At 36.3% G+C, this 576,716-nt stretch overlaps 3 protein-coding genes and 1 pseudogene across 43 annotated transcripts; 3 read left to right on the top strand and 1 right to left on the bottom strand.

The window, feature by feature from the left end:
- The first annotated feature begins 125,519 nt into the window (after window positions 1–125,519).
- On the top strand, window positions 125,520–408,880 carry PAM (peptidylglycine alpha-amidating monooxygenase). Of its 25 annotated transcripts, XM_050794858.1 has the most exons (27): window positions 178,200–179,199; window positions 239,379–239,843; window positions 240,841–240,961; window positions 279,138–279,195; window positions 290,148–290,235; window positions 300,655–300,740; window positions 302,464–302,547; window positions 323,095–323,143; window positions 324,642–324,709; window positions 325,801–325,881; window positions 326,167–326,243; window positions 327,233–327,336; window positions 336,571–336,755; window positions 337,875–337,946; window positions 353,657–353,977; window positions 366,978–367,031; window positions 369,631–369,760; window positions 382,572–382,688; window positions 384,698–384,770; window positions 386,320–386,530; window positions 386,940–387,140; window positions 389,594–389,709; window positions 396,517–396,616; window positions 398,931–398,984; window positions 404,252–404,455; window positions 407,337–407,390; window positions 408,046–408,880. In XM_050794858.1, exons 2-27 carry the CDS (start codon window positions 239,752–239,754, stop codon window positions 408,225–408,227), a joined length of 2,982 nt encoding a protein of 993 aa, XP_050650815.1. In that variant the 5' UTR covers window positions 178,200–179,199; window positions 239,379–239,751; the 3' UTR covers window positions 408,228–408,880. The 25 variants fall into 25 exon arrangements, with proteins under 25 accessions (XP_050650789.1, XP_050650798.1, XP_050650794.1 ...); XM_050794832.1 differs by lacking the exons at window positions 178,200–179,199; window positions 366,978–367,031 and adding an exon at window positions 125,520–125,747 and having other exon boundaries at window positions 407,334–407,390; XM_050794841.1 differs by lacking the exons at window positions 178,200–179,199; window positions 366,978–367,031 and adding an exon at window positions 125,642–125,747 and having other exon boundaries at window positions 404,255–404,455.
- Window positions 408,881–411,242: 2,362 nt separating this feature from the next.
- Window positions 411,243–412,199, top strand: LOC126955953 (eukaryotic translation initiation factor 3 subunit K-like; annotated as a pseudogene). The gene has a single exon (XR_007726204.1). The product of XR_007726204.1 is annotated as a eukaryotic translation initiation factor 3 subunit K-like (transcript).
- A 42,925-nt stretch (window positions 412,200–455,124) lies between these two features.
- On the bottom strand, window positions 455,125–487,690 carry GIN1 (gypsy retrotransposon integrase 1). 2 transcript variants are annotated; one of them, XM_050795443.1, is made up of 8 exons: window positions 487,599–487,690; window positions 475,683–475,828; window positions 473,837–474,030; window positions 471,637–471,942; window positions 464,746–464,937; window positions 464,470–464,646; window positions 463,702–463,987; window positions 455,125–455,485 (listed from the first exon to the last, which is right to left on the bottom strand). In XM_050795443.1, exons 2-8 carry the CDS (start codon window positions 475,819–475,821, stop codon window positions 455,211–455,213), a joined length of 1,569 nt encoding a protein of 522 aa, XP_050651400.1. In that variant the 5' UTR covers window positions 475,822–475,828; window positions 487,599–487,690; the 3' UTR covers window positions 455,125–455,210. The 2 variants fall into 2 exon arrangements, with proteins under 2 accessions (XP_050651400.1, XP_050651401.1); XM_050795444.1 differs by lacking the exons at window positions 475,683–475,828; window positions 487,599–487,690 and having other exon boundaries at window positions 473,841–473,937.
- A 234-nt stretch (window positions 487,691–487,924) lies between these two features.
- Window positions 487,925–565,077, top strand: PPIP5K2 (diphosphoinositol pentakisphosphate kinase 2). Of its 15 annotated transcripts, XM_050795442.1 has the most exons (33): window positions 487,925–488,023; window positions 492,813–493,205; window positions 497,291–497,486; window positions 500,558–500,648; window positions 501,911–501,996; window positions 508,686–508,840; window positions 510,098–510,199; window positions 511,315–511,476; window positions 513,471–513,592; window positions 515,187–515,288; window positions 516,386–516,472; window positions 517,209–517,284; window positions 517,373–517,482; window positions 518,441–518,526; window positions 520,798–520,923; window positions 521,062–521,183; window positions 521,754–521,936; window positions 528,746–528,887; window positions 529,641–529,864; window positions 534,737–534,864; window positions 535,441–535,555; window positions 538,422–538,466; window positions 539,215–539,322; window positions 539,412–539,528; window positions 541,778–541,945; window positions 544,978–545,151; window positions 546,422–546,494; window positions 548,096–548,215; window positions 549,087–549,149; window positions 550,944–551,003; window positions 552,626–552,766; window positions 556,792–556,917; window positions 563,392–565,077. In XM_050795442.1, exons 2-33 carry the CDS (start codon window positions 493,092–493,094, stop codon window positions 563,502–563,504), a joined length of 3,837 nt encoding a protein of 1,278 aa, XP_050651399.1. In that variant the 5' UTR covers window positions 487,925–488,023; window positions 492,813–493,091; the 3' UTR covers window positions 563,505–565,077. The 15 variants fall into 15 exon arrangements, with proteins under 15 accessions (XP_050651399.1, XP_050651387.1, XP_050651383.1 ...); XM_050795427.1 differs by lacking the exons at window positions 538,422–538,466; window positions 550,944–551,003 and adding an exon at window positions 491,946–492,063 and having other exon boundaries at window positions 487,930–488,023; XM_050795430.1 differs by lacking the exons at window positions 538,422–538,466; window positions 550,944–551,003 and having other exon boundaries at window positions 521,065–521,183.
- Window positions 565,078–576,716: the final 11,639 nt, after the last annotated feature.

The raw sequence follows: 576,716 nt of genomic DNA, 5'->3' as shown, positions 1-576,716 counted from the left end.
ATAAATTAGTATGGAAACCCACTTGTTAATCCTATTCATCCCCCCAAAAATATTGCATAGGACCTATAATTAGGACCTATTATTATACCCTGGTTTAATATATATTGGGCTCCTACTTACCAGAGATGGTGGGACATTTATTATAAAATGTCAAAGTTCAGAATTCTTCAGAAAGTACTTTCTACTTAAAGATGCATTTGTCATTGAAGAAAAACATCTTACAAAGGAAGTTTAAAAGAGAACCCAGATGAATATTTTTTCAGATGGACCACAAATTAGTTCTGATTTCAACATGTTCTACAACTCCCCAGAGCTGAGAAGCTAAAGACAGTTCTACAATATCATATTCCAAAGGCATCACAAGGCTTTGCTACTAATGCAATAAAGTGGCTTTTGTCTTGGAAGCAAGCAACATCATGAATAACATTGTCATCAAGAAACAATGAGCCAATAAGCACCATTTTGTGTTGTAATGAAGCAGGCTTGCTTGATTGTGAACGCAGATTTGCCTACTTCACTTAAGTTGACATTTTGTACAGACTAGAAGAAATGTGTGGTATGAGATCAATAAAAAAATAACTAGAAGTAAAAAGCTCTTAATGATTGTAAATGAAGCTGAGAACAAAAACTTAGATCTCAATAACCTAGAGTTATGACTCTAGGGCTATGGTCTGTTAACATCTGCTTCTTGGGTAGGAATGTTTTTCTTTCAAAATAACACTGCTACATGAATCAACAGCTTCCAAAGGAACTATTTCATGCCATCCAACCTTAGGTCTCAGACCTGAAAAGCTCATTGATCTTTGATAAAGTCTCAGTTACATAAGTAGGAAGTTATTTTTAAAGCCATACCAGATGCTACAGTTCCTCCTCATTGCTCCCACATGGATGTGCACTGTTTACTCAGAACTGAGCCAAAAGCCCTGAAATAAGAAAGTTAAGTATGATTCCCTGACAAACCAAGAGAACAGAGTTGCACGCAATGGATCTGTAAATATTTCTTTTAGTTTTATTATTTGGCTGATGGCTTTTGAGCTGGCCACACTTGCATACACACATACACACACACACACACACACACACACACACACACACACACACACTCAGAGATTTTCCTTAGGAGGCTCATGGTTTTCCTTCTGCAACTGACAGGAGAATTTCTTCCTAATTTAAATCATTTTTATAGCCTCCTAAGTGAGAACTAAAACATTTACAGATAAACTACAACCCTACCTCATCATTTTGCCAGGAGAAATGTAGACCAGTCCATGTTCTTCTGTCAGAAATAATCTTGGTAATATAAAAATGGTAATTAATTTAGTCAAATTGGAACTTATGTTAAAAGGAATTGTTATTATCATGCCTTATCCATGATTTGAAGAGTTTTTTATTATGTATTTTTTTTTCTGTAACTTGGGATTCAAATTTGATCTCTAGTAAAAGAAGCTAAAGAAATGTTCAATTACCAGATCTCACTGAGAAGGTAAGACTCTGACTGTATTTGGAGTTGTCAAAGATAAAATGTCAAAACTACATAGCTTTGTCTTACATTTCTCCAGAGAATGTATTTATTTGCTATTGTATCCTTAGTGTCAAGAACAGTAGCTAGGCAGTATTCAATAAATGAGTGAATAAAGGATTCATCCTCAGATATCAAAACAATCCCAATTTTTAAAGCCATAATTATTTATTTTTTATTTCCTAATAAGTCAGGTGGTGAGTATTGTTGCTTGTGTAAATCGTCGGTATTATCTCCCACTATACAGTTTTATGTTATCTCACCTCTTATTGCCTGACATACACTTTATTATTAATAAACACTATCTAGTACTATTATTTACCATTTCCATGTAGAACTACCAATATTATCATTTAGCATATTTTCATGTAGAATTACCATTGTATTTATAAATAAGGTTGAAGCACTCCTTTGCTTAAAATTTCCTGGAAATACCTGTACAATGCTTAGAACAAACATCAACCTCTTTGCCAAGGCTTAAGAAGCCATACACGATTAAGCTTTTTTGTTTGTTTGTTTGTTTGTTTTTGTATTTTGAACCTTATCACCTACCATTCTTGGTCTACATACTGAAGCACATTTTCACTTTAGGAATTCTGGCTTTCAATAAAGGCAAAGTAGCTTATATCAGACTAACCCTCCTGCTGATAACAATTAGAAAGTTGAGTGGGAATAAAAACTACTATTCGAAGCCACTAAACAGTGACAAAATTGTCATAAACTAAAGAGGAATCAGTCTTTGGTAGAAGGAAACTCCACTGATGGAGATAAACACTTATATGTCTTTCCCTTGATACATACAGCTCAGGATAGCTAGAACTCAAACAATACATTATTACTGGAAAAATCAGATGAGAGATCTGGGGGCTGCCCGAGTGGCTGATATTGAGAGGCAGAAATTCTGGAAAGGAGGGTGTTACAGAAAGGAAAACCCCAAAATCTATGTATAACCCCCATTCAAACTAAACTGCCGACATTAAGGGTGAGACTCGAAGGAGCTTGCAGGAAGGCAGCAGTAAACATTGACTTTAGTGGATGCACACTATAGGAGACTCAAGATTTGGGAATTAGAGTTATATCAAGTTTGGCTGGCTTATGAAGTACATCAGGATTTATATTAAAATCCCAGAAGAGGCTGGGTGTGGTGGCTCACGCCTGTAGTCCCAGCACTTTGGGAGGCCAAGGCAGGCAGATCACAAGGTTAGGAGATCGAGACCATCCGGACTAACACACAGTGAAACCCGTCTCTACTAAAATTACAAAAAATTAGCCAGGCGTGGTGGCACGCGGCTGTAGTCCCAGCTACTGGGGAGGTTTAGGCACAAAAATCGCCTGAACTCGGGAGGCAGAGGTTGCAGTGAGCCAAGATCATGCCACTGCTCTCCAGCCTGGGTGACAGGGTGAGACTCCATCTCAAAAAGAAAAAAGAAAAAAAATCCCAGAAGAACCACACTTTAGGATTAAAGACTACAACCCGAGACTAAGTGATTGAACAACTTAACTGCCTGACAGAAAAAAACAATTGAATCCAGAGTCTCTATTGTATCAATACAATATCCAGTATGTAATCAAAAATGACTAGACATATGAACAATTAGAGAAATATATGACCCACAGTCAAGAGAGAAAGAATAGTTAATATACTAAAACAAACCAGATCTTAGTATTAATAGACAACTTTAAGGTAACCCTAACAAAAAAGCAAGAGAATCTGAAGGAAAAGTTGAATATAATGAGATTAGGAAATTTCAGGACATATGTGAAAACTGTTAAAAAATGAACAAATAAGAAGTTTAAAACTGAAAAAATATATATCCAAAGTAAAAAATATATACATTGAATAAGATTCATACTGGATTGGATACAAGAAAACATTAGTAAACTTGAAGATATTCAAAATAAATTACGCATACTGAAGCACAAAGGGAGGCATGACTGAAAAACAGTAATGAGCAGAGCCTCTCATGAACTTGGGAGAGCAGTATGCCAAGATGTATGCTGAGAGCAGTTGGTTAACCTCATGGCAGAAGGAAAGGACCAGGGTCCTCTGATTTTTAGGATGACAGCCCTTGTCTTCCTGAAAGCAACTAACTCTTCTGGCACTCACAACTAAAGCTTCTGTGTACTGGAACTCAAGTCTGTTATGGGCAGAACAGAGGCTGGCTAGACTTCATCTCAATTCCCACTCCTACTGACCCTTCTTTCAGTCCATAGTTCCATTGGTTTGACATCTGCTTCTGCTGCTATGACAGATATCTGGCTCAACTTGTTTTCATGCTACACTGAAATCCTAAACTTCACAGCCTCCTTCCTGAGCACTGAGCAGTCTCATTGGCATGGCCTGGCCTAGAAAATGATACAGTTGCAACCAGAGGGGTGACCACTTTTCAGAATCACAAATGGGGAATAAGACAATACCTTCTCTTTGCCCGCCATCCCTTCCTACTGCTTTCACTCTTAATACCACAGGTACTCTATAACTAGTATGGAGAAAGGAAATCTGTCTTGTTTTCTCTGTGATCTCTAACAAAATTACCAGGCCAAGAAATAATATGTTTATATCCTGTATCTCTTCTCCTCTCCTTTCTGTCGTTAAGATTTATTCTGTGGCTTCATTGTCAAAGGCAGAAGGGGAAACTCCTCTATTCTACAAAAGAATGTTGCAAGTTTAACACCTAAGCTACTAAAAGCAAAAGGAGGATAGAGGACATTGGGAAATCCTATCTTAAGACAGTTGACTGGCTATTGTGTTACTTTATAATCTTATTTAGCAAGGAAGAATCTGACTGTATTGGTTCATTCTCAAGCTACTATTAATAGTAAAGACATACCCAAGTCTGGGTAATTTATAAAGGAAAGAGGTTTAATTGACCTGCACTTCTGCATGGCTGAGGAGGCCTCAGGAAACTTACAATCATGGTGGAAGAAGATGCAAACATGTCCTTCTTCACACGGCAGCAGGAAGCAGAAGTGCAGAGGGAAGCAGGGAAATCTCCGATAAAACCATCAGCTCTCATGAGAACTCACTCACTGTCATGAGAACAGCATGGTGGGGCTGCCTCCATGATCTAATCACCTCCCATGAGGTCCCTCCCCCAACACATGGGAATTACAACTCAGATTACAATTCAAGATGAGATTTGGGTGGGGACATAGAGCCAGACCATATCACTATTATCTGCCTTTGTACTCCTTTTTCAGCAAATTCTGCTGTCTCTCTAGACAGAGGGACTGTCAAAGATTACTAGCACAAAGGTGGAGGGGGGTGGGAAGAATGAGGGGAAGTAAAATAATTCTTTTCTTTTCTTTCTTTTTTTTTTTTTTTGAGGCAGAGTCTCGCTCTGTCGCCCAGGCTGGAGTGCAGTGGCCGGATCTCAGCTCACTGCAAGCTCCGCCTCCCGGGTTCCCGCCATTCTCCTGCCTCAGCCTCCCGAGTAGCTGGGACTACAGGCGCCGCCACCTCGCCCGGCTAGTTTTTTGTATTTTTAGTAGAGACGGGGTTTCACCATGTTAGCCAGGATGGTCTCGATCTCCTGACCTCGTGATCCGCCCGCCTCAATATTTTGTTTTATTTATGACTATGCAATATGAACAGAGCTGTAATTTTTTTGTTTTATTATATTACTATTATTATTATTATTATTAAGATGGAGTTTGACTCTGTCACCCAGGCTGGAGTGCAGTGGCACGATCTCGGCTCATTGCAAGCTCCGCTTCCCAGGTTCACGTCATTCTTCTGCCTCAGTCTCCCTAGTAGCTGAGACCACAGGCGTGTGCCACCATGCCTGGCTAATTTTTTTGTATTTTTAGTGGAGACGGGGTTTCACCATGTTGGCCAGGATGGTCTCGATCTCCTGACCTCGTGATTCACCCACCTTGGCCAGATTTGTAATTTATAAATCCATTTCAGGATAACTTTAATGGTCATATGAGTCTTGAAGTCCCTTGCATTTACAAAGCTCATTATCACAGGATGCTGTTACTGGGGAAGGGGACAGCTATGGTCATGAACCTTATGATATTGCTTTATAAAAGTGACTCCTCTTTTTCCCCAACTCTGAATCTCTGTCACCATATCAAATGTAAGTTTCTCAGGATGAAATTGAGAGTAATTTTCAGCCCTGAAATTTCCTAGTAGATTCTTTTCTCCAACTTTAATTGTCACCTCCTGTGGACCATTATAAACTGTATCAGATTTCATTCATATCAAGCATTGAATTATGGATCAAATGATCACACTAAATTATGATTATTTTTAATTCCCAGGCATGTGTTTATTATTGAAGGAATTCTCACTCTTCTTTTCAAAACACATTCTCAAGTCAATCTAGTGATAAATTTACAAATTTATTTATGGTAATCAGAAAAGAAGATTTAGCATAATGATTGATGGCATACTCATTTAGAGACAGATGTTCAGGGGATTTAATTCAAACAAAGAAAGTTTTTAAACTTCTCCATTTTGACACACTCTCTCTCTCTGTCTACATATATATGTGAGTATGGGTGATATATATATCGCAGAACAATTCCCTCAGGAGCAATGAATTTCAGATGTGTTGTCTCTGCTGTTTTATTAATGACACTATCTGGTGGGCATCAATGAGTCACACAAGGGCTGCAACAGACTTCTGTCTTTTCTTAAATGTCTTGTTCTGGTTTCTATCAATATAGCAAGATAAAAAACAACTCATGCGCATAAACCTTAGGCTGATGTAGCAGCTGAGTTTTATGTGTGTAACTAGAATTCTAAATATTTAATGTATAGGGTTCTGTCTAATTTCAGAAGAAATATGAAGGCAGTGCTCCTGAAATCCTACATGCTAGTCTATCATTTAAATCCAAAAGTGAAGGATTATGGTTCAAATGACTTCAAGTTGGCATTTGATGGTTTAGAGGCAATGGAGCCATTTCAGAGAAAACCGCACATTTTCTAAAAAGAGAAGAAATTTTTAGCTGTGTATTTTATTTTCTGAATAGTAGCCATGATATTTCCCGTGATCAGAAAAGCATAACATAAAGCTGAACAGCACTGTGAAAAACAAAGTTATTCCTCAGAAACAAGGTATAATATCTATAATTGGAAAAAATAGAACTACAAAAATATGGAAAATATTTTCTATAATAAAAATACTAATTTCATAATATTGTGAAAGCATCACTACTCTCTTCCTTAAGCTTCGTCTATGACAATGTGTAGTCTATATATTTGCCTTAATGGTAACAGAGTGTGAAAAATAAAATATTCACTGATCAAATACAGTAGGAATAGCTGTAAAAATTGTCTAGGTCAAAAAAGAAAAGCAGGATGAGTTCGAACCTCACCGAAATAACTGTCTCTAGATCTCTGTCTCTTTCTCCTTGGTTTTTTCACTGTTTCTACCTGGAAAACCAAAAGCCTCAGAGGTTACATGAAAAAATATTTTAAACCTCATTCAAATTATTTAATAAGAAAATCCATACCTCCTCAAGGTAACAGGGATGGGTCTATCAGGCATAAAAAGTGCTAGAAGATAACCAGCTTCCTCCTCCTAGAAAGATGATCACAGTACCGAGCCTGAGGGATCTTTGATTAATACATACAAAATGAAGATTTATTTAGGTAGCATCAAGACTATATATTCAGATAATACCAGGGTATTTGGGCAGGACAAGCAGTAACATTCCTGTGTTTTAAAAAAGGAAATACCTTTTACATCATTAGAAGTGTACATCTCACAAGCAGTTCAGGAACCAGTTTTTCCACATTTATCTTAAATCACATTTGAGGTACTGAATCCTACAAATAAGTATAATTAACATAAAAGGAACACATTTAATGACACTTTAAATAAAAAACAGCATTGAAATCTGAGGCTTAGCCAGTTACCTACTTAAAATTGACTAAACTGTTTCAAACGCTGTGTCTTTAAATTAATTTATGTTGAACACAGTGGGTACCAGAGTCAGTTCTGGTTACTATGACAACAGACACTGAAATTTTAAAGATCCAGCACCAGGCTCAATTCCCTGCAAAGAGGGTTATTTTACATTAAAATTACATACCACTGCAACAGTTTCAATGAAACATGTTAAACAGATATACATGCAAGTCATCTTTTAAAAAGACAATTTAATTAGTGTATATGAGACACAATGCTTATCATTTTAACTTAAATTTCCTCCTAGCTAGATTTAAAGAGTGAATTAGAATCTAAATTTCAGACAGCAAGCAACTAATTATCAAAATGCTACACTAGGGAAGAAGAAAAGATATCTAAACTAATCATGTAATAAATACACCATAGACTATCAGTCTACACTATTTGTTTTGCAAATCTATCCTTGGCTAGTGGGCCAGTTTCATAAGATGGAAACCTAACAGAACAACCACAACAATAGAAGAGGGAACATGCATTCATATGAACACATTGAATTTTTTAGATTAATAAAATGCATAATGATTTCTCTAAAGAGTTTTTTAATAGGCTGTAAAATTACTGGATTTGAAAATGATTGTGTTTTGTATTATTCCAATACAGTTTTTATGGGTCAAGGCTCATCAACTATACCAAATAAATATACTGACTCATGTAACCCAAAAAACAGTCACCCTGTGTATGCAAACCGAGTGAAGGGAAACAAGATGTGAGGGACTGTCAATCAGTGCATGCCAAAGAGGAGAGAAAGATAGAGGCCTCCTGAAGTGGCGCTCCTCCCTGTCTCTCGTTCCATTCAAGCATGAAAGGCAAGAGAAATGCCTGCTTGGTTCTGAATGAATGCACATCATGATAGCCCAGTTTCCCAATCAGTCTTTAAAAACTCTCACGTGCACATGCTTTTCAGAACAGGCCATTTTCCTGTTGTTTAGTCTGCTAAAGTGTGACATCAGTCTTGATCTGGTTCATCTTGAGATATTGATTAAAATCGGTGCCCTCTATTATGTCTCTGATATATGTCTCTGAATAAGGTTAACTTCATTCAAAATGGAGATATTTCCTTTTTGTATTCATCTCATAATTCTCAAATTAGATTCTCGAACCAAATTTCATTTTTACAAACCCTTGTTTGAAAGCAAAATGAGAGGTAGGGAAGACTAGAAAGGAAAGAACTATTTTCCTCTCCATAAGTAGGTCCCCAATACTAAAGATTTTCCTAACACACAAGAATTGAGTCTAAGAAAGATCTCAAGCATCTAAGGGATTTTATTCAGTTCGTTGACTACTTTCAACGTTTACAAGGATGCTTAAATATTCCACTTTCTTATCTCAATTTTGCTACTCCATAAAGACAAGAATTAAAAAGAAAGAAAACACTATTGGTCTCCAGAATATACGTGTCCTTGGAATATAGACTGAAGACAAAAATCAGTGCGAATGTCCACATTTCAAATACATTTCAGAGATGGAAAATCAAACTATTTTAATATGTGAAATCCAATATTGCTTCTCCACTCTGAAATTATAGGACATCAATTATGTTGAAAACATGTTCATCATCAGAATAAATTACTCATGATGTTTCAGAAGAAGAAAAATTTTCTATTCAGAAAAAAAATGGCTCAAAAATCTTCATTCATGTTATGTAAGCTTTCATTTGTTTCTTTTCAAGGGGTTTGAAAATATAAAGAAGCTGCTAAAATCCAGTGGGTAGAGAACTATAAACAAGATACTAATTTTGTATTTTTAAAACTGTGTGTTCATGTAATCTAAATGGAACAGTTTGTTCTATTAAAACCATCCTTCAGTTTGCAAGAGTCCTCTTTAGGTATTTATAGGCCTTGAGATAGGCTCCAACTGTTATAGTTTACAATGACTTTTCACACATTCCTGTTTAACTTATCAGCAACAACATTTATGGATGTGTTACATGGCATAAGAAATTATTTTTATTTAATTTGTATCTCTTAAAAATAATTCAGTGACCATATAGAGTAAATAATACACAACTGTTTAACATTACTAATTAAGCATTACAGTCTAATGTATATATAGCCTCCCTTTACCCAGTCAAATTTTTAAAAATATATTCAATAACCATCATGAGCAAGGCACTGTAAAAAAAATATATATATATATAGTCTCATAGAACAGAAAAGACTCTCCCGATAAGGACCATGCAAATGATGCTGAGAGGAGGTAGTAAAAATGCTCTTTACCTGAATGGGTCAGGAAAAACTTTTTGGAAGAGGTAGGTTTGTTTTAAAGCTTGAATTTGCAGAGTGTAGGAGCCTATACAGATGGGAAAGGAAGGACTTTCCAAGAAGTAGGGCCAATACAAACAAAGACACAAAGGGAGGATGTGTATGCTCTTCCAAAGATCCTAAAAAGACCCGTTGGTGGATTGAAGCTCTATCCAAGAAAATTTGAAATTCCAGTCTAAAGAATGTGGAATTTGTTATTTAGGCAAGAAGATTTTGGAGCAATGAAATGGCAAGGGGTGAGGTGTTCAGTAAAATCCACATGGCAGAAAAAAAAAATGTAGATGGACTGGAGTGGCAAGCCATGAACTGAAGACACAGTGTAAAAGATTTAGTCCAAGTGAGTCTGAAAGGTCTGGACTAGGGCAATAGCAGGATAACTATGACAAAGAGAGTTTAGAAATATTGCAGAGTGCTGGGCACAGTGGCTCATGACTATAATCCCAGGACTTTGGGAGGCTGAGGTGGGAGGATCTCTTGAGCCCAAGTGGTTGAGACTGTGGTGAGCTACGATTGCATGCCACATTATTGCCCTCCAGCCTGGGGAAAAGAGAGAGACCCGGTTGAAAGGAAGGAAGGAAAAGAAATACTGCGGAGGTAGAATGAAGAGAATCTGGTAAAGGCCAGATTGAGGTCCCCATATTTAGCCGTTAAGAGACTTGATGTGCTGAAGAATATGACTATATCAGAGTAGATACTATTAAATCACACTGCATTTTGGAATTGCAGAGCAAATAGTAATGTCTTCATTTCGTGCTAACTACCGTGATCTTCCTTTTGATTCTTTATACCCACTCCTCTGCTAACTAAGTGGGTAAAAAAATGAACTAAGTAGCCAATTGTTTAAAGCTTAATAAAATGCAATGAGTAAAATAATCCGTTTAGGTGGTGCTTAGTCTCTATAAGATAAAAATGTTCTTTTTCTTAGATAATCTCACCTTCCCTCTTCTTTGCTCTGCAAGTGGTGAATGGGTATATGAGTGAAGAGATATGGGGAACTTCTTATTGGACCTCGTGGTGCTGAGGAACTATAAGGTCCTTATGCTATCTTTCATCCTCTGACCCTTGGGTGATGCCCTTGGCTATCTCATTCCTTGGGGTCCTGTGGACCTCCAGGACAGAAGCACAGGAACTTTGAAGTTTTTTTTTTTTGTTGTTTGTTTGTTTTGTTTTTGTTTTTAACGTTTTGATATTCTTGGCTCAAGTGATGCTCCTAGTATGGCTCCTGGCTATCCTGAGTGCACCTAAGCTTCTCCCACAGGCCTTTAGGAGGTCTGCCTTAAACGCCACTGAGCCCCAGCTCAGGCTGTCCATTCAGCAGCCCTTGCTGAGAAGCCACCTTTCCCCACTGCACAAAACCCCTCTGGAAAGCTTTCAAATTAGACTCTTTTCTACACCACAAGGAAAGCAAGAACAGGCTGGGAAAACTAACCACCAGGATCTGAGTGATGAATCATGCTGGAGACCATCAAATTTATTTGACTGTAAATGCAATCTAGATCAGTACAGGGCAGTCTGTTAGATGATGTGGGAAGCAGGTGTCCTCTGCTATCCCTATAGTATCCTCACTAATATACATGTCCCTCTCCAGACCAATTCCAAATAAGTGAAAATCTGAGCAGACATCTACATGTCTCTGCTCCCGGACCTTTTCTCTTACTCATCTCATAGCATTTAAAGGTGAGGAAGAGGCAGCTTTTCATTTATATCTTTTTTATCATAGTCTCCTTCCAGGTTCCATCTGAGCCCCATGAGAGGCAAAGGCTGAGACCTCCAGCTTGACTGTTAATATAGCTTATTGACGACATGGTGCAAGAAATTCTGTTGTTAATATGGCAACTGAGGGAACCAAAAAAAATTAGAAAATCCTTCCTCAAGACAATAGTCTGGCTTGTAAGAATATTAACTTGCTGTACAATCCTATGTTGCATACCAAAAGCTTAATATTACCTAAATATCTTAATTTCCCAGAGGCAGGGATGCCTCCGGTAAACTAGTTGAAAGACCCCTTATGAGGAAAAATACTGAAAAAGCACATTAATATGTTTCAAAATATTATCCATTTTACAAATGGATCTACACAATTAGCATTACATAGTTTTTCCAAAATGAATAATTATGGAGACTTCAAAAATGTTCACAATTAATATAATATATGCTACTCAAAAGTGGATGATCTTTTAAGACTAAACAACATTTATGTCTATTCAATACAAAAATTGAATAAGCACAATGATGCTGTATCTAACGCTAGGTGTGAGAGCAAGAATCGAGGGCTTGGTATTTCAGTCAACAGGTTAAATAATTTAGTAAATTTCAATAGTCAATGAATTGACTGACTCTCTGATATACAAACTGAAGTTACTAAAGCACAAGGAAAAGGTTAGAAATAGAAACAGTTAACTTATGTTGATAACACTTGCCTCTGCACCAGTTACTGGTCTTAGATGTAGCCATCAACCAATGACAAATGAGAAACTTGTGGACAACACACCTCAACTTCACTAGCTCTCAGGTGCACCATCTACACGGCAGCTCAGTTTTCTAGTGAAAATGACTGCCAGTTTAGCCACAGTAGTGACTTGCTTGATCACAAACTCTTTTCCGACTTCCTTTTCTTTGCTGTCTAACTCGCCCACTCCCTTGCTGCTGTTTCTTGGGATGACCTGGAATAAACCACTTACTCTTGCATCTGTGTCTCGCAAAATGCTTCACAGGGAAACAAAATAAAGGCCAGAGCTCTTGACCATGGCTTGCCTTCTTTGTCTGCTTGAGAGGAATCTCTGAAGCCTGGGAGCCTAAATCATACAGTAATTCATGTCTGAAGTATTCTCATGTCTCCTTTTTTAATCCTTCAATTAAAACCAGAATGACAAATTTCCCGTTAATAGGACAGAGTGGGTGTTTTTTCCCCTGATGATCCCCTCTTCCAGTAGTGCAGCTGACGCAGAGATGTCTCAAGCCTCTTTGAGAAGGTTAGTGAGCTCTGACTCAGCCCTGTCCTCCCAGATTTATACTTGGAGCTAGCAGGTTCTTCAGCCCAAACCCGTTTTTACATAGAATAAAAAAGTCAGCTAAGTAACTTAAAATCTTCACTGTCTAAGAGTCAAAGGATTTTAAAAGTACCAAGTTCCCAGGAGTCATTTTTCCAAACTTCATGTTGTCTTCATATTTCTACAAAAAGAGTATCACCAAGTCTCTTTTTAATCAATAAAACACAAACACTCACTCAAAGTGTTTGTTTGAGTGTTCATTTAAACCGGAAATCACACGTCAAACTATGGATTTCAAATCCCAGCTACAATTTTTGCTGGCAATGACACCAAGCATAATACTTAACCCCCTAGGCCTTCATTTCTTCTTCCCCAAGTTAGAAATGATAAAATACTTAAATTTTACAGTGGCCTTTAAGAACAAATGAAATAATTTGTAAAGTCTAACACATAGTAAACGTTTATGTTAATTTCCTTTTAAAACATCTGGTAATACTTCCTTCATTCAATGAACATTTATTAAGTATCTGTTTGTTGCTAGACCCTGTGATGAATAAAACACAATCTTTCTCCTACCCTCCAAGAGCTTATGATCTATTGGGGAGAAAAATATGTGTTTTAAATTTAATAATTAAAATGTATATAATATATTATATTATGCTCAATATATTATTGCACACATATGTATTAAAGTGAATAATTATAATAAAAAATGAATACAACAGTAAAAGTGCTATCTAAAATTTCTAGGCCACAGTAGTGTTCAGATACTTGTGTCTACTTATCCTATATATAGCAGATTACATTTTATAACTTTGTAAATCTTAAGAACCATTCTCTTGTCATTACCAGAGTGTTAATGTTTGGATGGTTGATACTGAAGAAAATGAGAATGAAAGTGCTGTTCAAGCCCTGGGTCATGGTAAATGTGAGGAGAAAATTGTGTCCATGTAAGGCTTTGTAGTGGTCTAAGAGATATGAATTGCTTTTCACCTTATCATGTCACTTCACTAAAATTACCATCAGTGTCATAAACTGATATCAATTAGCTAAGTGCTTAGGGGTCTGGGAAGTTTAAGATTCTCCTGACAAAAATACCTAGTAACATGTTTTGTTGATCACTGCAGCAAAAAGCTCACCCTGCTTCCTGTCCTACACATTTCTAACATGTTTTGTTCTTGTCTAAGAGAGCATTTTGTGTATGTCTGTCATGTCCTTGACCCAGCTTACTCCAAACCTGTTAATTTCCGTAGCCGATCTTCACATACCATTCCTTACATGGGCAGTACACAGCACACACACACACCCTCCCAGACACCCTCAGGGACGAACAGGGTGCCATTGGCCTGGATCATTCACAAGAGGATGAGCCTGTTGATAAAGTGACTCAAGCTCTACCCGCAGATTTGGTGAGGTGTCTAATTAAGGCAAGCAGAGACATAGCTGACACTCACAACTCAACCATAAAGCATTTATCACCTTAATGCCTAGGTCTCAGACCTGATTTTTAAACTGTTCCTAATACCCTATGAGATAATCACCAATATTCTTACAGGAGTGATAAAAAGATGTCTCTCCACATGTGGAAGGCCAATCAAGGCTTCATCCTAACCTGGTCCTCTCATCCATGTAAAAGCAAGTGCTTAATTTTATAAGAACAATTTGTTTACAAGACATGCACTTCTCATAATTATTCTTACTTCTGGAACATTTTCAACCTCCTTAATCTTAATTCTTCAGATATCAGATATATCTTTTGTAAGGTCAAACATAACTTTATTTATGCTATTGAAAAAGCATTATATTTTCCGTTATGAAAAAATATCAATTCTGCAATTAAACATCAAGCTGACCACTTTTATTTTTTAATTCTAGAAAAAGCTTTTTGTTTTCCCATAGGTTATTGAGGTACAGGTGGTATTTGGTTACATGAGTAAGTTCTTTAGTGGTGATTTGTGAGATTTTGGTGCATCCATTACTAGAGCAGTATACACTGCACCCAATTTTATCCCTTGTTTCCCTTCCACCCTTCCCGTAAGTCCTCAAAGTTAATTGTATCTTTCGTATGCCTTTGGGTTCTCATAGCTTAGCTCCCACATATCAGTGAGAACATACGATGTTTGGTTTTCCATTCCTGAGTTACTTCATTTAGAATAATAGTTGGCAGTCTTATCCAGGTCACTGTAAATGCCAATAATTCATTCCTTTTTATGGCTGAGTAGTATTCCATCATACCTATCTACCTATCTATGCATATCTCTGTATATCTATAGATAGATAGATAGATAGATAGATAGATAGATAGATAGATAGATATCACAGTTTCTTTATCCACTCATTGATTGATGGGCATTTGGGTTGGTTCCACAATTTTTCCATTGCAAATTGTGCTGCTATAAATATGCATGTGTAAGTATCTTTTATGTATAACGACTTCTTTTCCTCTGGGTAGATACCCAGTAGTGGGATTGCTGGATCAAATGGTAGATCTACTTTTAGTTCTTTAAGAAATCTCCACACTGCTTTCCATAGTGGTTGTACTAGTTTACATTCCCACCAGCAGCGTAGAAGTGTTCCCTGCTCACTACATCCATGCCAACATCTACTGTTTTTTGCTTTTTTGATTGTGGTCATTCTTTCAGGAGTAAGGTGGTATTGCATTGCAGTTTTGCTTTGCATTTCCCTGATCATTAGAGATATTGTGCATTTTTCATATGTTTATTGGCCTATTGGCCATTTGTATATCTTTTTTGAGAAATGTCTATTCATGTCCTTAGCCCACTTTTTGATAGGATTGTTTGTTTTTTTCTTGCTCATTAAATTACCTGCTCCTGAAAGATCATTGGGTCAAAAATGAAATCAAGACGGAAATTAAAAAATTCTTTGAACTGAATGACAATAGTGACACAATCTATCAAAACCTCTGGGATATAGCAAAAGGTAGTGCTAAGAGGAAAGTTCATAGCCCTAAATGCCTACATCAAAAAGACTGAAAGGGAACAAACTGACAATCTAAGGTCACACCTCAAGGAACTAGAGAAACAAAAACAAATCAAACTCAAACCCTGCAGAAGAAAGGAAACAACCAAGATCAGGGCAGAACTAAATGCAATTGAAACAAAAAAATACAAAAGATAAATGAAACAAAAAGCTTGTTCTTTCAAAAGATAATAAAACTGATAGTCCATTAGCAAGATTAACCCAGAAAAGAAGGGAGAAAATGCAAATAAGAAATGAATCGAGACATATTACAACTGACACCACAGAAATACAAAAGATCATTCAAGGCTAGTATGAACATCTTATGTGCATAAACTAGAAAACCTCGAAGAGATGGATAAATTCCTGGAAAGATACAATTCTTCTAGCTTAAATCAGGAAAAATTAGGTATCCTCAACAGACCAATAACAAGCAGTGATATTGAAATGATAATTAAAAAATTACCAGCAAAAAAAATGTACAAGACCAGATGGATTCACAGCAGAATTCTACCAAACATTCAAAGAAGAATTGTTATCAATCCTATTGACATTATTCCACAAAAACAGAGAAAGTGGGAACCCTCCCTAATTTATTCTACGAAGCCAGCATCATCCTAATACCCAAACCGGGGAAGGACATATCCAAAAAAGAAAACTACAGACCGATATCCCTGATATCCTGTTGTTAAGGATGCTAAAATCCTTAACAAAATACTAGCTAACTGAATCCAATAACATATCGAAAGGATAATTGACCATGATCAAGTGGGTTTCATACCAAGGAGACAGGGCTGGTTTAATGTATGCAAGTCAATAAATGTGATATGCCACATAAACAGAATTAAAAATAAAAATCACATGATCATATCAATACATGCCGAGAAAGCATTTGACAAAATCCAGCATCCTTTATGATTACAACTCTGCAAAATCGGCATAAAAGGGACATATTGCAATGTAATAAAAGTCATCTACGGCAAACCCGCAACAAACATAATACTGAACAGGGAAAAGTTGAAAGCATTTCCTCTGAAAACTGGAACAAGACAAAGATGCCCACTCCTTTGCCCATGACATGATCATTTTCCTCACAAACCCTAAAGACTCCTCCAGAAAGCTCCTAGAACTGATGAAAGAATTCAGCAATTTTCTGCATGTGAAATTAATGTACACAAATCACTAGCTCTTCTATACACCAACAGTGACCAAGAGGAGAATCAAATCAAGTACTCAACCCCTTTTACATCTGCAATAAATAAATAAATAAATAAATAAATAAATAAATAAATAAATGACATACTTAGGAATATACCTAACCAAGGAGGTGAAAGACCTCTACAAGAAAAACTACAAAATGCTGCTGAAAGAAATAATAGATGACACAAATGGAAATACATCCCATTCTCATGAATGGGTAAAATCAATATTGTGAAAATGACCATACTGCCAAAAGCAATCTACAAAGTCAATGCAATTCCCATCAAAGTACCACCATCATTCTTCACAAAGTTAGAAAAAACAATTCTAAAATTCATATGGAACCAAGAAAGAGCCTGCATAGGCCAAGGAAGACTAAGCAAAAATAACAAATCTGGAGGCATCATATTACCTGATTTCAAGCTATACTATAAGGCCATAGTCACCAAAACAGCACGATATTGTTATAAAAATAGGCATGTAGACCAAAGGAACAGAATAGAGAACCCAGAAATAAACCCAAATACTTACAGCCAACTGATCTTTGACAAAGCAAACAAAAACATAAAGTGGAAGGTTGGGTGAGGTGGCTCACGCCTGTAATCCCAGCACTCTAGGAGGCCAGGGCAGGCAGATTACTTGAAGTCAGAAGTTCAAAACCAGCCTGGGCAGCAGGGTGAAGGTCCATCTCCACCAAAAAAAAATACAAAAATTAGCTGAGGGTGGTGGCATGTGCCTTTAGTCCCAGCTACTCGGGAGGTTGAGGCAAGAGAATTGATTGAACCCGGAAGGCAGAGGTTGCAGTGAGCTGAGATCACCCCATTGCAATTCAGCCTGGGTGACAGAGGAAGACTCGTCTCAAAAATAAAACAAAACAACAACAAAAAAAACCCCACAACAACAACAACATAAAGTGGGGAAAGAACACCCTTTTAAACAAATGATTCTGGGATTATTGGCTAGCCACATGTAAGAGAATGAAACTAGATCCTCATCTCTCACCTTATACAACTCAAAATGGATTAATGACTTAAATCTAAGACCGGAAACTATAAAAATTCTAGAAGATGACATTGGAAAAACCCTTCTAGGCATTGGCTTAAGCAAGGATTTCCATGACCAAGAACCCCAAAGCAAATGCAATAAAATAAAGATAAATAGCTGGGACTTAATTAAACTAAAGAGCTTTTGCACAGCAAAAGGAACAGTCAGCAGAGTAAACAGACAACCCACAGAGTGGGAGAAAAATCTTCATAATCTATACATTTAATAAAGGACTAATATCCAGAATCTACAACAAACTCAAACGAATCAGGTAGAAAAAGCTTCTCTTTAATTATTTTGGGAGAAATTCTTTATGCTTATAAAAAGAAAAAACCTTAGGAATTACCTTTTCCAGTATAACTGACTCTTTTCTATCGTAAATTCAACCGGTCATTTATTGGCATGAAGAAATGTCAAAAGATCAGAAAGAGGTGGTAAGAGCCCAGGAACCAACACCACTGTTTTGAGTTGTGTGTTGTTTTCGTTGTTGTTGTCATTTGGTGTAATTCACAAGGGAGTTAAGAAAACAAGCAGAGTCCTGAGCAAATAAGAGCCAGGAACTTACCATTTGGAGAACTTCCGGGATGTTCTCCATGGAATCATCTGTGATGCTTCTTCTCACATGTAATTTTCACAGGGTAGTGAAGGAGGGTGAGATACACAATGGATTATCCTAGTTCACTGGTATGGAGACAATGTGGAATACACCTGGAAAGCTGAGTCACATACACAGAGGAAACATGATTAACTGAATAATTGAAAGTTATTACTAGCAACTCAATTGTAGATTGATAACCTGTGAGAGGCAGCACTGGAAAAAGAAGGCAGGTCATAGAGATTGAGGAAGAGGCTTTTTACTGGTTTTTTTGAAAAGTATATCCCCGTATCTACTATGACCCAATAGTGGTACCTGCATCGCTTAAACTTGAGAGCTACCTATGCAGTACTAGCCCTTCATTTTACAAATTAGAAAATGGAGGCTCAAAGATCTTTCCTAAGATCAACCCACTGTTTAGTGACAGATCTTGATTCAAATGTAAATTTTCTGCCTCTTGTCTCGGTTCTCTTTTTACTCTGCCTTGGTTAAAATATATCCAGAATCTTAATAGTTTTATCATAATCAGGAATAATTACCCTTTCTTACTTAAGTACGTTATGTTTCAGGCACTATAAAAGGAGCTTTATCTAGAATATCCCATTTAATTTTGCAATGGTTTAAATGAAATAGATACTGTTCTATCTATATTGCATGAATAAAACAAAGCTTGATGATATTGAATTATGAGCAGCATAAAATCATATGACTAGTAAATGGTAAAACCACCATTTGGATCTATGCCTGTCTAAATTCCACTAGAAGTAAGGGGCAAGTCGTGAAGATTAACTGTAACCCAAAGATCGACACCTTTACTCTCTCTTCATCTCCATTACTATGGCCTTAGTTGAGGGTTTTATCCTTGCTTAGACTATTGCAATAGTTTTCTAACCAATCTATTTTCATTTCTTCCTTGCCAGTCCATCTTCTACACCTAAAACAGAATTATATTTTTAAAATCCATAATTCATTATCAAATTATCCTGTTATTTCTTAGTTCATATAGTTAAGAAACATCAGAGTAAGAACCAGAGACCCTGGACTTTCTTTTAGTTTACTTAGATCTAGGGTTCTTTTCCCTAATCCTCATTAATTAATAAAAATATAATAATTATTAACAACATAATCATGAAATATAATCACCCTTTATAACACATTAACCCTAAAGATAGTTCCTGAAATGTTATATAGTTATTAGAAGACGAAGTTATAAGTTTTTCCTGTTGTTGTTGTTGTTGTTGTTGTTTTTGTAGAGATGGAGTCTTGCTCTGTCGCCCAGGCTGGAGTGCAGTGATGCGATCTCTGCCCACTGCAAGCTCAACCTCCCAGGTTCATGCTATTCTCCCACCTCAGCCTCCTGAGTAGCTGGGACTACAGGCGCCCGCCACCACGCCTGGCTAATTTTTTGTATTTTTAGTCGAGACAGGGTTTGACCGTGTTAGCCAGGATGGTCTCAGTCTCCTGACCTCTTGATCCGCCTGCCTGGGCCTCCCAAAGTGCTGGGATTACTGGCCTAAGCCACCGCGCCTGGCCGAAGTTATAAGTTTAATCTTATTACATGTGACATTAATCCACTGCAAATGCCTGGAGAAAAATCAGTGATTAATAGAAAATCCAAATAAGAACAGTACAATCGACAAGTTATGGGATAATCTCATTTATAAAAATGGACATATAAATATTAGCAACTTGGAATAAAAAAATACTTGTGACTAAACTAGGCTTATTCTACAAACGCAAGGATGGTTTAAATTAGAACACCTAGTATTGTAATTGAGCACATTAACAAATTAAAGAAGCAAAACCCTCTGGTTATCTGAATAGATGAAGAAAAAAAAGTTTTATTAAATTCAACACTTAAGATAAAAATTTTGAGCAAACTTGGACTGGAATAGGGTTAATGTATTGGGGTTCAATCCTAGAAACCATACTAAATAAATTAGTAGTGGCTAAAACACTAGGTAGCGGTCTGGAGGAAGTTACACAGTGAGCATTTTGTTCATGCTCTAAGTAGCCTGTAAAAGGCACTCTAACCTGGTAACAAAAGATTAAGAAGGAGGTGAACTTTTTTGGTATTTTCAAATCACCCACTACATTAAACAAATTAATAAATATTATTGTGTACCCCAGCCCAAGTTTTGTCACCCTGTGAATCTATACCTTTTTTTTAAAGTTCTACTGCCCTTTTATAAGGCAGTTTTAAACCTCCAATGCTTCAGTTTCATATGAATAAACCTGGGGCCACAAAAAAAAGAGGAGGAAAAGAAATGAGGAAAGCCAATTTATACACACACACACGCACGAGATCATACCAAATACTCCTAATGGGGCAGAGTTACACAAACTACTTTTTGTCACTGCTTACTCATTATTTCAACAGCAACAACAACCCAAATCATATAGTTTAATCTTTACTTTTGCCTTCTAACTAATAAATTCCAACATAAAGACCACATCAAAAACCTCAGAAATGTAGTTCCCTTTAGGGAGAAAGAAGAAAACACCCCACCTGTTTATAGTTACAGAATTATAAACCTAATTGCTAAAAAATACTTAGGAAATTATGTAGGGAACCATGACAAGATTGATTTAATCTGGGAGATGAAGCACTTATAGTAATTTCTTCATTTTGTTTATGACCAAATTGTTTACAGAGTCTTTGCCTTGTTATATGATTATGGTGACAAGTAGTGGCAACGTCCTAGGTCTTTAAGAATTACACATTAACAGTGTTTGCCTTTAAGGGACAAGTGATTTGAGGCTCTAATTGGAATGAATCATTAAAATGTTCTCTTTTCCCTTCAAGGAACAGTGAAATACAAATAGAATCAGCCCTGAATAATCCAAAACAAATGAAAGAAGTCATGACACAAATAGTCCAAAGGCAGGAGGAAAGAAAATAACTGGTACTTAGCTTTGGAATGTACTATATATGGTTCCCAGTGTGGACAATCGATTTTTGTGGCAGCCCTATTTATAGAGCACCTGTGGCCAAGCCCTTGGACAAGGAAGTATCTAAGTCAAAATGCAGAGACAAGTCTCTAAATTTAAAACATTTTATTTGGGAGGCAAGAATTCCATTTTCGGACATGCACACAAACCAGGTGGTCTTCAGTATGTCTAAAGAAAAAAGAGGTTTGAGAGTTTTATTAGAAGAAGAAAGTTGGATGTTACATACTGTTTTGAAGGAAAGCTCATTGGCACTCAAGAAGCTTTGGGAACTGGCAAGCTCTGGTTGGTGAGTGACTGTAATAAATAAAACCAGCCTTAGAGTCACAGCAGGTCATTTCAGCAGCTACTAGGTAAGACTCGTCTTGGGGTTATGGAAGGCCGTTTCAGCAGCTAGATTTGGAGAAAATTTAATTCTTAGAGCAGGTGCTATGTGCCCTGAGTGCTTTTATTCCTTCTGGACCCTCAACTCTGATTTAGTTGGCTATGATAAGAATGACCCAATTTGTGTAATTAACTTTCACCGAGATAATACTGATGCCAGTTCAGGCAGAATTGTCTTAAGTAGAAAGGTATCCAACGTGCCATTTAAATTGTTTGGTATATTTTAAAAAGAACAACTAGATTATAGTTTTAAAGAACAATTAAATCATAGGCAGGGCAGAGGCAATAATTTATATATGTATTAATTGAGCTTACTTAAGCACACCAATAAAATATATCTGGCACCACTTTTAACGTTCCACCAAAAGTACTCAAAAAAAGTTGGGGGAGAATAAACTAAGCAAAGTAATCTCTCACATTAAGGAGTATTTCTCATATGAAAGGCACTGTGCTAAGCAACAACACTCTTATATGTAGACCAACCAATTACAGAGAGTCGGGCACTTTTGTAAGAAATTTATATGTATCCCTTCATTTAATCCTTGTGTAAATCCTATGAAACAGCTACTATTATCATGCCCATTTGGCAGGTGAGGAAACAGGGGCATAAAGGGATAAGTTTTATTATTATTATTATTATACTTTAAGTTCTGGGGTACATATGCACAACCTGCAGGTTTGTTACATATGTATACATGTGCCACGTTGGTGGCTGCACCCATTAACTCGTCATTTACATTAGGGATATGTCCTATTGCTATCCCTCCTCCCTCCCCCAACCCCACGACAGGCCCTGGTGTGTGATGTTCCCCATCCTGTGTCCAAGTGTTCTCATTGTTCAATTCCCACCTATGAGTGAGAACATGTGGTATTTGGTTTTCTGTCCTTATGATAGTTTGCTGAGAATGATGGTTTCTAGATTCATCCATGTCCCTACAAAGGACATGAACTCATCCTTTTTTATGGCTGCATAGTATTCCATAGTATATATTGCCACATTTTCTTAATCCAGCCTATCATTGATGGATATTTGGGTTGATTCCAAGTCTTTGCTATTGTGAATAGTGCCGCAATAAACATACGTGTGCATGTGTCTTTATAGTAGCACGATTTATAATCCTTTAGGTATATACCCAGTAATGGGATCGCTGGGTCAAATTATATTTCTATTTCTAGATCCTTGAGGAATCTCCACACTGTCTTCCATAATGGTTGAACTAGTTTAGAGTCCTACCAACAGTGTAAAAGCATTCCTGTTTCTCCAAATCCTCTCCAGCACCTGTTGTTTCCTGACTTTTTTATGATCGCCATTCTAACTGGTGTGAAACGGTATCTCATTGTGGTTTTGATTTGCATTTCTCTGATGGCCAGTGATGATGAGCATTTTTTCATGTGTCTGTTGGCTGCATAAATGTCTTCTTTTGAGAAGTGTCTGTTCATATCCTTTGCCCACTTTTTGGTGAGGTTGTTTGATATTTTTTCTTGTAAATTTGTTTAAGTTCTTTGTAGATTCCTGATATTAGCCCTTTGTCAGATGAGTAGATTGTAAAAATTTTCTCCCATTCTGTAGGTTAACCACATAGTTGGAAGTAAAGCACTCCTCAGCAAACGTAAAAGAACAGAAATTATAACAAAGGGATAAGTTTACCTAAACACTCAGAGCTGGGGAGTGACAGAGTAAAACTCTAGGCATTTCCCCATCTAGTGGGTTTTTTTAACCACTACCACTGTAATGACTCCTGATGTGAACAAGAGGCAAAGTGCCTGCATTTTATGTTCATTAGATGGTAGTTTGTTAGAAATAGTAATTTTGGGGAATAAGGGTCAACCTAACACTTTCTGACCACAGAGTAGATGCGCTTCTGGTTCCTTGAGCAAACATTGGCCCACACATCTCTGATACGTATTTTCACATATCTCTAGGAATATTTTGTCTCTTATGTGTGTCCCTTAGAAAGCAGGATGTTCAAAAAGAGAATTGTCATCACTCCCTAACAGGCTTCTGACCTGGAACAATACATTTTATTTAATGTATTTCTTAGGCCTACAAGAGGAAGTGGGTGGAGGGGGTGGAGAAACATAGAGCATAGAAGCCTACAATGTTTGTCCCCCTAGCAGGAACACCAAATTTTAACACCTATCTACATATAGAAAAGCGCCATCACAAAAATCATAAATCAGGTGAGCTATCATAGTACCTGGTTTTAACTTCATATTGCTGAAGCAGGCATTGAAGAGGGTAGTAGAGACAGTCTTGAATTGCCAACACCACCCCTTCCCCATCCCCCAGAAGCAGACATGAAGCATGGAGACGGGGTTGTGTTCTTGTGAGAGGGAACGTGCGTGAGTGCATGACTGGGGGACTTTACATTGAATACAGTGCTACCCTGTCATAGCAGAGAACAAAGCCAGCCTGGGCCCAACTAGCACCTGCCCATAGAGGGAACATTTGGACTAGATGAAGCCAGAGGGGAACTGTCCATCCCACCCATCTGAACTTGAGTTTCTTGGCAAGCCTTGCCACCACAAGTCAAAGTGCTCTGGAGTCCTGGGTAAACTTGAAAGGTAGTCTAGGACACAAGGTCTGCAATTCCTAGGCAACTTCTAGTGCAGAGGTGGGCTTAAAGCCAGTGGACCAGGATGGCACATGACTTAGAGAGGTACCAGCAGAGGGATTAAGGGGGTGCTTGAGGCCCCCTTTCCAGGCCTAGCTCATGGATGACATGTGTAGATATATCCTGGGCCAAAAGAGAAGCCATTGCCTTGAAGGGGAGGATCCAGTCCTGGCAGGATTCATCACTTGCTGACTAAAGACCCTTGGACCCTGAATAACCAGCAGCAATACCTAGATGGTACACTATGGGTCTTGGGCTTGGAGATGTGTTGGCTTCAGATATGACCCAGCACATTACCAGCTATAGTGGCTATGGTGAAAACAGAGGAAAAAGTAAAGGAAACTTTGTCTTGTAGCTTAAGTACCAGCTCATCCATAGTGTGGTAGAGCAACAAGCAGTCTTTTGGAGTCCCTGAGTCTAGGCCTAGGCTCTTGGACAGCATTTCTGGACCTGCCCTGAGCCAGAGGAGAGTCCATTGCCCTGAAAGATGAGTTCAAGGCCTGGTTGCATTTGCCACAACCTGACTGAAGGGATCTTTGGCTTTAAATGAACATCAGCAATAGTCTCGCAGAAACCCCCACAGGCCATTGGTGGTGGTGGCCACAGGGAGAGGCTCCACTGGCTATGGAAAGGGGAGGGAAGAGCAGGAAGGACTTTATATTGTGGTATGAGTGCAAGCTTACCTACAGTAGAATAAAACATCAGGTAAAATTCTAAGGGTTTTGACTCCGATCCCTGGCTCTCAGACAGCATCTCTGTGCCCACCAGGGGCCTAGGGAAATTCACCATCCTAAAGAGATAGACACAAATCTGGCTGGTTTTGCCACTTGCTGACCACAGAACCCTAGCGACGTGAGTATAGGTTGTAGCCAGGTTGTGGTGGTTACAACAGGCCTTGGGTGAGACCCCATTTTGTGCTGGTGCTTGCATCACCACACCTCTAGTTCCAGAATGCTCAGCACAGACAGAGAGACTCCATTCATTTGGGAGAAAGTAGGGGGAAAGAAAAAAAAAGAATCTCTGCCTGGTAATCCAGAAAATTCTTCCACATCTCCTCCAAGACTGCCAAGGCAGTCCTTTATGACTCTGCAAAAACCACAGTGTTATTGGGCTTGGGACCCAAGTCCCTTTGAATACATGGGAAGCCTCCCCAAGAAGGAAAAGGACAAACACCCAACTGTGAAAACTACAATAAGTATGTAATTCTTCAAAACTCAGATGCCGATGAATATCTACAAGCATCAGGACCATTCAGGAAAATAGGAGCTTACCAAACACACTAAATTAGTCACCAGGGACCAATCAGGAAGAAACAGAGGCATGTGATCTTTCAGACATAACTCAAACTAGCTGCTTTGAAGAAATTCAATCTAACACAGATAAGAAATTCAAAATGCCACCATTTAAATTTAACAATAAGATTGAAATAAATAATTAAAAAGAATCAAGCAGATATTCTAGAGCTGAAAAATGCAATTGACATACTGAAGAATTCAGTAGAGTCTCTTAATAGCAGAATAGATCCAGCAGAAGAAAGAATTAGTTAGCTTAAAGATAGGCTATTTGCCTAAAAGAAAAAAAGAATGAAGAAGAATGATGCACCCCCACAAGATCTAGAAAATAAACTAAAAAGGGCAAATGTAAGAGTTATTGACCTTAAAAAGAAGGTAGAGAAAGAAAAAGGGGTAGAAAGTTTGTTCAAAGTGATAACACAAATCTCCAAAGCTAGAAAAAGATATCATTTCCAAGTACAAGAAGATTATAGAACACCAAGCAAATTTAACCAGAAGTAGATTGTCTCAAGGCATTTAGTAATCAAACTCCCAAAGATCAAGGATTAAGAAAAAATCCTAAAAGCAGCAGAAGAAAAGAAACGAATAACAAATAATGGATCTCCAATACATCTGGCAGCAGACTTTTCAGTGGAAACCTCACAGCAGAGGAGAGAATGACATGATATATTTAAAGTGCTGAAGGAAAAAATCTTTTACCCTATAGTAGTATATTCAGTGAAAATATCAAGCATGAAGGAAAAATAAATAATTTCCCAGACCAAAGCTAAGGGTCATCAACACCAGAACTCTCCTACTAGAATGCTCCTCCTATCTTTAGCATTTCTAGTGGAGTTTTATTAGTTTTCTTTTTGTTTGTTTACACAAGCAGCGTTAAGTTGTTATCAGGTTAAAATAATGGGTTATCAAATAGTATTTGCAAGATGCATGGTAATCTCAAATAAAAAAACACACAATGGATACACAAAAAATAAAAATCAATAAATTAAATCATACCACCAGAGACAATCACGTTCACTAAAAAGAAGACAGAAAGGAAAGAAAAAAGAAAGAAAAATCACAAAACAAACAAAAAGCAAATAACAAAATGGCAGGTGTAAACCCCTACAGATCAATAACAACATTGAATGGAAACACTACAATGAAACAACAGAGTAGTTGGATAGATTTAAAAAAAAAATCAAAACCAATGATCTGTTGCCTACAAGAAACACACTTCACTTATAAAGATACATATAGACAGTAAATAAAAGGATGAACAACGATATCTTTCCCTTTATTTACTGTGTATATGTATCTTTATAAGTGAAGCGTAATGTGATGTAATAAAAACCAAAAAAAAAAACCCAAAAGTCACTCTTTTTATTCCATTACATAATTCAATATAACAAAAATCAAAAAAGAGCAGGAGTATATAAGTATATACATATGTAAGTATATACATATATACATATATAAAAAGTATGTAAGTATATACATATATACATATATAAAGAGTATATAAGTATATACATGTATATACTTATGTATGTATTTACTTATATCAGACAAAATAGATTTCAAGATAAAAGCTGTAAGAAGTGACAAAGAAGGTCACTATATAATTATAAAGAGGCCAATTCAGCAAGAGGATATGATGATTTTAAATATATATGCATCCAACACTGGAGCACCCAGATTTATAAAGCAAATGTTTTAGAGGGTAAGAGAGAAATAGAACTCAATAAAATAATTGCTGGTGACTTCAACATCCCACTTTCAGCATGGGAAAAATCTCTCAGACAGAAAATCAACAAAGAAACATCAAATTTAATTTGCACTGCAGAACAAATAGATCTAATGGAAATTCACAGAACCTTTCATCCGATAGCTGCAGAATACACATTCCTTTTCTCAACACATGGATCATTCCCAAGGCTAGACTAAATGTTAGGTCACAAAACAAGTCTTAAAACATTTTTTTTTAAAAATTTAAAGCATATCAAGAATCTTCTCTGACCACAATGGAATAAAAGTAGATATCAATAACAAGAGAAATTTTGGAAACTACACAAACACATGGAAATTAAACAATGTGCTCCTAAATGACCTGTGGGTCAATGAAGAAATTAAAAAAGGAATTGAAAAATTCTTGAAACAAATGATAATGGAAACAACATACCAAAATTTATGGGATACAGCAATAGCAGTACTTAGAGAGAAATCTATAGCTACAAGTGCCTACATCAGAAAAGAAGAAAACCTTTGAATAAATAACCTAACCATGAATCTTAAAGAACTAGAAAAGCAAGAGCAAATCAAACTCAAATTAGTGAAAGAAAAGAAATAATAAAAAAGCATAGCAGAAATTAATGAATTTGAAATGTAAAAAAAATACAAAAGATCAATGAAACAAAAAGATGGGTTTTTTGAAAAGATAAACAAAATTGACAAACCTTTTGCCAGACTGATAAAAAAGGAGAAGGTCCCAATAAATGAAATCAGAATGACTCCTATGAGCAAATAAATGTCAATAAATTGGAAAATTTAGAGGAAATGGATAAATACCTGAAAATATAAAATCTACCACGGTTGACTCAAAGAAATCCACCACATAACCAGACCAATAGCAAGTGATGAGATTGAAGCTGTAATAAAAAGTCTCACAGTAAAGAAAAGCTTGGGATCCTATGGCTTCTCTGCTGAATTCTACCAAAAACTTAAAGAAGAACTAATACTAATCTTACTCAAACTACTCTGAAAAATAGAGGAGGAGAGAATACTTACAAACTCATTTTATGAGACCAGTATTACCCTGATACCAAAACCAGACAAAGAAACATGAAAAAAGAAAACTACATGCCAGTATCTCTTATGAACATTGATGCAAAACAAAAATCCTCAACAAAATACTAGCAAGCAGAATTCAACAACAAATTTAAAAGATTCTTCATTATGACCAAGTGGGAGTTATCCCGGGGATGCAAGGATGGTTCAATATATGTAAATCAATGAATGTGATATATCAACAGAATGAAAACAAAATCTATATGATCATTTTAATTGATGTGAAAAAGCATTTGACAAAATGTGGCATCCCTTCATGATAAAAACCCTTAAAAATTGGTATAGAAAGACCATACCTTAACATAATAAAAAAAACCATATATGACAGACCCACAGCTAGTATCAAACCAAATGGGGAAAAACTGAAAGCGTTTCCTCTAAGACCTAGAACATGACAACGATGCCCATTTTCACCACTGTTATTCAATGGAGTATTAGAAGTCCTAGCTACAGCAATCAGACAAGAGGAAGATATAAAGGGAATCCAAACTAGAAAAAAAGTAGTCAAATTATCCCTGTTTGCAGAGGATATGATCTTAGTTGGACAAACCTAAAGACACCACAAGAAAACTATTAGAACTGATCAACGAATTCAGTAATGTTGCAGAATACAAAATCAACATACAAGAATCAGTAGTATTTCTATATGCCAACAATGAACAAACTGAAAAAGTAATCAAAAAAGTAGTTTCATTTATAGTAGTGACAAATAAAATAAATATCTAGGAATTAACTTAATCAAAGAAGTGGAAATTTTCTACAATAACAACTATAAGACAGTGATGAAAGAAATTGAAGAGGACACCAAGAAATAGAAAGAAATTCCATGTTCATGATTGGAAGATTCAATATTGTTAAAATGTCCATACTACCCAAAGCAATCTAAAGATTCAATGTGATCCCTATAAAAATATCAATGACAGTCTTCAGATAATATGGAACCATAAAATACCCAGAATAGCCAAAGCCATCCTAAGAAAAAAGAACAAAATTGGGAGAATCATATTACTTGACTTCAAATTATACTACAGAGCTATAGTAATCAGAACAGCATGGTACTGGGATAAAAACAGACACATAGACCAATAGAACAGAATAGAGAATCCAAAAACAAATCCACTCATTTACAGTGAACTCATTTTCAACAAAGATCCCAAGAACATACACTGGGGAAACAACAGTCTCTTCAATAAATGGTGCTGGGAAAACTGGATATTCATATGCAGAAGAATGAAATGAGGCCCCTATCTCTCACCATATACAAAAATCAAATCAAAATGGATTGAAGACTTAAATCTAAAATCTCAAACTGTGAAACTTCTACAAGAAAATATTGGGAAAACTCTCCAGGACATTGGTATGGGCAAAGATTTCTTGAGTAATACCCTCTTAAGCACAGACAACCAAATCAAGAATGGACAAATAGGACCACATCAAGTTATAAAGCTTCTGCACAGCAAAGAAAACAATCAACAAAGTGAAGAGACAATCCACAGAATGGAAGAAAATATTTTCAAACTACCTATCTAACAAAAGATTAACAATCAGAATATGTAAGGAGCTCAAACAACTCTATAGGAAAAAAATGTAATAATCCAATTAAAAATGGGCAAAAGGGCTGGGTACGGTGGCTCATGCCTCTAATACCAGCACATTGGGAGGCCAAGACAGGTGGATCTCTTGAGGTCAGGAGTTTGAGAGCAGCCTGGCCAACATGGTGAAACCCTGTCTCTACTAAAAATACAAAATAGCAGTGTGTGGTGGCATGCACCTGTAATCCCAGCTACTCGGGAGGCTGAGGCAGGAGAATCACTTAAACCTGGGAGGTGGAGGTTGCAGTGAGCTGAGATCGAGCCACTACACTCCAACCTGGGCGACAGAGTAAGACAAGGAAAGAAAAACATGGGCAAAAGATTTGAATACACATTTTTCAAAAGAAGACACACAAATGGCAAACAGGCATATGAAAAGGTGCTCAGCATCACTCATCATCAGAGAAATGCAAATCAAAACTACAATGAGATATCATCTCACCCTTGTTATTAAAATGGCTTATATCCAAAAGACAAGCAATAACAAATGCTGGCAAACATGTGGAGAAAAGGAAACCCTTAGACGCTGTTGGTGGAAATGCAAATTAGTACAACCACTACGGAGAACAGTTTAGAGGTTCCTCAAAAAACTAAAAATAGAGGTACCATATGATCCAGCAATCTCACTGCTGGATCCCACCAAAGAGAAAAAAAGAGACATCTGTAGTATGTTTATTGCAGCTCTGTTCACGATAGCCAAGATTGGCAAGCAGCCTAAGTGTCCATCAATAGGTGAATGGATAAAGAGAATGTGGTACTTATACACCATGGAATACTATTCATCTATAAAAAAGAACAAGATTCAGTCACTTGCCACAACATAAATGGAAGTGGAGTTCATTATGTGAAGAGAAATAAGCCAGTCACAGAAAGACAAACATCATATATTCTCACTTATTTATGTCATCTAAAAATCAAAACAATTAAACTCATGGACACAGAGAGTGGAAGGACAGTTATCAGAGACTGGGAAGGGTAGTGGGAGGGTGAAGGGGAGGTGGAGATGGCTGATGGACAGGATAGTATTTGATAACACCACAGGGTGACTACAGTCAATAACAATTTAATTGTACATTTCAAAATAATTAAAAGAGTATAATTGGATTATTTGTAACACAAAGGTAAATGCTTGAGGGGATGGATACCTTGTTTTCCATGATGTGATTATTATGCATTGCATAACTGTATCAAAATATCTCATGTACCCCATAAATATATATACCTACTATGTACCCACACAACATAAAAATACAAAATTTTTTTAAAAAGATAGATGAATGTGATTTCAATCCCTAAAGATATTGACGTCGGGATTCTATCCACAAGTTTTGTCCAGGCAAATAATAGAAGGTGCTTTAACATCTGTCAGTTATGAACACTTTCATCTACCAGTAACAGAAATTGCAACTGACAGAAATATAAACTAATTGGGGTTATTTTTCCACCACTAAGACATTCAGAGTTTGTATGGTCTGGAACTGTTAGTGCTGCTTGGGGATGCTCTTAGGGATCCAGGCTTCTCCTTTCCTTGGGCCCTCCATCTCAAGGGTGTTGGTGTCTAGCAACCTTGTGACCTCATGAGCTCAACATGGCCGCCAGTGTTTCATACCATGCTGTGTACCAGATAGAAAGAAGAAGGAAAGCAGTTTGTGCAAACTGCATCTAGCCCTTTTATCAGCAGACTTTAAATTCATCTTTTTAGCCACCTCTAGCCAAAAGGAGTATTTGAGTTTCCAGCTTCTGAGAGGTGAACAATGGAGATGGAGGTTGGAAATGTGGGTGGTGTAGGCCAACCAAATGTCTGCCACAGAAACGAAGATGTGACTTGGGATCTCCTGGTTGATGTGAAATCCATCCTTTCCCTCCACACTGAAGTCTGGGAAAGCAGGGAATAGGGATGGAATCTGTATTCTCCATATTCTTAGATACACAACTTTTCTTCCTCACTGCAACCCAGTATGACACTGGTCATAGATAGAAATGTTCATCAAATATCTTTTACTGTTTTCTTCAGCTCCATAGTGAATGTGACACTTCTTTCTCCCTTTTCCTCCTCCCCCTACAACCTAAGAAGCTTCAGACTTGAAAATCCTTATTAAAAAGCATTATTAATATATTGATAAGTGCATGAGGAAAGTGTGAAAGAAACATACAAACACATATACAAGTATATACAGATGTATATAGATATATAATATGGCACCAATATTGGTGGGTGTTGCTGGGAGATGAGAGGAGTCCTTCACTCTGTGCATATACGTTACTATATCACTTGAATTTTTTATACAAGCGTATATTACCTTTGTAACCTATAAAAGCAATGAAGATACAAGCAGACAATAAATTTCTCACTAGTTTTTCATGCTTCATGCAGAATTAACCCAGTTTAAATTAATCTTCCTGAAGGTCTTATTTTCTAACCAACTTTGTGGTTTATCCCTGAACCTTCACCAAGTTCTTCAGAAATTCTTTAGTCATGAGAAAGTTGGCACAACTTAATCCACTCACAAGTCAGATTATAGAATGCTAAAACATTCATATGCATTCCTCCCTTCTGGAAATTAAATTTAATAGGTTGCCCTCTGAAGAAGTGCCTATGTGTCCCAGAACATGCTGGCCTTTCACAAATTTTGCTTGCATTTTAACTGTCAGGTTACTACAGCTTCTGACTTGTAAAAAGTGATTTTAGTTTAACAGGCTTCAGTATAAAGCTGGTGTGTTCTGCAGGGCAATGTCCTAAATCCTGACCATCAAGCTGGACATATTTATTTTGATTGATAAGCCTGGTAATTTGTCCTAGAGCTTTTCATTTCAGTGAATTACATAATGGTATACTCACTAGCTTTTATCTTCATGTGATAGAAACAACTGCAAATTTTGCCTAATTCTCTCTTCCTAGGGACATGGTGTGGCAGGCTCATGGAGTCAGACTGCCGAATAGGTGAGGGCAGGGAAGGATAATGCCATTGAGCACAAAATTGAGTTGTGGTTTATGTATTCACCTGTAAATTTACAAGGGTCACAGGGATCATAACAAAAAAAAATGCCGTGGTTTTTTTCAGAAAGCTGATCTCTTTTTCTTTACTATTCATGAAAAGATGACTCTAAGGTTTCTTGCTTATATGCCTATTATGATGATGGATAAATATTTATTCATTGATAAGCTGAATACAGGAGAAAAGGAATGTTGATGAGGAAGGGAAGTATCTCTCCAACTTGCCAAGAAAAGAAGTTAAACAATTTCCATCTTATACATTCTTTTTTATTCTATGTAGAGATAATATTTTCTTGTCCTTTTCACTACAATCTGTAGTCAATTTCTTGTATTTTTTGCCAAATATTTGATATTTTATGACAGCCATGTGAAATATGTGCACAGAAATATTGTAGTAATACATTTCCAGGCCTGGCATGGGGATTCACACCTGAAATGCCAGTACTTTGGGAGACTGAGGTGGAAGGATTGTTTGAGCCCAGGAATTCAAGATCAGCCTGGGCAAGATAGCAGGATTCTGTTGATAGAAAAAAATTTTTTAAATTGCTGGGGATGTGGTGGCCTGTAACCCCAGCTATTCAGGAGGCTGAGGTGGGAGGATTGCTTAGGCAATCCTCAAATGAGCCATGATAGCGCCACTGCACTCCAGCCTAGGTGACAGGGCAAGACCCTGTCTCAAAATAAATAAATAAATAAATAAAATAAGATAAAATAAAATAAAATAAAATAAAAATAATATATTTCCAGTAATTTTAACTATCCTAAATATTTGAGAAATATAAATTAGCAAAAATGCTTTCTGAGTGCCCAAAATATACCTATGTTTCCTGAACAACACCTTTTTGTTCACTCAGAAGCTTTTACTCTGCCTTGGCACTGACTTCTAACAATCTTTGTCAGTAGTGATAATAATGATGATAAAGATGCTGATGATAGCTATATATCTTAGGTACTGTGATAGGAATGTTACATTATCTATAATAATCCCGGCAACCATTTTACCTATCCTAAGAGCTGACATTACTTACTCTCATTTTATAGATAAGAAACTGAGACTGAGAAGTTAAGTAATTCACCCAAGCTACTAGAGACAAAGTCAGGCTTCAACAGGGGTATCTCTATTATACCACACTACCTTCCTGAACAAAACTATTTATGTTCCTCAGTGTGGCATCCTTGACCTTCTGCTTTTCGAATGTAACATTTACTCATAGGATGAGTCATCTCATCCAAATTTACGGATGCAATCACCATCTGGGAGCTAATGACTCCTAGAATTATCTTACAGTTCAGCTTTCTTTCCTGAGTTCTAGATCTATGTATCTTACTGCTTCTAGAACACCCCTATTTCAATATGCAACATTGAACTTCCTCAAAGTCAACATCTCCCAGATTAATGCTTTACCTTCTCTATGACCTCCTCATACCTGTTCTTCCTCTTCCAGCTCTTACCTTACCAACGGGCAATATCATACACCTAATTGCTCAAGCTAAGAGATATCCTTAACAATTCCCTCTCCTTCTGCCCTCATATCCAAATGAAAATGGAATATTATTGATTCTACCTCCTTAATGGTTCTTGAACCCCCAAATCTGTTGTCTCGTCTCCTCCTCCATTACCAGTGCCTTATAACTTCTGATAATATTTTGCCTGGTTTATTGCAACAGACTCCAAGATTCTACTCCTAATGCCAGTCTGAATTCATTCTGTGCTTTATAAAAATTTGTTTAATTGCTCAGATAAATGTCTCCATCTTTTAAAACCTGAAAGTACTGTAGCACAAGTAAATTTTCGAACTTGGCCTTTCAAGTTGAATATAGTAAATATAATATAACTGAACAATTATTAAATGGCTGCAGGTTTTCATAAATGGAATTTTTACATTCTTTTCTCTGTTATTTTTCACCATGTACATGTGGTCAATGTAGTTTAATGTTTTATTTCTTACATTAGCAGGTCTCTTGTCTTACCTGCTTAAAAGCCTATGTTACCAACAGCTGCCAGAAAGATCTTTTTCTAAAATATAAATCTGATTCTCTCATGGTCTTGCTTAAAATTTTATGTGGCTCCTTACTGCCTCCAAGATGAAAATCTGAAATCTTTGATTGACATAAAAGGAGCAGTACGAGGCTATTTTCTGGAAAGACAACTGCCCACCAGCCCTACATAATAGCCCCTGAGGACATTACTAGATGATGTTCAAAACAATGACCTAAAAATCATCCAATAAATGTTATTCACCGTATTGAACTTAAGAAGTAAAGAAGATTGCATTTAGATAGATTTGTTGCAGAAATGTTTTATATATGTGAGTGCCTAAATAAGTAAATGCCAGTAAGATAGAAAATTATGTCACTGTATTTTCAGATTTTTATGAGATGGAAACATTTGCATAAGAAATTAAAGGAATTATTAAAAATATGGGATTAGTCTGGAGTGGCATGAGGGGTTGAATGTAAGTCATAGTGAGATTAAACACTAACAGACTTAGACCATGCTTACATAATTCAGGAAAAATTGATAAAATTAAGAAACTGAAAATTCCCCAGTCATTCCCTAATCTAGAGATCATAACTGGAGGCTGCAGGTCAGATTTTGCCACAAGGTAGGTTTTGTCTCATCTGCACATATTTTTTTTAAAACTTCCACAGTTTAATGTCCTCAGCTCTTTCTAAATTTCATCCATCCACTTGTGTCAGTTCCATGAACAGTTATTGGTCCACAAGATAACTCTAAAAATTGAGTATAAGCTTTTAGAAGCTTTTGTAGCAATTTAGCAATGTAATCACATGTCTGTTGAATCCAAATGTAAGAAATTGAGTCATATTTCTTATGTCTTTGGTTTTTATTTTATTTTTCTTGGTAATTCATTTTTATTATATTTCCCAAAAGTATCAGTTCACACCAATTGGAATTAAAAAAAATTAAACTATGATAACATAGATAGTTTGAAATGTGTTGCTCTGGCTTACCCCAAACCCCACCATTCCCCATTATTATTTGAGGTCAATTTCACTCAAATGCTAGGCCCCTGATGGCTTTTGATTTGAGACTTCCTTGCTCATTCAATTAAATTCATCTTCAGATGGGGCTGGAGGGCAACAGTAGTTAGGGTAAGTATCTTGCCAAAGTCTCAAGGAACCTCACATCTCTACACACATTAACCCAGTAACACCTGCATAGTGACTTAAAATTTCAAAGCCCCTCAAAAGACCTGCAGCAAAACAAATGTCTAATTGAAATGTGTTTTCAGCACTTCATGGCTAGACTTAGACAAGCTATCATGTGCTACTTTCAGGCAGACAGTGACACCAGAATTCATGAAGGAGCAAAGAAGCCTAGAGAGGACTAGAAGCAAGTTCAAACAGTTGGGGGATGTTATGGCCAGTGAGTAGAAGTTCAGAAACATTCTAAACATTCTATCCCTTTCTTCCTTGATTTATACATCCTTCAAATCAATATGATCATCTGATACCAGGTGCCAAGCGCTTGGTTCCCTGTTACAGTTTTCTTTACAATTTCAGCTTACCGAAGCATATCATATCAGAGAATACCCTGATCTTCCAGAGCAATTACCTCACCAGTACCCAAGGCACATCCCTTACTTACCTAGAAGCAAAGCTGGGAGTAGAAACCTCCCCTAATGATTTCCAAGTCTTTCCAGCTGTGTTAAATACAAACTTAATCATTTGGTTTTTCTCCCTTATCTATCATCATCATAATTTTAAAAGGCCTCTCCTCCACTCACTGAATTTATCTCCAGCTTATTGCAAGTAATGAGAATTTGGAGTTGAGATTCACAATTGTCCATATGTTAGTTGGAAGAAGAAAATCGAGACTAAGAGAGAGCGGAAATGTAGCTGGAAAGCTAATACTTCAAGCTGAATCCCAAACTTAAACCCACAAATGTTTTGAAGATGGGTTATAAATTTTAATCACAGACAAACAGCGTTACAGAAAAGTTGGGTTCTTAATTTAAAATGAAGCCAAAAAGGGTGAGTTTTCAAACATGATACTTCTCAATATCCTAACACATAGGAGCCACATGAAAAATATTTATTTAGTGAATTAATTGATGATGCAATCAATGAAATTGCTGTAAGACTCCCTTGAAAAATCCCTCTTGAGGTTTTTTTTTTTTGTTTGTTTGTTTGTTTGTTTTCCTAAACTATATTTTCCTTCTCAAGCCCAGACTTTGTAAGTGCCCACCCCACTTCTACCATACCAGACATTTGCTCTCAGTCCACCATCAGTTCCCAGAGTACCTGCAGTGGAGCACCATAGGTCTGCTGCATTGAGGGTAAATGGGACTCTGTTGTGGCTGGCAGGGAGCCCTGCCTGGGAGCTGACAATTACATGAAATTGACTGACAAGCTCTGCAAGCAGATACAGAGTTAATGAGCAAACATTACTCAACCTTGCAATGTAGAGAGGGGATATGGCTAGTTTAAAAATGACCAAACAGAGACTTTCCATATCTGGGTTTAAGTTATTTACGTTCTCCAAACAAAGGTCTGCCTCCAAAGAGACATTTTATATGAAAAGTTAATTTTATTTTCACCAATCACCATGACACCCACACCTTAAACTAATTCCAGACCAGACAAATTTAAGAGTTACATAAACTAAAAAATTGGTTGGATCAACCCTGGCAATCAAAAGGGTAGCAGATGTTGTGACCAGGCTGCCCTCATCCACTGCCAGAAAATTAAGTCATGATTCTAGACACATTGTAACATTTTCTACAACATCCTTAATGGAACCATTCTTAGCTTAATAACTAATACTGCAGAGTTACTCACAAAAAAGTTATTTTACAGAGAGAACGAAGAGTTCCAATACAGCCTACATATCCTGAAAGACCAGGAATTTTCTGCTGGACCCAAAGAATAAAACCACAGTGTATTCACAGCTACACGTGATTTCTACAATATCAATACACCTCTGCAGGTTGGTAACAAATAACCACAGGGAAGAAGGCAAAGCATTTGTTACCAGCTTCTATTAGATGGTTTTATTATTATTATTATTACAAAGTCACTGGTAAGTGGTGATAAAAGAAAAATTTCAGCTGAATTAAATTTAAAGGAGTTTAATTGAGCAATGAACCATTAGCGAATCCGGCAGCCCCCAGAATAAGAGCAGATTCACAGAGACCCAGGGGTGCCTTGTGCTCAGAAAAAAATTCTAGACAAAAAAGGTAAAGTGACGTGCAGGAATCAGAAGTGAAGTGCAGAAACAGTGAGATTGGTTACAACTTGGCATTTGCCTTATTTTGAAGGCAGTTTGAACATTCAGCAGTCTATGAGTTGTTGAAGTATGGCTGTTGGGATTGGCTAACATTCAGCTATTGTTACAGGTGCACACTACTAAGTTAGGTTTCCAATTTTGCCTGACTGTTAAGCTAGGTTACAGTTCATCCGCAAGGACTCAAATATAGAAGTATGGAGACCTTCTCAGGCCTATTTAGTTTGCTTTAACAGTGGTGAGATTTTTACTGAATAACATTGTTTGCAGACAGCATGGAATGTCTGATGAAGGCAGTAGGTAGACTCTCCATCGTCCTCACTTTATACAGAATTTAGAAAACTCACCTACACAAGATACTGCCCAGGGCACTGAGCAAAGTGATTCACATTCTCTGGCTTCCTCCCCTAACTCCTCCTGGATGAGGCCAGCCTCATCCATGGCTAGGAGTCTTCTACAAAGTGAGGTGAAGCTTTCGAGATTTCTCCTACAACGTAGTCGTAGATACCTAGAAATCTAAAATTTATTTTGTGTATTGCATGTATATTTCAGAATAATCAGAGGTTTTAAGCCATGACCTACTATAAAAACCAGTAAACAGGAAATAAATAGCCTTCCTTATCAGTTATAACTCAGACTTCATAAATTACCAGATTCTTATCTATGAGTTGGTCTTAATGGCCTGAGATGAAGAAAAGACCCTGAGATTACTGGTCACCAAATTGGATATCAGCCACAAAAAGAGGGAGCTGGGATGCCAAAGATAAAACAACCTGCCTGCCTTGGGTTCACTGTGTCCCTAGTAAAGACAAATAGCCCGAATCCCAGTATCCAAGACCTGCTACCATGGATTCACCGGAACCCTGTGCACAAAAAACACTTCAAGTAAATGAATTCTTAATTACCAGCTAAGATTATAGTCCCAAACCATTGGGTTATCTTCTATCTTGGGGGACCCAGTGGAGCTTTGAGGCTTCTTATTGGCCCTCCAGGTACACAGTCAGGTCCAAGCTGTATTACCTGGGTTCTAATAAGTTTCCCATTGCAAAAGAGGGAAGATCCCAAGCCAGGACAGTGTTGTACCATCTGACTGTACCTTGTAGGAAGGAAGAGGGAGAAAAGAGTTGAAAGAGATATTCAGAAACTTGAACAAAAGGGAGACCTGGAAAAGAGACAGCGTTTAACGTCTTGTCTCTTCCTCCCAATAAATGTCTTGCTTGACACGTTAGAATTCATACTCCTTGGAGTTGGTGGAGACAGAGGTGAGGGAACCTGGTGGAGAAGCTGTGAAAGAGTGGAGACTGGAACCTGGAGCTCACTATAAAGGTTAGTGTGTCACTACCGCTTTGAATTACATCTACATTATAGAAAACACATATAGAAACAGTAGACGGAACTCTGGTTTACTCTTCTCTCTGCTGGTCCACTTTTACAGATTTGAGAGCAAATATTCCACACTAGGCTTGCCATTGAGCAAAACTAGTGTATTTTCCTCAACAATGCCAGGGGACAGAGCAGAACTGGTTTAAAACAGACTATAAAGTGTATTGAATTAATTTGTTAATTAGTGAAGCATTTCCCAAATAACTCTAAGCACAATTTCTTCATCTGTAAAAGAGGGGTGGGTTGGAAAAGTTTCTAAGAGCACTTTTTCTTAACTTCCCAATTCATAATTCCCATAATTTATAAATTGCTAATTTATTTAATAATTTGCCTTTTGTAAGTATATGTAAAATAATTTTAATTTTTTGTTTTTTGAGACAGGGTCTCACTCCCATACCCCAGGCTGGAATACAGTGGCACAGTCTCCACTCACTGCAGCCTCAACTTCCCAGACTCAGATGATTCTCCCACCTCAATCTCCTGAATAGCTGGGAGCTCAGGCGTGCACCACCATGCCTGGTTAATTTTTTGTATTTAGTATTAATAGCCATTTTGTCTTTAATAGTCATTCCACAATTTATAAATTTTTAAGTTTCTTAAATGCGTAATTCTGCGATATCTTGCATCTAAACTTTAGTTTTAGGACTATAGAAAGATTTATGTGAAGAAAACTTTAGTTTTCCATTACTTTCCACATAAATCCTTCCAGGTAGTTCCTGCCTTATCTATCTCTTAACCCTAGTTTAGTTAATGTCTCTTCTATATTGGATCTTATTAGGAAAAGGTCTTCAATAAATGCAAAACTTTTAAAAATCATGATATGCTTTCAAACTTTCCAGTGAGTATTTGGATGATTATTTTACAGTCTAAAGCATGAGACATAGGCAGCTGGGGTGGCTCATGCCTGTAATCTCAGCACTTTAGGAGGCCGAGGCAGGCAAATTGCTTGAGCCCAGGAGATCCAGACCACCCTGGACAACATGGCAAAACCCAGTCTCTACTAAATACCAAAAAATAGCCAGGCATGGTGGCCCATGTCTGTGGTTCCAGCTACTCAGGAGGCTGAGGTGGGAGAATCACCTGAGCCCGGGAAGTCGAGGCTGCAATGAGCAGAGATAGTGCCACTGCACTCCAGCCTGGGCAATGGGAGTGATTTTGTAAAAAAAAAAAAAAAAAAAAAAAAAAAAAAACTACAAAAATAAATAAAGTATGAAAAATAGTTATGAGGTCTAAAGAGGAAGACATTGCTTCATTGCTTTTGCCTATCAATTGCCTGATCTCTGGACAGCTATATGTAAGCTATTTGTAAAATCTTCCTAAATCTGCCCATGTTTCATGATCCTACTACAGAGGCAGCTTTTAGGGTAACAAGAGGAGCAAGAAATTTTAACAAAATTGTTTCACCGCTGTTCTCTGAAAGGCTATTTGAAAGAACCAGGAACATAAAAAAAATATTGAGCATTGCTAATCTCACATTTTAGGCTGTGTCTACAAGGATTCTCATGCTATAAAATAAATAATATGTGGATGAGGACAAAGACCGTAGGGTAAGCAATAGCTACATAAGGACTCCCCCTCTCCTAAGGCAATAGCTGTCATGAGAACTCTATAATCATACAGCATAGTTACAGATTAACTGTGTAAAAACTCCAGGTGTGAGCTTAGCTCAAATACTGCTGACCTTTAACTTCAAACACTCTGCAGTGGCACATTCCCACCTACATACTTTCATAATCTTAATGTGACATGATCCCATTTTATGGATGGATACATAGAGAGATTGATAGATATTAAAAACTCTTAAAAATTACAGCCTCAGCATGGTATATGTTCCACGAATTAAAATAATACTAAGAAGATTTTCAATTTTGTAGAAATTTTTGTTATGTAAGTATGATTAGAGGAGGAGGGTTTTTTTCATGTATTTTTTGCTCTGCTTTTACATCATTTGTAAATGCTATTGCTTTGGCCAACTTTGTTTTTATTTTCAGTCACTTGCTTCTTCTCCAGGTTTTGCTTAAATGTGGTGTCTGAGTTAGGAAGCTAAAAGCCTCAGAGTGTTGCTGTCCCTCACGTAGGGACCAGCAGGTGTTAAAAGGGAGCAGGTCTCTGTGATGCAACTGAATGCTAAATTCATTTGCGATGCAAATTTGATCAGATATAAGGTGAGAAAATCATTCTAGTCTTGTTCATAGCAGCAGCATAATTTCATATCATCACACTCACCCTATCGCCACTGGTAGCCTTTGATAACAAGGCACGGGCACTACGATTGTGCAAGGTTTTGGTGATAAGATATGATTATTGAACATAACACAAATTTTTATCTTTATGACCCAGATTTACTTTCATTAAAGGAGTACTTTCGTCAAATGTTGAAAAATTCAGTCACAACATTGGCTGGTTATTAAACAATTAGTGTGGCGATGTGAACAGAACATTGTCCTGAACTCTTTCCTTCTATTTATATTTAATTAATACTTATTGAATGCCTATCATGTACCAGTGACAATGTTAAACACTTAACATGCAGCCTTTTTAAAAAATTCTCACATCAACCCTATGATGTCAGTAGTGTTATCATCTTATTTTACAGATGAGGAAACTGAGGTCCAAGGTTATACAACAACAAAGTTGTGGTGCCAGGATTCTGCCTCCCCGATTTAGTTTCTTGCTGTTCTAATCTGCTTCCCAGTATCTCCCACTGTTTCCCAAAGGAGAGTTTGGTGCAGTGTCCGGCACTGAGCTTTGGATGGGCCATTTTATCCCATTTTAGCTATAACTATAAAAGGATTTGTTCACCTCCATCTGTTCACATTTCTCATGACCTGAGAAAATTGGGATGTTTCAGATACAACAGTAAACTTGGGCTATTCCATCAAGAGCCCAGCAGTCTAAGTTAATCCTGCCAAGGAAAAATAGAAAGATTTTTGTGAAGCTTAATCTTCAGGGCCCTTTACTTTCGTGACCCTGAGAGGTCTTAGGGAGATGTTCATATGATGATTTGCAAATTTTCAAATTAAGTTATTTTAACTGCAAACAATTAAGACTATCATCCCTTTCCACTCCAACTTCCTCTCCATCATACTTCCTTATATGTGGTGACACGGAAGCAGCTATGGGCATTTTAAGATCCAGCTAAGGGAAAGTTGAGATGTAAATTCACTTAACATGGGTTTACTGTGGCTTCCAGTGACTTCTGTATATACATATGTTTGTGCTTTGCTAATGATTCTGGTGCAGGAATGGCTGCCACGAAGGACAGAATGACGGTTCATCTGCAGGAAGGTACAAGGTCAAAGGTTTTATTGTGCTTTAAGTATAAGAGTAGTGGAGAAATTAGGTTTGAAAATTCGGAGCCAGAAACTAGTCAATGGAAAAATTTGTAATTATCAGACATGTAGAACTGTAATAAGAAGAACTAATTTTCATCAATGACTAATCAAAGCTGAAGTGTTCTCCTGTCATAAACATACTCAATAATACAGCATGTACAATTATAAATGAACATTTTTATGGACTAGGGCAAAAAAAGAATTCATGAAAATCTCTGTATTTTTAAGGTGCAAACCTGAAGCAGTACTACAAAAAATACATATAACTGTATGTGAAGTGATATGTTTTTATACATTCCAATGTATTACGTCAAATCCTAGTATACATGATACACTCTCCTGATGAAAACCAGAGGTTCCAGATGAAATGACAAGAAAAAATGCTACTAATACAACAAAAACACCCTGAAGAGACAAGTGTTTCTATGACCAATTTCCTGCATATAATTTGTTCAATACATGTTGATATGGGAGGGGGGCAGGGAAGTGTTGGGTAGAGAAGGGTGGGTCCTTGGCTGGGGCTCCACCCCCAGGACTGTACCCACGGACTTAGGTGAGGACAGGCATTTCTGTCTTTGTGCCCAAATGTTGCATTTTCCAAGGCCACCCTGGCCTGCCGTGCCCCAATCCTGTGCCTATAAAACCCCTGAGATCCTAGCAGGCAGAGACACAAGCAGCTGGACGTAAAGAGGAACACACCAGTGAAAGAGCACACTGACAGGCACCGGCAGATGCCAGCAGGCCCCGACCAGCGGAATAATGCATAGTTTGGCTGGGGATGGTCAGAGGAGAACCCGGTTGCTGGGTGGCCTGACTCCAGGGGAAAGCCACCTTCCCACTCCATCCGGCTTCTGGCTTCCCTGTCCACCTCGCTGAGAGCTACTACCGCTCAATAAAAACCCTTGTACTCACTCTCCAAGCCCATGTGTGATCTGATTTTTCCGGTACGCTAAGGCAAGAACCCAGGATCTGTAAAGCCCTCTGTCCTTGCGATAAGGGAGAGGGTCTAATTGAGCTGACAAACACAAGCCTCCTACAGACGGTTAAACTCAAAAAGCACTCTGTAACACACACCCACTGGGGCCTCAGGAGCTGGAAACACCCAATCCCAGACAGGGTCAGATCCCCACGACCTGCTCGTCTGCATGCACACCCCTAGAGGTTTGAGCAGCGGGGCACCGAAGAAGCCAGCCACACCCCCATCGCACACTCTGTGAAGGGGCTGAGGGAACTTTTCCCGTTTCAATGTTATGTGAGAGTAGTTTGATTATGTACTTGTGTAGCCCATTACGTTGTATGTAATGAATTCTAAAATATGTTTTTCCCCTCTTTTGTGCTTTTTCGCTTCAAATTAGTTTTATTTTTTTCTCAGAATTATTGGGCATTCCAATATTCAAATCCATTAGAAATAAAGTCACCTGATAAAAGCCAAAAACATAAACCAAAAGAAAATATTTGTGATATTCACATTAGCTGTTGTTTTTCTAGTTTATTGAAATTTCTTTTATCATTCTAAATAAATATTTGTTTTTCAGATTTAATTTTCTATTTTTAATGTTATATTCTTTTTCTTTTAGAGGTTCCTGCCAAATTAAGTTTTAGGCCACACAAAACCTGGATCTGGCGCTGAATGAAACCAGCTCCAAAAACTACCTCCTACCGGAGCCTAAGAAAACAAAATTGGGGCTAAATGGCCTCCTTTTGGTTTTGTCTTCTATAAAGGGTGTATCAAAGTTATGATTCTTCTTTAATATCTTGGGGAGTTTTTAGTAAAATATTTCCTTCTGTTTTTATTTATAGCTTCTCTCTCTTTACCCCAAACGTCCCCATCATCTATTCAGACACATTGAACCAATTACAATATTGTACTCAAAATTGCTCCTCCCTTTGGCCAATTATTTAGTTTTGTAAATCTGATTCTCTCTTCTGTTAGGATGGAATATGGGTGATATTCAGCTAGTATGAACCATTATGATCATGCAGTTGATTAACTATGGAAACAATCTTAGCAGGTTGCAGATAGCTGCTGTCCTATCACCTTGTGTGGCTCCTCCCACCTCTCCAGTCAATCTGGCCCTGCTTTTTGTAAATGTATGCATTCTCCTAACCTCTGACCTCAAAACCTTTCTGGTAATGTTTTACTTAGCTAGTCAGCTTTTGCTTTACAAAATTTTGTATTGGCATTGCTGGAAGTTCTTATGGAATCTCTAGTCTTTTCTAGAAATCTGACTCACTTTATTTTCTTCTAGGTTAATTTATTTTTTCTGCCTACATAACTAGCATATATTGTCCTTGCCCTTGTTCTTCACAATTTGTAATAAAGTACTTTTCCATTCCACCTGAGACTCAAAGTGTTCTTCCCCAAGATCTATATTATATGGCCATATTCTAATCTTACAATCATCTGTCTTCTGGAAAGACTATGGTTCTGATTTATAGAATTAACTAATTTGCTCAAGTCTCTTTGCTTTCTTTCCTGTATAGTTATCCTGAAACACATTTGCCAATTGGCTATCCACCAACATTTAAACTACCCCTGGCACAGCATTGTATTATTGCTGGGCAATATTTCCCATCCCCTTTTGCATCTCAGTGAGGCTGTATGATTACTTCTTGTCAATGCAGTGTCAACAGAAGTAGTAAGTATGACTTCTGGGACAAGTGGCATAAGAAGGAGGTACACCTTTTCCATGATCTTTTACCTCCTTTCACTAGCTGAGTCAGAAATCTCTGAGGTCCCTACTGAACTTTTACTGATGGTAGAATCACCCCGTGGAAGGAGCCTTGCTCTCTGACCCATTACGTAGAGGAAAATCTCATGCCTACCTGAAATACCTGTAATGGATTGTTACAAGGAGGAAAAATAAATTTCTATTGTGTTAAGCACTGAAATGTAAGAATTTACTTGTAATAGCTACTAACTTTATCTAAATTCATTGTTGAGGCCTATTCTAAACTTTACCTTTTGTTCTAGCCAATATTTGGGCATGGTTTCATTAACAGTTGTGTGTCATGGATGCTGGACATAATTACCTCAACAGCCTTATGTCTAGTCCTAGACAATTTTCATCTCTTATTGTGAAACCTTTATTCTATTTTACCTTATTTCAAGCTGTATTTCCAATGTCAGATTGTTTTAAGGATAGAAGGACTTGACATTTGAAATATCTATGATCAATCAAGTCCTTTCTGCTTTCAATTTTTTATTTCATCACCTGTTTCACTTATTCTTCAAGAGATGCCTGCCATAAATGATCCCATACCAGGAGAGTGATCTTTTACCATATTAAAACACCTTCAAACCACAGTAGCAACAACAGACTTAATTTTCATTAAGAGCCAAAGAGAGTCTCTCCCTTACCTTTAGTAATTTGAATATTTGGCAGTAACTCAGCTGTTTAGATATTCAGCATAGCCCTTTGTCTTCTGATGGTTATAAGAAGCTATAATTAATGCCCCAAAGGTATTAACACTACACTTGTCCCTTTCTGCAAACCAGTCCAATCCAGATATGTGAGACAGAAGAGGACTGCCTGAACAGGTTAATCACCAAAAAGGTTATCTTCACCTACATAACTCACAGAGCAAAGTGTAATACTGGCTTCATCTCTCAGGCGTGGCCATGTTCCAATACCTTACTCTTGGAAATCTGGTCTCACCATTTGATACCAAAATTGGTGTACAGGTGGTGCTAATGGAATTTTCCTACCAGCCAACTGTGCCTTTAAGGGAGAAAGGATTGAAGTGAGATCTTACAAGTTTTCATTATTATCCAGTGCTTGTGTCACATAGCTGCCCTTCCCTAATTCTCAGCCCTCCAGAAGGCACAATGGCTTCCATCAGGCAAAAGTGACACCACAACATTTATTATAGGAAGTAAGAGACATTCATCACTGGAATATTTTAGCAAATGAATCACAACAGACTGATGGCATAACTCACGTTCTAAGGCCAAGAACAAGAATTGCATAGTTTATTTTAAGACAGCAGAAGAGTAAAACACAGATTGAAAAACATATGATACCCTCTCCACCTCAAAGCTCTACAAACAGCAGTGGCATTTGCAAAGTTCTATGTGTCTTCTCAAATGTGGTTTCAGTTTTAACGTGTGTTGACATCTTTGTGTGCAGAATTAACTGGAGGAACAACAGTTTGTGCTTTTTTTTCCCTTTTTGCTACGAGGGTGAGAACAGGGAAAGAACCCAACGATCTGTGTTTACTTTGAGCAGCCATACAGTGTGCACGGACACTAAGATATGGTTTTCCTTCAATTCTTCCAAATTAGTATGATGAAAACATGCTTATCCCTTAAGCCACTGGATGAGTATAACGCAGAAGAGATGCAATCATGGAGTTGCCTTATATGCTCCTCTGAAGCAGAAGCAAGTGAAATAGACAAGACGACTGGAAAAACTTTGACTTTCTAAAACAAATAAACAGTAAATGAACTGATTGAGTGCAAAACTTCCCTGAACCACACAAAGAACTGGAGCTTCCCACTGTAACTTTAAAAAATAGTAGAGTGAAAAATTAAGGGGCTCCAACATGAAACAAATTTAGGAAGAAAGAGAAAGCAACAGCATGCCAAGAACTATACTGATTAGGAAGTAGGCAATTTAATTTCTTCAGGAGAGTAAATCTCCAACATGAATTAATTTGCTTCATGCTGAGTCCTGCTGGTTTTTCTTCTTCCCTCAATCACTGTTTATTTCACAAAATCAGCACTCACCTATCTTCTTTGATTATTTAATTTCAGGAGGATTTTCCTTTCACAAAGCAGTTAGCACAGCTAAACTCGGCTCTCCATGTAATGTGTAAACATATTACAATGCCCTCCCTAAGTGTAAGGATTATTTATTTCCTCTTGGAGACAACATTGTTTCAATGCTCTACTTTCCCTCCAGTAAAATCTCTCAGTGACAATCCTGAATCTACTTCCCACTGTGTGCATCTTTCATTGACATTTACCAAATGCACAGGCTCTGATACAAAATCAGGAATGCAGTATCCAAACCATGACATAAACTCCTATTTTTAAAGGAGAGTTGGGTCATGGGCTATAGCTGATGGAACTAGTAAATAATGCACAAAATGGCATTTTAAAATGAAAACTGGTATGGATTCCTTCATTACTAACATCTCTGTGGATGCCTATGCTTTTCTGAGTTTTCATTGTATGCATAAGGGTCAGCATAAAAATGAAGGTTTATTCGGATTCAAGGCCATGACATTTTAAAAAATGAGGCTGGTATCTCAACGGATATCTCTGGGCAGAATATTTAAATAAAGATAATTTGAAATGTGGTACAAACATTTTGAAATAAACAACTGAAGATCCTCTAAAAACGGCCACACTGTTTTTCACTTTGCTTTAAGGACAAGCATGATGCATATAACCTTCTCCTTTTATCTTTCAGCTTCTTACTGCTTCTGATTAGTGACCTCAGTTGAGACTCATTGCTCATCGCAAAGACTGCTAATGGATTGTTTGAGCCTGAATGTGTTAAGATGGAATATTTCTTCTTCTCAGATTGAAGGCCAGTTTTTTTCCACCCCGAGTCCATTCTGCCCAGAGTTCTAGATCATGATGGTCAGGTTATTCAAGATAATGATTGTGTTTTCCAGATGATTTAAAATGAAGTTCAACTTTTATTATCTTCCCTATAATGATATTTGTAGTCTTTATGTTCAATAACAAGCTGTCAGGCTGCCTCAATTTAAGCCAAGGCATTTTCTTATCAAAACCCATCACAGAAAAAGATACAATCATGAAACCACAGATTCTTGTAGCTCTTCACAGTGAACTTTAACTACGAATAACCTCTTAGAGTATTAGCCTACTGCGATTACATTTATATTATTTGCTCACATGCTTTGTCACTTTGGAGCCTTGAAAGCCCTGCTCTTTGTTGCTAGGAGATGGGTGGCTATGGCAACAGTGTGGGTCAGAGCCAGATGGAATGCCTAAAGCATAATCAGGTTTAGGCTCTTTTTTGATCTCCAAATGACTCCATGGCAGTCCTGAGCACGGAAGCCCCAGATCACTGCCTCTTCAGCTTGTTTCAAAAGATATGCCACATGGTTTCTCCTCACACATCAGCTTTCCCCATTAACAAGTGTCTTTCTGGTGCTTAACTAGACACCAAGAGTTGTCTGAAAAAGAAAAAGCTGGATAACAAGGGGGATTATCACTATTTAACTGTGTTTTCATACTGTTATTAATTTAGTTCAGATCTAGAGCCATATGCTTCCCTTCATCATTCCACTGAACTCCTAGTGACTTTCATGGAAGTTCCACGCAAAGAGTGAGGGCGACATATGGTTCTAATAGTGGTTTGTTCATTCCTCTAGATTGATGGGTATTTTAAAGACATCATTGTATCATTGTGTTTAAGACACCTTTTCATTTCTTCAGAAGGCCGGATCTTCACTGATTTATAGGAGTCCTTACCACGCAGCCATACCTACTTTCCTTTTCTTTTAAAATTTGGCATAAAGAGAAAAAGGTTGGCATGCTCCTCTTATAAAAAGGAAAAATGTGACAAATTAAAGTTATAAATAATAAAAGGAATTTATCTATTATTCTAAAAATAATTTGTTTATTGGACCCCAAAAGTCCTAAGCAATGTATTCATCATTTTCATTGTGTCTTTCTTCCTCAAGAAATTCCTCCTCTTACCTACATCAAATCCAAACCCCGGGCCTTGTCGTCCTCCACCTGGACCCCATCAATCCAGCCAGCATAATTTATTCCCCTATACAAACCTTTCCTCTGATCAGATCAGAAGAATTATCTCATTACCTCTGCCTTCCTAGTCTCACCCCTTGCAACTATTCCCTCACACAGATTATCTCTATTTCTGGGTCTTTGCTCCTGCCATGTCCTAAAATGCCTTTTCCGTCTTGAATACTCATGTCGGTTCAAATATTTATCAGGTACCCTCTAGGTACCTGGCCCCTGTGCTAGGTGCTAGTACCTAAGGACAGCATAACGAGAGCTCCACACTATCCACCAATGGTAATGGATTCATAAAAATTAACAATAGATGTTGTTTTTGAAGTCACTTCTTTACTACATGTCAGACTCATTTAGACACTATTCCTTATTTACTGCTCATAATAACTCTATGTTGTTATTATCATTCACAACTAACAGATGAAGGCACTCAGGCTCAGAGTGTAAAGGACTTGCCCAAGGTCAAAGAGCACAGTAGCAGCAAAATGAGACTGGAACCAAGGTCTGTCTTTCTTCAAAAATGATACCAATTACTCTGTTGTTGATGAGATATTTCAATCATGTAAATGTGTATTATTCCAGGCTAGAAGCCACTAAGGGAGACAGTGATCATCTCCATTTGGGAGGGTCAGGGAGGAGTTCCTAGGGACAAGGAAGAAGTTAACCTATAAATAAGGAGTTTGACAGTGAACATAGTAGAAAAAGGACGTTTTAGGACAGAAGATAAATGATAAACTTAGAACTGAAAGACATTTTTAGCTTCTTTTGATATCAGTCCTCTCCATTCTCCCATTTTCCTTTCTCAAAGTGCAAGTCAACATCCACCACTTCCATAATGCTGCTAATCTGCGCATTAACCCTCGTTCATCTCTTTCTCTTCTAGACCCTGACGCCACTTGTTTTGCAGCAGCCCCGTACACCTTTATCAGATACTGTCTTGTGCTGCTCTCAGTTTTCTGGACCATATATACACGGAGGGCAAGGGTCACACCTTTGACCTATTTTGTATCTTCCAAAGCTGTGTCAGAAACATAGTAGATGATCCATGCATGCCACTTCTTGGTCATAACTCTTCACATCTGTATTTTGCTTTATCGTTTGTAAATTCTTTCATTTATGTACTCTTCTTAGATCCTCAAGATAACCCAGTGAAGTGTGCTTGCTTGCTGTTTTTAGTCTCAATTTAACAGATTTAAGGAAATGGTAATTGAATAGGTAATTGCAAAACCCAGGGTCACCCAGGTGATAAATGATACATCCAGGAAAAGAATGTGTTCTCTCCCCCATGCAAACGATTGATAGGTGGATTGACTTCCATGTTTTAGCAGATGTATCAAGTTTCACATCTGCATTAACACTTCTCTAATCCTGTAATGTAATTCTGTCTTTTTATAGATGTCAAACTGGTTTTATCTCAGAAAAGGGAACTGCAAAATACTTTACTTATGCTATTAAACCATTTTGATAGTTGAACCTTGAGCAAAAAACCAGATTTTGAAATTGTGTGTAAAGTAGCATGGTGGCTAGTCTCATTCACATGAGATTCCTGGAAGAACCAGATTAACAAGCTTCACACTGACTGTAAACAGCAGGTGGGTATTTCTCAGCCATCTGCTGACTTATCCAGTTGAGAGCCCTTGAGAAAGTCACTAACATGATCATGAATGGCATGAATGGTCCTGTGCATTAATCAAAGACTGCAGGGAAGTAGCCAAATTAGGCTCTTCCTACTGAAAGCAGGGTGCACTGTTAAAGCCCAGAGGGAGGGTACAACATAGGATAAAATGTCTCCTTTATTCAATGCAAAATTTGCTTTTCCTGAAGTGAAAATGACTCACAGCTAGTGGTCCTAAGACTAACCACTAGCTGTAGTGTGTGTTCACAAACACACTTCCTGAGTGAAGACAGAAGTCCTAAGAAAGACCTTTACAGGGCCTTCTTGGTAAAACACTGTTTTATACCATTAGAAGTGAAACCTGAAATTTCCTTGACATCTTTAACTAGTGAGTCAGCAGGTAAACATGTTATAAAGCATACCCTGAGTCTCAGAGGGCTTCTTGGATCTTCCATCTAGCCTTCTCTTCTGCCCCTGATCCAGAGGCAATTCTCCAACACTGACCACTGGGACAGAATTCAAAGGAGGTATATAAGTTCCACTCACCTGTGATTCTGTTTAGCAGTGTGCCTGCATTTAACACTTTCTGCCCCCATTCCCTTCCTTCTCTGTTCACATTATTCTTCACCTGCTGTTCTATCTAGCCAATATATCAGTTTTAGAGAAGGAATTTGTTGTGGGCATTCTTTTTTTTTTTTTTTTTTTTTTTGAGACTGAGTCTCACACTGTCACCTGGACTGGAGTGCAGTGGTGAGATCTCGGTTCACTGCAACCTCCACCTCTCAGGTTCAAGCGATTCTTCTGCCTCAGCCTCCCAAGTAGCTGGGATTACAGGAGCCAGCCACCACACCCAGGTAATTTTTTGTATTTTTAGTAGAGACGGCGTTTCACTATGTTGACCAGGCTGGTCTCAAACTCCTGACCTTGTGATTCACCTGCTTCGGCCTCGGAAAGTGTTGGGATTACAGGCATGAGCCACAGTGCCCAGCCCAGGCCTTTTGTTTTAATCTCCCTACCCCCCCCTCTCCAGAATCTTGGTGCACTACTTTACGTATAATATATGTTTATAATATTACATAAATAATATTACTAAAGGTAAGACTGTATTTAATTGAGGGAAAAGAAAAATAAAATTAATTAAAATTGGTTTTTAAAAGTATGAAAAATATCCAAACTCACTAGTAGACGACAAAAAAAGTAATCTCCTTTTACAGTAGACAAAAAAGTTATATACAATTTTTTCCCTATATACTTGGCAAAGACTTTTAAATTTCTTTTTTCTTTCTTTTTAAGTTTATTTTTTATTTTGTAATGTGACTTCTCAGTAGTACATGCAAGCGTACCATGACCCAGGACTGCAAAAGTCACTTTATAAGTAAATTGCCAAAAGTTATTCAATCTTGATCAAATTCTTTTTTTTTTTTTTTTTTTTTTTTTTTTTTGTATTTTTTAGTAGAGACGGGGTTTCATGGTGTTCGCCAGGATGGTCTCGATCTCCTGACCTCGTGATCCACCCGTCTCGGCCTCCCAAAGTGCTGGGATTACAGGCTCAATCTTGATCAAATTCTTAACGGCATGCTCTTCTTGGTTTCATGACCAGATACCTGCCCCAGAGATCTCACTTCTTATCCTCGACTTTGTCACAACAGCTTTCTAATTTTCATCTGTTCCAATCTCTTTTGATTCTGGTGGTGATTTATTCCTCTCCACTGGAGTTCTCAGCCATCTAGTCCATACAAACTGCACCAAAACACAAGAGTTCAGAGCCCCGCTTTGTAACATGGCCCGCTCCCCACTCATTCCAGTTTCCTGACCTCTACTGGCCATGACGGTCATCACAATGCCCTCCTCATTCCTAACTTTTAATAGACTTGAGACTGCCCGATTAATCTTGCACTAAGAAAAAGCTCACATAAAATGTTTTTGATTCTTGAAAAGTACCGGAACAATTATTTTTTCAACCAATGTAACTCAGGTGTGGGATATTTGGGGGGTGGGGGTGGCAGGGAGAGGAGGGGCGAAAATCCTCCTGTATCCGCAAATAAGTTATTGGCAGAAAGGCATTAACATGCCTTACAAAGACTTCAATTAGTTCTCAAAATACCTCTTTCTTACACTGCCTTCTCTGCAATTTTTTTCCATGAAGAATACTTTTGTTCTTCCTTGAAAGGCCACAGCAGCAAGAAATGAGATGAAAGCCACACACATAGTGTGCATCCATGTTACCTTGGAAATTATTGAATGTGCTCCTCCCCGATTTCCTTTCCTTTGAGTTTCAAGCTGTTATAAGTGTTACTTTCCATAGACTACTAAAGATCTCTTTCAAGTGGCCTGTCCATTTTCAAATCATCAAACCTATTTTTTAAAGATGGCAGGAATATTTTGTCACAGCATTTAAAAATGCATATTGGTAGAACTATTACAGTAGCATGGATGGATGAGTTTTATAAATTGCATTCTGCAAGTCTCATTTTTATTTACATCAAATTGAAACTACAAATCGTAAATGTAAATGAAACTTCTGTAGTCTGAATGTTTGTGTCTTTCCAACACTCGTAAGTTGAAATTCTAACCCCCAACGTGATGGGCATTAGAAGGTAGGGATTTTATAAGGAATTACTGTCCTTATAAAAAGAGAGCCCAGAGAGATCCCTTGCCCCTTTCACCATGTGAGGACACAGTGAGAAGGCACCATCTGTGGACCAGAAAGCTCTCCCTCACCAGACAGTGAATCTGCAGGCACCTTCATTTTGGACATCTCAGGATCCAGAACAACGAGAAATGAATTTCTATTGTTTATAAGCCACCCCAGTCTGTGGTAATTTGTTATAGCAGCTCAAATGAACTAAGATAGAACCCTTAAAAACCCAACTATTACATTACATACTTGTTACAAATTGTTTCTCCATTGCCATCATATACAAAGACAGATTAATCTCTGAGTAAATTTCTGTAACCTTTCATTTTCCTATTCAATCACTGTTCACAATAATTATAAGCAAAGGGGATTACCTAAGGGCAGATAACCAGAGGAAAAACAGGCAATCAAAAAGAGTGTATAATCTTCATATTACATTGAATAATTTACTGTTAACAATATATTTTGTATTGTGTTTGTAGGTTAATATTTTTATCTGATAAAAAGTTAACCAATAATCCACTCTAAAATATATAGCTACAGGAAGTACATTTTAAATTAGTAAGATTTATTACTATTATTCACATTGATTTAGCATAGCTTAATGATTTTGGAGAAATAATCACTTTGTATTGTAAATTTTTTTGAAAATATTACACAAAAATGGTCTTTATAGCACAAAAATGAGGTTTCAAACTGGTTTTTGTTCATAAAGATGGCTCAGTTTTTATAAAAACAAGTTGGTGTATTGGTTGACCTGAACAAGATTTGGTTTTGATTCCCTTCACTATAGTTCTTAGGCATTTTTACCTTTGAGAGATCCAAGATGGTCTATGTATTTTCTAAGAAAATGAGGTTGGCAAATAAGTCACTAACTCAGTTTGCGCACTGCAAGTTGATAGAAAAGTAACAGTTTCTATTTATCACCTAATTTTCTCTTTATTTCTCAGTAAAATGAAAAAGTGAGCAGATTCATTCAGCAAAAGATTAAAATACATTTCCAAGTAGACCTACAGGAAAATCTAATTCACAGAAAATACAACATTAACCTCTTTAATTCTTAAAAGACTAGCCATAATTTCAAATAGTCAGTCCACTGATGTATACAAATTTTTGGCTCAGGATATATGATTACTCCACTCACATAATTGTGTGGCTTGGCTTTGGTTGGCTTACTTTCAATCGAAGCAGAAACATTAATATCCAGAAGTTAGTTGGAGAGAAACATATGCCAACTAGGTATGAGGCAGATCGTCAATAATCTTGTAACTTTCCACAATATAACCTCACCATTCTTTTATATTGACAGTTTTTGATTACAGAAATGAATTGAAATTTTTTTCTGAAGGCAGTTCATCTTGGTTCTGCATACTGAAAACCAGCAAGGTAATGTGGTGCAAAGTTACATGCCACTTCATGATTAAAGGAGTTCAATTCAAAATGTCCAAAGCAAACTTTTAATAGCACAAACAAAACAATATGTTCAAATGTCATAGAATTTGACAACTTTTCTCTCCACCGAGCCAAGATAACGGACTTTGAAGCCACAGAGACATGGCTCCATCATTTGCTAAGTGTGGGATCTTTGTGAAACTTACTTAACCTCCAGAATTTCGTTTCCTCACTGGTAAAGTGGGGGTGAAGAGTTCACAGAATTACTGGCAACTTTAAAATGAGCTAAAGAGATGTGGGGAGGCCTGAACCATTGCATGGCATACATAGAAGCCCAGTAAATGTCAGTTTCACTTTCCTCATCTCCAAAACACTTTAGTAACATGCCTTTAATTGTAATTTTGACCTTGCATTCTACATAAACCCCTAAGTCTGTGGTACTTTTACAATTTGGATACCAATATTTCCAATAAAGTTGACTGCTATCTCTTCCGTGTAATTTCCACAGCAACAGAAAGTCCCCCGACTTTAAAAGCATTTCTGTTTGCTCTGCTCATGCCTAAAGCTTCTTTGACCAAGAACAAAGGCATTTATTCTATAATTATAGATACACCAAAAACATAAATTCCCTGTAGAGAGATAACACCACGACTTAAATTCACACCAGCTTCTAGAGGACTGATAACAGAGAGTTTTCTTTGATTAATGGGGCAGAGCAGAGGCAAGCATGCAGGAGAAGTGCAATGTGGTAACCTGGGCCCGAAGAGAGTCCACAGAGGAAGGAAAATGATTTCAAAATAAGGACAAAGTCAAAGACAATTTTCAACAACCACGCAAGTTTTTTCTCCAGACCAGACCATGCAAAAGGAGACATGATTGACATCACAATGGCTTTTTCAGAAAACAACTTTTTCTCTGATAGTGGTAGAGAATCCAGTTTAAATTACAGGTGTACGTTACTGATCAGACCAAGGCATATATATGATTGGAGATGGTATCATTAGACGTATGTCCACAGTGGGATAGACTCTGCCCACAGGCGCTGCTGGTAGGTAGAGCGGTGTGTGTCTTTAACATTTACATGGTGTTATCATCACTTGATGTTTCCGGACCTGATTTCCCCATGGTTTGAGGAATAAGTAAACTATTGAGTGGAACTTAAAGAGAAGCCACAGATAGTATTAACTACCAAGGTTTTCAAACCAATCGGTGTTTCTAACCCCTTACCCTATGGAATGGGTAGGTGTTCCACTGGATGTTCTAAAATTATTCTGGACACACCAAGCAGTCAACAACAACAACAACAAAGAAACAAAGTGAGGAAGAGGATTTTTTCTGTTTCCAGCCCAACATCAATGGCTCTTTGTCATGCTTCAGCCCAAGACACATAACCCATTGCTTTTGTCAGGTCCATAGCCAAGTGGGAAAATATCAGGTGATTTAAGCAAATTCTGAAAGCACCAAACTGTCAGACTTGAGTATTTATGGTCTTTGATTGCAAATTTACAAAGAACAAAGACCATGTATATATTCTGAACCAGCATCCTATGCATACACAAGGAATATTAAACAATAGCATTTTATTGTAGAAGGCATTTAAATGTCCTCTCTGACTGTCAGACTAAGCTACTTAAACTGTAATGCACATTTTGTCTTCATTATTAAGTCAGTGCCTTCTTGGTGGTAAAATATTCTTCCTCATACCTCTCTCCCTGAAGTTAATACAACCTTAGTAGTCCTGTAGTACGAGGTTAAATACAATTTCTTCTTAAAGCCTTTCTCTGGTTATTCTGAGCAACACTTAAAGTTTTTTTTTTATAATTAAAGACAGTATGATGAGTTAGTACTTTACATTCTCATTTTTTTTTCTTACGTTAGTCTCAATTTTAGAACCATTTTGTGTTAGTCTTGATTTTAGAACCATTTTTTTCAGCTGTGTTGTCAGTTCACATGGTGAGGACCATGCCTTATCATTCTGATACCAAGCCCATTTCCATTTATTCTTATCCCATGGTATATGATTTTTAAAATTCATTTGATTAATCGAAACTTAGTTAGATTATTAAAATCCACACGTCACCCTTTGTTAGAGACACAATATTGTGTCCCCCCAAAATTCATATTTTGAATTTCTAACCCGCCAGTGGGACTGCATTCGGAGACAAGGCATGTGAGGAGCTAGGAAAAGTTAAATGAAGTTGTAAGGGTGAGACCCTTATCTGATAGGACTGATGTCCTTATAAATGGAAAAAACACTGGAGCGCTTCCTCTTCATTATATGTGAGAAGGTGGCCATCTGCAAGTCAGAAAGAAAACCTTCACCAGAAACAGACCCTGTTGATCCTTGATGTGGGAACTTTTAGTCTTCAGAACTGTCAGAAAATAAATTTCTGTTTTTTAAGCTACTTAGGCTCTAGTCTATGATATTTTGTTGTGGTAGCCCAAGCCTACTAATACATCACTAAAATCTTAAAAAAAAAAAAAAAAAAAAAAAAAAAAGGCCTGATTCAAGGAAGCAATATGCAAATCCAATAAACATGTTTTCAATTTAGAGAACGAATTGTGTTCAAAGCCATAAGAAGTCAATTTTTTTGTTTTAATAGTGCAAAGAATTAAAATGTGCACAATTCTAGTGGAAACTTTTGTGATGCACTTTTGGCAATGTAGTGGCAATCTTAGAAAAAGACCATAAAAAGAACTAAATAAATTCCTTATACATTTAGAATGAAAAACGAAGTCAAAATAAATATTTTAAAAACAAAACCACTAATCGTAAAGTAATCAAAATCACTACATAATAGTTACTTTGCTTAAAAGCAACTTTATAGTAAAGCTCCTGTAAGCAGTGCCTCTCAGATGCTGGCATTAATTAACAACAACAAAAAAAAAGTCTAAGATTGCACTGGAGCCCCAGCCTAACAGTTTTTGGTCACCAGTAGGGGGCAGCAAGGCACACCAGATCCCTCAGTGACACTTAAGGGAGGCTTGCCAGGTTAGCTAGGAAGTGTCTAGGAGACAAGACAGCATCAGACATGCAGAAAAAGATATCCATACATCAGGATGAGGCACTAGTAGGAGGAGATAGTGAGAATACACAGGTCAAAATTTCATTCACGCCAATGGAAAGCGTGGAGTGGAACTGAGATGTTTATGCTTCTAGAAATAGTATGTGCCAGCATCACTTAATTCTCCTACTAAATTTGCCAAAACCACCCATAATCTTTCGAATTCTTCTGTCCTGATTTCTCACAGTTAAAACTGAGTACTTTTTCTTTTCCTTCTATTCAATGCCTTTAAGCCTGCATGGAAAGTAGCTCCACAGCATCTTAAAGAGTACAGTGGCCTATAATAAAGGGTAGGTTGACAGGTTTTCTCCCAGGAAAAGAGAAGAAGAATTTTCAGTGTTCCATAACTGCAGAAAAATACTTTGGTCCAAAAGTAGACTAGTCTTGCCTATCAGAATGTGCCCAGAGAGCTAGGCACTGAAAGAAATTAAAGCTAGTTCTAAAAGATCTTGAGCAATAAGAAAATTGGAATTGTTTAATTGTTTATTTCCTTACTATATATTATATTGATATGCCTTTAGAGTTACTATACATTTGATAAATATAGAAAAAGTTGGTAACTATTTTGCTAATTAGTCAAAAATGTATGGGCTAATAGATTGATTTCCTCACTCCAGCCACAAAGTAAAGAACTTCCAGCCTTCCCAATTTACAGAGCAAACTTTAGATTGTTTCTGTGCAGAATGTTTTACAGAGAGCGATAACGAAAAGGAGCTCAGAACTTATTTTCTGCAGGAGGTATGTACCGCTCTGACTCAGACCTAAGTATGGAATAGAACACTCCTTGCTTTCTCCACTGAGCAAAGTCCAAATGTTGATGATGTTAGAAGAATCAACTTCTTCTAATGCAGGTGGGCACTATCCAATCTAATCTGTTAAGAATGAGAATTAGCAAAATGGCAGAGGAAGGGCAAATGTACTCTCTCTCCTTAAACTGGGGCATCCATTTTCTCCTGCCCTCAGACATCAGTGCTCCTGGGTTTTGGATCTTCAGACTCAAACTGGGACTTATACCATTGGCTCCCCTGGTTCTGAGGTCTCTGGTTTTGGACCAGACTTGTAACACTGACTTTCTTGGCCTCCAGCTTACAGACAAGACAGCAGATTCAGGAGCTTAGGCTCCATAGTTATGTGAGCCAATTCCTCACAATAAATCTTTTTCTGTTTGTCTATCTGTGTACCTATCCTAGTATTTGTTTCTCTGGAGACCCCTGAATAATACAAATATGCTACCTTTTCTGATTTCTGACCATCTTAAGTCTCAGGAACATGAGCAAACTCTTCTGTTGGGATTAAGAAAAAATATTTCCCTTCAAGACTTGATTTTAGCCTAGAGTGAAGTTTTATGACCAAGTTATTAACCCCTGAAAAATGGCATATATAATGGAAACACTGATAGACTCTTAATGGTAGCTGTGCTGGCAGGCACCTATATATCAGCCTTAATAGTGTCAAATTGTGAAACTAAAGTGATTGAAAACCTACTAACTTACACTTAAGGAATCCCTGCTTCAACAGGTTTTGATATCTCCCTCATTTGAATGATATTTCAGGCTGTTTTAAAGACTAGTATCCTGTACTTGTGAGAATGAAAGTTACAATATTACAGGATTTTGTGAACATCATAAACTTAGAACAGCATATTTATGCCTGAGTGGCTCAAGACTTGGTGCTTTTTTTTTTCCTATATAGGCAACTTACCTACATAACAATCTTGAGTTATCCAGCCATAAATTCTATAGCCTGAAGTCTTTCTTCTTTACCTCCCATTTTTATACATTTTATTCATTTTTCTAGTGGCTCATTGAACAGCTGAAGGGGATAACAATGTAATTTCATGAACAGTGACCAAAAAGAGAAGAAAATATTCTTTGACTTGGGCAGATAAGTGGACTCTTCACATTGTAATATTACAGCTGGAACCCAGACTTTCACCGGCTTGATCTCATTACGTAACCTATTCCCTGCAACTGTCTTCTGTTATGGCTTCTTTATGCGACCTGACAGCCCATATACAGATGTAGCAGTAAGTACATGCTGCCAATGCTTAAACAAAAAAATCCCCTATCATCGAGTTCATCAGGATAAATGTATTGCCAGATACTTTCTTCCTCAGTTGATATTAACAGAGCATGGCAAATGTCATCTCTCTTTCCTCAAGGGGTTCTTCTGAAGCCCTCATTTAGCATTTGAAAACATTGAACATGGTTGGATAGACCCAGACGCATTCTCTAACAGAACTTATAGAAACATGGAGAATAGCTTCATCCTATCAAGTATTATATTATTTTAAGGTTATTTCTACATGAGGTAGAAAAATCAAAATACTTTTGCCCTGAACCAATTGTCATACATAGCACAACAAGAAAAACTAAATTAGTCATTACAGAAAATTTGGAAATCCCCTGCTTAAGAGCCTTGGGGACACGGGAAGCCATTTGTCACTGATTGTTGTGTTTTTCAAGAGCAATTAGAGCAAAATCATATAAACATCATAGATTGAGAAATATAATCCTGGTCCTTATTTCAGATGTATGGTTTAAAAATCACACACAACATATACAGAAAATAGCAATAGTACCAGGATGCAAGAAGTATGTTTGTGCAGCTCCATTACAAATACTATCCTAAACAGAATTGGCATGGATGGAGTTTTCCCATATCCTTTATAAGCTACTAGGAACAATGCAAGAATTTCAAGTAACCACCCAGCTTTCCATTTTCCATCACTGAAAAGCTTTACTCTTTGTATATAAACCTCTAGCTGTGGCTGACGGCTGTAAGCCCGTTATATTTCAACTGTCATCTGGCAGCGGAGATTCAATCCATTGCTTCAGTCACAGTGGCCTGTCTTCTTTAGCTCTGGGAATTACACTAAAGTGCATGATTTAAATGTCTTCGCTGTCAAATTGTTGTTTAGTTAATCAAGATAGATTTTTAAAACTCATGGGAAAAACATGCCCTAAATAGTATTATTTGTTGTAGGAAAGTAAAGTATTTCAAAATCAACAGTTGCTCAGAGGTCCCAAATTAGTTTTATTCATAATGATAGGGTTTCCTAAGTGTGAGGTAACAGAATAATAGTTACCAAATAAGCCAAATGCTTAATATGTAAAAGGCCTATTTCAAATATTTTGGTAGGAAAACATAGTGTTTTGAATAATTGGAAGTTTATCAACTCTTTGCCTGTTAGTTCATTGCCCTCTCAAGATCATTTCTCATTCATTTTGTACTACATGTGTTGGGCAAGTGCTCTGCACCAGACATTGTGCAAGGCAGTGGGAACAAGATAAATAAGACAGAGTCTTTGCCTTCTAGGAACTAGTAAAAGTAAGAGAACAGCCTTTGATTTATGACACTGTAAGTCATTATTTCTTTGTCACAAAAAGAAAACACAGCTACATGACGGTGGGGAACCAGGAAAAACATGGCAGCCAATTTTGTACAATCATGCCAGGTTTCTTTTAGGTTTCCCTATGCCCCACAGCATACACCCCCAGAGAATGCCTACAGTTGCTCTCAACCTTTTATTTACCCAGATATGCCTGAGGGGTGTGACATACTCCCATCAGTAATTGCAACTCATTTTGGCAGTAACTTTTAAGGCAGGGAAGTGTGCACAAGTGGGCAATGGGAAAGCATCAGAGGACTTAGAAAATTCTGTGTTTGGGAAAGACCCAGAGCTGGTTTATATTGTGCCCTTCATCTCCCTTAAGAACCACTAGGAGGTCTACCATGCAGAATCAAGCTGTGCAAGTGGGATGAGTTTCCATGTGTGCCCTGTATAATTAAGAAAGGTGATTAAGAAGCAAACTATGAAGCATAAATACAAATCGATCCACTTACCCTCTCCACTCCAGGGAACCCATGCTTTCTATTTGAGAAGCGCAAATTTCCTCTTATCTCCTCATATGACTCTTTTACCTAAGTTTTTTGGCTCTAGCATTTTCCTGGGCTTTACTAAGAACAATGCAGACAATTTTCAGATTTGAGATTTGGGAATTCCACTTCTGGAAGCACTCCAGCAGAATATCTGACAAAACCCAGAAGTTTACATAAGCCAGATCTCTAGGGCTAGTGAGAGAATGAGACTCACCTAGACATAACTACAAAATGGAAGTTCGAATACAATTGAGTAGACATACAGATGAAGGACTGAAAAAAGTATAGAAGAAGGGGCTGAAGCTATCATAAGTTACTGCATTTAGTTATTAAATTCTCATCTTCCCATTGGGTTGTAGATACAAAAAGCAAGGAGAAAAAAGAAAGGAGAAATACGAGTGAATTAAAAGCTTCCACAAAGGATGTTGGTTAAAAGGGCATTAGGGCACATTCAGTCGTCTCACTGAGGTGCCCCGCTGCACCTTTGTGCAGTGTTCTTCCTTTCAAATACACTTTCTTTCTTCAAACCTATACTGTCGTCGGTAAATTCTTTTTACCAACCCACAAGTCGACAACTTTCAAATGCCAGGGCTCTGACGCCTCGCCTGGCATCTTGGTGGCCCATATGGGGACTTTACTGGGATTTCTTCCCTCAGTGGTCTGGATCTTTTTTTTTTTTTTTTTTTTTGAGACGGAGTCGGAATCTCGCTCTGCCGCCCAGGCTGGAGTGCGGTGGCGCGATCCCTGCTCACTGCAATCTCCGCCTCCCGGGTTCACGCCATTCTCCTGCCTCAGCCTCCCGAGTAGCTGGGACTACAGGCGCCCGCCACCACGCCCGGCTAATTTTTTGTGTTTTTAATAGAGACGGGGTTTCACCGTGTTAGTCAGGCTGGTCTCAAACGCCTGACCTCGTGATCTGCCCGCCTTGGCCTCCCACAGTGCTGGGATTACAGGCGTGGTGGTCTGGTTCACTCGTGGGAATTGAAGGTCCCTGACTGAGGCCACTCTTTGGCGGGATCCTGAAACCCTGGAGAAGGGATACCTGTCTGTCGCTGGTCTTAGACGTGAGAGATTAGCCAGGGTTCTTTTCTATTTTCGGACTGCCAGTGAGCCAGCTTGAGTACTCTTTGGCAGTTGAGGGTTTCTGACAGAGGGCACTCCCCGGTGTTACCTGAAGGCCAAGACAAAAGAGCGAATTTGCTATTGCCTGGCAGGGTGTCAAGTCCACTTTCGCTTTAACGCTCTATAAACCATGCCTTGGAAACGAGCAGCAGTGATCTCAACTCTGCACAGACACACTCCACTGGTTGTGGACCCACTTTTGGATTCAATTTCATCACAGGCAACACATCCTAAGCTACGGTGAGTTGTCGTTTACATTAGGTTTGAGCTGACCGCTGATACCAGGTCCCACCTGATCTAGTCATCCAGGTAAGGGCAGCAGGCCCTCTGTCCATGATGGGACGCCCCTGAATAGAGTGCCCCAAAGGGAAAGGTGAGGTCCAAATTCCCCAGGGACTCCTCATGAATCTTGTAGTCCCTTACCTAAACCTAACATGGGTTCAATTCATTCCTGCTCACCCTTGGGTTGCGTTATGAAAAAAATGGTCCTATTTTGATTTACAGACTCTCAAAAAGAAGTGTATAATTTTGGCTTGCATTCAGAGCTCTCTTGTTGTTCTGGTCTTTTGGGCTTTATCCCAAAACCCAAAGTTATGTAAAAATTGTCATGTATGCTTCCAAGGAACTTCCTCTCTCCCCGATTCTGATGTCTTAGATGATCCTTCCTTTTACCTGTCACAGTCTCCTCAGCCTGCTCTCGCTTCACCTACACCCACTCCATCTGCTCCATCATCCCCCAATCAACCTCCCTGTCCAGATACTTTACCTCCCTCACATACTCACACAGGAGTCACATATGCCAGTAGTAGTACAGAGTTCTCAGAAAATCCCAAAAATGTTTTGCCTCTTCTCAAGGTGGCAAATGGGCATTTGGGAACAATTCGAGTTCATGTCCATTTTCCAATGTCTGATATTTTGCAAATTCAATCCAAACTGGGTTCTTTTGGCCAGGATCCCTCTAAGATCGTTCAAGAATTTCGGGCTTTAACTATTGGCTTTGATTTAATCTGGCAAGACATATTCATGGTATTAATTACTTGCTGTTCCCATGAAGAAAAATCATGCACATGGTCTTTAGCTTGAGCTTGGGCAGACAAAGCTCATGCTCGTAATCCCAACGATAATAGAGCCGGGGCAGAAGCTGTGCCCTACTCAGAACCCAACTGGAAATACCAAGCTGCCAATGCCTGCCCAGAGGCAGGAGCAGACAAGATTATATGATAACTTGCTTGTTGAAAGAAGTGAAAAAGGCTGTAACAAAACCTGTTAACTTTTCTAAATTACGAGAAATCATCCAGGAGCCATCTGATAATCCTGCCCTTTTCCAACCTAGACTGGTGGAAGTCATGCACAAATATACAGATTTAGACCCTGAAAGCTCTGAAGGCCAATCCACTCTGGCCATACATTTTATAAGTCAGGTTTCCCCAGATATTAGACAAGAAAACCCCAAATTAGATCAAGGCCCACAAACTCCCTTTTCTACTTTATTAAATATGGCCTTTAAGGTTTTCCATAACCTGGAAGAAACATCAAAAATAAAAAAGCTCAATGGGAGGAGGAAAAATGCCGTCACCAGCTAATTGCATGGCAGCAGCATTGGCACATTCTTTTTTGTTAGCTAGTAACCCCAAGGCTAGGCCCCATAATACTAACAGAACGAAGGTCTGTCATCACTCCAGAAATCCAGGGTGCTGGAGTAGAGAATGTCCCAAACTTCCAGGTTACAAGATGCCCCAGGGACTCTGTCCTCATCACAAACAAGAGGATCATTTGAAGAGCAAGTGTCCCTCTCTCCCTCATGGCAGAGGGGGCGCCACTTCTTTCTGGGCTGTCACAGTCACAACTTTGTCAACCTACCCAACAAGGGGGTCCTGCAGAATGAGGACAAGGGTGAGGGCAAGGGCAAGGACAAGCACCTCTAACTCTATTCCTGGATTATGAGTAAGCCTCTAAAAGTCATCCTCTAGATGAGTGATGGGGCTTTGAAGTCATCTAGGCCCCATCTTTTCCATCCGTATAGATGAGCCTCAGGTAAATCTGATTGTGGCTTAACAAGAGATAATGTTCCTTACAGATACAGGGTTCAGCTTTAAATGTTTATTATGGCCCAATGTGCCAGTCCTCCATTTTCCTCACCGGTATTGATGGAAAACCCCAATGAGGCTGTTTCACACCACTGCTCCCTTGGGAAATGGATGGTTATTCCTTTACCCACTGTTTTTAGTCCTGCCAAGCTGTCCTGTTCCATTATTAGGTCATGACTTACTCACAAAATTACAAGCTAAATTACAGCTAAGGCTTCACCTTCTAGCCATATAAATTTTCTCTCTTTCTTTTTTCTTTAAGAAGGAGTCTCGCTCTGTCACCGAGGCTGGAGTGCAGTGGCACGATCTTGGCTCACTGCAGGCTCCACCACCCAGGTTCACGCCATTCTCCTGCCTCAGCCTTTGTATTTTCAGTAGAGATGGAGTTTCACCGTGTTAGCCAGGATGGTCTCAATCTCCCGACCTTGTGATCTGCCCGCCTCAGCCTCCCAAAGTGCTAGGATTACAGGCATGAGCCACCGCGCCCGGCTGCAGTATAAATTTTCAAACAAGCCAAATGGCTACACACACTTTTCCAAAGTAATCAAGACAGGACCAAAACTTTTACTGAGTGGTTTTCAAAAATCACTTGGCTTCTCCCATTCCTTGAGCCTTTGTTCCTTGTCATTCTTCTTTTAAAATTCAGTCCCTGCCTTTTTAACACCCTCATTAAATTTATATCTTCCAGATTACAAAGATGCCACCTACAGAGGGCTATGCCACCTACGGAGGGCTATGCAATCCCAATGCCAACCTGCAACAGCAACTTCCACTTACATGGCCTCTTGATGGAATCCGGTCTTCCCTCCATGAATAGGGTTTCAAGACCCTTCATTCGCTTTATGACAGAGAGCAAGAAAGGGAAAAACACAACCTGTCCCTTCAGTACCCACTTTCAGAAGGAAGTAGCCAGACAGACTCAATGCCCCTTTTCATTGTGGACGTTTTCTCTTGCTTGAGAACCTAATAGGCAGCAGGTAGACATGAGCATGGGGGACATAAAGGGTCAAAGATTTGACCAAAATATTTGTCAGGGGGAAAATGAGGAGGGCAAAAATCACCTGGTAAGCATTGAACAGTCCCTGGAGACAGAAACTCCTTCTCTGAGGAATTTAGAAGGGAGCAAAGACCACCTCACTGGCATCTGATTCCAGGCCTCTTTCAACTTTTCTAAGTAACTAACTTTTCTATACATCTCTGGAATGCCATTGTGAAACTCATTTTACAACCGTAAGCTCCCAGCTTAAGGTGCATAAATGCCCCTAAGGAAAAATCCACAGCGGCACCCGCAGTCCTCTCGCTGAGGTGCCCCCACTGCACTCTTCTGCAACCTTCTTCCTGTCTAATAAACTTTCCCTTTTCAAGCCTAATGATAATAATAGAAGGGCATTAAAGAGATGAATTTTGTTCCCTTCTCCTCTCCATTTTTCACTGTGGAGCTACATGGAGGGCTGACTGTTTCAGTCATTCTTAGTCTTTTTAGAGTTCCCATTATCTACACAATGACAGCCAACTAACCAGACTATTCAATGGAGGCCAGGGGCATAGCAGTCCAAGCCCTGAACACTATCTGCCTGCTCTGGTCACATCTCTGCCCCATGTCCATCTGCATCTAGCAAAGTCCAACTTCTGACACCATGTACCCCCCTCACCTCCCATGCCCATGCTGCATTCTGCCTCCATGCTTTTGCTTTTGCTGTTCCATCTGATGGTAGCAGCACCTTTTTCATGTTCCTTGACCTGGATGGTTCTTACCTACCCATCAAGGCTAACTACGTGTCATCTTTTCTAGGAAGCACCCCTGTGTTTCCAGGCTGGTTTAAGGCTTCCTTCTTTATTTACCACAGCACCCCAGATACAACTGTGTTTTACCTCTTACCATATTTATATTAAAATTATCTGTTTGTGCATTTGTTTCTTCCTCTAGACTTTAAGCTCTTCAAGGCTAATAAGGTGAGTACAATGCCTAGGACGTAATAGACGTCAAATAAGTTTTGCTTGTTTACTAACTGGAAAAGCAAATATTGAGAGAAAATTTTGTTTTAATATCTGGGTAAAAGTTGTGGGTAAGTTCATGTTGAACATAATAATGATAGTCTATAGATTTACATTTCTAGACATCACAAAAGTACAAAACCAAATATCAAAACTGGATTCCCAAACTTGTACCCCTCACACCCGTGTCTGGTGTCATAAGGAGGAGTGGCCTTGACTAGGGGTTGAGAGAAGCTCTGGAGACTGCTCCACTGACATCCCTGCTCCACCAATGCTAACTGAATAGCCCTGAGCAAGTTACTGAGCCACTTTTGCCTCAGTTCTTTATTAAAATGGGGGCAATAAGGTCAGGTATGGTGGCTTACGCCTATAATCTTAGCACTTTGGGAGGCCAAGGCAGGAGGATCACTTGAGATCAGAAGTTCGAGACCCACCTAGCCAACATGGTGAAACCTTGTCTCTACTAAAACTACAAAAATTAGCCAGGTGTGGTGGTGCACGTCTGTAATTCCAGGTACTCAGGAGTCTGAGGTGAGAGAATCACTTGAACCAGGAAGGCAGAGGTTGTAGTGAGCCGAGATTCACGCCACTGCACTCCAGCCTGGGTGACAGAGCAAGACTCTGCCTAAAAAAAAAAATTAAAAATAAAAAATTAAAATTAAAATGGGGCAATAATTGAGATATTCTGGAGTTTAAACAAGACAATACATGTAAAACCCTCATTAAAGCTTACTAATATCACTATTGCTGCCTTTATTTTTTCTTACCACATTGTTTTCTCTGTGTTATTTTCATCCATTGTAGCAACCACCTATTGAGTATTAAAGCACACTGTATAAATGACTACTAACCCCCACAACCCTGTAATAGAGGTATTGTTAGCTGACACTTTATAGATGATGCCATTGGAGCTCAAAGAGATTAAGTATATTCCCCACAGTCACACCACTAATAATTGATGGAGCCAGAAAATAAACTCAAAGGTGGCCAGTTCCAATTCCAGTACTTTTTCACAACACCAAGATGCTTTCCAACTCCCTAGAAAAAATAAAATTGTACCTGTTTTATAAGCTCTATGTTCTCCTAGAATGTGGCTATATTATTTCAACACCTAGAAATTTCTCCAACCAAATCTAGAAAATTATCCTACCCAAATCAACACTTCTCTAACTTCCTAAAGCTTATAGCCATTAAGGAGGCAATAACATACTTAGCTCCACAATAAGAAATGAAAAAAAAAGAGCAACTATTCCTAAGAAGTAACACATGAGTGTTCATACTAAAACGTTAATGACAAATAAGAAGTTCTTTCATGACAGCAACTTTAGTAGAAAGTATAAAAGGAAAATGGGAAATTTACAAAGTTACTTTACTGTTAAAGACATAAAAGTGAAAGGCATTTTAAAAATACCAAAAAAATTGTTTTCATCTCCTTTTTTTTTTTTTTTTTTTTTTGGATTATTTCTAATGATTTGCTGAAAGCTATGAAAGGAAGTATGCTCAACAGAACACATAGCCATTCATTCCAACTTCTGAATGTCTTATCAGGGGATTCACAATTCATGAAGCCCAACCTAGATTTCAGCCTAAGGGTCCCTGACTTGGGGTCAATTACAGATTTTGCAGCAGATACCAATATGGGGAAAGGAAGGATTAAAAAATATAAAGGAGGCCCATTCAAGCTGTTTCCATAGTTCATAATCCTACCACATTTGTTACAGACTCTTTTTCTCCTAATTTTAAATGCCCCAGACTTTTCTACATGATCCTCAGGTTAAGAACTAATTACCTGAAACAAACAATATGTACTTCCCATAACCCTTAAAAATCGTGTCTTTATTATCTGAAATGCAGGATAAAATTTTCTCTAACCAAAGCTTTCTTGACCACATGTAATGTTCTGTTGAAGCTAAAGAAAGGGAGTATAGCATTGGACTTTGGGGATTCTATGAACATTGGTTGTCTTGAAAATGTGAGAGATGCCTGGGGGTTTCCTCTGTTACATATGATGTAGTCCATTTCCTCTCACCATGATATTTTCCCACTTCAGCCCCAGACTCAGACTGCACCTGCTACAGTACCACCATCCATTATGGATCCGTAACTCACTCTTCTGCACTTGTCCATTCACTATGAATTCTAAGATAAAGCTCTATTTATTCATTTATTTCATTGGACAACCTGGGCTCATATAACATTAGAAATTGCTGTGGGCCGGATGTGGTGGCTCATGCCTGTAATTTCACTTTGGGAGGCCAAGGCAGGCAGATAACTTGAGGTCAGGAGTTCGAGACCAGCCTGACCAACATGGTGAAACCCCATCTCTACTAAAAATACAAAAATTAGCCAGGCATGGTGGCAGGCACTTGTAATCCCAGCTATTCAGGAGGCTGAATCAAGAGAATCGTTTGAATCCAGGAGGCGGAGGTTGCAGTGAGCTGAGATCCTGCCACTGCACTCTAGCCTGGGTGACAGTCCGTCTCAAAAAAAAAAAAAAAAAAGAAAAAAAGAAAAGACAGAAAGAAAGAAAAAGAAAAAAGAAATTGCTGTGAATGTCTTTCCATATGCTTTTCGAGATTTCAAAGCTAAATAGATTGAGAAACTTCTTATCCTTTAAGCTTGTCATGGTGCTTGTTTACTGATCACCATTGAGGGTTATAAAAAAGCCACTGATTCCAAAGACTTTTCACAGGGCATTGCTACCTGTCCTTAATTTGGCTACCAAGAACTGTGTATCAAATCACAGTAACTGCATGTCATGCAGTTGATAAAAGAATACTAATCATATGGTGACTCTGGTTGCAGAACAATTTTGCAATCTTGAAATCATAATAAATAGGGTTGTTCCACTTGTGTTAAGTATTTGTGACTTTGCTCTGAACCAAAAGAGAGATGGGCAAGAATGGCAGAAACAATGCAGCCATTTAGTAAGTGAAAAGGCATAAAAGCATGTGCTAGAATTTTGCATTTTGCTTGTGAAGAACATTTAGATAATGCACTTACAATGTCACAAAATAATGCCCCCAACATTTTTTAAATCACAGTTTAAAAAGCTGTAGTAGCCTGTCAATGAAAGAAGTAATGAGCAGATGTTTTCCTTATTTTCAAATATATTTAGAATTCTGAGGGAAAGTCATAAAGAGCATTTTTATTATGCACCTGTCATGATCAACATCTGGCAGCAGCTCTTGCCAATACATCAGTCTCATGACTTGGTATCTCCTTCTAGCTCACACAGAGACTGTAAATAAACCCTCAGTGCAAAGCACTCATTTCCTTTTTTGTTTTTTTCTTTCTTTTCTTTTTTGTTTTGATTTTTCAATAGTAAGAATGAAGCAGCACAACAAAACCCAGAAAAAGTATATTTGTGCCATGTATAGACTATATAGTATCTGTGCCTTCCAAAGAAGAAACACAAATGCAATTAGAGGTCATAGAATGAGAGGATTTAAATTATTTTTAAGAGAAAATGAGTTGTCTAGGATCTGCCAATCTTCCAGTCATTCATTAATCTAACAAGTATTTTTTACTAGCTACTAGAAGTACATAGTGTGATAGTACCTCTAGCCCCACAAATAAAATATGCACAATCCTTGCTTTCATACAAAACAGTGCATGCACTTAAAGAGCTGTTATAAAAGTCTGTAAATAAGAGGTCAAGACCTGCTGCTGATCTCATTTATGAGACTTTCACTTCCATAAACTGGGAGGAACATTTTCAGGTCCCAACACAGGAAATAAGGAAAAACTTTCTACTCATCACTCCACGGAAAGAGAGATAGATCAAATTCCCTTACAAAGAGCATAGTTATCATCTAATGTTTTTGTTAGTTTTGGAATTTGGATAAGTGAGTCATTGGCTGAAGATCAGAAGTTTGTTTTATGAGAGAAAAAAATATTTTGTTAGCACACTTGTTATACTGGATTTCCTTGCACAGCAGAGATTTTAAGCCACTTTTTCTTGATTATCCAAAATCTGATTTGAAATTTCAAGTAAGTAAAGAGACTAGAATCACTTTAACCAATCATGTTCCCACTTGGGGGAATTTACTTGTACACACCCGTGAATACACACACATACACACACACACACAATTTCTAAATAGCAATTCAGGATGTGTATTAGGACTTAATTTCAAGTGAAGAAGCTCAGTTTGAACTAACTTGGGCAGAAATGGAGACATCATTAACTCACAAAGGAGAGGACAATGGTAGCTGGAACAAGGGGCTCATATGCCATCTTTTGCTCTCTCATCGCTGCTTCTTTCTATATGTTGTCTATCACTTTGTTTCTCTGAGGACAAGTTCCATACTGTTGAATACTTGAATACTGGCAGCTGGCTCTGGGTTCAGATCAACCTAGAGTTACCACCAGAAGGAAAAAATTCTATTTCACCATTCTTGATTCTCTCTCATCCCAACCTTAGTTTAAAACCTCCCCCAAACGGACAATTCATGTATTTGCCTCTGCCTTATTACTAAAGTCAGGGAGGAAGTGCCACCTAGGAATAAGGGAAGCTCCAATTTAGACCACGTGGTGATAGCTTTAGTGGGACTCAGAAGGGTGAGAGTAAGAGAGAGTTTTTCAAAGGTAGGAAGAGCTGGTCCTCCAAAGATAGAGATGTTACACAGACAAGATAATAAATGTCCTCAAATGTGGCTCTGATACCTTAAAATATTTAATGCTATTGTGTTGTTTTTATCAGAGCTTTATCATTTCTGTATACAATATATCTTCATTTGTCATTAATAAAGGAGTTCTGATTTTCTTTTACTCTGCTGTTTTAGCACAAAGTAGATTATTGAATTGTAATTGGAAATGGTGGAACCTCATCAGGGTTATTATTAGATTCTTTGCATTTTATAACATTTTATGTATGCTTATTTTGTCCTGAATAACAATGTTAAAATACATTTCACATTGTTAGCTATCATAGTGATAGTTGTGTAATCACTAAAAAAAAGTGTGCTAATTAAAAACAACATATTAGAGATTTGGGGTATTTCTAGTACAGCCTATTTCTTTAAACATTTACAGTGAAACTAGACAAGAAAATGTGTTTCTAATAAATTTAGACAGACCTCTTCTTATCATGCAATTTCTTTCTGTATTGTTATAATCAAAACATCTTGCTCAAACTGCACTTACTACCATGATTTAGGGGAAAAAACTTATTTATAGATCATTTTAGCTTTCTAAGTGGCAATTCTTATTCAAATACAAATTCGAATTGACTCAAATGGGTGAAAATCAGTCCTATTATTTTCCTTTCTACAGTGCAGTTCACTCCTATTTTTTAATACCATGAAGTATTCATTCCCTATTTTCTTCACTTTTATTTCAAGTGGATTTATATACATAACTTCGAATTTCCCAGATCTATGATTTTTAATTTCATAAGGTCGAGATTAGGTTTTAAAATGTGAACCTTGTAGCATAAAAATCTACAAGTGGATCAGATAGCTGAATTAATTAAGATTGATTGGCTGATTCAACAATAAAAACAGAAGCCAGATAAAGTGTTGGTGGTTGGGCCAAGCAAATAAAAAATAATCAAATTACCTATTAGCTTGAATAAAACCCTCGAATTTTGAAAGACTGAAGACTCATGACACAACAAACTCCCAAGTAGGGCAAGAGCATCCATTAAAATGTACTACAATGTGTTCTTTTGGGGCTCAATAAGCTATAATATGCCTGCTAGGAAGATCTGGCAGACATGCAATCGCAAATAATAAACTCAAACCTACTACACATTTTGTAGGGATTGTAGGACATTCCAGCATAACTACAGTGCTTGTGGGTCTCAGAATCACGTATACCAGAGTTTTCATGAAACCTTCATTAACTGTGCATACTACTGGTGGTCATGAGATACATGTGCATACTACTGGTGGTCATGAGATAATTTTACATGGCACACAAAGTATTTTTCTTTTAACATATCTACTTTAAACATTAAAATTGTGTATTAAAAATAACATGTCATGCCCATATTATAATTGATATTTTGTTAAGATTAAGATTGAAGTAGATATATAAGCTTAAAAAGGGATCAATTTGAAGAAAAATATTTGATAGTCATTCTACAAGTATTAAGCAGGTGGTCAGCACTGGTTTCTTTGAGAAGGTGAGTTTTGAGCAGATTTGGAGAAGTTGAGAGAGAGCAAAGTAGATATCTGGGAAGAGTATTCCATGCAGAGGATAGAATTAGAGCAGAAGTCCCAGGCAGGAATGCCTGTTGTGTGGAAGGAACAATAAGGTGACCAGAGTAGCAGAGAAAGGAAAGAAAGAGGCCAGAGAGATTATGGGGAACCAGATCATGTAGGGCCTTCTAAGTGGATGACCATACAACTCAACAAACAGTCTGCAACACTTATTAGAATAAGATAGGACACATTTAATAATCACACCAAAACAGCATGCATAAACCAGGGCTGTCCCTGAAAACTGGAACACAGAGTCACTCTATTTGTAGGACAATGTAGGGACTGTAGCTTTTACTCTGAGTAAAATGGAGAGTCATTGCAGATCTTTTAAAGGATCATCCTTGCTGCTATGATGAGAATAGACTATAGTAGAGCAGGTGTAAAAACAGACAGAAGGTGATAATACAGGTCACATGAGCAAGTGACCAAGTCTAGAAAGTACTGTTCTAACACATGTGACACTATTAATCCTCTCAATTCCGGATAATTCTGTCAGGCTCTGAGAATAGGTGATGCCAGGAGAAGTCTAAAGAATTTGTTCCACACCCAACAAATTGCTGCTCACCTTTTACAGCACTGGACCAGGTTATAGAAATATAAAATTTGAGACCATACACCTGAACTCAAGAAATTCTGCTGGGGAGGTCATTCAAGTGACAGTAACAAGCCTCCAAAGATTATGATCTGGCAATACCACCATGCTGGTGTAGTGATTCTCCTCCTGAAGTTAGGGGAGAAGGGAGAAGACATTCTGGGAAGACGCTACCAGTTTATCTATTTCAAAGTCATATCCCATTTCACTTCTGCCTTCTAAAGCTTCTGATAAACTGCCCAAAAGAGTGAGTCTAGTTTGAAAGCTTAAAAAAGCTTCCTAGGTGATTCTAATATTAACCTGTAGAATGATAACCACTCAACATAGTGACAGCAAATTGAATTATCAGATATTCTTTGTTTTATATTTATGTTTTTCATTTTGGACTTAAAAATCCATATGAGATTACACTTCACTGTGAGGCACTAAATATAGAAAAAATGGGAAGAGAGTAGGCAAAGAAAATTGGTTGAGTAAAATTTTCAATTGTGTAAGAAAATGTTGCCATACATATATATATAGAAAGATGTTATAGCCTAAAAGTGTCCACAAAATTCATGTGTTGATAACTTAAACCCCAGTGCAACAGTGTTGGGAGGCGAGGCCTAATGGGAATTGTTTAGGTCATGAGGGCAAAGTCTTCATGAATGGGTTAATTCTGCACCACCATCCCCTGGCACAGTGCCTAACAAAATAGGTGGTCGTAACGGGATTTGAACTGAGTCCTACTACCTCAGGGGACACTCCTCCTCTCCAACTTGTTCAGGTTCCTAAACCAGTAAGCCTCCATTATCTTCTCGCTCCATCTCTAAAGAGGGTGGAAGCAGCCCTCCAGGAGGATTCATTCACTCCCTCTCTCCTTGTTATTTATTTTCCTGTTGTATATATCACCTTTGTTGACAGTAGATTATTCTTTATTTTTTAGAAAAAGGGCTTGCAGGAGTGGGTTTGCTCTTTTGCCATGTAAGGAAACAGTCCCCTTTTACCTTCCTCCTTCTGTCATACGAGGATGCAGCAAGAAGGCTCTCACCAGATGCTAGTGCCTTGGTCTTAGACTTCCCGGTGTCTAGAACTGTGAGAAATACATTTTCATTCTTTATAAATGTCTTCATTTGTGGTATTCTGTTATAGCAGCAAAAAATGGGCTAAGACAAGAAACATAGATAGATAGGGATGTATAGATGTATTAGTCTACTGAGACTGCCTAACAAGATACCATAGATGGGGAGGCCTAAACAACAGACATTTATTTTCTCACAGTTCTGGAACCTAGAAGTCCTAAATCAAGGTACCATCGGGTTGGTTTCTGGTGGAAGGTTCTCCTTCTTGCTTACAGACATCTGACTTCTTGCTGTGTCCTCACACAGCCTCTTCTTTGTGCACAAGTGAAAAGAGAGAGAGCTGTCTGGTGTCTCTTTCTCTTCTTATAAGGTCACCAGTCCTATCAGATTAAGGCCCCACCCTCATGACCTCATTTAATTACTTTGATAAAGTTCCTATCTCTATATTCACATTGGGGGTTAGGACTCCAATATATAAATTTAGGGGAACAAAATTCTGTTTCTAAAAACATGTCTATACATCTACATATATATATATATATATATAAAATTTATGTTTATATCTATCTACCTTTCTATATAGATATTGAATTTACTGAATTGCTGGTACAGGTGATCCAGTAGTCAAATAAATGTTTTCAATTGTTAGGTCTAAGCTAATTGTTGCAGCTTTTCTGCTAGGCAGCAGGCCTGTCACTCTTAAGACAGAATTGATTTCACTTTGGCTGTATTTAATTAACCCAAACCCAGAAGAAATAAATCTTTTGTGTGTGTTTATCCAAGAGCTAATTTTGGGAAAAGAGCTCTGACTCAGAATGGCTGCCAAGTTATACACAGCTTGGGTGTACCTCGGAAGGGAGAGTCAAGCAAAATCCTTATCTGTCTCAGAAGCCTTACCAGTTCCAGACAAGCGTGTGATGTTTAACAGATCCACCAATAGTAATTCTTGAAAGTGTAAATGCACCTCTCCTTACCTTTCTCTAGCACACGGTGATAGTTTCAGTGGTCTCTGTCTTAGTCACCAAACCCTCTTCCTGATTAATGTGCTGGATGATGGTACAGCTCATCACCTTTTACCCAGTTTGGGTCTTAGCTCCCAGATTAATTAGTTTACCTTTTACTAGAATGAACTGAAGTTGCCACCTTTGCACTCTTACTTTAAATTGACATAAACCCTTTTTCATTTTACATGCTATACCTCTTTATTTCTTCCAAGTGAATCTTACAAATTGAGTATCATTTACATACTGGAAGGAAGAGTTTCAGTGTCTCTCTTTGTAGCTCTTCTGTCTCGTAGAAAACAACGATTTTAAAATGTGTTTATGATAAATCATCCTTTGAAATGAATTCAGAGAATTTTGGGGTTGAAAGGTGCATTAAATGTAGAGTATAAACTCTTCATTTTACAGATGCGGAAACTGTGGTCAATAGATCCACGGTCCGCTCAGAATTATCCAGTTAATCAATGTCAGAGCAAAAACTGGAACTCAGGGAACTTAACACCAGGTCAAAACAATATTATACTAAGAAAAAGTTATACTTAAATTATTTAGGAGACAATTATTCACTTCTTGCATTAGAAATCTAGAGACTTATGTTCCATTCCCATTAATATATCACCCTGAGAAATAATATTTTTACACATTTCTTTATTTGTAAAGTGAAAGAAATAGTCTTCTCAGCCACCTAAAAGGTATATAAAGATTCACAGTACAAATATTGTGAACCAGTGGTAGTTACAAATGGTATTTTGCGATTTTTGTTGTTGTTGTTGGTATGCATCTCCCAAGAGAGACTCAATGGACACAAACTTTATATTATATACTTTTAAAGTGGAATGCACCGTCAAACAAATAGAAAAGTCATTCAGACAAATAGCAATGCAAGACATACTAATAGATGATATCCTGGCCAAAAAAGTCAATTTATAAGTAAATGCTTAAAAATTGAGGTATCAGTGGATTTAAGTCTCCAATTCTGTGATCTGATTATTGTAAATGAGTAACATGAAAATAGTGATGATAATATGGAGATGGAAATAACAAATACTCATATGGTACAATATAACAGGTACCATTTCAAGCATTTTACACTTATTAGGCCCTCAGAAAAGTCATATGATACAGGTATCAGATATCGTTATTGTCCTTTTTTTTAAATTTTTTCCATAAAAGTCTTGGGAGTGATAGAGGGCAAGTTGAATTTATGAGATCAATGAAAAAGAGAAAGGCTAAGAGGAGTAGCCTTAAAGAGGAAGCCTATCTTTGGTACATGTAAGAGTAGGGACTCTTGGCCACATGAGAACAAAACCCAGCTCAAACTGACTTAATCAAAATGGAAATTTGTTGGCTTATATAATACAAAACCTGGATCCAGGGGCTCAAATTATGTCTTCAGCACTTGGTCTCTCTCCATCTTATGGGTCTGTTTTTTTCTATGATAGTTTCATTCATGCCAGCTCTTCTAAGAGGTTTAAAGAGAGTCAACCACAGCTCCAGGCTTCGATTGTGTCACTTTAGCAATCCTACCAAAGACAGAATTTTTTTATTCCTATCATCAAAATACTATTATCATGTTGGAGTCTCACTGGAGCAAACTGGATCTCTTGCCAATCACTGTGGCCACGGAACTTGAATATAATTCAACAGAACTGGATCACATGCCTAAATCCTAATGCTAGCCCTCCTCCAAAGAAAAATCAGTTTCTGCTATGAATGAAGAGAGAATAACATTAACAAAACAAAAGCCAAAATTGCCCACCACAGCATAGAAAGTGGTGTATAAATAAGCAGAATTAGATAGAAATTATAAAATATGAGTGAGGGGAGATCAGGTCAAAATGTTAGGTTAGGAGGTGCAGAAAGTATGTAAGAGGAAAAAGTATGTAAGAGGAAAGTTGCAGTATGGTATAAAGGGTGTTCTTGCCATGACACATGTTAAAAAGTCATAGTGAGGTTTAATAGAAATGTTATGACTTTTATCCTGAATTGGGCTTTGCACTGATTCCTGGCTCTGTGGAAAGTAAAACACTACATTCTATTGGCTTCTGCATTAAATAAGCTGATAGAATGTAGCCTGCACTCCCAATTCAACCCAACGCAACTACCAAACTCTCTGTGAAATATCCTGTTAGGTAGTAACTGATTCATGAAAAAGACAGATTCATAACCAACTATAATTCAAAATAGAACGTGAGATAGCCAGGAACAGTGCTTCACACCTGTAATCCTGGAACTTTGAGAGGCTAAGGTGGGAAGATCACTTGAGTCCAGGACCTCGAGACCAGCCTAAGCTACATAATGGAACATTGTCTCTACATAAAAAATCATAAAATTAGCCAGGCATAGTAGTGCATACCTATAGTCCCATAGTTACTCTGCAGGCTAAGCTTGAGTCCAGGAGTTAGAGGCTGCAGTGAGCCATGTTCCCACCAATGCACTAAAGCCTGAGTGACAGAGCATGACCTTGTCTCTCTCTCTCTCTCTCTCTCTCTATATATATATAGAGAGAGAGAGAGATCTATATGGGAGACATATATATATATATATGTCATGTTAAGTACAGTAACAGAAACATTGATACAGTTCCAAGGTCATGGAGGAGGGATTTGGACAGGGGATTAAAGAGGAACAGAAAGTCACAGAGGAAGTCTTCATGGAAGAAGTGGCATCTGAACTAGGCTTTGATGGATGGAGATCATCTTGACAGGAGAGATTACGGGGACGGTGTTTATGGTAAAAGAACAAAGACAAAGAGGATAAAATTGGTGGATAGTGGCTTGAGAGTAAGATGCTTGAAAGAATTATAAAAGATGAGGCTGTAAATGTAGTTGGTGAATAGAGTATGGATGACAAGCTGGGAGTTGCAAATTCTTCGGGCAAAAGGGAACAATTGAAGAAGACCTTCAAGCCTCCGCAGAGGTCATGATCAGAGTTGTCCTACAGAAATAATATCTCGGCAGTAGTGTGAAAGATAGGTTGGAAGAAACAAGCAAGAAGCAAATAATCTCACTGGGAGTTTATGATAAAACTCTGAGTATGATAGAAATGGAACTAAAGAAAGTAATAAAGGAAATAAATGAGAAACTGGAAGCAGGAAACAATTTGGTGATATAATTCCTAGCACTTGTCAATAATCGGTTGTGAGAATTGAAAGACAGATAACATTCTTGGGACTGGGTACTTAGGAGAATGATTATGCCATTGATGAAGCAGAAGAGAGTCAGGTTTGTAGGAGGATGCCTGTTTTGTGTGTATTAGTGGAAAGAGACATGGCTAAAGGGTGAGTTAAGACCCCACTTACAGCACAGATGAAGTAAGTGGTGGATGATGGGAAATTACTGTGGGAGGAAGTTGAAAAAGATAACTTTCTGTGAGGTATGAATGTTGGGATACAATTTACAGAATATTTAGACTTTAAAAAATGTTGTTTATATTTTCTAGTTACTAACTGATATGGTTCGGCTGTGTCCCCACCCAAATCTCATCTTAAATTACAGCTCCCACAATTCCCAGGTGTTGTGGGAATGGCCCAGTGGGATGTAGTTGAATCATGGAGGCAGGCCTTCCCCATACTGTTCTTGTAACAATGAATCAGTCTCATGATATCTGATGGTTTTATAAAGGGGAGTTCCCCTGCACAAGTTCTCCTATCTTGTCTGCCACCATGTGAGGTATGACTTTCACCTTCTGCCATGATTGTGAGGCTTCCCCAGCCATGTGGAACTATAAGTCCATTAAACCACTTTCTTTTGTAAATTGCCCAGTCTTGGGTATGCCTTCATCAGCAGCATGAAAATGGACTAATACATAACTCTGTATTAGACTCAAACAAAATGAAAGTTCAAAAAATACCAACTAAATCTGATTTTATTTCCCTAACTGTATCTTATTTTTATTTTGTTTTTATTTAACTCTTATTTTAAGTTCAGGGGTATGGGTGCAGGTTTGTTGTGTAGGTAAACTTGTGTCATGGGGGTTTGTTGTACAGATTATTTCATCGCCCAGGTATTAAGCCTAATACCCATTATTTGTTTTTCCCACATCTTCTTAATAGTCTTGGACCTTTGCAATTTAGAACTGCTGCTTTTTTCATGTTAAATAAGCCTAAGCTTTTAGAATCAATTTTTAAATCTGTACAAAGTTTAGTTCATTTTCTGTCATTTCTAGAAAACTGATTCTTGACTTGTGCCATCTCTTTCTTTTCTCTAAAGGCATTGGAGAAGTAAATATTTGGTGAACATGCCTTTATCATTTAATGCAAGTTCTGTAGTGTGGTTTTAAAACACTCTGCCATTTCTTTAATCCTAAAACTAGTCAGGGGAGAGGAAGAAGCTGGAAGTGATCACTAGAAATTGAACATCATTTTTTCCAAAAATGTCAAGCACCTATTTTGAGTGAGATTCTGACTGGACAGATAAAGAATGCAAAGAACCTGGCAGCGGCATTCTTAGGGATGATTTCAGTGTTTATAATGCCCTACTAATCTATTTCTTGTGGCCTCTATATTCTCAAATCAGGAATATTCCTTGAAGAACTCATCCCAGAGTTAACATGATAAACAGCAGGCACTGAGATGAGAATACATCAGGGAGCCTGAAATGACTCCAGGTTAACTATCAAAGCTAGGAATCCTCATTAAAGCTGTAACTTCCTTCCTCTAATTCAAGATGTTGGGGTATTAACTGAAGACTCAGTGGACATGCGCACAACAGCAAAGACAAATCAACCAAGAAAGGAACAAAGAGATCTGGGGCTAGGGAAAAGATAGATAAAGGGCCAGAGAAAGATGAACATTGGCCTTAAAGATAAAGTAGTCACATTAAAGAAGAAGTAATTATTCCACACATAGCAGACTATGCTGATCATTGTCCCAATTTCCTCTTCTTTCTTTGTTATTGTTCATGAAACACTGATTTTTCCAGGTATCCACTCCTTCTCATATGACTGGCAGTTATATCTTAAGTTTACCAATGTCAAAAAAAATCCCATTATGTTCTTCACCGTAATTAGATTAAGATGAATATATGATACGATTCTAGTCAATTAGGTGAGGAGAAATCAGGTGAGTAGCTTCTGGGTGAAGTTTACTTGGTGTTAAGAAGAGGAGACAAAGGGTCATCTATTATCCCTCATATTCTTTTAGATGGTGTCTAGTCTGTATGTGATGGGCAGCATCATTTCACTACCATTAGGTGTTCCAGCCAAGGACAGAGTCAGATGGCAGAAAAGAAACTAGGGACACTTGTGTTCTTGAAGATTTCATTTAATTACTGAATCAACCAATCTTGAGGCCACCTGTTATGACGATTATAATTTACTTTAAAATACTTCAACATATACACTGTGATCTTATGTGTACTTAGCTTGGCATGAGCAGTCACCCAGAGGCCGTAGGCATTCTACTCAAAGATTCCCTGTCCAGGAGTGGTTAACGAACACAGGAGTAGCCTGCTGGCATACTCATCAAGAAGTCAATACTCCAGAAGAGCTATTACAAGCACTTCTGTTACCTATATCTTACTCAATAACCTACACTTTGCTAATTAGCATACTAAATGTCAGAAAAGGGCTTTTAGTGATAAAAATAGCAGACTGTTGACTATTATGATGAATGTTAAAATCGGGCTCTCACTGGCAAAATTAAAGGTATCCAACTTGTGTGAATTAGCTAAAATTATTTTATGGTCACCCCTACTCTTGCATGAATAGAGAATAAGAACCTATCAGGTCAAAAACCTGTACTCCTTGGGATTTTGCCCCAGGCTAAACTCCTAAACATGCTAGTCTCTAGCCATGGGATCTAGAATTCTGATTGCCTGAGATCAGCTGTAAAGATGGCAGGATCCTGCTTCGAGAATCTTGGCAATTGCTTTCACCAGTTCACCAGTTATCTCTGCAATTCATGTTGTAGTTTGAGGACCATATGTTATACGAAAGGCTTTTTACTCAATCAAATGTGTAGTAGAAGAAAAAGCCATAGGATGCGAAATCATGAGATAAACTCTGAGACTCAACCCTGTGACAGCTTTGGAAACATAATTCAACCTCTTTAAGGCTTGAGTGGCAGCCAAAGTAGCATAATAAAAAAAGCGTGGCCAGGCTCGGTGGCTCAACCTGCAATCCCAGCCCTTTGGGAGGCTGAGGTGGGCAGATCACGATGTCAGGAGATGGAGACCATTCTGACTAACACGGTGAAACCCCGTCTCTACTAAAAACACAAAAATTAGCCGGGCGTGGTGGTGGGCGCCTGTAGTCCCAGCTACTCGAGAGGCTGAGGCAGGAGAATGGCGTGAACCCGGGAGGCAGGGCTTGCAGTGAGCCGAGATCGCGCCACTACACTCCAGCCTGGGTGACAGAATGAGACTTTGTCTCAAAAAACAAAACAAAACAAAACAAAACAAAACAAAAAAACAGTGCTGGCTGTCAAGCCAGAGGGCCCAGGTTTAATCCTAGCTTTATCACTTACTAGCTGTGTGACCTCTCTATGCCTCAATTTTCTTATCTATAAAATGGGTTAATACCTACTTAGAGCATTGTTATGAGGATTAAATGAGATATGCCATGTTCAACTCTTTGCACAATACCTGGAATGATAAATACTAAATAAATATAGTCATTAGAATCTCCAAGATAAGAGGATCAGTCTAAACGGTCACTGCACCCCTCTGCTTTCTAAAATTGCCATTTTATTCTCAGAGAGAATACTCTCCAGAGAGAACGATAGTGGAGAAAAGTCTTCTAAATTCAGTGTCAATCCTTGTGTTAGGCCATTCGCTCCTTTATGCAGTCATTCCCATTTGATGTCATTCACTTCTTTATTTATATAGTCAAGCATTTATTGAGTGCCCACTTTAAATGAAACACTGTGGATACACAGTAGGATATCTCTGAGAAACTCTCTGTCTTGTGGCGCAACAAGGAATACCCAATTTTCTCAAAAACTGAAATTTCTGTCCACCCCAGTCATCCCCAACTATTACAATAGTTCTTTCTCAAAATACATCTTTGATAGAAATTTGTGTTCCATGTTATGCAAATCCATGTTCCAATATTGAGCCCTTCACTCAACATGGAGATTAACTTGTGTCCCTTTGCCAGTGATGAGGGGACAATAGCTATGACCAATGAACATTTTTGCAGAGAATTTAAGGAACAGGGATGCTTAGCAATGGCAAAGGCTTTAGTGTTATTGTCCATAATCATGGTAGCTTGTGACCTAAAACAGCGTATCAGGGAGACCTCCAGTACTGAAGAAATAAAGTGCCAAAAAAGAGGATCTGGAACAAACAACTCCTTTAAAATTAGTAACTCTTTTCCCCTCACTTCTCCATAGGGGCTCCGTTTAAACTTTTCTCCTTAGCCAACAAAGCCAATATTTTTACCTGTAATCATAAAACACTGCTAATAAATTGATCTCTTTTATCAAATGCATTATACTACATGTGAGAGCACAGTGAGTTTGGCAACCCCAACACAGTCCCCATGTGTTTGGAACCCGCTGTATTGTACACACTTGAAACACCATCTGTAGGCAGTCTTTTTCTCTCCAACTTGTCAGGGTGAGCGGCAGGAGAGATTCATGCTCTGAGATGCATCGTTAACTGTCAGCGACTCTGCCAGTGCGAAGGAAACATCTGTATCAGCCAAACCTGGTGAAAATTAAACAGTTAACTGAGTTTAAACACATATGCAAGTGAGAATACCAATGGGCAGAAAACAAAACCTGTGTCTCGAAAACCCCGATTGATGTTTCTATATCTTAGCATTCACTGCAAGTGCTGGGGTCATTTGAGGGTAGTTTACATCTGTGGCTGCATTTCAGAGATGATTTTTAGTTCTTTAGATTGTTGGTGTCAAAGATCAGTGTGGGAGGAAACTAGAATCAGTGAGCCTTGTCCTTGTCTTGAACTTTCTTCACCTTTCTCCGTGGAGAGGAAACAACGAATTTTCTCAGTAGGGGCCGTATTTTGAAATCTTCCCTGGAAATAATCACTAAGGAAAAAAATGTTTATGGTAGGATGTTTCATGAATCACAAGTAAGTTTTTTTAAAACCAATCAAAATCTTTTACTTCTACAAAAATTAGAACAGGTTGTTCCTCTGGGTGTGGTTTCTGAATTTAGTTTTGTTGGAAAGGAAGGTTGAAAAATTCTGAAGTGAAGTTATATACATATCCAGGACAAATTGAATACGTGGAATGGTAACTAGCCCAGTGAACCTTGGGGACATGATCTGTGTAAGTTTAACCATGATGCATGCTAGGGAAATGGGGTGAGGGAAGGGATTACAGGAAGGACTATGGCTCATGGCTCAAAGAGTGACCAATGCTCTAAACAATGATTGCCAAAGTACTAGAGTCTAGAAAGACCAGAATTAACACTAGAACAAATGGCATGAAGGACAGGAGTTTTAGGCTGTGGGTGACAATTCTGGTTAAAGAGGGAGATCTGGGCCAGTAACCATAGGTGCAAGAAGCCAGAGCTTTAAGATAATCAAGACATTTAGGCTTCAAATAAATAAGCTGGTGTTAGGGCTCTATTCCAGGTGGGTATATGCAGAGGAAACAGAACATCTAATAGGCTGAGCATATCACTTTGTGAGTTGAGAAAAAAGTTGCATATGATGATCAGCTAGACACTAAAGAGCTCGTGGCAGGTACCTCCAACTTATAGTAGCAAGATAAATTCTAAACCTCACTTGTGGGAAGCAGAAATATTCAAATATCTCTGTGTGTGTGTGTGTGTGTGTGTATAAATACACATACATGCACATATTCAGCTTAGCTGGTATTGAACCAAGAACTAAGTGGTTTGAAGCTATCTGCAGCCTTCAGTGAATGCTGAACAAGATATGGAAAGGCAAAAACTGGCATGTGGCAAAACTGTGTCCTGAATCTCTCCACATCCACAAGCATATTGCCCTTGGCCTAGGTTTTTATCTCCTCATTCTCAATATTTGACCATCACCCTACAAGTCAAAATGGATTCCATATTTTAATTTGAGAGTCCTGACTGCATCTGCACGACATCTACTAAGACTGTCCTTATAAGGTTCTCCATCATCCCAATCCCAGATATTAGCTCATAATTATATTAACCTCACCCTAAGCATGAATATACCCTAAGCATGAATAAAAGCACTGATTACAGTAATACGCAGCCACTGAACTAACGTAATTATCAGTAAATTGGAATACATTAGAGTGAGGTCTTGCTTTAAGATGTCATAATCAACATTTTCTTCTTAAGCAATTAGAAAAAATAGAAAAATCTGGAGATAAAAACAATAGATTGAATAACATTTCCATGAGTCATGATATACCTCTAAAAATGTCCCTCTAAAAAAATAATAAGATTCGAGCTCTAGAAATGTTCATCTATTTAGCAACTGTTGGATAAACATCTGGGATGAGGTCAATTCTCTGTAAGTATATCACTCCTGTGCCATGTGATGTGTTGATGATTTAATGCAAGCTTGTTTCACGCACAGCCCAACACAAATTCATAAGCTTTCTTAAAACAGTATGAGTTCTTTTGCTATCTTTTTTTTTTTTTAGCTCATCAGCTATCATTAGTGCTAGTGTATTTGATATGTGGCCCAAGATAATTCTTCTAATGTAGCCCAGGGAAGTCAGGGAAGATTGGACACCCCTGATAATGTGTTTAACAGGGTAGGTAGTAAGAAAAATACTTATTGATCTTAGCCTGTAGTTCTTTCACAAGTATTCATAAAAAGCAGAATATGGTGATCCTAAAACCTCATTCAAGAGAGACTATATTGATTATATACTCATGAGGAGAGAAGAAGGGAAGGAAGTTGTAAAAAAGGAAGCTATAGGAGAAAGGTTTCCTGGGTTTAGGGAAATAGCAGATATTGCACCCAGGGTAGCTGCCAGGACCTGAAAAATGATTTAGAATCTTCTGCATCCCCTCCCACTACTGCCACCCCTGCAAAAGCTGAAAACTAGGCCGAGACTGACAATCTCAATCACAAATCGCATGTACAAGCAGAGGCAGCAAAAAGCCGAGCACCCACGGAGGCTTGGTTAGTGAAGGTCTCCTCATTGACCGATGGTGGGAAGCAAAAGTGGAGAATATCTTCTGTCTTCTTCTGGTCTGCTTCAAATCCTCTCACTTTAGCCTGCTCTGAAGGCAAAGGAGTTACATTCATTTCAGTGAATTAATTTCTAGCCAGCCCTGAAGAATGGGAGGTTTACAGTAACATATGGTTTTGAAAAATTAAGGATCGGCCGGGCGCGGTGGCTCAAGCCTGTAATCCCAGCACTTTGGGAGGCCGAGACGGGCGGATCATGAGGTCAGGAGATCGAGACCATCCTGGCTAACCCAGTGAAACCCCGTCTCTACTAAAAAATACAAAAAATTAGCCGGGCGAGGTGGCGGGCGCCTGTAGTCCCCGCTACGCGGGAGGCTGAGGCAGGAGAATGGCGTGAACCCGGGAGGCGGACCTTGCAGTGAGCTGAGATCCGGCCACTGTACTCCAGCCTGGGCTACAGAGCCAGACTCCGTCTCAAAAAAATAAAATAAAATAAAATAAAATAAAATAAAATAAAAATTAAGGATCGTACCATTTTTTTCATCCCAGTTGTGAAAATTTATACCCACGCCCATGTTACAACCAAGAATATTGTTCAAATTTGTGTTTGTAAGAAGAAAGAAGGACACAACTACAGCTCCCTAATAGATCGTAGAAAAGGGTTTGGAGCAAAAGAAGAATTAGAAAATGTGGTGGAATGACTCCTTCATGGCTCCCTGGTAACTTTGCACATATCCACCCAAACCACACAGATGAAGGCATGAACCACAACCTGTACAAGTCTTGGCAGGAGGCATTGAGATCCTCCCAGAATATGGGAGGATGGGAGACTGGTGAGGTGCTACTTTGAGGAAATCTCCAACTCTCCTTTCTATGTCCTCTAGGAAACTGACGGTTTCTCTCATTGCCTTTGGGGTTTTAATGATACAGAAGGATTTTCATCCCTCACCTCTCAGGGTATAGAGGCAAACTGTAAAACTGCCCAGCTGCTCTCTAGAATCATCTGCCCAGCAATGGACATTGTTGCATTATCATTGCAGTCCCTGGACTCCTTTGATTTCAGTGTTGTCGTTTTTGGCCCATGGAAAAGGACCTAGTAGATAGCACTTTCAGTTTTCCTTTTGCTGTCTTCTTTTTGCTGTCTACATAAGTAATAAACTCTCTAAACCTAAAATGGAATAGTATATTTACCTGTCAAATCAGTCAGGTTGTGGCCTTGGCCTTGTATTGTCCTGTGAGCTTGTCGGGAGAAAAAAAGGTAGAAAGGACTTCCAATGTCTAGCAAAGAAGAAGAATGGAAAGCTCTGCATGAAAATTCATTGTTCTTCTTTCCAGACGTTGAGGTAAATGTAGTAAAGGAAATGGTCTTTGTTTTTAACTCCCACGGTGTCTACAAGCCCAAAATACATAAGCCACCTCTCTCTACGCGAACATTATAATGTGTTACCTCAAGTCAGCTGATGCGGTACAATGCCCTAATAGAAGCACACTTAGTGTTCTGCCTATTTTAATTTTTTTAATTATTGGCATTTCTATTTTAATATTGAATGCAATGAGATAAAGGCAGATTTTATTAAAAGGAAAGTTGCTTTGGCTTTCTTATTTTTGTATTTCACTTGAAGTAATGAAGATTGAGATAATGACAAGAGAAGATGTTAAACCAGGGCAAAATAGAAGTTTATAAAACTGTGCTTTTTCCCTGCTGGCATAAACAGAGCCAACCCTCAAGAAAATGCCTTGGATTCATTTTTAGTATTCTCTCTACAGAAAACACTGAACCATGGAGTAGGCACAATAACAGTGAAGGGGTAGAAGTAAAATTACAAGCTATTAATATCTACTGAACTCTTACCACGTGGCAGACCTTGTGTTACATGCTTTTCCAAAATCAAAACAAACAAAATTAATTTAATCCTTATAGGATATCCTACCTTATAGGATAGTTATTAGCTAAGGCTCTCACCACATTTATTCATATCTATTTAGTTTTGCAGATGGCAAAGGCTTAAAGAAGAAAACTAGAAATTTGGAAAGAGAGACCCTAAAGTGTACACACACACACACACACACACACACTCACATATGTAAACATAAATTTTAGCATTTATCTCAAAGAATGAGAAGTGAGAGTGTTAATACATTTGAGAAAATACCTCAGATAACATTGTCAATTAAAGAACATGTTAGTTTGCTTCCATAAAATATCTCTTTAAAAAGAAAAACTATATAACTATACATGCACTTCCTTTCCATAGGAAATGCTATTTTCTCTTGAGAAGCACAGTCCCCCTGCTTTCTTACATTGACTATGACCGAGAGTGGACTTGTTTTACACTTTTATTATTCCTTTAGAAACATTAAGCTGTTTATCACTCAGTAAGTGTTTGTAGCAAGTTCACATTAGCCTGTACTGAGAAGCTAGCCAAGAGTCAACCCCAACAGTAACGGATATACGTTATTACGAAGTAAATGGGAGCAAAAGGAAATGGGGCGGAAGAAAGCTTACACACATGATTTTTTTTTAGTCTGCCTCTGGCACCTAACCTCAATTAAATGCTCTGACGTGGAGATAAGGGATAAAAATAGCACATCTGCTATTAAATTGTTAAGAAATGTATTTAGTTTTAAATCAAATGTCTTAGACAAAGGAGAATATTTATTCACTTATTCATTCACCAGCAAATATTTATTGAGCCACAATTACACAACAAGCTCAGCCAAATCGAAAATCTAGGGACTACTCCTGAGCTAGGGTTACTGACAACAGTTCTAACAGCATAAAAACTAGCCTAAGAAATTAGAAAATTTCCCTAGAAAGCTGAACTCTTCACTCTTAAATCCAGTGAATGTTTAAGAAAACAACTGTGGCTCTAGAAGAAAAACTTCCCTTGTTAGTTTCTTAATGGAATTTCCACCATTTTCCATTTGTCATTAGGTGAAGGAAAGGCAACTTAACTTCATTACCGAGTCAGCTGTTTGAAACACTTAAGTATTCTTAAATAAGACAAAGGACACATGACAGAGAGAGATCATTTGTGTTCCAAAGGATGGCTAAGCATACTTTTGGTGATACTTCAGATTTCAGAAGTGAAGGGAATGTACAGTTCTAAAATTTATTAACAATAAAAGTTAAACAATAGAAGTCATTGTAGTCATTGTCTAGGTATCAGTCACTGTGGAAAAAGTGCTTTGCTTAATAGTTCTTAGTCTTGTAGAAACAGGTAAGGTATCTCCTTGGCTCTGCACAATATGGGCATAGCATATTTTTACTAGGAGTCTAGATTTATCTATTGCTTTATTGAGACTTTATAACAGCACGGCGAAGATGTATAAGACCAGAATTATCTTACACATGTGGCTACAGAGATGCAGGCCCAAGAAGATGTCACCTACACATTTGGCAACAGAATCACTCAAATATAAATCATTATCAAATCAATCAACTAGAGCAGTGATTCTTGACCAAGGGTAATTTTGCTCCCAGGGGGGCATTTGGCAGTGTCTGCAGACACTTTTAATTATCACAACTGGCTTAGTACTTCTGATACCTTGTTGGTAAAGGTTACTGATGCTGCTGAATATTTTGCTATACACAGTACATTCCCCAACAACTGGCCCTGCTATGGTTTGGAAACTTTCAAAAGAAAAGAAAGACATGTTCCTGCCACCAAGGAGTTAATTGCCCTCAACTGTGCTATATATTATAGTGTACTCATGTAAGAAAAAAAGCTGAAACTGCCAGTAACATTCAATTAAAGGCAGTTTCTTGGCTGCTAGTTAGTAAGATGAGAATAATTATTAAAACCTCCAATGTAGCATGATTATATCACAAACTTTGAGGTTATTAAAGATTTGACTCAAGCTTGACACTTCTCTTTGTCTAATCTGGCTGCTGTAACAAAATACCTTACACTGGGGAAATTATAAGTAGTAGAAATTTGTTTTTCACAGTTCTGGAGGCTGGAAAGTCCAAGATCAAAGCAACAAGCAAATTCTGTGTCTAGTGAAGGCTCACACTCTGCTTCATAGATGGTGCCTTGTTGCTGTGTTTCCACATGGCAGAAGAGGCCAACATTGTGTCCTCACATGGCAGAAGGAGCAGGAGGGGCAAGTAAGCTCCCTCAAGCTCTTTTATGAGGGTATTAATTCCATTCATAAGAGTGGAGCCCTCATGACCTCATCATCTCCCATACGCCTCTCCTCTCAGTAATGTTAAGAGAGGATTAAATTCTAACGTATGAATGTTGGAAGCATACCAACATTCAGGCAATAGCCACTCATAATAAGATCCTTTTCTTTGTTTAAAATCTAGGGCCCTTTTTTCCCCTTGACAATATTGAGGAGAGGTGACATTTTGAATTGGACCTGGCAGATTTGAAAACACACACACACAAACCTGGAACTATTGTCATTTTTCAGCATACTGCTTACATACTATACTAGTGTCCTCCTTCTGACACCCCATTTTAGAATGTTATATACACTTTCGTTCTCTAACTTCAGCACTTTACAACTGAGGAGTAATGAGATAATTTGTATTCTTTCTTTTTTATTATTTGGAAATAGAGGGGAAGATCATAATTCCATTTTACTTGTGATTTTGAAGATTCCCAAAGAATATGAAAACAGTTTCTTAAGGTTACTTAAGAAAACCATAAAAAAGAGGACTCTATTGTCCTTGGAATATTGGTATCCTCAACTTGGAGAGACTATACAATTCTTCGTGTTATTCCTTAGAAAGGAATTCACTACCATTTGAAAGGAACCCACCACATTTGAATGTTAAGCCAAGGATCAAATTTGTTTCTGAACTGCAATTAAGGATTAAATGTGAGGTATTGCCAGACATCATATTTTATTTTTGTTCTGGGTAAGCTATTTAATATAATCTTAAAGATTAAGAAAGATAAGAATCACGTTATGTGTACCAGAAACTGAAGATATACTAAGAAGAGATAAAATATTAATAACTTGTTACAGAAATATGATTGCTTTAATCATCTTTTCAGATACTAGCATATGCAAATTGCATACATACTTAACAAATATTTAAACAAATATTCAGCCAATATGAACCAATGTTTACTAAAAAGGATTATCATTCTTTGCTAAGTCTGTTAAATGATCCAGCTAACTAAATGAGTAATTTTTCAGGATATTTATATATGTGAAATCTAGTATATAACACATGCAGTACAGTACATTAATTCTCTAAAGTATCTCCATAGGTCAATGGAATAATAATAAACCCCAGTCATGCATTATAAAGATGGAATGCTGATGTGACTTTTCTGTTACTCTAAGCTGTATGACTTTTACTCTGAAAATATTGAATGATTTACACTTCAAAGATAAATTATCAACACAGAGATTATGCTTCTCAGTGTTGGGAAATGTGAGATAACAATAAGCAACGGTCAGAAGACCATATTACTCTGACTGTATTATGTTATAGACATGAAAATAAACCTTAGGATTTAAAGAGAAATTCGAACAGCTTTATAGCAATTATACCTATGTCTCCTTTTTGTTCTAGCTTATTTGATTTTCACGAGACCCTGTTTACAAGACATTCTGAAAGCCTTTGCTGTAGAGTGCCTTTTGTTCCTTGATCTAGTAACATGAAAAGTGAATGATAGGGAGGGGGAGAAGAAATGCCATTTATTCAAGATATAAAAGGTCTTGCTCTAACAAATTACATAATTTATGATTTTTGAAACTAATTCCAGTATTAAACAAAACCTTTAGGGACTCATAGAAAAAGAAAATGCCTGGTTGCTTAACTTGTCAGCACTTATCACAAACCCAAGGTTCTGACGATAATGGCTGAAATGTTTTTAATTCTACAAAGGGAGAAAAAATAACTTAAACTTCCTCTAACATAGCCCCAAAAACATTAGTATGAAGCAAAGTGAAAAAAACAATACAAACACATCTTAATATCATGAAAATTAAGTAGATTTTAAAATCACAGCACATAATTGTATATATATTACATCATTTTAACATGCATTTTATGGTAATAATCACCAGTTAATCAACATTCCTTCCACAAACATTTATTGAACACCTATTATGTGCCAGACAAATTGCTAGCCTAGGAAAGCTTCCTGTGCCCTCCATGGCCTATCTCTAACCTAAAACTTTTCTTACCTTACAGGAACGATTAGCTCTCTTATCTGTTTTCTTCACTAGACATATTCCTTGCAGGTAGAATCACTGTCAGCAGAGTCCTTGCCAGGAACAACTTCCCAGTGAAGGAGACAATGGAAATTTGGACAACATTTTGAAAACCCCTAACAGTAACAAAGTGTTGATAATAATTAAAACATTAAGATGAAGAAGACAAAGAAGGAGAAATATGAAGGGATTGCTAATTGCTGGTGTTCTGCATTTATTTTCTTATTTAATCCTCATCATAACCTTATGAGGTAGTAACAATTTGGACCCCGTTTTACAAGTTAGTAGGTCACAATGCAAAGGTGTTAGGTAACTTGATCAAAGTCATCCTAGAAATAGAATCGAGTGGTTAGAGAGAGGCAGAGGAGAGAGAACTGTGTTCCAGGCAGGAGAATGAAGGCGTGAGCCAATCACACATACCTTCCAACCATTTGGGTGGGCTGGACCAGCATTATTAGTTCAAGTAGAGTGTGATATGTTATGGCTCAGGATTGTCATTAATGCCATCTACATATGTGGTTATTGAGGATTTACCATGTAATTGAGACAGGACTGTGATCATTGCTTTATAAGAATTATTTCATTTTTTTCTCACCACACCCTGTGAGAGATTTATTATTTTTATGTGATTTTATGGATGAAAGAACTATTTTAGACAGGCTAAGTAACTTGCCCAAAGTGAGAAAGTTAATAATTCAAACGAGGTCTGGTCAATTCCAAAATCCATGATCTAAACCCATCTCTGTTACCTGACCACTTCAGAATGAGGCTGAAGACATAGGTAAGGCCAGAGTATGAGAAGCCTCACAGGCTAACCCCAAAAGTAGGAATTTTATTCTAAAATCTATTTGGAAGCACAAAGAAAATGTAGGCAGGGTAATAACACAGTTACACTTAGAATAATAATCATTTTAACAATGCTTTGAAGAAGGAGTTGAAGGGAACTGATATTAGAGACAGTAGACTAGTTAGGAGACTATTATAATAAATCTGGTAAAAATATTTGTAGTGCTAGTGACAGTGGGAATGGTTAGGAGGCAAAATGATGAGAAAAAGATAATAGGAAATGCCTAAATGATGACTACAATAAAGGAGAATTCCTCAGGTTACTCCTGTGTCTCTGGCTGGAGTAACTAGTTGGATGATCATGCTATTCACTTATGGGAAATACAGGAGACATAAAATTTGGAGATTGAATTTTGAGCATGCGAGAGGTGTCTGTGGTATGTTCATCACAAGGTTATTTGGATATGTATATTTGGATCTTAGAAACCAGGGGGTTGGGTTATGGACATAGATTTAAGAGTCCTTGACTTATAGATAGTGATCAGATGCTTGAACATACATCATAAGGACAACAAAGAAGAAGATGGAGTAGAAAAGTTAAAGAATACCAAAGGAAGAGCAGCATGAAAATAGCCAAAGGAGGAAATGGTTTCAAGAAAGAGTAGTTGAAGTGTCAAATTCTACAGGATCGATTAAGTAGGATGAAGAAGGGAAGTATACAATCATTTGATAACTAGGGGGCTATCTGCGTGATGGAACTTGCCCCAAGCTCAGAGCTGTGGAAAGAAAAACTGGAGACATGGAATAAAACCTCTTCTTTTAAGAATCTCGGCTATAAAGGAAATGCTATAGAAGTAGGGGCAATGTAGGATAAAGAGAAGACATTTTATAAGATGACAGATCTGTAAATATGTGTATGCACTACGGTAACTTAAAAACTCTCAATACAAAGAGCTTTAAGATGGGGAAGGAAGGTTGCTAATGCAGGGGGTTGGCAATCATGGGGTCCAGAGAAAAGGTGGAGAAATTATAAAGAGCTGAAGACCCTGCAAAGAAGAACTTTTAAATTAAATGTGGATGAGTCACACCATAGGAAACTTGATTGAACAAACACACTCTAAAAGAACATTTGTTCTTCATATTACAAACAGCTACTCTCCCAAAATGTACCAGAATCCATAAACTCAATAAAAATATGAATAACAGTTAATAAAAATAGGCATAGGTTATGAATAGACAGTTCACAAGAAAAAAATATAGCTAGTTCTTAAACCAATATACAAAAAGATATATAACCTCACTCATAACAAGAGAAATGCAAATGACATATATACTGAGATATTGTTTTTCACACAACAGATTGGCCAAAATGCAAATGTTTGAAAATTTTGAAATCCTATGTTACTGTTAAAACCTTAAAGAAGCAAATTTTGCAATATAAAATATTACAAGTTTATTTACCCTTTGAACCAGCAATCCCACTTCTGGGGGTTTATCCTATCTTGAGCCCCAAAAGGGCTTGAGCTATCAGAATTATTTTATTTTATTTTATTTTCAGATTTTCAACTTCTTGGAGTCAAAAACCCATGGCATTTGAATCACTTCCTGTTTTTTAATAAGAAAATATTTATATCACATACAAAATAAAATATATACAAAGTTATTTATTGTATCATTGATTATAATAGCAAAATATTAGAATTATCTCTTGCCTTCAATATTGGACTGATTAGCTTATAGTATAAACTATGTTACAGTAAAATACTGCTGCACTGATACATCAATGTATGATATAGAAAGTATTCTAGAATAGAAAGTATTCTAGAATAGAGTGTTGAATTTAAGAATCACAACAATGAATATATTAGTCTTCATTTGTGAAAAAGGGAAAAGTAAGAATATACATTTGTATACATTTGTACTTAAAGAAATACAAGTAAGAAACTCAAGACAGATGCTCACTAAAAGGAACAAGAAAGGAAAAGAGTTAATGAGAATGGAATTGGAAAGGAAACTTCTCAATATATATGTTTTATATCACTCTGATTTTTGAATAATATAACTGTGTTAGCTTTTAGAAAGGAGCATTGAAAGAAAAATGAATGAAACTACTGCTTTTACTCTTAACCTTTTTCATTATCAAATCAGTGAACGCTGCAGAAAAGCTGTACTAAGTTATAATACTCTATTTGTCTCTATCAAATAGCAAGGATTCTTTATTATAAAATATCAAGGATATTTTATATATCTTTTATATATTTTTATATATTTTATAATATCCTTGATATTTTAAATGATATTGAAAATGATTTCTTAAAATAAATTATAATAAAGCCAATTCCCCCCCCCCCACACACACACATTTTCATGCACTTAATATCTATTGTGCTTTCTCGAGTAGGAGAGAAAGAGGAGCAGTTACAACTGCTTACTAGGAATTTGGAAGTGCCATACTTTCAGCCTCTATTGGCTATAGGGCAGTCCATAAGCTGAATGCACCTTGGGAATGTGACTGATACATGAATATTATGGTCACATTTATAGCAGAAGGGAACAAGTTTAGAAAATGTGCTCTAGTGTTCTCAAAAAGATGTTCAGTCTACAATTTCTAATTTGTTTATATTACACTGTTAAAATGTGAGAGACAAATCCTAGAAATTTCTGCTATAGAAACAGGAAGTACACGGGCTCACCAACACATTAACCCAAGAAGGACCTCAACTGTTCACATCCCTTTTGTTTGGGACATGAACTTAGACACAAAAGCCCAGGTCTTTGAAAACATATTTTACTTTTTAGTAAGAAGAAGGATATTTGCATTTGAAACTGTAAAGCACCACAAGCCAAGTAACTTTTTTTAGCCTCATGTCCAAATAAATTCTGAGGTAGAGAAAATCATTTTTGCACAGAAGTCATTTGTATATCAGTCCCAGACAACATAAGTGCTTTTGACTCTGTTGTGTATAACTCTCAGCTAGTGAAATTCCTGCAGTAGACATTTTCCTCTGGAAAGTGCAAAATAAATAAGCCAAACCTGCCTCAGTATATATCTGACGCCTTGATTTCATTCTAGGTAGTGGCCTTAATTTAGAGGTACAAATTAGTTGAGTTCTGTGTGTCCAAAAACTTAAAGAAAATAACCAATAAATAAGTGAGAATTTACCTCAAAATTGTAAACACTGTTCTACAGCACCAGTTCTGATACGGTTACTTAAATCTGTAAAATTAAAGATTTGGGATTAGATTAATTTTATAGCTCTCACTAGCTTAAACCTTCTATGATTCCCCTTCCTCCTGGCTGGGCTAGGAAACAAAACTGCATTTCTTCTGACCCTGGAAGGTCCTTACTTACGAGACCAACATCTCAAATCATGCTACTCATAACAGTAGACAGAAAATATGTGGCCTTAAGCTGTACTTCCTGCTAAGAAGGCTTTTCAGAAACATATTCCTGAACATAGGGGAGCCTTCCACAATGCAGAGCTTTGAGAATTGAGAATCTTATTTTTTATTTCTGGAATTCAGAAGCACTATCATTGTTTCACAGCCTAACTGAGCAAGGTAAGGCTTCATTTCACAATCCAAGTGGAGAAATACCATTAAGACAAGGAAAAATAATTCAGAGTATTCTAACAGTGTTCCTCTAAGGTGGTCTGCAACTTTTGCTCTTTCTTAATTGGATATTGAAAAATCTGAAAAAAACCACAGCTAGAAGAAAATAAGTTTTATCTTTTTGTTGACTTCAGGTGTTTCTCCCAGGAAAAGAGAGAAATTGTTGGCAGACAATAATGAAAACACAAGGACTTGTGCTGTGTGCTGAAAGAATTGCTCCTGAAATGATAAAGGTGAAATGCAGATAAGGACCATCAAGATGCAGCCTTTTTTTTTTTTTTTTTTTAAATTATTTCAATTCCATTCTTATCCATCCCGGCTATGAAGCGACTGTCAACCCAAACATCTGGAAACTCCGGTTAAATAATGTACACTTAATTACTTTGGTGTCCTTTAGGTATCTAATGCATGCCATAGATGATTGCACTGTCATTTTAACACTGGGAAGTACAAAATAATAGGTCCATTTTCAAAAGACGTGGCCTTAACAGAACTAGTATTTTTACTTTTAGTATCCAAAGTACTGGAATAAAGGAAATTGCTCAATGTAACGTAAAGTGGAAATGCATATACATTTAGTCATTGCAAGCACTATGTCATATAAAACTTAGTTAAATGCTGCATTTTAGCAGATTAGCCTTTCCTACCTGAAATAGTGTCTTAGTTCATTTGTGTGGCTATAACAGAATAACACCAATGAAGTAATTTATGAAGAACTAAAATCTGTCTCTCATAGTTCTGAAGGCTAGGAAGTCTAAGATCAAGGTGTCAGCATCTTGCATGGGCTTTCTTGCTGCATCCTCACAGGCAGAAAAGGCAGAAGGGCAAGAAAGGAAGTTCTATCCTCACATGGCAGAAAAGTAGATGAGAGCAAACCCACTCCCGTAAGCCCTTTTCCTAGTGGCATTAATTTATTCATGAGGAGTTTACCCTGAAGACCTAAACACTTTCCAGAATGTCCTACCTCTCAACACTGTATGTTGCATTGAAGATTAAGTTTCCAACACATGAAATTTGGAGGGAACACATTCAAATAATAGCAAATAGGAACTTTGTAGCAGTCATACTTTTAATAGAAAATGATGGAACTTCTTGAGGATCTCTGTGCTATGTAGTTCACTGAAAAAAAAATCAAATATTTCATCTAAGACACACATTTTATCACATTTTTAAACGCACTGTGGCTCACACTTTTAATCCCAGCACTTTGAGAAGCTGAGGCCGGAGGATCCCTTGAGCCCAGGAGTTTGAGACTGGCCTGGGCAAGATGGTGAGCACCTTTCTCTACAAAAACTTTAAAAATCAGCCAGGCATGGTGGCATACACCTCCAGTGCCAGGCTACTCAAAAGGCAGAGGCAGGAGGATCCCTTGAGCCCAGAAGTTCCAGGTGCAGTGACTTTGTCACACCACTGCACTCCTGCCTGTGTGACAAAGCAAGACCCCATCTCTTAAAAGAAATCCATCAAGGTGGAATGCATTTTGCACTAGGTAGTGAATTAGTTTAATCGGCAGTGCTTTCCTTTTTCTTATTTATCGGGACATAAAATAACGGTACATCTTTGAGATCATAAAGTGTGGTCTTGCATGGTAAGATGTTTTTGTTGTCTTCTATGGTAAGAGCCATTCATAAGACCACATTACTTATTTTAAGGAACGGGTCAAAAAGACAAAGAATTAAACTCAGTGTAGTTTTCTCCTAGTACTAAGGGATACTAATAGCAAAACTCACAGTTGAGATCACAATATTCCTTGTTAGTCTAAATAACAGCTTCCCAAAGATGTTCACATTCTAATGCCGAAGATCTGCGATTATGTTACCTTACGTAGCAAAAGGGACTTTGCAAGTGTGATTAAGCTAAGGACCCTGAGATGGGAAGATTATCCTGAATTATCTGTGTGGGAACTATCAAATCACTGGGGTCCTTATAACAGGGAGGCAGGAAGATCAGAATTAGAGAGAAGAGATTTAAGAACGGAAGCAAAGGCTGGAGTAATACATTTTGAAGGTGGAGGAAGGGGCCATGAGCCAAGGAATGAAGGAGTCGTTTTAGAAGCTGGGAAAGGTAAGGAAAAAGATTCTCATCTAAAGCCTCCAAAAGGAACACATCTCTGCTGACATCTTGATTTTAGCTTATAAGACCTATTTCAAATTTCTGACCTCCAGAACTGTAAGATAGATAAATTTGTATTGTTTTGACCCACTAAGTTTGTAGTAATTTTTTACAGTAGCAATAGGAATCTAATACAACCCTTTATAGGAATATTTGTTGAATAATATAAAATACTTTTTACTGTCCTTCTGGTTAATGTCAAAATAATTGTGCATACTGGTAATTATATTCCTATGTTATGAAATGATGCAGAGAATCAAGAAAAATAAGATGCAATGATGGAAGAATAGAAAGGTGGACACATATATATCTATAAATAAATATATACTGATGTAATTTATATATAATCAATATATATAATAAAGTAAAAATAGCAATATGCAAATTGTAGAATCTGAGCAATAGGTATATGTGTGTTCACTGTATATTATTTCTTTAAATTTGTCTATATATTTTAAACATTTTATAATAAGGTATTGGGAAGCAGGGAGATGAATGTATACTTGACACTTTTAAAATAGAGATGCTGCCATTCTTGGAAAAAAAAAAAAAAAACTTTTAGCCAGGTGACTCTCCAAAAGCATAAGCCTCTGTCATGGATATTTCTGTATAAATTAAGTTAAATCACAATTTTGTATTAGTCCTAATATTCAATCATAATGGTTTTTAGTATATAAAATAAAAAACTTTAATGAAAAACTGATTCTTTTTCTCCATTAACAATAATTTGATTGTATATTTCAAGGTAGTTAGAAGGGAATAATTCAAATGTTTCTGGCAGAAAGAAAAGACAAATATTTAAGGTAACAAATATCCCAATCATCCTGATTTTATCTTTACAAATTATAAGAATGTATTAAATTATTACATGTACCCTGAAAAAATGTATGCCTATTGTGTATCTATAAAGAAATAATTTTTAAAGAATAATTTGATACTAAAGAATGAATTTTTAAGTGTAAAGAGAGATTCTAACAATGTATACTAAAGGATGTGCTTCCTGACATTCTTATGTTAGCAAAATAATTACAAAAGAACCTTCATATTTCCCAATCCTAGGAAAATATGCGAAGTAGAAATTTACTTTTGATACACTAACACTTTTTCCACCAGTACCCACTCTCTTGATTTTTCTCTTTCCAAAGGGATTTGCTGTACACTGGAGTTGGAAAATGAACATGCAATTTTTCCTCACACCAGGTTGTTCTTTACCAAGATAGTTTCATTTTAACAGGCTTCTCTTTAAAATTCTGGTGCTGTCAGTACTTACAGGGAATGAAGGAATAATGGCAGAAATCCAGGTCCTATGGCATGCCACAAAGCATCTCTGAATCTCCGAAACATGAATCCTGGTTTGCTTACAAAATCGATTTATAAGGTCAGCAGTAGAGCCTATATATGGCCTATAGCTCCTGCTACCTGGTTAATAAGTGAAACCACACAGAAAATGTAAAGTAGGCTATTGTTTTCTGACTATTTCCATGTCTATTTATTCCCACTTATGTTCACATTCCACAGCAATGCTTCAAAAAGTTTAGAAAAAGCAAAACACAATAGGAACAAAAAGGTATAAAACTTTCATCCCACCTTTAAATTCAATAGCTAATTTTAATTATCATCCTTACATCTCAATGGGTTAATTGTATTTCATTTTGTTCACAACCCTGCTACTGGTTTCATTATATTTATTATTCCCTTGAAATTGCCTATAACCCACAGTAGAGTATCTTCAGAAATTAGTCAATTAAACAAAGGCACAGACCATTAAGCAACTTAATTGTTTGTTCAATGGACTTTGCTAGTTTATTTTAGATCATCCTACTTTAAAACATCACTTAAATGTATGGCCAACATGTAACCTCCTTCTGCCTAATCTCAACTGAAAACCATACTCTCTTATTATACCTCTTCAACATCATCCTTGATTACTGGTGATAACAGTTTCCTCCTTTTTGGTTTTAAACTGAGCACTTCTTGAAAAGTCTCCCTTATATCTTCACTGTCTTTATCAGTAAAGTAAAGAATACTTTCTACTTTCTCTCTGGATCTCTTTCTTTTTTTAAATTCATTGAATCATATTCCTCAGTTGGGCCCCAAGTGCGACTCAGCAATTCTTTTATTTAACTCTAATTGATTCCCTATTGCACTTGCCACAGCAACTGTTTGAAAATGCATCTCAAGGCACCTAACTCACACCTGTCATGCTTAGTCTCAGTAAATAACTTTGCATACACCTAAATTACAAAGAAGGCCAAAGCCTTCTGAAGCAAATTCGTATTCTGGTATTCATTTGTCATTCCAGATTTTCTCAGAAACATATTCTTTTTAATTCCTCTGTGATCTTAAGGAAGGGATATCATTCTATTCCAAGATGAATTTTTCCAGCACATAAGAAGTAAGATTGCTTCACCTGTAACATTTACTCTGCATAAACAAGCAAGTCTTCCCTTTATACCTCATAGCACACCAGAAACAAAGTCAAAATATTTAAACCTGACTTTACCGAAGGCTAGGGGATAACAAAAGGGAAAAATTCCCAAGAGGTATGTGTAATTGGAGAATCTGATTTGCAATATAGTTGATTCATCTTCAGTTTATGGCCCACTACGGGGTCCCATCTTCTTGGGTTCTTGGACTCTGCAGAGAAACCAACAGCATTCAGGAGCATACATCTGAATATGTGCCCTCCTCATGAATAGACCAAGGCACTGTGCATTAGCCCATTCTCACGATTCTAATAAGACATACTCGAGACTAGGGAATTTATAGAGGAAAGAGGTTTAATTGATTTGCAGTTCAGCACGGCTGGGGAGGCCTCAGGAAACTTAAAATCATGGCAGAAAGGGAAGCAAGCAAGTCCTTCTTCACATGGCAGCAACAAGGAGAAGTGCCAAGGAAATGGGGGGAAAGCTCCCTATAAAACCATCAGATCTTGTTCACTATCATGAGAACAGCAGCCTGGGGGGAGCTGCCCCCATGATTCTATTATGTCCCACCAGGTTCTTCCCACTACACGTGGAAATTATTGGAACTACAATTCAAGGTGTGATTTGGGTGGGGACACAGCCAAACCATATCACAGTGGGATTCAGAGAGAAGTGATTCCTCTCTTACCTTCCCAGGGGTCAACTTCAGAGTTTTCTTTCTTCTCGGGTCTGACACCAGTAATGTCCACTCTACCATAACAGTCAATATGTGTTCTAGCCGCATGATTTTTTTTTTTTTTTTTTTTTTGGCCTAAGTTTTATAAATACCTTTCTTATCCTGATTTATGTCTTTCATTCTTCCAGGACCGTATTTCCTCTGCTTCTTCTGTTAAAGGTCTACAGTTTCCTAATGTGTTAAGCACATTTTCAACTTTCCTTTTCTCCATGTGACCTTCCCAGGACCTTTCTATTCTCTAATTGCACTTATTTGTTCTTCTTCTAATGAAGGTGACTCTTGGTTTAGAAGATATTAGTTAGCTTGGTATTTGGCTGCCCCTGTCATTAGATGGAACTCTTGGATAGTAAGTACTCTGTCTTTATGATAATGAGTAACATCAACAATTTGTAACTTACTACTAGAGTTTATAATTCTTGGACATCTACGTACCAGACAGTATGCTAAGCACTTACAATACATTATCTCATCTAATCTTTACCACAACCACAATAAATAAGTTCTATTGTTAGCACTGTTTTACAAATAAGAAAATAGAGGACTAGAAAGATTCACTAACATGCTCAAATTCTCAAAGATAGTAAGGATGGAGCCAGGCTTTGCACATAGTCATCTAATTATATTGCTCTTGCTCTTGTCCCCTTCATGAATCGTCACAGCAATTTGCACTTGCAAACACTCCCTAAATGTTGACTGGTATTGGAATTGCATTGGCCCATCTATCCTTGGCCCAAAACAAAGTAGGTTTTATCTTACAGGCATATTCCAAAAGAAAGAAAGGATGCTACTTTAAGAAGAAAGTACATTAAAAAGCCCACTGCAAATCCAAGACCCCAACCAATGCAATTTACAGGAAGAAACATGTTTTTGGTTCATTTGGAACATCAATATAAGGATTATTGACATTTTGGTTTAAAAGATTTTTTGAAAAAAATAATAAATAAAAACTTAGAAATCACGCAAGGTCATTTATGCTTGCATTATACACACACTTACACACAAATAAGTTATGTTAACAAGTCTCCAATGGAACAGAATATGTTACCATAACATGTCACCATTTTATTTAACCTTATCAGTAAATCGTATTTTCCTTTTCAAGCTCTTAGGTTAATTCAGAGTGACATCTTGGAAATAAATAATCTCTTATGTGGTATTCTCAATGAATGTCTTAACATTTTGACCAATACAATGTAAACTTGAATTATTATAATAAAAACAAAGGATGATTTATCTTTCTGATGGACAATATGTGAAAAAAGAAAGCAGACCCAGGAAGGAGGAAGTTGCTAATGAAGCTCAAAATCATCTGTGAACATAAAGATCCTAGAACCAATTAAACTCTTTGTCTAAGTGAAAGTATTTTTCTTTTCTCAAATAATTAGAGAAGAGTATAGTATCAGAACAATAGCTCTCAGGTCCATCTGCTTAAATGGAGTTTATGAGACAAAAATATAAAAATAAATATTGACAAGAGGCAGAAAGAAGAGCATTTAGTTAGATGGGCAATTATAACTCTGTATCAAATGCTTTTTTTAAATCTCATTTTCCAACCATTTCCATATATTTGCTTCAGTTTCCATTGAGTGCATTTTAAAACAAAATTGGAATTCTGAGAACTGCCATATTAACCGCTTCACAGAAAAAAAAAATATTGTTCTTATTGTTTATGGAAGATACAGATGAGAAGCATGGAGTGTTTGCAAGCGCAAATTGCTGTGAAGATTCATGAAGGGACAAGAGCAACAGCAATAGAATTAGATGACAATGTGCAAAGTCTGGCTCCATCCTTACTATCCTTGAGAATTTGAGCATGTTAGTGAGCATTGCACCTTCTTCTACTCGACTTTATCTGCAGTGCCTGTTTGTGCGGATACAAAAATGTATATCGAATACAGAAATCCTAAACGCTGCTTTAGAATTCATATAGTTGGTATTTTATTAACTTTTTAAATCAATTTGTTCCTCTCTTTGATATTAGAAGCTCAGCACATCAATTTAAAAGAACAGTGTCCTGATGGATGGAGAGTTTGGATCTCAGCAGGATTCTCTTTCTACTAAAAGCAATGAAACTTAGGATGAGCTATTAGGATTGGGGGCTGAGGTGGGCAAAGGATGGGAGGCAAGTGTGAGGGATTGCCAGAGAAATATCCTGAAGGGTTCTTAAGCCTGCAGGAATTTGTGGGATAATTTCCATCCTTAAATGAGATCTTTAAAGATTCTCACGCTTTCTTGTTGCCAGCGGGGTCTTCTGTTGAAATAAGATAATTTCTGTATTTGCGTACCTCCAAAGAGTTAAGAGAAAATATAGTCACATTGACACATTCCTTCTTAGATACCAAACAGAATGACAGTCTGTGGCAAGCTTTGCACATGCCAGGGACTCTGAATCCTCTCATCTATTCAGTTATGTGGATGGTATTTATATGCTTAAAACAAGTATCTGTATAAAACAATCACATAAGACACAATAAAGGTAACCCAGGTTTACTGGCAAAGTACCTAAGGAAGCATAATTTCTTTTAAAAATTCTGAGTCAGAAGTAATTTGTCAATTACATGAGGAATGGGATGCATAGGTCTAAAAATATTCCAAATCTTCCTAAAATGAACAGTGTCTATTTATTTCTGAGGAAACAACAAAGTGGAAGGGCCAGAAAAGCAGGGTGTGGGATGGTACTGATGCTAACTAGTTTCATGAAATAAAAAGCTTTAAGCTCATATTAGGCACTAAAATGGCTAAGCGCAGAGGCTCACGCCTGTAATCCTAGCACTTTGGGAGGCCAAGGCAGGTGGATTGCCTGAGGTCAGGAATTTGAGACCAGCCTGGCCAACATGGTGAAACCCCGTCTCTACTAAAAATACAAACATTAGCTGAGCACGGTGGCGCATGCCTGTAATCCCGCTACTCGGAAGGCTGAGGCACGAAAATCACTTGAACCCAGGAGGCAGAAGTTGCAGTGAGCAGAGATCTCACCACTGCACTGTAGCCTAGGTGACAGAGGGAAACTCAGTCTCAAAAAAAGATAAGCTATATATATATATATATAAATAAATTTTATATATCTATATAAAAAATACATATATATATCACACACACACAGGTTTCATTATCCAACCCTCCACACATGATACAATTCCCTTTAAAATGCATTTCTTATTGAGTTTATTATCCAGATTTATATCCCCATGGGGTTTAATCTAGTTTATAAAACTAGAAAGTTTTATAAATGCTTGAAATATGGCTCATCTCACTGCAGTGACTTGAGTGCCAAAAGAAAAGAAGAAAGAACCAGACACTTCATTTTTCATGGAATATTGAAATAGAGATTATCTAGTAAATCCAGTTTTTCCCCCAGGAGTTTATGGAAAGTGATTCATATGTATCTGATAGTGATCTGACCATTCTTCATTGTGTGTGTGTGTCTGTGTGTTCGTGTGTGTCTGTGTTTGTTTACATGCACATATATTTGAAACAAAAATGCTACCCTGCTCTCAATATTCTGGGCCTCCTGGCAAACTGACCACAGTCCCTCCACCAGACATCACTCAGCAGGCCATGGAAAGCATGGTGACTTGCCAAATGAAGGGTAGCCGTCTATGACCATAGACGGCTTGTTTCCCCTCTCCCCTGTTGTCTTTGGTGTCTTTTCATGCCATTCATTTGAAAATTCTGGGTTTATTCTTTCAGGAATTCTACAGATTTTAACCATCTTCCTCTCCAACAGTGAACACCTGCTCACCTACTTTCTTGAAATGGAGAGAGTGCCTCCGAGTTGTCTCATGAGCCTGTCACCCTGACAACCTTTGGTGTTTCCCCTATTTCCTCCCAGTTATGTATACGTCCTCAGCTGCTGGATGTAGAGTGAGGCATGAGTCTTTCGTGACGTATGCATTTCAGTGTAGTTCTAGTTAGAATACACAAATTAGGGGAGATAAAAGAGAAGTTCTCAAAATTTTTGTCTGTGAATCCCTTTATTCTCTTAAAAATTATTGAGAACCACAGAGAGCCTTTGTTTATGTGAACAACATCTATTGATATCTATTGTATGAGAAAGCAAAACTGATAAATTTTTAAACATTTATTTAATTCACTTAAAAATATCAATCATAAACTCAGTACATGGTCACTCTAATAATATATTTATGGGAGAAAAACTACATTTTCTACAATGAAAGAAAGTTAGTGAGAAAAGTGTCATTATTTTACATTTTGGAAAATGTCTTTAATGCTTGACTTAATAGCCAGAATTTAAGTTTAATTCTGGCTTCTCCTACTGCTTCTGCAGTTAATCTCTTGTGATATCACATGTCATGTGGTCTCCGGAAAAGTCCATTGTACACTGTGAGAGAGTGATAAGAGCAAATAAATGTCTTGTTATAGTTTAACCTCACTGATTCTCGGGTCTTTCATAATTTCTGTGACATAATCCAGAAGGGGTCTTGGCATTACATTTTGAGGATCCCTGGATTACATTTTGAGAATCTCTGGAATAAAGAAAACTGAGAAAGGAACTGTCGAGAGTATAGTGCGGTGCCTCCTAAAGGTGCATAAGGAATGGAATCCCTTCGGAGTAAAAATACTTTCATGGATTCTCCAATGATTACTTAAATTATCTCTAATATAAGTATAAACTACAACTAGCTAGAAATCACATTGCATAAGCACTGGGACAAATATTAAACTGAATATAAGCTTATTAAACTGAATAAAGTTAAAAAGTATACATACACAAAATTATAAACCTAATGTCATTCAAATTCTTACCATTAGCTTAATGCAACAGATGATGTTTTGCTGAAACGAAATTGGTCCTTCTAACAAGAATATAATACTCACTGCTCTAGCAGCCAGGTTTGTCAACATGTATGTACTAATATGTGCCATGTGTAACACATCTTTTCTTTCTCTGTCTCTCATTGAGATTTGGGTACATCAAATTGGATAAATCATAGTCCTTAGTTCAGGACACATTCTCATCATTGATCAATTCATGGGCCTCTTTTATTTAGTGTTCACTTATTTATTTATTAAGTTAATTAGGTTTTATGGTTTTTATGTTATAAACAACAGAAAATCCACTGCTCAAAATAAAACTGAGGACCCAACAATAATTTACATCTAATGATACGTGTCTCCCATTCCATTCCCTGGGCTTTTCCTATCCACAGAAATCATAATCCTAAATACTTTGTGTATCACGCTTTTTGTTTTTAAAAGACGTAGTTTTATATCATATACATAATTTCATGTATTTGTTTAACTACTTACATATTCCAAAAAAGTATATATTTTATTGCATTATCTTCATAGAAAAAGAAATATATATATATTTATTGTGTTATCTTCATAGAAAGAGATTTTATATATATATATATATGTGTGTATGTATAAATACGTCTCTCTTTGGAGGCCTGTTTTTTTTCGCTTAATATTTTATCGCTAAAATCCATCCATATAATGTTGCCACATGGTGCTGCACTTCACCCATTTTAACTACTGTATAATATTCTATAATATGGATACGCGGCAGTTAATTCATCCACTTTCTTGTGAGTGGGTACTGGATTGTTCACTATTATGAACAGTGCTGCTCTGAATATTCTCATTTACATTTCCTCTTGTACATGTGTAAAATAGGTTATTTCTTCTACCATTTTTCTCTATTCAAACTACAGCAAAACCTATAGCATACCTGATGTTACATGCCCTTCACTTGACTCAAACACATTATTTATGAATATGAATAGACAATCATAATGAATATTTATTATATGGCAGACAATATTCCAAGAGCTCTCCACATATCAACTCCTTTAATTTTCACACCGATCCTATATGATTGCTGCTATCATTTTTATTTCATATTGCACAGACAAAGAGCTGATAATTGAAGGTAGAATAAGTTGCAAGAGGTATTGCCAGGATTCAGATCCAGGCAGTCAGATTCCAAATCCAGGCAGTCAGGTTCCAGAGTCTGTACTCTAACTATAACCACCATTTATTTATTTTTGGTTCACAAAATGATGCGATGAACACAAGTGATGAAATCACACGGCAGTCTGTCCTCAATTAATGAGGGAATCATCCAGATTAATCAGACTATTTTTACATTAATTAATTTAAGTTACAATTGAAAGGAACATGCTTAAATTAATATACAGTTTTCTTGACACCTTACGAAGAGGTCTGTAGGTCACAGTTTGAGAAATAATGTTATCATGAAATGATTAGTTGGAATGTCTCTATAGTCTAGGACTTAAATCACATTTCAGGTAGAAAGTTAGCCAAGACTCTTAGGATTGTAAGTGGCAGAAACCCAATTGAAACTGTCATAACAATGAGATAAATTATTGGCTCACAGATTTGTGGAGATTACTGAGAAGAAATAAAAGAAGGAAGGGAGGAAAGGAGGAAGGAAGGAAGGGAGGGAAGGAGCGAGGAAGAAAGGAAGAAAGGAAGGAGGGAAGGAAGGAAGGAGGGAAGGAAGGAAGGAAGGAGGGAGGGAGGGAGAAAGAAAGGAAGGAAGGAAGGAGGGAAGGAAGGAAGGAGGGAGGGAGAGAGGGAGGGAGGAGAAATAGAAAAATCCACAAAATCAGAGTTGGAGACTTCATCACATCTCTCTCAATAATGGATAGAACGACTAGAAAAAAATCAGCAAGAATATAGAAGAATTCAACAGCACTATCTATCAACAGGATCTAATAGACATTTATAAAACACTTCACACAACAATAGCAGACTACAAGCTCTTTTCAAGTACCCATGGAACAGATGCCAAGATAGGTTATATACTGGGCATAAAACAAACCTCAACAAATTTAAGAGAATTGAAACCATACAAGACATGTTCTCTGACCATGCTTGTGGATTAAAAGACTCAACATAGCAAAGAAGTTACTTATCCCCAAATTTACAGACTTAATCAATCCCTATCAAAATCCAAGCAAAATTTTTTAGAAGTCACAATTAGTAATAAAAAATACACAAATAATAGTCAAAATTAAATAGTAAACTATCTCAAAATTCAATAGTAAAAAAGTAAACAATCCAATTACAAAATAGGCAAAAGAAATGAAGAGACATTTCACTGAAGATGATATGCAAATGGCAAATAAGCACATGAAAAGGTGTTCAATATCTTTAGCCATTAGAAAAATGCAAATTAAAACCACAATGACTATCTTTACACACCCATCAGAATGTCTAAAATGAAAAATAGCGACAACACCAAATGCTGGCAAAAAAATACATGGAAACTGGATCACTCACACATTGCTAGGTGGAATGTAATGAAAAACAGTTTGTAAATTTCTTTTAAAAACTAAACATGCAAAACCATACAACCCAGCAATTGTGCCCTTTGGCATCTACCCCAGAGAAATGAAGACATATGTTTACACAAATTCCATGAATGTTTACAGCAGCTTTATTTGTAATAGTCAAACCCTGGAATCAACTCAGATGTCTTTCAACGGGTGAATGGTTAAACAAACTGTGGTATATCCATAGCATGGAATACTCAACAGTTAAAAAGAATAAACTATTAATACATACAGCAACTTGAATGAATCTCCAGATAACTACACTGAGTGTAAAGAGCTAGTCCCAAAATGCTACATACTGTATGGTTCTATTTATATAACATGAAGAATAGATTAGTGGTTAGCAAGGCTTAAGGAGAATGTGGGATGGGAGGAAAGTGGGTGTGCCTATAAATAAATACATGCAGAATCTCTGTGGTGATGGAAATATTCTGTATTTTCACTGCATCGAAGTCAATATTCTCATTATGATAGTATACTGTAGTTTTACAACATGTTGCCATCAGGGAAAGTGGGTAAGAGGTGCATTGGTACTGCTTTATTTCTTACAACTGTATGTAAACCAATATAATAAATAAATAATGAAAAGTTAAATTTTAAGACTGGGCGTGGTGGCTCACGCCTGTAATCCCAGCACTTTGGGAGGCTAAGGCAGAGGGATCACAAGGTCAGGAGTTCAAGACCAGTCCGGCCAATATGGTGAAACTCCGTCTCTACTAAAGATACAAAAATTAGCCAGACGTAGTGGCGGGCACCTGTAGTTCCAGCTTCTTGGGAGGCTGAGGCAGGAGAATTGCTGGAATCTGGGAGATGGAAGTTACCGTGAGCTGAGATTGGGCCACTGCACTCCAGCCTGAGCAACAGAGCAAGACTCCATCTCAAAAAAAAAAAAAAAAAAAAAAAAAATCACTAAGAGTTCTTGTTTGTATACCTTATATCTGTTAATATTTATCATATTGGAAATTATTACAGAAAAAATTTGGGGTGCATTGGAACTATCTTATTTCTCACAACTATACGTGAACCAATATAATAAATAATAAAAAGTTTAATTAAAAAGTTTTAAGTTGACTCCACTAAGAGTTCTCATTTATATACATTATATCTATTAATATTTATCATATTGGAAGTTATTACAGAAAAATTTAAAACTTTCACCACATCTTTAAAATTAGCAATGATAAACCCATTACACATTAACATACATTTCATGTTTTATGAAAAAAGTATTTTTTAGAACAAAAAATTTAGTAAGAAGAGTGGCATTGTTTCATATATTTGCGAATCTCTTTCACGTGGTTTAATAGAGATGGGTGGATTCTCCTATTTGCTTCTGTACTCAGTTTCTCAAGATATCTAGTTTTGGTAGAAGAATAAAAGAAAATGTGGTCTTACATGGATGTATAGTTGAAAAAGGGTAGGTTATTTTAATAGTCATTTTAGTTAACTGCTGATATTCTTTCTTGATACTGTACCAAAACTCAACAAGTAGCTTCCTAAAGATTTGTGACATTATGAGATCACAAATAACATCAATGAGTATTTTGTACTCTTTAGTTAAAATCAGTTGGTTCATCTTGCCTTTTTTTGAAACGGAGTCTCCCTCTGTCACCCAGGCTGGAGTGCAGTGGTGCAGTCTCACTGCAAGCTCTGCCTTTCACCCAAGAGTTACTTTGTAACATCGTGAATAGTAATTTGAAAAATATTTGTTCACCGAGTTATTTTATGCAAATCTTCCCATGTTGACCCCTTCCATTATAGAATATTAAAAAAAAGTTTGTTAATATCATCACTGACTTTATAAAAGTTGTCTTTAAGCATTGGCAAATACAAGCTTTCCCAAATTATGCTTTTTGTTTCAAATTTGGTATTTATCATTGACAATAAATACTACTATTTTCCTTGAAATCACAGGCCCACATTGTTCATTAGCTAGAAAACATCTGCCAGATACCCAGTCTAAATAACTATTTTTTCTGTCGGTAATTTTTTTTCAAGTAAAAATGGTGCAGCATAGAAAAGTGGCTATTTAAGCTTACAACTCAAATAATCACACAAGTGCTTTTCCTCAAGACAATAATTAGTTGTACTTCGTGTGCAGAAGAAGTGCTTCACGAATACTTCGCATTTTGTCACACAGAACATGAAAAAATGGTATTCACATGTCAAATGTAATAAAATTAGTTTAACTGCTACATCTATGATATCCATAAGTTAAAATGGCATTAATTTTTTAAATGCCAGTGTATAGCTATAAAAATGGCAATGATTACTAACACAGTTTGGTGCCACGACCTGATTCTTGTTAAGGCACCAGCAGTTTTACTCATCATTTCTTCTGTATCATCATTGAAATGGCAACACAGTGAAAGAGCAAGTAATGTCATAATATATTATTTGATAAGTTTTGACTTCACAGACACCCTGAAAGTATATGAGACCCCTAGGGCCCTAGGGATCACATTTTGACAGCCCACTGCTCTGTTATAACAAACCTTTTGCTTCTTTAGTTCCAATCTTGTTTACCATCTCCTAGAGCAGTAAGTAGCACATGGTAGGTGCCCAATAAATATTTGTTGAATAAAGTATGAATTAATGACCTGGGTGTGGTGATGTGCTTCTGTAGTCCTAGCTACTCAGGAAGCTAACGAGGGCAGATTGCTCGAGCCCAGAAGTTCAAGGCTGTAATGAGCTATGATAGTGCCACCGCACTCTAGCCTGGGTGACAGAGTGACAGAACCAGATCCCACCTCTAAAAAAAAAAAAGAAAAGAAAAAATAATTTAGTCCCATGGACACTTGATTGAAATTTCTTTACCATTCCAGAAATGTACAAAGACAAATATTTCAAAAAAGAAAACAATAAGAATAGTTCTAGTTTGAGGTTTAGTATATAAAAGCAGATGCAAATAAAGAAGTAAACATATTATGGATATAAGACAGAGATATTCATAAGGCACCATAGAAACCATAGGTTCTTTCTTATCTCAAATGTCCATGGAAGTCCAAAGGGAAATGGCAGTAACCCTTTCATTAAGATGAATCAGATGATAAATTCATTATAAAAATATGGGCTTTATGATTACTTTAGAAAAGTCTGTTAAACTAGATTATTCTGAGAGAAAAAAGTGTCTAAAACAGTATCCTTTAGCATTATTACGCAAACATCTAATATACTTATTATGATTACTTTTATTTTTGTTACAGATTTAATGTGAGTAGATGACACTGTTCAATTTTATTCTTTACTAAACTGTACATATATATTTTTTCTAAAACATGCCACTTCTTCCCCTAAGACACAGAGAGAGTTATACAATGTAGTTATTTGAATAAAAAGCAAGATTCAAAACCTGCTTTTTTGAATAACACACATGTCATTCATAGGCAACAATAAATAGTAAATAGAATTTGGGGTTAAAAGAAACAAAATCAGGGTTGGGATCCTTGTTCTGCTCTTTTCAGATCTGTAAGTGCCTGGATGAGTTTGATTTATCTAATCCTGAGTTCCCTCATGTATGAAAGGAAAAGAATAAAATTAATTTCATTTCATAGAATTTCTGTGAGTTTCCAGTGAAGTAAGGTATGCAAAAGTGGTTTACAAATTGTAATAAAAATTCAGTTGATAGTTATATTTATTACCATTTTCCAATTCAAATTAAGTTTGGTTATACCTAAAGTCCTCTTAAGGCATACTAATATTGGGAAAACAGTCTTAATTACAAATACTAAAAATAAAGGAAAATGCCTTTTATTTTTGAAAAAAAGAGTAGTGGAGATTTAGATAATCATTTTGTATCTCCAAACTAATGAGCTGTAAAAATCATGCATGTTCTAAGGCTCACAATAAAAACAGAAAAAAAAATTAAGATCTAAGATCAGAGATGAAGAAAGGATTAATTGCAACTTACGAACCACTCAAAAAACATCTTATTGGGCACTTAATGTCCTCGTTGAAGTAATATATTTTGTCCTACATTTAAAATATTTTTTGCACATAAATTATGTCTATCCCTCATGCAGTCAATTATCTCTCACAGCATGAGACCATTCCCAATACATGCACATGAGGGAAAAAATACACTATACTCTTTGTTTGCAAGTAAGAGGTACACTAGCATATTCTACCATCTCAACATACCTTTAATATCCCAGTGTTAAAAAAGGCTTTTCACAATTATAAACTAGCAATAGTGTATGAATGAGTCAGTAAAGAGTACTGATTCAATTACTTAAAATGATAAATCCATTGGGAAATGTCTTTATTTTCATTTTATTTTTCTCACAAATGCAGGGAGAGAAAAGCTATAGGGATCATTTCTTGTCTTAGTCTGAGCACCCCTGTGGAGAAGATCCAAGCATGAAGCTTCCTTTGAAGTGAATGGAATCTCTACACTCAGATCAGCTCTGAGGGTATGTAGAGGAGAACAAGAAACTGGCCGCATGAAAACAGATATTAGCATTTAAATGAGGCTAGGCTTAAAAGAAAATTTATGCATCAAAAAATACTAAGATTTGAAAATGAAGAGACAATTTTTTCAATAATCCTAGGCCATGCCATCTTGCATTAGAATTAGATATTTCTTAGGTCTAACAAAGAAAGCAACAATAGAAAATGTTCAAAGAGCTTAAAGATTAGGTCAGAAATAGGAAACCTATATCATATTGAAATATCACAGATGCCAGGTATTCCTACTGTGGGAACACATAGAAGTCTGGCAACATCCATGGATTGTATGTACCCCAAATCCTGATCATTTATTCTGTATTTTATACTGGTGTGCTGAAAAAGTAAAGAAAAAATAAACAAAATAAAATAAAAATAATCATCACAAAACAATATTCCAGTTAAGAATTCAAGCATAAATCTTGCTGAAGAGGGTAAATTCAGCATAGAGAAGATAACCTTCTTTGAATGCAAAATGGATCTGCCATCTACAGAACCAAAATAGAAACACAGATCAGAGTTATTTCAGCAGTATCAATCATGTGTCAATCAAGAGCTAGTCTTTAAATAACATCACTGTTGTAGTCGCTGTGCTAGGCTGAGTTTAAGTGATAGTTCCTGATTTTCAGGTTTACACATACAATATAAGGCAATATATGCGAGGCACCAATAATTTTATGAGAGAAGAGCATCATAGTAAAGTAAAGTGGTCTGGAAATGCTTCTTAAGTGATTCTCGCAGGATGGAGAGCACTTCACTCAGCAGGGTGTGGTGTTGATGTCCCTGATGTAGAGGGAGGTGCCCAAGCAGAAACCCAAAAAAAGGCAGAACAATGTCTCTGGAAGACAGGAAGCAGATCAGTTGGACTAGAACAAATGGTCCTGGCAGTGCCTGATGACCGATAAAGGAGGAAGGGAAGGCTGAGATCAGAATGTGGAGGGCTTTCCATGCCACATCTCTTGTGATTCTGAATCACACATTACAGACAACAGTGGTGATGAACAGGTCCAAGCCACTAGGTTACCTGTGATTCCTTCTTCAAGCACCCATGACAAATTGTCACCCAGTCTCTGCTTGAAGAAAGGCATATAACTGATGGCTATATTGTTCTGAAGCAAACTCCTTACTTTTCTTAAGTCCCTCATATTTTCTCCTTGCATACACCAGGAATTCATATAACATGAACTCTCAAATTTGGGTTTAAAGGATGACTGAATAACATACACTTGGTGCTGGGAGACTTCAGGGGAAGCAGATGGAAATAGCCAGGGGTGGTATCACAGAAAAAGAGGACATCAATGAGGTTTTGAATCATGAGTAGTATTTAAGTGCAGAGAGGAAAGGGAAGGTTTCTAGGCAAGGAGATTTTATGAGCTTGAAGCTTGAAGACAATAAAAAATATGGATTAAAGGATAAAAACCTACAAAGATCAGTCTATTAGCACAAAATTTTTGAGAATAGTGAATGTGAATACCCTTGAAAAATATTAAGAGTTTGGATTTCTTGATGGAGACAAAGGGTCCCCAACCACTGGGCTACAGAGTGGTACTGGTCTGTGGTCTGTTAAAAGCCAGGCCACTCAGCAGGAGGTAAGCAGCAGGCAACCAATGAAACTTCAACTGTATTTATAGTGCTCCTTGTCACTTGTCACTTGCATTACCGCCCTCTTCATCAGTCACATTACCGCCTGAGCTCCACCTCCTGTCAGATTAGCTGCAGCATTAGATTCTCATAGCAGTGTAAACCCTAATGTGAACTGTGCATTTGAGGGATCTAAGTTGCATGCTCCTTAAGAGAATCAAATGTCTGATGATCTGTCACTGTTGCCCATCACCCCTAGATGGGACTGTCAAGTTGCAGGAAAACAATCTCAGGGCCCCCACTACTTCTACATTTCGATGAGTTGTATAATTATTTCATTATACGTTACAATGCAATAATAATAGAAATAAATTGCATAATGTAATGTGCTTGAATCATCCCCAAACCATTCCCCCTTCCCTCACCTCCTGCTCTGTGGAAAAATGGTCTTCTATAAAACCAGTCCCTGATGCCAAAAAGGTCGGGGATCGCTGATGTAGGGAGTAAGTTGTTATAGTGGGTTCTTGAGTAAAACTCGAATTTAGGATGTGAGGAAAACATATTCTGAAAACAACATTTTAGGAAGACTAGACTAATGGTAGTGGACAAGGTAGACTAATTTGGAGAAAAACTGAAGGCGGAAAGACGAGTTAAGAGCCTTTTCAATTAGAAAAGTAATACGGATGAAATTAGCAACCTCTTTACAAAAACAATTTGGCATTTCCTGGTAAAGTTGCACAAGCACATATGCTATGGCCCAGCAATTCCGTACCTTGGTACACTCCTAAAGAAACTCTTCATATATGCCCCAGAAAACATGTATCAGTAGAAACCTGGAAATACCCAAATATTCATTAAGAGTAGAATAAATAAATTGCAGTGTATGCACACAGACCAATGAAAATAAGTAACTACAGCTACACCAACATCTAAGAACCACCAAAACATGTTGACTGAAAAAAAAATTCACAAGAGAATTATATATATTAATTATGTTGTTAATTATCTGTGTGTGTACACATATATAAACTTCCTTGCAAATTGTATTGATTGCATGTTTTTGAATTTTAAAAACATAGAATGACTATATTTTGTTTAGGAATACAAACAAATGTGGAAACCCTATAGGGGAATGATAATAAAGTTCAGAATGTCATTTACCTCTGAGGAAAGGAGGAGTGCATGACTAAGAAGTGACAGGGTCTTTTGAAGTTCTAGCAATATTCCATTTCTTAAGCTGGAGGTTTTTATAAGAATTCACTTTTTGACTTATATACTTTATTAAATATATTATATATGTTTAATACAATATAGTATTTTATATTATATTTAACATATACTATATTTAAAATGAATATACATAATATATACTATATATTTATCACATATATTTATATAATACAGGTACTTTTATATACTCTTTAGTAGTTGTGATATATTTCACCAGTTAAAATGTTTAAAACAAATAACAGGGACTTGACCTAGAAAGATAATTGTTGACAGGTAAGGGAATGCATGGGTGGTCAGATGCATGTTTCAATCATTTGGATAAGATTATTGCAAGAGTCAATTTTGTAGTGGCAATACTAGTGCAGAGGATAAACGCTCCAAATCAATTATGCTCTAAAACTATTACTTGGATTTGGAATGAAAGAGTAACCATTCTAATAATCTTTTCTTAGGCTTTTTGGCAAAGGGTGGTCAGGTAGATAGATAGCAGGCATGAACTATTAAGTCATGCTAGTATGTATTTGTCCACTCAGAAGTATAATGCAGTAAGTTTCTCAAAATATGAGCTGCAATGTGGTGGTCTTCCATCCTACTCCTCTGCCCCACTAATTCCATACCTGGTGTTGATTCCCTGACTACTTATAGAATTTCTCTTTCACTTTTCCAAAAATATTTACGGAAAATGAAGGGTTATGGTTTTTCTCGTCTCTCCTGCCCTCTGTTTTTACCTTCCTTTCTCCTCCAGTGTTGACTGTGCACAAACTAAATGTCAGTCCTGTATAAGCTACCGAGAGCCAAAGGTGAAGAGGCATGAGTCTTAGCTTTCATACTAGATGTAGTGGGTATACTACTTTTCCATTGTTGCTTTAACAAATAACATAACTAGCACCTTAGAACAATACAAACTTTGTAACTTAAGTTCGGTAGATCTGAAGTCCAAAGTGTGTGTCTCCAGGCGAAAATCAAAATGTTGGTGAGCTGTCTTCTCTTCTGGAGGTTCTAGAGGTACATCCATATCCTTTCTCACTTAGGTTGCTGGCAGACTTGTTTCTTCCAGTTGTAGAACTAAGGAAGCTGTTTCCTTTTTAGCTGTTGGCCTGGAGTTATTCTCAGTTTCTAAACCTACCTGCAATTCTTGGCTCGTGGTCCCCTTTATTTTCAAAGCCAGAAATAGTCTGGTCCACCTCATGTCTCATCTCTCCAACTTCTTTTCCATCTTTGAATCTCTTTGGCCAACTCTTCTGCCTTCTTTTTCTACTTTGAAGGACCCATGTGATTAGACTTGGCCCACCTGGATAATCCAGGATAATCTTTCCATTTCAAGGTCCTTAACCTTAATCACATCTGCAAACTCCCTTTCGTTTGGTGATGAAATGTAATGTATTTACAGGTTCCAAGGATTAGAACATGGACATCTTTGGAGGCCATTAATCTACTGCTACAATGGATTAAAAAAAAACGAAAATGGAAAATAAAAGCTTCATGCTTATTAATGTGCAGCCATGGAGCATTGATTAATGGAGCAACCATGCCAAGAATGAATGAAACCTGCCATTTGATTTAGTGTATTTCTCCAAGTTCTTTTTTCTGGAAAGAAAGTTGCAATAAGTGAGGGGCATAGCACAATAAGCATTCAACAAGACACATAGTAGGCATTCAACAAATAGAAGATCTCCTGTAACCGAAATGCCCTCACTAGTACCACCCTCCAGTGTTTTCCCTTTAATACTCACACAGTAATCCAATCTTCCACCTAGTTAGATTGATAGGAAGACCTGCCTTTTATCACGTTCCCCTTCCCAGGCAATTCACAAAGATCATGATATATTCCACAAGTTAGTTATGGTGTTCTTTCTTGCTTCTCCCTCTGCACTGCTACCCCAGGCTCTTTTGTAAGTCAGATCATGTCACCAACATTTCCCTACTGCCATGGCTGTTAACAAATAGCTCTTATATCTCTTCCCCAAGGACTGACACACACCTTTCTTTGTGTTCTTCTAAGCTCAGCAAAGACCAGTATACAGGAATGAGAAAAAGAATACAATGCAGGTAGGGAAAGTAAACTTGGATGTTCATTATTGCTGTCCACAGTCATTCATCCATACCCCCACACAATGATTCCCCTACTGACCATCTCTCTTTTATCTCTGCTGCTGGGACCAACCTGGCTGCCAATGGCCAGAGTACACTTTCACCATTCCCTTCCTATAACTGCTTCAAATACAAAAGCATCCAATTTATCCGGTGTCCTTTCCTGGGGAGGCTGTGACCCTTATCTTTGAAGAGTAAAACTGTTGGTGAATAATCCCCAGGCACAACAACCTCCGGCAACAGGCAACAGCATCATGGCTGGTGGGTCAGGCATTAAGAAAACGCCGGCATTTAAAAATAGTTGTTTCTTTTAGCCATCAATCTTTCTGAAACACAGAGCTCTAATCTCAAGGCATTTCCTTGCATTAATTTTTGTGTTATTTTTCTCATAGAATAATTTCATGCTAAAAGAAACTTGCAGTCCTCTAGACCAACACCTCAATGTATGATGAAACAACGGACACCCAGAGAGAAGTAATGTATATGTCACACAGCTTAATACCAATAAATGTACAATAATGAGAAGCAGGTATTCTGACTTCCTGTGGGCTAATTTGAAAAGCTTTTTTCTATTTGTGATAAAACCAAAAAATTTCAATACCCTTATGTGGTTTTCTGTTGCTGCTAAATATGACTGGAAAATCTATGTCATTCTTTATACATCTGGGGTTTTTTTCCTGTTGAAAACAAATCTCCAATGCTATCCCATTAAGAATCTAAAATAGAGACGGCTGCAAAATAAAAAAGAATACAAATATGACAAGCAAGAAAGCTATTTGTGTAGTTTTATATTTGTGTAGCAAATATACTTCATTTTCAGTTTTCACGTTATTGAAAAGAAACAGATTATGACAAAGGAGGCAGATTATGCCCTTTGAAAATAAAATTCATCATTTTTTTCCAATAGTAAATGTATTACATGCTTATTTGGGAAAATCCAGAAAAGTATAATGCATTTCCTAAATTTGACAAAATTGAGACCACTCAAATAATTTAAAGGAATCTATCAATCCTTCCAATTTAATTTATATACATGAATACCTTTTTGTACATTTTTCACTTGAAAAATATGAGGGATTTCTTCCCTTTTATTAGGAAATTAAATTCATCCATCTGGTGAAAAACTAAATAAATTACTTATAAAAAAAAAAATCAAAGCTTTTGGAACTTTGAGTGTCACAGACATTGATTTCCAGAAACTTCAAGCGATTCCATGATTATTCTAGCTTCCATCACCATCATACCAATTTCTTAGGCTGCTAGTAATCTCTTCATATCAGCCAGTAGAGAAAACAGTATTTACTTAGACTTTACTTGACCTTGTAATCTCTACTGTCCAGTCAAATAACATTAGCCTATTCAATTTCTCCAGTGTTTCCATTTTCTATCAACACATTTTCCCCTTGAATCTTCCTGCTTCACCTCATTCCACCTTATCTCACCATACAAAACTGTGTATGGACAAAGTTTTTATGGTTTATATTATCTTATTTATATAAACTATCATGTATTCTCTTTGTATTAGGCTATTTTCATTCCACAAGCATACTGAATGTATTAACTACTTATGTGAAACTGCCAGCAGCATTTTAACACTCCTTTTTCAGAATCAAATATTTGGTTCTTTGTTAGTGCTGAATCTACATCAAATTGATGACCCTGGTTGTCCTTGTAATTATTTTGTTTTTAGACCTTGGACTTTATAGAAAGAATTAATTATAGCATGTATCTGTTTTTTAACTGCGAAATTGGATAATGGCTTAATAGCTAGAGGGGATTACTTGTGGGAATTTAAGACCTGTAAGATTCAATTTCCCCCATGTCTCTTTTCCTACAGTGATCTATGGCTTTGATTCCAGTCACAGATCCACCAAAATGAGGGTAGGTCATGGATATGTTGCTGTCTCTTTTTTGAGATGTCATGGATTTTCCTTGTGAACCAGCCTTGCTAGCACAGCCAGAAACCTGAGGTAGGTAGAGACGACATAACTTGGCATGGAGAACCTACCTTGTCAAATCAAATTAACTTTTTTAATTAAAAAAATTGTTTAACTGCATCTAATAGGTAGGTAGTTCATATTTAATAGTATATTAACAAAGAATAGTTTTATTTGCTAAGTGTTTATACTCTACAGATGGTTGCCCTGAATATACATAAAAACCACCTAGGGAATTAAATAAACACCTATCCTCAGGCCCCACCCCCAGAGATTTTTGTTTATTGGGTCTGAGGCCAGTCTGAGGCAGGGCTGAGGTGGCAGGATTTTTAAAGCTCCCCAGGTGATTCTAATATGTAGACAAGATTGAGAATCACTACGTCTAGCCAGTAGCACTGAAAAGTATTTTTCTCCTCTGAATAACAGCATTGTATGAAGTTAGAGGGGCCAATTTCTGGGGAATGTGGGATATGTGAATCATAATTAGGCCCTCTAAGTGTCAACCACAGTCTGGGCAGGGAACACCTGTGGAGCAAGGAATTAAAAATGAATGATACCCTTTGTACCATAATGATAATACATTCTACTCTCTGCGAAGCTATTAAAATATTCCCCTTAAGATTTTTTTTTTCAAATCTATTTTAAAGTGTCACAAGATAAAGTAATATGGGATATTCAAGAAGGCTTTGTATACTTAACCTGGCAGAGCTTTCTGCAAAATATTTTGTTGTTTTATTTATGTGTGCAGCATGCAGTGATAGAGGGGAGAATGCGAGTCGTCCTGAGAAAAGAAAGAAAGAGGTTTCACATTTGCATTACATCAAGGAAGTTCAACTTGGTCTAACTACCTCTTATTCCACTTTTCAAATCTTGAGATCTGTTTGATGCATACATTTCATAAATGTTCACCTCATTTAAATGATAATTTATGTCCTCAGAATACCATTTCTAACTTTGTTCTTCTGCACACCCCTGGAGCTGATCAGAGTGTAGTGATCCCTTTGTTTTCAAAGGAAACTTTATGTTCACGCTCTCGCTGCAGAGGTTAGCAGAGTAAGACGAGAAAATAGTCCCATAGTGTTTCTGCCAGCTAATGAGGAAAATTTTTCCTCCTATATATATCATGATAGGTAATTGAATTAGTACTCCAGTAGGAAAGGGTTTGCTGTTTCATACTTCTATAGTCTTTTCTTAACACCATGAAATTAAAGACATGCCAGCATGCAGCTGCCTATTCCTGATCAATTTCAAATAAGCAATGTAGTATATTATTGCTTTTATGTGCTTTTATAGCACAAGCTGTGCAAGATAATTGACTCCATGACAGATGTCTATATTTCAGAGGAAAATTTATTTGTTAAAGAAAAAACATGTATTACTTTAACATGGGGCTATTCATTATACGGCCCACAAGGTGCTTTTTGATGACTTCTTAATTGAAATTAATATTTTCTCTTGTCGTTCTGAATATGCATAAGCAAATTTGACTGTTTGATATAACCATTTTGAAGCTTATTCTGCTACTTCAACGTAACCTTCTGTACCCTTAGATCATGTTTGAAGTGCTGTGAAATGAGAAAGGGTGCATTTTTGAAAACTTTTCAAAGAAGCCTGTAGGCCTGAACAATTGCCAAGTTGTTCAGAGTAAGTTCTGTCCATCAGATCCATCTTTACATAAAATGACTATGAGAAAAGTCTAAAAATAAAGGGTACAGGAAATATTTTCTATGAATCCTCCTTTACTCTCTCACTTCTGCTTGAAATGTCGCTCTCTTTCAAGGCAAACACTAGTAGGAAGTAGAATCTGAAGTCCCTAACACTTTTGTGTGAGGTAAATTGGCTTGGAGAACTGGCAGTATTAGGTGGACAAGGCTGCTATGAAAGAAACTGAAAAAAGAGGGAGGTTTACAAAGGAATGTCCATCTCCATCTACTTTGTAATACTGCCGGAGACCAATTCTCCTGTCTGTAAATCAACCTTCCCCTTCTTTTAGCTGTCAGAATTTCTCCAGGAAGAAACTAGACCCTTTATCTTCATCAGCTGACTGGTCACCTTTTGCAATAAGATCGTACCATTAATGTAAAATTAAAATAACTAATCAATACCAAGGGATTGCCATATTCAGAAAGGATGTAAGTTTAATAAGATTCTTTCAAGGACTATTTTTCTTTTGATGAGAAGAAAAGGAGAAATTTCTACCCTTTTGAACTTTCAATGGCCTAGCCTTTTGAGCATTAGGGGGAACAAGCAGAGGGAGGGAAAGAGATTTTTTAATTAAATTGGATGTAGTATTTTTGAAAGTAAAACTGGGACACTAAGGACTAGTTTTGTAATGACACAGAGTGCAGAGACAACCTCAGGTGGGGTGGAGCCCTGAGGAGAGTGAAAAGGGAGGCTTCTCCCTACCTAAGTGGAGGTGGTTGGCTCCACTGCCCAAGCTGGCCTGCACACAGGATGGAATGCCCTGAGGCTGTAAGTCTGAGGCTCTGAGGCGGGGTGCACTACTGGGTGTCTGACAGCACAGCTAAAATTGGCTGTGCCAACCAGGATCTTGAGGGTGTGAGAGGTTACCATCAGGTTACATTTATAAGCCTTGTCCCAACTACCCTCCCATATTTTTTAAGGCAAAAATATAGTCACCACTAAACAAGAAAATCATCTTGGCACAACAGTGTACTGAATTGAACTAAGAAAGAAAAAGAAAGAAAGAAGGAAAGAAAGAAAGAAGGAAAGAAACCACAAAACACCATAGCCTAGAACTCTTGCCTCTCCACATTTTCTCTCTCTCTCTCACCACACACACACACACACACACACACACACACACACACAGAGAGAGAGAAAGAGAGGACATATTTGAGGGAGGGTCTCAAGTGCTTGCTTTCCTTAGTAACCCAGACCAGCAGGAAGACATAAAGTGACTTAGGAGATGTCTAAAGATGAAGAACAGCCCGGGGATCCATAAACAGACTCAGCTCCGTGTCTTCTCACACCTTGTCAGAATCAGTTTCCAGAACGAGGGTCATCCGCCTACCTTGGAATTTGGGTTGGGAAGTGAATGGAGTTCGTGGACGCATGCTCTAGGCCCTGACCAGTCTCGCCACTGCTCGCTAGGGATTCTGTAGGGATTTTCCAATCGGTCTACAGCGAGCATTGGTGGTTTCCCTATGAAGAAACTGATTTTCTTTCTGGGAATCCACCTAGAGCCTGAAGGCTTTACCTCGTTTCCCACAGCTCCTCTTCCACGTACCCCTTCGGTTCGCACATTCCTACCTTCTTCCCAGTCCACTGGCTTCTCCTTCTTTATTTTCCTCAGTGTCCCTTCTCCCAACCTCCCGGCTACGACACCAGGTTCTGAAGGGGAGGAGTTGTCTGGAAAGACCAGAGCTGGGTGCCGGGGATCTGGAGCAGCTCGGGACCCGCGCTGCAGGGAGCTGGGATGGGAGAGCGTGAGGGAGAGGAGGATGGGACTCTGGGAGAAAGAGAGGCGGCTGGGCTGCCGCTGGGGATGGAAGAGGCACGGTGAACGCACTCAGGCGGTTACCTGCAGATGGGGAGAGACCCTGGCAAATACCTGCCCTCAATTAAACGCATACCAATTTGTGTGTGGGGTCAGTACTGCACATCATCAAGCCTCTTGGGTATAAAAGCTTCCTACAGGAACTCTCCAGCCCCGCCCCCACCACCCCACGCGCGGCTCCCTGCTTTCTCCTGCTTTGGGGTGAGGCTGGGGATGTGGATGGCTCCAGAGCTCCCTGCCCGCAGTTTAGGGGCGAAGTGATCGGTGTGTGAGCGCTGGGCACTCTGCAGGTTAAAAAGGTTTCGCAGAAAGGGATACCGATGGAGGCGGGAAGCCAGGCTAAGAAAGGGATACCCACCTCCCTCCTCCGGTCGGAGGTGCGAACTGGGAAGCACTGCGCAGACCTGAGCAAGGTGGCCTGAATCCAGGGGCCGGGCAAGGGGGTTGTGTGAATAGAAATCGCACATTTCCCACGCGTTCAGCCCCGGTGCTCTGCCGTCCCTTCCAGTTCCATGCACTCAGCCAGGTATCCAGGCTGGAGCAAGGGCTGGGGGTCAACGGGTCCTTCCTTCTCTCCGGAAACGTTCTCCTGGCCCGAGGCTGGGCGGAGGGAGAGTCGGACATTTTCCTCTGCCTGTCTCCGGGCAGCTGTCGTGGCCAACCTCGCAGGGCTGCTTCTAGGGACACGAGACTCGGGAGGGTCAGAGACTTTCAGGCCGGGCCTTCACTCCCCTCCCCGGGGCACTTGGGCAAGAGTTACAGCTCTTGGCTACCTCTGGCCCGCACGTGAGTTCTGACACTCAGCACACGCGACCCTCGCAGGGAAACCCCGGGAAGCTGCGGGCAGTCGCTGGGGACTCGCTGGGGCTCCAGTTCCCAAGCCCCGCGGCCCCTCCGCCCAAAGAGGCAGGGCAGAGCAGAGGCAGCCGGCGTGGAGGAGGCGAGCGCGGGGCTGGCCCGGGAGTCGCCCCTGGGGAGGGACTGAGAGCTGCCCCAGGAGTCGAGGGCGAGCGGCAGACCCGGCTGGGCCTCGCGCGCGCCGAAGGGAGGGAGCCCCCGCCACCGCCGCTGCCGCCGCGTGCTCAGCCTGTCCCCGCCCAGGGAGCCGGAGCCTCCAACTAACTCCGCCCGCCGCTCCGCCGCCCGCAGGCTCCGGCTTCCGTCCGGGACAGAGCCCGTGGCCGCGCAGGTTGGTGTTGCTGCCGCTGCCGCCACTGCGAGGCGGGCAGGGCAAGGGTGAGGGTGGGGGTGCGAAAGGGGGCCCAGGCTCGGGATCCTGCTGCCACCAATTCCTGGTGCCCCAGGAGGTTGTTGCTTTTTCTCTCGGGCTGCCCGGGTCGGGGGTGGGGGGATGGGGCGGGGATCCAGCGCTGTGGCCAGGGAGGATTTTGGGGACTGAGCCATTCTCGCATTTCCCCAACCTCTCTCACCACACTTCACCATCATTATTAAGTCCCTGGTCAGTTTGTGAGGGGTCGTCCTCCCCTCCTGTCCTTCTCACCTCCGCACTTCTCCTTGTGCCCTCACCCTAGGGGGTACAATTTGTTCATTCGCCTTTTCTGCCCCCAACTTGGAGAACTCTCCGTGACGCCTAGAAAGCCTCCTTGGTCCTCTGCCCGCCCTTGAGTCTAGTTTGGGGAAGTAGAGGCCGCCGCCGAGTAGCAACCTGGGGTGTGGAGTGGGGGCGAGTGCCGGGAAGCAGTGGAAATTCCCTCCCCTCTTTCTTTCCCGTCCTGGCCCAGCTTTGCTCTCTTCCTGCCGTTTTACCAGCCTCGGAGTGTAATACGAGGGCGAAGCGCGATCGCCCAGGCAGAATGGGAAGTATCCACCACTTGGGATACTAGTTAAGTCTAGGTTCAGTCACCTTCCCAGCTGTGTGGCCTTGGGACCCGCCCCATCGGAACCTCTGTATTGTCATTTGCAAAATATGCGTCAGCTCTGCCCGCAGCTGAGGGTAGTTGTGGGGCTCCCTTGGGGTGACTTAGGGTATTACGTGATTTTGAGCACGGTCTCTTGTCTCGTGCAGCTGCCTGATGGCAGGTCCTGTGTTCTGATCGTCTGAGTTCGTGTCCTTTGGCTGAGATGTGATTATCTCTCTGGGAGATTTGGTCAGTAGCTTTGCGGGGCTGAAAGGCATGTGTTCCTGGAGCTGGTTATCAGGGTTCAGAGTTGAAATCGTCTCTTCCCCACCAATCCCCGTGTACCAAGCTATGGACCTTACATCCTGTGCCTTTGCGGTCATAGAAATTTAAATAGAAGGAAGATCTTATTGGACTTTGTTTGCTTCAGATGTTTTACATTATTTACAATCTCTTTTCTATTCTAGATGCAAACTTAAATATACTGCTAATTCTAATAATCCAGGAAGGATGCCTTCATTTTGGTAAAATCAGACATTTAGCTCAAATAACATGTGACATATTGTTTGTAAATTTTCAGTTTATAATCACAGGCACAAAAAAGCATAGTTCTTGCCATTCTAGTTACTTTATGAAGCAAGTAAATGGCCTAAAAAAAAAAATCAGCTTTATAGGAAGTCAGAGCTGCAGTGAACTGTGTTTATACCACTGCACTCCAGCCTGGGTGACACAGCGAGACCCTGTCTCAAAAATAAATAATCAGTTTTAGAATTGATATTAAATGGTAAGCCCTGTCGTTCCTGCATTCCTGACTTGATAGGCATTTTCATGTGCGATGCACTCTGCTACATGCTTTAAAGATATAAAGATATAGAGTATGTTCCTTGTCCTAAAGGGCCTTCCAATGTAACTTAAAGACTATATCGTTTTATTTCATATTTTTATATGAACAGTCTTCTAATGACTATACATGGCAAGTAGAATGAGGTCAAGAATGCATTATCAAAGGCCCTTTAAGATCATCATTTGGCCGGGTGCGGTGGTTCACGTCTGTAATCCCAGCACATTGGGAGACCCAGGCTGGCAAATCACAAGGTCAGGAGTTCGAGACCAGCCTGGCCGACATGGTGAAATCCCATCTCTACTAAAAATACAAAAAACTACCTGGGCATAGTGGCGGGCGCCTGTAATCCCAGCTACTTGGGAGGCTGAGGCAGGAGAATCGCTTGAACCTGGGAGGTGGAGGTTTCGGTGAGCTGAAATCACTACATGCACTCCAGCCCTGGTGACAGAGTGAGACTCTGTCTCAAAAAATAAAAACACAAAAAATAATAAATAAATACATAAATAAATAATAATTTGGTGTGTTTACATAATAGATTGGAAGAAATAACAAGTTTGCTAAGACATTGCTTTCGAAAATAAAATGCCATGTGCTTCTACTTCATCAAGGTGCACTTGGAAATAAAATGAATTCTGTGTTTTTAGAATGAAAGCTTAGGAAAGCATTCTACACATGTATGATGTGCTAATCATATGTTAAAAGCTATAGACATTTTAATTCTAACTTCATTCAACACGTCAATAAAATTGTGGTGCCCACATACAGTTTTTTTCTCAACTCCTTCAGGAAGGAAATTATAATGCCTAGAAAAATATACAGATATTTAATGTAATATTTTTAATAAGCTGGAACTTGAACACTTAAAGGCCTGGTGGGTCCTGAAGTCTCTCTGGAAATTTGAGTTTAAAAGTTACAAGACTTGGTGAGACTAAGTGTGATGACTCATGCCTGTAATCCCAACACTTTGAGAGGCTGAGTCGGAAGTATTGCTTGAGTTCAGGAGTTTGAACCAGTAACATAGTGAGACCTTCTCTCTACAAAAAATATTAAAAGAAAAAAAAAAAGCCAGGTGTGGTAGTGCACGCCAGTAGTCCCAGCTACTCAAGAGGCTGAAGAGGGAGGATCTCTTGAACCTGGGAGGATAAGGCTGCAGTGAGCTGTGATCATGCCACCACACTCCAACTTGGGCCACAGACAGACACCCTGTCTCAAAAAAACAAAACAAAACAAAAACAAACAAACAAACAAAAAACAAAAAAACAACCTCTTAGAATTTAGCTTCTTTTTAAAACTTTGTGTGTGTGTGTGTGTGTGTTTTGGGGCAAAGAATGAGCAAGAATTCCACCTGGAAAAGACTGACCAGAGATCTTGACTTTCTGCCTAGGTTGTACTTTTTGTGACTCAGTGACATCTCTGATTCTTTCTTCCCCCTAGGAAGAATTTATTTATCTGCTATGTGCAGAATTTATTAGGCTTTACATACCGCGCTTTGATGGCTGTGGACTGTCACATTAAGGCATGGCAGGCTGGGGGACAGCCTGAGGGACATAACGTTAACTTTACACTTGGCCTTATTGCTCCATACCTTTGTTTTTCTATTTGTGAAATGAGATTAAAGATTCTTGTTACTGCCCTGGAAGCTGTGTCATTTGGTATAATAGCCACGAAAGCTTCTTGTGTGTATAAGTACTCTCTTTACCATTTGAATGTGAAAGCTAATTATTAAAACCATACAAATAGCTCAAAAGACGGGCTGTGAAGGCCGGGCGCGGTGGCTCAAGCCTGTAATCCCAGCACTTTGGGAGGCCGAGACGGGCGGATCACAAGGTCAGGAGATCGAGACCATCCTGGCTAACATGGTGAAACCCCGTCTCTACTAAAAATACAAAAAAACTAGCCGGGCGAGGTGGCGGGCGCCTGTAGTCCCAGCTACTCGGGAGGCTGAGGCAGGAGAATGGCGTAAACCCGGGAGGCGGAGCTTGCAGTGAGCTGAGATCCGGCCACTGCACTCCAGCCTGGGCGACAGAGCGAGACTCCGTCTCAAAAAAAAAAAAAAAAAAAAAAAAAAAGACGGGCTGTGAATAAAGTTGCTGTTGGTGTCACGTGCTCTCAGGTCTCCTGGCAGAAATTTAAGTCATCATGCATCCCTACAATTTACTGTAGTGTTGTGAAGAATAAGGCCTTCATCTTATCCAGGGTTGAATGGTTTAACTCTCCAAAATGGGAATAATGAAGTACTAACCTGAAAGGACTGTTGTCAGCATTAAATGAACTAACCCACATGTGGTTCTTAGCACATTGCCAGTATATAGCTATTGCGCTACGACTCAAGTAGTTATTTTAGTTTCTCTAGGGTAGGGGGAGAGGGGGAAGGAATGGAATTTCGGTGGTCCACATTTTAAAAATAAATACATATATAAAAATATAAATACACTCTTCCCCAGTATTTTGAAGTAGCCTTTCCTCAGCTAACTTGTTTCATTCATTTATGCAACAAGTGTTTATTCAGCCCACACTATATGTTTGGCTTTTTCCTAGGCACTGACATCCAATAGTATACAAGACAGTTGTAGTCACTTTCTTATGACTTGAAGGTGTAGACAGGGATGCAGATCTATAAACAGAGACTTATAAATTTAGAAACAAAATTTAAAATAATTATAATGCCATGTGATTCATGTCATGATAAGGGCAGTGCAGAGAACCTTGGAAGATATGATGGGATGGCAGGGTCCTGGATAGGTGAATGTCACACAGTGCATCATTTCATCCTAATTGGGTTGGTGGTGGTGAAGGAAAACTTCCTAGTGGCATGAATACACGAAGACCTGAAGCATGAGTGGTAGTTAGCAGCTGAAGAAGTGGGAAGATTGAAAGAGACCAAAGGGAGCATGATGCCTTAGAATGGAAGTAAGGCAGAAAATGTAAAACAATACATAGGTTAAGAGCAGGAGGGAGACGCGTGGCAATCTGGAGAATCCAGACTGTCTAAAGGGAGAAGTAGATACTCAGTTTCAGCCAAGTATTGTCAGGTTGGGATGCAGGCCAAGTGTTACCAGATGCCTTGATTTCTAAAGAGGAGCTTAAAATTCATATTTTATAAATATGAAATCTCCCAAATATGAAATAGCCCAAATGTTTTAAAAACTGTTCTATGGGCCAAACCAGACAAATATGTAGTTGGAATTCAACGTAGGGCTCCCACTTTATGACCTCTACATGTAAGAACATGAGAGGAGTTTAATGTGACTAAAGGCATAAACCTTAAACGGACAAGCAAGGGAAGTGCTGGCTTTGTGGAACTTGCTAAGGAGGGGTGGCCTAATCCTAAGGACAGTGGGTGACATTGAAGACTGAAACAAGATGAGATTTGTGTTACAAGATGCAGTCTAGCTACTGTATAGAGAATGAGTGGGAGGAGGCAGTGGTGGAAGAAGGATAACCATTTGGAAGCTTACCATGGTCATAGGAAGAAGTGTGGCTAAAAGCAAGGTATTCAAGCAGGAGGGAGATGAGTGGACTTCAGAGATATGTATGATACCCCTATGTTGGGATTCAATTCTCCATTAGTCACTCAGACTTTTGCATGTCTTATGAGCAAAGGCATTTCCTGCTTTCATCCCAGACTCTTTTCTCAAAGATATTTGTATAGTAGATAGTTTTAGAAGATAGAGGTATTCTTTCCCTCCGAAGCAAAGCGGAGGTAGGTTTTACTGTCCAGTTTAAAATATTCAAGACCCTAAGCTCAGGGTTCCCCTCTGACAATGCATTGAGTATCCGCTTCACATCACACGGGGGGAACCGAGTTTCAGGAGATTGGCACAACTATGCTGATACTACTGCTGCTGATATTTTTGTGAGTAGTATAGTCCTTTGTTTCTGACCCTAGAATTTTCTGTCTTCTTCCAGCATCGTCATGAAACTGTGGCACATTAATTTCGTTAGCCTGCAAGTAGGGTAAAAATCTCAGACCCTTAATTATTGAGAGCAATCTAACCATATTGTCTGTTTAAATTTAAGTATAAATTAATTAAAAATGGAATAAGATTTTAAAAACCCATTCCTCCATTGCACTAGCCACATTTCAAATGCTTAATAGCACATATGAAGCTAGTTGCTATGGTACTGGGCGGAGAAGATATCGAAAATTTCCATTGTTGCAGAAAGTTCTATTGGACATTGCTGGTTTAAAGCTACAAATTTTGTTTGTGTTGGTAGATGAGTAGGGACAGTAGAAGTTGTTGATTTTGACAGCATAAAAATGATGTTTGGCTTCATGTTAGATTCATAGGAGCCCCTTTAATACAAAGAAAATATTTCTGTTTGGATAACCTATACAGTACTTAGTTCAGGCCTCTTGGGGAAAAGAAGTGGAAAAGTATCTACACTGTCAATTTGGAGACTAGGCAGACTGGGAACATGTGGCAGCAGAAGTTCTACATATAAATGGCATTACTCAAATCATGTGTGACTGTGAGATTAGGATCTGTGCCCAAAGGAGCTTGAACTTCTGAACACTGTCTTGAGCTTCATCTGCTAACCATGCTTAACACAAAAGGACAAGAGTTGCATATTAACAGTGAGAGTTGATGGGTGCAGCACACCAGCATGGCACAAGTATCCATATGTAACAAACCTGCACGTTGTGCACATGTACCCTAGAACTTAAAGTATAATAAAAACAAAACAAAACAAACGAACAGAAAAAACAGTGAGGGTCTGGAGCATAGCCAGTCCAGCAGCACCTAGGCAGTGACTGCTGCAACCCAGCTATGCTGGCATGTACTCACAGAAAGGATGGAGGACAGGAACAAGATTTCCAGATGGCTCTTGTTCAGGAGTTTAAGAGGACAGCTTCAAGAAAGGAGGGAACTGGACTCAAAAAATAGAAAACATAATACTTTAAAATACAACTTTAAATGACACCGCAGAATTAGGGGGAAATGCCAAGAAACAATCAAAGCAGCAGATCTGCTTCCCTCTCAGATAGGAGAAGCTCATTTTGTGGAGAGTGTGGACCACAAGTACTGGGAAGCAAATGCACAAAGAATGTGCCAACAGTTGCAGTAAAAAGGACAGTTTTTACCTGCATTGAGTGTACAGTTCACTGCTGCATGTACAACATAAGCAAAACAAAAACAGTGGTAGAAATAAATAAAAGTAAAGTCCGAGGCCCTTATGGAAGAATCATACTACTACCTGCTTTTTCCGTGGCTAAAAATGCCTTATCATAAATTTCATATATTGAGAATTTCACTTATTTATGCCAAAGTAAGTTTGTTTTAAAATAGTACTCATTTGCAGTGCAGTAAAATTTTACTTACATAAAGATTAATTCAAGCTTTTAAAAGTCTGAAGTTTAGAATATTTTAAAGATTGAATTTATTATTTTTAAGCACTTATATACATAGCACCCAGAACCTGCCAAGGTTGTTACCTTTTAGAACTCTTTTGAAGGGAACTTTTATGAAGATATTAATTTTGAATAACATGATCATTGTTGCATGTAATTGGAGACTTCTATAGTGTTGAAAGAAAACTTTTTTAGGTTATATGTATACCTGTTATTTACATAATTCCATCAACAAAGCCTTATTTTCATAGACATTCCTTTCAAATTCAGTAAATTCTGGGAGAGTCGAAGTCATGTGCTATTAGGTTTTGTGTAAAGGTAGAGTCCCTTGCATAAAGCAGGCATTTGTTAACTAGTGAGATTTTTCTCCATTTAGTTTAAAACCATTACTCTGTTAAATGTCTTTTTCTTTTAATTGTGAATTTTGAAATCTTATTTCTGTAGGGGTAGAAAAGGCTGGTTGTCTCCCCCAAATCCCCCTTCCTCAGCCCCTCTAAATCTGGTAAAGTCACTTGTTCAGTGTGCTTTCATTCTTCCTTTCTCTTTTATTTGCCACAGTTCTTACCTGTGCTTCAGGCTAGTCTTGCCTTGTGCCTCCATTCTCTTCATATAAACAGCATGAAATTGGAAATACTTGTTGTCTATTGTATTTCTGAAGATCAGAATTTTCCCCAGTTTCATGCTGTCCTTTCTCAGGCAGGGTGTGGTAAGTCATCTTTTGAAAACTGTTTCCAGTAAAACTGGAGTATGCTGTTGAAACTGTCAGTGTGCCCTCTTCAGAAACAAAACCAGGAGACTTGCTGTTTACTGCATGAGTCACTGATGGGTTTCAATGAATGGAATCAATATTAGATTTTTTTTTTTCGTGCTCATCAATGCTACATCTTATTTTAAAAGAAGTCTGAAATAAGGAAATAAAAGTAAACTAATAAACTCCTTCTTTCCCTGGGGAGAATTTAGAATTATATTGGTTCTCGTATTTTCGGAATAAAGCAGTAACAATGAGGCTTAAAAAAAATTAGGCCTTGTCCTTTAACCCGTGATACCCTGTAGTGCTCAGAACTTTCTAGTGGGTACGTTTTCTCAAGCTGCACATGAGTAACTTTAATCAGGAGCGAAGTGGTTCTTTCTATTATATGCCATTTCCTCTGTGGCCCCTGCCTCACTTAGCTATTACTGTATGCCTAATCGACCACAGTGAAATGTCTTTAAAACATTTTCCAGGGAACTAAGGACTTTTTACAGAATTTTTATAATAGAAAATGCCAAGGAAAGTTTTAATGGTTTCTCTGCACAGATAAATGTTTCCAGAGCAGACTGATGATGAATCAAGGAGCTGTTAATAGGATATGTAAATATAACCTTTCACCTAGTTACTGTCACTACCTAAGTCATAACTACCTGGTGTCAGTAAATTGTTTGAACTAGTTCTTGTCTAGTTCCCTAATTAAACAGACTCTCTTGGTCCCATTATTATCCAGTAGATAGTTAGCACTGTTACAGTTTGCATTGCCCTGGGTTCCTCCCCTCTCCTTCTGTTTTAATAATAGCTCTAAGTCCTATTACAGATTTTCACTAATATCGTTGCCTTCAGCTTTACCTCAGTATTAGTGGAAAAATTTTTTATCTGTGTATTTGACAGTGACGTCTAGCTCTTGGGTTTCACTTATTCAACAAATATTCATTCAGTGTCAGCCATGTACCTAGCACTATTCTTGACCCCAGAGATCCAATAATGAGCAAAAAATTCCTGGTCTGCATTATCATGGAGTGAAGAGTATAGGAGGAAGGCAATCACTAATAAAATATACACACGACAGCAACAACAAATAATTATGTATAATTACAAGCAGAGGTAAATGCTCTGAATAGAACAGTACAATTTTGTGGGCTTATATAATAGGAACCTGAGGAAGTGACACTTGATTGATATCTGAAGTGTGAGTAGGAGAATGTGAGATAGGGTAGGAAGAAAAGTGTTCCAGAAAGCAGAGAGAACTGCCATTTGTGCAGAGGCCCTTTACAGAAGGGAACAGAATGAAATCAAGTAACTGAGGAGGGTCAAGGGGAGAGAAGAGCTACTGAGGCTGGACCCCTTGGCTGCGGCCAGTCCACACAGGGTCTTGCTGGCCACGTGAAGAATTTGGTATTCCTCATAAGAACAATGGAGAGTGTTTTAGGTAGGAGCTGGGGACTTCATGTGATTTGTGTTTTGGTGAGATCATCTGTGGGGTTGTGAGTTGGATTGGGGTGTGAGTGTCAGTGGGGAGAAGTTGGATAGCTCTTGCGTGAATTTAATTTGACATGACAGTGTGTACCACTCTGGTGGTGGATACTGGGAAGTGGCAGTGAAGATGGATTGAAAGTGTTTTGGGGGGAATACCATTAATTGAACTCAGGAACAAGTTGGGATTTTCTTTTATTTGTTCAACAAATATTTAGTGACTCCCTACTTTATGCTAATCTCTGTGCCAGGCTCTAGAAATAAAACTCCGAACAGTATATAAAATGTCCTTGGACTCATGGAGCTTAATTATTAATGGGAGTGACAGATAATCATTAAGTGTAATATACATAATAAAAACATATATATAATAAATACATATATATATATATAATCAGGTACTAATAAGTCCTGTAAAGAAAAATTAGGCAAATAAGGGAATGGAGAATGATAGCAGAGGGTCCTCTTACATAGGATGGTCAACAAAACCTCTTGAAGAGGTAGCATTTGAGCAAAAACACAGATGAAGTCAGGGAGCTAACTACTAAGCAGAGGTAACAGGTATAAGATATTGAGGCTGGAACAAAGGAACTCTGCCTCTACACCTCCACCACCAAGGAATACCAAGATGACCAGTTTGTCCAGAAATACAGGGGGTGAGGGAAGAAAAGTGTCAAGAATGTCTTGCTGGTAGCTAAAACTTAAAGCGTCTCTATGGGGTCATTATCTTCAGCCCTAATCAGTTTTTCAAAGTCCCTTACTATATCGATTACAATCCCAGGTTGCTCTGCCACTAAACTGATTTTAACACAGCTACTAGAACAGCTTCCTTTACCACAGCAAATCCTGCTCAAAAACTGTCAGTGGTAACTGTTTGTCTATCCTGTCAATGACAACCCCTTCATCAGCCCAGCTAAAAGTCCCCAATCTTACTTCAACCCCACATGCTGTTACAACCCTTTCTGTACTTCTTATTCAGTTGAAGGCTTCCCTTTAACATTTGTTTAGGCTTTCCACATAATTTATCCTTTTCTTTTTTGCCATTCTTTTTATTCATCATGAAGCCTGTTTTCTTTCTATTGGCCTATTTCCATCACTTCCTTCAAGAGTTACTTTTTCTACCTGTTTCTTCTGATTTATTCCAGCTTACCTGGATCACAGAACCCCTTGGCCTACTCAGTCTATGTGATGTTATTTTTGTCCTTCCTTGAGTCACTTGAAGAAGAACTACTTCTAAAGTGCCACCATTGTTCCAAGTTAAAATATTCATGATTGCATTCATTTTTCCTAGAAAAGATTTGGTACCAGTACTTGCTCTGCCATGTATACATGTGACGTTGGCCCAAACAGTCAACGTTCAGGTTCCTTGTCAATAAGATGAAGATACCGAGGCTCCCTTCTTTCATTCAGTGTAGTTGTGAAGAAAAAGTGAAGTACAACATGTACAAAGTGTTTTAAGCAAATGTATGACATTATTTTTAGTATTTTAGGTGGGTGTAGTCCATATCCTCATCTAAATTGCAGGTTCTTCACACCATTTCACACAGTGTAGAGTCATGTATGTGTGTGCTGCTGGAACTCTGAGGATTCTTAAGCTTCCAGCCACACTTTGCAATCTTGGGCCAACTTCATCTACAACCTGCATATTAGTTTCCTGGGGCTGCTGTAACAAAGTACCACAAACCAGGTGGCTTAAACCCCAGAAATGTATTGTATCAGAGTTCTAAGGCTAGAAGTCCAACATCAGTATATTGGCAGGATTGGTTCTTTCAGAAGGCTGTGAGAGAGAACCTGTCCCATTCCCTCTCTCGTGTTCTGATAGCCTCAGATGTTCCTTGGCCTATACATGGTTCCTTGTGTCTTCACATCATCTTTCCTGTCTTCCTCTTTGTGTGTCTGTCTCTGTGTCCAAGTTTCTCCTTTTTATAAGGACGCAGTAATATTGGATTATGGTCTACCCCAATGACCTCATCTTAACTAGATCATCTGCAAAGACCCTATTTCCAAATCGTCACATTCACAGGTACTGGAAGTTAAGACTTGAACATCTTTTGTTTTTATGGGGACACAACTCAGCCCATATCGGCATGATACAATACACATACAAGAAAGGGTAACCACAAATGTGATGGATTTGTTCTGTGTTACTAAAATGGTAAATTAGGTGTGGAGCTAGTTTCCCATATGATACAAGGCAGCAGCCCATCACCTTTTTGGCACCAGGACTGGTTTCATGGAAGACAGTTTTTCCACAGACTGGGATGGAGAATGGTTTTGGGATGATTCAAGTGCATTATATTTATTGTGCACTTTATTGCTATTATTATTCCGTTGTAATATATAATGAAATAATTATACAACTCACCATAATGTAGAATCAGTGGGAACCCAGGCTTGCTTTCCTGCATCTTGACTGTCCCATCTGGGGGTGATGGGAAACAGTGACAGATCATCAGGCATTAGATTCTTATAAGGAGCTTGCAACCTAGATCCCTCTCACATACGGTTGATGTTAGGGTTCCTGCTTCTATGACACTCTAATGCCCCAGCTGATCTGACAGGAGGTGGAGCTCAGGTGATAATGTGAGCGATGGGGAGTGGCTGTAAATACAGATGAAGTTTGGCTTGCTTACCCACTGCTCACCTCTTTGCTGTGCAACCCTATTCCCAACAGACCAAGGCCAGTATCAGTTTGTTGCCAGGGGGCTGGGGACACCTGACATAAGGAAAAATAAATGAAATACTTGATAAACGTTGCATGTGAAATTCTGAACATTCACATAAACTTATTTTATAATTCAACAATTCCTGTTAATTTTAACTTGCTGTACTTTCATTAAATTGCTTCATTATTATTGCTGCATCAAGATTTTCACTAAAGGAAAAACAGCCATAGATTGTTTATTTCTGCTTATTATTTTTTGTAGGAAAAAATTAAGGAAAAAGACATATTAGATTTCATTGCTGTTGTAGAAATAAGTTTCCTCTTGGTGTCCTCTCATGTAGATGTTGGAAAACGAGGCTCACAGAGGTTAAAGTAGTTTGTCCAAGGTCATATAGGTTCTAAGTGCTGGGACCAGGATTTGAATCCACAGACTCTGGCTTGGGGGCCTGTGTCACTCTGGCAAGCTTGTCATGTGGGGATTAATAAGCTCATCCATGTAATGCACTTAGAATGGAGACCAGCACACAGCAAGCACTCAGTCCACTACTGTGATGACAATGACAAACTACTGCTAGTTCTATAATTACTATAATGGTGTTAACTACTGTTACTGCCATTAATATTATCCACTCTGATTCATACCTAATCATGTCTTTTAAATTTTTTTTTCTAAATTGTTTTAATTTTTAATTTTTATGGGTACCTAGTAGGTGTATATATTTATGGGGCATATGAGATATTTTGATACAGGCATACAATATGTAGTAATCACATCAGAGTAAAATGGGTATCCATTACTTCACACACTTTTTGTGTGTTACAACCTAATTATACATTTTTAGTTATTTTAAAATGTATAATTATATTCTCATTGACTGTAGTCACCCTGTTGTGCTATCACATACTAGATCTTACTTATTCTTTCCATTTTTTATGCCCATTAACCATCCCCACTCTCCCTCCAACCTCTCCACTTCCCTCCCCAGTCTCTGGTAACCATCGTTCTACTATCTCCATGCGTTCAATTGTTTTTATTTTTAGTTCCCACAAATAAGTGAGAACATGCAAAGTTTGTCTTTCTGTGCCTGGCTTATTACACTGAACATAATGACCTCCAGTTACATTCATGTTGTTGCAAATGACAGAATCTCATTCTCTTTTATGGCTAAATAGTACTCCATTCTGTATATGTACCACATTTTCTCTGTCCATTGATCTGTTGATGGATACTTAGGTTGTTTCCAAATCTTGGCTATTGTGAACAGTGCTGTGGTAAACAAAGTGCAGATATCTCTTCAATATGCTGATTTCATTTCTTTTGGGTCTATACCTAGCAGTGAGACATATATATCCCAAAGAAAGGAAATTACTGAATCTTATGGTAGCTCTATGTTTAGTTTTTTGAGGAACCTCCAAACTGTTTTCCGTAGTGATTGAACTCATTTACATTCCCAACAACAGTGTTCAAAGGTTCCCTTTGTTCTACATCCTCACCAGCATTTGTTACTGCATGTCTTTTGGAGAAAAGCCATTTTAACTGGGGTGAGATGACATTGTAATTTTTATTTGCATTTATCTGATGATAAATGATGTTAAGTGCCTTTTCATATACCTATTTGCCATTTATATGTCTTTTGAGAATATGTCTATTAAGATCTTTTGCCCATTTTTTAACTGAATTATCAGATTTTTTTTTCCAGTAAAGTTGTTGGAGCTCCTTATGTATTCTGGTTACTAATCCTTTGTCAGATGGATAGTGTGCAAATGTTATCTCCCATTCTGTGGATTGTCTCTTCACTTTGTTCATTGTTTCCTTTGCTGTGCAGAAGCTTTTTGACTTGATGTGGTCCTATTTGTCCATTCTTGCTTTGGTGGCCTGTGTTTATGGGGTATTACTCAAGAAATCTTTGCTCATACCAATGTTCTGGAGAGTTTTCCCAATGTTTTCTTGTAGAAGTTTCGTAGTTTGAGGTCTTAGATTTACGTCTTTAATCCATTTTGATTTGATTTTTGTATATGGTAAGAGATACGGGTCTAGTTTCATTCTTCTCCATATGAGTATCCAGTTTTCCCAGCACCATTTATTGAAGAGACTGTCCTTTCCCCAATGTTTGTTCTGAGCAACTTTGTTGAAAATGAGTTCATTTAGATGTTTGAATTAGTTTTTGGGTTCTCTGTTCTGTTCCATCTGTCTATGTGTCTGTGTTTATGCCAGTACCATGCTGCTTTGGTTACTATAGCTGTGTGGTATAATTTGAAGTCAGTTAATGTGATTCCTCTGGTTTTGTTCTTTTTGCTCAGGATAGCTTTGGCTATTCTGGGTCTTTTGTGAATACATATAAATCTCAGGATTTTTTTCCCACTTCTATGGAGAATTTCACTGGTATTTTGATAGGGATTGTATTGAATCTGTACATTGCTTTGGGTGGTATAGACATTTTACCGATGCTGATTCTTCCAATCCATGACCATAGGATATCTTTCCATTTTATGTATGTGTGTGTCCTCTTCAATTTCTTTCATCAATGTTTTATAGTCTTCATTATAGAGATCTTTCACATCTTTGATTAATTCATAGGTAGTGAATTTTATTTGTGACTTTTGTTAATAGGATTTTTAAAAATTTCTTCTTCAGATTGTTTGGCTGTTGGTATATAGAAATGCTACTGATTTTTGTATGTTGGTCTTTTGTATGTTGATTTGTGTTCTGCAACTTTACTGATTTTGTTTATTAGTTCTATTACTTTTTGGGTGGAGTCTTTAGGTTTTTCCAAATACAAGGTCATATCATCTGCAAACAAGGATAATTTGACTTCTTTTTTTTCAATTTGGATGCCCTTTATTTCTGCCTCTTGTCTGATTGTTCTAGTTAGGACTTCCAGTATTATGTTGAATAACAATAGTGACAGTGGGCATCCTTGTCATAAAGATCTTAGAGGAAAGGCTTTCAGTTTTTTTCCATCCAGTAAGATGCTAGCTGTGGGTCTGTCACATATGGCTTTTATTATGTTGAAGTGTGTTCCTTCTAGACCCAGTTTTCTGTGAGTTTTTATCATGAAAATACGTTGAATTTTATCATATGCTTTTCCAGCATCAATTGTGATGATCATATGATTTCTGTCCTTCATTCTGTTGAGATGATATATTACATTGATTGATTTGTGTATGTTAAACCTTTTGTGCATCCCTAGAATAAATCCCACTTGGTCATGATGAATGATCTTTATAATGTGTTAATTGCATTCTATTTGCTATTGTTTTGTTGAGGATTTTAGTATCAATGTTCATCAGGGATACTGGCCTATAGTTTTCTTTTTTTAATGTATCTTTGGTTGTGGTGTCAGGGTAATGTTGGCATCATATAATGAGTTTGAAACTGTGTTTTAATAATAATTAATAATTTCCCCCAAATACTCTCTGTAGTCTGTGAAAAATAGCTTTAATTGTGTCTGTAAGTTTTTCGTTTGTTTCTTTTAAGGTGATAAGAGCTGTATTGATCCCTGAAGGGGTTTATATTTGTTTTTAAACCTGCTGTTACAGCATGTTATATAATATTTTGTACAGTGGCACCATTTGAATATTGCAGGTGTGTAGAGGAAAAAAAAGCCAGTTTTGGTTAAGCATTTTGGGAGTTATACACTCCTACTGGCCATTTTAGATTCTCTTCAGACAAGTTGAGAGAGGTCAGTATTGTAAATTTAAAACCTTTATTTTTCATTACAATATATACTCGATTCCAGAGCATGGAGTTTAAGGGTGGTTGGGAACTATGTCACCTAATAACCTTTTTGGTTTCCATTGCTAAACATTCTATAGTTCTGTTATAGTAATCATTTTGGTTGTCTTTTCTTTTTTTCTTTTTTTTTTTTTTTTTTTTTTTTGAGACGGAGTCTTGCTCTGCCGCCCAGGCTGGAGTGCAGTGGCTGGATCTCAGCTCACTGCAAGCTCCGCCTCCCGGGTTCACGCCATTCTCCTGCCTCAGCCTCCCAAGTAGCTGGGACTACAGGCGCCCGCCACTTCGCCCGGCTATTTTTTGTATTTTTTAGTAGAGACGGGGTTTCATTGTGTTCGCCAGGATGGTCTCGATCTCCTGACCTCGTGATCCGCCCGTCTCGGCCTCCCAAAATGCTGGGATTACAGGCTTGAGCCACCGCGCCCGGCATGGTTGTCTTTTCAAAGTGAAAACAAACCCATTTGCCAAGGGGGAATGCAATTGAAGTTTATTGTTAGGGCTGCATTCTAAACAGGGGAAACATAGAAGATAGAAAGAAAGTAGTCTTAGTTTTGAAAATACAGCCCTCCTGGTATTCAAGCTACCAACTTTGCAGTGTTTACTAAGTAGATTTTCATCTGTACAACAACCTTGGTGAAGATGTGTCTGGCTCCTTCGCCTAAATACTTTGTCTTCATGTCTGGTGGCTTGGTCTAGCATTTTCAACTACAGGATCACAAAGGAAGGAAACTGGGGGAGTGACCTTTCAAATTATTGAGAGGAGGAAATGGATGTTTACACTGTTGTTGGCTAGAATTTTGAAGCCTTTCAAAAATAAAGTTGCTCCGTATGTCCCAGATTTTATATAGAGAAGTCTAGTGCCAACTTGAAAATAATGTTTTGGAATAGTTTGTCACCCCAGCAGCTTGGATCCCCCTGCCACCCACCTGCCCCTAGAGGGGCTGTGGTATGCTAGAAGGGCTGTGACTGGGTTTAAAAGAAGAAATATTTATGTTTTCTTGTCCTAGTAAACTGTAGACATCAGAATCATAATTGTTCCCATTTGTTGAGGTCGTTTTGTAGAGTGGAGAAGAAAACCAGCTTCCTTCTGTCGTTAGATATTTGCGTCAAGTCTTAACTCTGCCTCTTGACCTTGGGCAAATTACTGAACAACCCTCTGAGTGCCTAAGCTTTATCCTTTTTGAAACAGGGATGTATTGGTGTCACTTCATACAGTGTGGTGGTTGTAATTATTCTTTGAGATTGATGCACATAAAATGCATAGAAAATGCCTGGCAAAGGGTTAACTGCTTAATAAGTGTTGGATATCATTATTATTATATGTTATATCCTTTCTCTACAGTACCTCTAATGTTTTCTATAACCCTGCAGTGTAAGCCTTCATCCCTATTTTACAGAGGAGAAAATTGAGGCTCATCAAGGTAATTGTTTTGTTTTGCATGTGAGGGTGTTTGAATATGGCCTGTTTTGTGCTGTCTTCCTCATCCTGATTCTTGCCCTCTGTGGTTCCCCACCAACACCGAGCTTGTGAAGTAGAGCAAAAGGGGATTGCATTTTGTGTTTTCTCAAGCTTATGTGCTAGGATGCTTGTGCAATTCAAGAGATATGCACATGGTTCTCAAATAAGTAAACTATACACAGGTCCCTTTCAAAGGAAAACACCCTTACTTCCAGTTTGACTTCATTATATTTGTCATACATAGTGTTACTTAAATATATTCAAAGTTGGAGTAAATGTCTTAGTTTATAGCACTTATACAGCTGTAAAATAAAACACATTTACAAATTAAATGCCAACAAAACTATAAAACAGTTACAATTTGAGAAATTACATTAATTTATGTGACAGATGTTGGTATTTTGCTGAAAGTAAACTTCTATTTTGGGTTCATCCATACTTAGGATAGATTTTATGTTCAAACTGTGTCTACCTTTTAATTTCATGATTTTAATGTATCACAAATTTTCAAATATCTGGGGTTTCATATGATTCAACCTATCAAAACAATGTATTTTTTTTTTTTTTTTTTTTGAGACGGAGTCTCGCTGTGTCGCCCAGGCTGGAGTGCAGTGGCTGGATCTCAGCTCACTGCAAGCTCCGCCTCCCAGGTTTACGCCATTCTCCTGCCTCAGCCTCCTGAGTAGCTGGGACTACAGGCGCCCGCCACTACGCCCGGCTAGTTTTTGTATTTTTAGTAGAGACGTGGTTTCACCGTGTTAGCCAGGATGGTCTCGATCTCCTGACCTCGTGATCCGCCCGTCTTGGCCTCCCAAAGTGCTGGGATTACAGGCTTGAGCCACCGCGCCCGGCCAAAACAATGTATTTTGAAATAAATATGTCATGTACCTTGGTAGTAATCATATCAAGGTGTTGGCAGTTCAGAGTAATAGGACTTCAGGAATGCCAATTTTAATGGGTGTTACTTGACAAATGTGGAAAACTGTTTTACTTCCTTGGGAGTCAAGACATTGGCTCAATATTTAAGTGCAGACCTCATGCTAGACCGAGCCCTGAGCTTAGGAGGCCTAGAGTCAGACTTCCTGGGTTCACAGTGCTACAATGTTTTTGCATACAAATTCCTATGAAATTTACATTTTATTGTGATAAACTAAAATTACTGGGTATACAAGTATGAAGATACATAGTTGTTGCTTTGTATTGTATTTGATTGCCATTTACAGTGCAGTGACAACGTAGAAGAGTTCACAGTTCACCATATCCTGTATTAGGAGTTAGCATACCTTTTCTGTAAAGGGCCAGATGGTAAATATTTTAGGCTTTGTAGGCCACGTGTGATCTCTGTTGCAACTACTCAACCCTTTTATTATAGCACAAAAGCAACAATAGACAATACATAAAATTTTATTTAGGGAGATTGAAATTAAATTTCATATGATTTTTATGTGTCACAAAATATTGCTCTTTTTAAAATTTGCTTTCAACAATTAAAAAATGTAAACAAACATTCATTCTTAGCTTGCAGGCAGTGCAGGAACAGTGAGCCGGGCATTTGGCTTGTGGACCTAGTTATGGAGGCCTGGCCTAGACAACATTCAATACAGTAAAAAGGTTTCTCCTTTTTATTTTTAATTCATTAGTTAATTAACTTATTTACTTTTTATTAATTTTTATTTTAGGTTTGGGGTACATGTGAAGGTGTGTTACATAGGTAATCTCGTGTCACGGAGGTTTGTTGTACAGATTTTTTATCACCCAGTATTAAGCCCAGTACACAATAGTTATTGTTTCTCTTCCTCTCCCTCCTCCCACCTTCCTCACTCAAGTAGACCCCAGTGTCTGTTGTTTCATTCTTTGTGTTCATAGTTCTTATCATTTAGCCCCCACTTATAAGTGAGAATATGGGGTATTTGGTTTTCTGTTCCTGCGTTAGTTTGGTAAGGTTAAAACCTCCGGCTCCACCCATGTTCCTACAAAAGACATGATCTCATTCTTTTTTTGTGGCTGCGTAGTATTCCATGATGTATCTGACCACGTTTTCTTTATCCAGTCTGATTGATGAACAGTTAGGTTGATTCCATGTCTTTGCTATTGTGAATAGTGCTGCAGTGAACATCGATGTGCATGTGTCTTTATGAGAGAATGATCTATATTCCTCTGAGTATATACCCAGTAATTGGATTGCTGGATCAAATGGTAGTTCTGCTTTTAGCTCATTGAGGAATTGCCATACTGCTTCTGCTTTCCACAATGGTTGAACTAATTTACACTCCCACCAAAACTGTGTAAGTGTTCCCTTATTTTTATTTAGGCAGCAGTATAGTGTTGGGGAGTAAGACAGCCACTCCAAAGTGAGACTACCTTGCCTTGGAATGTGACCTTTCCATGTCAGTTTTTTCATCTGGAAAATAGCAAAAAATTTAGTTTCTACCTAAAACAGTTGTGGGAGGATGGAATTAGAAAGCAGATAGAAAGCAGACGTGCAACAGTTAAAGCTATGTATGATATGGAGTAAGAAGTCTGTACATAAATATTGCTATTTCTTTAATTACTATTGAGATGGTACAGTTTTTCATGTACTTATTGAACATCTTAATTTTTTTATTCTTTTGTGACTTCTGTATTCGTATCTGTTATTTGTTCTTTACATATTGATAAGTGCAAACTATTTATAAAGATTATCAACCCATTGTCAGATATTTTGCAATTCATTTTGTCTCCTTGTTGGCCTTTTGGTTTTATACATGGTGGATTATTTTTTAACATACTTAATGTTTTAATTTTTGTGTAATTCAATTATTAAAGATAATTATTTCAGTTAGTGAAGATAAATTCAATATCTTCTCCTTTTTATTTCTTTTATTTCCCTCTATTCTTTTTATTTTTATAAAAATATTCTTGCCGCGAGGTCAGATAATAGTTACCTATAGTTTTTTTTCTAGTCGTATTGTAATTTCACATTTTAGGCTTAACTACTTAATTCTGGAATTTAATTTTATATATGTTATGATATATTATCTATGTATTTTTTCCATGGATTTTACAAATTGATTCAACATCATTAATTGAATAATTATTTCTTCCCTATTGATTTAAAATGCTACTTTTGTTGTACTTTAGATTTGGTTAAATGGAATATGGCCTGAAAAAAAATTTTAAAGCAAGGTTGTCAATATAACGCTATTCTTTGGTCTGCAGTGTGGGTACTTTGGTGTAATACGAATAATTTTGTGTTACTTTAAGAATTTCTGTCTATTTTTAGAACTTCATTTTTTAAATTTTATTTTATTTTATTTTAAGTTCTGAGATACATGTGCAGGACGTGCAGGTTTGTTGCATAGGTACATGTGTGCCATGGTGGTTTGCTGCAACTGTCAACCTATCACCTAGGTATTAAGCCCCACATGCATTAGCTATTTATCCTGATGCTCTTCCTCCCCACCACACCCCGAAAGGCTCCAGTGTGTGTTATTCCCCTCCCTGTGTCCATGCATTCTCATTGTTCGGCTCCCACTTATGAGTGAGAACATGTAGTGTTTGGTTTTCTGTTCCTGTGTTATTTGCTGAGGATAATGGCTTCCAGCTCCATCCACGTCCCTGCAAAGGGCATGATCTTACTCCTTTTTATGGCTACATGATAGTCCGTGGTATATATGTACCACATTTTCTTTATTCAGTCTATCATTGATAGGCATTTGGGTTGATTCCGTGTCTTTGCTATTGTGAATAGTGCTACAATAAACGTATGTGTGCATATATCTTTATAATAGAATGATTTTTATTCCTTTGGATATATATCCAGTAATGCGATTGCTGAGACAAATGGCATTTCTGGTTATAGATCCTTGAGGAATTATCAAACTGTCTTCCACAATGGTTGACCTAATTTACGTCCCCACTAACAGTGTAAAAGCATTCCTATTTCTCCACAGCCTTGCCAGCATCTGTTGTTTCTTGACTTTTTAATAATCACCATTCTGACTGCCGTGATACAGTATCTCATTGTGGTTTTGATTTGCATTTCTCTAATGATCGGTGATGTTGAGCTGTTTTCATGTTTCTTTGGCCACATAAATCTCTTTTTGAGAAGTGTCTGTTCATGTCTTGTGCCCACTTTTTGATGGGGTTGTGTTTTTTTGTTTTGTTTTGTTTTGTTTTCCGTAAATTTCTTTAAGTTCCTTGTAGATTCTGGATATCAAGCTTTGTCAAGTGGATAGACTGGAAAACTGTTCTCTCATTCTGTAGGTTATCTTTTCACTCTTGAGATAGTTTATTTTGCTTTGTAGAAGCTCTTTAATTTAATTAGGTTGCGTTTGTCAATTTTTTGCTTTTGTTGCAATTGCTTTTGATGTTTTTGTCATGAAATCTTTTCCCATGCCTATGTTCTGAATGGTATTGTCTAGATTTTCTTCTAGGGTTTTTATAGTTTTGGGTTTTACATTTAAGTCTTTAATCCATCTTGAGTTAATTTTTATATGAGGTGTGAGGAAGGAATCCAGTTTCAATTTTCTGCATATGGCTAGCTAGTTTTCCCAGAACCATTTATTAAATACGGAATACTTTCCCCATTGTTGTTTTTGTCAGATTTGTCTATTTTTAGAACTTCAAAAAATTGTGGTGAAGAAACAGATAAAATTACTCTCTTAACCATTTTAGAATGTACAGTTCGTTAGTATTAAGTATCTTCACATTGTTCTGTAAAAGATCTCTGGAACCATTTTCATAGTACTATGATACTGGCCAACAATATGTATTTCACATTGTTGTGTAACTATAACTGCATTTATAGTTCTCAGAAAAATTTCATTTTCCTTTTGTATGTCACATATTTCTTATTAGGGTTATTTCTTCATATTTAGTGGTGTTTTGGGGGTTTTGTTTTTAAATTTTGTGAATGGGTGCTTCATCCCCCCTGCTTCCTTGTATTTTCTGATTTGTTTTAGGAAGTATGCAGAAAAGTTTTTTATTCTAATTGTTTTATAATTTCACATTTTTACTCCTAACTACTTAATACTGGAATTCAGGGCTATTTGTATTGTAGGGCAATTTTCTGAACTTGGGACTTTATCTTACATGAAATGGATCTTTTTCAAAATCACCATGTAGCATTAAAAGTGGGTAATATAAATATGGGAAAAGTGAAGCAACATTATGAATGGATATAATCTAGAGAGAAAGGGGAGTTTTTTTTAAGGAACTGAAGACTTCAAATCTCATTGTTACTCATTGAGCTCTACCTTGACTATGCTGTTTAAAATTGCAAACATTCACTTCTACTACTTGATTGTTTTGCCCTGCTCTCCTTTTCCCCCATAAACCTTGTTATTATCTAACATATAATTTACTCCCCCAGCCCTATTATCTGTTCCCACTAGAATTGAAGCTCCTTAGGCTAGGATTTTCACAACAGTTTCCTGGGACATACCAGGTGCTCTATAAATATTAGTTAAATGAATAAAACTTTCTAGTAAAATCAAGTATTTAAGTGGGAGTTTCTGGAACAAAAATGACCTGATTGTCTAAGAGAGGGATTCTACTAGAGAATTTAAAAATTAGCCCAAATGAGGCCCTTTCTTCCCAGAAGGAATCTGTAGGTAAAATTCACGTTAAGAAAACAGCCCTTCAGCTAAGAGGTAAGTGATTTATACTTGAATATGTGAGGAACAAGGAATGTCACCATTCATTCCCCAGCCTGTTTTCCTCTGTGGAGGTATTTTATTTTCCCCCAGAAATAGAGAGCATATTGGCTTAAGCCCTTTTTAATTTTCCCTACAAAGCAGAGGTCATTTAAGCTATTGTTCTCTATTTTTATGGATTATAAAAAGAGAGAAAGTTGGTTTGCTAGATTAGCGATTAACATGGGATGGTTCTATGTATTTTTGTTCTGTGATGCCGTAAATGAAAGGTCACCTGCCATATTTCGGTTTGCCCTTGAGAGACCTGCAGTCATTTCTTCTGCAGGCAGAATTGTGTTACTTGTGACTTACCACTTGAATGGCATTGTGCCGTCTTGAGGTTAGCCTGCTGGAGATCAAGTAAGCACCTCTTGGACCCCTAATAGATGGAACAAAAAATTAAAGGAGAAAACCCGCGTCATAGAGAAATTTAAAAGGAGGTGGGAGAGTTGCCTTTCTGCTCTCTCCCCACGTGTCTTTTTTTAAAGAGTTGATTTGTGTTCCCCTGTAATACTTGCATTTGCACTTCTGCATGCTCCTTGATTTTGCCCTATACTTGTATTTATATGTTTATATTTGTTCTGTCTTCCCTATTTGATGGTAACATTGTAAAAGGCAAACAATTTGTCTTTACTTTAAAATTCCCCAGAGCATTCTATATAGTATTTTAGACAAGGAGCATTCAATTAATGTTTACCTGACAAGTAAACAAGAGGGAAAATTAAGATTGCTGGAAGGAGATTGTAACATTACCAAAAATCATATTAAGGATTCAGAATAATCAAAACTGGCATTTGGTCTCCCTGGCATTTAGAATGAAATAAAAACTAGACCCCATATGATGGATAAAATGAATCATGGGACTGCTCAAGTAGTTACTATTATTGTTTTCCTTCCAAAACCTGGTCTGTGGCATTTTGTTCCAGAGGAAACTTGAAACCTGTGGTGATTAAATCTTACCAAATTAGAAACCTCTGAAATGAGTCATTCTTATTTTCATTCACTTCGTTTTTACATGGAAGATTGCATAGACAAACAACCAAGTGAAAGCAGCTTAGTTTTCTGGTGGGTTGGTGGTGACAGTTTTCTCAGTTTGTCGTTGTCATGGTTCCCATGGTAATATTTTATATGTAGATGCTGTACAGGTCAGGTTTATCTTGTTTATGTTTTTGGAGCGAATACTTGGTGTGCATTTGAATCAGGCAGTTCTTAATTCTCAGAGATCTACTGATAGTACGAATATAAGATCAGAGTAGAATAGAATTACCTGTTGTGGAAAACTCCTTGGATTTGCCTTCAGAAAACCTGATGGGTTTCTCTCTGTGCCTCTAACTTGTCTTCTGCAAAGTGAAGGAATTGAGTGAGGTACTTTATAATGCAAAGTTTCTCAACCCTATTGGATCCAGTGTCTGCTTTTTTATAGCATATGTTTTGCAGTGCCCTCTTTATTACCAAGAATTGAAACTTATGTGTAATATAATCTGCCTAAATGTGCAATTCAAAAATATGCATATATATATTTCCTAACTTTAATATAAAAGAGCAATGCAGGAATAAGTAATTTATAATAAGATAACATGTATTTCCTTCAATATGTAAATGTTTAGTTATGATTATGCCATAAGACCTAATGAAGTGTTCAAAAGATTGAGCCTCTATGTAGAATAACAGTATGTGTGACAGCTACAAATGCAGATTGATGTCTTTTTATATTGACCACTCAAATAAAGTAGTCCCTTATCTGTGGTTTCATTTACTGTGATGGTTAACACATGTGTCAACTTGATTGAATTGAAGGATGCAAAGTATTCTTCCTGGGTGTTCCTGTGAGGGTGTTGCCAAAGGAGATTAACATTTGAGTCAGTGGACTGGGGAAGGCCGACCCACCCTTAATCTGGTTGCCAACGAATATAAAGCAGGCAGAAAAATGTGAAGAGGCGAGACTGGCCTAGCCTCCCAGCCTACATTTTTCCCCCATGCTGGATGCTTCCTGCCCTCAAACATCAGACTCCAAGTTCTTCAATTTTGAGACTTGGATTGGCTCTCCTTGCTCCTCAAGCTTACAGACGGCCTGTTGTGGGACCTCGTGATCATGTAAGTTAATGCTTAATAAACTCCCCTTTATATATATACACACACACACACACACACACACACACACACACACAAAATATAATAGGCTATATATATCCTTTTATATATGTATATGTGTGTATATATCCTATTATACATATGTATATATATCCTATATCCATATGTATTCTATATACATATAATAGGATATGTGTGTGTATACCCTATTATACATATGTGTGTGTATATATATCCTATTAGTTCTGACCCTCTAGGGAATCCTAATATAGTTACCCTTGGTCAACTATGGCCCAAAAATATTAAATGGAAAGTTCCAGAAACAAACAATTTATAAGTTTTTAATTGTACACCATTCTGAATAACATGATGAAAATGTGTGCCCCCTGCTCCATCCAACCCAGGATGTGAATTATTTCTTTGTCCACTGTATCCACATTACATATGCTACCCACCTGTTAGACATCTGGGTTATCAAATTTTAAAAGAACATAGCATATATAGGATTCTGCACTATCCACAGTTTGAAGCATTTACTGGGAGTGCTGGAAGATATGCCCCGAGGATAAAGGAAGACTACTGTACCACAATTGACATTGTTGTTGGTGATGTGATTTTTCCAAAATGATGAGCAATTTTTGGCAAAATTCTAAATAAAAGTAAATATTGTGTTTCTTGATTCATGTAGTAACTTCATTTATAAACATAAGGGATTTTAAACCATGTAAAAAATACTTGTGTTTTATGTGAAATGGATTTGGGTCATAAGCTTAGCTCATCATAAAGACATTTATTACCTATGTGATTTGTAGGACATTTGAGAGTTTAGTAGGATGTGGTGCAGTACTTCATTAAGAAAAGGTCGTGCACATTGCATGATGTACCTCTGGACTGAACTGCCTACTCTTGCTGGCAGCTCTCCCCACACCAGCCCTGACAATCAGATTTCTGAATCTCACACTAGGAGGCAGTACTGCATCCCATGAAAAATCATTGCTCTAAGGCAGATTTCTCAACCTCAGCACTTTCCTTCCCTTCCTCCCCTCTCTCCCCTCCCCTCCTCTCTCCTCTTCTCCCCTCCTCTCCCCTCCCCACCCCTTCCCTCCCTCTCTCCCTCCTCTCCCCTCCCCACCCCTTCCCTCCCTCTCTCCCTCCTTCCTTCCTTCCCTCCCTCCCTCTCTCCCTCCCTCCCTCCCCCCTTCTTCCTTCCTTCCTCCTCCCTCCCTCCCTCCCTCCCTCCCTCCCTCCCTCCCTCCCTTCCTTCCTTCCTTCCTTCCTTCCTTCCTTCCTTCCTTCCTTCCTTCCTTCCTTCCTTTTCTTTCTTTCTCATTTTGGGTCAGGTAATTCTTTGTTGTGGAGGGCTGTCCCGTGCATTGGAGGCTGCTTAGCAGCATCTCTGGCTTCTACCCCCTGGATGTCAGTGTACTCCTCGAGTTGTGATAACCAAAAATGACTCCAGACATTGCCAAATGTCTCCTGGAGGGTAAAATTGCCCCAGGTTTAGAAGCACTACTCTGAGATCTCTATCAGCTCCAAAAATCTATCATGAGAATGATACAATATTCATTAATATGGATGAAAACATTGCATACAGTACTTATAGATATTGTTAAATTTTTTGTGCCAGATGAAGCCAGTAAGAAAAGCTTTAATAATTCCTCATTCTTGTGTGTGTGTGTGGTTTTTTTTTTTTTTTTTTTTTTTTTTTTCGTAATTTAACACTGGGACTTTATTATTACCTGGCTTTAGAAGGGTTGAAATTATGTACAGTATAAGGTGATAAATTTTGTAATATGAAAGCATAGAGAACTAGAATTTCAAGAAAGACTATTCCAAGAAGATCCTTTGGCAAGTAAGAGTTCATTGAATTCCTTTCGGACAAGTTTGACATTCATGTTAAAGGTTACAAAATCAGAATTTTAGTTTTGTAAGAAATTCAGTGGGTACCATCTCATTTTACAAGTGAGTAAAAACCTAAATGCTAAAGTGCAGTTCACAGCTTAGTTGTGAATCAGGACTTTAATTCATGGTTTTGGTATCCCCTGTGCTGTTCCTTTTACCACATTACAGTGCTGCTCAGCCAGGCTATATTTATAAAATATTTTGGCTGGGCGCGGTGGCTCAAGCCTGTAATCCCAGCACTTTGGGAGGCCGAGACGGGCGGATCACGAGGTCAGGAGATCGAGACCATCCTGGCTAACACGGTGAAACCCCGTCTCTACTAAAAAATACAAAAAACTAGCCGGGCGCGGTGGCGGGCGCCTGTAGTCCCAACTACTCGGGAGGCTGAGGCAGGAGAATGGCGTGAACCCGGGAGGCGGAGCTTGCAGTGAGCTGAGATCTGGCCACTGCACTCCAGCCTGGGCGGCAGAGCGAGACTCCGACTCAAAAAAAAAAAAAAAAAAAAAAAAAAAAAAAAAAAAAAATATTTTTAGCTTTCTGCAAGCTCTAAGTCTTGATAGGAAATAAAAAGCAAAATAACATTTCTCTTTAAGACCTTGATCTTTAGAATGCATGCCAGGAAAAATAAGTGAGAAGGTCAGCTATTATATACAGGGACTTGCATTCATAGATTAAGCCCAGAAATATTTTTAATACTAATATAATAACAACAATTTACATGGTGCTTCTTGTGGATTAGCCATATTCTTCTAAGAACTATACGTTTTTAAGGCTTATAACAACCTTACGAAAATAGATACTGTTATAATCATCTTCCTCATGTAAATGAGGCATCAGCAACTTATAAAACTTGCCCAAGGTTGTAAGGATAAGTGACTGGTCTGCGATCTGAAGACAGCCAGTCTGCAGTCCACATCCATGTTCTTGTTCACTACTTACTCCAGCCTGAAACATTGAACTGAATAAGAATGGATTGGTTTTGTATCCTTGCTTGTGAAACGGATATTCCTAGGAGCTCAACATTTGGAGAATTTCAAACCTGAACACTTTCGAACACATTATATTTTCTTCAAAGAGTAAATCATTCTTCACACTTCTCCAACATTGACACTAAAGGTGAATTTGCTCTTTATAGGATATAAGAGCTTCTTTCATCTTGTCCATATCTGAAGAACTTAAAGCAGGACTCTGGTATGAAGTTCATAGCAGGAACGAATCCGGATCTGAAATGAAAGGATTATTTAAAGTCATCTTCCTTGTTTGTTTCACCCTTTGTTTTTCCCCCAGAGGAAGGAGAGAAGGTTTTGAAATCCTTTATTGCAAAATGAGTTTGAAATAGATACAAATAATAAATATGACTGACAGCTATAGAGGAGAAGGAAAAAACTTGGCTCTTGTTTTAGAAAGAGACTTGAAAGAAAAACATCTATATTTATTGAGAAGTGAGAAGTAGACGCAAATCTTTCAAACAAAATATTTAAAAGTGAAAATCACGTCATAGGATTTAGAGGTATTCCCAAAGTCAATATTTGGTTTTTAAGTTCCAGGTAGTGGAAAAGTCAGAATTAAATTCCCAGAGTGCTATCTCCCTCCCTTTCTCTCCCTCTCTCTCTCTGTGTGTGTGTGTAATTTTATTTATTACTGGTGAAACTGCTACAGGCAACATGTTGGCTTTTTTCGTCAATCAGTTTTTTGGGTTTTTTTTTTTTTTGAGAAATTATGCTTTTGTGAAAAATCTGCCTTTTCAAAGTTTTCTTTCCTTCTATTTTACTCCCCATATTTTTGGTGTATCTGAGATGCTAATGGGCCTTCATTTTCAAGTTTTTATTTCCCTTTTGGCAGTACCACTTTTACACTTTGAAGATGGAAACTTGGCAGGAAAATTGTATGGCAGGGTGTATTTCTGTGTGGGGTTGCAAGGGCAGGAAAGAAAAAAAGCTCAAATAAAAGGTATTTTCTTTGAATATGATCTCAGCTGGTGTCGTGTATAATTACCCAGTTATTTCTCTTATTAAATAAATGTTTATATTTGTTGTCATGACCAAGCTCAGTTACATAGTTTGTGGGACCCAGTTCAAAATGAAAATGTGGGTGTATTGCCAGATTTAGCAAAAAAATAGAGATGCCCGGTTACATTTAAATTTCAAATAAATAACAAATAATTTCGATTATGTCCAAAATATCCTGGGACAAATACTATTCAATGTTCTATCACCACAATTTAGTTTAAATGACCATTGCTTAGATCTGTCTTCAATTTCAGTGAAAGCAAAGGTTAAAACTCATCTGAGTTGCAACAGAAGGTGTTGCCTAGAACCACTGATTTTTTCAGCATCAACACCAGTATTTGGAATCATCCCTTTATTTGCTCCCACCTGAAGTTTTCCCACCATGAGACAAGCTTCATAGTAAAACTAAGCCTGAAGGCCTGGGTGGGAGAAAATAATTTGCAGATTCCAAATTCCGTCTCAGTACAATTTGAGGAAAGAATATAAATGAAGACCAAAGATCTAGAAAGTAATTCTCGTTAAACTACCTCTCTGCCAGTTTGCACACTGGAATGTCCTTGGGTATCCCTTGGGATGTGCATTCAGCAGTATGAGGGCCACTCGACTAGGATGAAAAAGGGGAAGGTGAATAGAGCCCAGCGTCTGCCATCAGGGAGCATACCAGCTGGAGGGTGATAGCCTCAGGAAGACCTAATTGTAGAACACTTGGATGGTTTCCCTCTCCTCTTGGATCAAATTCAAAATTCCTCATGATCTACCCCCATCTTTCTCTCTATTCTTACCTGGTGCTCCTCTTCTCCCTGTGTAACCTCTAAGCTCCAATCATACCAACCTTTCTGTCCCTAGCACACCTAAGCTGCTTCTGCCTATGTGCTATTGGGTCAAGCTGTTTTGGTGGCCTAGAATGCACTTTTCAGTTTCCCCTCTTGCACCCACACACCTCAGGTTTCAGGTTTTCTTGGCAGCCTAAGCTTGGACAAATTTAGGTATCACTGTTTTAAGCTCTCATAGGACCCTGTCCTCCTCCTTGCACAGTACTTATTACAAAAGTCACTAACGTTTGGTATTCATTAGCTTAAACTCTGATTACTATTGTGTTTTTCACTTTCTGAGGACAGGTCCCATCTCTGTCTTATCTAACCAGACATTCCCAGCAGAGAATATAGTCTCTTCCATATAAAGGGTGAGCCATACATATTTGGAGAATTGAATTAAAAATGTATCAACGTATTTGTTGAATTGAATTGATGTGAAACATGACTTTGTGTCAGTCACTGGTGGGCGTTTACCATATATTATCTCATTTAATTCTCACAAAATCATTCAGGAATACATGCTTTTAGATAGGCAAACTTTGCTTTTTTTTTTATTCAATTGATTAGGAATTTTTTATCAAAGCAAGTGCATAAATACCGGATGAATGGTCTTGAATGCCATGTTAAGGATTTGGAACTTCTTACTAAACACCAGTGATTCTCCATATTTTGGAAAGCAGAATCACCTGGAGGATTAAAAACAAAAACAAAAAGCAATGCCTGCATGTAATTGGTTTAGGATTCAGCAAGTCATTTTATAAAACTTCCCCAAACAGTTTTTTTTGTTTGTTTGTTTTTGTTTTTTTATACTTTAAGTTCTGGGATTCATGTGCAGAACATGCAGGTTTGTTACATAGGTATCCCAAGTAGTTTTAATGCACAGCACTGATCAGGACACTAAAAAGCAGTGTTGCTAGCCTAGCAGCATTAACACCACCCATGAACTTGTAGGAAATGCAGATATCTGTGCCCCATCCCGGTTTTACTTAATAAGAAAAAGGAGGGGGAGTCCCCAGCAATCTGTATTTTAGCAAGCCTTTCAAGTGAATCTCATACCCTTTAAAGTTTGAGAACCTCTGTTATAAACAATTGGAAACTTGAAACGCTTTATACTTTTGTGTTTTACAAAATAACTTTGGTAGATATGTGGGAGACTGAATAAATAAGGGACAAACCAGAGGGTAAGGCAACCTGTTAGAGCTGTTACCTTTAGAAGTATCATGTGGAGGTAAGAAGATGGCACTAAGAACTAGAGTGGTGGTTATAGGAAGGAAGGGAGGTGGTGGGATCAGGAGATGTTTCAAAAACAGAAATGGTGAAATATGGTGACTAATTGACTTGAAGAGGTTGAGGGAGAGAACGAGGTCAAAGAAAATGTAGTTTCTTTCTGAGTTAGTTAAGTGACATAATGAAACAAGGCAGAAATATGTTTAGAAAGTGTAAGTTGGGGGAAACCATAAAAGTATTGAATATAAGGTGTCTTCAAGCATCTAGTAAGAGATGTTTTTGCCTCGTTGGAAATTTGGTTTCTGGAACTTTGGAAACAAATGGGGAGTAAGGTGTGGTGTTGGGAGTCCTCGCCATTGTATTTAAATTTTTAAAAATCATTCATTCAAGTGGTGTTGATGTGCTAAATTATTTTTTTAACATGTTCGTTTTATTTCAAATTGAGCCAGAGATGTTGAACTTTACACAAACTATAATCTCTTACATTTGATCATTTATATGAAGTTATTTTTAGTAATTATTAGAATTTATGGAATATGTTAGCAGAATTATGGTAAAGCAAAATTTGCATTTTGTAAATTTACTGTTCCATTCTTGGGTAAGTGCACAGTGAACACGTTCATTTTCAGAGAAAGAACTGAGAGGACACAAGCAAGAATACAGTTCACATTTCAGCTGTTAAAGGAGGCAGTTTTGTGTCATGTAAGCTCACAGATCCTGGAGCCATACTGAGCTCTGTCCACATGTAGAAGGTGTGATCTGTCCACATGTAGAAGGTGTGATCTGTCCACATGTAGAAGGTGTGACTTTGAACAGGCATTACTTACACTCTCAGTACCTGCATTTCCTAATATGCAAAATGGAGAAATTAGTATTATTCATCTCAGGCTTTTTGTAGGCATTGAATGGGTTAAAACCTGTAAAAGTACTTTGAATAGTGCCTAGAATTTAATTCACAATCATTAATGTAAACTCTTATTAGTATCTTTTTTTATTCTCTACTTAGTCTTATTTTCTAAATTGTTGCTATTAACTTTTTCTGAGTTTTTAAATGTAGTTTCAGTTAGTTTTATGAACTGCTGAACATCATAGGGAATGATTATAAACTAGTGATTTCGAGAAATTAAATTTTGAACCATTCATGGAGAAAATGGAGAGAGGCATCAAAAATGTAGTATAATTTCTAAATAAATAGCAATTAAAAAGTACTTTCCAAGTTAGACACATGCCATTTTTTAGCTCAAAGTTGCGGGTCAGAAAGGTACTGGGCTCCAAATTCTTCACAGCTTTAAATCTTACTTCATTCATCATTCTGAGCATAGTCAGTAGCAAATCAATAATTTACTCTGTAAAGAAACAAGTAACTTACTACTCTTTTCATATGTGGTATAGAGGTCAAGAATATATCTTAAAAACTCTACACCAAAAATTATAAATAAGATAACTACCAAGCAAAGAGTGATTATAGTTAGTAATAATAATGATACATCCCAGCAGATATATTTGACCCCTGTAATGAGAAGGCAACACCTCTGGAAGCAGAAAAAAATCTTACTCTTCCATCTGAGATTTGTAAATTAAGGCTGTTCATTACTGCCGTCGAATTATAATGATCTGAGTTTCACTTAAAGTCTCTTAATTTAGAAATCATTATGCTGGCGGAAAGGCCAAGGAGAAATGCTTCATCCTTAGCATTTTATTTATCCTCCTCAAAATAGTTTTACCATCCTTATTTTTCAATCTATTTCAAGTGGGGTTGGGAGCTGGCAGAAGAAGAATAGATGTAGTTCTTGGTATTTGCATCTCTAGGTCCCGCCAGACCCACACAGCTCTTCTGACTTGAGCATGTTCCAGCCATGTTCTAAATGTAGCTACCATTATCCTGTGCTGTCTAGAGTTCTCATGTTCTGGGACCTGAGACATATTTTCTGTACCTTTCACTAAGCCCAGGAAATCTATCCCAACTGTGGGGACAAAACTGCCTCCTTTAACAGCTAAAATGTGAATGTAAATTTCTATACCTTTCACTAAGTCCAGGAAATCTGTGCCCAACTATGGGGACAGATTTCCTGGGCTTAGTGAAAGGTACAGAAAATAGGCTACTGTATGGTCCAAATGCCTAAACTCAGCTTGAACAAGACCCCAGTCAGCTTCACTCCTGGAAGAGAACTATTATGCAGCTCTCAGCAAGGAAATGTATATTTGATACTTCCTAGGGGACCCGTAGTTCCTTACGAATCCCTTGGTGAGTGAATGGAAAATCCAACCAATTGTAGAGCATTTCAGAGAAAAACAATGTTGGCTATTTTCAGAAAATGTTGGTGGGTATTTCCAGTATTCATATCTCCCATCTATGGAACTGGAGTTCTCTAAACCAGAATAGTGAGTCTCTGCCTTGGGATTTATTAAATTATTCATGTATGATAGATATTTCCAGGTTGCTGCTATCATTATTGGCAGATTTGGCAAAATAGATCAATTTGCTTTTGATTTAAGAACTAAAATAGTATCATATCTGTGAAAAATCCTTTGCTATTCCTCACTGTAAAAATACTTGAGGAAAGTCCTATTTCAGTTCACTTGCACTCACACAGCTCCAATTTACTTCACTACAACTCACTGGAATCTAGTAACAGAAACCATCTTATATTTGATATCTGGGATGAGAAATGAACAGATCTGAAGTAATTTTCTTTTATAATTTAATCACAGCCTGATTTGAATTGTTTAACAAGGTATGATAATTTATATATTTAAAATAAACATTTATGATAAGAAACTGCCCACATACTTTATTTGAAGGGTAATTACCCTTCATATACTCCATAACTCACCAGCTTTGATGAAGGTGGCAGTGAGTTATTATGGTCTTTGTCAGAAAGACTTTAATAGCTTCATCATACCACTGGTGTCATAAAGTTATGGATTGTATGCAAGACATAAGTCTATTTATTTTGATAGAAACTACATTTCTCTCCTCAACTGGTCAGTAATTCACCTTTAAGAATTTTTAAATGGTTGCTTTGTATCTCTAGATTATATTTCCACTCACAATAGAGATGAAATGCCTTACCTATTTTTATATAATTTTAAAAAGCACAAAGGATCCTCACAAATTAATTTTTGTTAAGTATAGTGGAATCCTTTTTTGACACCACTGAGTAACAGATCATAACATCTGTATTATGGGCCAATGGTGCTACATCTGGATTTTGATGGTATGAAGTTAAATATTATGCTGGAGGAGGGTCATCCTTTTACCTGAGACATATTGCATTGTTCTTATTCCATTTGGCTGGAATTCTGCCTATTAAGTAACTATTATTTTATTAGCAAAGTTGTGAGTGTTGTGGTGGCATTATTAAAATACATATGTGTTATCCGGAAGTGGGAGATAGAATGTGTTCATTGTCAGGGGAACATGTCAGATGCAGTGATAGAAATTTGGTGGCTCAGTGCTCTGTTGGTTGACACTAATGGTCAGAGGCTGGGTGTGAAGAAACTGGAAGAGTATATCTGGATGATATTACCAAAGAGTGATGGACTTTGATAGAGAAAAGTTAGCTAATGCTGACATTATTGGGAGTTACACCTTACGTCATAGGTATCAGCAGTACTTTTGTTTTTTAACTTGGGTTTTAAAAGCATACAGTGAAAGAGAATGAAATAGATCCTTGGCTGTTAAAAATTCAGTATAGAGACTGAATTTGATGATAATTGATTTTTTAAAAATCAGAAAACATGTTTACTGGAAGTTGGAGTTTTAAAAGCAAAACTTATCTAGCAATTCGATTTCTGGATGTGCACCCAAAAGAATTGAATGCAGAGACTCGAATAGACATTTGTATGCCGATGTTTATTATAGCATTATTCAGAATAGACTAAAGGTGGAAACATCCTAAGTGGTTGTCAGCAGATGAATGGATAAACAAAATGTGGAATATGCATATGATGTAATATCATTCAGCATTAAAAGGGAATAAAATTCTGACTCATGCTACAACATGGATGATCCTTGAAGACATTATGCTAGGTAAAATAAGCCAAACACAAAAGGACAAATGTGGTTTGATTCCACTTACTTGAAGTACCTAGAGTAGTCAGATTCAAGACAGAAGTTAGAATGCTAGTTGCAAGGGGCTGAGAGGAAGAGAGAATGTGGAATTACTATTTAATGGGTACAGAGGTTCAGTTTGGGAAGATAAAAAAGTTCTTGGAGATGGATGGTGGTAATGGTTGTGCAACAGTTTGACTGTAATTAATATGACTGAACTGTATACCTAAAAATGGTTTAAGTGGCTAATTCTATTTTATGTATACTTTCCCACAATAAAAAAACAAAACTTACTAAAATGGCATTATAAAGGAACAAAATGCTTCCAGTTCTTTAGAGAAGAAACTAACAAGATAAATGTAAGGGTTAGGCAATTATTCGTATTCATAAATATTCAGTAGTTATCATTAAACTAAATTTTTGAAAAATACAATTTTCTTAACTTGTATGTGATCTGGGGAATGATTTGCCCATATTTTAAAAATATTTTATTTCAGTACTTGACATAATTCTTGGAACATGGAAGATGCTCAGTAAATATTTGCTGATTGTTATTTGTTCATTCAGGAAATTATAGTCATAGCTTCGTGTGCAAAATAATCAGCTTAACTGCACCTCTTAAAGTCTGCTTTCAGTGAACAGATAGAAAACACAGCATTTAAAATACAGATAATCAAAACATGTCCTGTCCAATACAGTAGATTATGGAAACGAACGTGTCCTAGCTATGCCACAAATTTTTGTTGTTGATATAAAAAACAATAACTTTATCTGAGAATGGGCAATTAGTTTGGCTGAAAGACTGCCTCTAGGATCGATAGTGCTATTATTCCCATTGTATAGATGCACAAAGAGGTTTAGAGATATCACAGCAGAGCTTGTAGCCATCTTACTGCTTATTTCACAATGACAGTAGCTTTCACTAAGCCTATGGTTTTTATGAGAATGATTTGACTATTATCCTGGGAATAGATCTAAGTGATAAGATGAGAAACCTGTCCTAATAGTGTGATATTAGGTTAGATAGAGCTTCTTCATATGGTATTAGGTTAGACAGAGGTCCTTTTGCCAGGTAGAGAAGCGATGCCTCTCTCTTCATTTCTGTGGGCATAGAATCAATTTTAGCCTCTTACAGAAACACTATTTTCATTATTCTCAGCAGTGCTATTCTAGTTATCAGAAACAGCATCAGATATAAGAAGTCACATAATTTTATTTTTCTGAGCAATCATATTTCCCCCCATTGTTTTCTTGAATTATACTTGTTCATTATGAAAAATTGTCAACTGCAAAAAAACATAAGCACAAAGAAGACAATATTTTTAATTACCCATTATTTTACTACCCAGAAATAAGCACTGATATCATTTGTTTGTGTTTCGGCCATTCTGCTGTTCATGCATATATGCACATATACAAACAGAGATACAAAACCGTAAGACATAAACTTAAGATAACTGAGCAATATTTTTCACTGAGCATTAGATAGTGAACATTTTCTCATGTCACTAAATGTTCTTTTACAGCTGCATCTAAGTAGCTGCATTACATTTTATTTTATGCCTCTATCAGTCCTCTATTACTGGGATCTTAGAAATTTGTTTTTGCTGTTATAAATGACACTCTGATGAAAATACTTTTAGATTAATTTTTTCCTATCTCTACTTTCTTAAAATAAATTCCTAGAAGTAAAATTAAGTAAAAGGGTGTGGATATTTTTGTGTTTGATAAATATATGCCAAATTGTTCTTTTAAAAAGCCATGTGACAGTTGATATTTCTGTGGCAGTCTGTATGAGAACACCCATTTCCCAACCTGAATTTAATTTTCTTTCTTTTAACTGCCAATTTGAGAATACATTATAATTTGGATGGATAACTCAAACATTTTTTATATTATTTTTGAACATTTTTATATTATTTTTACTTCTACATGTACTCTGTTGATGTTTTCCTCTTTTATTTTTGTAAGACTTATTTATGTGTTAAAGCAAAACTTATCTAGCAATTCGATTTCTGGATATGTACTGAAAAGAATTGAATGCAGAGACTCGAATAGACATTTGTATGCTGATGTTTATTGTAGCATTATTCGTAATAGCCAAAAGGTGGAAACCACCTAAGTGGTCATCAGCAGATGAATGGATAAACAAAATGTGGAATATGCAAATGATGAAATATCATACACAGTCGTATGTTATTTCTTTTGCAACTACTTTTTCTCCAGCAGATTCTCCTGTTTTCAACATTTTGCTCAGTGTTACTGAAGAAAAAATAAATAAAATTTAAAACCAAACCAAAAAACTTCTTTAGATAACTAACTTTACTTGGGGTTTGTTTCTGAATGCAAGATAGGCATACTGTAGTAAATTCCCTTCTTTCAACCCTGGCTTGAAATCCTGCCAATTAATTAGTTGTATTTAGTCTTACAATAGATAAAGCAGGTAGTTTCACATAGCTTGTTTCTAGGGTTTTATCTAGGACATCATAGGAGTTTCTTGAAGGGAAGTATAGCCATAGGGAACATTTTAATTTGGATCTGCTTCATTACTCCAAATATTGTTGAAACAACACCAGTTGTCAGCTCTACTGGGCAATATACAAACATTTAGAGAAGTTGTACCCATACTAATAAGGGTGAAAATAAAAAATGGACTATGGCTTAGATTTGTGTTCTTTACAGCAAAGTGTTTGAGCAACTCTTTGATCCTTTTCTTCACTAATGGAGATTAGAGCCATTTATTGTTTGGGGGTTGTAATTTGTATTTAAATGTGGTATGTATGGAATTTAGAAAATTCACCCTAGACATATGAAGGTTAACATTAATGTGTGTGTATATGTGCGTTTGTGTATATGCTGGAGGGAATAGGAAGTGACAAAAGTAATCTAAAATCATAATGTTGAGAAAAATATTAAAGGTAAATGAAATCTTTATTGTCATAAACTGCTCTCCAATCCAGTACTGATAAACGACATGGGAAAAGACTGTGGAGGTTACTTTGAAAACAAACATTTACCATGTTCCCGGAAATGCATGTATTTGTATAAAAAGCAGATAGCAATCACATAAACCTTTTTCTTCTTTATCTATTTACCAAGCAATCAACTGTTAAGGTCTTTTTGGTTGCCTTTGGGCACTTTGTGTGCATTCTTTTGAGCTTTCAAAAACATAATGCATGGTAGCCCATTTGCCACTGACTGGCATTGTGAAGGGTTAGAATGGGGCAGTGTAATAACATGAAAGTCTGATGACAAAAGTAGTATTTGTAATTTGGAATCTATTTTCAGTACATTAGAAGTCTTCCCTATTTAAATGAACCCTGCAAACCATCATTTTATCAAGTGAAGAGTTTGTAACACATGATTACCGTTGGTTTTCTTACAAATCAGAATACAACTTCAGTTTTTGAGGCTCCTACCACAGTTATCATGGTGGTCTCTTACTGGCTGACACTTTGATTATGAGCAGGAAATGTGCTTTCTGCAGCCACACACACACACAAGGTGACACAGAAGTATTAGGTCATGCAGTAGCACCTAAGTTCAGAGTGCCTCCTAGTGGAGTCTAATGTTGATCAAGTACAATTGAAATAATTTTTTCGTTCCTCTAAAAATCTCCCCTTTGGCATCACGGTTGGTTACGAATCTTGGGCCTCATAGGAGGCACTAAAATAATGTTTTACTCATACTTTTTCCTTTCTCCCTTTAAAAATTATGTAAGATACCTTCTCTGAATGTGTGAATTTTTTATAGAACACCTAAGATTCTTTGCATTTAAAATTCCTTCCATATCAATTAAGTCCAAGGTGTCTCGGCTTTTCCATTTCTAATGTTTAAATCAAAGACTTCATGTAAATAGGCTGGGTGCAGTGGCTCATGCCTGTGACCCCTGCACTTTGGCAGGTTCGGAGGATCCCTTGAGCCCAGGAGTTTGGGAGCAGTCTGTGCAACATAGGGAGACCCCTGTCTCAAAAATATATATTAAAATATAGCTGAGCATGGTGGCACACACCTGTGGTCCCAGCTACTTGGGAGGCTGAGGTGGGAGGATTGCCTGAGCCTGGGAGGTAGAGGCTGCAGTGAGCCTGATCGCACCACTGCTCTCCAGCCTGGGTGACAGAGTGAGACGCTGTCTCAAAACAAAACAAGAACAACCAAAAACACTTGTCAGTGAAAATGTTTGAAATTTTGGAACTATTAGAATGTATTTAAATAAAACAGCTATTGCTTAAATGCAACATTTTAAGTACTAGTTTTGTTTCAAAGTTCAGACAAGCAGCAATGTAGAAATATCCCTGGTCTCACGAGGTCAGGAGATCGAGACCATCCTGGCTAACATGGTGAAATGCCGTCTCTACTAAAAATACAAAAAACTAGCTGGGCGAGGTGGCGGGCGCCTGTAGACCCAGCTACTCGGGAGGCTGAGGCAGGAGAATGGCGTGAACCTGGGAGGCGGAGCTTGCAGTGAGCTGAGATCCGGCCACTGCACTCTAGCCTGGGTGACAAAGCGAGACTCCGTCTCAAAAAAAAAAAAAAAAAAAAGAAAAAGAAATATCCCTGGTCATTTAAGAAACTGAGCCAGTAACAGATTTTAAAGCAAATTTGAAAATATTAAATGCTTAACGTAATTATAGCAAGTATTTTATCCTAAGTTTACATGCACAGTTAATTTATCAATTTGTAGTGATTACAGTAAGAGAAGATTACTTTTATACTTAGAATAAAAAAAGTTTAAAATCTGCAATATGTGAAATATGTATTGAATATATTATGCTATATTTATCTGAGTATTTTTGGTTTAACAAATTAAACACATATTTTTTCTTTTTGAAAAATGTATTGACCATACTTATATAACTACTGATCTTTTTATTTGGTAAATTTAAGTAAAATTTATTACTTATTTAACACTTTCGAATTTATATTATACTTGAGGTGGTTTATTTATCCTTGCCCAGCTACCCCCTTGAGACTCTGGCTTTCTATTTTATAGAACTATTTGAATGATACTTTAAACATGAATACTTGTTACTGGTTATCTTCTGTTCCCCTTATCTTGGGAGTTCAGCATAATGCTGTACGGATCAGGATAACAGGGTCCCACTGAGGTGAAGGAGGGAGGCCGGGAATGGCCACAGTCTGGAGTGGAGGTATCATTTTGGCAGGTGGAAAGTTGTTTTCCTGAAAGGAATTGGCAGAAGTAGATTCTTACTGATTTAGATACGTTTTCCACCAACTGAAGGAAGGAATTATTAAAGTCAATGGTGAACAAAGCATTTTAAGCATTTTATAAGAAGTGACTAGATGAGGAAGATTTTTTCATTCCTTTTTTAATCAGCAAGAAGAAATTAGTATTATTGAATTAGCAGATTCTTCCTATTCTATATTAAGAAAGATTTAATTTTTGTACCAAGGAAGGTTAGGTGAAGAAAAAGATTTATTTTTTGTAGAAAACTGAAGATATTTTGATTCAATATGAAACAGTGATATTTATATTTTATGCTGATTCCACCACCAAAAAATTATTACATGTACAAATTAAATAGAGATTATCAGCTTAAAAAATATAGAACATTTACATGTGGCTATGAATATTCTGATGCTAATTTTTTTGTTTGATGACTATGTACTTTAAAATCTGGCATTGTCTTTCATGAGATTCTCAAGTCCTGCGTCCATTGTGTTGTTTACTTAGGTTATTTAGCTTTCTTCAAACTTAAACAAGCATTAGCTGATTGCTCCAAAGAGTAACAAAAGAAGATTCAGGAAAATGCTTGGGGCCAGGCGCCGGTGGCTCACACCTGTAATCCTAGCACTCTGGCACACTGAGGCGGGCAGATCACTTGTGCCCAGGAGTTGGAGACCAGCCTGGTCAAGATAGGGAAACCTCATCTCTACAAAAAATACAAAAATTAGCTAGGAGTTGGTGGTGTGCTCTGATAGTCCCAGCTGCTTGTGGGCCTGAAGCAGGAGAATCACTTGAGCCTGGGAAGTTGAGGCCATAGTGAGTCATGATGGTACTACTGCACTCCAGCCAGGGTGACAAAGTGAGACAATGTCTAAAAAAAAAAAAAAAACAAAAAAAAAGAAAGAAAGGAAAAGAAAAGTGCTTGGAATGGGAGATGAGTTATCCTGAGTTATCCTGCTCTGATACTTCTTGTTTCCTCTTTCTGCTGCTGTCTTCCACTGCACATCCTTAGGTAAAACTCAAAAATTATCATTGAGATTTTTGCAGGAACCAAATGAGACAGGAAGAAATGCTTTAAACTGCTGTCTAACCTCTAATACTGGTGATGCCATTTTTGGAGTACCACTAACAGTTTAAAGGTGCTTATCAGAGCAACTAATGCTGCTTTAATTTGTGTGCACAGATTGCTGTAAGTGTTGTTACTATCTGTTTTGTATCAGGCTAGCTAATTTCCTAGTTTATTAACTAAATGACTTTCTTAATGGCTACCCTTTTGACAAATGAAGAAATCTTGGCTGCTATGAGAGGGAAAACCAAAATTAAAAATTCACATTGAAAGGGATGAGGAACGTACGTATTTGTGCTGCTGCCGTGTTGTTGGTATGAGAGAATATCTGGTGATTGACCTTGATCCCTGACTGAAAGTCACAAAAATATGTATAATTTGGTCTTCAGCCATAAAATAAATGGCAAGTCTCTTCAGGTAAAGCAGGGATTTACATTCCTTTGTTTTGGGTGCATAAAAGGGAATCTTTTCCAACCTTATTATCAGAGAGTTTAGTGCATTTTTTTCCTGAAATGTTTTACAATTTCCATTTTGTCAGACACGTTTTTTTGGAGTTCATAGTTTATTAACCATGAGTTATTTTGTTTAGTTTATACTTGAAGATTTAGAGGCCTGTCATATTTTGTTTAAAGGCTTCTAAATGATCCAAACAAATCTGAATACCCACCAGCCTCAGCAAAAACTCCTATGATCTGTTGACAGATTTTTGGATCTGGGCCCTTGGAAGAGGTACTGGACATTTGTATCAGGAGCTAATTTGAGATCTTTTGCAAACCGGTTTTTATTTGTTCAAGTTAATGAGGGCAACACCAGTAGAGCTGGACCCTCTGTAGCTAATAGTCTGAACTCCGCAGGCCCCTCATGAAGTCAGTCTCCAAAGGTCACCCGCAATCCTCCTTAGGAACCAGGCTTATTGGTGAATAGTCTAGGACTCACAGATTGATCTGTGCCTCTGCAACCAGGGAATCTGACATGGTACCAACATGTTTATTTATTTCCCAGATGTCATCCCAGAGTTTGGGCAATGAGATTGGATATTTGCAGTTCCGCACAGTGGAAATTCACCTTTTAAATAGGGCAAGAAATACTGATCCTCCTAGTGTCTGGTAGGAGTCATCTTTGCTCTTGCCAATTGGTTACAATTCTTTCACCTGTTTATTGTCATGTTTTTAAGCACCACAGTCAGCCAAATAAGATTTGAGAAAATTGTGAAAGAGAAAGCATTTCTTTTTTTTTTTTTTTTTTTTTTTTTTTTTTGAGACGGAGTCTTGCTCTGCCGCCCAGGCTGGAGTGCAGTGGCCGGATCTCAGCTCACTGCAAGCTCCGCCTCCCGGGTTCACGCCATTCTCCTGCCTCAGCCTCCCGAGTAGCTGGGACTACAGGCGCCCACCACCTCGCCCGGCTAGTTTTTTTTTTTTTTTTTTGTATATTTTAGTAGAGACGGGGTTTCATCATGTTAGCCAGGATGGTCTCGATCTCCTGACCTCGTGATCCGCCCGTCTCGGCCTCCCAAAGTGCTGGGATTACAGGCTTGAGCCACCGCGCCCGGCCGAAAGCATTTCTTTCAATTCAGTCCTTTCATTCAACTCTCTTTGTACTTTGCCTCCTTCACTTTCTTTCTTTTGTTTGCTCATCACATTCAGAAGTTCACATTCCCTTATCTTACATCAGTGAAGCTATAAATTTTTGAAATAGTCATCTGCTATCTATATAACTATGAGCAAGCTACTTAACCTCTTTGTACCTTGGTTTTCTTATTTGTAAAATGGCAATAGATATTACCTGTGTCATAAAGTTGTTACATGGATTGAATGCATTAAGGTGTCTCTAACACTTAACTCAGTACCTGGTTGTACAAAGTGCTAAATGACCATTTATCTAATAATTGGTAATGGAACCTAATAATAGAATAATGATAGAGAGCTGTATGCTTCATTGTTGAGTTTCAAAATGCTAAACAAAAATGAGTTGTGAATTATTTTGAATGTGCAACAGCACAAGGGCTGGTGTTTTGCTTCTTCTGTGCAAACAGACTTAAAGAATATCTTTAAAATACCAAAGGACTGTTGGGTCATTCTTCAGAAGACTACTGGCAGAACAGAGATTGTCCTAGGAATCCCAGGAATAATAATGAGTCTCTTATTTTTATCGGAAAAGGAGACAACAACAGCCATATAGTATTGAACTGGTTGATTATTTTATGTATCTTCTGTAACTTGCATTTCTCTCATAATAGACATGGTGCTTTTAAAAATCCAATGTGAATGCTCTAAATCATATGACCATTATTAAATATTATTTTAAAATTAATATGTCATGGTGAGTGTATTTCTGAGCCATCGCATTCATAAACATTTAGAATATGACCTCATCAATTTTGCTTTGAGAATACCTTATGCAAAATGATTTTGAAGGACATTTTGTTTCCTAGTATGTGTTTTCAGCAGGTGGCTAATGGCTTTTGACCTGCTGTAGCAGGATACAGAACTGAATGTCAGGAAGAATATTTTTTAAAGCTGCATTTCCATTTTGCATAATGAAGCACAGTAATTTTTTGAGATTGTCTTGAATATTTTTCCAAATAATTATTGATAGAGATAAGTCAATGTGGTAGGAAAGAGAAGAGAAAATTGGCAATGTTCCAGCATTTAGGTTTTAAGAATATTTAAGTATAATCAGATTACTAAATACAAATATTTTTAAAAATAGCATCAGGTCAAATGTATTTACCTGTTAGAAGCCATGTAAAGTACATGGTGTTAGCCTTCCACCTTTCCTGTATGGTTAGGCCATTGTTACTACTACTACTACTACTAACACACTTCAACCCACTCACTTTTCTCTTTGGTAATTTCCATTTTCTCTTGAAATTCATACAGTATATTCCATGGCCTATTTTTATACAAACTTTAAGAATTATACATACTAAAAAATAATTTTCCAATTTTGTGTAAAAATAGACCATGGCATATACTATATATAATGACAGAGATTGCTTAGGGCCCCAGGATTAACAATTTCAGATCATCGCCAATGTTAGTTTCAAATTAAGTGTTGGCACAAGTTCTTTTTATAGAACCACAGTCTTTGTCATTATGTATCACATTGAATAACACTCAAATTTGAACTCAGTGGAATTTTTGAGATAAAGATGTGCATGCAGCTAGATCAGTGCCCAAAGTACCTTGTCGTATGGGTGATGTGAGACAATGACAATGTAAAGAGTTCTGTTTCTCATACTGTACATATTACACCTGGCATTTTGCCACTGAACTATATGATGAGGGAGGAATATTGTTTGTGAGCTTTGCTTTTAAAGCATAATTTCTGAAGTTGAGTTCTAATTTTATTTATTCCCTTAGGTAATTACTGGTTTTCAGCTTGCAAAGGAGCTATATTATTGAATTTTTTTAATGGTTAAACTTGTATAGTAGATGTCTTTTCTTTAAATTTAGGCACTAAAAATTCTCCCACATCAAAGTAGCTTGTGATTTTCATTTGTGGCTAGAGAGTTAATCATCTTTCAATAATGCTTTGAAGTTAACTTTACTTCTTTTTTTCTTCACCCAGCATGGCTTCATGAATAAAACTAACCACTGATAGATATAGTGTATTATTGTTCTTGCCTATGGCTCTTGCTAATAAAAATTCCAATTCTGGTTAGTTTGCTGGAATGGATGAAGTAACATAGCAATGTCAATCACTTCCTTTGAGAAAATGTGTATGTTTGTTTTTAAAAGCAGCTAGATAAGAAGCCATCAACTGAAGAATAGGGTAGGTGATGCAACCATTGCTAAAATAACCTGGAATTCTGACAGTTTCTAAAATTATGTCAGCTTGCTTACAAGATTACTTAATCACTAAATCACATCGGATTTGGCATTTTAACAAATAGGATGCTTTGCACTAACATCATCAGCACAGAAAAGAATGGTGCCTGGATGCCTGCTTCACAATGCAACGTGTGTATTTAGAAACCAGAGAACATGCCAGACTGAGTGATGATTGTACAAGACATTCCATACTCCATCCAGATGTACCAGGCTCAAGTGAAAAGACCCTTAAACTGTGGTTAGGGGGAGACAAAAAATGGAGCTTATTTTTGCAAATTTTCATGCATAACACATTGGGTGGGAACATGGTCTCCAGAGTTGGATACACCCAATCAGTTTTAACTATTTGAAGGCTGATCCCTTTGGGCAAGTAAGTTATGCTATTTCAGCAACATATTTCTTAACTATAGCATAGGTGTAGTAATGGTATCGAATTTATACTATTATTTTGAGAAAGAAGTACCAAAGTGAAACTGGTAACGAACAAAAACTGCCAGTTCCAGAGCCTTAGAAATCTTTAGCATTTATAATATTTTGCATGTAAGGGAACTCACTGTTATACAGGCTCCTACATGACCTCAGGATCCATCTCGACATAGAACACCAGGAAGTCCCTGCTATTTCATAGAAGTTGGCATTGAACATGAAATGTATTTGTGCTCCCTGAGCTAATTCAACTCTACTCATCTTTTCTCTTCTTTCTCTTTTGTTGACAGCCTCCTTAATGAAAATATCAATTTGGGTACTTGGAAAGGTGAGGATGGAGAGATTGGTTATCCACAGCAATGTTTGGGGACTGTGTTGAATACTTTACAGAGATTTGTGTTAAGTAGGTGAATCCCAAATTTACATTTCCAGCCTTATCCTCTACCACAAGCTCCATTCATGCATTCATTAATTGCCTGGATCCTTCATTTCATTGTCTAATGGGTATCTAAACTTATTGTACTCACTATTCACTGTCCTCCAGTCACACTGGGCTTCCTTATGTTCCTTAAACATTCTAAGCTCATTTCTGTCTTGGGACCTTTGTTCTTGCTGCTTTCAATGCCTGGAAGCCTCTATCCTTCGATTTTTATGCATCATGCTCCTTCCCTTTATTCAGGTGTCATTTCTTCTGACACTGAGGTTTCTCTCTGCCAATGGTATCTCAATCATCCCCCCATCCAGTCAGTCTCTTATCCAATCACTCTGTGTTACGGTTCTTCAGAGCCCTTTTGCATGTATACAAAATTGTAATTTATTTCTTTAATTGTTCCTTGTTTTACCTCTCACTCTAAAATACAAGTTCTCTAAGAGCAGTGGCCTTACCTGGCTCTTAGACGTGCTCTCAGCAACCTTTAAAGGTGTCATTCTTTTTCCTTCATCTTATAGGTGACAAAAGTGAGGCCCAGGGAGGTTAAGTAGCTTGCTCAAGATCGCAGAGATTGGAAGTGGCAGAGCTGGGATTTAGGTCCCATGCTGTGCTCTAAAAAACTGTGCAACATTGCTTCCTTTTTCATAAATGAAGGTCAGGGACATTAATGGGAGGGAGGGGGCTATGCTGAGTTCTTGGAACTCCCTTCAAGTCTCTGGGCTGGCAGTTATTGTTTGAGTCCCTGGTCTGGACATAGACAGACAAGAGCTGGTCCTGATCACTTTCTACTCTAGCATCCTGGGCTTATCTTCTGTTCCCTTTTCCTTTTAGACTTAGTGCCCAAGACACGTGTAATTAATATTTTACAAGAATGCATTAAATCCCCTACTGCTTGGGAAAAACAATGAAACATCAGATTTTAAAGAAACTCCCAAAGGGCTAGAATCCAGTTTTGAACCCAGATGGAATTTTCCACATGGCTTGGAAAATATATAAGTATATATATTTTTATATACTTGCTGTTTTCTGAGCATTTCTTACTTGACAATGGTTACATACAGCTGTAGCTTTCTTTTTGTGAGCTTGCGTTAATAACATTGCTTTGGTTTTAACTTGCTTACTATAACAAGTTAGTATATTTAACATAGTCCTTATTGACTGGAGGATTCCACCTCACCTCACCATGTGATACTGAAACTGAGCTATTTATATTGTTTTAACTAGACATAGTATAAAATAAAACAGGTTTTCTTATAATTTATATCATTAAAACATATAAATTGTCTTTCAGCTTTTAGGAAAAAAAAAATCAGGGCATTCGATTCAAATAGGATAATTCACACCCCACAGATTATAGGGGAGTAATTACTGATTCTTTTTGTTGTTGGACATTTGGTATATCTGGCTGCAATTGACCTTTTAGAAGCTATTGACATCATTTGGGAACTGCCAGTAAACCTGCCTTAATCAGTTAAACAGAAGGAATCGTAGCACTGTGGAACTGACTGGTTGATTAGTTTAAATCCAGGCACAGTCCTGCCTGAATGCCCTTTGTGAAACCCTTGCACAAAAAACCTTGCTTCCTTCAGAAGCATTATAACCTACATCCTGCTGTCAGATCTTTTCGGCTCTGCTGGTCTTCTTAGGCTGCAGGCATCCTCCTTAACCCCGCTTATGCTTCCTTTCATTTCATGAAAACAATATCTATGGTTAGAGTCACAAAAATGCTCTACATTTCCCTCAAAGTTCCTTATTTGTATCCTAGGGAAAAGGTATTTTAAACTCCACTAATTGAGAGACGAAAATGGGAACTTATCTTAAAGTAGCTTCTTTAGAAAAAAAATATATTAGAACTTAATCCAGCTCTTCCTCTGGGACTTATAATCAAAATTAGAATCTTGAAATGTTGAAGGGAGTTTTTGGTATTAGAGTAAGCCATCATGTATAATTCCTTTGATTTTTAGATTCAAAACATTGAAGGCTTTATAATTTGTGTTTAGTTTGGGGAAAATATTAAAGTTAATCGACTCTTGGGTGAGTTCAGAGCTAGTATAAAGATGTAGTTCTGGACCTTTAAATGAAAGTGAAATTAAAATTCTTTAAGGATAAAGCTTTGCGTAGCTTCAGTCTATTACATAGACTGAGAAAAGGACCCATACAATGGGCACTCTGCTGGGATTGGTTGCAGAAGAGGGCAGATATTTATGTGGGAGAGGTCAAAGAATTGCCGTAGAACACTTTCACAGCATATGGTGTGTTGTATTGGAGCAGACCAACATGCTCATTTTAAATATTAAAAAAACTGAGGCCCCACTTAATTACTCAAACTCTTAAGGGCCCTACTTGGCCAATTTCTATTTCTACATCACCCCGTTACAGTACTGTTCCAGAATACAGATGAAGCCTCTCAAAGAAGGTGGTGTCATCCTATCATCTGTGGTTTTGCTTATTATTATTAATTATGATAACTACTGTTTATGGAGTGCTTGTGATGTGCCAGTACTTTATGCGTTATCTTTATCTTCATAACTACAGCATGAAGTGGTACTATTGTTCTTCCCTTTTTGAAAATGAGGAAGTGATATTTAGGAAAGTCATGGAGGCTAGCCTCAGCAACATAGCGAGACCCCACCTCTACACACAAAAAAAATTTAAAAATTGCTGGGTGTGGTGGTGCATGCCAGTAGTCCCAACTACTCGAGAGTCTAAAGTGGGAGGATTGCTTGAGCCCAGGAGATTGAGACTGCACTGAGCTGTGATAGTACCATTGCACTCCAGCCTGGGCAACAGAGAGAGATTCTGTGTCCAAAAAAAAAAAGACAGAAAGAAAAGAAAAGTAATGCATTCGACTTGAATCACCAAAGCAGTCAGAGGAGGATAAGATGCTTTGTCTTTGAGTAGGATAAGATGGTAGCTAGAGAAATGGGTAACAAGAGATGTTTCTCTCATCCCTCATAAGTTGCCTGGAGAATGTTAGGATGAGGTGAGTAATGATGCCATAGGACATGAGTAAGGAAGAAAAATTAAGGCCATTCCAGCCTTAATTCTTTAGACACAGTGGATTCACTATGAGGGAATGGGAGCACACTTGCTCTCTGGCTGCAATGAGAAGCAGTAGAGGTCCAAGTAAGGAGCAGATTGCGGCATCAGGGATTCTAGAAGCCATGAGACACAGGAGGAACCACGGAATCATTTTGAGCCTCTGTTTTGTTTTTCATTTCTAAAAGTGAAATTTTGATTTCTACCTTTCCCTACCACACTGTGTTCTTTAAAAAATTGAAAAAATTGAATTTTAAGCACCATGGAAAAATAGGATATAATAAATTTTGTGTTTATTTATTGAATAAGTATTTATTGAGGGAATGCCAAATGCAAGGCACAGTGCTATGTATAGAATAAGAGGTGAACATTGACTTTGTGTCTACCTTTCAGAAGATTAAAGAAAGTAGGAAATTAGGCAACTTGATAAATAACTATGCGAAAGTATGTTTTAAGTGCAGTTCTCAAGGTTAAGAACACTGACAATTCTGAGAGGGAATTGACTTCTAATGATGGGTCTTGAAGAGCTGATAGGGTTTGGATTGGTAGGGAGGAGAAACAGGAGAAGTATGAGGGTTGCAGCGGGGATGGGGAGATAGATGTGGAATTCCAGGGGGAAGAAACAGTAAGAGCACAGGCCTGGAGGAGGGAAAGTATGGGGACATATTTGTGCATCAGATTGTCTAATTAGTTGTTGCTTAAAGTATCAGGAGGTCTGTCTGGTAAAGATGGGCTTATGCTGAAACAGTGAAATGTGCACTTGATTTAGAGGCTCACAGGGGAGCCTTTTAGAGTTTTGGAGTTTGGTGGTCACCTGGTCAAGGCAATGTTTTATAAAGATGCATCAAGGACAAAGTGATGAATAGAATTATTAAAGGAGCGAGACACTGAAGTCAGGGAAGCCAGAACATTATAAGATGCCTGATAAAGAAGACCTAAGCTAGAGGGGCAGTAGTGGGAATGGAACAGGAAGAGATGGATCAGGGAAAGTTGGCTGCTAACTGGATTTAAGGGTGATGGGGAGTCACAACGCTTTTGTCATTAGAAGTTCTTGGACTACTTTTTCATTAAGTCAGTATGAATTAGTTTTAATTAACATATTGAAATCCAAATGCTCATAATAAAGTCCCACATCCCACTGTCACTTTTCAGTCCTTGGAACATCTTAACTGGATTTAGAAAAAAAAATGTTCTATCGAGATCAGAGGAACCATGACTGTTGCTCGTCTGGACTAGGAGGAAGTTCAACCTAGATTATGAGGCTAAGCTGGGTCAGGATTAAGGGTGTTTTGCCTTATCCTCAGAAAAGTGACTTGAAGGAACTAGCAGAATGGCCACTGTAGCTGACAGTCAGGGCTTTAGAAATCCTGCCCAAATGTCCCCTCATAGGTGGGACTTTAACCCCCATTTGCTTCTGAATTGGCACTTGCCATGATGAATTCACTTAGTTTAAGAAATAAGTAAGTTTCAGAGTCTTGCTCAACTCTAAACATCAGTTTAAGGTGGTTAACTGGGAGAGAGATGAGATTTATAATACTTTTGAAAATTGATAGGGTTATTTCTTTAGGAAATACTGCTGGTTTGTTTGTTTCTTATGAAAGGGCATTTCCATTTTTTTTTTGTTTGTTTTTGAGACGGAGTCTCTCTCTGTCGGCCAGGCTGCTGGAGTGCAGTGGTGTGCTTTCCGCCTCCTGGGTTTAAGTGATTCTCCTGCCTCAGCCTGCCGAGTAGCTGGGACTACAGTCATGTGCCACCACACCTGGCTAATTTTTGTATTTTTAGTAGAGACGAGGTTTCACCATATTGGCCAGGCTGGTCTTGAACTCTTGACCTCATGATCCGCCTGCCTCGGCCTTTCAACATGCTGTGATTACAGGCATGAATCACCATACTCAGCCCCTCATTTTCCTTCTAACTGTTCTTTTCTTTCAGTTAGAGAACTTACACTATCGTTTAGATGTCTTTGAAGTCTTAGGATCTTCTTGGGAAAGAAGTGTTTTTTTCTGAATAAAAGAAGGTATACTGTTATCCAGCAAGAACATGTCAGAGCTCGATGGGGCCAGTGTTGCTATTGGGTAGGTTTTGCCCCTGCTCCAGGTCTGCTTCTAACCTCTGGACCTCATACTTCTGTGGGTGTGTACTTCACAAGGTCTGTCTCTTGCTGTCCTTGAGAATCAAAAGAAGAGGTAATTTTTGTGGGAAGTTATCAATTCAAGAAACAGTTTATGATCTTCTCTAATAAGGTGGTGAGATCATGCTGACCAAAATATTTAGTGAAGTGGTGGGAGGAAATAGAACACTAGTACAAGACACCGTGACAGTTTTGTAGATTTAAGAGGAAAATAAAAACTAAATGAGGCCTGGAATTAGGGAATGGAGGTTGGAGAAATTAGGCCTCTTTTCTCTAATGCAAGCATCTCTAACAGGCCCCATAATCTGGCCACGTGGGATCGTTTTTCTCACTGACACTTGATTTTTGTTTCTGCTGGTGGTCTTCCATATTTCCTTCAGCCATTCATAATGTCAGAGACCTCTTGGTTTGGTCTTATTTTTGGATGTGCTCTTTTTAAAATGGTACCTTTTAAAAGTAAATCTAACAAACCAGCTTTACTGTTGGACTGTTCTGTATGATTGCTACATCTCTGGAAAAGTCAAAACAAGTGCTCCCTTTTTGTGTGTGTATTGCCTAGATAACCTTTATTTGCTTTTTACACCCTAATTCTGTGTAGACAGGTGGGTCATCTCCTCCTAAGAGTTGTTTGAAACAACCTTGAAATAGTCTGGCTAGCCTGTTAGGACCTAGACCACTGAAGCTGTCATTGGCCTTCTGTGAGGGCAGGTAAGCCAGGATTGCAAGCTCAGAACGCAGTTCAATGAATTTCCATTGTTTGAATTACAATAGTAACTCATATTCATAGTTAAATAAAGGCCTTTTAAAAGCATATAATATGAAAATTGGAAGACTCTCCTTCAAACCTAGTCTGCAATTGACACTGCTAGAAGCAACACTCCTGGCAATGGGGTGTGTGTCTTCTGGGCATTTTTCAGTGCATATTCAGATGAATACATGTATTTATTTTAAAATTTGAATATATGTGTGATACACACACACACAGAGTTTTGTACTGTTAATTTATAGTAAACTTTGCGGTTTTGCTTCTAACACTCAGGATCTCAAGAAGAACAAATGAAAGGATAGCAGTAATTCCATTTTGTTGGAAAGCTTTTTCACTTTACCTGAATTTAGAAAAATCTGAATTACTGTATGTTTTTGTGAGGGTTGACTTTGCTATTTTGCTTTCAGAATTTTTTCTAATCTGTATGGGAATGAAAAGCCCAACTTATCAATTAAGTTAAAATTTTCTACATATTCCAGATTGTAAATTGGTGCTATTGTAATCCATTTTACTGTTTTTGTACGCAGTATTATTGTTATACATTTGCACACTATTTACTCACAAGGGAAACATTAAAAGGTAGGCTTAGCTTCATCTAAATTGAAGTAGAGATAATAATAGTTTCTTTGAACTAGCTGAGATCTAAATATACAGTACAGAATGACAACCTTCATTTTTTTTTTGTGATATGAATATCTTAAAATCTGGTAAGTTACTTGCTTATCTGTACAATTACAGTATTTGCAGTAGCAAAATTAGATGGCAGTATTGTTTAAAAACATGTCAATCTAATATTCATGGAGAAGAAAACAATAGCTTCCATAGTACAGATGATAAATTATATACTTATTAAAGTGTTGCATCTGATCAAATAAATGTGGTATTTCATTATAGACTTGGTTTGATGTTGAAACATTGTTATTTTAAGCAATTACTTTAAACTGGATATTTTAAAGAGAGGCTGTATTTCTCTGAATGTGGGTGACAGAGGCAGGGAAGGACAAATAGTTCAAAGAGAGATTTAAATTATGTGTAGTTTGGAGGATTGTTAGAAGTAGAAGTAATTCTGCCTGTGATGGAAGAGACTTAACCAGAAAACCGTGGCAGCAGTCAACAGATATCGTCTGATTTTGTCTGGGTGTCATAATTAGGCATTTCGCTGGAGGTGTTTTCTGGATAAGTGATGTATTGGCAAGGATTTAGAAGATAAATAGAATGGGCAGCTGCCGCCTCATGGAGAAGTAAATAGAGAGTCAGTTTTCATTGTTAGCAGTAAGCTGACCTCCAAAGGCACAGATGTGAGCTTTCTTTTCAAAGGGAATGAAGTATTCACCATTAAGTATAAGGATGTTTGTAATGTGACAATGTTAATGCTAGTTAAATGAGAAAACCATATATGAATACTTAGACTGTTGCTACCTGGGAGCATTATTTATTGACCTGTGCCTTCGTCAGAGCTTCAGATGTGAGAGGAATGATGCTAACAGAATCGTGTAAAGATATTTGTCATTAAAAAGTCACATCGCAATTAATAGATTCAGAATTCATCGAGTCCTCTTGCTCTGTGTCACACCCGCTGCCTCTGTGACAACCTTCATTTCCTACTTAGCAAATCCAAGCCTGGTAGCTGGAACCCCAGGAAGTTGTTAAAGCAATTAAAGGCTTCTGTCTCCCAGCACATTGCTTGGTTACCATAGTATCCTCTGCCTCCAAGTCTCTCCTGATGATGTCAGTATGCATACAGGGGTTGTTCAGAGCATCTACGTGGGGATGATTCACCCCGCAATAAAGCCCCTCTGTCTCGTTGCTCGCTTTCCAGTGAGCAGATTTCAGACATCTGTAGCAATGGAAGGTAAGTGCCTTGTTTTGCATATTGAAGAATTACTAAATGTTTCTATTATTCTGTTTCTGGTTTCTTGCTTTCTAAGATATGCTACTGACTGAAATCACAGTGAATGGGAGCATTTCAGTCAATTACTTAGAACAGATTTGTAGTTTGTACTTAAAGTGTGTGTGTGTATGTGCGTAGGTGTGTGTGGGCAGGCACATGTGGGGTAGGCTTATAAAGAAAACTGAATGCACAGTATAATGTCTGCTACTGTCCCTGGTAAACAGCAATAGGTTTTTATTTCAAACTATTCGAAATATATAACTTCCTTAAAATATTTTGACAAGTGTCACAGGGCAAGTAGGGCTACTTTTTTAAAAGTGTGTAAGTATATTGTATTGGCATTTTAAACGATATTGGCAGTTTAAATGTATTAACATGTGAAATATCTAAGATGGTATGGGAAGATATTAGAAAGAAGAGCCATGTTAAGTTGAGAATTTGTATGTTATAGAAATTAAAACATGTAGGACAAAGATTTAGTTGGTGAAAGGGAGATGTATGGAGTTCAGAGTATAGTAATAATCACCATTCCATAGTTATGCCACACTTTTATTGCTTTTCAATATCTCACACAATTTGATTGTAAAAATAATGCTTATATTATTGTGATGAATGCAATTAGTGCTTCATGAAAGTTTTCTTTAAATACTTATCCATCCTTCTTAAAGATAATCCAGCTATGTTCAGCTTTACAGAAAGAATATAGTAGAACCACTTATAACATTCAGATAGAACAGTGATACATGAATATTTGCCTCGAGAAGTTAGTGCTGTTTCAGTTTTTCTCTGACAGTATGCCTTATCAACAAACAATAAATAATGAGACACACAACCAGTTCCTCTCTATCAGCCTCCTTCTGAATCTCTTCCTTCTGAGAGTTCTGCCCATAAGGTTAGTTTTGCATTTATTTCTTCTTCTTGATTCCCAAGGGATGATTCAGTAGTACATTCTGTGAAGAATGTAATACTTGGCCAGGCACGGTGGCTCACGCCTCTAATCCCAGCACTTGAAGAGGCTGAGGGGAGAGGATCGCTTGAGCCCAGGAGACCAGCCTGAGCAATAAAGCAAGCAAGACCTGTCTCTACCAAAAACAACAAACAAACAAACAAACAAACAAAACTGAATTTTAATGGAAGTGGTAGATAACAGCAGTTTCTAATTAATTAATAGATAGCTTTGCAGAGAAAAAAGAACAAGAGTGCAGTGGATGGGCTGGGACGGCTCCCATTACTTTATATAGTTGAATGTTTATTCTGTGTGGAAGGCAGCCAGATGGCTTTGCTGATAGGTAGGTAAATGGTTTAGACTGTCCGTCTCTAGAGAAATGTCTAAAATTTGCATTTGTTTCTTGTCTTTTTGAAGCCTTTTGAAATATACCCTGCTGTCTAACTTGCTTTATTTCTGCATGAGATGATTCACCTTTTTACAAAGAATCAGTGAGAAGTATAGTTGTGAGAGGGTGAAACGTTGCTTAAAAATTTAAATTTAATTGCTTGTAAGCGAAGGATATGTCTTATCTTAAATATCATAATGCTTAGTCTTTGAATTTCTTTCTGCCTTGAAAATAGGCTAAATGCTTTGACTGAATTTCTTCACTATTTTGAATACTTAATCTTGTTTGTGTTTGAAAATTTACTTGGTAATTACTATCAGAAAAAGTTTCTAAAAAGTAGGAAAAATTAAGTTACTCCCTAATTTAGATTATAATAGGTTAAATATTGAAGAAAGTAAGTCAATCTAAACTGCTTCCATACTGTTTAAAACTTTTTCATTAAAACACTCACCTAATATTTATGTTGGAAACAAGAATAATATATTCTAAGCTAAATTATATTAGGTTTTTGTTCTTTGCCATGTTAATGTGTGGGGTGACATAGTTTAATTTCTTCAATAACTCTTTGTAGTAATAATTTAAAAAATATTTCTGCAGTTTTGAACCCTTAAAATATCCATGAAAATACACTTTTGCTGACCTGATTGATATGAGCAGCACTATAAAGAGTGTACTATAAAGATTACAGTTTCCTTCATGCTTGAATCAGGAAGTAGTTCCAAGTAGTTTTAGGTGGTGATTTTTAAAATTGGTTTAGGAAAGTTTTTACTTTATTTTTATGCTCTAATAAGGATGTTTTAAATTTTACAGATACTTAAACTTGTTTTTGCTGAAATGTGGAAATGTCGGGTCTGTAGACTTTTCTAGCATGAGATGAATGAAATATAGCAGAAAAAGGATCACCTTGGCTCTCACTAGAAAGATAAGAAGTTGCCGGGCGCGGTGGCTCAAGCCTGTAATCCCAGCACTTTGGGAGGCCGAGACGGGCGGATCACGAGGTCAGGAGATCGAGACCATCCTGGCTAACACGGTGAAACCCCGTCTCTACTAAAAAATACAAAAAACTAGCCGGATGTGGAGCTTGCAGTGAGCCGAGATCTGGCCACTGCACTCCAGCCTGGGCGGCAGAGCGAGACTCCGTCTCAAAAAAAAAAAAAAAAAAAAAAAAAAAAAAAAAAAAAAAAAAAAAAAAAAAAAACTAGCCGGGCGAAGTGGCGGGTGCCTGTAGTCCCAGCTACTCGGGAGGCTGAGGCAGGAGAATGGCGTGAACCCGAGAGGAGGAGCTTGCAGTGAGCTGAGATCCGGCCACTGTACTCCAGCCTGGGTGACAGAGCAAGACTCCGTCTCAAAAAAAAAAAAAAAAAAAGAAAGATAAGAAGTTAAGGCTGGGCGTGGTGGCTCACGCCTGCATTCCCAGCACTTTGGGAGGCTGAGGCAGGCAGATCACCCTGAGGTTGGGAGTTCAAGACCAGCCTGACCAATATGGAGAAACCCTGTCTCTACTAAAAATACAAAATTAGCCAGGCGTGGTCGCGCGTGCCTGTAATCCCAGCTACTCAGGAGGCTGAGACAGGAGAATTGCTTGAACCCGGGAGGTGGAGGTTGCGGTGAGCCGAGATCGCGCCATTGCATTCCAGCCTGGGCAACAAGAGCAAAACTCCATCTCAAAAAAAGAAAAAAAAAGAAGTTAAATCAAACCAGTATCCAAAAGAATTAGAAAAACTTATATGGGGAACATGGACTTGGGAAAATAAACATTTTGTCCAGTGGTAGGAGAAGCTCAGGTTGTGAGGGACTCGTTAAGTGCTTTACTCAGTTTTCTGTGTTCACTCAGTGGCAGAGCCAGGGCTGATTGGAACTGGTGCCCACCCTTCTACAGGCCAGTTTTCATTTTCATGGCAGCATACTCTCTAGTTGGAGTTGAGTACTTTTTCCTAACCAACTTTTAAACTTATTTTCTCCCATTACAAGAGTGATGAAAGTAGCATAATCACTATTAGTTTTCTATTGTTGGCTATAACAAATTGCCACCAACTTGGTGGCTTTAAAAGTACGAATTTATTATCTTACAGTTCTCTTGGTTACAAGTCTGACACCGGTCTCAGTGCACTGAAACATCAAGGTGTCGGCAGGGCTACATCTACCTTCAGAAGGGAGGCTCTAGGGGAGAATTCATTTCCTTGTCTTTTCCAGCTTCTAGGGCCGTCTGCATTCCGTGGCTCCTGGCCACCTCCTTCCATCTTTACAGCTTGCAAGTACAGACTGAATCTTCACTTTGCCATCTCTCTGGTTCTCTGCAGCCAGGAAATTTATCCTCTTTAGAAGAGTCATGTCATTAGATTGGGCCCACTTGGATAATCCAGGAGAATCTCCCCATTTTAAGATCCTTAATCTTGAGCACATCTGCAAAGTCCTTTTGGCCATGTAAGTTAACATATTCACAGGCTCTGGGAATTAAGACATGAATATCTTCGGGGGCCATTATTCTACCCGCCATAGAAGGATAACAAAATGCATGGCTGACTTAATCAACATTAAATTCACACATGCGATATTTTTACTGAAAAATCATAAATTAAACCAATGATTGCCAATAGAGACTATGAAACTTTGACCTAATTCAGTGAATGTAATCATCCCCAAGGATATTAAAATGCCTCAAGATAATTAATGTGAGAAAATCAGATTAGAAAGAAATGTTTCACCAACTCAAATGTTCAAAACTCTTAGGTACAGATGGGAGCCTCATAAAGTGACACTATTCTCAGTTTAATATTTTTATTGAGAGGCTCACATCAGATGAAGTTAATTAAACCAAACTGATTTGGGACTGCAAAATTTCCATTAGTTAACTCCTATGTGAATCAGCCGGGGTTTCTTTAGAAACAGAAGGGTAATACCTGGGCCACTAGAGAGCCAAATGCGAGATCTAGTAACCCTGAGTTTTGAATAACACTGTCATTTATGGCTCTGGCATTAAGCCATATGAGTCACAAGACCTAGCAGATGAATCTAGCAGGTATACCTGATACAGTTTCCTAGGAAAGGTACAATATATTACATTAATCAATAACTTTAAACATGAGGGCAACAGCTGCAAAAATAGTTTCTTTTATTGTTCACATCCTGTGTTAATCATACATTTAAGCCAAATGATAGCACAAGGGTCCATCCACACGAAGCATAAGATAATTTATATCTAGTAGCTGTATTTTAACTTTTGCTAAACACTAGTGGTAAAGATGCAGAAGAGAAACTACTGTAATATGTTAGTTTTGGACAGAAAGCCTAAATTTACATTTTGCTGTGGTTCTCTGAAGAAAAGGAGATGGAAAGAAAACCAACTGTTTTCCTACTCATATTCTTTTTTATTTTTGGAATCATTTTCTGGAGAAAAACTAAATAGTACCTTAGGATCCTTGCTTAGACAATGGCTTGTGAAAAGCACATTTCTTTGCAGGAAGTAATTATTTTGACACTGATTCTTTTTGATACCACAGTGTAAGCAACCTTAGGATTCTATATGTAAAAAATCTGATTTTATGCCATTATGATATTGATTTGTTAATCAAACTACCATCATTAAGGGAAAGATATTATTTGACAATGAAGTTAAAAATTAAAATCAGTTGACTATGTAATTTAATAAATAATGAAATGGCAATCTATCAAAAGTATCTCCATAAATAAAATATGCATTTAGTTATTTATTTATGTACATAGTAAGCTCACTTCAATGTTTCGTTTCTTTTATCTATCAATAGTATATACTAATGCAAGTGCTCATGTAAATAAAAACAGAACCCAAATACCTTTAAACAATTGATTATTTTTAAAAAGTATGCAGATCCAGCCGGGCGCGGTGGCTCAAGCCTGTAATCCCAGCACTTAGGGAGGCTGAGACGGGCGGATCACAAGGTCAGGAGATCGAGACCATCCTGGCTAACACGGTGAAACCCCGTCTCTACTAAAAAATACAAAAAGCTAGCCGGGCAAGGTGGCGGGCGCCTGTAGTCCCAGCTACTCGGGAGGCTGAGGCAGGAGAATGGCGTGAACCCGGGAGGCAGAGCTTGCAGTGAGCTGAGATCCGGCCACTGCACTCCAGCCTGGGTGACAGAGCGAGACTCCGTCTAAAAAAAAAAAAAAAAAAAAAAAAAAAAAAAAAAAAAAGTATGCAGAATATTCCATTTACTATGTATTTGATCCTACTACAGTAAATTAGAGAAGAGATGAAATCTATTTTGCTTATTTGAAAAAAAAAAATCTCACATAGCTGTTGCCTTCTCTGTGATAGAAGAGGCCGTTTAATCTTTAAATCATTTTGAACTGGCTCAGTTGCTTTACTAATCCTTTTACTTTGTTAAAAATTATCTTAAAAGTTTATCTTTGAGAGAAATCAGAGATAAAGGAACTAATGGAGATGAGAGTTTTGAGGTTTTGAATCGTACTTGGTCATTGGGCATGGATGAAATAGAAGCAGACCTCAAAATCAAAAACTTCGAAGATGTTGATTTCTCACCAACTACACTGAAAACCAGTACAGAGTTTTATTTCCAGGGGGAATTTTTTCCCAGTGATGGGAGTAAAGTCATGCAGCAAGTAAGCGATGGAACTAGGAAGTTATCCTACGTTGTAACTACTCCAAAGATGTTGTAGATCAGGGAACCATTGCAAGCTCTCATTTTTCTCACTGATCTTTCTCACTTAATCTCACTGATTCAGCTGTTTTTCTTTAATTTATTGTTGCTCTAATTTTACTTCCATCTTTAAATGAGGGTGAAACTTTCAGAAAGACATGCAATTATTGAAACTTTTTATGAAGAGAGTTCTTTTACTTTAATTTGTGGAATGCCCCATTTCTGCCAATGTCTGCTATGGAAATGAGATTCTATAACTGGAACAATTTTTCCATTAACTCCTCTCAAACAGTCTGCTTTGGAGTGAGGATTAATGGAAATAAAGGGTACTCTTTCTGCAGGCAAAATCTTGTGACCTGGGGCAAATAGGGAGAAAAAAGGTTAAGCAGCAATACCTTAAAGGGCATGAAGCCATAGGAACAGATGTTACCCATCTTCTGTGGGGGATGACCCGCAGTGCACTGGGGACTAGCCGGGTTAAAAAGCTTAGAGAGGACTGTGCCTCATACCTGTTGCTTACTGTCTGTCGTAGATGGTTTTACAAAAATTAAGGAGTCTGTGGTAGGGGTAGGAGACTGGTTCCTGGATGTAGCCCCAGTAAATGCTTAGAAATAGAACTATTCCAATGTGCTTTTCTTTTATGCCAAGGGTGCATGAGGGGGCGGCAACTGGAGATCATCAGGTTGCCTTTAATATTTATAAGCAAGGAAATGAGCTCACTAATTAAAAGATTTTAATATATTCAAACCTTCCAATAAGAAATTTATGCTGCAATTTAAGTTCAAAACTTCCCAAGAGTCTCAGCAGAGAAAATGACAGAGGAATATGATTTGCCAATTGTATTATTGGAGTACAAGAGTCAGGTGGCATTGTTTACCTTATTGCCAAAGGTCAGTTCTGTCTTCTTCCATCAGAATACAATCCAAGTAATTGCTATTGAATGCCCTCACGTGTGTGATGGTGCACTAAGTACAATTCTGAATTAATCAAAGGACAGTGTGACCTCAGATCTCAAGTAGTTTAAGCTGAAAGCATCTCTCTCTCTCTGTCTCTATATACATATATTTATAGACACATATATTTATAGACACATATATTTATAGACATATTTATATATACATATATTTATATATACATATATACTTATATGTATATAGGGGATAAATTTCTTATTACTTAATAATATTATTGTTTTATTTTCATGGTAAATTTTGCCAAGCAGCAGATTGCAGTTGGGATTTAATAAATTCATTTTATTTGCGTTCAGTGAAAGAGTATGTTTTTCTTAAAATTCTAAATTGCTGTATTTTGGCAGATCTGCAGTTATTCCATTAAGCTTTTTATCTCTGTCCTATGCTTTCCCAATCCCCGTCCCACTTGCCTGACTGTAAAACTCACATATCTTTCTTTTGTGTTCTTTTATGATAGGAAGTGTTTTCCCCTCTTTCTTATGCAAACCTGTGTGTGCAGCACGCATGCACACACACACACCCCATACACACAGTTACTTTACAATGAGCTCTTTCAAACCTAGTCCTTCTCTTTACTTTTGTTCCTCTATCTTCCTTTAGTCTCCCTATAACTTGTATTTTAAACAACCAACTCCTATTTATTACACCCTCACTGAGTGTAAAACACCATGGTACACACTGGGGCCTCCCCATCATTTCCCCACTACAGATCCTTGCTTCTACAGTTAACAGTATTTCCTTCTGTTGGGGAGAAGGTAGGTAAAATAAAGGAGAGAGTGGGCAGAAGGAAAGGACATTGTTGGTTATAGAGCGAAGAAAGTAAAGATAGAAACCAGGAGAAAGGGAACTGAAACAGAGCGCCGAGATTGTGTTGGGATTTTGGAATTGTGTTAGGGCAATAGGAGGAGGTAAAGCAGCAGCAGAATGTTTTTGAGTGTTTTATCAGGCATTTTATGGTGAATAAAATAGATTACTATATTTACACATTGAACTTTCTGCATTAAATTACTAGTTTATCCTTTTCAACTAGCTAGAATCCAAGTTTAAACACCCCTAAACCTTACTTACATTTATTTGACATCACTGTAGCTATTCCAGTATCCTGCCCATCCTCTGGCCCCCACTTCTCCATCTCTCTTGCTTAACTTTTAAAATGAAGTCCCTATGTAGAAATAACTTGTACTTCCTAAATGAAACCTAAAGAGGAAGTTGTTCTTATGCCCCAAATCAGTGTATATCTGACTTGATTGTTATCTAGAGTTACCTCCTAACTCTAGATAACATGAGGATTTTCTGATTAGGCTGAACCATTGTTGAAAGACTGGTTGTACAGAAGCAATAAGCTGGCATTTGTCCAAACTTAGTAAAGTGTTGAAAGTTGGAAGAGCAACTGATTTTTCTAGTCATTGTAATTTTCATTATAACAATCTCCTTTATAGAGTTGGTTTGCAGCCTATATATTTTTGTATCATAGCAGATATTGCACTGGCTATCAAGTCTAAAGTTTCAGTATTTGGGATTTTTTCATCTTTTCAATAATGTCAAAGAAATGTTGGGTTTAGAGGTTTTTAAACTTGGGATCTGGAAAAAAGAAAAAGATCATTCTTGATGAAAGGTTTCAGTGAGTCATCCAGAAATTTATACTTATGCCTCCTGACAGCCGGTAATTATTGGATTGCAGTTATTTTTCAGAGGTGTTTACTCTGAGTTGAGGTTTTATGTTATTGATGATCTGAATCATGAGTTTAACTCTCATGTTAATCCAATAGTTTAAGTCATCTGCCAGCCTGTGTAAAATTACTGTTTTACCACTGGACACACATTTTAATTCTTTGCCACAAAAGCAGTATTGGGCTCAGAGAATTAAGGCATTCTCTGCCTCAAGGAACTTACATTATAGGAGGAGAGAGAAGATGAGAACACGAGGACTATGATGCCACAGTGGTACAAATGCCCTGTTTCTTTGTTCCCCTTCATAGCAAAACTGCTCAAGTACAGTCTGGGCATGTTGTTTCCATTTCTTTTTCTCTTGGTAGCTCTTGAACCCACTTTTGAGAACCCTTCTGTCCTTCAAAGCCACTCACTTTAGGATCACGGGTGGCTTCAGGTCAAGAGAGTGGTCAGTGCTCTGTCCTCTTCTGACTTGACTTTTCAGCATCGTTTGGGACAGGTAGTTTTTCTGTACTCCAGAAAGTGCCACTTTCATCTGGTTTTCCTTCACCCTAACTCACTGTTCTTTCCAGTCTCATTTGCTCATCATCTTCCTGACTCTAAAAGTTGGAGTATCCTAAAGTTTAGTCCTACTTTCTTCTCTATTAACACCCACTCTCTTCATGATCTTATTCTCTTATTAAAGTCTCATGGCTTTAAATTCCATCTGTATGCTGACAGTTTTCAAATTCATATTGCTGATTTGAACCTGTCTCATGAGCTCTAGACAATATATTTATGCTTGGGGTATCTAATAATCATCCTACAAATAATATGTCCCAAACTCCTGACCATTTCCCTCTACCAAACTTGCTCTTTCTGTTTCCTATCTCAGTTATCGCAGAAATCATCAATATTAACATGTTGGTATGTATTTGTCCAGGCTCCTATGGGGATGCATGTTTATTTCTTACTCTCACTCATGAGATCATACTGTGTATGCTGTTTTCTTCCTCTTTTTCCCTCATTTACTGTGAACATGTTTTATATACTCTTAAATATTATTTGAAACCTAGCTTTTAGTAGTTACTTAGTTGTACCACAATTTATTAACTAATCCCTTGTTCAACGTTAGATTGCTACCCTTGACTTACTTTTATAATTAAAATTTAAAAATAAAAAGAAATACTTCATCACTCTAGTTTTGTACTATCTCAGTATGGTAGCCACTTGCTACATGTGGCTGTTAAGTAATTAAATATGGCTAGTCCCAATTAAAATATGCTCCAAATGTGAATACACACCAGATTTCAAAGATGTATTTGGAAAAAGAAGGTACAATATTTTATTAATAATTTTTATATTGATTACTTACTGAAATAATATTTTGGTTATATTAAGTTAAATGTGATATATTTTTAAAAGTGGTTTCATTTTTGCCTTTTTGCTTTTGAAAAAAGCAAAATTACTATCAGAAAATTAAAAATTAAATGTATGGTTCACATGATATTTTTATTAGATGGCACTATCGTTAGTTCTTGCTTAGATTTTTGTAACAGTCCTTTAACTTGTCTCCTGACTCCTGCGGTCTAATGTCAATAGAGTGGCCACAGTGATTCTTCCAAAACATGTATCCGATCATGTCTCTCCTCTTCTCAAAACGCTCCAGAGGCTTCTCATCTTATTTTTTAGTAAACCAAGTCCTCAGAAACCACACCTTGGAAAGCTGGTCTCTGTCTACCTTTTGACTTTATTTCTCCCTATCACAAGCCAAACATGTTTCTAGGTTGGGCCTTTTTAATTGCTCCTCCCCCTTCCTGGAGTGCAGTTCCTCCAGGTATCTGCAGGGCCTCTGCAGTCGCCTCTTTCAGGTCTTTTCTTCTTTGTAAAACCTTTACCGAAAACCTACCTCAACTTGTTTTTTCTAAAAAAGAAAAGATCTATTTACAATTATGGCCTTTCCCTGCCCGACTGCTCCCAATAACCCCTAACTCTTTTTCTTGCTTTTAAAAAAATAGTCTTAGCACTTATCAAATCTAACATAACATATCGTTTTCTTATTAATTACATTTATTTTCTGCTTTTCTCCACCAGAACATAAGTTGCATAAGGGCAGGAGGTTTTGCTTTATTCACTTGATTCAATGTAGCAACATAACAAAGAGTATAATGAATTATATTCTACTCCAAATTTAGTAAGTTAGCCTAGTAAATAACCTGTTACATAGAGAACACACAGTTCCTTTCAAAAACAATTGTGAGATGTGGCCTCTAGTCTTATGAAAATTAACAGTTGGAAAAAAATAAAAGGAAAAGGTAGCATACCAGCTATGTAACTGTCAAATGGTTAAACCTATTCTGCCCTTTACAGACCTTATCCCAGTGACTTCTTGGTGGCATATGACACTGTGGATCACCATTCCCAAGAAATGAGTAGGCGTGAGGAAGCCTCATGACCTGTCAAGTGTCTTTGCTCAGGAGTTCCTTTGTCCAGTGTGCCCTTCCCTCTGCCTCATGTGTTCCAGAGAAAGCCTACTTCTCTCTCTGATAAGGAGGGTCTCCCCAAGCCCCAGCAAGATGACTTCTCCCCTCCTTTGTGCCACCAGTCATGCAAGGTCTTGTTATATGTATGTGTGGCCTTTTTTTACGTTCAGTTATGTGCTAGACTCAGATCCTTCAGGGCAGGTGTCATCTTTATTTACTTTAATGTTCCAAATCTCAATATGTAATAAGCACTTGATAAATGCTTCTTAAATGAATCAATTTCTTTTGTTATGAATGCACATTTAGAGTTTGGAAATCTTTTCATTATATTTGTGCACACATACCTCTTCTTAAACTTAAAAGCATAACAAACTTGAGATTGATATGAATCTCTGAATTTGCTCTTTAATTCTTGATGCCAAAATATTCGATGGTAGTGAGAGGGTGAAAGAGAATAACTGAGAATGGGAGGATACAAAATAGAAGGACAAAGGAGAGCTGTTTCTCTTTAATCTCTCCTTATATTCTTTGAAGCTTCCTTGCACTTTGCAGTCAAACAGATCCTGAAACCCTCCAGAGTGGAAGTGCAAACCTTATGTTATAACTGTGCTTGCACATTTTCTGTTCACACAGTGATGAAAATGGTGAGTTCTAGAATAAATTCATTTATGAGAATAATAGCAAACAGAAAAGCAAAATAGAACAACAATGAAACAACCTACCATTATTTTGGAGAAAATGAGCAGGGTGTCACTTGCTAGAAAAGTTTTGAAAGTGCTGGTATGATCATATGAACATATTCACAAATATACATATAATAATATAAATTTGCATTTATATATTTATATATATATTTATAAATTTGTAAATTTTCTCACCTTATTGAATTTTAGTAGGGTGACTCTTAGATATCCAAAATATTTGTGTATAATATTTTATTTTTCAGGTATTGCCTCTTCACTTTAATTCTTTCACAGACATTAGCATTGCCTTAAAAGAAACAATGTAAACCATTGCACTGCAGTAAAATAGAAATATTTTTGAGAGGACAGTCATACTTACCACAGATTTTGTTCTTAATCAACAGTGCTCATATTTTTGTTTTTTGGCCAGTACTATATATAGGGATTTCTCCTTTCATTTACGAAAGAAAGTACATGGTATGTCTCGTACTCTGAAAATGTGCAGTTCTGGCAGTTACCCTGGATGGTTATGCTATCATAATTAAAACACAGATGGAGCTCATTTCTTTCCCAAGTGTTTGATTGGCAGACACTCTGTGATCAACACTCCTCTCTGCTGAACACATCAGCACCATCTGCCTTCAGTCTGCCTAGAGAGGGTGGTCGCAGTAGAATTTCCCCGTCATCACTTGATACTTTAAATAGAGTATATTCCGTTAGCTGAAGCCATCAAATAATTTTTGAAAAAAGAGTATATTTTTATGACTGTTAGTTTGCAATTTAATGAAATGTTTATTAAGAAATGTGTTTTTTAAAAAATTCATGACTCCTTTTCTCCAATTAACATATTTAGAACATAGCATAAAATCACCACATCTTGGAAAAGTTAAAGTTTCTAAATAAATAGAGCTGATGGGGCATTTTGTTTTTAGTGAGATTGTTAGAGATGATTTCAAATCAGGGTCCTGTGTGTTGAACCATTCATGCAAGAGCTACTTACAAATGGAAATACTTCAATATGCTGACTCTTAAGCCTAACATTAAAATAGTTTCAAGAGAATATGCTCATTTTAAAATTTTTATGACTGTTAGATTATGATAAATGGTACTTCTTGGATGTCACGATAAGAAATGGATAGAAATTTATGCTCACCCAATTTTAATGCGGATAAGTGAATGTGGGTTGATAATTATGTAGAAAAAGATACATTTAAGATATTGGAAGCACAGGAAAAATGTTATTTTTAAGAAGAAGAAAAAGATAATTATTTCATTGTCCTAGAAACATTTTGTAATATATGGTACTTGTACAAACATATAGTCTAGATTAGTGAGGAATAACATGTATTCTGTATATAATGAAATAATAATGAAAAACTGGTTTGAATTCTTCCTTCCCCATCCACATGGATAAGTAATTATAATTGACAAGATGAAAACATGCTATGTAGTACTTATGGGAAAAACGGAGTGAATTAAAGTTTATTCCGCAGAATGTTAGAACAAAGAATAAAGGAATTAAATTTACGAACATTCTGAAGAAGTCTGGAATACACTCATTGCTATGGTTCCCGTGGAAACCCACTCACAAGAAAGGGCAAGAGTGACTTGGACTTGGGTAAGAATTTGAGGATTGGATTGGTAAAGCTAATCACTTCACAGCTAGAGTGAGAAGATGAGTTTTGGAGGTGAGCCAACAGAAAAGAAGGAACACAGTGTGAATATATAGAAATTTATCATCTTCTATACCTTTCAAGATGAACCAACAGAAAAGAAGGAACACAGTGTGAATATATAAAAATTTATCATCTTCTATACCTTTCAAGATGAAGCAACAGGAAAGAAGGAACACAGTGTGAATATATAGAAATTTATTATCTTCTAAACCTTTCAAGATGAACCAACAGAAAAGAAGGAACATAGTGTGAATATATAGAAATTTATCATCTTCTATACCTTTCAAGATCAACTAAGAGGAAAGAAGGAACACAGTGTGAATATATAGAAATTTATCATCTTCTAAACCTTTCAAGATGAGCCAACAGAAAAGAAGGAACACAGTGTGAATATATAGAAATTTATCATCTTCTATGCCTTTCAAGATGAACCAACTGGAAAGAAGGAACACAGTGTGAATACATAGAAATTTATTATCTTCTAAACCTTTCAAGATGAACCAACAGAAAAGAAGGAACATAGTGTGAATATATAGAAATTTATCATCTTCTATACCTTTCAAGATCAACTAAGAGGAAAGAAGGAACATAGTGTGAATATATAGAATTTTATCATCTTCAGTACCTTTAAAGATTAACCAACAGAAGTAAAGCAACATAATGTGAATATATAGAAATTTATCATCTTCTATACCTTTAAAGATAAACTCTGAATTAGATTTTCATTTTGTTTGCCTGTATAATCACCTCTATTCAAGCTTGGAATTTTTCAAGGTAAGGATTGGAGATGGGAAGGGAGAAAGAAGAGTTTTAACTTTATTTAAGAGACATTTTAGCTTATATAAAAGCCATTTATCCTGAGGAGCTTACTTGCTCATGAGAGAAAGAATGAGGATAATTTTGATGTGAAGGATTGAAATAAGTGTTATGAAGAAAGTGGAAGTTCAGAGAAAGGAGAAGAGTCCCAATTCAGAGGTATGTCTACGAACACCTGAACACAGACTTTCTCAAGTCCTCTTTCTCCAACTGGTGCTGTCTTCCTTCCCAAACTATTTCTTTCTGGGCCAGTTTTATTTTGTGTTGACATTTTCTATATAGTTTACATTTACAAATACCCACTTGCACAAATACCCCTTATTATGATTATACATATAATATGACTCTCCAGAGAACTTTATTAAATGTCATTTGGTTAATAACCAACATTTATTGAGTACCTACTGTGTGTCAGACACTTTTCTAAGCACCTTTTCATTTTACTCTCACAGCAAACCTATGAAGAAAGTACATTATAATTACCTTATTTTGCAATGAAGAAACTGCCTAAAATGGCCCAGTTAATCCAGTAGAGAGATTGGGATTACTTGGACTGACTGACTCCAGATTACCATACAGTAGATCCCCATAGGTTCTTGGAAAAACTGTTACTTTAAGTGAAATAACATATAATGAAACCAATTTTACCATAAGCGAATTAAAGTTAAGTTTCTACTGCATATTTCTGGTCACAAAAACGATATCAAACTTCTAAATAAAAACCTAAAATGCTTCTCAGACTAAACATTGAAATAAGTGTGAGTTATACATACGTTTAAGGAAGACTAATACAAACAAGTAAGATAATTATTTACCCAATTTTGGGGGGATTCAGTCAGTGATGATAGTTGTAATGGTGATGGGTTAAATCCAGGGATAAATGTCTTCAAAAAGAAAATTGTCAGGCACAGCTCCTACTACCACACAGATCAAAGCCAAATAATAACCAATATGGCAGACCCTCTGAGCACTTTCATATTGCATCATTTATCGTTGTACATTTGTATGATTATCATCTACTTTACACATTTTTGTTTGACAATGATTTGTATTCATTTGCTCATTCATCTATTTATTTTCCAGCTTGCTTATTCTAATTTAGAGTCACAGGTGGCCAACGCCCATCCTGGCATCTCAGGGTACAAGGCAGGAACCCACCCTGGACAGGATGGCATCCCACCGACAAGCGCACACACACACACGCACGCTCCTGCTAATTCCAAGCGAGACCATTTAGCCAAACCAGTTTATCTAACATGCACAGCTTTGGAATGTGGGAGGAAACCAGAGTACCTGAGAAAACTCACATAGACATGAGGACAATGTTCAAACTCCACACAGACAGTGCCCTAGGCAGGAATTGATTTTTTTTTTTTTTCCTCCTCAACCTTACAATGAAATGAAGTTGAAAGAAACATTATTTGAGGTCCTGCTATACTCTGGTGTTATTAAAATAGACCCAGTTCCCAGAACTGCCCTAAATGTGAAGAGTAATGCCTCCCCAGGATTAAACCCGAGGAAGGGGCAGCAGGGAAAAATGAGAAGATATACCCTTAGAAAGAGCAATTAAATCAAATGGAGGAAAGAGGGATGAGAAGAGAAATTATCATTGGGAGATCCTGGGTGAGGAAGCCGACTTTGTAGAGCAGAGGCACCTGCCCTGGCACACACTCATCTTGACCCATACACGGACTCCTGCTATATGTGCCCACCTGGATTCCTCCCCGCTTATCCCAGTCCGTGGCCCTCCCCCACCCTCTATGGCCAGTCTAAAGGACTGATGTGCAACCAAGAAACAAAGTGAGGACAAGCACTCCTTTTGTGGAAAAGAAGTTTTATTTCGTTTTTTTCCCCCAGTTGAAAAAGATTTCTGAGAAGCTGAGCTAGGTGTTGAGTGGGATGTGGAAAACTAAATATCTGGTCTTCAACCATGATAGTAGAAAGTGCACTGGACTGAGGGAGCCTGAATCCCCTTGTCTTAGTCTGAGAGTTTAGCTAACACTTCAGAATTAGATTCCTCATGTTTGTATATTTTGTCACCAAAGCTGAGAGTTTGAATACTATCAAAAGTTGTTACAGAACAGAGTAAAATCACAATGTTTACGTAACAACACTGAGTTGAAATAGAGTCATAAGTTACTATAAAAATTTTGCTAAACTTTAGGGAAGAACTTTAAAAAAAATAAGTAAAAATTAATGGTAAACCCCTACTTTTAAAAAAATCAAAGCTTAAAAGTTTTTTCTCCTTAAAGTAGTTCAAGTATGTGACCATCACATATAACTTTGGTGTGGGAAATAATTAGACATGAAAGACTGAATAACTGGGTGATTCAGACTTTCCTACATCTGTGACTTGATTCCTGAAAGGAACACTGGAACAGATGTCAAACTACAATCAGAGTGAGCAATTAAAACCAAGTAATCTTAGAACATACTTAACTAGAAATGAGAGTTATGGATCTTCTTTTATTCTGTGGGTGTTTTCTTCTAAGAGTGGGCATTAAGAAAGAAACTGAAACATGACCTGGAATTAAGCTCTGAACTCCAGTAGTCCTGAGTTTATGTACTGTAAACACTTATAATCTATACTCATAAGTGAACTTTTCATAGTCCTGTTCTCATGTACACTTCATAGAGCAGAGTCTGAACTTGTTACATGCAAGTCACACAAAGGGAACTAACTGTGTCTCAAATAGACCCTGACCATGAAAAAGACACCAGTTCTGCCCTCTTCTTCGTTTAGGAGAAAAATACTTAAAGTTTCATTATGTAATCTTTTCTTTGTGTGTTTATTAAACATTAATTCAGCTTATTTATTATTGTTTTAAAGAAAAGCAGAAATGGAAACATGTAAGATGACATTTGGTTTATTAAAGCCCTACAAAACTAGCAGATGGTTTAGGGAAGCAGCATTAAAGATGCTATTGATCCTTAATTCAAAACCTTGCTTAATGCTGCATCTGGAAGAAGACCTATTGCAAGAAAAAGACTGTTGAGTTCGAGACTATGTGATTCATAAATCTTTAAGAAAATAAGAGGCAAGTGTTCATGAGCATAGTATACGGAACTAAATTCCATGGCAAGGAGGGTTCTGAGAACATTTCTAAATCTGTAATATTTGTTCATCTCACATTTTAATAAACCTATGAAGAATACAATGTTATGAAATCAGCCAAAACTTTATAGCTACATTGCTTTATCTTAGTCATTCTTTGTACAAATGGAAGGTGTAATATGTAATAGTCACTGGGATAGTCATTTTGTATTTAAACTTCCTTATACCAAATGCAGGATCTCCAAGTTTTTGTCTTTAAATATTTTCCCAACACTTGCAATTTATTTGATAGTGATTAAAAAGCTGAGTATAATTAATTGTTACCATGTATAACTGTGATAGCTGGCATCTGGTTACTTTTCCTGTTACTCATATTACTCTGTTTTGCTATAACCACTCTATTTGTGAAAGTTTTTATGCTGCCTGCTCAATACATGCTAAATGTTGCTTTAAGTGAGAAAAATGAGATTTCAAAGCAATATTAAATACAGGTGACAGTGTTTCCTAATTAGTTTTACGGACATAGAAACAAATCACTTAAAAAATTCACAAGCTCTGGAAATGTAAATTTTCTAGAATAAGGACTCACTCTAAATAAACTTTTATATATTATAAACCACATAGTTAGCATATTATTGCCAGATCTAAAAACCTATGTGTAGATGCCAAATTAGGCTTTAGAGACGCTGCAAGATTTTGAAATGGTCAGGAAGTGGGAAATAACCCACCGCTGACACAGGTATTGATGACAGACTTGTGCTGGCTTCCTAAGATCCAAGAAACTGAATAGCTAAGGAGAAAGCACCTTTCTTACCTGAGCACTGATGTTATGGTACCCTTGTAGGCTCCTGACCTGCAACATTTCAGCCTCTTGTGTAAGTTAACAGAAAAGGAAAAATCTAATTTAAGTCATTTTCAAATATACAAATTAAATGGCTAATATTTTTATTTTAAAAATAAAACGTTTTCTTTCAGAGCTTCAAAGAAAACTTTGATAATGGATCTCTCTAGATCCATCCAGGTGGTTTTAGATTCTGTAATACCTTTACTTCAACATTGCTAGCTTTCAATCTAAAACTAAAACATTGGTCTTTGGTGAGAAATTAAATATTGTCCAAATCAAATATATTCTTAATAGTCCAGGAGAATAAACTCAGAAGAGAAGCAAAGGTAATCTTAGAAGGAACCCAGTTGCTTACTGTTTGCGTATGTATAAGATCAAATATCAAATGCCAGATTTTAATGTCAACATGCGACGCTTTCATTTAATGTGGAGTCGTGAGAAACGGACCTGGAGTTCAAGCTCCAGGAGTACAGGTTGTGCGAACTTGGCCAAGTCATGGAACCTCTTTGATCCTCAGTTTCAATATAGAGAATAAGAGTCATGAAAATACTACTACAATCCTGGACAACATAGTGAGATTCTATCTCTACAAAAATGAAAAACAGCCAGGTTTGGTGGCATGTACCTCTAGTCTAGCTACTTGAGAGACTGAGACAGTAGGATTGCTTGAGCCCAGAAGTTAAAGGCTACAAGTGAGCTATGATTGTACCACTGCACTCCAGCCTGGCCAACAGATCGATACCCCATCTCTAAAAAAAAAAAAAAAAAAAAGAAAAAGAAAATAATACTGCTTTCTAGAGTTAGAGTATTATGAGAAATAAATGAGATTGTTCATGAAACTGACTTGTGCTGTGTAAAACCTGGGTTTTATTTCTAACTCTACCATTTTCCAGCTTTGGATACATTACTTAACAAAATAAAGCCTTATTTTTCACAACTTTAAAATGAGGATAATAAGAATACGGTGTATGCAAACTGATTGTCAACAAAGTATGAGTTCAAATCTTAGTTACTATTACTATTTTTACTAAATCTTTACCAATGTATTTAATGTTATCTAGAGATTTAAAATGTTATAATAAAATTTTATTTTTTGAACTTACTTAAAACTTCAGTATTTATTTTTATTTGAAAATTTGTTACTCCATATACTTTCTTGTAAATAACTTTTAATCTATGAATTTATGTGGAATGAGACATTTTCTCCCTAAACAGATAGTGTTTGCTCTGTGTGTACTTTTTGAGCTTTATGATTCGAGGGACTTGAGTAGAAATGGATATCTAGGGTCCTTTCATTGTTTGTAATTTGCCATCGCTAATAACAATTTAAATAGAATTTGTTTTGTTGGTGGATTTGGTATAAAACAACCAAGGACCTTGTAAGACTTTGTAGACATAGGGTAGATTTTTTTAAATTTTGAGAGGAAAAAACATTCGAGGACACTAAAAGCTGCTGGTGCCCTATCTAGAGAAGGTATTTGAGAGGCACCAGAGATCCCCTACCTCTTACAATCCATTTAGAGAGTCAGCTGCAAACCTTTCCTCGGGTAATGGGATTAGCACTGTGTTGTAACTGCATTCCTTAAGGATACAAATTTGTTTCTGAATGTTGTAGCTAGTAATCTTATGCTCCTTGACAGGTCTTACAATGTAACTGCCACTCTTGGAATGGAAAATGTAGACCTCAGACCTCTCTCTGTCTGCTAGGTTAGGAAGTTCAAAGACTTTAACAGGAAGTATTCAGTCTTGAGGAAGTACAAATTAGCTGCTCCCCATCTTTACTTTTCAATGATATTATTGAAGGAATGTGATGAGTCACCTAAATTTAGAATACATATAGATGCTTTTATAAGACAAATTTTCCCTGTAGTACCCTTAATTTTTAGTACTTTTAAAGAAAAGAATGCTAAGAAATATTTCCAGTTTAAGTATATTTGTTGATATTTAAAAACCTTCTGAACAAGTTAGTTTGTTTGGAATTAAGTATTAAAGGAATAAAAGTCAAGAACTGTTTGTGGTTCTTCTCTTTGCTATCCTCTTTCTGTGAGTCAGCTCTGTTTCCCTGGATGGACAATATACATTGAGCATTCCTAATCCGGAAATCTGAAATCTTCCAAAATGTTAAACTTTTTGAGTACTGACGGCTCAAAGGAGGAGCATTTCTGATTTCAGATTTTCAGATTAGTGATGGGCAACTAAATATAATGGAACATATTACAAAATCCAAAAAAAAATCCAAACCCTGAAACCCTTCTGATCCCAAGCATTTTGGATAAAGGATAGTCAACCCATATACATATGCTGAGCCATTATGATCCTAGGAAAATAAAACAAGATAACATTTTAGTAAATTTTTTACGCACCTTCCTGATATATTCTAATATTTTCTTCTATTTTAAATTTTATCCTCATAATACAAATGATTATTGAATATTATAAACAATATTCTTACTTTAAGAAAATGTCTATAAATTTGAAATATACCAAGTCTGTTTTCATGAAGCGTAATTTTTAATAGCTAGGATTCCAGTGGAATGTAAAATAAAAATTACAATATCTTTTGAGGCTTACTATGATTTTAGCATTAAAAAATCACTTTTGGACTTCACTGAGTAATTTACATAAAAACAAATGTTAATGTAGTGTAAAACTATCTGATATTTATTTTAATTTTTCCTTTTGAAACTATTCTCAATTGTTTCTTAAATGTTCCATTCATGGCCGTGCACGGTGGCTGATGCCTATCATCTCAGCACTTTGGGAGGCAGAGGCCAGCGGATTGCTTGAGCTCTGGAGTTCAAGACCAGACTGGGCAACATAGCGAGACCCTCTGTCTACTACAAATACAAAAGAAAAAAAATAGCCAAGTGTGGTGGTGTGCATCTGTGGTCCCAGCTTCTCAGGAGGCTGAGGTGGGAGGATTGATTGAGCTTAGAAGGTAGAGGTTGCAATGAGCCTGAGATCTTGCTGCTGCACTCCAGCCTAGGTGACAGGGTGAGACTCTGTCTCAAAAAAAAAAAAAAAAAGTTATATTCATGTCCTGTTCTTGGATATACTATATTGACTATACATTTACCTCATCTTGATGGCTTCTGGTCCTAACTCTGAATATTGGCTGTGTCTGTGTGAAAAGGACCACGTGGTGTGCTCTAGGGAACACTAGCTACAGCATCAGAGCCCTTAACTGCTGTGCTCTGATTGGCCTAGTGTAGGTTACTTACCCTCTCTTGCTTCTCTAATCTATAAAATGGGGCTAATAATATACATCTAGGGCAGTAGTGAGGGTTACATGAAATTGCATTGCAACTAACAGTCTCTGGCATGTAGAAGGTGCCCAATAAAGTTTAGTTTCATAGTTCATGGCAGATAGAAATGTAAATGTCAATGTAGGAGTGTTGGAACCGAACTGTCGATTCCCTCCTGGGCAGGGGTCGCCGCGAAGGATCACCGACACGAGATTCACAGCAGAGAGTTGTTTATTACTAGCGCGCTAGGGTCCCAAGCTCTAAGTTGGCCCTGGGACCCCGAGTGCTTGTTACAGGTTGTTTATATAGGCAAACACAAGTTCAAACACAGCTTAGGGCGCGAAATTCAAACAAAGCTTTAGGCGCGTGGTAATTGGGTCTGTCTATGGCCTGAGCAAGGTATCTTGTTCTGATTGGTTGGGGCGGGACCTTAGGAGGTTCTTTCCTGGAATTGCTGATTCCGGGAACATCGGGGACATTGAGTCAGGGTGGGACCCCATGAGGTTATCAGGGTGGGACCTCATGAGGCTATCAGGGTGGGACCCCATGAGGCTATTTCCTGGAATTGTCTTTCTGTTTGGGTTCTGGGAACATCGGGGGGCTATCCGTGGCCATCTGGGGTTTAAGTTTCATGATGGCCAAGCTTTCTAAATTTTATGAGGCTTAGGAATTATGAGGCCTAGTTTCAGGAGATTTAGGATTAGAGCTAATGTAGCTGTGGCCTTGGTAAGAGTTGGTTGTTGGCTTGGTTTACTTTTTATTTTACAAAACAGATGAAACTATATAATCTCCAAAGTAGTAGAATACAGCTCTCAGCCTAGGCTGAAAATATATATGACTTAATCAATTGCATTTGCATAAGAAATTCCTACCTCAGGGTTTATTTTTCTTTTTTGAGACAGAGTCTTACTATATTCCCTAGGCTGGTCTCAAATTCTTGCACTAGAGCAATCCTCACCTCAGCCTCCCAGGTAGCTGGGACTACAGTCGTAGGGTTATTTTAAAGACTTAAAGATACATAACAATTCAAAGAGCTTAGCACTTGCTAAACACTCAGTAAATGGTCATTAACATAAAGATACAGCCTTCTCAGTAAATGATTATTAACATAAAGATGCAACCCTTGGGATAGAGGTTGGGTCCTCTAAATTTTGACTGAAAGTCATATGTACAAAACGTTTTCTGGGTACACCAATTTTAAATGGTTATAATAAAGTAGCTAAAGTTTGAAAATATGTTCATATAAATAACTACTTTTTTTTGGATATTTAGTATGTAGTCTTTAAATAAGAGAGCTGAAGATGAGCAAATGGGAGGTTTTTGTTTGTTTGTTTTTGTTTTTTGTTGTTGAGACGGAGTCTCTCTCTGTCGCCCAGACTGGAGTACAGTGGCGCGATCTCGGCTCACTGCAAGCTCTGCCTCCTGGGTTCACGCCATTCTCCTGCCTCAGCCTCCCGAGTAGCTGGGACTACAGGCGCCCGCCACCACGCCCAGCTAATTTTTGGTATTTTTAGTAGAGACGGGTTTCACCGTGTTATCCAGGATGGTCTCGATCTCCTGACCTCGTGATCCGCCCACCTCGGCCTCCCAAAGTGCTGGGATTACAGGCGTGAGCCATCTCATGCAGCCGCAAATGGGAGTTTTTTTGTGGTTAGAAAATTGTATTTGTGAGAAATAATTCTGCAAATACCTTTTATCAACTTTATACAAATTGTCTCTGTATATTATCTTAAAAAATCTCAGAATCTAGAAATAATACTTAGTTTATCTTTCTGGGCCTTTAGAATCATACCAGATTGATGGGTCAATATTATACAGATCTTGGAGTCTGAGAATTCTGCCGATACCTTTTATCAAATTTATACAAACTGCCTCTGTATATGACCTTTAAAAAATTTCAGAATCTAGAAAGAATACATAATTTATTTTCTGGGCCCTAGAGTCATACCAGGTAGGAGGGTCAATATTACACAGATCTAGCAACACGTAGATTTTTTTGCAGGGTCTACCTGCTCTAGGTAAATATTTCTGTCTGTACTGGGGCTTATGTGCAGCTGCCATGCACTGGTGTGACAACTGGTTGCAAGGCTGGCATTCATTCTGATTAATCACCAATGAATATTACCTAGAAATGTTTATATCTATACCTGCATCGCATCCCCATTTTCTCATTTAAGAGTAGCATAATTGTTTTTTTTCTTTGTCTTTCACTGCAGGAAGATTGAAGTCATTAAGGGGGATGGTTTCTACCCGTTGATTAGACTTTTCTACAGAACTATGGTATCTGCTAGATTGTGGCTTATTTCATCACTGTACTGAATCTCACTACTTTATACAGGGCAGGGCACCTCACCACTGAAATGTATCGTTGAGTACCTTTATCATTGGTTATTGAGCTTTTTATAGGTATTTTCAATATAGAACTCATAACTGGTTGTTCATTCTTCTCAATGATTCTCCTCTTACTACACCCTCAGCTCAGTTCCTTTAATGAGAAGATATTCTAGGAAGTTCTGGGTATTAAGCTGGAGTGGTGGAGGTCTTTCAAGGAGGTTTGATATTAGAAATCAGATTCCCTTTCATAAGGAGCATTTAAATCATTTTAGCCAATAGCCAATTAACACCTTAACATGTGATTTAACACCATCAAATCCCCAAGTTGCCAAGAATGTGGCCCATGCCTATTTGCCCTGGTATGCTGTCTAGATTGCAGAATAATGTTTGTCTTCTATTAATGAAGAATTCTGTACTTGGCAAATTAAGCATGTTGGCAAATTAAGCATGTTGGCCTAAACAAGTCTCACAAATGTGATAGGAACATTAGACTTCTGACTGAATTTTGGATTGTTGTTGTTTTGTTTTGTTTTGTTTTGTTATCTGATAATCTGTGTTGCAAGGTAGCTCAGAAACCACAAACCAGCTCTCTCAAGTAATAGTCAGGATATGAAGTTTGTAGTAGTTACTAACCCAAAAACAGATAAGTTTTAATCTCTATTTCAGCTTTGTTCAGTGGGGATTTTGGTCACTTGGAGGCCATAAATTTGACATTCTTCAATAAAATCAAAGTCAAGTAGTTAGTTTTTGGCACAGCCTGGACTAGAACCTGGTTCTTTTGATTTCTAGTCTCACTTTCATTTTTTCCTAGTCATTTTATTATAATGTTCATGGAAACCGTTACATGAATACATTTTTATAACCTTGTAATCCATTATGTAGGCATGAAAAATTAAGACTTTTGACATTTTTATTATATGCAAAGAAAGTAAAAATTATCTTGTTAAAAATATCATCCTTATTATTCAACTTTGAAAACATAGAAAAAATGTGTGAAAGAGAAATGTAGCTTCATATGCATATCTTTTAAGTGTGACCCTTCATTATTGAGCCCCCCCCTTTTTTTTTTTTTTTTTTACAAAGTATGCCATCGGCTTTTTTAAGGACACATCTTTACATAGATTAAATCTTTGAGGAATTAGCTTGAATTATTTATAGGTAACTGCCAAAACATGCATATATCCATGTGTGTGAAATATAAATATGTTTATCAATAACTGAGAGTAACTGTTTGTGTCATGATGTTAGGAATAATATAGCTATATTTCATGTAGTTTTTAAAGCCCGGTTGGTGTAGTTTGTATATTTCCCTGGCTAACATCGTTGGCACACAGTAAATTTCTTTTTTTTTTTTTTGAGACGGAGTCTTGCTCTGTCGCCCAGGCCGGAGTGCAGTGGCCGGATCTCAGCTCACTGCAAGCTCCGCCTCCCGGGTTCACGCCATTCTCCTGCCTCAGCCTCCTGAGTAGCTGGGACTACAGGCGCCCGCCACCTCGCCCGGCTAGTTTTTTGTATTTTTAGTAGAGACGGGTTTCACCGTGTTATCCAGGATGGTCTCGATCTCCTGACCTCGTGATCCGCCCACCTCGGCCTCCCAAACTGCTGGGATTACAGGCTTGAGCCACCGCGCCTGGCCACACAGTAAATTTCTAACAATGATGATTACTCTGTCTCCATACAGTATTCACTTTGACTAGAAAAAAATTTACTACTATGCTAATGTGGTACAATTTTTTTTTTTTTTTTTTTTTTTTTTTTTTTTTTTTTTTTTGAAGCATGTTCACCCAGGCTGGATGCAGTGGCCGGATCTCAGCTCACTGCAATGTCCCGGGTTCACGCCATGGCAGTTCTGCGCCTTACAGTTTTTGTATTTTTATTAGAGACGGGGTTTCACTTTTTTATGGGATCTCCTGACCTAATCCGCCCTCTCTCCCAAAGTCTGGGATTACAGGCTTCGCGCCCGGCCAATGTGGTACAATTTTTGAAGCATGTTAAGATACTAGGTAAATGTTATGGCATTCTGTTACAGTATTATCATTTTTTATGGGAACTAATCTCTCTCTCTCTCTCTCCCCCGCCGCCCCTCTGCCCCTGTCTCATACATGTACTACATCAGTCATTCATCTTTCCTATGCCACACTCATGTTTTCACCTTACTGACTTAGTAACTAGTGGTATCAAAGTTTTACCTTCCATTGAAATCCAGCCTTTAAGGATTGTCTCAGAGCCATTCCCTTCACTTCTACTGTGCAATGGTTCTTCAGAATCTGAAAATTCAGAAATGTCCAAATTATGATTACAAGTGGCCAAACTTTTAAGTGTGTCATGGTATTTGAGTCATACTTTGTATCTAAGCAGTGTCAATTATTTGGGGTCGCACAGTGATTCCTGTTTTAATGAAACGAATACTATAATATTATTGGAGCTAGTATCCTTTTAAGGCAGATTTGACATTGATCGTACCCATAACTGTGACAAAGCCAAGCTGGTCATTGTAGTTTCAGGGGGCATGCATGTCCACTTCCTCCCAATTAATATCCCTATTTTCTTTGATTCCTATATACAGTAGTTCCCCCTTATCCACAGAAGATACCTTCCAAGACACCCCACTAGATGCCTGGAACCATAATAGAGCTGACTCCTAAATATGTTATGTTTTTCCCTACAAATACATACCTATGATAAAGTTTAATTTATAAATTGGGAATGTATAAGATTAGCAACAATAACTAATAATAAAATAGAACAATTATAACAATATACTATAATAAAAGTTATGTGAATATGGCACCTCTCGCTAAGTATCTTATTGTGCTGTACTATGAGTAATTGAAACTCAGAAGGTGAAACCTCAGAAAAGCAGGGATTGCTGTACTGCCCGTTATTTTGCAATAATATATATAACTTTCCTGAAAGAACTAGTTGGAGGAATAAGTCCCAGGAAACGTATTCACATGAAATGTAATAAACCACACAACCTGTGCACAGAACCAATGCTGGATGAAATAAGAGAGCAGAACAGCTAAGTGACTAGGAGCACAGGCTTTGAAGCAGACAGTCCTGGTTTGAAATCTTTTCTTAGAGACTTTCTGTCACCTTGAACCAATTAAAATCAAGAGTGTTTGACTTCACTTAGACCAGTGTTTTCTTATCTGTAAAATGGAGATAATACTGTTCATGAACTGTATTATTAGAAAGATTAAAAGGAAAATGTGTAAAGATTGAGCAATTTGCCTGACATTTAGTCAATGCCTGAAAATCTCAATTAATATAAAAACAAAATAGCAATACATAGTACAACTGAAAAGAGAGAAAAAGTGAATAAATGAGAAACTGAGGACCCTAAGGGCAAATTTTGTGCACATCATATCTTTGCCAGTAGTTCTTCCTGTTTACCTTCTATTGGTTGGGGAAATTTAGAGGTCACGGCCGATAATGTTGTGTCAGTGCCTGAGCTCTGCTTTGTTATTTATAAATATTTTTGTTTATTTTTCTTGGATGATGCTATAAACAGTGATTCATCCTCCTTAAATGGAGTCTTTATTAATTGAAGATTCCTGGTTTCAAGGGTCTCTTTTTAGAAACAATAAGGATATACAGGAAACAGTTAAAATATAAAATATATTACATGAAGGTCATCAGGACTACAGAATAACGTGGAAGGGAAAGAACACGTTGCGGGGATCAGATTCCATGTAAATGACAGCTCCACTTTTCTATTTCGATGTGGACATTGACATAAAATGGCATAAAAGTGTGTTTGACCCCAGGGCTCAATAAGCATAATCCTGAAACAGTTAATGTAAAAATAATCTTTTTGGCAGATCTTGTTTGTAAGTTTTTAATTTCTTAGAAAAAAAATCGGCATTTTAAAAAAGTATTTGGTCCATCCTCACAAATACTTGAAAGACAGCTAGAGACTTAGTTTCTTCACGTTCCAATACATGGATTCCAGAATTACCAAAGAGGACAATGTTGCATTCCTTACCCCTGTCCTCAGGCAGCCACATTTTCTGAGAAGAGATCCTACATTGGGCTATTTTTGATTTTCCAATAAGCTGTTAGAGTGTAATGGCCAATACACAAACATTATGTGTTTGTGGAAGCAAAATGGAGAGATATTAGAATCTTATTCTTGTTTTAGTGGTAATCTTGATTTCATATAGAGGAGAATCAAAGGCATATATAATTGATTTAATTTTTTGGATTTTAAAATTTCAATCAAAGATGGGTTCAAAATGTGTTCTTTAATCCTCCATTGATATTTGGTCACATAAAAGGTTTTATGAATATGTTGGAACTTGCCTGAATTTAATGCCAGTTTACTGATAGTCATGTTTTTGTTTATTTTGTCTTGTGATTTTTTAAAAAAAGAAAAATCATACTATTGTTCCTCATTGTGTGTAATCTTTCCCCCTTCTTTTCAGAAAATTTAACTTGAGCTTGAGTACAGAACTCAACAGAGTTTATAATATTATAGTTCATAGGTAGCTTGTCCATGCCAGAGTTGTATATCGATTAATTTAACAAATATTTGTTTATGATCTTCTATATTTCAGGCACTGTGCTAGGTACTGGTGGTACAGAGAAGTCAACAAAACATATAAAAATCCCTCCTCTCATAGAGTGTTCAGTCAGAAATTAAAGTGATAAGAAAAACAAGTCATATTGTAATGGGACTCAATACTTTAGAGCAATAGAAGGGGAGTTGGGATGCCAGGAGCTTGGGGAAGGGTTACACTTTTAAATAATGAGATCAAGGAAGATTCACTGAGAAAGTGACAGTTGAGCAAAGATCTGAAGGGCAGTAAGAGAGAAAGCCACATGGATACATTGGGTGAGCATGTTCTTGGCAGAGGAAACAGCAAGTGCAAAGATGCTGAAGTAGGAGCTTGCCTGTGAAAAGTAAAGGAGGCCATTGTGCTGTGAGAACTACCAGGAAGGGAAGGGTGGAGGGAAGAGATCCCTGGGATGGGATAAGGGTGGAAAGGTAGGTTCTGTAGGGCCTTTTGATTGCTGTGTGTTGAGAACAGATTGTAAGTTACCAATGGCAAATCAGGGGGATGAGTCAGGAGGCAGTTACAGTAACCTGGACACAAAGATGGTGTCTACCTACCTACTGTGCATTTAATGCTGCATATATTGTATGTAGAGACCAAGTACAAAGAGGTCCTTTCTGTTGATTTTTCAGTCTGAATTCTTTTCCCCTTGTGGTTCAAATCTTACATGGAAGGGAAGGAAAAGTAAATTACATGTTTCACAATTTTTAGTCATGTCTGGTAATAATAATAATAATATGAATCTTGCATGTATATAGCATTTCGTAGTTTTCAAGGCATTCTTACATATATTTTCATGCCTGGCCCTCAAAATAGCCTACACTGAATGGGTAACAGCTCTGAGGTTTATAAGATGTACCCAGAGTCATGTATTGATCCCTTCTCTTTTCAAGATATTGACTTCAGTGAATCTATGCAAACTAAATAATAATCAATAACCATCTATTTGTGGAGGAAAGGTTTGGGGTATACTTAAAGTATACTTAGCCAAAGACTCATTAAGAGTATGTCTGACATTGGTGGTGGCTGGGTTGTAAGCTGTGAAAATTTAATTGTTATTGGTTCTTTAAAAACAGAAACACTTAAAAACAGGAACATTTTCTCCTCTTAAATTCACCTTTTCTCTTTGTAGGAGTCACATATCTAAAGATGAAATAGAAAAAAAGTGTACAAAAACTGGAAGAACCCCATAAGTGTGAGGGGAATTATAATACCAAAATATACTTAATTTTTGCTGAGCAGTAATACTAGATACAGGGTTGCCTTATACATGTCAAAACATTTCAGGCAAAACAGATTTCACTATGAAATTTAAATAATGAGGCTCATGACATTTTACTTTTAACCTACAAGACAGCATGGAATACAATGAACATATTCAAGTTATGTCAAAGAAAATAGCATAAATAACATTTATGTATGATTTGATTTAAATTTAAAGTATATTTTACATGTTTCAGGGAAAGGAGGGAGAGATTGCAGAAATTGCTATATATTATAGTAGTTGAGAAAGTAGGATGTGGTATTTTGTATTCAGAAATATATCATGTAACAGCTGTTGCAAAATTTGAATTAAAAAAACTTGAATGGGCAAATATACCTTTCTAGTCAAAGGGAATAATGTATCACTTGAATTGCATTCTTGAATTGCCATTTGTCTGGGAGATTGAATTTTTGAACATAGTAGCAGTAAAATGCAAAAAAGGCAGATAAATGTAGTGATGTTTGTGAAAAAATTTAAGTGCTCAGGATAGGAATTTGAACTTATGGTTCACACAAGAGCAATCCATTCTCTCTTACAAATATGATTGTTGAAAAGATTAATATTTTATGTTGAAAAATCTACTTATTTGAATGTTTCAATTATAATATTCCCTGCTAAAGATATATATATATATTTTCACTTTTCAGTTGAAATAACAGTGTGTGTAATATGCAACTGATGTTCTGGCTATCAGTCTGACGAACTCTTGCAATATGTAGACTATGTGGTAGGCATAGTCCTTTTGATACATTCCTTTTTGTTTCTCAGTTTTGTTTGTAGAGGTGGGGTATCACTGTATTGCTCAGGCTAGTCTCGAACTCCTGGTCTGAAGCAATCCTCCTACCTTGCCCTCCCAAAATGCTGAGATTACAAATGTGAACCACTGAGTCCAGACAAAACATTGTTTTGAACTTCTCGGTAGGGAATGGTTTTGAGGTAGCTGAGGGATTGATGCCATGGGTGACATCTGAGACAGGAGTTTATGGTTCTCTGTTCCTCTCCTTTTTTTAGGTGAACTACTGTTTACATCCTTCTTATTTCCTCCCTCCTTTAAATAATCCATTCGACAATATTATCTAGTGCCACCTATATGCCATGGCATTATTCTAGGGGCTAGAAATACAGCTCTCTGCTCTCTTGAAACTTGCTATCTTGTGATGGACAATAAACAATGTAAACAAATGAAAATATTCATTATGCATGGACCAAGAAAGAATGAAGCCTGAAATGATAAGAGTTTGATAGCTGTTTCTCTTCTCCTGCCCTTTTTCTTAAAGTAGCCCACAGATTCCTAATAGCTTTGCTGCATTCACCACTTTCCATCTGCCCAGAGTTGAAGTCAATGGCATACTTTACCTCTTCTCCCTTCCTTAGGGATATGCCAAAGATAGTGAGATTGTCATTGTCTAATATGCCTCCCTTTTCTTACTTCCCATTAAGAATACAGTAATTATAATGTATTTCAGAGGCTTTCCTGAGCCTTACACCAGCCTCCTGCTTCATCATCTTAGTACCCCACAACATTGTATTTGCTTCAGTTATAGGCCTTCTCACATTGCCTTGCAATACTTGTCTTCTGTCCCCTTCCAAAATGCCACAGCCCACCAGCCCTCAATAAAATCCAGGTAGGAATAAATAATTTCTATTCACCTTTGTTTTACCAGAGACTAACACAGTATCTGAAGCCAATTAGTTTCAATAACTGTGTTGTATTTTTTAACCAAATCAATAAGTTGTTTAAACTTACAGTTCATGCTTTCTTAGTAACTTCAACCCACAAATATTTCCTCTCCTTTCTGATACCTAAATGATGAAATGGAAAAATAAAATCTGATATAAGGGATTAATTTAAGTAACTTAATGCATTCTTGTCAATTAAGTAAAATTTAAAAAGTACGTTAATCACTAGTTTCCCCTCTTTCACTATTTATATTTTTCTCAACCTAAGAGAGCAGGATGCTGAATCATACTTAGAATTAATCAGGAGAAACATGGGAAACATGCAGAAAAACAACATAATTATATGTGCACTTTTAAGCTGCAAAGTGAAATTAGGTAAGTCATTTGAAGATCTGTATGATTCATTATAATGCAATCAATTATGTGGCTCACTTTAAATTATAATGTAACTCTGAGGAAAATACCACAGCCTTAAAAAATATTTTATGTGGATGATGGCATGATACATGTGCAGAAACCAGTATAGATATTTATAATTTTTCACAGCAAAAGTTTTAAACATTTTAACATAGCATTTAAAGGGAAATTTACATTTCAAATATTTAGTTGCACATGGTTTTATTTGTTTGCTTATCTCTAATATGGAAAGAAATTTATTATAGTTCATTCTTTTAGTTTTAGAACTGTTGCCATTTTCCCTTTGTTAATTTTTAAAAATGTAAGTAAGTATCATCAATTTGTAGATTAGCAGTCATTGCCTCCAAATATCATGGCATTTTTTTCTCTAATTTTTGATAGAGTGTTTTAAGTCTGCATGTGATTTCATCGTTGTTAATAATACCAGTCTTAAAGAATGGCCATCATGTTCTTTGGACATTGATTACTCCAGAAAAAGGCGGAAAATACAAACAACACCAATGCCCAAGTTTGTTTGTTGTGAGAATAACCACTCTTAAAGTCTATTTTTATACTGTTCTTGTAAAACATCAATTATTATACAGTAAAAGATAAATTCAACTGAATATGTGGGGAGAAGGGAAGGAAAGATTTGAAGATTATTTAATAATGTTTTAACTTTTATGTTCTTCATGTATGGCATAAAAACTTGTTTAAACTCCTGAGGTTTTAGTTGAGTGTTTTAAATAAATATTATTATTTAAGAAAAACATAGTATCATGTAACTGTACTCTCAACGTAGATGCCTTTTTTTGTTTTGTTTTTGCTTTACTGTGATTTCATAGGGAATAGTTGTTTCATAATAAGTTTCTGTTCATGAGCAGTAAATAAAAATAAGAAGGAAACAGTGAGGAGAAGGCAGAGTTAGTTTCTCTTCATGTTCTAATCCATTAGTGACACATATATCATGAATGTCTAATTCTTCATTAAAATCTTGATTAAGATGGAAGAGTTTCTGGTTTTTCACCTTTAAATATTCTTTAATATGGAGAGTTGACAGTGATGGATTAACTAATATGTAATAAATACAGAATCAGAGATCTGGAAATAATCCTTGAGACATCACTTCCAATTCCCTGAATCTCGGGAGAAGTACACCTAAGTGTTGGAGTTCCTGGAAATCTTTAAAGAAAATTTCATTACTTTTTTATTGTGAGATATATCATACATACATACAGATGCATGTATAAAGCTTAGACAGCTTAAAGAATAGCTGCAAACTCCTGTACAGAACCACCACCCAGGTCAAGAAATAGAACATTACTAATATCCCAGGAGCCCTCTCCATGTAAAATTTCATTTACTTTCTATCAAAACAAGCTCTGGGTATTTTCAAAGTTTATATTCAAGGATTCCATGTAGAATCATTATTTCTTTTTCCCAAAATGTCAGGAATTTGTTACTGGAAAGAGTTAAACTCTATGGAAATCGTCTTTAAGCTAGAAGTATTTCTATTCCTGATACTTTTGAAATGCATTTAGAGGCCGAAAGTGAATGTGTATCATTTAGATAATTGTGCCAGTTGGCCAGGCATGGTGGTATGTGACTGTAATCCCAGCTACTCAGGAGGCTGAGACATGAGAATCACTGGAGCCCAGGAGGTAGAGGTTGCAGTGAGCCGAGATCGCTTCACTGCACTCCAGCCTGGGTGACAGAGCAAGGCTCAGTCTCAAAAAGAGAATAAAATAAAATAAAAAATGGTGCCAGTTACATTTGAATAAGGTGTGTAGAGCATCCTTCTTTCTGTCTTTAAATCACAGAGGCTTCAAAGGAAGTGTTATACAGACTTGGATGAAAACTAAATCCAGCTATGTATTTAAAACATGTATCATAGCCAAAGAAATTTTATCCAGTGCAGTGAGTTAGAGTAGCCTAATATCAGAAAATCTGTCAAGGTCCTTTCCCACATTAATAGATTAAAATAGGAAAAAATTATTTTTTAATGGTTTCACCAAAAGTATTTAATAAAATTCAGTGCCCTGTCATTACAAAAATTCTTAGCAAACTAGTAATAGAAAGGAACTTTCTTAACTGGGTATGGGTTATCTGCCAAGACCCACAGCAAATGTCATATATGATGCTGAAACATTAGACACATTCCCTTGAAATTAGAAATAAGATGTGCTTACTCCCACGGCTTCTATTAATCATTGTGCTAGAGGTTCTAACCAGAGCAATAAAACAAGAAAAATGAAAGTTCAAATATTATCTACATACCTAATTAAAATTAATATGCTTATGTATTACACATAATTTTACATGTAAAATTAATATACAATTAAATTAATATATTGTATTTTCTTGGAAACAACACCGATCCAAACTAAATTTTCAATGATGATGCTTAAAAGGCAAGAAAGGTAGATTATCTTCGTTTGTTGTTTATTATTTTATCATCTTTGTTTCCATTCAAAAGTGTTTTTATTGATGAACAATCATGGACAAAATGAAGTTTAGAGAATAATCATGATGTTTATTTTGCCTGGTAAGCTTTTTGACAAAAGTTCATCAGTTAATATGTATTGACTTGTACATAGTGCATTCTTATAACAATGATAATTTGAAGAGGAATTTCCATACAAACGTGGTTATAATACATTGGGTTTCACAAATTTTGCTTTTACTGGTATATAGATTATGTAATAGTAGTAGTAGTAAAATATATTATTTGGGATTGAGTTTAGTTGTATAGAACAAAACTAGTGAAAATACTTTCAATAAAATAAAAGTTAATTAATATCATGAATGAAAGAATTCTGGAGATAAGGTGATATATTTTTCATATATTTACGGGACCTAGCCTCCTTGCAGCTCATCACTCTTCCATCTTCATGATGCAGCCACAGTTCTCATGGTCCAATACAGCTGTTAAGCCTCCAATCATCACATGCTCCTTTTAGCCAGCAGGGTAGAGGAAGGGGCAAAGAAGAGCACACAAAATTTTAAAACTTTGCAACATGGCTTCATGTATCTGCAGTTGAGGCTGGGCATGTCCTTTTTTAATTGAGCAGTAATATGACCAGCCAAAAATTCGAGTTCTTGTGATGAAGGTGGGAGGAGAAAAGGATATTGCAAGGCAAGTGTCTGTTATAGATGGATATTTTTATTTAACAATCTGATTTAATTGTTGGAAGATTAGAAGAAACATACTCTTCCTGTGATTTTACTTTGTCTCTTTTGGTATAGGAATAGTGTGTCATTGAGCTGGATTTTTAAAGAAAAGTTTGTCTTTAAGAATAGTAAACAAACTAGTATAGAAACAAGAAATAGCATACATAGTAAGTTTCATTAAAATTCAACTATTTAGAATGAAATTGCCTAATTCTTTCAGGCAACTCATGCTAATAAGTTATACTTAGCATAATTGCTGGGTTAATACTCTCTTTTTTCCAGATTAAGTATTTTTGATTTACATTTATTATGACAATTGTCCTCTGCACTTAGAGTAATAGCATCCTGTTTATATATTCTGGGACCCAGAATTAAGTCTTGTTTTTCTACCTTCTCCACCTATTCATTCTCAAACACCTACAAATACACACACACACACACACACACACGCACGCACACACAGTAGTTAGAACATGTACAGTCTGCGTTTTTTCTGTCCTTCGAATATCCTAGCAGTTTTGTTGTATATTCATAAAGACTTAAAGACATTTGGAGGTTTGAAAGAGAGGCATTCATTTTAATGCTTCAAGCAAATTTCTGGAACATTCCTAATCGTTTATGAATCTGCATTTATAACTTTACAGATGAACATAAGTGAAGAGTTGCAAAAATATAGAGCACCCCTAAAAGTATTTATAAATTTTGTCATAATCAAAATCTCACCAAGACTTTTTCTTGAACTTGAAAATATAGATTCATTAATTTATTTTGAAAAAGAAGCTGGAGATAATAGTAAGCAACAAAATACTGACAAATAAGACAAAGGGAAAATGAATATTCGGATGTCAAAAAGTACTTATTACCAAGTTAAAACCTGACAACAAAATTGATAGTTAGATCAGTGAAGATGCATAAACATCTGAAAAATATGCTTAAATTTATAGGTAAATAGCATGTAGCAAGTCTATCTAGATAGAATTTCATATGGCTGTACACAAAAATTGAGTAACTGTGAAAAATGAAAGGTTCTTCCTATTGCATATCATACAAAAAATGTATTTCAGATGGATCCAAACATTATTGACAAAAATGAATTAGAACCGTAATTGTGATTCTGTAAGTCCTAATCTCCAGATGGGAGAAGGACTTACAAAAGGAAAACACAAAGAACACAAAGAAAAAATATCAATAATTTAACTTTACAAAAATACAACCTACACACACACACACACACACGCACATATATATCCACATATGTGTAAATGCATAGGAAAGAGACTGAAGAATATTAATATGATTTGGCTGTGACCCCACCCAAATTTCATCTTAAATTCCCACGTGTTGTGGGAGGGAACTGGTGGGAAGTAATTGAATTATGGGAGCAGGTCCTTCCTGTGTTGTTCTCATGATAGCAAATACGTCTCATGAGATCTGATGGTTTCATAAGGGGAAGTTTCCCTGCACAAGCTCTGTCTTTGCCTGCCACCATCTATGCAAGATGTGACTTGCTCTTCCTTGCTTTCCACCATGATCGTGAGGCCTCCCCACCCATGTGGAACTTTAAGTCCATTATACCTCTTTCTTTTGTAAATTGCCCAGTCTTGGGTATGTCTTTAACACCAGCGTGAGAATAGACTAACACAAATATGTACAACATTGTTAAGAGAAGTTACCTTTATGTGGGGAATGGGTGTTGTGTGAGTCTTTGACAGTTTACTCAAGTACTGCTGTTTAATTTGAAGCCTGAAACAACAACAGTGTAATGAGTTAATGTATCATTTATTGAACCAAAACAATTAGGAATGGGAGAAAAAGCAAAGAATTAATGAACAGTCTATATTGAATAGTTTTTATGAGCCATACTTTGAGAGAAACATAACTTCTCCATTTGATGTATACAACAGTGATAGGATTTGGTAAATTTGCCATAATCTAGAGACATTCTTATCCCACCATCAGGAACTATTCCAAGGGAAGAGGCAGAGGAGAAAAATGTGGTTCTAAGAAGCAAAGTTCTAACATGGCTCTAAGAAGCAAGTCAGCCCACTAGGTGAAAAGAAAGAGCTCTGCAGCTTGATCATTGGTACTGTTGTACAGTGTTCTAACCTAAAACCTAATTATGTTTTAAATAAACCACTAGAGCCTAAGGACTTGACCCATGAGTAAATGTACCACTAAATGTGACCTATATGGTAAAACACTTTAATGTTACTGGAATTGTGGTTTCTTACATTGAGTATGTATATTTAGTGTAATGACTCTCTTTTTATTCCTCCCTGCAAAGTTACTCTTAAATCGAAACTACATCTTAAAACTGATGGTCCAAGAAAATATATATAAAAAAAATGACAACTTCAACCCAGTCTCAGCTTACACAAAAACGAACACAAAATGGATCACAGAGTTGGATGTAAAAATAAAACTATAAGGAAAAAATAGGAGAAAATTCTTTAGGACCTAGGGCCGGATAAAAAGTTCTTACACATGATGCTGAATTCCATAAAAAGAAAAACTAATAACTTGGAGTTCATCAAAGCTAAAAACATCTTCTCTATAAGATCCCTTGTGAAGAGGATGTAAAGACAAGCTACAGAGTGGGAGAAAATATTTGCAAACCACAAATCTGAGAAAGACCTTATGCCTACAATATACAACAAGCTCTCAGAATTGAACACAGTAAAAAGAAATCAATCCAAATAGAAAATGGGCAAAGGACATGAATAGACATTTCCCTGAGAAAGACCTACAGATGACACATAAGCCATCTATAGATGCTCAAGAACATCATTACCCATTAGGGAAATACAAATTAAAAGCGCAATGAGGAATCATTAACACTTATCACATGGGTTAAAATTTTAAAATAGTAATAACATAAAATGCTGACTAAGATACAGAGAATTGGTTCACTCATACATTGCTAGTGGGAATCTAAAATGGTACAACAATATTGGAAAAAAGAGCAATTGCATTCTTAAACATTTATCCCAGAGAAATGAAAATTTATGTTCACACAAAATCCTGTATATACATGTTCATAGCAGCTCTATTTGTAGAAGCTAAAAACTAGAAACAACCAAAATGTCCTTCAAAAGATGAACAGTTAAACTGTAGTACATCTATACTATGTAAGGAGGCTCAGCAGTAAAAAGGAATGAACCATTGATACATGCAACAACTTGGATGGATCTCAAGGAATGATGCAGAGTGCAAAAAGCCAATCTCAGATTACCCACTATATGATTCTGTTTATATAACATTCTTGAAACAATAAGCTTTTTGAGATGGAGAACAGATTTCCTAATTGTGCTATTGTACTATGATCATTCAAGATGTTACCATAGAGGGAAACTGAATGAAGGGCATGTGGGATCTCTCTGTACTATTTCTTCCAACTACATGTGAGTCTACAATGATCTAAAACATGCCTGTAATTCCAGCCATTTGAGAGGCCGAGGCATGAGGATTGCTTGAGGCCAGGAGTTTGAGACCAGCTTGGGCAACATAGTGAGACCCCCATCTCTACAAAAAATTAAAAAATTAGCTGGGCATAGTGGCTCATGCCTATAGTCCAGCTACTGGGGAGTCTGTGGTCAGAGGATCTTTGAGCCCAGGAGTTCGAAGCTGCAGTGAGCTATGATCACACCACTGCATTCCAATCTGGACAACAGAGCAAGACTCTGTCTTTCTAAAAATATAATATTAATATATATAAAAACAAAAAATGAATGGGCTCTTAAACACAAGGGAAAAGTAACACAAAACTCAACGGTGTGATTAAGTAACTTGTCCAGCGTTCCACAGCTTATGAGTAGCAGAGCTTAGATATGAACTCAGGACCTTTAAAATTTGTCTATGTTTCACAATCCATGCCACCTTTCTGGAATGCTCTACTCTTGAAGTAAACAGGAGTAGTTTTTACATACAAGACTTGGGAGCCATTTCTCCAGACTAGCAGATAAAATTGAGATCAGATTGTAGGTTGTAGTCAAATTCCTCTCAACCTGTGTTATCTAAACTATCTGGCAGTGCTTCTCAAACATCACAAGATCACCTGGGAATCTTGATAAAATACAGTTCCTCATTCAGTCTTGAGTGGGCCTAAGCCACTGCATTTGCAATAAGCTCCCAGGTAATATGAAAGCTGCAGTCCGTGGGCCACGAATTGAGTGGCTGTTTGTAACTAAGGTGACTTTTAAAATGGTTTATAACAAACAGCGTTTCAGATGTGGTTAGGATGCTGCACTCCAGGGGCACATGAAAAGAGAGACAAAGAAAGCATTGTCAGGGTATAGTTTAAGTATGGGGATCTAGCCATAAGGGAAAACAGGATATGCTTTATTTAAATACCTAGATAAGTGAAGTGGAGACAATTGACAGACATTTTGAGTGTGGAAAGAGAAAACAAGAGTCAAAGCATAATGTTAAAGTGATGCTGTGTGGGCAGTTGCTAGAATATCAGCTTTTGCTATAAATGTAATGTTCGCTTTCTACATTCATGTGTAAGGAAAATTACTGATAAGGTGGGAAGTTTATTTTTTCTACAGCCTAGACTGTCATAAAATCTGATGGCTCCATTTTCATTCATTTAAATATTTGGGGATTCGATTTGTCCTGTTATCTAAACTAATTAAGGTCAGAACATCCAATACTTCCATTTATTCAGGGGTACAAATGTTTTCTTTTTGTGTTACCGAATAGCATGAAAACATTGTGTCTAAGAGTTTTAGATGCCCTATGTTCAAAGTCATTCTTTAATTATTAATGCTTTTATCAGGCTTTATGCAAGGTACCAGGTTTCCTGAAGTAACTAAGACTTGATATGGCTTTATGTTATCATGGGAAATTAATAAATGAGGATGAGAACTGGGGAAATGAAGTGTGAAATTATGTGGTATTTCAAAGTGTAAGCTTCCTTTGTGATCTATATTTTATCATATACTAGTTCACATTTGGTGGTGCATTTGCTCATGGGTCAACAAGCCCTTAGGCTGTAGTAGTTTCTTTAAAACATCAGGCCTGAAGTGTATACTAACTATACCACTAACCAAGCTTCCCAACTTGTGTTTCATGGGGTGTTGAATTGTGCTGAATTACTTCTTAGAACCAAGTTGATGCTTTTTTTTTTTCCTTTTCTTCCTCCCTTAAAATACTCTCTGATGGTGAAAATAACAATGAAATATACAGCTACCCTTGAGAAGTTCACATTCTTACTGGACACCTGCCTCCAGTCTTGCCCCCAACCTCCATTTCAGCCTCCACATCATTGCCAGAATGAGCCTGTAAAACACACATATGATCTTCTCACCTATAGGATAAAGATAAATCCCTAGGCATGGATCATGAGGTCCTTTGTTCATCAGCTCCTGCCCTTTGCTCTGGTCTTATTTCCCATCCCTCTGTGTGTTCTGGTTGTACTTAACTACTTGTAGTTTTAAAAACCCAACTTGCTGTCTCCTGCCTCAAGGTTGATCTAGAAGCGGTTTCCTCTATTTTGGATGCTTTTTCTCCACTGTCACCTGGTAAACATCTGGTGCTTAGCTCAGATACAGCTTTCTCTTTGAAGCTGCCTGTCTCAGTCAGACTGTTAGGTTTCAAGGAGTAGAAACTCACAAATAAAAAGTGTTTACACAAGTGAAAGAGCAGGCCACTTCATGGACATCCCAGAATAAGGCAGGATATAATACAAGGACTTTGGGTATGGAAGAGGACAGTCAAGAACGAAAGTTGGTCACGTGCTGTCTTATGGCATTGCTTGATCTCTATGTCTTTTCTTTCTGTGCCTGCTCCCTTCTCTTGATTTGCAAAGTGATGTTCTGGCTTCTCAATTCTTCTGTCACTTCAGCTTGCTAATAGCTTTGCTTTGGCTTGTAATGTCAAGTTGGCCCTGATTCCACATGAATTTTCAAATCAACTGACATCCCCTTTTCTTCTTTTCAAATTACCAGGGAGAGATATTTGGATGGTTAAGTCAAGTGCCCTATTAGCTATGGCTGAAGAGGGTGGTAATATCTTACATGGGTCACACCTTTCAAGGCTGGGAGAGTGTGGTTAGTGCTGCTGCTTTGATTCTACCACTTAGAAGTAGACCATCTTGTTTCTTTCTCCCAAGTCCCATTTTACTAAGCTCCTAAGCACTCATTTTTCCTTATCCTTCACTCAGAGGGTCTAAGGTACTCAGATTTCAGGACGCAGCATCTTGCCCTGTATTAAGAAACCCTTCTGCTGGATCACCTGAGGTCAGGAGTTCAAGACCAGCCTGGCCAACATGGTGAAACCCCGTCTCTACTAAAAATACAAAAACTAGCCAGGCATGGTGGCGCACACCTGTAGTCCCAGCTACTTGGGAGGCTGAGGCAGAAGAATCTCTTGAATCCGGGGGTTGGAGGTTGCAATGAGCTGAGATCATGCCACTGCACTCCAAGCCTGGGTGACAAGAGCGAAACTCCATCTCAAAAGGTTTTTGTGCCAAGTAAGAAGACAACTTCAGTTTTTTGAGTGGGCATGGTTTCATGGGGATCATTATAAAATATTTGCTTTGGTTGATGCAGTGAATGCAACTCTTTATTTGGGAAACAATTTTTTTAGTAAAATTTAAAAGAAAATTTGATATTTTAAATTCCTTGTGCTATGAAAATTTATCTACTTGAGTGAGCTAAAGATAGTAAAATTACATTTAGGTTAATATCATTCCGCTCTCTAAACTACTTCCTAAGACTATTCCAGTGAGAGTACTTCAGATGATAAGGGGCAAAATTTTCTAGGAAAACTTACTTAGGTGGAAATATCCTAAAGAAACTCAATTAAAACTGAAATCAGTCAGAGAATTATGAAGTTTTATCTTTAAATACATAGTACATCCTACAAATTCTTCCATTGTGCCCTATTTTGAGAATTTATCTTATAAAACATTAGTTCTATTATAGCGAGAATAAGAACATGGTGAAAATATTATTGATTATTGCCAATGAAAAACTGGTTTTTGAGGATTCTGTTCCAAATAGGCTGCATGATCCTCCTGACAAAACTGTTCTTCATGCTGGGATTTGCAGAATATATAGAATGATCTTCTGTGGGTGTCAGAAGGAGGAAATGTCTACGGAAAAGAATTCTGTAAAATTTATTTGGATTACCAAATATCTTCTGTTTCTCTTTCTTCATGTCCTTCTCTTTCTCCCTTTTTTTTCATTAAGCAGAAGTCATAGAACTTAATTGTTCTTTACTTTTCCCAGTTATAAGAAGAGAATATTGATACCTGTTTTGCTTTGTCCTTCTGATTATTTTGGGGAATCTTGTGAATATACCTTATAAACTGTTGCATTTTAAAAATACGAGATACTGTCGGTGCCTACTGTACAGAGCAAAGGGAACAAAGATGACTAACACATGGCCCTTACATGAAAGGGTTAACCCTTCAGCAGATGGATGGATTCTTCCCTGGAGAACTGAAAAGCCTCACTGTGGAAAGGGGAACCCTACATATACTGACTTATGAGTGTCCCACAAAGAAAAGATCAACTTGATGCTCAGGCCTCCTCCAGAGCAGCACCCGACAGCTTGTTAGTGTCTCACTCTGAAATGCAAGTACACAGTCACGAACCATCAGACTTTTTAGGGAGGTGTCTGGAGAAAGGGAGAATTTTGAAAAAGAGAGAGAGAGAAAAGAACTCAGCTGGAACAAACAGTGTAGGGAGGAACAGACAGTAGAACTGAAATTAGAAAATGGAGAGAGTTGATAGGTAAAGTAAAGGAAATCTGAAAACAAAGAGACAGTGGAAAAGAAATGCCAGGAAATTTTGAGGATCATTCAAGCACATCCAACATCTAAATATAGGAGTTTTAAAGAAGATGATAGAGAAAAATAGGGAACAGAAATTGTCAAAGAACATGTAACAATATTTATCAGAATCAGTATCTTTTTTTTTTTTTTTTTTTTTTTTGAGACGGAGTCTTGCTCTGTTGCCCAGGCTGGACTGCAGTGGCCGGATCTCAGCTCACTGAACAGAAACGCCATTCTCCTGCCTCAGCCTCCCAAGCAGCTGGGACTACAGGCGCCGGCACCTCGCCCGGCTAGATTTTTGTATTTCTTAGTAGAGACGGGGTTTCACCGTGTTAGCCAGGATGGTCTCGATGTCCTGACCTCGTGATCCGCCCGTCTCGGCCTCCAAAGTGCTGGGATTCAGGCTTGAGCCACCGCGCCCGGCCAGAATCAGTATCTTAAGTCTTCAGATTAGAATGGCCTAGCAAGATGAATGAGAAAAGACCCATATGAGGGTACATCAATAAAAGTTCAGAACAAAAAGTCAAGGAGAAAACTTTAAAAACCTACAGAAAATGGAGAGAGAAAGAGATTGAGATATCACAAATAAATTATAAAAAATCAAAATGGCATCTGAATTCTCAACAGGATTATATTGTTAAAGATAGTAAAATTATCTTTTTGTTTACCTTTTTACTATCTTGTTAAAGACAGTAAAATTACATGCAGGTTAGTATCATTCCGCTCTCTAAACTACTTCCTAAGACTATTCCAGTGAGAGTACTTCAGATGATAAGGGGCAAAATTTTCTAGGAAAACTTACTTAGGTGGAAATATCCTAAAGAAACTCAATTAAAACTGGAATCAGTCAGTTTTAACAATAGGATTATAAGTAAGAAGACAGAGGGACAATATCCTTAAAATTCTTAGAGGAAATGATTGTCATTATATAAACCCCTATCCATCCAAACATAATCGTGGATATAGCTAAAATAAAGATATTCTCAACATGGATCTGGAACCATGCTCCAGTTCCTGAACTCTGGTAAAAAGAAAAAGGGGTCCGGGCACGGTGGCTCCTGCCTGTAATCCCAGCACTTTGGGAGGTCAAGGCAGGTGGATCACGAGGTCAGGAGATCGAGGCCATCCTGGCTAACATGGTGAAACCCTGTCTCTACTAAAAATAAAAAAATTAGCCGGGCATGGTGGCGCACACCTGTAGTCCCAGCTACTTGGGAGGCTGAGGCAGGAGAATCGCTTGAACCCGGGAGGCGGAGGTTGCAGTGAGCCGAGATCACACCACTGCACTCTAGCCTGGGTGACAGAGCAAGACTCTGTCTCAATTAAAAAAAAAAAAAAAAAAAAAAAAAAAAAAAAACAGAAAAAGGTGCACAAGTAAAGGTAACAATCATGGGACACTACTTGGTTCAGTGGAGAACATTAGTTATGTAGTTTAACAACTTAAATATTAATTTAACCAAAAATTGTGATGTGAGTCTATTGGAATGCTGGTGGGATGCGATAGGAGAACTTAAATTCTCATCTTCCAAAGAAGTCAATAGATAATTAATGGAACTGTGAAATTGATAAATTAGAACATCAACATATTCAGGAAAATGAATGTCAGTACCAGAATACCCTGCTAAAAGAGTAGAAAATAGTTGCATCTCAGGAGCAGGATTTGGAGTAGCTGGGCAAGGGAATGCTGTTTTCATTGTAGGTTTTTAGTAGTATTTGACTTTTAACGATGTGTGTATATTAATCTCATTTTAAAAATCATTTAAACATTTATTTTCTATTTCAAAACTTGATATGTATCCAAATTTGGTATGCACCATTTTCCCTAAACATTACTATGAGATTCTGAAGAACTGTGTCATGTATTTCTTTATATTATTCCTTGTTCCATTCATTCACTTAACATTTACTAAGTATGTCAATGTGTTGTTGTGTGCTAGGTGTGGGGATATAACTGTGGAATGTGCAGGATGAGGCTTGATGTTCGCTGGGTTAAAAAAAGACAAATGAGCTTTCTTCTGAACTGAGCATGTTTTATAAGCCCTTAGGAAACAAACATTGAGTAGAAGTAAGCATGGATGAAAGTATTGAAATTCATATTCTGTCTTCTCTGTAACTGATACAAACTTCTTCATAAACCCCCATCCTGCTGAGTAGTTGGAAAATAATTAAATTTGCTCCTTAGAGTTATCCGGCTCGTCTGCTTTAATATTCTTTTTTCTTGTAAATATTTGAGTAATTTCTAAATTTAAGTCTCTGTAAGACGCTTGCCCTCTATCAGAGGTAAACTTGCCCTCTATCATTTTGTGTGAGTAGGGAGTTAGAAGAGCCTCCCTGTGAGCATCACTGATCACTGGCAGAGGGAAAAGGAGTGTGATGAATTACACACTGGCTTTTAAAACTTCAGCGACGACACAGTTCACTTCTGTTCCTCCTTATTGGCTAAAGGAGGTCACATGGCCACTTGGTGGCCAGTACTTGACTTCCCCACCAAGCGCGGGTGGGTGGGCGAGTGCTGTGGTGCTTTAAGCTGCACAGTTGTGGGGAGCGGAGCCATGTCTTCTTTACAGCACATACAACGCCCTGCAAAAAATCAGGTATCTGGGAAATTCTGATGTGAAGAATCTAGAAGAAAGAAATGTAGAGGTAGAAAGAAGAGCAGGACTACCTACCGACTACCATTTGGTCTCAAATTCAAATTAATTAATTGGTGGGACAAATATGGGGCGACAGGAAACTCTCATTGGTAGGTTCTATTTTGGGAAGACAAAAAGCAGATTGGTTTATTGATTGAATCTGCTGGAACAGGAGGAAAGAGGGATTGGGGAAACCTAAAACTGACTGAGGAGAACTCTGCTCAGTAATCAGATGCACGATTAGTTTAGAAAATATTATTTTATGTGCATAAAAGTGGGATTGCTTTCCCTTAGAATTTTTCTATAATTTTATTGCTATTGACTTTCTCCTTAGGAGAAAAATTTAAATACAAAAGATTCAGGAATGTGAGTAAATACTTAGGTTGTGTATGTATGTATTTTGATTATATATTGGAACACATTGCGTAATTAAACTTAAATATTTTAATGGTATGTCATTTGCTATATCCTTGGAGGATAATTGGAACTCGATAAAGAATATCCCCTCTAGTGTGTTTTTATTTTACCTTTTCAAAGGCAGCCTTAATGAGCCTTTGTCTCGTTACAATGTAATACTAATAGTGATTTAAATATAAAAATGAAAGGAAAAATTTATCATAAATTTTATTGTCTTTTAGGCAAATAATACTGCTTAACTCACTCATTTTTCTGATTCTAAAATCAGCATTTAATTAAGATAAAGCTTACTGATAAAAGATGTTGACCTTTTTGATAGCCAGCAAATTTTTGGCATTTTGTGAAAAGATAAGGAGACAATTACAAAGTTTAAGGAACAAGGAAAACAGGCCATTTTAACATATTAATTTGGCTAATTCAGAATGAAACAATTAATAGTATTGTTTTAATATCCTGAAATAACTGTAGCCTTGACTTCAAAAGAAATACAGCACGTTAGTGCTATGTTATTATTCATGGAGAAAGGACTTCCACCTTGTGTTTTTTTCCTTAGCCTTGTTTTAATTGATCAAATAATTTAAAGTGTGTTTTCTCATTATATTTGAATGCATTAATATTTATTAATATCATTCTTTCATCTCTGTCATTCAACTTATGTTTTCTATTTAACCATAGATGAAGATATTGTGGAACAAAATACAAATTCTACTATGCCAAAAAAGCAGTACTCTGTACAACATATTCTTATTTTCCTAGATGTATACCCAGCATAACCAATGTGGAAGCTGCTTTCCCCATTGGTATCTATCCCTGAATCAATGATGCAGTCATCTGCACCAGCCATTATGATGGTGGAAATGACTGGCCAGTCTAGCGTTGACCATTAATTTTGAATACATCCTTGAAAATCATATTGAAAAATAAAATGGTCAGCTTCTTTTAAGTATCTGATATACCTCTGAACTGATCATGGGGACTACTGATTATTTTAAAGCTTTATTTTGTCAATGGAATTTTACAAGTTTCGACAATGACCTCAATGTGTTTTTAAATAAGAATAAATATGATCTTTACTAAATGTGTACATTTTGTATCTTTATGAATAGTTTATTTAAAAGCATAATGCTCTGTTTTTTTTCCATTAGGTTTCTATTTTTTTCAAATCTTTAAAAACATAACCTTTCAAAAGGGATAACAGTTTTTGGTTGGGATTATTCGAAGTACATTTCTTTATCCAGAGTTTTACATAATGTTATGAGTTGGTCGTATCAGGATCAAAGAAGTTTTTTTTTTAATTTGTATGATTTCTTCACTATTTTAAGGAGAGACGTAATTTTATGATAATAGAAATTAATATGGATCATAATGGGAAGCAAATTTAAAATATAAAATAAAATTTGTGCATATATGCTGACTTTTAAAACTCCACTTCAGAGGAACCACCTCCCAGCAAGATAGATCACATAAGCCCTTTAATTAGGAATAAATACTAAATTAGATAGAATTAAGTAAAAAATAGTAAACTTGATTACACATATAACATTTAGTATTCCTATAGCACTTAGTCATATAGTACATTTGATCTTTTAAAATGCTTTAGCAACAATAAGGTACATTTCTTGTCCGTATTCCTCTGAGGAAATAAGCAAGTATTACTAAGAATCTATTTGTGCAATTTAAATACTAAGCACCTAGTTAAGCACACCATTTTATATTTCATTTGTTCCAGAAACATCCAGCTACTTTTGGAATATAAATGTGCATAATTGACCTCCACTGCTGATTTCTTTGGGCAGTTGGTTCTGCAAGACTGCCTCTGTATAGTTTTCTTAAGTCATGCAACACAAACTTAAGGCTAAGATATATAGTACCTGTCAGTGCCAGTATCTAATAAATGTTTCCTAATAATCCTGACATAACGTTGATTATTTCCTTGGAATACAAATTGTCATTCCTGATTAGTGAAGCATATTTCAAATGATTTAGGTTGAGATTTTAGTTACATTTTTGCTAAATTATGGAGTTACCATTTTTGTTTTTATTTTTAGTGTTAGGAAGAGTATTTGAATTTGGGTTTTTAGCTCTGTTTTGTCCCTGACTCTTCAAAGATAATCTGAAGATGTTCTAGTACTCTGAAATAATAAAGATGAGATATAAATAGGTTCAGAATAAACAGTGTAAATTTAGAAAAATAAAATAAAGATTTTATATTTTATCCATTGAGAAAGCTAAATCTGAAACACTAATAACAACTTATGATCTCTCTGGTGCTTTACTCTTTTTAGAATTTGCTCAGATTATTTTTGTTTCTCACAGTAGCCATTTGGTAGAGCATTTATCAATACCATCTATTTAGACAGGGGGAACCACAGTTTAGAAATGTGAAGAGAATCCCTTCAGGACATAGAACTATCACTTCTGACTTTAAGTCTGCGCCCTCATTTTACACCAGTGGTTTTCATTCATTGGCTCAGACTCCACGGGGGAGACAGAGTTAGGGTGAAACCCAGAGTCCACTGCTGGGAAATGAGCATTGTGGGATATGAAACAAATAACACTTCTCACACTTATGTGTACTATTGGTTTGAATTATGTGTGACATAAAGTACAAATTTATTTAAAAGCATTACTGATTCAGTAATGATTCAGCTTAGCCTTTATGTATTTTCCTAATAAATACCAGAAGTACAGCCTCTATCAAGTTGGTAGATCCTGCCTTGAATGCAGCCAAAGTTGCGTTTCAATCCCTGCCCCGCTACTTCTGGCAACATGATGGCCAACACGTTCCTTGACTTCTGTGCCTCTGTTTGCTCATCTGTAAAATGTAGATAATACTTAGACATAGCTTATATGATTTCATGAGCATTAAATGAAATTATACATGGAAAGTATTTAAAAGGCTGCCTGGCATATAGCAACTACTCAAAAACTATTAATATTGTTTTAATTATTAATAGTGTCATTATAATGTATAGTTCCATGAAATGTCCTCCTTTTAAAAAGGGATTTTTATACTTCAAAGATGGGAATGACTCCTCTATATTATACTGCCCGGGGGGGCTCCTTATTTTGGTTTAAATTGGCAAATGTTGGGTATTTCACATTTTTCTGTGACTTAAAAACTCAACTTTTAGTTATGATATAACTCAAGCTTAGGGCATGTAGCCTCAACAATGGAGAGAGAAAGCCAATAAGATCAACTGGATGTGCTTGGGCCTCACTTCCTTGATACTCCTGGAAGTCCACCTGGGATGTGTCTCAGGCCTGGAGGATCATGGACCTCATCTTTTTTCAGCTCTCCTCTTCCATTCCAGGGTGCATATTGCTAGTCACTGTGGGAAACCTTGTAAAAATCATTAAAAATTGGCAAAGAACAAGCCACTCTGTGAGCACCTTGTTAAAATAAACCACTTCTTCCTAAGCTCAAGACAGCAAGAAACAGTTTAATAGCAACGAGATAAACTCACCACCTGTTTGTGCAGCAGCATCAAAGGATTCTAACAAACATAAGAATGCTTTGATCATTTTCAGCCAGAAGAAAATTATGAAGCTCTTCATTGATAGTTCACGGGGAATTTGGGGACGCTGATCAAAGAGAGCTGTTAGTACTATAGACTAGAAATTAAAATATCTGCGTATAAGCTACTTCAGTACATTGTACTTCTTTCAGTGGTGAATTGCATATTTAAAAATTCAAATGGTTGTCTTACGATTAAGCTAAATTTTATTTTAGCCTCTGTGCCCTAAAATAAAAGACATTAAAATGTTGTTTGAGCAGTTTTGTTCTTTTGTTAATGACTTCCAAATTATCTAGTTGAGATGAATTGAGAGGGCAGTATGCAGTTTACACTTTGCAGAATCCCTCTAAGGGATTCTAAACCCAACTGAGCAGAATTATTCAAATGAGAGAATGTTTTGACATTCTCTGATGATCTTTAAGAAAAATTTCCATATGTTTTTCAATTCTATAATAGGGTTATATGATTATAGATTTCACTTTTTAGTACTGTAATAATACAGCTGAGTGGCTTGAAGAAAAGGATAGCAAAACTTTTGTAATAGGAAAGGGTGTGTTTATGGGCATTTTGTTGTACAAATTTGAACATTTGAAGTGGAAAACTTAAGAATCATTTGAAAATACGACTGTGCTATGGGAGAAAACACTTCTGTATGAATAGCACCAGAAACAGAAGATAAAGGTCACTGTTGTTTTTAAGTGAAAATCTAGACATTTCCTATAGACTTTTAAAGAAAGAGAATACTTATTTTGTAACTTCATGGTCTGGGTCTGAGCTGGTTTTCATGTGTAGTTAATACCTCCTGCCTCTGAAGTCATTGGAAAGCATTTAACAAAATATATATTAAAATGCTTCAGGAATAACAAGTATGCCTAAGGATGTGGAATCACAAGCAGGAAAAAACGTCACAAACATCTCATTAAAAATGTGTTGATTGATTGCAAGAAAAGCAGAAGGAAAGGCGGATCCCCACCTTCAGACCCCATTCACTGAAGCCCGGTAAACTAAATATTTGCCCTTACATGCGGTTACCCTCCTTCCATTCTATGCCAACTTCCTCCTAAAAATAAAAGAAACTAGTAACACAAAGACCTACAAAAGAAGCACTACAAAGCATTAATGCGAAAGATCTTTCAATACCTAAATCAGTGGATCATTCTATGATTGACACTTTTTTTGAAAAAATCATCCAAGATTTGAAATGTAGTGAGGTCTTTGACATTACTTGCAAACTAGTTCCTGAAAAATTTTACCAAAGAGGAACAAAGTTCATTAATTTCTGAAATGGCATATTATGGACATAGTCTCTAAGTCTAGGTTCTGCTGACTGACTTGCTTCATGAGTTAAGGCAGAGCTCATGGAGGGTTGTCCACCAAATAGCTCTGCAAAACCAGCCCAAAGGTCTGTTCCCCTGACTCAACAACGTTTCAAGGAGAAAGTAGGTGATAGCTGAAAAGGCGTTTTGTGCTCTTGTGAAACTAAACCTTATGTGACGTCCTGAGTTTATAAATAAATAAGGTACCTGGTGGGCAAGTGAGTAGGATACAAAGAAGTGGTCCACCTCTCTGGCATCATCTGTAATGGTTAATGCTTTCCTCTGCAGTTCACCCATCTCTTGAGCACTTGCCAGTTCAGTCTTTAGAGTAAAAAGATGTGTGGTGTTTGGAAGACAGGGATCTGTTTTATTTTACAGTAAAATATGCCAGCATTGAATTTGATACATGTGTTAGGAAGTAACATTTGTATTAGTCAAAGCTGAGAAATTTAATTAAGAATTATGTGTCTTGTTATTTTCCCCATGGAAGTATTTACAGGGCTGAGCGATTTGATGACTAATGGACATATTTAAAGGGCATCTGTTACTGATCATGGAAACAAAAAATAAAATAAAATAAATTTTTTTACTTTTGGCAAGTTCTTATTGCAGTAGGATCATATGCTGAATGGTACCCCTGAGATATTTTTTCAGCATGTATGTTCTAATAGGTACCCAGCCAATTTTGACTTGCAAGGGAAAGATACTTCAAATTGGCTGCATGTTAGAAGACATGAGTCCCCAAAAAATCTGTGTGCAGAAAATACCATTCAATTCGCTATGTTTTGCTAATGAAGAGAGCCTTAAAAAACAAACCATCAACAACAAAAAATACCCCAGCAACTTAGTACACCTAAGTGTGGTAAACCCTATGTTCCACCTAGGGTGAAGTTTACCTTCCTAGAGCAAGGGTGTCCCTCAGTGATCACAACACAGATGATTTTAAGGTGTTGGCTAGTAATGTTAATGAGAAAAGCCGGCCAGGTATGAAAAAATACAAAAGACAAAAAACAAATGGACAAATAACTGCACTTGAGAGCTGAGCAGCAGTTTAAACAACCACTACTAGCCTCAGAGACTGAGAACAGATAGGGAGCAGTGGGGACAGTGGCAGTCTGCGGATTGCTGGCCACGTCAAAAAGGGAGTCACTACTTGGCTCAGCTAATTGTTGCTGTGTGGAAATGTGAGTCCAGTGATGCCAGATTTTTATGGCTCTTCAAGAGAGTGGAAATCTGGGTTTTATGTGAAATCTTTCATTTTGAAATGTTTATACAGAGCTCAAATGTAGGGGAGGAGTTGGGAAAAAACCCTTGCAGGCCAAACAAAATCTTCTTTTGGATCAATTTGAATCATAAGCATAGGACTTCGATTTGTTACCTTCTGAATTAGCTAAATGAGTAATGTTTATAAAGTTGAAGAGGGAATGCTTCCTAGTATATGAAAGGAAAAAAGACTAGGTGCGTAGTTAAGAGCTTCAACCATGGCGTCAGATTGCCTGTGTTTATGTCCTGGCTGGGTACCATGGGCATGTTACCAATTCACTTTTTGTCTAGTTGCCACTTCAGTAAAATAGGAATGATAACGGAACAAATTTCATACAGTTGCTGTGAGGATTCAGAAGAGCTAGTTTATATAAACTGCTTAGTACAATGCCTGGAATATAGTAATTGCTCAATAAACATGAGCTATTATTATTTTGCAAGAAAATGGTATTCAAAGGATTTACCTATTTGTTATACCTGAAGAAAATATCCCCTATGAATGTGGAGGGTCCGTTTTGTGTTGAGGAGTATGGATTAAGAGCATGGATTCTGGAGTCAGCAGGCTAGGATTTGAATTCTTGCTGCTTTATCACGATATAACCAGAAGAAGTTAATTTTTCTGAGCTTTAGATTCCTCATCTATAAAACAGGATTAATAACCCACATTTCAAAGTCATAAGAATTCAGCAAGATAATACATGCAAAGTCAGTGTTGGCATATAAGTCAGTAAGTGTTACCTGTTGTTATGATTATTCTGTTAGGATATTTTCCCCCATTATTTGGAAGTTCCATTTTTGCAAACACTTTTTTAACTTATTTATTTCTTATTATATGTATTTAAAGAAAATGGCATTGCATTTGATTTACAAGTTAAGCTTCATCTTAATGAGCCACATTATAACAGTGGTTCTCAACCAGGTGATTTTACCCTTCAGAAAACATTTGGCAATATCTGGAGACATTTTTGGTTGCCATAACTGAGGGGAATGCTACTGGCATCTAGTGGGTGGAGGCCAAGGGTGCTGCTGAACACCCTGTAATACACAGGACAGCCCCCACAACAAAGAATGGTTCAGCCCAAAATGTTGATAGTGCTGAGTTTAAGAAACTCTGCATTGCAGCTATATAGCCACCATGACATTTAGTTTGCAATGTTCTTGCTAAGCAGAGGAAGAATTTTTCTTTTATCAAAACATTACCTAACTTTCAGATAGCAGTTAACGTGTAAATTGAAATCTATAGAACCATATTTAATAAAATATTTTTAAATGCATATATTCCTGTTTTCTTCTAGTTACAAAAGTAATACAAGCCAGTGAAAATTAAAAGACTACAAAAGCATATAAGTAGACAGTGAACTCCACCTTTTCCCCAACCATCTCCATAGAAAATCTCTGGAAATGCAACAGTTTAAGTTACATTACTTCAGACTTTTAAATACAGTCACATGCCTCATAACGATGCTTTAGTCAATGTCAGAACACATATGTGATGGTGGTCCCATAAGATTATAATAGAGCTGAAAAATTCCTATCACCTAGTAACACCGTAGTCATCATAATGTCAACGCATTACTCATGTGTTTGTGGTGATGCTGGTGTTAACAAACCTACTGCCCTGCCAGTCACATAAAAGTTTGGCACATACGATTATGTGCAGTACATAATACTTGATAATGATAATAAACGACTGTATGATTGGTTTATGCATTTACAATACTATACTTTTTAATCTTTATTTTAGAGTGCACTCCTTCTACTTAACAAAAAAAAATGTTAACTGTAAAACAGCCTGAGGCAGGGTTTTCAGGAGGCATTTCAAAAGGCATTGTTATCATAGGAGATGACTGTTCCGTGTGCTATTGCCCAGAAAGACCTTCTGGTGGGACAAGATGTGGAGGTGAAAAACTAATATTGATCATCCTGATCTTGTGTAGGCCTAGGCTAATGTGTGTGTGTGTGTGTGTGTGTGTGTCTTCACTTTTAACGAAAAAGCTTAAAAAGTTTAAAAAATATTTTTTTAAAAAAGCTTATAGAATAAAGATATAAAGAAAGAAAATATTCTATATAATTGTACAACGCATTTGCTTTTTAAGCTAAATTTTATTGCAAAAGAGTTAAAAAGTTAAACAATTTTTAAAAGTTTATAAAGTAAAAAGCTACACTACACTAAGATTAATCTATTATTGAAGAAAGATTTTTAAAATAAATTTAGTATAGCTTAAAGGAAACTGCATAAAATCTCCTGTACAGTGTTATAAAGTCTATAGTAGTGTACAGTAATGTCCTAGGCCTCTCACTCACCACTTACTCACTGACTCACCCAGAGCAACTTCCAGTCCTGAAGCTCCATTTATAAGTGCCGTATACAAATGTACCATTTCTTATACACCATATTTGTACTGTACCTTTTCTATGTTTAGATGCACAGATACTTAGCATTGTGTTAGAGTTGTTTCCAGTAATCACTATAGTAACATGTTGTACAGGTTTGTAGCCTAGGAGCAATAGACTATATAGAGCCTAGGTGTGTCATAGGCTATACCATCTAGGTTTATGTAAGTACACTCAATGATGTTCACACAGGAATGAAATGGCCTAACATAACAATACATTTTTCGGGACGTAACCCCATTGTTAAGTGACACACGACTCTCTATATGTATGCTGTTCTATAATAAGCTGTTTAAAAATTTAAGTCTTTTTTCTTCCTGACCAGTTCAGTCCTAAAGCAACTATCTAGGGCAAAGCAGGGTAGATATTGAGGAAGGGTTGCCTGGCATGGGGCAATAGAGCCCATATTAGGTAGGGAGGCATCCATGTGATGGGGTTGGTGACCTGGCATGGAGTGTCAGAGCCCAAACAGGGTGAGGATGTGTGCACAGCCTGGTGTAAGGTGTTCACAAAGGGCAGGTGAAATAAAGAGCACAAAGAGGAAGTTCTGGTGCAGGGCTTTGAGCCCAGGTGGGAAAAGGGGCAGAAAGCAAGGAAATGTTCAAAGGATGATAGGAATATGTCAAAGGCCAGCACTTAGGAAGGGCGAGGTAGGCGAATAGCTTGAGTCCAGGAGTTCGGGACCAGCCTGGGAAACATGGTGAAACCCTATCTCTACAAAAAAAAAACATTAGCCAGGTGTGGTGGTGCACACCTGTGGTCCCAGCTATTTGGGAGGCTGAGGTAGAAGGATCGCCTGAGCCCTGGAGGTGGAGGTTGCAGTGAGCTAAGATCATGCCACTACACTCCAGCCTGGGCAACAGAGCGCAAGACCCTGTCTCAAAATGATGATGATGATAATAATAATAATAATAAAATAACCTTCACCAAAGCATATTAATTATAAAGGGAAAAAATAGTTAACAGTATGGTGGAAACAGCTGGAAGACATCAACTTAATCAAATGGTCAAAGTTAATATTGTCAGTAATGAGACAAGTCACAATCATGGCCACTTAATAAAATGCTGTGGTAGGCAGCTTTCAAGCGATGGTCCTCCCCACCTAGCTATTCATGCCGTGGGTGGTCTTCTCCTTCAGTGGGTGGGGCTGACCTGTATAGCCGGCAGGATGTTAGAGAAATGATGGTGTGTGGCTTCTGATGCTACATAATAAAAGACCGCTCCCTCTGGGGGAAGCCCAGTGCCATGTTGTGAAGACACTCAAGTAGCCTGACAGAGAGGCCACATACTGAGGACATGTTTTTTTCTGCCAACAACCAGCACTCACTTGCCAGCCATGTGAGCAAGCTACCTTGCAAGCAAATCTTCCAGTTCTAGTCAAGCCTTCAGATGACTGCAGTTCTGGTTCACATCTAAACCACAACCTCGTAAGAGAACCTCCCAGCTAAGCTTTTCCTGATGCACAGAAACTATGAAAGATAATGCTTATTGTTTTCACTTACTATGTTTTGGGGTAATTAGATATGCAGCAATGGACAATTAATACAGATGTAGTGAGAAGAACACACCATCATTTCTGTCATACTCCTGCCAAAGATGCATAACCTGAATCTGGTCCTAATGAAACATAAAATAAACACTAATTGAGAGGCATTCTGCAAAATAACTAGCCTGTAATCTTCCATAGAGGCAAGGTCATAAAAGCTAAAGACAGACTGAGAAACTGTCTGGAGTGAAGCAGACTGGAGACATGACAACTTTCCTTGGAACACCTGATTCTGAACTGGATGATTTTGCTAATAAAAGACATTATTGGGACAGTGGGCAAAGTTTGGAACCTGAGGATTAGATGTTAGTAATGTATTCACGTGAATTTTTTTATTTTGATGGTTTTATTGAGGTTATGTAGCAGAATGTATTCGTTTTTAGGAAGTCACACTAAAGTGTTTAGGGATGATGGAGCACCAGGTCAGTAACTCTAAAATGATTATGGAAAAAAGTTATTTGTAGTATACTTGCAGCATTTCTATAATTTTCAGGTTCTTTAAAAATTTGTAAGCTATGCAAAAAAAATATGTTATAGGATATGCCTTTGGAGGCCAGATGTGGTGGCTCATGCCTGTAATCTCAGCACTTTAGGAGGCTGAGACAGACAGATCATGTGACCTCAGGAGTTCGAGACCAGCCTGGGAAACTTGGCAAAAACTTGTCTCTACAAAAAATACAAATATTGTCAGGCCATGATGGTGTATGTCTGTAGTCCCAGCTACTCGGGAGGCTGAGGCAGGAGGATTGCTTGAGTCTGGGAGGCAGAGGTTGGAGTGAGCCAAAATCGCGCCACTGCACTCCAGCCTGGGCTACAGAGTAAGACCCCATCTCAAAAAATAAAAAAATTTTTAAAAAATGCCCTTGGCTTTAAAAATAGACACATAGTGTCTTTTTGTTTTGTTTTGTTTTTAAGGGATGCATAGTATTCTGGTTTTTATAACTCTAAGTTTTTTTTCCACAAATCTCCTATTGAAGGACATTTAAATTGCTTTCAGTTCTTTTGCCATTATAAACATCCAGGTCTTTGTTATTACGAACAATACTAATAAACATTTTTATAAACATAGTTGTGCCTTGTGCCTTGTTCAGTTTTTGCCTAAGAATTAATCCTCAGAAGTCAAATTGCTACGTGAATGGATATGCACCCTTTAGTCAGTTTAATCATAAGTCATTCAAGGAAACTGCATAAAATCTCCTTAAAAGAAAATGAAATTTACAGTTTGGTAGTCATTTTTATTTGTTTTTCTCCAGCAGAAAGTAATTCCTCTTAGAGTGGGAACTTTATCTGTCTTGATTATCACCATCCCCAGCATTCAGAGTCTCAGGCATTCAATATATATTTGTTGCAGCAACAATAATAGGGAGCATTTATTATGTGTCCAGCACTGTTCTAAGGGTACTAATTTAGTTTTTCCTGGCAACAGCCCAATGAGGTAGATAATATGATTATGCCCATTTTGCAGATGAAGAAACTGAAGCTAGAGAGGTTAGGTACTTGTCTAGTTTCACACAGCTAATACATAGTGGACCCAGGAATCAGGCAGTTTTCCTTCAGTTTACAGGTACCCACTATGCTGTACTGGGTCTCTTATTAATGAATACACGAATGAATGGTCAAAATGGCCATCATATTTATTTGGCTCTTTGACCAGCAATAAATGCCAGCTATTTTTTTTTTTTTTTTTTTTTATGAAAATTGGAAGGAATGGGCTGCCTACTTTGTAAGATCCATATTAGTTTTATGGTCCTCTGGACTAAGCTGTACTTAACTACTACTAATACTCCTCCCGGAATTGATACCCATATAGGTATAGGTTATAAATCATTCTTACCTGAAGATTTTATGGATATGTAAACAGAACATTTGCTTTGTATTACAAATAAAATAGTAAATCTGGGCCTGCAGCTTGAGTCTAGGAGGCAGAACTTTTATTACTTTATGAACATACTCTGTTCCCCAGCTGGGCTCCTTTGCTCCTGCCATTTCCCTGTACCTGTAATGCTCACTGTCGACCTCCCACAGTGGAAACTCCAACTGTCCTCCAAGGCTTGCTCGATAGCCACCCCTTCCACTGAATACTGCTTTACTCTTCTTTTTTCTTGCCCTCCTTTTGAAGATGTTTTCCTTCTTCAAAATTCTGAGTCTCTTTTTATAGTACTCATATAGAATACTACATTCTAAATATACCTTATGTTACTGTGTAAAGTTCTCATCTCCCTTAATAGACTATATTCTTTTTTAGTTTTATTCATTTTATAAAACTCCAGTATGTATTACAATCTTTTGTATAAAGTTCTGAAACTAAGGGTTTTTTTTTTTTTTGATGAGTGAAGGAATTATCTCAGCGAAATATATTTAAAATTTTTAAATCTTAAGAATACTAATGTGATTATTATATGTTCTACATTATCCAGAATTATAAAAAAAAAAGGGTGGACTTTTTTTTTTTCATATGAGGATTTGTATTTTGTCTTTAGCTTGCAAGTCATCCAGAAACAAGAAGCATAATTAGCTTTCATTTTTATAAGACCTTTTGTTCTATTCATGGCTACAAATACTAACTTTGCTTCTACCCACAACTTTAATTCCCTTTTCTTTAAGTGGGTGGTTTAGGGACATCAAAGGTAATAAAATCAAAGAGATAAGTGGAATATTTTTTTCAAAGGCTAGTACTTAAGGGTGTGTTCCTGTTAGAGAATTTTAATACTTAATTTGTTTTCAAGTGTTTGTGTAATACCAAATCTCCTTGCCAACTGGAAGAGGGACTGTCCTTGAATCCTGTTCTGAATGAAATATTAAAATATAACCCCTTCTTCATATATATATATATAAGTATATATATATTTAAAAAAAAAAGAACTTCAGGGAATGTGAAGTATTGTCATTTGATAGGATTATACTTTGTTGCTAGCAAAGGCAATAGCATAGCCTTCAGGCCAATTGTTTCTCTTCCTTCATAAGGAGTTCTTTCCTTTACCCACAGGATAAGGATAAAGCTGAAGGTTTTTGTTTCTGAAAGCTCAAACAGCAAGCCAAAGAGAAAGTTCAAACAAATATTATCAGTCTTTTAAAAATGTCATTGCTTATGTAAATTAGCTGGTCTTTGCTGGTGAGCCTCAAGCATCCTTGAATTGGTTGGATGTTAAGTCAGGTTTTATTTATATTTGGTATATGGTATGTTTCTTCTATCTATAAAACACTGATCATGAAGAATCTCACTTCATTTAAGGTTAGTGCTTTTTTATTTGTTTTGGTTCTAGGTTTTTGTTTTGTTTCGTTTTGTTTTAGATTAGCTTCACTATCTTGTGATTTCCAGAGGCTGATGTATTACTGTGAAGCATTTCAATATGATTTTTCCTTATTTTTTCTTTTTACTGTTACACATCTTCCCATCGAATTCATTTGAGATTCTTGGAACCATGTTTATAGTTACTGATTAAAATAAAACTTTAATCTCTTTCTTTGGAAGTACAGTATTTTTATATTGTGAATTATACAGTTTTAATTTATGCCTTCAGACTAAAATTTGCAGGTTTGATACATAGTCTTAAATATATTCAGTCAAAATGTGAATATTTTCAAGTTTAGCCTAGTTGAGTCCTCTTATAACACATTGAGCTATAACACTGGTTCTTCAGGCCTCTCATTTGTGTTAATGTGATGTTCTTCATCGTAACCTTTGTCGATAAAATTCATCTGGGGGGCAGCTTAGAGTCTCCCTACTCTTTCTAATTGTGTTGTAAAACTCCAGACTTTGGAAAGGATATCTTTTGGAAGGCATGCCTTCTAAGTACAAAATTATTATTTTGCATATGAGATGCAGGATTTTTAAATGGGCATTTACATCTCGTGTATCATGGTAGCTGTAGAGTTTTGGTTTGTTTTAAAATAATTCTGAGAACTTGGGCAATTCTGTGATGATCCTTGGGAGTTCTTGGTAGGAGGTATCTTTTCCTCTTGGATCTCTAGCTCTGTGATGCATGTATAAACATGCCTTTGTTCTCAAAGTCTTTTCCTATCTGATTACTGTGGTATCCAAGTGCTTTGTCTTTGCATCTCTTCGTTTTGTTTTGTTTTGTTTCCTTGTGCCTTAGCCGGTCATTTGTATGATGTTTACATTCAGCAAAGAGGTATTAAGAGCATTTTTGCTGAGAGAAAACAGTGATAGAGGAAGTAAGCAGAAATTCAGAGTGGGGTGGCTGTGAGGGATAAAGGGGGGAAGAAGTAGGAAAAGAAAACAGGAGTGGGTCCGAGGGAGGAAGAGCAAGCAAAGACAGAACACCGGCTCTACTCGGGGTTCGTGAAATCTTGGGGGCTGGCTGTGGGGGAGGGAGCTCAATAGACCAGCATTTTCCCCAGGCTTGGGCGCAAGCTTGTGAAACTACTAATCTATTAAAGAACCTCAACTGGGATTTGCTGAGGACAAATGCTGTAACGTGTTAGTCATCCATTATCTGCTTCTATTTTTGCAGGTTCTGAATGATGACTGACGCGGGTTTGGGTGATACCCCTCACAGTCCCTGTCATTCCGGAGTGATAAGGCATCCGCGCGTCTAGCCCCAGCGCCAGGGCACGCTAGCGGCGCTGGAGGGAGGAAAGCTTCCGCCTGCGGGCCGGACAAAAGTCCCGCCTGCCCACGGCTTTCTGCCCGCCGCTCGTGACCGAGACTCCTCGCTGCGGCCAGCTCGCTGCTCTCGCGGGCGGATGGTGTGTGGCCGCCGCAGGACGCCCGCCGCGCCCGGGCCATGAAGTAGCGGTTGCTGGCGGCGCCGCTGCCCCACCGCCGGCCCCAGCCCCGCGCTGCGCTGCCCGGTCCTCTCCCGGCGGGGCCGGAGCGGCGTGGACATGGCTGGCCGCGTCCCCAGCCTGCTAGTTCTCCTCCTTGTTTTTCCAAGCAGCTGTTTGGCTTTCCGAAGCCCACTTTCTGTCTTTAAGAGGTGGGTGTTCGTTGTTCGGGTGCTTTCTGTGCATGCTGTTGAGAAATGTAATCACTTTTATGAACCTGAGTGTTGGCAAAAAAGACGAGGTTGATGTTCTTTGCTGGAATGACTTGGAATTTTAGCACAGTAACTTCTTGTGAAGTCCCCCGTGCAGAAGAAGCCCACTGTATTGTAGCCAAGCAGTTCTGGCTTTCAAAACTCCAATTAGAAGTTGTGATTTCCAATACTAATCACTCCCTCTTGGGGAGGTATTTCAGGAACTACAATATAGTCGCTTAGACTTGAATACCTTCTTGTTTATAACAGCTTGAAGAATAAAATATAAAGATACATCAGTGTCGAGGAGAAGCAGATCATAGACTGTAATAGCTCACAAGGAAACACTGAGCTGTATACAAACGCCTCATAATTACCTTATTAAATATTTATGTACTTGTACATTTGTAATTCACATCGCAGTCTTTTATTTCTTCCTCCTAACAGCTCTGCCTCCTAGCAAGATTATGGTTGACTTTCTTGTTTCTAGCTAGTAATTCTGGACACCGAAAATAGTTACAAAAATTTTTACTGGGTTATGGTTAATATTTCTGCCATTTGAAAATTGGCATGCCTGTGATAATTTGTAATGTATTAATACTGTATCTTCATTAACTTGAAACAAATATATATTTTGACATACATATTTTTATATGACATAATTTTTAAATAAATTTTCAGTAAAAACATGTAAGTTTTTATTGAATGGAGTTTTAGATATAGCCTGGTTGATTGCATTGGTTATATTTTGTTTACAAATTAGGTATATATTGTTATTGGATTATAAAATGAAAATCTGAGTATGTTTAAGAAAATTATGTAGTCATCACATCTTTAGAGTTTTCATTGGGTTTAAATCAATCATCTTTAAGGTCACAGAATTCCTTTCTTTCGCTTTCTCGTGTTGAGTTTAGATCCCCTTATGTTCAAAAATATTGAAATTGCCCTCTTTTTTAAGGTTTAAAGAAACTACCAGACCATTTTCCAATGAATGTCTTGGTACCACCAGACCGGTAATTCCTATTGATTCATCAGATTTTGCATTGGATATTCGCATGCCTGGGGTTATACCTAAACAGGTGAGAGGAATTCTTTCTTTCTTATTCACTTGTTCTGGATACAATCTGTAGTTAAGTAAGGAAACTGCATTTACAGCTGTAGTAACTTCTTTAAACGTAGGCATTTGCTTTCAAGAATCCAGCTAAGGCTAGAATAATTGAGTATTATAAAGAGGGTTAAGTCTTTCAAGGTGAATCTTTCACTTAAATTTTGTTTTTAAAATTTTACTTATATTGTCATATGTGGTTTGAAATAGATTGTCGAAAATTTACATTTTGAGATTCTCTGTGGAGTAGTTAGCCTCTGTAATGCAGCATGCAAGTATGCATTAAAATATGAAAAATTATTCTAATAAAGGAAAATGATATTGAGCAGCTGCATTTAGCTACTTTGTTTAAGTATCCTTTTATTGCAACCACAAGTAAAGAAATAAAAACGCTTTTACTGCTAAGAATTTGAAAAACAAAACATTCCACACTTTTAAAAGTTAAGAAAACTGTTCATACAGGTGGCTGATTGTGAGTTTTCTTTAGCCTGACTTGCTTGATATAAGAGATGTATTCTGAAATAATGGCAAAGCTCATATAAATCTGACTTATAGAGCATTTTGAGTAGAACTAGGTTGTTGCTAAGGCTTTCCCTCTTTTAGGTACACACAAGAAGCTCAAGCCCACTGCTGTCATGTGTGCAAGGTGTTTCATTAAGCATAAAAAGGCTACAATTAATTATGCTTTGCAGCCAGGCAGTGCAGGGATTTATGTGTGTCATTAAAAGATAGTCCTCTTCTTTTAAAGGGCTGCAGAGACAGGGAAAGACCTGGATGTTGTAGAGCTGCAGTGGCTGATGACTCATTGTTGCAGATAACATTCCATTTTACTTTTCTTTTTTATTTTATTTTCAGTACTAGGAAAATAAAGGTATTTGTATTCTACTTATTGGGCAGAATTCCCTTTGCAATTGACATCCAAAAGCTCTAGAGAATACGCATGGGCCTTTTTTCGGGACTAAGAATTGGCATTCATTTATTTGAAGAACTGTGTATGATTGTCTATAAATAACCACCACTGTAAAAATGACTTTCACTTCCTCCTCATCCCCGAATGACCATGCAGATGACTTTTTCAGTTGTTACTGTGCTAGCTTTTAATTTCATAAGCTTTTTATTTAGTATTTAACCACAAGAAGTGTGATGAGATTGAGACTAGGAGAGAACAACAACAGTTGCTCACTTATGAAGTGTGCCTCTTTTCTCACTTTTAAAAGTGGGTTTTCTCCCTATATTTGCTTGAACTGAATGTGTTTCTTTAAAAATATCCACTAATTGGGTTTTCAAGCACTCTTTTCCCACAAGAATATTATTTTATCAAATAGTCTTTTATTGTGGTTCATTATTATTGTTATTCTTTCTTCTCATTTAAGATTAATAACATTTAAATTACTTAATGGGCAATTGCGGTGGGGTCAGTAATCTCAGAAAGAGGTCTTAGAGGAATTGATTATAAAAGGACATAGAGGAGTTCCATTTTCATAAAGTAAAATGTGTTCATTCATTTTTATAATCTACAGTTATCAAAATAACTCCATGGGGAAAGAACATACATTGTTTAAATAATTGCTTTTTATTTTGCGCTATCTGTATTCACCTTTGCCTCATGCAGTGCACATTTGCTGGTTGCCTTTCCAGACAAATAGCTGGTTGCCTCCTTGCTCCTTCTCTGAGACCATGTGATTCCCAAGAGCTTCCTACCCAGGCTCCAGAGATGGAACACATGGACCATGATTGATAATTGACTGTATCCCACCTCCCTTTCCACAATGATTGGTTCAAAAGAAAGTGTGTGATTTAGACTATTCAAATCTTAGGACTTTTGCTGATAATGTATTTTTCTGTTGCATGTAAGCAGTAGGCTTGTATGCTAGGGTCTGCTGAGTTCATGAGGGAGCCATGCCTAGAATAAAACTAACACCATAGAGGGCAATGCAGAGAGATTGAAAGAATGTAGATACTTGGTGACATCACTAATTACGCAGTGTTCAGTTACGTTAGCCTTTCTTGTTTCAATAAAGTTGAGTTGAGTTTTGTCTTACTTGCAACTGAAACTCCTGGGTAAGTGATTCAGTTGCTCTGCCTGACAGCTCAGAACTGCTTGTTGAGTATTTCTTCCATTTTTTCTCCATCACTCTATTGACCATGTGCCATGAGTATGTAACTTGGTTCAGCTGACATTCAGATCTTATACTTTGTAAACTCTTATGAGAAATGGTAGACCCTCCATTGAATATGCCCAGGAAGAGGTAGATACAGAACCTTCAGAACCTCTTTCCTTCTGAATTTGGTGTTCCACTGAGGAAGACCAAGAGCTCTGATGCCATAAGTACTTTTGAAGAAAGTATTATTTTCTTAAAATGAAGGTAAAACCAAAGTTTTACACAAGTCCTTAAGAAGACTAGAGGTGAAAAAGCAAGAAAGAATAATGAAAAAGTATTAGAGGGAAGAAACAAAAGGTAGAAGGGAAATAAGAAGAACTGACCAAAAAACAAAATGAAAAAAAGGTCCAAGAAAATAGAATCATCCAGAACAAAAATAAAAGGAAAAAAATTCAGGAATAACTAGACTATGAAGATAGAATGTTTAAAAATCCTGAAAGAAAAGAGGATGAAGGAAAATGTAAAAACAAGGAAAGACATTGAGTTAAATGGTAGAGGATTTTTTTTTTTTTTTTTGGATGGGAGACGATCAAGAAGAGCAACAAACTCTAAAAGAAAGAAGGAACAGAGAAACAAGAACTTGAGTTGGGAATTGAGAGACATCATGTTAATTAAAGAAATGTATTCATTCCACAAGATTTTTTTAAAATAAAGTACATCTTAAGTTTTGGCAATAATGAAAGCTACATCAATATGTCTGATGTGTATCCTTTCTTTGGAAAACTTGAGATTGTTAGGTAGGCTTAGATAGAGAAACAAGCAGATGTAGAACAGAGGTGGAAATCACCTTAGACATAATACAGATAGTGCAACTAACTAATTTTACAGTTGGAATACAAGCCTAGATTAGTGTCTTATCAAGGATATCCAGTCATGTCAGGCCTCTGAGTTGCCAGTCTGCCATACCACAGGACTTTAAAGTGGCAATTAAACATTTCTCCTATTAAACTAGATCCAGTGAGTCCGGAAAAAGTGGTTTATTGTCTGTTGCAATATCAATTTTATAATCAAATTGAGCTCATTCTGTCTCTTCTCTGACTTAAAAAATTTGAAAATAGTTTCCATCTTTTTGTAGAAATGGATAATCAGTGTTTAATCTCTGATAATTGGTGTTTTTCCAGCCTTTGGGAAGATTAGAGAGAAGAGTAGACAGCTTTTAAATAGCCTATCATAGAGATAAAGTCAGGATCTGGTGTTCCGTGGCACTGGCTTCAAATCCAGCAGAGACGTGAAGTGGTGATATCTTGAGACTTCTCTTTTAGCACTGTTTCTTACTTTATTCCCTTTCTCACCCAGGACCCTCTGGACTTTTGCTGTCACCAACTCTCATATCAAAAAACAAAAGAATTTGATAAACTGCCAGTTCATGGTCATAATACGGTGATATCAATTTGACATGTTAACTATCCCTTGGGTGTTTGATTTTAAAATAAATAAAGGTAGAATTGCAATGATTTTCCATAAAGTTTATTGCCTAAATCTAACTCAAATCCAGTGGTTAGAACAGAGGCATTGGGGCCGGGCTGACAGCATCTGGCCTCAGCTCTTGCAGTCTCAACTCAGATTTGTTTCTTAACCAGCTAGTTCTGTTCCTTCTTCTGTAGAAAGGATAACAATAGTTTATTATCCTACACTACCAAGGTTGTTCTGAAGATTGAGTGACATGATGTTCAGTTGCCTTACACATGGTAAGATCTCAGAAAATGTATACTAATATTATTATTATGTGTGTTCAGGGAAATGTGAATGCACCTTGACATTAGAAAGAAATTGCTAACCCTTAGGCTTTCAGCAATGGCTTCATGGAGAAGCTAACACATTGCAGTAATTGTGAAGGAGACGAAAGTGAACCAAACGAAGAAAATAGAAAATACAAACCTAGGCAAGAGAAACCTTGGATAAAGGATAAAGTACGCAAAGAAGTAAATCTTTCAGTATCTTTAAGTATTGGTTGTTTTCATTAAAAATGGCCCTATCATAAGAAAATGAAAGGAACACTGAGAATGTATATGCTTTTCTCAGAAATTATTATACATCTTTATATTGCTTGGAGAAGTTATTAAAAGAAGTCTCATCGGTTTGAAATCTTTTGTTTTATATATATATGTGTGTGTATATATATATATGAAAGAAGATATTTAATTTTGTAAAATCATGTTTTTTTTTGCAAATTTGTTTGCGCTTGTAAGTTCTTAAGCTATATAAGACAATCAGAGGTAATATACAACTTAAATATAGAATTGTTCTTATTAAATTCAGAATGCCAATTAAATTAGACTTTGTATGTTACTTAGTTGTTCAGAAGCTTGGCTTTTGTCTAGTTTTGAGGCTACGATAACGTTAGGTTATTTTTAAATTCCATCATTGTGTTAAAAAGATGTGCGTATCCTCAGTCAGTGCTGAAAACTCAGAGTACAATTAGCAACGGGGCCTACTTGAGGGTGGAGGGTGGAAAGAGGGAGAGGATTAAAAAACTAACTACAGCCTACTATGCTTTTACCTGGGTGATGGAATAATCTGTACACCAAACCCCCATGACACACAATTTACCTGTATAGCAAACCTGCACATGTACTTCTGAACCTAAAATAAAAGTTACAAAAAAGAAAAAATTAGGATGGAATCCAGAAAAAAAAATGAGACTTTACTGGAATAGTTTTTAGTACTTTAGGGGTTGTGATTTCCTTATCTTCTCTCTGGTTATTAGTACATAATATTTGTATTCTTTTGAAATTAAAATTTCAAGCTTTCTCTTGGACATGAGAATAAAAAGAAGGGAGACACCCCACACCACCATTTTTCTGTTTCCTCTCATAGGCTAGCTTGACTTTCAGTTTAAACCTCACTGCAGAAGGGGAGAAAACCAATAGCTTTCGGACACCAGCTGGTAGGATATCTCTTATACCTCTTTTGTAGTAAATGGATCCAAGCTCTTCACGAAACAGCTGTGCGGTTGTTGGGAAGCACCTAAACAAGATCACCATCCAACTCCAGGAACCCCACGGATTTCCTTATCACCTCTGTGTGGTCAGCAGCCATGGTCCAGCCTACCTTCCCTAGTGCTGTGATCTGTCCACCACTATAGGTCCCACCCTCATCCAATTAAATCTGTACAGTAGAAGAGACATAGCAAATGAGGGTTACTTTTTGAGCCAAATACATTTGATTGGGAAGAACTACCTGGAAAGTCTTAAGAATTATGAGATCACATTGGGGCTTGATGGGAAAGGGTGCAGTGACCCGTAAGTGACATCTACCATGAATGTGAAAGATAAAAGTCACTCCGGTGGCCAGTCTCTAGAAAGAACAACCCTGGGTGAAGATTGATTGCATTAAGTCTTTGTCTTAAAATGAATATGAGTCGTGGCTTTTAGTGTTTCTTTTTCTATTTATTTTCTCCTTTCACGGAAAATAAAACTAGCATGGTGGTCTTCCTATCGAAGGAAGCATATTGAGAAACATCCTAGTTCTAGACTAGCATTTACTTTTTATTTAGAAAGACTTATGCAATGTGTGTAAAATTACAAGATTTATGAATAGAGCAACAAAATAAAATGAAATGCTGTATCTCCTCCCTCCCCAAATTGAGAAACTAATATTATCTCCATTTTGCCAAAGGGAAAGCTAATAGCAAAGAAAGTAGCATGATTATTAGAAAGGATGACCACAAAGCCCTTTTTTTGTTTAACTGCCACACATTCATTCTTTTTTCCCTTTCTATTTTGGAAGCTCAGGACTGATGTCATTTAAAACAATACACATCAAAATCTTAGATTAGATATATTTGTATATTTACTTTGCTTTATTGGCATGCGTCAATTATATGAATTAAGTAGATTACAAAAATGCTAAATGGCTTTCGTAAATGACAAATTAAAGTCACATGTCATTCACTGTCAATTGTTTAAGTTTAAATTATGATGCCTCCTCTTTGTTTTTACTGAAACTTATTTAATGTCCACCTAGGGAAGATACGATTGAACTATTAACAATGATTTTTTCTGTGAGGATAATAGAAACATGCCACATATGTGGGTTCAGAACTGCAAGTATGATTATACCTTGACCATTTTTTTTCCTTTCTTTATAAAAAATGAGAAACAGAAGAGAGTATTTGTTTTCAATCAATTTTGAGTATGTTTGAATTAACACGATGCTTGAGAATATTTTAAAATTAGCTACAGTGTAAAAGACTCCTCATGATCACCTATTTTCTCAATAAGGTTCAGAGTCCTTTTGTTTTTTAATTTTATTTTTCTAGTAAATATTTTAAAGGAGAAGATATACTGAGTTTTCATTATGTAACACTACTAAATTGGGCACTTTACATACATTGTCTCATTAATTCACATAAAAAGTCTGTGTTCAAGGCATTATTATCCCCACTTTTTATATTAAAAATCAAAACCAGAAGAGATTAATAACCTGTTCATAGCAAATAACCAGTAAATAGGAGAACAAGGATTTAAATATAGATTTACTTGAATCTGAAACCCATGGCTCATTTTATAATTCTGTGCTGCCAATCTGTTAATGATCTGTCTCCCACAGAATTTTACTATATGTGTTTTTATTTATGCAGGTATGTGTATATATATACACACACACATATATTTTATTCTACATATATTGTAAAATAGAAGCTCTCTTTTATTAAACAAAATATACATTACTGGTTTCATCCTAAATTGTTATTATTATTATTTGAGGTAGGATCTCACTGTGTCACCCAGGCTGAATGCAATGATACAATCAAAGCTCACCGCTACCTCAACCTCCTGGGCTCAAAGGATCCTCCCATCTTAGCCTCCTGAGTAGCTGGACCTGCAGGCACACACCACCATACCCAGCTTAATTTTTTAATTTCTTTTAGAGATAGGGTTTTGCTGTGTTTCCCAGGCTGGTCTCAAACTCCTGAGCTCAAGTGATCCTCCTGCCTCGGTCTCCCAAAGTGCTGGGATTACAGGTATGGGCCACTGTGCACAGCCCATCCTCAATCCTTGAATAACTTTTTCTTATATCTTCTAATGCCTATGCAGAAAGACATGCTACTAATCTGAATACTGGTCTGAATGACTAAGATATTCTTGGTCACTTGGCTGTTAAAAGTTACTGCAAAGACTCACTTTGCAATCAAGAATTTTTTTTTTTTTTGTTATTTTTATCTAAATCTAAACTAGAGGTTAGCAGATTCTTTCTTAAAGAAGTGTCATATAGTAAGTATTTTCAACTTGTGAGCCATATAGGTTCTGTTTTGACTGTTGTAGTTAGAAAGCAGCTATAGATACTATGTAAATGAATGGCTTGGCTTTGTTTCAATGGAAAACTGTGTTTACTAGAATAGGCAGCCAGCCCGCAGGCTGTAGTTTCCCAATCCCTGATAGAAACAAGTGCATATGCCATTTAGGCTAATAAATGAATTTAACCTTTGGCATCTCATGAACGGTGTCTTCTGACTTACAGAACATAAAGAATAAAAATAGCAATGCAAAGTTAACAGTGCTTTGATCTTTGTTCCTTAGTTACCTATTCAGTTTTCATGAGTAAATGATTATAAACAAGAATTCTCTTATTTGGAATATTGTATTTCAGAGCTCTCCACCTTACTAGATGGCAATTCCTGTGTTATAATTTCTCTTGGCCAAATACACTAGAGTCTTTATTTATGGTTCTTTTCTCCCTCGTAGCCTGTAAACAATATGCTAGTAAATCCTGTTCATCTTATCTTCCAAATATATCCAAATTCCAGCCTTTTCTCACGACAGCCATCTTTTCAACTCTAGCCCAAGCACCATCCTCTCTTACCTGGATTACTACAATATCCCTCCTAACTGACCTACCTTGTACCCGTGCACCCCTGCAACCTGTGGTCCACTCAGCAGCCACAAAGATTCTATTAAAACAGAAGTCAGAGCACATTACTCTTCTACTAATACCCTTGAAGAGTTTCCTGCGCCACTCACATGTAAAGCCCAAGACTATATACCTCCTTCCAAAGCCCTGCATCTTTCCTGGCCTCCTTTCCCACTTTTGTGTCTCTCATCCCTCATTTCTGTGTTATAAATAGTGCCAAAGATAAACAAAGCTGGACATTCCTAAAGTGGTAGGGACAGATTTTAATCAACGATGGATTTGTACAGAAATAACTGGGCATTTTAAAGGGAGAATTAGGGAGTAGGAAAAAGTAGTAAGTGGGGGCTCAGTAGAGTTGGGGAAGTGAAACATTACAAAGGGTTAGTTGGCGTAAACCCGATTGGAGCAGCTGTGTTTGCTAGCTGGAAATTATTGAAACTATGATTCCATCCCACCACAGAGACTGGAAGACAGAGGCTCTATTCTCAGGTATTGGCTGGAGCAAACAGTAGATTTTTTTGGCAGCCTTGAGTTTTATCAAGCAAGCACTTTAAGCGGAGCTAGAGTCATCTTAGGGATATGACATTGAGCTGTTAGAAACTGTTAGTGTTTGTTCAAGTCTTTATAAGCCAAGGTGAAGGCCTAGTCAAGAAGAGGGCTTGGAGGAGCCTGGCTGGGGTTTAGTCAAGGAGATAATATTTGTCAGTCATTATAGATACAAAACAAATCAAAACTCTGTCCAACCACTTGCTGGCTGCAAGACCTTAGGCAAGATACTAAACCATAATGTGCTTTAGTTTTCTCATCTGTAAAATTGGGATAATAATAGTTCCTATCTGATAGGATTGCAGTTAAGTAAATTAATATGTGTAAAGCCCAGTAAATGCTCAGTAAATTTAGTTATTAATATTTCTGTCCTGAACTACATTACAATGGATTAGTTAAGAAATGTTATCAAGTAGCTAATGCAAGGCCCTATATGATAAATACATTAGAATACTTGAAATAAAGAATTACCGAGGATCAACTTGCTAATAAAGAGAGTAATTGCAACAATATTTTAGTCAGGACTGCAAGCATAATTTTCTAGAGCTCATTATGGAAACGGGTTAGAATCTACATTTCTCTCTTGCTTTATTCAGAAAATATTTGTGGAGGCAGTAGGATTTGAAGAATGTAGTTCAAGAGGTAGGGAGAAAGACTTGGAAACAAAAGTTTAGAATTCCTGTAAAGCTACCATTCTAGAAACAGGGCTATAAACAGATGTTTTCCGAACCTTTACCTTTATAATTTTTCTTTAAAAGAAACGAGTAATTATTAAAGGCACAATTTGCTAAGAAAGAGAAAAATTTATACACTATAGTCATAAGATACCATCACTGTCAAACATTTAAAATAAAAACTCAAAGTGGGCTACATGCAGTGGCTCACACCTGTAATCAACACTGTGGGAGACTGAGGCAGGAGGATTGCTTGAGGCCAGGAGTTTGAGATCAGCCTGGGCAACATGGAGAGACCCCCATCTCTACAAAAAATGTAAAACAATTAGCTGGGTGTGGTGGTGTGTGTCTGTAGTCCTAGCTACTCAGGAGGCTGTGACAGGAGGCTCACTTGAGCCCAGGGAGTTGAAGCTGCAGTGAACTATGATTGTGTCATTGCATTCCAGCCTATATGACAGAGTGAGACCCTTTCTCAAAAAAAAAGAAAAAAATTCAGTGAAGTTGGTTAAAATCTCTATATATAGTTATAAAGGAATAATCCCTCTATAATTATTAATACATAAATATCCCTCTGTAGAATATTTGGTGTATCAAATAGATCTCAAAAGGCAAATACATAGTATTTGAATATTTCAGTCAATAGAATAATTTTATATATACAGTCATGTTCTTCATAATGATGTTTCAATCAAATGGACTGAAGATTATAATGAAGCTGAAAAAGTCCTGTCACCTAGTAATGTAGCTTTCATGACTTCATCATGCACATTTTTGTGGTGATGCTGGTGTTAACAAACCTGCTGTACTGCCAGTTATATAAAAGTATAGCACATACAATTCTGTTTAGTACATAATACTTGATAATGATGATGAACAACTATGTTACTGGCTTATGTATTTACTATACTATACTTTTTATCATTATTTCAGAGTGTACTACTTCTACTTCTTAAAAAAAAAAAAAGGTTTATTGTAAAAGAGCCTCCAGCAGGTCCTTCGGGAGATATTTCAGAAGAAGGCATTGTTGTAGGAGGTGACAGCTCCATGCACGTTATTGCCCCTGAACACCTTCCAGGAGGACAGGATGTGGAGGTGGAAGATAGTGATATTAAATAATCTTGACCTGTGCAGACCTGAGCTAAAGTGTGTGTTTGTGTCTTAGTTTTTAACAAAAATGTTTAAAGTAAAAAAAAAAAATAGAAAAATGCTTATAGAATAAAGACATAAAGAAAATATTTTAATACAATTATGCAATGTTTGTTTTTTAAGCTAAATTTTATATGAGTCAAAAAGCTTAAAAATTAGTAAGTTTATAAAGTAAAAAGTTACAGTAAGCTAAGGTTAATTTATTATTGAACAAAGAAAATTCTTTTTTTTTTTTTTTTTTTTTTGAGATGGAGTCTCGCTCTGTCGCCCAGGCTGGAGTGCAGTGGAGTGATCTTGGCTCGCTGCAAGCTCCGCCTACCAGGTTGAAGCCATTCTCCTGCCTCAGCCTCCCCAGTAGCTGGGATTACAGGTGCCCCGCCTGCCACCACGCCCTGCTAATTTTTTGTATTTTTTAGTAGAGACGGGGTTTCACCGTATTAGCCAGGATGATCTCAATCTCCTGACCTTGTGATCCGCCCACTTTGGCCTCCCAGAATGTTGGGATTACAGGCGTGAGCCACCATGCCCTGCCAGAAAATTCTTAAATAAATTTGTTGTAGCCTAATGTACAGTGTTTCTAAAGTCTACAGTAGTGTATAGTAATGTCCTAGGCCTTCACATTCTTTCACCGACTCACCCAGAGAAACTTCCAGTCCTTCAAGTTCCATTCATAGTAAGTACCTGAAATGGTTTGGATTTGTATCCCTGCCTAAGTCTCATGTCAAATTGTAATCCCCAGTGTTGGAGGAAGGCCTGGTAGGAGGTGATTTGATCATGGGGTCTTGGGGGCAGATTTCTCGCTTGCTGTTCTAGTGATAGTAAGTGAGTTCTCATGAAATTTAGTTGTTTAAAAGTGTGTAGCACCTCTCCCTTTGCTCTGTTCTCCTTCTCTGGTCATGTAAGATGTGCCTGCTCCCCTTTTGCCATCTGCCATGATTGTAAATTTCCTGAGGTCTCCCCAGCCATGCTTCCTGTGCAGCCTGCAGAACCGTAAGCCAATTAAACCTCTTTTCTTTATAAATTACCTAGTCTCAGATAGTTCTTTATAGCAATGCGAGAGCAGTGTAATACAGTATCCTATATAAGTTTACCATTTTTACCTTATGTACCATATTTTTACTGTACCTTTTCTATGTTTAGATATGTCTATATATACAAATTTCATTGTGTTACAATTGCTTCCAATATTTAGTGTAGTATCATGCTATACAGGCTTGTAGCCTAGAAGTAATAGGCCATACCATATAATCTAGGTGTGTAGTAGATTATATCATCCAGGTTTGTGTGAGTACAGTCTATGATGTTTGCACAATGACAAAATTGCCTGACACATTTCTCAGAACACATCCCCATTGTTAAGTGGCCTGTGACTGACTGGGTGCTGTGGCTCATATCTATAGTCCCAGCACTTTTGGAAGCTGAGGAAGATGGATCATTTGAGCCCATGAGTTTAAGACTAGCCTGGGCAACATAACGAAATTTCATCTCTACAAAAAATACAAAAATTAGCTGGGCATGGTGGTGTATGCCTGCATTCCCAGCTACTTGGGAGGCTCAGGTGGGAGGATCCCTTAAGCGTGGGAGGTGGAGGTTGCAGTGAGCAAAGATTGTGCCGCTGCACTCCAGCCTGGGCAACTGAGTGAGAATCTGTCTCAAGGCAAAAAAAAAAAAAAAAAAAAAAAAACAAAAACGGTGACATATGACTGCATTTAACACATAGTAAATATAATCTAACATATGCATGTAGACAAAATTTATATTTGGGGAAGAGAATATAAATTGTTTCCCAATATGTAGAGAATATTTATAAAAATTACATAGCAGAATATTAACAGATTTTAATTGACTATAATAATTAGAATTTTTATACTCAATGTCCACTCATAATTCAGGAAAACTAGAAATAGATCAAGAAATGATGTCATGGAGGACTTCGCTACTTAGAAATTAAGGACCATTTTTCTGCACAATCCCTGAAACAAGGAGAAGATCAAATCTGAAATTTTAAATTGTCTAGAGAGTAATTACTCTTTAGTGTATCCAGGAAGGAAAATACTGGATAATAAAACCCATGAGACCCAGCTAATGAAGTACTCAGAGAAAAAATAATAGCCTTAAATTCCTTTAAATGAAAAATAGAATAAAGTAAAATACAAACATAAAGTCAACTTAAGAAATGAAGATAAAAAAATCAATTAAAAAATGAATAATGATAACAACTAAAAATAATAAATAGGTTTAAAAATGGAAAACATCAACAAAATAAATTATTTCTTTGAAATGTCCTTTAAAATAAACTCATGGCAAGCCCAAGCATTTCTTAAATGCCAAAAATTATGCATTATTAGGAGTTAGGATAAAAGGAATTTTTAGACACTGTTATGTGCAACTGTGTGTCAGTATATTTTATAATCTTGAGGAAATGGATGATTTTCTAGAAAAATAACTGATATTTACATAAAAAGATATTTAAAAACTTAACAGACCACTAACTGTAGAAGAGACTGGAAAATTGAAAAATAATTTTTATACATACACACACACACACACACACACACACACACTTCAAAAGATGAGAATTATTTAACCAAAAACACTGAGAAAAATTAAACACGCAAATGGCAGAAAAAGATTAAAATACCAGGTATATAAAGAGTTCCTATAGATTTTGGAGAAGACAAGCAGCCCGAAAGAAAAATAAATTAAGAATATGAATGTAACAGAATGACAAAAATTCAATTGTGTGAATAATCAGATAAATTAAGGGAAAAAAGTTACTGTATTTTTTTACCCATTAATTTTGCAAATATTCAAAAGAGCTATGATAAACAGAGCTTTTAAGGATGGGAAGACCCATAGGATGGGACCGTTTCATACATTGCTGGTGGGAGGGTGCACCGCTACAAGCTTTTTAGGAAAGTTATCTAGAGTTATCTTCTAAAGTAAAACTACTCATATCCTTAAAATTTTGGGAGATCATTCTATAGAATTTTATGAAATAAATGAAGGTCTGAGTTAGAACTATATCTTTTGCCCTAGAAATATTGCCATTGTATATTAAGTGAGAAAAACAAACCTCAGAGTCATGTGCAAAAGTGTGATCCTATCTTTTTTTTTTTTTTTTAATTTCAGAAGTTTTGGGGGAACATTTGGTGTTTCTTTGGTTACATGAATAAGTTTTTTAGTGGTGATTTCTGAGATTTACGTGTACCTATCACCTGAGCAGTGTACACTGTACCCAGTGTGTAGTCTTTTATCCCTCATCCCCTTCCCACCTTTTCCCCCAAAGTCCGTTGTATCGTTCTTATGCCTATGCATCCTCATAGCTTAACTCCCACTTATGAGTGAGAACATACGTTGTTTGGTTTTCCATTCCCGAGTTACTTCACTAGGAATAAAGGTCTCCGGTTCCATCCAGGTTGCTGTGAATGCCATTATTTCATTCCTTTTTATGGCTGAGTAGTGTTCCATCATGGAATATATACCACATTTTCTTTATCCACTCATTGTTGGATGGGCAGTTGGGCTGGTTCCATATTTTTGCAGTTGTGAAGTGTGCAAGTATCTTTTTTGTATAATGACTTCATTCCCCTGGGTAGATACCCAGTAGTGGGATTGCTGGCTCAAATGGTAATCCTACTTTTAGTTCTTTAAGGAATCTCCACACTGTTTTCCATAGTGGTTGTACTAGTTTATATTCCCACCAAGCAGTGTAAAAGTGTTCCCTTTTTACCACATCCACACCAACATCTATTATTTTATAGATTTTTTTTATTGTGGCCATTCTTGCAGGAGAAAGGTGGTATCACATTGTGGTATTGATTTGCATTTCCCTGATTATTAGGGATGTTGAGCATTTTTTCATGTTTGTCGTCCATTTGTATATCTTCTTTTGAGAATTGTCTAGTCATGTCTTTAGCCACTTTTTAATGGGATTGTTTTGTTTTGTTTTTCTTTCTGATTTGTTTGAGTTCCTTGTAGTTTCTGGAAATTAGTCCTTTGTCAAATGTATAGATTGTAAAGATTTTCTCCCATTCTGTGGGTTGTCCGTTTACTCTGCTGATTACTTCTTTTGCTGTGCAGAAGCCTTTTAGCTTAATTAAGTCCCACCTATTTATCTTTGTTTTTGTTGCAGTTGCTTTTGGGTTCTTAGTCATAAAGTCTTTGCCTAAGCCAGTGTCTAGAAGGGTTTTTTCGATGTTATCTTCTAGAATTTTTATGGTTTCAGGTCTTAGGTTTAAGTATTTGATCCATCTTGAGTTGATTTTTGTATAGGGTGAGAGATGAGGTTCCAGTTTTGATCTTCTGCATGCACCTTGGCAATTATCCCAGTACCATTTGTTGAATAGGGTCTTTTCCCCACTTTATTTATTTATTTATTTTTTGCTTTGTCGAAGATCAGTTGACTGTAAGTGTTTGGCTTTATTTCTGGGTTCTGATTTTGTTCCATTGGTCTATGTGCCTATGTTTATAGTGGTACCATGCTGTTTTGGTGAGTATGGCCTCATAGCATAGTTTGAAGTCAGGTGATGTAGTGTCTCCAGATTTGTTCTTTTTGCATAGTCTTGTTTTGGCCATGCGGGCTCTTTTTTGGTTCCGTATGAGTTTTAGGATTGTTTTTTCTGGTTCTGTGAGCAATGATGGTGGTGTTTTGATGGGAATTGCATTGAATTCGTAAATTGACAATATGGTCATTTTCACAATATTGATTCTACCCATCCATGAGCATGGGCTGTGTTTTCATTTGTTTGTGTCATCTATGATTTCTTTTAGCAATGTTTTGTATTTTACTTCTAGACGTCTTTAACCTCCTTGGTTAAATATGTTCCTAAGCATTTTATTTTTTTTTCAGAGCTATTGTAAGTGGGGTTGAGTCCTTGATTTGATTCTCAGCTTGATCACTGTTGATGTATAGTAGAGCTACTGATTTGTGTACATTAATTTTGTATCCTGAAACTTTGCTGAATTAATTTACCAGGTCTGGGAACTTTTTGGATGAATCTTTAGGATTTTCTAGGTAAATGATCATTTCATCAGCAAACAGTGACAGTTTGACTTCCTGATTACCAATTTGAATGCCCTTGATTTCTTTATTTTGTCTAATTGCTCTGGTTAGGACTTCTAGCACTATGGTGAACAGAAGTGGTGAAAGTGGTCATCCTTGCTTTGTTCCAGTTCTCAAGGGGAATGTGTTCAACTTTTCCCCATTCAGTATAATGTTGGCTGTTGGTTTGTTATAAATGGGTTTTATTAATTTAAGGTATGTCCCTTCTATGCCGATTATGCTGAGGGTTTTAAACATAAAGGGATGTTGGATTTTGTCAGATGCTTTTTCGTGTCTCTTGAGATGATCACGTTTTTTGCTTTTAATTCTGTTTATATGGTGTATCACATTTATTGACTTGTGGATGTTAAACCATCCCTGCATCCCTGGTATGAAACCCACTTGATTATGGTGGATTATCTTTTTGATATGCTGTTCGCTAGTATTTTGTTGAGGACTTTTGCATCTGTGTTCATCAGGGATATTGGTCTGTAGTTTTCTTTTCTTTTCTTTTCTTTTTTTTTTTTTTTTTTTTTGAGACGGAGTCTCGCTCTGTCGCCCGGGCTAGAGTGCAGTGGCCGGATCTCAGCTCACTGCAAGCTCCACCTCCCGGGTTCACGCCATTCTCCTGCCTCAGACTCCCGAGTAGCTGGGACTACAGGCGCCCGCCACCTCGCCCGGCTAGTTTTTTGTATTTTTTAGTAGAGACGGGGTTTCACCATGTTAGCCCGGATGGTCTCGATCTCCTGACCTCGTGATCCGCCCATCTCAGCCTCCCAAAGTGCTGGGATTACAGGCTTGAGCCACCGCGCCCGGCCTTGTAGTTTTCTTTTCTTTTCTTTTCTTTTTTTTTTTCTGTTATTTCCTTTGCCAGTTTTGGTATTAAGGGGATACTGGCTTCATAGAATGATTTAGGGAGGACTTCCTCTTTATCTTTTGGAACAGTGTCAATAACATTGGTACCAGTTGTCTGAATGTCTGATAGAATTCAGCTGTGAATCCATCTGGTCCTGGACCTTTTTTTGTTGTTATTGGCAATTTTTTTCTTACCATTTCAATCTTGCTGCTTGTTATTGGTTGTTCAGAGTTTCTATTTTTTTCCTGGTTTAATCTAGGTTGTATGTTTCCAGAAATTTATCCATCTCCTCTAGGTTTTCTAGTTTATGTTCATAAAGATGTTCAGAGTAGCCTTGAATGATCTTTTGTATTTCTGTGGTGTCACTTGTCATATCTCCCATTTCGTTTCTAATTGTACTTACTTGGATCTTCTTCCTTCTTGGTTAATCTCGCTAGTGGTCTATCAACTTTATTTATCTGTTGAAAGAACTAGCTTTTTGTCTCATTTATCTTTTGTATGTTATTTTGGTTTCAGTTTCATTTAGTTCTGCTCTAGTCTTTGTTATTTCTTTTCTTCTGCTGGGTTTGGGTTTGTTCTTGTTTCTCTAGCTCCTTGAGGTGTGACCTTAGATTGTCTATTTGTGCTCTTTCAGATTTTTTGATGTAGGCATTTAATGCTGTGAACTTTCCTCTTAGCATTGCCTTTGCTGTATCCCAGAGGTTTTGGTAGAATGTGTCACTATTATCGTTCAGTTCAAAGAATTTTTTAATTTCCATGTTGATTTTACTGTTGACCCAGTGATAACTCAGGAGCGAGTTATTTAATTTCCGTATATTTGCATGATTTGATGGTTCCTTTTGGAGTTTCCAATTTTATTCCACTGTGGTCTGAGAGAGTACTTGATATCATTTTGATTTTCTTAATTTGTTGAGATTTGTTTTGTTGTCTATCATATGATCTGTCTTGGAGAATGTTCCATGTGCTGATGAATAAAATGTATATTCTGTAGTTGTTGGATATAATGTTCTGAACATATCTGTTAAGTCCATTTGCTGTAGGGTATAGTTTAAGCTCATTGTTTCTTTGTTGAGTTTCTGTCTTGATGACCTGTCTAGTGCTGTCAGTGGAGTATTGAAATCCCTCACTATTATTGTGTTGCTGTCTATCTCATTTCTTAGATCTAGTAGTAATTGTTTTATAAACTTGGGAGCTCCAGTGTTAGGTGCATATATATCTAGTATTGTGATATTTTCCCGTTAGACTAGTCCTTTTATCATTTTATAATATCCCTCTTTGTCTTTTTTATCTGCTGTTGCTTTAAAGTTTGTTTTGTCTGATATAAGAATATATATTAGTTCTGCTCGTTTTTGGTGTCCATTTGGTTTTTGGTATGGATTATCTTTTTCCATCCCTTTACCTTAAGTTATGTGAGTCCTTATGTGTCAGGTCACTTGGTTGGTGAGTTGTATCCATTCCGCCATTCTGTATCTTTTAAGTGGAGCATTTAGGCTATTCACATTCAATGTTAGTATTGAGATATGATGTGTGATTCTATTCATCATGCTGTTTGTTGCCTGAATATCCTGTTTTTGTTTTTCTTCATTGTGTTATTGTTTTACAGGTCTTGTGAGATTTATGCTTTAAGGAGATTCTATTTTCACGTATTTTGAGGATTTGTTTCAAGATTTACAGTTCTTCTTAGCAGTTCTTGTAGTGCTAACTTGGTAGTGGCAAATTCTCTCAGCATTTATTTGTCTGAAAAAGACTGTATCTTTACTTCATTTGTGAAGACTAGTTTCTATGGATATAACATTTTTGGCTCAAAATTGTTTTGTTTAAGGAGGCTAAAGATAGGTCCCCAATCCCTTCTAGTTTGTAGAGTTTCTGCTGAGAAGTACACTGTTAATCTGATAGGTTTTCCTTTATAGGTTACCTGATGCTTTTGCCTCACAGCTCTTAAGATTCTTTCCTTCGTCTTGACTTTAGATAACCTGACGACTGTGTGCCTAGGTGATGATTTTTTTGCACTGAATTTTCCAGGTGTTCTTTGAGCTTCTTGCGTTTGGATGTCTAGATCTCTAGCAAGGCTGGGGAAATTTTCCTCGATTATTCCTTAAATAAGTTTTTCGAACTTTTAGGTTTCTCTTCTTCCTCAGGAGCACCAATTATTCTTAGGTTTTGTCATTTAACATAATTCTTGGAGGCTTCATTCATTTTTAAAAATTCTTTTTTCTTTGTCTTTGTCAGGCTGGGTTAATTTGAAAACTTTGTCTTCACGTTTTGAAGTTCTTTCTGTTACTTGTTTGATTCTGTTGCTAAGACTTTCCAGTGCATTTTATGTTTTTCTGTGTCCTTGATTTCCAGAAGTTGTGATTTTTAAAAAATTTGTTAGCTATAAGGATAAATTGAGATTTTTCCATTCATATCCTGTATCATTTTTTAAGCTGGAATTTACCTTTCTCTGGTGCCTCCTTGATTGGCTTAATAAACGACCTGAACTCTTTTTCTGGCAATTCAGAGATTTTGTCTTGGTTTGAATCCATTGCTGGTGAGCTAGTGTGATCTTTCGGGGTTGTTAAATAAACCTGTTTTGTCATATTACCAGAATAGTTTTTCTGGTTCTTTCTCATTTGGGTGGACTATGTTGAGGGAAGATCTGGGGCTCAGGGCTGCTGTTCAGATTCTTTTGTCCCATGGAGGTGCTCCCTTGATGTGGTGCTCCCTCCTTTCCCCTAGGGATAGGGCTCCTGAGAGCCAAACTGCAGTGATTGTCATTTCTCTTCTGGATTTAGCTACCCAGCAGAGCTACCCGGCTCTAGGCTGGTATCGGCAAGTGTCTGCAAAGAGTCTTGTGGTGTGATCCATCTTCAGGCCTCTTAGCCCCGGATATCAGCACCTGTTCCAATGGAAGTAGCAGGGGAGTGAAGTAGACTCTGTGAGGGTCCTTGGTTGTATTTTTGTTAAGTGCACTGGTTTTGTGTTGGTTGGGCTCCAACCAGGACGTGGCACTTTCAAGAACGTACCATTTGGGGTACTGTAGGGAAGATACAAATTTGCCGAAGGGTCAGGTGGTGGGCAGGACCATAGAGTTCCCAATAGATTATGTCATTTGTCTTCCCCTGTCAGGGCAGGTAGAGAGAGACCATCATGTGGGGGCATTGTTAGGCCTGTCAGAGCTCAGATTCTTCTTGGGTAGGCTAGCTGTGGCTGCTGTTGGGGATAGGAGTGTGGTTCCTAGGCCAGTGGAGTTATGTTCCCAGGGGGATTATGGCTGCCTATGCTGCATCACACAAGTCACCAGGAAAGTAGGGCAAAGGTGGCAGTCACAGGCCTTGCCTAGCTCCCATGCAGCCTGCAGCCTGAAAGGCTGGTCTCGCTCCCACCACCGCTGCCCCCCAACAGCACAGAGTTTATTTCCAGGCAGCTGGTGAGCCAGACTGAGAACTTGCCCCAGGCTACAAGCCTCCCAACTGAGAAAGCAAGCCAACTCACAGTGCCTAGGCTGTCCCAGGAAGGCTGCAGCGGCAATCCACCTCTTTCAAAGAGTCTGTGGGTTCTCTTGGTCTTTCTGGTATGTTCCTGCAGTAGTTCTTGGAACAGAAGTTCACAGTGTACGTGTCTGCATGCTGCTCTGTCTGTCCAAGTGGGAGCTGCAAGTTAATCTTGCCTCCTATCTGCCATTTTCCTCATTTCTGTAAGTGTGATCCTATATTAATAAAAATAAATAATAACAAAAATTCCAATATACATGTGTCTGTTTGGTTATATATTTTTAAACTAGTATGGAAGAAGTTGTAAAGAGTCACATCAGCCTGTAAACACTGGTTCCCTTGGAGAGGTAACAATGGAGGAGGATAACAGAAAATTTGGGGAATATATATCTAAGTTATTTTATCATTGAAAAGATCATTTATTATTTTATAGTTGTTAAAAATTAATAAAGAAATAGGCTAGTCGCGGTGGCTCATGCCTGTAATCCCAGCACTTTGGGAGGCCGAGGCGGGTGGATCATGAGGTCAGGAGTTCAAGACCAGCCTGGCCAAGATGGTGAAACCCCGTCTCTACTAAAAATATAAAAAAATTAGCCACGCGTGGTGGCACGCGCCTGTAATCCCAGCTACTCCGGAGGCTGAGGCCGAGAATTGCTTAAACCTGGAGGGGTGGAGGTTGCAGTGAGCCGAGATCGCGCCACTGCACTCCAGCCTGGGCGACAGAGCGAGACTCCATCTCAAAAAAAAGAAAAGAAATAAACAATATCGCCAACAAAAAGGATACAGATAGATAGCATGTGTTTTGATGTAAGTCCCTACTTTTAGAAATCTCTAGAGGGGTTTTCCAAACACAGCCTCTAACTGATAAATTTTTAATTCCTATTCCCCTGCTTTGCAACGGTGCTATTAAAAGAGACTGATTAATTAAATAATTTAAGAAATTTGGTACACGTTTGGAAACAAATAGATCCAGATTTGTAGAAGGTCATTCTTCTATTATAGTCAGTCTAAAGATATTTGTGGAAGGCAACCATGCATATCTTTTCCACATTAGCAAGAAAAGTGATTCTCTTTGCACTTATTAGCCACCAGAAAAATTCTCTTTGTTTCACTTATTTTCAGATTTATGTAGTCTGAATTAATATTTCAATAACCCTCTTCAAGAAAAGCATTTGGAACTATTCCACATGAATGTTGCATTCTTTAAGCAAAAGTGCAGAACATACTTTTTCAAGGCGTAGATTGCTTTTCATAATGTCTTCTCCTTAATCATGTATAAAGGGACAAATCTGATGTACATATTAGAGAAATGGCTCGGTCTTAGCAGGCAAAAGTCACCTCATTCAGCAAAGCTCACAGCAGTTTTAAAGAGGAGGGTATATAAAAATAGCAAGTACATATCTTTGTACAATGTGTCATACTCCCACCCTCAGCTAATCCAGTATTAAATGAAAACATTTGCCATGGCAACATCGATTTACAAAGGGCAAATGATGTTTCTGAGAGATTGGAGTATTTCCTTTTATAGATTTCAGAAGCACACACAGTTAACACTTTAGCAACCTTGTTTAATAACTAGATAGATAGATAGATAGATAGATAGATAGATACATATATACATAGATAGATAGATAACTGAAAAAGCTTTACTTGATTATTTTTAAGTATTGTAATTTGGAGATAAAATCCAAAACAAAACAACAAACTCCTAACAAAAACTGACATCAAAATAGATTCAAGCAGAAAAAAAATATCACTAGAACATTTTAGCCTTCATTTTTTATGGGAATAACAATTATTTCATGTGGTAAACTGTGCTAAATTAAATCTCTGAATGATCACTTTGCTATGAAAATGAAAATTCTGTTTAGCTTACTATTTCTATAGTTGATGTTATCAGTTATAATATTTAGCCTCCTCATTTTGGACATGTTTAAAATATTTTATCTTTATGTATTTTTCATAAATACTAAGGCAGTATTCACAGATTATAGTTGTGGTTTCATCTGTTTAACTCAGACTATGAAGGCAGACACAGTAGATGTAAGCAATAAGATAGATTGGTAGCCTGAGTAAATGCAAGTATTGAAGAGGTGACCCTAGTGGGGTCAGACAAGTTTAGAAGTTAACAAATAGTCTCTATATTGTTTCTCTGCTTGTCATAACCACTCCATAATACAAAATGGAGAAAATTGTGCTCTGGGGTGAGGAAATTAAGTTCCTGCCCTAAATAGTTTATAGTCAAGAGTAAAAAATTTGTTCTACTCAATATGAATTCTTTGACTCTGCCAGAGGTGAATACTGTTGTATCTTCTATCTGTCCTTGATTTAACCAGCACAGTAAGCTGGGGTCTAGAAGCTCATGGCTTCTGAGTGTAAGGGAACTTCTAGTCCTTCAGTCAATTATGGCAGGAGTCAGTTGAAATGAATAAGGTGTTTCATACAGTTACCACCCACAGCATTCACCAGTGAAGCAAACAAAAGCCAAATCTAGCACTGTTTTAATGTCTTCAGGTCTACTGTTGTTTGAAGACTGCAAGTTCTTTGGAAGACCTTGTATCGTTTATTTTCTCACTTGCCTCTTTCTTGAACATGCACTCCCCACGATTCAAAAATACCAACTGTCAAGAAGTTCACAAATGTATAAATCTGAGATAGTTGCCTTGCGTTTTCAAAATAAGTCCTCCAGAAGATATTTATCATGATTAAGAATTTATAGAGAATAGAGATTTAGCCAACCTGTGATTTGCTGTCCTGTTTACGTTTATTATGAAGGAGAACATTAAGAATGATCTTATCTCTTCATTGTGGAAGTCAGTTCCAGAAATTATTGAGAATGAGCTTTTTCTGCAAGATAAGTTCAAACCTTCTAGCAAATCCCAGATATTATAATGTACATATGAGTATTAATAGAGTTAATTCAGGCATATATAATATTTTATAGTAATTTTGCAGAGTATTGAAATGTTAACAAGACTGAAATGATTTTCCACCCCTTCTTTTTTTAAATATCAGTCTGCCAGACCATTTTTCTTCTTAGGCTTTTATGTTGCCATTGTTCTTTACATTCCTCTTTCAGTATTTAAATATCAGTCACTATAATGTTACAGAATATGTATTCTTTTCCTGTGAACCTACCTGACTCTCTCACACTGATCTGATCTGAGCACCCTAAGTTGTATCACTCTTATAGAACCCTTCATTATATTGTCACTAATTATAGTGATTAAGTTTTATGTTCTAAATATCTCGCACTAAAAGGTCTCTGAAACCAATGACTGTATCTTACTCATCTTTGTGCATATTTTTGGTCAGTGTATACGCAAACGTAGCAAACATCACAGTCTGTATTTACAAGAAGCCAGCTTCTGTCTGTCCTGTGGGAAAGATGTTGTTTGCACAGTATTCTGTATTGTGCCTTGCACATAGAAGGTACTCAGTGAGTATCTGTTCGTTAACCAATCTCCCTTGAATCTACACCTAGTTGTTTCTTCTGTTCTTCAGTACAGGTAGGAAAGTACGTTGGATGATGACCCATGTGGTATCATAAAGATTGGCTATCTAGTTAGTGCTATATTCCCAGTGCCTTGCAGAGTGCCTGGTACTTAGTAGACATTAACCAATATTTGTTAGGGATTGATACTTAATGGTTATTGCTATGGATTGGATATGGTTTGTCCCCACCAGAACTCATGTTAAAAGTTGATTCCCAATGTGGCACTGTTGGGAGATGGGGTCTAGTTAGAGATGTTTGGGCCATGGAGGCAGATCTCTCATGAATAGATTAATGCCCTCACATGAGAGTGAGTGAGAATGGATTAGTTTTCAGGAGAATGGGTTGTTAAAAAATTGTGCCTCCCTTCGTTTCTCTCTCTTGCCTCCTCTCTTACCATGTGATTTTTGTTCAAGCTTTTTCTCCATTCTGCTTTTATTCATGAGTTGAAGCAGCCTAAGGCCCTTACCAGATGCAGCTACCCAATCATGATCTTTCCAGCCACCAGAATCATGAGCCAACCTCTTTTCTTTGTAAACTACTCAGCCTCAGGTATTCTGTTATAGCAACACAAAATGGATGAAGACAATTGTGTTCTTCAGTCAAAGCACAGAGCACTTTAGCAAGTAAAGCTTGTTTAGGCAGTTAGACTTCAAAGAAATTTATAGTGCAGTAAATATTTCATCTTCTTGGTTAACATGGTTGGAACTACATTTGACTGTTTACCTCTTTAATGTTCTGAATTCTAGGTGTCTACAATTACTTTAATTTTTTCTCTCAAAATGTCTTTAAATTTTTTCCTTTTTCCTCTCTGTTCCAGCTATACTGGTTTCTTTGACTTCCTTGTACTTACTACATTTCCTCTCAAGTCTGTGCCCATGTTGTCTTCTTGCTAAGTTTACTCTTCCCTCACTGTTTAACCTGGTAAATACCTTCCCATCTTTCAGATCTCAGCCTGGGCATCACTTTCTCAAAGAAGCTTTTCCTGACCACCTCCCATTCCCCCTATTCCTCCTGTTCCCCCATCCTCCACCTTTTAGAGTGCTATGGTAGCTCTCCTAGCACCCAATGCCTCTTTTTCAGGGTAACCTTCACAAATGCAGTTTCATATTTGTTAACATCATTATTCAATTCATGCCTCTATTTCTTCACCAGACTGCAGACTATGGAGGGCAGGAAGCACAGCAGGTTTTGCTCATCATTGTATCTCATCAGTCTATTCCAGTGTGTGGCAGTAGCCAACTCAATATGTATTTGAGTGATAAACAGACATATGGGGCATATGGGTGGATGAATGGACGAATTTCCACTGCTACTCTCCATTTATAGACAATCCAGATAGCAACACTTCCTGGTCTGTTCCAGCTCCATTGCTTCCCCCTGCCCATTGTATCCTTGCCCATTCTCAGTTCCATCAGTGTGTCTCCTAAAGGACTGCACCTGTAATTCCATGCCCCATACCCCACTCATTCAGCATGACTGACATCACGTTTAAACACATCTAAATTCTAATTTAAATCAAATTAATATTCTCTAAATTAGACAACATTATCAAATCAAATCTAAATTCTCCTTATCTCCCAAGGCCTTTTATTATCTGGTTTTATTCAGTCTATTCAATCTCCTTTATCAGAACTCCCTAAAATGTCACCTCTGTACCTAGTAGTCCAGTTACCAGACTGTCCCTGCCTCTACCACACTTACTCCCATCTCAGGGTTTGGTTCAGGCTGTATTTTGAGGTCTCCCAGGTGTCTTCCTCTTAACTTTGTTTATCTGAATTCCTCCCTTCCTGTGTGAAAACTTAATGTCTCTTTTCTGAGTCTCTCTAATGCTGAGAGAAGTCTTGGTTACCTCCTTTTGTTTCATTTTTTTTTCTTTAAAATAATGCTTTTATTTAAAATACCTTTTTTACAAATATTAACATTTTATTGAATATGCTAAAATCACATGAACACTTGGCACCATTTGAAATGTAATCCTATCTATGGAATAGAATGCAAACATTAAATGTAAAGGGGAGACAGATTTAGGACTTTAGGAACATGTTTTAAAATAAAAGTTTTTAATAAATTTCGGTACTCCTTTTGTTTTTGAGGTTTCCACTTTATAATTTTTAAAATACTAGAACTGCCAAAGAGAAGTATAAAAACAGGGATGTATTTTATGTGCTGGATATTCGCCACTGGCCTCTCCAGATGTCCTTCCCACCCTTCTTCAGCCTGCTCCACGCTCCAGGAGGCTGACCTTTATGGACTACATTAATGGGCTCCCTTGCTCTCTGGCTTTCAGTGGCTTTAGTCTGTGGGAGGAACTGGCAGAAGACTGGGCAGCAGGAGGAGACGGAGGTCAGGGTATTTATTTCCTTGGTTCCTTTTCTGCTGGGCAGCAGGTTGGCAGTAACTGGGTTTCTCTAATGATACCATAGCTCCTTTCATCTCTCATGGTTATAAGAGTTTCTAGTTTTGGTAACTTCCTCTTCTTGGCTCTTAGGTTTTTGGGTGGTAACAGTTTGCTGCTTTATAAATCCCTGGGGTGTTTTAACATTTCTGCATGCCTCCCTTAACCTAGCCATATTTGTCCTTGGTTCCTTGGTTAACATTCTTCTGAATTGCCCCCTTTATTTGTGTCTTCTCTTTTCTTAATGGACCATTGACTGATATCATTTAAGTATTAACTATAGCAAATTAATGCTTTCATTATAGAAGTGATGCAGTGTGATACACAGTCCCATTCACAAGATAATTACAAGATTTGCAAAATATATTAATTCTTTATGCTTTACAAGTGGTGAGGTCTGAACACAAGTGGGAAGTTATGGAATGAATATCATCTTTTTTCATTCCTATCTTGTGCCTCTGACTCTGCATGATCTTGTTAGGGGAAAAGGTCTGGCTAGGTGGCCCTTCTCCTTGGCCCCCTTATTGGGCCCGTCTAGGACCAAGCCAGCACTCTGGTCTCCCCCTTCTCAGAATTCCTACTAGTTTTTTAGTCCTTACAACAAGGCTTAACACTTTACCATTTCCTAATGGCAGACTTTGTCTCATCCATTAGATTCTAAAGTTTCTGAGAGAAAAGAGTATTTTTATGTCTATGTGTATGCCCCTGGAACAATGCATACATAGCATAAAAAGATCTTAAAGACCCTTTTCTCTCCTTTTCCTTGTGATGTATTTATGAAGAAATCAGGGTATTTGTTCTATAGAGTATCATACATTTTAGGTTTTGCTGATTGCATCACTAGAGTATCATTTAACATGTTCCTGTGTTCTTTTTTCTTTTTTGTACTGGTGCATCTAGAAGCTAGATCAGATTTAGATTAGAGTTTGGTGCAAGAATATTTCATAGATGGTGGTATGTATTACCAGCAGAAGGTAATCTGATTGTCTCTCTTCTTGTAATGTTAATACTACCCATTATTGAGGAAATGTAAGGTTGATAATCCATTATAAAGTCTTGTCAGCTTTTTATCTATTGCTTTTGGTTGCCATGAATGATCATCATTGCCTTGGTTAATTAGAAGTTGCTTATGATAAGTGTTCTGATTCTTTCATTCCTTCTGAATTTGTCAGTGGAAATACATCTACACAAGGAAACTTTCCCTCATAAGCTATTTGATCACCTTTAAATACACTTTATATTGCTTACATCATTTTTGTTCTGTAATTGCTAGATATAAAACTTTTCTTATAACACCTACTAATGGTCATTGGACTATAAAAACCTAATTATATATTGATGATAATTTAGAATTGTTTAATTTAATTGTACTTATCATGATGTGTGGATTTGTGCATGTGTATGTGTAAGCCTGAGAAAAACGTAAGAAAATAAAGCTGATTTTAAAGCATTGTAATTTTGTTGTTGAATATTAGGAATTTTCCGAGGAAGTTTAGGGAAGAATACAATGTACTAAAATGTAGTATTTATGTTTCTAACGTAAAATTAACTTATGACAAGTAAAAACATATCTGGAAAATGGGCATTTGCAGTTTCTACAGCTATTTGGTTCGTATACTAATAACCCCATTAACTGTCTGACAAGTATCCACTTGGAGTTTAGAAGACAACATTTGTAGAGTTCTTCCTTTTCTTGAATTCTTAATATTATCTTTGAATGGACATTGCAAAATTACAGTGGGATAAATTTAGTTTGATAGACTTAAAAAGTATAAATAAAATGCTGAAAGGAAAAAATGACTCAAGTGTTCTAGAGCTATTTTTGTAGGATCAAATCCTTTATAAAATGTTTTTATTCATGAAACACAACAAAATTCAACAAACTCATTCAACTAACATTCACTGCATACCCAGTTCCTATGTCAGGTAGTCTTTGGGAATGCAATAAATCAAGGCTTCACGCCTTAAAACACAATACAATAGCACGACTAGCAAAAAAGGAGCTTTGTTGTAATTGCCTAATACTGAAATAGAAATGTTTATGACATGAAAAGGAAAATCCAAGAGTAGGCCAAAGAATGTTTTTATATTTGGTTTTATAGTTCCTCTTAAAAGTTCAAGGCTAAGGATGCAAATCTGTTGAAATGTTTCTTTTATGAGTTAGAAGTTTAAGGGGAATGAATAGGTCACAGAATCACTATGAGGGAGGTAGGAAGAAGCAGAATAACTTTGCCTTTGACCGTTATGGTTAAATATATGACTCCATCACTAAACATAAGTACCCCACGTCTGTTTCACCTCTCCTTTGAAAGGGAAAAAGTATAATTTTTCAGAAGGCACAATTTCTTCATGTTAACTTAGAATTTTAGAATTGAATTGGCTTTCCATCTCTTATTTCCATCAACATTATCAGGCTTGCTAAACTGGGAATTGGCATTTTATCATTCTGTCTTCTTATATCTTAGTAGCTAGTTACGAGACTCATTGGAACCTGCCTAGATGAGTATATTTAATTAATGGTAGATGAAAAGACAAGGATTTCAAAAATTCTGAAGAGGTCAATACATTGAAATGGGCCTGGTTACCTGAAAATTATCTACTGATGAATAAACTTAGAATGCTGTCAGGACCTATTGTTTGCCTATTTTGCAGACTTCTCCTGTTCTTTCTTACCTAAGAGAAATCCCCTTTTGTCCCATTACTGGCCTTCCCTTTCCTGATTAGATTAAATCAATTCTGGTCATTCCTTTTCTCTTGCTAATGATTGCTTTAGAGTTGGGTATGTGGTATAATTCTGGCCATTTAGATGTGAGGTGAAGTCTTTTGGAGCTGAAGTGCTTCTGGGAAAGTGTCATTCTTGAAAAGGACCTTAAGGAAGAGACTTTCCCTCCCCTAGCCTTTGGAAATTGCATTGGGCATTGTGACAATGTCATAGTCAAGCTACTGCAGCCATCTTGTGATCAGGAAGGGAGGCAAATCCATGAAATAAAGGCAACATGCTGACTATGACAAAGCTGAAAGATGGAAAGAACCTGATTACTTGATGATGTTGTTTAGTTGCTGGATGAAATAATCATTCTTGCATTTGTTCTACTTCTGGACTTCTCATTATGTGAGAGACTACATCTCTATTGATTTAAGTCATTTTGAATTGGTCTTCTGCAATTTGCAGCCAAATGCATTCTTAGTGATGATAAACATCTTCTTAGACCTCTTACGTGTGACTGAGATATCATGTATTTAATTTAGTGTGATCTTTGTGATATGTCCTGGTGACTGTATGCACGCTAATTCCAAAAAAGAAAAGAGCTATTTCTGATAAACACTTTCATAGCCCCAACAGTGCATTGCCCTTTTGCTTTTTTAAAATCACTGTACCAATTTTAAGTGTCACCAGCAGTGAAATAAAATTTTAAGCATCTTTCAAGTTGAAAATTCTGCTAATAGTTGCCATGAGTACATACATTTATTTGAGCTTTACAAGATTATTTGCATATTTTACATCCTGTCTTCAATAGGAACTCTTTCAGGCAATGTTACACTGTGCTGATACCAGTCATCAATGTGTAACAAATAGTAAAAGTGCAAATAATACATGAATAAATTAATTTTCAAATTGTCCTTTGCTTATATATGTAGCAGAGTCTCACAGTTTATAGACTATTCTTCAAGTAGGCAAAAAAAAATAAATATTTTACCTTAAAAAAATGATCTAATTTAGCTTATTACACCCGTGACCTCTGGGTATCAAGGGAAGAAAACCTTCAAAGTATCAGTTAAAGGTATCTCACTTTCTTCTGGTTCAAGACAGTCATCTCAACTTTTTAGTAAGCTATACCTCCTCTTCCCTGTTTTATTTGTCAGTACAGTATTTGGTGGTCTTACATGAATGGCCTTGAGCAGTGGAAGACGTCTTAAATGAATGGGATTCGTTGCCTCTGTTTCCTTAATTGGTGTCAATTTCAATAACTGTGATTATGAAATTAACCTCCATTTGGCCAGAGGAATTTCTTTTACTTCTTCCTTTTATTTAGAAAGGTACTCCCCTATGTCATGCTTTCTCCATTTCCCAGCTTAGCTTTAGCCCTGCCCACCTCCTTGGAGCCATAACAGAATGCTTGCTGGGGAACCAAATATGATTTATGTGGGAGAGGAATGTGAATACATTCAAAATACTAGTATTACAAATCTGTACATCCTGAAAACCCAAAACCTTGCACAGAACTGTAACATTGATAAATATGCTGAAGTCTGTTGGGTTGTTGCTAAAAGTCATCTACTTTAACATTGTAATTCTTATTTTTTTTTCTTACTCTTTCATGTGAAAAGTATCCACTTTTGTAGTATATCACTTCACTAGTCCCCAGTGCATCATAAGAAGTTAAAAGTACTGTGTGCCGAAAGGGTAAATTAGGTGTTCAGGTTCCTAGGTTTGTGTTGGTATTACTAGTCTATGGAACAGGAATGGTTTCCTGGGTTGGAACTCAACAAGCAGCCACTGAAATTCTCTACTTGGTGGCGTATTCTCTGCTGGAGTCTATATAATACCAATATTGCTTTAAATAATTTTCCGTACCTTATTTTATTTTGAGTATTTGAGATTTTTGAATTAACCTATTGACTCATCCCTTTTTCTTTAGCTTTCTCAAGCTCTTTGGTTGTTTTGCTGTTTTTATTATTTGTTTTTCCCTTGATGTTTTGTCTTTCCTGTTTCTCAATCTGCCTTAGTCCCTGTGATCAACACCAAAGGAACTGGTGGGAAAACTTTGTCGTGACTGCTGTGTACCATTGCTGCAGGCATTTCTCGAATGGGGTCAGGGTAGATGACAGTACTAGAGATCCCGGGGGTAAATACCATGGACAGCAAGTGTGGCTAGAACTTCACATAGTCTTGGGAAAAGCTTGAACCACGAGAAGAGTACCCACAGGGTCTCAGTCCTTCTAGGGGGAGTCACAGAGAAAAACTGGGTTCTTTAAAATATTAGTAAGTTAGGGATATTCACACAAAGGTAGATGTCTAGATATTAATATTGTATTATAGACATGCCTATGAGAACACAGCTTACTTACGGATTTTGATTAGTCACATTGTCAACTACTCTCTCCTTGAAACATTCTCTTCCTTTGGCTTCCAAGGCATGTGGCTCCCCTGGTTTTTCTCTGAACTCCTTGGTCACTGTTACTTGGCCAGCCAGTTCACAGCTCTGTCATTTCTCTTTCCATTTTTCTCTCTACTCTCACTAAGCAGCCTTCTCTACACACATTGCCCAATTACTACCCAATTTTTATGTTTCCTAAATGTATATCTTTAGGCCAAGCCTCACCTCTGAACTCCAGATCTTGACCCAACTGCCCCTTTGACATTTACATGTGGATTTTTCAAAAGCTGCTCAAATCCAACATGTTCAGTGCCAAATACATTATCTTCTTCAAACCTGGTCATCTGTGTTTTATGTCTCAGTGAATGATACCACCAATACATTCAGTTATGCAAGCCAGAAATCCAGGAGTTATTCTCAACACTGCCTCCTTACCTTCCTTTGAAATCTACTCCCCAGTAATGTCTATTTTACCTTTAAAATGTCTCCAGAATCTGTCCTCTTTTCTCCTTCTCTACTGTCATCACCTAGTTTTAAGCTACTGTTTTTCTGAATAACTACATGCCATCTTCACTAGCCTTATCTGGTTAATTTCCATGTCATTTTCCTTAAAAAATGAAAATGTCTGTGGCTTTCTGTGGCTGTCATGAAAAACAAAACAACCAAAATTCTTAAATGAACTACAGGCCCTGCATTGTGTGCCACATCTACATGCCTAGTCCAATTTAAAACACATTCCTCTGTGCGTACTGGCTTTTGTTTTTTCTGTCACACCAAGTTCTGTCCAATTACACGGCCTTTGAAAATACTATTTCTTATGCTGAAACATTGCCAACCCCCTTGACCTAAATTATTTCCTCTGAATTATTAGCTTTTGTAGCAACCTGTATTTCTTCTTTGTAGCACTTAAAACAGTAAAACTTTAACATTTATGTGTGACTATTTCTTTCCTAAACTAGTAGACTGTAAGTTCTATGAGGGCAGAGACCATGTATACTTTTGCTCACAGTTTTACAAATGTAGAACAGTGTCTGGTTCCTGGGAATCGCTCATCATATATATTTGCTAAGTGAATGAATGGATGGGTAGAAGAATGACTTTCTGTGCAGCCACTGAAAGAGATTTAAAGGTAGGCAAGTATTAATGAGATGACTATGGCAAGATATATTAGAATTAGAATAGGCCCCGGGAGCGGGGGAAATACGGAAATTGAGAAGACCACTTTGTTTTCTGATGGTTCATTATAAATTTCAAGAGAGGCCGGGCGCGGTGGCTCACGCCTGTAATCCCAGCACTTTGGGAGGCCGAGACGGGCGGATCACGAGTTCAGGAGATCGAGACCATCCGGGCTAACACGGTGAAACCCCGTCTTTACTAAAAAAAAAAAAAAGTACAAAAAACTAGCCCGGCGAGGTGGCAGGCGCCTGTAGTCCCAGCTACTCGGGAGGCTGAGGCAAGAGAATGGCGTAAACCCCGGAGGCGGAGCTTGCAGTGAGCTGAGATCCGGCCACTGCCCTCCAGCCTGGGCGACAGAGCGAGACTCCGTCTCAAAAAATAAAATAAAATAAAATAAATTTCAAGAGAATAGAATGCAACTTTGGCAGTAAAATATTGGACAGACCCATTCAAGTCTAGAGCTTCTCTCCTATGAAGCTATATTATCTCAGTATCAAATATAAGCCACTTAGCATAGAAATATGGTGTTTGGGGTGGTGATTGAGGAGTCTTTCCTGTTCTGAAGTGTCCACAAACAGATTTCATACGTACAGTTAGTTTCTAATCATTTGTGTTAAAGGAGAGGAATATCATTGTGAATAAATGTTGGCACCAGGTTCAGAAGATTGACTGATTCCATGTTCAGGGGAACCTGATGAAAAGCATGAACCACTAGCTTAAGGTTGGGAAAGGTGAGTAGTGGAAATGGTCAGCAATCCCTGTTCAGAATAGCACAGTTTCCTTCATGTTTCCCAGTCCCCATCACAGGCAATCCAAGGAGGTTTCTACCGCTATCGCCACCCTGCTGTATGATAGGCAGTTAATGATAGTAGATTATTAGTATGTTCCTTTTTGTTTACTCATAAGTGAAAGTATGTGAAAGCTCTAAGACAGCTGTTCCCTCACCAAAATATTTTTCCCTCATCGTTTGCTCGTACATATTTGTAATTCCCATAGAAGAGCGCTTGCCAAGAGAGTCACTTCCATTTGAACTACTTGGCGTTGAGAATCTTCTCATCATCAGCCACAGTGTGATTATAGTTTAAAAATGCAAATGGGATTCTGGGATGAATCAACTGAAGGATAAAATTCATATGAAAAAGTGATGCTGTATAAAACCCTAATTAGGCAGCATCTATAATACAGCCTTTCTTAAACTGTGAGTTTATTGCCACCAAAAGAAGTAGATATGTGCAAAATTCAGCAACCATTTCTAGAGCTCCCAGTATGTGTCAGATATTATTCTAAATGCCTAGAATGCTAGACATACACTGTTACAAGATTACATGCTAGGTTGGGAAAAATGTTGATAGGGGATGGAACTAGTATAGTGGTAAGGACAAAAGTGAAGCATTTTGGAGAATCATTTGGGAACATTTTAACATACAATCTTCACTATGACTATGTCTTCCACAGCCTAAGAAATATAATAACATCTTTAAAAAATTAAATGGTAAGAAAAAGACAACAGGGAAAGGAAAACAAGGATAGACTACATATAATAGTGATAGTTTAAGGAATTTTATGTTATTAAGTGTTTTATGTTATTAATTCTGGCTTCAGAGAGATGGATTATTTAAACTTGAGTTTTTTGCTTCAGAAAATCTTTTATGCTTTGGGATAATTTTCCTTTGCTCTAGCATCCTTTTATGCTAGGATGAGGTGGACAGTACAAATACCACTGAGTTAGTGTGAGCCTACTATGCATGCATTAAAAACACTTTGGGAGACAGCAATTTGATTCTGTTACATAGTTGGATCAATTAAAGTAAAACTTTGAAAAATAATTTTCCAATTGTTTTCTTTCTCTCATAATCGAAATCCTGGCCAAAGGGGCTTGATCACTTTCCATACATTTTCCTTGTTGGATAGACAGAACTACCAACAGTCTTGAGATTTCCATTAGTTTTTCCCAAAACGCAAGTTATTCAAACCCTAAATGAGTAATATGTGGAAATGTAGGACTTTAGGGGTCCTTATCATTTTGTCTGGGTTGGATTTAAAATGTACACAATCAGGGGTTGGTATAGAGACTATTGCCAACTTTCTGATCAGCTATTCTGAGGCACACAGTCACAGTTGCCACCACAAGATGGTTCCACTGGTTCTGGGTTTTGATTACTCCTATTGCATATATTTAAGGTGTACATCGTGCTGTTTTAATATTCATATTCATAGTGAAATTATTACTATAGTTAAGCAAATTAATCTCTCCATCATCTTTCATAGTTACTTTTATTATTGTTTGGTGTTTTGGTTATTAAATAAGTGATGACTTAGAAAAGTTACCAGAGACCATACTATACACAATATAATATTTCTATGACTTATGGCCTATTTACGAGGAACAACCAATTTACAAATAGCCACAGAAATAAGCAAAAGGGCCATAACCAGATGAAACTGCCTTATGTTCTTATTTGTACACCTCTTTGTGTCATCACATTGAATAGTCTTTAAGAAAGGTATTCTGGGAGGATTCCGTACAATAAAAGGTTATTACCCAATCAGAATCAAATCATAGTATTCAACACTAGAATCTGAATGGTACCTTTGGTTTCCCCAAATAAAAATTACTGGTTTATGTGAACAATTTTCATATGTAATAATATACAGAGATTTTGTTTGTCTCATAATAATTTAAATAAGCAGTTGATTTTATTAACTTCCTTTTCCATAGAAACCACTACATCTCTGTCTTGCAAACGACTAAATCAAAATAAAGAATGCTATGAGAGAACTCTTGGTTAAAAATGGGTAGTAATAGGATATTATAGGAGTGTTATAGTAATAAAGGCCTTTTTATTTCTAGCACACTATCTTCTTTTGTTAGAAAAATGTGCTTTTCTTGGATAGTTCCCAGTAGCATCAGTAAAGAAGCATCAGCAATATCATATCCCTCTTGATTCAGATTCGGCTGATGTGCCAAAACAGATAGCACTGGGCACCGTGGCTATGTAGATTCATATTATTTCTCCCTTTTTGTATATCTGAGCCTTATGTTAGCAGTTTGAATCTGTAGTATTTTACAGACAGTCCCCTGGCACCAAGCTCAGATACAATGTTCTTTCCACAGAGAAAAAAAGAGGATTCATGATGATGATAAATGGAAAATTGTGAAGGGTTGTGCTGGTAGTTTGGGTTGAATTATAGAAGCATCCTTACTAGGACAGTGTGTTCGTAGGAAAAGACTATTATAATGGGCAATAAGGTGCTGTCTTTGTCTCTTCAGAATGTGTTTCAGAGAAACATTGATCTGAATTATGTGTATATTTTCAAATAACTTTGCAGAAACAAAATAGCGACAAAATTAAATAGCTGTGGCTCTAATCTAGTTCATTGCAGTTTGACAACAAGCTTTTATGAAATGTTCTCAGGTGCTATTGAAAATTTAGGGTACTTGGACTAAAACTTCCTGTTAAATTTTATGTTACTTTGATTCCCTTATTTCTCCTATTAATCAAGTAAACAACTGAAATTGTGCCTAAGAACTGACAACATTTTTCTGGAGAGGTTTGAAAAATAACCTTTTAATAGCTATCTTTCCATAGTGGAAAGAGAAGTGCTTTAATAACCTGGGTACAAATTCCATTTCACCAATTTCTAGATTGTTTTTTAACTGCAAACAAATTACTTACCATCTGTAGCTTCATTTTTGCCATGTGTAAAATGGTGTCTGTAATACCTACCAAATAGTGTTATCATGGAAAATAACTATGATAGAAACTTCTAGTTGTGTATGATAGTTGTCTCCTGCAGAGGGTCTCCTTCCCACCTCCCCTCCCCTCCCCTCTCCTCTTCTCCTCTCCTCTCCTCTCCTCTCCTCTCCTCTCCTCTCCTCTCCTCTCCTCGCCTCTCCTCTCCTTTCCTCTCCGCTCCCGTCCCTTTCCCCCACCTGTCTCTTTCTTCAACTGGCTTTAACAACTTAGGAAAGAAATAGCTGAAATCTGAACGGATTCTCAGTATTAGATAAGTTATAAGCCAAAAAATAGAAATTGCTAGATGAAAGACATTTTCAAATTATTCTCATTTTAAATTGGGCAGCTGATGGTAAAAAATAATAATTATAGTATGGATCTGATGAATTATAAGTATAAATAACAGGTTCCTTTATTCTCTGTATTTTATGTAACCATCATTGTACTTAATTTTTTTAAATTGAGAACCAACTTGCTAAATTTGATATATCTATGTATGCCTGTAACTTCCCTATTCCATAAGCGATGAAATGACTTACAATAAAATCAAAGATAGAGTAAAATCAAAACCTGTTAGTCCAAATTAAAAAGAAGTTCTGTTTCCTTTTCATTTCATCATAACCTTTTGATCCTTTTTCATTGTAAATATATGCTTAGGTGCTTTAAATTTACTTTTGTATTTGCTTTTAAGTCATTATTTGTCACATTGCTTGGAATGATCTTGAATATATTAGTATAATGCATAGAGTGCCTATGTTCAGATCCCAGCTCCTGCACTTGTTGGTGTCCAAGATAAATAAGCCAACACCACTTAAAGTGGTGAGAATAGATTTTATTCAGTAGTAACTATTGCAGTAGGGAAGTGGGTCCAGTGTGAAGTGAACCTAACTTTGCCAAAACAAAAAGGAGGAGACCTTTTAGAAGCTGGGGTGTGCTGAGGGAAAGGCACTGAAGGATGTGAAAGGGAGCTGGTCCATGTGGCTGGGCCATCTGGGTTTGTTATTTGGGAGAAGAAGCAAACTCATTATGTCTTTATGACAGGAGGCAGTGGTGTCAATTAGAACAAGGTGCCTACTGGACTTGAGAGCTGTGCAGTTATCTCCCTGAATGTAAGAAGACGTTTTTAGGTGGTAGAAGATTTACATCTCAAAGGAACAGAGAAAGGATTTATAGTTGCAAGCTTTCTGAAGTAACTGCTCTAAGAGAAGGTTCAGAGGTTTATGCTTGTTACCAGGTTTTGGCTAGAACAAATAGTAAAATCTTCTGGAAGCATTGAACTTTCTTGGGTAGGCACCTTAAAGGGTGATGGGGTCACATGAGGGGTGCAGCTGTGAGCTGTTAGAAACTATGCTAATGTTTTTCTTCATGTCTCTTAATGTGTGTGTGTGTGTGTGTGTATGTATTGCGAGGAGAGGGTAGACAAAATCAGCACGTTTCCTTATTGGCAAAATAAAGTTGAATCTAAATTATAAAGACTTCTAAGAAATGAAACTATGCTGAAATGAGAAGAAAATGGCATATATAAAAGTAGTAACTAAGAATAAATCACATTTCAGTAATTTTTCAAGTTTTAAGATATTTGTTTGATGTGTACTTGAACCTCCTTGTTTTTTAACACAGAAGTAGAAACATAGGTACAAAATTCACAATTTTTTGGTGCTAGTTATTAGGTTTAGAAATACCAAATGATTTCTATCCATGTTAGTGAAATCTGATTATTCCAGCTCTGTGCAGTAATAATCCAGGAAGCATGACTTATTAAATGAGTGCAACCTATATTTGTATTGGGCATATTATTAACCATAGCACACAGTTAATTGTGTATGGATTTCCATTAAGGAAGTGGAATACATTGAATCTTATTCTCCTTAAACTGTAATTTTTATCACTAAAAATTCTTGATATTAACATATTTGATAGTGAAAAACTGACCATTTAGATGAGACCAATAACTAGAAAAGAAACAATAGCTTGAGTTAATGTTGGTTTCTTCAATGTATTACATAAAATAAAATTAAGGGAGAGCAACCAAAAATAATCAATTTTAAGATCAACTTTTATTCATTGTGCTTCTCTAATATTTGAGGCATTTGTAAAATGATTCAGGAAATTAAATATTTAATTTTGCAAATGGCAAAGATGGTCAAAACTAACTTCTACCATTTTAAAAGCAAGTGCATTAAGTTATTCTACTCTTTTTATAAAAGCATCTAAAATTTTGCCTTTTAACTTAGACAGTATTAGAAATACCACTCATGATGATTGGTTTTATAAATAGAATCTAAAGTTGTTTAGGAAAGAGTCTTAGACAAACTTTTAGGGTATCTACGTTCTGGACTTAGCCCTTCCACTAACCTGCCACTCAGCCCTCAGCAGGAAACCTACCCTCACTGAGTACTTTTTACAGTCATAGAAGCCACTTTTTAATAGTTATTGTTTCTTCCTTACTAGCAAGAGTTTAATTTGGATTTTTTTAATCTTTTTTTTTAATAGTCTGATACATACTTCTGCATGTCGATGCGATTACCAGTGGATGAGGAAGCCTTCGTGAGTAAGTATTAATTGGATTGGGGGAGTAGCAGTTGAATGAAGGGCAGTGATTTGAAATCAGTGAAAGGTTCTCTTTGAGGGTTATGAGCATATTAATCTTTTACTGTCAGTTTCTAAAATGCATTTATCATGCCTAATGCAGAAACAAACTAGAGAGAGCCTCTGAGAGGAAAGATTACAAACTGTATCTGGAGAGATTCGTGAGTAATAGTAGTTAAGGAGTTGCATGCAGATGTTGATGGCCGCCAATCCTGTGTGGTCCCATTTGTATAGTATTGGCTTTCTGTCTGTGGCAAGATGCTTAATTCCGCTCCACTCAACAGACAGCTTATTTACCTGCTGGTTCATGCTATAAATCGACTGCACTTAGAATCAACATTGGTGAATGTAAGATTTTACCTGTCAGACAGGTAGATGGATAGGGAGGGAAGGAAAGAGGGAGGGAGGGAGTAAGGGATGAGAAGGGAAGGAGAGCCAGAAAAGAAAAGAAATGGAAGAAAGCACATTTATCTTGTTGTTTGTATTATAGAATAAGAGAAAGCTTAAATGACAGATTCTTCCCCAACTGAACCTTTAAATCAGAGAGGAAAAGTGACAAAGCACCATCTGTTTCCATCTAGGTTGTTTCCATTTAAACATCCCTTATGACAGACATTTAACTGTTTAGGGAAGGGCTGTGATTGGCAAATTACTCATGTATTTGGCTTTTCTCTGCTTCATTTTAAAACATTTGAGATGTTGATTTTGGAGAGAAAGTGATGGTAGTAGTACTTTGGTCCCTTGAGACTAATCTTCAAGTGGGCTGTCTGAAATGGCCATTATGTGAATTGTGAAATGTGTACAGTAGCCTTGGGGCAGTCTGAGGATGAATTTTTATGAGGTGTTTCCCACAGGAATGGACATTATAGACCTGCAAAGCCAGAGCAATGTGCATTTTTTTATTCACATACGTTGGTGGCAATCACAACAGAAAATACAACCTTTAGTAACACTCTCAACAAAATTTGCTGCATAGTTAATTCCTAAGAACGAAAGACCATACAAAGTTGAACACTGATGAGGTTGTTTTGTATAATATTTGGACATTACCGAGAAAAAGTTAGGAAGCCAGGTGCTCCCATATCTTGAACTATCTTTAAAGACAAAAATAATTTAAGTTTCTAATTGTAGTGCTTTGAGTAACACTAAATATTATTTAGGACATAAATTCATAATTAAAATCCTAGCCATAAAGCTTTCCTTAATTTCATATTCACATACTTGGTGATCTAGGAGAACATAATATTCACTCACAAAAGGAATTTTACATGAATTTTTCTTTCCTAATTTATATTTTCTTTGTCCAACCCTGAAGGGGTTGTTTTGAGTCCTGTTTTCACACCAGGTATGAAGAAAAGGCCACCCTACACCCCTGTGTAAATATGGTAGTCTTGTGTTACAGCAGTATTACACGTCTCACATTAATAGGTTTGTTTCTGGAGATTGGTGGTAGTATATGATTTTTGAACCGGTGACTGTAAGGACTATAAGTATATATCCTGTGTGTTATTGCTCTCCTACTATAAATGTGTTTACGTTCACATAATTTAAAATGAAAAAATACAAGTGAGTATATTCAGTCAAGTAAAATATTCACAGGAAACACATAAAGGTCTATATTAGAACCAGAGTGCTAAATGTTTTCATACTTTCTTAGGCACTTTTCTTCTGAGATTAAACTGTTCCAAGTTCTAAGGTCCTTAAAAGGTCTTCTAAGATTAATAACTATTTTCAGTATTTCTTCCTTTCTTTATTACTTGGAGGATTGCATGAATACTGAAACTTTTTGTTCCCTACTCACAATGGGTTGTTTCATCTTCTGTGTGAGTCCTTTAATGAACTATGCCCAGGTGGTTTGTGGTTACTGTTGTTTACATAATTCAGCAACCACAGAAGTTTAAGTCTAGACAAATTAGAACTGGAAAATGGAAACTAGGGACAATTAGCAAATAATCATTTATATAAAAGAGTAAGTAAAGGAAATTCTGCATGTATTATCTCATTAGTTCTTAGGACAATCCTGTATAGATAGTCTCATTTCATAGCTTGAGAAACAGAGACAGAAACATCTCTATCTGTGATTTAATCAGGTGCCAAGATACTAGTTTGTATGGCATTCTCATTTATGTAATGGCTAGACCATGACCATCATCACTACCTGCCGTTGTTTACTAAGGGCCTGCCAGACACTGAGATACTGAAAGCTAAACATATCTAAGCCAGTTTTCAGAAAAGGAAACAGAAAGTCAGAGAGGTTAAGGAATCTGCCCAAGCTTTTTACTAGCTGTGTATTAACCTAGTCGTACTTCAGATTTGGGTGTGGGGATAGTGATACAAAGGAAGAAATGAGCAAAGTTATCAGTTGCATAGGTGGAGCTGAAATATAGCAAGAGCAGCACCGTTCTTCCTTCCTCACATCAAATACAATTATTCTTTCATTCCTTTACCTTCACTCCCTACTGGATACACTCTGTCCAATTTTGCCAAAGGAAAAGTAAACCTCAAACCATCTTACAAAACAAATAACAAGTACACGTGGAGATTTAAAGATTTGTAGAAGGAAAGGGGCTTGGATATATAGTTATATGTTGGGAGAGTGACCGTACATAGCTTTTCCAGACTCCCAGAGTGAAAGTTTTGCCTAAAGGGTAACCTAGGCTTTTTCCATTCTAACGGATTCTGATGGCATCTGGTGACTAACAGAAGCTATAGCCTTTTTGTGAATTGTCCCAAATTCCTGATCTCAGGATGCCTTATCCTGAGATTAGACATGGTTGCAAATGAAGAGCTGTAAAAATGCATAATACTTTGTTCGTTCTTTTCTGTTTTAAATTATTTTTTATTTCTCATAGTCATTCTGTTTGTTTATTCTTTCCTTTAGACATTTAATGATTTTATACCTTCTGTTTTCATTATCTGTGCCTCTTTAAACTTTTGTATTCCAGCAGGATATGGCACTGACTCAATAATTGCTTGCTGAATACATGAGTGAACACTAAAAAGGAATTTTGTTTGGCCATTTTCTGACTCAACATTTCAAATAGTAGATAATTTACCTTTTTACCTTGAATTATATTTTAATATAAGGAATCATTGTTTTGCTTGTGTTTATGAAAAGCCATTGTGCATTAATTCAGCAAACTTAAAATTCTGCTGCATGTAAGTTATTGGGTAATAGGGATATGAAGTATGTTGCGTGTTTAAGGAAGTCACAGGCTAGTAGAATTGTAGACAAGAATAAAAGTGTTAAAACATATAAAAAGGACTTTCTCCTTGAACTTTTCTAATTTCTGAAGAAAATTACAAAAAACAATACAATTTACATTGTTTATTAGAACTAGGACAGACTCTCTTGATGGTGTTAAAAGTCAAAATTGGATTTGAATAACTCACTTTTTGGCTTTATGTTTATATGCTAGTTATATAACCCATCTTAAACATACTTCTAAATTTTCAGCAAATACCATCACAGTCATCATGGAACTCATATGTATATATGCCTGTTATATTTACATATGAACATATAGCATGTATGATGTGTTTATATATCTGTATTTAACTATTGAATGTGAATTACAGTAGGTGTTTAGAGAAATGCAGTGATGAAGATAAAAATATGTTTTATATTTTGAACGAAATTATAGCTTTCCCTAGGGCATTGTTTTTGTTTGTTGTTTTAATAAGAAACCATAGAATTTGAATGGGTGAAAGTATAATAATATCTGCATTTGACCACTGAACTGTGGTGCTGTCTAAAAGGTGTTTTACAGACACTCGGAGGAATTGGCTGTGACAGCAGCCCACTCAGCCAAGAAATTTGACTGTCATCTTCATCCACTTGCTTTCCCTCACATGGATGACCTGTAAATAATTGTGTCTTTTCCTTAGTGAATGATGACAGGTCCCTATCTATCAAATTGCACTACACAAATGAGCTAGAAGCCATTGAATTTAGAAACAGATAAATTAATCTAATGATTCATTGTTTTTCATTTTCTTGGACTTCTCTCTTGAATGTAGAACAGTTTCTGTTGCAGAATTGCACAGTTAGATTTGAATAGTTCCAAATATGACATTTCTTAAACAAAGCACATGATCAAATGATGTTCGGATACTTCAAGAACTGCATGAACAATTCAATTTTGATCATGCTTGTGGGTCACTAGATAGTCTGACATAAAGACCGAGGTCTGGGCAGAGTACATTGCTCGTATATCCATGTTTTATGGCTTTGGCAGCAGCAAATAGAGGGGAGTAGCTTATGCATATGTGTGTGTACATGTGTGTGAGTCCTCATCCCCATGCAATCATTCTGTTACCTTTCTGCTTCCAGTTAGTTGACTAAGTATCCTTTCTCTTCTGTCTTCAACTAGGACTTCTTTCTGACATAAATAATGAGTAATCTCTGTCTCACAGATGATCACTGAGTATTTTTTACCAATCACCCTGAAAAACACTTAGTTTCTTAGTGAAAGCTACTTGGAAAGAGCTATGATGAAGAACACAAATAAGATATATATAGTAGAGGTCTTTGATGAGTAGATAAAGCCCATTTTTCTTGGTCATAATCATGTAGGAGAAGTTGTTGCTATATACCTTGTCTCAGAGTCTCAGAGTATTTCTTAAATGTCTTCTATCCTTTGGTCACCCAAATACACATGGTTCCAAATTGACAACACCCAACATCTCCTCAGCTTTTCTCAAGTAATAAAAAACAGTGAGAGATGAATAGGAACCATTTCTAATGTCTTCAATTAGGTACATCTAATGATCACCAGAAATTAATTGACATGTTGATATAGCTATTTTAATGCAGAAATGTTAAAATGCTACATTTCCCCCACCTACCACCTCCTCAGCAGGAACTACTTTAGTAGTCAACCCTTAAAAGATCACTATGAGTTGGTCTAGTCAGAGAAAATTTCATGATGAAGGTACGCAGGATTTCATCTGGACCTCTGAAGATGACCTATTTGAATATGCGAAGGGGTGAATATTTTAGTGGCCCACAGTATGAGCCCAAACACACTGGGCACAAGTATGAGAGACAGTATCATATAGTGGCAAAAATAGCAAGCTCTGAGCCCGAACACTCCACATTCAGATCCCAGCCTCACAACTTTCTAGCTATACTACTAGGGGACAAATTACTTCGCCTCTCTTTCCTGAAGGCTCACCTATTTGGCAGGACAAAGAACCAGACTCATAGGGTCTTTGAGAAGTAAATGAGTGCCTGGCACCTGGAAAGCCCTCAGTAAATGTTAGTAGTTGTGATTATTAAGTGAGGGGGCTGCCTGATGAGAATGAGGAGAGGATGTAAAGGTTGCCATATTGGAAATGTAGTGAGCTAGAGGACTGGCACAGTGTTATGCATGGCCCTGAAAGGCTAGAAGAAGGGTATGGGCTTGATTCTGTAGGAAATTAATAGTGGACTATTATAGGAACGACATTACAAAAACAGGGCTTAGTGAAGCTTATGCTGTTTAATCTTGCATAAGCTTGGTTGATGAAGTCTATTTATTGATTCCTTGGTATATATCATAGAGTTTAACTTTAAAAGATATATCATTTAGAAATTTAGTTTTTTTGTGTGTGTTGAAATTTATTTATTCAGAGGTGAGGATTGTTTTATTTGAAATTGATGTTCAATATATAGGCTTGCTCAGGTGTCTTATTTCTTAGATAATTTGGTGGCAGCAGCTTTAAGTCCTCATAAACCACCATAAGCATTCTTTACCAATGGTACATCATTGTCCATACTAGCAGTAGTTAATGACAATTTCACTATTAAGCTTTCTGGTTAAAAATGTTCAAGGAAAAGGTCTTTATTTTAGTACAGAATTACTTCATGGTTATGGGGAAAGCTTGCGGGAGATAATGTAATATGCCATTGTGGTGGGTTTTTAACATGCTGGAAAATAGACTATGGTGCTGTGAGCTTTACATTTGTCTGTACCTTTTTGGCTAAACTGCAAGATTATGAACCGTAAGGTTGATTGTATCCTAAACTCAATGTTGATAGTAAGATTTTAGGGCTTATGTTTTTTTTTAAATCATGACATATCTTTTTTATTATATATTCTTGAACCTCACACCTTCCCAATTCTCTCAATATTAAATATGGCTTGAAATCACAAACAGTCTTAGATTACTGACTCTTTATCATTGATAGGAACACAATTGCTAGAGAATTCCTATGCCTGCCTCAGATCTCAGCACTAAAATGATTTTGGGTGATACAGCTAAAATTACATAATATAATACAGAGTTTCAGTGGTCTCCTTGAATAAAATAATTCTAAAATATCAACTAATTTTTATCTTTAGAAATTCTTTATGAATTTATTTTAAAAGAAACCTGCTTTTACTGTTTGTCCTGTACATTTAAAGGAGCAGTACAATCCCAATTTAACTAAGATGAGTTGATAAACTCAGACTATGCTCACATAATAGAGTATATTCCATCACTATAAATGGGAACTATAGTCAGAATTACTGGTGATTCACTTGTGAAACCTTTAAATGATATACTTACCTGGGAATAAGTGCTGGAGATTTGACTGAGATGTTGATGGGGGAGGCAAGGAGGGACTGGTCTAGATTGACTGTAGGCACTTGTATTTTTACCAAGTTCCACAGGTTATAATTTAAAGCCCAGGCTAAAAATGGCTGCTTAAGAAAATTGTTTAATAACATGTAAAAATACCCATGGTATGCAAACTAAGCTATTTACAGTGTATAACATGATTACATTGGGAGGAAAAAAGAAAGTTAACAATGGTTATCCCTAATATATATATAGGCAACAATTCTAGATTGCCAAAGTTCTTCAGATCCAAACTTGTAAGTCAGTTCTTTTTTTTTTTTTTTCCAGTAGGTTAATTATCTGTGGTCTTATTATTCCTCTACTGAATACTTTAGCTAAAAAGAATTGTTCCTGCCATTTCCAATGGTAATTTGGAGCTGGTTATATATACAATAATATCTCCAAAATTGCTGGTTTCTCTACTTGGTTATGTGTGTTCTTCAGAATCTTTCCATGTCCTAAGTCTGGCAGAAGAATCAAAATTTGACATGCAGACTTGGATATCCGCTTGGAAGGGAAAAATGGAGAACTAAATGACATTCTCCCCTAGGTCACGTTCTTAGAGAATTTCGTGGCCATGATTATAGTCTGATGTTACTTAAAAGAGCCCATAAATCCCAAACAACCCCATGCAGTGAGGAGAAATTTTGCTTAGAACTCCGGAATTTAGACCTAGACATCTCTCTTTTCAACATGTCATCCACACACATAGTTTCAGGTCTTTCATTTCAGATGACATTATCCTTTGAGAAATCCTCCGACCTGTGTGCTTTCAGTGTCATCAGATTTCCTTTAATTACTGTGTGTGAGTCACTTTTTTGGAGTCTTAGTCCTTCAAAGATACTTCATTCCCAGGACTTACTCGCCTATAAAATGTTCCCTGATCTCATACATCAGGCAATCTGAACTGTTAGCTCCCATTGAGACTGAAGTACCATTTCCACTTAAGCAACTGTCATCTTAATATTGAGTTAGAAGAGTCAGTGGCACTTTTAATCTTATCGGATATAATATTCCTTTGCATTCTCTTGAGGCTGTGTTTTGCACTGTTTCTCACCATCCCAAGGCTGTCTTTGTTTATTCTGCCTGTCAGAATTGCACACTGAAATGCAGTTGTTTCCATTATTATCCTCTAGCTCTCTTCCCCTTGGATCCTTTATTTCTTTGGTGTATGATGGGTGAAAAAGAAAAGAGACATTTCTTTTTAAGATGTTATTCCACAGTATTTTTCCATATTCTATTTTGTGTTCTGTTGACATCTCCTGCATAGTCTTATGTGTGTCTCGTGCCCAGCAGATCTAGAATTCACTAGGGGTGGGGTCTTATTTTGCAAAGCCAGGCATAATCAGCAGGAATGTAGCAAACCCCTGAAATGAACCTGTCAGACTAATCTTTTCCCAGCCTGCCGCTCCCCACCACTGGCAGCAGCCCTTCAGTGAAATTGTCCAAGCGCTGCTTTATTTTAAGGCATCTACTGTTTATTTTAGATTTACATTTTGATTTGACATTCCTTTTGCTGGAGGTAGTTTTCATTACAACTTGCAATGAATTGTACTTTGAGCTATAATTATATAAATATTTAGATATTATACTTTTTCTTTAGGATATGATAAAAGATGGTTAGTTGCTTGTTTTTGCTGTGTACTTCTAATATACTTAGCATTTAAATTAGATCTGGAGTTTCTGGAGGAATATGTGAGTCAGTGAGAATATGTTTTTGTTAAAGGAAACTCTGAAGAATTTTCTTTTTCTACCACTTAAAGACAGAGTTGTTTCTCATTTTAGAAGCAAAAATTAAACACATACCTAGTTAGAGTTCAAAGTAGAGCAAATAAATAAGTGGTACTTAAAATGTATGTCAGAAAAAATGTATGTCAGAAGGAGAAAAAAATCAGAAAATGGTTAGAGAAGTTATACTTTGATTAATTAAGATTTGCCCCCTTTACTTTACAAAGGACAGTTAGAAGAGTCTCTTACATAAGCAAGGGCCCAGGCAAACTATTTTCTTTCTTTCCTCATGGAAAGCTAGAGATTATATGTTGTTGTTTTTATGATCTATCCCTTTATCAACAGCTCTCTTCCCTGCCCTTACCTGAATCTTTTGCTTGTTAATATTTCATTTTTTAAAATTACTAATAGCTCCTTATTTTTCCAGAAATGTCTTTGCCTTGTTTCATAGCAGCATACACATTGCATTAGTATAAAAACGATACTGTTGGTGTCTCCTAAACAGACCCTGACAGCCCTGGGCTTTCTCCAAACTGTCTTGAGCCTTCTGTGTGATTCCTGCTACCCTTTCTGGTACTTTCATCCATCCTCACAGCCTCAGGGTTCAATTTTTTAATGCTTCCCAAATATGTAATTCTCTGACCTCTTTCTTGAACAAGAGTCACAGAATTCTGACTCTCTGCTGGATACTTCCACCTGAATTTTTAGCGGGTGCTTGAAACATTGTTTTGCATCCAACCATTTAATTCTTGGAATGAACTGCACTTGGCCATGTTGGCTTATTACCAAAATTCCAAGAATGATTCAGTCATAGGAAATTTATCCACCCGTAATAAGATCTTCCGAGGGGAGGAAATCATGTAGTCATCTACACAGGTTCTGAAAAAGCAGAGGGGTCAGATAACCTCTCAAGGATTGGCAGAGGGAATACTTTTTTAAAAAGGTAGGAGGAGGAGGAGGATACAATTAGAAAACAGTTATAGATGTTCATAAAGTAATATAAGCAGTTTAATAAAAATGAATATAAGATTAAAAATTGTATCATATACCAAAATAAAATCAAGGTGAATAAAAGACCAGTACTCCTACCTCAGGACTTTTTCCATTTTCTTTCTGCCCCAGGAAAGATCCCTGGTAGGATTCTGGAAGGGAGGAAGGAAATCCTGCACTCAACTTGACGGTGGTCTATAGATATAGAATCCTTCTTCTTTCTTCTGTTTCTCTTGCTAACAAACTTCAGCTTCGTGACAATAGGGACTTTCTATGAATTGTGAACGGTTGTAACTTCCAAGTGATTCTTTCCTTCCAAAGCATCTTCTTTCATCTCTTAGGCTTACTATATTCTTTGCTAATAGATAACCAAGCCTCAAGTTATAGCAAGTCCATTTTCCAGCCATTCTCTCTTCATTAATATTTTAAATGATGGTATGAAAACTTCAAGATTTAATTTTTAGGCTTCAAGTTCTTATTTTCATTGCAGTAAAAGAAAGGTTTATTTGTCTCCTCTGAAACTGGTAAGCCAAGATGGCACACAGTAGCTTTGGCACAGAGCGCTATGTTTTCTATCAGACACACTTTGCCAGTCATGGTGCTATAGTTTGATGTAGAACTTTTTTGCTGTTGTTTTGTTTTATAAGTACTAATGTCTCACATACACGTTCTAGCAATAAGTTATGTTTTCTTAATTTTATCAAACAGACCAAAATAGCTGAAAGATGCATTTTTGCACACACCTGAGATTTAAGATCAGTTTGGAGCTATTTAATATTGTATGTGCAAAGGTGACTCATGAACTGCTACTGCATACTGGACAGCATTTTGATGAGGATGAAAAGGGATGAGCCAAACCCACACTAGGAAAGGGAGTTCATAGATAATAATATAATTTATTTTTAATTTTTTCTCTTTCAATTATGCATTTGTTTATTTTAATGTCTTTCAACAACTATTATTGGGAGAAAACGAGAAATGTCATTGTATAACTTCTGATATCTTTTAACAAGTATACCATGCTTATTCAGGACAGTAATTTTATGTCTTTTGTATTTTTGTAAAGATACTTTTTCTACTTTTCTTTTTCTTTCCTGGTAAATTGCTTCTTCATATATATCCCAGTGACTGTAGTACTATTGTTATTCTAAGATGGTCATAAATTTCTGTTATGAATTTTTGTGTTCATATTTTGACCACTCACTGTGGTTTGTTTCACTACAATGTTGTGCAGTGTTTTATGATACTCAGCACTCTACTGAAGTCTGAAAGGAAATACATTGTGAATACATAGGCTGCAGATTTCATTTAATACCCATATAATGCCCTCACTACTTTAAAAGAGGTCTTCCATTTAAAAAATATGTGTGTGTGTGTGTGTATGTGGGTGTGATATTCAGCCTATTATTTTTCCTTTTTATTCTTCTAATCATATTATCAAGTCATGCTTATCTTTAATAAGATAATTTATACAAACAGGGCGTTTGATCACAAGAGCATCAAAACATCTTTGTTATACAGGTATTTGAACTGTTCAAATATGTATTTTGTGACTTTGGTGCACAGAAGTGTAACTTATATTCACATACCAGTATTATTTTCTCATAACAGTTGACTTCAAGCCTCGAGCCAGCATGGATACTGTCCATCATATGTTACTTTTTGGATGCAATATGCCTTCATCCACTGGAAGTTACTGGTAAGGATAATGGGTTTACGGTATAGAAGGGTGTAGAAAATGTGTTTTACAGGTGCAAAGTGTATCTGTGCAAGTATTTCACAACTGGTTAATAAATAGGCAGAATATTTTAAGAGAAAGAACTTTGTTCATTAGCATCACGTGGTTATCATGGTTTATCACAGTTATTTGGTCTGCTATGGAGCATATCTATCAGCCTTTGTCACTGACTTAATAAATATATATCTCATGGACATAAAGATGGAAACGGTAGAAACTAGGACCCCAAAAGGGGCTGGGAGAGAAGGGAGCAAGAGCTGAAAAACTACCAATTGGATACTACGTTAACTATTGGAGTGATGGGTTCAATATGCCCAAACTCCAGCATTACACAATATACCATGTAACATGTTCCCCTTGAATCTAAAATAAAACATCTTAGATTAAATATATGTATATTATATTAATATAATACATTAAATATATGTATATTGTTATACAGTAGTATGTCCAGGTGCATAAGGCTTGTAAAGGAAGTCTGAAAATTTAGATTATTGATACTCTGACATTAATTTTTAATTAATGTTCTTTGGCATTCTTGAAGATCACCAAACTCTGAAAATAGCCACAGGTTTTAAGCTTCTTATTTTTCAAGTAGACCCAGAATCACTGTTACACGTTTAATAGTCCGGAATGACTGGTGTGCTTTGCTTTGCATTGAGGAATCTGTTTTGAGGTCCTGTCCCTACATAATCATGTAGACTGATGAACTTTTCTGTGTGCATCCTAATATTCATTAGCCTGATGCGAGTCAAGCAGCAACTGCTCTCTTGTCATTTTTATAATAACAATATAATGTGAATTTGGAACTGTTAAAAGCACAGGGCAATTAGTGGAAATCTCCATGGACCAAGTACCATCAAAGCATTTGTTAATAGGCTTAAGTTATTTGATGAAAGGAACATATCACATAGGAACCCAACTTACGTGACTGGGTTTATGTCAAAACGGAGTCAGCAAATCACAGTTAATACCCTTCAATATCAACATTCCCGTTTATGCTCTTCAGTAAATTTTTGTAAATAAAATTCTGGGATTAAAAGATTATTCTGTGACAGTTTTTCCTGAATCTTATTCAGTAAATCACATCCTTTGGTTTTTATGCTTTAAAACTATTTCTTCTGAAATTACCAATATTTACCTTTGAGTTAGACTCATTCAAAATAGCTAGAAGGATTTAAAGTCTGCTTTTGCTGCACCTTGGTTTAAGGGAATGAGGGAGAAAATAAAACGACACTTAAATGCTATTCCAATTCTAATTGTTAGGAAAAATTATCTAAAATGAGCCAAGCATAGCTCATTGTTCTCATGTTAAGGGAATACAACAAACACCTCATTTTGGCCCCTTTAAAATATTTATTAATATTCTTAAATAAACTATTTTGAAATTAAATCTATAAGATATATTGACCAAAAATCTTCCACATTGGGGAATGAGAAGTTTCAAAGAAAAATATAAATGAAAGTGAAAACAGAAATTTAGAGTAATTTTTACATATATTATTTTGCTCAAATTATTACTTGAAAGTCAACATAGTAGAATGAAAGAGCAGTGAACTAACTTGCTGGATTCCCTGGGTGGATTATTCAGCCCATCTGGAATGGAGTTCTTGTCTTCATTTCAGCAAAAGACTTATACTAGGCCTTTATAAAGCCTCTCTATGCTCTAAAATTCCATAATTCTATGAATATAAATTGCATGCAAATGATGAGTCTGATTGGAAAGGCAGTATTTCTAGGAGTTGGAAGTGTGTGCACTGCTTGACTCACCTCAAGCAAGCAGCTCACCGTGTTTTGCCAGTCAGTTGCATCATTGAGTAGTTACAATTCTTAATAACACTATACCCATATCATTTTAAATGGATTTTAAAATATTTGCCTTGTATCCCATAGTCCCACTTAATCTGTAAGTTTGTTATAATTGAATTTATAATCATAAAACAAGGACAATTGGTGCTGTTATTCAGCATCTTTTAACCAAGCCCAAAGTGTTTAAGTCTAACATTTAAAAGTAGGATCTTTTCAATGGGTGAACTAGAAGACATACATTAAGTAAAACTGTTCTAATGACTCTGACTTCCACAATCAGACCTTTTTAATATATATTCTTTTACATATATAAAAATATATTTGTATGTATATTTATATATAATATATATAAAATATATATTTTATATTCTTTTTTTTTTTTTTGAGACAGAGTCTCACTCAGTCACCCGGGTTCTAGTGCAGTGGTGCGATCTCAGCTAACTGCAACCTCCACCTCCTGGGTTCAAGCAATTCTCCTGCCTCAGCCTCCTCAGTAGTTGAGACTACAGGCACGTGCCACCATGCCCAGCTAATGTTTGTATTTAGTAGAGATGGGGTTTTGCCATGTTGGCCAGGCTGGTCTTGAGCCCCTGACCTCAAGTGATCCACCCACCTTGGCCTCCCAAAGTGATGGGATTATAGGCATGAGCCACCACGCCCAGCTATAGGACTTACATTCTTATTTAAAGATAGTATACATTATTTATCTTCCAATATTTGGCAAAATCTATACTTTAAAGAATTAGAGCTCACAGGATATTTCACAGCCAGAACTTTCAGTTGCTTCACAGAAACATCTTCCACTCCCCACCCCCAGCCTCACAGGCTCAGCCCTGAAGATAGTCGGTGGATATTTTCCAGCTGTTTAACATCTTATCCTGTCATCTGAATTATAGTACTCACAACAAATATCTATTAGTGTCAAAAGTCTTGCATTATTTTTCTAAAATTTTTGAGTCATGGAATTGATCACACTCATTTTATAGTTGCAAATCTATTCAATTATTGTAAGATATAGACAGCACTTAAATGAAGACTCCTGAACTTTCACATATATTTTGGGTATGATACCTATAACAGTTTTTGATGCTTAAAAATAACCAGAAGTCATTCACACTCTAGGGAAACTTATAAGGAAATACAAAGCTGTTTCAAGGAAAGAAGAAAAAACTATTTTAACATCAAAATGTCAAACTCGGATTTCCTCTTTTCTGTTTGTTAGCTAGGATTTCCTCCTGTTTTCACTTTCGTGTTCCATTTTCATTGTGAGCAGGTTGGCAAATAGGTGTCTTTAATATAGGAAACATGTTTCCCCTGAAATTATGAAGTTATAATTCACCCTCTGTCTTCAGGCAGCATTTTTAATATGAAGGCAAAGAGCTATTCTGATGATATTTCACTGTTGTGCTGCCCTCCTTTGCTCTTTGTAACTGCCTCTTTCTGCTGTTCATTAAAATATATTTACAGTTATATTAAGTTTACATGAAAACAGTAGACACAGCATGAAGCAGTTTTCATTATGTAGTCATTTTAATTTTAAAGTTTTTTTCATCTGCACACATTCTAGCCTTTTGTGACTCATTCCAAATTAGCAACTCACACTGGCAATGTGTCTAGTTAATTATATGCATGTGCATTTAAATTGCGTACATAGATTTGAACCTTTTAATATTCTGTAGGGTGGTCCCTTTATAGTTAGAGTGGGCCTAGTGCTCAATTCCAAATTAACATACCTCTAGAGGATGCAAATAAGGACCAGCTGATGGAAAAGAAGCAGCTCTGCTGACCCATGCAAAGAAGGCGATAGTACCTGTCGGATGTAACCCCGATGCCTTCTTCCCAGGCGTTTGGAGGCGGAAAACAGTTAACCCCATCTAGGGACCAAAAGAAAATAATAGCACCAAGATTAGAGCAAGCATATCAATAGCATGATTTGTTCCACTTTATTTGTGTTCTATAGACTTAATTCAAAGCATGACAATCATAAGTTCCCCAGATTTATTAGCTGAATATGAGCCTAAACTAAGCTCTAAGTGAGTAGATGCTCTTTTGAAGTTGTTAGTCAGTAATGAAATGAAGGTGCTGAAAACTGGGTAATTTAAATATAAAAATTTACTTGAATAGTAAATTTTGAGGATATCTTGGAAATTCAAATATTGTGTTCATCTAGTCTATGAATTACTTCATTCTGTTTTTACTCTTAATAATTTTTTTAAATAAATGATAAGCTACTTACAGTTTCAGTCTTTGAAAATCATATTTTGTTTATGCAAATTGTGTTGGCATTTGGGGTAATTCTGGAGTGCTCTCTTTTTTTAAATATGAGATTGTAGGCTAGTGCATTTTTTATTCTGCTGAGCACAGGATGTAGGGTTTAAAACAATTTGGGAGTGCAAACCCCACAATTTTGTGTTTAAAATATTGGGTGATTAAAGCTAGTGGGCTTCTTAAGTATCTAGTCTTATACTTTGGTGTGATCTTCTATGCATAGCTAAAATTATTTTTAGTTCTTCTTATTAATATTTGATTTTAAAGCTAGTTCTAATGACACTTAGGACCAACTAATCTTAACGAAGCCAAGTTCGCTTCTACAGGTTGTTTGATGTTTTTTGATGAAAAAAAAGCCCAGCTGGTTAAATGAGGCTATTTCCAGCTGTTCTAACTGGGAATCATTCTCAAGCTAAAGCAGTAGTGCTTTACCATCTTATGAAGCTTTAGCTTAAATCCCTTTCAACTGTTTCTATTTATTAACCACCTGCTGTGTCTTTTTAAATGCCACTATCTCCACAGGGTTACAGCTGCTGATGAGGAGAAAAAAAAAAGGAAATAAAACGTGTGTGTGTGTGTGTGTATATATATATGTATATAGAAGCCTATATAAGAGACACCCTGCTTGGGTACTCATTTAAACGTCTATTTTTTAAAGGTGATGTTATTTTCCAAATAAGCCCACAGCTTTGTTGCCTCCCTCCCAGTGATAATGATTCTTTGGTTGAGAACAGCATTTGCATATGCTGTCTTTATGCTCCCATTCCATATCCTGGCCCCTGTCATCCATACACTATATACAGCAGGATTCACTGTGTCTTCTGCAATCCCCTCTTTGTTTTTTTCTGCCATAGGAAACTTCTAAAGTTAAATATGTGTAACATCCTTGTCAGTATAAATAAAAATAACAGAATCTCCCAAATCTACACTGTCTCTTGTTTTAAGCACTGTAAAATGTGGCATTGAGTGCAGTAGCAGTGTTTAGACATAAATTACTGATAGGCTAAAATTAATAGCATCCATTCTCTTTTTCCACTTTAATATTATAATAGATTCCTATCATATTGCATATTGGGATAGTATAATGGATCAATTTTTAAAACACAGTTGGTCTCTGGTTCTAACTTCTAGTCACTAATGATTATGTTCCTTAGCTAATAATATTAAGGTACTTGGATTAAAGGTGTTAACAGGAGTTCCTTAGCAATTGCCCAATTCTTAGTAGACTAGTGTCAACTTTAATAAAATAGAATGTTATAGTTGGAACCCTTTTGACTGTTTCAACAGAAACAAATGCATTTTTTCCTCACAAGACTAGTACTTTATGTTAAATAGAGTAGCAATATTATAATGCAGCATTGTATTTAGCACAGATCCAGAACTGTGAAATCAGAACATCTTGGTTTCAAATCTCAGCTCTGCTACTTGGTAGTGGTAATAAACATTGGTTAAATGATGTTAGCTGTATTGGTCTGTTTCCTCATCTGTAAAATTGGGCCACTAATCATTGGCAGCTTGATTGGGCCATCATGAAGGGTAGATGAGGTAATATAAGTAATGTGTTTCGTGTAGTGTCTGACATGTAGAAGGGATAGCTATTATTTTAATTCATTTATTAATAAAATATGTATTAATCATTCACGATGTGCCAAGCACTTTGTTGGGCATGGAGAATTTGGTATGAACAAAACAGACACACACTCTACTTTTATGGACTTACTGCCTGTCTAACCTTATTGGAGCAAAGGAACAGTGGGTAGTTTCTGTGATGCTATTTATCAGGCTGGTATTTCTTAATCACCATTCTAATTTGCTTTTTCCTTATGTATCCTTCTAATGACTATGTTAGTGTCTATCCATTGCATTGAAATTCACATAGGATTGTCTGAATTTGGGAAAATATTCTATGGGTTTATAGAGCAGTTAATAGTACTTGAATATCTGACTCATACTGAATGCATTTTGAAAGGTAAGGACCATCCCCTCATGCAATTGATTTTGTGTTGTGTTTCTTTAAAAAACTTTCTAACTTTAGATCAATTTTCCTGGTTGTGGTTCTGTTAGATATGTAATGCATTAAAATTGGAATTTAAGGCTATACAGATTTAACTTGAGGGCATGACTGTTATTATTATTATTATTTTACTCAAAAGAAGAAACGAGTTATCAGTTCTGATCTTCCCTGAGTAACCTTGGCTTTTAAATAGCCTTTAACAGATACAACCAGAGAGTACTTTAACAGTCAGTCATGCTGTCTTTGGATAATTCAAAATGACAAGCTACCACTTTTCAGTGCTTGGCACAGTCAGAAAATATTCATACCATCTGAATGGCTTCCCCGTGGATTAGATGTGAAAAGGATTCTATATGAAAGGTCCAAGAATCCAGACTAGTTTTATTTTCAAATGTTAATTCTCATCATTTTTACTATGAATGCTAAGAAACCACAAGGGAGCTATGTGAACCTTTTCACAATTTAATCGACTTAGTCTGGAGGAGCCTTTAGGAGAAGCTGCTAGAATGATAAGAAAAAGAAACCTGGTTGATGAGGCCTGAAATTACAACAGCCATTGATCAAGAGTTACATTGCTTCCCAGCCTTAAGGCCCTCTTTACTAGTAAGAATAGTGCAAATCCCCTCTACTTCCATAGGTCCTTTTTTGGGAAGCCAAAATATACTCTACCATCTTTCTCTTTTTGGTCATTTTAAATGGAGAAAATATGCCATTTTCATTTAAAATGGGAAATGGAAATGTTTACCACTATGATATGTTATCAGTTATAGAATTCAGTTCTCTCACCCTCTTGTTTTTCCTCTTAGTCCTCCCACTGAGTTTCAGGATTAGTTTCAATGCCCCGGTGTCCTCCAGTGAGTCATTCTTTACTCAGTCTTGAGTTTAATATATTTTTATTGTAAAACAGGGTTTTAAAAATTAAACCAATGTTTGCCTTGAAGCTCTTATTTACCAGACCTGATAAGAGAATAAAATATTAAATCATTGTCTCTTTGTCTCTTTGTGCATATGTCACGAACAATTTATTTCATCTCAAATTTGATTTTAGAATTGCATGCACAAATTTCAACTTAGTTCAAGGATGACGGTAGTAATCAAAGCTTATCGCCACATAATATTCTCTGCCCATAATCAGTGTCAAGAATTGAGATAGAAGGGACTGTGGCAGCCAGAGCTTTGAGTCATGGTTTAGCTGTTTGACCTTTGGAAGTTACTTAAACTCTCTGAGCTTATTTAGCTTTAAATTACAGCCTGCTGGCAGTGTTGTTATATAAGCTGATTTGTTTAAAAAAACAAAACAAACAAACAAAAAAACAACTAGGCAAACAATAATTCAAATTTATTGGTGTTTATATTTAAAATTTTTAATCTAATTTTTAAAATAAAGTATTATAACATGAAGTTGAGAGTGCAATACAATTTAAGCTAATTCAGCTCTTTAAGTGTCTGTACATGGAAAGTTGAAAACTCACCTAGAGGTAAGTTTCACCAGACATTTGTTTCATGACAGGACTTCAGCATGAAGATATTATCCTACATACTTGTACTCGACGTCCTCACAATCTGGGTGGAGAGAGAGAAGTAAGCTGACACTTATGATGAGGAGTGCTGTAGTTAAGGAATGAAAGGTGGGTGGGGGTCGGAGAACACTTTCCTGAGGAGGAAGGCTTGAACTGAATCTTGAAGGAGAAAGTGAATGCAAGTTTTTCAGGCAGAGAGCTGGGATGGGATATTTCAGGCAAAGAGAGCAATGGGAATAAGGAAGACTGGAAACCAGAAGCAACTTGGCAGGACTAAAAAGGGGCTGTTGTCTGGAGATAGCGTCTAGATCATGACAGGTCTTACGTGTTATGCTACAAGATTTGGATCTTATTTTGATTTCATTTTGGGAAGCACTTGAACGATTTTGAGCCAACAAATGACATAATCAAATGTGTAACTTAGAAAAAGTTACTAAACCAGTTTTCTCTGTTATATTTCAATCTGGTTCTTTCTAGTCATCCATTGAAAATCAACTTCCATATCAGAGGAAACCATTATCTTGTTTAACCTAAGACTGTCATCACATGGGTGTTAGGCATTTGTAATGTTTAAGATCTTTGTTGAAAGCTATGAAAATTGCCACCCAAATCTTTAAATCTTAGTAGCTCACAGCAGTGAGATACAAAGTTCATCACATTTGACAATATCATTTCTTTATTATAGCTGAGGCCAGGAAGGAAAATTTTGCTTTTGGGCATCATCCAACATCCTGAGCCTTTTAACACACTTGGCGTAAGGATGTCACAGACATTTCTTCCAAGGTACAATTCTTACATGATAATGATCTGTCATCATAAGTGTATTGTGTTTGACAGTGAACAGTAAGAAACCACTGGTTGATGTCTTTTATATTACACATTACACAATCTCTTTCTACAGCCTGGTTTATAGAAGCAAGATCATTTTGCTAAGCATAACCTTATCAAGACCTCCTGGTTCTGAGTTCCTCACCCCTTTTCAGACAGGCAACACAGTTGTCTGCACTCATTGCCTATCCTCCAACGTCATTTCTGGCTAGAAGCAGAAAACAGAGCAGAGTCCCTGCCTCTGAGTCTGAATGAACGTCTTACTAGTGGTTTTCATATGTGCAACATGGGTGCTTTCTGTGTTTCTGGCTTCAGTTTCTAACTTATTTAGGAATCTATCACAGTCTGCCTTTGTTTCCCATCCAGGTCAGGGGCAGTGTACATTTTTTTTTTTTTTTTTGGTGAGCCAACCTCCATCCCAAGAAGCTGTATTTGTCCTTGTCCTTTACAGTCTTCAAGCTTTTCAGATCTGCCTACACGCCTGACTCACCTTTTTTGGTCCCAGTTTTCAAAACACAAATAAATAAAAGCAACACAAAAATGCAGCCTAACAATATTTGGATTAAATCCAATTTAATAATAGAAAAAGGTAAGAGATATATTATAATGGGAAAAAAATGTGTGGCTTGGAGTCAGACATACTACCATCTATTAACATGGATCTACCAAACATCCGAGCTACCGCACTGAGTGCCTTATACACATCACCACAGCAGCCCTATCACAGAGGTTTCCATATAGGAACTGGGCCTTTGAGGGCTTATAAACACACCCAAGATACAGAGCTGCTAAGGGGTGGTTCTAGAATTGAACTCCAGATATGTCTTTCTGCCTGGGTGCTCTTTTCACCCTGCGACACTCTCTCTCAACAATGAATCTTCAGATAAAGTGAATGTTTTGTTAAATAATGCATTGCCCTAGAATAGTACTTTGAAGTTTATAAAGTCTCATTTGATTTACAGAATAACTCTGTGATGTAAGTTTAATTATCCCTGTTTTCCATGAGAGAAAACTAAAGCGTGGTGAGATTAAGTAACTTTAAAAAAAGTTAAGTAACTTGCACAGTACAACTTATTAATGCATTCCAGTATTCATAAACTTGATCATGCATATATAAGATCAAGAATCCTTAAGAGAGGCTGGATGCAGTAGCTCACACCTGTAATCCCGGTACTTTGAGAGGCCGAGGTGGGTGGATCATCTGAGATCGGGAGTTCAAGACTAGCCTGGCCAACATGGTGAAACCCCACCCATCTGTATTAAAAATACAAAAAATTAGCTTGGCGTGGTGGTGGGCACCTGTAATCCCAGCTACTCAGGAGGCTGAGGCAGGAGAATCACTTGAACCCAGGAGGTGGAGGTTGCAGTTAGCCAAGATCGTGCCATTGCACTCCAGCCTGGGCAACAAGAGGGAAAGTCTGTCTCAAAAAATAAAAAAGAAAATAAAAAAATAACTCTTTAAGAGAGACACACTTGTATTGTTCACCCTACTGATGGTAGGCACTGTTTGTTGCTTTGGGCAGATTTGTTGACAACAGTGATCGCCAAAGGGGAAATGTGTATGACTTTTTTTTTAGTCCATGTTTCTGCGGCATTAACTTTGGTTTATACAGACCGTCTATGTAATGCTTGTTTTTCTAACCTGATTACATAAAGTACATTCCATGTATGAACATATCAAGGAAAAATTATATATCTCCCTCACAGGATTGTTTCACATCAGGCAAAAAAATGTCTCCCCTTTTATGGCTTTTTATTCACACAGGAATAATTGTTTGCCCCACTCTTTATTAGGATCTTAAAGCTAATATCATACAATGATGATATATCGATGTACTTTGGTTTCAAATACGTTCCCCTGTCACCTCCCACCATGGGGAGCAATTTATGCATTTTACTTCTATTTAAATCTTCATTTATACTACTTTTTATTTTCTTCAGGTTTTGTGATGAAGGAACCTGTACAGATAAAGCCAATATTCTGTATGCCTGGGCAAGAAATGCTCCCCCTACCCGGCTCCCCAAAGGTATGTAAGAGGCCTCTTGGGTGGTCGTATGTTCAGCTGCCTAATTTCTGTTTCCAAAGTCCTTTTTATTATAATCTTTTCTAACCAGTGATGACAATGTTCTATATTGCTGCTTCACAGTAAAAGTGCTTGCATTACCTGCTTTGTATTGAAAATGTTTCATTTAGGTAGTTACTCTTTCTCTGCCTCTCTTTGGTAAGTAGTTTGCCCACACAACAGTTTAGATAAAATTAGAAAATAACCAAGGATAGATACCTCAAGCCACCTTTGACCTAAGGCACATTGGTTCTTGACAGCAGACACATTTCATGAGCCAAGAGAGCTAGGAATTAAATAAATTGCTGTTTCAGCAGAGATTTTTTTACAATCTTGGAACCTAGGTATTTAATATGGTGCCAGACCTCAGATGGCTTTCTGACTGCACCTCTAAATTGTACATAGCTTCCAACGTGTGAATGTATTACCAGATTCTGTTTTATTAACTGAATATTTCTTAATATTAAAGGGTGTGTGTGGTTCTGTTACAGAATAGGTCTGTCCTGGTTCGTGGATGATCTTGTGATACACATGCACCTCTCTTTCCTCCCTTACTCATTGCCAGCATCGTTAAATGATGTCTGATTTCTTGCACTTCAAATGAGCCTCAGAATTCTCTCCATATGAGGCAGCTGCAACCAAACAAGTTTGAAACTAACAGGGAGGTCTGTCATAGATTTGTTGACAGATTTGGATACATTACTAGAGGAGATCTGTAAAAAAGAGATTTGTAAAAAAAAAAAAAAAAAAAAAAAGTATACTTCTGCCGGTAAATATTTTCTCTGTGAATTTTTTAAAGCTCACTAGCAAGCTTTATTAACAGTAAGACTATTGGCGGGGCACAGTGGCTCAAGCCTGTAATCCCAGCACTTTGGGAGGCCGAGACGGGCGGATCACAAGGTCAGGAGATCGAGACCATCCTGGCTAACACGGTGAAACCCCGTCTCTACTAAAAAATACAAAAAAACTAGCCGCGCGTGGGGGCGGGCACCTGTAGTCCCAGCTACTCGGGAGGCTGAGGCAGGAGAATGGCATAAACCCGGGAGGCGGAGCTTGCAGTGAGCTGAGATCTGACCACTGCACTCCAGCCTGGGTGACAGAGCGAGACTCCGTCTCAAAAAAAAAAAAAAAACCAGTAAGACTATTAACAATATTCGAATTCCAAAAATTCACTGACATAATGGCCTTTAGTAATCTAGTTGGCAACTAGTTTCCTCAAAGCCATTTTTGTAGATACCTCTTTTCACAGCGGAAGACAAGTAATGCCACTTAAATGCTCCTAAGAAGTCTATTTCCTATATTCAATCATAAAATAAATATGAATATATACAAAGCAAAATGGGAGAATGGGTTTATGTATGTCTTTTAAATAATCAATAGAGACAGGATTTTGTTTTGTTTGTTGTGTTTCTTTCAAAATGAGTGAACTGTCCTCTTAAAGTGTGATTACTCTAGTTCTGAAGTGGGAACTATGAATAGAATTTCATCATAGTTTTGAGGAGATTATAATGACAGATTATATTAGAAATTCTCAGTCAATGTCTGGTTTATTTCAGTTTTCATATAATATAATTTTATATGTTATATGTTATTTTATTTCCCTCTGGATTTCATAGATCAGCAATTTGAGAGTAACTCCATTTTAGATGCTCATTTCTAATATATTAACTTTTTTGTAAATCTTTAGGTGTTGGATTCAGAGTTGGAGGAGAGACTGGAAGTAAATACTTTGTACTACAGGTACACTATGGGGATATTAGTGCTTTTAGAGGTAAGTTTTGAAATGTTGGAACTAAGCAAAACTTCCAGTACTATATTGTTTAAAATACATGCACAAACTATTATCTACATCTTAAAAAGAATTGCCCACACCCTCTGCCCACTAAGGAACAACAGCTTTTGTTTCCTTTAATTTGGAACTGTTGAAGGAATGAATTTTATTTTAGAAGTCATTTCTGTTAGGCACCTGTGCATGCTACTGTGTTTTCTTTTATGCTGACTTTATAGAACTCTCTTGCCTTCTAGTGTATTGTTTTATCAGCCTGCTCCTGCTCTTATTAGGAGTTCTGATCATTCCAAGCAACACTGTTGGAAAGCATAGGAAGGTACTGGTTGTTTATATTTATGTTGCTCTGAGCAAGCCACTGAAAGCCTATAGGTTCTGCAATACCAAAGAGGTTCTCAAACACTCAGGCTCATGTCGATTCCTTATCTATCCATACCTGGCACTTCATGAACTCACCCACTGTCCACTACTGTAAGGCACAGACCCCAGCCACCCTTTAGGTAATGCCGAATACTCCCCTAGACACATGTTACTCTACCTGTGATCTCTATGCACTTTATTTAAATGCCCCTTTCCTTATTATAGATCGTTGGTATGAGGAAGGGGCCTTGTTCCCAAGGCAACCAAGGTCAATGCTTGTTAATCCTGCTGCTGCATTTAGTCAAACTCCAACTGCATTCGGGTTCACATGGGACTGTAAATATTAAGTAGATTTCTCCTTGTCTTTATTGCTTTTCTACTATGTCTTGCTGACTTATATATATTCTCCTGAATTCTCTAATTTAACATTATGTTTCTAACTAACCTGATACATTTCCCTTTCCAAACACATTAGATATCTCTCCAGCAACTAAATTTGGAAGTAGATGACCATCTCTGCCTATGAAATACCTTTTAGGACCTTTGCTAAGAAAGCCCCATGGGGTAGAAAGGGCCATAGATTGTCCGCATTCAGAACGAGGACAGTAAATGCAGTCTCCCTGTGGAAAAGGGTGTTGAAAGAATGATTTTATGTCATTGAAAACATTCTACAATCAAATATATTATGAAATAATACATTTATTAATATATTAATAAATATGTATATATAAATATATTATTTCATAATATATTCTGGCCTATGAACCTCAGTTAGAAATAAAACCTATTTTTAGATTAAAAATTTGTTTTGAATTATACACAAATAACTTTTCATTTTTTGGAATAGAACATAAACTGTTAACTCTCTGTAATACTGAGAGAAGGTTTTGCTGAAAACAAACAAATGAATAAGGTTTGTGTTTGGGGAACAAAGACAGAGATTATCTGCTCTAAAAATTGACCATGCTGATTTCAGTAGAACAGGTGACTAAGACTGCTGACTTCCAAAGTATTGACAAGGCTTTAATTTCCTCAAAAAAGGCTAGCAGGCCTTCCCAGATCACCACAACTAAAGTAGCTCATCATACTGGCACATGTTCTCTCAAACCCTAATCTCTACCCTCTATAAAACCCTGGACTTAACTTTTCAATCTAATTCCCCTCAGTTTTGTAAGGATCCCTAACAGATACTGCACTGGTACTCCAGAGAAAACACATGATATATGCTTGTTTTTAAAAATATTTAATTTCTTATAAGGAGTTAATTTTGTTTTATAATTTATGTTTAATCTAGGGATAGTAAAAGTACTGATATTTTAATATGTAAACATCTAATTATTCTTTGCTGTAAGAGACAGATGAGAAACTTTAACTTTTCAATAGTAATTTTTTATTTTCTCTTAAGAACAGTTTTTCTAAAAGAAAAGATATATGAGGTAAAGAGATTACTAGTGCTATAATTCATGTAACTTATTGTAATATTATAAAAATATAAGCAAAAATTTCACTCATGTAATTCATCCAGTAGATACTATCAGGTCCCTAAAGCTTTATTTAGAGTAGTAAATAAATATATGGGAAAATATCAAATTTCACTAAAACAATGAGATATCATTTTACATTTATTAATTGGGGGGGATGGATATTAAATTGTCCAGTGTTTAGATGAATCTGATGCAGTTTAGGAGGCTTTATAAATTTAGTATGATGTTTTGGATAGCATTTTTACCATTTCATGTAGGTTTAGTATATAGTATTAAAATCTTGTACTAGGCTTTTGTCCTAAAGAAAGATTTTTTTTTCTTAAAAATGCACCTCTATCTACCCAGTTATTCATGCACATGAAAAACTGGAAAGTTCACAAACGGCCCTCACTAGGACATTGGTTACATAAATGGTATAACAACAAAAATAGCCAACAATAAGATCAAATACAGACTATATAAAATTGATGTATGCTTACCAGGATTGTAAGGCCCAAGAAAAAAAGGAAATGGTTGATGAATAAGAAAGGCAGGATTGGATGATTTTTTTTCCTTTAAAATGTTATAACATTGTCTTTTTAATTACATGTTTAAATTCCACAAATAGAAGCATTTCGTTAACTCCTTCAATACATTCCAGTTAGTGTACTGCACTCCCACTCACACCTCATGCCAAAAAGAGTTAGTATGAATATCTATATGCCTGATTTACTATAGGAATGTCTTCTGCTTTTAGCAGCTTCTGTATTGTGATCTCATACTTATCTCCAGATGCACCTAGAAGTGGAAAATAATTATATCATTATATCTTCTAATTATCAAAAATGCATTAAATATATATGTTAAGTACATATATATACAAACAAACACACCATTATACACACATATATATAGTCACAGCACTGCTTTTGGTGCGAATGTCAGGGAAGATTTGTATTTTCATGGTTTTAAAACTATTGGTGATATTTTAAAGTATATAAATTGTAAATCTGAAGCAGAGTAACACTACTAGGAAATTATTATAGTCTACTGAAAAGTGGGGAAATGTTTGGCTTAAGGGTATGAATATTTTTCCATACAGGGAATGTTTTAGAGAATTGAGAAACTTAGGACCTTTCTTTAATAAAGCACCAGAAATGAAGGCAAAATATCTTCTAAAAGTTGTGGGAATGTGGGAGCGTATCAGAGAGAGCGTAACCTGAAGCCATACCTGGGCATGTTTTAGATCAAGCTTGTCCAAGCTGCAAGCCACAGGACAGCTTTGAATGCAGCCCAACACAAATTCATAAACTTTCTTAAAATATTGTGAGATTTTTGGTTTTTTTTTTTAGCTCATCAGCTATTGTTAGTGTTAGTGTATTTTATGTGTGACCCAAGACAATTCTTCCAATGTGGCCCAAGAAAGCCAAAAGATTGGAGCATCCCTGTTTTAGACTGTGGTCTTCCTTAGTATGAAAAGATTGGCTGTGATTTTAGAGTGAGTCTATGGGATTACATAAAATGTTTGCTTTACTATTTTTGTTTGTTTGGCGTTTTAGAAATTACACAGAATGTGAGGCTGTAAAATAATCCTTTAAAAGCAATCAACTATATTAAATGCCATATCAATCATAGTGTCAAGCCTATACTAGTGCTGGGTATACTAATCTTCCTGCCTGTAGGAGTTTAATGTATTTTAGTAGGTGAGACAAGCACAAAAGGAGTGTGTTCATAGGCAATAGTAATAATGCATACTGGATCTGAAGTCTGCAGAGAGACAGGAGCATACAAGTCTACCTGAAAGTGGAGAGGTATGAAGTCTGGAAAAGGCTTTCCAGAAGTTGGACCCAGAGCAGGGTATGGAAGGGTGATCAGGAGCTCCCAGGTCAGAGTAGGAGGGAAGACAGGTTCCAGACAAAGGTAAAAGCAGATGCAGAGATACGAGAGTGAAACAGCATCTTAGACACAAAGAACTTTGGGTCATCTGACATTACTGTAATGTGAAATGCATAGGGAAAAGTGGCAAGAAATTAGAAGAGAGGTGAAAGGTGGGGAGCAAGCCATAAAGATCCTTGCTAGGACTTGATTCCTAAAGCACTCAGAATGCTCTTCAGTCAAGCAGTAACCTGATTGGATTTTCATTTCCTAATGCTGCTCAGTCTTGGGCTTGAGTGCATGGAAAAGCTACTAGCCTTATGAAGAAAGTATGGGGCTGTAGGTGGCCAGAGTGAGCTAGGATTGCAGCTTAGGAAGGCCAGAATGATTTTTTAATGTATAGACTTTTAAATTTTCTAAAACTTAATATTCCATAGGAAATAGAATGTATTCTAATTGGAAATGAATGTCCCATGTAGGTGACAGTATGGTACCAAGTTTGGTGACCAAACTTTAAGTCCAGGCAGACTGGTAATGGCACATCCTAGTTTGATTACCCTCACTGAGCTTCTAAACCTCTCTTTGCTCTCCTTATCTGTAAAATGGTATCATAGTGGTATCATAAATGTACCATACCATTATATAAATAAAGGTACCTGGTTAAGTAGTCAATAAATGTTAGCTATTATCATTATAGTCCACATGAAAGGATAAATTTCCCTAAATACAATCTTTTTTCTCGTTACCCATAATATGAAAAGGATGTGGTTACTTTTCAAAGATATTGTAGTTTCTCATTATTTTTAGACACAGAACTGTTTGAGTGTGTCACGTTGCCAGTAGAAGTTTCCTAGTTAAGCTGTGTTTCGTGTTCTCCACAGCAGTTTTTGTTATTCATAGTTCAGCTATACAAAGATAAACTGTAAGACCAACTTCCTGCCCTTAAGGAAGTCAGAATAGTGAGAATTGGGGGTTCCTCCAGGTTTCACTCTCCCTATTTTTTTTTTTTTTTTTTGACCAGTTTTTTCAGCAAAGTCTTGTTCCGAAGCGAAAATTATCCTGAGATTGTTGCTGAATGCTGCCGCATTTCTTCTAGATGTTTTGGCCTAGGAGAATCTTAAGAAAACTCTCCTCTCATTTTCAGAATTTCTGGCATTAGCTTACTAGTCTCCACCAATAACTCATTTCTCAAATTGAAGATCCTGTGCACTAACCTATTGAAGTTGGAACTGATATTCTTAGAATGAAGGTCAGGGTCTCTTCCCAAATGTATAGCCATGATTGTCTTTGGATTGGCAAGATTTCCAAACTATACTCCACTTACTGTCATTAAGCTCTTGGTGCATATGGGAAAGCTAGCAGATGTTATTAACAACAAACCACACACACACACACACACACACACACACACACACACACACACACACACACACTCTCTCTCTGTCTCTCTCTCTCTCTCTCTCTCTGTCTCTCTCTGGGCTTGTTTCCATGCCTTTCTCACAGCCCTGTATGTACACCTGCATTTTGTATATTGCTAAATGTTCCTGGAAGTATAGCCAAAAATTTCACTTTCCTTAGAGTGGGTGTTTAATATTTACGTTCTAAATTAAATGAATACAGCCTGGAGATCCTATTTTCAACTTTCCTTTATGTAAGCTCTAAGAAGTTTAGTCTCCCAACTTTGGGGATTATATTAGTAAAATCAGATCATAAAGTTCTAGTTAGAACCTTCAGAGGATGATTGTTTTCAATAGCCACATTTTCCAGAATGCTAAGGTGTTAACCCTTTAAGTACTATAATGGTAAAACATCTTGGATAGAAATCATTTTAGAATATATTATGTGTCTTTGCTGGTCACAGTGGCTCACGCTGTAATCTCAGCACTTTGGGAGACCGAAGCAGGCAGATCACCTGAGGTCAGGAGTTCAAGACTAGCCTGGCCAACATGGTGAAACCCCGTCTCTACTAAAAATATAAAAATTAGCCAGCTGTCGTGGTGTGTGCCTGTAATCCCAGCTACTAGAGAGACAGAGGCAGGAAAATCGCTTGAACCCGGGAGGCAGAGGTTGCAGTGAGCCATCACACGACTGCAGTCTAGCCTGGGTGATAGAGTAAGACTCCATCTCAAATAAATAAATAAATAAATAAATAAATAAATAATAGAGTATTTATGTGTCTTAGGAAGTTAAATTAGATGGTATATGTTAAATACCTACAGCTGTGCCTGACACAGCAGATTGGCAATGAATGTTAGTTCTCCTTATCCCCTTCTCCCTTTTCTTCATAACTTTGAGATATCCTAGTGAATATTAACAATTGTGCTATGATTTCTTTCCAGTTTTTAGGAGTACGTAGAGTTTTTCTATGTAACTGGGCTTATTTCCATCTCCTATCTGCTCTTCTATATTTTCTGTAGCTCCCTTTGTTGTCAAGCTACCATTGCAACTCATTTCAATTCACATGATGCACTACATGGAGGAAAATATGAGTAAGAACAAAAGTCTGCCCTCATAGAGTTCCCTGTCCAGTAAGCATAAGTATACTTAAAACAATAACTGTAATAATGTGAGCCAGTCACTATTCACAATAGTAAAGACTTGGAATCAACCCAAATGTCCATCAGTGACAGACTGGATTAAGAAAATGTGGCACATATACACCATGGAATACCATGCAGCCATAAAAAAGGATGAGTTCGTGTCCTTTGTAGGGACACGGATGCAGCTGAAACCATCATTCTCAGCAAACTATCGCAAGAACAGAAAACTAAGCACTGCATGTTCTCACTCATAAGTGGGAATTGAACAGTGAGAGCACTTGGACTCTGGAAGGGGAACATCACACACCGGGGCCTATTATGGGGAGGGGGGAGGGAGGAGGGATGGCATTGGGAGTTATACCTGATGTAAATGACAAGTTGATGAGTGCTGACGAGTTGATAGGTGCAGCACACCAACATGGCACAAGTATACATATGTAACAAACCTGCACATTGTGCACATGTACTGTAGAACTTAAAGTATAATTAAAAAAAAAAAAAGAAAAAAATAATAATAATGTGAGCCAGTACAAAGTAAGTGCCATGAGAGAGGGTATTGGAAAGCAGGCAAGATCACACCTAGTGTAGATGTTTCAAGTTACCAGATTGATATCATATAAGCACCCTTCTTCCTGTTCTAAATTTATGTGTTAGATATGGAATCTAGATGAGTTTCATATTATCAGTGAGCATAAATAGACTTTGGCTTGCAGCCCTTATGGGGAACTTTTTAAATAAAAACATGATCATCTGGAAAATGGGGATTAAAAAATAAAATAAAAACATGGGAACACTGCAGCCTGGACTTTGTGACCATCAGATTTGATTTTTCCTTGCCCTCTTGCATTATTCCATGCTGGCTGTGGTCCACTCGGGTGTGGTTTCTGTATAGCTTAGATCCAGACAGGTGGATGTTCCTGAACACAGGGTGTGCATCTGTATTCACACAAATACACATATACACCCACAAAAGGTTCCTATTTAACTACAACTGAAAGAGTAGTAGAGTGAAGAGGCAGGAATGGTAATCATGGCAGGAGGAAGAGAAAACAGAGGACTCCAGAGGAATTCTGATTCCTCTGTGACTCCAGCTGTATCTCTACCTCTTAGAAGACTACTGCCAGGAAGTTATTAGGAAAAGCTTTGAAATTGTGAGCGCAGGAAAAATCCCTTGCTAATGCATTTTGAACAAGATGGAGCAGAGATCAGTGGCAAGGTAACTGTGCTTAAAATTATTTCATTCCACTATAAAGCAGGTTGTTCTGACTTCAGTGTAAGCATTACAGTGCTCCTGACTTCCTGGTACCTAATTGGAGAAAGAGTGGGAAACTGGGTCAAAGATTGCTCCCTGTTGCTTTCCCTGTTGTCTTCTCTCACTCTGCGCAAGTAGCTTCATCCTACATGCTTTCCAGTGAAATACATTAATCCTGCTTTTACTCACTCTACTGCAAAGTGCACAATGCTATGGGCCAGATTATTTAAGCCTATGCATATTAAAGTATTTCGGATTACCTTCCATATTTAAGAATCTCCTTTGAAATTGCAAATATGGGAGGGAGGGTATGGTTACTGCTTCTCCAACCTCAGCTTACATAGACACCCCAAAGCCACTGGGTCTCTGCACTAGAAGGGAGACATAAATAGCACCATCCAAGCACTCATCCTGGCCTTCCCTGAATAGGACCCTGGCATGTACATCATCCATCAATCTGATTCCCCTTTCCAGAATAGACCGTAATGTTAGTTCTTATCATGATCTTTCATTCCAGAACACATATCGTGTTTCCAAGTTCTCAGTTCCAGGGATAGCAGCCCTGCTGAAACAAGCCTCATCCCTGGTAGATCCAGAAATGTGTCAGAAATATGGTTCCAGGAAGGGTACACTTTTACCTCAGTTTTCCTTCTTTATACTCAAGGCTCTGGTACTCATGTCAACTGCCAACTCTCCTTTCTTCTCTCCCTAACTCCCATTTCCAGTTTCTCTAGTGTGCCTTGATGGGGATAGGGACACAAACCTTTATCCAAATGCTTGGGGGCAGATGTGGTCTGGAATTAGGAGGTTTTAACATTTTTGAAAGGTATTAAACTGAATAAGTCATGTACTCTATCACCTTTGTGAATCTGGGATACCATCCCTAATTAGATACACTAATGTTTCCATAACAAACGTTTAAATATTCACACAAAAAAGAATAAAACATAAATATCATCACATTCATTCAAGTCAGATTTTGCTGCCAAAACTTTATGAAAAAACTTTAGGCTTCCAAAGCTGTTTAGACTTCAGAATTGCAATAAATTCTGGTATTAAAACAAAGAAATTATTTCTTCATATTTGAGTTTTCAGTTAAAATACTAAAAGGGATTGGAGGACTCTGGATATATCTGCACATTTTCCCTTTAAAAGAATCTTCTCTTCTGAACTTTATTTTCCCTCTTTTGGAAAATATAGAAAATTATTAAAAAGAAAAGTTGAAAATCATTTGTAATACCCCTACTATTGGAAAAAAAAGATAAAACCCTCTTCAATCACACCTCCCTTTCTCACCTAACTCCTCCCCACCCCAACTCCAGGTAGCTATTGCTTATATCTGCCAACTTTTCATTAGCTTATCTCAGCATTTCCATATGTGGATGATAAACTAATGTATCAGATATGTGTATATGTACTTTTTTCTTTTTTTTGGACAAGAATTAGATCACATTTCCCACAGATCTGCATCTGTTGTTGTTGCTTTTCACTTAACAGTGTACCCTGGACATATTTCTAAGGCAGCACATGTAAATCTCTTCCATGATTTATAAAGGCTGCCTAGTATTCTTTTTTGTAGATATACTCTAATGTATGTATCTTATTGTCTATTAAAGATGCTGCGAGTTTTTTGCTATTATAAGCAATGTTAGAAATGTTTTAGGTAACCATGTATTGCTACTGCAGGGTAGATACCTAGAAATGAGATTTTGGGGTCATGGAGTGTTTAAACCCTAACAGATTCCACCAAATTGCTTTATAGTTTTTCCAATTTACAATCCACAGTGAATGAGCAAGTCCCATAACCTTGCCTGCACTAGATGTTTTCACACTTAAAAATTTTTCCTCAGTGTTTACTTAAACAAACAGACTCCTTATAATGTTTCATTTAAAAGATAAGAATTAACTGGAAGATCTTAATATTATTAGAATTACCTCTAAAGTTATATAGTCTAGATCAGGATTTCTCAAAATCTAATCAGAGGACTGTCTGCACCAGACTGTCCTTGGGCTGCTTTTTAAAATGAAAGTTCCTAGTTCAAACTAGGCCTACTGAATCAGATGCACAGAAGGTAGAGCATAGGCAGCCTGAGCTGGCTCAGATAGGCTCACAAGAGCCAATTGGTAATTTGCAGTGTTTTTGTAAGCTGATTGTTAAATATAGCGATCATTAAAAATAAAGGCAAGAAATACTTAGAAATCTTTATTTCCTAATTATTTTACTATATTTTACTATTATCTGTGCTCTTGAGGGTATTTGCACCTGTTGTATCTGTGTGGTAGAAATACTACAAAGTGTTATTTTACTGCTAATTTCTTCCTAAAGCAGTGATGTCATGTTGGTAGTTTGAAATTGACTGTGGTGGGAAAATTTACATTGAAATCAGCTGTGGTGGAAAATTTTACACCATGGAAATTCACAAATAGTGCAAGTATAAGTTCTATCTATTATTTTGCTGGCTGTCTAGATCTGAGAAAATGATGGAGAGGATGTTGGCAATGTAGATTACTGTGAATGCCCCCCAAAATTTAGGACATACTCTTCCAGGATTTGCACACTATTATCCATTACACCAAAGATTTTGCTGACATCCTTAATGTGCAAGTGCAGTTCCAACATATGTCTTTGTTGTTTCACTAAACAAAAATATTAACAAGAATTCTTGTCTGAACTACTTCATGGCAATTACAACCATCAGTGGGCGATTACAACCATCTAAAAAGTAGAGCAAAAGTCAAGAAAAGAATTGTGTGAGAGTCAACTGCTTATACGAAGTTAATAATGAAAAGTATTGTATATTTTATTATTATTTATAAATTGTTTGCTGCACATTTTTGCCAGTAAAAACTGTAATAAACATATATACACACGAGTAGTGTGTATTATTTTTCACAGAGCTAGTGTATTACTAGAATATCACTGGGCCCAGGATTCTGAAATTTTAACAAGCTGCCTCATTGATTTTTATGCAAACTAAACTTTGACAACTGGCACTCAGATTTTCCTAGTAAGGATTAGAGTCACTCCTGCATTTTTTTTCCTATACAACAGGTATGTCAGGGCAATCTCCTGGGGCCTAGGACATGAGCAGAATAATTTGCATTTACCAAAATAAGTTCAATTAAATCTCAATTCTCTTAAGAAAAGGGGAGCTTTGAAAGAAGAAAATGCATTTAATTACTGTCTAGTTCTTCTAGCACTGTATTTCATTTAGAAATTCGAAGAGGAGTTTATTTTCTTAACTTTTTCACAAAATTTGGCATTTGGATTTTAAAATTCTTTAATAGAAGCTACTTACAATGCATATATGACATTCTTAGAGATTCCCCTCCCCATATACAGGGGCAAAAATGTTCCTTCTTCACACTTGATCTAGATATATATTTTTGAAGAATGGGCCAAAATAATTTATATTCCTTCATTTTTCTACATTTTTATTTTTAAGTGGGATATATGTGGTGACAGACACTAGAAAGGGAAAGGAAGAGGTCGATGAAACCAACTCTGAAAAGAGAAATGATTGGCAAGAAGGTAGCATTCAACCTGCACGAAACGCCATGGCCTTTTCAGTTAAGGAGAAGAGGTTGAAATGGGCTGAGAAGGCACTGTGGAACAGGAAAGCATGACTTTTTGTTTTCTTCTTCTGAAAAGGATGTTATGTGTCATGTACTAATTTGTTTATAAAGCACTTGTTTTTAAAATCAGAGACAGAGAACAGAGTTCAGGGTGACAGAATGAGAACAGTCTAACTAAAAGGGATCATCAGGCCTCACCCTTCCGTTTTACAGAAATGAAGATTGATGCTCAGAAAGGTTGCATGACTTGCCTAAGGTAGTCCAGTGCTATTTAAAACCAAAACAATTTAATTCGTATTGGATTTCTAGTTTGTGTATGTAACAAAGTTCATGATCTAACTATATAAAACAAGTAATAGAGTCACTGTTTTTAAAAGTCTTTTGAGCCATAGTTATGAAGTGGAATGAACTGGTGCTCAGTAAAATTAATATTAATAAAGATCAGAGTGGTTTACTTCATCTCATTTATGCCTTTTCATTTTCATGTCTGAAGTAATCCATTTTCTTTATCATGTAGAGATATTTCTAAATCAGGCTGCTTGATAATCCCACTGATTTCAGAATTGTAATCGGATATTCTTCATGTTCTTCTCTAACCTTCATTATACACAAGCAGCTTGATGTGAGTCATGTGAATGATTTCAGGACTATTTAATACCTCCCAAATGATCTAAAGGAAGCCTATTATCCTGCAATACTTTTTTCTCTTGCCAGTCTCTTCACATAACTGTGAGCTCTCTGATTCTCTAGCTTGCTGCATTTCAACTTTGTTAATCATCTTTAGTATGGAAGACAAATGATCCTTAGTCATCTCATTGATTCCATGGGACACCTGTTTATTTTAATACCTAAATATGGCCATTATGTATCAGAAATTACATTTTCATTCATTTGGTTATGAGAAGATATGTAAAGCACTGCAGTTATACTTCTTTTTTAAAGAATATATTCAGAAGGTTTTTTATCCCTTAAAATATGGATTTTTTAAAAAGTAATTCAACATTGAACAATATAGTATTTAGCGTAAGTGATGTCTTTTTTGGGAAAAGAAAAGCTTTCCTACATGCAATTTAGCTTTTCAGATTTACATTTCGTTCTTCTAGTTTTTTGAGAAATCCTTATGCTTTACCTTTATTGATGCCTTTGCAACTCATGTTTTTTTAATCACTCATAATTATTAACTCATTTTTAAAAGCTGGTCAGAGCTACATAGTCATCATCTAATTAATTCCATTTGAATTAATGGCAAATAGCTTTAAATTTTTAACCCAATTAAATTAAGAGGAGAAATAAAAAAGTCACTTGCCCACTGGCACAGACAAAAATTAGGAGCTACATAATTCTGTTTCAGTGAAATTTAGTTCAGGGCGCTCACAACAGTAGCGGAGGTTGGTTTTTCACTGACCACTCCCACTCCCATAGGCTTCCTGCCTTTCATGTTGTTCCCCACTGCTCTCTTCATGGCCCTGACATGTTTGTTTATTATGTTCTAGGAATTCTGGGAAAAGAAGGAAGTCATTAGAGAGAAGTGCTAGGACTTGCACATTCCATTTCCCGTTTAGTACTAATTCCTTTTGTGTTAATTAACTGTTTTTACTTGTAAAACGGAAAGGATACCCTAAACAGATACATTACCTAAAAAAGTATTTGATGAAAACCATTCAAATATGTTTAATAATATTGATAGAATATTCTATTAGCAAAATAAAATCAAACATTCCCTAGACGCAGAAGAGAACCTTCTAGCCTTTCTATTTCTATTTCTCCCAATAGAAACGTTATTCTTTTCATCCAGTTTGTAAACCCTTCACCTGATCTCCATTTCTTCTCATTACATATTAATTATTCTTTTTCCATCTTTAAAAACTTTCAAAACTCTTTCTTCTTGTGGGACCATCTATCCTCCCTCACACTTTTTGAGTCTCATTTCTTTGCAAGTACGTCTTATCCTTGTTTCACAATTTAACTGCGACGTACCCCAAATAATAACTGAAAGTAAAGTAAAATCTGGTCAATAGCCACAGACCCTTCTTATGCTGATGCTTTGTATTATAGTATAAAGTCTTGCAAAATTCTAAGGGAATGTTGAGAGATAATTCAGGTCACTGAAGGGTTTCAGTATTTTTTTCATTAACATAATAATCATACTTAGCATTTATATACTACTTTTCGATTTAGAAGTGCCTTATAAATGTTTCTTTTTTAATCCTCATGCTACATTACTACATAAACATATTGAATGATGGAAAAATTAATACTAAATCAAATGTATGAGGTATAATGTTCAAAGTGTATTCCCTAATTAATACCATGGACTACATGCATACATAATTATATGTAAATTAGATATTTTGGATTTATTTTTTCACCAAAGAACCAAAACGCAATACAGAATAGTATTTTAAGTAGATTAAGATGATTGGGTTGAAAATGTAGATACTGATTTTAGGTTGACCTTAAAAAATATATTTATGCCAATTAAATTATAGCTTTTGCAGAATATAAACTTTCTGTGTTCCCAACAAAATGGGTTAGTTTTCCTGCCAGGTTACCCTTCCTTGGTTTATCATGAGTCTTTAGAGGTTTAAGTAAAACAAAAGAGGGACTACACATTGTTGCACAAAATAGTTGAGAATTCCAATGGGAATGAAAGGAAACCTTTTATATATGTATATACACACACATATATATGAAAACACCCTCAAGACTATCAAAAATTTGTAATAATTTTATATGAGAAATAGTTTTCAGCTTTATATTTTAAATTGTATTTAAAAGGACTTTTAAAAATCAAAGCTCTTCAATCCCTTTTCATTACATGGTTTATTTTAACTAGTACTTTGTTTATGGTTTCTAGACTTTTGCAGCTACATTCTGGACTCGGGGAAAAACAGATAATAATTGGGACAATGCAAGAGGAAATTGAGATTATCATTTAAAGTGTGTGTGTGTGTGTGTATAATGCTATATATATTTTATAATCTATAATGCTATATATATATATAAATAAAACAGAGGTAAGAAAATGAAAAGTAGTTAGTAGGCCTTTTGACCAGAAGAAAGAGGAAATAAAAAAGTAAGTATTTCTTGGTAACCAAGTGTAATATTTAAAACTGCCCAACCAAAGCCCATGAAGCAAGTGAACAAGTTAGTTAAATGTGTCTTTTGGTTTTGGCCAAAAGACACCTCTTTCAGAAAGACAAATAAATGTTTAAATATGGTATGTACGTAAATATAAAGGTTTAAAATGTAATGCCTCAGGAAGGGGATGTGAGTGGAGGATTTTGGGGTGCTGGTTACATGGATGTGTTAGTTTTTTAAGTTTCCTGGATCTCTACTTTCTGATTTGTGCACTTTTCTCTGTATCAGAGTTCCATAAAGGGTTCTAAAGCCAATCAATAATTTTGAAACTTAGCACCATACCTCTAAAAAATAACTTTATTTATCGAGGATTGGTGGGTTTTATCTTTTAATTTGACTTTCTTGGAAGGATGCCTCTGGAGCAGGTTCATAATTGTGAGAGATGAAATAGTATAAATCATAACTTCACTGTAGACTCACATTTTCTGCATTCATAAGAGATGGAAACAGGAAAGTGCTTTTACATTAGTTGTGCCATAACATCCTCCACATACAGAGCTATTATAAAAGCGGTTGTAGTGCCTGCCTTCCTGCCTTCCATTTTGATCTCTTTTGGGAACAGCACAGTCCATCATTTGTGAAAGTCGTCATCTTGCAGGATGGGTAAATGCATTTTCTCTTCCTTGCCACAAGGCAAATGGAAACTAGTAATTTCTAGTCCCATAGCAGTGAATACAAAATCAAAAGAGGCTAACTCAATGCAGTGACAGTTTCAAAAGGAATTATTTTTGAAGATTTTTTTTTCCCGTCGTGCTGGTTTATTTAGCACTGAAGCTTGTCTGCTAACCCAGCTTTCAGCAGCCTCCAGGAAAACCTCGGTGTAGCTGGTGTAATGTATTAACAGTGCCCCTATTTCAGTTATATTTTGCTAAGCAGATACACATTTGCAATGACAGCTTAAAGTGTTGATGCTTTTGAATGGAGACTTTTTTATCTCGATGTATCTGTAACTGGGGAGTCCTGATGCTCAGGACTGGTAACTCAGATTTTGTTTTGAAGGAACTAATTAAAAAAAATCTGGTACTCAGATTTTGTTTTAAAGGAACTAATTAAAAAAACTTTAATATATGAATTTTCTGGTTAATTTGGATGACCACCATTTTTTGAGTAGTGTTAACTGACTTTAGTACCTGCATTTCTTTTTTTTTTTTTTTTTTTTAAATTTATTTATTATTATTATACTTTAAGTTGTAGGGTACATGTGCATAACGTGCAGGTTTGTTACATATGTATACTTGTGCCTTGTTGGTGTGCTGCACCCATCAACTCGTCATTTACATCAGGTATAACTCCCAATGCAATCCCCCCCCCCCCCCCCCCAAGTACCTGCATTTCTAATCCAGATAGTCCAAAAAAAAAAAAGGAGCTGTGTCTTAGCTTCATTAAAACTGGAGTTTCATTCATCACCTCTAATAGAGCCCAAAGTGAACACAAGATCTGGATCCGCTGTTCCCTCTGTTGGGTTCATTTTTTATTTGCCTCTCATACATATGTCCCATCCCTCTGCAGCAGAGTTTCAGTTGCACAGAAATGACCTTTTTTATATAACACAGCCCAACTGTATAGAAATATCTTTTTAAAAAAACAACATGGCCCAACTGACACAACTGACAGTGATCTGTTCCAATGCTAAGGAAACTGGCTGTGTTGGATCTATTAGGAGACCTCAGTCTTTATTCTCCTAAGGGATTTTCAAAGTAATTATAATTATATGAAATTTCCCTCAACTTTAGAAATTAATCCCCAAATAATCTCCTACTCCTACTTGATCACCTTGGGAGCCATGATTTAGTCTCAGCAAAACATCCTGTCCCAGTAATTTAATGTTACTAATTTAGAAAGAACCATAAGGTAAAGATCAAAACAGCTTAATAGTCAAATAGTTATTACAACATCTATGTATGTGTATTATTGCAAAGTCATTTGCATTTACTGATAATATAAAAATGATGCCCTTGATTCATTTTTGTTTGTAGTTTCAAGACAGAGAATGTAGAGAAGGTGGCCTTTAAATTAGTTCAGAACACTCTGGGAGGGTGGGAAGATGTGATGCAGTTTAGAATTATTTGCTTCCAAATTTCCTAAAAAAAAATTTTTTTTTGAAACATTCTGTCACCCAGGCTGAAGTGCAGTGGTGTGGTCTTGGCTTACTGCAGCCTCGACCTCCCGGGCACAAGCAATCCTCACAAGTAGCTGGGGCTACAGTCACACGCCAGCACGCCTGGCTAATTTTTTTTTTTTTTTTTGTAGAGATACAGTTTCACCATATTGTCCAGGCTGGTCTCAAACTCCTGGGGACAAGTGATTCACCTGCCTCGGTCTTCCAGAGTGCTGGGATTATGGGCATGAGCCATTGTGCCCCGCCTAATTTTTATTATTGAAGATGTTACTTCTTTTTGTTTCTCCTAAGACTTGGCAGTGGTTTCAGGCATACTTTTTAGTACCTCCTTAAAGAAAATCCATTATCCAAAAGGGTGGCTTGGAATAGTAGGAAATGAGTGTGCTCCTACCCTTTACCTTCACCTTCCTAGGAGAGTGTGGTGAATTGAAAATCACTCTACAAATGTCTTTCTGAAGGATGTTCCCAATTAGTAGGACATCATTTATAACAATACATTGGTTCCCTCAGGATCAGCGGTTAATCTCTCTTTATATTGAAGCAGGAAACAACCAGGACAAGATGAACTCATAAAGTATAGAGCACTATCTCTAGAGGAAAAATTAGGAGAGACCAACAGAACCATCTAAGATCATCTAAGAACATAAGATATAGTAGGTTATTATCATACATTATTCCACATACTTTACTACTTAGCTATGAATCCAAGCAGGAACTACAAGCTATTATGAGAAAAGCAAGCTAAATAGTTTGGGATGGATAACCTCATATCCCATGCATTCACCTCCCATTAAGAGAATTGAGCTTCCTACTTAAGTGTATGTCCTTAAGTACCACTGGTTACTTATCTATTCTTGCTTAATTCCTTTATCTTAGCTTCCAAGGTATTTGAACCTTGGAAATCTCTAAGAGATGGAACCCTTATTTTTTATTTTTGCCTTTTTTTCCTAGTAAATAGCATTTATTAAACATTAATATTAGAGAATTATATTTGACACTCAGGTGTGTCACCAATTAGCTGAATTACCTTAAGAGGCAACACACTTAATCTCTGTGACCTCTTTTTCCTATCCATAAAGTGTAAGATTTGAACTCCATCATATCTGGTTTTCTTTTCGGTTCTGAGATTCTATGAGTCTGCGTATCTGATAAAATACTTCAGTGTGGTTATACATCTCTGCCTGAGCAGAGGAAAGCAATTTCTCAAAGGCAAGCTCAGACCCTTGTGAAGTAGTCATTCAGTTTCATCTTCCTTAAAATTAGATTCTGATTGAATGCTATTTTGAAGTCTCATCCAGTATCTGGAAATACTCATTTCTTTCATTATCAGACTACTCTTTGGAAGTCTTACCACCCAACCACCAGCACTGCAATACTGTCCTATGTTGTGATGTGCCTCTAAGGCATTATCAGACATGGCTATTTTACATTTCTTTTTAAAAATTATTATTTCAACTTTTCCACTGTAAATATCTTCAACATTACAAAAGCTTCTTCTACATGCATATGACATTATAATGGAATATAATGACATAATGAAATATCCCTCTCAGTTTTACCTTATACCTATCTAGTGAATGAAGTTTCATCTCCATATCTTAAGACCCCTTACACTAAAATTATTTTTACTGCAAGAGAACAATCACTATGAAACATCTTTTTAACAGGGATGTCTTGGGGTTCAATTCTCTGTAAATACAGGACATTAGTAGCTAAAGGCCAAGTATTTACCTGTGTACCTTTGAGAGAGAGTTAACCTGGAGCCCAACCCAATGAAAGAAAGAATATTTACTTTGGAATAATAAAACTAAAATAAGAATAAATGAAACCACCTTAAAAGAACAGCTGTTAGGACTTTTGCATGATAATGTTGTATAGAATAAGTGAATGTACATTGAAAGAATAATTTCGATATCAACACAAAAATGACCTCACTATCTTTTCTGCAAACCTAGGATCCCGTTGAACTGACTTCAAGCCCAATACTCAGAAAAACAACCAGGTTGTCTTGGGTCTGGTCAAGGAGTGCATTGTTACTAAAAGTCATGGAAGGACCGGAAACATTATCAACTTCCTCACGGTCCCATGGCCTCTAATTTAAGAATTTCATTTTAGCCAGACCATGGTATTTATCTTACTAAAATTTCTTTGCTTCACTTATGATTTTATTCTGTATCTACCTAGTTCAGACCCTTCTGAGAACATGTTTTGCACAATATCTTCAACATACCAAATTTCAATTCTAATTTCTTTTTTTAAACTATTTTACCCTTTTAATGTTCCCATGTTTTTCCTGCTTTTTTCTGGTCCTGTGTTATTACTTGGAGAAATTTGATGTGCTTCAGTTTCTTTCATTAAAGAAATTTCACACTCAAAACTGTGAAAATACATTTCTTGAAAATAAAATATTCATGTGCTGATTTTTTTTTTGAAATCTACCAATGGAATAATAATAACTAAGCATTTAGTGAATTTTTCCTATGCTCTAAATAGAGTGCTAAGTTCTTTACTTAAGTTATCTCAATTGTAGACTACTTAGAGTTTCTTACTGGTATAAATATGGATCACTAGTGCTAATCTACTGAGTATTGAATACCTAGATTTTACTTCTCTTCGACAAAGGAACTCAGTGAGCACCTAGTTGAAAACTGATGATGGTCCTGTAAGACACTATCCTATAATCAAATAATTCTGCAAGATTGAAAAATACAAATGAATCCCATACCTTCTACCTGACAAATCTGGCATGTGGAAATGTGCAATATTAATACTGAAATATAAATTCAATATTTATGTTGAAATGTAAATCTGTAGTTCATATAGCTTATATAAACTATAAACTAAATATATGTAAAAAATACAGAAATATGTATAAATATATTTTGCTTCCTTTCTGCCTTTCCTTCAAATTCAATCCTCTTATTTGATTATTTTAGTTCTTTGACTCACGGCAGTTCCCATCTGTTTTTTAAGCAGCAGTATTCCATTTCTGTGGTCCTCGACTCTGAGTTAACTTTGCTATCAATTCTTCTCTCCTTTCTCCTTTTTACATTTATTCTAGTCACAAAATAAGTCTATCCAGCTGGCTTTTTCAGCCAGGATATATGATTTTGATATTCTGAGTTCATTTTCTGTACAGTTCTTAACTCTCTCAGTACTGATTGTTTTTTCATTTTATGTAGTAAAATATTAGCAGAAGCATCAATTTTTTATTGCATTAAACGTTTTAAGTGTCAAGTGCTTTTATGATGATGCAGTCAGAGACAGATTTTATATATAGCCTAGTGAATTGAAATGAATTAATTCTTAGGAGGTTTCATATCTTGTGGCCCAAGCACTGTATTACAACAGAAGGGCAAAGTCAGAGCACACTGCAAATCATCAGGGAAATATGCAAAACTAGCTGAAGTTTCTGAGTTCATAGAAGTAAGATCAGCATAGAGGTTATGGAAATAATAATGCATCACTGTGGCAAGGATCGTGTTGGAGGTCATAATCTTCACACCAAACACTGAGGCTGAAATATGCTGCTTGTCAAAACTGCCACCTGCTGTAGGAGCAGCTGTGGATCCACGACCCCTGCTGACCACCTTGTTTGAGGGCATTCAAGTTGCTCCCACTGGAACTTCTCACTGTGTATATGTGCAAGCATATGGGCTCTTTAGGTCAAACTGTGGAAATAAACTGAAGAAATTAAAAGTCTCTACAATAGTAAAATTCTATTTTGAAATAATGAATATATGAGTGTCAGTAGACTTCAACAATGCCTAAAGTATATGAAAACCTAACTTATGAACTACACTTTTTAAAAAATAAAAAAGTCTGTTGTTTGGTGCAGCATGGAGCAAACTATTTTAGTTCAGCAACTTTTCTGGGTTTTTCAACAATACAGATAATGCATAGAGAGTAGCAACAACTTTCTAGTATTTAGTATGTCTGCAGGAAAGTCAATATATTGGTCAATTTGATGAGTCAAGAAACACCATAGACTGCATGAAATGGTAGTTCTGTTTTTGCTGTTATGATACATTGGCAATTAAAGGAATTACTGGATATGAAAGTACTCAATAAATCATAAAGAACAATACAGATGAAACATAACTTGTGTTTTAAAATATTTGGTTATAATAATTTCAAACTTACTAGTTTGAAATCTGTTTTCTACATTTTCATATTTAAGATATGTGTTTCTATGTGTGTTTTCAGATAATCACAAGGACTGTTCTGGTGTGTCCTTACACCTCACACGTCTGCCGTAAGTACTTCCATTTTTCCTAGAGCAGCCGCAAATTTAAATCTTTGTGAACTTAGAGTGGGAAGTTCACTGTATTAATTATCTGTGGGTAAAAATTTACCTAAACTAACTGGCTTAAAACAACAAATATGTATTGTCTCATTTTCCTGTATGTCAGTAATTGGGCACACTTAGCTGGATCCTCAGGCATGTGGTCTCACACAGAGGCTGTAGTCAGAATCTTGACTGGGGCTTCAGTCAACTTAAGGCTTGACTGGGGAGGAGTCACTTCCAACATCACTCACATGATTGTCGGCAGGCTTCAGTTCTTTGCTGAGTGTTGGCTGGAGATCGCCCTCATATCCTTGCTAAGCGGGCTATAAACAGGGCAGCTCACAATATGGCCACTGGCCTCCATCATAGAAAGTAATCAAAAAAAGCAAGAGAGGGCGTGCATGCAAAATGGAAGCCTTTCAGTAACCTAATGTTTGAAATGACATACCATCACTTTTGCCATATTCTGTTTGTTAAAGATAAGTTACTAAGTAACTCAGGAATGGAAAACCAAACATTGTATGTTCTCACTCATAAGTGGGAGCTAAGCTATGAGGATGCAAAGGCATAAGAATGATGCAATGGACTTTGAAGACTCCCTCAGGGGGAAAGGGTGGGAAGGAGGTGAGGGATAAAAGGCTACAAATTGAGTTCAGTGTATACTGCTTAGATGATGGGTGCACCAAAATCTCAGAAATCACCACTAAAGAATTTAGGTAACCAAATACCACCGTTCCCCAAAAATCTATGGAAATTAAAAAAAATGTTAAAAATGTTTAAAAAGATAAGTTACTATACTTCTTTTAGCCCACATTAAAGGGGAGGGGATTAGACCAGGGCATGAATGTCACAGCTAGGAATCATGAGAGCTGATTAGTCAAGGTTCTCCAAAGAAACCTGAACCAATAGGATAGAGAGAAAGAGAAAGAGTTGTTGTAAGGGATTGGCTGACACTATTGTGGGGACTGATTAAGTTCTAAATCCATTGGGCCAATTGGAAATTCAAGGAAGGGTTGATGTTGCATTCTTGAGTCCAAAGGCAGTTCACAGGCAGAATCCTTTCCTTTTGAGGGGACCTTAGTCTTTTCCCTTCGGGCTTTCAATGGATTAGATGAAGCCCACCCACACTATGGAAAATAATCTGCTTTACTCAAAGTTTAATTTAAAGGTTAATCACATTTAAAAATCACCTACCCAGCAACACCTAGACTAGTGTTTGACCAAACAACCAGGCACCTGGCCAAGTCGACATGTAAAGTTAGCTATCACAGGAACCATTTAGAGCCTGCCTTCACATGAAAAATTATTTTTTAAGGAAAAAAAATTCTTCCTCATTTTCTATTTCATTTTGATTTTCACAAGCATCACATTTTATAAACCAGAGTATTGAGGTATATGGTGTTTTTCCAAAACAGTCATTTTGACTTTTTCAGGTAATTTAGAAAAATATTATTTTTTTCTGCAGACAGCCTTTAATTGCTGGCATGTACCTTATGATGTCTGTTGACACTGTTATCCCAGCAGGAGAAAAAGGTGAGTAATGATTTTTTAATATTTACCATTACCTCATTACCTAAACTGTAGAAATGGATTTATGGTGTATTTTTTATAAACTTTAAAAATAATCAATATTTTTACGTCTTGGAAAAATAAACCAATACTTTATTGTCCTTGGATTTAAAATAGATTTTTGTATTATTCCAAGCCAGTGGTTTATTACTTTTCCATTCTTTGTTGAGATGCTAGGAATTGAGGCCCTTGGGTAGATGTGTGTTATATAAATTAAAGAATAAATATTGAGTATTTAAAAGTAAATCATCCATTCTTGAGATGCAGAGGACACACTGCATAATAAGCAGTAACACAAACTTCTACATAGAAAGGTTTACAAATTAAACGACTAGCAAATCCAACACCAACTTAGTCTTTAAACTTGGATATAGTTGGCTTATTACTTTACTTGCAAAATGGGGATGATCATAGCTGATTCTCCCAAGTTTACTAGAAGCGATGAGAATAAGTATAATATTATTTATCAATATATGTTATGCTCCTCTAATGAAAGTGCCATATGATATATTGTTCATTTGTTTTCACTGGGAATCTCTTAAAGTTAATGACCAGTATGGTCTCTTTGTTACCATTTTTCATCTATTATAAAATGAATATTTATTGAATAGTTACTGTGTTAGACTGTAAGGAAGGAACAGTATGAAATGTCCTCTTCTCAACAGGAACTGTCAATCTAGTGATCTTAGGTGTCTGCATTCAATTTTTCAAAAATTATTCCATTCCAAAAATAAAAACCAATTTTTAAGCTTTCTCAACTGGATAAATTTCAAGCTAAAGGTAACAAATTAAGCCTACGTTTTCACTAACAGAGTATTTTGATTTGGTTCTAGTCATTCTGTTTATGAATAAAATAAAAATATAAGGCAAGGGGTTCTGAATTCATGTGAGTAAAATGGCTGGCACAGAATAAGTGCTTAATATCTTGTGTGTTTAAGTCATAAGAAAACCTCAGTCCCTAGCATCTTGTGAATACCCTGTGCATACTTTTAGACAAGAATAATGTCATTTTCCAGTTGAATAGTGACTTTTGTCTGTGTTTTCATTTCCCACAGTGGTGAATTCTGACATTTCATGCCATTATAAAAATTATCCAATGCATGTCTTTGCCTATAGAGTTCACACTCACCATTTAGGTAAGAACTTTACATGTTAAATTATAAATATTTACCATTATGCTTCCTGGTGCCATAAATTAAAATGGGAATTGTGTTTGACCTTAAGTCTGTTTCAATGAAAGTGATTTCATATAAGACCTTGAAATATTTTATGCTGTTTTATCATATTGTTTTTACTAAGATACTCAGTATTTGCGGCTCTGAAAATACTCAGATTTCTACTTTAAAGTAGGAAAGTAAATATGCCTTTTGTTTTTCTAATACCTCATTATATTATATGATTAAAATTTGTGTTTATTACAGGTAAGGTAGTAAGTGGATACAGAGTAAGAAATGGACAGTGGACACTGATTGGACGACAGAGCCCTCAGCTGCCACAGGTGTGTAAAATCTAGTTTAATTTTGAGAGAAAAAAATATTAACCAGCAGAAAGTAATTTTTAAAAATTATTATGCAACTCTTATGACTTTCTCTAAAAATCTCTAAATCTGCCTTAACTGTATAACTGAGCTGTGTAATCTCTTTTTTGCAGTTTCCTATTTGGTGCTTTATTAGTTTTCTCAATATGGTCAAAGCATGTTGGTGGCCTTTTACATCCCATCATTTGTTCAGAGACAGAATTTCAGACAGCTCTTCTATTATCACATTTATTCTGATTTTTATGGGATGCATTTGCTAATAGTACTTATTTGTTTATTTCAAAGTTTGGTGCTCTTGTCATAAAGTATAAAGTGATTAATTAAAGGTGAACTCTTTTTATCTAGTGATTATTTGTGTGTGTGTGTGTGTGTGTGTCTGTTTCACTATCTGTCTTCGTCCTCTCTACCCAGAGTGTACCAAGCTTCACATTATTAAAGTATGTGGTTCTGTGATACATTGTATCAATAGAATTAAGGTCAAAACCCCTCTGATCAGTTGAATGGATGCTGAAAAAGCATTTGATAGCCGGGCGCGGTGGCTCATGCCTGTAATCCCAACACTTTGGGAGGCCGAGGCTGGTGGATCATGAGGTCAGGAGATCGAGACCATCCTGACTAACACGGTGAAACCCCGTCTCTACTAAAAATACAAAAACTTAGCCTGGCATGGTGGCAGGCGCCTGTAGTCCCAGCTACTTGGGAGGCCGAGGCAGGAGAATGGTGTGAACCTGGGAAGTGGAGCTTGCAGTGAGCCAAGACTGCGCCACTGCACTCCAGCCTGGGCAACAGAGTGAGACTCCATCTCAAAAAAAAAAAAAAAAGCATTTGATAAAATTCAACATCCCTTCATGATAGAACCCTCAAAAAAAAGGGTAAGGAACACAATCAAGCATGTAGTTCTGGATTTTATTGGTAATATTAATGATTCATTGTGTTTGTCTTTTTGGTAGGCTTTCTACCCTGTGGAGCACCCAGTTGATGTAAGTTTTGGTGACCTACTGGCTGCAAGATGTGTATTCACTGGTGAAGGAAGGACAGAAGCCACACACATTGGGTATGATTCTGCACATTCCACTATTTAAAGATATTTTATTGGGATAAGGCATGATTACAGGTTACAGCTATCTTTGTGAATAAATTGTACATTTTTTGTCCTGTCATGGACAATTACAACAAACTGTGGCATTTTATCATTTCAAAACTGATTGATTTGGATAAACCCCAGAACATATGCTCATTTTTTCATGCTTCTCTTTTTCTTACTTCCTCAAAACCTTCGGTATCATACCTCTAAATATTATAATTACCAAAGACTTCATATTTCTTCCTCAGGCGCATCTTAATAAAGAAAATATAATGATAATGACAATTTTTTCTTAAGTGCCTTTTTGCCCTGTGTTCACGGGGTCTACATTTGGTGATTCCCGTTAAATACTCAGAACCATGATGTTAAAACTCCTGTGAATTTAATTTCCAGTTGTTTAGTCTACTAAATAAGGATAATAATATGCAACACTTTATCAAAAAAGAATGTCGAGCCTTTTAAATGGTTTTTTAAATAGTGAGCCTCCTTGAAATAATTATATCCTATAACACTACGTAAAATTTTCAAAGTACTATGAACTCTTTAAAAAAAACTTACCTAAATGAAAAATGAAAGGTAGTTTCTTTTCATACTTTTTGATAGAAAAGAATCAAGGAGACTTCTTTTTATGTTAAACAAGGTTTTAAAATATTTACTGATGCCATCTGGAAGCTAGAGTTTTAAACCATTTATCTCTTAATCAAAGAGAAGTTACAGAAAGTAAGCATCTGAAAATATGCTTTAGATGCCCTCAAGATGATTATTGTGATAGCAACACTAACTGTTGGCTGTATGGAGAAAGGGAAAAGGTACTGAGGCAGGTTTAAAAAAGAAAGCAGGAACATTTGCTATGGTGTAAAAGAATTTTTATGTCACTCTAAATGGCTTTTTTATATTAGTAAGCATAAACTTTAAGGCTAAGGATAAAACAAATAAAACTTTATCAATTTCTGTTACAGAAATAGTTTCCAACAGCTTTGGTTTTTGATAAATGTGCTAAATTTGGGAAAGAGACTTCAGGAAAGCAATAGTATTATTGAGTTATGGGAAATGTTGATGGTAAGAAAAGGACTGACAAAGGAGGCATAACTAGATTTGAAAGAAAGAACATAAGAAGTCCCTTCTTAACAATCTTTAAATACATGAGGTAACATGATTCAGAGGGTATCCATCAGTTGTTCATTTTATGTCAGTGCAGAGCCATAGGTAGTTTACTTAAATGCTCCAGATTATGGTAGTAACCTTTGTAGTAAGTAAACAGAGCAGTAAAAAATCCCTTTCAACACATCACTTGCATTGGTTACAAGTTTTAAGTGTGGAAAAAACAGAATTTTTTGCCTAGAGGTCTCTTTACAGTTTGTTGGGGGAGGTTTGTTACTTTGGCCAAATTCTATCCTTCTGAGTTCTGTCTGTGAGGTAATATCAGCCATAGAAATTAATGACTTGTTATAGTACTGGGATGAGAGGCCAAAGTGATCTCTGGAGACCTCTTTCAGTTCCATGAGTCTAGAATAATTCTTGTCTTTTTTAAAATGTGCATTTTGCTTTAAAATAATACCCTAAAATGACTACACTAATTTATCCTTTCATAAATCTCATGTGGACTAAAGGAAACACCATTTTGTAATAAAAATGAAATAGAAAGAAATTATAGGAAATTAACTTATTGGGTGAGCCCATATTCTGAATATTTAATTTCTACTACAGAAGCAATTTTTTTTTTACCAGTGGAATGACAAACAAGACAAATTTTAATACATTTAAGTATGAATAAAAGTTTTCATAATAATGGATAATCATCTCATAGCAGTTAATATGCTTTTTGTTTTTAGACAAATAACAACAGCAATGTGTCTCTGTTTTGTAAAATAATAAGCACAACCTCCATAGACTACTACAGGATCACAGTTGAGAATATAACCAGTGAAATAAACTAGTAATTTATGATGTCAGTTAAATTAAATGATACTCTGTTAATCCATATATCTCCTCTGCCTCTTTTCTTTTCCCACCTACATCCAACCCACACATACAAATACACATTCCCACAGGACACAGATTTGAGCCCTGAGCCTGAAGCACACATAGGTATAAATCACACTTATCTAAGGATAGGCTGGGGCCAGTAGTTGCCTCCTCCATGTACTGGGAGAACTCTCAGCTTCAAGTTTTAAACCTTTCTGTTCTGTGGTTACATGGAAACTAGGTTTTACAGAATAACTGTTGACAGTAGCCTACTAGGAAAGTTTTCAGTTGAGTGGTTCTTCTACCAAAACCAATCTTAACTGTATTAAGCTAGAAATTGTAGAACTGGAGAAAACTTTGCTTGGGTAGAACAATCATGGGTAACTTATGAAAAGCACTGAAAAGTAGAGGCTGATTTTCCCATAATAGGGATTCTTCTTAAAATACCACCATGTAAAAATAGGAGATGGATTTAACCACCTGAGTGTCCATAAATGGATGAATGCATAAAGAAAATGTGTTTTACACATGCATGATGAAATACTATTTAGCCTTTACAAAAGGGGAAATCCTGTCATTTGTGACAAGGTGGATGAATCTGAAGGATGTATTAAGTGAAATAAGCCAGGCACAGATATATTAATACAAATACCACATGATCTCACTTATATGTGGAGTCTAAAAAAGTTGAACTCATAGAAATAGAGAATAGAATGATGGTTACTGAAGGGTGGGGAAGGAGGTAATAGGAATTGTTAGAGGACATAAAGTTTCAGATAGACAAGAGGAATAGATTTTGAGACCTACTGCACAGAAGAATGACTGTAGTCAATATAAGGCACTATATATTTCAAAATAACTAAAAGAGGAAATGTCAAATGTTTCATGATTTAAAAAATGATAGGGCCGAGGGCAATGGCTCATGCCTGTAATCTCAGCACTTTGGGAGGCCAAGGCGGGTGGATCGCCTTAGGTCAGGAGTTCAAGAGCAGCTTGGCCAACATGGTGAAACCCCATCTCTACAAAATAATTAGCCGGGAATGATGGTGGATGCCCATAATCCCAGCTACTCAGGAGGCTGAGGCTGGAGAATCGCTTGAACCTGGAAGGCAGAGGTTGCAGTGAGCTAAGATTGTGCCATTGTGCTTCAGCCTGGGCTACAGAGCAAATAACAGGAGTGATGTGCCCTGTCTCCATCTCAAAATAAAAAAATAAAAAATAAATAAAAAAAGATAGGTAAGCAAAGTGATGGATTTGTTAATTAGTTTGATTTAATAGTACCACACTGTATCTATATATTAAAAAATCACATCATACTTTACATTACAAAATTATTTTTTATTTCAATAGTTTTTGGAGAATAGGTGGTTTTTTGTTACATGGATAAGTTCTTTAGGGATTTCTGCAATTTTGGTGCACCTGTCAGCCAAGCAATGTAAACTGTACCCAATATGTAGTTTTTTAAATCCTTAACCCCCTTCCACTCTTTCCCCCTGAGTCCCCAAAGTCCATTATATCATTCTTATGCCTTTGCCTCCATATGACTTAGCTCACACTTGTAAGTGAGAAGATATGATTAAATGCTTACTATTATTTGTCAATCAAAAGTAATATTAATAATAAAAACTACTTTAAAAGTAGGTATATTTAATGAGATATATTAATAAATATACTTAATGATAAAATGTTTTATCCATATATTTATTTTTATATACTAAATATGAATAATATATCCTAAAGTTTCACCAAAGTATTACATATACTGACAACATAGTACTACTAATTGATCTATGAAGAAGCAATATTTTGTGCCTGACTGCATTACATATTTTATATTCAGGATGATACTTCTCTAAATTCATTTCAAATGTTTAGTCAAGTTTAAATAAAAACATAGAATTTAATTAAGTCAGCCAATTAAGCTCATTAAGTCAGCTAATCAGGCTAAAAGTTTACATGCTAAAATTTAATATTAATTACTGGGACTAGGTAGATAATATTTACCAACTTGGTCAGTTTTGTTGGTCATATTTTTCATTTGGAGTGGGTCATTTCATGAATATATGAATATTCATGGATACCAATATAGCACTTTAATCTGCATTTTTAAATATTATTACATGCAAAAATAAAGTTACATGATAAATAACTTCTTAATGTATACATTTAAAAGCACCATAAAACTTTTTAAGAAATGTTTAACAGTTTTGTAAAATGACTAAAGTTTTTATATTTCTTTCTAAAGTTAGTAATACCAGTTTTGCCTATTCTCAAGCCTAACATTTGTTGAATATAAAGGGGGTAGAGGTGAAGGAATTCTTGAGCTATTGGAGTGTTTGCGGTATAGACATGGAATACAATGATATTTGAAATTTTTTAAGTCATACATTTCAGATTACTTGGTACTTTATTAAATCTGTATTTACATATCTTTCTAATGTAATATATTTTTATAAAAGCTCTCATGGAACCTAGGTAAACAGATTAGACAGATGGATAAACAGATATGGATATAAATAGATAAATATGTTCAGAAATCCCACAGGTCAACTGAGTACAAAAAATTGACCTGACTCATTATTCAGTAGTATAATATACTAGGGAAAACATGCTATGTCATATGAAGTTGTAAACATTTATTAAGCAAGATTATTCATTCCTCCTTCATTCAACACATATTTATTTTTTCTTTTTTATTTTTTTTCTTTTTTTATTATTATTATACTTTAAGTTCTAGGGTACATGTGCATAACGTGCAGGTTTGTTACATATGTATACTTGTGCCATGTTGGTGTGCTGCACCCATCAACTCGTCAGCACCCCTCAACTCGTCATTTACATCAGGTATAATTCCCAATGCAATCCCTCAATTTTCAGGTTCACACATTATGTCAGACCTAAAGCTATTTATATTAAATATGTCAGTATAAAACAGGAAGTTATCACATAAGCACTTTATTATGCAAGAAGATGAAATAAATGCACTACTGTAATTTTGGAATATAATGCCAGCAGTCATCATTTTAAGTAATCACACTGGCATTGGGGAATGTTTAAAGGGCCATTCAGTGTACATAATCTCCCTTCCTACTTTCTCATGTTAATAAATCACTGAGATTAGCAGAGTTGAATTGCATATGTTGATCTCGGTGGAAATTAAGGGTACATGTGTCAAAATACTCCCTTAGGAATACAGAAAGCAATTTGTCTTAAAATGAGATTTTTTGTTTTTGAATGAAAGGTGAATGATTGTAAAATAAAATAAGGAAACTGTGATGCTGATACTAAGGATGATTTGACTCCTAACATTTTTAGCATATGATAGTTTCTCTGTCACATAGGAGCTCAGAGTTACCTTGACTACAAATCTAATTATAGATGTAAAGGAATAAAGTATGACTCTTTTTGTTCAGCTCTTTTAATGAAATTTTCCTTGTGATAGCAAAGATTCCTAAATTATTTGATCAAATTCAATTTTGAGTCATAGAATTGGTGCCCCAAATGAACTGTATTTGTGAGCTGCTTAATAAGTCTCAGAAAATCATGTGTGTAAAGGTGTACACATTTATATGTGTATCAAATTAACACATAATATATGTGTAATTGAATTAGTGTATTGTGTGTATATATATATATGTGCATAGGTGTACACACATACATTTATGTATACTTTTACACATATATGCATAATTTTTCTCAAAAGTTAATTCAGTACAGGGTAAGATAATTCATTTTTGAGGAAATAACTTGGAACATTCGCTTATATTTTTATTTTTTATTTTCTCAAATATACTATTTAAAATAATAAGGTGTAATCATACGTTGTAGAGGACAAACAGTTACATTATTTAGAAAGTTACTCATTTTCCTTTATTTGCTATACTTAAGTACATGTGTTTTTCAAACATGTAACCTTGTACCTTGGTACACACTATTTCTAATATAGTAATTGCTGCCTTTGTCTCCAATATTAGTATAAAATTATTCTAAACTTATGCGACCTTTTAATTTCATATTCTTCTCCATAATGACTATCTACAATTTTCTTTTGTTTTTTAATTGTTACTTACTGCTTTTCGGTGATAACAACGAATTTAATTTAGTAAGAGTAACTTATTGTCCTGACTTACTCTGAGCCCACAATGCACAGTTTAATTCCTTGTTCTCAGATAATTACCTTTCACTTGTTTGAAATGAAATTTTTACTTTTAGTACAATTTCTTTTCAAATGTATATTAAAAACAAATCCTTCCAAATATACATGTAACACATTTAAAAGCACCAAAATTATCTTTGAGGAAATATATATTAACAAGATATTTTATATTAGTTATTTTGAAACTTTGCGATATTAGTTGCTTCTTAAATCTCTAATGGATTTTTCTGAAAGCTTAAACTATGTGTTTATCTGAATGGATGGACAGATGGAAGGATACAGATAGAACATACATAGCTATTTACCTGTCTATATACAGATAAGACATGTTATGAAACATTTCTAGCTACACATCTGTATGCATATATATGTATATTCATTTGAATAGCTTTATATAGCTTTATTACATGCACACTACTCTTTTGAAGAAATCCTTTTGATTGGTCATTCTTTAACAAGACTAGCATTTTGTTTCTACCTATGTAAGAGCAAATCTTACAGTACAACTTTTCTTAAATTATGCCCTGGAACACACAGCAACATAAAGGAGCCTGGTCAGATTCCTTTAGGGAATAGAACTTACTGTATCCACCCCTGTACCCCTCCATACAGTCATGAGCACATTGTGTATTAAAGGATCAGGCAGTGCAACATTGTTTAACTTGTATAGACCAACATTTTCATTTGGTCATATGGTAAGTTTTTTGTTTGTTTGTTTGTTTGTTTTGTTTGCTTTTTTTTTTTTTTTTTTTTTTTAAGACGGAGTCTCAGTCTGTCACCCAGGCTGGAGCGCAGTGGCGCACAATCTCGGCTTACTCCAACCTCTGCCGCCCAGGTTCAAGCAATTCTCCTGCCTCAGCCTTCTGAGTAGCTGGGATTACAGGCGCCTGCCACTGCACCCAGCTAATTTTTGCTTTTTCAGTAGAGATGAGGTTTCACCATCTTGGCCAGGCTTGTCTTGAACTCCTGACCTCATGATCCACCCACCTCGGCCTCCCAAAGTGCTGGGATTACAGGCATGAGCCACCGTGCCCGGCCGGTCATATGGTAATTTTTTCTCAACTCATCTGTAAGCATTTCAGGGACCAAAGTTTTGTGGTAATAATTGTGGAAATATTACTCCAGAAGAAAATTAGGATGAGTAAAAAAAATTCTAGAATTCCCTAACTATTTTATAAAAACATATAATAGCTCACAGAACAAACAATTTCCATTTATGCAACAGAGAACACACTGGCCCAAGGGACCAACAATATTTAGACCAGCAGGGATAGTTACTTCATTCTGTGTAGGTTTTTAGTAAGGAGAAAAACGAGGATACTGGTTGTCTTACATATGCTGTTGTGGGTGGGTATACCTTCTCCAGTGAAAACGTGGGTATTGACATTCCCAAAAAGAGAAAATGCGGAAGGACCCATCCATTGATGAGTTGCAAGTTTCATGAATTATTATATGAATTTAAAATGTTTTTCCTTTCATTAATTTGAGATGCTTAAATGATTATTTTGCTTTTCCTCTCTGCAAGATGATTAAAGGTTTTTAAAGCTAGAGCCACATCTTAAATTCCTTTTTCCTTTTTGCTCAGTTGATCTACACATACCTCCTTTTTTTTAATCAGGAAAGAGAAGGATAATATGGCGGGAGGCTCCGGTTTATTATTTTTGCAACAGCCATTCCTTTTATAGCACATACTGACCAACTCCAAGGCTGTTAAAATGTAATTCTTAGGAATGGTGTTTTGACACTATGAAGACGTACAGTAAACAGATGTTTGTTTGGGTTTGCACTTCACTATTTGCTTATATTTCACGGGAGAAGCAGTTACACTGACAGGTATCAGATTCAGAGAGTGAGAAGCCAAATGATTTCTAAAGCATAAACAGAGCTTCCAATGGCAGAGGCTTATTCCTGTGGTCTCTCAAGGGCTCTACATTTTCAAAGCTTAGAAAAATCAAATCCCTTTGTAAAATATTTTTATTTTTTTCCTTCCCTTGCTGATGTCATACTGTTGCTATGGAGAGAAAGTGAGTGCCGCATGACATTGCTGGAAAAATAAACACTGATATATTTCTGTACGGCAAATAACCTACCTCATACCTTTTTTCATTAGTGTAGTCTTGCTAAAAATTGTCAATACTAATACTAAAATGGAAGTGTTCCTTTGCCCAAACAACTTTGCTATATAAAAGTCTTGTGAAGGTGTACTTAAATAGTTCCTTCCTAATAATACTAAAGAGAATGAAATATATAATAACCCATGTGAGGTGAGGAAGCAAAATACATGTTTTGTAAACTATTAGATTTTTTTTCTATCATTGGGAACTTTTTTCTTGGAAATGTCCACTGTTTTAAAATCTATTTTTAACATTGAGTCATTTCAACTGTACAGCATTTCTTCCGTCACATCTCAGCCCTTAAAAAAGATGAGTGCTGATTTCATTTTGAGTCATTCCTGAGGCATTCTTTTCAACCCTGCTATAAAAGCCTAGCTGCCAAGTCAGACATCAGAGATACACTTTGAATGTCTTAGTGTGGACAATGATTCTAGATTTATCTGGCCATGAGGAAGGAGGCAATTAACCAAAAACAAGGTCCAGGACTTTTAGTGTTAAGGGGAAAAGCCATTTTTAAAGACTTATAATAAATAATATATGATAATTCTATTGAAGGTTACTGATTTTTACCATTGTTAAGGAAATAATAAAGATTTTCCATGGGAACAGTAACTTTTTTCAGTCTAGAATTTTAGCAAATAGGAGGGGGCTAAAGAATAAAAAGATTCAAGAGAGAAAAGGAAGTACCATATCCCTCATCTACTAAAATGCCATTTTCATCAGTGGTATTTAGTAGTGTTCATGGTGTGCCTGCAAACCGACACTCCATTGTTAAGTGGAAATATGCCTTTGACAATGTGCTTTTGATGTTGAAAACTGTGATGGGTTTTAATGAAAGCTATAAAATAAATGCACAGTATTTCTACCTTTGAATCCGTTGCTGGCAGATTTAATGGCTGCATTTTTCTTGCATTAAGCATGCATTTTATGTGAATGGTTGATTTGTTGTATCTATTTTTTTGCCTGCAGTGGCACATCTAGTGATGAAATGTGCAACTTATACATTATGTATTACATGGAAGCCAAGCATGCAGTTTCTTTCATGACCTGTACCCAGAATGTAGCTCCAGATACGTTCAGAACCATACCACCAGAGGCCAACATTCCAATTCCCGTGAAGTCTGATATGGTTATGATGCATGAACATCACAAAGGTAATAATTGATGTTTAATATAAAGTAATATATAATTTTGTATTTTATATTTTTGTATGTATCTTGTTTGACTATATTTAAAACCATCTTTATTCCCTTCTTCTATCTACCAGTCACATGTACACACTATTTCTTATTTTCTCATTTTTCTCTTTCATATCCTATCTCCCCTCCCTGACATGTCCCCATCAAAACAGTTAAAGAGGAAAATCTCAGCCAGGAATAAAACAGATTTGTTTTGGGACCAATCCCATAAATGTAGACCTTTCTTCATTTAATTCATGTTTTCTCATTTCCTCATCTAACTCCTTCCTTAACCAGTAATGACTTACACAATTTATGAATTTATGCACCATGTTCTAAAGATCACTACAGTTTGTCAGGGAAAATAGTTATCATCTCCAGCCATACTTTAAATTATCCATTTAATGGGCTTCTTCAGGCAAAGAACAATTATTGATTTGTGAAGCATTGCTAGTCTTGACTTTTTTTTATCTAATTCTCAGAATTGTTCTTTAACATATATATATATATTGTTCATCTGCAAAATGGTCATATTGACTGTCACTCTTTAACTGAAAATTGCAAAGTCTACTCCCTGTTTTGTTGCATGAAGTATGCTGAGACTTTGATTGAGTTTTGCAAGTTCAGTCTTAACATGCGAGAGCAGCTTCTTATTTCTTTCTAGTGGAAATTTTATGAGAGAAGTTAGCATAGCATTCTGGCCATTTATTAAGATTCTACTGTATTTAGAGAATATGTCTTAAAGTGTTCTTAAATCTTCTTAAAACAGTACTAAATTTAATTTAAGAAAACAAATATGAGTTATTTTGTCAATGCATTTTGAAAATTCTGTATCATTTATATATTATTGAAAGGGTAGTTGACCTAGTTATTAAGTCAGATGTCTGGTAATTGGCAGGTTTTGCTGGGGGGTGGGGGGGTGGGGAGTTTATGAATTAGAGCATTTCTATCATATGAATTCTTAATACTTTAATAAGCACAAGACCCTGAATAGTATTTTTATGTTTATGGAGTATTTCCAATAAACTATTTTAAGTATGTAATACATACAATACATACTGCAAATTTATGCTCGGCGTCTTTGATCATTTACAGAAACAGAATATAAAGATAAGATTCCCTTACTACAGCAGCCAAAACGAGAAGAAGAAGAAGTGTTAGACCAGGGTATGTATGCTTATTTCTATAACTAGGCCTATAAAAGTATCAATTTCCAAGTAGGCAACCAAATTGTAAAGTTACTGAGATATTTTATGCCTCTCTGTATCTGCCTCAAACCCTATGTATTGCATAATGCCTACAATTTTTTTTATACAATGCATAATTCATGAGAAAATGGTCAATTATTGCACTTTAGCTCTGAAAGTAAAATTCATTCATATAGTTTAGTGTTGTTTCATTTTCTGTCTTTGTTTTACTTCATTTAATGTTATAATTTTTATATATAGTAAAAGTGCAAGTATAATCATTAAAAACCATCAGCGAGCTGCTTTTGAAATCTAATAACCATTTAAATTATTGTATATTTTGTATGGTATGTTCATTAAGTAGATTTGAGGTTCAAGAAAAAAAGAAACTAAGAATTAAATCCACATCTTGCCTGTATAAGTCATTCTTCTCTGCCTTCATCAAGGTAGGAGGAATTATTGTCTTATACATCTATAGTTTTGTGTTAAGTTACCATCTGCAGAGTTAAAAAAGCATCATTCTTTCCCTGTTCTGTTTATTGAAAGTGGTAATGTTTGATGCTTGTATGTCATATACTGCATGTGCTAGTACTAAAAAATTACTTCCCTGAATCTTGCTTTTTGTTAGTTGTTTGGAAGATAGTGCTTTGGGTTAGGCATTGGAGTTTGTTATCCTATCAAGTTGTTTTTGGCCTAGGATACATGTTTTTAAACATTAGTTTCATGTTAATCCAAACCCACTTCTACTGACAACACAAGCATACAAGAAATAGAAAGGATTTTTCTATTAGCAACATATAGAAGTTTCCTGTTTCTCATTGCTAGCTGCTATTGGAATTCTTCAAAATGTATTACATTAGGTCTAGTTCAAAAATATCACTCTTGTATGAATAGTTTTTACAAAATTAAACAATTGAGACTTTAGAAAGGGGAAAATGCACTCTGAAAGAAGCATAAGGTAAACTATGATCCTAAGGTTTGTAAATTATACAGCAGATGTTTCATAATATCTCATTCTAACAAAGTGGCCTTCAAAAAACTACAGCTTAGCTCAAAGCACTAAATGGCTGAGTAATTTAAAATAGCTAAATTTATCAATCCTGTTTATATATTTGTAAGTAAGCCAGTAATAGCAGCCTCAATATAGTAGTATTCAGAGTGTTTACTGTGAGTTCTACTGAAGTTTATTCAGACTTTCAATGAATTATTTTGACATTTCATATGCTATTTGAAATGTATGTCTTTAAAATAATTTTATTTGTCTTAGAATACATTTACAAATAACAACATAAATGAAACAATATGGAATGAGATACCACCATTTAGTAGATGCATCTTATAAAATGGTATGTTTCTATGGAAACTGCAGTTGGACTATGGTTTCCTTCTGAAGTTAGTCAAGTTGATCAAGGGAAACAGTGGCACCTCTGAAAGGTTAGAAACCCAGAGGTTTTGTTAGTGAAGTGGCATTAAATGTTATATTTCATCTGTTCTTTCCAAATAGTAGGATTTAGGAGATATATGTCTACAAACCAGATTCTTTAAAATAATTCATACCTTGACATTCATTCACCCTTTTGTGTTTTATAGCATATATATATATATAATATTCAGAGGTGAACATTATCTATATACTCAAATATACAAATATACCCAAACTCTTACTGGTCCCAGAGAATAATTTTATGGACACATAAGAAATTATTTTCTTGCAGTTTCTATTTTCTTCTGTTTGTGAATAAAAATGCTGCAACTAAAGGTATATAACTTGAGAAGGAAAAAAGCATTATTCTGATATTATCAATTTTCATATTGCAGAAAATAGGCTGTGTTATTCATATGTTGAAATTAGTGGGCCCATTAAAATGTCATCTCTAATGAAGGTAAAGACAGTAGCCTCACCAATGGCTAGCATAGTGTGTATGATCCTACTGGTCTGTGGGGACCACCAGCCTAGAACTAAAAGAGAAATACAGAAATGCACCAAATGCACATTTGTATACATAGTTCATTTGATGCACTAATGAGATCAGTCCATCTCCTTACAACACAAAGGGCAAATCTCAGTGCTGAAAGAGTATTTCATTCTCCTTAGAGATATTTGGTATGCATTCTTTGGAAAGTCAACTTGACCAAGTAGTTAATAAGGGTGCTTTAATTATTCAAATAAATTATGCCATGTATGTTAATTTTTAAAGTAAGCCCTCAAACTTCACTTTTCACCTTATTTGGTATTCCGGCCACAACAATTAGTGTAGTATTTCTTCAGATTGTACAATTCTTTTAATATATTTTTAGCCCCAATAAGCAAAAGCCCAAATTATTGTGGTTGTGCTAGCCACAAGCTAACAGACACCATCTATGTTGATCCTACAGAAGATGTCAAACCCCCATGGAAAACAGAACAGTGTGGAATAGGAAGAAAAGACTTGAACCATCAGTGGATATGTACTCAAGGACAAGCTCTATACCCTTTAGTGGGTACAGATAGTTCTGTAGGTGATGTAGATAGTTCCACCTGGTTAATAATATATATAGTGTATATATGTATGTGTGTGTGTGTATATATATAAAATAAATGCTATTTAAATTGTACTATATATGGTATAATATATATATATATTTACTTCCTATCTTAATACATTGGAAAGCAGGCAGAAAGATATGTCAAGATATGTAATAAATGTTATGTTAGAAAGAAGAAATGACCTTTACTAAGATAGAAAAAAAAGAAGGAGGGGAGAGATAGAAATAATCATATTCCATAGACTAAAAGAAAGAAATGTAGCTGTGCCACAAATAAACAGGAAGTGGGAGTTATTTCTCACGTGGAGGAAAAAAATTCAAAGAAAGTTAGTGATCTTTAAAGAAAGCCAGTGATCTTTAAAACACAGGTTTATTTAGTACTGTGTTTCTCCAGGAGAAATATAAATGTTTTCTTTGAAATTAATGTCTCAAAAATTGATAGATATTGTTTTGCCAGAATATTAATCTTGATTAGAAATTAACTAGAAATTAACTAGAAGTCTTGACATCTAAGTTGTGCAAATCCAGTCTGTGCTTAACCACAAACACAGTAACCTTTCATAATATCTTTGTCTACATCTGCTCTCCGTAGAACAAAATCTGGTGTAAAGCAAGTGTACCTCAGATTTTGTCTCAAAAGATGTAATTACAGTGACACCACAAAAGCATCATTATATGACAGTTTACTTATCATGTTGTCCTGGATCATGCAACAATAGGAAACAACATTTTAATGAGGCTTTGATTGAGTCTATAGGGATTTCTTTAAAAATAATGTTTATTTTGACTGATTTTTTAATATTCATTATAAAAGATAAGGAAATTATGTAAAGTATAAGCATACAAATAAAAATCATCCATAGTCCCCAGAAATATGAGTGCATATAGGTATGTGAAATACATATTATGCATATATTTATATATTAAATATATACATATTATGCATATATTTATATACTAAATATATGCATATATAATACACATTATTTTTTTTTGACAGTCTCGTTGATTTCATTTCTATTTATTTTTTATTTTTTTTTGTGCTCTGCTGACTTTTTATATACATATATGTATACCTTAAGTTCTAGGGTACATGTGCACAACGTGCGGGTTTGTTACATAGGTATACATGTGCCATGTTGGTTTGCTGCACCCATCAACTTGTCATTTACATTAGGTATTTCTCCTAATGCTATCCCTCTCCCCCAGCCCCCACCCCCTGACAGGCTCTGGTGTGTGATGTTCCCCACCCTGTGTTCAAGTGTTCTCATCGTTCAATTCCCACCTATGAGTGAAAACATGCAGTGTTTGGATTTCTGTCCTTGTGATTGTTTGCTGAGAATGATGGTTTTCAATTGCATCCCTGTCCCCACAAAGGACATGAACTCATCCTTTTTTATGGCTGCATAATATCCCATGGTGTATATGTGCCACATTTTCTTAATCCAGTCTATCATTGATGGACATTTGAGTTGGTTCCAAGTCTTTGCTATTGTGAACAGTGCCACAATAAACATTTGTGGGCATGTGTCTTTATAGTAGCATGATTTATAATCCTTTGGATATATACCCAGTAATGGGATTGCTGGATCAAATTGTATTTCTAGTTCTAGATCCTTGAGGAATTGCCACACTGTCTTCCACAATGGATGAACTAATTTACACTCCCCACCAAAAGTGTAAAAGCGTTCCTATTTCTCCACATCCTCTCCAGCAACTATTGTTTCCTTTTTTATTAAAAAAAATTTTTTTTATTATTATACTTTAAGTTCTAGTGTACATGTGCACAACGTGCAGGTTTGTTACATATGTATACATGTGCCATGTTGGTGTGCTTTACCCACTAACTCGTCATTTACGTTAGGTATATCTCCTAATGCTATCCCTCCCCACTGTCCCCTCCCCACAATAGGCCCTGGTGTGTGATGTTCCCCTTCCTGTGTCCAAGCGTTCTCATTGTTCAATTCCCACGTATGAGTGAGAACATGCGGTGTTTGGTTTTCTGTTCTTGTGATACTTTGCTGAGAATGATGGTTTCCAGCTGCATCCATGTCCCTACAAAGGACACAAACTCATCCTTTTTTATGGCTGCATAGTATTCCATGGTGTATATGTGCCACATTTTCTTAATCTAGTCTGTTACTGATGGACATTTGGGTTGATTCCAAGTCTTTGCTATTGTGAATAGTGCTGCAATAAATGTAATGCACATTATTTTAATTATAATGTATACACAATTTCATAGTCCCTTTTTAAAAATATACCTTGAATATTTTCTCCAGTTGTAAAAATTATTGGCAAGAGTGATTTTTAATGGCTGCATAATACATGCATATTCCTGCCTATATCAATTTGAAAATAACCCATTTGCATATAAGTGAATTTATCTGCGAATGAGTTGATTATGTCTGCCTACAGGCAGAAAAACACAAATGGATATTTAAAACAAACTAAAATGTCACCGTCCTTCAAAGACATTGTGAGTGAAGAATTACCTATATATGTAATAAGTACAATAAACTATACAATAGACTCAATTAGGCAGTGCTTTTGCATGGAGGAAATGAATCCTAGGAGACTATAGAATGAGGAAGTTCACATTGAAGTCTTTCAAAGCAGACACACACACACACACACACACACACACACACACACACCCCACACAGATATTCCTCATATATATTAAGGTTGGCACTTCTAGAAAACCCACACATTTTGTAAGTTCTCTTTATTTCTTATGCATTATAATTTCTTATATATGTTCACTATACCAAAGCTATAAACATCCTGAACTTTCTATAACCATTGTTTAAGCAAAGAATATGGGCTTGAAACTAAGAAGCTTACTAGATGGAAGCAAAAGTCTACAAAATTACATTTAAGAGTTCTGAATTTGAGTGTCTCACTTCTTTAATATTTGAAGGTTAGATGTAGTGTTGAAACTTATGTCTGTTGTATTGGGAAGATTCATTGTCTTAAATTCCAGGCAGAATTGAAAGTCAAAATCTATAATAACAGTATGTCCTTGTTATTATGTATTATGCTCTGGACAACATTTCTTTGGCTGTAGAAACAGCCTTTAACATGTTTTATTCAGTTTGCTCCAAAATCTCTTCATTGTAGTCTTTGTGCCCTCATATAATCAATCTTTCTATTCAAAGGTCAACATGAGCTACTATATTCCCAAGGCAGAGAGAATATGACAAAAATATAATTTGTTGAGGGAAAATACTCCATGACCCCAGATAGTTAAAGGTCTTCAGACACCTTCTGTGAAACAGTAATTTCACAGTGGTTTTATGCTAACAAAAATGAATTACCATTGGCATGTTTTATCAAATAAGCAGAATCAAGGGAACAAGGTTGCCAGTTAAAATCACAATAGTCTACTGTCAAAGCCTGCTAAAGTTACAGTTGTAAGCATTTTATGGGAAGAGTTAAACAAAGGCTGGGTATGGTAGCTAAAATTTATATTTCATTGATTTGTTCAAAATAGGGCATTCCTTTGATCCTCCAATAAAACACAAATAATTTTAGTAACATCTTCTTAACTAATTCCAAGCACTCTCTATGCCACTTTGCTGTTTTAAAGAAGGTACAGTTTTTGTTTGTATTCCTATTTACTAAGAATTTATTGGTTTCTTATGATTTATGAGCACTTCACGTGTCTTTATTTATTGAACTCATCTATCAAACACAATTCTAAATACCCCCCAAGGCTCTGAGAAGCTGACTGAATGCTGTTTTGAATTGGTTTCCTAATAACAGAATAGGCAGATGTGAATGATCATTTATCACACAGGCTTTCCAATATAGATCTGTGTGCATGGTAGTTATGAAAACTATAATCTTCTATCTTCTCCTTTTTTATATTTGTGTCGTTTTCTTACAAAGGAAGAAAAGTTGATTTCTGATTGCTTTTCAAATGAGTCCTATAAGGGAAAGAAATAATAAAGTTCACTTCCTTTGTGATCCTTGAGCTGGTCACCATGGTCATGTGTTTTATTTCTCTAAGGCTAGAGAGTAAATGTTATGGGATAGTAGTAAGTAAACAATCAATAAACCAAATTGACTTTAACCCAAAGGGAAAATCAGTTAAGACTAAGTCATAAAACAAAATATTAAATTCTAAAAAGAGATGCTTTTATTTTTCCGTTCCTTATATCCCTCTCTTTAATCAGTTATGTTGCATGGCTCTAATCGTGTTAACTTGGTTACTTGGCATATTTTGTCAGTGGTTAAACTGCTGCTGAACATCCTATTTACTGTCCTTATATTATAGAAATCACAGAGCAATAAGCAGTAACGAGCTGGGTTTTTTTAGGTAATGAAGAACTAGTAATTTGTGTGGGAAATGGGAATTTATATTCTGGAAAGTTTTGAGAGGTACTTGATCATTTAAAAAAATAATAGCACCTGCCACATTAAGATTTTACAATTTCCAAAAAATTAGATATTTATTTTTTTCTATCCAGTAATCTTAAAGCATTTTTTTAAAAATAACTTCATAGGACAATTTTTCAATGTATATTTCATCTATTTTAGTTTTTCTCACCATATTCCTGAAAGTAAACCAAGGAAATTTCCATGCTGGGAGCAGGGAATAGTGAGTGGTCCCTGATAATAGAAAAATGTCCACTGATCCACAAAGTAGTTAGTGCAAGCACACAACTTACGAACTTTAAGTTTCATTGGTGGTGTTATTAGATTCCCATGTACTATGCTGCGTTCCTTTTCTCAACACATTAGCTGCTACTATACTTGTGTTTTCCATATACCAAACTCACTCAATTGAATTACTTAAAAGATCTAGATCATTGGGGTATTTTATAAGAATCAAAGGTTGAGGGAAGAAAATTTAAAAATGGGAAATTACTGCAGCCTAAAGTCATCAAGGAAATATTTTTATCTCTACTAATGAAAATGCAAGGGTTGACATTTTTAACAAATTATTATTCATCCAAGAATTGCTTATTGAGTATCTGCTAGGATAGGGAAAGTACTAATCTCTGGAACTATGACAATAAATAAGAAATGAGAAGGGCTTTTTTATATAAAACTACATTTGTATCTTGTAATTTCTCCCTTCCCAGAGATAATTTAAATATACAGAAAGTATTTTTAGAACATCTTAAAGAATTTGGTCATACATGTAAGGTATATTTTTTCAAATCAAAGAAAACTAGTCTTTTTTTTTTTTTTTTTTTTTTGAGATGGAGTCTTGCACTGTTGCCCAGGCTGGAGTGCTGTGGCACTATCTCAGCTCACTGCAACCTCCAGCTCCCAGGTTCAAGCAATTCTCCTGTCTCAGCCTCCTGAGTAGCTGGGATTACAGGTACCCGCCACCACTCCCGGCTAATTTTTGCGTTTTCAGTCGAGACGGGGTTTCACCTTGTTGGCCAGGCTGGTCTCGAACTCCTGACCTCAAAGTGATCTGCCCATCTCGGCTTCCCAAAGTGCTGGGATTACAGGCATGAGCCACTGTGCCCAGCCAAAAACTAGTCATTTTTTAAGCTAGTTTTGTGCAAATCGTTATGGTATGTATGTATTGACCATTTTGCACGTTTCTTGTGTTACAGTATGGACAAGATAGACCAGGATATGACAAAGAGAAACCCAGTTAAAGAGTAAACCTAGCACTTGAGCTCAGAAGATGGTTAATTTAAAAAGAAAAACAATTAAGTATAGTAAGATTGATAAGTTTGAGGTGACTGTGTAGGAAAAAGTTTAATGACCAGTACAGAAAATACAGGGGAACCTGAATCCAGTCTAGTGAGCAGTTTGGAGGGCAACTGTCAGTCAGACCATCTCCTTCAAATCCCCGTTCAATTTCCTACCAGCTGTGCAGGTTAGTATTGTACCTTTAGTTTCTTCATATAAAACAAGGACAATAATAACTAATAGAGATTAAATGTATTAAACAGTATAAAGCATACAGCAAAGTGAATGGATCATGCTAAGCTCTCAAGAAATTTTAGCTGCTATTATTATTTTCTATAGTTTATATAGTTCTTAATATGTTAACACTGTCAACAATTGGTAAGCAGCAAACATCTCCATTTTTCTAGGACTGTCCCAGTTTATGCCTAGTATAAATATTAGTAACACCCCTTTCCTCTTAAAAAATATTCTAGTTTGAGAAACAAATTATATGGTCACCTTAGCAGTGAGTCCCAGAACAGAAATAGAAAATAACACCTAGAATATACCAAAAGGATTATAAATCATTCTACTGTAAAGACACATGCACACGTATGTTTATTGCAGCACTATTCACAATAACAAAGACTTGGAACCAACCCAAACGCCCATCAGTGATAGATTGGATTAAGAAAATGTGGCACATATACACCATGGAATACTATGCAGCCATAAAAAAGGATGAGTGCAGGGACATGGATGAAGCTGGAAACCATCATTCTCAGCAAACTATCACAAGGACAGAAAACCAAACACTGCATGTTCTCACTCATAAGTGGGAGGTGAACAATGGGAATACATGGGCACAGGGAGGGGAACATCATACACCAGTGCTTATTGGCGGCTAGGGGGCTAGGGGAAGAATAGCATTCGGAGAAATACCTAATGTAGATGACGGGTTGATGGGTGCAGCAAACCACTATGGCATGTGTGTACCTATGTAACAAACCTGCATATTCTGCACATGCATCCCAGAAGTATAATTTTTTAAAAAATGCCACCAATCAAAGTTAGTCCAGTGGAAAAAGAAAGAAAGAAAAAAAGAATATACCACCCAGAAATATATAGCTGGACAGAGCTGCAGCAAAGGTAACTATGGGGATATAACCCAGGAATGTCCAAGGCGGGTGGGGTGCCATCAATCACACATCAGTTCCGTAGAGGTAGAGCCACTTTTAATACCATCCTAGACAGATTTTGTCATCCAGAGCAGAGATGGGGGTCCTTTCTGAGGAAGGAGAAGAGTCTTTCACTGTGACAATAAAAGGATAAGATTCCCAAATGAGTCCTGGTGGTAAGGAGGAAAAAGTTGATGTTGCAAATCAGCCTAGGTTGGACCTTGTGACTCATTGGTTAGAGAAAGAAGAGTACAGTTTTCTGAGTTGATTTACTCAAAAGAGTGTCATCACTAAGAGGGATCCTATAAAAAAGTTAAAATACGGTGAGAAGATAAAGAGCTCCATTTTAGACACTTTAAGTTCAAAATGCCTATGAGACAGACATCCAAGTGGGATTTTCCAGAAGACGGTTTTGTAACATCAGTTTGGTGTTAGGAGAGCTCCAGGCTTGGTAGTCATGTGCCTAGAGGTGGTAGGCTAAGTTTTGTAAGTGACTGAGATCACTTAGTAGGAAGAGGCTTTAGCCAGGGGAAAAATGTGTCAGGGACAGACTTTCCAAAACACCAGTCTTTTTTACATGATGGACAGAAAAAAGAGGAAGAACAGATGATAGGTGGAGAAGACCTGTAAAGAACAACATTATAAGGAAAGAGGTTCTGAAGGGAACTTTCAACAGGGCTACAGGCTCCCAAGAGATCAAACTAAAGAGTCTATTAGCATTGGCAATTAGGATCCCTTACCTCTTGGAGAAGTCATACAGTGGTGAAATAGGAAGTGAAAAGAAATGCGTCCAATTTAGAGAGGGAAAAGGATGTAAGGAAGAATGAATCAGCAAGTAACCCTGCATCATCCAATATGGTAGACACTAGGTGAAAATATTTATGTTTTGAATATAAATTAATTCAAAGTAAAAAATTAAAAATTAAGTTTCTCAGGTACACTAGCCATTTACAAAGCACTCAGCCCCATGTGTCTGTCTGGCAGCTATTAGGTTGGACAGTGCAGACATAGATTACATCCATTATCACAGAAAGTTCTTTTGGACAGTGTTGGAGCTTGTAAATGGAGAAAGAAGATGGAAAAGCCTGAAGGGTATGTTATGTCAGAGGAGAGTCTCTTCCCCACCTCCACAACAACTCAAGCCCTAAGTGAGTGTATGTATAGCCTGTGAGTCAGATATGAGGTAAAGAAGTTGTATTTATTAATAGAAAAGAAAAGAGAGAAGAAAGGAGAGGCTTTAGGGAGTGCTGGAGGAATGGCATTCAGAACAGTGGAGTAGAGAGACTTCTTTTTCCAAAAATATGCTAAAAGACGCAGAGAGAGTACAGATACAGCCTCCTTTGGCAAAGCCAGGAACCAATTAGCTGTTGTAGCCACAGTGACTTATTAAGAAAATAGAGGGCTAGAAACCTAAGGGTTTTTTGTTTGTTTGTTTGTTTGTTTGTTTGGAGACTGAGTCTCGCTCTATCTCCCAGGCTAGAGTGCAGTGATGCTACCTCGGCTCACTGGAACCTCCACCTCTGGGGTTCAAGCAGTTCTCGTGCATCTGTCTCCTAAGTAGCTGGGATTGCAGGTGCCCGCCACCAACCTGGCTAATTTTTGTATTTTTAGTAGAGATGGAGTTTTACCACATAGGCCAGGCTGGTCTCAAACTCCTAACCTCAAGTAATTCGCCCGCCTTGGCCTCCCAAAGTGCTGGGATTACAGGCATGAGCCACCACGCCTGGGCCTAAAAGGGCTTTTTGTTTTCTGTTATGAAAATCCAGATGCTTGACTACGAAAAAGGAGCTGATTTTTAAAATATTAAGTAAACCGCAGGTTGAAGCAGATACATGTTGCAATTAGTTTGTTTTTTCAGTTAGTAATTATAATAGCTATAATTTAGTGACACCTACTTTATGATATGCACTGGACTGGGTATTTTAATATTAACTGCCTTCTTTAAATCTACAAAATAATTTCTAAAGGTTGTTGTCACTGTATTTGTTAGGTTAAGTAGAATTTACTTAAAGGTACAAAGTAGAACTTACTTAGAGGCACAGAAATAGGATTTGATGTGTATTTGAATGGAGGAGTTGTCATACAGGGAAAGACCAGAGTGCTAAGGTGCACCCAGCAGAGACCCCTGAGTTGAATTGTCAAGGAAGGCTTTTTTGATGTGACACCTAAGATCTGAAAGTTGAGGAGCTAGTTTATTAGTGGGGAGGGAGTGGTCCAGGCAGAAGAAACAACATCTTCTTAGACTTGATATTCAAGGAAATGAAAAGCCAATATGAGTGGAACATAAACTGAAAAGAAAAAGGAAATGTTGAGAGATGACACAGGGGTCAGGACCACCAACTTGCTTTACTTATGTTCTACTCTGTTATATTCATTAGATGTATTTTCTTTTTTTTTTTTTTTTTTTTTTTTTTTTTTTTTTTTTTTTTTAAATTTGGTCATTCAGAATTTATGCATCAAAAACAGACAATCAATATGCCAAAAAACAGGAATGGAATCACAAATTATAGGAGTGCAGCAATTGAGAATTGACATAACTGTGAGAGAGGCTAATTATCAGCAGAAGCAGCTAATTCAAATACTGCAGAATGACACTTTTCCTGTAGTTTATAGACTGGCACATTTATGTTACAAGTCACCAAAAAAATAACATGTTTATTAAAGTAAAAAGTTAAATATATTATTACAGATTTTTTTTTTTTTTTTTTTTTTTAAATTTATTTATTATTATTATACTTTAAGTTGTAGGGTACATGTGCATAACGTGCAGGTTTGTTACATATGTATACTTGTGCCATGTTGCTGTGCTGCACCCATCAACTCGTCATTTACATCAGGTATAACTCCCAGTGCAATCCCTCCCCCCTCCCCCCTCCCCATGACAGGCCCCGGTGTGTGATGTTCCCCTTCCTGAGTCCGAGTGATCTCATTGTTCAGTTCCCACCTATGAGTGAGAACATGCGGTGTTTGGTTTTCTGTTCTTGTGATAGTTTGCTAAGAATGATGGATTCCAGCTGCATCCAAGTCCCTACAAAGGACTCAAACTCATCCTTTTTTATGGCTGCATAGTATTCCATGGTGTATATGTGCCACATTTTCTTAATCCAATCTGTCACTGATGGACATTTGGGTTGATTCCAAGTCTTTGCTATTGTGAATAGTGCTGCAATAAACATACGTGTGCATGTGTCTTTATAGCAGCATAATTTATAATCCTTTGGGTATATACCCAGTAATGGGATGGCTGGGTCATATGGTACATCTAGTTCTAGATCCTTGAGGAATCGCCATACTGTTTTCCATAATGGTTGAACTAGTTTACAATCCCACCAACAGTGTAAAAGTGTTCCTATTTCTCCACATCCTCTCCAGCACCTGTTGTTTCCTGACTTTTTAATGATTGCCATTCTAACTGGTGTGAGATGGTATCTCATTGTGGTTTTGATTTGCATTTCTCTGATGGCCAGTTAATAAATGGTGCTGGGAAAATTGGCTAGCCATAAGTAGAAAGCTGAAACTGGATCCTTTCCTTACTCCTTATACGAAAATTAATTCAAGATGGATTAGAGACTTAAATGTTAGACCTAATACCATAAAAATCCTAGAGGAAAACCTAGGTAGTACCATTCAGGACATAGGCATGGGCAAAGATTTCATGTCTAAAACACCAAAAGCAACGGCAGCAAAAGCCAAAATTGACAAATGGGATCTCATTAAACTAAAGAGCTTCTGCACAGCAAAAGACACTACCATCAGAGTGAACAGGCAACCTACAGAATGGGAGAAAATTTTTGCAATCTACTCATCTGACAAAGGGCTAATATCCAGAATCTACAAAGAACTCAAACAAATTTACAAGAAAAAAACAAACAACCCCATCAAAAAGTGGGCAAAGGATATGAACAGACATTTCTCAAGAGAAGACATTCATACAGCCAACAGACACATGAAAAAATGCTCATCATCATTAGATGTATTTTCTAAAGAAACATCTTAATGTGACTAAGAAAATTGGTTGACATTTCAGGATTCCATATGACATCCAGTACACTAGAAGAGGAAAAAACTCTTTCCGATTTGCGCATAGGAATGTAAGAGATAGCCATCTAGTGGCCTGTCTCTCTCATGTAAGGAGATGTTTGTAGAGATTCTGCTCTGAAACTTTGTTCTGGCAAGGCCTGTGTAACTGTGTGCAGCCAAGCCTGTTACATTATTTTAACAATTTTTGCTTTCCTAACCCAGTGACAATTTAAAATGATAAATTCACATGAACTGGAATGCCCTACCTTTGATATTTTAATCACAGCTTTTAGATTCTCTCTTGCCAACCTGAATGACTGTGCATAGTTCTGAACCTGTCTTCCTCCATCAAGACTACCCGAAACACAGAGGTTGCAGTGAGCCATGATCACGCCACTGTACTCCAGCCTGAGTGAAAGACAGAGACCCTGTCTCAATAACAATAATAGCTTAAATGTATGGATTCAAGTTTTTATTTAATTTTAATTTTTTTTTTTTGAGACTGGGTCTGTCTCTGTCACTCAGGCTGGGGTACAGTGGCGTGATCATAGCTCACTGCAGCCTTGAACTCCTGAGCTCAAGCAGTCCTCCCACTTTTACCTCCCAAGTGGTGAGGACTATAACTGAATGCCACAAAACCCAGCTAATTTTTTTATTTCTTAAAGAGATGGGGTCTCACTCTGGTGCCCAGGCAGGTCTCGAACTCCTGGGCTCAAGTGATCCTCCTGCCTGGGCCTCCCAAAGTGCTGGGATTACAAATGTAAGCCTCCACTCCCAGCCTCAAGTTTTTAAATAATGGCTTATCTTTCCCTGAAATACTCTTGTATTTTATTTCCTAAATAAGACGTTTCATTTTATAAGCATATGAAACTATTTATATTTAATGTGTGGTACATGAGAATTTAGCAGTAATGTACTGTATTAATTTTTCTTCTGTGAGGCAGAAAGCCACTGCGCCCTAATAGATTTGGTTGACTTACAATTTGCTTTGTTCATTTTACTGAGATTGGCCCTATTACTTGGTAATTATTTTCTGACTGAAGATTTCACCTGGGATAAGCTGATTTCACTGGCAAGAACTGAAAACCTACTTTGAAACATTAAACCAAGGCTACTTATAAACATGACAGAATCTCTTAGCATCATTTTGAAAAGACTCCATCTCCCCTTGCACCACCTTCTTAATAATATATTCTTCAGTGAAATACATCATGGCTAAACCAGTTAGCATTTTCATTTCCTAATGGTCATGAAAAGAGATTTTATAAATGTTTTCTAATTGTGCCGTAAATGTAATTAAAATGTAAGCAACAGGACTCCATAGTCATAAGTAATTTCTTCATTAGCAGCACTTAGTATAGGATGAGGAAAAGGAAGAATTGGTGGTTGCCCTTGGGTTTGGTGTAGGAGAGTAGATTTGTGTTTTCATTGAGAATATGTTTACCATTCACACAGTTGATATAAATGGATTAGAAGTCATCGTGGGAATGATGAGGGTTAAAATACTTCATGAACTTTCTGTAGTCATATTTTGTGTATGTGATAATATTTTATAAATAATTTGCTTTCATGGAATTGGCGTCTCATACCCAAGTTTACTCCTTAATACAGGAAGGCATAAAATACATTTTAGTGACGAATCACCCTAATGATATTAGTTTATTAAAATCTTTTCCTTTGTTTGAAGCTGATTTAAAAGTATTCTTTTCTCAAAAAATTATTTTTCTCACTTGCTCATTTTTTTGTTTAAGAGGAACAACTAGAGTTACTGACAGTAGCACTGCTAACAAAATAATAATAAAATTTAGGTTTCTCAATTGTCAAATGGATACACATTTACTTGTGTTTTACAGGAAATGTATATTTCCTGCTCGAGAAATGTATATTTCATTTCTTATGGCTTACACTTTAATAAGTTTTTTAAGACAACTGCAAAGAGTTTCTTGTGCAGGTAGCTGTTATCTACTGTAGCTATTGATGATATTTTATTTTAGAAATCTGATGAGCTCTTAATTTCCATATCAATTAAACTATACTGTGCAAACCATTTATTGAAATGTGCCATGCAATTACATAAGCATTATTTTTTCCTACTAATATGTCAATAGATGTTATAACATAAAGAAATAGATGATTTTGAAATAAAGTAATTCACTGGTCTAGGAATTTTTCTTTTTTTTTCCCCTCCTATGCTTAAAAGTCTGAGTGCAAACTTCTCTCTTGTTTATTATGAGAAATGAGTAGATATTTTTTAAAGCACCAAATTTTGTAAATTTTGCAATCTTATCTACCCTCCACGCCCTTATCTCTTCTCTTTTTTCCACAGGTGATTTCTATTCACTACTTTCCAAGCTGCTAGGAGAAAGGGAAGATGTTGTTCATGTGCACAAATATAATCCTACAGAAAAGGCAGAATCAGAGTCAGACCTGGTAGCCGAGATTGCAAATGTAGTCCAAAAAAAGGATCTTGGTCGGTCTGATGCCAGAGAGGGTGCAGAACATGAGAGGGGTAATGCTATTCTTGTCAGAGACAGAATTCACAAATTCCACAGACTAGTATCTACCTTGAGGCCACCAGAGAGCAGAGTTTCCTCATTACAGCAGCCCCTACCTGGTGAAGGCACCTGGGAACCAGAACACACAGGAGGTGCGTGTAGGGTTTCTTTTAAGCAATAAAGTGTGAAATGCTACACTCCACATTAGCAAAACCTGAAGGGAATAAGAATTAATGGGTGAAAAAATTCATCAATGAAAAGGACTTATTACCATTGGAAAAAATATTACTCAGATTTGGGCTATCAGATACCACCTTTGAAGATTTTGTTTTTGTTTTTGTTTTGGTCTATTACTGCATAAATTTAGTGTCTGTTCTATTGGTGAGCCAGAACTACAAGGACCAAAAAATATTTGGATATTTGGATCATTTGGGGAAATGCGGCATATGAAATTCAGGATAAAAATTCTTACAATTGACTATTTTTCATTTTGCTCAATGGAAATACATTGAAAATTCAAAACCTGATATGTAAAGTCCCAGTGTAAGAAATGCTCATATACTATCTCCTTGTAAGGTAATAAAATTCCTCTCAAAGGAATTTTACACTTTCAACATTCTCATCCAGTTGACTTGTAAAATATAACCATTTTATGATTTTGATTTTTTAAGTTTCATTATCGATTACAATCTTAATTGGAAAGTTGAGTATTTCTGAAGGGACTTCTGGTAAGTCCATAACTATCAGATTTATCTTTATTTTTATCCCAAATAGGCTTCCATAAGTAGAGGAGAATACCTTATTCCCTTCAGGTTTCCGTACCAGCAAGCTATGGATGCCTCATCTTTGTCTTTAATTGTGTTGTGGCCTCTGTGATATTGATTGTGCTTCATGTTGCTTGCTAATGTGGAAAGCCAGATAATACAGCATGTGGAGATAATCTCAAAAAAGTAACGGATATGCGTGCATGGCAGCTGTCCATGTGTGGGTTGGAATGGCACAGGCTGCCAGCTTGATGTTTTCAAATTCAGCTTTGTAGGAAGCCATAAATTATTCAACACCCAGCTGATTTTTATTTATAATTGAAAAAAAATAGCATGCAGTGCCTTTTGCTCACATGAGAGTTTCAAAACATAGTCCATTGGTACTGGCGTAATGGTTTCTGTGAGATGTTAACTGGAACCTGGATTTTTAACTTTTTGTGTTTAAACAGGATCAGCCCTGCTGTAGCTCATTCTGGATCTGTCGAATAAAACTGTGTTTCTCACGAGGTGGTCCCTGGACCTCCTTGCCTCAGAATCACCTAGGGTGTGTAAGAAAAATTTAGACCCCTGAATCCTATCAAAGAACAACTGAATCAGCATCTCTGAGTATGATGCCTAGAAATTTACAGTTTATCATGCCCCTATCCATTTCAAAACACACAGGAATGTCTGCTTGAACTTATATTTTAAGGACAGTGAATTGTAACCCAGACAACATGGAAATATAAAAGGGAAAAGAGCCTCTTTGTTGGGAATACAATTGTGTTCATGTGTGAAATGTGAGTTGCAGCATACTTTATTTGTTCCATGATTTGTCTTTGTTATTCTTGGATTTGAAATGGTATCTTGGTCATTTGTAGGCATCAAGAGTGTCAAGGTCACAGTCAGAATTTGACTTAAGATATCGCATTTCTGAAACTTACTCAGTTTTTCTACGAAATAAGCCCTTAAAATACCCAAGTGCATATACTTAGCAAATATCCTCATACTTTCCAAAGTGGTCAAATGGTAGTGCTCAAGAGAAAAATGCTTCTCTAGGATCTGTTTAGGGAAATTTCCTTCCTGTGAATGTCACTGAAGTGAATAACAATGAGTCATAGAAACATATAGCACAACTGCAAATTAAGAAAGGAACATGTATTTCCTTTCTAAAATGATTTGATGTAATTTCACTACTCTAATTATGAAAACTTTTAAAAAATAAAATGCAAAACAAAAACTCATATTTAGGTAAGCTATTTCTAAAAGGCTTTTTCTTAATTCTCTTTCACCATTTACTACAATGCAGTATAATATCTAACTTTAATTGATGCTGTTTCATTCCTTTGGGTAAGCCAGAGGAAAACCTATCCTCGGGAAGCTTCCATTTTGCAAAAAAATAAAGTAGGAAGTTATTAGCATATAGGGGCCCTAATAAAACTTATTAGCAATCTCATTAATGTCTAGTCCTCAGGGTATAGTCAAGGAGAAGAAATTTGATATATAATCTTCCATTGTTTCTTTCATACCCTTTCTTTACTCCAGGCAAAGCTGAGAATGAGCCTAATGGTCTGGAGGAATTAACTGTTTCCCTAAGTGCCTAATTTGCAATAAGGAATTATATTTGTTGCAAAGAAGAAAGTAATTTTTATATGAGATTATTATAAAAACAAAAATGTCAGGCTGGTCTGTTGCTTAATATTATAGCTCATATTTATTTCAGATATCTTTGACATCTGTTGTTAATTTTCAAATAAGAAGCTGAAGCCAGAAGTTAATCTATTTGAATGAGGTCACAGATCTAAATCTAAAACTTGGACTTTATTATTTCTAGTGTACATCTTCTAGTTTCTTACATTTCAATACAATTGTGCTCAAAGAGATGCTAATGTGCTTGCCCAGTTCAGATAAAACTTCCCAGGAACACTGGACCCTCATTGCTTAGACGATGGAGATATTTCTATTCAGAACCCTGTTCTGATGGCCCCAGTTGTTGACACCAGCATAATCTAATACAATGGTGTTTTCTGTGGCAGTATTTTAGATTTCCTCAGTTTATCTATATGCTGGAACTGTAATATGCCGATGAAGCCCATCCAGTTGACCTGAGGGTTCAAAGGTGAAATTAACAGATCAGCTCAAAAATCTGGTTGTGCCTATATGGCAGGCCTAGGAACACCTGAGGGTTTCAAAAACATACTGTTTTCTGAACCTTTAGTTTGATCAGGATTCCACTTGTTTTCCACCCTGGCATCTGCCTTTAAAACTGGGTTCTCCACTTCAGTATGGGCTGGATATCAGTGGTCACCAAGCTGCATGAAGAACACAATAGAATGATATCTGCTGACTTTGCACAGCTGAGAAAGTCCTTATCATTCCCCAGAACAAGATAGTTAAGTACTGTGTCTTATTGTATCTCTAGGACTACAAATATCTGCAAATAGCATTTTTTTAGGTTTTATCTTCATGATTTTTGGTGAAGATGTGAAAACTCTAGACAATTGTGAAAACAGCATTAGCGACAGAAACTTCCTGGACAAGTTCAGATAGACTAGACCAGAGGTTTTCAAACTGTTGTTTGAAAGGACACCCATCAAGTAGGAGGTAATAATCACAGGCTTCCCAACACACACATGCGCACGCGTGTGCGCGTGCATACACACACACACACAATACAGCTTCCCCAAAAGCAGTTCTGTATTTGGCCAAAATCAAATTTAGAAACTGCTTCATGGAGACAGTATAATGTAGAATATTACAGGTCCAGGTACCCGACTGCATGGTGGCTTTGAATTCCAGCTATACAGTTTTCTATGTGGTCTCTAGGCAAGTATTAAAAAAAAATCTGGGCTTTAGTTTTCTCGTCTATAAAATGAGGATTATAATAGTATACTCCTCACAGAGTTCAAGTGAAGGTCAAATAATATTATACATGCAAAGTGCTTTGAACAGTGTCAGCATGCAGAAAGCATTTAAAAATGTTATGATACATTAACAGTTGTGACTATTACTGCTACCATTACTGTCATGTTATGTTTGAGATTTTTAAAATGAAATACCAAAGTATAAATATTGATTACTTGATCTTAAGCAGCATTTATGAGACAGAGAATTTTCTTGCAGTATGCAGGAAAGCAGCAAAATTTGGCACTTTAAGCTGATAAGTTGAGAAAAAAGTGACTTGGCAGTGTTTTATCACAATGGGAGTTTGTGGCTCTTCAAACGTGTGATCACTTACATTGATCTATCTTGATGTTTGCATGTGATATATGACATTCAGTGTGAAAATGCTAACCTCAATAAACTAAGATTCAGATGCACTTCTTTTTAAACTTGGTATAGTTTAGTTTCTATCATTAATAGTTTAGATAGAGATAGCATTAATAGAGTAGAAACAAAATCTTAGGTATCTTTATTCTATTTGCCCTCTGGAAACTAGACTCATTGAACATTTAAAAAGTAGAACTAGCTATTGAGTGGCAGATTTGATTGGACTACCACATATTGCATGTGGAAGCCTGATTCAGTATGTATTATAAACCTCTGCATGTGAGAAAATACACCTGCATTTGTGTGACAATTCTGATCAGATAAGAGGATTCAGAAGGTGTTCAATTATTCTTATGATACATTTAGTGTTTTCTTCATTTCAATGAACAACTTGTACTTAATTCCAGAGTCCATTCTTATATTTCAGTCATAGTCTTACTTCTAGGTTCAAGTCTTGCAGAATTTTCAGGGTAAAATAAACCATTCAGTTGGCTGAATTTTCATCTCTGGGGGGAGGAGAATGGTTAAAAAAAACCAAAAACCCATATACATAGCACTTACTTTGAGCCAAGCTTAGCGTTTTACATGCATTGATTCATTAGAGAGGAAGAAAGTGATGAAAGGTTAAGTCACATACCCAAAAATGCCGCAGCTCAAGAAACCAAGATGCAAAGCCAGGCAGACTTGCTCCCAAGTCTTGCTTCTTAATCACTCTGTTATTCTGCATCTCTCTCACACACACACATATACACAAACACCCTAGATATACAAATAGGAAGATGATTTTTTTCCAGTCATCTAATTATCTCAGGCTACAATTGTAATAACTGTAGGTATTATAGGTATATCAATAGGTCATGCTTTCTCAGTCAGTATTCAGCCAATTTTACCAAGATTAAAATCTCAGTTGCAATTAAAGCAACTTGAAAAAGGAAAAGAATTTTGCTAATGTTTTTGAGCCCCTATTTATATGGTAAATCTCTTCCTCACTTCACTCCCATTAAATGAAACATTATAATTAATTCTTGTTTCCTTTCTTACTTTGGTATAAATATTTCTACAATAGTTTTAGTTAATTATAGTTATTGCTGGCACTTCTGATGTATAACAATCCCTGGCCAAAATAAGTCTTCCTTTTCTCAAAAGATGAAAATTTACAAGTACAGAAAAAGCAAGCACCATACTTTGTTTTTGTTGAAGTCTTCTAGTGATTTTTTTCAGTCCTATTTCTTAAATGTGAAGAGCCTTTTTACACTGAAATTAATTCATAGTTCTGAGTTTGAAATTATGTTTTTTTTCCTCAACTTTAGCTCTGTTAGTCTTTGTGTAACACAGATAAATGAATGCCCTTTCAAATACTTATTAATAATTTCATGTGAATACAACAGTGATCACTAATATTAATCTCTTTTTGGAAAAAGTGCAATCTATTAATCTTTTTCATGATTAATTGATGCAATTTTAAAGCTGTATTTAATTTTTTTCTAAAAGTAGTAACTTCTTTTTCTGAATATATGGCAGGATATGCAGCTGTACATTAACCTTTATTTATAATAAATGTAAGGATTCTTTATAGAATGATATATTTTATTTATCATTAAAAAATGTTATATGTCACTGGAAAAAATATTTTAAGATTTCAAGATTTCTTTCAACTTTTTAATCATCTTTTAGAAACAAAAACAAATTTGTATTAAAGCTACTAGGATCAATAGCTAATGTGTATTTACCTTATTTTTCTAAAAGTATTGTTTCTAGTAATATGTTCTCAACTCCAGATTTTAAAAACAAGCAATCAAGCTTGAAATAATTCTATCATTTGCCATCTGAATTTAGAGCAACTGACAGAGTTGGGAATGACTTGCCCAAGGTCATGGGTAAGAAATTTGTATTTAATTTTTAGGCTAACACTGTAAATCTGTAGCATTAACTAGTCATATATTGAATCATTTCTTAAATAATAACTAAGAGAAATCTGAACTAGAATTTTTAACTGCTCTATCATCAAAAGTGTTTAAGGTAGAACTCAAATATATTTCATCATATAATTTCTTTAATAAGGATTTGAAATTGTCCTTAATTGGGGATTAGAAACTATCCCTGAAATTGAGGCCTATAGTCTGGCTCAAGGCTGAAGTTATTTTCCTGTCAAATGAGACAGTTGTATGGAATAATTCAGATATGGTTCTAGCATTCTCTGATTCTCATGTCATGATGAGCAGGAATTGGAATAATAATCAGTATTAATTCCACCTACATACACACTAGTCCTAAATCACTGCTTTTATTCTTGATCATGTCATCATATAGGGAATAGCCTTTAACTACCGGATAATTAAAAATATGGGGACACTGGAAGCAAAAACATTAATTAACTTAGCTAATATTCACAGAAAAAAACATGAACTCAGTTTTTCTTTAACTATCCTAGAATTTCTGGTTAATAAAGAGACTCAGATCCTGAAAGTTTTGAACACTTGGCTAAGTAATCTAAGTGTGCAAAGACAGTTTAAAATAAAACTAACAATAATTAATATAAATTTTCTAAACATTCAGTACTAAAAGAACCAGGTTGCTCATGGTGTTAGACTTCATACATTTTTTTTACACATCATTTTTACTGTTTGGAAAATTCATTGAAGGTGTATATTTTCATAAATACGTTCTAGATATTTACATTAATTTTCCTTCTTGAACATTTCCAACCTACAAGGATTCTAATATGTGACAAATGAGTGTTTTTGTAATTGGTGAAGATAGGCTCAAAACAACCTATGCGTCCATATTTTTTTGCAGACTTCCAAGCACTTACCAGTTTAAGGGCATATGATAACTGAGATCATTCATAGCCAGATTAAAGTTCTTTAAACAGTATTTCCAATATTTTATGAAATTCATATTTGACCCCAAAATAATGCAATTTTTAGACGTTGCATATTTTCTGTCAGAATAGTAACTGCATCTTCATGAGCACTTAGCTCCCAGTACCTAGTTGGTAGACCACTGAATAGAAAGGTTCCAGAAGCCATTATATGTGTTTATTGTCTTTATTGATAGTAATTAGCCAATTAGCATTTTCATTGAGTACTCTCAAACTATCTTCAGCATTCTGCTATGGGTGAAAAGTTAGTACAGATAAATTATAAGGTTATAGGGGAATTTGAATGCTAGTTGATACCATAAACAAGCAGAAACTAAAACACAGACTTTAATGCATTTATCAGGCCATACAGTAAGTAGGCCAGGCCCTGTGTGACAGTTGGTGACAAAACCGTGAATAAGGGATGATCCTTGCCCTTAAAGAATTCTGTCTAGTTGTAGTGCTTCTGAGCTCTGAGAACGTGATGAAAGCAATTAACTATCTGCATTGTCATGAGCTTTGAGTTTCCTTTGGAACCCATCTAGAAGCTTCAGGAGTGGTGAATGAGTACAGAATTATGACAACTAAATGAGAAGAGAATGAAGGAAGTGCAGTCTGAGATTTAAGCAACTTTAAAATCATTTTAAAAATTTGACAGGGGAATGACTTATCCATCTGTTGATTTATCTAGTCATTTCTAAATCTAATGCCTCTACTCTGTTTCCAGAGTTCACTTTCAAATATACAGCATTAATCATGTCACCCCATATTTTAAATTTCCCATGGGCATACAACATCAGAGAGCCTAAGGACAGTTCCTCCCCACCCAGCACTGCCCCTGCCAGTGCCTGCTCACATCATTGAGAACTGGGAATCAACTCAGTCTGCCAGAGTCCAGACACATTGTCCAGGGATCTGAGGATTCACCCACCCCGTCTACCACCACTGGTGTTTGTGCACTCCTCCCAGGGGTCTAAGGATGGGTCTTTCAAGCCTGCCATCACCACTGCTGCCAGCACCCACCTGCATGAGCCACATGGGGCCTGAGGACTGGTCCTTCCAGCCCATTACCACCACTGCTGGTGTACATACCAATGGGGATCTGAGGATAGGTTCAGTGCTGATACTGCCTTCACTAATGCCATGCATGCCACCCCTGGGCCCAAGGACCTAACTGCCTACCCAGCCCACCACTGCCACTGCCAGAACCTGAGTAAGCTGCCTGGACCTGCTACCACTGATATCTGCATACACTACCTAGGGGCCTAAAGCCTGTCATGTTCAACTCACTGTTGCTGCCAGTGGGGCCCAAGGATCAACCCACCTTGTGTCCCTGTCCTCTGCAAAGGCTCACCTTAGATTCTACTAAAAACTGCAGCCTAAGCTGCTGAGGAACTCAGAGACACCACTGATGCTGATTATACCCAAAGAAGTCATACAGATACTACTGTGTCCACTTAGAATTAAAACCAACCACCCTATTCAACCAACACTATAGTTCATCTATAAAGAAAAACATCTTTTCTTATGAAACCCAATCAATAAAATTGTAAGAAGCAGCTGTCATACCACATAAGAGGTATCAATGTAAGGACACAAGAAACATGAGAAGGAAATATACCTCTAATGGAACACAATAATTCTCCAGTAACACACTCAACAAAAAAGAAATCTATGAAATTCCTGAAACAGAATTCAACATAATGATGTTAAAGAAGCTCAGTAAAATAGAAGACAACACAGATAAACAATACAAATAATTCAGAAAAACAGTTTATGGTCTGAATGAGAAATTTGACAAAGAGATATTATAAAAAAGAGTCAAACAGAAATCCTGGAACTGAAGAATTTAATCAAATGAAATAAAAAAATACAGTTGAGAGCTTCAACAATAGACTAGATCAAGCAGAAGGAAGGATTTCTGAATATGAAGACATCTTTTAAAATAATCCAGTAAGGCCAGGCATGGTGGCTCATGCCTGTAATCCCACAGTTTGGGAGGCTGAGGCTGGTAGATTGCTTGAGGCTAGCAGTTTGAGACTAGACTGGCCAACATGGTGAAACCCCATGTCTACTAAAAATACAAAAAAAAAAAAAAAATAGCCAGACGGGGTGGTGTATGCCTATAATTCCAGCTACTCGGGAGACTGAGGCATAAGAATCACTTGAACCTAGGAGGAGGAGGTTGCAGTGAGCCAAGACAGCACCACTGCACTCCATCCTAGATGACAGAGTGAGACTGTCTCAAAAAAAAAAAAAAAAAAAAGATGTTAAGAAAAACTATTTAAAAAATTAGCCTACATAATATGATATATAGGACACGTAAACTGACCAAATATTGTAATTTTTATTGTTCTAGAAGGTGTCGAGATGGACAAAGGTATAGAAAACCTACTTAATGAAATAAAGTAACAGTTGAAAATTTCCCATTTTGGATGAGATATAGATATCCAGATACAGGAATCCCAGTGTTCCCCAAACAGCTTCAACATAAAGGGTCTTCTCCAAGACACATTATAGTAGAATTTTCAAAAGTTAAAAACAAGATTAAATTCTAAAAACATCAAGGGTAACGCATCAAGTCACAAATAAGGAAACCCCCTTCGGACTAACAGCAACTTTCTCAGCTTAAACCTTACAGATCAGGAGACAGTGTAAATTGATATATTCGAAATGTTAAAAGCAAAAAACAATTCATCCAAGAATACTATTCCCAGCAAAGTTTTCCCAGACAAGCAAAACTTGAGGGAATTCATTAGCATTAGAACATCCCTACAAGAAATGTTTAAGGAAGTCCAGATTTTACCTCTATAAGCAAAAGAACAATAGCTACCATCACAAAAACACAAGAATGAAATTTAGTGGCAGAGCAAACACACAAATGAGAAAGGACTCAAGTGTTGCCACTGCAAAAAAACATCAAACCACAATGATAAACAATAAGAAAGGGAAAAAAAGGCTATACAAAACAATCAGAAAACAATTAATGAAATGACAAAGATAAATCCTCACCTACCAATAATAACCTTGAATGTAAATGGATTAAATTTCTCACTTAAAATATATAGACAGCCTTACTGAATAGAAATACATAACCCAACTATTTGCTGCTCATAAAAACTCACTTCACCTGTAAAGACACATAAAGACTGAAAGTGAAGGGATGGTAAAATATATTCCATGGAAATGAAAAACAAAAACAAGCACGAGTAACTATAGTTGTATCAGGTAAAATAGACTTTAAGAATAGTAAAAAACAACACCAATAATGAAGATGATCATTATATAATGACAAAGGGATCAATTCAGCAAGAGGATATACCAATTCTAAATATATATGCATATGCATCACTGGAGCACAGAGGTATATAAAGGAAATATTATTTGACCTAAAGGGTGAGATAGACTCCAACACAGTAATGGTTGGGGACCTCAACCATTGTCAGCATCGGACAGATCATGTAGACAGAAAATAAACATTGAATTGAAACTGCGCTTTAGACCAAATTGGCCTAACAGACATTTACAGAACAGTTTATCTAACAGCTGTAGAATGCGCATTCTTTTTAACAGCACATGTAACATTCTCCAGGATAGACCATGTGTTAGGCCATAAAACAAGTCTCAACAAAATTTTAAAAATAGAAATTATATCAAGTCTCTTCTTAGACCACAAAGGAAAAAACTAGAAGTCAATAACAAGAAGAACTTTGGAAGTTGTATAAATACATGGAAAGTAAACAACATGCTTATGACCAACTACTGGCTCAATGAAGAAATTAGGAAGGAAATAAAAAAAAAATGAAACAAATGAAAATGGAAACACAAAGTACCAAAACCTATGGAATATAGCAAAAGCAGCGCAAAGAGGGAAGTTTATAGTGGTAAATGCCGACATCAAAAAGTAGAAGGATGTCCAACAAACAACTTAACAATGCACTTCAAAGAGCTAGGAAAGCAAGAACAACCCCAAAATTAGTAAAAGGAAAGAAATAGATCAGAGCAGAACTAAATGAAATAGAGACTAAAAAAATACAAAGGTCAATGAAAAAAAAAAAGGTGGCGTTTTGAAAGATAAACAAAAATTAGCTAGACTAACCAAGAAAAAGAGGGAAGATTCAAATAAATAAAATCAGAAATGAAAAAGATGACATAGCAACAAATACCACAGAAATATAAGGAATCATTAGAGATATACTGATTTCTGTATGCTAATACAGTTTTCAACAACTGTATGCTAATACATTAGAAAACCCAGAGGAAACGAATAAATTCCTGGATACATAAAACCCACCAAGCTTGAACTAGAAAGAAATAGAAAACCAAACACACCAATAACAGGTAATGAGATTGAATCAGTAATTAAAAAAAAAAAAAAAAAATCTCCCATCAAAGAAAAGCCCAGGACCAGATGGTACTGCTGAATTATACCAAAATTATAAAGAACTAATAGCATTTTTTTCAAACTATTCCAAAATATGGAAGAAGAGGATATTCTTCCTAATTTATTCCATGAAAGCAGCATTATCTTGATATCAAAACCAGATAAGGATACAGTGAAAAAAGAAAAGAGCAAGCCAGTATCTCTGATGAACATAAATACAAAATCCTCAACATAGTACTATCAAACCAACTTCAGAAACACATCAGAGAGATAATACATCATGAGCAAGTGAAATTTATTGCTGGGATATTAGGATGGTTCAACATCAATAAATGTGATATAGCACATCAGCAGAATGAAGGACAAAAACCATATGATCATAACAATAGATGCAGAAAAAGCATTTGCTAAAATTCTGTTTTTCTTCGGGACAAAAACTCTTAATAATTTATGCATAGAAGGAATATACTTCTATGTAATGAAGTCCCTATACAGCAAACCCACAGCTGACATCATACTGAATGGAGATAAGAGGAGAATCTTTTAAGAACTGGAATAAGACAAGGATGCCCACTTTGACCATTCTTATTCCACATAGTACTAGAAGTTCTAACCAGAGCAGTCAGGCAAGAAAAAGAAAGAAAAGGCACCCAAATCAGAAAAGAGGAAGTCAGGTTAGTCACTCTTTGCAGATGACATGATCTTATATAGAGAAAAACCTTAAGACTTCACCAAGAAAAGTCTTAGAACTTATAAAGTAATTCAGTAAAGTTTCAAGATACAAAATCTCAACATATGAAAATCAGTAGTATTTTTATACACCAATAATGAACTAGCTGAAAAATAAATCAAGAAAGCAGTCTTACTTACAATAGCTTAAAAAATACTGATGAATACATTTAACCAAGGAGATGAAAGATCTCTGCAAGAAAAACTACAAAACACTGATGAAAGAAATTGAAGATGACACCAAAAAAATGGAAAGATTCCTGCTCATGGACTGAAAAAAACATATTGTTAAAATGACAATACTACCTGATATGGTTTGGCTGTGTTCCCACCCAAATCTCATCTTGAATTGTAGCTCCCACAATTCCCATGTGTCATGGGAGGGACCCAGTGGGACGTAATTGAATCATGGGGTCACTTTCTCCCATACTGTCGTCTCATAGTGAATAAGTCTCAGGAGATCTGATGGTTTTATAAGGGGAAACCCCTTTTGCTTGGCTTGCATTCTTTCTTGTCTGCCACCATGTAAGACATGCCTTTCATCTTTCACCATGATTATGAGGCCTCCCCAGCCACATGGAACTGTAAGTCTATTAAACCTCTTTTTCTTTATAAATTACCCAATCTCAGGTATGTCTTTATCAGCAGTGTGAAAACATTGATACAATCTACAGATTTAATGCAGTCATTATACCAATGACATTTTTCACAAAGGAAAGGAAGTCAGTCAAAGGGATAACTGTGCCCCCATGTTTACTGCAATACTATTTACAGTAGCCAAGATATGGAATCAACCTAAGACTATATCAACAGATGAATGGATAAAGAGAAGGTGGTGTGTGTACACAATGGAATACTATTCAGCCATAAAAGAATGGAATCCTGTCATTTGCAGCAACATATATGAAACTGGAGGTCATTATGTTAAGTGAAATAAGCTAAAAATAGACAAATACTATATTCTTATTCATATGTGGAGGCTTAAAAAGTTGATCTCATGGAGGTAAAGAATAGAATGATAGTTACCAGAGCCCGGGAAAGATTCAGGGGGATGGAGACAAGTTGGTTAATGGGTACTAACATGTAGAGATGAAACAGCTTTTAGTGTTTGATAGCACAGTTGGGTAAATACAGTTAACAACAATATATTGTCTATTTCAAAATAGCTAGAAGAGAAGATATGAAATGTTTCCAACCCAAAGAAATGATAAGTGTTCAAGGTGATGTATATTCTAAATACCCTGATTTGATCATGCTTGTATCAAAATATCACATGTACCCTATAAATATGTACAATTATTTTGTACCAATAAAACCAATATTTCTAAACCTTCAGTGGCTCCCAATTGCCAGTAGCAGAAGTTTGCAGTTGTTCTCCCTTTTATGACAAGCAAGGGTGACAGATGATAGATACTGTTCATCTGAACAGCTCCATTCACATCCACTTCTATGCCTAGGATTATTTGCAAATTCAGGCATACCAGCTGTCATTCTGCCCACCTTCTCTCCAAAAGGCATATCACAATACACATGAGTGACAATGACATTTTCATATGCTCTAAAATATTTCCAAAGCAAATTATTCCCTGACTCTGTGCTTTACTGCTGCTAATAAAGTACTTGTAATGTGCCTCAAAATTTTCAGTAGAGGTCAAGACACTACACACTATATGATCATTGTTAAATCCAGGCTCTTTATGTGGTATCAGTACATTTTCCAGTCTAAACCAGATCTCAGGGTCAGCTATTCCAGTCCCCAGCCCCCCATTCCACCCAGCATACACATGTATCCTTTCCTGATTATTTTAAAAAATCTTAAAACACATTTTGCAATTACAAACATCCTCACTTTTATTCTTTTTGACAAAAATATTATCTGCCCACTTCTACACTAGATGAATTCCACCTTACCTTTAAGTGCAAACACAAATGTTTGTTCCCATGGGAAACCTTTTAAGTAGACCTTAATCCTACCCTATCCCAGCCCTAGCCTTGGGAAGGATTCTGGGCCCTCTCCTATATTCCTGTACTACTTTGTGTCATAAGTATTGAGTTCCTGGGTTTTTAAAACATTTCATTCTGTCATATTCCTATCCTATTATAGCCCTATTATATTTGTTTATTTACTAAGACCAAAAACCACGTTTTATTCCTTTGCATTCCCAGATTCTACCATAGTACCTTGCACAGAAAATACGCTTAGGAAATAGTTGTTGAAAATGCTTAAGCAAAAAAAAAAAAAAAAAAAAAAGGGAAAGAAAGAAGATGCTTCAGCAAAGGTTGAACTAATCTGGGCATCCTACTGTTCTATGTTTTGTTAATTTTTATTAAAGAAAAAATTAAAGTACAAAGTTTAAAATATTTGGGGTGAAAATGTACTTTTTCTTTTCTGTAGTTGACAGAATTATTTTGAAGTGCTTGTTCTCACAGAAGCATCCTCTCAAGTTTTCATAGCTGATCATATAAGCTTTGAGCTTCTCTTTCTCCCCCCAGTCTTTAATGTCTGCCTGTGAGGATTTCACTACATGTTGCCATATCCTTCAGAGAATGGCAAGGAGGAATGAGACTGAAATTGCTGCTTTTCTTCTCAGAATCTTTGTTGAAGCATTTGGGAGGGAAAGAAATGTCAATGCTGATATAATAGCTTTCACAGTGATCTTCATAACTCTATATCCTCAATTAGTACAGATATATACATTGTCCTCCTTTATCCATGGGCATGTTTATAAAATGGATTAACACAAATGAGGTTGGCTGTGGTGGCTTACACCTATAATCCCCACGCTTTAGGAGGCTGAGGCAGGAGGATCACTTGAGCCCAGGAATTGGAGACCATCCTGGGCAACACAGTGAGATGCCGTCTCTGGAATAAATTGTTTTTTTCAATTAACTGGGCATAGTAGTGCACACCTATTGTCCCAGCTACTCAGGAGACCGAGGTGGGAGGATTGCTTGAGCTCAGAAGATTGAGGCTATAGTGAGCTGTGACCATGCCACTGCATTCCAGCCTGGGTGACAGAGTGAGACCCTGTCTCAAAACACCCACACATGCAGACCCAGATATTCTCTGAAGATAAATATATTCTGATCAGAAATAAGAATAATTTGGAAATCATTCATTCACAGAGTTTCTGTCATTTTTTTTCTTCTCTCATTTTAGGAAACCAAATATGGGAACAGTGAAAGAATCCTATTCTTATAGGGTCACTGAAGTTAGGAGAATGAGATTGATATCTTAGTTCTGTGTAACAAGGAATCATCAATGAATGGTTTGTTAGGGGGGCTATTTTATATTGAATATCCAGAATTTACTCAGGAGATGATAGATTAGATAGATAGATAGATAGATAGATAGATAGATAGATAGATAGATAGATAGACAGACAGATAGATAGATGAGGGAAAGGGACAGAGGAACACAGAGTGCCAGGCTTATTGCCCATTCTTCCTATTTGCTTTGTATTAAAATGTCATGTATGTTGTTGTATTTTCTAAAGAGAGTAAAGAAAGAATCTTGTTGAGAAGAAGGCCATCTCAAATTTACCCTTTAATGACTTGAGTTAGCTGGCTTTACAGGCATCTTGTCAAAAGGAAAAGAAAACAGTCCTAATCCAAGTTCCCAGTCACTTCATTTCATCACTCAGAAAGTTACTTGGAATGTGCATGTGGTATAATTTATGTAGAGCATGGCTTGATTGTCTTTTTTTATTTCTTTGCATCTAGTGATGTTATTGCATAAGCTTCTTGTAACTATTGTGAATCCTCATGAGGCAATTCGACCTTTCCTTTTTACACTAAATATGTGGATATATCTTTTAGATTTCCACATGGAAGAGGCACTGGATTGGCCTGGAGTATACTTGTTGCCAGGCCAGGTTTCTGGGGTGGCTCTGGACCCTAAGAATAACCTGGTGATTTTCCACAGAGGTGACCATGTCTGGGATGGAAAGTAAGTAATATTTTTTCTTCAATAAGCAAATGAAAATAAAAATAGTGTACATAATTTTTTCATTAAACTAAGAATAATGGTGAGAGAACTATAAAGGTTTTTCAGAATTTGATTTTATGGCAAAATGTATTTGTCCTTTTAACATCTGACTGTAGTAAGTAGCAGAAAGGAAGTCTTGTGTGCTTTAAAACAAAGTAGTTTCACAAAATAGTTTATGGAAAGAAGACAGTAACAATCTGTGATTCTACCCACTTACCATTTTGCTTCCTCCTGTTATCTATCTATAACATTAAAGATAGTTAAGTCAGTACCTTAGTGAAAATGTTCGAGACTTCAAGGAGAGTGCTCATGATAAGGGATCAACTAAGAAAGGTTGCTGGTTGACTATAATAACACCCTTTTGTTATTTTCATGTCCTGGGTGCAGAACTATGCCAAGACCTTTGTCCTGGACAGTGTGGTTGGGGCAGTTTGGCTAGTACATGTGAAGAAATAGTAACTTGGCCTTCAGGTTCTAATATAGACTAATTTTATTACTCAAATTTGCTCTTTTCGTGAGCATCAAAGACTTAAGAATAACTCTAGGACTGTCTATTACTCCTGCTTTATCCTCTGGATTTTCCTTTCCTACCTTCTTAGAGGGATTTTTAGTAAAAACGTCAAACAGTTATTGAGTGTGTCCTCTGAGTTACCATCATTATTCAGGTTTCACAGATGTAGAAACCAAAAGAAGTTAAGTACTGTGCCCAAATTAGCAAGTGGCAAAGCCAGGCTTCAGTTTCTTCCCATCTAACTCCAAAGTTGGCCTACTTAGCCACTTTACAATACTTCTTTTAATAGAATTGTAAGCATGTTCATGATTTTTAAAAGCTTGCCCCACAATTTAGCAGGTTATTTTAATTCTTATAAGGAATGAATATCCATTTATTCATTTATTTCAATACAAATTTACATAGGGAGATAAATTTTAAAATCTTTTATCAATTAAATCTAATGTATCTTCTCTTTTTATATGTATAACTATGGGGTGTCATTTGGAAAATTGAGGATCTACATGTATAGTTCAATTGGTCTTCTCCAGTTTCAGAGATGTTGATTAAATTTATGTTAAACCTGGTTCTGTCACATATTCGTATGTTAAATTTTCTTTGTGCAGTTGAAGACGGAATTCAGTCAACGTTTCAGAATAGATTGGTAGCTTTGTTACTGTTTAATTGTCCTTTCCAGTTGTCATACTTGAAAATGGAATCTGAAAAAGATCACTTCAGAGTTCAAAGTAAATAATCAAACTCAACATTCTCATTCATACATCTCTGTTACATCGTCTTAGTCATTATTGAACATCTAATGGTATTTTAACAAGTGCTTTTAAAAGCAAACTATTACTATTCATGGTACTTATTCTTCATTTTAATGAATATTGCTACATTTTCTGCATGGATTTCTAGGCACATTTTACCAGAGGAGAAAATTACAGCATCATTTTCTCCCATTGATACTGTTTCATCTGGCTAAAGCTAAACTGGACAAAGGCCAATTTTCCATTTTAATGTGACATTCATTTCCAAGTAAACAGCAGAGACTGGAATAGTTTAATAGAAAAAGGGATCTGTGAAGTCCAGTTTAGGGTGGGAGAGGAAATAAGACTACGAAACAGGAACCACCTAAGAGCATTTTCTGTGGCTTATCTGGCTGTGCTAGCATCTAGGTAACCAGGATCCTATGGAAATAGATTCTGGTTTCACTGGCAAAGCCCCGGAGTATTTGCCCTGATAAATGACATCTATAAAGGGGTGCAGTTGAACATGCAAGATGTCTTCAGAGAAAACCGCTGATTTTACTCACTAAATCTCTGTTTCTTCTTTCTTCTTCATCTTTGTCTTTCAGATGTAAAACTATTTTTTCTCTCTCTTTCCTTCTCCCTTCCTGGTATTGCCTGTTGCCCCTAGCAGATTTTGCAATCCATGGTTGTAAGGAAATTCTTTTCTGGCCCTCAGCTCTCTGAGTAGACTTAGAAGTAGATTACTCTGTTAGCTATTTTTTAGGAAGATACATTTGGATTTGTTCAAAGAACAAATTAAATTCAGGTTCTGTTCTTTGAATGTTAATGCATGGCCATCATTCCTAAGTCACATTCTATAAATTGGATGAAGTACATAGTTTTGGGTTTTTTTGGCCTTCATTAAAAATCCAAGGATTATACAAAGAAAAAGTACCTTCCTGTGGAATTTATAATGTACAGGTGAGGGACAATACAAATTAAAAATTAGTTGGAAACTGCATTCTTCTTGTTACCACTGTTTGTTAGTGACAAATCCTATATTAATTTTCGTTGAAATATTTCCCATTCTGATATTTCTGAGGTTCACAAAATTGTAGGTTCTATAAGACCAGGGCATATTCTAAATCAAATTGAAGCACATTATATCCCATAGTTCATAAGATGTGATCATTCTTTAAATATCAGACAGTACTTGGAGTTAATAATAATTCCTAATTAGTACTCAGTACCCAAAGCTCCTTTGATATCATTGTGTCAGCTGTCTTCATCAGTACTATTATTCTTCATTCCCACCTGGTTACCCTGATCAGCCCTTTTTCTTTGACTTAACCACACTAAATATACATGGCAACCAAAATTATAATGATGATAAACCTCTGACCTCCTGAAAGATTATAGTCACTCCCTTTCTCAATTTGATTTCCATTTTTCTCCCTTACTTCAATATTGCTACTTTAACAAGCTTCTCTTCTAGCTGAAATAAGAAATGCCTATTGCCAGCAGGGTATAATGAAACTTTAAAGAGTCTCTTGTCTGCCGTGGTGTTAGGGCAGCATGGCAGCTAGAGCTCTTTAAAGTTTAAATGCTTCCCAGCAGGAGCTGGGTAGCTTTTGCCTCAGTAATAGCTGTTCCTGAGTTTCTGTCTTAAAATCACTACCGCACTCAAAGTGCTTCTTGGCCTTTCTTTCATGTATCTGAGCTATGGTTGGGGTGTACTATGCAGAACTCACATCGTATACCCACTTAACTTAACTATGGATCTTGCCCCTAAATTATAGATGTTAGAAGTTGTATTTCTTATTTCGTTTATCATTTGTTCACATGGAGTTGGAAGGGATCTTGGAAGTAGTATAACTTCAGATTCTTTCTGTTACAAATAAGAGAGAAAACTCAATATAAACTAACTTAGGAAAAGAGAAAATTAGTTCGCATAAGTGAAAACTTCAAGGAATATAGTAGCCCAATTACATCATCAGGATCTATTTTACAGCTCATTTTTTCTGTAGGGTGGCTCCATTTCCAGTCCCTGATTCATTCTGTTGCTCCTCTCCATTTGCAGGTTCGATTCACATTATCATCCTAATGTCACAGAAGAGATAGTCTATATGCCTGATAAGTCAACATAAACTCACTAAAATTAGTCTTTGTGGCATTCCTTGGTCTGACCTAGATCGTGTCTCATTGCACATTAAACCAATTATTTTGGGCACAGGAATAAAATTGAGTCTGTGGCTTAGCCTGAGTCTTTTGTTCTACCCACGAAACGTGGGAGTAGAGTCAACATTATCTGAAGCAGTGGGCTGAGAGTGGAGCTCAAAATGTTGGGTCAAGTAAAAAAGGTGAGGTTTCGTTATCACAAAATGGAACAATAAATGCTGTACACCCAAAACAGCAAGTGTCCATCAGGGAGCTTATCTCCAGCCTCCCACCTAATGTACACATCTGTTCTACAGCAACTTCAACCATCATCCAGTGCTTGAGTTTTTTCAGTGCCAAGAAATTCCCTAGATATGAGACAGGCTTTCCAATTATGGGACCCATCTAGATGTTATAAAGTTCTTCATTATTTTACCTAAATCTGAGTCCCATAACTTCACCTTATAGTAATGCAGGATCAATTTATTACCATTTATCCATGTCAATTATTTGCATATTTGAAGAAAGCCTTATCTTTTGCAAACTGAATATTCTCCAAGCTCTCAACTAATATTCATGCTGACATGATTTATTTCATCTGAAGGAATTTTGGTTTCTCTCCCCTTTAAAGTGTTTTACCTAGAAGTGGTCACAATACCTCATGTATTATTTGATCAGTGTTACAATTAGTTCCCTTGATGTGTATTTTACATGTCTGTTAGTAGAAGAGAATTATATTCACTTTTTTTTTAGCAGTTATATCACTGTGTCTCCTTATGTAGAATTTGTAATCTCAAAGATCTCCAAATATATGTCAAAAATTGTGCTGATATTTTTACTGGAAGTTTATGCTTATGCAGTGTTTTAAAAATATTGAATTCAGGGCTTTATCCCAATTATGTTCTACTTTATTACATTTAGCATTGTTTCAATTTACAGATATTATTTTAATCTTAATTAGCCAGAGGATTTGTGTTAGGTCTCCCAGCTTTGTATTAGGTCTCATTGATAAGCATGCCTTTTATGTCTTCATAGATGCTGTTTGTAAAATTTGAATAGCTGAATGATTGGTTTTGCAAGTTTTGTTTGTAGAGAACTCATAGTCTTCTAGGAATCTTCTTCCCTCCTCCCCCCAGATAGCTCACAAACCATCTCTTTATCAATACTTTATGTGATTTTGCCAAGATATATTGTTTTAGAAATCTGTCTGCTTCCTAACTTGTAGAAAAATCAGTTCAAGATTTGCTTCGCTAGTTTTCTGGAGCCTCAGTTAACATATCTGCCTGGGTTATGCTTCAACATCTGCAATTTCTTTCCTAACTTAGGGTTTAACTGGCCCTGGAGAACAGAACTCAAAACTGTCTGTTACCTTAGTACCTTCATGTCTGAGGGAAAACTGTAAGGAGTTCTACAAAAAAGAATGTTTCCGTGTTCTATCGTTCTCATATCGCCATTTCACTTTACTGGAGCCTTTTTCTTCCAGTTTTATGCTATTTTCTCTAGTTCTTCTTGGTTATGTGACTATTCTTCCATCTCTTGTACAATACACATTGAATTTTATAACTGGTGGGAGATTTACCAATTCAGTCAAGTCAATCCTAGTAAGAGAAAATCACATTTTTTTGAAGATAGGAGACGTGGATTTGAGTCTTGGTTACCATTTTCTGTGTTTGAGACTTGCATCAAGACGTTTGAACTCCTTGATTCTCAGTTGCTTGCCTAAAAAGTGAGGGCTTTAATAACTACCTCATAGTGTTAAGTAACAAAATGCACCTTGTTAAGTCACTTGTCCCCAGTGACCTTATTGACTGAATAGAATCCAGAGTCTGGATGTATGATACCGAGTTCTTTTTTCTTTTCATATCTATTCATGGTATCTATAGTTCTAGGCCCAAAATGGCACTAAATAGTCATACTGATTTTTTTTTTGTCTGCCCATCTCTTTTCCTGCCTCACAGGGACTTTTTACAATGTGTCTATTTTCAGAAGTAAGTGTTTTTAATATAATATTAAGTTATATTCCATAGAGAGTCTCTGGCCTTTGTATATCTTTGCTTTTCAAACACTGAGGTTACATTTTCACTTATATTCTTGCGTGAAAACCTACAGTTATTTCTCTAGCTTCTTAATTTAGATAATTACATTATATTTCATATCTTCCTTCAGTTGCTATTATTTATTTTGAATTCCCTTAATTTTTATTGATGGCATAGAAGTTTATTTTCTCCTTACTCTAGCTCTTTTATGTGTGTGAATATAGCAAAGCATTTCTTTCCAGCCTTATCTAAATTGTTTGATTAGCTGCTAATGTGAAAAATCATTAATGGAGAATTCAAACTGCTAAAATAAAGAACTGATGAATTCCAGCCCATAGGTCACAGTTCAGTCTTTTCAACTGAGTGCTTTTCCAGAGAAGCAAAGAAAAATCAAAAGTGCTCCAGGCACTGTGTGAAATGTTCAGGGTATTATTATATACTGTAAAAAGTTAAATGTGCTTGAAATAAAGACCTCTGCAGCAAATAATGTGGAGTAGCTGCTTTAGAACACTAAATAAGCAGTTTGCTATAGCAACGGTGTATCCAGCTCTATAATCTGACAGCCATTTGTGAACTGTTCAAGGGTTACCTTTCTTTGAATTACAAGAGTTTATAAACTACTTACTTAGCAAATTTAACATACGTGTTTGGAGGGGGACTGTGATTTTCTCATTTGAGAAAAGATGTCAATTTATTTTATTATTTGCCCTGTGTAACCATCAGGGACCAGCTGTTAGTTCTGTGAAGCTCCAGCCATCCCAAGTGAAAGGATTAGGACTGGTCAACCAATCATCTGAGTAAATGAATGTCCCTTGATGCTGCCAGTTTAAACATATAGACGTCTGTTAAAAGACATCACAGTGATTTTAAATGAAGTGATCAGGCCTGTTATGTAGTGATTAATTCCTTTAAAGCTACATTCTACCTAAGAATTCTGGGTTTTTCTTATTTGTTATTTACATTACAGAAGTAAATTACTGCATTTAAATGAGCTATATATAAGCAGAGTGTTTTATCTTTGGATTTTGTTTTGTTATGTTTTGTTTGCTTTGTGTTTTTTTTTACTTTGCTTTTGAGGGGTGGTAGTTAAATGAACAGATTCTCTAATCAGTAAATTCTAGAATTTGCGTTATCACTGATATTCTTAACAGTGGAAGTATAGTAATAATATGAATAATCATCATACAGCTATGGAAAACTAGCTAGTCTTAAGCAAACATAAAATGCCCTTTATACATATAGATGACATGAGTATAATTTGTGATAGCAAACAAAACCTAAAAAGACCCAGATAATTAGTTGTTACATTGTAATATGATACTGGGAAAGGTATCTTGATATGTTGCAAGATGATTTTTTTTAAGGATCCAACTTTTAATTATAAATATCTGAACTTTGGGAGGTGAAGTTGGGAGAATTGCTTGAGCCCAGAAGTTCAAGATCAGCCTGCTCAATATAGGGAGAGCCCCCATCTCTCCAAAAATAAAAATAAATTAGCTGGGCATGGTGGTGTGCACCTGTGGTCCCAGCTACTCAGGAGGCTGAGATGGGAGAATCACATGAGTCTGGGAGGTTGAGGCTCCCATAAGCCATGATCATGCCACTGCATTCCAACGTGGGTGATAGAGTGAGACCCTGTCTCAGAAAAAAAAAAAAAAATTACTCTGATTTACTTGCTCTGTCTTATTTTTTTTGTTCCTTATTTTTCTTCCCATTCCTTCATTTGCTATTTTGCTTCCCATTCCTTCATTTGCTATGTCAGAATTTTCTATTACAACACCAAAAAAGTGGATAATGAAATAAAATTAGATGATCCTCAAATTAGTTAATTTTACTATTTGCTGCCATCACTGGAACCTTGAAATTTCTATATGATGAATATAAATGCCCATACACAAACAGTGTTTGTGGCAGCACGATATCAATTACTTGATACCTTTTTTTCTACATTTGTGTGCAGTGCAGAACAATGCCATTGATAGAGGATGTTTTTCACTTACCTACTCATCAGCTGCAACATTTTCATTTGACCTGACTGGCACAAGGACTGTGGGTCTGTTACTTATATTTCTTCCTTAACGCAGCTTGTTTTCTTGGAAGCCAAGCCCAGCATTTCAGGTCTGTGACTCTGATCTTACATGGCTGTCAGTGAGTAATTTAACCTATAGTTTACACTTTGAAATATTTGAGTGGTCTAGAGAAATAATCAGAAGCTATAAGAAATGCTTTAAGTTGCAGAAGCTCAGTGTATGCTCCTGGAGAAGGAGGGAAACCTTTTTACTTTCTCCTCATCAATAAATTGTAGGTAGGAGTGCTATTTCCTAAAATAATATGACCAGAGATTTAGGAATGATGATGAATATTTAAATGAATGAGAAGACAGATCAAAGGGGCAGTTATCTTACAGAAATACTGCATCCCATTCTTGGAGAAACTATGGGGGCAAGTAAATATATCAGGTTTCCCTAATGGTTTGTCATTTTGCAGAGAGGGGAAGATGTGGAATTATGTGTGCTGAGGTCTAATACAACGATATATAATAGGCACTTGGACTGCCACTGTTATTAGCTGTCGATGGTGAGTCAGAACTCACAATCTACATATCAAGTAGATAGCACTTGGCAAGAATTATGAATTGGAATTATGAATCGGTAACTTTCCATATTCCATAGATTGGGGCGACATAGAAAGGTAATGTACTAGTATATTCCAAGGAAATAAACTAAGAGTAAATGAAAATATTATATATAGTTTTATTATATGTAGTGATGTTATATATAGTTTTGCAAAATGGAGAAACTGGGTAAAGTGCACACAGAACTTTTTTATTTCTTACAACTGAATATGCATTTACAATTATCTCAATCAAAATTTCCATTTAAAAAAAGAGGGGGAAAGGTTTTAACTCCTAATAGCAGACACCTAATTTTCACATTATTTAGATTGCCATTGTGCCTTTACAAAGCACAGAAATGTTTCTGAATAATGAGGAATGTGAGACTTAAATCTTTTAGTAGTTCCTTCTCATGCTGCTAATAAAGACATACTTGAGACTGGGTAATTTAGAAAGGAAAGAGGTTTAACTGACTCACAGTTCAGCATGACTGGTGAAGCCTCAGGAAACTTACAATCAGGCAGAAGGGGAAGCAAACACGTCCTTCACATGACGGCAAGAAGAAGTGCTGAGCAGAAGTGGTAAAAGGCCGTTATAAAACCACCAAATCTCGTGAGAATCCACTGACTACCAGAAAACAGCAGCATGGGGTAACCACCCCCATGATTCAATTATTTTCCACCAGGTCCCTCCCAAATGGGAAAATTCAGTCAAAATGAAGAGGTTGCAGGCCCCATCCAAATCCAGAATCCAGAAAGGCAGTCAAATCTTAGAGCTCCAAAATGATACCCTTTGACTCCATGTCTCACATCCAGGTCACACAGATGCAAGAGGTTGCTCCCACAGCCTTGGGTAGCTCCGTCCCTGTGGCTGAGAGGTGTACATCCCCCCTCTCAGCTGCTTTCACAGTTGGCATTGAGTGTCTGTTGCATTTCCAGGTACATGGTGCAAGCTGTGGATGGATCTAACATTCCAAGGTCTGGAGAGTGGTGGCCCTCTTCTCACAGCTCCACTAGGCAGTGCACCAGTGGAGACTCTGTGTGGGGGCTCTGACCCCACATTTCACTTTCACACTGCCCTAGCAGAGGTTCTCAATGAGGATTCCTCCCCTGCAGAAAACTTCTTCCTGGACCTCCAGGCATTTCCATACATCTTGTGAAATCTAGGCAGAGGTTCCCAAACCTCAATTCTTGACTTCTGTGCACCCACAGGCTCAACACCAAAGGGAAACTGCCAAGGCTTGGGGCTTACACCCTCTGAAGCCAAGGCCCAAGCTATATGTTGGCCTATTTTAGCCACAGCTAGGACACAAGGCACCAAGTCCTGAGGCTGCACAGTGCAGCAAGGCCCTAGGCCTAGCCAAACCATTTTTTCCTTCTGGACCACTGGGTCTGTGATGGAAGGGGCTGCTGTGAAGACCTCTCACATGCCCTGGAGACATTTTCCCTGTTGTTTTGATGAGTAACTTTTGGCTTCTCATTACTTTTGCAAATTTCTGTAGCTGGCTTGAATTTCTCCTCAGAAAATGGGTTTTTCTTTTCTAGCACATCATCAGGCTGCAAATTTTCCAAACCTTTATGCTCTGCTTCCCTTTTAAACATACGTTCCAATTCAAACCATATCTTTGTGAATTAATAAAACTGAATGCTCTTACAAGCACTCAGGTCACACATTGAATGCTTTGCTGCTTAGACATTTCTTCCACCAGATACCCTAAATCATCTCTCTTAAGTTCAAAGTTCCACAAATCTCTAGGGCAGAGGCAAAATGCCAACTGTCTCTTTGCTAAAACATAGCAAGAGTGACATTTATTCCAGTTCCCAGCAAGCTTATTATCTCCATCTGAGACCATCCCAGCCTGGACTTCATTGTTCATATCACTATCAGCATTTTCGTCAAGCCATTCAACAAGACTCTAGAAAGTTACAAACTTTCCAACATCTTCCTGTCCTCTTCTGAGCCCTCCAAACTGTTCTAACTTCTGTTTATTACCCAGTTCCAAAGTTGCTTCCACATTTTTGTGTATCTTTATGGCAGCACCCCATTTCTGGTACCAATTTCCTGTATTAGTTCCTTCTCACACTGCTAATAAAGACATACCCAAGATTGGGTAATTTATAAAAGAGAGAAGTTTAATTGACTTACAGTTAAGCATGGCTGGAGAAACCTCAGGAAACTTACAATCAGGCAGATTGCTTCAGAAGGGGAAGCAAACATGTCCTTCACATGATGGCAAGAAAGAGAAGTCCCAAGCAAAAGGGGGGAAAGCTCCTTATAAAACTATCAGATCTCATGAGAACTCACTGACTATTACGAGAACGGCAGAAAGGGGGTAACCGCCCCATGATTCAATTACTTTCCACCAAGTCCCTTCCACAACAGGTGAGGATTATGGAAACTACAATTCAAGATAAGACGTTGGCCGGGCGCGGTGGCTCAAGCCTGTAATCCCAGCACTTTGGGAGGCCGAGACGGGCGGATCACGAGGTCAGGAGATCGAGACCATCCTGGCTAACACAATGAAACCCCGTCTCCACTAAAAATACAAAAAAAAAAAATTAGCCGGGCGTGGTGGCGGCGCCTATAGTCCCAGCTACTCGGGAGGCCGAGGCAGGAGAATGGCGGGAACCCGGGAGGCGGAGCTTGCAGTGAGCCGAGATCGCGCCACTGCACTCCAGCCTGGGCGACAGAGCGAGACTCCGCCTCAAAAAACAAAAAACAAAAAACAAAAAAAGATAAGACTTGGGTGGGGACACAGCCAAACCGTATCAAACCTTAGAAAGAGATAATGAATGAAGAAACTTTAACCAATTACATATTAATGTGAAGGTTACAATATACTGAGTCTCAGATGTGCTGAACTTGTTAGCCATTATTATAGTCAAGTTGGAAAAATAAAAGATTATCAATGGTTGAATCCAGTACCTATGTTTTTCAGAGGAATAGTTATGATGTTATTAGTAAATAAATTCATATTGAAAATAGAGTTTCAGATATAGGATAAATTATTTGGTGTTTCATACTAGCAAGAGTGACTTCATATTTGCCCTTTACCATTTTCCCATGATTTAATAATACTATGAATATTCTTACATTGGTTCCTATCTAATAAAATTTCACATTTCAGTTTGATAATGACCCCATAAATATCTTATGAAATATTTTTTGTTAATGATGCTACTTCCATTTCATAAATTTATTTGTTTTTTTTTTCTAGATACCACTGTATGGTTCTTAACTGCATATAATAGCATATATTACTTAAGTTTTAGATTTACAAAGCTGAATCAATATTTTGTGTTCAATTGAATGCATCAGTAATAAGAACTACTTCAGGGACTTATTGTTATCTTACAGGAAAACTATACCCAAAAGACTGTAACAGTCAAGTAGCTCAGATAATTGTGTGATGTATTTTTTTTAATGGCCAAAGAATATAATTTAAGAATTTTTTCATTCTCCTATTTATGTAGAGTACTGGGACTCTACATAAGTTCCATAAAAATGGCAGCTGACTGATCAATGGATTCATGACAGATCCAAGCGGTCTGTTACCTTCCCAAATTGCAAATATATAATAGCAAATATTTAATGTTATTCAGATTCTTTTGCTTAAACAGTTGAACTACAAAATATTAATACTTTTTTCACAACCTTGCCTGATGCTAAAAGGAAATTCTGTTTTACAATAATATTCATAAGTCATTTATTGACTTGATATGTGTATTTATAAACACACACACACACGCACACAGACACATCCCTCAACTATGTACTGATCCAATCCTTTTTTGAGAAGATAACTTGGTTTTTTGGTGTGTCATGTATTTACTTTTCTATTACAGAAGCTTAGATTAGAAGAGCTTATCTTTGTCATTCATCCCTGTTGACATATAATTTCCCAAATAGAAAAGGAAATAAGTACCGTGTCTGTGATAATTGTGAATTTAAGGAATTATATTTCTAACAATTTAAATAGAAATATAATTTTGAAAGTATATATATGAATATATGTCCATAATGTTTTATAATAACCTAAAAGGTACTGAGATTAAAAGCAGAAATTGTCATATTTAAGTTTTTAAATTAATTATTACATAGTTGTTCCTTTTATAGTTGTAGAATAGCTGTTATTTGATAAGTTTTATGCCTTTAAGCATATTTTTGTCTCGAGGATAGATTTGGTTTTATAACTTTTAAATACTTCGAACATTCTCTTTTATATCTCTATAATATGTATTCGCATGTTGCACCTAAAGTATAACAAACATTTTGATCACTGCTCTTCCAGCTATTATCATTAATGACAAAGTTAAAATAAGTCATATTTTCTTTTGCAATTTGAAAGAAAATGTCTATTGAATGAAAACATACTCTTTTGAAGAGCTTTTGAAATTTTTCAGGTACATTAAGAGTTCTTGATCAATGTTTCTCAAACCCCAGTGAGCATAGGAACCACCCAGGGGTCTTGTGAAAATGCAGATTCAGGTCCAGTAGTTCTGAAACTGCATTTCCCAGCAATGCCAATGCTTCAGTTCCACTGACCACCCTGAGTAGCACGGTTCTACAGGTTAATGATGTATATTATAATCTAAATGACTGAAATGTGGTGGACAAAGAGTGAAGTCAAATACATTTGACTTCTTTTGATTTTGTATTTAGAATCTCAAGTGAATGGTCTGCATTTCTCAATTTCATAGGAGTTTATGATTGTTTCATTTCCTTTTTGCTGCATTTTGTTTAGCTCGTTTGACAGCAAGTTTGTTTACCAGCAAATAGGACTAGGACCAATTGAAGAAGACACTATTCTTGTCATAGATCCAAATAATGCTGCGGTACTCCAGTCCAGTGGAAAAAATCTGTGAGTTAAATGACTTATGTTGTTAAGACTTGTACTACATATATTGAGTATAGCATATATCATAGAGTCTTGAAATTTGAGTGTGTTGTATAGTTGCACTTAAGAAAGCAGAAAACTAACTGGGCCATCCCATCGTACATTTTCTAAATAGATGTTTCTAAATCGTGACTGAATATTAGAATCATCTGGGAAGCTCCAAAAAATTTAGATTCACTTGCCTGTTTGCCATTTGTATGTTTTCTTCTGAGAACTGTCTATTCAGGTCCTTGCCTATTTCATAATTGCTAAATGAGTATATTTGGAATGTTCTCACCTCAAAAAATGTTAAGTATTTGAGGTGATGGATACGTTCATTAGCTTGATTTAATCACTGCACATTGTATACATATGTCATAACATCACATTGTACCTCATAAATGTATACAATGAAAATTTGTCAATTTTTCATTTAAAAAATTAGATTTAGATTTTGTATAGAGTGGGGCTAATAATTTTAAGTTCCCAGGTGATTTTAATACGTAGTCAAGCTTGTTACATATTACATATGTAATATGTATCTTGCATAGTTGATTAAGTGAGTTGCTGCTCAGCCAGATCTAATGATGCAAAAAAATTCTTCAGCAGAAAAATTCTTCAGGACAACCAGACTCATCAAGTAATCATCATTAAGAAAAAGAGCTTCTCTTTTTCCATCTCAAAGTGAATACTAAACAAATGTCATTTTTAGCATTCCTTATCATGCATATGTAATTTGGATTTGAAAACTGCTCATTATTTAGTCTTATTTTGAGATGGCACTTAAAAAAAGTTGGCTGATATTTATGGTTATTGAAAGAAGTGAGGGAGACACTTGCTTATAGATCTCCTGAACTATTGTAAACTGACAGCTTCAGTAACTATACCCTTCTCCATCTGCTTAAGCACAGGGAAAGCCAGCTTCTTTGCAAGGTGGGTAGCCACCCTTTTGAGTGCAACTGCTTGTGGAGATAATAATAATGCTGCTTAGAATTTTTTAATAGCATTCTCAAGATGGTGTGTCAGGGGTGAAATGTTTGAACCTATTTCATTGGTGCTCTATTCATTAACCAGAAGCACCCTCATTCCAGAAAGGAATTAAAGGGAAGGCAGAACAACTACTGCTAAATCAACTTAGCCATCGGTAGAGTATCTGTTTGAAAGCAAATCATAATCCTCACATTCAGTTGTCAAAACAGGGATCTAGTTCAGCTAATTAGTCAAAATCAGAGTGTTACAGTTATGGCTCATGAAAAAAAAAAATCTGTGTTGTCAACACTACACTAAGATTAGAAGCTAACAGAGCTAGTGGATTGTCAGATATCACTTGACCAAACCACCTTAACGTATTGTCCGTGTGTTTCTTAGCTCAGTCCAAGTTCCTTACCCAGATTATTAAGATTGATTTACCAGATTAACCTTCTCTAATGTTTGTCTGGCTCACTATTTCACTTTGCTTAGATATTCACAGCCCATGTTGGCTGAAAGTTATGTGCTGTGGGTTTTACTGTCTTTAATAGGCACTCTTTAAAGCCTTTGAGTTATATTATCTAATAGTTTATATTAACACATTACATTTCCTTGCAACATCTTTTAACCTCAAACTATATCAATCCATTTATGTTTCTTAAGACAGTTTTATACATATTTGTAAGATGTTAATATTTATGACCTTAGAACCTGTTTTTAAACTAATATTGTTTTCTCTAATATACCATACTTTTTCATAAACATTTGTAATTTATATGCAGGCTTAATTTATAAATTTTAATACTATTAAATACTACTTAAGGTTTGTGACAAGGAAATCTTATTATAATAGTTTTTTTAACAATTCATTTTGGTCTTTTCTATACTAATGCAAGTATACATTTATCAATTTATAACTTTGTATTGTCTTTACAGAGAAATTAGAAAAATTTCTGTCACATATGCCTTGAGAGTAAATTAACACAAATATTTTTGTAATTAACACAAATATTTTTATTTTGCAGGTTTTACTTGCCACATGGCTTGAGTATAGATAAAGATGGGAATTATTGGGTCACAGACGTGGCTCTCCATCAGGTAGTCGTCCTTTTGGTAATATTCAAATTAGAAGCTAACAGAATTATGCTTTTGAAATGCTCTGGAGTTCTATGTGTTTTTTTGTTTGTATGTTTGTTTTTTCTTCTGTGACCCAGTAAGTTATAGCAAGAAAATAGAGCAGCCATGTCTTAGTTCAGCATGTTATAACAAAGTACTATAGACTGGGTGGCTTATAAACAACAGAAATTTGTTTCTCACAGGTCTAGAGTCTGGAAGTCCCAAGAACAGGGTGCCAGCACGGTTGAGTTCTAGCGAGGGCCCTCTTCTGGGTTATAGGTTGCTAATTTCTCGTAGTATCCTTGCATGGTCAGAGAGAGAGAGTGACAGTAATCTCTGTTATCTCTTCTTATGGCACTAATCCCATTCATGAGAACTCTACATTTTTGTCCTGATTACCTCCCAAAGGTCCCACTTTGTATTACCATCATATTGGAGGTTAGGATTTCAACATGTGAATTTGGATTTGAGACACAAGCATTCAGTCCATAACAATCCACATCTGAAATATTTCTTTTAGAACTCAATGCTAGGAAAAGCTAGTATGTAAATGATGAAGTCACACTTGTCCCTTGGGCCAGATGTGAAGCTTCACTCAAATAACTACATGGGCCCTCCCAACCATTTTCTTAAGTGTCTGTATTTGTCTTTATTCCCTCTGTTCCTAACTGTTGTTGTTGTTGTTTGAGACAGGGTCTCACTCTGTCCCTTAGGCTGGAGTGCAGTGGCACGATTTCAGCTCACTACAGCCTCCACCTCCCAGGCTGAGGTGATCCTCCCACCTTAGCCTCCCAAGTAGCTGGGACCACAGTTACACACCAGCATACTCGGCTAATTTTTTAAAATTTTTTGTAGAGATGGGATTTTGCCATGTTGCCCAGGCTGGTCTTGAATTCCTGGACTCATGCAATCCACCCACCTCAGCCTTGCAAAGTGCTGTAATTACAGATGTGGCCATCGTGCCTGGCCCTAAGTCTTATTTCTATTTTTTCGCTTATGTTTTTGGTTTTTTCTTAAACTGCCTTAATCTTCTATAAATTGAGGCTAGGCCTCTAGTAAATGTATATTTATATATAAAAAGTCAAATTTGTGTTATTTTTAAAAGAAGTTATATCAAGTGTAATACGCTTTTTATGAATAGGTGGCAAATAACTTGGAAAACATCATCTCAGTAAACATTTATTGCTCATGTATTACCTGGAATGCATTGTAGTATTAGCTAAGGAAAGACAAAAAGGAAACATCAGGGTGGACGGAACTGGGTATCCATGTACTGGTCTCCATTCACCACTAATTAACCGGGTGATCTTGAGCAAATCACTTAATCTTCATAGGCTTTATTATCAAATGAAGGAACCAGACCAGATGATTTCTAGGATCCCATTCAGTTGTAAAATGTATTAATATCTTCTTTTAAATAAGTCTCTGGGAGCTTCTACTCCAATTGCTTGTGAAAGTGGTCTTAGTCATGTGGGCATAAATCACTAATAACCATGAAAAGTAGGTAAGGCTTTTGTTCCTTTTTAAAAAGGTGTTCAAACTGGATCCAAACAATAAAGAAGGCCCTATATTAATCTTGGGAAGGAGCATGCAACCAGGCAGTGACCAGAATCACTTCTGTCAACCCACTGATGTGGCTGTGGATCCAGGCACTGGAGCCATTTATGTATCAGATGGTTACTGCAACAGCAGGATTGTGCAGTTTTCACCAAGTGGAGAGTTCATCACACAGTGGGGAGAAGGTACCCAATAAGACTCTTAATCTCTAATTGTAATTCTTAGCCAGCATCACTGGGAACTCAATACTGGCCACCACTCACATTCTTTAAGCTGTAATTGTCCCCTACAGGGTCATTGTAACCTGGGTCATTGTGTGCATCCAGTTAGCTTGACACACACACACATACACACACACACGTCTTACAAGGAAAATAATGCATGCACCAAAAAACTGTCCAAATAGGGAGAAAATCTGTAATGCATTTGTGGGTAAAAGACATTATAAAATAAACTTATAAACTGCTTTACCTTATCTTTCCCCTGGCTCCAGGCATTTAATGGTTTACTATCATGAATTTAGAAACATACTAGAGAGTCAAACTTTGGGTGATTTTTTAAGTTGTGTATCTAAGGCTTTTCTTTGTTCTGCAGAGTCTTCAGGGAGCAGTCCTCTGCCAGGCCAGTTCACCGTTCCTCACAGCTTGGCCCTTGTGCCTCATTTGGGCCAATTATGTGTGGCAGACCGGGAAAATGCTCGGATCCAGTGTTTTAAAACTGACACCAAAGAATTTGTGAGAGAGATTAAGCATTCATCATTTGGAAGAAATGTATTTGCAATTTCATATATACCAGGTATTTCATCTTAATATGTTTGTTGTCTTCTGTCCTACTGTACTCTATCCTTAAAAATTGTTTTATCTTAATGTGCTCTTTTTATAAATTTCCTTTCTTGTTGGAGGTTGAAGATACATTATATTTCACATCTTAAAAGTATCTTAAAACTGTTAGTGTGTTCTAACTCAGTTTTGATTAAAGTACCACTATTCATTGTACAGAAACAATGAAGAACTCAAAGGATTTAACACCGTTTGTAAGGGGTTAAAAATGTTCCCAAACATTGATTTTCATTTTCTCTTAATTATGATCATCTGCTCCAGTACTAAATAATTAACATTTGTCTTCACACATCAACAGATGGCATATATGTGATAAAATCAGTATTCAAAATACTCGTTTCACATTTTTAAAAACAGTAGTGACCAATTTTTTTAAAAGATAAAATATGTAAAAATAAGTGTGGCTTATGCCTAAATACGACGATAAATAATCAAAATCTTGAACTTTTTTCTCATTTTCATAACAGATTTTCTTGACTTTAAGAAAATCTGAAAAATAAGTCAGACTAATAAAATACATATAACATATTACAAAACAACTTACCATATTTTCTTTAAATAATGAACTACTGAAAATATATTTAATTTCTGAAATGTACATACAATTATTACAATATTTTTAAAATTGTAATTGACATAATTGTATATATTTGTAGAGTACAATGTGATATTTTGATGTATGTTTACAATGTGGAATGACTAAGGCTAATTAGCAAACCCATCACCTCACATACTTACCATATTTTTATGGTGAAAACATTGAAAATATACTCTTTTCACAATGGAGTGAAATGAGATCAATAACAGGAGGAATTTTTGAAAAATTCACAATTGGCCGGGCCCGGTGGCTCAAGCCTGTAATCCCAGCACTTTGGGAGGCCGAGACGGGCGGATCACGAGGTCAGGAGATTGAGACCATCCTGGCTAACACGGTGAAACCCCATCTCTACTAAAAAATACAAAAAAAAAAAAAAAAAAAAACTAGCCGGGCGAGGTGGCGGGCGCCTGTAGTCCCAGCTACTCGGGAGGCTGAGTCAGGAGAATGGCGTAAACCCGGGAGGCGGAGCTTGCAGTGAGCTGAGATCCAGCCACTGCACTCCAGCCCGGGCAACAGAGCGGGACTCTGTCTCAAAAAAAAAAAAAAAAGAAAGAAAAAAAAGAAAAATTCACAATTAAAGGGCACAATATATTTTAATAAAAATATTTATACCTGTATCAAAGTCGCATTGACTATTTATAGGTATTACTGCAATATTTATGTTTCTTTTAAGTTACATATGGCTACTGTCTGGACCAAGCAGCCCCCCAACTGATTTAGGACATAAAATCAAGGGACTCAGGTTATTGGATAGAGAGCAAATTTGGCTTCCTCAAGGAATAAAGAAAAACTAATAAGAGGTTCTCACAACTATGATTCCTTAGGTTGGTTTACCGCACATTTAAAGAAAAATTTGTCAGGACCATTTTCTTAATAAAGAGGGTGATCATGTTCATAATAAACAAAAATAAATTAAACATAAGAAAATTATCAGTTGAGAAGGAATCTGGTTAAGAACAGAATCTAAGCAAAAGATAATTTTCTCTATAATTTTGCACAATAGTAATTGATGTTTATAGTTTTTTTATAGTACATCCTAGAAAAAACTATAACCCTTCAAGAATAATGAAAATATCTTAAATGGTGGCTTAGCATTGTGTATACTTTATTACATTTTAATTCTTTGAAAATGTAGTGGTTCAATCATCTGAATTATTTATTAATGTAAACATCACCATTTTCATTGTTCTGAATAAATAGTATTGTGTTAGGAAATATAATTTTACTACAAAGTATATTCATGGTATGAAAATTAAAAATATGGCCTTTTTAATTAAGGAAAAATATGTATTTGATAATCTGAAATATACATCTCATGTTTTCAAATTCCAGTTGTTTAAAATCAGATTGTTCTATATAGACTATAACTTCAGTTATTTTCTTTGATTTTCTCTTGGATTTTCCATGTAGCTATGGCAAATATTACTTATTTTTTAAAAGATCTGAGACTCCAAAATTATTGGCCTAAATAACCTGACTTTCCCCAATTCCTATTTAGGATGCCTGTAATAGCTATATATGCATATTATATCTATATATCAATATCTATGTATTCCTAATTTCTACTGACTTTCCAAGTGGAACACACATTTCAGTTCCTGATTTTCCTATTACAAGGAGGTTAGTCCACTAACCTGTTTACCACTGATCTGGTTACTCAGGAGGAGACACTATTTTATATTCTACTTTTGTTGCCAATTGTAGGGACCAGCTTGACCCTAAATTTATTGTTTGCCTACTACATGTGGATATATTAGAAGTCCATTCTTGCCCATATTTTAAAGAAAGGTTAACTGGATTTGCTGTTGCAGGCTTGCTCTTCGCAGTGAATGGGAAGCCTCATTTTGGGGACCAAGAACCTGTACAAGGATTTGTGATGAACTTTTCCAGTGGGGAAATTATAGACATCTTCAAGCCAGTGCGCAAGGTATTTACATATATTGTCTAGGTTTCAATTTTCTTGAGAAGAAAACTAAAATATAAATCTTGGCATTCAATCTGCACTTGAATAGTTTTAGAAAAACTTTTGAGAAGATGTGGTAACTTTCTTAGCAAAGTTGATGGGAGTGTTCTATTTTATTTTTTATTTTATATTTTATTTAGAATAAATGTCCTTGTCTATTCCTAGATCAGTTTCTTCAGATGCAAATTAGCCTGTGTGCAGTTCTAAGGTTCTTAGTAGAAACTGCACCTGCATATGATGGCAGGTTTTTAAATTCACTATAGTAGAATACAAAAAATAAATCAGTCTCTTTCTGGTTTCATCCAAGTAGAGAAAACATCACATGTTAAGTGTACTCTTATAGTTCTCTTAGACCCAACAGAAATCTTGTTTGCTTTCTTTATTGCTATGACGGTACTAAGCAACAAGACTTGAAAATAGCACTTCCTGGAATTTATTCAAGTTCTAAAGATTTGGTTTAGTTAAGAAACTAAAAGCTACTTTTGGCTTCAAAAGTGTTTTCCCACTGTTTATTCTAACATGCTTTTTTATAAACACAGCAACTGTGTTCAGTGTGCCCATGGCCCTTCTGTCTTCTCAGTGTACTTTCTCTGCGGTATGATTGCCAGAGTGATCAGAATGTTCTCTACACTGTATGAATGTGCTTGGAGTATATCAAATTTAGAAAATTCAATCTGCTAAAATGCTGCAAATAAGTGTTATTCTTCAAAACATGTAAAGATTCATTGATTTTAATTGGATCAAAATGCAACTATCATCAGCTACTGAACCAAGTTTATATCCTGACACTTATAATGTTATATTATTTCTAAGATACGAGATTTGCTAATTTAAAAAACTTTAAAATGCTTCAATATTATATTTTATTTTTAATTAAATTTTAATGTTTAATTTTTGTGGTTACACAGTACATGTTTATATTTATGGGGTACATGAGATATTTTAGCACAGGTATGCAATGTGTAATAATCACATCATAGAAAATTGGGTATCCATCCCCTCAAGCATTTATCCTTTGTGTTACAACAATCCAATTATACTCTTTCAGTTATTTTAAAAGGTACAATTATTATTGAATATAGTCCTACTGTTGTGCTATCAAATACTAGGTCTTATTCATTCTGATTTAAAAAAATCATTCTGATTAACCATCCCCACCTAACCCCCCGCCACACACACACACACACACACACACACACTCTCTCACACACTCACACACTGCCCAGCACCCTTCCAGGCTCTGGTAACCATCCTTCTGTTCTATATATCTATGAGTTCGATTGTTTTTTTAGATCCCACAAATAATTGAGAACATGTGATGTTTGTCTTTCTGTGCCTGGCTTATTTCATTTATAATGATCTCCAGTTCCATCCATGTTATTGCAAATGACAGAGTCTTATTCTTTTTGTGGCTGAATAATACTCCATTGTGTATATGTACCACATTTTCTTTGTCCATTTATCTGTTGACAGACACTTAGGTTGCTTCCAAATCTTGGCTATTGTGAACAGCGCTGCAACAAATGTGGGAATGCAGATAGCTCTTTGATATACTGATTTGCTTTCTTTGGGCATATAACCAGCAATGGGATTGCTGGCTTATATGATAGCTCTACTTTTAGTTTTTTGAGGAACCTCCAAACTGTTCGATATAGTTTTACTAATTTACATTCCCACCAACAGTATACAATGGTTCCCTTTTCTCCACATCCTCATCAGCATTTGTTATTGCCTAACTTTTAGATGAAAGTCATTTTAACTGGAGTTAGATGATATCTCATTATAGTTTCGATTTGCATTTCTCTGATGATCAGTGATGTTGAGCGCTTTTCCATATGTCTGTTTGCCATTTGTATGTCTTCTTTTGAAAAATGTCTATTCAAATATTTTGCCCATTTTTTAAATTGGATTATTAGATTTTTTTACTATAGAGTTGTTTGAGCTCCTTATATATTGTGGTTATTAATCCCTTGTTAGATGGGTAGTTTGCAATTTGTTTTTCTCATTCTGTGGGTTGTCTCTTCACATGGTTGATTGTTTCCTTTGCTGTGCAGACACTTTTTAACTTGATGTGATCTCATTTGTCTATTTTTGCGTTGGTTGCCTGTGCTTGTAGGGTATTACTCAAAAAAAAATTTGCCCAGACAAATGTCCTGGAGTGTTTCCCCAATGTTTTCTTGTGGTAATTACACACAGTTTGAGGTCTTAGATTTAACTCTTTAATCCATTTTGACTTGATTTTTGTATAAAGTGAGAGACAGGGATCAAGTATCATTCTTCTGCATGTGGATATCCAGTTTTCTCAGCACCATTTATTGAAGAGACTGTTCTTTCCCCAATGTATGTTCTTGGAAACTTTGTCAAAAATGAGTTCACTGTAGGTGGGTGGATTTTTTTTCTGGGTTCTCTATGTGATTCCATTGGTCTATGTGTCTGTTTTTGTGGCAGTACCATGCTGCTTTGGTTACATAGCTCTGTAGTATAATTTGAAGTCAGGTAATATGACTCCTCCAGTTTTGTTCTTTTTGCTCAGGTTAGCTTTGGCTATTCTGGGTCTTTTGTGATTTCATATAAATTTTAGAATTTTTTTCATTACTGTGAAGAATATTGATATTTGGATAGTGAGTGCATTGAATCTGCAGATTGCTTTGGGTATATGGACATTTTAACAATATTGATTCTTCCAATCCATGAACATGGAATATCTTCCCTTCTTGTGTGTGTCCTCTTCAGTATTTTTCATCAGCATTTTATGGTTTTCATTGTAGAGATCTTTCACTTCTTTGGTTAGTTCCTAGGTATTTAATTTTATTTTTGGCCATTGTAAATAGGATTACATTTTCTATTTCTTTTTCAGATTGTTCACATTGGCATATAAAAATGCTGCTGATTTTTTATGTTAATTTTGTATCCTGCAACTTTACTGAATTTATCACTTCTAATAGTTTTTTTTGGTGGAGTCTTTAGGGTTTTCCAAATATCATATCATATCATCTGCAAACAAGGATAATTTGACTCCTTCCTTTCCAATTTGATGTCCTTTATTTCTTTTTCTTGTCTGATTGCTCTAGCTAAGACTTCCAGTACTATGATGAGTAACAGTGGTGAAAGTAAAATGCTTCAATGTTTTATTCATAGAAATTTGTCTGTTAGAATACTGACAGCTAGTCTGGTGTTTATCAAATTTTATTTCAGAGATATGCATTAAATACTTACTCTGTGTCAGGCATTATGCTAGGTACTAAGGGTACAAAGGTGAATAAGGGTATAAGGGTGAGAGAGACACAGCCTTTTCTTCACTGGAGCTTTTAGCCATAGTAACAGGATCTGAATATAACCAAAAGGAATCTAAACTAAAGATTCCAGTATAAATTCCTTTTTTTAGGTTTCTATTTATATAAACAAATAAAATTTTTCTAGAAATATTTCACCAGAAAAGCAACAGGCAATGAAATCTCAAAGCATAGCAGCCCTGCAGAAAGAAATTCATTACACTGATAATATTTTATTTCCAGTTTTTCAGATCCTTATTGATTATCCAGTCTTCATTACTGTGCCCCTTTGAGCTAACTTCCTCCTGTCTGTTGATAAAGGAAGTGAGATGCTTAACTTTCTCTCAGTTCTTTGCTTTGTATTAGTGGAGTGTTTGCCTTGCTCGTTCTTTTAATGATAATGTACTGTGTCAACCAGGATATTAACTTTTAATTTAAATATGCATCTAGAAATCAAAACTAAGTGCTAAGCAAGAGGCTAAATGAGCCTTAACCTCATAAAAATCTGAGGAGTTCTCAATTAAAATTTCCAAAGCATTGTGCCTTCATCAGATGTTAGGCAAAGAATGAGTCACAATATGTGGGTCAATTCAGCAAACTTGAAAAGACAGTCTCACTCCAAGATGAAGTTTGCTTTTCCTTTCAGTAAATAAGACTTGATATTACACCAAAACATAGAAATATATTCTGTGTTGACACAGTAAACTGAAATCAGTTTATAAATCTCTCAGAATTTTCATTTAATTAGATTATTATCACAAAGATTAATTTTGGGTGAAGGAAATAATATGGTCTATTGACTCCTGTGTAAAAAGAGATCCCTCTTCACGTCAAAGGTCAAGTTTTACATAAGGAGGTTGTGCTTCTGTTTGTGCATATCCACTCCTTATCTCCTCTTACGTTTCAGTTCTCTATTACATTCTTTAGAGATGTTTATTACATTCTTTAGAGATGTTTCCATCTGAATGTAGGGACTCTGTTTTTATGTCTGTGCAGGGAAGCTTAGACAGTAGGACAATAGAGAAAACGGGTCTATCAGATGTTATCAAAAAGCTGTGAGAGAAAAATACACATTGTCAATCCCCAAGTCATTCCCCCTGTAATCAAAGGAAAGGCTTGTGGTCCCTCAATATCTGCTTTTATACACACTGTTCAGACAGGCATTTTTTGTCATCTTCTGTGTAGCAGCTCATATGGAAAAGGAAGAGAATGATCCCCAGCCTTCCATATCAAAAGAAAAATAAAGCGAGCCCAGATTTATGTTGTTTTTCCAACCTTCACAGTGATGATTAAAATGACAGTACTTGAGCTGAAAAGTTCACCTAAGTTAAATTACTTGTTCAGATTACATGGAGTAGCATACGTGGATCTCAAACCTAGGTCTTTCTGACTTTGAAATGTGCTTAACTTTTTCGTTCCTGAAGTACACATTGGCATGCCAAGGGCTATATTAAGCCACAACATGAACATTGTGCAACTTAGAAGAACTGTTTTACTTAATATTAAGTAGATTTAAACTTACTATGTTAAAGTAAACATTGTTATGCTATGGAATAGAACACAACTTTCCTTAGGAGTTTTTAAAATAAAATACAAGATTTTGAAGGCAGTTTGCTCCAGGCTTTGTCACCAGATGCCTGGTGAAGATACTATCATGCTTTTCTCATGTCAATTTTATTTTACTTTAAAAGAAGAGTCTGCAAAGGCTAGATTAGAAGATCTTTAAATCTGTGTAGCTCTAAAAATACTAAAGCTTGGTCTTAAAATTTAACAACATAATTTTGTTTCAAATGACACAAAGCAGTAGAACAGTTCATTGAAAAGATTACAACTGAGTTCTTCTGATTGCATCTACTAAGCCCCTCCCTGAGTTCCTATAGTGGCCCCAAAGTACTGTATTTCTAGCAGAACCTTTGGCTCCGTGGATCAGTGGGACCAAGGTTCTGCTAGAAATACAGATTAGTGGCTCTCTCATTTGAGAGCCACTAATAAAGGTTTATTATTGTTGTTGCCTTGAATTTATGACATATTGTGATTTATGTAAAGCAAAGTTCTTAGCCAGCGAATAGTTTACACATTCCTTCCTCACCTTTATTTCCCCATCATTATATTTTTCCTATCAGAAAATATGAAGTATTCTACAACCATATGTTTTACAAAGAAACTTCTAAGAATATATTACAGTATAGAACAGGAGTGGCCTATCATTTGGTAGTCTTTTGCCATCCATTAACTGAACCTCCCAAAAAAGATGAACATTTAATGACAAGCCTGCAGGATTTCAGCAAGGCAGCATTTTGATTTCTGACTCTGTTTTTCTCTACACATTTGTCACAGCTTATTTGAAAGTATGAAAAAAATGCGACTCCTTGGCACAGCTATCTCATTTTTCTTTTCAGTGTGATAAACTTGATGATTTCTAAAGTACAATAGTATCTCCAGAGCATGTATTCTTCTGCTCCACCTAAACTGAGCTAGGAACAGTAGTTTGTCTCATTAGTTCCCTTTGAACTCAGTACATCAGGTAGGCAGATGTTGGCTGATAAGCCCACAGTCTGGATACTCAGTAGTTATATTTTTGATAACTGTGTATCCAGGCAGGACTTCTGGCCTCAAAGGTGACAGATGTTATCTATATCCTGCCAACTGCCAGATCCAGGGCACCTTTGGAGGCTTCCAGAGACAGATGGAAATTAGCAGCACAACATTTTAAGCCTTCTCTTCCAAGAACTAGTTTGGTGACCCCTAAAAGAAAGTCACAAAAGGATCTCCCCTGTCTCTTGTGTCTTCATAATGGAGATGACAGTGATTTGAAATAGAGAAAGATATATTAAAATGCAGAACATCTGAAGTAGGGACAAAAGCCCAGGAAATACTTGGAGGTAACACTCAATTTGTTTCCTTTGCTGACTGAAAACATCACAAACATAAGACTTCAAGAGTATAAAACCCTACATTGCTACATATCTCTTAGTATATATTTCAAAAAATTAAATGTCCCAAATCTCTGAAATGATTTTTCTTATCGATAATACACAAATAGGTTTTAAGGTAGCACATGATAGCTTGATGGGAATAATAAAAATTAATACTTAGACTTTACTTGTACAAATTTAAAAAAGTAAATTTGATAGTTATTAAAAGGTAGAAGAAACTTGAAGGCAAAAATCAATATAAATAACTAGACATAATGTAACACCAAGTAAACAGTATTGTAAAAAATAATCTACCTGTAAATTTTAACACTTAAAAGACTTGAAAGTCAGTGGTGGGGGTTCCTTAGCATTTCTCAATGTTTAGAATTATGTCTGGAAGAGTCAGTACCCAAGGCATGAATGAATGAATGACTCCCTTCAGCCTTGAGTTGCTTCAATAGGAAATATTTTGCTTTGGTTTGAGCAGTATGTTTTGTTGTTGACTTTGCTTTGTTTTTCTGCCTTTTCATGAAGGATTCAAGTAAAGGCTCACCACTTTAATGTGTGGCTTCTTCTTTTGGCAGCACTTTGATATGCCTCATGATATTGTTGCATCTGAAGATGGGACCGTGTACATTGGAGATGCTCATACCAACACTGTGTGGAAGTTCACTTTGACTGAGAGTATGGTTTTCATAGTATTATTGTTCACATTTTCCCTCAGTTTGATTGCTTAAAAGCATATGAAACAAAAACATTTGCATTTCCTTTTTACTGATGAGAGTAGGAATCAAGGTATAAAGCAGTTCTTAAAAGACCTATTTGGTGTCCATTAAGTGGAAAGAAACATGATTTTTTTTTTTTTTTGCTGGCACTTATCCCCTTGTTTCCACAGGAAATTCTTGATGCCTGAAGTACTGTCTGTTACATTAAAAGTCAACGTTAATTCCAGCTTAGTTCCAGAAGGAGGGAGGGGGCTTTGGCAAAGCAGAGGGGTTGACTTCTTTCCATAAGGCATAATTCCCATATGGCCCTTTAGCTCTCAGTAGCTGCTGAGCATCTAGAGATACCAGCATCTGTATGAGACATATTATCCCAAAGAGGAAGCACTTTAAATTTTCTGCTTGGACTTCAGCTTTCCCAAATAACTGAATTGCTATATTTTCATGTAACTCAAAATGTTTTGTCTAAGTATAGATTTGCTGCATCAGGATCCCACTAACTAGTTTTAGAGTTTTCTATTTGCAATTTGGACGTCATTTTTAATCCCTAAAAAGTAGACTAACTTTTTACCCCTAATATCATGCTAAAACAAATAAATTTTTTAAATTGAAGTGTACCAAATGCTTGATAGGACACAAACTTCAATGTCCAGAAATACTTTTAAAACATGGCAGGGCCCAAATAGGAGAAGGTGAGAGTAAGGAAAATAATTGGGGATGATAAATTTGAGGTATCAGGAGCTGCAACAGGTAGTTTTAGATAAAGGACAAAAACAAGATATGTAAACTATGAAGAAAAATGTTAATTATAAAAGTAAAAATATAAATTATAAAAAGGCAGGAAAACAAATTACAGCAATGGAAAGTAAAACCAGGAGTCCAAACACATAATCAGATACCATACAGGGTTTGGATATCAATTAATTTGGTAACTTTTGTAGTCAGAACTATCCTTTGAGTAATGTTTGCAGTTGTGTAAGAAGAACCAAGTTAGGATTGAGTGAGCAGAGATGCCCATGGACTATGCCACTCCAGCAGTAGCTTCACATTTCCCTTGCAAATGTGGCTGTTTCACCACCTGAATTGTCAAAGAGGATCCAGAAGGCGTGGTCAGACAAGAAGGCAAAGATAGATGGAGAACCCCTAACTGCATGACTAAACTGAGGATTTTCAGAACAAAAACAAATGCACAAATACTTTTAAAGATGGAGAAGAATTCAGAAGAAAATCTAGCCAATATCTTAATTTTATGGATAGGAATGTGATTCCTGAACTCATTAAGATTTCAGTCTGAGGCCCAGCCATGATCCCCAGCCTTTTTGGCATTAAGGGACCAGTTTCATGGAAGACAGTTTTTCCACAGACCATGGGTAGAGGAATGGTTTCAGGATAAAACTATTCCACAAGGATCATGCAACCTAGATCCCTTGCATGCACAGTTCAACAAAGGGTTCAGGTTCCTATGAGAATCTAATGCCACCACTGATCTGACAGGAGGCAGAGCGCAGGTGCCACTCACCTCCTGCTATGCGTTCCAGTTCCTAACAGGCCACAGCCCGGGGTTTGGGGACACCTGCTTTATACCACCCTAGTGGTTTGAAAATCAGAAGATGCATGTCTGATTTACCTGCGGCAGGGACTGTTACAATACACATGGCCAGTCCCCACTCAAGATATACAGAAAGAAGAGGAATATTATGTGTATTTTAGAAAGTTCTCCCAAGTGACTTTGGTATATCTCCTGGTGGAAAAGCACAGCAATATGGCATTCAACTTCAAAATAGAGAAGCCCTCTGCATAGAGCAGAGTGCAATAAATCTGGAAAATAGTACATCTGGAACAGTAAGACTGCCACTGAGGATTAAATCGGTGTCTTATTTATTTGCATCCTTGTAGTTAACTGGTCAAATCCATTAACATCAACTAGAAGACTGGTAACCCAACATGGCAGAACTAGTAATCAGTCTAAGATATTGTACACATGAAAGCAGAACTGCTTGGTCTTTCAGAAATAATACAATATTATGAACTCTACAAGAAAAAGCTCATTCTAAATATGAAGTCCTTAGAAATATTTTAGCTTTCCCTAGGAGATTTTATCCAGGATTCATGGACCACTTAATTAGTGGTTTGCATTGAACTCTTTTCTAATATAATAATGCATTTGATGAATTAAGGAAATATTTTCTACTGAGTAAAATTAATATCAAAGTTAAATTTTCAAATGTTCTTTTTGGAGATTCTGACTTTTTTCTCTCCTTGCTGTGCTGTTACAGAAGTGGAACATCGATCAGTTAAAAAGGCTGGCATTGAGGTCCAGGAAATCAAAGGTAGGTCAGATTCCTCTTATTACTATAAAACCAAAGTCTAGCTGTGTTGAATTCTTTTATGGCCCTTGACTGCAACTTAAAAAATTACCAGGCTAAAAATATAATCTGGTAAATTATCAATGACTTCTGCTATGTACTGAGCCTTTAAACCTGTATGTTGCCACTTCTCTTTTTTTGATAAATGGAGCAGTCATAATGAGTTCAAATTACTGATTTCAAGTGATGGAAAGTGATTGAGGATACAATAAATCTATAACTAGTGAGCCAGAGATATTCAGAGAAGAAAAGAAGTCAGCCACTTTGGGGAGTACATTAACCCCAAGCAGGTAGAAAAATGCCATTTGGCATATTGGAAAAACCTTTTCTTAATATGCTCTATTAATATAAAGGAATGACAAATATCTTTGGTGGATCAGTGCTATAATAGTATGGAAAGATTAGCTGTTTCTTTAGCTTCTATCTTATTCAGCTCCCACGATTTACTGAGGGCCTTTTGTGTATAAAGCACTATCGCAGGTCTAAGGGAAATGAGACTGCACCTGACCTTATGGCCTTATAAGGAGAGAGGGGGAAAGTTACATACATATACACATATACAAATAAGCATATCACTGGTATATAATATCAAGACTAGGGAAATGGGATTTAGCTATTGGTAAGCAACCACTGGGTTCATATGGAGTCCCTGTCAACTTATTTTGTCTCTTTCCTAGGATCAGTTTATGTTTGTACATTCTAACATCTGCAGGGTTTTGACATGTCATTTCCAGTTAAGGACTCGCCATGAGTTTCTCATGCTACCTAATATTTAAGTAGCAAGGGGATTCCATTATTAGTGGCTTCACAAATGATTCACCTAGACATTCAGACACAACCCTAGGCTTACTTGTTTTCTTTTCTCATCAAAGCAGCTGGAAAAGAAATGAAAAGCAGCAACAGCAAGGGGGAGTTTAAGGATTTTATGTAGACAGATAAGAAAATATAGCCAGCTCAAGGGGTAATATAATATTATAAAACAAATGGCAATTGTTTGGCATTTGTAGAGATCCTACCCAAGTGACACTATGAAGTGGCATTCATATCACACTCATATACTAAGGAAGGTTCCTGTCCCCCTAGTTATATCTTTGCTATATATAGAATTGTTGGCAAGTTCTGTTTGTCCTAGAATAAAAATGTTGGGAAAGATCATACTGTTAATAGTAGCTATCACTTACAGAGCAGAAACAATGGGCTATACAGAAATTATTACATTTAATCCTTATGCCAACCTTGTAATAACTGCTATTATCCCCATTTTACATATGAGGAAATTGAGGATCAGAATTACAGTAAATATTAGAATCAAGCATTAAACCAAAATCTGTTTGGTACCAAAGTCTGCACTCTTAACCACTATTGCTATACTGCTGAGGAGAGACTGATACCACCAGTTCATTCACTATGAATTCTTCCAAGAACTGCAAGTTGGGAATGGTTATAGTTTACTCTGAAACCTCTAGAATTTTAAAATAGTCTCAGATCATTTCTGTTTAAATAGATCTCACCAAAAAATTCTAGGTGGTACTGGTTGGCCTGCTGAGAACAGCTTAGCCATACTGACCTCACCTTAGCCGGTCAATGAAGGATGAATAATGCTGTCATATAGGCCATTTCCTCTCTCCCATGTGCACACCACTGAGTCCAATTGGTCAGAAACCTTCTGACTTTGTGGTCAAACCCAGCAGTTCAAACAGTAAATTTTACTGAAATGTCTTGCCTTGACAGTCCAGTTTTCATAGTTACCCAAACTCAAATGAAGTTGTCTCTTTTTCTTTGAACCCATGTGACTCTCATTAAACCTTTTTTTAAGATTATATTCTTATTACAAAGGGAATGTAAATCATGCTGGATTTCTAGATCTTATTTTTTTATCAATATCTCGAAGTTTAATTCAAACAACCCTTTATAAAAGAGAAGGGAAAACACAGTTTCAGACTTAATAGCCTTGTAGTTACATGTTAATTTTAAATCCCCAAATTTGAGTTGCCTTTGATAACACTTATCCCTACTATGAATAGTCATATAACTAATTACTATTAAAAAGGTTTCAGAACCAGTGTTCTAAGGAAGTTGTAAGGATAAGATAATTTGAGACGATAAAAAACTAATGAAAAGGATTTAAACTTTCTAATAAAGTTACTAGAGATAAAACAGGCATACCAATATCTCACCAAAGCATAGCCCTCACCCCCAGGCACCCCCCCCCCAATATAAGATGATAATGGCCTTAAATCACTTTCAATAAAACTTTTAAAAAATCAAAAAACCTCTTTAGTGCAGTTAGCTTTTTAGGCCTTATGGTAATCAACACATTGTAAGGAAGCACATTACATTTAAGAAAAAAAGAATGATCTCATTGGTACTATATGCACTTTTCATGTCCTCTAACCAGTTACTTCCTAGTATGCCATTTGCCTTCAGGCCTTCAGTTCTGTCTGTGATGAACTGGGATACAATTGCTGTATTAAGAATGCCCTTCCCTTCCTGTCCCAGTTATTCCAATTCCAAGTGGTCTCTAGACTTCTGTTAGGGGGAGACAGATTTGCACATACATATATATGTGCACTCACAAAGGAATGCAGCTAGCCTCCCTTTCTAAGTGCATTGCTTTAAAGAAGAAGAAAAACTGTCATACATCAGCTTTTAGAAAATTTGTTTATTTCCAAATATCTATAGAGATGCTACAAGGGCTTGCACTCTTATACAATTTTAAGGCATGTTTATTCTACCCAGAATATACCTGGCACTTTGTATGACAAAATAATGGTCATTCTAGGTGCTTCCTATTTTCCAGAAACCTAGTGTTCTGGCTAATCTTAGAGCTTCTTCTCTCTTCATTCATCATGGATGCTCCAAATTATTGGGATTTTTAATAAAAGAATTTAGGATAAAGAGTGAAAGTGGCAGAATTTGGATTATTCTTCATGCTTTCAGTGGAATTCTTAGACTCTTAAGTTATAACTATTGTTTTAGACATTATACCCTACATATAAATGCTCTTGTGAAGAGTAGCAATATTGTTTATTTTCTTCAGAATGGAACATTTTAAATTTTTAGCCTCCTTTTTAAAAATACAGAGCATCTTTTAAATCTTAAATATATTTCAGCCAGTTCCAAAAGTTGGGATGTTTAAGTATTTTTAGTAGATAACACTCAAAATATCAGAAGTGATGTGAAAATCAAGAATTCTAAACTGCTGTGTATGTATTATATCTTAGCACGTTCATTGCCTCCTTCTCATTACTTTCTATGAATGCTAAACTGATTCTTTTAGTCTTTCACCTGTATCATCCACAGTTCCTTCCATTTAATGTTGCCCAATTCTGGTTCTGCCTTATCCATGAAACTAGATATGACCTAGTATACCCATTGTATATTAGGTGCATATAAACTTACTAAATGACAGGCACTAACTACTCTGGTAATACCCACTTCAAACAGGAACAACTCCTTCTTCCAAAAGGAACAAGTTCTTAAATGCCAACCTACATCTTTGGCCTATGTTTTTTACTCCCATGATCTATTTATTGCAACTGTCTTATTTAAATATAGAATAAGCTTAAATATAGAGCAATTTTGTATATCTTTCCTATAGTAAACAAAAAAAGACAAAACAATCAGTGGTCAGAAAGAATAGAAATCACACCTGTATTCCCCTCAGAAACTAGACATAGAAAAGTTATATTTGAACCATTTCTAGGTCTATGAACCAGCTCCTTTCCTTCCCTCCCTTTCAAGTTTCAAGAGTCACTTGAGTGGACAAAAGAAAACAAAGGATAATGTCCCTTTAGCCATAGTACAGGGAAGGAAAGGACTATGAGGTCATCTACAAAATGGTGATGATAATAATAGTGCCTACTCATAGGCTTGGTGTGATGATTAAAGGAAAACGATGCCTGATGATGGTGTAAGTACTCAATAGATGTCATTGAGACTGTAAAAGATGCTGGCTCAGAATGTTGAAGTGAAAAGTTGGAACCTACCATCTGTTTGTATTATAAATTATGTTGACAGTGTCTTAAATAATTTGAGAAACATTTATTCAGAGGAGTGTCCAGCAAGCTACTAAGCTGAGTCTATACCTACTAAACATTAACCAAAGATTTTCCTGATTGTGTTATCCCTACCATTTTGTCAAAATCTTCTTGAGGCTTTACAATGCATTCTGTATTGTAGGGCAGAAGGGCATACCAAGAAATTGAAATTTCAGAAATGTATGACCTGTGAGTCTTCCTGCAAATGTGGTTCTAACTTTTAGTATGGGCAAGTTCTTACCAGCCTTTGTACACTAGAGTAGGGCAAGGATGTCTCAAAGCTCAACCTCATTTTCACGTCATTAGTTATTAAGATCACTGCAGCAGCATATATATATATATATATATATATAAAACTATATATATAGTTTCATTGTATCAATTTCTCAAACAGTACTTTAGGCTTGATACCTACCCAGTGCCTGCCAATGTTACAGAATACTTTTAGTTATTATAATAGTTGTTAGTTATTTTCATCAGTAACAAAAAGATATACAGTTCATCTGTCTGTACTCACATTTTGCTGAAAACAATATAAAAGAGCCTGAAAAGGACATAGTTCCTTTTTTCTTTTGTAATCCTAGCATTAATGTGTGCAGCATACATTTGAAGTATCAAAAATTAATTGAACATGAAAAATATTTTTAAACTAAATATACAAGGAAGCAAACACTTATTATATGCATTTTTTATGACAGACATTTACACCCAACAGTTTTATGAAGGAGGTCCTATTATTAAAATTTTATAGATGAAGTTACTATGGCCCAGATAATTTAAGTAACTTGCCCAAAGTTATACGGCTAGTATATAGGAGAATTGGGATTTGTACCCAGGTTTGTTTGATTTCAGTATGCACACCAATTCTTTCCCTTACACAGTACTGCCTTGTTAATTTTACCTTTGGAAAACTACAAAAGGATATATATTCTGTGGAATTATAGCTAAAGAGGGTATTAAAGGTAGAATAAAAGAAAACTAATTTGAAGGTGAAAAACGATTCAGTGGAAATAACTAATCACAATGCCTGCTGCCAGCTTGGTAGATTCAGGTATTAAAACATGAACCCCATGTACACTGGAGTCAACAAGTTCTTTGTGAACAGTTATTGATTTGAATGGGTAGGGGTGGGTAAGGGGGGTTTGAAATCTTTGAGTCAGTTGAATATTGTGAACTCTTCTTTCCCTGAAGAAGCCGAGGCAGTTGTTGAAACCAAAATGGAGAACAAACCCACCTCCTCAGAATTACAGAAGATGCAAGAGAAACAGAAACTGATCAAAGAGCCAGGCTCGGGAGTACGTGTTGTTCTCATTACAACCCTTCTGGTTATTCCGGTGGTTGTCCTGCTGGCCATTGCCATATTTATTCGGTGGAAAAAATCAAGGGCCTTTGGAGGCAAGTAAAATGAGCCCCGTGAACTTGGAACCTGCCTTTGAAAGAGTGTTTGGCCTAGTTATCCTCAGGAGTTTGCTTGGGATTTTTTTCACTGTCTTTGTTTTTTTGTTTTTAATGCTCTCTACCATTTTTGACATTATTGTCTGTGTTCCAAATATTGCCCCTAGTTAATATTACAGTAAAAAATAGTATCTGGAGACTCTGAAATTTGGATATTTAGATTAAAATATAACCTTTAATGCCACCTTTTAGCAATTGGCTTAAGCCCAATTAATGTCTCCATATGAAATTGTAGGTAGTAGAGTCAGTATAAATTAGCTGAATGACCAGAGGAGGAGATACCTGCTGTTAAGAAGAGGCCCAGTCCTCAAAGTACCTGGGTCAGTTTTTCAGGTTGTGTTTTTTTCCCATTAGGCTGGATCTAGCTCCTAGCTACATGACCATGGGCAAGTTACTTAATCTCTCCAGACCAGTTTTCTCATAAAAAAGTGAGGATAAAATAGTTACCTTACAAGGTTGTACAAATACTAGATGAAACAATGTACATAAGCATTTATCAGGATACCTGGAACCTAAGAAGTACTCAATTAATACCACCAATGGTTATGATGAATAATCATTGGTAATGTAATAAAAGGCATAAGAAGTTATAAAAAAAACACTTGTCTTAAACCTTAGTTTTCAAGGAAAATTAATTATTTCTATAACAAACCATTTGATAGTTTTTGAATAGTCATAATTTAGACCATCAGCTTTCCATAACTGAACAAGGCAGAGTCTAATACCAGAGTTAGGATTTTATGAAATAATTATCACAATACAGGACCCAAGAGCTGAGTTTATTTTAGGACATCTAAATAAATAAATAACCCAAATCATGCTCCTCACCTCTCAGTAGCAGTCCCTTGGCTGGGTCCCCAAGTCCTAGAGCAAGTCTGTAGTTGTGTGTGGGAAGAAATCCACGGACCAGGGAGACGGGGAGCATTTGATCAAGAAACAGCATCTGATCCTATTTCAGGTCAAGGCAGCCATGGCAGGGATTCAGTGCCCTTGGCAAAGCCCTGACACAGAAAAAGGCATGGAAACAGAAAACAGAAAATTCAACTTAATATGTTGTAAAAGGGAATTTTTCTTGGACTTTCTTTTGCTTTCCATCTGCCATTAATAAATCTCTGCAAAAATATAGTTAACTCTTCCCAAAAAGGACTTCTATTGAGTCCATGTTACAGATCTGGAACTGTCATAAGTAGGGGCAAAGAGAAATAAACATAGTAATTGTCTTCATGGTGATATATACATGCTTCAAATGAGAAAGAATCCATATCTTGAGTACTGATATGGCCCCAGCACAAATAATAGTTCCTGATACTAGTGGTTTAATAAATTGTTGTTGAAAGAATGAATAAATAAATCAACTGAGCTCACAAAATAGATAACATATGAAAGAGACATGAAACAAAAAAATTATAGTAGAGGGTGGTAAGTGCAGTGATAAATACACAGCGTAGTAGGAACAGTGGGGCCTAGGGGCAGGTGGCAGGAATGGTGGTAACCAACCCAATCTGGCAGAAGCAGTGGCTAGGGAGTAAGGAAGGTTTGGTCTCTTCTGTTTGCTGTTAAGCACATGTGACACAGCACTGTTACATGATGCTGACTACAGGAATGTGTTAGGAAGGCAGAAATCCAGGTCAAACCCTAGAAAATTGCCATTACTTGATCGGGTTTTACTTAGAAAAATTGAAGTTTCATATGTAGCAGTAGTAGTAGATCAGCTTCTCACTTTTTTTCCAAATTTGTCCTTGATAGATCTTATCCAGTTTAAGGTTATTAAAAACCCTAATAAAGGACCTTCCATTTATTCATCATTCCTTATTATGCATTGACTCCATATCAGACACTGTGCTAGGCACAGGGGGATACAAAACTAAGGAATATCCTTGCAGAACTTACAATCTAATTTGTTGGCTTTCTAACAGTCTTACCAGATTCTTCTTCCCTTCTTGCCTATTTCTTTCTGCATCACTGTCTTCCCCCTTTCGTCTAATCTGCCACTATCTTTTTCCATGATGCTGCCTTCAGCCCTGGTTAAAGACCTAACAGGACAACCCCAGGCCTGATTTTCCTGACCATAGCCCCTTGAGGGAGTGATGAAGCCTGGGAAAGAGTACGGGGAGAGACACAGCGAGGGAAATAATGAAACCCATTGGGAGTTCTGCCTCCCCATAAGGAAAAAGAGTCTATCCTTTATGGAGATAGGCAGTCCTATTGGGAACATGTAGGTCACCTACTATGCTTGGAGAATACTCAGCATGTCATGTCCTTTCCCTTCACTTATGTCTTACATAAAGAAGAAACGACATACATGGATCCAAAGCTTTCTCAAGCAAGACATATACTGTCAGTAGAAATAGTAAAGCTGAAGGCAATTATTCCTAAATTATAATAACCAAAGATTGAAAAATTTTACAAATTATTGGTAACAATTCTTTCCTCATTAAAAAAAAGCTGTGATTTATTGAGCATTTACTGTATATCTACAGGTACTGTTCTAAATGTGTCACATGCAATGTCTGATCTCAGCCTTACAGACAGGGATTCTCCTTGATCTTTCTTTTCTCAGAGGAGAAAACTGAAGCTCAGAGAAGTAATTTATCAAGATCACACAGCCAGTAAGAGACACAGGCAGAGTCAAACCCAGCTTGGGCCCTTTATGTATGTCTCGAAAATATACCGCCTTTCTTAAAAATTAGAATTGCATACAGACAAGAGCCAGGTCTTGCTTTATCATTCACAAGTTCCTGAATTTAAGTTGGAAGTTGAGTGCATGGGTTGAGGAAGATGACTGGGACTCATTTTGAAATGTGCTATCTTTTTTTAGCAGATTCTGAACACAAACTCGAGACAAGTTCAGGAAGAGTACTGGGAAGATTTAGAGGTATGCCATGACCTTTTAGAACCCTTTATGTTTGGTTCAAAGTCAACAAGCACATGTCTTTTAAAAAGCAAGGAGATATTTCATATTTTGTCTCTGAAGATAAAGCACCTTGTATACAGCTTAGCATCTCCCAGAGTAAATACAGAATGTACACCATAAACTAAACTGAAGTGCATGGGTCTGGCAGCAGATTTCCCAGTTTTATTTTTCCCATTCTGCATTATCTAATTCTCTTCCCCTGCCTTTTACCTGGCTTCATTTGTCTTCAGCAAATTTTCTGTCACTCCTGTTGGCATGTCAATGTTTGTCATAGTAAAGATGACCTTTTCTTAAAGTCATTGAACTGAGGAGCTGCTCCAGGGAGGCTAGTTCTGGGCAGAGAGCTGGAGAAAAGCAGGAGGTGAAATATGAAATATTCCCGCAGAAATACATAATACTCGGGAGCTTTTGTTTTTCTTCTTTCTTTTAATAGTAGCATCTATATGGCTCTGAAGGATAGGTCTCTTTGTCTGTTTTTCTATTTTTTAAAATAAATAAAATAATCTCCCCTTTCCCATCCCCACCTTCTGACTTTGTTTACCATTTAAGAATTTACAAGGAAACAGAATCACTGCTGCAAACTTAACCCAATTTGTTATTGTTTGGTTTTTTTCAGGAAAGGGAAGTGGAGGCTTAAACCTTGGAAATTTCTTTGCAAGCCGTAAGGGTTACAGTCGAAAAGGGTTTGACCGGCTTAGCACCGAGGGCAGTGACCAAGAGAAAGAGGAGGATGACGGAAGTGAATCAGAAGAGGAGTATTCAGCACCTCTGCCTGCACCCGCACCTTCCTCCTCCTGAAAACCAAGCTTTGATTTAGATTAAGTGAGATTTACCCAGAATGTCAGATTCCTTTCCCTTTAGCACGTTTAAAGTTCTGTGTATTTAATTGTAAACTGTACTAGTCTATGTGGGACTGTACACACTTTATTTACTTCGTTTTGGTTAAGTTGGCTTCTGTTTCTAGTTGAGGAGTTTCCTAAAAGTTCATAACAATGCCATTGTCTTTATATGAACATAGACTAGAGACACAGTCCTCTTTTTCCATCATAGTACTAATCTAACTATGGAAGATTTGCCCATTTACACTTTGAGACTTTTTGGTGGATGTAAATAACCCCATTCTTTGCTTGAACACAGTATTTTCCCAATAGCACTTTCATTGCCAGTGTCTTTCTTTGGTGCCTTTCCTGTTCAGCATTCTCAGCCTGTGGCAGTAAAGAGAAACTTTGTGCTACATGACGACAAAGCTGCTAAATCTCCTATTTTTTTAAAATCACTAACATTATATTGCAATGAGGGAAATAAAAAAGTCTCTATTTAAATTCTCTTTTAAATTTTCTTCTTCAGTTGGTGTGTTTCTGGGATGTCTTATTTTTAGATGGCTACACTGTTAGAACACTATTTTCAGAATCTGAATGTAATTTGTGTAATAAAGTGTTTTCAGAGCATTAGCTGTCAGAGTGTATTTTCCAGTTTTTGCATATTTGCAAAAATTTGCAAATATTTTACATGCAACTTTTATAATAATTACACAAACCCACAAAGATTAGAGAAACTTACTCAATGTCTTCCACCAAAATAAATGTGTGTATTGTACAAAATTTAGAAGATACTTTGTTAGGTAGCCAATATAAATTAAAAACCAGCCTGAGTTTACATACATTTGTAAAGTCAGGCTCTTCTAAAATCCAAAGAGGGTTTTTGCCTACATATCAATCAAAGGATAAATACTTTAATAAAAGGTGGTCACAGAGGAAACCTGTATCTCAAATTACATATGCAAATGATCCATCAGTAGGGATCACTAATAATAGTTTTCCTTTTAAAAAATAATTTCAGGCCAGGTACAGTGGCTCAAGCCTATACTCCCAAGACTTTGGGAGGCCAAGCAGATGATCGTTTGAGCCTAGAAATTCAAGGCTGCAGTGGGCTATGATCAATCCACTCTACTGCAGCCCAGGCTGCAAAGTGAGGTCCTTTCGCTAAAATAAAATAAAATTCCCATGCATCCATAGGAATATATTCATCTTTTACAGTGACTGCAAATTAGTTTTAAAACATCTTTTTTCATAATTCATCAATGCAAGTTAGTAAGAACCAGATAATTTTCCACTTTAAAATGACAGGAATCTAGAATTCTTTTTCAAAAATGCCAGCCTGTTTTTCAGGCATCATAGTAGTAGTTGGAATAATACAGATATAATTGACTAATCGTAAAGTACATGAGAGTACAGAAGGGAAATTGGGAAACAGTAAGTCTGCTAGGGCATTACAATCCTGTCCTAGCACTCCACTTTTATTCTGCCAACCTGGGTTAATTGAAGATGGTAGCCTGGAAAGTAATGAACATTGACTTCAGGCAATCTTTCCACTGATTATTCTTGGCTGAACTTCATTTATCGAGTCAGAGAAGGCACTGCCTGAGAAATGCCCCAGAGGAGTGAATCCTAGGCCTAGCCACAGTAGAATCACCTGGAGAATTTAAGAAAATATTTTTGGGCACTCGCTCTTTCCAGCGATCTTTATTTAGTTGTCTGACAATGGAATACAGGTATAGTTCATGTTTTTAAATTTGTTCAGGCGTTTCTAATGTGCGATCACAGTTGAAAAACCATTGTCTTCAAGAATGGCTATTCTATCTTGCCAATTACAATAAGTGGGTAGCTATATTATCACATAAATTATAGTTTACAGATGTTTGGAGGGGGAGGACAGGATCTGAGTTGTTTTAATATGACTGTTAGCACCAAAATCTGAATGCCTTAATTGTTGGATGTGTTAAATTGGATAATTAAAATGGGCATAATTGACTTATTAAAAAAGCAAAGGGAAACATCTGTGCTTTCATTTTTTCTTCTATTAAAGTACCTAGAGAATATGATTTGGGAGAGTTAAAAGAATAGCTTGTCATTCACTGAGTTGGCCCTGAATTCTCATTTGCATAAAATCTTTTGTTCTAAGCTTTCTTCTTTAGTTTATTAAATCAGCATATTATTTTTCAAAATTACCATGCATCTTTTAACTCTCATCCAGATGTTATATAAAATCAAATATTTAGGAAGCTGAATGACAATTTAATCCATAGACTTTGTATTAGAGCTTGTTTCCCAGACTGTCACCTACATGTAGCTCAAAGTTGATGTAGCCTACAGCAATACTTCGCAAACTTTAATGTGGGCAAGAATCAACTGTGAGTACTTATTTCAGAAGTGCTGATTTGGTCCCATTCCCATAGTTTCTGATTCTAGGTGGGTCCTAGAAATCTACATTTTTAAGAAGCATTCCTTGTGATTTGAATTCAGGTGTTCCATAGTTCATCTCCAAGAAACATAGTGCTACAGAGAGTAGTTGAACTTTAAAACATTCTTAGGCACAGAAAGTAATATTCTCAAAGATGTGGTCTCTGTAGAGTGATGGTTAGGCCTAGAAGTCATCAACCCCAGTGCCTCAAACTCAATTCACAAAAAGACCTAGATGCAAATTATCTTCAGGGCCAGAACTTAGCAGCAGCGTCTTCCTTTAGTCCCCTGATGCTCTTTATTCCACCAGGGAAATAACTTAGGTGCATGAAAAGGCCACTAGTGGCCTCCCAAGAACTTCCTTTTTATTTTTGAATCACATCTAAAGGCTAGAATAAGCAAGTCTATTTGGAGTGTTTTTATAGTATAATGATTTAATTAAGAGAATATAATCATTGATGATGGTAAATACGATTCCTGTTCATAGCCTTAAAAATTTTGAAACACCAAAACACAAAGATGTCTATCACATATCCAAAGTACTGATATAAAAAAAGGACATGCATTTTTCTGGGTCTGAAAATAGAGTATACACTGTACCATCATACAGAAAGGATTTACCAATGAAGACCTGATTTTAAAAAGCACTCTTATTCAGATATACCAAGATATAATATAAAATGGGAGCTTATAAAAAACAAGTATGACAATAGAACCCTTTTTGTTTTTGAACAAAAATGCATTTTATACAAACTCCCTTAAAATGAGTAAGTGATAAGAATGCTGTATTTGAGGACACCGTGCCAGTCCAGTGTTCACTTCCAGCCCTCGCTGTGGAAAGTGACAGCAGTCATGTTGATATTTGAGCAGATGAGAGCCAGTGTGGGCAAGCTGCTCAAGGGTATCAACAGGAACAATCCTGAGAAGCTGGCCACCCTGGAGTGCTCTGTGGAGATGCAGGTCAAAGAGAATGCCTATGATCTGGAAGCCAACCCAGCTGTCCTGAAGCTGTACCAGTCCAACCCAGCATTTTTTCAGACCACGATCACTGCCCAGATCCAGCTGAAGGCCCTCACCAACCTGCCACATACCAACTTCATGCTGTGCAAGTGCATGATTGGCCAGGCACATCAAGAAGAGTGGCCATCTGATGCATTTTGTACCTCAAGGACCTGGAGACCAGCCTCTTTCAGGCCTTCTGGCAAGCCTTAGATGAAAACATGGACCTCTTGGAAGGTATAACTGGCTTTGAAGACTCTGTCTGAATGCTTATCTGCCCTGTCATGGGTATCACCAGCACATTGACCGCTGACTGCTGGCCGAGATGCCTGGGTATCTGTCGGACAGCCAACTGAAGGTGTGGATGAGAAAATACACCTGGAGTGCTGATGAGTCAGGGCAGATCTTCATCTGTAGCCAGGAAGAGAACATTAAGCCCAAGAACCTTGTGGAGAAGATAGACTTTGACAGTGTGTCCAGCATCATGGCCTCCTTCCAGTAACGGCAGGTGTTTAATAAATATTTGTTGACTTAAAAAAAAAAAAGAATACTATATTATACTATATAATTCTTCATGCCTTCAAAATATACATATATTGTCTAGAAAACTGATGGGTAAGTTGAGTCCTTTCTGATGCTAGTTCTAGCCTTGTACTTATTTGCCTAATAATTTTACCATCTCAGCAGGAGATTTCTCATGATAAAAACTCCTGGTAGTTGTGATTATCTGATTTGCTTATTTGGTAATTAATCTGTCATCTATAATTGGAAGAGTGTCAAGCACGCATGTAGCTAGAACAACACAATTGCACTGGTTCTTACAACTCACTTATACTTCTAGATAAGGAGACAGCGCTATTTGATATAATGGCCCAGTCTTAGCCATTCTGTTAAGTTTGCAAAGAACACTGGGTTAAGGTCACAAAAGATCTGAAATTCTGAGTTCTAGATTTGATGATTTTACATACCATTGTCTTAGGCTTCTTTAGTAATCACAAATAAATTGAAACAGGTTTAAGAACTAAACATGTTCTTGTTATAAATTCTTGTTATTAAGAATTACTGATGATATAATAAATGAGGAAAATAATAATCAAGAATTAACAATTTATTAATAAAAACTATTATTATTGTTTGATTCATATAACTGAAAAGCCCAGGCATGGCTAGATCCAGAGACTGAGATGAAACAAACAGGATTTGGCTTCCCTCTCAGTTTGGCTTTCTTCAATATAGGATTTACCTTCATTCAGACTCTCCACATATGTAGTAATGTCAGAGGATCCAGCCCGGGTCCCATGCCTGCCAAAGGCAAGCCAGGCACAGAGCAGTAAGGGGTGCATGAGTGAGCGAGTGTGGGGTCTGGCCACTGCACACAGCCAGGTATGCTGACTGTGACAAGGCAGGTAGCTCTCGGTGCTGGCACAGGTGCTGGCTCCCTGCAAGGCTGCAGCTGCACCAGGCACACCACAAGTGGCTTCCACTGTGGGCACCAGGGAATGCAGTGGTGCCCAGAAGCTTGGAGATGCCAGGAACTGCAGAGCCCCGAAAAGGGTGTCAATGATCTGCCTTGGGTGCTCCTAGGTCTGGGCTCCCTGAAGGGTCACAGCTCATCCCTCCTTCTCTCTTCTCTCCTTCTTGTCACCCACAACGTAGTGAGCAAGGGGCGTGTTTCAGCACTGTTTGTGTTACCACTCTTCAGTTCCACCACTAGGCAGGTCATGAGTTCTTGTCTCATGTCCAGGAAGAATGAGGTATGTGGACAACTGGAGGGTGAGTAAGGTGAAGAGGTGCTTTATTGAGTAAGAGTACAGCTCTCAGGAGACCCAAAGTGGGTAACTCCTTTCTGCAGGCAGTTCATCCTAATGAGTTCAGCTCTCAGTGGAGAGGAGACCTGGAGTGGGTGAGCTCCTCTCTGCAGGGAGGTCATCCTGATATCTGCTCGGCTCTCAGCTGAGAGGAGACCCAGAGTGGGTAGCTCCTCTCTGCAGGCAGGTGCTCCCAATATCTGCTCAACTCAGCTGAGAGGAGACCTACAGTGGGTAGTTCCTCTCTGCAGGAAGGCCATCCTGACGCCCTAGTATGGTTGAGTCCAGGGTTTTTATGGGTTTTAGAGGAGAGGAAATGCATGTTGATTGGTCCATGGGTGGCCATGGGCAAGTCAGATAAAGCACCGTAAGTTCTCACTGCGGTCCACAGAACTGGCACTCTGGGCCTCTGGCTTCATGCCATCCCGGGTCTGAAGGTGGAGCTTCACCAGGGACCTGCCCCTTTCTGCCCAGAAGCCTGTCTGTCTCCCTCCACCATCAACCTACTGTTCACCCAAACTGTTTGTGCCCAGGGCACCTGCAGGCTTGTGCCAAGTCACCCTCAGCAACCTCTCAGCCTCTCTCCTGTGCTCATTAGAACCCAAAGTCCAGAGGGGACCAGGGTGGCAGGGGCCTGGCATGTCAGCACTCCTCCTAGCATGCACACTCCCAGCCAGGTCATGACAGCACCTGAGCTTGGCCTCATCTTTGCTCCAAAATCACAGTGGGTGCCAGGAGCAGGGAAAGGCCAGGCAGTGAAAGCAAACATTTCTAAGCCTGTGGGAGTAAGAGGGGCTTCCTGGGTCCCCAACAGTGCAGAGATGTCTAGGTCCACAGCTGCGGCTGGGCTGTTACAGCCCCCTCCAACTTGGATGTGGGCGGGGCTTCTGCTTATTCCTGGCTCCTGCATTCCAGGAAGTATGCAGTCCTGGCTGCGCCTCCCCCAGGGCAGCCAGCATCATGGCAGCCTGCTCCTAGACTGGCCACAGCTGCCATCTGTAATAAAGGTGGCAGCCAGTAGTTCTAGGTTTAGATGCTACCAGTATTTACTCTGACACATATAGCTTCTCTTTCCAAAGAGTTCCAATACACTAACTGGCCTGATTTCGTTTGTGTCTATCTAGGTCAATTTTGTGTTACTATAAAATAATACCTGAGACTGGGTAATTTATAAAGGAAAGAGGTATATTTGTCTCATGGCTCAGCAGGCTATACAAGAAGCATGGAACTGGCATCTGCATTTGGTGAGGGACTCAGGCTGCTTCTGCTCATCGTGAAGAGTGAAGGAAAGCCAGCATATGCAGCGATCATATTGGGAATGAGGAAGCAAGACAGAGAGGATAAGGTGTCAGGCTTCTTTTAACAACAAGCTCTGGAGGGAGCTAATAGAGTGAGAACTCACCCCAAGAGAGGGCATTAATCTATTCATGAGGGATCTGCCCCCATGATCCAAACACTTTCTATTAGATCCCACTTCTGATCTTGGGGATCAAATTTCAATATGAAATTGGGTCAGAACAAACCATATCCAAACTACAGCAATGTGCCAACATCAGAACCAGTCACTGGGGCCAGGGAAAATGTGATGCTGGATTAGCCAAGCCTCCATGGAGCCAGGGACAGAGTCACATTCCACAGTAACTACACTGATGATTCAGAAAGATTGGTTTCCCCAAGAAAACATAGGATACTATTGCTAGTTGAATAAGAGCAGATTCTATGGAAGAAAAAAGTGGATATTCATTACTGTTATATTGGGCCTTAACACTTAATCCATAATATTTCTCAGATAATGGGGTTTAATATAATAGCTATTTGTGTAATGTTTAAATTATTACATTAAAAAGAGATATTTTATGATTAAGTCTATACTAATGAATTTATGAAGATAGTCTCAAATTTCCACAAACAATATTGAATACAAGAAGAAATGTTAAACTTTGTTTTGTTAAAATAACGTTGAAAACCAAAAAATACATAAACGTCCAAAAGTAGAGATTTGAGGCTTAAAAACTATATTTATACTATATCTACACCAAAAAAAGTTGATAGAAACATCCAGTCAATAAAAGAGACAAAGTGATCAAGAACCAAAATTTGATGTTCAGTGAATACTACTTACTGTGAAACAAACATGCAAGCAAATTAAGACGTTCTGTTGTCTCCACTTTTTATTTTGAAAAATTTAAAGCTACAGAATTATTGAAGACTTACAGTTAACACCCACGTATTCTTCACTTAAATTTATGGTGCTTAACATTTTGCCATATTTTCATTCTCTTTCTCATAGATACACACACATAAGTATAAATACACACACTAATTTATTTACTTTTGCTGAACCATTTGAAAATAAGTTGTATTATGTGCAATTTTTGTATACAGATTATACCTCAATAAGGCTATAAAAATGTTTAAATAAAGACAACAGGAGGAACTTGGGGTGGAAGCTGCATACATCGTAACTTTCACCCTAAATACTTCCATATGTATTGCCCAAGAACTAGGACATTCTCCTACATAACCACAAAACCATTACTACACTCAATAAATTTAACACATTCTTTATTATCAACTAATATGTAGCTCATATGCAAACCCTCAATGTCCCCACAAAGTCCTCTGGAGCTTTTGATTTTTCATCCAGGATCCAATTAAGATTCATACAATGCATCTGCTTATATCTGTTTTGTCTCCTTTCATCTAAAGTAATTCCTGTATCATTTCTTCCTTCCAAAACATGGACATTTTTGAAGAGTCCAGGCCAGTTGTCTAGCACAATGTATCCCTGTCTGGATTCATACTGCTGTTGCCTCATGATTGTGGTATTTCCTACTTTCCACCACTTCATATTGGAGGCACATAATGTCATTTTCCCCCCATTATTGATGATACCACATGCAGTCACTTCAGTAAGATTGTGTCCACCAAATCTCTTCATTGTATGTGTTCCACTTTCACTTTGTCTTTAGAAAGTAAAGTAATCTGAGAGAAAACACTCTGAGACCATACGAGTATCTTGTTCTCTAACAACATTTTACCCAATAGTTTTAGGTATTCAACCATTTTCTGAATCCATAATTTTGAGATAGTTCTCAAATAATGATTTTTTAACACCATAATTTAATCTTTACTTATTAGCTGGCATTCTTCTGTAAATGACTGAGACTCTTACTCTCCCACCCTAAGAAAATTTGGCAGCATTCATTCAGGTGCATAAAATAATTTCCTCATTTTATTTGTAAGCAATATGATATGCACCCAAAATTCATGGTATAAATACGGTCAAATATCTTGTTTTCCTACTTAATTACTCAAGTCCTTACCTCTTTTATTGGCAAAAAGTCAATTATCACCTTTCATTGGTTGGCTCCCCCTCCTTCCCTCCTCTGCAATTGTCAAGCAACAACAGCAACAACAAAACCAAGAAAACAAAAACAAAACCTATGTCCCTTTAAAAGGCATGGATAGAATCAGCAGTAGATTTCCAGATGCAGCAAGGGCATATTCAAGTGTAAGACAACCATGCTGCAATTACTTCTCGCTGCCTCATGATGTCACTGATGAAGATTATCTATTAATATACCAGTCCTAAAAAAACATGCTCCCCTGCTAGCTGCCCTAATTCAGACCACCCTCCCTGAATGCTGTACGTGGTTTCTAAGGGCCAATCTTTTTAGTGCTAGGTTCTTTTAGTTGATACACGGCCCAGGAGTCCTGGGTCAGGGCTGATTCTCACATCTGTGCTTCATGGACACAAAACCACCACCTGTTTTTCCTTCATATAATCCATACTAGGGGTCAAGAGCTTCTGCTCTTAAACCTCAAAACCCAGAGTTACATCAGTCCTTCTTTACTAGAGATGGGCTGGCCATTTGTGTTCTGTATCCCTTTCCCAGAGATACTCTGGTGAGTCTCAAGTACTCAACCCTACCTAGCCAGAGGCACTTCCTTCCATGATTCAAAGGTGATTTCTGACACCTGTTTGTCATTTAGCAAACATTGCTGAAAGTCTCACAAACAAAAAAACTAAGTTCTTAGAACACAGTGGTAAAGGGCAATACCGTGCCTCTATTGAGATTTATCTTCTAATGGCTTTTTTTTTTTTTTTTTTTTTTTTTTTAAAGAGGAACAAAACTAAAATGTAGTCCCTGGCTGGGCATCTCAGTCATACATTAATAGATTTTTTTTTTTTAATGAGGCCCAAAGGAAAGAATTAACTAATCTAGTTACACTAATCCCAAAGCCTCTTTTGGTTAATTTAGTTTCTGGCACTTTGAATTTTCAGAGTTTATTTTCTCTTGTGTTATATTTCCCAGAAGTCATAGAATTCTTAGAAATCGTTTGGAGTTCCAAATTTCTAGAGTCTTGTTCTGAGACTTGTTTGGCCTCCATTTGAAAGAAAGCTTCTGCACAGCAAAAGAAACTACCATCAGAGTGAACAGGCAACCTACAGAATGGGAGAACATTTTTGTAATCTACTCATCTGACAAAGGGCTAATATCCAGAATCTACAAAGAACTCAAACAAATTTACAAGAAAAAAACAAGCAACCCCATCAAAAAGTGGGCAAAGGATATGAACAGACACTTCTCAAAAGAAGACATTTATGCAGCCAATAGACACATGAAAAAATGCTCATCATTACTGGCCATCAGAGAAATGCAAATCAAAACCACAATGAGATACCATCTCACACCAGTTAGAATGGTGATCATTAAAAAGTCAGGAAACAACAGGTGCTGGAGAGGATGTGGAGAAATAGGAACACTTTTACACTGTTGATGGGACTGTAAAGTAGTTCAACCATTGTGGAAGACAGTGTGACGATTCCTCAAGGATCTAGAACTAGAAATACTATTTGACCCAGCCATCCCATTACTGGGTATATACCCAAAGGATTATAAATCATGCTGCTATAAGGACACATGCACACATATGTTTACTGTGGCACTATTCACAATAGCAAAGACTTGGAATCAACCCAAATGTCCATCAATGCTAGACTGGATTAAGAAAATGTGGCATTGGATTAAGAAAATGTGGCAAATATTCCATACCATGGAATATTATGCAGCCATGAAAAAGGATGAGTTGATGTCCTTTGTAGGGACATGGATGAAGCTGGAAACCATCATTCTCAGCAAACTATCCCAAGGACAAAAAAACAAGCACTGCATGTTCTCATTCATAGGTGGGAATTGAACAATGAGAACACTTGGACACAGGAAGGGGAACATCACACACCAGGGCCTGTCATGAGGTTGGGGGAGGGCGGAGGGATAGCATTAGGAGATATACCTAATGCAAATGACGAGTTAATGGGTGCAGCACACGAATATGGCGCATGTATAAATATGTAACAAACCTGCACGTTGTGCACATGTACCTAGAACTTAAAGTATAATAATAATAATAAAAAGGAGCTCCTTCCTTAAAAACAAAACCACAATTCTTACATCTGTGATAAAATATGGTACCCAGGTAACCCAATAAAAAATAAATAAATTGAAAGGTGAAGGATTCATTCAACAGACATCAATTAAGTTTATCTGCAAAATACAAAAATGAAAAAAGCACAGACCCCCTAAATGGTCTGTAATCTAGTAAGGTAGCTAAAATAAGCCTATAACTAATTAGATTTTAAGGCATAAGAAGAACACATGCAAAATGCTATCAAATTATTATTGAAGAGCATAAAGGCTTCATAAAAATGATAGTATTTGAGTAAGTCAAGGAGGGTTATCAGAAAATGCTTGTTATAGTAGGGGATTAACAACAGGGCTATATTCCTTAGCACTCAGGATAGTTTAGGGGAGCAGTAGTGGATGGGCTGGAAAGCCAGGCTGATAAAACTAGAAATGTTTCAAAACCATGAGAAGGAATTGGAATGTAACTGCATTTTACATACTTCATTTTATCATACATGTTAATATACTGAGAGCTGCTAGCAAAAGTTAAAAAGTGTTTTCTTTATTGAACAGAACAAAGAAAAGAACAAATTATACTTGAAATAAAATCTCAAGTTAGTCTGAATTCCTAGGAAATGGAGTATTGTTCTATATAAATACTGGATAAAAGCTCTTTATCAGACATATGATTTGCAAATACGTTTTCTTAGTATGTGGGCTACCTTTTCATTATCTCAGCCTTGTCTTTCAAAGGGAAATTTTTAATTTTGTATTTAATTTTAATCTCTCCCTCTCTTTCTTTGTGTGCTTGTGTGTGTTTGTCTCTCTCTCTTTCTCTGTATCTCCAGCCCATGGCTCTGTTTTCCTCAGTGTTGGCTTTATTATCTAGAATGTTATTTCTATGTGACATAAAAATGTCTCTAGCTGATGTCTGTAAAAATTTAAAGAGAGAGACACCCCATGCACCCCATATCTATATCAATCCCCGAAAGGATTCAGAAACACAAAAACACTAGTATTTTCTGTCTCAGAAATGACAACAGATATGCAACAACTTACCCATTAGTCCTTGCAGTTCACTGTTTCAAGACAGGAACATTTTTGTTGAAGCCTTTAATACAGTTTCCATCACGTGCATCATGTGGTCATTTCTGAGCTAATCCATAGCAAAGAATGGCCCATGGTTCCACCCATGGAGAAGTGCTAGCCACTTAAAATTTGGATAGGAAAAAAGAAAATGGTTGCTGAGTAGGCAACAAACAATCCACTACAGGGCGGCCACAGTTCATGTTTAGAAAATAACATTTGTTTATTGATGCATATCTGCTAAGCTCCCTGACCTCAAGTATCTCACAATCTAAAGGGAAAATAAAGCATAAATTCACTTCATTAAGTTCAGTGATGGATGTAAAGCCAGACATTTGGCAAAGTTCAGAGTGAGGAATCATATAAGGTATATGTTAAAGTTCAAGAAAACAGAAAAAAATTTAAACAAAAGTTGTAGGTAGAAGTTGGTAGTGGAGAACTTTCTTTGCATAGTTATTTAGTAGAAAATTAGGTTTTTAAATCACCCCACCACCTATCTAAAAATCAAATATCGTATAATTTTCTCATTATGTCATTGATGCTCTTCCAGTAAGAATTTAATTCCAGAGTAATAAGAATCCAATAAAGCTTTCAAAAAACAAAGATTCCAAGTGAGAAGTGAAAGTATGTCCTGAAAAAAAGACTGCATAGTATTGCATTGGTCTCAAAGTTACTGGGCTAAAAGCAGCCTGAATTCCATACCATAGTGCATAAAATATTTTAGTGTCACTTTCATATTCGTATAGGTAAATATTTAGACATTTTATGACGTTATTTTCTCAAAATGCCTAGAATATACTTTTCATTATTTAGATAGATTAGACTAGATATGTGGATTATAAATACATAAATAGATAATCAATTGACAATTGATTAATAAACAGACTGACAGTCATAGAAAGAAGGAGTGGAAGAGATGGTGAGGGAAGGAGAGATGAGGGAGATATCCACATACATAGATTTCTCATGAAGGGTTCTTCAGGGTAGTTATTACCATTGCAGTGAATGACTGACATCTGGTGGTAAACTTAGTAAAAAATTTGTGTGGATTTGTGCATTCAAAAATAGGTGTTATTTAGTGGATGATGGCTGTCTTCAAGTAGAATAATTTAAAATACTGAGAATCTTTCAGTTTTTATGTTTATATTATGGCAAGCATTCAAATATTTTAAAATATCTGGAACTCAGGTGTCACACAGATACTGACAGTATCTGTATCCTCTTCACCGAAAGAGTCATTATTAACACACCAAAAAGAAAATAATTTAAGTGTGCTGGGTTTGCATATTAAAAACAGGAGGAATATTTTTAAAACCCAGTGACTGTCAAAAAGGTTAAATGGTGATGTATTACTGTATAATATTCTGTCTAATTAGCTTCTTGGCTAAATTTATGTTGACTAAGTTGGTTGCATTGTCTCTTGATTAAATTAATAAACCAGTCATCTAGGCAACGAATATTCATTCACTGCCTACCCTGTGATGAGCTCTATGTAACGTATTGTACAGAATTATAAGTAAAACATGGTTCTTGTCCTTAAAAAAAAATTAGAGCCTTATTGAAAAGAAATGACTAGCAAATAAGAATGAATTAGAGAACCATTTATAACAGCATACACTATACAGTACAAAGAATAATTAATTTGAACAGAAAAATGAAAATTATGAAGATCGGAATTGTTAGGTGATACAGTTTGGATTTGTGTCCCCATCTAAATCTCATGTCAAATTATAATCCCCAATGCTGAAAGTGGGGCCTCATGGGAGGTGATTGGATCACGGGAGAGGTTCCTTCATGAATGGTTTAGCACCATCCCCTTGGTGCTGTTCTTGTGATAGAGTTCTTGTGAGATCTGCTTGTTAAAAAGTGTGCAGCACCTCGCCCCCCACCCACTCTCTCTCTTGCTCCTCCTCCCACCATGTAAGATTCCTGCTCCCCCTTTGCCTTCTGCCATGAGTAAAAGCTTCCTGAGGCCTCCCCAACAGCAGAAGCCACTATGCTTCCTGTACAGCCTGCAGAACTGTGAACCAAATAAATCTCTTTTCTTTCTAAATTGTCCAATCTTGGATATTTCTTTATGTCAATGCAAGCACACACCAATATATCAGGTAAGATTTACTGAGGTAGATAGGATTGGAACTGAGCTTCTAAAAACAAGAAAGATAGGAAGTGGAATGGTAAAAAAGATATGGTAGAAACTTCAGGTGATGGCGGTAAGTAAAGAACAGAGGCATAAATGAACACGAACATAGTAAACCCATGGAACAGTGCTCCGATAAAGGGAATAGATATTTTGAGAAATAGTGTTCCACTATTTGGCAGGCCCAGAGTAGAGTAAACTTTGTGATATCAGGTTTTGTTTGTGTTTGTTTGTTCATGTGATAAGAAATAGGGATAGTTACATGTTTTCTTCAAATGGGTAGTGACACAATAAAAATATTAAGGAAGTGAACTGGTAGTGGACAGAAGGCTCCATTGGAAAAGTGACTGAAAATAAACTGGAGTCAGGAAGACTACTGAATAAAATTTTAAGGTAAAGTAACCTTGGAGGCTGGCAGTGGGAACTGAATGGAAAGAATGGTGTCTTGGTCTGTTTAGCGTCGCTGTAACAGAATATCTGAGACTGCACAATTTATAAAGAAAAAAGGTTTATTTAGGTCATGGTTCTTCAGGCCGGAAAGTTCAAGGGGATGATCTTGGCTTCTGGTGAGGGCTTTTGAGCTGCATCATAACTAAAAAGAATGTTTAGTGACAAAATGTTACTTGGTCCTAGGGACCTACGTTTCGGTTGTTTGTTTTGTTAAAAGAAAACCTTCAGAAAAAGTAAATTTAATAGAATTTAACTGGGAAAAGGATGACTGGCAAATTGGGTACCTCTCAGAACCAGAATAGGTTCAGAGTGATTCCAGGGCTGCCACATTGTCTGAATGTTTGCCTTATTTGAACCTGGTTTGAACAGTTAGCTGCCTATGGATGACTAAAGTTCAGCTGCTGTGATTGGCTGGGACTTGGCTACTTTTTACAAGAGTAGGTTACAGTTGGTTTATACATCAAGTTAGGTTAGAGTTCATGATGCACAGAGAAACTTTCAGGGAAAATCTAAAATATGCATGAGCAGATTTTGGCCAAACTTAATTTAACAATTCCTCCCTTTTAGTAAATCTCTCAATTTTAAGAGATTGATCAAAACTTTAAGCATTGACATCACTCTTTGTCAACATTGTAGATGGACTTATTTGGTCTCAAATTCTACTGGGAAATAGCAGAACAGTAGGTTTTGTAAGGTGGGAACGATGAAACAGAACAATAGAAATACAAGTTGGTTGACATAAAGTTACTTCAGCTCACTTTTTTGTAAGGGTTGGAGCAGAGGGGACTTCCTTATTGTACTGGAATATCCCGTATTCAAGAGAAGAAAACTGATCTGTTTTGGGATCTATCTCTTTCCTTAAATTTTCAGTTTAATTATGTGGCACTTAGCACGAGTGACTTCATTTTGGTTTAGTCTGGTCTCTTGGGACTTAGTGCAGGAACTCAGTACAAAATAATGGCCTGCTATAATTTTGTTTAATAATTTGCCCCTTTTGGTCAATTTCTCACTAAGGTAAAAGGGTGACCAAAACTTAGGGCATCACTAATACTCTCAGTTACCATCATTTTGGGTTTTCAGTCTCAGCACATTATTAGTAGGTGATGGTGTCCTCGTGATCATAATTTTTTTGAGTTTTAATTGTTCCAGTCTGATAGACCATTGGATGACCTACATATGGTTACATGCAAATATTTAAAACTTTTAAGAGAATACAGCAGACCAGTGAGACTACTATTAAGACTATCAGAAGGATAGTATCAAGAGTTGGGAGTATGTTCCTTAGCCAGGGTCTCCATGAAGCAAACCAACTAAAGTCAAATAAATCAAAGAATGGGCCAGATGAAGAGTCTACTTGTTTTAACCAAGCAGCCTGTTTATTAATTCCCTGTGACTGAGTCTATAATATCTAATATATTCATCCATGTGTGCAAAAAGAAGTGTCAGCAACTGTACAGATTCCTTTATGTTTAGCCAGTAGGTAATTTAGAGCAATCCTATTATCTAGAACAACTTTAGCAAGATAAATTTTAAAAGTCTGTTGTGCAATTATAGTCTTCTCAGTAGAATCTGCTACAGAGTCTATATGTGGGATAAATTTTTAATCCTTGCCTCATTTATATTTACTCCGAACCATAGATTAAAGAAACTTAACAAAGTATGCCCATTCAGAAGGGTATAAGCCTTCTGGTGATATTCTCTTTAAATTAAGATGTAGGCTAACAAGAGCAGACCAATGTTTTGTTTCTGAATGATTATGAAGCAAGAAATGAACCACTAAAATTCCAAGCCCAGGCCAGGCATGGTGGCTCATGCCTGTAATCTCAGCACTTTGGGAGGCAAGGCAGGAGGATCACTTGAGTCAAGGAGTTTGAGATCAGCGTGGGCAACAAAGGGAGACACCATCTCTAGAAAAAATATTTAAAAATTCAGGCATAGTGGTGCGCAACTGTAGTCCCAGCTAACTGGAGGCTGATGCAAAAAGATTGCTTGAACCTGGGAGGTAAAGGCTGCGGTGAGATCATGCCCTGCACCCCAGCCTGGGTAGAACAAGACCACATCTCAAAAAATAAAAATAAAAAATAAAATTCCTAGCCCACTTTGTCCCTTTGTCTTCCATATATCAAGGCATGTGTTTGCCCATGTATAAGATTCACTGTAAAATGCACCACAAATAAAAGTATACCCCATGGGTGAACACAAAGCCCCTTTTCTGGTTTTATTTTCAGTGATACATTACCTGGAATGGTGAAGTTAGCTGTTTCTCAAAAGAGTCTGGGGTGGAGTTATTACAGGCTACAAAAGCATAAAAGTCCCTGGCACATAAGTCAATTTGCAGTAAACTCCATTTGAGCTTTTGGTGAAGTCTTTCTTGTGATATGCTCATTGGTTCTGGTTCTTGCATCTCATTATTGAGTTAAAACAGTAACTGAGAACAAGTGGGCTAGAAATCTTACCACTAGTACAATTTGAACAAGTTATGCTGAGATGTTGCCAAAGTTACCCAATGGGTTAACCAAAGGATCCCTTAGGTTATGTAAAGATCTGAGTTTGGCACGGCAAATTCAATACCCCATCAAGTTGCCCACAAAAGCTATTGACTTTGAAATTCTACTTACAGCATTATTCTGCCAAATGAAAGAGGTAGGCATAAGGAAAACAAAACAAAGCACAACAAAACAAAAAACAATTAATTAAAGTAAGAGTTTCATGATGACAGGGAAGTCTTGATCTATGATCTTGGAAAAGCTGTCCACATCTAGGATGCCATCTGCATCCTGGGAGAAACTTATCTTGTTATGTTTATGTTAAGGTCTCCAATGGGTATATAGTTTCAAGAGTCTGGAGGGGTCTGTTTGAGTTACGAAATGTGGACCCAAGATTTAAGGTTCCAAAGTTTTGCTGCAATGTGGGTCGCAAGGGCAGTCTTTCCCTGATGTCATTTCCAGAAGATATAGACTCTCTGGATTCTGGATTGAAAAGGGTTTGATTGTCTGCAGTCAGTGGATTATGAAAACTTCCTCTACCCATGAAAATACACTTGGATATAAAGCATTGAAGTCTTGAACATTTAGTCATGTCAGAGTTCAGGAGCAGGACACACATGATGTGCTATGTTTAGGGTCATAGACATTCCAGTCACTATTCCATAAAAAGTCAGCCTAATTTTAATACATTTTCCGCTGGAAATGGATCTGATCATCACTAATTTGCAATACCTTGACCAAGGCAATCCAGTAGATTCATTTAGCTTTGCCAAATGCTATTGTATTTGTAATATATTTAAATGTTTTACATCTTGCCTGAAGTGAGTGGCTGTATCACAGGAAACTTCTCCAAGAATGCCCCATAAAGAAAACAAATTTTCTCATAATGTTTTAGCTACTGTTGTAACATCAGCCTTCCTGAAGAGGAAAGCTTCTATACAACCAGAAAATGAGCACTGAAAATAGCAATTGAACGACATCCTCCTATAAATGTTCAAATGGCTCATTGGGTAGCAGAAATGTACCTGAAGTTTGACTGTCTTCGCAGGACTGTGGGTTTGAGAAACCAAACATTGGTCATAAATCATTTTAGAAATTTTAGGACAGTCACGACACCAATATTTTTTTCATAATTTCGGGCCATTTTATCTCTTCTATGAAGAGTCATAGAGTGCAGAGCTTTTAATAATGGAAGCTTTAAAGAGCTAGCAAGGACCAGATGTTCATACAGGCTATCCATGAGGCTACATTTAACATTGGACTTACATCCTCTTAAGTACAAATTTTATTTCTCCAATTCAGGTGTATAGCACTGTTTATTAAATGAGTTATTATAGGTAATCTGACTTGGATCATGGAATTCATTCAACTGGCATATCTTAACAAATTCAGTTCTGGATGACTTAGCATGAAAATCTACCAAATAATTTTCTTGGTATTCAATTAATTATTGTCCTTCTTGGGTTAACAGTTTTATAAGCTAGTCTCTTCACTAGAGTTCTGGGAATTCTTACCCATTTCAATAGCATGGACTGGGTAAGAATTCCCAGAAACCTGTACTTGTCAATGTCCTTTCCATTCTTTCCATTAACCTCCTTGAAGATACAACACATTAGGATTTTTTTTTTTTTTTTTTGAGACGGAGTCTGGCTCTGTCACCCAGGCTGGAGTGCAGTGGCGCGATCTCGGCTCACTGCAAGCTCCGCCTCCCGGGTTTACGCCATTCTCCTGTCTCAGCCTCCCGAGTAGCTGGGACTACAGGCGCCTGCCACCTCGCCCGGCTAGTTTTTTGTATTTTTTAGTAGAGACGGGGTTTCACCGTGTTAGCCAGGATGGTCTCGATCTCCTGACCTCGTGATCCGCCCGTCTCGGCCTCCCAAAGTGCTGGGATTACAGGCTTGAGCCACCGCGCCCGGCCCACATTAGGATTATACTTGCTTACAAAGAGGTTTCAGAAAAAGCATCAGCATTAAGCATGTAACTGTGGTCAATAAAGGCTTAAAATGATCATGGTTAAAGACACAGTCTGTGGTTAAAGAAAATTCGACTATTTTTGTGACCTACAGTAATTTAACATAATAACCGTAATTATGACTGATAGCACATACAAAGACATATCAGAATTTCAGAAATTTAATATAATACTGGAACACATTAATAACATATTTAGACAAATATAACCCAAAAGATTAGGTATCATTTTTTATCTGACAATGCTTCTCATATAATTTAACGTATCAAATAAGCCTGTTTATTTTCTCTTTCATATGCTTCAAGGGCCCTCTGGAACATCCCAAAGTCAGTTTTAAGTCAAAAATAATTAATTTTAATTTTGAAATTTGATTTTAGAAAGCCTATCAAATATGTCAAAAGTTCAAAACACTTGATCAAAATAGGATTACAAGTCACTGTAAAATAATAGTTATTCATCTTGCCAAGATGATAATTAAAAGATTTTAAAAATGAAAAACCATTATTCTTTGAGATAGGAGACTCCACTTTCCAAATAATCAAAAAACCTAATAAAGACAGCATGAGACACAAAAAATCTGTTCCTTTCTCCTCTCTGCCCTATATTATTATTATTATTACTATTTTTTTTACTCGAAGGGTAAACAAAAAATGTTACTCTTTCTTATTAATAATACACACAAATATTGTTTAAAAGAGGAAACCAAATTTTAGTTTTGTATTAGTGTACTCTTGATATTAAGGCTAATTAATCCATTTAATCTTAGTTTAACCACACAAGATTTTCTTTTACTCTTTTTCTTTCTTTTTTAAGAAAGTATTTATATACACTCAATTTTGTGTATATCATTTCTTTCTTTGTTCCTCCATTTTGAAACAATCTTTAAATAACCTCTAAACTAGATAAAATCACTTTTTTTAACAAAAATTACATTTTCATGTCTTCCTTATTACCATTATCCACCAAAAAATATGGTGTTTTTTGTACACTTTGCATACAGAATTGTTTCACTTATTATTACTAGGTTTAATTACATATATTAATTAAAATTTTAGCTCTTAGTAACTTCAATTTCCAGTGAAAAACCTAGGTTGTAAGCAGTTTTGAATTGTCTTATTTCATTTTAGTAGTTATGGATGAAAATCATTTTATAGCTTTTAGAAATCTATTTCCTCAATTTTTTATATTTATTAACAGATCCAAATATATTTAGCTTCTTTGTATTATACAAAAACAAGATGTTGAAGTGCATAAACTTAAACTTATGATTAATAATAAATGTTTCTGTATTTTAATTTAGAAATGACTCAGATTTATTATGAGGACTTAACTTTAAGGTTTTAAACTGCTGAAAAAGATTTTTGAAACTATGACAAATGTATTTACACATTTTTGTGCTGGTTATGTTCCCCTAGTTTACTCATTCTTAACAATTATGCTTGAATGTCTCATTAAACAAAGCTAGACATTGAAAGAGTTCAGAAAATATCACTTGAAAATATATTGCTTTAGTATATTATTGTTACCAATATGTAATCAGTGAGGCTTTATGAATTCTTCTTATCTGTCTAAAGACAGATTTTCTGTTTTTTTGTTTTGTTTTGTTTTTTTTGTTTTTGGAGACGGAGTCTCACTCTGTCACCCAGGCTGGAGTGCAGTGGCACAATCTCAGCTCACTGCAACCTCTGTCTCCAGGGTTCAAGCAATTCTCCTGCCTCAGCCTCCCGAGTAGCTGGGACTACAGGCACCCGCTACCACACCTTGGTAATTTTTGTATTTTTCATAGAGATGGGGTTTCACCATGCTCTCCAGGGTGGTCTTGAACTCCTGAGCTCAGGCAATCCACCTGGCTTGGCCTCCCAAAGTGCTAGGATTACAGGCATGAGCCTCCGTGCCCAGCCTAAAGAAAGGAACTCAAGAACATTTTCCTAAAGACGTTATCCACAGGAACTCAGTTGTTAATCATCTTCTCCCTTGGGAATTCCAGCAACCAGGAAAGATCAACTTTTATTGCTGGAGAGGAGACGTCATCACACCCAGATGAACTTTGTCACAAACAATCACCCATCCTTTTTTTAAGGCCCCATTCACCTTTCCCCCAAACAACTTTCTACTTGTGGCCTAAATTTGCCCGAAGCAAAGGAGGGTGTAAGGCAAAGGACCAGTAAAGACACTGGAAAAGCACCTTAAACAGAGTAAAGCTTTATTATATAAATTTAAACCAATGCCTTTTCCATTGTGAGAGTTTCTAGTGACTCAGTCTCTCTTCCCAGTGAAAGAAGGAGATACTCTTACAAATGGAGATTTCCTTTATTGATGTAAATTTATTTTATAGGAGGGTTTCAAAATAGCCAGCTAACTGACACAAAGTTATTTTGGAAATCGAATTAGTTTAATAGGTGGTCTTACTGAGTTCAAGGTAGAAGATTTTTTCCTTCATTTCAACTTTGGTGAATCTGGCAATTATATGTCTTGGAGTTGCTCTTCTCGAGGAGTATCTTTGTGGCGTTCTCTGTATTTCCTGGATTTGAATGTTGGCCTGCCCTACTAGGTTGGGGAAGTTCTCCTGGATGATATCCTGAAGAGTGTTTTCCAACTTGGTTCCATTTTCCCCCTCACTTTCAGGCACCCCAATCAGACGTAGATTTGGTCTTTTTACATAATCCCATACTTCTTGCAGGCTTTGTTCATTTCTTTTTCTTCTTTTTTCTTTTGGTTTCTCTTCTCGCTTCATTTCATTCATTTGATCCTCAATCGCTGATACTATTTCTTCCAGTTGATCGAGTCGGTTACTGAAGCTTGTGCATTTGTCACGTATTTCTCGTGTCATGGTTTTCATCTCTTTCATTTCGTTTATGACCTTCTCTGCATTAATTACTCTAGCCATCAATTCTTCCACTTTTTTTTCAAGATTTTTAGTTTCTTTGCGCTGGGTACGTAATTCCTCCTTTAGCTCTGAGAAGTTTGATGGACTGAAGCCTTCTTCTCTCATCTCGTCAAAGTCATTCACCATCAAGCTTTGATCTGTTGCTGGCGATGAGCTGCGCTCCTTTGCCGGGGGAGATGCACTCTTATTTTTTGAATTTCCAGCTTTTCTGCCCTGCTTTTTCCCCATCTTTGTGGTTTTATCTGCCTCTGGTCTTTGATGATGATGATGATGTACTGATGGGGTTTTGGTGTAGGTGTCCTTCCTGTTTGATAGTTTTCCTTCTAACAGTCAGGACCCTCAGCTGTAGGTCTGTTGGAGATTGCTTGAGGTCCACTCCAGACCTTGTTTGCCTGGGTGTCAGCAGCAGAGGCTGCAGAAGATAGAATATTGCTGAACAGCGAGTGTACCTGTCTGATTCTTGCTTTGGAGGCTTCCTCTCAGGGGTGTCCTCCACCCTGTGAGGTGTGGGGTCAGACTGCCCCTAGTGGGGGATGTCTCCCAGTTAGGCTACTCAGGGGTCAGGGACCCACTTGAGCAGGCAGTCTGTCCCTTCTCAGATCTCAACCTCCGTGTTGGGAGATCCACTGCACTCTTCAAAGCTGTCAGACAGAGTCGTTTGCGTCTGCAGAGGTTTCTGCTGCTTTTGTTGTTTACTGCGCCCTGTCCCCAGAGGTGGAGTCTACAGAGACAGGCAGGTTTCCTTGAGCTGCTGTGAGCTCCACCCAGTTCGAGCTTCCCAGCGGCTTTGTTTACCTACTTAAGTCTCAGCAATGGCGGGCGCCCCTCCCCCAGCCTCGCTGCTGCCTTGCTGCAAGATCGCAGACTGCTGTGCTAGCAATGAGGGAGGCTCCGTGGGCGTGGGACCCTCCTGGCCAGGTGTGGGATATAATCTCCTGGTGTGCCTGTTTGCTTAAAGCGCAGTATTGGGGTGGGAGTTACCCGATTTTCCAGGTGTTGTGTGTCTCAGTTCCCCTGGCTAGGAAAAGGGATTCCCTTTCCCCTTGCGCTTCCCAGGTGAGGCGATGCCTCGCCCTGCTTCAGCTCTCGCTGGTCGGGCTGCAGCAGCTGAGCAGCACCGATTGTCTGGCACTCCCTAGTGAGATGAATCCAGTACCTCAGTTGAAAATGCAGAAATCACTGGTCTTCTGTGTCGCTCGCGCTGGGAGTTGGAGACTGAAGCTGTTCCTATTCTGCCATCTTGCTCCGCCCCCCTAAAATTACATACTTCTTAAATCTTGTTATAAATGTTTGGTAAAATCATCCGACATTATTTCTTCTTAAACCTCTTTGGTAAGTGAAATTTTTCTAAAGTTCATCTATTTTATTAAGGTTTCATGAAGGTTTATTAGAATAAAGTTGTATTATCCTCTATCTTATAAGTATCTGCATTATGTGTGGTTATAACACCTTTTGCACCACAATACTGCTTATTTATAAATTCTCTAGGATTTTCCCTTATTTTTATTTTTATTAGTTTTGCGAGTTTTGTGTCAATTCATTTGTTTCTTTAAAAACCAACTTTTGGCTCTAGTTCACCTCATCATTGTATGTTTCTTTTCTTTTTCTTTTTTGAGACGGAGTATCACTTTGTCATCTATGCTGGAGTGCAGTGGCATGATCTTGGCTCCTCTGCCAAGTGGCAACCTCTGCCTCCCAGGCGTGCCATCACGCCCAGCTAATTTTTTGTATTTTTAGTAGAGATGGGACTTTGCCATGTTGGCCAGGCTGGTCTTGAACTCCTCATCTCAGGTGATCTGCATGTTTCGGCCTCCCAAAGTGCTGGGATTACAGGTGTGAGCCACCGTGCCTGGCCTGTATGTTTATTTTCTTAGTCTATTAATTTCTATTATCTTTATGATTTCAAATCTTCTTTCTTTTGACTTATTCACTTGTTCTTTTTGTACCACATTAAATTGGATGCTTTGCTCATTACTATTGACCTTTATTTTTAACCAATATAAGCACAAAATACATAAATTTTTCTCTGAGCAGTTTTAGTTGCATCCCACAAAAATTTTTAAGCAGTTTTATTGAGATATAATTCACATGCTATACCATTCACCCACTCACAGTTCAGTGGTTTGGGGTACTTAAATTATTAATTTTTTAAAATTGTGGTAAAAATATACATACCATAAAATTTACCATTTTGACCATTTAAAGTATATAATTCTGTGACATAATTGCATTCACAATATTATGCAAACATCACCAGCATCTACTTTCAAAACTTTTTTGCTACTTCAAAGAGAAACTTCGTAACCTTTAAGCATTAAAGATTAACTCCCACTTCCCTTTCCCTCTGCCCCTGATTATTGCTAATCTACTTTCTGTCTGTAAAAATTTGCCTACTATAGATATTTTATATAAGTGAAATCATATATCTTTTTATTTATTATTCACTTAGCATAATATCTCCAAGCCTCATCCATGTTGTATTATGTATCACAACTTCATTCGTTTCTAAAAATGGCTGCATAATCTTTCATTGTATGTATATGCTACATTTTCTTAATCCATTCATCTATTGATGGATCCTTGAATTGTTTCCACCTTATGGCTATTGTGAATAATGATGCAATAAATATTGGCATATAAATATCTGTTTGAGTACCTACTTTCAATTCCTTTGGATACATGTCTAAGAGTGGAACTACAGGATCATACGGCAATTCTGTTTAACTTTTTGAGGAACTGGCAAAGTGTTTTCCATAGCTGCCAAACCATTTTAAATTCCTATCAGTCATGAGAGTTTCCAGTTTCTCCACATCCTGTAACAGCCCGATGGGTTCATCTTGCCCACTGCCTAGAAAACCCAATGTACTGAGGACAGTAGGTATTGGAGCAAAGAAAGAATTGAACTATCGTAGGGCCAAACAGATGGAAGAATGTAGATAATTCTCAAATCTGCCCCTGCTGAGAATTCAGAGGCTAGGGGGCTAGGATTTTTTTTTTTTTTTTTTTTTTTTTTTTTTTTTTTTTTTTTTTTTTTTTTTTTTTGAGGTGGAGTCTCACTCTATCGCCCAGGCTGGAGTGCAGTGGCACAATCTTGACTCACTGCAACCTCCACCTCCCAGATTCAAGCAATTCTTCTGCCTGAGCCTCCTGAGTAGCTGGGACTACAGGTGCATGCCACCACGCCCGGCTAATTTTTGTATTTTTAGTGGAGATGGAGTTTCGCCATATTGGCCAGGCTGGTTTTGAACTCCTGACCTCATGATCTGCCTGCCTCGGCCTCTCAAAGCGCTGAGATTACAGGCATGAGCCACCATACCCGGCCGAGGCTAGGGTTTTTGAGGGTGCTTTGGCAAGTAGGGGGCTGAGGAACTCAGACCATTAGTTGGGTGGGAAAGAAAGCACAGGGTTATTGAGACAGGGCTGTGTTTGTGCAGCTGAGTCAGTTCTCAGGAGACAGCCTCAGGACTAGGTGGTGTCTCTTGGTCTGCCAAAATGCTAAATCTGAAAAATACCTGAAAGACTAGTTATTTCGGTTTCACAATAGTGATGTTATCTATGTGAGTAGTTGGGGAAGTTATAAATCTTGCAACCTCTGGTTAAGTGACTCTGGGGCAGTAAGCAACTTATAGCAAAGCAATGGCAGGTCATTACTTATGCTTATTCTTTAGCAAAGTTCAAGCTCCTACCATAATTCTAACCTTGTCTTATGAATGCTGTTCAATCTCTGAACAAGGAAGGGATTCATTTTTCCTTGCCTCAAAGTATAACTAATAAACTAATTCCTCTCATGGTTATCTTGGCCTCTGTGCTAGAATAAGCAAAAACCAATTTAACCTGTGAGAATAGAAGTGAAACAGAGTCACGTAGTTTTCTCTCATCACTTACAATTCTATAAAGGTGGTTTCAATCCTAGGCAATACTTGTCATATTTCTTTCTTTTTTTTCTTTTTTTTGTAGGATATAGCCATTCTAGTAGGTGTGAAGTGGTATCTCAGAGTGGTTTTGATTTGCATTTCCCTGATGACTAATGATGTTGAACATCTTTTCATGTGATTATTGACCATTTGTGCATCTTTTTTGGGGGGAATATCTAATAAAGGGCTTTGCCCATTTTAAACTTGAGTTTTTTTGTGTGTATTGAGTCATAGTTCTTTATATATTCAGGATATTATACCTTTTTCACATTATATATTTTTAAAAAACATTACCCGTCTTGTAGCTACCTTGGGTAAAATTAGGAGTTTTTGTTTGTTTGTTTTGTTTTGTTTGAGACAGGGTCTCACTCTGTTGCCCAAGCTGAAATGCAGTGGCAGGATCACGACTCACTGCAGCCTCAGCCTCCTGGGCTCAGGTGATTCTCTCATCTCAGCCTCTGGGTAGCTGTGACCATAGTCTCATGCCACCATGCCCAGGTAATTTTTTGTCTTTTTTGTAGAGAAAGTGTTTCGCCACATTGCTTAGGCTGGTCTCGAATTCTGGGCTCAAGTAATCTGCCTGTCTTGGCCTCTAAAAGTGCCAAGATTACAGGAATGAGCCATTGTGCCTGACCAAAATTTGTGATTTTTAACATATTTGTGATCAGTAGAGATTGACAGAAGACTGATTCTAAGTTATATTCTTAAAGCCTAGGCAGATTTGCCACTGATTTGCTTCAAGCTGTGAGCAAGTCACATAAACCATCCCTATGATTATTTTATTACTGTTTATTCATCACATAAAATTGAAAAATGAATAATATATGTATATATTTATAAGGATGAAATTCTAAATGGACATATAAAAAATGCAGAATAAAATACTGCCCAGAAACCTGGAGGGTGTAAGTTATATATTACTATGGCAATCAAAAAACATGATTTTGGAGGGAGGGAACCATTCCATTTAGTATTTTTCCCTCCACCATTATATGAAAGTGTTACTGAAGAAGTGAAGAGAATCCAGACTCCCTACTCTTTAGCCTTTTCTGCATTCTCCATTTTAACGCCTGGGGCCTCGTCTCTTGGAACTAATAGAAGCTTAGAGGAGATGTAGGGGAGAAGAAGTTGACATGTGATCTCCTCCAGCTTACAATCACGCCAAATAATTGGCTCTCCTCTGTCTGCTTCTGACTTCTAAACCCTTCAAAGTTTAGACAATGAGGTGGTCAGATCAGGGAAATCCCCTGGGCCTAATATTCTTTAACAAACAAACAAAATGTGCTTGGGGAAACAAAGGAAGAAACATTAATGGGGGTAGCAAGTAAGGGAAGGGGTGAGGAGGACACTGACCAATTAGAAGTAGAAGAATCATCTGACCCGGGCCTCAAGCTCTGGTTAAGCTACCAATTTAAATACTTATTAATTTAATGGCACTTAACCGATCTTTGCTTGCTTAATATTAACATTGCACAAAGCTAACATTTCTCCCTCAATAATAAGTGCATTTGTATAAAACAAACGTTTGAAACTACTTTTTTTAAATGCACATTTTGTTTTTTTATTAATTATAATGATTAGAAACTCTAAACTGGAAGTGACTCAGTCATTTTTAGACATTTGAGCAAAATGTTCTGTTACAGCTTTCTGAACAGTCAAAAAAAAAAGCAGAATGGAATACTTACGCTTTTTACGGCTTAAGATAGGGATCCCAATAAATGTCTGCACAAAAGTCTACAAGTAAAATCTTCAGATTAGATGTAGGTGAAGAAATGTATTCATAAGAATTACTGGTCACTATTTCATTATTCTACTAGAATATAAGTTCTAGGAGGACAGGGATTTTTATTTGTAATTGATATAACCTCAGTGCCAGTACCTGGAACATAGTAGGCATTTAATGTATATCTTCTTTGAATGTATAAATGAATTGTATAGTTTAAAAATGTAATGTTTTCTTTTATAAATCTTAGTGAGTTATTCTTTTTAATGGTAATATAATAAAATTTTATACTTGAAATGGTAATAGTATTTTAATAATAGCTTTTTAAACAAGGAAATTATTCTCATTCAAAATGGAATCTTCCTTTATAATTCGGCGTCTCCATTTCCTTCTATATAATGCCTTGAACAGTACCACAAGGTGGCATACAAAACCTCATCAACACATTTCTAGATTTTTTTAGTCAAAATTTTGTTAGATACTTACAGAAAAATTTCCTTAAATCCAGGCAAGAGGGATCCCATTCTGGACCCTTTTCTTGAAAACTAGGTTGTATCTTCCTGTAGCTCATGCTACCCTGCTAGGTAAGACCTCAGGGCCCTGAGACGTACTCTTGTTCACCTGGAGAACCTCTTTCAGCTCCTTCCTGGTCTGTCTACAGAGATGGAAGAACAATTGAGAGAGCTCATTCTAAAAGGCCTGGGCTGGTCAAGGGGCACCTCTACAGAAGCTGGGGTCACTTATCCTTGGGAAGGAACAGGATAGAGACAGAAACCAGTTCTCCCTCAGTTGCCATTCACTAGTGTGGGGCGCTAAGGAGTCCAAGAATCCTAGGAATCTTAGGTGTATTTGCTGAGGTAGGAAAAGTTTCTGAGCTTGATTTAAACCTCCTAAATATTTAAGTATACAGTATGTGAACCTCCATTTTTACTCTTGACAGGGCACTGCAAACATAAACATTAGAGATAAAGACTGTATGTATAAAAATCTCGGCGGGGCACAGTGGTTCACACCTGTAATCCCAGCACTTTGGGAGGCCGAGACAGGCTGATCACCTGAGGTCAGGAGTTGGAGACCAGCCGGGCCAACGTGGCGAAACCCCGTCTCTACTAAAAATACCAAAATAATTAGCCAGGCGTGGTGGCAGGCGCCTGTAATCCCAGCTGAGGCAAAAGAATCGCTTGCACCTGAGAGGCAGAGGTTGCAGTGAGCTGAGAACACGCCATTGCACTTCAGCCTGGGTGACAAGAGTGGAACTCCATCTCAAAAAACAAAAAACAAGAACAACAACAACAACAAATCTCTGGGTGTTTTCTCTGTATATTTGTTTATGTAAAAATTGTATTTGGAATCTCTGCATTAGAATTCCGAGATTTCAGTAATAAAATCAGCAATTTCTTTGAATGGCATATATTGGCTATTTATCAGGGAGTAAAAGTAAAACAAACTTTGATAATAAATTGCCTGTAACAGAATTTGCAAAAGAAAAAGAAAAAGATGAGTGTGACAGCTATTAAAGCTATCAGCTAATATTCTGCTTCTCCTTCCAGGAATATGGTAGGGCTGTACTTACCTGTCTTTGGTATTAGGGTGGCTGTATGGCTAATTTATCTTTGCCAATCTGTGGTTTAGACTCTAACAGCTTTACAAGACATAATTCATCTATCATAAAGCTCACTTTTAAAAAGCTCATAAAAATATTCAGGAGTGACATAAATAAATATCAGCAATGGTCTGGATGTAATGCTGTTAGGATAAATAGTAATTGAGATAACTGTAAAGTTGTTTCTATGGCTATTTCTGATATAAATTGCTGTTGAATCCAGAATTATTTCATAACTTTTCTTTCTGTATTTCCCAGCTTTGAGGTGAAACTGATTAATAAAAATTATAAATATTCACAGCATACCTTGTGATATTTTAATGTATGTATACATTGTGAAGTAATTATAATCAGGCTAATTAACATATCCATCACCTCACATAATTAACTTTTGTGTGGGTTGTGTGGTGGGAACACATAAGATCTACTCTCTTATGAAATTTCAAATGTACAATGAAGTATTATTAACTATGGCCACCATGCTGTACATTAGCTCTCTAGAATTTATTCATCCTGACAGAAACTTTGTACTATTTGACTAATACCTCCCCATTCCCCTCACTCCTAACCCCGGCAACCACCATTCTACTCTCTGCTTCCGAGTTCAACATTTTTAGATTTTACATATAAGACTGAAAAAATATTCCTTTGTATGCATACATACCACATTTTCTTTATCCATTCCTCCATTAGTGGACATTTAGGTTGATCCATATCACAGCTATTGTGAATAATGATGCAATGACCATGGAAGTGTAGATATCCCTTCAAGATACCTATTTCAGTTCCTTTGAAGGAAATTCTGGGTCATATGGTAGATTTTTAATTTTTTGAGAAGCCTCCATACTGTATTTTATAATGGCTATACCATTGTGCCCTCCCACCAAAAATGTACACGGGTTCCCTTGTCTTTAAATCCTCACCAGAGATTGCTATCTTTTTGATAATAGCCATTCTAACAGGTGTAAAACGATACGTCATTTTGGTTTTAAACTGTATTTTTCTGATTATTAGTCATGTTGAACATTTTTTCATGCACCTGTTGGCCATTTCTATGTCATGTATATTCAAGCCCTTTGCCCATTTTAAACCTGGTTATTTGTTTTCTTGCCATTGAACAGAGTTCCTTAAAAATTTTGGATATTAACCCCTTAACACATGCAGGATTTGCAAATATTTTCACCCACTCCATATTGTTTTCATTGCTGTGCAGAAGCTTTTAGTTTGATGCAATCTTTGTCTATTTTTACTCTCGTTGCCTGTGTTCATTTTGAGATCATGTACAAAAATAATTGTCAAGACTATTGTTAAGAAGTATTTCCTGTGTTTTCTTCTAATTGTTTCACAGTTTCAGGTTCTAGATTTAAGGCTTTAATCCATTTCGAGCTGATTTTTGTATATGGTGTGAGGAATAGGTTGAATTTCATTCTTTTGGATGTGGATATCCAGTTTTAATATCACTATTTATGGAAGAAAGTGTGTTTTTCCCATTGTGTGTCCTTGCAAACTTTGTCAAAGATATACCATAAATCATAGATTTCTTGACTCTCTATTCTGTTCCATTGGTCTATATGCTTCTTTTTATGCCAGTATTTTGAAGTCAAGTACTGTAACGCCTCCAGCTTTGTTGTTTATTTATTTATTTATTTATTTTTACTTTAAGTTCTGGGATACATGTGCACAATGTGCAGGTTTGTTACATAGGAATACACGTGCCATAATGGTTTGCTGCACCTATCAACCCATCACCTACGTTTTAAGCCCCGCATGCATTAGCTATTTGTCCTGATATTCTCCCTTCCCTCACCAGCCACCCTTCCGACAGGCCCTGGTGTGTGTTGTTCCCCTCCTCGTATCCATGTGTTCTCACTGTTCAACTCCCACTTATGAGTGAGAACATGTGGTGTTTGGTTTTCTGTTTGTGTTAGTTTGCTGAGGATGATGGCTTCCAGCTTCATTCATGTCCCTGCAAAGGACATCATCTCATTCCTTTTTACTGCTGCATAGTACTCTGTGGTGTATATGTACCACATTTTCTTTATCCAGTATATCACTGATGGGTATCTGGGTTGGTTCCATGTGTTTGCTATTGTGAATAGTGCTGCAATATGTGTGCATGTATCTTTATAACAGAATGATTTATATTCCTTTGGGTATATACCCAGTAATAGGATTGCTGGGTCAAATGGTATTTCTGGTTCTAGGTCCTTGAGGAATTGCCACACTGTCTTCCACAAAGGTTGAACTAATTTACCTTCCCACCAACAGTGTAAAAGCGTTCCTATTTCTCCACATCCTCTCCAGCACCTGTTGTTTCCTGACTTTTCAATAATTGCCATTCTGACTGGCGTGAGATGGTATCTCATCGTGGTTTTGATTTGCATTTCTCTAATGACCAGTGATGTTGAGCTTTTATTCATATATTTTTGGGCCACATCAATGTCTTCTTTTGAGAAGTGTCTGTTCATATCTTTTGCCCACTTTTTGATGGGTTGTCTTTTTCATGTAAATTTCTTTGAGTTCCTTGTAAATTCTGGATATTAGACCTTTGTTGGATGGGAAGATTGCAAAATGGATGAAGATTTTCACCCATTCTGTAGGCTGCCTGTTCACTCTGATGATAGTTTCTTTTGCTGTGCAGAGGGTCTTCAGTTTAATTAGATCCCATCAGATCCTATTTGTCAATTTTAGTTTTTGTTGTAATTAATTACTTTTGGTAATTTCATCATAAAATCTTAGCCCATGCCTATGTCCTGAATGGTATTGCCTAGGTTTTCTTCTAGGGTTTTTATGGTTTTGGGTTTCACATTTAAGTCTTAGATCCATCCTGAGTTAATTTTTGTATAAGGTGTAAGGGCCAGCCAGTTTTCCCAGCACCATTTACTAAATACGGACTCTTTCCCCATTGCTTGTTTTTGTTTGGTTTCTTGACAATCAGATGGTTGTAGATGTGTGGCTTTATTTCTGAGGTCTCTATTCTGTTCCATTGGTCTACACGTCTGTTTTGGTACCAGTATCATGCTGTTTTGGTTACTGTAGCCTTTTAGTGTAGTTAGAAGTCAGGTAGTGTGATGTCTCTAGCTTTGTTCTTTTTGCTTAGGATTGTCTTGGCTATACGGGTGCCTTTTTGGTTCTATATAAATTTTAAAGTAGTTTCTTTTTTCTAATTTTGTGAAGAATGTCAATGGTAGTTTGATGGGAATAGCATTGAATCTGTAAATTACTTTGGGCAGTATGGCCATTTTCATGATATTGATTCTTCGTATCCATGAGGATGGAATGTTTTTTCCATTTGTTTGTGTCCTCTCTTATTTGCTTGAACAGTGTTTTGTAGTTCTCCTTGCAAAGGTCCTTCATGTCTGATACGGTTTTGTGTTGTGTCTCCAGCCAAATCTCATCTTGTAGCTCCCATAATTCACACATGCTGGGGGAGGGAGCCGGTGGGTGATGACTGAATTATGGTGGTGAGTCTCTCCTGTGCTGTTCTTGTGGTACTGAATGGGTCTCACAAGATCTGATGTGTTTTAAAATGGGAGTTGCCCTGCACAAGCTCTTTTTGCCTGCTGCCATCCACATAAGATGTGACTTGCTCCTCCTTGCCTTCCACCAAGATTGTGAGGCCTGCCCAGCTATGTGGAACTGTAAGTCTAGTAAACCTCTTTCTTTTGTGAATTGCCCAGTCTGGAGTATGTCTTTATCAAGCAGTGTGAAAATGGACTAATGAAGCAAATTGGTACCAGTAGAGTGAGGCATTGCTGAAAAGATACCTGAAAATATGGAAGCAACATTGGAACTGGGTGATAGACAGAGGCTGGAGCAGTTTGGAGGGCTCAGAAGAAGATAGGAATATGTGGGAAAGTATGGAACTTCCTAGAGACTTCTGAATGGCTTTGACAAAAATGCTGATAGTGATATGAACAATAAGGTCCAGGCTGAGGTGGTCTCAGATGGAGATGAAGAACTCGTTGGGAACTGGAGTAAAGGTGGCTCTTGTTATGTTTCAGCAAAGCGACTGGTGGCATTTTGCCCCTGCCCAGGAGATTTGTGGAACTTGAAACAGGAGGCAGATGATTTAGGATCTGGCAGAAGAAATTTCCAAGCAACAAAACATTCAAGAGGTGACTTGGGTGCTGTTAAAAGGATTCAGTTTTAAAAGGGAAACAGAGCATAAAAGTCTGGAAAATTTGCAGCCAGACAATGCAATAGAAAAGAAAATCACATTTTCTGAGGCAAAATTCAAGCTGGCTGAAGAAATCTGTGTAAGTAATGAGGAGCTGAATGTTAATTCCCAAGACAACAGGGAAAATGTCTTCAGGGCATTTCAGAGGTCTTCACAGCAGCCCCTCCCATCACAGGCCCAGATGCCTAGGGGGAAAGGATGGTTTTGTGGGCCTGGCCCAGGACGCCCCTGCTCTGTGCAGCCTAGGGACTCAGAACACTGTGTTCTAGCTGCTCCAGCCATGGATGAAAGGGGCCAGGGTACAGCTCAGGCTGTTGATTCAGAGGGTGGAAGTCCCAATTCTTGGCAGCTTCTACGTGGTATTGGATCTGTAAGTGCACAAATGTCAAGAATTGAGGTTTGGGAACCTCCACCTAGATTTCAGAAGATGTATGAAAACGCCTGGATGCCCAGGAAGAAGTTTGCTGCAGGGGTGGGGCCCTCATGGAGAACCTCTGCTAGGGCAGTGCAGAAGGGAAATGTGGGGTCGGAGATGCCATGCAGAGTCCCTACTGTGGGAGTGCCTAGTGGAGTGGTGAGAAGAGGGCCACTATCCTCCAGACCCCAGAATGGTAGATCCATGGAGAGCTTACACTATGTGCCTGAAAAAGCCAAAGACATTAAATGCCAGCCTGTGAAACTGGGAGAGAGGCTATACCCTGCAAAGTCACAGGGGTGGACCTGCCCAAGAATATGGGAACCTACCTATGGCATCAGCATGACCTGGATGTGAGACATGGAGTCAAAGGAGATCAGTATGGAGATTTAACTGCCCTGTTGGATACTGGACTTGCATGGGGCCTGTAACTCCTTTGTTTTGGCCAATTTCTCCCGTTTGGAGAGGCTGTATTTATTCAATGCCTGTAACCCCATTGTATCTAGCAAGTACTAACTTGCTTTTGATTTTACAGGCTCACAGGTGGAGGGACTTGCCTTGTCTCAGATGAGACTTCAGACTGTGGACATTTCGGTTAATGCCAAAATGAGTTGAGACTTTGGGCAACTGTTGGGAAGGCATGATTGGTTCTGAAATGTGGAGATATGAGATATGAGAAGGACCAGGGGCAGAATGATATGGTCTGGTTCTGTATCCCTGCCCAAATGTCATCTTGTATCTCCCATAATTCCCACATATTGTGGGAGGGACACAGTGGGAGATGATTGAATTATGGGGTGGGTCTCTCCCATGCTGTTCTCATGATAGTGAATGGGTCACACGAGATCCGATGGTTTTAAAAATGGGACATATCCTGCACAAGCTCTCTTTTTGCCTGCTGCCATCCATGTAAGATGTGACTTGCTCCTCCTTGCCTTCCACCATGATTGTGAGACCTCCCCACCCACATGGAACCATAAGTCCAATAAACCTCTTTCTTTTGTTAATTGCCCAGTCTTGGGTATGTCTTTGTCAGCAGTGTGAAAAGAGACTAATACGACAACCCCTGTTAGCTGTATTCCTAGATATTTTATTCTTTTTGTAGCAATTGTGAATGAGAGTTCACTCACAGTATGGCTCTCTGCTTGTGTATTGTTAGTGTATAGGAATGTTTGTGCACACTGATTTTGTATCGTGACACTTTGCTGAATTGATTATCAGATGAAATGAGGGGTTTTACTACATATCGGATCATCTTCTCTGCAAAGGGAGACAATCCGACTTTCTCTCTTCCTATTTGAATATGCTTTCTTTCTTTCTCTTGCTTGACTGCCCTGGTCAGAAGTTCCAAAACTATATTGAATAGGAATGGTGAGAGAGCATCCTTGTCTTGTATTGGTCTTCAAAGCCCTGTGCCGGTCTTCAAAGGGAATGCTTCCAGCTTATGCCTGTTCAGTATGATGTTGGCTGTGGGTTTGACATGAATAGCTCTTATTATTTTGAGATATGTTCTATCAATACCTGATTTATAGAGAGTTTTTAACATGAAGCGATGTTGAATTTTATCAAAGGCCTTTTGTGCATCTATTGAGATAATCATGTGGTTTTTGTCATTGGATCTGCTTATGTGATGGATTATGTTTATTGATGTATGTATGTTGAACCAGCCTTGCATGCCAAGGATGACGTCAACATGATCGTGGTGGATAACCTTTTGATGTGCTGCTGGATATGGTTTGCCAGTATTTTATTGAGGATTTTTGCATGGATGCTCATCAGGGATTTTGGCCTGAAGTTTTCTTTTTTTTTGTAGTGTCTCTGCCAGGTTTTGGTATCAGGATGATGCTGGCCTCGTAAAATGAGTTAGGAAAAGAGACCCTCCTTTTCAATTGTTTGGAATAGCTTCAGAAGCAACGGTACCAGCTCCTCTTTGCACCTCTGTTAGAATCTGGTTGTAAATCTGTTTGGTCCTGGGCTTTGTTTGGTTGGTAAGCTATTTATTACTGCCTCAATTTTGGAACTTGGTATTGGTCCATTCAGGTATTTGACTTCTTCCTGCGTTAGTCTTGGGAGGGTGTATGCATCCAGGAATTAATCCATTTCTTCTAGATTTTCTAGTTTATTTGCACAGGGGTGTTCATAGTATATTTTATGGTAGTTTGTATTTCTGTGGGGTCAGTGATGACATCCCATTTATCATTTCTTATTGTGTCTATTTGATTGTTCTCTTCTTCTTTACTAGTCTAGCTAGTGTTCTATTTTGCTAATTTTTCAAAAAGTGAATCCAGGAACTGGATTCATTTTTGAAGAGTTTTTTGTTTCTCTGTCTCCTTCGGTTCTACTCTGATCTTAGTTATTTCTAGTCTTCTGTTAGCTTTTGGATTTGTTTGCTCTTGCTTCTCTAGGTCTTTTGTGATGTTATGGGGTTGATGTGAGATCTTTTCTAGCTTTCTGATGTGGGCATTTAGTGCTATAAATTTCCCTCTTAATACTGCTTTAGCTACGGCTCAGTGATTCTAGTACATTGTCTCTTTGTTCTCATTGGTTTCAAAGAACTTCTTGATTTGTGCCTTAATTTCATTATTTACCCAGGAGTCATTCAGGAGCAGGTTGTCCAATTTCCATGTGGTTTTGTTGTTTTCAGTGAGTTTCTTAATCCTGAGTTCCAATTTAATTGCATTGTGGTCTGAGAGACTATTATTATTTCAGTTTTTTTGCATTTGCTGAGGAGTGTTTTACTTCCAAATATGTGGTCAATTTTAGATTAAGTGCCATGTGGCACTGAGGAGAACGTATATTTAGTTGTTTGGGGGTGAAGAGTTCTGTAGAAATACATTAGGTCCACTTGATCCAGAGCTAAGATCAAGTCCTGAATATCCTTGTTAATTTTCTGTCTCGTTGGTCAAATATTGACATGCAGTGTTAATGTCTCACACTATTATTGTGTGGGATTCTAAATCTCTTTGTAGGTCTCTAAGAACTTATTTTATGAATCTGGGTGCTCCTATATTGGATGTATATATACATATTTAGGATAGTTAGCTCTTCTTGTTGAATTGATTCCTTTACTATTATGTAATGCTCTTCATCTTTTAAAATCTCTGTTGGTTTGAAGTCTGTTTTGTCAGAGACTAGGATTGCAACCCCTGCTATTTTGCTTTCCATTTGCTTGGTAAGCTTTCCTCCATCCCTTTATTTTGAGCCTATGTGTGTCTTTGCATGTGAGATGGATCTCTTGAATGCAGCACACCGATGGGTCTTGACTCTATCCAATTTGCCAGTCTGTGTCTTTCAATTGGGGCATTTTGCCCATTTACATTTAAGGTTAATTTTTTTTTTTTTTTTTTTTTTTGAGACGGAGTCTCGCTCAGTCTCCCAGGCTGGAGTGCGGTGGCACAATCTTGGCTCACTGCAAGCTCCGCCTCCCAGGTTCACACCATTCTCCTGCCTCAGCCTCCCAAGTAGCTGGGACTCCAGGTGCCCGCCGCCACGCCTGGCTAATTTTTTGCATTTTTAGTAGAGATGGGGTTTCACTGTGTTAGCCAGGGTGGTCTCAATCTCCTGACCTCGTGATCCGCCCACCTGAGCCTCCCAAAGTGCTGGAATTACAGGCGTGAGCCACCGCGCCCAGCCGAGGTTAATATTGTTATGTGTGAATTGGATCCTGTCATCATGATACTAGCTGGTTATTTTACACACTGGTTGACGCAGTTTCTTCATCGTGTCATTGGTCTTTATATTTTGTGTGTTTTTGCAGTGGCTGGTACTGGTTTTTCCTTTCTATATTTAGGGCTTCCTTCAAGGAGCTCTTGCAAGGCAGGTTTGGTGGTGATGAATTCCCTCAGCATTTGCTTCTCTGACAGGATTTTATTTCCACTTTGCTTATGAAGCTTAGTTTGGACAGATACGAAATTCTGGGCTGAAAATTCTTTTTTTTAAAGAATGTTGAATATTGGTTCCCACTCTCTTCTGGCTTGTTGAATTTCTGCTGAGAGATCTGTCTGCTATTAGTCTGAAGGGCTTCCCTTTGTAAGTGACCTCGCCTTTCTCTCTGGTTGCCATTAGCATTTTTTCCTACATTTCAACGTTGGGAATCTAATGATCATGTGTCTTGGGGTGATCTTCTTGTGGAGTATCTTAGCGGGGTTCTCTGTATTTCCTAAATTTGAATGTTGGCCTGTCTTGTTAGGTTGGGGAAGTTCTCCTTAAGTGTGTTTTCCAACTTGGTTCCACTCTCCTCATCTCTTTCAGGTACTCCAATCAGTTGTAGGTTCAGTCTTTTTACATAGTCCCATACTTCTCAGAGGTTTTGTTGGTTCCTTTTCATTCTTTTTCCTCTAATCTTGTCTGTCTGCCTTATTTCAGCAAGATAGTCTTCAATCTCTAATATTCTTTTTTCTGCTTGAATGACTTGGATATTGATATTGTGCATGCTTCACAAAGTTCTCGTGCTGTGTTTTTCAGCTCCATCAGATCATTTATATTCCTCTTTAAACTGGTTATGCTAGTTAGCATCTCCTGCAGCCTTTTATCAAGGTTCTTAGCTTCTTTGCATTGGGTTAGAACATGAGCCTTTACCTCAGCAAAGTTTGTTCTTGCCCACCTTCTGAAGTCTACTTCTGTTAATTCATCCATCTCATCCTCCATCCAGTACTGCACCCTTGCTGGAGAGGTGTTGCAATTACTTGGAAAATAGGCACTCTGGTCTTTTGGGTTTTCAGCATTTTTTTTTCATTGATTCTTTCTCATCTTCACGGATTTGTCTGGTTTCTGTCTTTGAGGCTGCTGACCCCTGGATGAGGTTTTTGTGGGGACTTTTGTTGTTGATGTTGTTGTTGCTGTTGTTGTTGTTTTTCATTTCAGCAGTCAGATTCCTTTTCTGTAGGCCTGCTGTGGTTTGCTGGTGGCTCACTTCAGGCCTTAGTCATCTGTTTTGCTTCCGTGCCTGGAGATGTCACTCAAGGAAGCTGGAGAACAGCAAAGATGGGTGCCTGCTCCTTCTTCTGGGATCTCAGACCTTGAGGGTCACTGACCTGATGCCAATAGGAATGCTCCTGGATAGGGTGTCTGACAGCCCCTGTTGGGGTGGTCTCACCCAGTTGGGTGGCATGGGAAGCAGGACCCATTTAACAAAGCAATTTCGCTGTTCTTAATGGAGGGGGTGTGCTGTGCTGAGGGAATACCTACTCGTGTGGGCTGCCTGGATTCCTCAAAGCTAGCAGGAGGAAAGACTAAGTCTGTTGGTCTACGGAGATTATGGCCACCCCTTCCACTAGGGGCCCACAGAGGTCAGAGTTCTGTCCGTGAGCCCTGGGCTGGAGTTGTTGGAGTTCCTGCAGGGAGGTCCTGCCCAGGGAGGAGGGATGTATCAGGGTCTGGCCTGAAGACGCAATCTGGCAGTGGTCTCCCACAACTGGTGTCCTGGGCTGTGGGGATACCTCTTGGGTCCAGCCATCCAGTCTCCCTGGCTCCAGCAGGGTAAGTGCAGCCCGGAGCTATAGTGATGGCTGCTGCCCTTCCCCACAAGGAGCTTAGTGTGTTAGGTAGCTAGCAGCCACAGTGTTGGCTGCCACCCCTCCACCAAGGAGCTCAGATGGCTTAGACCACAGACAGTCACTGCAGTGGCAATAGCTGCCCCTCCCATCAGGAACTCAGCAGGCAGATTCTAGCTGAGTGGTTGTTGAGAATCTGCATGGCTCTGTCATTGGAACCCAAGGCCCCAGTGGTGTTGTACAGTTCCGTGGAAAAAGGATGGTTCGCCAGGCTTGGTAGCATGCTCACTCACTGCCTTCCTTGGCTGGGGATGAGGGCTCCCCGGTCCCGTGTGGCTCTGAGGTGGGCTGCCATACTACACAGCTCTTCCTTCATCTCCATGGGTCATGCCAGCTACCTAGTCAGTCCTGATGACAGAACCTGGATACCTCATTTGCCACTGCAGGATTCGGATGCTATTTTGGTTCTTTTCAATTGATGCCTCCAATTGCTGTTGCTTCTAGTCGGCCATCCTGGCCTCACTAATCCCAGCTACGTTCTTTTTGCTTAAGACTGATTTGACTATTCATTCTCTTGTGGTCCCACTCAAGTTTTAGAATTGCTTTTTTTATTTCTGTGAAAAATGCTGTTGAAATTTTGACAGGGATTGCACTGAATTTGTCAAGCACTTTGTGGTATCTGAACTTTTAAATATTCTTCCAATCCATGAACATGGGATACTTTTTCATTTGCACATTCTTCAATTTCTTTATTCAATGTTTTATAGATTTCAGTATACAGAACTTTCACCTCCAAAGTATTTTTTGCATTATTGTAAATAGGATTTCCTTGATTTCTTTTTCAGATGGTTGTTAGTGCAGAGAAACAATAATGATTTTTGTACATTGAGTTTGTATCCTGTAACTGTATTAAATTTATTAGTTCAAACAGCTTTTGTTGGGTCTTTAGGATTTTCTATATATGGGATCATGCCATCTGCAAACAAATAATTTTACTTCCTCCATTCTGATTTGGATGCCTTTTTCTTTTTCTTGAGTAATTGCTCTAGCTAAGACTTCTAATACAGTTGTTTCTTGGCATCTGCAGGAGATTGGCTTCAGGACCCCTCAAGGATAACAAAAATCTGTGGATGTTCAAGTCTCTTATATAAAATGGCACAGAACTTGCAAATACCTATGCATATCCTCCTGTATAGTTTAATTTTTAGATTACTTGTAATAACTAATACAATGTAAATCTTAAATAGGTTTTTTTTTGTATTTTTTGTTGTATATTATTGTTTAAATATTTTTCATCTATGATTGGTTGAGTCCATGGATGCAAAACCTGCAGATATGGAGAAACAATGGTACTATATTGAATACTAGTGGTGAGGGTGGGCACCATTGTCTTCCTCCTGATCTTACAGTAAAAGTTTTCAGATTTTCACCACTGAGTATGATGTTAGCTTTGGCTTATCATACATGACCTTTATTACGTTGAGGTACATTCTTTCTATACCTAATTTGTTGAAAGATGTTATGATGAAAAAATATTTATGTCAAATGCTCTTTCTGCATTGAGTGAGGTGATCATAAAACTTTATCCTTCAATTCTATTCATGTGGTGTATCACATTTATTAATTTGTGTATATTGAGACACGTGTATCTTTGCACATCAGGGATAACTTTCATTTGTTCATGGTGTATAATCCTTTTAATGTATTATTGGAATCAATTTGCTAGTATTTTGTTGTGAATACGTGCATCTATGTTGATCAGGAATATTGGCCCACAATTTTCTTTCCTTGTAGTTTCCTTATCCAGCTTTGGTATCAGGATAACAGTAGTTTTGCACAATGAGTATGGAAATGTTTCTTACTTTTCAATTTTTTGGAAGAGTTTGAGAAGGATTGGTGTTAATTCTTCATTAAATGTTTGGTGGAATTCCCCAATGGAGTCATCAGGTTTTGGTCTTTTCTTTGCTGGAAGCGTTTTTGATTACTGACACAATCTCTTTACTTGTTATATGGCTCTGTTCAGACTTTCTGTTTCTTCATGATTCAATCTTGGTAGTTTGTATATTCCCAGGAATTTATCAATTTCTTCTAGGTTATCCAATTTGTTGGCATATAATTGCTCACAGTTGAGTCTTATGCTCCTTTCTATTTTGCTGATATCAGTGATCATATTCTTACACTTATAATTTTAAATCTTTTCTCTTTTTTCTTAGTCTCACTAAGGGCTTATCAATTGAGTTTATCTTTTCTAAACACTAACTCTTCATTTCATTGACATTTACTATTTTTCTACTCTCTATTATGCTTATCTCTGCTCTGTCATTTATCTCCTTTTTTTCTGCTTTGTGCTTAAGTTCTTTTTCTAAACCTTGAGGTGTAGAGTCAGGTTATTTCTTTAAAAAGAATGCTATAACCTACTCTCTTAGAACTGCTTTTGCTCTATAAGGTCTGGTTATTTTGTTTCCCTCTTGTCTCAAGATATTTTTACATTTCAGTATTGAGTTCTTTTTTGACCCATTGGTTGTTCAGGAGTTATGCTGTTGAATTTCTACATACTTGCATGTTCTTCAGTTTTCCCCATTTTGGATTTCTAGTTTCATACCACTTGAGTCAAAAAAGATACTTGACATACTTTTAATATCTTCCTAAATTCATTAACACTTGCTTTGTGGCTTAACATGACCTACCCTGGAGACCGTCCTGTATGCACTTGAAAGGAATGTGTATTCTGCTACTAATGAATAGGAATATACTGTTAGGTCCAATTGGTCTATAGTGCTGTTCAAGTCTGCTATTTCCATGTTGATTTTCTGCCTGGATGATCTATCCATTAGTGAAAGGAGGGCATTAAAGTCTCCAACTATTATTGTATTGCTATTTCTTCATTAATTCTGTTACTATTTGCTTTATATATTTAGGTGTTCCAATGTTGGGTGTATATATATATATTTACAATTCTAGTATCTTCCTGATGAATTGACCCCTTTACCATTATATAATAACCTTGTCTTTTGTGAAAGCTTTGGACTTAAAATCTATTTTGTGTGATGTAAGTGTAGCCACTGTGCTCTCTTTTGAGTACCATTTGCATGGAATATCTTTTTCCATCCTGTCACTTTTAGTCTATGTGAATCCTTAATCTGAAGTCCCCTCTAGTCACCACATAGTTAGAGCTTGTTGTTCTTAATCCATTTAGTCACTCTTTTGATGGAAGAATTTAATGCATTTAAAGTAATTACTGATAGTTATGGATGTAGTACAGCTATTTTGTTCATTGTTTTCACTGTTTTGTAGGTCCTTTTCCCTCTCTTCCTCTTTCTGTCTTCCTTTGTGATATAACAATGTCTTGTGGCAGTATACTGTGACTCCTTTCTCTTTATCTTTTGTGTATCTACTACAGGTTTTTTTCTTTGTGGTTACCATGATGCTCATCTAAAATATCTTATAGCTACATAAGTCTATATTAAGCTGAAAACAACTTAATTCTGATTACATACAAAAACTTTACACTTTTTAAATTTCTTCTCTCCCCATGTTTTGTTATTAATATCTTAATGTCATTAGATAACATGTATCTATTAACACATTACTGTAGCTAGTTTAAGAAATATTTTTGTCTTTTAACTTTGATACTAGAAGTAAAAGCAATTTACATACCACCATTACAGTATTCTGAATTTGACTATGTTCTTACCTTTACATTAAGTTTAATACTTTAATATGTTTTCATGTTGTTAACTAGCATCTTTTATTTCAACTTGAAGAATTCCCATTAGAATTTTCTGTGAGACAGGTCTAGTGTGTCAAATTCCCACACCGCTTTTTTTCTGGGCAAGTTTTTGTCTCTTCTACATTTATGAAGAACAGCCTTGTTTGGTATAGGACTTTTGGTTGAGTTTCTTTGGCTAAATATATCATTCCACTCTCCTGGTTTGCAAGGTATCTGCTGATAGTTTTATGAAGGATCTTTTGCATGTAATAAGTTACTTTTCTGTTGCTGCTTTAAAAGTTTGAGAACTTGAAACTTTTCAAGTTCAATGTTTCAGGGGAGATTTCTTTATACTTCATCTATGTGGGGTTCCTTGGGATTCCTAGATATGGATGTTCATTTCAGTCTCCAGATTTGGGAAGTTTTCTGTCTTTATGTCTTTAATAAGCTTTCTTCCTTTTTCTCTGTCTCTGCTTCTTCTAGAATTCCCATAATGCACATTTTTGTTTACTTGATGGCGTCTCAAAGGCCCATAAGCTTTCTTCACTTTTGTTTCCTCTAACAAGGCAATTTCAAAGGCTCTTTGAGCTTGTTGATTCTTTATTTTGCTTGATCAAGTATGCTCTTCAAGTTCTTTATGGAATTTGTCAGTGCAGTTACTGTCTTTTTGAGCTCTAAAGTTTAATTTTAAATATGCTTTCTCTCTAACTTCTCAATTTCTTCATGTAAATTTCCTGATTTTGGTTGGTTGTCTGTGCCCTCTTGTAGCTCATTGGGCTTGTTTTAGATAATTGTTTTGAATTCTTTCTCAGGCAGTTTTTAGATGGCCATTTCTTTATGGTCATTTACTGGTGCTTTTTGTTGTTGTTCTTTTGGTAGCATCCTGTTTCCCTGATTATTCATGATTCTTGCAGTCTGTGTTGGCATCTGCACATTAAAAAAAGTAGGCACCTCTTCCAGTCTTCATAGACTGGCTCTGGCAGAGAAAGTCCTTCACCAGTCTGCCAGTCCAGAGGTTCATGGTGGGCAATCTAGTGGGGTCCTTATGGGGGGCTGGCCTGATACCTGGGTCCTCAGGGGCCAGCCTGCCTCTGGAGTCTACTGGGGAAGACCTGGACCCTGAGCCACAGGGACTGGCCTGGAGCCTGGAACTGTGGATGCCTACCTGAAGTACATTTTAAAGTGTACATTTCAGTAGATTTTAGTATATTCAAAGTTATGAAATCATCACTACTAAGTTTAGAACACTGTTGTCACCACAAAAAGAAACCCCATACCAATTAGTACTGTGTAGCTATGTTTCTCCTTTGTAGGAAAGATGTGCATAACTTTGCAGCAACTGTTAAGATCTAATGCTCAGTTCATCATGTTTTCCTTCCCTTGTCATGGTGACCTGTTATTCCAGAGATGGGGAACCATGGCCCCACATCCAGAAGTGGTGATGAAAATGCAGACAAGCCCTTGATGAACAAAGAGAAATACGTGGGGGAGTCCAAGAAATGAAGCTTTGTTAAGTTACTAAGATCTTGGCAGTGGTTTGCAGACACAGAATAATCTAGCCTAACATGACTAGTAAACATAGGATAAAAGTCTGTTTAATGAGACACTACTTAGGAGAAGCAAAAATTAAAAAAAAAAAAATGTTTAGAGTTGGTTATTTTAAAATGACTCAATACGAATCACCTTCTTGAAATGGGGGGAAAAGAGGCTGATTTTGAGTCAGATAATCATTAAAAAGAAGTTACTTCATTTGAGCTAAGAAAAAGACAGCCACTTATATTTATCAAAAAGATGTTCTAATATGACTCTCTTCTAAACTTTGTTCTGCTGAGGAAAGCAGGATAGGTAGCACTGTTTGAAACAATTATACTTTAAAAAAAAAATTTTTTTTCTTCCTGGAATTCTGTTTGAAGTTTATTTGGTCTGTGGTATAAGATGAGGTCCTAGATTCACACCCTACACTAAACACTTTTCCTTTCGCCTATATTAAACAAAATCTTTCTTCTTAAATGAGTAATCAGAATATCCCAGGTCTCCATTTTTGATATCACATCACTGTTTAGTATGGTTGTGAAATAAAATATGTGAGATATTCTGTAATGATCTTAAGACAGACTGTATTCATTACCAATGCTACAGGCCTAGTTTAGGTTTTTATTATTCATCATCACTGCAAAGTCCTCTCAACTAATCTCCATGCCTTGTTTTCTCCTCTTCTAACCTATTCTTTACTAGTTGCCAGATTAAACTTCTAAAAACACAGTTCTGATTATGACACTTTCCTATACAAAGTTTTTGCTCTCAGAAAAGAAATAATTTAGCCAGGCATTTGTATTATTGCTAGAGCTACTGTAACAAAGTCCCACAAACTGGATGCCTGAAATAACAGAATTTTATTGTCTCACAGTTCTGGAGGCAAAAGCCTGAGATAAGGTATTGACAGGGTTGGTCTTCTGAGGAATGAGGAAAAATGTATTCAATGCCTCTCCCCTAATTTCTGGTGGTTTTCTGGCAATCTTTGCCATTTCTTGGCTTACAGAAGCATCATATTAAACTCTGCCTTTATCTTCACATGGCATTCTCCTTGAGTCTGTGTTCAAATTTCCGCCTTTTATCAGAACACCAGTAATACTGTATTAGAACCCACCCTATTGAAATATGATCTCATCTTAACTAACTACACCTGCAACAACCTCATTTCCAAATAAGATCACATTTTGAAGTCTTGGAGGTTAAGACTTCAACACAAGTTTTGGGAGGGACACATATCAATCCTTAATAGTATTAAAAGGTCTCCATAAGGCTTCCCACTTACCTTTTCAGCTTTATCCCTCATCTTGCTTCTTTACTTTATATCCGAGGAAGTGTAGACAACAAGAAGCCCTGCCCTTTTATGAACCATTAAAATATTTTTCCATTTCTGTGTATTACTTCTCCCCTAATTCTTTTGTATCCATTTACCAAATCCTAAACATTCTTCAAAGTCAAGCTTAAATGATCCTTCTTCCATAAGGATAAACACAAATTTCCTATGTAAAAACAACTTCTCTCTTTTTTGCCTCCCTAAGTACATTATCTACACCTGCCTTCTGCAATTTAGCATGCCTTAACTTGTGTTGTACATGGCTTACATAGTTTATTACTTACCAGACAGTAAGTCCTTTATAAGAATGAGGTACACATTTGACTCATCTTTTACTTCCCACAGTTCTTTTCACAGTGCTTTAGAATAAGTATTTATTGAACAATATTTATTCTATATTTATGAATATCATAGAAATTACAGTTTAAAATCTTGACACTGGTTATTTCATGTTTTTTGATTGCAGAAAAAAATTCTTAATGGACACTTTTTTTGTTGTTGTTGAGACAGGTCTTGCCTTGTCACCCAGGCTGGAGAGCAGTGGCATGAGCACGGCTCACTGCAGCCTCGACCTCCTGGGGTCAAGCAATGCTCCTACTTCAGCCTCCTGAGTAGCTGGGACCGCAGGCATGTGCCACCACACCCAGCTAATTTTTAAACATTTTTTGAAGAGATGGGGAATCCCTGTGTTGCCCAGGCTGGTCTCAAACTCCTGGGGTCAAGTGATCATCCTGCCTTGGCTTCCCAAAGTGCTGGGATTACAGGTGTGGGTCACCATGCCTGGCTGATGGTTTTATCTTTAATATATAGTATGAAAATAAACAAATGCTTCCCAACCAATACGTAGTTTCAGACCCTAATCCTGACCCTATCTAACCAATTAGATAACTTGAAATTACCAATATCCTGTGAAAGCTCATTAAATAATCCGATATTTTTTCATACAATCTTGTTTTTAGAAGTTCTAATGAAACAGAAAGCAGCTTCATTTCATTCATTGTTACAGTTGATTCAATATTTATAAATTCCACTCAAGGTAGTTCAAACTTACTGTTTAAAAGGTAGAGAATTTCAGAAAATTTAAAACTGAGAAACGGTACCAAAACCATACAAAGGTTTGAGAGATTTGGGCTGGAATTTATTTCCTAAGAAGTAGGGGTGCTTTGCCTGTTCTCTTTTTAGAAGAAGAAGTGAATTCTATATATTACATGTTCCTTTGCCTTCATACATATGTATACTGATATTCAAATGTGGCACAATTTTAGATAATAACTATAAAATAAACCTTCAGAAATTAGTCATTAAGAATGTGTCAAGATACTTCTTCTATACAACCTTTTTTAATGAATATCATTAAGAATTTATACATTCTAAATAAGCACTTTAAATAAATTTTGGTATTTACTAACTTAAGTATTCAAGAACCTGGTTTGAAGAGTCCAACAGACTGAAAGTCTGCTTTTCAAGAGTACTATGATCGTCTATCAATGGAGAGATTTTCGTATTTCTATATTCTAATAGTTCACGATCCTTGCTTGATGTCAGTAATTCATTATCAACTATACCAATAGTTGCATCTTCCACCAGAATATTTGCTTGATATGCTCCAACCGGAATTTCAGGTAATCCAATGTAGTCATGATCTGCCACTACTGATCCTTGCAAGAGATAAAGACTTTCTGAAACAAGAAAAATCATACATTTGACTTTTAGAATTATAATTAAGCATATTTTTTAATTAAACAATTTTAAGTGAGGAATAAAATCCCAAGTAATAAAAATTAACTATCAAGATTAACTTCTAGGGAGTTCTACGGTCTACTAAATAAATATGAATGTCAAAGAAGAAAAAAAAATGACATATACATTTGACAGTTCATACATAAAAAATGCAGGAAAGGTCAAGGATTTTAAAACAGCCATTTTTCTATTCCCTCGACCTGTCTTTGGTAGATATGTATGTATGAGGAACACAGGATAGGAGTGAAAATTATGGTATAGATTAAAAATAAAATTATAAGGCTGTGCACAGTGCCTGACGCCTGTAATCTCAGCACTCCAAAGCCAAAGCCAGTGGATTGCTTAAACCCAGGAGTTCGAGATCAGCCTGGCTAACACGGCGGAAAAAAAAAAAACTCGTCTCTACAAAAAATACAAAAAAATTAGCAAGGTGTGGTTGAGGGTGTCTGTGGTCCTAGCTACTTAGGAGGCTGAGGTGGAAGGATCACTTGAGCCTGGGAGATTGAGGCATGATGGCACCACTGCACTCCAGCATGGGTGACAGACTAAGACCCTATCTCAAAAAAAAAAAAAAAAAAATTATAAAACTATTTTTGATAATGTTATCTTTAATATGCTTCTGTAAAGCATTTCTGGGTGAATTAATAGGGTCATAAAATTATTTTAACAATTATAATTATTAAATCCTTGCATTTACAAGTTGACATAATTTTCTAATCTTTATAAAACCCATATTGGAAAAATAATATCAAATTGTTACAGTATGAAGTTAAAAACAACATGCCAACTCAGGCTTATGTGACAATGTGTAAGAAAGTAGGTTGCAATGGAGTAGCGTAAAAAGCTTAGCTTATTTAAATCTAATTTGACACCAAAACTCTTAGGAACTTTTAAGGTCTACCTAAGCCATACTGAAGTGCTGACAGGGAGTCTTCCTTGTCAGTCTTTTATTGTACGTTGAGCAAATATATCATCACCATCAAGAAAAAAATGTTTAAAATGAATGTTAAACTGATGGCAAATCTTCTATATACAGACTAATATGTATAAAAGGATTCCTCCCTATCTGATATTTCAATCCATTACTATAAGAAACTCTTTTACCAAAGCTGATTAACTTCCTGGACCCCTGCCTTCTCTTTCTAAATGTTCCCCCAAAACATCAGAATATAGATATAGATATATTTATCTTTATTTACTTATCATTCATTCATTCATTCATAGTCTTGCTCTGTCACCGAGGCTGGAGTGCAATGGCATGATCACAGCTCACTGCATCGTTGACCTTCTGGGCTCAATTGATCCTTCTCACCTCAGCCTCCCGAGTAGCTGAGACTATAGGCACATGGCGCCATGCCTGGCTAACTGTGTTGCCTAGGTTGGTCTCCTGAAGATGTTAATGGGTTAAGGAGCCCTCAAATTTTAAGATAAAAAAAGCGAAAGGAAGATTAAATGCTTGTTTAGATTAGAGACCAATGTCTCAGAACAGATGAATTTACTAGTATATAAAGTGTCTCAGAACAGATGAATTTGCCAGTATATTTTGAAAAATCAATCCAACTCTACTCATCCTCATAACATTATTACAAATAGCTCACTGAACCTATTTCAATCCCAGAAGTTCATGCATTTAACAACTTTCAATTTACAAACTTTAATAGATCACACAAAGCTATTCTCTCTACCAAAAGATGGCATAAGTGGGCTTGGGCTCATATGGTCATTTATTCTGCCCATAATTCTGAAAGACAAAAAAAAAAAAAAATCATGCGTCTGGGCAGTGGCTCATGCTTGTAATCCCAGCACTTTGGGAAGCCGATGTGGGCAGATCACTTGAGGTCAGGAGTTCGAGACCAACCTGGCTAACACGGCGAAACCCCGTCTCTACTAAAAATACAAAAACAGGCATGGTGGCATGTGCCTGTAATCCCAGTTACTTGAGAGGCTTAGGTGAATCGCTTCAACCCAGGAGGTGGAGATGGCAGTAAGGTGAGATTGCACCACTGCACTCCAGCCTAGGTGACAGAGCAAGACTCTTTCTCAACAACGACAAAACAACACATGAGATGTGTTATACCCAATAACAGCAAGAGGGAAGAAAACATGATCAATAAACTCGAAACACTTTCAGAGTATGTTGCTAGAGGTTTAACATCAAAGTTTGCAACTACCCTACTGTTAATACTAGAAAAGGCTAAGAAGTAGTTTATAAGAGAACTTTAAAAGGTTAGGTAGGGTAAAAGTGTTGCTGATGAAATTTTCTACTAAGTCATGGAGAATTCCATAGGTTCAAGGCCTGTACGCTCCTGCAAAGTTATCAGTGATGGCAGATACCATAGGCATTTAAGAAATGTCTAAAGACTCTTTCAGAGGATTAACTGGGAGGTTTTCTGTCTGTAAAAGTTTTTCCATACAGATGAAGTAGGACTATTTTAGAAAAATATGTCTAGTAAACATATGTCAATAGGGAAAAAATATGCCTAGATGTAAAGCTCTTAGAAATTATCATTTTAATTTGCTGAAATGGATTCAGAGACCTTGAACTTGAGTACCTCCTAGTTACACTGGTTAGAAACAAATGGACATTACCAACCTCACTTGATTTTAAGAGGAGAGCTTTTGTATGTAAGTAAAATAAGACACACACACACACACACACACACACACACTTTTTCTTGTAAAAAAATTAATCTTTAAAGTAACTTATTGTAATAAAACTGTAGAGAACAAGGACTACACTCAGCAAATTCTACATAAATCACTTTATACACAATAGAAAACTACTCTGAATATGTCAAAGGCCTGCTTGTTTAGAAAAAAAATTCTCATTCATTTGCAAGGTTAAATGTGTTTCAACTCCTACTATGGTCTAAATCTAGTGGAGCTAAGAGAAATGCTCTTTAATTTCAATAAAGATAATCAGAAAAGAGACTCTTGGGGCCTTACATGTTGAACAAATAATATTTTGGATACTGGGTTATATAAAATATATTATTAAGGTTATTTTCACTTATTTCTGTACCTTTCAAAATGTGGCTACTAGAAAATTTTAAATTACATAGCTCTTGTATTATTATTAATCTATTGGACAGCACTAATCTAAAACAATCCTGAGTTAGGGATATAGAAAAGAACATGATTAAACTTTTTGCCCTCAAAACACAGAGGTGGGGAGTAAACAAACATATCACATTAAAGATCTTTTCCAGTCAGTTACATAACATAATACATTTCACTAAGTATTTTTTCTCATTCTATTAATTATGATTATGACATCTGTTTGATGAAAGCATCATCACAGTTTTGACAAGACTGAATGAGTAAGTCTTTAGTTTCTTTGAAATTAAAATATTTTCAAGATATTTCAGGAAGGTGTTAATCAGCAGTTTTGATACTCATTTTTATTGTAGGGTTTTTTTTTTAAGAGAGGGGGCCTCAGCCAGGCGTGGTGGCTCATGCCTATAATCCCAGCACTTTGGGAGGCCGAGGCAAGAGAATCACTTGAACCCAGGAGGCAGAGGTTGCAGTGAGCCAAGATTGCACCACTGCACTCCAGCCTGGGCAACAAGAGTTGAACTCCATCTCAAAAAAAAAAAAAAAAAAAAGATGGGGTCTCACTTTGTCACTCAGGCTGGAGTGCAGTGGTGGTGCAATCTTGGCTCACTGCAGCTCAATCTCCCAGGCTCAAGTGATCCTCTGCCTCAGCCCCCTAAGTAGCTAAGATTAAAGGTGCGTATCACCATGCCCAGTTAATTTTTGTATTTTTTTGTACGGACGGGGTTTTAGTATATTGCCCAGGCTGGTCTCAAACTCCTGAGCTCAGGCAATCCCACCTCGGCCTCTCAAAATGCTGGGGTTACAGGCATGAGCCACTGCGCCCAGCCTTAATGTTGTTTTAAGGAGTAAAAATAATAGATTAAAAAAATCAATTTTTAAATTTCCCTAAGGAGAAAAATAAATAAAAATTACAGCTTCAAAAAAGTCTGATTTGGATTAATTTATTTCTCCAATCAGAAAAAAAAGATAAAGGTTTCAGACTACTTTTCTTATTTTAAAGTGACTAAACTACTCCTATATATGGTCTGATAATCCTCAAACTATTAGAATGTGCTGCCATACTAGTATATCCTTTCTCAAGACAAAATAATAACTATAACTTGATACTACATCACTGTCATTATAATAACTAATACTGTCAATAGAGAACTGAATAACTGTTGGTTTAGAAATTATATAACTGGACTGGGCACAATGGCTCACACCTGTAATTCCAACACTCTGGGAGGTCTAGGTGGGAGGCCTGCTTGAGCCCAGAAGTTTGAGGCCAACCTGGGCAACATAGTAAGATCCCGTCTCTATAAAAAATAAAAAAATCAGCCAGGCATGGTGATGCATACATGTATTCCAAGCTACTTGGTAGGCTGATGTGGGAAGATTGCTTAAGCCCAGGAAGTCAAGGCTACAGTGAGCTATTATTGTGCAACTGCACTCCAGCACGGGCAACCATGTAAGAACCTGTCTCAAAAAAAAAAAAAAAAAGAGAGAAAGAAAGAAAAAATGGTATTAACTAAGAGGCCAAAGAAAGGCTCTCTGCATAAACTATATTAATAATAACGTCAAGATCATGGACTTGATACTATAGAGACTGTGCTTTGCTTTGTTTCATGAATGCAGATCATAATTGTAGTAGGCAGTATAATAGACCCCTAAAGATGTCAACATACTACTCCTTGGATCCTGTGAATATATAACCTTACATGGCGAAGGAGAATTTAGGTAGCGATGGAATTAAGGTTGCTAATCAGATGACCTTAAAATAGGGTGATAATCCTGGACTTTTTGGGCAGGCCAAAGGTCAAGGGTCCTCAAATACAGAAGAGGGAGGCAGAAGAGGAGATTGGAGTAAAGTGATGTAAGAAAAACTCAATCCACTATTGTTGGCTTTGAAGATAGAGGGACCACAAGCCAAGAAATGAAGGTAACCTCTAGAAGCTGGAAAAGACAAGAAAATGGATTCTTTTCTAGAGCGTCCAGATAGGAACACAACACTGCCAATACCTTGATTTTAGCCCAGTAAGATCTATGTTGAACTTCTAACCTTCAGAATTGTAAGATAATAAACGTGTGTTGTTTTAAAGCCATTAAATCTGCAGTAATTTGTTACGGCAACAAGAAGAAATTTATACAATAATGAAAATCATTTCACAAATGGGGCTTTCAACTGTGAAGGGAAATCAGGCTAAAATCTTGGGTGAGGCAGACTCAAATATATCACAAAAAAAATAAATTCAAAACTATGCAAAATCTGTCAGATTAATTTTCCTTTCAAAGAGGAGCATTATGATTACAAAAAGACACTACGGTATTTTAAGATTTCTTGTCCAAATAGTCTGAGAAAGCACTTGGCAATGAACTACACAAAAAAACAAACAGGCCTGCTTAAAATAGCAATGACAAATATTATATAACTAGTACTGAATGTGCTCACTCCACATTTAGTTCTAGATAAGAATGGATAAGAAGTTGGCAACAGAAGTATATCTACTTTAGACAGTCTTTAATACAGCTATGAAATTTCAAGCCTAGCAAAGAGCAGCAATGACAAATGTGGACAAATAAATTTATAGTTCTTTTGGCTATAGCATACCGAAACTTATGTCAAATAAAAATTTCAATGATTATTCAAAATCATTTTGTTTGCTTTAATTCAGCTCAAGGACTCTTTAAAATCAATTTGTGAGGTCATTTTCAAGAAAATCATGGAAAAGATTTTCAAGAAAATATGTAATATAGAGGAAAAAGATGGTAGAAATCACAGTTACTTTGAATTTCTACAAATGAGAAAAATGTAAAAAAAGGATCAAGTAGTAAGAACCAGATTCTAGGATGACTGGATCAGTAGTTCCTTTGGTTAACAAAAACTAAAACAGATTCATTTATTAGTCTTAAGTTCCTTATGCATACACCAGTAGTCATATTGCAATATTACTTATCCTTATATTACTGGAAGAAACTTGTGCAAAGAATTCAAGTATGAGGCAAATATTATACTGCCTCTGTTTAGAGACTGTTCTCAAACAGAGAAGATGAGTTCTGAAACACTGAGTTCTGAAATGTTCAGAAGAAGCACAATATTTGACTTCTTTTCTGAGAAACTCTTTTCTTAAAAACAAATTACAAAATGTTGATGGATCCTGGTTTAGCAAAATTTTAAATGTAAATTTTGTATTAAAGAAGGTTAACAAATTATAAGTGAGCAAATCATGAATGTCAAATATTAAGGGGAAAATCATGCTAAAGAAGACAGAACAACATGTACTTGTATAACCCTTTTTTCCCTACTTAACTTGCAGAAGAGAGAGATCATTAAAGGTAGCTCAGAACTGAGAAGAGGCACAAACAATGCAAGCTTTTATCTTCTCACAAAGAGACGAAAGCACTTGTGAGTTTTCAGGATTAGAACATAGTTTAAGATAAGTTTACTGACTAAACAACTGGGTCTGTCACAAGAAGGGAAGGTACTAAGAGGTTTTAACATGAGAGTTGTACCCCAGATTAGAAGCAGAGTTGAGCTATCATTACTAAGCAGCCCACAAGGGTTTTACATCTTAAGAAAAGGCATAGGGTAAGTGTAGGTTATTTGTTGTTGTTACTTTTTTTGTTATTAATATTTGCTAAAGCCTGTCATACAACTTGTTTATATTGTTATAAATATATTTTCCATTAAATGTTACTTATATCCAAATAACATTAATGCTTCATCTGGCTAAGTTACCCATTAACTCCCTCTCAGTTATCCACTTCAGAGAAGCTCTAGGAAGCAGATGCATTAGGACAAAATAAAAGCCTTGATAAAGCAGGGAACATAATCTAAAAGCCATGGCAAAAACATCACTTAACTAGGCTATGAAAGAAAGAGTTACAGAGAAGAGGATATCTTGACTGTTCAGAACCAGTCAAATTTAGGGGCAAGTATAACTTGTTTACAGAGTGCTATCACCTCTTCTTACAGCACCTTATAGCATTCTGAGGATACCCCACTCCACACCCACACCTGGCCCCCAACCATGACCTAACTAACTACAAAGCAATATTAAAAATTAATGGCATTTTTAAAGTACCCAAATATTTATTTCACAACTGGATTCTGGACAGTATGTTTGCTTCTGGCATTAATGATCGTAGGTGCTGTTTTTCACACCAAAAAGAGGCACGAAGTGACTAACAATATTTGTGAGGCCAGGTGCAATGGCACATGCACGCAATCCCAGCACTTTGGGAGGCTGAGGCAGGCAAATCACTTGAGGCCAAGAGTTAAAAACCAGCCTGGCCAACATGGTGAAACCTCATCTCTACCAAAAATACAAAAAATTAGCTGGGTATGGTGGCATGTGCCTATAATCCCAGCTACTCGGGAGGCTGACGCATGAGAATTGCTTGAACCCAGGAAGCAGAGGTTGCAGAGAGCTGAGATTACACGACCACACTCCAGCCTGGGGGACAGAGTGAGACTCTGTCTCAAAAAAATAAAATAATAATAATAAAAAAAAAAACATTGAGAAAGCAAAAATAGAGATGATGTTAAGCTGTTATCTTTCCTTCAGAAGAAAACAAGTTCAGTATCTCCCACATAAACTATGAAAAACATACTAGAAATAAAAAATAAAAATGCCTGGGCGCCCTGGTTCCTACCTGTAATCCAACCACTTCAGGAGGTCGAGGCGGGTGCATCACCTGAGATCAGGAGTTGAAGACCAGCCTGGCTAACATGGTGAAATACCGTTTCTACTAAAAATACAAAAAATTAGCCGGGCGTGGTGGCACGCATCTGTAATCCCGGCTACTCAGAGGCTGAGGCAGGAGAACTGCTTGAACCTGGGAAGCGGAGGGTGCAGTGAGCCGAGATTGCACCACTGCACTCCAGCTTGGGCAAAAAGAGGGAAACGCCGTCTCAAAAAAAAAAAAAAAAAAATTCTCACAGGCCTGACAGTTCCAGAAGAGACACTGTAATAAAACAGACTACCTGGGATAGCTAACAAATTTTATGAAGAAGGGAAAAGAAAACATAACAAAAGAGGGGAGAAAGGTTTCTGTTATTTTTAACTTTTCTCCTTACCCAAAGCAATAAAAATGTAGAGAAGTGACAAATATTTACCTTGTTCACTGGATTCTCTTATGTAGGGCTTAAGGTGGGACATTTTGATAGGTCTTTTCAGTCTAACCCCAGTATTGTCTCTCAGGACAGCACATCCACTTTCTGTAATATAGTCTATGACACAAGGACCAACCCATTCAGATTGAAAACGACCATCCTTCCACCAATTTTTCCTTTGTCTTAAAACTTCATGACCCACTTTTAAATGAAATGGATTTAATTGTTTGGGTTTCTTTTTAACAATGATCTTGCTTTTATTTAGTTCATCCAAATTGTTGTTCTCCATCTACAAGTGTAAAAAGAAAAAGAAGAGATGGAAGAGCTATAATATCTTGAAGGTAAATGTAGACAATGAGAATATTACAACAAAATGGTTACTTGAGATGCTACTAAAAGGTAGGCATGAATTATATTTAATTCTTAAAACAACATTTCCAAGTCAGTATTATTAACCCCTACTTTATATAGAAGGTAAACTAAGATAGGTTAAGGAATCTGCCAAAGTCAAACAACTCAAAAGCAGTTAAGACTAAAGATTTGAATCCGGCTCTACTTGATTCCAAAATCCATAGCTTTCTCATTATTGCCTCTCAGCATGTCATAGCTAGTAAACTATTTAATCAAGACAATAAAAATCTGATGGATAAAAAATTATGGCAAGTATGTATGCGTATCTGTGTACATGCACACATGTATATGCTGAAATTTAAAAAATAAATATAACTTTATAAAGTTTTAGATTATAGTTTTTCTATTGAATAGAATCACCTGGCCCAGTGAAGTTGTCTTATTCTCCATTATTTCATCAGCTTCTTTAATTGCATCTAGAATTTTGGCGAACATACTTGTATTATCACCATCCACATCATGAAGACTATCTGAAGTCTCAGGCATATAAGGATTTCGACTAAACATTTGAAAATATGGTGTATTTTTAGTAGGTTCCTATTTTAAAGAAAATAAATGTCAATTTTATAATAAAACATTTATCTGGCCAATAAATAGTCATAACTCAGAAGTACAGAATTATAAAAAGGCACGTACCAAGTGAGTTACATTGAAGGCAAATGAAACAGCTGATAGGTGATCATCCCAGTTGTTTGGGTGGTCAGCACAGTGTTTGGAGAGAAATGCTTTGATTGTGCTAGGTGTAGTTTCCATTGGACTAACAGTTCCAGAGGTGTGAGAAATTACAATCTGCTTTATGCCAAACAATCTGTACAGTTCAATATTGATCTGAAAAATATATAAAACAAAGCTGGCTTTTTAAAATTTGTGTTTTATTTTTCCACTGACTTAAAAAAAGCTTCAAAAGAATTAGAATCTTGTGTTTTATTTTTATTATTATTATTGTTATTATTTGAGATGGAGTCTCGCTCAGTTGCCCAGCCTGGAGTGCAGTGGCGCAATCTCAGCTCACTACCACCTCTGCCTCCCAGGTTCAAGCGATTCTTCTGCCTCAGCCTCCTAGGTAGCTGGGACTACAGGCACGCGCCACCACGCCCGGCTAATTTTCATTATTTTTAGTAGAGACGGGGTTTCACCATATTGGCCAGGCTAGTCTTGAACTCCTGACCTTGTGATCCACCTGCCTTGTCCTCCCAAAGTGCTGGGATTACAGGTGTGAGCCACCATGCCTGGCTGAATCTTGCTTTTTTGTTGACCATAACATTCTATATGAAAATATGTAAAATTTCATGTATAAAATAGTGGTTACCATTTATTGAGTCTTTACTACATGCTGATCATCACACTAGACACTTTACATTATTGTCATTAAACCTTACAACAAGTTTTTGAGGTATTATTAATTTCATTTTAAAGGTAAGATGCTGAAGCTTTGAGAGATTAAGTGCCTTGCCAAATACACACATACAACAAGGAAACAGGAGAAGAGAACTTAACACTAACTTTGAGTTTAATTTTTTTCTTTTTTTGTGGGGGTAGGCAGTGGGAGACAGGATCTTGCTCTATTGCACACGCTGGAGGGCAGCCTCCACCACCTGGACTCAAGCAATCCTCTCACCTCAGCTTGCCTAGCAGCTTGAACTACAGGCATGTGTCACCATGCCCAGCTAATTTTTAAATATTTTGCACAGATGGAGTTTCACCATGTTGCCCAGGCTGGTCTCAAACTCCTGGACTCAAGCAATCTACCCACCTCAGTCTTTCAAAGTTTTGAGGTTATAGGCATGAGCCACTGCATCCAGCCCTCAAGTAACTTTTTAATTCAGTAGACAGTGTCTCAAAAACAACCCACTAGGTCGTAAGTTAATGTTTAAAAAGCATGTAAAACAGTTATTGGCAATAATAAGCATTTTATAACTTTTAACTACTATTATTGGTGTTACCATATTAAGTGTAGCGCTTAAAAGAAACCAAAATGAGTTTACAAAACTTGTAACAGTAAGCCTGTTAAATATAAAATAATATTTTTTTCCTACCTCACCCTTCAGACTTTTTTTCCTTATTATTTTTAGTTGAGTAAACCTTTGGCTCATAAATTTGTCTTTAAAAAAAAGAGTATTTGAGACCAGTAGTATCAGAATAACTAAATAAGCAAAGTTAATACAAGAGCGGAAAGCAACAAAAAGAAAACTACATGTCCCAAACCCCCTTGCAGGTAGGGGTGATCATGTGACATAATTCTAGCCAAAAAGTTGTTAGGCAAACTCAGCTGGTACTAGTTTTGTTTGCCCAATACTCTCTCCCTTCTTTCTGACTGAAATGTAGGCATTGTGGCATGTGCTCTGGCAGCCATATTGTGAATACAATAGGAGTGACTCTTAATCACTCCCAATTGGTTTAATATATATAACACATATTATTATATTGGGATAGGGAAAGACAGTCTGTTACTTGAATTGAATACACTTCCTAGCTGATATACATACTAATTCAGGATGCCTATTTTTAACTCAAAAGTAATTAGAAACAAATCCCAGAGAATAGGTGTCATTTGGGTCAGCTTCAATCTGAGTCTTGATCAATGGTTTTAAATGACCCTTGAAAAAGGCTTTACCTTCTTTGTTTCAAAAGGTTGCCTAGAAATGATCCAGGGAATCCATTTGTGAAATGGTATCTTGACAAATGATATCATTTATCCTATCTTATCCTATCTTACCCTATCAGCCCCCCAACCAGCAAACCAGATATTCCATCAGTTCTTACAATTCTAGTTTTCTGTAAGACATTGTAAAAAAATTAATTTTTCTACTGAATATGTTTATTTTCTTTCCTTCAGAGGTTTACAAAAAGTTCTTCGTGCATTTTATGGAAACAATTTAGCAAATACTCTAAGAAACATCTGTATTTTTATTCAAGTATACAATAAACCTCCTACATTGTGTATTATGTTATAATCTTTAGCAGTGTTTTCTGTTTCAGTATTTGCTGACAAGAGTTCATTCTGTACTATCATCGTTATACTTTCTGTGTAATAGTGAAGCCATTTTAATCACAGCAAAAAGAACAAGTTTTCCCAATCATATGTCCCTTTTTTGTTTAAGCAATCTCATAAAATAGGCCTGCAAATATTTATTGTTACTTTTTTTTTTTTTTGAGACTGGGTCTCACTCTGTCACCTAGGCTAGAGTGCATGATCTTGGCTCACTGCAACTTCAACCTCCTGGGCTCAAGCGATCTTCCCATCTCAGCCTCCCAAGTAGCTGGACTACAAGTGTGAGCCACCACCCCTGGCTAATTTTTGTATTTTTTGTAGAGATGGCATTTCGCCATGTTGCTTAGGCTAGTCTCGAACTCCTAGGCTCAAGCAATCTGCCTGGTAGGTTTACAACAAGCATGAGCCACCAAGCACAGCCTATTATTACTTTTTTTTTTTTTTTTTTTTTTTTTTTTTTGAGACAGGGTCTCACTGTTACCCAAACTGGAATGCAGTGGTACAATCATAGCTCACTACAGCCTTGACCTCCTGGGCTTAAGCAATCCTTACACCTTAGCCTCCTGAGTTGCTGGGACTATGGGTGTGCAACATCATGTCCAGCTAATTAATTTTTTTTTTTTTTTCGTAGAGATGGAGTCTTGCTATATTGCACGGGCTGGTCTTGAACCCATAGTCTCAAGTTATCCTCTCACCTCAGCCTCCCAAAAAGCTGAGGTATGAGCCACCACACTTGGCCCTATTGTTACCTTTAGTAAAATTTTCCAAGTCGTGGTTTGGTTACCAGATGACTTTAAACACGACTGGAAAACCTGCTAGCTAATCATAATGACTTCATATTATCATTAGCAAATACCCTGAAACATTATATGCACTTAGGGTAAGGCTCTTCATTAATAAAAGTGGAAGTGAACCAATATTTCAAAGAGTATTCTCAATAATTTTGAATTCTGATGGCTAATTTCCTATCAGATCTGATAACTGCAGTCTCCCTTTATCTTCAGAGAATATGTTCCAAGGCCCCTAGTGAATGTTTGATACTGCAGATAGTACCATACCCTATCTATACCATGTTTTCCCCTATACATATACACTTATGATGGAGATTAATTTATAAATTAGGCACAGTAAGAGATTAACAACTAAAAATAAAATAGGACGACTGACAATATGCCAACATCACTACTCCTACACTTTGGGGCTATTCTTAAGTAAAATAAGGGTAACTTGGATACAAACACTACTAACCAGGACATTTGATCTGATAACCAAGATAGCTACAAGGTGAGTAATGATGGGGAGGGAGTAGAATATACAATGAGGATATGCTAGACAAAAGGATGATTCACATCCCATTTGGACAGAGCAGGACAGCATGAGATTTCATCACTATACGCAGAATGGTGTGCAATTAAAAAAATATAAATAGTTTATTTCTGGAATTTTGTATTTAATATTTTTGGACTGCACTTGACTATAGGAACTGAAACCTCAGAAAGTAAAACTTCAGATAAATGAGGACTACTATAGTTAATATTTGTATTCATCTCATTGCTGTGTCTAACTAAGAGCTGGAAGTTACGTAGACATGCCAGCACTATCATTTTCTTGTGGTTGATGGGTGTTTGCCTTTTAGTATTATCTGCTTTCACTGCAACACTCTAAGCTCCCTGGCCATTTTGTGAGTAGTGTGGTGAATGCTAGATGATATCCATATTTTCATTCAACTGCTGAAAGCAAAAGTATGAGTGAGGAAACATGTGGATTCTCACTTTTCTTTCAGGATACCTTCATATAGTATGTGTGACATAGCTGTCTTGTTGATTGAGTCAGGATGCTATTATCAATCTGTATACATTATTAATAAAGCTTCATTTCTTATTTTTTGGATTTAAAAAAATATAAGTAGAAGTTCCAATAGTCTTCCCCCAGACTGGATTGCCTTACGTACTACACTGCACAGACCACTGCTATGTCAATCAAGGCAGGCAAGACTACCTTGCCTTCATTTACAAAATGACCACATAAATCTCCTATTATTATGCAGCCAAATTTAATCTTTTTCCATTGAAGTTTATACCACTGTTCCTAGGTTTAGAATGCGACCTCCATTTCTAGAGATTAAAAGTCAAATATATTTTTTTCTGTTTCTACTTTAAAAATTAAAATTCTTTAATTTACCTGAAAATTCTTTTGGTATTAGATTCTAAAATCATATTACAGAAATAATTTTAAACAATTAGCAAATTGTTACCTGTTAATTAATTACATGTTCCTCCTCTACTAGACACATTTGTGACACTAGCTTTATCATTTAAAGCACTGTTACCAAACTTTGTGCTAAGTTACCCCTTAACATCTGTTGGACACCATGAAAACTACCAGTTTAAGGCAGTTCAGTTTCAACATTAGATCAGGTTACAATTCATTTGATGACATCACATCTTTACAGAACTGTTTTCTTCATCGAATGCTGTGATAAAAAGCAGTTACTATGTAAAAATCAGTGTGAAACAGGAAATGAGGGTGGCAGTGTACAATATGATTCCCAGGTCTGAGAAGGTAAGCAGTGGTCAACAGGTACACATTACCCATTAGCAAGTAATTATGGTTAAGAATGAAATGAAAGGGGTGGGTGTGGTGGCTCACACCAGTAATTCCAGCACTCTGGGAAGTCAAGGCAGGTGGATCGTGTGAGTTCAGGAGTTCGAAACCAGCCTGGGCAACATGGTGAAACCTGTCTCTAAAAGAAAAAAGGTACAAAAATTAGCTGGGAGGCTAAGGTGGCAGGATCACTTGAGTCTGGAAAGCGGAGGTTGCATTGAGCCAAGACAGTGCCACAGCACTCCAGGCTGGGTGACAGAATGAGACCCTGTCTCAAAAAAAAAGAATGACACAAAAATATATTTCTTTCAATTTATGAGTATTTTAAATTCCTACTAAGTGGTTACAACATAAATACTTATTAAGTTGTTTGGATGGACCTGTGAAGAAAAGAATTAACCTGACAGTTAACTTTAACATATTAACACAGCGGATCTGTGACTGCTATTCTTTGAAAGGCCTGCTTACAAGGTTGCACCTTGGCTAACGTCTAGGAGCTTAGGTTTTGGTTATAAGACCAAATACAATCTTTCCTTCTAAGAGTCTGAAATTTTTGTACATGCCAGGTAGAAGGTGCCTATGTGACCAGCCCCCAATAAAAACCCTAGGCACTGAGCCTCTAGTGAGCTTCCCTGTGTTGTCACAACTCTGCTAAAGGAATTAAACATGTCCTGTGTAACTCTATTGGGGAAGGAGATCTTAGAAACTTGTACCTGGTTCTCCCAATGTGTCTTTTCTCTTTGCTGAATAAATCTTAGCCATGAATATGACTATATGCTGAGTCCTCCTAGATAATTATGAAAACTGGGAATAATCCTGGGGTGCCATGATATGTCCTATCTACTTAATAAATATAACTTTAGATATTTCTTTTGGACTGAGCCATCAAAGATGCTTTGAACCAAGTCTGGCTATCTCTGATTTTTCTTAAACATGTACCCTGTCAATTACAAAAAGTTTTAACATATGCCTTAAGTCTAGTACTTATTATATTTCTTATAAAAAGTTTTCATATATATTCTCCCCTGTTTATCCTTTCAGGTTAATTTTAACTGGGAAAAGGCCAGGACAAGGGAAAAAGTACCTTTCAATACTGAATAGTCTTATTCATGAACACAATGTATTTTTCCATTTATTTAAGTCTCCCTTTACCTGTCAATCATAATTATTATTATTAATTATTATTATTATTATTTGAGACAAGGTCTTACTCTGTTGCCCAGGGTGAAGTGCAGTGACACAATCTCAGTTCATTGCAACCTCTGCCTCCCGGGCTCAAGTGATCCTCCTATCTCAGCCTCCCAAGTACCTGGGACCACAGGTGAATGCCACCACACCTGGCTAATTTTTTGTTTTTCTTTTTGAGATGGAGTCTCTCTGTCGCTCAGGCTGGAGTGCAATGGTGCGATCTCGGCTCACTGCAACCTCTACTTCCCGGGTTCAAGCGATTCTCCTGCCACAGACTCCTGAGTAGCTGTGATTACTGGTTCCTACCACCATGCCCAGCTAATTTTTGTATTTTTTGTAGAGATAGGGTTTTGCCCTGTTGCCCAGGGTGGTCTTGAACTCCTGAGCTCAAGTGATCCACCCACCTCAGCCTCCTAAAGTGTTGGGATTATAGGCGTGAGCCACCAGGTCCAATCAATCACGGGTTTTTAATCTAGAAGTAAATAAAGATTTGGTCCAACCTCTTCATTTTAATTTGAGGATATCTGAAGATGGGTTTACAATAACCCACAGTAAGTATTAAAATCTTAATCTCCTAATTTCCAGTACAATTATCCTTGTAGTATTTAATATCATACCTCTATAGCTATAGCAATTTATCTGAATATATTAAGCACTCTGTAATATAATGCAGAGGGCACTGGTTCTGGACACTGAAAAGGAGTAAGATATGTTCCCAGACCTAAGTAGTTTATTTGTCTTACCTGTTGAATGAATTCATCTCTTTGGTCCATTATTATTTTCTGAGGAGGTCCATATAAGAAAAATATATTGATAATAGCTTTAGAAACTTCTGATGCTGAAACATCACATAGAGGCAAAATCACAACCCATTTGGTGAACAAATCTGTCATGATTATAGCATATACATGACTTCTGTTGCTTGTATGAAAAGGTCCCATCAGATCAACAGTAACTAAACTCCATGGATTTTCCACCTTGAGAAGGTGCTGTTTCGGTGCTACAATAACTGTATTTTTTGCCACTTGGCAATGCTGACAAGCATATACCTACAAACAGGCACACAATAAAGAAAATACATACAAATGTTAACACTCTACACAATATAAAAGCAGTCTTATAAATCTGAATTTTAAAATGGTTAATAGGTACACTTCCTGTTTTGAAGAAGAAACTTCTGGACTGAGAATCACTGGATTAAACCTATTTAGAACAACAAACAAATAAAACAACAACAAACAACTGTAGTTGCCACTACAGCTGTCCCTCGAACAACATGGGTTTGGACTGAGAAAGTCAGCTTATACATGGCTTTTTTTTTTAACTAAACACAAATAAAAAGTACATTATTGGTAGGGAGGAATGAGAAACTCAAGGATGCAGAAAGCTGACTTCTTGCATATGCGAGTTTCACAGGATCGACTGAAAGACTTCAGTATGAGTAGATTTGGTTATATGAGTGTGGTGCTGGAACCAATCCCTTGCTTATACTAAAGGAGGACTATACGACTAAATGACCATCTTATTGGGTCTTATTCACATGAAACATGAATCTGGTTCACTGAACACATATTTATTAAATACTTTAAAAGATCTTAAACAAGTTTCCTATAATTTAAAATCAGTGTGTAAGTCTACAATAATTTCTATATGCACAAAATGTTTCCTCCTCAAGTTATCACGTTAAGAAGTCTATTCATTAATCTATTCCAGCCATATTTATTGAAATATAATTTCATTCATAAAATATGTATAGATGGAGAAATTTCTCTCAATCATGAGAAAAGAATAAACATAAACAAAACCCATGCTGTCCTGCAGCTTTCATTTAAGTGAGGAGAGACAAGATTAACTGCTCAATTTATGGATGGGTGCCATTTCTCAATATATCTCTGGAATTCCACTCTAGAAACTACTTTCAAACTAGCTTCTGAAGAAAAATTAAAAAGCTGTTTAATCACCTTATAGTCACAGTTACTTTTGATCAGAATTTTCATTTTCCAATTTAAACTTATTTGTTGGATTTTATCACAAATAACTTCTGATTATTTCCAAAAATCATATTCATTCTGCAGTGATAACAATTCGACAAAGATTTAACTGAATGTTTGTAAAAAATGCATGGCAGGAAAAATATATAAATTATGAAGGTCTTTGGAATACCTGAACAGACCCATAAACTGATAACTCACAAATGATACTCAACTGTTGGTTTAATTCTTTACGCTTGAAATGCCAGTCTTTTTGATGCACTACTACAATTATTAAGGAGATTTCACAGATATACCAAGGAATGCCTACCATTTGGCATACAGTACACTGGAAAGAGTAGGATCAGTTGACTTCTAGCAAGAACCCCAAAATTCCTATAGGTGAATTTTCTATTAGGAGAAGTTGAAGGTCCCAATGGGTCATAAAGTTACAAAACTCAGACTTATTTCATGATTCTCAAAATTTGATTTTGGTTATATTTGGTTTTGGGTTTCTGTCATATATGACATTCTACCTCAAGATGGAACAAGCACAAAAGATGAGAGCACATACTAGGCCTGACTTACTATGAACATATTCTCCTCCTAAAAAAAACCTTGTATGATTGCCATTGAAAAGGTAATGATTTAGTCAAACGAATTCCAGCTCCATTTAAATTCTGCCTACACAAAAAAATTCAATGATACAAATCTGATTCTAAATAATCTCTTATCTAAATATGGCATTTTCAAGTGTTTAAATGATGCTTCTTTCCTTTTCAAATTATACTTAAGTTATTTTAAAAAACTGTGAAGGGAAATACAACTCCCTTTAAATGGTTTTTAAATAAAAATAACCATGCCAAAAATACTTAATGAGAGGTGATACCCAGAATAAACCTGGAGAAATAATAAATTGTAAACATCTCTCAGAAAGACAGTATTCATAATATTCTAAATACATAAGCCATACCCACTGTTTGACATCATTGGTCACAGATGTCCAATAATAATTGGATTCTACCAGAGTGAGGGTCCTGGATATACCATGATGAGCTCCACTGTCATTTTCATGGCATTCTCTTAAGACTTTCTTCTTTTCCTCTTCTGAAACAATTACCAAACGATTTTGTTTTCTGTCTTTTCCAACATAAAACAGCTTTTTATCTGGAATAAATGATACCAAAAACATAGAATTGTAATTTTTAGAGAAGTATGTAGTTCTAAGCGAATCATAGCCTTCTGTTTAAACCATGAAGGTTTTTGTTTTGTTTTACAAAATCTTACTGCATTTAAAACAAAATATTTATTTGTAATGATGCTACCACACAAAGGTTCTTAGCTGTTACACTTACTTAGACACTTAGGAAGGGCGGTAGCTGCTATAATTTTGTACCTATCAATATAAACAGAGCCAGCTTGTTCACCAAAGCATGTAATAAGTACGGAAATACAAAATTATCTCTCTATGGGAGTACTTAAAGTAGGAAGATTTTGCAGGCACATCCTAAAAATGTAACAGATTAGCAAATAAATTACATATAGAGAAACACCTACCTGGAACAGAATTTTCTAAAATAATGTTTTATCATCACTGCGTTTTTGCAAGCAAACAGCTCTCTCCGCTTTTTCTATATCTGAGTAGAAGGTAGGGATGGTGAAGTGGGGAAGTGGAAAAAACTTTAATCCTCAAGACAATTCTGTTTCCTTAGGAGTACAACTGAGAAGAATCTTCAGCTCGGAAGTAACCAGGGGATGGAGCAAATCACCATCTACCTCTCTAGTGTGAATGGGCTAGCTATTCAAATTCCAAAATACACCATTCAGCTACTAATATGAGTAAGCAGATTGATGAGTGGAACATTCCTTACTTTTTAGAATTAGAAGATAAGCAATCTAAGAGCAGGAACCTTATCTATGTTATTCTTCAATATATCTCCAAGGCTTAGAATGTGACTGGCACATAGCAGAAACCCAGTTAATATTTGTTACATAAATTATCAAATATATGAATGAATGAATCCTCACTTCAGTTTAAGAGGTAATGGGTCTGCCTAATCTTAAGTATAAGGGAGTTATTGGTAGGGATATACACAGGGAGACGCAAGCAGGCATTTATTTATTATCTTACAGTTTTATTAACCTGCTTTGGGGTAAGCCTAAGAGACAAAATTACCATTTATAACACAAAATCCATTTAATTATCTGGTGACTACTTGTTGCTTATCTCATCCCAAATTTCTCTTCCCCTTTATATGAGGAAAAAGAGGGAAAAATTATCATGACCTTCCAAGATAAATATCCCACTGCTTTTCAAATATTTAGTCCATTCAGGAAGATCCAAGGGTCCTAAAATGAATGTGATCCTGAGAATATTTAATGGCAGTGGTGGGGTTGGGGGGACATGATCACAGAAATATAGTTAATTCCTTCCAGTTTTCATGTTAGTAAACAAACCAGTTAACTTTGTCAACATTTTCCTATTAAGCATCAAAAAAGTTCCTCATTGAAAGTGGCATCAGTGCTGGAAAGTGCACCGTTAGAGACCACGAAAGGGTAAAAGCAGAAGTCATTAATTTAGAAAAATGTTTTGTTTTCTTTCATGGTATCATATTCTGTCTATAATTTATACCACCCTTTTCATGCTTACTGGCCTTCAGTTAGCTGAGTGTAATTTTTATTTTGCTTTTGATTGAGTGGCATCATCAATTCAACTGGTAATTATTTAGCAACAACCAATTACTACAGAAGTTCTCAAATTTCCACAAAGAAGAATGTAGGGAAGAATCAATAATCAAAATTTTGAACATTAATTTTACCTTTGAAGACAAATTTTTTTGCTGCTCTTCTTATACCACTTCGCTCACTTGGCAGTGTAGTTGGATGATATTCACCAGTTCGTTTGTAATATGCAATCTGTTTAAGATGAAGGTCACCATTTTTTCCACTACGGACCATTGTGAACCTAGGTAAAAGGTATTTAAAAAGGTAACTTAAATTTTAAGCTAACTGAATTGCTATTTAAGTTAAGACTTCTGTCATATTTCTATTTACATATGAACTGAGAATTCCCAGAATTTATTTGTGAGGGAGATAATTGCAGTACAGGAAAGGAACAGTGATGTATATGAACGAAAATACACAAATGCTATTTTTGATATACCCCATGACAAATTATCTTGTCTCTTTCCACTTGATAAGAAATGCTGAAAATTTTCCACATACTGAGAAAAAAGGAAATGAACCAGTACACTTCAAAAAGGTTTACTTAAAATTTCATTTGCTATCAACTGAAATGTTACTTTCACGGGATGGTAACACAGGAAGATCCTGTCATGTGACATTTAAATAAATAAGTTATAAGAGAAGAAATACAGCTTTATATTATTTCTAAATATATTCATGGTTATTTCTTCTTCTTGCACCTCAGCCCTAAGGTGGTAACTATGTTTGCTGCTGCTAGTCGCCAGGTGCCATGCTGTTTACTTTGTTACTGTCTGTCTATAGAAAGAAGTTCCATTAAATTTTCTTTAAAATCCCACCAGAATGTCTTCTGTCTCCTGCTAGGATTCTGACACGTATCTTACAATTTTGAAATTACATTAAAAAAAAAGATGTTTACTGACCACTAGAGGATCTAGGGATGAGACTAAAAGAGTATTTACTGGAAAGAGAATGCTGGAACAAAGCAGAACAGACTGTGCCTATCACCATGGCTTAAACAGCTTATCAATTCACTTCCCCTATAATACAGCTCTTCGCAAATGTAAATCCATCTTTCTGATCTATTTTTAACTTCCAGAGAGAGTCACAGTACATTTCTTACCTTAAGTTAACACAAAGTGTATGTCAATTTAAAAACAAAGGTTCTGAAATGTTAACACAGTCCCATCATGACCTAAAAAACAAGTTAATTATCTCTATAAAGTATTATAAGACAATTAGTTTGTTCTAAGTTTAATTCATTTCCAACTGATTATTAAATATATGATTTTTTTCATCTAATAGATGGCTATACCCCAAACCAAACAAATGTAGCCTATCACAGTTTCTAAATCATCTCAAAGATAAATGGATGAGATTTAAGACTTTTTATACAAATAAAGTAAATAAGACAAGCCAACTGGCGTAAGGACGGACAGACACATCACTGTAATTGAACAAGGAGTCCAGAATTATATTCACACATGTAAAGTCAATACATTTACAACAAAGATACCAATACAATGAGGAAAGAGGTGGTCTTTTCAATAAATAATGCTAGACAACTAGATAACTGTACTAGGGGGAAAAATGAACCTTAACCACCTACCTCACATCTTACACAAAAATTAATTCCAGACAAATCATAAACTTAAATGTGAAAGATAAATGACAATGAATCTGGAAGAAAACATAGGAAAAGATCTTTCAAATCTTAGGATAAGCAAAGATTTCTTAAATAAGACACAAAAAACACTATCCTTAAAAGAAAGAAAATTAACAATAGTGCTTTATCAAAATAAAAATGTGTACTCATCAAAGACACCATTAAGAAAGTGAAAACACAGGACACACATTGGGAGAAGATACCTTTAATACATATATCTAACAAAGGAGTCAGACCCAGTGTATGTAAGGAACTTCTAAAAATCAAAAAGAAAAGGACAAAACCCAATTCAAAAAATGGGGGGAAATTTTTACACAGCACTTCATAAAAGAGAATATCCAATGGTCAATAAGCAAGTGAAAATATGCTCAACATCGTTATTCCTCAGGGCAATGCAAATAAAACCACGATGACTAAGAACTACACACTACTGAACGGCTAAAATTAAAAACTAAAGACAACACCAAGTGTTGGTGCAGACAGGTAGCAACTGGAACTCTCATACATTGTGGGAGGAAAAAATGCTGCAACCACTTTGGAAAACTGAGTTTCTTCTAAAGCTAAACACAAATTTACCCTAAAGGCTTGGCAATTCTAAGTTTATATTCCAGTGCAATGAGTCTATGACTATCAAAATCTGTGTACAAAAATGTTTATAAATATTTTATAGTCATAATAGCCACTACATGGAAACAGTAAAGGTATCAAGAAGTTTTACCACGTATATACTCTGTTCTGGTCGTGTAGCCACTTCTATTGCTACCAAGTTTCACGTCGCTCTAGGTCAGTGCTTTTCAAACCATCTGTGGTGAAACACTAGTGGTATCCTACTGCCCTCCAATCTGCCACGTAAGACCTCTTGATACCTTTACTTTCCATGTCATCCTCACTATACTCTCTCCTCTGCCAGGATTCCATGGCAAACTTTTACTTCCTAATCAATTTTCAATTCATGAAGCGTTGTGTGATTTCAAGTTGGGAATATAGAACCCGTTTGTCTACCCATCCATTTGCCTGCCTGTCATTCTAGCTCTGCATTAATCATCCTCAACTCTCAAAAAAAAAAAAAGAAACCAAAATCATTTTTAGTTTGTGTCCTTTATTTTCATCTCTACACTACAGTGATACACGTTCTTTCAAGTCTAAGGGACAGAAACCTGTTTAGATGAAATCAATATACAGACTATACATACTATAAATGTATAGATGAAATCTATATATTTAGAGATTTAGATGAAATCAATATACAGACTATACATACTATAAAATTAATAATATACTATATATAACCTCCTGTTATAGTTTTCCCTTAATAGTTTTTGTAACTATTAATGTCCCAAATCATCTAAGCGATCTAAAAGAAAATCTAGAAATATCCCATCGTAGCCAGCTGGGAGCATGGTGTCTCTAGGAAGATGAGGTTTATAAAAGAAAGATAAAAATTGTGTATTTCCTCCCTTTTAGAGACCAGTAAAGATTGCAAAAACTCCTGAAGGGCCTTAAAAAGAAAAGGGGAGAAGCTTTTTCAGGCCTGTAAAAGCCCACAGAAGGAAAAAAACAAACTCTCACACCTTAGAGGAAGTACAGGCCCCAAAATACAGAGGGATGTGGGTAACTGGAACTGGCAGAAAACAAACTAGCCATTGGAAAAAAAAAAATGTGAGTCTGTGTAATACACAGTAGCTTCTGTATTTTGCTCTTATATTTAAAAACCTCTGGGGTTCCAAGTTCCTACCATCTCTTGTCTTCCTCCCCCTACCCATTTACCTCCTGGAGAGACCAGAAAATTTTTCTATCTAATGAAAGATGAAGTCTTCAGTATATTAAGTCTATGCCATTAGAACACTGTTGGTTTTGCTATTTATAACGAATATATAAAAACTCCTCAGAAAAGGTCTATTTACTGAAATTAACTTCTCTGCTTTGAAATCTTTAACTTTTGAATAACTGAAAATAGATCGAAATAGAGAAATTTGCTCTCCTCAGAGTAAACCTATAGTACACAGGGACAAGGAGAAAAGGAAACCACTACAAAAATCTTTGGAGACTGAGCTCTTTAAGGTTTTTGGTTTGTTTTTTTCTTATCAAACTAGTGGGAGAAGACTAACACATATCTATGTTAGGGAGAGGGACATAAAAATCACTGGGAGAAGACATAAAAACCATAAATTTCCTACAGATTTTCATATTTCACAAATGCTTTCACAAGTATATTATTTTCATTTTTATATGGGTGAGTTGTCTTGACTCGACAACAGAACTAAGACTTAAAGGCGTGGTTATTTGCCTGACATAGTCACCTTGAAACTTACTTAGACTATTCCTAGCATATTTTTTTCTTCCAAATGATTTACTTGACAGAGTAGACACTATGAGACTGCCTCTGGGCATTATCTTCTACTTAGTGGCTAAGGTCTAGACTATTTAGCCTATCCTCTACAACCTGGCAGGACATAACACAGCTTCTTCTCTCACTAGTTTCCTTTGTATACCCATGGCCATATCCCCAACCATTCTCTATACCTTGGTTTACATCATTTCCCCCTAAATGGTATATCCTTCCACCTAATTAAGCCTTACCCATCTTTCGAAATCAAGCTCTAGCACCTCAATGAAGCAAACGTTCCATGATCTCTGAATCTAAAGTGATCTTGACCTCTCCTAATCTTCTTTGTGCCTACTGTAGAACTTCCAAGTTTTACCCTTTTTAATAGTTTTTTGCCTGTTCATCCATATAACCTTGAATTTGCTCATTCAGTTCCTGAGCTCTAAAACCCTTATATATACTAGATGACACTAATGCAAAGTTAAATAAGATGAAATCCCTGTCCTCACAGAGCTTATGGTATGAGAGGAAAAGAGGAGTATATCAGCATTTATATAGTTTAGAGTGGTGTTATAACAGATGTATGCGAAGAGAACTATCAAAACAGATGTGCAGAGACACAGACCCACCTGGAGAAGGAGGAAAAGCATTGATTGTGGATGAGGTAGAACCTTGAACTTTATTCCATTGCTACTGCCTTACTTCACACTCACCTTCTATCTGACATTGTGTCCTCTGTCTCTAATATAGTCCTTGTCCTCACTGCAGTCACAGAGGTCAAACTAAAACACAAATCTTATCAAAATATTCACTTAACTCGAAATATGCCTTTTGCCATTCCTGATTGTCTTAGTCCACTTGGGAGGCTATAACAAATATACCATAAACTGGATGGCTTATCAACAGAAATTTCTTTCTCACAGTTCTGGAGGCTAGGAAGTACAAGATCAAGATGCCAGCAAATTTAGTGTCTACTAAGGGTTCACTTTCTTATGGGCAGCTGTCTTCTCACTGTAACTTCACATGAGGGAAGGGGGAAGGGGTTTCTCTCAGACTCTTTAAAAGATAGGAACTAATCCCATTAATGAGAGCTCTGAGCCCTGATCAAGTCACCTCTCCAAAGTTCTACCTCTTTTTTTTTTTTAGACAGAGTTGTGCTCTGTCGCCCAGACTGGAGTGCAGTGGCATGATCTCAGCTTACTGTAACCTCTGCCTCCCAGGCTCAAGCAAATTTCGTTCCACAGCCTCTCGAGTAGCTGGGACTATGGGCGCATGCCACCATGTCCAGCTAATTTTTATATTTTTAGTAGAGATGGGGCTTCACTATGTTGGCCAGGCTGCTCTCGAACTCCTGACCTCAAGTGATCCACCCATCTCAGCCTCCCAAAGTGCTAGGATTACAGGTGTGAGCTACTGCGCCCAGCCCCAAAGTGCAGTCTCTTAATACCATCAACTTGGTGGTTAGGATTTCAACACATGAATTTTGGGAGAATACAACCATTAAGACCATGACACTAATGATATCTAAATACCTCTGCCATTATGCAAAGCTTTATAAGATATGGTTCTTTATCAGTCTCTCCACGTTTTTCTCTTGGCATTCTCAATTCAAAAAATAACCACAGTTCTTCAACTATCCCATGCAGTGTGTTCATACCTTTTCATTGATACTTTTGCCTGGAATGAACTTTATTGCTATTTCTCCAGCCCCTAATCATCTTTCAAAACTCTGGCTAGGTGTCATTTCCTACAGAGTGTCTTCTAACCACTCCAACCTGGAATAACTTAACATTTTAAGAATGACTTGGAGTTACAAGATTAGATTTCTATTCTATAAAGTGTATTGTACACCAATATGGAATAGAGATTGGGGTAGAGACGGGAATATCTGTACCAGTCAGCTAGGAAACTACTGTACAATTAAAGCAAGAAATGAGGAAATTCTGAGCCAAAGCAGTGCCAGTATAGATGGATAGATACATTATATAATAACTGTGACTGACTAGATGTGTGGAGTAAATGCAAAGAAGAATCTGGGATCACTTCTGTCTGAAGCTCTGGCTTAGGGAGAAAGATGACAATATTAAGCAGGTTGTATTCTTCATGGATAAACTCGGCATGTAAAAAGTAGGTGAAGTTAAGGCAATGGAAGAAGGATCAGATGGAAAGTGTACAGAGTAGGAAGTGCAGTGGACATATCCTTATCCTTCAACATTAATGAGTTCACTCATCCATGAATCCTTTCTGATCACATCTCCAATCTCAGGGAGAACTGTGCACACTTTCCTTGGTACATTCACAGTAATATGTGTCAACATTTATCATAAAATCTGAAACACTCTATTGAATATATTAGTTTATATGTCTCTCTCCCAAATATATTGTAAACCTTTAGGGACATAAGAATAGCCAGAGACATAGGAAAAAAGCAGGAAGAGGTTCTGGTAATAGAAGTTTGGCAAATACACCGTTCTTAGAAGTAGACAGAGAGGCTAAGTGATATAAGAATCATAATGTAGCTAGTGGTTTTGGCAACATAATGTAGCTAGTGGTTTTGGTAACAGTACAGTTACAGTATAGCAGGGCGGTTGGCAACCAGACTGAAATGACACAAGGAAAGAGTGGAAAGTCAGAAAGTGGATTTAGAAACTTGAGCTTAGCTATAAAGGCAAGGAGCTACAAGATAGTTGCTAGAGGCAGATGTAAGGTTCATTCCTTGATCTAAAAAACGTTACTGAGTAACTGCTATGTGCCAGTTACAACATCGGAGACAGGATAATAAACAAGATGTAGATTCTCCTGACCTTTATTGAGTTTACATTCTAGTGGGGTTAAAATTTTTGACAGCCGTGTTATTAGCCACATCACCCACAACAGCCAAATGATGGAAGCAACTCAAGTGTCCATCAATGGCTGCATGGATAAACAAAACATGGTGTATTTATTCACACACCTTTAAAAGGAAGGAGATTCTGACACACGTTACCATATGGATGAATCTTGAGGACGTTAAGCTAAGTGAAATGAATGAGTCACAAAAAGATAAATACTGTATGATTCCACCTATATGAGGTACTCAGAGTAGTCAAATACATACAGACAAAAAGAACAATGATGGTTGCATAGAACAGAGGGTGGGGAGGAGAGAATGGAAGAGTTATTGTTTAACTGGTCAAGAGTTTCAGTTATACAAAATGAAAAGACTTCTTGAGATGGATGGTGGTAATAGTTGTAAACCCATGTGAATGTACTTAATGCCACTGAACTGTATGTACACTTAAAAATGGTTAAGATGGGCCGGGCGCGGTGGCTCAAGCCTGTAATCCCAGCACTTTGGGAGGCCGAGATGGGCGGATCACGAGGTCAGGAGATCGAGACCATCCTGGCTAACACGGTGAAACCCCGTCTCTACTAAGAAATACAAAAAATAGCCGGGCGAGGTGGCAGCGCCTGTAGTCCCAGCTACTCGGGAGGCTGAGGCCGGAGAATGGCGTGAACCCGGGAGGCGGAGCTTGCAGTGAGCTGAGATCCGGCCACTGCACTCCAGCCTGGGCTACAGAGCGAGACTCCGTCTCAAAAAAAAAAAAAAAAAAAAAAAAAAAAAATGGTTAAGATGGTAAATTTCATGTTATGTGTGATTTACTACAATTACAACAATTTTTTTTTAAAAACAAGATTGTTTTGCTTTCAACAAAGGAATAACCCAAAAAGTTTAATGCTAGCGGACGGGCTTCTAGAAAGACCACTGAAAACAGAGGGAAAAAAATTATGGTATGACGTTCCTGAGATGGCAGCAGGGGATGATATCCAATTCACAAACAGGGATTCGTCCGTGATCTCTTCCACTAAAGATATTATAGTGAATATAATCGTGGAGCAAAATTATTTCTTTCTGAAATACCACTAAAAATTCCCATATAGGCTTCTGACTAGAATGCAGAAAGCTAGAGTAACTCCCCGTCTATCTCTGAGAAAAAGTGGGACAAGATGCCAATTTTATCCAAATGATCTATAGATTCAATGCAGTCCCAATCAGGAACCCTCAAGCTCTTTTGCAGAAACTGACAAGCTGATTCTAAAATTGATATGGAAAGCTAAAGGACTCAGAATAATTAAAACAACTTTGAGAAATGAATATAGTTGAAGAATTTCACATTATTTGGTTTCAGGACTTTCTATACTGCTATGGTAATGAAGACTGTGTTATAATGGCAAAATGACAACCTTAAATCTATGGAACAGAATAGTGCCAGAAACAGTCGCTCAGTTACGGTAAACTGATTTTTAACAAAGGTGCCAAGGTAATTCAATGAAGAAAGGATAATCTTTTCAACAAATGCTGTAACAATTAAACATCCTTTGAAAAAAGGTGAACCTCAACTAATACCTCACATGTTATGTAAAAATTACTTCATGATGGGTCACAGATCTAAACGTACAACTTAAAACTATACAACTTCTAGAAAACAACAACAAAAATTCTTTGTGAGCTTAGGTTGGGTAATGGCTTCCTAGATAGCAAAGAAAAAGCACCTATGCATAAAGAAAAAATTAAAATTTTTATTCTTTAAAGAACTGCCAAAAAAAGAGAAAAATAACACTGGGATAAAATATTTGCAATACATATATATATGATAAATAACTTTTATCTAGAAGTTATAAAGAACTCTCAAAGCTTAACAAGAAAACAACCCAATTTAAAACCTAGAAATACAGACACTTCACCAGAGATATGGTTAGTAAATAAACACATGAAAAAATGCTCAACATCAATAGACAATGAAAAAATGTAAATTAAAACCACAATAAGACATGACTACACACTAACGACAACAAAAACAAAACAAAACCTAACAATACTAGGTACTACCAAGGATACTCTTGCTGGTGATAATAGAAAATGATGTAAACATGTTGGAAAACAGTTTGGCAATTTCTTATAAAATTAAACATCAATTTACCATATGGTCCAGCAATACCAATCTTAGATACTAACCATAAAGAAAATATATACACCTAAAAACCTGTAAGTGAATGTTTCTAGAAGTTTTATTCCTAACAGCCAAAACCTGAAAACAAATGTTCATCAACTGGTGAATGGATAAACAAATTATAGTAGATCCACATACGGAATACTATTAAGCATTGATAAGGAACAAACTACAAATAGACCTAACAATATGAATAAATCTCAAAATCATTATGCTAAGTGAAATAAGCCAGACACAAACGGCTATATATCATATATTTCTGTTTATATGACATCTGGAAAAGCCAAAAGTATAGGAAGAGGAAATAATTTTAAAAAATTAAAAATTTTAAAAACAATTGCCAATGCAATTGCACCACATAAGAATGTTTTGGTCAAGGATGGACTGCCTACTGGTCTGATAAGATGATAGCGGAGCATATATAGAACCTGATATAGGGCATTTGATATTAGCACTGCAGATCAAGCAGGAGAAATCAATGATACCCAATAATGTGCAGGGACATTTTTTTTTATATGAAGAAAAAAATATATATATATGCACACGCACACACACACCATCTAGGTTCATGTAGGTAGTCTGTATTCGTGCATTGCTGAAACTGCCTAACAAAGCATTTCTCAGAATTTATTCCCACTGCTAAGTGACTCACGACTACAGCTGCAAATAGTTATGCAGTATTTTACTATGATAATCCTCACAATACTCCATGGAGTTGGTATTAGTTTTATATCCATTTTACAGGTAAGAAAATGGGGGTCCAGAGATTGTCCAATTTACTAAAGGTAATAAAGTGAGTACACGCGCTGACATTTGTAACTTGGAGTCTCTTACTTCAAATTTTATGCTTTTCCCTGGTGCTATACCAATAAGTCAATTAACCTGTCATCCTTAGCTTTTATAATACTTGATTCAGGCCTCTGTTACACAAATTTTAAAGTGATTTTTGTAATCAATAAGTTTGATTATAAACGAGGAATGGAAATAGCTTATTAATTTTTTATGTTTACATTGTTTAACATCATGTTCAGAACACAGTGGACACTCAACTATTTGTGAATGAATAAAGAATTACTTGCATTTCCTGAAAGGAGAATTAAAAATTATAGCAAATATTCCAAAGGTAACTTATTTCACTTTTGAAAACATTATAGTTCACTTTCACGAACATGGCACTATAAGTAAACTGTGTCTAAGAAGGTACAGACTTAAGCCTTAATATCTATGTTTGGAAGAGGACATAATCTCTTTTCCTTTTTTGCAATCATGAGGATGAAAATAATGGACTTAAAAGTCCTTTGTATATGGTAAAGTAATGTATAATTATTATCATATCTAAGTATTATCATCCATATCAGGCTATTTAGAGTAACAGAGAAGCCTTTCTTTTCTCAAAATCTTCATCTACATGAAAAAATATTTTAAAATATCTTTCCTTTCATTAATGGTGTTAATGCTTTATAGCAATGTTTATAAAGCTTTAGTGCTAAGAAGAAAATCAGAAGACTCAGGAGTTGTATTCTTTTATAACGATATTACAGTCTAATGCAGTTCACAAACTGCTGGTTCTTGAGGTAGAGAGGCAGATGACAAGAGAAAAAGAAAATGCGTAAGAAAGAAAACTCAGTTCACAGAAAGCATAGCCCTTGAAGTAGTTTAAAGTTTTACTGCTAATAATTGGTATTCATACACAAAAGTAACATAAAAGAAACAGTCTTTGTTTTTGTTTTTTCAAAGCCCATACATACACTACTTGGTCCCTAGGAACAACGTATTTGAAAAGTAGTTAATATGAGAAAATGGCTTGAAACTGTAATATTCGGGACAAATATAAGTATCTTCTTATTAAGTGGTTTCAACTACATAAAGAAAGACTGTCCTGGGACTTCTTTGGATATGCTCATATTTTCAAGAATTTCTCTTAAAATCATTACTTATGTACTTAAACGTGTAGGAATAAGAAAAAATGAAAGTGGTTGATTACAACTTGTAGTTTTGCATGAGGAATGTCAGGGTCTTATTCGGTTAAGCTTTACACACTTTGTCCCCTCCATAACATCAAATAAAATCAACTCATTGCTTAATTCCTTTGATAATTTTATGTTTGTCTTCAATACAGTAAGACAGTTAGGTATTACGTCAAGATTAGGATTTAACTGTTTCACCAAGGGTTAAAAACAAAGCTACCAATTTAAGCCCCTAAAAGGTTAAAATACCCGCTAGTTCCATCTTAAAATCTACAATTTTCAATCAACACGTTAACTTGGATCGGAATTCTGACATTTGAATTATTCTATTTTAAGCTCCAAAAAATGGACACGCACAATTTCATGCAACGTCAAGGAGTTGTAAATTTAAATACACTTCTCTGTAATCTGGTTCACTTCAGAGTACAAATTCATTTAACAAAAAAAAATGCCTTCATCGCCATATGCATTCACATGAAGCCACATGGGATAAATGCATTTCCACTTTAAAAAGTATCTACTTTGGTTCAGAAATGCCCATTTAAGAAAAACCTACACTGAGATAAAGTGGACATTTTTCTTTTAAAACTACGTGACAGGATTCCCTCTTGACCTCACGTTTCTCCCCGCCACTTATTTAAATTTGGGGCAAAATTTCTGATTAAATGACTGATCAAAGTAATGGGGAGAATTCTTCAATGCCGGCCAAAAGTGCTCGGAGTTTCAAACGCTGTGAGGGAGCATTTCCTAAGCTTTGGGCGACTTGTTAACGGAATCTTAAGGGCAAGGTCCAACCACACTTAGAATCAGCAGGAAAATGACCATTTGGTAAAACTCAATTACACCCAGTAGGCACCTCCCCAGGCCCGAAACGGCACTCGCCCTTTCTGCTCAGCTAGCGCGGGACATCGCAACGCCCAAGGCCCTCCCGTCTCAACGGCGCCTGCGCAAAATCTCCCCACAGAGTCAATTAAACCCTTCCTTAGGCCGGTCGAGGCTAATGGTTTTGAAATTACTGTCGGGTTACGCCTCACTTTAAAAAACAAGTAGGTATGACACAGCACACCAGAACGACCACTCACCGAGGTGGTCCTAAATTCAAACGACAGATTTAAGCTTCCTCTCGTGATTTATCTGGCGCTGCCGGAAGCGGAACTACCCAGGTCCTTTAGAGGCCAGTCCTTTTGGGAGCCTTGGAACCACGGTCAGAAAGGTTAGGACGGATCGTTTGGCTCTTGCCGGAAATCGTTCCGCCCGGTGAGGTTTCGGCGTGAGACCCGAGGAGGGCGGGGAAGAGGCGTGACGGAGATTTCTGAGGTGTAGTAGCCTGAGGTGCCCCTATGTGGCCCTATAGCTGTTACTGAAGGAAGTAGCCTGCGTCCACGCCTACAACTGAAGTAACTTGACGAACACCTCACCCCTGCCTCCGGGATGAAAGTGGGTAACCTAGACCTGAATGGGCTTGACCATCTCACAACTGCTCGCGTGACGACCGCATTCGTGGCAGGTGAGGGCCCCAAAACTGGAGGAGAACCGGAGATGCGGAACCTGATCATGCCAGGGTTGAGGCGGCTGCTGGGCTTCTGCTTTGTCTCCTGTGCTCTGCAGAGCCTAAACACGCGCTCCACCGAGGGGCATGTGCTGCAGCGAGTGACAGCCTGGGCGTGGAGTGACAGTATAGCTTTGAGGGTCCTTTCGCGCCTTGATTTCTCCTCCTGCTCCTCCATGGCTTCCCTTTTTCATTTCTTGGGTTTGAGACCCCAGAAATTGAAGCTCAGCTAAAAGGGAACTGTCGAGCTTCTACCCCACGCTGTTCCTGGCTCCACCGAAGTGATTAGCCTCGAGTTAGGGGACTGCTGTGGGTAGAGGTGGCTTTTTAAAAAATTTTCTTCCTTAGTCCTTATCCCTCTCTGTCAACCCCACGCCCACTTTAACAGAACAAAAGCCTCGTGTGTTGCAGCCTTTCATAGTAGGGACCGAGGCTGCAGGTCACTGCCGCACCTAATCATTTGGAGGGCGTTGCAGCCTTCCGCGCCTTAAAGGAGAAAGGGCCAGGGTGGTGATCCCGGGATCTCATTCACGAGGTTCTTGACCTCTTCCTGGGAGTTTGCGACTCCTGGAGTCCTTTGGGTAGTAGGTGTCTTGCTGGAAGGCTTAACTATGGAAGTGGGAAGCGTAGCTGACCTTAGCACATAAAATCCTCGCTCTACACTGGGACAGGACTTTGTTTTGCTATTGTGAATTATTTAATGAAATAGCTAATTTTTTTTTGTCTTAGATAGATAAAATAATGATAGTTGCCATTAACTGAGTCTTATGTGTGCCGAGTGCTTTACATATTTTGTCATTCGTTCCTCTCAACAATTCCAGGAGATACGTTAGATTATCACCACCATTTTACAGAGTTAGAAATTGAGGAGCAGTCAAGCAACTTGCCCTAGTAAACAGTTGTAAGTAAACGTTTCAATCTGTGTTAAAAACCAGATCTGTCTGCCTTCAAAATCTGTATTCTATTGTCCCGTTCTGTTCTTCCTTGATTTCAATTTCTTCACTAACATTTTCAGTGTCGGAAAGTATTCATTCATTTAAAAAAAATTGGTGTACCTACTTATATGTCTGACAAAAGTTAGACATGATCTCTGTCTTTATGTAGCATTGTGATGCAGAATTAAGTAGTACAGAACTCAGAATGCTGTACTTACTGCAGCACAGGTTTATTTAAAACAAATGACTAAACCTATGTGCAGAAAATTTTAAAATTTTATATTCATATAACTTTCAGAGTAGTTGTTGTGAGAGTATTAAACTGAACAATTGGTAGAACATTTGTTGATTACCCAAATAAGTGCTATGAACCAAGTTAAGTAGCGGGAATATATAGATTAGGTCCTCATTCTCTAGGAGCTCCCATACAACCACAATATAGACAGTGTTATGGACTATTTTCTCATGTGGAAAAGGAATTGTGTTTATATAGGAAGATGTTCTTATTTTTAGGAGATGCATACAAAAGTACTTAGAGTTGAAGTGTGTTGATATCTAGTACCTTCAAATGGTACAGCAAGTGTATGTGTGTGTGTGTGTATAAATAGCAAGCATGGCAAAATGTTGGCAATCGTTAAGTATAATGGTGGGCATATGGATGATTAATAAACTGTTCTTTCAACTTTTGTGAATATTTGTAATTTTTCATAATAAAAAGTTGGGGAGGAAAAAAACCCAACTCTGATGGAAACAGATAAGTGAAAAGATAGATCCAAAATGCTGCGGAACCTAGAAGATGGGAGAGGGTTTTTACGTATATTTAGGGCCTATCAAAGGTGTGATAGTTCTCAGGAAAACCTTCATTGAAGATCTTCCAGTTGGTTTTTGAATGCGGCATAGGAACTTTCAAGGAGAGCAGTGAATTCCAGGCAGAAGGAAATGCAGGTTCAGCAAAAAGGTATTAAATGAACGTTTGAAGAAGGAAAAAAAAAAATCAACATGAAGGTTGTGTGGAACTTGGAATGGGCTTTTTTTGTGTAATCTTATAAATGAACCAGATTGCCTTTGCCAGCCTGCAGAAGCTTATTTATTCCCTATTACATGGATGTACTATTAGTGCCCTGGAAAGGAGACACAATTTATAACAGTGTTTCCATTGGAAAATGCTTTTGGAATTTCAGGAAAACTGGTTATGTGTTTGCGTTCAGGCTGAGCAGCAGGAGCAGGAGCTCCCATTTCCTCTGATTTTGAGAGCAGAGATTTACTAGTTTATAGTTGGGCTCCTGAGGGAACCCATGGAAAGGGCTACAATGATGGCTTGGAAATATTAAGTTCAGGTAAGGGGGATCTGAATACTAGGTGGGACTGATGGATGATCCAGGGTGTTATTTTGAGGATCAGGTAGCTCTGGCTGTGACCAGTAAAAGTATGAAAGAGAAGAATGATTATCCCAGGCAGTAGTGTTCATGATAGTCTCAAGCAGTGTGGTAAGACTAGAAAAGATGTAGAGGTCTCCAACAACAATAGTGGCAAAGGGGAGTTTCTGTGACTCATTAGACAAGAGGTAAGTAGATACATTCTAAATTGAGTTATTTATATTTGTTCCTTGCCAATTAAATTTGTTAGAAAAATGTCATAACAACATTTAACAAGATATTAAACAACTAACATTTACTGAGTGCTTAATATGTGCTATTTGCTGTGGCATCTGTATTGTAATTTCATTGTCAAAACAATATATGAAATTTAGAATCCCATTTTACAGATGATGACTAGAGAGGTTCAATAACTTGACTAAGGACACAGAGCTGAGCAACTTTCAGAAAAAGTTTTCAAATCCAGTTTTGAGTCTAGAGCAATTGTTCTTATAGTGTGATTCCAAGATGAGCAACATCAGCATCACCTTGGAACTTTTGGAAAGGCAAAATATTGGGCCCCACCCCCAGAGTTTTGAGTTTGGTGTTTTAACAAGTCCCTACAGGTGATTCCATTGCATTCTAATGTTTGAGAACTACTGCATTGAGTGTGGACATTTTTAGTAGCATAACACTCATTTCAGATTCTTTTAGATTTATATGTTAGAGTCAGTAGGGAGTTTGGTTTATAGGAGTGTTTATGGAACCTATGGTTTATTGTTTAATATACGCCAAGCACTTATGCTATCTCACTTAGTCTTTACAGGGTTACGGATGTTACTATTCTCCCTTTTTTATAGACTAATAGCAACTAGCGTAAGTCACTAGCTACGAAGTGACAGATTAAAACAGATGTACCTGACTCCAGAACATTCCCCTTCCACTATTGAAATATTTGAGCTCTTTTTAGATGGAAAGAGTAAAAAACTTAAAAGAAACCAAGAGATATTTGCCATTTGATAGAAAACAGAACTGAGATCAACTTATCCACCAACATCAAGTTTTATAGCAACTGGAAACTTTCTGGTTTTTTTTGTTTTTTTTGGTTTTTTTTTCAGTAGACATTTTTTACATGTTAAATAATGCAGAGGAATAGAACAAAAGGCATTGATTTATAAAGTAAATTATTTCTACTTTTATTTTTAAATTGCAAATTATTTTAAATGTAACACTGTAATTTAAAGATGGTTAAAGTGAAGGCTAACTGGGTAAATTGATTTTAATATCTACTGGGGAGTCACCAGTTATACTGGAATTAGATCTTTAGGAACAGAACTTTTGGAGTTATGCTTTTAATTCTACCTAGCATATTGTTTGACTTTTAAGAATATTTGATCAATTAATTTATTTTACTACCAGTAATCAAATGAAGCATTTGTTACGTAGTTTCATCTTGGTATATAATTAATTTTAATATGACCAGGAAACAAGTACCTGTAAACAACTATGGTAAGGAATATTTTGAGATGATACTGCTCTTATATGATAGTTCTTATTTATTTATTTTATTTATTTATTTATTTGAGACAGAGTCTTTCTCTGTTATTCAAGCTGGAGTATAGCGGCACAGTCATAGCTCACTGGAGCTTCAAACTGCTGGGCTCAAGCGATCCTCCCACCTCAACCTCCCAAGTAGCTAGGATTACAGGTGCGAGCTATGATAGTTCTTTAACTGATACTCATGGATGCCTGGTTATGTGGAAGAGTTTGAATGTCAGTGAATCACATAAAATTGCTTGCAGAATTTAGTGCACATGTACTTTCTTTTTTTCTGAGGAGAAGATCCATAGATTTTATTAGATTTGTTAAAGAGTTTTCGACTTCTACACGTTTAAGAGCTGCTATTTAATGAAATCTTGTTCTGATTCTAATCTTTTTTTGTTCATTTATGTATGAGACCAGAATATAGAATTGTTATGTTCCCTAAAATACCTGTTTACAGACAGCTTTACAAATTGACTTAATGTAATTTCAGATTAATATTTGTCAGTGGTTTTTAAAGCTGCATTCCATTTGTCTGTTCTTTTCCATTGCATTCAGATATTTCGTAACTATGTGCTAATAGATTTAGCTTTAATATAATTTTGTTATAATTTGAGTAATTTTCTCTTAATTGATTTAGATATTTTGGGATGAAGAATTTAATGTGTAGTCTTTTTGTTAATTCATATGTTTGTCAAGTTGCTAAGATGTATACTACTGAGGATCAGTTTTAGTTTCTTAATTTTTCGTTTTTATTAGTTATAAGTAATTTTCTTATGGGAGAAATTGTATTTTCATTTTGACAATATACATCAAGTTATTGGTGCTGATTTTACAAGAGTCATTAAAAATTATTTTTTACAGGAATGTTTTTGGAGTGCACCTCCCAAAATTAGTTTTTTCATTGCATTTTAGGTAAGAAGATTGCTGTATCAACTCAAGAAAGCAATAGCTTCACTGTCTTTGTATTTTGAATTGTAACAACTTTGATATCAACAATGAAGCAATGATATCTAAGAACAAGAGTATTTGCCAACAGTCATCAAAATATCAAGTGATTGTATAAGCAGAAACAAGCTGTCCCAGACCTGTGTGTCAGCTAATATATGGAGAATGCTTTCTTCTGATGCTATTTACTTAGAGGCAGTTCTAATATAAATCATTTCAATTATATCTACATCAAATAAAATAAAAATGAGTGAAGCCCCCAGATTCTTTGTTGGACCAGAAGACACAGAAATAAATCCTGGAAATTATCGACATTTCTTCCACCATGCAGATGAAGACGATGAGGAGGAAGATGATTCTGTAAGTTGTTTGTTTTTTCTTTGGTGAAAGAAGACCGATACAGTATAGGCTTTTTACTAATCACTGTTAATGTGAATTAATCTTAAGACTCTTTTTGTTGGAAAATTTTTAAACTGAAAAAGTATATTTTGTTTCATGACTGATATTGTTGAATCTATGATGAATCAATAAATACAGTTATGGGTCAAACCTTTATGTTGTTTAATGATGCCTATTTTAGTTTCTTTCAGTGATATGCATAGTGTAACTCAGTGTTAGGTAAAAAAAAAAAAGTGGCAAAGAGAAACAGTAATCTGGGCCATAAATCCAAAAGCTTTCTTGTATGTAGAAATACATAGCAAATAATTGATGATAAGTAGAAGGAAATAATTTTAAAGGTTTAAAGAAGAAGGATTACTTAACTAGATTCATTAAGCTTATGTTACCAATGTGAGTTCTGGTTGAACTGAAGATACTCATATTTATTAACTTCAGAAGTCTGAAAACTGAGTGGCTAAAAGGGTAGGCTACCTAAAGTATCTATGTGTTTGTGTGTGTGTCTAAAGCTTGTTCTCTTTCTGATATAATGTTCTATCCATACTGGATCTTAGGAATGATATACATTTATTATGCTCATTTTGCTATAGTTACATTAGACCAATATTTTTCTTACTCATCATTTAATTTTTTAAGTAGAGACTACTTTACTGTGAATACTGATTTAAAATACCTATAGTACGTGTTTGTTTTTCATATATTTCTAATTGGAAAAAGAATTTAGTTTTAGGAGAAAAACCTGTTCTATTTTGTAAAAATAGTAAAACCAAAAATAGTGATTAGATGACTCTTTAAGCACTTTTTTATAATAACGATCTTTCACAGTGGAGTTACACATATTTGAAATGCAAATTCTACTGTTAGCTCATTTCAAACCTTCAATGCAGAGCACCTTTGCTACCTCCTGCCCCTGAAAAACTAGATTTTCAGGCAGGCTTCTCTTACCAGCTCAAACTTTTTTTCTTCTGAAGTTTTATCTAGAAGTTCTATAAGTAAAACATGAAAGCAGAGCATCTCTGGCTCACTTAAACTAGAAAGCACTATTGACTCAGCCTCTACTACCTTTATCCCCTTTTTCTAGAGTTCTTCTGAATATAGTGTGAACACCACTGGCAGATCAAAGCCAGTCTTCTTACATGTGAAAGCTTTTATGTCTCATCTATATCTACATCCATACCTCTTTCCCATTCTTTCTACCTTCTATGTTTTAGTAACATCAACATTTTTATTTCCACATATTTATTGTCATACCATGCATCTTTGCTATTGTGTGTACTCTTTCACCTTTCTGAAATGACCTTATTTTGGAATACCTTGTGAATTATTTTTCATTCTTCCAAACCCTCCTCAGATTTCACATCATTCACTCTTTCCACTCTCCTTGCTTTTTCTTTCATCACAGATTGGAATACTTCTTCCTCATTACTGTGTCTTTACATTGGTGTATATACAGTTGTCCCTCAGTATCCATGAGGGATTGGTTCTAGAACTCCCTGTGGCTACCAAAATCTGCCGATGCTGAAGCTCTTTTTATAAAATTGTGTGATATTTACATGTAAGCCGCATCTACCCATATGCTTTAAATCATCTCTAAATTACTTTAATACAATATAAATATGTAAATAGTTGTTATACTGTATCGCTTAGGGAATAATGATAAGAAATATCATCTGTATATGTTCGGTACAGATGCTTTTTCCCCCACAAATATCTTCAATACATGATTAATTGAATCCATGGATGTGAAACCCATAGATATGGAGGGCCAACTGTACTTCTATTCCATGTATCACAATGTTTTTTATTATTACTGTGTTCCCTGTTAGACTCAAAGTACTTTGAGTACAGGTACGTCTGTATATCTAATCTTCAGCACATCGTATGGTGCACTATTATCACTTTACAGAAGCTTGATTTAGTTTATTTGATCTATAGCTTTATATTTATAAAATGATTTATTCCAGATCATTCTTCTGTTTTTAAGATTTCTCTCCCGTTTTTAGACTTCAAAGATGTGAATATAGTTTTTTTAGACATTCAACCTAACAAAATACCTCAGATCAGTTTAAAAAATTATCTTCAGAGGCCGGGCGCGGTGGCTCAAGCCTGTAATCCCAGCACTTTGGGAGGCCGAGACGGGTGGATCACGAGGTCAGGAGATCGAGACCATCCTGGCTAACACGGTGAAACCCCGTCTCTACTAAAAATACAAAAAAAAAAACTAGCCGGGCGAGGTGGCGGGCGCCTGTAGTCCCAGCTACTCGGGAGGCTGAGGCAGGAGAATGGCGTGAACCCGGGAGGCGGAGCTTGCAGTGAGCTGAGATCCGGCCACTGCACTTTAGCCTGGGCGACAGAGCGAGACTCCGTCTCAAAAAAAAAAAAAAAAAAAAAAAAAAATTATCTTCATGATTTTAAGGTTTTACCAACAGAGAACCTCTGTTATTGTGTCTTAAGAATGTAAGTTTAGTTATACATTTTAAACTTGAATGGTTCCTATTCATCTTAGCCATTGAGCAGATATTCATTAAATAGATTTGTAATACATAAGACTTAATATATTAGCATTTAAAAAAATTGTAAAGCAATGTGAAATGTTAGGTTAGAGTACATTTTTTGTCTGGGGAAGTCTACCTTAGGAACATTATAATGAACTGTATCAAAACTTTTGATCAGGAAAGCATTGAATAAGGTCTTATATAAAAGTGGATGGTCAGAGGGATAAATACAGAAGGTTCCAGGAAGGTTAGCATGTATAATCTATTTGATTTACCAGTCAACTGTAATACAATTTTAACTCTACATTTCATGAGTTTGAGGAGACCATACAGAAATATTGTTCTAGGCATAAAAAAAGAATAATTTAGGCTGGGTGTGGTAGCTCATGCCTGTAATCTCAGCACTTTGGGAGGCCGAGGCAGGCGGATCACAAGGTCAGGAGATCGAGACCATCCTGGCTAACACGATGAAACCCCATATCTACTAAAAATATGAAAAAAAATTAGCCAGGTGTGGCGGTGCACGCGTGTAGTCCCAGCTACTCGGGAGACTGAGGCAGGCGAATTACTTGAACCTGGGAGGCGGAGGTTGCAGTGAGCTGAGATCACGCCACTGTACTCCAGCCTGGGTGACAGAGCGAGACTTCGTCTCAAAAAAAAAAAAATTAATTAATTCTGATGTTATCCAATTTTATTTTTAGATATATTAAGAAAAAGCCCAGTAAAGCACTTTCGAGCCTAGATTATAATGTTGTGTGAAATATATAAAGTATCATGGAAGAAAGAAGAATTGAAATGAGAAACTGAAGACAGCTTTTGTATATTTGATAAAACTCTCAAGCACTTAAATGCAAAGATCACCAAATGAATCTTGAGTAATTTTATAAATCTAGGAGCTACTCATTAGTTTCTATATCCTGCTTTTTAAGTTTTAGACTGACTCGTGGCCTTAGAGCTGTTACGAGGATGCCAGAGATCAGTAACCCCAATAAATAGGAGTATTGACTATGAAGACAGGAGGGGCAAAGAGACTTGACACCTCTGTTGGCAGTGTGGCTTTCTTTAAAATTTTCTTCCAGGTTGTCATTGGTGACCAACTAATATTCAAGTGCAAACTACAATAATAGTTTAATACTGTATAGCTTTGTAGTCAGGACTATGTCTTATTTTAGGCAAGAGAATTCTTTATCTTTCTACATAGAGTAGATGGGTTTTGACTGTTACTATACTTTACTGGTATGAGGAGGATAAATAAATGCTAGAGGTAGTTAAAGAGGGGGTACTTTTTTAGTTTTAAATTTCATTGAAAATAGCAACAATATTTGTTCTGAAAGTGTTTTTGTTTTTAAATTTTTTTCCAGACCTTTGTAGAAAACTGTTTTTTAAGTGTTTATTATAACAATGATATATTTTTTTAAAATTCCTTTGTTTGTTAATGTGTCCCTTTTATTGATTGATCACATGCCTTATCTACTTTTGGAAAACAAATGAAGATAGCTGTACTTCGGAGTTCATGTAAAGTTAACCCGATTTTTTGTTTCATTTTTGTTTTAGCCACCAGAAAGGCAGATTGTGGTTGGAATATGTTCCATGGCAAAGAAATCCAAATCCAAACCAATGAAGGAAATTCTTGAACGGATCTCCTTATTTAAATATATCACAGTAGTAGTATTTGAAGAGGAGGTTATTTTGAATGAACCAGTGGAAAACTGGCCTTTATGTGATTGTCTGATTTCTTTCCATTCTAAAGGTATTAAGGGGAGTGGGGGAGAAACTCCTTTATCTTCTCTGAGTATAAAACTAATACATATTAATTGTAGACTATGAGATAAAACAAAAATAAACTTTAAGACACTTTCATGGACAGGTGATATTAACATTTTTATGTATTTCTTTCCAGTGTATGTCTTCTCTGTGTATTTTCTTTTAATTTAATGTCATAGTGTATGTATAATTTTATATTTAACCTTTTTCACTATTATATCAAGAAGTTTTTTTCCCCCACCATATCATTCTTAGATAATGTGGTTTTTAATAGTGGCATAGTATATCATTGTGTGGATATACCATAACATATTTAAATTTATCTAATATCCTAATATTTGGACAGTTTCCAGTTTTCACTATTAAAAATAAGGTTGTGTGAGTTCTTGTTTGCATCTGTAAGTTTCTTAGGACAAGTTCTTGAATTATTGAATACTTTAAGTCCCTTTCTATGCTGTATAGAACAAGATCTATCATTTTTCATATACATATTCATACTTCATTTTTAGGAACTTAATAATTTGAGATTTTTAGATATTCCTTGCTATATTTTATTAATCAAACTGAAATATCAATTCAGCTTAAGTATTATGTCATTGTAAAGTCCACTAATCAAATTATTGCTGAGGGTACATCTGAAAATTCATAGCCTAAGAATCTGTGAATTAAGTGAATTTCTCACTAAGAACTATTAATTGAAAAGATGTGCTCTCATTTGTAAATGTATTCATATTTAATCATCTCTTGTTACCAAAATATGTTGTCCTGAGCTATGTTAAAGTCTTACTTCAGCAGGAAGAAGATGGAGCATGGTTGTGCTACCATAGCCTAAATTGATGTTCATTATTTCATAGAGAAGTCAAGACACTGATCTTTAAAGACTCAGGCTGCTTATTTTAGAGAACCTTAAAATTTCTTCCTCCTTGAGAGTAAAGCATTCTTCCCTTACCCTCAGATGGTTCTTCTTGTTAATGCTATATTTGCCTGTAAAAACTAGGTGCTATAGCTAATGTCATATTCCACATACCATCTCTTGGTAGGGAAAAAGTTTCTCTTTAACAAAAACAAAAGCAGGAAACGGTGTAGGTGTTTTCTATTTGCTAAATTCTATAAGGAGGCTTCAAATCATAGACATCGAGACATCTTTACAAGCAATGAATTCTGAGAGTCTTTACAAAACTTGCAGGATTTGTAATTTGTGGCTAAGTGATTCTTGATATAAAGTATCTGTATTTAAATTTCGAAAACTAAGAGGAGTTTAGGAATAAATCTGGTTTAACTGGCCACAGCTTTTTGTTTTGTTTTATTTTCAGCATGTTTCAATACTTTTTCTCTTTATCCTGGTAGTGCTATAAAATATAGTCTCTTCACAGGTATACTTAGTATTATATAGTTGAATACTAAAGTTATGTATGCTTGCTGATTTTTATCCTTTTCCATAGATATTTATTAAAATATTGCCTCTTAAGGAATAATAACAATAACATTTATTGAGCACTTACTATGTCAGGTACTGTGCTTAGTGCCTTATATCCACACTATTATTAATTCCTCAAAACTCTACTAGGTAAGACTGGTATAATACTCTTTTATGCTGGTACCAGAGGCTTAGAGACGTTAAATAAATTTGCCCAAGGTCACATAGCTAGTGAAAGATGGAACCAGGATTTGAATGCTGGTTTATGTCTTTAACTGTTACGGTATACAACTAATGATGTGTATTGATGGATAAAATTGGAGACTTTTTGTCAATTTTTTTTTCCCCCTGGAGACAGGGTCTTGCTCTGTCAACCAGGCTGGAGTACAGTGGTAAAGTCATAGCTCCCTGTAACCTCAAATTCTTGGGCTCAGGTGATCCTCCCACCTCAGCTTCCTGAATAGATAGAACTACAGGTTGCGCCACTACCCTCAGCTGATTCTTTTGAATTTTTTGTAGAGATGGGATCTTGCTATGTTGCCCAGGCTGGTGTTGAATTCCTGGCCTCAAGCACTCCTCCCAACTCGGCCTCCCAAAGTACTGGGAGAGGCAAGAGCCACTGTATCTGGCATTAGTGCCAATATAGAGAATAAAATATAATCATAAGATTTTTTTAGATTTTGGGGGAGGGGAGCTGTTCTTAACTATATCTACTATTTGATTTGTTTTCATTGTAATTAGTACTTTTACCAGTCTAGAAGTTTTAGGGAGTTAATTTCTAATATTTTAATGTTGACCGAGCAATAGCATGATTCTGCTCATATATTTTGAGCATATATGTCATATATGAATTAATTTTTGCTTGTATAGCTTTTTTTTTTTTTTTTTTTTTGAGACAGAGCCTTGCTCTGTTGCCCAGGCTGGAGTACAAGGGCGCAATCTCCACTCACCGCAACCTCCGTGTCCTGGGTTCGAGTGATTCTCCTGCTTCAGCCCCCCAAGTATCTGGGATTACAGGTGCACGCCACCACACCTGGCTAATTTTTTGTAATTTTAGTAGAGACGGGGTTTCACCATGTTGGCCAGGCTGGTCTCAAACTCCTGACCTCAGGTGATCCACCTGCCTTGGCCTCCCAAAGTGCTGGGATTACAGGCGTGCACCACCACTCCTGGCCCACTGTTTTTAAAGGTACATACGTTCTTTGGTTATCGGCTAATTTATGTGTGTAGGCATCAAAATATCTAAGAGAAAAGAAGAGATGTTGAATATATTTTTTAAAAATCACCAGATGATTCTGATACACCCATGCTATTTATATATAGATTTCTCTTGGTGTATGAGGTGAATTTTACCTTATTTCAGGTGACTGACTAGTCAGACCTTGACTCACATGTCAGTGCTCCAAATTTGGTTATATAACCACTGGTTTGCTGTGCCTTAACAATCAATTAGGAAAAAATAAGATTTAATATATAAGTTAAATCAAGGTTTATGTATATATTATTCCATACCTTTTATAGAAGGCAGTTATGTGTTAATGAAATTAATCTTTTATGGGAAGTGGCATCAATTCAAATTAATAAAGTATAGATGCTTATCTTGAGATTATACAGAGTATGTTAATAATATGTATTCTTAGGATTTCCACTGGACAAAGCGGTTGCCTATGCAAAACTCAGGAATCCATTTGTAATCAATGACTTGAATATGCAGTATCTCATACAAGATAGGTGAGTGGTGAAGTTGGCTGAATTAAGGGAAGGAAAATTAACATTAATTTAGTACCTACTCTACGCTGACATGGCATCAGGTGTTTTTGCATTATTAATTCATTGTACTTTCAAAATACTCAGAAAGAGTTGTTTATTACCTAATTTTACAGATGAGGAATCTTGATAATTAGGAAGATTGATTAATCTAGCCAAAGCCACAAGTAGTTCCCCAAGTAGTAGGACAGACTTCACCGAGATTGTTTAACAATTTCCAGAGCCTACTAAACCATTGAAAGTTATGAGCACTTTTTCTGTCATGGGACTGATGATGAAATTAGGACTTTACTCATTATAACTAGATTTTTTAAATGGTAAACTAGATTTTTTAAATGGTAAAGTATACCTATTTTGAAAAATATTATACTATATATTTTAGCATTCATTGAACAGGTAAAAAGCATGGATTTCTAATACATTATAAAATATGAGTGTATTTATGTATTTCATTCAATCGATGTTTCACTCCTATAGCTATTATAATCTCACCAGCATTCTATTTTCTATTGTTACCATTACAATATGAGATTATATATACGAAAATGCTTTGTGAATATGAGACCCTATGGTTTTTTCACTCTGCTATTTTTTTCTGTTCTTCCAGAGAGTAACAATTATTAATATCTAAAATTTAAAACATTTTCTCTAGATTTACATATTAATTCATACATATGTATTTATATATATATACAGCTATAGCTATAGAAATGTATGTTTTAAAAGGTTTGAAAAGTAAAAGCATACTGAAAGCCATTTAATCTTGTCACTATATCATATTTTTTCTATAGAAAGCAATACATACACACAATCACATTTTACCAAATTAGAATCACTTTTCTCTAGTATACTGTGAACATTTCTCCATGTCATTAAATACTGTTTGAGCATAAGGTTTTTAATGCTTAGGTAATGTTCTATCACTGTGATATATCAACTTTATTCAGCCATTTTTAAAATACATTTATGTTCTCAGTTTTAATAATTAGTATCCTAATAAGCTAGAAAAGAATTGTGCATAAATTTTTGTTCTTATTGCTGAATATTTCCTCAGAATACCTTTTTTCAATATTTGAAATGACATTTGTTTATTTAAAAAATAAAAAGGGTTGATATATATACCCTTTTTATTTGTAGAACAGTAGTGTCTTTTAAGAAAACTACAATAATATATTCATTGTGAAATGGAGCAATAAAACAATAAGGATGTTTTCCTTTTTCTTCAGGAGAGAAGTATATAGTATTCTTCAAGCTGAAGGTATTTTACTTCCTCGTTATGCAATTTTGAACCGTGACCCAAATAATCCCAAAGGTAAGAGTAAGAGATTTTAGGTTAGCTTTCTTTGCCACTTGACATACTTTTGGGCCACATTCTTACAATAATTAACTGGAAGGAATTTAAAGAATTCATAGTGTTCTATTCCATTTTTAAAAAATAATCTAGGCCGGGCGCAGTGGTTCACGCCTGTAATCCCAGCACTTTGGGAGGCCGAGGTGGGAGGATCACGAGGTCAGTAGATCGAGGCCATCCTGGCTAACACAGTGAAACCCTGTCTCTACTGAAAATACAAAAAAATTAGCCGGGCGCGGTGGCGGGCGCCTGTGGTCCCAGCTACTTAGGAGGCTGAGGCAGGAGAATGGCGTGAACTCGGGAGGCGGAGCTTGCGGTGAGCCTAGATTGCGCCACTGCGCTCCAGCCTGGGCGGCAGAGCGAGACTCCGTCTCAAAAAAAAAAAAAAAAAAAATCTGAACAGCCAAACATACTCAATTAAAAGGTGACACTGAGTTAAAAGGCTAACTAATAATTTAGGAATTATTTATCCTTCTCTTCTTTGGCCTACCTTTGACATCTCTCTAAGAACCATGGGTTAGAATTTTGAAATTACATACGAGTGAATTTTTATTGATTAAGGGTGAACAAGTGATTTATCTATGACTATTGAATTAAGTATTAGAAACTTCATGCTACAATGCCAAAAACTAAATACTGGCCAAGAATTTGGAAATACAGTTGGCCCTGGAACAGCATGGGTTTGAACTCTGCCAGTCTGCTTATTCACGGAATAAACATGAATTGAAAATACTGGATTCGTGGGTCCCACATATACTGATAGCCAACTTTTCATTTACATGGATTCTGCAGAGCCAACTTTGGGACTTGAGTATGTGAAGATTTTGGTATACCAAGGGGTTCCTGGAACCAGTCGCCGCTTATAACAAGGGGCAACAGTACTTCTAAGTATTTATTAGTATTTTAAAGCACTGTTTGCTCCTTTTTTTCTGGTTATCTAAAACATAGCATGGAAGCTATACCTAACTTAGTCTGAAGGCAAGATATATGTTTGTCTTAAGAGTTAACATTCTGTTCACACTTACTATTGTGGGGAATTTTGATGAATTTATCATACCTTAAACCATCTTTTATTAAAAACTAGAGGGGGGCGCAGAACAAGATGTCCGAATATACCCTCCAGTGATTGTCCCACTCCCCACAGGAGCACCAAATTATAAACTAGCAATGCAAGAAAGCACCTTCGTAAGAACCGAAAAATTAGTCTACCATGGTGGTGCCTCTGTGAACATGTCGGCAAGAGTTGTAGCATTCCTGGGCTTAGGTCGCCCCCTAGTGCTAATATAGCTGCAGTGACCTCAGGCTTCGATCGTAACACTTATGTCTTTTTTGAATATGTGGAAAGCTTTCTCAAGAAGGATGGGCACAGAGAAGCCCAAAGGGTGAAGACTGAAATAAATATCTAACCCGTAAATACCGAGACATCAGTGAATGTCTACAAGCATCAAGAACATCCAGAAAAATGTGACCTCACCAAACAAACTAAATAAGGTACCAGTTACCAATCCTGGAGTGATGTAGATATGTGACCTTTCAGACAGAGAATTCAAAATAGCTGTCTTGAGGAAGCTCAAGAACTGCAAGGTAACATGGAGAGTGAATCAGAATTGTATCATGAGAAATTAACAAAGAGATTGAAATAATTCAAAACCATCAAGCCAAAATTCTGGAACTGAAAAATTCAGTTGACAAACTGAAATATACATCAAAGCCTCTCAACAGCAAAGTGGATCAAGTAGAAGAATTAGTGAGCTTGAAGACCGGCTATGTGAAAATACATAGCCAGAGGAGAAAGAGAGGAAAAGAATGAAACACACCTAAGGACTAAAGAGACCTGACAGAGGAGTCTGAACAAACTTCTCAGGTAGCACTTTTCATCTTTTTGGCCCACTCCTTTCTTCATTTTTCTTTGACAACTTTGGGACCTATGTAGTTAATAAGAGGAAGGGAAAATGTTTATATATATATATATATATATATATATATATATATATATATAAATATCTTAAAAATAGCCTCAAAGGGACAAATCCAATAATTAGTTCTCTTAAAGAAAACATAGAGAGATCATGGTAAAAAGTTTATTGAAAGAAACAATAACAACTTTCCAAACCTAAAGAAAGATATGAATATCCATAGGTCATAGAATAATATGAATATTTAACTCAAATAAGACATATATTAATCAAACTCTGAAAGGTCAAGGATAAACAAAGATCCTTAAAACACCCAGAGAATAGACGTATATAACATTTAAAGAAGCTCTGATACAGCTGGCAGCTGACATCTAAGCAGAAAGCTTATAGGCTAGGAGAGAGTGTGATGGCATTCAAAGTATTGAAGGAAAAAAAAAAACTTCGAACCTAGAATATTCTATTCAGCAAAATTATCCTTCAAACATGAAGACATAATAGATTTTACTAAACAAAAGCTGAGGGATTCATGAATTACCAATATCCTGGAATTTCCTATCCTTATAGGATAGGATAAGAAAAAGATCTTACAGGGTCTCTAAGGAAATGTTTTACAGGAAATGCTAAAAGGAGTTCATCAATCTGATAGAAAAATACATTAACAATTAGAAATCATCTGGGCCAGGCGCAGTGGCTCACGCCTGTCCCAGCACTTTGGGAGGCTGAGGCTGGTGGATCACGAGGTCAGGAGATCGAGACCATCCTGGCTAACATGGTGAGACCCTGTCTCTACTAAAAATACAAAAAAAATTAGCCGGGCTTGGTGGCGGGTGCCTGTAGTCCCAGCTACTCAGGAGGTTGAGGCAGGAGAATGGCGTGAACCCAGGAGGCGGAGCTTGCAGCGAGCCAAGATCGTGCCACTGCACTCCAGCCTGGGTGACTGAGAAAGACTCCATCTCAAAAAAAAAAAAAAAATCAAGAAATCATCTTAATGTGTAAAACTCATTGGTAATAGTAAGTGCACAGATAAGTACATAATATTCTAACACTGTCATTGTGGTGTACAAACCTCTTATATATTTCATAGGAAGACTAAAAGGCAAACCTGTCAGAAATAATAACTACAACAACTTCTTACGAGTATAGAAACATAAAAATAGAGACAACAAAAAGCCAAAACATGGATGGGCGAAATGGAGTTAAAATGTAGAGTTTTTAAAATTTTCTCTTTCTTTTTCTTTTCTTTGTAATCAGAGTTGTCATCAATTTAAAATAATTGCTAATAAAATGTTATTTGTAAGCCTTATGGTAATCACAAAACAAAAACCTATAACAGATACACAAAAAATAAAAAGAAATTAAAACATACTACCGGAGAGAATTACATACATATATATGTATTTGAGACAGGGTCTTGCTCTTCACCCATGTTGGAGTGAAGTGGCATAATGGCATTTCAACCATGTTGGAGTGAAGTGGCGTGATCACTTTTCACTATAGCCTCAACTCCCTGGTGATTCTCCCACTTCAGCTTCCTGAGTAGCTGGGACTACAAGCACAAGCCACCATGTCCAAGTAATTATTTTTTGTAGGGACAGGGTCTCACTGTGTAGCCCAGGCTGGTTTCAAAACTCCTTGGCTCATGTGGTCCTCCTGTCTCAGACTCCCGAAGTGCTGGGGGCCATCGTGCCCAGGCAGAAAATCACTTTCCCATAAAGGAATACAGGAAGGAAGGAAGGGAGGACAAAAAAATAAAAACCTCAGAAAACAAATACCAAAATAGCAGAAGCAAGTCTTTACCTATCAATAATAACATGAATGTAAATGGGCTAAATTCTTGCATCAAAAGACATAGAGTTGCAAAATGGATTAAAAAATAAGACCCAACTCTATACTGTCTACATATGATCATTTCAGTTGATGGAGAAAAAGCATTTGATAAAATTAAACATCCTTTCATGATAAAATCTCTCAAAACACTGGGTATGGAATGAACTTACCTTTATATGATAAAAGGCCTATATGACCAACCCACAGCTAACATCATACTGAACAGGGAAAAGGTAAAAATATTTCCTCTAAGACTTGGAACAAGACAAAGATGTCTACTTTCATCTCTTTTATTCAACTTAGTACTGGAAATTATAGCCAGAGAAATTAGGGAAGAGAAGGAAATAAAGGGCATCCAAATTGAAAAGAAAGGAGTTAAATTATCCTTGTTTATAGATGATATGATCTTATAGTTAGAAAATCCTAGAGTCTCTACCACAAAACTATTAGAACAAGTTCAGTAAAGTTGCAGAATACAATATCAACTTACAAAAATCCATAGCATTTCTATATGCGAACAGCAAACAATCTGAAAAAGAAACCAAAAAAAAAGTAATCCCATTTACAATAGCTACAAATAAAGTAAATACCTAGGAATTCACTTAAAGAAATGAAAGATCTCTTCTACAATGAAAACCATAAAATGCTGATGAAAGAAATTGAAGAGAACACACCAAAAAATGGAAAAATACTCCATTTTCATAGATTGAAAGAATTGCCATACTACCCAAAGCTGTCTACAGATTCAATGCAGTCAGAATACTAAAGACATTCTTCACAGAAATAGAAAAAAAAATACTAAAATTTATATGGAACCACAAAAGACTCAGAATAGTCATAGCCAGCCTGAGCAAAAACAACAAAACTGGAGGAATCACAATATTTGACTTTTAAGTTACACTACAAAGCTATAGTAACCAAAACAGGATGGTACTGGCATCGAAACATAGACCAAAGGAACAGAATACAGAATCCAGAAAAAAGTACACACATTTGCAATTAACTCATTTTCGACAAAGTTGACCAGAATGTCCACTGGGGAAGGGACAGTCTCTTCAGTAAGTAGTGTTGGGAAAACTTGATATCTATATGCAGGATCAAATTAGGCCCCTATCTTTCTCTATATACATAATCAAAATGGGTTAAATACTTAAATCTAAGACCTGAAAATATGCAACTACTAGAAGAAAACATTGTAGAAACACTCCAGGATATTGGTCTGGGCAAATGTTTCTTGAGTAAGACCTCAGAAACCCAGGCAACCAAAGCAAAAATGTGCTAATGGGATCACATCAACATGAAAAGCTTCTGCACAGCAAAGGAAATAATACAGTGAAGAGACAATCCACAGAATGGGAGAAAATATTTGTAAACTACCCATTTGACAAGGGACTAGTAACCAGAATATATAAGAAGCTCAAACAGCTCTATAGGAAAAAAACAATCTAATTAAAATATGGGCAAAGATTTGAACAGATTTTTCTCGAAGGAAGACATACAAATGACCAATAGGTATATGAAAATATGCTCAACGTCACCAATCATCAGAGAAATGCACATCAAATCTATAATGAAATATCAACTCATCCCAGTTAAAATGGCTTTTATCAAGAAGACAAGCAATAAGAAATGTTTGTGAGGATGTGGAGAAAGGGAATACTGTTGGTGGGAATATAAATTTGTAAAGCCACTATTGAGAACAGAATGGAGGTTCCTCAAAAAACTAAAAATAGAGCTACCATATGATCTTGCAATCTCACTGCTGAGTATATGTCCAAAAAAAGAGGAAATCAGTATATTGAAGAGATATTTGCACTCATGTGTATTGCAGCACCACTTGGAATAGCCAGTATAGAAACAACCTAAGTGTCCATTAATGGATAAAGAAAATGTGGTACCTACAGACAATGGTATACTATTCAGCCATAAAAAGAATGAAATCCTGTCATTTGCAACAACATGGATGAAACTGGAAGTCTTATGTTAAGTAAAATAAGCCAGGCAAGAAAGAAATATTGCATGTTTTCACGTGTGGGAGCTTTAAAAAAAAAAAGATGAACTCTTAGAGCTTGAGCATAGAATAATTGTTACTGGAGGGAAGGGTTGCAAGGATGACGGGGATAAAGTGAGGATGGTTAGTGAGTATAAAAATGCAGTTATATAGAATGAATAAGATCCAGTATTTGGTAGCATAATAGGGTGACTGTAGTTCACAATAATTTATTTTATATTTTGAAATAACTAAGAGTGAAATTAGAATGTTCCTAACACAAAGAAATGATAAATGTTTGAGATGGTGAATACCCCAACTATTCCAATTTGATTATTAGACCATTGTATGCCTGTATCAGAATTTCATATGGACCACGTAAATATATACAACTACTCTGTACCCATGATGGTTAAAAATAACATTTAAAAAAGAGATAAAGTAATCATCGTCTGAAGCAGGAAACTTTTCTTGTCTAGAGGTAAAAATTTAACTTTCTAATTGAATTGCTGGCTTACTTTGCATATGAGTTACTTTCTAACTTAAATAACTTCATGTTTTACGATATCTGTGATACGAATAATCTCACACAGTTTTCAGAAGATGGTGACATTCTTGAGTTACTTCTCAGTCTTGATATAATAATTTCACGTCTAACTTTGAATTCTGTGGTGTGGTAGTGTGAAATGGTAAGTCTGTAAAATTTTGAAGAACTATAGCTTTTAATGCCATATATATCATAAACGTTGACATATGTTATTTATATAAACATGTATGATTGAAATCAAGTGAGTACATTATCCAAATTTACTTTTCTTTTACGGTCTTTTAGTAAAAAAAGTCCTCGATAATAATGTGGTGTCCTGATAATATAATAAGAATATGTGATATTTCTTGCAATCATGTTTGTTTTATAGAATGTAATCTGATTGAAGGGGAAGATCATGTAGAAGTAAATGGGGAAGTTTTTCAAAAGCCATTTGTAGAAAAGCCAGTCAGTGCAGAAGATCACAATGTTTACATTTATTACCCAACTTCTGCTGGTGGTGGAAGTCAAAGACTCTTTAGAAAGGTAAAACGTTTGTAACTTTTGTATGAATACTCTTCTTTAGACATTGTTGTGTAAGTGTTATTAAAAGCAATCAAGCATTTAATTATGGTTAAATATTGAACTCTTGAAAAATGTATCATTTAGAGGTAAATTTATAAAACTGATATACTTTGTTAGAAAGGCATGGCATCATTTTAGTTATTTAATGTTGTTAAGCAGAATTTCTGCCTGCAGAATGCCAGGAAGGATACTTGACTTTTCCTTTCCCTCCCATTTTGTGTATCTGTCAAACTAGAAATTCACTTAAGCTGTAGCAGTCTTTTAGAATAATGGTCCAGAAAAATAACAGCTCATAGAAAAAGTAACACTGATAACTTTACATACCTGAAAGTACACTTAATTATACTCATAATAAAATAAATGCAAATCAAATCTAGATATAATGACATTGTATTACTTTTTGGATTGACAAAGATAAAAAATATTGAACTAGTTGAGAAATAAGCACAAGGGCAAACATTGTTGGCAGAAATACGAAGTAGTGTAGCCTCTTAACAACATAATTTAGCAATGTATCAGAATGTAAAATGCATATACATGTATAAAAATTGATGAAAATTCAAATTAAGAACACAGTGAGATACCATTTTAACATCCATTAAAGTAGCAGGTATTAAGAAGCCTAACAGTAACAAGTGTAAACAAGGATGTAGAACAGTGAAAACTTACACATTGCTGATGAGACCCTACATTGTTAAAATGGTTGAGAAAGATTTTTCATTATCTTCACAAGTTGAATATGAGCACATTCTATCACCGAGCAGTTCCACTTTTATTATATACCTTAGGAACACTCATACAAGTTTGCTGTTGCGACACATAAGAACGTTGAAAGCAACGTTGTAATCACCAAAGCTTGGAAAACAACCTAAACTTACATTGATAGGAGAATGGATAAATTCTGGTGTATTTATACAGTGGAAAATTCTAGAGTAGTAAAAATGAACAAGCTTACATGCAGCAACCTGGATGAATCTTAGGAATATAACTCTTACTGTTCATTGTATTTCTATACTCTTTAATATGTAAGTTATGGTAACAATAAAGACTACTATAGTGCCAAGTATGTAGTAAGTTTTGTTAATTATTTGTGGATTAAAAATGTATTTGAAAATGTCTAAGATGGAAATAGGTGGTTAATAAACTATTTGTCATTTTATCATAAAAATGAGGGAAATAATTTGCTTTTTTATATCGATGGACATCTTTTGTTTTCAGATTGGCAGTAGAAGTAGTGTTTATTCTCCAGAAAGCAATGTACGAAAAACAGGCTCATATATATATGAAGAGTTTATGCCCACAGATGGTACTGATGTTAAGGTAGGATTGATTAAAATAGATTTTAGTTTTATATTTCAAGTTTACCAATGATATCAGAAAAAGAAGTTAATCTTTAACTGTATCTAACCTTTATTCAGGATCTCTTTCTTTTTGATTAGGGATTCCTCATGTTTTGTACCATCAACATCTTTAGCAGTCTTAAGCCTATGGACTCTTTTTTAAGAGTAGTGTTTTTAAATGCTTTAAACATGTAAGATTATGATGGAGACAAATTTTATTAAAATATAATAAAATATTTAAAAACCAACTTTGTGTTACACATAATAAGTCTTTAAAGGGGCATTAAATAATAAGATACCAGGGATAAAGGTCTAATAACCATCACAGTTTCCAAGCAGTGATTAGTGTAAGTGAGGTTTTGAGATCTGTGACAACTGTGATGTGATATAAAACATATCTGTCATTTTAGTTGGTGACAAATAAGGTCTTAATTGCTTTACCTTCAGCCATTCTTTCTCTAACCGGAATGTTTTCTAAAGTATAAATCTGAGTATGAATCCTTAAAAGTTCTCTAGTGGATCCTTATTGACCACAGGATAATAACCAGATTCATAATCCTGCCATACAAGATATTTCAGTGTCCTCTGTTTGTCTTATAAACCTCATTTCTTACAGTATAAACTACATCAGATAACTTGCCAATACCTGAATACATCATGCTGTTCATGCCTCTTTCTTTTACTTTTCTTCTCTTATCTGCACTCAGATTCATACCCTCACCCTTTTAAAGATTTTCTTTTGGGATTTTTTTTCCCCTATAATAGTTATTTGCATCTCTCATTTGTTAAACTAAAACAATTTGAAGACAGCAATCACATTGTATACATCCTAGTATTCCCTCATAATACTCAGTATAATAGTTCTCTATAGAGAATGAAACTTCACTCTACCAATTTTGCCATATAATGATTACTTACAACCTTTCCCAATGAACTGAAAATTTGGGCATGTAAAATAAAAAGATGTGTCTATTATTGCCTGGATTCAGAACTAGTTTTTAGTTATTGATTTTCACTGGATTTGTTGTCTGCTGGTTACACACACACACATACACACACATATGTATTTATACATTTATTTAACATTTTTGAAAGGTTTATACAGTGGGTCCAGATTATGCCCATGCTGAAGCTCGAAAATCTCCAGCACTTGATGGCAAGGTGGAACGAGACAGTGAAGGAAAAGAAGTAAGATATCCTGTTATTCTCAATGCACGAGAGAAATTAATTGCTTGGAAAGTCTGCCTTGCTTTTAAGGTAAGATGTTATACAAATCTATAGATCCTTATAAAGGTAAATTCTAATTTTCTTTTTTGACTAAGACATTATTGGTGCTTATAATTGGAGAAGTAAACTGAGAAAGTAATTAATACATCTGAATGGTTCATGTATTTTTCAAGGGATTCTTGTAGTGCCAGTATATTCTTTTGCATTATATAAAAGAAAACCTGGTCAGTTTATTCAGAAATTAAAATTACAGAAATGACTCAACTAATCAGTGTTTTAGGGTTATTGTCTAGTGTACTTTTTGAAACTGGCTTTAAGTGTTACTTTCATATAATTGGTAAGTTTTTTTGTTAAATGAAAACAGTTCTCAGTGGTCTAGCCCTGGCGATTGATTCTTTGGCCTAATATATGATAAAAGATGTTCATGAAAACAATATAAAAACATAACTTTCTGTTTTTTGTTTTTGTTTTTGTTTTTGTTTTTTTTGAGACAAGAGTCTTGCTGTCGCCCCGGCTGGAGTGCAGTGGCACGACCGGGTTCAAACTATTCTCCTGCTTCAGCCTCCAGAGTAGCTGGGATTACAGGCACCCACCACCACACCTGGCTAATTTTTGTATTTTCAGTAGAGAGGGGGTTTCGCCATGTTGGCCAGGCTAATCTCAAACTCCTGACCTCGTGATCCGCCCACCTTGGCTTCCCAAAGTGCTGGAATTACAGGTGTGAGCCACTGCACCCAGCCAAAAACATTTCTTAAAAAAAACTTTTTGACTTTTGACATTTGACTAATTCTCTCAATCTATATTGTTAGGTTTCTTGCTAACTACTATATAGTAAAGATTTAAATAGAAATAGTACAACCTTCATTTAATGAAGGATAAAAATTTTACCTTTTTGAAATCTTGCCTTGGATCTATAACTTAACGGCTAGTATATATTACTGGCTATTAAACAATAAAGAATTACTTTGTGCCTTAATAATTTGAAGTGTCTTTCATGGAAGGAATGTTAGCCTGTAAATAAGTTTTAATAGCTTTATAGAAATCCTTTTATTATGCCAGGATTCTGAAAGCTGTGACAAAAAAATCACATTCTACTAATACCTGATGACTGAACATCAAATGTTAGATCAGAAAGTTCTTAGAGCCTGAGTGGCAAATTCATGCCTTTTGGCCATTTTCTTCTCCCAAATAAAGTAAGTTTATTACAGGTGTTCACGAATATGTGGTATTGGGGGTTTAAAAGATCACAGGATTTTGACTGGGTGTGGTGCCTCACACCCGTAATCCCAGCACTTTGGGGTTGCTGAAGTAGGTGGATTACTTGAGGCCAGGAACCCCAGACTCACCTGGCTCACATAGCAAAACCCTGTCCCTACTAAAAAACACAAAAATTAGCCTGGTGTGGTGGCACACGCCTGTAGTCCTAGCTACTTGGGTGGCTGAGGCACAAGAATTCCTTGAACCTGGGAAGTGGAGGTTGCAGTGAGCCAAGATTGTGCCACTGCACTCCAGCCTGGGTGACAGAGTGACACTACCTCTCAAAACCAAACAAAACAGATCACAGGATTTCCTCTGGAATATGTCCTCAAAACTGTTCTCCATATCTGCCCTCCCTCTTTTTTTTTTTGATTAACATGATGTAATTTCTGCTATTGCCAAGTTTATTGTTTTTTGTTTTTTTCAGATCCTTTAACAATTTTGCTTTTGTTTTTAAATTAGATGTTAATTGTAGAACTTTGTGATAGAATATATTATTTGGGGGCCTCTCTAGCCGCTTATGCATTATTGTTCTACATCTACTTTATGATAAAAGACTTAAATAATCATATAGCCTCTATAATGTATTTTCAGAGTACTCAAGTTACAAATAAATAATTTCTTTCATTTCTTATTGTGAAGTAAACCAATATATAGTAATATACTTTTAAGCATTTATAAAATTTGATATGTTCTGATACGACTAGAAAACTGTGAATCTTAATAATTTAAATTAAACCTTAAAGTTTATAACTTATTTTAAATAGCAAACAGTTTGTGGCTTTGATTTGTTACGGGCCAATGGACAGTCCTATGTCTGTGATGTCAATGGCTTCAGTTTTGTGAAAAATTCCATGAAGTATTATGATGACTGTGCAAAAATACTTGGGTAAGAATTTTTTAAATTTTCTTTTTACCTTCATATACTAGTTTTTCAGAAACCAAATAACTGTTAACATTAAATGGTCAGGTTTTTTTAAGCCTTCTAGAGTAAAGATCAGTGTTCATAAAATGATACCCCGAAGACTATGCCAGATCCTGAATTATACTTTGGCTTATCAAAGACAGATTAATTTATGATCAGTATAGATGAAAACCTTTAACTTCATACGTTTACAAATACTATAACATGTTGATTATTAGTCAAAAGTTTATTTGTTAGAATACATTATTCCTCAAATTTTTGCCATGTAACTACAGTGGAAAAGGTTTTCTTCCACTTAATGGACAAAATTAACATTCAGGAAATAAATAAACAGAGTAAAATAGAAATATTTAGAATTCATGACTCTTTTGCATGACAATTCGTTCTACAAGCATATGTTACTTGATGATATTTTCATAAGATTGTCAAGTGAATGTAAAAAAAATATTGTAGGTAGAAATGCCGTTTTTATATTCTTCAACCTGTTTTCTTTATACTTTGATTCAGAAGACTAGCAAGGCAATAACTATTTTTAAGACATTTCTAGGTATATATGACAAATCCATAGGAAACTTACATTAAAAAATGTTCAATAATTGGAGCCAGCTTTTTTACTGGTTAAGTATCCCTTATCCACAATGCTTGGGACCAGAAGTGTTTTGGATTTCAGATTTTCAGATTAAGAACATTTAACCCATAGTATGTTTCAAAGATTTACAAACTTACCCTTAAAGTGATGTTAGGGAGAGTTTACTAAATTTTAGCATAAATAAATGCTAAATTTAAACAAAACCAAAAAGTAAACATTTTTCCATTTTTAACCTTATTGGTATAGTAGTGATTTGTTAAGATGAACACAATATTTATAGTAGCATTTTAGGTGTTCAATAAACTGATAAGAACTTATCAGTAGCCACACAGAAGAGACAATCTTGAATTTCAGAATGTATGTAATTAGATATGATGTAATTGTAGTGATTTCTTTGAATCCAATGCTGATTGATATTTTAAAACTAAAGCAAATAATCTCAAATTTGTGAAATCCCATTGATGTGTCTAATACATCAATTTAGAACTGCTGATTTTTATTTTTTCTTGATCAGAATTTGATTCTGTGGGTTATTTTTTATGTGATGTAATCACTAGATATTTTAAGTCTTACGATTCTCTCTCATTATCATTAAGTACCCAGTTTTGTCTTTTTTTTTTTTTTTTTTTTTTTTTGAGACGGAGTCTCGCTCTGTCACCCAGGCTGGGGTGCAGTGGCCGGATCTCGGCTCACTGCAAGCTCCGCCTCCCGGGTTCACGCCATTCTCCTGCCTCAGCCTCCCGAGTAGCTGGGACTACAGGCGCCCGCCGCCTCACCCGGCTAGTTTTTTGTATTTTTTAGTAGAGACGGGGTTTCACCGTGTTAGCCAGGATGGTCTCGATCTCCTGACCTCGTGATCCGCCCGCCTCGGCCTCCCAAAGTGCTGGGATTACAGGCGTGAGCCACCGCGCCCGGCCAGTTTTGTCTTAAAATGTACTAATTTTAAGTATTTCCTTTTTTGTCTTGAAGAAATATTGTAATGCGAGAACTGGCTCCACAATTTCATATTCCGTGGTCAATACCCTTAGAAGCTGAAGATATCCCAATTGTACCAACTACATCTGGAACTATGTAAGTCTGAATTGTTTTCATTTAGAAATTGAGTTCCCCTTGTCATCTGTGCTATTAGGATAAAAATTAAATTTCCGAATGATGATTAGACACTTTACTGTGTATGATTTCATATGATTCAGCTTAAAGATAAAGTAGTAGATTATACGTATTTATAAGGGTCCACTAATTGTTACAAGTAAACTACTGAAACATGCCTGGATAATTATAGAATTGTTTAATCAAGCCATAAAAATAAAAAAGGTACCAATAGGTATGTTACTTAAAGGTTCACAGTGGTCTTACAACTTTTGCTCTCTCAAGTCATATCTTGCATAATTATACCAGTATTGCTAAAATGTTTCATAACATTCTATTACCGAAAATTATTCCTTTAAATTCATGTCAGTTGACTGAATGCTTTTTTTTCCACAACTTAGATATTTATATTAACATGTTAAATATCCTGAGATGTACTGATGATAGGGGGAACAAATTTTATTTTTAATCAATATTTTTCATACTGATTTAACACAAAAGTGTTAAATAAAATTTTTTCAGGTAACTCAGCTGATATCCTGCAGGGTTATGTTCTGCAGTTCACACTTCAGCAAACACTAGATTATACCTCTTAATTCTAGCATGCTTCTAAGATGATTTTATCTTCCAGTAATTTGAGTTTTAAATACTTGTTCTCCTTACATGGGCAAAACTTAGCAAATATATACATATAGCAACCATCATGTAAAGTTTTATTTTGATTTAATGAAGTCTCAGTCTGTAATGATCTAATGCTACAGAGCAGATATTTAATAAAGCTCAGAAATTGTAGTCCGTCTACTTTTATCCCAGAGTTAAGGTAGCCATTTCTAGAGAAGAAAAGGTTATATTCTATTATATAGCTTAATATCACCCCCCTCCCCCAGCTTCTTAAGTTCATTTTGAATTTGATTTCATAAAGTTAAAACTAGATAGTTGTAAGTATTATTCTTCGCGGGAAAGATCTTGAAATGGTAAAAGATGGCTCTAAATAAATGATTAAATGTTCATATTAATCTGAATTATATAACACAAATCTTTTTTAGAGAATTAAGAACATATATATTTTTTCATTTTAGGATGGAACTTAGATGTGTCATAGCTGTTATACGTCATGGGGATCGAACACCAAAACAAAAAATGAAAATGGAAGTGAGGCATCAAAAGTATGTTTTAAGATGAATAATTTAACATGCATGATATAATTTTAAGATTTCTGATAAGTGATCAACTCTTTTGATTAATACATCATATAGAAAAACTTTTATCTACCCTCTCTTGGCCATTTATATTTAAACCAGTGGATACATACAAAATCCATTTAAAATATGTTCATTAGCATCTAAAATTATTGTGGCAATATTCATAAATATCATCAGTCTGCCCTGGCTTTCATTTATTGTCATAAAAGTGTTCTATTTAATCTTTGCTTATCACTCTCTTGTATTGCATTCTGAGAGTGAATAATCCCTCAGCCTTTTAGAAGAAAATTCGTAGAATGAAAGTTTCTGTTATTTCTATCCAGTGTTTGATTTGGAGATGATAAAATTTGAAAACCCTGAACCATTAAGTATGTGTTGACACAAGTAATTTTCAATGTGTATGCAATGACTTCAGAAAATATATAATATTATGAACTATAATTGTATGTTTGGTTTCCGTGAAAAAACTTTGAAAAGTAGTATGGTGATTACTAGTTTGGTATCATTTAGGAAAGTACTAAGTTTTATCAGTCAAAGTTGAGCAGCAACATGTATAGTGAAAGAGGAAACACAGTACTTGAAATCCTTAGATCCCAAGTTCTAGTCCCATAGCTTATCATTTATTATTTGTTAGTTTAAACATATATTGGTAATGTTAATTATTGCAAGTGACTAACAGTGTTCTGTCTTTTTTTATAAGATTTTTTGATCTTTTTGAAAAATGTGATGGATATAAATCAGGGAAATTAAAACTCAAAAAACCAAAACAGTTACAGGCAAGTGTGTTTGCTTTCTTGTTTAGTTTTAAATTTTTTAATGGCAAAATTACATAAAAATTCAATTTTCTGTTACTTTATTTTATAGGAAGTGCTAGATATTGCACGACAGCTTCTTATGGAGCTGGGACAAAATAATGATTCTGAAATTGAAGAAAACAAGCCAAAACTTGAACAACTTAAGACTGTATTAGAGATGTGAGTATCTTTTTGAAACCCTTAATCGCGATACTACATATAGCTCTTCTTTTTTATGTATGTGATTTTCCATTTTAATTACTTTCACAGTCTGATCTTTTTACTCTTTGTTACTATAGTTGAGACGTGAAGGAAAATCTAATGTGAAAAAAATAGATTGTTGTATTGAAGGTTTTAGCTCTGGTTTTAATTTAGGTGAGAAGATTAAACAAGGACATCAGATTTGTGTCTTCTGTGAAATACTGCTTAGAATCAAGGCCACATTGCTAACTTGACCATAGATTCATTGCAGTTTAAATATAAAAAATTTGAGCTTTGCCTTAATCAAGTAAAATGGATACCCATCAATATTCCTGTTATAGCTTTACATTTTTAACCTCTTATAATCTTATTTCCTTTATTTCTTAAAACACATACATCTGTGTTTTTACATATTTCTGTACTTTATCTCTTCAGAGTTGTCTTTTTTTTTTTTTTTTTTTTTTTTTTTGAGACAGGGTCTTATTCTGTCACCCAGGCTGGAGTCAGTGGTATGATCTCAGCTCACTGCAACCTCCCCCTCCCAGGTTCAAGCGATTCTCGTGCCTCAGCCTCCCAAGTATCTGGGACCACAGGTGCACGCCACCATGCCTGGCTAAGTTTTGTATTGTTAGTGGAGACGGTTTCACCATGTTGGCCGGGCTGGTATTGAACTCCTGACCTCAAGTGATCCGCTCACCTCGGCCTCCCAAAGTGCTGGGATTACAGGCTTGAGCCATGGCACCCATGCCTGTAATTTTTAGAAAAACATTTTTGTTTTTAATGTGGTTAGAATGATTATATGGTGCAATTTTTTTTTTTTTTTTGGCTAGAATATTTTGAAGAATTAAACAGGCGATTACAGATAAAAGGGAGCATGAATATGTGAGATTTAGTTTTTCCCTACATTGTCTATTCTGCTTATCATTTTATTTTTCAGGTATGGTCATTTTTCTGGAATAAATCGTAAGGTTCAGTTGACCTATCTCCCTCATGGTTGTCCTAAAACATCTAGTGAAGAGGAGGGTATGTCATTCTTAATGCTTATACAGTAGTTTTATTTATATGTAGTAACTTGTTATTCACTGTTGATTACTTTTGGACCATCTTTTGCTTCGTAGTTTAGGACTGGCATGGTGAGGAAAAATAAAGTGGAATTATCTTAGCTATGCTTCCTTTAAATAAAGGATACATTTTTACATCACCTATTCTTTAAATAAAGGATAGATTTTATTATTTTGAAAACTGCATAGGACTTCCTTTTAACTGTGAGATTGTTTCAGAAAACGTATTTATTTATAACTGTTATTTAATGGGCCCCTTACATCACCTTTTGATAGCAGAGGGCAGAGTATCTAAGAAGAAAGCCCAAGAAGTACAAAAAGACTTTGAAAAAGTATACAATTAACCTGTTTTTAAAATAAATGGATATTTTCTTCCACCCAGTAAACCAGAGTAAGTGTTTAAACAAGTTTGGTCTCCTAAGAGCAGTTAGTATCCACATTTATAAATACATTTACCTTACAAAAGAAAAGGGTAGGGATTGAGGAAGTCATTTCATAGAGAAATGCAGATGACCAATAAAATAATAATGATAGTAATAAGAATCTGTCTTGCCTATCATATTGGCAAAGTACTTTCTTCATTTCTGTTTTAAACTGATAATAAAATGTGCTGATGAGAATTCATTGAGACAGGATTTCAGTCTATAGTAGAAGTATAAATTGGCACAGTTTTTTGAAATGTAATTTGGCAGTATATCAAAAACTTCAAAAGATGTTCTTATGCTTTGACCTGAATTCTGCTTATCAGAATCTAACCCAAAGAAGTAATCAGATGTTCAGGGAAAGATTGATCTATAGGGATATTCATAGTGGTATTACTTATAGTAGCAAAAATTAAAGTAATGATTATCTTAAATGCAGACACAAATTTATAATAATTTATATATATATATATTTTAACATTTGATATATTGCTCTTATCACATTTTGTGGTTAATAGTAATACAGGTTAATTTTCTATATCTTAGTATTTATCATCAAAAACATTCTGTAAACAAATAATTTAAAAAGTTAGGTAACTAACTTTCCTTCCGTAAATTAATATTGATCTATATGACAAAGCTCACAGAACTGCTGACTAGCTGCAGGTGAAGGGGTGATTTCCTCTCACCTTTTAAAGAATCATTATTAAGTTCTTTTAGTGCTTATAATGCTTATTCTTGAATTACTTTTTTTTCAGAACCCAACACAGATCTTAATATCATGAAAAGGAGTAGGTCAAAATTAAGTACAGAAACTCATTAACTTATAGTATTTTCTTTGTCCAAGAAAATACTTTGATGTGTAACATGCAGAGATTCCACAAGTTCAAATTTAAAAAGCTGCTCTTGATTACCTTTTGTTTGCATAAAATTTATTAGATTGTATGAAATTTATTAGATTGCATAAAATTTAAATTAGAATAAATGTTAGGCTCTGTCATCTCACATCTTCCTAAAAATGATGCAAATCACCGATTTCCAATCTTAAAAACGTGTATCTGGCCGGGCGCAGTGGCTCACGCCTTAATCCCAGCACTTTAGGAGGCCGAGGTGGGTGGATCACATGAGGTCAGGAGGTCGAGACCAGCCTGGCCAACATGCTGAAAACCCCGTCTCTACTAAAAAGACAAAAATTAGCCAGGCGCGTATAGTCCCAGTTACTCAGGAAGGTGAGGCAGGAGAATTGCTCAAACCTGGGACGCAGAGGTTGCGGTGAGCCGAGATCTTGCCACTGCACTCCAGCCTGGGCGACCAAGCGAGACTTTGTCTCAAAAAACAACAACAAAAAAATATATATCTTCTTCACTTCAACTAATGTATTTTCTTTTATGGGACAGCACTGAAAAGGGTGCTTGATAGCAAGGCACATAAAACCTGGATTCTGGCATCAAGGAGCTGTCAATCCAGCAGACATAGCACATCTAAATTAAGTACACTGAAGAAATTACTATGAAAACAGGCAAGGGAGAAACGTTACATCCCTGAAGAAAATTGGGAGGCATTTTTCTAAAGTATGAGAGAGATTTTCAAATTTCAGTAAGATTTAAACAGGAATAGCAAGGGAGTATTCCTTACCGAAGCACTGCCTACAAACAGCATTAAGGGACATATATGCAACAACATTTAAGGAAGAAAATATCCTACATATGGGCCATATTTCACCACAGAAGAGAGCACAGACAAAAAATTAATCTTAAGTCTGTTTAAAAAAAAAACTTAACATTTGTTTTATTCATTCATATGTGTCATAGACAGCCGAAGAGAAGAACCATCTTTACTTCTGGTTCTAAAATGGGGAGGTGAATTAACTCCTGCAGGCAGGGTCCAGGCTGAAGAACTTGGAAGAGCTTTCAGGTGTATGTATCCTGGAGGTCAAGGTAAATCTTAGAGTTTTCTTTAATTTGACTAATTTCATAAATTGTATTTTGAAATCCTCATTTTTGATGTTATTAAATATTTATAGAAATACAATGAAATGAAAATATAGCTGAAGTGATTTGAGGATTTATTTTCAGGAGATTATGCAGGATTTCCTGGTTGTGGTTTACTTAGATTACATAGCACCTACAGACATGACCTCAAAATATATGCCTCTGATGAAGGACGAGTCCAGATGACTGCAGCTGCTTTTGCAAAGGTACAAATAATTTTTTTTTAGAATTACTAGAGTTTTTAATCTAATACTGCATCTTAAAACATTTTTGGCTGTGCGCAGTGGCTTACACCTATAATCCTAGCACTTTGGGAAGCTGAGGTGGTCAGATCACTCGAGCCCAGGAGTTTGAGACCAGCCTGGGCAACGTGACGAAACCCTGTCTCTACAAAAAAATTGAAGAAAAAAAAATGAGTCAGATGTAGTGGTTCACACCTGTAGTCCCAGCAGCTCAGGAGGCTGAGGTGGGAGGGACCACCTGAGCCCAGGAGGTCAAGGCTACAATGAGCCAAAATCACGCCACTGCACTCTACCCCAGGCAACAGTGTGAGACCCTTGTCTCAAAAAAAAAAAAAAAAAAATTTTAACTAAGGAATATTTAAAAATTCTGTATTTGGAACTTTCAAGTAAAACCCTAAAATGACAATAATCAATTGTCATATTAATAAAGTTTATTTACTGTAAACTTTATACCTTATGAAAATCAATATGTAACAAATATTATTTTACATATTAATTTTTTAAATTCGTGTTTTCTTTATTTAATATGCTTAGGGGCTTTTAGCTTTGGAAGGAGAGCTTACGCCCATTCTTGTTCAAATGGTGAAAAGTGCAAATATGAACGGTCTTTTGGATAGTGATAGTGACTCTTTGAGCAGTTGTCAGCAACGTGTGAAGGCAAGGCTTCATGAAATACTTCAGAAAGACAGAGATTTTACTGCTGAAGATTATGAAAAGGTGGGTCTTAGCAAACTCTTTTATATTGTGAAATATTACACACACACACAGAAAAGTGATAACTGCATAAAACATAAATGTAGAGCTTATTGTATTATAAAGCAAATACACATGTTATCATCCTCCAAGTAAAGAAATAGAACATTGGAACAACTTTGGCTTCTGTATGCCCCTTCCCAATCGCAACCCATTCCCTACCTCCTCAAAAAAACTACTGTCCTGACTTTTTATATTCTTTTCATATCCAGAATACTTACTTGGATAATGAGTATAGTCTCTAACCAGTGTAGTCTCATTTTGGCTTTTTTCTAACTTTAAATCTATTGATTTTAATTGACAAATTAAAATTATATATGTTTATAACACAACATGTTTTAAAGTATATATGCATTGTGAAATGGCTAACTCAAGCTAATTTATGTATTACCTCACATCCTTATATTTTTGTGACGAGAACATTTGAAATCTACTCTCAGCAATTTTCAAGGATAAAATACATTGCTATTACTATAATCACAATGTTGTACAATAGAGCTCCTGAACTTATTCCTTTTATCTAACTGAACTTGTGTATCACTTGACCAACATCTTCCCAACTCCTTCCTTTTCCAGCCTCTGGTAGCCATCATTTTACTCTGCTTCTGAGTTTAACTTTTTTAGATTCTACATATAAGTGAGATTACACATATTTGTCATTCTGTGCCTGGCTTATTTCACTTAACATAATGTCTTCTAGGTTCATCCATGTTGTTGCTAATGATAGGATTTCCTTCTTTTTAAGGCTAGATGATGATATTTCATTGTGTATATATACTACACTTCCTTTATTCGTTCATCTGTTATTGGACAGGTTGATTCCAGATCTTATCTATTGTGAACAGTACTACAATAAACATAGGAATGCAAATATCTCCTTGACATATGATTCCATTTCCTTTAGTTATATACCTAGCATTGGGATTGTTGGATCATATGGTAGTTCTGTCTTCAGTTTTTTGAGCAATGTTCATACTGTTTTCTATAGTGGCTCTACAATATTAATTTACTTTGGCTATTTTTTAAGGTTCATATAATAGAACATGTTCTATTTTATATTTGACTTCTTTTATTTAATATTTTATTTGTGAAATTCAACCATAGTAAGTAATGGTCATAGTTAGTTAATAATCATTGCTGTGTTTGTTGTATTCCATTTCAGGGTTGGCAGAACTTTTCTGTAAGACACCAGATAGTAAATATTTTATTAAAAAAAATTAGACTTTGCAGTCCAAATATGGTCTGTGTTGCTTTTTTTTTTTTTTTTAACTGCCTTTTAAGCAAGTAAAAACCATTCTTAGCCCATGGCCTGTGTGACAGGCCACATTTGACCTGCAGGCTATAGTTTGTTGACCCATGTACTATTTTATGAACATATTACAATTTATATATGCTTTATATTATTGTTAGAGTTTTGGACTGTTAGGATTAAAGTTGCCATGAATACCCTTGTATGCCACCTGTGCAATGAGCATACATTTCTCTTGGGTATATTGTAGGAGTGGAATTATTGTGACCATGGTATGCTTATTTACAATGTTAGTAGGTGATGTCAAACTGTTTTCTAATGCCATTGAGCTAATTTACAGTCCCACCAGAGGTCCATGATAGTTGTCATTGCTTCACATATTCTCCATTCTTGGGATTCTCAGATGATTCCATTTTGGCCATTCTGGTGGATATACCTAGAATTCACTTTATTGTGGCTTCAGTGTCTGTTGACCATTTAAATATCCTCTTGAATGAGGACAAGTCTCTTGTCTTTTTTCTATGAATTGTCTATGTTTTTCTTCTTGAATGGCAGAAGTTCTTTATTCTGGATATGAGCTCTTTGTTATATGTAGATAACACCACCTACTCTGAGCCTTCATGTTGTCATGATTCTTTTCTTTTCTTTCTTTTTTTTTTTTTTGTTTTTTGTTTTAGAGAAAGGGTCTTGCTTCATGACCCAGGCTGGAGTGCAGTGGTATGATCATAGCTCACTGTGGCCTAAAACCCCTGGGCTCAGGCGATCCTCCTGCTTCAGCGTCCTGAGTAGCTGAGATTACAGGTGCATGCCACCATGCTCAGCTAACTTTTTAAATTTTTGTAGAGACTGGGTCTCACTGTATTGCCAAGGCTAGTCTCGAACTCTTGGCCTCAAGTGATCCTCCTGCCTTGACATCCCAAGGCTTTGGAATTACAGGCATGAGCCACCAAGCCCAGCCAGTAATATCTTTTGATAAGCAGAAGTTCTAGTTTTTCATGATTTCCAAGTTCATTTTTTTCCCCTTATGGTCAATGCATTTTAATACATTGTCAGGATATCTTTTTCTGACTAGAGGCCATAAGGGGTATATATATATATTCATTCTATAAATTTACTGTTTTGCTCTTCACATTTATCAGCAATCCAGATAAAATTGACTTTTATGTGTGCTATCAACTAAGAATATCAAGGTTGATATTTCCCCTAACTATATGTACATCTGGGTGTCCCAGCAGAACATACTGAAAAGACTGTTCTTTCCCACTACTCAGAAGTACCGTCTTTATTATATATGTGTAATCGGTTTCTAGACCCTGTATTCTGTTTGTTGATCCTTGTGCCAATGAATAATATCTCCCAACATGCAAATGGATCCTTCTTCAAGTGTTTCTTGGCCTTTTTTTTTTTTTTTTTTGCATTTTCATGTAAATTTTAAAACAAGCTGGTCAAAAATACTGTTGGGATTTTTTATTTAGGTTACATTATATCTGTAGTTTGTGCAAATTTACATTTTTTTCTCTAGTCTTTTAATCTGTGAATGTGTAGCTCATTTATTTAGATATTCTTTAATATCTTTCAATAATGTTTTATAATTTACTTCACAGAGTTCTTGTGCATCTTTGTTAGATTTAGGCTGAGGTGATTGATATTATGCAATTATAAATGGCCCCTCTTTAAAAGTTTCATTCTCTGTTGTTGGTGTGTAGAAATATAATTAGTTTTAAAATATTGAGATTATAGGCATCAACCTTGTTGAACTCATTAGTTCTAATAATTTATCTAGATTTGTTTGATTCTTTAACAGCACATCCATATGTTTTTTGCTTTTCCAATCTTTGTTTTTTAAAAATTATTTTTCTTGCTTTCCATAGCTAGGACCCTCAAAACAATATTAAGTAAAAGTAGCATTTCTAGTAACACTGGACATTAAATATAAAGTTTTCTGTAGATATTGTATATAGCTGCCCTTCTTCAAAATAAGGGAATTTCATTGTTTCTATTTGGCCAATAGATTATAAAAACTTACTGAACTTTGTCATATTTTCTTTCATCTATTACATCATACAGTTTTTTGAATGTGAAACTAACTTTAGTTCTAGAATATCCTCAACTTTTCCATGTATGATCTTTTTCATTCATATCACTGATTTTAGTTTGCTGATATTTTTGGTTAGGAATTTTGATCTATGTTCATGAGTCAGATTGGCCTTTACTTTTTTATTTTTGTTGTGTCTTTTATTTCAATGTCAGGATTATGCTAGTCTTGTAAAATTAGTTAGGAAATACTTCCTATTTGAGGGGAATAGTATATGTACAAATATTTCATTAAATTTTTGGTAAACTTTACTGGTAAATAGTATGGTAATTCCTGTGGGTGTTTTCTTTGTGGGAAAGTTTCTAATTATGGATTTCAGAATAGTTTAGTACTTCTCAGTTATGTTTATGTCAGTATTAAATTGCATTTTTTAGAAGTTTGTTCATAATTTCCTCTTTAATTTCTTTGTAATTTGTGTAGGATCTATAGAGATGTCCCTTTTTCTTTCATAACATTATACTTTTTTCCTTTTTTTCTTGATCAGTTTCACCATGGTTGATTAGTTTATTAGTCCTTTCAAAGAACCATTGTTTAGATTTGTTAGGTCTCTGAATTATATGCTTATTTTCCATTTGATTAATTCTCATTGCTTAGTATTTTATTTCTTCTACCTCTCGTTTTATTTTGCTATTTTTCTGATTCTCAAAATTAATAACACCAGGTGAATACTTACTAAGTTATTAATGGTCTGTCTTTTACAAAATATGCACCCTAGGCCGTAAATTTTCCTTTATGCACTCTTTTGACTGGAGTCATTTATTATATTCATAAATATAAATATTTCCAACGGAGAAACAGCCTTAAATTCTAGACTCACTTTCTGGATCACTGACCTTTGAGTTTGCTTCCATAATTCTTTACCATCTTGTTATTTCACAGATTCCTTAAAACATAAGTATAGAAATTCTTTGCCCAGAATTTTTACTTACCTTCAGTGGATATATTGGTCCAAGCTACCTAGTTTATTATAACCAGAAGTAGAATTGCACTTTATATTTTTTTATATTTGTAGAAACTTACTTAATGTGGTTAAATAACTTGCCAAGCTAAATGTCAAAACTGGAATGTGAAACTATATTTTTATTGATGGCTTTTATTAAATTCAAAAAAAAGAAATCATTACAAAGGCATAATAGGATAGTGGTTGAGAGCACCAGTCTGTAGCCAGACTACCTGCATTTGAGTCCTACTCCTTCACATCCTAGTGGTTTGATCTTAAGCAAGTAGCTTAACCTCAGGTAAGTAACTCATCTGGGAAAAGAAAATAATAGATGCCTAGAGTTATTACATGTAAATATATGTCAAGTGGTCAGAACTATATTCACACATGTTAAGAGAGTCAGCAGATTGTCATCAAATTCCATTAAGTTAGAGTATTTCTGCTAAATTTTCTTTAATGATAATGACAGCTAAGGTTTAATATTTTTTAACATGAATTGAGTCTTTTACTTCCTCCCTGATCTTACTACTATACAGTTCACCCTTAGACAATATTGGGGTTAGAAGTGCCAGTTCCCCTCACAGTAAAAAAAAATTAGTGTTTAACTTTTGACTCTGCAAAAACTTAACTACCAAGTTAAGCCTACCTCTGACTAGAAGCCTTAGCAATAATGTGAACAGTGAACATATATGAAGGGTCTTCAAAAGTTAATGGAAAATGCTCATTATGCAAAAACCATACACAAATTTCAATTTTTTTTATAGTAAAATAAACTCGTATTAACTTGTTATAAAATGTCTGAACAGGATTTAGTTTGAGGCACTAACAAGAGTAAGACATCAGTTTGAAGAGAGCCCCTGTGAGGGCAACATGAATTCTGCTAAAATTGAAACAAGAACAAACAGCAAATTTATGGCAAAGCTTAAGCAAAAAAAATGGTGAAATCATTGATACTTTACAAAAAGTTTATAGGAACAGTTTCCCAAAGAAATCAGCAGTATACAAATGGATAACTCGTTTTAAGATGGGACAAGATGATGTCAAAGATGAAGCCCTCAACGGCAGACCATCTACATCAATTTTGCAAGGAAAAAATTAATCTTGTTCATGCCCTAATTGAAGAAGACCAATAATTAACAGCAGAAACAATAGCCAGTACCATAGACATCTCAGTTGATTCAACTTACACAATTCTGACTGAAAAATTAAAGTTGCGCAAACTTTCTGCTTAATTTGGAGTACCAGAACCATTGTGCTCAGATCAGCTATAGATAGTAGCAGAGCTTTCAATGGAAATTTTAAACAAGTGGGATGAAGATCCCGAAGCATTTCTTTGAAGAATTGTAACAGAAGATGAAACTGGTTTTACCAGGATGACCCTGAAGACAAAACGCAATCAAAGCAGTGGCTACCAAGAGGTAGAATTGGTCCAGTCAAAGCAGAAACAGACTGGTCAAGAGCAGAGGTCATGGCAGTAGATTTTTGGGACTCTCAAGGCATTTTGCTTCTTGACTTTCTGGAGGGCTGAAAAGCAATAACATCTGCTTATTATGAGATTGTTTTGAGAGAGTTAGCCAAAGCATTAGCAGAAAACACCCACAAAATCTTCACTACAGAGTCCTCCATCGTGACAATGATCCTGCTTATTCCTCTCAGAAAAGGGCAGTTTTGCAAGAGTTTCAGTGGGAGATCGTTAGGAATCTACCTTGTGGTCCTGATATGGCTCCTTCTGACTTCTGTTTGTTTTCTAATCTTAAAAAAAAATTTAAGGGGCACTCATTTTTCTTCAGTTAATGTAAAAAGTCTGCATTGACATGGATAAATTCCCAGGATCCTCAGTTTTTTTAGGAATAGACTAAATGGCTGGTATCATTGCTTACAAAAGTGTCTTGACCCTGACAGACCTTGTGTTGAGAAATAAAGTTTTTTACTTTTATCTTTTAATTCAATTTTTTTCACATACTTTTTGGAAGTTCCCCAATATTTTGTATATGTATTCCATACTCTAGTCCTACAATAGAGTGAACTAGAGAAAAGAAAATGTTAAGAAAATTCTAAAGTGAGCTAGAGGAAAGAAAATGTTATTAAGAAAATTATAAGGAAGAGAAAATATATTTACTATTCCTTAAGGGGAAGTATATCATCTTAGAGGTCTTCATCTTTATTTTCACACTGAGTAGGCTGAGAAGAAAGAGGAAGACGAGGGGTTAGTCATGCTGTCTTAAGGGTGGAAGAAGTGAAGGAGGTGGAAGGGGAGGCAGGAGAAACAGTACATTTTGGTGTAACTTTTAGGGGAAAACCCTGCATATATGTATGTGGTCCTTTGCAGTTCAAACCTGTGGTGTTCAAGGGTCAACTGTATTTTGTGGTCATTTTAATTTCTGCTATGGAATTATTCTCCAGCTACTGGAAAATTTTGTATATGTATATTGTTTTCTTAGACAATTAGGCATAACCACATATAAAATATATACTTTACTCATTTGTAGCTTACTCCATCTGGAAGCATTTCTCTTATCAAATCAATGCATTTAATTAAAAATCCTGTGAAGACCTGTGATAAAGTTTATTCCTTAATTCAGAGTTTGACTTCTCAAATCAGACATCGAATGGAAGATCCCAAATCATCAGGTAAATATGTTTTTCTTAGAGCATAGAACAAATAAAAGTTACTATTCAATTAAGCGTTTTAAAATATGATGCACCAATCTTATTTTAAGAAATAAGCCTTTCTTGAGAGCTATGTGTAGTATGAGTTAATATATATCAAGCAAAAAAGAATGGCTAAGTTATAGTGGTTTTTATCTATGACAGCATGAAAGATAAAATATTATCATTTGATTATCTTATGCAGCATTGCCATATAGTTAAGCAGTGAGTAGACAGGGTAATAAGAAGGAGCAAGCAATAGGAAAGCGATCTAGGCTCTGGCCCCAAAGCTTAGTTGGTTAGTAACTTAGACAACTTTGACATCTTGGGTTTTTTTCTGTCAGAAAATGGATCAGTTGGACTATTTTTAATGTCTAAGGTTCCTCTGCTAAAGATAGTCTACCTATTCACTTAGTTATGTGAATCTAATAAGAGTAACAGTATTGAAAATTAAAAATATATGAGCTTAAAAGAGCTTTGTTAAAATTGTTGCCCTTTTTCTTCTTCTTGTTATTAAAGTCTATAATATATGGAAAAAGTCTTTTATAAGCCTAGTTCCTAACCCTTCAAGTCTAAAAAATACATGGTTGCTAGTAGTCTATGCCTATAGTAACTTCCTAACTTCATACCGTTGTATTTTTGACACTTTAAAAAGTTTCTAATTATTAACATATTAATATATATTCTAAATCAGATTTTTAAGTTGTGTAAACTAAAAATGTTATGTTGTTTTAGATATTCAGCTTTACCATAGTGAAACATTGGAGCTTATGCTACGTAGATGGTCCAAGTTAGAGAAAGACTTTAAAACAAAGAATGGAAGATACGATATTAGCAAAATCCCTGACATATATGACTGTATAAAATATGATGTCCAGCATAATGGTTCCTTGAAATTAGAAAACACAATGGAATTATATAGGCTTTCGAAGGCATTAGCAGATATTGTTATCCCTCAGGTAAGTCATTCTTAAGAATCAATTTTCTTACAATATTAAATAAATACATACTTTTAAAATGTCTGTTGGTGGAAAAAAATGTAGTTGGTTTTCATGTCCTTGGAAAACCAGTAACTTTAAACAGGAAATTAGGTAATTATGAATTTATATTTTAAGCTTTTTATGGTTATATTGATCACATTATTTGATTTTCTAATAGTTTGAGTACAGTGACATTTTTTAGTAGACTATATTTATTAGAGCAGTTTTATGTTCATAGCAAAATCAAACTGAAGGTACAAAGATTTCCCATATGCCCCCAGCCTCCATACATAGCACATCCTCCCCCACATTATGATTATCCTCCACAAGAATGGTGCATTTTTTATAACTGATGAACCTACAATGACACATCACCCAGAGTCCATAGTCCATTAGGGTTCACTCTTGGTGTTGTACATATGGGTTTGGGCAAATTTATTGTGACATGTTTCTATCATCATAGTAGTATACAGAGTATTTTCAGTGCCATAAGAATGTAGTAATTTTTTTTTAATTTAAGAATTGATACTCTTAGTAATAATATGCGAACAAGCTAAAGAATGGAAAATAATAATTCCATATGGAATAAATAAATTAAGTATTTATTGAACACCTGTTCTGCATCTGCCATCTATATATGGAAATATGTGGGGAGTAAGACATAAAGATAGTTGCGGCCTTATATGAAATTTTTTGCAAATCTTTTTATGCAAAAGTATTTTGAAAATAATGTTTAGAGGTCAAGATATACATAGTTGTTCTTTTGGGGGGCGTGGGTCTTTTCATTATAGGAGAATAAAAATAAAGGTGTAATAAGAATTCAAATAACTAAAATGCAATTAAACAGAATTGGATTGATAATAAAGGGGCAAGTGACAAAATATATTGAGATCAGGAATGTGTTAGAAGAATAAAGTTCCAGATGCCATTTTTGGACCTTTTTTCAACTCAGTAGAAGATTATTTGGATATTGTAAATAGGAGGTTGGAGTAGATCAGATATTCCAACTGTGGACTACATAAAGTTTGACAGCAGGAAAATGTTAAATATATGAAAAAGATAAAGATTGTGAAACAAGTTCAAAAAGCCTAACTTATGAATACCCATGTATAACAATGGTTAAAATAACTGTTCCTTTCCTAATATACATAGACAGTACAGGAAAACCTATAGATTTTGAAAAACTGAGAATTCAGACAGTTGTACAACTTACCTATAGGTATTTGTGTACATGTTAACAATTAGCTTGTTTCTTCAACATGAAAGAGAACTATATATTTGTTTGATCAGATATATAGTGTAGACAATTTTAGGTATATTGTATGAACCTGTGATTTTAAAAATTATTTTTAAAAGAGGATGAAAATATCTCAGACTTTACGAATATGTCTTTAGGTCTTACTTTAGGAAACATTTACTTAGGAAACAGGACTCATTCCCTCACAATTTCTTTCATTTACCAAATGAAAAAGGTAAGTTTTATTCTGTAAAAGACAAGTTTTATTTTGCATAATAAAATGTTTCAGTTTTGTAAGTATGCTTTTTAACAATTAGCTGTGAATACGAGACTTTAAGATATTTATGGTGGCTATAAGCACTTTTCAAGGTGGGCTTTCAGTATATCTAAATTTATCACCTACTCAGAGGCTAAATAAATACACAATGCTTTTTCTAATGTTTAGCATAACCATGTCTGTGCCATTGCATTGCTTATTTAATCTCACCCCTCTACTGTTTCCATTATATATACTAAATATTTTACAACTGGGAATGAAAAATTAGTCTCTAAGAGTTGAGCCCAAAAGAAAACTCAAGTGTTAATGGTATTGTAGATGGTCATTTCTCCTCCTTACATGGTGTATGTATTTCAGGTGTATTGTTTATATAGTTGAAGACATTTCTCACCATGTCTGTGTAACTTAAATAGTTATAACAAATTTTTTTAAATACCAAAAGAAGCACCAAAGATTAGTATGTTACGAAGGAGTTGAGTCATCATTTGTATCTATCAAAGTAATTCTTCGCTCAGCTGTTCTCAGTCTGTTACGGTAATTCTCTTTGCTGCAATTAGGTTAGATTTTCATGACGGTCTGAGAATTTATTTGAAGACAACTCTAAAATTATTTTTCTTGGAAAAGTTATTTTTGAAATCGTTTGACTCTTCAGATAAAATTATGCCCAAGTTTACATAAATCAGTTCTATTTTTGGTAAATTCATACTTTTAAAACAAGAAGGTCTTTTTATATGCTTCCCTGGTGTCCTGACATTGTTTTATAAATTGAGGAGAGGACAACTTTGGGTTTATCTCCGTAACTTTTTCGTATGACAATCTTTATTGTTAACAGAAACTTTGGGTTCTTTTTATTTTCAGATCGTTGAATCAGTTCAATAAATATTACCTTGCTTTGTTACTTTAGACCTCGTAAATACAAAAACTGTGGACAGAAGGCAGGTATTTTCAATCACCAAAAAAAAAAAAAAACTAGCAATTATAAACATATTTGCAGTAATTTATAATGAAAATGTGGTTTGTAGGAAAAAAATAAAATTTCGCGTACATAGTTCTCAAGCAAATAATATTTCAAGCTTCAAGATTTGACTCAGTCAAATAATACAAAGTTTTAACTTGTTTGGAATAATTTAATGCAGACTAACAGGGTATGACTATGAAAGAGAAATGTATATACATATATTCTGGTGTACTTCAAAATGATACTATGCCTTAAAAAATCAGTTTCTACTCTTACATTGATTGTTTAATTTTTACGTCTATGCTATGTGAATTCTGTAATTCCAATCGTATCTAGGCTTACATGATGCGTATGGTCTGTTTTAGTTATTTTAACAGTTAAACTAGTTTTGATAGGTGTTTATGCTACAATAGAATCAAATTTTCACTTTTTAACCAGGCTTAATCCTCAGAAAATTGGGGCCCTGGTTTAAAAATGATGCTTTATAACTCTGATGGTATGGTGGTAAATAAAAACATTTAGAGACCATATTTGATATTAAAATTCTCTTAATTGAGATGACACGTATTAATTGAAGTTTAAAGATGTTTTCTTTGGTTATCTGTAGATTATGAAATGCAGGCAGTTCTTTATAGTAGCATTTCCCAAAGATAGTTCAATGACATTCTCAATGAAATCATTATAGAAAGCCTTTAAGTCGCTTTAGCTGGTATTTTAATCAGTTCTATTTGTGGCACAGATATTGTAACTACATATAAGAATTTGCATATCTAAAAATTATTTGGTCCTAGTTGATAGAGGCAGATGAGCAAAATATGTCACTGTTTTGAAGAGAGAGATTTCTTGATTATAAAAGTAATATATCTTTGTAATAAAACTAGAAAATACAAATAGAGCAAAAAAATTACTACAACATTACCAACAAAAGAAAAACATATCAATGTTTTGGAATATTTTTAAAGGCCTCTTTCCTTAAATTCATTTACATATAATTTTTTCCATAAATGCATATATATAGAAAATACATTCTTTATGAAAACTGAATCAGAAAAAGCATACTATTTTACAACCTAATTTTTTCCTTCATTTAGCATAAAGAACTTCTTTCCATGCCAATAAAGCTAATATGCATTATTATTCCCGATGGCTGAGTGGTGTGAATGTAAGAATAATTTATTTAATCAACTTGTATTTGGAAATCTAGACTTTTGAAATGTGTTTCACTCTCTTTACACGTCTTTCCATCCACTCAAGACCATTTCTGTAGCTCCAGAAATTTTTAATCAGTTTTTACCCAGACCAGCAGTGTGTGAAAATCCGTTTCCTCACACCTTGCTAATAACAAAGTTTAAAAAAAGTACTTCCCTGATGATTTTGTAATTCCAACATTTTTCTTTCATTTACACATAAATACACAGTTGCATATTCACTATATAGTCACCTACATTGGCAAGATTATTGAACCACCTTAGCTTTAGTTTAAGGTAAATCACCCCCAGGAAGTTCTGTTTTCATAGGTCTTTCATCTGTAATCAGTCAGCATTTTCTTTATTAGGCAGTTTTGAGATCTATTGTCTATACTGATGTTATTCCATGTGAATCTTTCTGGAGGTATCTGGTAGCAGAAAATAGCCTTTAAGTTGAGATATCCTAAAATGAACTTGGAGAGAGAAGGTATGTGTGTTTCTTCCCTCTTCCCTTTTCTCCCTCTCTTCCATTCTACCCCTACTTTTCTGCCTTCTTCCTTTCTCCTCTTCTACTGCTTTGAACTATAATTTTCATTGCAATTACTCTTAAAATTGCCATGTTTTCTGGACACTTCACATTGTGTTAATTCCTTACAAATCCAATTAACCCATAATGATTATGTCATTAAATTTGATAATTTCATGGAATCTTTGCTCACTACCAGTTAAAACTTTAAAAATATTGGCCAAAGGCTTTTGAAGAACGTGTTAGTCTTTTAAATCTTTGACATTTGGAAAGACAGAAATCTCAAGGTTTAATTTTTTTCATATATTTATTACATATTGTGCTTTAGTGTTTGTGTCCTTAATCCACCTTTCTTTTAGGGTTGTTTTTACATTTAAAACCTCGGATTTAGTGAATACTAGTCATAAAAATTACATTCACCCATTCATTCTCCTCCTTCAGAAATTACTGGCTTTTGTTCAGTTCCACCACAAAATCCTTCCAATTATACTTAATAGTTTGAAAATCATACATTTGCAGTTGCAAAAAATGCAAACTTGGAGTTATCCAACGTTCAAAAAAGGCTTGATAAAATATTTGTCTCTCACTAGACTAATTTAGGAGTGTATTTTTTTAGAGTACTTTGTCATTATATCCTTTTTCTAATGTCAAGTATTTTTTGCTCAGGAATATGGTATAACTAAAGCTGAAAAACTGGAGATTGCCAAAGGCTACTGTACTCCTCTGGTTAGAAAAATTCGCTCAGACCTTCAGAGGACACAAGATGATGACACTGTAAATAAACTTCATCCTGTGTAAGAAACTGTACTGGTTATTTAAATCTCTAGGCATCTATTTCTGCATACTTCAAATTTAAATTACACTTTGATGATCCTATGAAGTCAGAAGTGTGTCATTGGCATACTGTGAAAATACTATTACCTAGATATTTCTATTAACTTCCAACCAAAGTTATTTTTGGCTCCAATTTAGAGAAAACTAAGGTGAGTGGGGAAAAGGGAATATAGGTCATCGTTCACATGGGATCATCAATGTGTACCCCATTTAGCAGCATTAATGTCTGTGATCATCTTTAGGTCTATAACCTCTGTCATTGCTACTAAAAGACATAAAATAACCTATTTACAGTGTACTTGACTAATATTAAGTCTATTCTTTGACTACTCTCAGAGGTCCTAGTTAGTTATAGTTTGTGTCATGTTAGAAGAATATGTACTAACATAAATCCTCTATTGCGGTTGGAAGAATAATAGATTTTTATGGTCTTTTACTTCTAGTGAAATTAAATTTAATTTTGGAAAATAATTTCAATATTTAGCGAGTTTTTGATTATGTGGTTATGTTTGAACACTGTCTGCTTTTAATTTTAGGTATTCTAGAGGTGTTCTTTCTCCTGAACGTCATGTTCGTACTAGATTATATTTTACTAGTGAAAGTCATGTACATTCTTTGCTGTCTATTCTTCGCTATGGTGCCTTATGCAATGTAAGTAGAATAAGTTACATCAGTCTAACAAATATATTTAGTTTTGTAATTAAATCACTGACTGCTATTTTTACTGTGAAATTTTAGTATTTCATCCTTAAGTGTTACTACTTAATGTCATCTTTCAGGGGACTACTATATACCAAGCATTTTGCTAGATGTTAGGGATAAAGATGTTCTCTTCAGAGAAGATACATTCAAGCAAACAATAATATAAATTATTTTAGGTGATTTTATAGACTGATGGCAGTAAAGAGAAGCCTGATGAATTTGAGTCATTTAGGGGTCAGAATTGATGGGACTTGGTGTTTGGTTAGACGTTGTGCCACTTACCTACTATTACGTACTATCTACTGTTATCTACTATTATGTAATGACATACCAAGACTTAGTGGCTTAAAACAACCGCAGTCATTTCATTTTTATCTCATACAGTTTAGAATGTTGACTAGGATCAGTTATGAAGTTTCACTTAGAGTCTCATGAGGTTGTGGTCAGACAGTGGCTGGGTCTCAATCTCAAGGGTTTTCTCTCATGTTTGGTGCTTCATGTTGGCTGTCTGCTGGGACCTCAGCTGCAGTTATCAACCAGAACACCTACATCTGGCCTCTTCATGTGGCCTGCTTCCTCAAAATGTTGCACCTGAGTTCCAGGAGTGAGCTTCCTATGAGAGCAAGGTGCAAGTGCATGGCATTTTTATGACCTAACTTCTAAAACCATAGCATCACTTCTGCTGAGCTCTCTTGGTTGAGGCAATCACAGAGGTTCATCCAGGTTCAGAAGGAGAGGAAACAACCCACAGCACTAGATGGGCTGAGTGTCTCTGTCAATTGTACGAAGAGTATGTAGAATTGAATGCATATGTCAGCCATCTTTGGAAAACACAAAATCTGCTACGGTGATACCTATTTGCCACAGTAATTCATATTCTTCCTGCATACAAAACTCACTTAACTTCTCCCTCAGTGCCACCCACTCCATTCAGTGCCATGCTATAATAGGGTAATACTACTTGAAGTCCAGAATCTCATCTAAATCAGTCATCTCTAAACTAGCCAAAAGATAAGAATGTTTCTTTATTTTTCTGTGCGTATGAATATATGCACGTCTGTATAGAAAGTGATCTATAAAAGAAAATTCAATTTTGTTTTCTTCTGTACTTTTAAAAGAAGGGCAGTGAAATATGTAATGATAATTTGGTATATATCTGTTTCCTAATCAATCTTATTACTGGTCCTTGAGAGTAATTATTATCATAGTTATCCTAAGGCTGTTTCAAAGTTCTATTCCAATTAAAATTCCAAACCCATATGTTATTTCTTCTGGTTTTTTGTTTCTTCTTTGTCCCACTAAGGAATAGCAAAGTGACATCCTTGCATAAGTATGTGGATTAGTGGGGAAAAAAAATGACCCTTAATTAGCAAGGCAAAAGCTTGTATAAACAGTAGTGTTGATGGAATTGTTTGTGAGGAGGAGAGATACATCTCTTACATGGTCCTTTTTGACATATATAGAGGGTATAAAGAACATGAATAATATAGGAACTGATAGAAAGCCTGTGGTTGGAGAATAGCAGTAAGTATTGGATAAAATGACAGCAGATGTGGTTGAAGAGCCAGTGCCTTGTATTCTAAGTGGATTGGGAAGCCATTGAAAGGTTTTAAGCAGGGAAGTGGGTGACTTTGGTTGTTGTGTGGACAGTAGATAGGTGAAAGTGGGTATGAGGAAACCAGTTAGGAAATTAGTACAGTGGTCCAAAAAGATGTCATTTAGACTAGGGTGGTGGCTGTGGATCTAGAGTTTGTTGGGCATATATTGAATTCAGGCTTCATTTCTAAAACAAAAACTGAACAACTTCATTATTTTAAAAATCAGTGCTTCCAGGGGGAAAAATAATTACATGTATTTACTAAGGTGAAAATTGAAGTCTATACCAAAATGTTTTGTTTTCATTATCCCAACTCTTATTATCCTTATAAGAATCTGTAAGTAATATAATTAAAATCTTACTCCGTGTATTACCAGTTGTAATTTTTAATTATTCAGAATGGACTGGGTAAAATCTTTCTGTAGAATTATTTGTAAAGTTTGTTAAGGAACTAAGATTATAAACAAGATTTCAGGAATATGTGTAATGGGGCCTTAATTTAAACATTTTTGTGTCTTCTTACATATTAATTATGTTCTGGAAGTTACTACTAAATATTACTTAATTTTATCTATTTACTAGAGAAGACCTAGCAAAATCTATAACTGCAACACTGAGTTAGACATTAGATGGTGTTCTTAATACTGGAGTATCACAAAATCACAAGATCAATTATCTCTTCACCTAATGAAAATTTTCAGTATTTAAACTCATCATTTGTGCTAACTTTACATTTAGTGAAGCTCAGTAATGCTAATTTATGTTTTCCCTTATCAATTTTGAAAAAAATACATCTTTTCACATATTACCTCCTAAACTTGCACACATGCATGTGCACACACACATACACATGGAATGTGTAATGTCTAAAATAGAAATAAAATACATGCTGAATTTTAAAAAACATACAATGTGTGGTCTTATAATTTGCTTTTAAAACAAGATGCATCCTGTACTAAAGTTCTTAATATTGTATACTCTTAGTGTATACAAAAAGGAAATGTTGTGCTTTTATATATTTGTAATGTAATTACATAGTATACAGCAAAGGAAATTTATCTGTGATGTACATATAATTTAAGTAGATCCTGTTAATTGTTGACTATAGACTTTGAGTAGTTTTGCCTTTTCAGATATAATTTTCTACTTTGAATGCTTGTAGTACATGTTCTCTAAGATCCTTTTCAGTTCTGATGCTCTATGATTACATGTTTAAAGACCAATGATTCTAAGAATGAAGATGGAGGAATGGTGAAGGAGATGGTAAGATCAATAGAATTTGCATATGCCTCCTTCTGCTGATTTTTGAATATCACTTCAGTGTAATAGGGATATTTATTGATAGGCTTATATCGCATACATGAACTATATATGATGGTGGGAAAAAATAGCATTCCTGTTATAGGATAGTATTCTGTGGTTATGAAACATGATACTATACTAGGTACTTTGGAACTGAACAAAGTTAAAAACTGTCTCTTACCCTCAGAATTCAGTAGTGTTTGTCATATTTCAAGAAATTCTTTATTTTTCATTTTGTATAAGCAGTTAAAAAAAGGTTACTACTAGAACTTCTAATATAAGTTGACTATCTCTTATCTGAAATGCTTGAGACCAGAAGTTTTTTGGAATTTAGAATTGTTTTTGGATTATGGAATATTTGCACTGGTTTAGCATGCCTAATTTGAAAACCCAAAATTCTCCAATGAGTATTTCCTTCGAGTGTCATGTTAGTGCTCAAAAAGTTTTGAATTTTGGAGCGTTTTGGATTTTGAATTTTCAAGTTAGGGATACTCAAACTTGTAGAGAGTTTAGACATATTTTACCAAAACAAGCTTAAATAAGTTAGTAAGATTTTTAAATGTAGTGGAATTATTTTTAAAAATTGTGCATATAGTAAGTATTCACTTTATGTGGTATCACTAAGATTAAACAAGCTACCATAGTGACAATAAAGTGACTTTCAAGTAACAGTTTGAGAAAATGCTTACCACATGTATCTTTTGTTCAGGAATCAAAGGATGAACAGTGGAAAAGAGCTATGGATTATTTAAATGTTGTCAATGAGCTCAACTACATGACTCAGATTGTTATCATGCTTTATGAGGATCCTAATAAGGTAAACAGAGCTCTTGATTTGTGTTTTACCAGACATAAATAAAGAGCTTAAAGTTTCTCATTTTGAAAATTTTCTTTCATATTTCTTAGGATCTTTCCTCAGAGGAACGCTTTCATGTTGAATTACACTTTAGTCCAGGAGCCAAAGGTTGTGAAGAAGACAAAAATTTACCATCTGGCTACGGATATAGACCAGCTTCCAGAGAGGTAACGAAGGTGGAACTCTCAGTGCTTAGTTACTGTGGTTCTAGATTTTCATGAGGTTTCTATAAGAGATTTTTATAATGTACTATAAATAATTCTTATTTCAACTACTAAGTAGGAAGATGGCTTAAATTATTTAAAGTGTGATTTGTATAGACAACACTTTTATGCATATTGGAATACTTAGGAATTTTGTATTTTGTTTAGATTGTTTGAATTTTAAGGCCGTGTTTAGAATGTATAACCTTAAACCTTTAATTCACTGAAATTGACTTTTTTGGATATGGTACATGTGATGTGCAGTCCAGTTTTGTTGTCTTTGCTCTATGAATAACTAAGCCCCAGTATCATAGATTCAAGAGTTCATCTTTTTTCTGCTGCCTATAGTACTACACATGATACTGCAGACATGTATTGTATGTGTATTTTGATTGGTTGGTTTCTGAGCTTTTAGTCTTACTTGATTACTCTGTTTGTTTCTCTCTCTACCAGTACCACAGTCTTAATTATTATAGCTTTATAATAAATATTGATATTGAGTACATAATTCCTCCAGCCTTGTTGTTCTTAAAGATTATATTGAATATTTCATGTTTCATGCATTTTCATATAAATTTTATAATCATTTTATAATATCCTGAAAAGACTCTTTGAGATTTTGGTTGAGATTACCATTACTCTGCAGATCAATTTGGAAAAAAAAATGATACTTTTTCAGTATTGGGTCTTCTAGTCTAAGGACTTGGTATATTTCTGAATTTATTTAACTATATATTTTTTGATAAAATCATGATTTTTCTCATTAAACATAATAGCAAAAACCACAATTACTTTTGCACCAAATAATTGTCTTATACCATCTTTGTCAGATTAATTCCTAGTTCCTTTATAGTTTTTTATGCTATCATAAATTTATGATAAATTTAAATTTCTTTTATGATTTATTTAAATTTCATTTTTTGTTGTCATATTAAATTTTAACTCAGTTTTGTATAAAAATTTTATAAGTAGCAAATGTATAACTTAATATATACTGTTATTCATTCTAATAATTTACCCTTAGAGTCATTTGGATTTTTTATGTATATGATCATAACATCATCTATGAATGATGAATAGATTTAGTGATAGTGGACATTCTTATCTTTGAGTGTTTTATTATTAACTGTAATGATCCCTTCAAGTTTTAGATATCCCTTATTTGATTTAAAAAGTACCTTTTTATTCTCTGTAACCCTTAATTTGATGAGGGTTTTTATGGACTCAGCTTATTTTCTTTTGGCCAATATTATGTTTAGGAGATTCAGCAATGTAGTTGCATTTAGTTTTAGTTTGTCCATTTTTACTGCTTTGAAATATGTGTTTTACTGTATTACTGTGGCCTAATATATGCATTGTCTTTTTTTTTTTTTTTTCTGACACAGAGTCTGGCTGTCTCCCAGGCTGGAGTGCCGTGGCACGATCTCTGGTCACTGCAAGCTCCGCCTCCTGGGTTCACGCCATTCTCCTGCCTCAGCCTCCCGAGTTGCTGGGACTACAGGCACCCGTCAGCACGCCCGGCTAATTTTTTGTATTTTTAGTGGAAATGGGGTTTCACTGTGTTAGCCAGGATGGTCTCGATCTCCTGACCTCGTGATCTGCCCACCTCAGCCTCCCAAAGTGCTGGGATTACAGGCGTGAGCCACCACTCCCGGCCTGCATTGTCTTACAGTTGGATATTTTAGTATAATTCATGGCACATGGTATACACTTAGTAAATGCTCAATGAGTCATTGAATGATAGTTACTTTTAATGCAGTTATCACATTTATTAGAAATATTTGGAATATATTTAAATAGTCTAAAATTTATAAATACAAATGCTGTTTAGTTCGTGCTTAGGATGATGAGACTCCTATATAACAAAGCTCATCTCTATTATTTCTTTCTGTCATTTATTATTATTGTTTGTTTATTCTTGCACTTGATGAAATGTAATTAAACACTTTGTCTTATGTGGTTTTTTTAATTGCCATTTTACTGTTTAATTTCTCCATAGAGTGTATGTATTTTTGAACTCAGAGACTTTGCCTTTTCCCTCATAGTACACAGCATAATACTCAGCTGTTAGAAGAGTTCAGTTAATGTTCATTCATCTGGGTAAACAAACTTGTATATGTATTTCAAGTACCTCTACCAGTGGTAGTTGAATCTGTTCATCAGAAGATATTTCTTAAATCTGAATAGAAGTGTTTTATATTCTTTGCTCACAGAATGAAGGCAGGAGACCTTTTAAAACTGATAATGATGATGAACCACATACTTCTAAAAGAGATGAGGTTGATCGAGCTGTGATATTGTTTAAACCAATGGTATCAGAGCCAATTCATATACACAGGAAGTCTCCACTTCCAAGATCTAGGAAGATGGCTACAAATGATGTAAGTATATGTATCAGAACACATTTTTCATAAAATAAACTAACTATATTTTAATAAAGCAGAAAAGAAAATACAGCTTTAATTGTGGAGCTTGAGAAACCAGCAAATTTTTAAATGTTATTTAATCTATTTTTTAAATAAATTACAAAAAATATAGAGGCAGTTCAACAATAGATTAGTTTTAGAATGTTGAGCTTTACATATAATTTTCATAAAAAAGAATGCAAATATAAAATAAGCTGTTTCTAGGAACTTGAAAAATGAATGCTTTTTTTTGTCTTGTTATATTAGGAATATTTACATTAGGTTAATCTTCAATAAAGACATTTTTTTAAAAGCCTGATTTAATGAATCAAGAATAATTTTAGTTAAAAGTAGAGAGCAGGCCGGGCACAGTGGCTCATGCCTGTAATCCCAGCACTTTGTGAGGCCGAGGCAGGTGGATTACGAGGTCAGGAGATTGAGACCATCCTGGCTAACATGGTGAAACGCCGTCTCCACTAAATATACAAAAACTTAGCCTGGTGTGGTGGCGGCACCTGTAGTACCAGCTGCTCGGGAGGCTGAGGCAGGAGAATGATGTGAACCCAGGAGGCGGAGCTTGCAGTGAGCCGAGATCACGCCACTGCACTCCAGCCTGAGCAACAGAGCAAGACTCCAAGGCTTCATCTCAAAAAAAAAAAAAAAAAAGTGGACAGCATTTGCTGGAGATGCTTTAGCAATAACTGATTCAAGTGATACTATAGGTAAAAAAATGAAATTCCAAATTGTTTGCCTAATTGCAAAGTCTATGTAGGAATTTGAATATTTGATAATATAATTGAAAATTTTACCTTTATATTAAGATCTATAAATAGGCTAAAATAATTATTATGCTCTCTAATAGGAAAACATTTAAATAATTAATAAAGTAACATTTAAGAGGAAAGTTGAACAGTTAGAATGAAGCTTGTTAAATAAAGCTTTAGCACCTGTATACATTTTTAATACTTTAAATAAGTTGTATTTGAGGTTATCTCTATTTTCCGCAGGATGATTCTCCCAACACTGATTGAGGTCAGTGCTTATACCTGTTTTCTAAATGCTCTAGTAAAAGTGTAAAGGAAGAGGGGCCTGGCATAGTGGCTCGTACCTGTAAACTCAGCACTACGGGAGGCCGAGGTGGCTGGATCACCTGAGGTCAGGAGTTCGAGAGCAGCCTGACCAACGTGGTGAAACCCTGTCTCTACTGAAAATATAAAAATTAGCTGGGCGTGGTGGTGTGGGCCTGTAATCCCAACTACTCGGGAGGCTGAGACAGAAGAACCATTTGAACCTGTGAGGTGGAGGTTGCAGTGAGCCGAGATTGCCCCTGACTGCACTGCAGCCAGAGCGAGACTCTGTCTCAAAAAATAAATAAACAAACAAACATACATATATACACACATATATATATGTATGTGTAAAGGAAGAAATTAAGATATAACCATCAACTTTAAAAAAAAAAATTATTTAAATATGCCAAGCCTGAAGAATTAGGTATAACATTTTTTAGCATTTGATAGGTGAGAATAAAAACAACAAAAAGAATTGTGCTCATTTCTACAGCCCCAAATTATGCAAATATATGTGTTTTATGATTCTCAAAGTTCAAAAGTATATGTGCTCCAGTTTGACAATTTTGTATAGGCAAAAATCTGTCCATAAAGTAGATCCTTATAACTTTATAATGGAAATTATATAGTCATTAAGGTTCCCTTGAATGTGATATTTTAGTTACAAAAGAAGATGGTTATAAAAGAGGGTGTTTAACAATTATAGAACTTGGAATTATTTGTACTATTATAACTTAATGGAAAAAATGAAAAATCCGGGATTATGTTCAAGTATCCTTAGTTTCAGAAAATTTGGGACATAAGCTATGTTAATTAATATAACCTATACTACTATTTGTGTGAGTGCAGTGATTTTGATGTGTTATTGAATAAGCAATCTATAGTTAATCAAATTATTCAGAATTTCACCATTAAAGCCTCTCCTCTGCCCTCCAAAAAGCCTATATAACACTGAATACAGCAAAATGTATTGTAAATCTTCATTTTGCAACTTATCTATATTTATAAAACCTCTAACAAAAGCACTGTCCTCGTTAATCTTTAAAATGCAAAACACATTTATAAACCTTTTTCTCATAAATACTTAGTTGATTTCAAGAGATTATTTCTATGCCATGCTAAACTTTTACTTCCATAAGGTAAATTACTCAAGTAAAATCTTGAAGACTTTTTCCAGCGTCCATCATCTCCATGGATATCAGAAGTTTGTACTTCCAAAAGACACACAGAGAAAAAGACTGTTCTCTTCATTTTGTGCAAGTAGATTTTACTCTGTCCTCACTCTCTGAAACCTGAACATGCAAACATGTATAATGAGAATGTTTGCTGCATGTTTTGCCTACTAAATCTGTAAATAATCTCTGGAGGGGGCAAATAGATAGCTTGAAAGTATAAACAGGTGCAATTTGAGTCCATCTTATGATCTCTGAACTTTTTAAATATGTCAGGCAGACAGATTTAGTTTTCTAAGTTATGTATCTTGAAATCCCTTTGACCCTTTGCACAATTCTTTAGTGCCTTGGGTTGAAAAATTCACCCAAAATAGGACAAAATCTTTGAATATCTAAAATTAAGCAGAAAACCTTTATATTTTAAAAGTTGCTAAAAAAGAAACTTACTAAAATATTTCCAGTTTTAACAGGGAAGGGACAATTATGAAGCAGTATAAGTATTTTATGTCTTTTAATGTAATAGAATATTTCCATAATTGTTATCACATGCAATTAGATTTATTAGTCATTCCTATCAAATTCTCAAATAGTGAAATATTTGGCTCCCAAATTGCTGTTTAATAGTTTTTTTAAAAAATTAATAAGCAAATACAAACAAACTGTATTTTTTTTTCTTTCTGATCATTTGGCTCTGTTGTATCTAACTTTGCATGCTCTGCTTTTTTTTTTTTTTTTTTTTTTTTTTTGCCCCCTTTCTCACTTCCAGGAAGAGAGCCCCCTGAGTGTGTCTAGCCCAGAGGGTACTGGTACCTGGCTGCATTATACCAGTGGTGTGGGTACTGGGCGTCGAAGACGCAGATCAGGGGAACAAATCACTTCTTCCCCTGTCTCCCCCAAATCATTGGCTTTCACATCCAGTATTTTTGGCTCATGGCAACAGGTTTTTAAACTTTACTTCATTAAACATTTTTCCTCCCTGCATTCAGAGCAACAAACAGCTGTCTTTGAGGACATCTAATCCCTTGTATTTCACATCAGAGTAAATCCTTCGGTTTTTTAATTTTGAGTTCATTTAAAAATACTTATGATATCTGCCAAATATTCAAGGGAAAGAAATCACTTCTATGGCATGTGTTTAGTATTTTTACTGAGAAGGTTCCAAATATCCAGGATTTTAAAAACAATCAATAAATGTTATTCTCCTGGAATTTTACCTTGTTAACAAAATTATTTAAAAATGAAAGAAATCTTTCTTTTTGACTTGTCTTTTAAAACTTTCAGAAACAAATTATGTAATTTGATTGTAAGAAAATGTATTAAGATTTTCTTCCATATTTGAAAAAATTAGATTCAATTTGGAATTTGCTGAGAATGTAAACATTTTTGAAAATACCGGAATTTATGTGGCCCAGTTTTAATTAGCAGAATATATCAAATATTGATAATTTTCTTCCTCATTATTCTATTATTTGGAAGTATCTAATTTAAGGAATACATACAGTCTGTTTTTCTTTGGACTGTATAGTATTTTAATGTTCTCTTTAAGAGGGAACAATTGCATATGTGCCCATCAACAATATGTGTCAAAATAAAATGACTTCAGAAGGACTTTCCATGATGACATTTGGAAACTTAAAATATACATGATTTCTATTATGTTGGAAGGTCTACTGTCACACATGAGGTTTCTGATAATTTCAGCAATTTCCTTTTGGAAATATAATGCATTTGATTATAGGAAAAGGGATTATGGTATCCATTAAGGCTGTGAATATTTAAAGGTTACTCTGATAAAGCCCATGCATGGATCAATAATTGTATGGTGATCTCAAGAGTCTCTGTCTGCCCTTTCTTTTGTTTGTAGTTGTTTTTTCCCCCTTCAAATACAGGAGCTGTTTAAGAGTGGGCATTTGGCTTCTTTTAACAGTGAAATTATATCAATCTCTTAATTGCTTCTTTTCATCTGTCTTGTTTCATACATGATGTTTCATTCTGAATGCCTGCTTCGCACCACTTCATTGCAAGGACCTCATGAAATGGACTCCCTTCAAAAGGGGATCTTGCATGATCTTTCATGTTTTATGTATTTCTACTAATATTTATCATACAGCTTATTAACCTTTGTCTGTCTGGAACAGGCTGCATATGAAGTATGGACTTCTTAATTGATTTTACTGTTTTACTTCATTTACTTTGGATTCCTTATGCAGGTTGTATCTGAAAATGCTAATTACCTGCGAACACCGAGAACTCTTGTGGAACAGAAGCAGAATCCTACTGTAGGTATGTGGTGTAAAGGAAATTGTGTTCCATACCCTTCTTAAACTCACTATTGTGCACACATGTAAAACTCTTTGGTGAAAGCATGACCAAATGCTATGCTGTAGTTTTTATTTGATGTGTACTAATTCAGAAATGTTGAGTTGCATAACTCAAAATATAGTTTTGATAAAATGAAGAAGAGATAGCATTCAGTTTTGTTGCATAACCCTTTTGAATGCCTGCAGTGATAACCACTTAGTTAACTTGCCAATGCTAGTTTTTAATCTTGTACTCTGTAAGTTAATTTATGAAGGAAATGTCATTTTCCCAGTTGATAAAGATGAAAAGATGCTATTGCATGCAGAAAGGAACTTTCCATTTTTCTGACTAAAAATATTTTTAAAGTATGGAATACTTCAAACCATATATGAATATATTAATTTTCCTTTGAGCAGCTCATAAGGAAAACCAAGCAAAACTAATGCACAGTGGCACTCTCAGTCTTTATTAACCTATAGAACATAATTGGTTCTTTGCTAACACTCAAAGCAACATTGGAAAAGACCTTTCTAAAGTCATTTGGTTTAAAGCTCATGGTTGATAAACTATGAGATAGTGGCATATTATTTTCTGTAAATAGTTGTCCTGATAGGTTTAATAAAGGCATAAACAGATCTCATTGTAAGTTTATGTATGTACTGTGATCTCTGTACTAAGTGTATGAACTGTGTTGATGCCTACATACTTGAGGATCTCTCTTTAGTTAATTTCATATAGCTTGTAATGATAGTTTTTAATATTCCCACAGTATATTTATAGAAATTTATATATTACTCCTTCTTATTGATGTATCATAGTATATTTGATAGAAATTTATTTAATCCTTCCCCAGTGATAAAAGTGTTATTTGGATGTAAAAACTTTTGCTACAAATTGAGCATCAGTTTATACTGACTCTTTTATTTGCTAGTAATGTTTTTCATTGGGGGTCTTATTAATTAAGATATTAAGTCATTTGTTAAGTATTTAAAGTGATTTAGGCCTTGAATGACTGAAAAGAACCTGGTCTTCTCACAAATAAATAAATTTTGATATACTTTATTTCATAAGAAAGAGTAGTAATTCTTAATTCAGGGGCATCAGGAAAGATTTGTCGTTTATAAATATACATTAAAAATACTGATTTTATATGACTTAATTTGTGCTAGGAGAGGTTTTTGGGTTTTTTTTTTTTTTTTTTTTTTTTTTTAAATATGGCTTGCCCTTGGGAATTGATTAACAGAGTTCTTTCTTGTCCTAAGTTATTTTTATGGCAGTGTTTTTAATACTTTAGGATGTATATGTCTAATTATTGTATGGACATATTTTTTTTTCTCAAAGATAACATTTTGTCCAATGTTAAATTACCCCATTTGTACCTATGATAAATGATAGTGGTGTTTAGAAGTATTGTATTAAAACTGACATCATTAGGAAATTACAAGAATATTGTGAGCCTGTTCAAGGCACTTCCAAAAGTTGCCTTATATGTGGTAAGAGCCATGTTAATTGCATGCTGCATGAATTCCCAATGTGAATGGAAGAACACCCGTTGTGTATGTATTTTCTCTAACTCCCATCAGGGTCTCACTGTGCGGGCCTGTTTAGCACCTCGGTGCTCGGGGGTTCTTCAAGCGCACCTAACCTACAGGATTATGCTCGTACTCATCGTAAAAAGCTGACCTCTTCTGGCTGCATAGATGGTATGTGCACACATGCACACACAGATTCATATCTACACCCAAGCACACACCCATGAGCAGTATTTCTCAAAGGCAAATCTAAGGCCACTGACTGATTCGAGTGAAATCCTGTCATCTTTTGCCTAAATGACTATCAGTGCTCTCTGTTACCTACAACTTGGATCCATGTTTCATCAGACAGTTAATTGTAGTTAGGTTTAGAGTACTTGTACAATAAGTTTGTTGAAATGGAAAATAGTATTGTGTGTATTCGTCTTTTAGATAATTTATAATCTATATTATAAAGAACAAGTGTTTCTTTGATCTTTTAAACTTTTATTTATTGTTAACACTTATTTTACTTATTGAGCTAATTAAAGTGAGTGGAATGTTTATAAGTAGAGGACAATATTTTATTGGCAATATTTTTATAAAAATAAACACAGGATGAGAATATTTTAGGATCCCTAGCTGAAGGAGATCCTCTTAATGTTGTTAATATACCTTAAGTTTTAATATTCAGAATTTTTTGAGGCTCATGGAAGCGTGTCCCTTTTGTTAAGAGTAGTGGTTCTAGCTCTTTCAGGATCATCTTTATTTAAAACAGTTTCTCATTTATCAACACATTTATTTTAGACAGTAAAACATGGATTTACCAGAATTGCCAGCTCATCTTGCTTTTCTTTCTTTTGTATATTTCATTTGACACTTTTCCTCTGTCATCAAGCTAGTTAACTTCTTTTAACCAATATTTGCCTTATTACCTTCTGTCATTGTCCCTTCTGCATGCCACCTTTCTAACCTCATATATTTGTTTTTCCCTTCTTTCTTTTAAGTGTTCTTCTTTTTGTAGCTGTTACGAATTTCAGGTACCTGTTTTTCTCTTTCTTAGACGCCACACGCGGTTCTGCTGTTAAAAGGTTTTCTATCTCATTTGCTCGACACCCAACCAATGGTACGTTTTGCTTTTATTTTAAAAGATACTCCCCTGCTTCATCCCTTTTTTATTTTTATTTTATTTCAAAATGTGGGGTATACAGTATCATTCATTTCTTCATCCTTATTATCAATTGGCATACAATTCCAACTTGTTATTCACCCAAATTATTGATACTGTCTAGCTCCCTTTTCAGCTGTAATTTATATAGCAATTTAACATTACTCATCAAACTTTTAAATGACCACAATGATGATGAGTTTTAATGCTAAATTAACACCTGAAAATTTCTTCTAATTTCTCAGATGATCAGTCTACACAAATTTTTAAATTTCAATTAGTATTCTTTAATTTTTCTTAATTCTCAATAACTTTTTTCTTCCTAATTTTCTGATCATATGGTTGTTTTATTGAGATAGTTAAACAAATATACAGAGTCACCCATGTCAAATAGCCAAAATAAGATGTGTCTTTGAAAAATTCTTGGGCACCGGGTGATGCATATTTCTCTGTATAACATCGTCTGTTCCTGGCTATTTTCCTAAAGCAAAACCCTATTTGGTCTGGAGCACTCTGAAAACTTTGTCCAGCATTCACTTTGTTCTTGTGTAGCAATGTGGTTTGCTATTATCAAGCAACCAATTCCTTTTAGTACCACTGCTTTTCTTAAAATTTAGAGGGCTCCTAATAAGAGGAAGATTAAGTTAAGATCTAGAAACCCAATTCTGTTAAATTCCATTTTTCTGGCTGAATAGGAAAGTTTTTCATGACCATTATTTGTAAAAGGAATTATTGCAGCATTATAACATCTAACATAGACCTTGATATTGTGGAGCAAGAGGGAATATTTACTGATCATTTTACAATAATTCAGGATCAAAGAATTTAAAAGAAAACTTACAGATTTTTGCTTGTATTACACATGGAATGAAGATACTTTTATCCCTGGAACTCTTTTTCTTTTTAACTGCAAGTAAGTCTTTCAAAAACTCAAGTCAGATCTTTCAGAAACTTTTATGAAGCTAAAGGATTCAACACAAGTTTATGGTCATTCTCCCCGTTCTGGATCCTTTAACAACACGTCTAAATAACATTGCACTAATAATTCTTGAAGGTGGAATAAGAAGATCTCATCCTCAACAAGTAAAAATTTAGCCTTAAAGCTTAATGTACTTTCCCTTCATTGTAGCTGTTTAAATGCTACTTTTTGAAGAAAGTGATTCTTATTTGATACAGCTGCAGCTTCTAAAGAACCCGCATGCCTAAGAACCTCTTAGAAGAAACACAGAAGTCACAAGAAAAACAGAAGCCACAAAAATTCTAAGAAGAGACATTGCAGGTTTAAGACCATAGTTTTTGTACTGAATGCTATGTGTTTAAAACCAGTATTCGAGGTATTATTATCTAGGAGAATCTGTGTTTAACTGAAGGTTTTAAAAATTAAAAATATTTCTGTTAATTTTAATAGAAAATAGAGTAATTTTATATTCCTTTGGTTTAGGCTCTTTTTAAAAAAATGTGGATTTTCCGCACATATAAATGCATATGAGATGCATTCCTTTCAATTCTACAAATATTTATTTTGAGTTTTAAGGTTTCCTTTTTTCCTTTTTTAATACTGTGTTGTCTTATCTGTCTTACGAATTGTCATTTGACTCTTCCTTTTACTTTTTATTTCCCCTAACTTTCATGTTATTTCCATCTTTAACACATATCATGGACTTACCCCTCCCTTCATCTTTAGTTCAAGGAACATGGTGAAACAAGTACCTTCTGACAGTGCTTTACCTTATTTTCTGGGCCTCTGTGCAGAACACCTACACCTCTATAGGTGCTGGTCCGTTTCCTCTGTGGAATTTCTAGGCTCCAGTGGTATGTTTTTATAGCTTCTAAACATGTCAGCAGGGTGGCTTTTTAAATTGCTGCGCTAACCCTTTCATTGTGCATCAAAGGAAAGTTTACTAAAGATAAGTGGAAAAAAATGTAGTCTAGAGGAACTTAATTATATTGTCATTTGCCTGTTATAAAATCTAGCAGGCAAATGAAATAAAATAATTGCTATAAAAGATATATAAACCTTGTGAGGAAAGAAGAAAAGATCTCATCGTTAAGTTTAGTGTAATGCAAAGAAAGGGTTTGCGCTCATTTGCATGAATCTTGTACTTCTAAAAAATGTAACAGTTGTGCAAGCCTAATTTCTTTAGTGCTTAATTTAGGTGCTTTAGCTGCTGTTATGGTATAGTTTTGTTTTTGTTTTTGTTTTCAAAGTATGTGTAATGTTCTGTCATGCTTTGGTTTGTACCTGAAAATCAGACATACCAGTTTTGCAAGTCCTTTGGTTATCTTCCTAGGAAGATTAGATTCTCTTTTAACCAAAGTTTCCTTATTCTAACTGAGAATTAGGCAGTTCTTGAGTCAATATTTCCTTCAATATTTAAATAAATCAAACATCAGTCAATTTAAAAATGAGCACACACCTATTGAAGCAAAGAGTCTTGCAGTCTGAGGTTAATTTTTACTTTTAATGATATTTGACTTGATAGAAAATTTTATTTGAGTATTGTAGGTATTTAACTGGGGGAAATTTGTTTGGATTTTTAGAAGAGTAGATGCAGAAAGACTCGTTATTTTTAACAGTATATGAAAGCAATTTTAAAAGCCATTCAGTTGAATAAAGTTTAAATAAACAGGCAATTTTCTTTTTTAAAAAAGTGAATAACCTATATCCTATTTGTTTGAAAACATAAACTGTGTATTTAAGTGCTTTTGTTTCAGTGATGGTATTAATACATATTTGCATGGTGGTTTCATGAAATTTTTGTATTTCTGTGCCATTGTTAAAAATAGGATCATATTTGTATTTTGTATTGCTTTTAACTTGACCTAACTTTACACAGCCAGTGATTCCTAGTAATATAATTATGTGTTAATACAGTAAAGGTAGGTGAAATACGTTTTGGAATTTTTATTCCAGCATGAATGAATGAATGTTGTTTTGGGCTCATACTAGAGAGTGTCATTGGTCTTGGCACGCCTGGAAAAGTATCTAAAAAAATTATTCACAAGTAATTATATAATTTTTCAACAAGAACTTACTGTTAGCATCCTGGCATCAGGGATACATCATGTGGCATCAGCTTAATTCACCCACTGAATAGACCTGACTTCAAAAAATAAAAACTGAAAACTTGTATTTCTTTGTTTTTTTTTCCCTAGGTTTTTAAAGTATTATTCTTAGATTTTACCAATATAGAATGAAATTGTGTGCATGCTATACTACATGATTACATTTAAAAAGAAATCTTTGTCACATCTTGTTCCAGCTCCATATTGCATAGCATCTGGTGTCATGACTTCAGAGATATTGTGTGTTTGCATGTGATAGATTGAAAAGACCTAAACTGTCCAGTTCTAAACAGTAGTCTTCCTTTTTAATTACTGATTTTTAAAATATCCATCTTTTATTTTTTGTTTTTGGTTTTTTTCTCTTCTAGGCTTTGAATTGTATTCCATGGTGCCATCTATTTGTCCTCTAGAAACTCTTCATAATGCCCTATCTTTAAAGCAAGTGGATGAATTTCTTGCTTCCATTGCTTCTCCATCATCTGATGTTCCACGGAAGACCCCTGAAATTTGTAGGAAATTTTTCTTTCATTGTTATTATTTAGTTGCTGGGCAACTACATACTATCCGAATATAACAGAAATTATGAAAACATAAAAGCAGGTAGTGGTAATGAGTAGAAGTTTAGGGGACAAAGGAGTATAAAGGGACATTATTAGGAATTCTTTGGTGTAATGTGAACTGTAGCTCTTTTTTTTACTCTCTGCCAAATTCTTTTTTTCTTACCAAAAAAAAAAAAAAAGCAGTAGAAGTCAACAAAATATAGGGTTGTGGTCTTTTGTTAAAACTATGTTTGCTAGAAATCTCACATTCCTGTTGTATATAATTTTATAGCAAAGTTTTTTAAAACTGCAAAATAACAGTCCGCATTAACCCATTCATACACACTCATCTCCTGACTACCTTTGGTAAGTAGAAAGAGCTTTTAACTAAAGACAGCAAATTAGGACAACAGTTTTTCAAATTGTGTATCTCAGAAAACATTCTGAAGAGATTAATTTGTGTGTTTGAAGGAAAGATGTTCGTGGTTAAATAAGTTTTAGAAACTATGTTATATCTCGCCTCCTGTTGGAGAGGTATAGCTGTATTAGCATATAAAAGACTGACGTTCTTCTGTAAAGAAGGCTGTATAACCCAGATTTTCCAAAACTTATTTTTTAGAAAACACTTTTTTGGTAACACATTAAATATCATGTGGCACTATTCTGAGGGACATCATTTTGGGAAATGCTCAGGGCTTCCTTTTTAGGTGTGAGAAGTCAGCTGCCAGTTGTCGTTTTCAGCTCTGTAGGATTCCTCAGTACTTTGGAAATTCCAGTTTGGAAAGCATTAGTTTTGGGAGAGAGTGCTTTTTGCTTAGAGCTAAGAATCTTACTATTCTAGTCATATCTTAGAAAGTGACAAACTTTCTTTGTATATCATTCCTCTTTTTTTGAGTGCTGTAAATAAATTTTGCTCAAGAATAAAATGAGGTATTAGAGCTCTCGGAATGAATGCCACTTTTATGTCTGACCGTCACTCTCCTCTTTCCTGGGCCACCACATTGTATAATTCTAGAGAGCTCTATTCTCTTTATATTCTGTCTAAATGATAACCCCTGCATTTATACAAAGTAGTGACCTTTCCCTTTTCTTCCGTTTTTGGTAGTAGAGGCCAGCTTTCAATCATTAACAGTAATAGAGATGTATATTGGTGAGTGTTCTAAAGTATTTCACTTAAGGGATGGTTTTAGGAAGTAGGTCTTAATTTAAAAATTTGCATATATATGTGTCCGATTCTTAGAACTGATAATACTCCAAATGAAATAACTTCTCCAAGTGGTAAAGGTCAGAGTCAGGAAAATGAAGGTGGTCATCTCCTTTTATATTTTCTATAACCTGATAGAATGGACAATGCTGTTACCTCAGAATACAGTAGAGAACCTGAATAAATTCTAGTTTACCCCTTCACCCTTAATGATGTTTCATTGCTTCCCTGGGGAAAGGATTTGAAATCTTAAAATAGAGATTAAAGAATTATTCTAATTAGTAAATAAGAATTTAGGGGTAGATATCAATACTATTTAGATTTTAGAAGACTTGCAGTGAATGATTTGAAGGTAATAAAAATAGTAAGGAGGTGTTTGTTATGAAAGGAGAATTTTAGTAGAATATTTACAAAAAGATAACATTTTAAGGTTTGTTTTGTGATACTTTTGATGGATTCATTTTTGTGGTTAGTGAATTCAATTCATCAGAGTATATTACTGAAGGATATTAATGAAGCAAAGGATATTAGATTCTTGTTCCGGTTGTGCTAATTTCTAATTAGCTCTTCTGTATATCATGGATACAAATTGTACCTCAGTCCCTCTAGCTCTCTTAAAATTTCATGCAATTAGTTACTAACAGAACTAAATGAGAAAGTAAATGTACTTAATGTGGCTCATAGAATTGGATAAACCTTAGAGATAATCTAGTTCATTGGTCTTCAAACTGTATTCCCAAGAGACTGGAAATTTCATGAGGAAGAGAAAGATGCTGAATAGTTAGGACTTGTGTCTTTCATGGCTGCTTCAACCAGAGTATCTGCTTTGGTCTATTTAATTTAAGATTTCACTTAAGAACAGCTTTACCATTTAAAGAAAAAAATCACAGAAAGATACAGTTAAGGAAATCAATGAGTTAGTGGTCAAGCAAGACTAAAACCCAGGTCTTCTAAAGCTTCTATTTTTCTCATTATTTTTGAATAGCAAAGAAAATAGGGTGCCAGTTATGATGAAAGTATTTCAATCTTGCATTTTATAGAGTAACTATAGGAATAATATTTATTAAATCATAGGATATTTATATTATTTGCAATTAGTTCTCTGAGTTATCAAGCTGTAACTTGATATATATATATATCATCATATACATAGAATTATATTCATTTTGTGGTGTTTATATCAAGGGAAAAGGAACTGTTAATCATTCTCTGTCCTTCCAAGTTTTTTTTCTCACCTAAGGCAAAATAAATAAATATTAATACTAAAAGATAGCTTACAATGGGGAAGTGACAATATCAGGTTGGAGAAAAAGGAGTAGGTATATTAATTAGGATAAGTTAGTGATGGAAGTTCATAGAGTAGGGTAAAAATATGCAAACAGGAAAGGGCTAAGTAAATTTATGTTGTTTTATGATGTTTTAAGGACTTTTTATCACTTAGATTATTTTCATTAATAACTACTTTGAGCTCTCTCAGTTAAATGTATAATCATTCTTTGTAGGTGTCAACCAGCAAAGGCACATTTGCCATAACTAGCCCACATCTTGATTTTCAAAAGCACGCTGCATCTCCCTTTGTTTAGGAAATCTACAAGCTCATGCTGGTAGTGGATAAATACACTCCCAACTGCAGAATTGTCTGTTTCTCCCTTTAATTTGGCAGATTTTTGCTTTGTGTGTTTTGGAGCTCTGTTATATAATGCATATTTGATTATTGGTTCTTCCTAATATCCCCTACTTTGGCCTGTCCTTGCCTAGAGGATTCCATACTTAAGAATTATCCCTACTTCTCCTTTTTACACCTTTCAATTTCTCTGTCTTAGTTAGAAAGAGAACCGGAAAAACCCAACTTTAAAATTCACTCCCTCTTATTTAGTTAAATTTCAACTGGCTAATATAGGAAAATAGTGTCTTTTATTACTTATAACTTAATTAGTTTATTCCTAAATATGGTAGTTTAGTATACCATTATATTTGTAGATGAAACATCCCTGAATCTATAATTATTATTTTTTCTTAGAGAAAAACAGTTCAAGACTCTGTCTCTTTATTCCCCCCCGCCCCCGAGACAGAGTTTTGCTCTATCGCCCAGGCTGGAGTGCAGTGGCACAATTATGGCACACTACAGCCTCAACCTTCCGGGCTCAAGCAGTCCTTCTGCCTCAGCCTCCCGAGTAGCTGGAACCACAGACCCAGCTAATTTTTAAATTTTCAATAGAAATGAGGCCTCCCTGTGTTGCCCAGGCTGGTCTTGAACTCCTGGGGTCAAGCGATCTTCCTGCCTTGGCCTAACTAAATTGTAAGTAATAAATAAATCAAATTATTTTTCTATATTAGCCAGTTGAAATTTATCCTCCCAGTCCCTGGCCAGGCATGGTGGTTTATGCCTGTAATTCTAGCATGAACTACCACACCTGGTGAGGGGATTACTGACTCTGTTACCATTCAAGAAAACTATGCCATTAGCTCTTTTCCATGCCTTAAAAACCTCAGTTTCTGTCAGCAAAAGATAAAGTCTGTTGCTCTCTTCTTGGCATTCCTTTGGTGCATACTCTTTAAATGCTTATTATTTACAATATAAACAAAACATCGATTTGTCTAAGGCCATAAGAGAACTATCTTTTTATTTAAAAAGATGATTTTGCTGAATTTACCTTGCAAAGCTTACCTTGACCATTTTCTTCTGTTATTATGAATATTTGTAGGTTCACTAAATTATAAGAAATTTTCTGTGATGTTAAGATATAATTGGCAGGAAATTATTAAATTAACGTTTGTTTATTTTTTTCAGCCTCTACAGCTTTGCGTTCCAGTCCAATAATGAGAAAAAAAGTATCTTTAAATACGTATACACCTGCAAAGATCCTCCCAACACCACCAGCTACCTTAAAGAGTACTAAAGCAAGCAGCAAACCAGGTTAGGGGTGTGTGTGTTGAGTTTGTGGATTTGCCCCAGAAATAAGAGGAATAGTAACTTGCTTTTTAAATGTTCAATTTGTTTTTAATTAGGATCTTTACACTTCCCTAGAACGTAATGATCCTAAGGGTTAAAAATCTATTATTGTAGTCTATTGATATATATGTGTTTTTTGTCTGTTGTCTTCCTCTCTCCCCACATCTGTTCACAAAATATATTTCACAATCACACTTTTCCCCAAACTAATTTATGGACTGTCTTCTTTTGCCTTTCTTTTGAGTTTAAGGCATCATCTTATATGAAAATTTCTATGGGCCAGGCATAGTGGTATACACCTGTAATCCCAGCTACTCAGGAAGTGGAGGTATAAGGGTTACTTGAGCCCAGGAGTTCAAGCCCAACCTAGGCAACATAGCAAGACCCTGTCTCAAGTATTAAAAAAAGAAAGAAAAAAATTGTTTTCTCTTTACTGAGAATATTTGCATCTCTCCATTCTCAGTCTGATTATATGACTACCAAAATTAACTATCTTTTATTAGCATTTTTCTACTTTAGCTTCATGGCACATTTAATATTTTTGGCCTTTCCTGAAATGCTGTCTTACCCTATTACTCTATTGTGATATTCTATCCATTTATCTTATTCCTCTACTTTTCTTGTTTGATGATCCTTCTTCTTTCTACTTTCTTATCCCAGACAAGAACATGATACTCTATTCATTTTTCTTACCCTATATATTTTTTCCTCAGAGAATTTCATATACCTCCAAAGCTTTGACAACGGCCTCATTGCAGATGTCTTCATTCTTTTCTTCTTAGTGCTCTCAAATGTTCTTTTGATTAAGAGTTTATGCTTAACAGTCAGAGAAACCTAGATTAAAATCTCAGTTCTGCTACTTATTAGCTGTGTGACTCTGGACAAGTTACTTAACCTCTCTGATCTTTAGTCTCATAGTCATAAAATCAGGGTAATACTACCTTCTTCATAAAATTGTCAGAAATAATTGCAATTTTATATATAAAGTACTTGGCACACATAGTAAACACTCACGAAATGGTAACTGCTATTGTTATATTGTATCCAAACTGCTCTCTTTACTTCTCCCCAAATAAATTCCCTTAGCATTCATGCCTTTTTTTTCTATTAAAATGTTATCCCTTTTACCTCACATCCTTCAAGACTCAATCCGACCTCTTCCACTGATAATGTATTTTTATGATTATCAAAACATGGACTTCAATAATGCTCTGTGCTACTGATTTGATCTAGTATACCTGATTACTATCAGATTACCAGGCCTTGTAAGTCAGGGGCAGTATCTTAAACCACAAATATTATAGATTTGAACCTTGCACATTCCAACTAATAAGTATGTGAAACAACAGACAATTGAGTAAGTATCTTAAATATAAGTTGTGATGCATCCCATATACCACAAAAAGCTAACATTTGTATAGTTACTTATATTATAAGCTTTTTTCTATTCTCATAGTTTTCACTATAAATGTTAGAGGTCAATACCATTCTTATGTCCATTACAGATGAAAAAAGTAACAGAGATAGTAACTTAATCTCAGCTTACATAGGTAGTAGTCGGTAGACCTAGGATTTGAATGCATTTTGACTCAGTACATTGTTCTTTAGACACATAATAAATGCATTAGTTCATATACATTTTTAAGTAATAAAGTACAAATGGTGTTATATTTGACATTTCAAATGTTAAGTCAACCTTGCATTTCTAGGATGAACCCTACTCAGTCATGATATATTATATATATGAAGGTCTATAAAATTCTCGGAGGAAAAAAACATAGGGTAAGACAAACGAACAGAGTAGCATGGAACTGTATGGGATAAGAAAGTGGGAAAAAGAAGGATCATCAACCGGAAAAGTATATCAGAGAAACGGAAAGAATATCATGATAGAATAATATCTTGGAAGTCAGGGTAAGAGAGCATTTCAGGAAGGATCAACAATACAATCAAATGTGTCACGAAGTTAAGATAGAAAAATGCTGACAAAAAATAGTTGAATTTGATTTTGAAGAAATTTGCATTTGCATTTGTAAAAGATAGGATATTAGTCTGTAGTATTTTTGTTTCTGTTTTTGTAATGCCTTTTTTCCAGGTTTTGGTATCAGAGTAATGCTAGCTTCATAAAATAATTTGGAAGTGCTTTCTATTTTCTGAAAGAGTTTTTATAATATTTTTATTTCTTCCTTGAATGTTTGGTAGAATTAATTTTATTTCAATTAATTTTGATAGAATTTATCTTTCCTTTTTGTGATACTTTTGGTAGTTGTATTTTTTTTAGGAATTTGTTCATTTTATGTAAGTTGTCAAATTTGTTGCTCTTTTATTATCTTTTTAATGAATGTGGTAATAACTTTCATGATACTGGTAATTTGTGTTCTTTTTTTGTGATCATTCTCACTAGGGATTTATCAATTTTGTTGGCTTTTTCAAAGAACCAACTTTTGGCTCTTTGTTTTTCTGTTGGTTTTATGTTTAAAACATAATTTTTTGTTTGTTTGGTTTTTTTCAACTGAGTCTCCCTCTGTTGCCCCAGCTGGTGTGCAATGGTGTGATCTCTGCTCACTGCAACCTCCACTTCCCGGGTTCAAGCAATTCTGCCTCGGCCTCCCAAGTAGCTGGGATTACGGGTGACTGCCACCACGCCTGGCTAATTTTTTTATGTTATTAGTAGAGATGGGGTTTCACCATGTTGGCCAGGCTGGTCTCGAACTCCTGACCTCAGGTGATTCACCCGCCTCAGCCTCCCAAAGTGCTGGGATTACAGGTGTGAGCCACGGCACCCGGCCTTAAAACACAATTTTTTTAAAAATTATTTTAAATTATTTTAATTATTTAAAAAATTATTTTCTGCATTCTACTTTCTTTGGGTTTACTTTTATCCTCTATTTCTAGTTTCTTAGGTCATTGATTGTTATCTATTTCAAACATTTAAAACTTTAAGTTTCCCTCTAAGCATTTTAGTTGCGTCTCACAAATGTTATATTGTATTTTCATTATCATTCAGTTAGAAATACTTTCTAGTTTATGTGTGATTTCTTCTTTGATCCATTGCATATTTAGAATTATATTGGTTAAATTCCAAATATTGAGGGGTTTTTTATTGTTTTTAATCAATTTCTTATTTAGTTCCATTGCAGTTATAAAAACATACGCCGTGTCATTTCAGTCTTTTAAATGTAGGACTTATTTTATGGCTTAACATCTGGAATATTTTGAATATAATATGTGTACTAAAAAAAACCCAAATGTTTGTCTTATAGTTCATTGATCCTAATGGACACTATTTTATCATTGTGCCTGAGGTCAAGGTTGTTGATAATGTTCAGATAGTGAGTCTTTACTATTTGGTTTTTCTTTGGCAGAGAGGTGGTCAAGGAAGGGATTGCTTGTTCTATCAATTGTACAGAGAGCAATTACACTCACAACTGCTGAATTGTCTGTTTCTCCCTTTCATTTGGCAGATTTTTGCTTTGTGTGTTTTGGAGCTCTGTTATATAATTAAATGCATATTTGATTATGGGATCTTCCTAATATATTGACTCATTTATTATCATGACTTTTTTTCTCTTTAATTTCCATTAATGTTTTGTTTTTAAGGTTTGTTTTATCTGATGTGATATAGGTCATCAAACTTTCTTATTTAAGGCATTCTAACAATATCTGCCTTATAGTTGCAGTTTACAGTTCATTAACATTTAATGTAATTATTGATCTGTTGAGGTTAGTCTACTACTTTATGTTTTCTGTTATTCCTTTTGATGATTATACCTTTATTCTTTCCTACTCTACCTTATTTTGTACTAATTCAATATTTTTAAGAATTTTATTTAACTTTTTCTATGGACTTTTGCTATATCTTTTTGCATTTTTGTTGTTGTTGTTGTTGCTCTAAATATATATTCCTAATTTTTCACCATCTACTTAGGGTTAATTTTGCACCACTGAAAGTAAAATAGAGAAACCTTGCCACTGTATAGATTCATTTACCTTACCCTCTTCCCATTCTTTATACATAGTTATCCTTATGTGTTACTTCCACATATATTATAAACACTATAATACAATGTTATGATATTTGCTTTAAGCAGTCATATGTATTTTAAAGAAACTTAGAGGAGAAAGAGGTTCTATATTTATCTATATATTTGCCACATTTTTTGCTCTTTATTCCTTCCTTGAAGTCTGTGTTTCCATCTGGTTTCATTTGCCTTCAGCCTGAAGCTTTTTAGCATTTCTTAATCTGCAGGTCTGTTGGCAACAAATTCTATTCATTTTATTGTGTCTGAAAAATGGCTTTATTTTGCCTTCATTTTTGCAGTGTAGTTTTTGCCAAATAGAGAATTCTGGGTAGAAAATTTTTTATTTCAGCACTTTAATGATATTCTACTGTCTTCTGGTTCCCATTGTTTCTGATAAGAAGACTTAGTTAATTTGAATTACTGTTCGCATAAATGCAATGGGTTGTTTTTCTGTGCTTGCTTTCAGTGTTTTCTCTTTATCTTTGATTTTCAGCAGGTTGACTATGGCATATTTATGTCTATATTTTTTTCTTTTTTGGTAATACTCCAAAAAAGATGTTGATTTGGTTGATGTTGATTTGGTTGATTTGGTTGATGTTTACTTTTACTTACTTTTCATTCTGTTGTTAAACCCATCTAGTTTTTATTTCAGACCTTTTATTTCAGGTATTTATTCTTTTAGATGTTCTGTTTGATTCTTTTAAATAGTTTTTTTTGCAGGGATTTTTCTCTTTTTATTCATTATAAACTTATGTGTCTTTGTCCTAGAGCATAGTTAGAATTGTTGCTTTAAAATTCTTGTCTGTTAATCTGACTCATCTCCAAAGAGATCTGTATCAATTTATGCATTCTCAGCAAGAAAGATCTTTTTCTGTTTCTTAGTATATTAATTTTGGATTATATTGTAGACATTATGAATGGTATGTTATAGAAACTCTGGATTTTGTTATTTCTGTTATATTCCTCCAAAAAAATATTGTTTTGTTTGTTTTTAAACAAAGAGTTAGCCTTAGCTGAGCTCAGATTGTAAAACATGGTGTTCCATGTAGTGGCTGGCAAAAATTTCAGTTCATTTTGCTTTAGCTGGGCTCCTTGGACTTTACTCTGCTCATGCCATACATTTGACCATCATTTACAAATAGAATTGTGGGCTCATCCTTTCTGAGATTTTCCACCTTACTTTCTAGTAGCTGTGGTTGCCGCAATACTTGTCTTCTGCTTCTTATGTTGGACTTGTAGCCATTGTACATGGTGCGTATTAGGGCCTATCCTCAGGCTAAAAAGAAGGGGAATCTTATCCCATATTGTTCCCTTTTTCCAAGTACTGATTCTTCTCTAGTAACGGCCTGCTCTTGTTCACTATTTAGTGTCTTCAGGTAGTTCTTCCTCATATTTAGTACAGAGTGTATATTTGTTATCTGTAGGAAGATTGGTCTGATAGGAGCTTACCCATACATCTATTCATCCATATTAGAAATGTAGTAAAGTAATGCCACCTAGAATGGTTTTTTATTTTATTTATTTATTAATTATTATCATTTTTTTCTTTTGAGACAACGTCTTGTTTTCTTACCCAAGCTGGACTACAGTGTTGCAATCATAGCTTACTGCAGCCTCAACCTCCCAGGCTCAAGCAATCTTCTTACCTTGGCCTCCTGAGTAGCTGAGACTATAAGTGTGTGCCACCACACCCAGCTAATTTTTAAAGTTTTTTGTAGAGAAGGGGGTCTCACTATGTTGCCAGGGCTGGTCTTGAACTTCTGGGCTCAAGTGATCCTCCCACATTGGCCCTCCAAAGTGTTGGGATTATAGGTATGAATCACCCTGCCTGGCCTAGAGTAGTTTTTTGATAATTCATTAAGACTTCATGTTGGTTTAGATATGGAAGGATGATTCCTAAGTTAAGAGTGCTTCTAGTTTTCTTACCTTTTAGCTTTTTAGAGTGGGATAAGATAGAAGATACAGGAGGAAATAGATGCTTGTAGGGAAAATGATGAGTTCAGTTTATGCACATGGTTTGTCTTTCTTGTCAGATATCTTTAAAGAAAGTTTCAATTGGCAGTTGTATATACATGTCTTGAGCTAAAGGAAAAGGCCCAGGCCAGAAGTATAAATTTAAAAATCATTAGCACAATGAATGGTAGTTAAAAATTATAAAAATATATTCATTTCCTAGGAAGAATGTAGAGTAAAATGAGAAATTAATTTTATGAACACAGTCCATTGTCATTACCTTTCTATATTTGTGTTGAATTCTGAAAAGTAAAAGGTTAAAAATGCTATATTAAATTTTTACATTTCATTTAAATCACAGTTATAACAAGAATTGTTTTGTCAATCAGCAGTATTATTTGAACTTGGATTGTTTGTGTAAACTTAAGCAATAGTTTTTTGTTTTTGTTTTTGTTTTGTGTAGCTGCAAGTGGACCTTCTAGTGCAGTTGTTCCTAATACCTCATCTCGGAAAAAGAGTATAACTAGCAAAACAGAAATGCATGAACACAAAAAAAACACTGGGAAAAAGAAATGAAATCTTAGCAGAAGCTGGAACTTTTTATACTTATAAAAATAGTATGTTCTTATGTTTCTCCTTATGCATTTATGTGTTCACTTAAAAATGTTTTTAAATCTAAGGGTTTCTTTGTTTATATTCAGGTAAGGAACTTTTGTCATGATCTGGAAATGTTTAAAACAATGTTTGTAGGCATTCTGTGAGTAGCAAAACTTATAGTGATAAAAATTGATTGTTGTTAATATGATGTTTACCATGTGCACATAGTAATGAAAAGGAACATAAAAGCCCAGCAGGCTCATACCAAAGTCACACCAGTAATGCTATGTACTGCAGAGTCTGATTAGATGGCCTTTGTGCACACTTTTATATTCATGGGATTGCATCTTAGCTGTAAAAACTTCTAGGTTGAAATTTGATAGCCAGGGTTACATACTGGGGACTTTTAAAGTATCTTTCCAGAGAGATTTCATTAACCGTTTAGATTAGAATATCTTTCCCAATTGTTACAGTGACATATATGCTGCAATATTTAACAACTGGAATATTAGCCACATGGGCTAATTTTCAATCTGTGTTTTGAATTTTTTTTATTATATGTTATTTAAAATATTACATATGCAGCTGGGAGAACTACACCTTTGTGCACATAGATTTATATATTAATTTGTAGAAAATATTTTCTTTATATATTTCCTTACCATACAAGGTGCCTTGTTCATCAGGAAAACTTTTGTTTCATATGTTGACAAGAAAGGCACCTTTAGAGTTTCTTTTTAAGTATAGTTGACAAATATATAAATGTTACATTTATCTTCAGAGTTCTTTTTAGATCTAAAGAAGTCAGTTCAAAAATGGAAATCAACAATGTTAGGAGAAATCTGAATTCTGTTAAGTTAGTACATATTATGTATAGCATCTGTTTTTAACCATTTCCATTCTTATCCCTAGTGTATCAGTTGATCACACTAAGAAAGCTTAAAGATTGAGCATTTGAAATAAATGCTGTTTATAAATGATTAGATTTTTGAAGGGATATTGAAATCATTGTGCTGTGATTTCATCTATGATATGAAAAATAAATTTATTATCCTTGGTGCTTTTCCCCCCAACCAATGCACAAATAATTGTGAACCACTTGAAATGACTTAAACTGGTAATCCAAATGGGATAATCTGATAAGAATTTCATGCATTGCTAGTTAAATAACTTAAATTGCTAAAGCTTTAGCTTGAAACTTACGTTTAGAAAAACTATAGATTTCCCATGGTATGAATATAACTATCGTAATTCTTCAAAAGAGATTCTTCTCACTTTAGTCATATATGAATTAACTTATAGGAAATAAACATACTATATGTTAGCTCTTTTAAAAGGTACCAGATGTAAGAGTTATAAATATATACAATTAAAGAAGTTCATGTATTTCACATGAATGTAAATGTGTTATATGGAGACATGTCTTGTAAACAGTTGAATGTATGTAAGTTTTCTGTTTGTGAAAATGTAGTTAATGTACTCACTGTGGAGGTAATAAGGAAACGACTTTTTTTTTAAAGTGGAACCTAATTAAAATATTTCCAGAATCAAAGAGACTTAAATGGTAAATTTTTAAAATTTTCTTATCTCTTTTTAGTTTTCAAAGTAGGAAAAATCAGGAATTTTTTTTATTAACTACTACTTACATATTAAATGAAATTTATTATTGGCTATATACATAGCAATATATTACTTTCCAAACTAGAAAGTACAGTACAACTCACTTTTTCTATCGTTATGCAAGAACTGTTACTTTACTGTAGTCACCAGCTCAGTAGTATTGCTCTGTAGACTAGAGAGTCTGTTTGTAAAAATCTTAGAATCATTTTCCAAAACAAATAAAAAGTCTACTATATCAGAGCAAAATATTATAGTTATCACTATTTAGTGGCAGTTTGACTGAAGCATCTGTTTCTCACTTGATTCTGTCCTGAGAAGATGTGAGATTTTTGGTTTTAAATACTAGAAGATATTTCTTCTTATAGCCCAGTCCTGCATCCCAAAGAGGTGAACTACCCCAGCATGAAGAATTGTTTATTCACCCTGAGATATTAATCTTCATAATATATTATTCAGTTCCTTCACCCTTAAAAGCCATATAATAAGCTCAGACCTAACTTAGCCCTTAAAGTCTAGTGCTGGCAGATTCTGCTGCCCTGGTTTAAATGAGTTACATAGTCCATTCTCAAATACTAGCAAATTTGTGGGGGGTGTTACAGCAATTTTTGGTGAAGAAGAAAAGTGTGCTGAATACCTTATGTCAATGATAGACAAGATATAGAGGCTGAAGGGAATACAGTAAAGTAACAAAAACATGTGGCAGTGTACTTAGTGTAAACATAGAGCACAAAGGCAATAGATGGCAATTATGAGAGAAAAGTTAAAAGTGCTTCAAGAAATATCCACTTAAAACTCACTAGCCAAGGAAAAATTTTCTGTTTTCATCCGGACTTCTTTTTGGGTTCTGTTGATTCTGTCTGACCTAAATATCCACTGTTAACTAGTTCCATGCCAGTTTGAACCAAGATTTCACATTTTTGTTTTGTATTCATACTTTAGTAGAAATTTATCAGTCCTTGTGTGTTTATAAGAGTTTGCTTTACACATAGTGTACAGTGTTTATTAACTTTACATCATTTTATCCTTGCCTTACTATCTGGACACTGTAGACTGCCTATATTCTTATTTAGCTGGGGTTGGGATCTCTTCTGTTTAGCCCCTCTCTAATTCTCTTTTCCTGTGTCAGGAGATATCAAAACAACAGAATTCTTGCCATTGGGAACATTTTTCTTTTTTAGACAAGTTCTCATTCTGTCACCCAGGCTGGAGTGCAGTGGCACAGTCTTAGTTCACTACAGCCTTGAACTCCTGGGCTCAAGAAATCTTTCTGCTTCAGCCTTCTAAGTAGCTGGTACTATAGGTGCGTGCCACCACAACCAGCTCATGGGACCAATTTTTACACTCCTTCTGAAGGAGTCATTTGTGATACGAGTCCAAGTACAAACAGGTTTCCCTCTGTACATAATCATAGGTACCAAAATATTACTGTGTAAAGTGTTGTTTATATAGGTCAATTTTTGTGGAAGATCTAATTTCTATTTTCACAGAACAGAGCACAGTAAAAAATCTATTTAGTATTGTGTACTATATAATTTATATGAATTATAGCTCCTTAACTATTGCTGAGTTTTTTTTTTTTTTTTAATATTTTAAGTTCTAGGGTACATGTGCACAACATGCAGGCTTGTTACATAGGTATACATGTGCCATGTTAGTTTGCTGCTCCCATCAACTCATCATTTACATTAGGTATTTCTCCTAATGCTGTCCCTCCCCCACCTCCCCCACCCACCAACAGGCCCCAGTGTGTGATGTTCCCCACCCTGTGTTCAAGTGTTCTCATTGTTCAATTCCCTCCTATGAGTGAGAACATGCAGTGTTTGGTTTTCTGCCCTTGTGGTAGTTTGCTGAGAATGATGGTTTCCAGCTTCATCCATGTCCCTGCAAAGGACATGAACTCATCCTTTTTTATGGCTGCATAGTATTCCATGGTGTATATGTGCCACATTTTCTTAATCCAATCTATCATTGATGGGCATTTGGGTTGGTTCCAAGTCTTTGCTATTGTGAATAATGCCGCAATAAACATACGTGTGCGTGTGTCATTATAATAGCATAATTTATAGTCCTTTGGGTATATAACCAGTAATGGGATCGCTGGGTCAAATGGTATTTCTAGTTCTAGATCCTTGAGGAATTGCCACACTGTCTTCTACAATGGTTGAACTAAATTACACTCACACCAACAGAAGCATTCCTATTTCTCCAAATCCTCTCCAGCATCTGTTGTTTCCTGACTTTGTCAATGATCGCCATTCTAACTGGCGTGAGATGGTATCCCATTGAGATTTTTATAAACTGCTTTTCTTTTGGTTCATATGCTTTGTCATGGATTGTGAGAAAAACATATCTTTTTGCTTAAGGATCACTGTCAATTTCTCCTTTTATTATCAATGGTTTTTACTTTACTTTTTATATAGTATGTGATTATGTTTTCTGATGCATATAAATTCATGACTGCTAGATTTTCATTATGGGTTTTGCCTTATTATTATTAACATGTCCTTTTTGTCCACTGGATACTTTTTGTTCTATAAATTGTCAGATATTAAGATTATGACCTATGCTTTATTTTGGCTTGCATTTGCCTGATATTCATCTTTTTATTTTTTGGTATTTGTGTCACTTTGTTTTAGGTTATTTAATATAGTATATAGTGGGTTTTGCTTTGTGATTCAATTTTAAGATCCGTTTTACTTGATAGATTAGTGTAGTCTGTTTTATGTAATATATCTTTGCTTTTAGATTATGCATTTTTTTATGGCTTTAAAATTTTTTTGTCTTTGTGTAACAATACTGCAAGCAGGAAAATTCCACTGCAAGCAGGAATATTCCAATGGAAACTAGTTTAAATCCTAAGAAAATTTATTATTACACATTTCTGAAGGTCCAAAGGTGGAGTTGGCTTCAGCCACAGTTATATTAGCCATATTGTCATCAAAAGCCCAAGTGACCTCCCTGTCATCTCTGGCATAGTATAAACTGTGTCCCAAAGTTGTTTTCTCTTGTGTTAACAAGATTGCTGTCGGTTTCAGTGAGGACTACGTATTTCTTTGTTCATGTCCAACACAATAAAAATTGAGGGAAGTTCTCTCCCAATCCTGGAATATTAATATGAAGCGATCTACTTCAGTGGGATTGAGCCAACTTATTTGATCATCTGCTCACCCCTAGATAAATAGCATTCTCCAGGAGATTCCCATGATCTTACTGACCCTAGAGCAGATGATGGAATCAGTTTTCCCGAAAAGCCTCAGCACCGTTGACATTTTGGACCATATAATTCTACATCATAGGAAGCTGTTCTGTGCATAGCAGGATGTCTGGTAGGATCTCTGTGCCTAGCTGTGAAGTGTTGAGAGTCAGTTAAGGTAATGAGCTGAAATTAAAATAATAATCACATCTTTATTCACTTACTATGATAAAATTATAAGCAAGAGACCAAAAAGGAAAGTAGTGCCAGCTCATTGTTGTTCCATTTTTACCCCTACCGTGGACTAGCACTGGACATAGGTCAATCAGATGACATGCAGTGCAGCCAGAGGAAATTGTTTCAATGCTAAGGAGCAACGAACAAAAGGTTCCTGCCATCTTATGAACCTTGAGGACTGCAGAAAGGGAGCAGGGAAGGGCTAGGAGTAGAAAAGAACTGAGTTAGAGTGGAGATGAGTGTCTCAGTCAAGGCCCACCAATAGGGAGGTCTCTGTAGAGGCACCTGAAAAGTGTCTCAACCAAGGCCCCCTGATAAGGAAGACTCAGTATGGAGGTACCTGGTCTAGGAATGCAGCTAGGTTTATAGACATGGCCAGCTCAGGGGGACCTAAGCACCAGGTACAACTCCCTCCAGAGACTGGCTGTGTTTAAATCTCATGTGGGAAGGGAACCTTTCCCCTATGAAGTCTGTCAAGCAAAGCCTTTGTAATTGCTTATGGTCAGGCCTGAAAGATCACAGATCAGACTTTGGCCTGGAACATATCTCCTTGCCCTAAATGCCAGCAGCATCCCCTCCTAACTGTGGCAGTCAAAAATGTCTCCAGACAGTACTAAATGTCCTTTGTGAGAGAAGAATTGGCCCTAGTTAAGAACCACTGCCCTAAAGCACGTGATTCTATGGAAAAGAAGGATATATGACCAAAATCATCTTGGATAATGAAGGCATGGATAATGGACACATAATCAGCAATGTACACTGTACACTACACTTGCATTATATTATTCACATTTGCTGTAGTTCACTTGTTCTGTGAGTGGTTTTTTCCTTCACTATAATTTTGAATTATATTTTAAAGTGTATATATATATATATATATGTGTGTGTGTGTATATATACTTTAAAAGTATATATATATAAAGTATATATATAGTATATATATAAAGTGTGTGTGTGTGTATATATATATCTCCAATTAGTGTATTTTTTCCTCTGCTGCACAGTTTTAGTTGATTATTTTTTCCTTTTCATTTCTTTTCTGAACTTTGTTAGCTTATGTTGCATTTCCTTTGGTTGTTTTGCTATGTTTCTGATCAACTACATTTCTTTATGAACTGTATTTCCTTAAGTTCTTTGAGTTATGACAATATATTTGGTGACATTTTTCATGTGCTCAGTTGATTCATTCTTTCCTGTTGAGTGGTTTTATCTGCTAATTGTTTCTGCTTGTTCCGTTTCTCCTTTTCTTGAAGTGTTTGTGCATGAACACTGTGCAGATTTATTCTCAAGTATTACTTATCTTTATATGAGGTAAGTTTCTTTCTGGCTCATCTATTTGATACAATTTCTTTTTTTTTGTTTGCTTTTGTTTTGTTTTTGTTTTTGTTTTAATGCAATTTCATATGGTAGGTAGGTTGGCTTTTCTTTTTTTTTTTTTTTTTTTTTTTTTTTTTTTTTTGAGACAGAGTTTCACTCTTGGTGCCTAAGCTGGAGTGCAGTGGCATGATCTCAGCTCACTGCAACCTCCACCTTCCGGTTTAAAGCGATTCTTCTCCCTCAGCCTCCCGAGTAGCTGGGATTACAGGTGCCCACTACTACGCCTGGCTAATGTTTGCATTTTTAGTAGAGACGGGGTTTCACCATGTTGGCCAGACTGGTCTCAAACTCCTGACCTCATGATCTGCCCGCCTCAGCCTCCCAAAGTGCTGGGATTACAGGCATGAGCCATCGTGCCTGGCCGTAGGTTGGCATTTTAAGCTCACACAATCCTACCAAGGTGACAGTGACTCTCCTTATGATAGGATTGTGGGTCTGAGAGAGCTGTTGTAGCCTTTTACTCTCTCCAGTCAACAAAGATTGGCAACTACAGGGTTACTATCTTTGGAGTTTCTTTTCTCCTGTCTGCCACGTCTACAGACTACTGCTTGTTAATGTGACATGTATGTATTTTCTTCTTTGGCTTTGCCCCTCCTGCCACTGTACCAGACAGAATCAAGGAAATCCCCTACTACTGACACTCATCCCATTTCCATTGTTTTAGAGAAGGAACTAGTTGTTGTTGTTGTTGTTGTTTCCGTGTCTCAGATTATGTCATCTATTTTGGAGTATTTTGGTCTAATGACTTTGGCTGCAATATGGGGCTATCTGACTTTTAGTGCACCTGGCAGCTCTATCTCCTATTGTGGGGTTGAGGTTAAAGTGTCTTCTAGTTCTGTTGAAGATAGTTTATGTTTCTTTTCATATTTGATGATAATTTTTAAAATTAAGACCTGATTTCTCCTTCATTTGCAAACTGGATATCACTACTAATATTCTTTGACAAGAAGGAAGAGGAGGAGGAAGAACAACAAACGAAGCCTGCCTCTCTCTAGACTGCCCATCTCAATTATATTTTAAAAATGAAGTTAATATCTGTCCTGCCTACAGTAGTGTTGTCAGAATCAAATGAAATAATATTTGGTAAACTATAAAATGAAGACTGAATTTGAAGGACTATTTGTTTTCTTTTGTTGTAATAGAGTTGTATATAGTCCAGATGTCAACCAGGCCTCTTCAGCATTTTTATAGTCAAAGATGTTCGAGATAACTCCTAATGCTCTTTTGTGGCTGCTCCTGTTGCCAGGGAAACAGCCTGCCTAGTAACAATCTAACAGGCACCCCCCACCAACCAAAAAAATAAAGGTTATTGTAGCATCTTCCCCTTTTAAAAATCTTTAAAATAAGAGAATTCAGTTCTTCCCAAAGCAGTGTTTAAAAAAATAAATAAAGTATTTAAACAAAATCAAGGATACCCTCCCGCCCATCTATCTTACATTGTGTGGTATGAGTGGCACCATTTTGTGACCCAGGTAGGATAGTGGATGTACAGTTTAGATACCCATTTTAAAGCAGTTAGAAAGATGTAACTTGACAAGGAAAGCAGTCTCTTTTGTCATTCTACATGTAGTGCTTCAGGCACGCTCCGCCTCCCGGGTTCACGCCATTCTCCTGCCTCTTGATACATGGAAGGATTTTTTTTTTAAGAAAAAATGAATATGCCTCCGGAAAGTATTTTGCTGCTTTTAAGAGCCATAGATTTGTCTTAAGTTAATAAATGCTGAATAGAAAGCTTGATGATAAAGGTGGGTAGGTGGGTGGATGGATGAATGAAGGAAAAATGAGGAGAAAAGAGAAAGCAGAGGAGGGGTGAGACAGAGAACAAAAGAACACAGGCTCTACTGTTATCAAAAAGCAGCCTCACCAATGTGCGGGGAATAAATTGGAAGTCAGATCATTAAGACTTTTTTTCATGCCACATAGAAATGCTGATTTGTCCTATAATGTCTGTACTCAAAAGTCATGACAATGAAATGAGACCTAGGAGTCCCAAGTGTTATTAACTACCACAATTTTGTATAACTGATTCTTCACTGGTCATCCAGAAGTCTTTTTGAAAGTCCCATTGCCACACCTGCCTCCTCAGTGAAATAGATGTAAAACCCACAAAGAGAGAATCAATGAGCCACACTCATATTGGAAGCAAATAGAGTTGACTTCACCAGTGGAAAATGCAATTTCTTTTCAAAGTGAAAACTGATCGATTCACAACTCAAGGAAAGCATGGAGTAATTTCAGAACTCCAGTAAGAAGTGATAAATGTCTAGTTTGGAATCATGTGGCTGAAAATCTTACCATATGCTTTCCACAGGCTGGGCAAGAGGATAGAGCATTGAATAGATGCTTTAATTCCATTTTTGACAATGAAGCTTATGCTTGTGAAAATATTTATATTTAACCGTGAGGTTATGATGATTTTTCTCTACACTTTTTGAGAAGCCTCTTCAGAAAAGAGCAAAGTAGTCTGCTCTAATGGATAGAATAAGGAGTTGGGAAAAAGGAGACCTGGGTATTAATCTCAGCTCTACCACTACATATCTGTGAGACCCTAAAATCTTTACCATTCCCTCTACTATTCCTAGCTCCCTTTTCTTTCACAGTCAACAAGTGTTTTTTGAACAATTATTTAGGTAAATAATATACCTTAAAAGTTAGTACTGATTCCCATTATCACACTCTGTTGTTCCCCAGATGCTCTTTTGAGGAATTGACTTGGTTAGTACAGTTAATATTATGATACTTATAATAATAATTTTGAGAATTACCAGCATGAGACAATTTATTTGCATAATAGCTTTTTGTTATTATCCAGAATACATTTAGTTCTGGATTTTGTTTGATATTGTGAATGCAAACTTTTTTTGTATTAGCCTAAATAAAATGAAATGCAGTTATAGAAATATTTCTGCTGCTAGAAAAAAATTACATACAGCCAGTATACATATTTAGAGGTTCTGTAGTCTTCTAGACTGTAAAGGTAGATGGCCATGAGGGGAAATCTGAGTGTATAGGATGTGTTTCGTGTTCCCACTATATATGCGTTATTACCCTTGTCTGAGTGGTTGTTTAAACTGTCATCTGTAAAACTAATCTGTAAAATGAGATCTGGGTTCTGACCTATCTCTTACAGTCCATAATGTTGTGATTCTAAGAATATTTCATTCCTTATTGCTTTCTGCCCTCTATTCTGACCAATGCTGTAACCATAAATAAAAACATTACTTGCCCTATGAGAAAGAATAGACCTTATACTCATTTTAACAGTTTATTATAACTCATTTTGACCACTCCCCCCTCAAAAAAAAATGTCCCTAGAAAACTAGTGTGACCATAGGGATCAGATGACCTCATGTTACTGGGTGAAACCAGGAAGCTACCATATACATAGAAAAGTTGGTTGCTAAGTATGTTGTGGGAATTTGGGAGGAATTTATCTGCTCAAAAACTCTCACCTACTTACTAGATCTAGTGTTTGAAATGTTAGCCTTGGAGATTCTCCCTTAAAAATATCATTGAGAAAGCAAAGAGAATTCCCAGGTAAACGTATAGGTAGCCCCTTCTAAAATGCAAATGCCCTTTGAAGGCTGGCTTTATTAATCTGGCCATTAACCCCCTAGCTAATCGTATGCACTTCTCACAGTGACCTGAAAACAGACATTCCTTCTCTAAATGTGTGCTGAATGTCAGTTGTAAACCAGTTACTACACTAAGCCCTGATGATACAAATATGAAAAATCCTGTTTCCAGGGAATTTACTTTCTAATGAGGAACCAAAGTGCTCAAAAGCAGTCATAAATTTCACAGCAAAATAACCCACCTAATTAACTGTTCCATTACAAACACTTGGAAATCTAGATAAAATATTTATTTTGGAAATATATGTTACAGGTGAAAAAGCAAGAATTAAAACTAGTTATCTGAATGTAAAAGGAATCAACAGCTAAATCAAGCTTGAAGTCTTCCTGTCCAAGGGATATGAAAGGTACCTTAACCTTTGGTTTTGGCTTTGGTTTTAGTTTTGTTTGTTTGGTCAACATAAATTACAGCTAGGGGAAGAGATAAACAGGGGTTTAGGTTGTAGACTATATGCATGAGAGATTGCTGGAAGTGGGCTCCATCCACAAAGGAGGGAACGGGAAAGGGTCTGTCCTGACTGGACCACAAATATAAAATCTCATTCCCTCTCATTATGTTGATAAGCCCCATAGGTCCATAAAAGAAATAAAATGCCAAAACATACCATGAAGACACTTTCACAATCCAGGACACACACATGACTCCCACAATAGAAAACCACACTGAAGACAAATCTCACAATTTAAAACAAGCTGTAAACTACAGGAAACAGTTGGCATTCTAGGAGAGTGCTTGCCTGAGGAACTAGATGGTGGTATGTTATTCTGGCATATAGGGAACAGAATAAGACATGGGGGTAGGAAGAGGTTTTTAAAAGCAAAGTTAGGCATTCAATGATGACTTCATACGTGTGCCTGGGCTGGCCTTGAATGGGAGGTTTTAATTTAGGGAACTTAAAGGATTTCATAATATTGGAGTATAAATGGCTGGAAATGAGGATGCTATTTAATAGACTCTCTTAGATTTTTCATAAAATGCTAATAGAATCCCACAGGAAGTGTGTATTCTAAAATGTTATTGTATATGTTATAAAAGCTTTGTGAAATAAAGTGATGTTAAGCTAATATTGTAAAGTTAAAAATGTTTTCAGTCATCTGTAATCTCATTTCCCAAGTAAAACTGTTTTCATTTTTCCATTATCCCTTTTAGTTATTTATTTCCATTACCCTTAGGCATGTTAATGTAGTTGCAATCATTGTATCATAAAACATTTGTCTTTCCTAAATTCTTTATATGGGACAATATTTCCCATGTTACAAAGTATTTATAATGTTCATAAATATCACTTTAAAATGTTGGCATTTTTCTAAAAATTTTAAAATTTTTTATTAGAGTAATATATACATATAATCTAGAAGGTCAAATATAATTTACCTATATAACAAACTTGCATTTGTACCCCTGAACCCAAAATAAAAGTTAAAAAATAAGGAAAGAAACTTCGAGCTGAAAAAGTGGCCGCTATAATGACATGAAATGGTAGCTTCAAAATTTTGGTGCTGGTAGTGGTGGGTAACATAATTTATTCCTTAATGGGAAAGAGTTGTTTATCTTCTAACAATGGGAAGCTTGAGAATTAAGTGACGTACCAAAATACGTCAAAAGTGCTTTGGTTCCTTGCCTGTTTTTTTCCCTTGACCTATACCCACACCTACCTCAAGTCCAATTTTCTAAAAGGATCTCCTTTTAACAGTACTAACTTTTTCTTCAGATATTTGCTGCCATGTTTCTATATAATAATGTTATACATCTATATTTTGATTTACCGATTTTAGATATTATTTATTGACTTATTGTTTTGGTAAGTAAGAAATTAACCTTCTAAACTCTACTCTTCATCTTTTTCCTTCAATAATTTAATATTGTTAAGTCATTAATCAATTCTTATAGTATTAATGACTATGTAAATATTGTTATTGCTGAGCCAAGTAGTATATTATGGTCACTTCTTGTACCATATTTGTTTCTGCTTGGAATTATTTATTTGGTTTTCATTGTGTGCATATTTCAGATTCTTTAGAGTCTTCAATGAATATGTAAAGTAGAGCTCAATATTATTTTCAACATTATAGATAACCAGTTACATTTTTTTCTCCCTGAATATTTCCTCCTGTTGCTTGTTAATAGAAGTTGGGCCCAAAAAAGTAGGAAAAAACAATGGTAGATTCTCAGAAATCAATCAATGTCATATTACTATTCTTAAGAGTTGTGTGGTCCTACACAGAACCACTGAAAAAAAATAAAATGAATGAAGGATTCATAAAATTCAGTTTCTAGTGGTCCTACACAGAACCACTGAAAAAAAATAAAATGAATGAAGGATTCATAAAATTCAGTTTCTAATGTTAGGCAGGGAGACATTTATATTTTTAAAAGAACCAAAAAATTCAAAATCCAGTAAGGCATATAGCCAATTAGATAGAGGTGGCAAACTTGAAGATTTCTATGAGTAGGCAGAAGAATTAGATGATGTATATTTTGAATCTAAGGCATTCATGCTACACAACAACCTCCTTTTTTGGGTCATAGAATGCTTAACATAGCAACTATAAACAATGCTCTCAGTAAGAACATGAATCCAGTCCCTGCTCAGGCCAAAGCAATTGCAACAAAAACAAAAACTGACAAATGGGACCTAATTAAACTAAAGAGCTTCTGTACAGCAAAAGAAACTATCAATAGATTAAACAGACAACCTACAAAGTGGGAGAAAATATTTGCAAACTATGCATCTGACAAAAGTGTAATATCCAGAATCTATAGCAGCTATAAACAATGCTCTCAGTAAGAACATGAATCCAGTCCCTGCTCAGGCCAAAGCAATTGCAACAAAAACAAAAACTGACAAATGGGACCTAATTAAACTAAAGAGCTTCTGTACAGCAAAAGAAACTATCAATAGATTAAACAGACAACCTACAAAGTGGGAGAAAATATTTGCAAACTATGCATCTGACAAAGGTGTAATATCCAGAATCTATAAGGAACTTAAGCAAAAAATAACCCCATTAAAAAGTGGGCAAAGGACATGAACACTTTCCAAAGAAGACATATATGTGGCCAACAAGCATATAAAGAAATGTTAAACATTACTAATCAGAGAAATGCAAATAAAAACCAAAACAAGA

Source organism: Macaca thibetana, chromosome 6 (assembly GCF_024542745.1).
Source record: "Macaca thibetana thibetana isolate TM-01 chromosome 6, ASM2454274v1, whole genome shotgun sequence".
NCBI lineage: Eukaryota > Metazoa > Chordata > Mammalia > Primates > Cercopithecidae > Macaca > Macaca thibetana.
This window is presented reverse-complemented; position numbering and strand designations above follow the sequence as displayed.

What these genes read in the sequence shown, in the direction of transcription:
- GIN1 (XM_050795443.1), bottom strand. Translation starts at nt 475,821, where the DNA reads ATGGTCCGTAGTGGAAAAAATGGTGACCTTCATCTTAAACAGATTGCA. An exon ending in GAGATGAATTCATTCAACAG is followed by an intron (nt 464,938 to 471,636) that starts GTAAGACAAATA and finishes TATATTTTTCAG; the next exon opens with ATCAATATTGAACTGTACAG. An exon ending in CCTTCAATGTAACTCACTTG is followed by an intron (nt 464,647 to 464,745) that starts GTACGTGCCTTT and finishes TCTTTAAAATAG; the next exon opens with GAACCTACTAAAAATACACC.
- PAM (XM_050794858.1), top strand. Translation starts at nt 239,752, where the DNA reads ATGGCTGGCCGCGTCCCCAGCCTGCTAGTTCTCCTCCTTGTTTTTCCA. An exon ending in ACAGAAGCCACACACATTGG is followed by an intron (nt 327,337 to 336,570) that starts GTATGATTCTGC and finishes TTTTGCCTGCAG; the next exon opens with TGGCACATCTAGTGATGAAA. An exon ending in AGAAATGATAAGTGTTCAAG is followed by an intron (nt 367,032 to 369,630) that starts GTGATGTATATT and finishes TATATCTTTTAG; the next exon opens with ATTTCCACATGGAAGAGGCA.
- PPIP5K2 (XM_050795442.1), top strand. Translation starts at nt 493,092, where the DNA reads ATGAGTGAAGCCCCCAGATTCTTTGTTGGACCAGAAGACACAGAAATA. An exon ending in GAGGAATGGTGAAGGAGATG is followed by an intron (nt 538,467 to 539,214) that starts GTAAGATCAATA and finishes TCTTTTGTTCAG; the next exon opens with GAATCAAAGGATGAACAGTG. An exon ending in TGCTCGACACCCAACCAATG is followed by an intron (nt 549,150 to 550,943) that starts GTACGTTTTGCT and finishes GCCTCTGTGCAG; the next exon opens with AACACCTACACCTCTATAGG.